Source organism: Dendrobates tinctorius, unplaced genomic scaffold (genome assembly GCF_039654945.1).
Source record: "Dendrobates tinctorius isolate UK_male_01 unplaced genomic scaffold, ASM3965494v1 ptg000062l, whole genome shotgun sequence".
Lineage (NCBI taxonomy): Eukaryota > Metazoa > Chordata > Amphibia > Anura > Dendrobatidae > Dendrobates > Dendrobates tinctorius.
In genome coordinates, this window is record NW_027361730.1 from 23,091,476 (window position 1) to 23,668,191 (window position 576,716).

General features: G+C 45.8%; 3 protein-coding genes and 1 long non-coding RNA gene across 9 annotated transcripts; 1 reads left to right on the forward strand and 3 right to left on the reverse strand.

Annotated features, from left to right (window-relative positions):
• Window positions 1-50,229: 50,229 nt before the first annotated feature.
• HERC1 (HECT and RLD domain containing E3 ubiquitin protein ligase family member 1) lies at window positions 50,230-391,911 on the forward strand. 5 transcript variants are annotated; one of them, XM_073579381.1, is made up of 79 exons: window positions 50,230-50,444; window positions 111,471-111,593; window positions 134,018-134,976; window positions 135,070-135,165; window positions 135,368-135,562; window positions 135,663-135,974; window positions 136,063-136,159; window positions 137,826-137,969; window positions 138,048-138,175; window positions 138,279-138,423; window positions 138,613-138,784; window positions 141,222-141,356; window positions 142,305-142,470; window positions 142,585-142,710; window positions 143,624-143,845; window positions 144,756-144,908; window positions 145,114-145,246; window positions 146,314-146,505; window positions 146,622-146,843; window positions 146,970-147,143; window positions 154,092-154,206; window positions 155,927-156,047; window positions 178,158-178,329; window positions 180,414-180,738; window positions 180,882-181,002; window positions 181,273-181,321; window positions 182,861-183,123; window positions 183,641-183,859; window positions 202,974-203,094; window positions 218,491-218,728; window positions 225,630-225,799; window positions 227,180-227,335; window positions 227,661-227,767; window positions 229,513-229,623; window positions 229,709-229,885; window positions 237,520-237,759; window positions 237,895-237,978; window positions 238,088-238,599; window positions 258,355-259,103; window positions 260,074-260,272; window positions 260,750-260,910; window positions 262,316-262,432; window positions 263,553-263,760; window positions 266,286-266,410; window positions 278,731-278,951; window positions 283,574-283,842; window positions 291,253-291,305; window positions 291,398-291,598; window positions 294,054-294,228; window positions 294,328-294,601; window positions 294,745-294,958; window positions 295,043-295,248; window positions 295,421-295,548; window positions 337,105-337,217; window positions 337,391-337,588; window positions 339,668-339,798; window positions 339,878-340,077; window positions 341,334-341,445; window positions 345,158-345,304; window positions 345,447-345,548; window positions 349,377-349,550; window positions 349,807-350,100; window positions 360,507-360,572; window positions 361,220-361,345; window positions 361,460-361,598; window positions 361,947-362,128; window positions 364,868-365,023; window positions 366,007-366,129; window positions 376,135-376,237; window positions 376,687-376,856; window positions 380,714-380,852; window positions 381,010-381,179; window positions 382,321-382,490; window positions 382,577-382,742; window positions 382,862-382,938; window positions 383,699-383,951; window positions 390,665-390,817; window positions 390,898-391,203; window positions 391,321-391,911. In XM_073579381.1, exons 3-79 carry the CDS (start codon window positions 134,044-134,046, stop codon window positions 391,504-391,506), a joined length of 14,502 nt encoding a protein of 4,833 aa, XP_073435482.1. In that variant the 5' UTR covers window positions 50,230-50,444; window positions 111,471-111,593; window positions 134,018-134,043; the 3' UTR covers window positions 391,507-391,911. The 5 variants fall into 5 exon arrangements, with proteins under 5 accessions (XP_073435482.1, XP_073435484.1, XP_073435486.1 ...); XM_073579383.1 differs by having other exon boundaries at window positions 278,731-278,930; XM_073579385.1 differs by having other exon boundaries at window positions 258,379-259,103.
• A 10,709-nt stretch (window positions 391,912-402,620) lies between these two features.
• FBXL22 (F-box and leucine rich repeat protein 22) lies at window positions 402,621-418,298 on the reverse strand. The gene is made up of 3 exons (XM_073579388.1): window positions 408,025-418,298; window positions 405,035-405,457; window positions 402,621-403,091 (listed from the first exon to the last, which is right to left on the reverse strand). The coding sequence occupies exons 2-3, from the start codon at window positions 405,388-405,390 to the stop codon at window positions 402,746-402,748; spliced, it is 702 nt and encodes a 233-aa protein (XP_073435489.1). The 5' UTR covers window positions 405,391-405,457; window positions 408,025-418,298; the 3' UTR covers window positions 402,621-402,745.
• A 150-nt stretch (window positions 418,299-418,448) lies between these two features.
• On the reverse strand, window positions 418,449-484,074 carry USP3 (ubiquitin specific peptidase 3). 2 transcript variants are annotated; one of them, XM_073579386.1, is made up of 15 exons: window positions 483,756-484,074; window positions 480,627-480,687; window positions 478,661-478,798; window positions 478,003-478,086; window positions 476,820-476,901; window positions 468,178-468,260; window positions 467,131-467,244; window positions 466,126-466,239; window positions 455,651-455,797; window positions 453,053-453,159; window positions 449,291-449,368; window positions 436,149-436,267; window positions 421,759-421,872; window positions 421,578-421,645; window positions 418,449-419,734 (listed from the first exon to the last, which is right to left on the reverse strand). In XM_073579386.1, the coding sequence occupies exons 1-15, from the start codon at window positions 483,844-483,846 to the stop codon at window positions 419,569-419,571; spliced, it is 1,566 nt and encodes a 521-aa protein (XP_073435487.1). In that variant the 5' UTR covers window positions 483,847-484,074; the 3' UTR covers window positions 418,449-419,568. The 2 variants fall into 2 exon arrangements, with proteins under 2 accessions (XP_073435487.1, XP_073435488.1); XM_073579387.1 differs by lacking the exon at window positions 483,756-484,074 and adding an exon at window positions 483,452-483,470.
• LOC141092996 (uncharacterized) lies at window positions 462,181-464,584 on the reverse strand. Its single transcript, XR_012232967.1, has 2 exons — window positions 463,620-464,584; window positions 462,181-463,579 (listed from the first exon to the last, which is right to left on the reverse strand). It is a non-coding gene; the product is annotated as an uncharacterized lncRNA (long non-coding RNA).
• Window positions 484,075-576,716: the final 92,642 nt, after the last annotated feature.

A 576,716-nucleotide genomic window follows, 5' to 3' on the forward strand; every position in this document is an offset into this window, starting at 1 on the left:
ACTACATACATACTACATACACTCACTGGCCACTTTATTAGGTACACCATGCTAGTAACGGGTTGGACCCCCTTTTGCCTTCAGAACTGCCTCAATTCTTCGTGGCAGAGATTCAACAAGGTGCTGGAAGCATTCCTCAGAGATATTGGACCATATTGACATGATGGCATCACACAGTTGGCGCAGATTTGTCGGCTGCACATCCCTGATGCGAATCTCCCGTTCCACCACATCCCAAAGATGCTCTATTGGATTGAGATCTGGTGACTGAGGAGGCCATTTGAGTACAGTAAACTCATTGTCATGTTCAAGAAACCAATCTGAGATGATTCGAGCTTTATGACATGGCGCATTATCCTGCTGAAAGTAGCCATCAGATGTTGGGTACATTGTGGTCATAAAGGGATGGACATGGTCAGCAACAATACTCAGGTAGGCTGTGGCGTTGCAACGATGCTCAATTGGTACCAAGGGGCCCAAAGAGTGCCCAGAAAAAATTCCCCACACCATGACACCACCACCACCAGCCTGAACCGTTGATACAAGGCAGGATGGATCCATGCTTTCATGTTGTTTACGCCAAATTCTGACCCTACCATCCGAATGTCGCAGCAGAAATCGAGACTCATCAGACCAGGCAACGTTTTTCCAATCTTCTACTGTCCAATTTCGATGAGCTTGTGCAAATTGTAGCCTCAGTTTCCTGTTCTTAGCTGAGAGGAGTGGTACCCAGTGTGGTCTTCTGCTGCTGTAGCCCATCTGCCTCAAAGTTCGACGCACTGTGCGTTCAGAGATGCTCTTCTGCCTACCTTGGTTGTAACGGGTGGCAATTTGAGTCACTGTTGCCTTTCTATCAGCTCGAACCAGTCTGCCCATTCTCCTCTGACCTCTGGCATCAACATGGCATTTCCGGCCACAGAACTGCTGCTCACTGGATTTTTTTTCTTTTTCGGACCATTCTCTGTAAACCCTAGAGATGGTTGTGCGTGAAAATCCCAGTAGATCAGCAGTTTCTGAAATACTCAGACCAGCCCTTCTGGCACCAACAATCATGCCACGTTCAAAGGCACTCAAATCACCTTTCTTCCCCATACTGATGCTCGGTTTGAACTGCAGGAGATTGTATTGACCATGTCTACATGCCTAAATGCACTGAGTTGCCGCCATGTGATTGGCTGATTAGAAATTAAGTCTTAACACACAGTTGGACAGGTGTACCTAATAAAGTGGCCAGTGAGTGTACATACTACATGCATGCTACATACATACTACATGCTACATACATACCACATACATACTACATACATACTACATGCTACATATATACTACATATATACTACATGCATGCTGCATACATACTGCATGCTACATGCATGCTACATACATACTACATACATACTACATGCTACATACATACCACATATATACTACATACATACTACATACAATACATTCATACAATACATACATAGACATACAGTACATATAACATAGAGTAACATACTTACCAATACTTGTCACATTGTTCCCCGAAGCCATTGTCTTTTACGGAATAAATATTAACATAACAAACCACAAAAATACTCACCCACGATCCGAAGCAGTCCACGAGTGTGTCCCACGACGATCTTGGGTAGAGAACTGCAGCATCAGCTGTTGCTGCCGTTCTCTACGGGCTGCAGGAATCCAATGACGGAAGGTAGGTATCCTTCCGCACTGTATTCCTCCGCCACTTAAAAAAAAAAAAGTCCCTAGTCTCACTTTATGCCATTGCTGCGTGGGACGCGGCGATGATGACGTCCTCCGCCTGCGTCCACGCGTCGCTCGTCGGCGCCAGCAGGAAGCCGCCGCCGAGAAATGGACCAGGCCGATCTCACGCGATCACTGATAACCAGCGGGGGAGCCGGTCGGAGGTAAGTATCACACATAGCGATATCGCTAGCAATATCGCTATAACTACACAAAATCGGTGACGCTTTAGCGATATTGCTAGCGATATCGCTATGTGTAAAGCCCCCTTAACAAACAGAGGTGGGGCTGTTTTCCTTGCGGGAACTGTTTGGCGTGTATTCTACATAATATCATAAGAGCTAAGACCTTTATGACTGCTGATGGTACCCGTGAATACACTATTACCCATTATATCTCCTGCACCACCTCATATGTTGTCTATTTTGCACAATGTCCTTGTTCTAAAATATTTATTGGCCTGACTTCAAGGGAGTTACGTGTCAGAGTGAGGGAGCACATGAGGGATATGCTTGCGGCCAGGGAGGTGGAGGACCTTTCGCTATTAAAGACCCTACCCAGGCACTTCAGGCTACACCACAACTCTGACCCATGTGGTCTTAAAATTAGAAGTATTGATAGGGTACATGGGGGCATAAGAGGTGGAAATTTGAAATAGATTTTGGCACAATCCGAAGTTAGGTGGATTGTGGAATTAGGTATTATGTCCCCTGAGGGACACAATGAAAAACTCAGTTTTGCTGTTTTTATAATTCTCTGCCTGTTTTAAATTTTTTTGTTATGTCTTGATTATAATTTTTATTGTCTTCTTTTTATTATTCTTTTACTCCAGTAAAATTTGTTATACCTGTCTTGGTTCGAGATATGGCTCTCTTTACTCACCTTGGAACATTCTGGACCTATGACTTTACTTGGAATCCAGGCGGGTTTATGAAAAGGATCTTCTTCAATTATATTGAATTTTTTACATAATATCTCCACCACCTCGTATGTTGGATTCTTTGTATATTATGGCCATTTTTTTTAATTAAATATATCTATATTGTATAATATACTGTAGGTTCTAAATGTTTTTGCCTCAATCCTATTTACCTTTTTGTGATGTTTTGTATGGTTGGATTTGGTCGTGTTGTTGTAATAATGGGTTTTTGACATTGCTGATATGTATGTATATGATGAACTGCTAGCATGCCTTAAATGTTTTGTTAGCATCAATTGTGATGTTGTTAAACCCTTTATGTATTTCCTTAGACGAACTATATAGCGCCTTGCCAACATTGCATCTTATAAACACAGCCAATGTTATCTTTTTGCGCACGCGCAGTAATACTGAGGAGATTTCCTTACATACAATACAGGGCTCCAACAATATGGCGACTCGCATGCGCACTGCGCTCGAGTATCCTGCATTTTGCCTAAGGCCTCTTTCACTGACGGCGTTGCGGATGTGACATCATGGAGGATTTCCTCCCCGCACGCCAGAGATGAGTGCCGGACGCTGATGCCCATGTGTGAGTATGAACGTCATATAAACCGGACATATCTTTAGACATGACATGCACACTCCCCCTTGAAAAAGCGGAACGCGAAACACACGTCGGGGCATCTGTGATACTGTGGACAGGCGGACTATTATTGGTATGTGTCGGTGGTTACATTTTGGCTGACATGTCTTTGCATTTGCACTTTAATGATCATTTTGAATATGATTTAATTAATGCATGTCGATGTGTTGGTACCTTTATAAGCATCACATGATCCCAGAGCCTGTATGTACACCCTTTATCCCACCTTGTACACTACTCGGGTAAAAACTCCTTTCCTCTTTATGTGTATTATGATGTCATTTCATGACTTTGAGATCTTATATAAATTGTATTTTCAATAAAATGTATTACTTCTTAAAATACTCCTTTTGTGAGAGGTGTGTCTGGATACTTTGTATCCACTCATTAGGTGGCTGTAGTTTTACACACCCCTATATCTCTATGCATCTTTGGAGTCTCCTCTATGGTGAAGGTCCCTGTATATGTGCAGTAATATATTTTTTGACATCTTTGTAGTAGATATATACCGATATAGTACTGTACATGTGGCACATATAGATAGAGTATAGTACATGTGGTTCAGATAGATGGCTGCACGGTGGCTCAGTGGATAGCCTTGCAGCGCTGGAGTCCTGAGTTCGAATCCCACCGAGGACAACATCTGCAAGAAGTTTTATGTTCTCCCCGTGTTTGCGTGGGTTTCCCCCGGGTACTCCGGTTTCCTCCCACATTCCAAAGACATACTGATAGGGAATTTAGATTGTGAGCCCCATCAGGGACAGTGATGATAATGTGTGCAAACTGTAAAGCGCTGTGGAATATGTTAGCACTATATAAGGATTATTATTATATATAGCGTTTTAGTACATGTGGTACGGATAGATAGTGGTATAGTGCATGTGGTACAGATAGATTGTGGTATAGTACATGTAGATAGATTGTGGTATAGTACATGTAATACAGTTAGCGGCAATACCCTACATGAAGTATATAAGCAGTGGCTACAGTACATGTAGTCGGTTTCCTTTTGGCTAAAGATTTCATGATACTTTGTCAGGAGAGATTTTCTTCTATGTTTGCCTATATGTAGCCACAAAGTGACACTACTTCTGGGTGCCCGCCTCAAGTAGGCGCATACGTCTGAAAATGATGCACGGCATAGTGCACGTTCACTTTGTCGGCATTATTATAGTCCATGTTTTGCTTGGAGTCTGGACATAAGCCCTGATGAGACTAACAAATAGGTGGCAAAAAGCAATAAGGGTGTGTACATGCAATGGCCACTGGGTAAGCAATACAAAAATGATTCTCTGTTCACATTGCATTTGCAGTGTACATGAGATACCAAAAAAACGACCATAGATCCATTAAATAAAAAGTATAAATCTTTATTGAAACCACCATATTAAAACATATTATTTACTTGGCAGAAGACAGAGTCAGTGGCACTACCTAGGCTGCCGGGGTCAGCGCGTCAGACCCGACGCGCGTTTCGGATGCTCGTTCTTCCAAGGCTGACACGCTGACCCCGGCAGCCTTGGTAGTGCCACTCACTAGTGGTAACTATGCACATGTAGGCACTGCTTTAATTGTAAATCACATGTATGACACTTGTAGATAAAGGGACACAGTATAGAGCCTCAATAGGCTCTATGTGTAGCTTATAGTTTTGATAGATGGGGCCATGAGGATCTGTCCATTACAGGTCATATATTCATTTGATTTATATTACAGTTAAGATTTCATCATTTTCCCTATATCTGTGACCCTGCAGATTTACATGTGATTTCTATACGTGATAATTAGGCTCCCTGGGTCAGAGTGTCTTGTTTCCACAGCTATGCGAATGTGCTTGTATTTGTAAAATTTGTTCACTGACTCTACTGCCAAGTAAATAAGATTTTTTAATATGGTGGTTTCAATAAAGATTTATACTTTTTATTTAATGGACCTATGGTCGTTTTTTTGGTGTTTTCACCACTTCCCCTATATTAGTGATTAACGATTGGTCCATATCGTTGTCCTTTTGCAGCAGTACTTAAATGACACAATACATGGTCTGTATAGGGTATGTCATGTTGCTATTATTCATCAGCATCATTTATTAGTGTACATGAGATGTATATGTCAGTAACTCCTCCCAACGTATGCCTTTTATAGTAAAGAGGACATACTGTATGTCTCCTCTGGGCTTCGATAAACTGTGCTAATTTATATATACACTGCTCAAAAAATAAAGGGAACACAGCCTGTTGCAAATGGAATAGTATTCCCTTTATTTTTTTGAGCAGTTTATATTTTTGCATAATTTCTAATGATGAATGAACGCTCTTGGATAAGGTGTTATAGAATAAGGTGTTATCTGCATGCTCGTGTGCTAACCGAGTGTTTTCGGCATGCTCAAATAATATGTTCGAGTCCCTGAGGCTGAATGTCTCATGGCTGTTAGACAGCAGCAACACATACAGGGATTGCCTAACAGAATGGCATGTGTTGAACAGCCGTTAGACATACAGCCGCGGGGATTCGAACATATTACTCACGCACGACGAAGGCACTCGGTTAGAACATGAACATGCTTGAATCCAAATATGTTTGCTCATCACTAATAATTTCATCTTATATGAAAACCCCAGCAGACTATCAGAGATGTCAACATGGGAGGGCTCTTCACAGGGTGATAAAGTCATGGCATGATCATGGTTAAAAATGGTGGTAGCTTTTATAAAAGACCACATACTTAAAGGGGTTGTCGCAGTGGCGTAACTACAAAGTTATGGGCCTCGGTGCGAACATTCAAATGGGGCCCCCCATGCCAAAATACACGTACATCTCCACTCCGTACACCTCGTACACGCGCGGCTCCGCTCCGCACACCTCACACATGCGCGGCTCCGCTCCGTCCACCTTGCACACACACGGCTCCGCTCCGTACACATCGTACACACATGGCTCCGCTCCGCACACCTCGTACAAACGGCTCCGCTTTGTACACCTCGTACACACGGCTCCGCTCGCCTCGTACACACACAGCTCTGCTCCACACACCTCGTACACACATGGCTCCGCTCCACACACCTCGTACACACGGCTCTGCTCCGTACACCTCATACACACACGGCTCTGCACACCCCGTACACACGCGGCTCCGCTTCGTACACCTCATACCCAGACCCTAAATTCGGGTTTCCATTGCTTTCGATGGGGTTTGGGCTTTCGATGGGGTTTGGGTCCTACTTTAGAATAAAATTCAGGTCAGGTACCAGAACCTTAACTTCCATGGGTCTGCTCATCCCTGAGATAATAAAATCTGCCCTGTGGGTACATTTTTGCTGCAGATTTTTTCTGCACTATGTAATTTGGATTTGGTAAAATCTCTGCCACTTAACTGCCAATGTAATATTAGAATGTGATCACTAACCCCAAGTGTCTCTGCACTAGTGGAAAGTTTGTTTGCAGCAAATATACTAATCATTTCAAAGCAAAAACAAACAAACCATTTTGGCAGTACGCTTCAGGTCATTGTCTAATTGGAAGACCCATTTCTGCCCAAGCTTTAACTTCCTGGCTGATATCTTGAGATGTTGTTTCAGTATTGCCTCATAATATTATTTTCTCATGATTCCATCTATTTTGTGAAGGCCCTCCTGCAGCAAAACAACCCCACAACATGATGCTGCCAGCCCCATGTTTCACAGTTGGGGTGGTGTTCTTAGGCTCCAAGCTTCTCCCTTTTTCCTCCAAACGTAGCGATGGTCATTGTGCCCAAAAAGTTAAATTTTAGTTTAATCAGACGTTAGGACGTCTCCAAAATTTGCAGACAATATGGCTTTTTTATGTTTCTTTTGGAGTAATGGCTTCTTCCTGGCAGAGTGGCCCTTCAGCCCATGTTGATACAGTACTCGTTTCACTGTGGATATTGACACAATCTTACCCTTTTCCGCCATCATCTTCACAAGGTCTTTTGCTTTTGTCCTTAAGTTGATATGCACATGTCGGACCAAAGCACATTCATCTCTGGGACACAGAACTCATCACCGTCCTGAGCAGTATGATGGCAGGACATTCCCATCTTGTTTGTACTTGCGTATAATTGTTCGCACAGATGAACGAGGCACCTTCAGGTATCTTGAAATTGTACTCAAGGATGAGCCAGACTTGTGCAAGACCACATTTCTTTTCCTGATATCTTGGCTGAATTCTTTAGACTTTCCCATGATGCTAAACAAAGACAGTGTATTTCAGGTGTGTATTAAAAAACATCCACAGGTGTGTCTCTAATTAACTCAGATGTGGCCAAACAACCTATCAGAAGCTTCTAAACACATCATGACATCATCATATGGGCAGTCCAAAATTGTTTAAAGGCATAGTAATCTTAGTGTATGTAAACTTTTGACTTTGCTGTAAGTAACAAAAATGCCTTAAAACATTCTCTCTCTCTCTCTCTTATTATTCTGGCATTTAGCAAATATTAATAACTATGGTAATCTTAATTGACTGACATAAAATGGGAAAGACTTATTCTGATTTCATGTCAGATATTGAGAAATTGAGAAAAACATTCATATGTGTCTTTATATAGTGTATGTAAACTTCTGCTTTCAACTGTAAATAAGCGTTATTGCTTCTTCCTTCGAAACGCGCGTTAAGGGGTTTCCCACACGTGGTTCTTCAGCATTTAACCTGTGGTATATCGTTCTGAGGCTCATGTATGCTTGTGTTGTGAAGACTGCCTGGCACTATTGAAAATAAGCGTTTCTGCACTATGCATGCACTTTTCCACAAACTATTTTTGCTTTATACACTTTATTGATTTTTTTATTTTTATGCAATTAAGTAGTGCCCGGCACTACTTACAATCCATATATGAGGAATATAAATAAATGAAGTTGGATACTCATGAATTTTTAGAAGGATAATGTATTTTTTTGTACCACTAAGTGGCAGTATAACAATAAAGAATATATATAAGATTATATGATGCATTTTCTCAAATAATTTTTAATAGAACAATGTAAATAACTAGAGATATTTATAAAATGCACATGGTTTTTCCTTCTATTAATTAAAGTGGATAATTAATTTCTAGAGGTTAATATATTTGAATTAAGGACGACTTTATGAGAGGATAATTGTGTCCTGAAAAAATCTGTATAATGGATACCACGTTTTAAAAGGACGTACCACGTGTTGTCTAGTCATGTACCATTTTTAATGTGTATGTCTTGTTATATGTCATTATATTAAATAAAGAATTGTCTATTTTTTAATAGTTTCCTAAGTTTTTTTTTTAGGATAGTTTAATTATTGTTTGGGAAACTTAATATTTTCGCCCAAATTATTGGATATTTATTCTGTAAATATTAGGTTAGCGGTTTACGGGAATGCTAACTCTACAAAATAAAGTACACATTGTGAGTTTGTAAAGACAAACACAGACACTGCTATTTTTTAGGACAGCCCAATGTTCATTATTTATTTTCTGTAAAGTAGTTAAAAATTATATACATTTCTCTTTGTGTTTTGAATTAGAAAATTGTGCAATGTTCCCAATGCTGGAAATAAATCTCCGCCTGTGCTATATTCACATGAGGTGAGTATGCCTCATTTTGCATGTGGGTCGCCCTCCCTGGGCTGTGGGGTACTCGGTACCGGGACGGTGTCGGCGGGATGTGTCACAGAAGCGGTGACCCGGTCCGTGGCCCTGGGCGCCCAATTAATGGGGGAAATTGAATGGTAGAATGTAGTGAATGGAATAGTTTGTGACCTCACCTGTGGTGTTCGGCAAGAGAGATGTTAGGCCGACGCTGCATGCAGATCCTCTGGGGCTGGTGGTGTGTTGCAGCCAAGATGGTGAAACTCCCCACAGGTGGAGCTGTAGCCCCAGGGCAGTGTAGATGTAGGGGAAGAGGAGAGGCACAAGCGGTGTACAAGCTGGTACCCAGATGTAGCGGTGCTGGGTGCGTTGGCGCAAGAATGAATGGAGGACACCAGGGCTTGTAGTTCCAAAGCTTTACTCACAGTCTGTAGTACACACCGGTGCCTGCCTCCATGCCGTGTCCTCCAGGTCAGGGACTCAGTCAACCTCCAGGCAAGATGGAATGCTCCCTTCCAATGCTCCGCCAACATGTGCCTTTCTGAACGTCTCCTCTATAGCGCCTTTAAGTGTGAAGTACTCCTAGTACTGAGTTACACTGGAGTGCCTCCTGACAGATGTTCCCAAGAACTTTACTTGTACGGCAGACAGCTGTAGCCTGCTTCGGGGACTCCTTACTCCTGAGTTCCGGCTCTCTATCCAAGTTGCTGTTGTGCCCCCAAGTCTTAGATGGGAGTAGTGCATTTACAGCCCACTACTCCACCGGTGTCTGCTGCAGAACCATTAGTGTCCGTACAACCTCAGGAACCGGGCCCCGGCCTTGCGCTTAGAACTTTTAGGCAGGGTTCTTCCTCTAACCCACGTCCTCTGTGTTCCCTTTTACTCCTACGTTCCGTACTTGTCTTTCTTTCTTATGGAAGATCAGGTTTCAGTTCAATGTCTTTCTCCTTCTTTCCTTTCCCGTGCCAGCAGACCCAGGTCACTGAGGTCTGCTGCAGCACCTCCTTCCTCCATCCCTCTCTCAGGGATCTTCTTTCCTCACCCCTCTCTGAGTGGCTTCCTCTCCCAGACTGACTGACTGACTGACTGAAATTCTAAACATTCCTGCTCTTGTATGTATTCTCAACTCCACCCGCCTCCCAGCACGTTTCGTGTTCCAAGCAGGGAGCCACCAAAGGTGCTCTGCTACACTCCAAGCAGGGAGCCGCAATGTGGCTTTGCTGAACTACTCTGTTGTGTGGGGTGCGAGTGTTGGAGCGTGGTCAGGAGCCTCCAGCTTACCTGGATGGGGGGGCACCACACCTCAGGAGAAGGTGCAGTACCTCTGTGGTGACCGAGCCTCAGGGGCGCCACACATGCCTCCCAACCGTCCTATATCCAGCAAGACAGTTACAGATTTGGGAATTTGTCCTGCTTTAAGCAGTATCTACGCTTTTCACACATGGTTGCAGCTGAATATAATGGAGGAGCAGGAAACCGTCAGCTCCCTACTCCACCATTCAGGAAATTAGTCTCCCCCCCGCATTGCCTGAGGTTTCGTACAAGAGGCATGAACACATTGCACTGTGGTAAATTTACCATAAAGATATGATCATCTCTGGGTGAAAACGTGTTTAGGAGGGATCCAAAAGAGTCATCTCTCTATGGCCAATGGAGCCAAGTGATCCAGGTCATCAAAAAAAGCAGGACTGCCCCTCACTAGCATGGATGGCACTGTTTGGGAATCAAAGAGCACTTTGGAGGCATTATGCTGTGTAGTGGCAATTAGGCTGTGTGGTTATGATGTGTAAGGAATGTATTGTGGGGGGATTTAATGTGTGGGGGATACACAGTGGGGAAGAGCAGCATTGTGTGTGGGGGATATACTGCTAGGGAGAGGCAGCATTGTGTGTGGGGGCATCATACTGCTGGGGAGGAGCAGCATTGTGTGTGGGGGCATCATACTGCTGGAGAGGGGCAGCATTGGGTGTGGGGGCATCATACAGCTGTTGTGGGCCAGCACTGTGTGTGGTGGTTTTACAGTGGGGGAATCATTCTGGTGGTGGAGGGGCGGCATTGTGTGTGGGGGATACACAGTGGAGGCATCATTCTGCTGGGGAGGGGGCAGCATTGTGTCTAGGAGCATCATACTGCTGGGGAGGGACAGCCTGAGCATTGTGTGTGGAAGTCATCATAATGCTGGGGAGGGCAGCATTGTTTGGGGGGATACAGAGTGGGGACATCATACCGCTGGGGAGGGGTAGCTTTGTGTGTAGGGACATCACACTGCTGGGGAGGGGCAGCCTGAACATTGTGTGTGGGGCATCATATTACTTAGGGGGCAGCCTGAGCATTGTGTGTGGGGCATTGTTATGAATGGGTCACCGAGGAGGATAACAGGACTAGGCTAAGCCACAGAAAACCAGAGAGGTTGGAAACTAAGCGGATTGCAGACCCCTGATCCTATCCACACAACTAGCAGTAGCCGTGGAGCGTACCTACGATGCCCTAAACGCCTCGACACAGCCGGAGAACTAACTCAGCCTAAAGCAAGAAAGGTGAAATCTAAACTGCCCTGGAACAGACCCCAAAGGAATAGACAGCCCCCAAACATATATTGTCGGTGAGACAAGATGAAAACACATACGCAGGCAGAAAAATAGACTGAGCGAATAATGGGGCCCAAACTCACTAGACAGGACAGGAAAGGAAAGACACTGTCTGCAATCACGCAAAAAACCCTGAAAAATCCAACACGTATGATGCACAAAAAACACTGAAGTCACACGACTTCGCCCCCACTAAATCAGCACTCTGGTATATACTGAAAGCAAAGCAAACAGAGACCAATGTAACAGGGGACAAAACAAACTGACACAAGCAGTAACATATGCACGGTGATCCAGCACAGCCCCAGCAAGAGCAAACTGACCCGCACAAAGCAGAAATAGACAAAACCAGATCAAATGCAAAAAGATTAGCAAATGAGCCACTTACAGTTGTGGCCAAAAGTATTGACGCCCCTGCAATTTTGTCAGATAATACTCAGTTTCTTCCTGAAAATGATTGCAATCACAAATTCTTTGGTATTATTATCTTCATTTAATTTGTCTTAAATGAAAAAACACAAAAGAGAATGAAGCAAAAAGCAAAACATTGATCATTTCACACAAAACTCCAAAAATTGGCCAGACAAAAGTATTGGCACCCTCAGCCTAATACTTGGTTGCACAACCTTTAGCCAAAATAACTGCGACCAACCGCTTCCGGTAACCATCAATGAGTTTCTTACAGTGCTCTGCTGGAATTTTAGACCATTCTTCTTTGGCAAACTACTCCAGGTCCCTGATATTAGAAGGGTGCCTTCTCCAAACTGCCATCTTTAGATCTCTCCACAGGTGTTCTATGGGATTCAAGTCTGGACTCATTGCTGGCCACGTTAGAAGTCTCCAGTGCTTTCTCTCAAACCATTTTCTAGTGCTTTTTGAAGTGTGTTTTGGGTCATTTTCCTGCTGGAAGACCCATGGCCTCTGAGGGAGACCCAGATTTCTCACACTGGGCCCTACATTATGCTGCAAAATTTGTTGGTAGTCTTCAGACTTCATAATGCCATGCACACGGTCAAGCAGTCCATTCCCAGAGGCAGCAAAGCAACCCCAAAATATCAGGGAACCTCCGCCATGTTTGACTGTAGGGACCGTGTTTTTTTCTTTGAATGCCTCTTTTTTTCTCCTTTAAACGCTATGTTGATGCCTCTGCCCAAAAAGCTCTACTTTTGCCTCATCTGAAAAGAGAACATTCTTCCAAAACGTTTTAGGCTTTTTCAGGTAAGTTTTGGCAAACTCCAGCCTGGCTTTTTTTATGTCTCGGGGTAAGAAGTGGGGTCTTCCTGGGTCTCCTACCATACAGTCCCTTTTCATTCAGACGCCGACGGATAGTACGGGTTGACACTGTTGTACCCTCGGACTGCAGGGCAGCTTGAACTTGTTTGGATATTAGTCGAGGTTCTTTATCCAACATCCGCACAATCTTGCGTTGAAATCTCTTGTCAATTTTTCTTTTCCGTCCACATCTAGGGAGGTTAGACACAGTGCCATGGGCTTTAAACTTCTTGATGACACTGCGCACGGTAGACACAGGAACATTCAGGTCTTTGGAGATGGACTTGTAGCCTTGAGATTGCTCATGCTTCCTCACAATTTGGTTTCTCAAGTCCTCAGACAGCTCTTTGGTCTTCTTTCTTTTCTCCATGCTCAATGTGGTACACACAAGGACACAGGACAGAGGTTGAGTCAACTTTAATCCATGTCAACTGGCTGCAAGTGTGATTTAGTTATTGCCAACACCTGTTAGGTGCCACAGGTAAGTTACAGGTGCTGTTAATTACACAAATTAGAGAAGCATCACATGATTTTTCGAACAGTGCCAATACTTTTGTCCACCCTCTTTTTTATGTTTGGTGTGGAATTATATCCAATTTGGCTTTAGGACAATTCTTTTTGTGTTTTTTCATTTAAGACAAATTAAATGAAGATAATAATAACAAAGAATTTGTGTTTGCAATCATTTTCAGGAAGAAACTAAGTATTATCTGACAAAATTGCAGGGGTCTCAATACTTTTGGCCACAACTGTAGCTGAACCATGCAGGAACAGAGCAGGAGACATCAAACCTCAGAAGGCACAGGAAGAAAATCACCAGCAGGGATTGAAGGAAGTCAGCTGTCTTAAATACACCAGTCAGAAACTCCAGATCTCCAATCGTCATCATCATTATCAGGTGGTAAGCCTCTGTCAATCTGACCAGCTCCACTACCTCCAGTAACCACCAGAGGTAGCCCAGAAAGAGAACTCGCAACACCTCTGTCACTCTGACCAGCTCCAGTACCTTCAGTAACCACCAGAGGGAGCCCAGAAAAAGAATTCACAACAGGGCATCATACTGCTGGGGTCAGCCTGAGGATTGTGTGGGGCCTCATACTGCTGGTAGAGTTGAGCGACTTTAGTCGGATCGGGTTTCATGAAACAAACTTCGTTTCAGATGAAACTGGTCCGACTAGGGCAAAAAAAGTCGGAGTTTCGTCCGAAACCCGACCCCACTGCAAGTCAATGGGGAATAAAAGTCGGCATTAAGCAGATGACATTCATCCACTCAATGCCGACTTTTATTCCCCATTGACTTGCATTGGGGTCAGGTTTCGGACGAAACTCCGACTTTTTTTGCCCTAGTCGGACCAGTTTCATCTGAAACGAAGTTTGTTTTATGAAACCCGATCCGACTAAAGTCGCTCAACTCTAACTGCTGGGGGGACAGCCTGAGCATTGTGTGGGGGGCATCAAACTGCTGAGGAGAGGCAGCATTGTGTGTAGTAGCATCATACTGCTGGGGAGGGGTAGCATTGTGTGTAAGGACGTAAACTGCATCCCCCTATCGGATACTATGTGCTAAGGAAATCCGTGAAGCCTGAAGATATGATCAATAAAAATCTTTGCTAGCTCTGGAGCTGAGGGTAGGCCAGGCAAAGGGAGAAAATGAGCCATCTTAGAGAACACAACCACAAAAATGATGGTACAGCCGGAGGAACCATCGCAATATACAGCCAAGCAGTTGAGGGAATGGGGAGAGGAAGTAGAGTCCCCTGAGGCAGTTGTCTAGAAACCTTGTTTCTGGCACAGGATGGACACGAGGCGACAAAATCTTTAATATCCAGATGCAGGGTGTGCCGCCAGTAATAGCGTGCGATGAGGAGAAAGTTCTTCTTCACCCTGGCATGTCCGGCCAATTTGGATGAATGTCCCCAGACTAGCACTCTACTTCGGTCACTCTCCGCTACGAAAGTCTTACCAGGCGGCGGCGTGGTCAAGCTTAGAGGAGCCATGGTGATGATTTTGGAAGGGTCCAAAATATGTGCCGGATCCTTCTCCATGTCTCCAGCCTGAAGTGACCTAGACAGCGCATCCTCCTTGACATTCTTGACACCATCGAGCCTGGCGAGGGTTGAGTCTTTGTGCAAATTGGAAATACGCCAGATTCTTATGGTCAGTGAAAATTACAAACGAATGCACAGCCCCCTAGAGAAGATATCGCCATTCCTCCAGAGCCAACTTTATAGCCAGTAGCTCATGGTCTCCAATGGTATAGTTGCGCTCAGATACAGAAAATGCGTTGGAGAAAAAGCGACAAGGAACAAACCGCCCAGCCAAGGTTCTCTACGATAGCTCGGCTCCGACCCCTGTGGTGGTGTCCACCTCGAGAATGAAGGGCCTGTTGGTCTCCAGACGAGGTAGAACTGGAGCCGTGGAAAAGGCTCATTTCAGAGCTGAAAATGCGCTCTCCGCCTCCGGAGTCCAAGTATTGGGACTTACTCCTTTCCGGGTGAGGGACACAATAGGTTTAGTCAATGAGGAAAAATGAGGACCGAACTGCCTGTAATAATTGGTAAATCCGAGGAACCGTTGAATGGCTCTTACCCCATGGGGTCACGGTCAGTTGAGAATGGCCGACACCTTCTCAGGATCCATTATTAAGCCAAACTCATAGACAATATAGCCCAGAAATGCTAAAGAGGTCTGCTCAAAGATACATTTTTCGCGCTTGGCATAAACATGATTCTCCTGTCAAGCGCTACAAGACCAGACGGACACTCCTTCTGTGGTTCGGAAGATCAGGAGAGAAGACTAGGATGTCGTCTAAATACACCACAACACAGGAGTATAGGAGATCCCGGAAAATATCATTAACAAATTCCTGGAACACTGCGGGGGCACTGCAAAGACCGAATGGCATGACCAAATACTCATAATGGCTGTCCTGAGTATTAAAGGCGGTCTTCCACTCATCCTCAGAGCGAATGCGGATCAAGTTATAGGTGTTAGGAACGGCGGAACGCACTAAATAAAAATAATAAAGTGCATTCGCCGCTCGGGGTCCACCGTGCAGTAGGTCATATAACCGCTGCTAAGTGGTGGCAGGATCAATATGGCGGAAATGCACACAGGGTTAAACTTCACCCAGGTGCGCAGAGCAATCTCAGTTAACTCACAGAGATGCCAAAAAAGTACAAACACAAATGACTGAGCCTGTTGTAGTCACAGTACTCAGTAAAAAACGCACACACGGTATACGGTCACAGGAGTAGCTCAAGATGGCGGCACTACGTCCGTCTAGTCCTACCGTGTGCGGCGTTGCAACTGCGAATGCAAAGGAGGCTGCTACTGCAGCGCGGCGTGGACATTGCCACTAAACGACAAAGGCAAGGCACAAGCGCAATGTCGGACGCTAGCAGCTGTGGATGTTGCAGCAGAGGAGTGCTGGCGCTGATTCTAACTCAGTCCCTGACCACATACATAATATCAGAGGGAAGGGGTTTCAAATGAGTCAGTCACCAGAATCATGCATCCGACCTCATACAAACAGCAGCAAGTAAGTCTATACTAGCGCATGGCGGAACAGCCATGCGCGCCTTTTATAGCAGTCGGGACCTTCTGCACGCTTCCAGATCTCTGAGATGGACTAATGAGAACTGGAGCGGGACCTGAGCACATGACTCCCGATCTCCAATGGGAGATCGTCCCATGAGCATGCCCAGTAAGAGGACAGAAGGACTTAGCCTCAGGAGAGATTTGCTGCAAGGCAATCTCCTCTGCAATCTCCTCTGCAGTGGAAAAATAGGAGAGTGCAGAATGTGAGGATCTGGATCCCTGCTGAGTAAATGCAGGAATCCGACTCCTAACATTACCCCCCCAGGGCCCCCTCACGGAGCCTTACGATCCACCAACTTGTGCCCGTAAGAGGTATAGGCCTCAGACTCGTCCGCAGGCAAGTCTGATGTCCCGGTAGATGACAGAGAGACCCGGGACACGTGAAAGGCCTCAGGGGTGGCAAGATCGCCAGGTTTGAGAGGGGAGACAGCGGGAGCGGAAGTTAAAGTGGAACGCCACCGTGTGTTGGCAGGCGTCTCCGCTCTTCTCTTAAGGAGGTTATTCCGAGCACAAAAGGCGCAGGCCCGAATATATTTTTTAACATCCCGAGCCCTGTGCGGCCACCAGTAAGACCCTGCCAGGAATTTTGTGGTCTGCATATAGCCACAGTGACCACCCCTCCTGGACGTGTGTGCCCAGGCAAGAATCTTCGGCTGAAGGTGGGGAGGAACAAGGGTCTAACCCGGCGGTACAGAATTTGGCCGTTGCGGGGCACTGTTGTTCTGAGACACCGCGTGTTGACAAATATGACCATGACTGGAGTCTTGTGCCGGACACGCCTGGAGAACTGCGCGATACACCTCCATGGGCTCTGGGGGTGGAACCTGTTATGATTGAGTCACCGAGGAGGAAAAAACAAAACACAAGCTCAGCCCAGAAAATCAGAGAGGTTGGAAACTAGCGGATTGCAGACCCCTAATCCTATCACACAACTAGCAGTAGCCGTGGAGTGTTCCTACGGTGATCCTAGACACCTCGACACAGCTGGAGATCTACATAAGCCTAAAGAGAGAAAAGGGAAAAACTGACTGCCCCAGAGCAGACCCCAAAGCAATAGGCAGCCCCCAACATATAATGACGGTGAAGCAAGATGAAAACACTAACACAGATAGAAAGATAGGTTGAGCAAACAATGGGGCCCAGGCTAACTAAAAAGGACAGGACAGAAAAGCTGCTGTCTGCAATCCGAGAAAACCCTGCTAAAAATATTACCAACACAACTGATAAGCAAAAAGGACCCTGAAGTCACTAGACTTCAAACCCTATATCAGCACTCAGAATATTCTGAAAGCAGAGCAAAAGAGAACACTGATCAAGGAAAAAGAATCCAGCACACCCCCGGCCGGGTATGGCTGAACTCCAAAAAACAAAGTAAACAAAACCAAAACTAATAAGTTCAATAGCAGAGCAAAAACTTATCTTTTGGAAGCAGGAATCAGACTGGTCTCCTAGAATCCAGCAGAGAAATCACCAGCGACTCAGAAGGGCGTCGGCTGCCTTATATCCAGTCTGAAGTTCCCGTTACCCAGTCACCATCCACCTGATCAGGTGTTTGGTTTCTTTCATCTAAATCAGCCTCACTACCTTCCTTCATCAGAAGAGGGAGATCCTCGGACACAAAAGATGAATGAACAGATGAGCTCACGACAGGAACCTCTGGCTCGGGTAGTTCCAGAGGGTCAAAAAAATTGGTAGCCGGAGGAACCTTCCGTTTGGATTGAGCACGCTCCATACCGCGCTCCGAAAAACGGAGGTCAATGCGGGTGGAAATGGCAATCAGCTCTTCCAAACTGGCAGGAACCTCTCTAGTGGAGAGAGCATCTTTAACGTGCTCCGCCAAACCTCTCCAAAACACAGGGATGAGGGCTTTATCGGACCACTCCAACTCAGAAGTCAGTGTCCGAAAACGGACGGCATACTGACTAACCGAGAGAGCACCCTGAGTCAGAGCAAGAAGTTGAAGAGAGGTATCGTGCGTGACCCGTGGACCGAGGAAGACCTGCTTAATAGCTGTTAGAAAGTGAGCGGCGGTCCGGACCTCTGGGTCACCACGCTCCCATAGTGGCGTAGCCCACTCCAACGCTTTGCCCGACAGCAGGGAAACAATAAACCCCACCTTGGCCCGTTCTGTAGGGAATCGCACAGCCAGTAACTCTGAATGGAGCACTGGCTGATGAAACCCCTACAGGAGGCGCCATCGCCAGAAAATTTATCGGGCAACGGGAGGCGGGTAACTGTCGGCGCGAGGGAGGACGTGGACATACGGGAAACCGCGTCTGTGATTGCCTTTACAGCAGCTTCGGTGGATTGTGCAGCTGAGAGTCCTCTCAAGAGTGGCCAGCCGGCCCTCAAGCTGCCGAACACACTGTAAGAGTTGCTGCTGTTCTGCCATCACTAGCCAGACCCTGGCACTAGTATAATGTTAGGAACGGCAGAACGCACTAAATAAAAATAATAATAAAGTGCTCTCACTGCTCGGGGTCCACCGTGCAGTAGGTGATATAACCGCTGCTAAGTGGTGGCAGGAGCAATATGGCGGAAATGCACACAGGGTTAAACTTCACCCAGGTGCGCAGAGTAATCTCAGTTAACTCACATACGTAGATGCCAAAAAGTACAAACACAAATGACTGAGCCTGTTGTAGTCACAGTACTCAGTAAAAACGCACACACGGTATACGGTCACAGGAGTAGCCCAAGACGGCGGCACTACGTCCGTCTAGTCCTACCGTGTGCGGCATTGCAACTGCGAATGCAAAGGAGGCTGCTACTGCAGTGCGACGTGGACACTGCCGCTAAACGACAAAGGCAAGGCGTAAGCGCAATGTCGGACGCTAGCAGCTGTGGATGTTGCAGCAGAGGAGTGCTGGCGCTGATTCTAACTCAGTCCCTGACCACATACGTAATATCAAAGGGAAGGGGTTTCAAATGAGTCAGTCACCAGAATCATGCATCCATCCTCATACACACAGCAGCAAGTAAGTCTATACTAGCGCATGGCGGAACAGCTATGCGTGACTTTTATAGCAGCCAGGACCTTCTGCACGCTTCCAGATCTCTGAGATGGACCAATGAGAGCTGGAGCGGGACCTGAGCACATGACTCCCAATCTCCAATGGGAGATCGTCCCATGAGCATGCCCAGTAAGAGGACAGAAGGACTTAGCCTCAGGAGAGATTTGCTGCAAGGCAATCTCCTCTGCAATCTCCTCTGCAGTGGAAAAATAGGAGGAGAGTGCAGAATGTGAGGATCTGGATCCCTGCTGAGTAAACGCAGAAATCCGACTCCTAACAATAGGCACCCAGAAGATCAAGTTTAGTGAAAATCCGGGCTCCCCTTAGACGATCGAAGAGCTCCGGAATTAGTGGCAATGGGTACCTGTTTTTGATTGTGACGTCATTCAGGCCTCGGGAGTCTATACAGGGACAAAGAGAACCGTCCTTCTTCTTGATGAAGAAAATTCCCGCACCTGCGGGGGAGGAAGACTTCCGAATGAACCCTTTAGCCAAGTTCTCCCGGATATACTCAGACATAGCTTGGGTCTCAGCAGGAGATAATGGATAGATTCTACCCCTAGGCGGGGTGAAGCCAGGCATGAGATCAATCGGGCAGTCATATGGACGATGCGGGGGAAGGTTCTCTGCCTCCATCTTGTTGAAAACGTCAGCGAAGGACCAACAGACCAAAGGTAATCCAGCAGGGACAGAGGAATGTTGTGGAGAGTTGACCAGATGAACAGACTGCAGACACCGTTCCTGGCAGGAGACACCACAACGAAGCACGTCACCCGTGCGCCAATCTAGAGTAGGCTCATGCGCCCGGAGCAAGGGTAGACCAAGTAGGAGCACATGGGAGAGATGTGGCAGCATGTACAAAGCAATCTTCTCCTGATGCAGAATCTCAATCCGCAGCTCCACCTCTTCAGTCACCATAGTGATGGCCTCTTGCAGTGGTCTACCGTCCACCGAAGCAATCAAACGTAGTTTATCCAGGGCATGGACAGGAATTCGGAGCCTCCTAACTGCTTCAAGGCTAATGAAATTGCCTGCCACACCCGAATCCACATAAGCCACCTCAGAGTGGCATCTCTGATTTAAAATTACCAGAACGGAGAGGGTCAGGGGTAGAGAGGAATCAGGTACACCTAGGGAGGCCTCTCTTACCTGCCCTAGGTGGAGGAGTTTCCTGGTCTCTCCGGACAAGCGCGCAGGACATGAGAAGCACTTTCGCAGTAAAAGCAAAGGCCTTGAGCCCGTCTCTCTCTACAGCGCTGCTCCACAATCTTAAGTCGATCAACTTGCATCGGTTCGGGTACGGAGACAGAAGCGAACACCATAGGTCATGGACTGGATGCCCTGCGAGCGGGAGGGATAGGCCAAATGGGTCGTCTCTCTCCGGCGGCCTCGCGGGAGCGCTCCTGGAAATGGAGATCTATGCGCGTGGCAAGTGCGATTAGATCCTCCAGGGAAGTTGGAGTATCACACCCTGCGAGCTTGTCCTTAATTTTACCTGACAATCTACGCCAGAAGGCGCCAACTAGTGTCTCATTATTCCATCCCAACTCTGAAAACAAGGTCCGGAAGCGAATGGCATACTGGCCTACCATCAAGGAACCCTGGTGAAGGTTAAAAAGAGACTCAGTCGTAGAGGCCACCCGACCTGGTTCATCGAAGACCCTGCAAAATGTCTCCAGAAAAATGGGCAATTGGGACACTATGGGATCATCCCGTTCCCACAAAGGATTTACCCAAGCCAGGGCCTCTCCCTCTAAGTGGGATACTACAAAGGCCACTTTGGCCCGGGCGGTGGGATATTGTTGGGGAAGGAGTTCAAAATGAAGGCGGCACTGGATGAAAAGTCCTATGCAAAGTTTGTGATCCCTGTTATACCTGGGTGGCTTGCCAAGACGAAGCGGGGGATGAGGCACAGAAGCAGAACCAGAATCTCAGGAAGTTACCTGAACAGGAACCGTGGCGGCGGAGTGTCCCGCTGTTGAGTGAGCTTCTGCTGAAGGCTAGCAAGCTGGGAGGCATTGACCGGATCAGAGGCTGGCAACGAAGTCAGACGAAACTCCATAGACTGCATAAAAGTCATAATGTGCTGTTGGTTGTCACGCAAATGTGCCAGCTCCCTCTGATCAGAAAACGTGGTACCGGCGGGGTCCATGACCTGATTATACTGTCACACCTCCGGAGGGAGAGCTACCTGGAGTGGACCCTCTGGCCTGTGGAACCGGCCTATCCCTTGGCGAGGTGACCTGGTGAGGACCGACCCCTATACAGAGATCGTTAGGGACAAGTCCAGAAGTCGTGGAAACCACAGGAGCCGATACCAAGAGGGGCGGCTCAGGAAGCAAACAGTAAAGGAGGTAGGAAGGAACCGTGGGAGGTCAGATGAAGATATGGGAACCAGGGACAAGGATCAAGTCAAGCAGAGTAGACTGGAAACTGGACGGACGAGGAACAGGGAGGAGACTCCTAGTGAACTGGCAGGACAGGGCTCTGGACGGAAACAGGGAGGAACACCAGGATAGAACTCCGGACAGCAGGAAGCAGGAGGAACTATGGAGAGAAACAGGGTTAGACACGTGCTATCTTGCTAGCAGCGCTGCACACAGTAAAACAAGGGGCCTGGGATGTATAGGCTGTGGACTACTAGAACTTAATACCCAGCTCAGCGCAGCATCTCGTGTCCTCCGTAGCAAAATTTTTTTTCCACTTAACGTGGCAAATAAAATGGTTCATGTCTTTTATGACCTTGAAAAATTGGAAATCGCAAGTGGGAACAAATGTAATGCCCTTACTCAGTACCGCCATTTGCTATTTAGTAAGTGGCTTTGACGACAAATTGATGATTTGTATATTTAGTTTGGATTCAGGGGGTTGAACCTGTTCCTGAGTGGGTAGCTTACATCCAAAAAATGTTCCCTTGTGGTGGGCTACAGCTCCCGCCTCTACCTCCACGTGCTGACCCTCTCCTTCTATTTTTCCCCCTTCCATTTTTAAACCTAATATCAGTGTCCAAAAATTCGGCTTCTGATGAGGACAGGTCTGTTTTCTGTTGGCGATGATATTGCTTTGAGGCAGGGATAGAATAGGCCTTATTGTCTTTACCCAAGCCAGGGCCTCTCCCTCTAAGTGGGATACTACAAAGGCCACTTTGGCCCGGGCGGTGGGATATTGTTGGGGAAGGAGTTCAAAATGAAGGCGGCACTGGATGAAAAGTCCTATGCAAAGTTTGTGATCCCTGTTATACCTGGGTGGCTTGCCAAGACGAAGCGGGGGATGAGGCACAGAAGCAGAACCAGAATCTCAGGAAGTTACCTGAACAGGAACCGTGGCGGCGGAGTGTCCCGCTGTTGAGTGAGCTTCTGCTGAAGGCTAGCAAGCTGGGAGGCATTGACCGGATCAGAGGCTGGCAACGAAGTCAGACGAAACTCCATAGACTGCATAAAAGTCATAATGTGCTGTTGGTTGTCACGCAAATGTGCCAGCTCCCTCTGATCAGAAAACGTGGTACCGGCGGGGTCCATGACCTGATTATACTGTCACACCTCCGGAGGGAGAGCTACCTGGAGTGGACCCTCTGGCCTGTGGAACCGGCCTATCCCTTGGCGAGGTGACCTGGTGAGGACCGACCCCTATACAGAGATCGTTAGGGACAAGTCCAGAAGTCGTGGAAACCACAGGAGCCGATACCAAGAGGGGCGGCTCAGGAAGCAAACAGTAAAGGAGGTAGGAAGGAACCGTGGGAGGTCAGATGAAGATATGGGAACCAGGGACAAGGATCAAGTCAAGCAGAGTAGACTGGAAACTGGACGGACGAGGAACAGGGAGGAGACTCCTAGTGAACTGGCAGGACAGGGCTCTGGACGGAAACAGGGAGGAACACCAGGATAGAACTCCGGACAGCAGGAAGCAGGAGGAACTATGGAGAGAAACAGGGTTAGACACGTGCTATCTTGCTAGCAGCGCTGCACACAGTAAAACAAGGGGCCTGGGATGTATAGGCTGTGGACTACTAGAACTTAATACCCAGCTCAGCGCAGCATCTCGTGTCCTCCGTAGCAAAATTTTTTTTCCACTTAAAGTGGCAAATAAAATGGTTCATGTCTTTTATGACCTTGAAAAATTGGAAATCGCAAGTGGGAACAAATGTAATGCCCTTACTCAGTACCGCCATTTGCTATTTAGTAAGTGGCTTTGACGACAAATTGATGATTTGTATATTTAGTTTGGATTCAGGGGGTTGAACCTGTTCCTGAGTGGGTAGCTTACATCCAAAAAATGTTCCCTTGTGGTGGGCTACAGCTCCCGCCTCTACCTCCACGTGCTGACCCTCTCCTTCTATTTTTCCCCCTTCCATTTTTAAACCTAATATCAGTGTCCAAAAATTCGGCTTCTGATGAGGACAGGTCTGTTTTCTGTTGGCGATGATATTGCTTTGAGGCAGGGATAGAATAGGCCTTATTGTCTTTAAATTCTTGTAAATCTCTGCTGAAAAATTTGTTTTCTTTCTTTGAGATTGTATTGAAACCTCTCTATCGTGTTTTGGAGGCTCGTCTCCTTTTGATTAAACGCTGGTTCTGATGAAAAAAATTTTCTGATTTCTATCCGTTCTTTTAGATGGTCATTGAGATTAAGGGTTTGTCTCTCTTCGTCCAAAAGTAGTCTCATTAATCTCAGCGAGCTCTCCATAGCCTCTTTTTCCCACCTCTCCAATAAATTTGTGTTTTTATATCTGTATCCAGGTGATAATGAGATTCTAAGGTGCCTAGGGACAATCCCTGCCCTGATGTAGTTGTCCACGCTTTGCACCTCCCATCAGGATGTAATTTGTTCCTTATAAATCTTAGTCAATTGTTTAAATGCTGCGCGAAACGAGGGTACATATTTTTTCTGTGTGAAAGATGTCAGAGAAAGCATCCCTTGCTTTGTTCATCCATTGGTTGGTATCAATATCGGTGGATAAGAAACCTGCCATTCCCCAATCAACAATATGACCGAGCAGGGGGATATGTTATACCCAAAAATAATATTTACACTAGTAGCCGTTTGGGATTAGAGAATAAAATAAAATATATCCATTATTGAATGATTCTAAAAATAAGAAATCTAAAGTTCACTTGTGCTCAAAAAACCAACCAAGTCAGTGAAATAAAAGAAACGCAGCGGTATCCTGCCTAGATGCCAAAATTGGGCTTAGTTTCATGTCCCTTATCCACCTTTTACCAAAGGCTTATGTAAATGCAAATGGAATTCACCTGGATTAATATTATGACCTGTCACAGTCCAACGTATTTCCAAGAGAAGCTATTCATAAAGTGACATTTACTTACCACAAACACTGTTTAGCATTTCTCTTTAGTGGAATGACAGTTTGTCATCATAGTACTTTCATATATATAAAGGGGTTTATTTACAGACTAAGTTGATCTTATGCCCTTATACCATTTTTTAGTTTCAACAGTTTTATTGCAGATACGAGGGGCGCCTGAAAACTTCGAGGCCCACCCATGAAATCTCTTTTGCATGATCTTGTTTTGCAATGCAATATGTTATTTAGTTAGTTGAATGGTCTCATGAGCAATCTGGATTTATTTTGATTTTTTTTGTTTCCGTTACAGCATTTTAAAGTTGGGTCGCAAGGCTGAAATATGGAAATGGAGAAGTTGGCAAAGTTCACACATCGGCTGCTGCAATTCTCTCCTGTGGTTCCCAACTGCTTCAGCACCCACCCTATTCCCCTGATTTGGCTCCCTCGGACTATCACCTATTCCCACAGATGAAAAAGCACCTTGGTGGAAGGTGGAATTGCAGCCATTGCAGCCATTGCAACAGCCGATGTGTGTCGCTCGTCTCACACAGCAGGAAGCCCAGCAGGAAGCAGATGACGAGAAATGGAGCCGCCCGATCTCGCGCGATCAGCGACAGACAGCGGGGGAGCCGGTCGGAGGTAAGTATCACACATAGCGATATCGCTAGCAATATCACTATAACGTCACAAAATCAGTGACGTTTTAGCGATATTGCTAGCGATATCGCTATGTGAAAAACCCCCATTAGTCCAGAAATTTCCTCAAAGTGTTTGAGAGTATTGATAAGGTTTGGCAGAGATACGTGAGGATTCGTTAATGTTAGTAAAAGATCATCAGCAAACAAGCAAGTTTGCCTATTATTTGGCCTGAAATGTCTGGGTTTAAGCAAATCTTTTATGCTAGAAGGTTCCATGATCATAGCGAATAGGGCAGGAGAGAGAGGGCACCCTTGTCTAGTTCACCTATTGATAGTTATTGGTTCAGGAGAAGTTGAAGGTAATTTCAGGTAAGCCACCGGATTGTTATAGAGGAGTTTAAGTGAATCAATTAATTGTTGCGATATCCCCATTTTTTTCATGATAGTGAACAAGTATCGAAGGCCTTTTCTATGTCTAAAGCTAAAAGAATTAAGGAAGTTTTACGTTTATTGGCAGCGTAGATAAGGTTAAGGTTTTTGTGTATATTATCTGGGGCTTGTCTTGGTGGTATGAACCCAACTTGATCTTTATGGACCAAGCTGGTGAGACACTTATTGATCCTATCAGCTATAATGGCCGAGAAGATTTTAAGATTCAAATTTAATAAGGATATGGGCCTGTAATTTTTCATAAGTAAGGGATCCCTCTTTCGTTTTGGGATGACAGATACAGTGTGGAAAAAAGTATTTAGTCAGCCACCAATTGCGCCTGTAATTGACATCATAGGGAGACCACAACCATGAGAGTCAAAATGAGAAAACAAATCCAGAAAATCACTTTGTCTGATTTGGCAAGATTTATTTTGCAAATTATGGTGGAAAATAAGTACTTGGTCACCTAAAAACATGCAAGTTTTCTGGCTCTCACAGACCTGTAACTTCTTGTTTAAAAGACTCCTCTGTCCTCCACTCATTACCTGTAGTAATGGCAACTGTTTGAACTTGTTATCAGTATAAAAGACACCATTCCACAACCTCAAACAGTCTCACTCCAAACTCCACTATGCTGAAGACCAAAGAGCTGTCGAAGGACATCAGAACAAAATTGAAGCCCTGCACCAGGCTGGGAAGACTGAATCTGCAATAGGCAAGCAGGTTGGTGTGATGAAATCAACTGTGGGAGCAATAATAAGTAAATGGAAGACATACAAGACCACTGATAATCTCCCTTGATCTGGGGCTCCACGCGAGATCTCACCCCGTGGGGTCAAAATGATCACAAGAATGGTGAGAAAAAAAATCCCAAAACCGCACAGGGGAACTAGTGAATGACCTGTATAGAGCTGGGACCACCGTAACAAAGGCTACCATCAGTAACACACTACGCCGCCAGTGACTCAGATCCTGCAGTGCCAGACGTGTCCCCCTGCTTAATCCAATACATGTCCGGGCCTGTCTGAAGTTTGCTAGAGAGCATTTGGATTATCCAGAAGAGTTTTGGGAGAATGTCATATGGTCTGATGAAACCAAAGTGGAACTGTTTGGTAGAAGCAAAACTCGCCATGTTTGGAGGAGACAGAATGCTGAGTTGCATTCAAAGAACACCCTACCTACTGTGAAACATGGGGGTGGAAACATCATGCTTTGGGGCTGTTTTTCTGCAAAGGGACCAGGACGACTGATCCGTGTACATGAAAGAATGAATGAGGTCATGTATCGTGAGATTTTGAGTGCAAACCTCCTTCCATGACCAAGGGCATTGAAGATGAAATGTGGAAGGGTCTTTCAGCATGATAATGATCCCAACCACACCGCCAGGGCAATGAAGGAGTGGCTTCGTAAGAAGCATATGAAGATCCTGGAGTGGCCTAGCCAATCTCCAGATCTAAACCCCATAAAAAACCTTTGGATGAATTTTAAAGTCCGTGTTGCCCAGGGACAGATCTGCATGGAGGAATGAGCCAACATACCACCAACAGTGTGTGCCAATCTTGTGAAGACTTACAGAAAATGTTTGACCTCTGTCATTGCCAACAAAGGATATATAATAAAATATTGAGATGAACTTTTGTTAATGACCAAATACTTATTTTCCAACATAATTTGCAAAATAAATCTTGCCAAATCAGACAAGGTGATTTTCTGGATTTGTTTTCTCATTTTGACTCTCATAGTTGTGGTCTACCTATGATGTCAATTACAGGCCTCTCTCATCTTTTTAAGTGGGAGAACTTGCACAAATAGTGGCTGACTAAATATTTTTTTTCCCCACTGTATATGTGCTGTATAACATTCTGGAGGCATTCCCTGACCCCTCAATATGCTATTGCAATAAACTTGGATGTGCTTAGCTAAGGCTACTTTCCCACTTGCGTTAGGCTACTTTCACATTTGCGTTAGGAGGTGCAGCGCACGGCCACCGTGCAGCTCCGCCCCCTGCCACGCCCCCTCCTGCCGAGCTCCTCCTATGGGCGTATGACGCAGCATGCGACCTGCGTACCCTGTTGCTAGCATTGGGTATGCAGGCCGTGCGCTGGCATGCTCTTGCTGGCGCATGTGCCCTTCTGACAGTGCGCCGACGTGCACCAAATGCACCGTGTTGCATTTTGGTGCGCTCGGCGCACCGTCAAAAGGGCGCATGTGCCGGCAAAAGCATACCAGCGCACGGCCTGCGTACCCAATGCTAACGATGGGGTACACAGGTCGCATGCAGCGTCATGTGCCCGTAGGAGGAGCTGACCGGAGGGGGTGTGGCAGGGGGCGGAGCTGCACAGCGGCCGTGCGCTGCGCCTCCTAACGCAAGTGTGAAAGTAGCCTAAGGCCGGTTTCACATTTGCGCTTTATGGCGCAGTGACGGCCTGCGCATGGCCGCCGCTAAGCCCCGCCCCCTGCCCGCTCCTTCCGGTCATCACCGCCTACTAGCGCACATGGGTGCTTGCGATCTGCGCACCCTATCTTTAGCATAGGGTGCGCAGATCGTCCACTGGCCGTGCGCTAGCAGGATTTTGCCGTGCGCTGCGCACTTTTGAAGGTGCGCCCGTGTGCGCCGAACGCAGCATGTTGCATTTCGGTGAGCACGGCGCACCTTCAAAAGTGCACAGCACACGGCAAAATCCTGCTGGCGCATGGCCAGCGCACGATCTGCGCACCCTATGCTAAAGATAGGGTGCGCAGATCGCAAGCGTCCATGTGCGCTAGTAGGCGGCGATGACCGGAAGGGGCGGGCAGGGAGCTGGCAGGGGGCGGGGCTTAGCGGCGGCAGAGATCATACTCACCCCTTCTGGCACGGTCTCTGCAGCCCCTCTGCTTGTTCCATGGTCTCGGCACCCCTGAACTTCCTGCGTTCAGCGGTCACATGGTACCGCTCATTAAAGTCATGAATATGCACATATACATGACTTTAATGAACGGTATCACATGACCGCTGAATGCAGGAAGAGCAGCAGCGCCGAGAACATGGAACAAGCAGGGGGACTACAGAGACCTGCTCCAGGAGGGGGTATGACGGGGGGAGTCATATTCACCTGTCCCCGTTCCACCGCTGCACGTCGCTCTGCTGTCTTGCATCCTCTGGCAGTGATGTTCAGGTCAGAGGGCATGATGACGTAGTTAGTACGTGCCCTCTGCCTGAACAGTCACTGCAGAGCCGGCAATGCTGATGAGCAGCAGGCAGCAGCAGAGGTGAGTATATAGGTTTTTTTTTCAAATTGAGGCAGCGGCAGCAGCAGCAACATGATTGGATTATGGTACGGTACCTGTGCAATATGAGAATGTATTGGGGCCACCATTCACTATGCAGCATTATATGGGGCCACCATTCACTGTTCAGCATTATCTGGGGACACCATTTACTGTGGAGCATTATCTGGGGCCACCATTCAGTGTGGAGCATTATCTGAGGCCACCATTCAGTGTGGAGCATTATCTGGGGCCACCATTCAGTGTGGAGCATTATCTGGGGCCACCATTCACTGTGCAGCATTATCTGGGGCCACCATTCACTGTGGAGCATTATCTGGGGCCACCATTCAGTGTGGAGCATTATCTGGGGCCACCATTCACTGTGCAGCATTATCTGGGGCCACCATTCACTGTGCAGCATTATATGGGGCCACCATTCATTGTGCAGCATTATATGGGGCCACCATTCACTGTGCAGCATTATATAGGGCCACCATTCACTGTGTAGCATTATATGGGGCCACCATTCACTATGCAATATTATTTGGGGCATATGTTATTATGGAGCATGTAGTGGGGCCACCATTATTCACGGTGCAGCATTATTTGAGGCATATTTTTGTATGGAGCATCTTATGGGACCCATCATGAACTTTATGGAGCATTATATGGGCCCATCATGAACTTTATGGAGCATCTTATGGGGCCCATCATGAACTTTATGGAGCATCATATGGGGCCCATCATGAACTTTATGGAGCATCTTATGGGGCCCATCATGAACTTTATGGAGCATTATATGGGGCTCCTGATTCAATATGGATATTCAAAAACATTTAACCTACTGATGTCTCAATTAATTTTACTTTTATTGGTATCTATTTTATTTTTGAAATTTACCAGTAGCTGCTGCATTTCCCACCCTAGGTTATACGCGAGTCAATAAGTTTTCCCAGTTTTTTGTGGCAAAATTAGGGAAGTCGGCTTATACACGAGTATATATGGTAATTGCCCATTCAGGTGTACCGTGCGGGTGGTTAACAAAGTATTTAATTGCAACTTTAAATCATAAATTCGCTTAGTTAGATATAGAGAGGGGTGTGATTGATTTGCTAATTCTACCTTATAAAGTTAATTTTCTAGTGTTGATTGCTCATATAGTCTGTCCCTCTTTTTTTTGGAAGCAATCCACATGAGAACGCCCCCAATATATTTTTTGTGGGCCATCCATATATTTCCTAAAGAGGTATCAGAGGTGTTGTTCAAGTGGAAGAAAGTTTTAAGTTCTTGTTCTACCAACATTTTTATTTGGGGATCAGCAAGCAATGATTCATTCAGTCTCCATTTGTACAGATGTGATGTTGCTAGTTCTAATTTAAATACGGATCAGACACTATCATGATCTAACCATGATGAGGATATGTCCCTAGAGTATAACAAAGATGGAGTATTTTCTGAATTGGTTAGTATCCAATCTATCCTAGAGTATGAATGATGAATTCTAGAAAAGTAAGTGTAACCTCTCGATTGACGGTGCGTTTCTCTCCATGAGTCAACCAAGCGATGGGATTGGAAAATGGTTTGAAGTTAATTTTTTTTCTTAGTTATATCAGATCGCTTATTGTAGGAACTGTCAAGTGCAGCATCTATGGTTAGGTTAAAATCTCCCCCCCCTATATGATAATGTCGTATGAAATAGATTTCAATAATCTCGCAATTGATTTGATGGTTTTCATTTGTATCGTCTGGGACAAATAGCAACTAACTAGGCAGACTCGTTTCGCTTGTACTGTGCCCCAAAGTATTATAAATCTGCCTTCGTTCTCTAGAATCGTATCCTCTTGTATTAATGGAAAGGAGTTATGGAGTAAAATAGCGGCTCCTCTCGTTTTTTTATCGTGGGAGGCTAAAAAAAATCTCGAGTATGATTTATGAAAGTATTTGGGAGACGAATTATTAGAGAAATGAGTTTCTTGTAAAAATAAAACATCAGGAGAATGTTTTAAATAATCAATAAAGGTGCATTTTCTTTTTAACGGAGAAGTGAATTATGTGATAGTGTCTTATACATTTGTAGCAATCAAAGAAAATGTAATTATGTCAACTGGTATGATGGCGTGTGTGATGGACTGATTCATGTCAACTATTAGTCTGTTTAGATGCTTGAGACTCATCAACAATCGATTAGATGGGAGTAGGGTAAAAAGGAACAGGAAAACATGAAAAACGGTTTCAACAATCAACCAATATGTGAGCTAAGGTGTTTTGGTCCATTAACAGTGAGACGAATAACAGTAGTAGCCCGAAATGGGGTGGCATAATTACTCCAAAGGCACAGCACTAAATAAAAGAGAATAGCCCAATTTACAGCAAGCTGTAAAGTATATCGTACAAAAGTACCACCTTAGCTAAATCTTGGCATTTCAATTGCTCTCCGGACCCAATCCGACTTCAAATGAACTAAATAAATCGGTGGATGGGGCCTCAGGGAGCCGTTTGTCTAATGGGTTGTGGTTAGTGTTGAGCGATACCATCCGATACTGAGAAATATCGGATCGGATTGGATCGGACCGATACCCAAAAAGTATCGGGTATCGCCGATTCCGATACCGGAAGTCCCATGAAAGTCTATGGGACAGAAATATCGGAAGTAAAAAAAACCCTTTCTTTACTTGCACATCCAGTTCGGGAGGGGGGAAGAGTGTGGGTGGTGCGTGGGCGGACACTGTGCGTGTCTGTTTGTGCGGGTGGGGTCTGTACGGGCCTCTCGGGGGCCTATGCAGGCCTCTTGGGGGTCTGTGCGGGCCTGCCGGGGCCTGTACGGGCCTCTCGGGGGTCTATGCGGGCCTGCCGGGGCCCTGTGCGGGCCTGCCGGGGCCTGTACGGGCCTCTCGGGGGTCTATGCGGGCCTGCCGAAAGCCAGCCGGGGCCTGTACGGGCCTCTCAAGGGTCTATGCGGGCCTGCCGGGGGTCTGTGCAGGCATCGTCCGATGGGACTACAAGTCCCATCGGGCGATGCCTGCTACAATGACAGTGATTGACACATTAGCCAATGATGGGACAGTAGTAGTCCCATCATTCGGCTAATGTATTGAATGTTAAAAAAAAAAAAAACCCATACATACTACATACATACTACAGACATACTACATACACTCACTGGCCACTTTATTAGGTACACCATGCTAGTAAGGGGTTGGACCCCCTTTTGCCTTCAGAACTGCCTCAATTCTTCGTGGCAGAGATTCAACAAGGTGCTGGAAGCATTCCTCAGAGATTTTGGACCATATTGACATGATGGCATCACACAGTTGGCGCAGATTTGTCGGCTGCACATCCCTGATGCGAATCTCCCGTTCCACCACATCCCAAAGATGCTCTATTGGATTGAGATCTGGTGACTGAGGAGGCCATTTGAGTACAGTAAACTCATTGTCATGTTCAAGAAACCAATCTGAGATGATTCGAGCTTTATGACATGGCGCATTATACTGCTGAAAGTAGCCATCAGATGTTGGGTACATTGTGGTCATAAAGGGATGGACATGGTCAGCAACAATACTCAGGTAGGCTGTGGCGTTGCAACGATGCTCAATTGGTACCAAGGGGCCCAAAGAGTGCCCAGAAAAAATTCCCCACACCATGACACCACCACCACCAGCCTGAACCGTTGATACAAGGCAGGATGGATCCATGCTTTCATGTTGTTTACGCCAAATTCTGACCCTACCATCCGAATGTCGCAGCAGAAATCGAGACTCATCAGACCAGGCAACGTTTTTCCAATCTTCTACTGTCCAATTTCGATGAGCTTGTGCAAATTTTAGCCTCAGTTTCCTGTTCTTAGCTGAGAGGAGTGGTACCCAGTGTGGTCTTCTGCTGCTGTAGCCCATCTGCCTCAAAGTTCGACGCACTGTGCGTTCAGAGATGCTCTTCTGCCTACCTTGGTTGTAACGGGTGGCAATTTGAGTCACTGTTGCCTTTCTATCAGCTCGAACCAGTCTGCCCATTCTCCTCTGACCTCTGGCATCAACATGGCATTTCCGGCCACAGAACTGCCGCTCACTGGATTTTTTTTCTTTTTCGGACCATTCTCTGTAAACCCTAGAGATGGTTGTGCGTGAAAATCCCAGTAGATCAGCAGTTTCTGAAATTCTCAGACCAGCCCTTCTGGCACCAACAATCATGCCACGTTCAAAGGCACTCAAATCACCTTTCTTCCCCATACTGATGCTCGGTTTGAACTGCAGGAGATTGTCTTGACCATGTCTACATGCCTAAATGCACTGAGTTGCCGCCATGTGATTGGCTGATTAGAAATTAAGTCTTAACACACAGTTGGACAGGTGTACCTAATAAAGTGGCCAGTGAGTGTATATACTACATAAAACCATACATACTACATACATACTACATACATACTACATTGATACAACATACATACATACTATATACATACTTCATATATACTACATTCATACAACATACATACTACATATATACTACATTAATACAACATAGATACTACATACATACATACATACTACATATATACAACATTCATACAGCATACATACATACATACTACATATATACTACATATATACTACATTCATACTACATATATACGGTACTACATTCATACAAAATACATACATACTACATACATAGTACATATATACTACATTCATACAACATACATACAACATGCTACATACATACAACATACATACTACATACAATACATTCATACATTCATACAATACATACATATAGACATACAGTACATATAACATAGAGTACATACTCACCATCACTTGTCACTTTGTTCCCTGAAGCCAGTGTCATCTGTGGAAAAATATGAAAATAACAAACAAGCGATATACTCCCTGATCCGCAGAAATCCACGAGTGTCCCACAACGATCTCTCGTGGAGAACAGCAGCATCAGCTGTTGCCACCGCTCTCTGCGGGCCCCAGGAATACAATGACGGGAGGTAGGTATCTTTCCGCACTGTATTGCTCCGCCACTGTAAAAAAAAGTCCCTAGTCTCACTTTTGGCATTGCTGTGTGAGAAGGTTCCCACGCAGCTTTTGCTGTATGAATGTAGTATATATGTTGTATGTATGTAGTATGTATGTATGTTGTATGAATGTAATATATATGAAGTATGTATGTAGTATGTATATATGAAGTATGTATGTATGTTGTATGAATGTAGTATATATGTTGTATGTATGTAGTATGTATGTATGTTATATGAATGTAGTATATATGAAGTATGTATGCAGTATGTATTATGTATGTTGTATGCATGTAGTATATATGTTGTATGAATGTAGTATATATGAAGTATGTATGTAGTATGTATGTTGCATGAATGTAGTATATATGTAGTATGTATGTATGTATGTTGTATGAATGTAGTATATATGAAGTATGTATGTAGTATGTATGTATGAATGTAGTATGTATTGTATGTATGTTGTATGAATGTAGTATATAAGAAGTATGTACGTAGTATGTAGTATGTATGTATGTTGTATGAATGCAGTATGTATGTAGTATGTATGTATGTTGTGTGAATGTAGTATGTATACAGTATGTATGTTGTATGAATGTAGTATGTATGTAGCATGTATGTAGTTTGTATGTATGTATGTTTTTTTTTTGTTTTTTTTTACATTCAACACATTAGCCGGATGATGGGACTACTACTGTCCCATCATTGGCTAATGTGTCAATCACTGTCATTGTAGCAGGCATCGTCAGCCGGCACAGGCCACCGGCAGGACCGTACTGGCCCCGGCAGGCCCGCATAGACCCCCGAGAGGCCCATACAGGCCCCCGACAGCCTGCACAGGCCCCCGGCAGGCCCGCACAGGGCCCCGGCAGGCCCGCATAGACCCCTGAGATGCCCGTACAGGCCCCTGACAGCCGGCACAGGCCCCCGGCAGGCCCGTACAGGCCCCCCGCAGTCGGCACAGACCGCGCATCATGATGCGCACAGACCGCGCATCATGATGACATCATTTCAGCAGCCAATCACAGCCACAACAGTGGCTCATTGCATTATGGGGACTTCCGATTCCGGTATCCGATATTGAAAAAATATTGGTACTCGGTATCGGAATTCTGATACAGCGAATATCGGCCGATACCCGATATTTGCAGTATCGGAATGCTCAACACTAGTTGTGGTTTATTGGGCCTTGTACGACGAACCACTATCCAGTCCCTGCGTGGTCTTTGTTTCTGTGGCAATACTCCAGATTCAAGCACCGGGATATCTGCTTTTTCTAGTGCCCTTCTGCCTTTTTCCTGATTTTTTGGCGAGTAGGTGTTGTCATGAGAGAAGATTAGCGCATGAGGGAACCCCCATCTATACTTGATGTTCACTTTAATTGGCACTTTTCTACTCATTAAAGTCGCCAGGCAGAGGTCAGTGTACAGAGAGACAGTGTCTGGAACACCTGGTAAATTAGTTTTGCTGCGAGCCGCTGCTAGTATCAGATCTCTCGATTCTTCGTGGTGTAATTTAAGGACAATGTCTCTTGGTGATGCATCCGGTTTAGGTCGACACAGCGCCCTGTGGATCCTCATTATACGTAAAGTGTTGGGGTCTGCTTGAGGCAGAAGAGCACCAAAAAGGTTGGAGATCAGTTCCATTACTGTAGATTTGAATTACTTTCCGGTAGCCCCTTGACTCTGATGTTGCCTTGTCGTGATCGGTTCTCCAGATCCTCACATTTAAGCTCCAGGAACTCGATTCTGGCATCTTGCTCCTGCTATTGTTCTCTGTCATACTTGATGGCATCAGCGGTGTCATCTATCCTTTTCTCCAGATCATTGGTTCTTTGCGCAATATCTTGGATTTGTTGTGTGAAATTATCCACAGCCGTTGACAACTCAACCTTAAATGTTTTCTGAATTGTTGCTAGGAGTTCTTCCATTGTCATCGATATCATGTTTGTTGATGGAGTCACGTTGGCTTGTTGCGTCCTCTGAGGACTTCTGGGGCCTAATGAGGTTGATTGCGATGATGACATGTGACTCGTTGATTTTGTGCGTTGAGATAATAAATGTGAGATTGATCTAGTATTGGGTTCAGAGGCAGTGGTCTTTTTTGGACGCATTATTTAAAGACCACGCAGATCTTGCACCTCTAATTATGGAGGTTGACTATACATTTTGAGTGCATGATTGTACCCAAGGCGTCATAGTTCTAACCCATCATGGCTGCCCATGCCCTCCGTGTTTTATTTCGATAACTTTTGGAATAAGCTTATTTGTCTGTTTTAAACCCTTATCTCTCTCTCTCTCTCCGGACCGCGGTTCCTTTAAATTTCATCCACTTGCCGACTGCAGCGGAAAATGGGTCCAGTGGCATCCGTTGGGGCCACAACGGAAACGGATCCATTTTTTCACATTCTGGTGGATTTTAACTGACCACAAATGACGGAAATGTGAAATAGGCCTTAGTTGAATCATCAGGGGAGAAGGACGTCTATTCCAAATATATGCTGCCATTACACAGCAGGGCTATTGACAAGATTGTCATAGTGTTCTTTTTTAATAGAAATAATGTAAAGAAGGGTCATACACCTGATGGGTATGACATCCTCTACAGTCTCTTTGAACTGGGAGAAGGTTAGTGCTGTAGCACTCCCCATAAAGAGTTAAGAGCAATATAACACTTACGCCATAGGATCTCGGGCAGGGCCGGATCTGATGTTAGCGGCAGACACCGGAAGTGATGCTGCACTTCACGCGGCACTGTCTGCATTCCATGAACCAGAAGTGCGGTGGATGCGGTCCAGCTCCCGGAAGCACACCACAAGGCAGAGCGCGCGCTGATATACAGTATAAAAAAACAGGTAGTAGTTTGCTGTGTAATGGCAGCATATATTTGGAATAGGACAGACGTCCTTCTCCCCTGATGATTCAACTAAGATGAAACACGTTTTGGATACGCTATTCTTTTGTATCGGTGGCATAGTGGGAAAATTACTCCATTGAGGTATGATTGGGCATCTCTGCTACAGAAAGTGGTGGAATGGCTCCGACCCACTGGCTGAGTATAAACTTATTTATCTCTTGAAAGATGCAACCTTGGGAAGTTCTGAAGCGTATGCCAGAGAGGTCTGGTGAATGAGTCCAATAGGCCAGGGGCGGACACTGACAACTTGGGGCCCCTGTGCAAGAAATGTGTCTGGGCCCCCTTTCTTTTATGGCGACTAAGCTACATATATATATATATATATATATATATATAGCCACACACACATACATATATATATATTATATAGTCTCCATTATTATGTATATTGCTGTCCCTTTTACAATGCCCTCTCTTGTTATGTACAGTACCGTCCCTTACATATTTGATTATATAGAGCCCTGTATTTTATTACATACCGTCCTGTCTTGTTAGCTGTATAATGCAATGATGGCTAATGGAGCATGGGAAAGCTTCCTTTCTAATGGAGGAGCTGATGAACTGGTAGGCTGGTCACCGACTCCTTGAGCAGCAGTCATTTTATATCTAAAAAGAGAGGGGACTATGTAATAAAAGAGGGTGCTGTGAATAACAAAATTAACAAGAATACACTATGTAAGAGACAGCACTATACATAACAGCAGAGGAAGCTATATAATAAGGGACGGCACCATATATACAGTAACTAGAGAGGATGGTACGTAATAAGAAACGGTGTTATACATAATAAAAGGGATGGTGTTATACAGAATTAGTGAGTACACTGTATGCTAAGGGACTGTGTTATACATAATAAGTACTGTGAGGATTCAAGTCGCTTAGGTGCGACGGGAGACAACCAGGAGGAACATTCTTTTAAAAAGTTCACAGGGTTTATTGCTTCATAACCCATAAAGCAGCACATAACACAAGGAATAGCCTTTAGCTCAGGCGAAAGCAAGCATAAGTGTCCATTATTTCAGGCTCAGTCCTGGAGCCTCAGCAAAACACAGGAGGCTTATCCCTCCTCACATACAGCCAATATACATAGGCCTCCCCGGGTCAGCAGCCTCAGCACGTGGTCTTCAAGAAGGTAGCACACCTTCTTCCACCTAGGCCTGCCAGGACCTTCCACATGGCCCAATCAGATCCATGCGCTCTCTCTCATGTGACCTACTCTGGTTACCTTATATGGTCCGTAGCCACGCCCAGCGGGTCACATGGCTATGACCTCATCCCAAGTCCTTCAAGCATTCATACATATATACTTTATTATGACACTCTTAAACACACCCCTGGGTGGATTTGTAGATAGCTCTTGCTGACACAGTGTAACAACAGCTCAGCAGTGCCTCTGCTGATCAGCACCTAAGCAAGCCTTCATCTCAAGGCCACCTACCTTGAGATTCATAACGATCCTTCAGCCTCCTATACCCATTACCACAATGAATATGACTGTAGGCCCATCCTGGGGCACCCACACAGCGCCCCCTAGCGGACATAGTGGTCACTGCACCACAGTACCTATACTATATGCTAAGGGACTATGTTATACATAATAAGTACATACACTATATGCTAAGGGACTGTGTTATACATAATAAGTACGCACACTATATACTAAGGGACTGTGTTAGACATAGTAAGTTAGTACACTATATACTAAGGGACTGTGTTAAACATAGTGAGTACACTGTATACTAAGGGACTGTGTTAGACATAAGTGAGGACACTATATACTAATGGACTGTGTTAGACATAATAAGCGATAATGTCTTTCTTCACCTTCCCCTGTTCCTAAGGCCATTATAAGTCCCCCTTGCTCCCATCCCAATCCCTCATACCACTCATTGTCCTCCTCCCCCCGCATCCCATTATTGTCCTCTCCCCCACCCCATCATTGCCCTCTTCACCACCTTCGTCATTTTCTTCCCCCCACCACTATCTTTGCTTTCTCCCCAACCACTCCCATCATTGCCCATTCCACCACCTCCATCATTTCCTCCTCCTCCACCCCCATTATTGTCCTTTCCACCACCACCATCATTGCATTCTCCCCCACCACCAACATCATCATTTCTTTTTACCCCACCACCCCATCATTGCCCTTTCCACCACCTCCATCATTGCCTTCTCCCCTACCACCCCATCATGGCCTTCACCCCATCATGTCCTTCTCCTCATCATGGCCTTCTCCCAATCACCCCATCATGGCCTTCTCCCCATCACCCCATCATTGCCTTCTCCTCAGCCTACACACACATACACAAATACATATACACACTGTAGGGATTCGACTCGCTCAGGTGCAGCGGGAGACAGTCAAGAGGCAGGTTCCTTTAAGGTTCATGTGGTTTATTACATCATAAACCCATCCAGCAGCAAGTTACAAAGAAAATAGCCGTCAGCTCAAAAGGAAAACATAAAGGTTCGTTTCTTCAGGCTCATGCCTCAGCACACACACAGGAGGCTTGTCCCTCCTCGCATACAGCTGCCTGATTATGGAGCAAGCCACATTATAAGGGTGTAGCCACACCCATGAACTCAGCAGCTGACTGGTCACGTGACTGTGACTTCACCACGGGTCCTTGCAAAAACAGTAATAAAGCAACATCTATTATGCCTTACATTATGGAGACAAGCCATCTCTGAGACACATACTGTATCTCCCATCGATTATACAACTCTTAGCCACGCCACAACACACACACACGCACATATATATACACATACACAGCACCTCTCACCTGTCCGGAGCATCACCGGCGCCTACGCTTTATCGCTCTGGCACAGCGACTAGCTGGCTGCTGAATGATGACATCATCCAGCAGCGGTGCTCTCTGTGTCAGAGACAGGAAGCGCTGGCACCGCCATGCCCCGACCACACCCAATTCACAACTAGTCACACCCATGTCCACGCCCCAATCACACCCATTTAGCACTGCTGATCACACTGACTGGTACTGAGGGCACAGTGGCTGGCATTATTGGCACAGTGGCTGGTACTGTGGGCACACTGACTGGTACTGAGGAAAAGAAAGAAAGAAAATACAGAGAGAGAAAAAAGAAAACAGAGAGAAAGAAAGGAGAGAGAGAAAGAAAGAACAGAGAAAGAAAAAGGGGAAAGAAAGAAAAGAGAGAAAGAAAGAAACAGAGAGAGAGAAAGAAAGGGGAAAAAAAGAACAGAGAAAGAAAGAAACAGAGAGAAAGAAAGAAAGAACAGAGAGAGAAAGAAAGAGGGGACAAAAAAAAGAACAGAAAGAGAGAAAAAAAGAAAGAGGGGAAGAAAGAACAGAGAGGGAGAGAGAAAGAAAGAAAGAAAGAAAGAAAGAGAAAAACCAGAGAGTTGGGAGAACGAAAGAAACAGAGAGAGAGAAAGAAAGAACAGAGAAAGAGAAAGAAAGAGAGAGAAGAAAGAGAAATAAAGAGGGGAAAGAAAGAAAGAACAGAGAAGGAAAGACGGGGAAAGAAAGAAGAGAGATAGAAAGAAAAATAGAGAGAAAGAAAGAACAGAGAGAAAGAAAGAGGGGACAGAAAAAAAGAACAGAGAGAGAGAGAGAAGAGAAAGAAGGGAAAGAAAAAACAGAGTGAGAGAGAAAGAAAGAGGGGAAAGAAAGAAAGAACAGAGCGACAAAGAACAGAAAGAGAGAGAGAGAAAGGAAGAGTGGAAAGAAAGGAAAGAAAGAACAGAGAGAAAGAAAAAAAGAAAGATTAGCGAGAGAAAGAAAGAAAGAACAGAGAAAGAAAGAACAGAGAGAGAAAGAAACAGAGAAAGAAATCTAATATATAAAGCTCACATATGTAAGTATGTGTGTGTGTATGTATGTGTGTGTGTATGTCCGGGATTGGCATCCGCACCGTCGCAGCTACAGCCACAAAATTTGGCACAGTCACATGTCTGGACCCCGAGAGCGTCCTAAGCTATGTTGTGAGGTGAAATTTTAACCCGGCGCGTTCCAATTCACCAAACAATTTTGCCCCTATCTACATACTGGGGAAAAAGTGTGTGCGCGTCAAGCACCGCCCCTCATTATGATGTCATAATGCCCCTATCTACATACTGGGGAAGCAGTGTGTGCGCGTCAAGCCCCGCCCCTCATTATGATGTCACAATGGTTGCCATGGCGACGCTGATGTCATCATAGGTTTCAAGCCCCACCGCTCATTATGATGTCATAATGGTTGACTATGGAATGGAGGATGTGTGATGGGTATTTGGGCACTGGTCTATGGGATGGAGGATATGTATGATGGGTATATGGGCATGGGACTATGGGATGGCGGATATGTATATGAGCACGGGACTATGGGATGGAGGATGTGTGATGGGTATATGGGCACTTGACTATGGGATGGAGGATATGTATGATGGGTATATGGGCACGGGACTATGGGATGGCGGATATGTATGATGGGTATATGGGCACGGGACTATGGGATGGAGGATATGTATGATGGGTATATGGGCATGGGACTATGAGATGAAGGATGCTTGATGGGTATATGGGCACTCGACTATGGGATGGTGAATATGTATGATGGGTATATGGGCATGGGACTATGGGATGGAGAATATGTATGAAGGGTATATGGGCATGGGACTATGGGATGGAGGATGTGTGATAGGTATATGGGCACTCGACTATGGGATGGAGGATATGTATGATGGGTATATGGGCACGGGCCTATGGGATGGAGGATGTGTGATGGGTATATGGGCACGGGACTATGGGATGGAGGATATGTACGATGGGTATATGGGCATGTGACTATGGGATGGAGGATATGAATGATGGGTATATGGGCATGGGACTATGGGATGGAGGATGTGTGATGGGTATATGGGCACCCGACTATGGGATGGAGGATATGTATGATGGGTATATGGGCACGGGCCTATGGGAAGGAGCATGTGTGATGGGTATATGGGCACGGGCCTATGGGATGGTGGATATGTATGATGGGTATATGGGCACGGGACTATGGGATGGAGGATAATTATAATTTGTTATAACTAACCACAGTTAGTTACTATGCCCGGGCAGCGCCGGGCTCTTCAGCTAGTCTAATATATAAAGCTCAAAGTGTGTGTGTATGTATGTACAGTATGTATATATGTATGTGCGTGTGTATGTATGTGTGTGTGTGTGTGTGTGTGTGTGTGTGTGTGTATGTCCGGGATAGGCATCCGTACCGTCGCAGCTACATTTTAACCCCGCGCGTTCCAATTCACCAAACAATTTTGCCCCTATCTACATACTGGGGAAAAAGTGTGTGCGCGTCAAGCCCCGCCCTCATTATGATGTCACAATGCCCCTATCTACATACTGGGGAAAAAGTGCGTGCGCGTCAAGCCCCGCCCCTCATTATGATGTCACAATGGTTGCCATGGCGACGCTGATGTCATCATAGGTTGCAAGCCCCATCGCTCATTATGATGTCATAATGGTTGACTATGGAATGGAGGATGTGTGATGGGTATATGGGCACTGGACTATGAGATGAAGGATGTGTGATGGGTATATGGGCACTTGACTATGGGTTGGCGAATATGTATGATGGGTATATGGGCATGGGACTATGGGATGGAGAATATGTATGATGGGTATATGGGCATGGAACTATGGGATGGAGGATATGTATGACGGGTATATGGGCACGGGACTATGGGATGGCGGATATGTATGATGGGTATATGGGCACGGGACTATGGGATGGACGATATGTATGATGGGTATATGGGCACGGGACTATGAGATGAAGGATGTGTCATGGGTATATGGGCACTCGACTATGGGATGGCTAATATGTATGATGGGTATATGGGCATGGGACTATGGGATGGAGAATATGTATGATGGGTATATGGGCACGGGACTATGGGATGGAGGATATGTATGATGGGTATATGGGCACGGGCCTATGGGATCGTGGATATGTATGATGGGTATATGGGCACGGGACTATGGGATGGAGGATAATTATAATCTGTTATAACTAACCATAGTTAGTTACTATGCCCGGGCAGCGCCGGGCTCTTCAGCTAGTATACTATAAAGATACTATAGCAGCCCGGCTCCCATTGTAGTGCCCACAATGGTTGCCATGGCGACGCTGATGTCATCATAGGTTGCAAGCCCCTCCGCTCATTATGATGTCATAATAGTTGACTATGGAATGGAGGATGTGTGATGGGTATTTGGGCACTGGACTATGGGATGGCGGATATGTATGATGGGTATATGGGCACTCTACTATGGGATGGAGGATGTGTGATGGGTATATGGGCACTCTACTATGGGATGGAGGATATGTATGATGGATATATATGGGCACGGGACTATGGGATGGAGGATGTGTATGATGGGTATATGGGCACGGGCCTATGGGATGGAGGATGTGTGATGGGTATATGGGCACTCGACTATGGGATGGAGGATGTGTATGATGGGTATATGGGCACTCAACTATGGGATGGAGGATGTGTATGATGGGTATATGGGCACTGGACTATGGGATGGAGGATATGTATGATGGGTATATGGGCACGGGACTATGGGATGGAGGATGTGCGATGGGTATATGGGCACGGGACTATGGGATGGAGGATGTGTGATGGGTATATGGGCATGGGACTATGGAATGGAGGATATGTGATGGGTATATGGGCATGGGACTATGGGATGGAGGATGTGTGATGGGTATATGGGCACTCGACTATGGGATGGAGGATATGCATGATGAGTTTATGGGCATGGGCCTATGGGATCGTGGATATGTATGATGGGTATATGGGCATGGGACTAAGGGATGGAGGATAATTATAATTTGCTATAACTAACCACAGTTAGTTACTATGCCCTGGCAGAGGCGGGCTCTTCAGCTAGTATACTATAAAGATACTATAGCAGCCCGGCTCCCATTGTAGTGCCCACCTGAGCCTCCCGGTGCAGGACATATCATGATCCGCTCACATGGCCGACATCCCCGAGTCCAAGGCGATCTTGCTGTCCGCGCTGTCAGATGAGGACACGGTGATGGATCTGAAGCATTCCCTGAAGTGTCTCCATGGTTCTGTCACAATCTCCTCCTGAAATTACCTCATTTCCAGTCAGCTTCTAGCACGTCACTTCCAGTGGAACGTCACGTGTGAATTTTAAAGTGCCCCTCAGGGCTCCACCGTGTACTCCTGTGTCCGCGGGAAAAGTTAGCTCCCGGCCGGGGCAGACTCTCTCTCAAATTCGGGACTGTCCCGCTGGATACAGGACGTTTGGGAGGTATGAATGCTCCCCACGATACACCTTGTACATGCATGGCTCCGCACACCTCATACACACACAGTTCCGCTTTTATGCCTCGTACACCCATGGCTCCACTCAGTACACACATGGCTCCACTCCGTACACAAGCGGCTCCACTCCGTACACCTCTCCGTTCCGTACACACATGGTTCCACTCCGCACACCTCATACACACGTGGCTCCGCTCCGTACACACACGGCTCCACTCCGTACACCTCATATACACAGGGCTCTGCTCCGTACACCTCACACACATGCGGCTCTGCTCCGTAAGTACACGACTCAGCTTCGTACACCTTGTACACGCGTGGCTCTGCTCCGTACACCTCGTACACGCACGGCTCTGCTCCATACGCATCATACACGCATGGCTCTGCTCTGTACACCTTGTAAACACACGGCTCTGTTACATCCACCTTGTAAACCCCTCCTGACCCCACACATAAACGTCCCCCATCCAGCACCATGACAACCAGCACAGCAGAGTCCTGCATACACCGAGGGCTGTGTGCACAGGACCTGTGATGAGGTCACAGGAGGGAAGGAGTCAGGGGTCACATGATCAGGGGCCTCGGACAGAGGCCCCTGATCATGTGACCCCTGACTCTTCCCCTCCTGTAACCTCATCACAGGTCCCGTGCGCACAGAGAAGCCTAGTGACGTCATTGCTGGGATTTATCAGTGAGAGGCTGCGGTGGCTGGTGTCATGGTTAGGACATGGTTAATGTCCTGTTCTCACAGGGTTAACTTTTGCCGGCCTCTCTTTGGATCTGGGAGGGGTATTTACACTCACTCCAAACTAGCATTCTCTGTCAGTTATACTGCTGTTCTGGTGTGTCTGACCCCTGGTGTGCGTGTACTCTGCGTTGTTTGTTTGCTTCCCGTGTATGACCCGGCTTGTTCCTTCACTCTGCACTCCGTCTCTTGTTTTGGTACTATTGTCTTTTCTGGTTCTGACCTCTTGGCTTGGCTATCGTTACTCCGTTACAGTTTACCCCTATTGTACCGTCTAATGCCCATTCTGGATTTCTGATCTATTGCTACGTCCTGACTATCCATTCTGTCTAATCCTTTGGTACTGTATTGCTATCTCGTGCTTTGACCTCGGCTTGATCTGGTTTCTGTCTCTGTCTATGCCCCTTGGTAACATTGTCCTGTAGTTACCTTTCTAGGAGTTTCCCTGCAGCTCCTAGCTCCCAGAAGTCACGTGCTTCAGGTCCTGAAGCATGCATTGTCACCACTGCTGCCCGCTCCGCAGGTATCTTTGTGCACAGTCTTTGTACTCAGGACACATGCACTGGCTCAGTGAGCAAGTGCAGTGCGGTGTTCCTTACAGCTGGTGGGTCTTTCTGGGAGGGCGAGGATGGGGTCGGTGCATGGGGTGGCATGGTGACTCAGTGCAATGCCGGAAAAACAAGCTCCTGCCCGCGACTGTTGGGAGGTATGCATTAGCCGCCCTGCCCCCTGGAGCCTCTGGGCCCCAGTGCAGCTGCATCGGTTGAACCGACGGTATGTCCGCCCATGCATTAGGCATAGATGTATTACATCTTCCAAGTTGCAATTGTATTTTTGTCTGCTGCTTTTGATGTAGACTGACACTAAGATTCAGTCTTTATTTTCTGACTGTCAGCGGTATCACTGCCATTTTTTACACTCAGCAGTGAGACAGAGATCTGTATAACTTCAATAAGGAATTGATATACCATAGATTCCTTAAGGGTATGTGCACACGGTGCAGATTGTCTTGCAGATTTTTCCTCACGGATTTTGCGAAATCCGCAGGTAAAATGACCTGTGTTTAACCTGCAGATTTAGTGCGGATTAGCCTGCAGATCTCTATAATGGAGCAGGGGTCTAACCGCTGCGGATTCCACACAAAGAATTGACATGCTGAGGATTTCAATCCGCAACTAATCCGCAATATGTGCACAGCGTTTTTCATTTTCCATTGACTTTAAAGGTACTGTACAACTCAGCAGAATCTGCTGCGGATCCCCAGCAGAATTCGCAACGTGTGCACACACCCGTAAGTTCTGCACTGGGTGTGAAAATTCTGGATATATTTTTGGTACATTTGGTTAAAAAATGGGATAAGTAAGGGCATAAGATCAACTTGGTCTGTAAATAAACCCCTTTATATATATGAAAGTACTATGATGACAAACTGTTATTCCACTAAAGAGAAATGCTAAACAGTGTCTGTGGTAAATGAATGTCACATTATGAATAGCTTCTCTTGGAAATACGTTGGACTGTGACAGGTCATAATATTAATCCAGGTGAATCCCATTTGCATTTACATAAGCTGCTGGTAAAAGGTGGATAAGGGACGTGATACTAGGCCCAATATTAACATCTAGGCAGGATACTGCTGCGTTTCTTGTATTGCACTGACTTGGTTGTTTTTTTGAGCACAAGTGCACTTTACATTTCCGATTTTTAGAATCATTCAGTAAAGATGATATTTTATTTTAGGGTCAGCATCATACTGCTGGGGAGGGGCAGCATCATACTGCTGGGGAGGGGCAGCATCATACTGCTGGGGCAAGGCAGCATCATACTGCTGGGGAGGGGCAGCATCATACTGCTGGGGCAAGGCAGCATCATACTGCTGGAGAAGGGCAGCATCATACTGCTGGGGAAGGATCTGCTGGGGAAGGGCAGTATCATACTGCTGGGGAAGGGCGGCATCATACTGCTGGGGAGGGGCGGCATCATACTGCTGAGGAAGGGCGGCATCATACTGCTGGGGAAGGGCGGCATCATACTGCTGGGGAAAGGCGGCATCATACTGTCAGGGAGGGGCGGCATCATACTGCTGGGGAGGGTCAGCATCATACTGCTGGGGAAGGGCAGCATCATACTTCTGGGGAGGGTCAGCATCATATTGCTGGGGAAGGGCAGCATTATACTGCTGGGGAGGGTCAGTATTGTCTGTGGGGCGGTGTCATACTGCTGGGGAAGGATCTGCTGGGGAAGGGCAGCATCATACTGCTGGGGAAGGGCGGCATCATACTGCTGGGGAGGGGCGGCATCATACTGCTGGGGAGGGGCGGCATCATACTGCTGGGGAGGGGCGGCATCATACTGCTGGGGAAGGGCGGCATCATACTGCTGGGGAAAGGCGGCATCATACTGTCAGGGAGGGGCGGCATCATACTGCTGGGGAAGGGCAGCATCATACTGCTGGGGAAAGGCGGCATCATACTGTCAGGGAGGGGCGGCATCATACTGCTGGGGAAGGGCAGCATCATACTGCTGGGGAAAGGCGGCATCATACTGTCAGGGAGGGGCGGCATCATACTGCTGGGGAGGGTCAGCATCATATTGCTGGGGAAGGGCAGCATTATACTGCTGGGGAGGGTCTGTATTGTCTGTGGGGCGGTGTCATACTGCTGGGGAGGGGCGGCGTCATACTGCTGGGGAGGGTCAGTATTGTCTGTGGGGCGGTGTCATACTGCTGGGGAGGGGCAGCATCATACTGCTGGGGAGGGTCAGTATTGTCTGTGGGGCGGCGTCATGCTGCTGGGGAGGGGCGGCATCATGCTGCTGGGGAGGGGCGGCATCATGCTGCTGGGGAGGGGCGGCATCATGCTGCTGGGGAGGGGCGGCATCATGCTGCTGGGGAGGGGCGGCATCATGCTGCTGGGGAGGGCGGCATCATGCTGCTGGGGAGGGGCGGCATCATGCTGTTGGGGAGGGGCAGCATCATACTGCTGGGGAGGGGCAGCATCATACTGCTGGGGCAAGGCAGCATCATACTGCTGGGGCAAGGCAGCATCATACTGCTGGGGCAAGGCAGCATCATACTGCTGGAGAAGGGCAGCATCATACTGCTGGGGCAAGGCAGCATCATACTGCTGGAGAAGGGCAGCATCATACTGCTGGGGAAGGATCTGCTGGGGAAGGGCAGCATCATACTGCTGGGGAAGGGCGGCATCATACTGCTGGGGAGGGGCGGCATCATACTGCTGGGGAAGGGCGGCATCATACTGCTGGGGAAGGGCGGCATCATACTGCTGGGGAAGGGCGGCATCATACTGCTGGGGAAAGGCGGCATCATACTGTCAGGGAGGGGCGGCATCATACTGCTGGGGAGGGTCAGCATCATACTGCTGGGGAAGGGCAGCATCATACTTCTGGGGAGGGTCAGCATCATATTGCTGGGGAAGGGCAGCATCATACTGCTGGGGAGGGGCAGCATCATACTGCTGGGGCAAGGCAGCATCATACTGCTGGGGAGGGGCAGCATCATACTGCTGGGGCAAGGCAGCATCATACTGCTGGAGAAGGGCAGCATCATACTGCTGGGGAAGGATCTGCTGGGGAAGGGCAGCATCATACTGCTGGGGAAGGGCGGCATCATACTGCTGGGGAGGGGTGGCATCATACTGCTGGGGAAGGGCAGCATCATACTGCTGGGGAAGGGCGGCATCATACTGCTGGGGAGGGGTGGCATCATACTGCTGGGGAAGGGCGGCATCATACTGCTGGGGAAGGGCGGCATCATACTGCTGGGGAAAGGCGGCATCATACTGTCAGGGAGGGGCGGCATCATACTGCTGGGGAGGGTCAGCATCATACTGCTGGGGAAGGGCAGCATCATACTTCTGGGGAGGGTCAGCATCATATTGCTGGGGAAGGGCAGCATTATACTGCTGGGGAGGGTCAGTATTGTCTGTGGGGCGGTGTCATACTGCTGGGGAGGGGCGGCATCATACTGCTGGGGAGGGTCAGTATTGTCTGTGGGGCGGTGTCATACTGCTGGGGAGGGGCGGCATCATACTGCTGGGGAGGGGCGGCATCATGCTGTCAGGGAGGGGCGGCATCATACTGCTGGGGAGGGTCAGCATCATACTGCTGGGGAAGGGCAGCATCATACTTCTGGGGAGGGTCAGCATCATATTGCTGGGGAAGGGCAGCATTATACTGCTGGGGAGGGTCAGTATTGTCTGTGGGGCGGTGTCATACTGCTGGGGAGGGGCGGCATCATACTGCTGGGGAGGGGCGGCATCATGCTGTCAGGGAGGGGCGGCATCATACTGCTGGGGAGGGTCAGCATCATACTGCTGGGGAAGGGCAGCATCATACTTCTGGGGAGGGTCAGCATCATATTGCTGGGGAAGGGCAGCATTATACTGCTGGGGAGGGTCAGTATTGTCTGTGGGGCGGTGTCATACTGCTGGGGAGGGGCGGCATCATACTGCTGGGGAGGGTCAGTATTGTCTGTGGGGCGGCGTCATGCTGCTGGGGAGGGGCGGCATCATGCTGCTGGGGAGGGGCGGCATCATGCTGCTGGGGAGGGGCGGCATCATGCTGTTGGGGAGGGGCGGCATCATGCTGCTGGGGAGGGGCGGCATCATGCTGCTGGGGAGGGGTTAGTATTGTCTGTGGGGCGGCATCATAGTGCTGGGGAGGGTCAGTATTGTCTGTGGGGCGGCATCATACTGCTGGGGAGGGTCAGTATTGTCTGTGGGGGTATGGTACTGATGGGGCGTGGCAGCATTGTGTATAGGGGGCATTATACTAAGCAGAGATGTCAAACTCACCGGGGCTATAAGAGTGGTATTATGGGTGCACAATAAGGACATAGCGGGGATAGGTGTAAATAGTGTCACGGTATGTCTGCCTCTTCCCATCAGCGTTGGGGCTGAGCATCTCCACATAACTTGTGTCGGTTTCATGGTGCCCGGAGTCCGCACACTCCCGTTATGGCACCGGCTCGGTTAGGACTCTGAGGATATACTGGGGTAATGTCTGGTCATAGATATGGGTGGCCATGATGAGCAGAGAAGAGACGGTAAAGGCAGATACTCCGTGTGACAAGCCCCGCTCCTGTCAGCCACGTCCTGTGTGTCCCCGTGTGACGGCCCGCATATTTCCCACCCGTGTGGAGGCGGCTGCAGCCCCTGTACGGTCCTGGTGTCCCAGTACTCCCGCCTCTTCCTGGGTGTGTTCCTGCGTCTCCTCCCTTTCCTTTCTTCTGACAAGTGGAGCAGTTGCGGCTCAGATAGTGGGCCTGGTCCTCCGTGACTCCACCGTCTCCCGCCAGCATCCCCGAGCTGTATGTCCACTGTCATCCATCATCTCCCGCGGAGCCTGAGACCTCCCGGTACACGGCACCCCGGCCCGCCACACCTCTGTGCCATCCGGTCCTAGTGGACGGAGCTGCAGGTATTAGGGTGTGTGCTGGGGGGGGAGGGGAGACATAACGGTACCGGGGACATGGCGACAGATGCTCAGCCCCTGCCGGTGACCGGACACATCTTGTGAGAACAGCTGCTTGTCCTACTCCATAGAGAAAGGCGTCCTATACACCGGCTCTACAGCTGTGCACCTCCATGTATGGCGGCACCGAGCCGGTCCTGTCATGGCTGTGTCCTGTCAGGTTATATAATGGTCACGTTATAGCATATATTGGCACGGCCGGTCACGTTATAGCATATAATGGTACAGCCTGTCACGTTATAGCACATGACGGCACGGCCTGCCACGGTATAGCATATATTGGCACGGCCTGTCACGTTATAGCATATATTGGCACGGCCTGTCACGTTATAGCACACGACGGCACGGCCTGTCACGGTATAGCATATATTGGCGCGGCCTGTCACGTTATAGCATATATTGGCACGGCCTGTCACGTTATAGCATATATTGGCACGGCCTGTCACGTTATAGCACACGACGGCACGGCCTGTCACGGTATAGCATATATTGGCGCGGCCTGTCACGTTATAGCACACGACGGCACGGCATAGCATATATTGGCGCGGCCTGTCACGTTATAGCACACGACGGCACGGCCTGTCACGTTATAGCATATATTGGCGCGGCCTGTCACGTTATAGCACACGACGGCACGGCCTGTCACGTTATAGCATATATTGGCACGGCCTGTCACGTTATAGCACACGACGGCACGGCCTGTCACGGCATAGCATATATTGGAGCGGCCTGTCACGGTATAGCATATATTGGCACGGCCTGTCACGTTATAGCACACGACGGCACGGCCTGTCACGGCATAGCATATATTGGCGCGGCCTGTCACGGTATAGCATATATTGGCACGGCCTGTCACGTTATAGCACACGACGGCACGGCCTGTCACGGTATAGCATATATTGGCACGGCCTGTCACGTTATAGCATATATTGGCGCGGCCTGTCACGTTATAGCACACGACGGCACGGCATAGCATATATTGGCGCGGCCTGTCACGTTATAGCACACGACGGCACGGCCTGTCACGTTATAGCATATATTGGCACGGCCTGTCACGTTATAGCATATATTGGCACGGCCTGTCACGTTATAGCATATATTGGCACGGCCTGTCACGTTATAGCATATATTGGCACGGCCTGTCACGTTATAGCATATATTGGCACGGCCTGTCACGTTATAGCACACGACGGCACGGCCTGTCACGTTATAGCACACGACGGCACGGCCTGTCACGTTATAGCACACGACGGCACGGCCTGTCACGTTATAGCACACGACGGCACGGCCTGTCACGTTATAGCACACGACGGCACGGCCTGTCACGTTATAGCACACGACGGCACGGCCTGTCACGTTATAGCACACGACGGCACGGCCTGTCACGTTATAGCACACGACGGCACGGCCTGTCACGTTATAGCACACGACGGCACGGCCTGTCACGTTATAGCACACGACGGCACGGCCTGTCACGTTATAGCACACGACGGCACGGCCTGTCACGTTATAGCACACGACGGCACGGCCTGTCACGTTATAGCACACGACGGCACGGCCTGTCACGTTATAGCACACGACGGCACGGCCTGTCACGTTATAGCACACGACGGCACGGCCTGTCACGTTATAGCACACGACGGCACGGCCTGTCACGTTATAGCACACGACGGCACGGCCTGTCACGTTATAGCACACGACGGCACGGCCTGTCACGTTATAGCACACGACGGCACGGCCTGTCACGTTATAGCACACGACGGCACGGCCTGTCACGTTATAGCACACGACGGCACGGCCTGTCACGTTATAGCACACGACGGCACGGCCTGTCACGTTATAGCACACGACGGCACGGCCTGTCACGTTATAGCACACGACGGCACGGCCTGTCACGTTATAGCACACGACGGCACGGCCTGTCACATTATAGCACACGACGGCACGGCCTGTCACGTTATAGCACACGACGGCACGGCCTGTCACGTTATAGCACATATTGGCACGGCCTGTCACGTTATAGCATATATTGGCACGGCCTGTCACGTTATAGCACACGATGGCACGGCCTGTCACGTTATAGCACACGATGGCACGGCCTGTCACGTTATAGCACACGACGGCACGGCCTGTCACGTTATAGCACACGACGGCACGGCCTGTCACGTTATAGCACACGACGGCACGGCCTGTCACGTTATAGCACACGACGGCACGGCCTGTCACGTTATAGCACACGACGGCACGGCCTGTCACGTTATAGCACACGACGGCACGGCCTGTCACGTTATAGCACACGACGGCACGGCCTGTCACGTTATAGCACACGACGGCACGGCCTGTCACGTTATAGCACACGACGGCACGGCCTGTCACGTTATAGCACACGACGGCACGGCCTGTCACGTTATAGCACACGACGGCACGGCCTGTCACGTTATAGCACACGACGGCACGGCCTGTCACGTTATAGCACACGACGGCACGGCCTGTCACGTTATAGCACACGACGGCACGGCCTGTCACGTTATAGCACACGACGGCACGGCCTGTCACGTTATAGCACACGACGGCACGGCCTGTCACGTTATAGCACACGACGGCACGGCCTGTCACGTTATAGCACACGACGGCACGGCCTGTCACGTTATAGCACACGACGGCACGGCCTGTCACGTTATAGCACACGACGGCACGGCCTGTCACGTTATAGCACACGACGGCACGGCCTGTCACGTTATAGCACACGACGGCACGGCCTGTCACGTTATAGCACACGACGGCACGGCCTGTCACGTTATAGCACACGACGGCACGGCCTGTCACGTTATAGCACACGACGGCACGGCCTGTCACGTTATAGCACACGACGGCACGGCCTGTCACGTTATAGCACACGACGGCACGGCCTGTCACGTTATAGCACACGACGGCACGGCCTGTCACGTTATAGCACACGACGGCACGGCCTGTCACGTTATAGCACACGACGGCACGGCCTGTCACGTTATAGCACACGACGGCACGGCCTGTCACGGTATAGCACACGACGGCACGGCCTGTCACGGTATAGCACACGACGGCACGGCCTGTCACGGTATAGCACATATTGGCACGGCCTGTCACGGTATAGCACATATTGGCACGGCCTGTCACGTTATAGCACATATTGGCACGGCCTGTCACGGTATAGCACATATTGGCACGGCCTGTCACGGTATAGCATATATCGGTACGGCCTGTCGCGTCATTGCAAGTGAACGTGACGGTATGGCCTGTCACATTATAGGCATCCGATAGGACAGAGGCTGTACCAACGTGACAGGCTGTACCATTATATAATGTGATAGGACCGGCTGTATGATTATATGTTATAAAATGACATGCAGCATCATTATATAACGGTACAGCCTGTCAGGTTATAATATATAACGGTTTATTTAGAATGGCACAGCCGGTGATCTCTAATCGAGGTCCTGCCCTATTACATCCTATAATGACACAGCCGGTGTTGTGTAATTGGGGATCCTATCATATTACATCATATAATGGCACAGCTGGTGTTCTCTAATCTGGGGTCCTGTCGTATTACATCCTATAAAGGCACAGCCGGTGTTCTGTAATCGGGGGTCCTGCCCTATTGCATCATACACTGCTCAAAAAAAATAAAGGGAACACTTAAACAACAGAATATAACTCCAAGTAGATCAAACTTCTGTGAAATCAAACTGTCCACTTAGGAATAGACAACAGATTGGCAATTATCAAGACACCCTCAATAAAGGAGTGGTTCTGCAGGTGGGGACCACAGACCACATCTCAGTACCAATGCTTTCTGGCTGATGTATCGGTCACTTTTGAATGTTGGTTGTGCTTTCACACTCGTGGTAGCATGAGACGGACTCTACAACCCACACAAGTGATTCAGGTAGTGCAGCTCATCCAGGATGGCACATCAATGCGAGCTGTGGCAAGAAGGTTTGCTGTGTCTGTCAGCATAGTGTCCAGAGGCTGAAGGCACTACAAGGAGACAGGCCAGTACACCAGGAGACATGGAGGGGGCCGTAGGAGGGCAACAACCCAGCAGCAGGACTGCTACCTCAGCCTTTGTGCAAGGAGGAGCACTGCAAAATGACCACCAGCAGGCCACAAATGTGCATGTGTCTGCACAAACGGTTAGAAACCAACTCCATGAGGATGGTCTGAGGGCCCGACGTCCACAGATGGGGGTTGTACTCACAGCCCAACACTGTGCAGGACGCTTGGCATTTGCCACAGAACACCAGGATTGGCAAACTCACCACTGGAGCCCTGTGCTCTTCACAGATGAAAGCAGGTTCACACTGAGCACATGTGACAGACGTGACAGTGTCTGGGGACGCCTTGGAGAGCGATCTGCTGCCTTCAACATCCTTCAGCATGACCGTTTTGGCAGTGGGTCAGTAAAGGTGTGCGGTGGCATTTCTTTGGATGGCCGCACAGCCCTCCTTGTGCTCGCCTTGTGCCTGACTGCCATTAGGTACCAAGCTGAGATCCTCAGACCCCTTGTGAGACCATATGCTGGGGCGGTTGGCCCTGGGTTCCTCCTAATGCAGGACAATGCCAGACCTCATGTGGCTGGAGTGTGTCAGCAGTTCCTGCAAGATGAAGGCATTGAAGCTATGGACTGGCCCGCCCGTTCCCCAGACCAGAATCCGATTGAGCACATCTGGGACATCATGGCTCGCTCCATCCACCAATGTCACATTGCACCACAGACTGTCCAGGAGTTGGCGGATGCTCTAGTCCAGGTCTGGGAGGAGATCCCTCAGGAGACCATCCGCCACCTCATGAGAAGCATGCCCAGGCGTTGTACAGTAGGGAGGTCATACAGGCATGTGGAGGCCACACACAATACTGAGCATCTTTTCCTTGTCTTGAGGCATTTCCACTGAAGTTGGATCAGCCTGTAATTTGATTTTCCACTTTGATTTTGAGTATCCTTCCAAATCCAGACCTCCTTGGGATATTAAAAGTGATCAATGTAAATAAAAATTATCTTGTTCTCAATGCATGCCACTTTATAATGAATAAAGATTTGCAGCTGCGATATTTCATTCAGTGATATCTACGATGTGGTATCTTAGTGTTTGCTTTATTTTTTTGAGCAGTGTATAATGGCACAGCCGGTGTTCTGTAATCGGGGGTCCTGTCATATTACTTCATATAATGGCACAGCCGGTGTTCTATAATCGGGGGTCCTGTCATATTACATCCTATAATGGCACAGCCAGTGTTCTGTAATCGGGGTACTGCCCTATTCCATCCTGTTGGGGCAGCCCGTGGGACGTTGTACTCTGCCAGCATGTGTGTGATAGCAGTGACTGTGATAAGTGATGAAACTTGGTCTCTTCATTAATAATTACCTAAACTCGGGTTATCCACCTGCTGCCTGGAACATCACCCCGAGATTCCTCATGACATGATGGGCCGCTTGTTTCTATTATAACACTAGGATTATTTTTGCATTATCTTGTCTGGATTTAGAATAATGAAACATATGTAAAGGAAGGCAGTCGGGCTCTGAATTGTCGTGCCAGATGTTTGCTACTGGTGATCCATAGACAGTCCAGCCTGAGCCTAGCACCGATCTGTGCATTATCTGCAGCTTGTCGTCCATTACTTCAGTTTCTGTATTTTGCCGAGAGCCTAGTCGTATTCTGTAGAGACATGGACCCTAGTTGGATCAGTAGGGATCTGGATATGTTGCGTTCAATTAATGCTGGCATATAGCCATATGTTTTCATCTACTATATTGATAAACTCCTTACAGTAGATCTGTCGTCGGATTTCACTGCACAAACTGCATATATTCTTACATAAAACTTGTAGACCTGATGAGGAGTATCTTCAAACTTTACATAGGGTTTTCAAAGTAAGCAAACCAGTTCATTGAGTCTAAGACATCTATAACAATGAATGCAGTTTATATTGTGAAATCAGGTAACAGATCCACTATATGTTGGGATTGTTTTATTGGGTTGAGCATTGTATGTTTAGAAAATGAATTTTGTTTATGTCATGAATACAGATGTAAAAGCTGTCATGCCTCTATATTCTGCAAATAATGGCTTCTCCACCACTGTGCACGATCCCAAATTGTTATGTTGTGTGCCAATCAGCAGATCACTAAGTGTGACTTCCAATGATCAGCTCAGTTCTTGATCCCTGTGATCCAGTGCAGACACTGGTGGTCCCTTCAGTCTTTGTTTGCAAGTGGCCAACATAAGACCACTGCATCTAATCAGTGCTGATCCATGGTGCCGGGTATATGGCTTGTGGCTGCAGCAGGGTTGCATGCTAGCCATTTGTAACAAACCTCTGCTGAATTGAAGCAAGTAGTGATTTTTCTAGGATTTCACAATGAAATGCCAGCGAACAGCTGGAGTCTCTTCTTGTTCCCCAAAAATGGAGATTCAAACAGTAAAGACATTTTGCAGGTTTGAAACTTTATAGGTTTGAATTTACTACGGCTTTTTGTAGTCATATAGTTTTTTGGTCTTTTTTCGAGGGTTCTTCCAATCTTGTTTGGGTGCATTTACAAAGTGCTTATTAAAAATGTCTTTCAGTTCTCAAGAACGGAGTGATTTTTGTTTACTGCTCCTTTGTCAAGGATACTGGCTACCCCTGCAGTGCTTACTAGCTCTTTCCAGTAAAGCTTTCAGGCACTGCCCTCAGGTGGACTTGGATTACTAGAGGGCACTGTTAGTTCCCGATCTTGCCACCTTCAAATACTGCAGTGGCAAAGCTACCACCTCTGCTTGTAGCATGGGAGAGGTCACAGTTTGGGCTAGCAGGGCAACATTGTTGCTGTCAATCTTCAGGAGTGCACTGCACCCCACAGCAAGCAGGAGCACCAGAGGAAGAGTGGTGGGCTCCTGCAGAAAATGGGACATCCTCTCTAATGTGATTGATGGCACAAAATCTGAATATAAATTCAATGCCTGAAGTCAGTACAATTGTTATTGCCATCCGATCTGTCCATTGCATAAAGTAATAGGTGCTTGAAGAAACCTTCTCTGTCTTTGTTTCTTTTGAGTAAAATAGTAATTGAGCAATATGCTGAAGAGATGATCTCAGGTGAACCCGACTCTATAGGGACTTCTTGCTTTGTATACAGCACATAATACCTGTATACAATAACAAAACTCATGTGCGGAACCTGGTGACAAATGATGTTTCTCTCCCCCAATGGTGCTATGACCACAACAATTGCCTGTAGAAAGGCACACGGAGTCCCTGCCAATCTTCAATGTGTAGCTGTAGAGAGCCAAAACCTCACACCCTGAACATTGCCTGTTTTCAACCATATAGTAACTTCAGAAAAAGCCAGGCGCACACAGTTAGGGCTCTTTCACACGTCAGTTTTTCACCAGGGCTGTGGAGTTGGGAGTCGTGGACAGACCTGTTTTTCACGTACGAGTGCAATTCATGTTTTCCACATATAGCACTCGTACTTATGCTAATGGAGAATTCTGAAAAAAAATGAAATCTTATGAATGAACAGTAGTTCTATTGTGCCACATTATAACTCGGCACAACTCTGAGATTGTAAGGATTTGTGATAAACTTAGAGTGTGGCTAATGTGTCATTTTTTACCATCAGAATTTGGCCTGTTTCATCAGGTTTTGTCATGGAGGTTTCTCAAAATTCTCCTATCAAACTGTTTTTGAAAAACACAGCACACAGAATTTTTTTTTCACGGATCCAAAGACTTGCACTGGCGAGTTTGACACAACACTTGGATCAATATTCAACAAGCCTGCCATGTATTTGTGTGGATCACTCAGTCCAAAGGAACAATCAGACTTGTGAACTACCTTATAGGCTCCCATAGGTACGAGTGCTCTATGTGATAAATATGAATTTCACTTGTACGTGAGTGATTCCTGAGGTATGTGCTCCTGGCTTTTTCTGAAATTCCAATCACTGTATGGATGAAAGCTGGCAGTGCTCAGGATGTGATGTTTTTACTAAGCCGTGTGAATATTCCCACGTAAGTGAGAAGATCTGGCCTGTTATATTATAGAAGCCATACACTATATGATATTAATTTTGTTTTGTCATCAATTAGTTACAAACTTTATTAATATAGGGACTGGGTGCTTCCTTTTTTGTGTATGTCTTCTGACACACAACAGTAGTGACCATTGGCTTTGCTAGAATTATGCCTTTATCATAACAAAATGTGATTTATATGATATATATATATATATTATTTTTTTTTTTTTCTTTTTTTCCCTGTCTACTAGTCACATGGGCGGTGCAGTCTTGTCTGACCCTACGGGGCCCCGTTTGTGTCGGGCATGTACCGCCATGTCCAGGGCTGGAGACATGTCTGATGGTGTATGCAGCACCTAGCCGGCTTCTTGTGCACTGACATTTATCAGCTTTTGGACTGGCCCCTATATGCAGCACCTTAGGCCTATTTTTAAACATATCACCGCTGTTTTTGTAGCCACCATGGTAGCTGTCCGAGCTACTGTATGATCGGCTCTGATATGCAGTGTTCCATGTCCTATTTCTAATCACATCACTGTTGTATATTGATTGCCATGGCAGCGGTCTGAGCTAGGTTAATATAGATAACCCATCTTGATCCACCCCTTTGTGGTCATGTGATATATCTTTACCAATGTGTTACCTAAGTGTGTGATGTTGTCAACATGTCAGTTTATGCAGCGCTCCGCCGGTTTCTTGTGTGCTGTTTTTTGTGCGCTGACCTTTATCAGCTAGGATCGGCTTTTCTATTTAGTGTTTTTTATTTGCTTTTTACCACAGTGCTTTTGTATATCCAGTTACCATGGTAGCAGTTTGAGTCATGATATACATCGTCCATTTTGATCCACCCCCTTTCAGTGATATGGTACATTTCCACCAATGAGTTATTTAACTGCGTGATGTCATGCGGACATGCACAGTACCTGAAGGTCCATCCTCCTCTGGTCATGTGACCGGACTCTCTGCAATGTAAACATACATGACGGTTTTTGTTCTTGCGATCGCTAGTGTGTTTGGCATTTATGTATACTGTGATGGTGCCATGCCACTATTGCACGCTGAGTGACAGGCGGGATGATGCTTTTTCAGGATCTCCCTTGCCCTGCTGCCCTGCGATGTAGTGGTGGATGACATCATGGCTTCTATGGTTTCCATGGTTACTAATTCCTTTCAGCAGTCATTTCCTGTTCCTTTCCTATACATGTCACATGCTTTCACAATAGTTGCACCCCCTGATGAAGGAGCGTTCATCCGAAACGTACGTAGGGGTCAGGGCTACAGGCAGGTCCTCTGCTGTCAGACTTTGAATACCTCTATTAAGGTAATTGACCTGATTTTGAACCATCATGATTTAATTTTTGTGCAATGTATACTCCCCATGGATCTCTATGGGCAATCATGCCTTTATTACTACTACACTAATGGGGGTGTTGCTGTAGATTTGTATAGGCCATTGTTTGCTGATGCTGACTTGGTTGTGGACCTGTCTGCCCTTGTCTGTGAGGGTTTATCAAGACTCATGTATTTTGTAACCATTTTTATCTGTCTCTATTTAAAAATAACTTTGTACTCGTTTCTTCTACCATCTGTGTCAATTGTTTTGTTGGCTAGCCTTCCCCCCCTTTAATTATGCCTTTATGTATTTTCATTGAAACCGAACCTGTCAGCGGTTTTGGCCGATATAAGATGCAGCCACCGCCTTTTATGGCTTATCTACAGCATTCTATAATGTTGTAGATAAGCCCCTACTCTGACCTGAAAGATAAGAAAAATAAGTTTTTTTTTATTATACTAACCAGGGGCGCGGTCCGGTGAGGTCCAGTCCGATGGGTCTGGTGTGATCAGACTATGTCCCTGCACGGTCATACACTGCCATTACACAGTACATATCAGGGGCACATGTATAAGATTATCTCCGCACAGGAACATTTAATTTAAACACATCCAATTGTGGAAATTATTATTCCAAGATCTACTCATTATAATGAACTTTTGCTCGTGGGGAGGGGGAAACCCCTTTAATCATTTGGACTAATATAACTTAATGTTGAAGGGGTTGTCGGGTCAAAACAAGTAACACTTAGGCTAGTTTCACACTAGCGTTTGGAGGAGCTGCAGACGGCTGCGGGCTTCCTCCGTGAAGCTCCGGTCAGCTCCACCTCCGTCGGCATGCGGTCTGCGTACCCTATCTTTAGCACTATGTACGCAGGCCGTGCCGATGAATGGCAGATGCCTCCGCATGCGTCTTTTTGACGGTGCGGCGAGTGCAGCAAAATGCAACATGCATGCTGTGTTTGGCTCAGGTCGCCGCACCGTCAAAAAGATGCATGTGGAGGCATCTGCCATTCATCGGCACGGCCTGCGTACCTAGTGCTAAAGATAGGTGTGTTTTTTTTTTTTCTGGTGACAGGTTCCCTTTAATTTACGTGTTTACGTGGCATGATGGGGTGGGCTTTGTACAGAATTGGTCTCCTTCTCCTTTGGAAGCTGTCAATATAGTCCATTCTTTAAACGAATTTAATAAAAAAAATATAGTCCATTCTTCTTTAGCAGAAGGACCTTTCTTGGCTATATTACTAAGGCTTGAGCACTCAATAACTGCACTGATTAGGTGGTCATGCACAATACTAAGCACCTTGAACCCCAAATGGTAGGACACTATCTTGGTAAACAAAATAACTTTTTTTTGTTTTTTTTTTGTGGCTGTGTTTTTAACAGCCACAAAAAAACAGCGGCAGTTTACATACATCTGAACCGATATAAAAAAGGTATTTATGCATGAAAGGTACGGAGTCATGGGGAAGCAAAAGTACTAAGAGAATCCTTATGTGACACACAATTGAATGATATCATTATATGATATCTCAAAAAAGGGGTGACAGATTCCCTTTAACTGATAAAGAAAAACTCAATATTTTTTTTTCTAACACTTGCCTTTCTTATGAAATAACAGTTCTGGTGAAAATTATAACTGCCCATTGTTAGTGATCACTACTGTTAATTCTATAGGAGTACACAATATTGAAAAGGGAATGGCAGCACCCAATTGTCAATTTTTGTACATTTTTAGAAAGATTAGCAGATAAATTTCACAAATTCCCCATCTTCCATTTGTAGTACTAGTACGATCTATTGTTTAAATCAGATTTTTATGCTGAACACTTGTGTTTTGTTAGACTGGGTTCACACGTAGCGGAACTCTTGCGGAAATTACCGCGAGAATTCCGGAATTCCATTCCGCGGGAAAATCGCATTTTAAATTCCCCCAATTTTCCCACGGAAAAACTAGCATTTTGCAATTAGCTTGCAGAATTGCTAGCGTTTTCCGAGCGATCTGTAGCATCGCTTGGAGAACTGATTGACAGGTTGGTCACACTCGTCAAACACCGTGTTTGATGAGTGTGACCAACTTTTTACTATTGAGGCTGCCTATGCGGCATCAATAGTAAAAGAATGTAAATAATAATAAAAAAAAAAATATTGTTGTTCTCACCTTCCGACGTCCCGCGCAGCCTTCCCGCCTCTCTCCACGCTCCCGGTCCCAGTAATCCAATTACCGTGATGACGTCCGTTCTCGCGGTTTCGCGAGGTCTCACGGTCATTCGTGATGACGTTGCGCGAATGACCGCGAGACTTCGCGATCCCGTAAGAACGGACGTCATCGCTCGCAAAGGATTACTGGGACCAGGAGCGTGGAGAGAGGCGGGAAGGCTGCGCGGGACGTCGGAAGGTGAGAATAACAATATTTTTTATTTTAAATTCTATTTTTTACAGGGATATGGTACCCAAAGCCCGGAGGACAGTCTCCTCTCCTCCGGACCGTGGGTACCATCCGCAAATGTTCTTACTTTTCGCATGGTGTGCACAGCCACATGCGGAAAGTAAGCAGAATAAGGCATTCTTATGGGTGCGGGATCGCCGCGATTCCGCGAAATTAATGAGCATGCTGCGTTTTTTACCGCGAAGCAATTCCGCCGCTGTAAAAACCGCAGCATTAGCACAGCATTGTAGAATCCCATAGGAATGCATGGGATGCTTATTTTTCGCAGTAAAAACCGTCGTGGAAACGCAAAAAAAAGCCACGTGTGAACCCAGCCTTAAACTCTTGCTTCTTGGCTTCAGAAAACAACATATACATTAGCCATAATGAATTGTGTATCATTACAAAAACACCTTTGCAGCTCTCACCCAACGGCACTGTTCGCTCAGCTCGGTTCTGCTTTAGTCCTCCCCCCTGACTAAGCCTTAGGATGGGTGTTGCAGATGCAGAGGTGTTCACAATGACACACAGCTCTGCTCTCCTCTCCCACTTGTAATAACAGTAGATGTCAGCAGCAAGATCAATGAGGAGAGAAGGGATTTGTGTCATTACATGTCTGTATGGAGAAAGCTGGGTTTGACATTGTCAGGGGTTGTGTTCTGAATCTTCCATGCTTAGGGTATGTGCACACTTTGCGGTTTCCGCAGTGGTTTTGGCTCTGCAGAAACGCAGCAGATTCTGCTGCGTTGTCCAGTGCCTTTATTTCCTATGGAAACTAAAAAAAGCTGTGCACATGCTGCGTTTTCTTCCGCACGGTTTTGCTGCGATTTTCAAAACGCAGCATGTCAATTGTTTGGTGCAGAAACGCTGCAGTTTTACACCTCATCCATTATGAGGTGTAAAACCGCAGGGCAACCTGCGGATTTACTTGCGGTTTTCTCTACAAAATCCGCAGAGACAAAAAACTATGTGTGCACATACCCTTACAGGATGCCTGCTTATGATTGGACAACGTCATGCAGGGGAAAAAGTAACTATCCCACACAGACGAATCTCTGCTAATTCCCCCCTTCATTCTTAGAAAAAAGTTAGAATTTAAACTTTACAAGCTAATATCTCCATCAAAGATGAGTGGCACTGCAGCCACTATTCCATGATGTGGTCAGTGTGGCATGTTAAATCCGGTGACAGGGCCTCATTAAACAATGTGATTTTCTAACGATGGCTTCTCATTTACAGTCTTTGTATAAAGGTGTGGCACATGTTAAAGAATTATGTGAACGTATAGCCAAGTGTGCAGATTTATTTCAAAGGTGGTAAATGAATCGCTTATATATTAATCTCGCATGCCATTTCCATTATTTCCCACCATATCTACCATTGATAAAGTTGGACCAGTCTTGCTGAAACTGAAGGATTCGGCTGAATCGTGAATGTACAGGGAGTGTGGTTGATCCGCCAGCCATCAGGCTAAGCGGGTGGGTAGAATGCTCCTAATATGTTGGTAAATGACCCAGCACTAAGGGAATTGCTCTTTACGTTACTAGAAACGTAGGCCATGTTGCTGTGACAGATTCGCCATACAGCACTTTCAGATAATGACTCACATACTTGATTTATAATTAGTTCAGTTTGGGTAGTTTTGACTGAAATAATAGCTGTGTATGCTCCCTCCACTATCTGTGCCATCAGTAACTGAAACACTAATGGGGGCTGTGAGCATTGCATCCAAACAACATCTATTATATTTTATACCTTTTTATATATTTTGAGACCCTAAATAATTGTAACCTGCCATAGTTGCAACCTTCTCACTTTGTATTATGCCATTCATCCATAGGTATGTAGTAAAAATATACTTCCTGGAAATGCATTACCATACCGCGTCAGTAGAAGTTGGCACTCTATAAATACAGGAAAGATATATATCTTTGTACAGTGTTAGCCAGTAGATAGAAGAATATTTAGAATTGAGAGTTCTCAGTGGTTGATACCTTTTAATGGCTAACTGAAAAGATGGTAACAAGTTGCAAGCTTTCCAGACTACTCAGGTCTCTTCATCAGGCATTGACTAATACAACATCTGAAGAATCACATATTTATACACAAGACAGCACATAACTCAATAGATAAGACAAAAGATGTGAAGCAGAATAGTCATTGTGGGGGAGAGATAAGCATAAATATTGGAGCAGTTCATAGATAAGCAGTGTGAAGGTTTTATTGCCCTCTGATTGCCGGTCTGGTTCTGTGTTGTGCTGACTCCAGAAGGTCTGAGGAGCAAATTCCTTAATTGATGTAAAAAGACATAAATCCATGCGACACATTAATACCTGCGCTGAATGTGTCGAAAGTTTTCATAAATTTGTACTCCGAGATTCTTCTGTCTCTCTGAGACTTGAAGTTACCTTTTAATACAAGTAATTTAATGTCCATCATGCTATGACCAGGGATACAAAAATGTTTTGCCACAGGTAGATCCATTCTTTTTTTTCTCATTGTGTGGCGATGAGAATTCATCCTTGTTCTCAGTTTTTGCCCAGTCTCCCCCCCCATACAGATCCCCAGTAGGACATTTAGTACAAATAATTAAAGGGGTTGTCCAGGCTTTTCACATAATGCTGACAATAAGTAATTTACCTTCTGTGGCCAGTTTGCAGGGTTTGCTAGATATCATCTCTTGCTTGTAAGAAAAACGTCCAGGGGGGGGGTGTTCTGGCATTGAAATGAGAACTGGTCGTTTCCTCCTCAATAGTTTCACTTTACATAGATCACTGTTCAGTGTGTGTCTGGGGGAGGAGCAGCTGGGTGGTCCTGCTCTCTGCACTGAGGCTGCTAGAGGAGGAGGATTTGTTACTGTGTGAGGAGGGCTAGGCTTCTTCATGTGGATGGGGAGGGCCTGTTGCTATGGAGGGTGGGGTTGTTGCTATAGTGGGTAGGTTTTTAGTAGAGTAGAGGAAACGACCAGTTCTCATTTCAATGCCAGAACACAACCCCCCCCCCCCCGCCCGGACGTTTTTCTTACAAGCAAGAGATATCTAGCAAACCCTGCAAACTGGACACAGAAGGTAAATTATTGTCAGCATTCTGCAACCCAGATATGCACTGAGATTATGTGAAAAGCCCGGACAACCCCTTTAAGTACATCACTCCATCACATCTAAATTTCCCAGAGGAACATTGCCTTACATTGGCATACCAGAGCCAGTATGTCACTCTCCACAAAGAGAAATGTTACACCTTAGACCACAATCCAGAGCCTCTCTCTCTTTCCCACAATGACTATTCCGCTTCACATCCTTTGTCTTATCTATTGAGTTATTTATGTGCTGTCTTGTGTATAAATGTGATTCTTCAGATGTTGTATTAGTCTAGCCTCATGAAGAGACCTGCGTAGTTCGAATGCTTGCAATTTGTTACCATCTTAAGAAACACTAAAAGAAATTAAGAACAAAAAATGTGGTAGTCAGTGATGGTTATTTTTTTTTTTAAACCAAGCATAGGGAAACAATTATGGAATCACTCAATTCTGAGGAAAAATTTATGGAATCGCCCAGTAAATTTTCATTCCCAAAACTAACACCTGCATCAAATTACATCTGCTCGTTAGTCTGCATCTAAAAAGGAGTGAGCACACCTCGGAGAGCAGTTGCACCAAGTGGACTGACATGAATCATGGCTCCAACACAAGAGATGTCAATTGAAACAAAGGAGGGGATTATCAAACTCTTAAGAGGGTAAATCAGCACGCAATATTGCAAAAGATGTTGTTTTTTTCACAGTCAGCTGTGTCTAAAATCTAGACCAAATGCAAACAACATGGGAAGGTTGTTAAAGGCAAACATACTGGTAGACCAAGGAAGACATAAAAGCATCAAGACTGGAAACTTAAAGCAATATGTCTCCAAAACAGGAAATGCACAACAAAACAAATGAGGAACGAATGGGAGGAAACTGGAGTCAACGTTTGTGACCGAACTGTAAGAAACCGCCTAAAGGAAATGGGATTTACATACAGAAAAGATAAACGAAAGCCATCATTAACATCTAAACAGAAAAAAACAAGGTTACCATGGGCTAAGGAAAAGCAATCGTGGACTGTGGATGACTGGATGAAAGTCATATTCAGTGATGAATCATGAATCTGCATTGGGCAAGGTGATGATGCTGGAACTTTTGTTTGGTGAATTTCCAATGAGATTTATAAAGATGACTGCCTGAAGAGAACATGCAAATTTCTAGTCATTGATGATATGGGGCTGCATGTCAGGTAAAGGCACTGGGGAGATGGCTGTCATTACATCTTCAATAAATGCACAAGTTTATGTTGATATTTTGGACACTTTTCTTATCCCATCAATTGAAAGGATATTTGGGGATGATGAAATAATTTTTCAAGGTGATAATGCATCCTGCTATAGAGCAAAAACTGTGAAAACATTCCTTGAAAAAAGACACATAAGGTCAATGTCATGGCCTGCAAATAGTCCGGATCTTAATCCAATTGAAAATCTTTGGTGGAAGTTGAAGAACATGGTCCATGACAAGGCTCCAACCTGCAAAGCTGATCTGGCGACAGCAGTTAGAGAAAGTTGGAGCCAGATTGATGAAGAGTATTGTTTGACACTCATTTTGTCCATGCCTCAGAGACTGCAAGCTGTTATAAAGGCCAGAGGTGGTGCAACAAAATACTAGTGATGTGAGTGACTCCATAATTTTTTCCCTATACTTGGTTTAAAAAAGTAACCATTACTGACAATTTTTTTTTTTAATTCGTTTATTAAACCATAAGCAGTTTTACAATACACACATTTAGTACAAGACACCAAGCTTGATACAAATTATATATGTTCAGACAGTATGAAAACATGAGGCATAATATGTGCATCAATTGTGTGTAAATAAAGCAAGCATAATATCAATTTTATCACAATAGTGTTGTGTTATTATATTGGTAATAAAACCTGCCTGGCTTCTAAACCCTACCTACATCTACCAAAAAATAAACTATCCCGCAGCCTACTTCTATATAATGAACAGTTTACTGTGCGACATCTCCGCTCTGCAAAGTAAGGTGAGAGGAGTTCCACCTCTCCCAAATCTTTTGGAATTTACCCGGGCACCCTCTATTCTGATACAGTGTACGTTCATATGGGATAATCGAATTTACCAGAGTGATCCAGGACCCAAGAGAAGGAGGTGAATTCCCCATCCACCGTAATGCAAGGATCTTCCATGCCATGAACAGCGTCTCCCGTAGAAAAATCCCAACATAATGACCCCATGCCGCCTCATCCCACACTCCAAACAGACAAATCAGTGGCTCAAGGGGAACTGTGGTTTGTACTAAAGATGTTAATAATTACGTCACCTCCCTCCAGTATTGCGCAACAACAGGGCAGCTCCAGATCATATGAATAAAATCTGCATCTATTGAATGACATCTCAAACATTCCGATGACTGGTATCGGCCCATCTTAAAGAGTCGAATTGGAGTCAAATATGATTGATTAATATACAGTTGTATCAACCTGTTGGCAGACGGAGACACCCAAATTGGTGACTCCAGGATTTCTTCCCATTCTTCACCCTGTGCATCTAGGATGAGCCTCTCCCATTTCTTCCTAACGGAATCTAAGGCACATTCTGTCCCCACTGACAACATATATGTATATAGAGAGGAGATGAGACCCTGAGGGCCCTGTGATTGGAGAATCCCTATCGGGGTAAAGACGAAATGGCATTCTCCATACCCATACATCTCATGTGCGATTGAAAAGCTGATCTTAGTTGTAGATAACGGAAAAACTGGGATCTCGGGACACTGCGACTGACCTGTAATTGCTCAAAGGATACCAATGTTCCACGATCATATAGATCACCTATCGTAGAAACACTATACTGAACCCAGAACTCGGCAGATAGATGTTCACGTAGCACCGGGAGGTAGTCATTATTCCATAGAGGCATTTCAGCTATAATATCCCCGAGTCTAGTCACCCCCTTAATCTCTCTCCATATCGATCGTGCCAGACGAAGCAGAGGTAACAGTCTCGAGACATTTATTTTCCTCATTTCCAAAAAACCCAGTGGACAACCAGTCCCTGCAGCATGAAGTAGATGACTCTCAGAATTCGGGAGGTGACCTCCAGGCATCCATGTACTTATGGCCTTGGCCTGTCCAGCTAAATAATATAAAAAGAAATCTGGTAACGCCGCCCCTCCTCCCCTCTTGGGCCTCTGCAATGTGGTTAGTTTAAGTTTGGGCCTGGCTTTCCCTCAAATAAAGGATGTAGTTTGAGAATTTAGATTGGCAAAAAAGGATTTGGGCACCACCACCGCACTATGTTGAAGAAAGTAGCTAAGCTTGGGGAGTAATATCATTTTAATTAAATTAATACGTCTGGCTACAGACAGTGGAAGTTTACCCCAAATCGCGAATTTATCTTTGACCGTCTCCAGCAATGGTTGTATGTTGAGTTGTAGGTCAAATTTACTACCCTTAGAGATATAAACACCCAAATATTTAAAACTGGTTACAAAGGGCAGTAAGGAGAGAGTCTCAAGTTGTGGCATTGGAGCATGGGAAAGGGGCATCAAAGCAGACTTCTCCCAATTTATGTATAGGCCAGAATATTTACTAAACTTATTTATAGTAGTGATCACTCTTGTTAGGGTCTCTTCAGCTTTGTCCATAAATATCACCATATCGTCAGCATATAGGCCTATGGTATCCGTCCGACCTGCTATTTCTATACCAGCTATATCAGGGGAGGAGCTTATACGAATTGCCAGCGCCTCAATAGCAAGAGCAAAAAGGGCCGGGGAATATGACACCCCTGACGAGTTACCCTATGCAATGAAAATGACTTGGATATGGAGTTATTTACGATGACCCGAGCCTTGGGTTTCATGTATAAGACATTAATCCATTTTTGAAATCTAGCACCAAATCCATACCTCTGCAAACCTGCACGGAGAAAAGGCCACTCAAGCGAGTCAAAGGCCTCAGCCGCATCCAGCGATGCCCATTCATTATCCGGTACCAGGGAGCTATATTGGGTCACTGACTGGACACGTCTGATATTTATGGAAGTGCTCTTACCCAGCATAAAACCCGTCTGATCAGGGTGCACAAGATCTAATATAACTGAGTTTACTCTTTTGGCCAAAATTTTTGTAAAAATTTTATAATCCACATTTACTAGTGATATAGGCCTGTAAGATCCACAATCTAAAGGGTCCTTCCCCTCCTTTATAAGAACTATTATATTGGCCTCATAAAAGGACTCCGGCATGCATCCCCCCTCCCAAATTCCACGAAACACTGTCAACAAGAGGGACGCTAATATATCCTGATATTTCCTATATAACTCCACAGGAAATCCATCCGGCCCAGGGGCCTTCCCGGAGGCCATGTCTTTTTTGGCGTCCTCTACCTCCTCCAGAGTAAATTCAGCATCCATAAAGGCCTGTTGGGTAGGATTGAGCATAGGAAATTCTGTGTCTAACAAATAATTTAAACACTCCGGGCCATCCACCTCCGTCTTAGAATTGTACAATGAACCATAATAATCAGAAAAGCATTTTAGTATCTCCTCAGCTGAGGAAACCAAAGTACCACCTGAATCACAAACTTGTAGAACTGTGTTAGTTGCATTATGCTGTCGTACTAAATAGGCCAGAAACTTGCTTGCCTGATTCCCCATTTCAAAATAAGACTGCCGGGCAAAAAATAACTTACGTTTCGATTTGGTGTCAGTGTATTGAGCATATATCCTTTTGAGCGGTCAGCCATTCTACCCTGTTACTGATATATAGGCTGCCTCAGAGTCTTTCAGACGTCGCTCCATCTCGCCATCCTCCTCTGATGTCACCCGTTTAATATGAGAAATCGTGGAGGATAGACAACCCCGTAAATAGGCTTTAAGAGCATCCCAAAATACATTAATGTTTGGGGTGAGACAAGACGAAGCAACGTAACTGATCTATCGTTCTATCAGGGGGGTGTTATCAACTTCAGCCAAAAAGGATTCAGCTTCCATACTATCCCATTAGTCAATGGCCCATATTTAAGCTTGAGAATAATTGGACTATGATCTGAATTCCCCCCGCTTGCATGTTTAATATCATCCACCCACGCCGCCAAACTGCTGGACCCAAAAATGTTGTCTATGCGAGACAGAGAGCGCCTAGTGGAGGAGTGGCAAGTATATTCCCTCGTCTCTGGATGGCGCATCCTCCATAAATCTAGCCACCCACTACACGTCATGAATTGTGACAGTTGGGATGTGCCCGGGAGGGGGACCCCACCCTGTATTCCATCGCCCAGTCTCAATTTATCAAGATGGCTATTAATGACCAAATTGAAATCTCCTATACAGATGACATGTGCGTCTGGGTAATTTAAAGCAAAGCTTAATGCCTTCTGAAGGATTGATATATTGGCCGGAGGGGGATTATGAATACAAAGAATTACATATTTCTTAGAGTTAATCAGCGCATGTACAAACACAAATCTTCCCTCGGGGTCTTTCCGGGCCTCCCACCGAACATCCTTATGAATTAACAGTGACACTCCCCTTGAGTAGCTAGTGTGAAAAGCATGTATAAACCATTGCACCCACGGTTTCTGTACCCACCGAACCGTATCCCTGGTCAGGTGCGTCTACCAGAGCCGCAATGTGAAGACGGTGATGTCTGATCTGTGAGAACACCTTAATTTTGTTCCTAGGGTTTTTTATGCCTCTTACATTCCAGGTCATACAAATCAGCTCAGAACCCATTTCCCCGCATCTGGATATAGTGCATAATGGTGCCCGATCCCGGTGCAGAGAGCCCACACAGATAACAGAATTTGGCATCGGCTGCGGCCTCCATCTAAACAACTATAAAAATTAAAACTTTTGAAAAAGAAAAAACAAAACAGGAACCTAATAACATAGGCATACAGTCCTACGCCCTCATCAAAAATTAAACAAGGGGATACCATCACTGAGTACAGCGTCCGGTATAGCTGGCATCTGGGAACTCGCCGGGAGAGCTCCAATTAGACCGTCAATTGAGGAAATCTGAAGTAACAGCCGCCACATTAGGACTCTTTTGCAGGGGATCCCCTATGGGACCGCAGCCACTCAGTCGCCTCCGCCGGATCTGTAAAAAATACGGAAGAACCCTCATGGACAACTCAGAGCCGGGCCGGATATACCATCGAATAAACAATGTGACTATCTCTGAGTCGCATCTTGACCTCAAAGAACTGCACCCGCTGCTTCTGCAGCTCCACGGAGAAATCCAGAAAAATGGAAACGACAGCATTGTTGAATTTGATAGGACTTTTCAGGTGTGCAAGACGCAAAGTGGTATCTCTGTCCTTGCAGTTGAGCAGGCATGCCAGGAATGGTCGAGGTGGGGCCCCCCGGAGGCAGGGGTCTTGTAGGGACTCTGTGAGCTCTTTCAACGGTGAACATTAAGGAGAATTCGTCCCCCAGGGAGGTCTTGAGCCAATCCTTCAGAAACTGCTCAGGATGCTGACCTTCCGAGCGCTCAGGCAGTCCAACAATACGGATGTTATTTCGGTGCATTCTGTTTTCTAAGTCATCCGCCTTCTGCTTCCAAGCATTCATGGAGCCTGCCACTTTTGTCAATTTAGCCTCCATTGGTGTAATGGTATCTTCCACCTAAGACACCCTCGTCTCCACCTCCATGATGCGTCCCCTCATGGCCTGCATATCCTGACGGAGTCTCCCCACCTCCGTATAGACATCCTCAATTTTCTCCGACAGGGATGTCCTGGTCAATGAGAGAGCCTGCATCAACTGCTCAGATGCTTGTTTAAGGGTCAGTTCCTCCTGTTCCATCTCCTTCTCGCCCACAGAATGGCGATTTTTGCGTTGAACTTGAGAAGATGTGCTCCTATTATGCCGCGCACCTTCAGCGGGATCAGATCTAGCGAACTCCTTCAATTTTTCCGCTGCTCCCGTCCCTTTAAGTCGGCTCATGATTGTCTGCAGTGTATTCTGATGAAACAATTTAGGTGTGCAATCCAAGTATTACCCACCGCAGATAGGGACCACAACAGGGCCGGCAACAGTTAATAATGGATCAGGCTGCAGAGGGACGCCTGAGGGATTACAAGGACGGCAACTAGGTGCAGTTCAGATCTTTATGGCCCGGGGAGGGAGGGGGGGGCCCCGCAGAGGCAGCTGCAGTGAGGGAGGATGTACAGAGCCTCCCTTAATAATGGCACCAGCCGGCACAGTGTGCAGATAGGAGGAGAGGGATACCACGCGGGGCCCGTTTTTCCAGGGCACTCACCGCGCGCTCCCTCAGATTGTCAGCCGGATTTCTTCACTGCCCGGCGGCGGTGCAGCAGTGGGAAGCCGGCGCTGCAGCTCTCAGCAGCTGAGCCGCGCTCCCAAGATGGCCGCCTCCTCGTGGGGAGTCAGCCGCCCGCTCTTATCTCCCCTGCCGCCCGCTCCCAGAAGCCGTCTCCCGACCTGCCACGGAACGTCCAGGGGGTCCCAGTGTCCAAGGGGGTCCGGTCAGCTGCAAGTGAGTCGCCAGGAGAGGGGCCTAGGGACCAGGATCTGTCAGGATTATGAGGAACTCTCCTTACAAGCGTTCTCTCTCTTTCACGGCATAGCCACGCCCCCGACTAACACATTTTTTGTTCTTGATCTCTTTTAGTGTTTCTTAAAGCCAGAAAGTTGCCATATGAATTGACTTTAGTTTTGTACCATGTCTGTGATCTGCTTTTTTTCTACAAAATTAAACAACTTAACATAATCCAACATAGCAATGAACATGATACTTTTTCCTATCTAGAAAAAAGAACGTTCATAATGGCATAAACAAAAGGGCAACTCCCTTAGAAATATATGAACCTACATAGAAAACGGAGTATAACGCCATAGAGTCAATAAACATAAATGGTTATAATATCAAAAATTATTCGCTCTTTATTAGTACAGGTGCATAAAAGGTATACATTACAAAATACAATCATATGATCAGATGTCGGATATGACACTAAGAAAGAGAGGGGATGGATACACCGCACATGTATGGTAAATGCAATGGTACAAAAAATGATAATACATAGCCCCAAAAAACTGCATAAAGACTAATACCCATGCTGAAGAGTCTCACACTTGGCCGTCTAGTGTTACTATCAAAGTGAAGTACATACCACAAGACATGGGGAATTCATACAGGACCTTCCAGTAAAGTGCTATGTGCAAAAAGGTGTTGGGAAAGTTATGGAAAGGTAACCATGCTTACCCATAAGGAAAGTGCATGTGCGTGGTGTCCAGCCCCAAAGCCCCTACGCACGTTTCGCGCTAGGCTTCATCGGGGGGCATGTGTGGTGCTGCTGGAAATGCGGGGTATAAATGGCTAAGGAACAGGTGTCCAAAATTAGCATCGCTGCGGGAGGAAGTGAGCGCATGAGAGGCGGGCCCCGATCGCGGCACGTCACATCCGGCCGTCATTACCTGTGGGAAGGACGGAGAGGTACAGCTCTCCTGACGTCATTGTCCCGCCCCAGGCAGAGCTGACGCCTTCCGAGACGCCCACTAACAACGGGACCAGCCGCGCATGCGCAACCACGCAGCGGCCATTTTAAGTACTGGCCAGAAGAAGGGGCAAGTGGAGATAAGAACGCGGAACAAGCGCATGTGGCTCAATATACAAAAATGACATCACAGGAATGTCTAGATAAATTATTTGTATAGATGATGTCTGGTAGTGATTATAGCACTCTTTTTCATCAATATGATATCGTCATCATTCAATTGGGACAAAGCCCACTTAAGATTAATCATAGTGGTCAATCTATTATAAATCATAGTATCTAAAGAGTGCGGTATATCATACCATCTTATTAAGATATCAAAATCTCATTTGATGTATTATAAGTCTAAACATGAAATTACGGCACAGAGAACTTGTGAAAACAGAAAAATACATATATAGAAATATAATTCCAGGATCTACATAGAAAGCAGAAAAAATAGCAATAGCATATCCTGTGCACAGACAAAAAATGAGGTTCCACGTAATTAGTTCTCCACCATTTCTTCCAAGATTCCAGACGAACTTGATAGACATACGATCAAAAATAACCCCGCATAATTATTATTATTATTATTATTATTATTTATTGTTATAGCGCCATTTATTCCATGGCGCTTTACATGTAAGGAGGAGTATACATAAAAACAGGTACAATAATCTTAAACAATACAAGTCATAACTGGTACAGGAGGAGAGAGGACCCTGCCCGCGAGGGCTCACAATCTTCAAGGGATGGGTGATAATACAGTAGGCGAGGGTAGAGCTGGTCGTGCAGCGGTTTGGTCGATCGGTGGTTACTGCAGGTTGTAGGCTTGTCGGAAGAGGTGGGTCTTCAGGCTCTTTTTGAAGGTTTCGATGGTAGGTGAGAGTCTGATATGTTGTGGTAGAGAGTTCCAGAGTAGGGGTGATGCGCGAGAGAAATCTTGTATGCGATTGTGGGAAGAGGAGATAAGAGGGGAGTAGAGAAGGAGATCTTGTGAGGATCGGAGGTTGCGTGCGGGAAAGTACCGGGAGACGAGGTCACAGATGTATGGAGGAGACAGGTTGTGGATGGCTTTGTATGTCATGGTTAGGGTTTTGTAATGGAGTCTCTGGGCAATTGGGAGCCAGTGAAGGGATTGACAGAGGGGAGAAGCTGGGGAATAGCGGGGGGACAGGTGGATTAGTCGGGCAGCAGAGTTTAGAATAGATTGGAGGGGTGCGAGAGTGTTTGAGGGGAGGCCACAGAGCATGAGGTTGCAGTAGTCAAGGCGAGAGATGAGGGCATGGACTAGGGTTTTTGCAGATTCTTGGGTGAGGAATGAACGGATTCGTGAAATATTTTTGAGTTGAAGTCGGCAGGAAGTGGAAAGGGCTTGGATATGTGGTTTGAAGGAGAGATCAGCGTCAAGGATTACTCCGAGGCAGCGAGCTTGTGGGACTGGGGAGAGTGGGCAGTCATTTACTGTAATTGATAGGTTCGTAGGGGGGGGTCACGTGAGATGGGGGAAAGATGATGAATTCTGTTTTGTCCATGTTGAGTTTCAGAAATCTAGCGGAGAAGAAGGATGAAATAGTGGACAGACATTGAGGGATTCTGTTTAGTAGGGAGGTGATATCTGGTCCAGAGATGTAGATCTGTGTGTCATCAGCGTAAAGATGATACTGAAAGCCATGAGATTCTATGAGCTGTCCCAGGCCAAAGGTGTAAATAGAGAACAGCAGGGGCCCAAGGACTGAACCTTGTGGGACTCCGACAGATAGGGGGCGAGGTGAGGAGGTGGTGTGTGAGTGGGAGACGCTGAATGTCCGGTCTGTTAGGTATGATGAGATCCAGCATAGGGCCAAGTCTGTGATGCCAAGGGATGAGAGGGTCTGTAATAATAGGGAATGGTCCACTGTGTCAAAGGCAGCCGACAGGTCCAGGAGGAGGAGGACAGAGTAGTGTCGCTTGCTCTTGGCGGTTAAGAGGTCATTGGTGACCTTAGTAAGGGCAGTTTCAGTGGAGTGGTGTGACCGGAAGCCAGATTGTAAGCGGTCGAAGAGGGAGCAAGAAGAGAGATGGGAGGACAGTTCAAGGTAGACGTGTTGTTCCAGTAGCTTGGAGGCGTAGGGGAGAAGTGATATAGGGCGATAGCTAGATACAGAGGATGGGTCAAGAGAGGGCTTTTTGAGGATAGGTGTGATGGAGGCATGTTTAAAGCTTGAGGGGAAAACACCAGTTGTTAGTGATAGGTTGAAGAGATGGGTTAGGGTTGGGATGAAGACTGTGGTGAGGTTTGGTATGAAGTGGGATGGGATTGGGTCGAGTGCACAGGTGGTGAGATGTGATCTTGAGAGTAGAGTGGAGAGTCGATCTTCTGTAATGGTGGAGAAGTTGGTTTTGAAGGTGGAGGGCTGGGAAGTCAGGAGGAAGGGCTCTGGGGGTTGTTGACCAAAACTGTCCCTGATGTTATCAATTTTCTGCTTGAAAAATGAGGCAAAGTCTTCAGCTGAGATGAGTGGGGAGGGAGGAGGTGCTGGGGGGCGGAGGAGAGAATTGAAGGTGTTGAATAACTGTTTAGGGTTGTGAGACAGGGAGGATATGAGAGATGAGAAATAGGTTTGTTTAGCTGTGGCGAGTGTGGTCTTGAAAGTAGTGAGGGACTGTTTGAATGCGATGAAGTGCTCGTTGGAGTGGGATCTTTTCCATCTGCGCTCAGCAGCCCTGGAAGCTCGCCTCAGCTCTTTGGTCAGGCTGGTGTGCCAGGGCTGTCTGTTGATTTTGCGAGTTTTGGTATGTGTAAGTGGGGCAGCGGATTCCAAAGCTACAGCTATTGTGGTGTTATATAGAGCAGCAGCGTCATCTGCATTGTGTAAGGAACTTATATCTGTGAGAGGGAGGAGGGATTCAGAGAATGAGTGTAGGTCAAGGTGTTTAAGATTCCTGCGAGGGTGTGAAAGTTTGTGGAGTGGGGATTGTAGACATGGAGTGAAAAGGGAAGAGAATGTGAGCAGGTTGTGGTCAGAGAGAGGAAGAGGTGAGTTAGAGAGGTTAGATAGGGAGCAGAGGCGGGTGAAGATGAGGTCCAGTGTGTGGCCATCTTTGTGGGTGGCTGTAGAAGACCATTGAGTGAGGCCGAAGGAGGAAGTGAGAGATAGGAGTTTAGTGGCAGCTGAGAGGGAAGTGTCAATGGGGATGTTGAAGTCGCCCATGATGATAGTAGGGATGTCCGCGGAAAGGAAATGAAGTAACCAGGTGGTGAAGTGGTCAAAGAAGGTGGTGGCTGGCCCTGGGGGGCGGTAGATGACAGCCAGTTGGAGGTTGGAGGGGGAGTAGATGCGCACAGAGTGCACCTCAAAGGAAGGGAGGGTAACAGAGGGTGGCAGTGGGATTGGGGTGAAGGAACAGGTATCTGACAGGAGAAAACCAACTCCTCCGCCATGTTTGCTGCTGGGGCGGGGGGTGTGAGAAAGGTGGAAGCCGCCATACGAAAGTGCAGCAGGAGAGGCTGTGTCAGAAGGGGTGAGCCAGGTTTCGGTGATGGTGAGGAAGGAAAGTTTGGTAGTGACAAAAAGATCATGGATGTAGGAAAGCTTGTTGCAGACAGAGCGAGCGTTCCACAGAGCTCCTGTTAGTGGGACTGGGGAAGCGGGGGCTGGGTGAATGGGTATAAGGTTGGAGAGGTTACGGAAGGTTGTGATAGAGCGTGGATGGGAGGTAGAAATGACTGTGGGAATGTGGTGAGGAGGACCAGGATTTGGAGAGATATCAACAGCAGTGAGAAGGAGCAGAGAAAGTGTTAGCAGGTGGGAGCAGGAGAGGACATGAGGGGGCTGTCTGTGTTTGGAGACAGAGGATTGTATGTTAAGGAACAGTTTTGAGGCGGAGGTGAGGTGGATGGGGAGGATTGAAGAAGAGATGAACAGTTCCTTACTAGGAGTAAGGATTAGGGGAATTAGCAGAAAGTGAAGGATTATTGGGGTGAAAATGAAAACAAACAAACATTGTTTACAGTGACTGTACAGTTACCTTCAGTTCCCTTCTGGTTCAATTCTGGTTTTAATTCTTAAATTAATCTTCACACTTCTAGAACACACTTATAGGAAATCACACTGCAGACTGAAGTCTTTATGCAGACTTGTGCTCTGCAATATATGTACAACTAAGTGCAGTCAGGTGTGAAGCATCCAATAACTCATACTGACTGTACACTGAGAAAGGATAAATAAAAACAACAATTAAAAACAAGAACAAAAACAACTTATACACAAATATGTATATAATAGCCAGAAAGACATATTGATGCTAAAGGAAGGGGGCAAAAGATAACTTTTCATTGAGTCCATGAGGTGTCATAGAACCCAAAGTGACTATCCATCGGCACTCAAGCTGGGCTAAGGTCTTCTTATAGTCTCCACCCCTAGTCCCCAAATGTACTCTATCGATCCCTTTGACTTTAAATGTCCGTGGATCACAATTATGGACTTGCTTGAAGTGCCGAGGGATAGTCTTCAATATTGTAACATCTAAAATCTCCCTAGCCGCCCTTATATCCCTAACATGTTCCCTAACTCTAGTACGAAGCTCCCTAGAGGTGAGGCCCACGTAGATCAGGTTGCATCCACATACCGCATAATAAACCACATATGTGGTGCTGCAGGAAATATAATTTGTGATATGGTATTCCATACTACCATCAGCCGCCTTAAAGGTGGTTGCCCTAACGATATTTTGGCAGGCCACACATGAGCCACATGGGTAGCACCCCCACCTCTGGGGCCTGGCACCGAAAGGGTTAGTAGGTCTAGCCACATAATGACTTCTCACAAGAAAGTCTTTCAAATTCCTTCCCCTTCCCTTTAATGTCATATCTGTTTGTAAAACAGACCAGTGTTTTCCCATGATCTCTCTAATCCTGTACCACTGATTATTATAAGTCATAATGCACCTCAGTGGTTGTTCCCTAGATATATTGGCATGCTGTTTAGAGTCAAGGAGTTGTTGGCGAGGGGTCCTCCTGGCATGAGAATAGCCCGACTTAATGTTTCTCATACTATATCCGCGATCTCTGAACCGCTGGGTAAGGTCCCGAGCCTGATCCTCAAAGATCCCATCAGTGGAGCATATTCGCTTCATTCTCAAAAACTGACCCACAGGAATGGCCCGAATGGTTGAAACATTGTGGGCAGATGATGCATGTAGTAGGGAGTTGACAGACGTGTCCTTCCGAAATACATCAGTTTGAATTGCACCATCCCCACATAATGTGATCTTAATGTCCAAAAAATCAATCTCACTCGCCGCCACCCTGTGGGTCAGTTTGATATTACGACGATTTTGAATTAAACCACAGATGAAATCGAGGAGGTCAGACTCGGTCCCTTGCCAAATTATAAAGACATCGTCGATATAGCGGTACCAGCACTGCACATGGGACGCGGCACATGCACCATCCCCGAAAACCTCCCGCTCCCAGTGTCCCAGGAAGAGGTTAGCGTAAGATGGCGCACAGGCCGCGCCCATTGCAGTGCCCCCTTTCTTTAGCATCAATATGTCTTTCTGGCTATTATATACATATTTGTGTATAAGTTTTTGTTCTTGTTTTTAATTGTTGTTTTTATTTATCCTTTCTCAGTGTACAGTCAGTATGAGTTATTGGATGCATTATGCGGGGTTATTTTTGATCGTATGTCTTTATCAAGTTCATCTGGAATCTTGGAAGAAATGGTGGAGAACTAATTACGTGGAACCTCATTTTTTGTCTGTGCACAGGATATGCTATTGCTATTTTTTCTGCTTTCTATGTAGATCCTGGAATTATATTTCTATATACCGGTATGTATTTTTCTGTTTTCACAAGTTATCTCTGTGCCGTAATTTCATGTTTAGACTTATAATACATCAAATGAGATTTTGATATCTTAATAAGATGGTATGATATACCGCACTCTTTAGATACTATGATTTATAATAGATTGACCACTATGATTAATCTTAGGTGGGCTTTGTCCCAAATGAATGATGACGATATCATATTGATGAAAAAGAGTGCTATAATCACTACCAGACATCATCTATACAAATAATTTATCTAGACATTCCTGTGATGTCATTTTTGTATATTGAGCCACATGCGCTTGTTCCGCGTTCTTATCTCCACTTGCCCCTTCTTCTGGCCAGTACTTAAAATGGCCGCTGCGTGGTTGCGCATGCGCGGCTGGTCCCGTTGTTAGTGGGCGTCTCGGAAGGCGTCAGCTCTGCCTGGGGCGGGACAATGACGTCAGGAGAGCTGTACCTCTCCGTCCCTCCCACAGGTAATGACGGCCGGATGTGACGTGCCGCGATCGGGGCCCGCCTCTCATGCGCTCACTTCCTCCCGCAGCGATGCTAATTTTGGACACCTGTTCCTTAGCCATTTATACCCCGCATTTCCAGCAGCACCACACATGCCCCCCGATGAAGCCTAGCGCGAAACGTGCGTAGGGGCTTTGGGGCTGGACACCACGCACATGCACTTTCCTTATGGGTAAGCATGGTTACCTTTCCATAACTTTCCCAACACCTTTTTGCACATAGCACTTTACTGGAAGGTCCTGTATGAATTCCCCATGTCTTGTGGTATGTACTTCACTTTGATAGTAACACTAGACGGCCAAGTGTGAGACTCTTCAGCATGGGTATTAGTCTTTATGCAGTTTTTTGGGGCTATGTATTATCATTTTTTGTACCATTGCATTTACCATACATGTGCGGTGTATCCATCCCCTCTCTTTCTTAGTGTCATATCCGACATCTGATCATATGATTGTATTTTGTAATGTATACCTTTTATGCACCTGTACTAATAAAGAGCGAATAATTTTTGATATTATAACCATTTATATTTATTGACTCTATGGCGTTATACTCCGTTTTCTATGTAGGTTCACAAAAAAAAAAATTAAACAACTGTATGAACATCCTCCAAGGCCGGTGATTCCATACTTTTTGCCAGGGGTTGTAGCAGACGTTAGGATTACAATAGGTGTTTTGGGGGGTCTTAACATTAAACTGTCAAATTCACAATACTATGACTGGCATCTAGTGTTGAGCGATGCCATCCGATACCGTGAAGGATCGGACCGATACCCAAAAAGTATCAGGTATCGCCGATTCCGATACCGGAAACCCCACTCAAGTCAATGGGACAGAAATATCGGAATTAAAAAAACCCTTTCTTGTACATCCACTTCGGGAGGGGGGAAGAGTGTGGGCGGTGCGTGGGCGGACACTGTGTGCGGGCGGGGTCTGTGCTGGCCTGCCGGGTGTCTGTGCGGGCCTGCCGGGGGTTGTGTGTGTGCGCAGGCATCGTCCGATGGGACTACAAGTCCCATCAGGCTCTGCCTGCTACAATGACAGTGATTGACACATTAGCCAATGATGGGACAGTAGTAGTCCCATCATCCGGCTAATGTGTTGAATGTAAAAAAAAAAAAAAAACCATACATACTACATATATACTACATTCATACAACATACATACATACGACATACATACTTCATATATACTACATTCATATAACATACATACATACTACATTCATATAACATACATACATACATGCTACATACATACTACATATATACTACATTCATACAACATACATACTACATATATACTACATTCATACAACATACATAGATACTACATACATACTTCATATATACTATATTCATACAACATACATACTGCGTTCATACAACATAAATACATAGTACATACTACGTATATACTACGTACATACTACATACACATAAAACATGCTACAGACGTACTACATACAATACATTCATACAATACATACATATAGACATACAGTACATATAACAGAGTACATACTCACCATCACTTGTCACTTTGATCCCCGAAGCCAGTGTCATCTTTAAAAAATATTAAAATAACAAACAACCGATATACTCCCTGATCCGCAGAAATCCACGAGTGTCCCACGACGATCTCTCGTGGAGAACAGCAGCATCAGCTGATGCCACCGCTCTCTAGGGGCCCCAGGAATACAATGACGGGAGGTAGGTATCCTTCCGCACTGTATTCCTCCGGCACTGTAAAAAAATAGTCCCTAGTCTCACTTTTGGCATGGCTGTGTGAGAAAGTTCCCACGCAGCTTTTGCCATAAAGTGAGACCAGTGAACTATAGTAACCTTTCAGTGATGCACTGCAGGAGATCATCGTGGGACACTCGTGGATTTTTGCGGATCAGGGAGTATATTGCTTGCTTGTTGTTTTAATATTTTTTACAGTGAGATGACACTGGCTTCGGGGATCACAGTGACAAGTGATGGTGAGTATGTACTCTGTTATATGTACTGTATGTATTGTATGTTGTATGTATGTTGTATGTATGTTGTATGAATGTATTATATATGTAGTATGTATGTTGTATGAATGTAGTATGTATGAATGTAGTATGTATGAATGTAGTATGTATGTTGTATGTAGTATGTACCGTATGTATGTTGTATGAATGTAGTTTGTATGAATGTTGTATTAATGTTGTGTATATATGTATGTAGTATGTATGTGTTTTTTTTTTGTTTTTTTTTTACATTAGCCGGATGATGGGACTACTACTGTCCCATCATTGGCTAATGTGTCAATCACTGTCATTGTAGCAGGCATAGCCCGATGGGACCCCCGGCAGGCCCGCACAGACCCCCGGCAGGCCCGCACAGAATGATGCGTACAGACCGCGCATCATGATGACATCATTTCAGCAGCCAATCACAGCCACAACACTGGCTCATTGCATTATGGGAACTTCCGATTCCGGTATCTGATATTGTAAAAATATCGGTATCGGAATTCTGATACAGCGAATATCGGCCGATACCCAATATTTGCAGTATCGGAATGCTTAACACTACTGGCATCATATCTATCCACCTCAATAAAATGTACTTTCCATAATACAATATGTTCTAGAAAAGTTTTCTTCTTGGTTCAAATGACTCAGAGCGCTGCAAATCTTAACGAAGAGGAAGGCCTACAACAGAGAAACAGTGAGGCATTGAGTGGTGTGTGGGCTGGAGAGCAGTTATTTTAACCTGCCAGTTTACACATTAATCTGCTCTACAACAGCGTCTTTCAAGAGCTAGGAAAGCTGTAGAAACAATGGAATATTGCCCCTTACCGTGTATCCAATATTACATATTCCATATGTCTAGAAAGGTACCTGTCAGGCAGTTCTTTTCCTTCACTTTTCTAAAGGGGTTTTATTTTGAAGAAGTTACAGATGAGCAAATTGAAACATTTGATTTGCATCAAATAGCTTTTGTGCATATTCATTTGCTAGAAGTAAAAGCTGGATTTGCTTAAAAAAAAAAAAAAAAAAAAAAAAAATTCCCAATATACACGTTATATTAAAAGACGTTTTCTGATAACTGAAAACTTGTTACACCATCTGTAGTTTATTAATACAAAACCAAACAGTGATTTACTCGTCTTTAGTGGGTTCAGGACTGAGTCTCTGTCGCTGCTCCCCAGTGTATGTTATAGTCAGCAGCGCTGCAGCCAAAAGCTGAATTTAGCGCTTTGAGCGGCTCATGTCATCAATACGAGCAGAGTGGCTGAGCTCAGTTGTTGACATAACCTAAGTGCTGGAGACAATCGCACAGAGCAGCAGTTTAGACTCGGGGCTGGACCCAGAAAGGGTGAGCAAATTTTATTTATTTTTAACCCCTTAGCGACAGAGCTAGTTTGCAGCTTAATGACCAGGCCAATTTTTACAATTCTGACCACTGTCCCTTTATGAGGTTATAACTCTGGAACGCTTTAATGGATCCCGCTGATTCTAAGATTGTTTTTTCGTGACATATTGTACTTCATGTTAGTGGTAAAATTTCTTCGATAAGTCTTGTGTTTATTTATGAAAAAAACGGAAATATGGCGAAAATTTTGCAATTTTAAAAATTTACATTTTTATGCCCTCAAATCAGAGAGATGTGTCACACAAATTTCTTAATAAATAACATTTCCCACATGTCTACTTTACATCAGCACAATTTTGGAAGCAAAATTTTTTTTTGTTAGGAAGTTATAAGGGTTAAAAGTTGACCAGCGATTTCTCATTTTTACAACAAAATTTACAAAACCATTTTTTTTAGGGACCACATCATATTTAAAGTCATTTTGAGGGGTGTACATGACAGAAAATACCCAAATGTGGCACCATTCTAAACACTAGACCCCTCAAGGTGCTCAAAACCACATTCAAGAAGTTTATTAACCCTTTAAGTGCTTCACAGGAACTAAAGCAATGTGGAAGGAAAAAATTAACATTTAACTTTTTTTTGCAAAAAATTTACTTCAGAACCAATTTTTTTTATTTCCACAAGTGTTAAAAGAGAAAATCAACCACAAAATTTGTTGTACAATTTCTCCTGAATACGCTGATACCCTATATGTGGGGGTAAACCACTTTTTCAGCACACGGCAGAGCTCGCAAGGGAGGGAGCGCCGTTTGACTTTTTCAACGCAGAATTGGCTGGAATTGAGATCGGATGCCATGTTGCGTTCGGAGAGCCCGTAATGTGCCTAAACAGTTGAAACCTCCAACAAGTGACCCCATTTTGGAAACTAGACCCATTAAGGAACTTATCTAGATGTGTGGTGAGCACTTTGAACCCCCAAGGGCTTCACAGAAGTTTATAACGTAGAGCCTTGAAAATAAGAAATCTATTTTTTTCCACAAAAATGATCTTTTCGCCCCCAAATTTTTATTTTTTACAAGGGTAACAGGAGAAATCATACCCACACAGTTGTTATGCGATTTGTCCTGAGTACGCCGATACCCCATATGTGGGGGGGAACCACTGTTTGGGCGCATGGGAGAGCTCGGAAGGGAAGGAGTGCCATTTTGGAATGCAGACTTTGATGGAATGGTCTGCGGGCATCATGTTGCGCTTGCAGAGCCCCTGATGGGCCTAAATAGTGGAAACCCCCCACAAGTGACCCCATTTTGGAAATTAGACCCCCTAAGGAACTTATCTAGATGTGTGGTGAGCACTTTGAACCCCCAAGCGCTTCACAAAAGTTTATAAACGCAGAGCCGTGAAAATAAAGTCTTTTTTTATTTCCACAAAAGTGATTTTTTTAGACCCCAATTTTTAGACCCCCAAAGTTGGCAAATAATGGAAACCCCTCAATTCTTGCTCCAACCCTAACCCCAACACACTCCTAACCCTAATCCCTAATCCTAACCCTAATTCTAGTTCGCCCTAACCCTAATTCTAACCCTAGTCGTGACCCTAACCCTAGCCCAGCCCTAGCCCTAGCACAACTTTAACCCTAGCCCTAACCCTAGCCCTAACCCTACCCTAACCCTAATGGAAAACTGAAAAAAAAATATTTTCTTTATTTCATTATATTGGCCTATATAAGGGAGTGATAAACGGGGGGGTTATGTACTATTTTTTTAATTTTGATCACTATGATCGTTTATCATAGTGATCAAAATAATGAATGGAATCTGCCAGCCGGAGCCGGCAGATTCCCGGCGGGCGCACTGCGCATGCGCCCGCCATTTTCAAGATGGCGGCGCCCATCGGAGGATGCCGGCGGGACGTGGGACCACCGGGAGGGGACGGAGGGCCACGGAGAGGTACCGGGGGGGATTGGGGACCCTATTTCTCTCTCCTCTGATGTGCGATCACATCAGAGGAGAGAGAAATTAAATGTAAAATCGCGGCTTTTTTTTTTTTTTGCGGTCGCCGTTATAGGGTTAATAACGGCGATCGCAAAAGCGGGGGTCGGTAAAAACCGACCGATTCATGTTCTCTGGGGTCTCGGCTACCCCTGGCAGCCGAGACCCCGGAGAAAATCCGACACTGGGGGGGCGCTATTCACTTAAATCACAGCGCCGTGAATTAACGGCACTGTGGTTTTAGTACCCTTAATTACTGCCGTTAAAAGGCGTATCGGCGGTCGTTAAAGGGTTAAAGAAAAACAATTGCAATTGGGAAATTGGTAGTTTCTGAAACTGGATATGCAAATTGCCTCTTAAGAGAGGAAGAGTATTCAAACTCTATAGCGCCACCTGTTGGAAGCAGCAATCCTACAAGTCACTATCGACTTTTTAACGAGACTTCCAGTATGACTTCGGATAAAAGCCAAATCAGAATCTCAACTTGCAGACAGTGTTTCGGGGCATTGCCCCTCGTCAGTACAAAGTATGAGATCTGTTTTGGCTAGGTGAGAGGCTCTGGACTGTGGTCTTAGGTGTAACGTTTCTTCTTGTGAAGAGTGACATACTGGCTCTGGTATGCCAATGTAAGGCAATGTTCCTCTGGGAAATTTAATATGCAAATTGCCCCTTCCTAAACTCCAAAACACTGTGTCTGCAAATTCAGATTGATTTGGCTCGATAGTGACTTGTTGGATTCCTGCTTCCAACAGGTGGCGCTATACAGTTCAAGTCCTCGTCCATATTATTTTCCCAGAGGAGCATTGCACAGTGAATAAGCCTCCTTACCTTGACAAGCCAGAGCCGGTATGTCATTCTCCGCAAGGAGAAAAGTTACCGCTTAGGCTAGTTTCACTTTAGCGTTTACGGCCGCAGCGTCGGGCTGCGCACGGTCGCCGCTAAGCCCCGCGCCTCCGCCGGTAGCTCCGCCTACGGACGCATGACGCTGCATGCGTTCTGCGTCCCCTATCTTTAGCACTGGGGACGCAGGCCGTGCGCAGTATGCGTTTGGCAGTGCATGCGTCCTTTTGACGCTGCGCCGAGCGCACCAAATTGCAACCTGTTGCGTTTGGCGCTGGTCGGCGCAGCGTCAAAAAGGACGCATGCGCCGCCAAACGCATACTGCGCGCGGCCTGCGTCCCCAGTGCTAAAGATAGGGGACGCAGGGCGCATGCAGCGTCTTGCGTCCGTAGGCAGAGCTACCGGCGGAGGCGCGGCAGGGGACGGGGCTTAGCGGCGGCCGTGCGCAGCCCGACACTGCGACCGTAAACGCTAATGTGAAACTAGCCTTAGACTTCTGAAACTGGAAAACCCATTTGAAGGAGTGTTCCAGTGTCATACGTCAACCAAAGTCCTGCTCTGTATGTAAACAAAGTCATCATTACTTACACTGCACTTACACAGCGTTGGCTGTGGCTTTTTGGTGCATTTGGAAGGCAAAAATTAAAGAAAAAAATACATTTACTCAGATTTAATGAAGTCCAATGATTTCAGACCCTTACAACTGCCATTACTTGTTGGCAATAGGCCATTATGAAAAATATCTCCAGATACCTGACCTGTTTTCGTTCCTAGCCAGAATCATGTGCCATGTCACCTTGTAATCTTGAACGCAGGCCAAAAACAAGGCATTTCATCATCCAGACAAATTATTTTTACTTTAAGCATTACAGTGAAGGAGCAGAAAACAAGTCCATATAGTACAGTTATAGCAAAAGCCGCAGACTGGCTGTGACAGCACGGGGATACGCAGACAGGAACGTTCTCATTGATTTCTATTCTGTCCTTTGTGTCCAGTAACATCCAGAAGCTGATAACATGCAGTGTAACATACAAAGCGGTGTACATCGCGTCCATCCACACAATACAGCAATGTAAGTAACAACTGGGGCCCTAAAACAACTACGCGAGACCGTTATATAGCATCACAATAGGATGTAGTGCAGGTCCTCTCTGCGGTTGAGATTTGCATGATGACAATTACCGTTATTGCTGGGCTCTGTACTATCTTTAGCAAATCAGGGCAATCATTTGCATCATGCAGGAGAGAAAAGCCATCACTAATGTAACAATTGTTATTTATTTATAGAAGACTATTCAGAATTGAGAGTCCTCAGTGGTTGATTCCTTTTAAGGGCTAGCTTAAAGCCAGAAAGTCGCCATTTGAAATGACTTTAGTTTTCTGCCATGTCTGTGATCTGCTTTTTTTCTACAAAATTAAACAACTAAATGAACATCCTCCAAGGCCGGTGATTCCATAATTTTTTGCCAGGGGTTGTAAACCTGAGGATCACTGCAAACTCGATGGGTAGTCTGTATGCGGGCTTCATGACTCTCTTGAACAGATGATGGCTAGGATAAAGATGCAGCATGTCCAAGTGAGGACTGCCAATCCTATTGTTTCCGATAAGCTAATCCACTACCTAAGGAGTCTGGCTAAACGAGTGCTCCTGTGTATTCAGGAGTGGGGTATGCTAGCTGCCTGGTTCATCCTGCCAACAGCTATGTATTGTGTGTGGGACCACATACTTTCAAGTAGATTATCTGTCACCAGACTTTTACAATGCAAACTGAATACATCAATAAATAGATCTCGGACCTGATGAGACTGGTGTGTTTAGCTGATAAGCCATTTCAGAATGGCTGTATAATCCTCAAATTTAAAATGAGCATGTTGGGAGGAGGCTGTCCTTGTTACCTAGTGAGGGTTCCTATTGGCTAGTGTAGCTTTCCTTTCCATACACACTCAGCCTGGAGACAAAAATGTGGATGAGGAGAGGTGCCTTTTTTTAAAGCCAACAACCTTATATTTACTGCCATATAATAAAGTGGATATCAAACCAAAAAATTGGCTTTGGAGGGATACATCAATTATTAACAAACTGGGGAGATCCCTCTATATCAAATTTTCAAAATTTTACTTAGTAATTCCATATAAAATGGTAAGGGCTATAAAAACACTTGTCCCTAATCTACCTCAGTCTAATAAAGTGCTCTCAGGTAAATGCTGAAAATCTAGACGTCTATGATGACTGCTCAGTAATTCAGCATAAGAGGAAAATGTTCCTTCTCGCCACCCCTTCCCCCATCAAGTCTTCCCCCCTGTCCTTATGACCCAATAAACAAGTAAGCAATATGTATGAGAGAGCCCCTAGGAAAGACTCTAACAAATCAAAGAATAGGCAATCTGCAGAAAGAAGCTACCGATTCCTACACTAACCCTTTGTCAGCGGTGTGTGGGTAAGGTCACAGTGGAGGAACCGTCTTTGAAATATAAGTTTTTGATTCTATGGTGGACATTAAGAGAGCTTTTTTTTGTAGTACTTGGGCTTATCTGTTGTATTCATTAGGATTAGGGGATGGAGCTTCTGAAATTGATGATGAGGTACTATTGGGGTCTGACTGAGGGGGGATTTGGGGAAACCATTATTCCCGGCTGAATATATTGATACTTTACTGAAAACTGTAAGGGTCACTATGCAAGGGGAAGAGAAAAGGTCGGTTCAGGGACAGATCTTTGGGAGCCTTTAGCAAGGAAAATGTTGCGTTTTCCCTTATAGGCAAAAACAATAAAAAGGCACTCCCATCAAAGTTTTTATCCTTATTCTTTATTTCAATCATCATATTGTATAGCACTGTGTACTTACAATTGCTCATTTTGCCCTTCTACCAAGCTAATTCTCTTTTTCTTTTTCAATATATTTAGAGTATTCAAATTCTGTTGGGAGTGCTTCTTTTAAGGCTCTCATTAGAGCATGAAAGAAGCTGATTGGGGTATTCTACATTACTTGTTCTGTCAAGTGGAACTATCCATTTGATGGCTGAAAGGTGACATGTTGGTCAATAGCCCCCCCAAAATGATGCTCTTGTAGCTAAAATTTGTAAGAGATCAGCTCTTCCATTTGAGCACAAGGGTTGTTTAAAGAAGTACTCCCATCAAGTTTTTGTAAAACCTCAATGTATCGCAATCCTCATATGATATAGCACTGTGTACTTACAATTGCTTATTTTGTCCTTCTACCCAGCTAATTCTCTTTTCTCAGCTCGATATAAAAACAGGAAGTCTCTTCTTATCCCTGCATTTATCGTCCCCATCTTGAACTCCTGACCCAGCTGCTCCCTCCTCTCCCCTGCCAGGGACTTTTGCAGTGACTTATGACTCATACAGGGAAAATTGACCTCCTGTTTCTACATAGAGCTTAGAAGTATTCAGCTAGTCAGATTTTAATGACATGATGTAAAAGACCTAATGGAAAAGAGAAGAATTAGCTGGAGTCAAAATAAGCAATTGTAAGTACAAATTGATATATAATATGGTGATTGCAGTATATTAAGGGTAGAAATTTGACGGGAATTTTTATTTTTTTTTATAAAGCATCCTATAGAGAAGAGAGCTGAAATGTCTTCCTTTAAACCCTCTATTGCTTCTTCTGTTGCTTTATTCTGAAGGTCTATCTTAACCATTCACCCATTCATCTTCTAAGTAAAACTTCTAAGCAGGAGATTTTTGGGTCCATTTCAACGCCATCTAAAGCGTTTGGATTTTATTGCAGATGTGTCTTCTGATGCTCTAAGACTTAATGTGCCCTTACCCAAAAAGTTCATGTTGAACAAGCATTCCTAGGAGAGCTCCTTTCACGAATAATCTTACAATGTAAACAGGCTGCAGATGAATGAGCAATATAGTCTTTCATTGGGTGAAATGATTTTGCTTAAAGAAAAAGGACTGCCGAGATCAATCGCAGCCTATACATATTTGAATGATCTTTCAAATGTGGGAAAATAAGATCTTGCAAGCTCTTTTGATAAAAAGCATCATCAAGGATGGCTGCCATCTGAATTTTGTGACCCCCCCCCCCCTCCCCCCTTATTTACCCCCACTTGCCTTACTCCAACCAAGATGCCATTAATTAAATACTTGGCTTTGCTTTCAGAGGTTTCTAGTTGCATAAGAAAAAGGAGTGTTTGGCATCTGTCCCCTATGCAGAAATGGGAAAGGACTTCTAGTCAACTGTATTCCTAGTCAAAAAGCCAGGCTGCTCTGTACATACAATTTAATGGGGTCAAACCAAAACATGTTGACAAAAATGTTGTACTTCCATGCATTAGCGCTTTCAATTCTCATGGTTACTATATCATGGATGCTTAATATAATGTGTCTATATATCGGTTGTCTCTGAAATTTCTGACTGGCAACTCAAGCAGTCTCCACAGTTTTACATCTCCAGTATTATGCTCTTCTTTTTGGAATTTCTCAACCCCAAAAATTTTCACAAAATTGATAGCAGAAGTCTTGGCTCATGTTAGGATGAAAAAAAATTGTCCTGTATTTGGTCCATTTGCTTCTGCTAGGAAGCTAAATAGACAACCTCAGGGACTGTAGGATATACTTTAGAGCTGTCGGCTGAGCAAAAGGGTCCTCAGTGCTCAATAGAACATGCTGTATCCTTATCTCCCCTAACATCATCTGTCAGGGAAAAAGTCTTAAGGTCCCATACACATTAGAAGCTATAGATTTCTTCAGTAATAGAGATTTTGGAGGGTCCAGGGTGGATAATAAGCCGCGTCTCTTCCCAAGCTTCCAGTGTACTTTTCTGGGGTTCTTCCTGACCTCAGTAAGCCAGACGTGTGTACTCAGAATTTGTTTTTGACATCATGGGTTCCCTTTAACAATTCTGTTCTTCTTACTTCAGCATCTAATTGGTAGAATTGCTGCGGCAATTTCCCCAGCATTTCCGCAACTCCCGCCGTGGGAAAAATGCATGGAATTCGCATGTCTTTTTCCCGCGGAAAACAAGAGTTTTTCACGCAATTTTTGCATGCGGAATTCAAGCGCATTCCAAGCGATTTGAAGCATCGCTTGGAATGTGATTGACAAGTTGGTCACACTTGTCAAACACAGTGTTTGACTAGTGTGACCAACTTTTACTATTGATGCTGCCTATGCAGCATCAGTAGTAAAAGAATATACCAAAATTAGTCCATAAACATTTATATATACTGGCACTTGTCGAGAATAATAAATACACAATCTTTTATTAATGAATATTAATGAATATTAAAAGTTTATTAATATTCATTAATAAAATATGATTTTTAGTTTTTTTGGATCTCTTCATTTTTTTCGGCTAATTTTCAATATATAAGTCCGAAGATTGTTTGTTTATTTATCAATGGTAAAAGAATGTTAAAAATAATTTAAAAGAAATAAAAAATCATGATATTCTCACCTTCCGGCGTCCCGCGTAGTGTCCCAGGCCTCAGCGCTGCTCCCATTCCCAGTGATGCCTTGCGACAATGACCTTTCTCGTGAGACCGCTACATCATCACAGGTCCTTGCCGCAAGGCATTACTGGGAACGGGAGTTGGCAGGAGCATCGCTGAGGCCTGGGGATGCTGCGCGGGACGCCGGAAGGGGGGAGTATAACCCGATTTTTTTTTTTTTTTTTTTTTTTTTTTTTTTTTTTTTTTTTGCAGGGATATGGTACCCAGGGCCTGGAGGACAGGCTCCTCTCCTCCAGACCATGGGTACCATCCGCACATGAGCCGCTCACTTTGCGCATGGTGGGCATAGCCACATGCGGGAAGTAAGCGGATCTCATGCATTCCTATCTGTGCGGAATCGCGGTAATTCCGCAAAAATGAGCCTGCTGCGTTTTTTTTTCTGCTATACGATTCCGCCGCGGAAAAAAAACGCAGCATTAGCACAGCATGTGCAGAATGCCATAGGAATGCATAGGGTGCGTTCTGTATGCATTTTCGCAGCGAAAAACGTGGCATGAATACCGTACATACAATCCGCAACGTGGGTAATAATGTAATTCTGTTTTTCTGGAATTAGGAATCTGTTCAAAAATGTCACATCCCTTCACCAAGTCCTTATACTTCATGCAAAATACATGAAGGAAAGAGCACGTTCTTAATAATGTAAAATAGTCCTTTATCCTGAGGCATGATGAGATTCAGTCATGTGTGAAGCCTATTTTATATATTGTCCTTTACTATTTAACTTAGCAGTTCATTTACTTAACAACAACAACTGTGCACCAACCAATCTTGTATTCACCAGTTTCTGGTTATCCCTTCTTTTTCATAAACTGCACTGGAACTAAAGAAGTGCCATACATTGTACCTATTGTTCAGCCATTGTACCTATTGTCAAGGACAGGGCATGGCATGTGGACTAGTGATTAGCTCATGTGCTCGGGTATTCACTGAGTATCCTTGGTGCATGAGTGAGATGTTCTTGTCTCCACGGCCGCATGTTTTGCTGCTGTTAGGCTTATTTCTCCCTGCAAAATGCAAATTTATATAATTTATACAATGTGATTTTTTTGGATTTTGTTTTTTATATTATAACTCTCAATGTTAAAATTAACCTACCCTTAAAATTATAGTCCTGTTCATATCTTTGTCAGTGGGCAAACTTACAAAATCAGCAGGTTTCCAATCATTGTTTTCCCCACTGTAATTGTTTGACTAAATATAGCAGGGTAATTATTAACCCCTTCCCGACCTTTGACGCCACGTAGGCGTCATGAAAGTCTGTGCCAATCCCACCCGTGACGCCTATGTGGCGTCATGAATTCATAACCCCCCTGCGGGTCGGGTGACCGGGGTCACTGAAAGGTCACCCGACCCGCACACACAGAACCCTTTCTACTTCACCCCGGGGGGGGGGGCTTTGCCTCCCCGTGGCTACGATCGCTCTGATTGGCCATTTCACTTTTAACAGCCAATCAGAGTGATTTGTAATATTTCACCAATTAAATTTGGTGAAATATTCCAATCCAGCCATGGCCGATGCTGTAATAGCATCTGGCATGGCTGGAGACCTCGATCCGCCCCCCCGATTGACAGGGGCTATCGGCCTCCGCCACCGACTGACGGCGGGTGTTTGCCGCCGCCATTATCATCCGCTCCCCCCACCTTCCGATTCCCCCCCCCTCACTCCACCTGGTACCTCCTATGTCCCTCTGGCCGTCCCAGTGTCCCGCCATCCCGGATCATGGGCGCCGCCATCTTGGAAAATGGCCGCATGTGCAGTGCGCCCGTGGAATCTGCCGACTGCAGATTCATTCATTCATTTTGATCACTGTGATAAACTCTCAGTGATCAAAATAAAAAAAGTAAATACCCCCCCCTTTATCACCCCCATAGGTAGGGACAAATACTAAAATAAAGAAAATATTTTTATTTTTCTATTAGGGTTTGGGTTGGAATTAGGGTTTGGGTTGGAATTAGGGTTGTGGTTAGGGTTAGAGTTGGGATTAGGGTTAGTAATGTGTTGGGGTTAGGGTTGTGGTTAGGGTTATGATTGGGGTTAGGGGTGTGTTGGAGTTAGAGGTGGAGTTAAAATTGAGGGGTTTCCACTGTTTAGGCACATCACGGGGTCTCCAAACGCGACATGGCGCCACCATTTATTCCAGCCAATTTTGCGCTCAAAAAGTCAAACGGTGCTCCCTCCATTCCGAGCCCTGACGTGTGCCCAAACAGTGGTTTACCCCCACACGAGGTATCGGCGTACTCAGGAAAAACTGCACAACAACTTTGAGGGTCTAATTTCTCCTGTTACCCTTGGGAAAATAAAAAATTGGGGGCTAAAAAAAAAAATTTTTTTTTTATTTTCACGGCCCTGCATTATAAACTTCTGTGAAGCACTTGGGTGTTCAAAGTGCTCACCACGCATCTAGATAAGTTCCTTGGGGGGTCTAGTTTCCAAAATGGGGTCACTTGTGGGGGTTTCCACTGTTTAGGCACATCATGGGCTCTGCAAACGTACATGACGCCCGCAGACCATTCCATCAAGTCGGCATTTCAAAACGTCACTACTTCCCTTCCGAGCCCCGACGTGTGTCCAAACCGTGGTTCCCCTCCACATATGGGGTATCAGTGTACTCAGGACAAACTTGACAGCAACTTTTGTTTTCGAATTTCTCCTGTTACCCTTGTGAAAATAAAAAATTGCGGGCTAAAAAATCATTTTTTGAGGGGAAAAAATTATTTTTTTATTTTCACGGCTCTGCGTTATAAACTTTTGTGAAGCATTTGGGGGTTCAAAGTGGTCACCACACATCTAGATAAGTTCCTTGGGGGCATCTAGTTTCCAAAATGGGGTCACTTGGGTGGTGTTTCCACAGTTTAGGCACATCTGGGGCTCTCCAAATGCGACATGACACCCGCAGACCAGTCCATCAAAGTCTGCATTTCAAAACTTCACTACTTCCCTTACGAGCCCCGACGTGTGCCAATACAGTAGTTTTCTCCCACCCACATATGAGGTATCAGCATACCGAAGACAATTTGTGCAACAACTTTTGGGGTCCAATTTATCCTGTTACCCTTGGGAAAATAAAAAATAGCAGGCTAAAAAATCATTTTTGAGACAACAAAAATGATTTTTTATTTTCATGGCTCTGTGTTTAAAATCTTCTGTGAAGCACTTGGGGGTTCAAAGTGCTCACTGCACATCTAGATAAGCTCTTTGGGGGGGTCTACTTTCCAAAATGGGGTCACTTGTGGGGGGCTTCTACTGTTTAGGCACATCAGGGCTCTGCAAACGCAACATGACGCCCGCAGAACATTCCATCAGTCTGCATTCCAAAATGGCGCTCCTTCCCTTCTGAGCTCTCCCATGCGCCCAAACAGTGGTTCCCCCCCACATATGGGGTATCGGTGTACTCAGGACAAATTGCACAACAACTTTTGTGGTCTAATTTCTCCTGTTAGCCTTGTGAAAATAAAAAATAGAGGGCTAAAAACTAATTTTTGAGAAAAAAAAATGATTTTTTATTTCACTGCTCTGCGTTATAAACTTCTGTGATGCACTTGGGGGTTCAAAGTGCTCACCACACATCTAGATAAGTTCCTTGGGGGGTCTAGTTTCCAAAATGATCTCACTTGTGGGGAAGCTCCAATGTTTAGGCACATCATTGGCTCTCCAAACGCGGCATGGTGTCCGCTAACGATTGGAGCTAATTTTCCCTTCAAAAAGTCAAACGGCGCTCCTTCCCTTCCGAGCCCTGCCGTGTGCCCATACAGTGGTTTATGACCACATATGAGGTATCTGCGTACTCAGGAGAAATTTCCCAACAAATTTTAGGATCCATTTTATCCTGTTGCCCATGTGAAAATGAAAAAAATTGGTGCTACAAGAAAATTTTTATTGGAAAAATTAAAATGTCCATTTTTTCCTTCCACGTTGCTTTAGTTCCTGTGAAGCACCTGAAGGGTTGTTAATCTTTTTGAATGTAGTTTTGAGTAGCATGAGGGGTGCAGTTTTTAGAATGGTGTCACTTTTGGGTATTTTCTGCCATATAGACCCCTCAAAGTGACTTCAAATGTGAGGTGGTCCCTAGAAAAAAAAATGGTTTTGTAAATTTTGTTTTAAAAAATGAGAAATCGCTGGTTGACTTTTAACCCTTATAACTTGCTAACAAAAAAAAAAATTTGCTTCCAAAATTGTGCTGATGTAAAGTAGACATGTGGGAAATGTTATTTATTAACTATTTTGTGTCACATAACTCTCTGGTTTAACAGAATAAAAATTTGATAATTGTGAAATTTTCAAATTTTTGCCACATTTCCGTTTTTTTCACAAACACGAAAATTATCGACTTAAATTTAACACTAACATGAAGCCCAATATGTCAGGAAAAAAACAATCAGAATCGCTAGGATGCGTGGAATCGTTCCTGGGTTATTACCTCATAAAGGGACACTGGTCATAATTGCAAAAAATGGCCTGGTCATTAAGGTCAAAATAAGCTGGGTCATGAAGGGGTTAAGTAGATAATTTTGTATAGCTCCAGAATGAGGTTATAAATATCGAAATGACCCTTAGCAGAAAAAATGTTTTCTACCTCTTGTATAGCATGACACTGTGTGTATCAGATCTGAGCGTCCATCACATAATTAGGATACACTTTAGACCCAGTATGTAAATAATGAAGGTTCTTATCAAAGGGAACATGTCACCAGAAAAAACGCTGTTATCCTGCTGTCTGGCACGTAGCCAAATGCAGCGCGGGAGAAAATGAACTTTATTCCCCCCTCCAGCATCTGGTATTCAGTCATGGAGGTGGGGGCGCCGTGGGTTCAGTCTGTGTAGAGCGAGTGTCAGTCAGGGCCGGAGGCGCGGGTACGGCAGTTGTATAGTCAGAGCAGTGACTGAACCGGCGGCTCCCCCCCTCCATGACAGAATAATGAATGCTGGTGGGGTGAATAAAGATCATTTTCTCCCTGCTGCATACGGCTGTGCACAGGCGCCGGGTAGCATCATAACGCTGTTAACCTGCAGATTAACCCCATATCTACAGGTTAATAGCGTTATTTCTGGTGATGGGTTCCCTTTAAATGGCTGAAGCAGAGATCTTAATACCATAATGAACTGATTCTGAAAGTATATTGAAAAATTCTATAACTTTTCATTACACAATATAAGACCCTTAGGCCGGGGTCACACTGATGAGGAATACGGCCGAGTGAGAGGCGCTAAAAGCACGCATTACACACGGACCAATGATTCTCTATGGGTTTGCTCCCAACAGCCGTATATTTCTCATCCGTATTCTACGCTCCGTGCCAATGGCAGCATGCTGCGATTGTCAGCGTACTACGCCCGTAGTACGCCAATGCAAGTCTATGGGTGCGCAAAAAATACACATTACACACGGACCACACATGTGACTTGCGAGAAATACGCACCCGATGTCTTTTAGCAAAGCCGGCAATTCAGTGCGCTATACAGTAAACTCACACTGACAGTTTTAATAAAGAAACGAAAGAATAGATATAGACACATAGAATGCATATATATATGTGTATTCTATGTGTCTATATCTATACTTTGGTTTCTGTTATAAACCCTGTCATTGGGCTCCATTATATGTCCATTTTGCAAGCCTGGGAGAAAATCTCGCCATATGGATTACATACGGATGCTTACATGCGCAAAATACGCGACCACACCTTGCTTACGGATGACATACGGAGCACTGTTTAGGGGCCATTCATCCGTATTACGCATGTAAAATACTGACCGTATTTTGCGTCTGTTAGTGTGACCCCAGCCTTATTTGCAGAAACAGGACTGCCCCTCTAATATATGTCTGCGGTATTTACAAAGTGGATGTTACGGTATATTGTTGCCATTGGCAATGTTCCTAATCACTGATCATGGGACATTGGATTAAAGGTGATATTGTTCTTCTAGCCCAAATGAATAGTGAATGAGCTAAGTAATAACACCTCGTCACATGCGCTTTAGGCCTGTTTCACACATCAGTTTTTTTGGTCAGTGAAAATCCGCTAAAATGGCGGATAACGGATCCGTTGCTGTACTGACCACAACGTTTGGCACCGGACCGTTATTTTAACGGATCCGTGAAAGGAAGAATTTTAACCCCTTACCTACAATTGACGTAATATTCCGTCCATGTGACCATGGACCTAATTACCATGGACGGAATATTACGTCATCGCGATCAGCGGCGCCCACGTGGTGAGCGCCGCTGATCGCGGCCGAGTGTCAGCTAATTATCATAGCTGACACCCGGCACAATGTGTCAGGGGCGGTCACGGACCGCCCCCGACACGTTAACCCCTTGCACACCGCGATCAAACGCGATCGCGGTGTACCGGGGGTTAAAGGGAAGCATCGGCAGGGAGGGGGCTCCCTCCGTGCTTCCCTGAGCCCCCCACGGCAGCGCAATGTGCAGCGCTGCTGCGGGGGACTCCCTTCCTCCAGGCCCCCGAATCCAAGATGGCGACGGGGGCCTTCGGGGGCCTGAGGAAGCTGGCTTCCTCAGTGCCTGCAAAGCGCAGGCATGAGGAAGTCTGCAGCAGTGCCTGTGACAGATCGCTGATCTGTCACAGTGATCTGTGATGTGACAGATCAGCGATCTGTCACAGGACAGTGATGTCCCACCTGGGACAAGGTAATAAAGTAAAAAAAAAAAAAAAAAAAAAAGTGTTAAAAATAATTTAAAAAAAATCGCTAAATAAATTAGTTAAAAAAAAAAAATATTCCCCAATAAATCCATTTTTTGAAAATAAAAAAAAAACAAAACAATAAAAGTACACATATTTGGTATCGCCGCGTCCGTAATGACCTGCCCTATAAAACTGTCCCATTAGTTAACCCCTTTAGCGAACCCCTTAAAAAATAAAAATAAAAAACGAAGCAAAAAATAATGATTTATTATCATACCACCGAACAAAAAGCGCAATAACGCGCGATCAAAAAGACGCATATAAATATCCATGGTACCGCTGAAAACGTCATCTTGTCCCGCAAAAAACGAGCCACCATACAGCATCATCCGCAAAAAAATAAAAAAGTTATAGCTCGCAGAATAAAGCGATACAAAAATAATTATTTTTTATATAAAATTGTTTTCATTGCAAAAAACCGACAAAACATAAAAAAAGACCTAAATGAGGTATCGCTGTAACCGTACTGACCCGAAGAATAAAAACGCGTTATCAATTTTACCGCAGGCGGAACGGTGTAAACGCACCCCCCAAAAGAAATTCATGAAAAGCTGGTTTTTGTTCATTCTGCATCCCAAAAATCGGAATAAAAAGCGATCAAAAAATGTCACGTGCCCGAAAATGGTACCAATAAAAACGTCAACTCGTCCCGCAAAAAATAAGACCTCACATGACTCGGTGGGTCAAAATATGGAAAAATTATAGCTCACAATATGTGGTGATGCAAAAACTATTTTTACAATAAAAAGCGTCTTTTAGCGTGCGACAGCCGCCAAACATAAAAACCGCCATAAATCGTAAATCAAACCCCCCGTTATCACCCCCTTAGTTAGAGAAAAATAATAAAACTAAAAGAAAATGTATTTATTTCCATTTTCCCGCTAGGGTTAGGGTTAGGGTAGGGTTAGGGCTAGGGTTAGGGCTAGGGCTAGGGTTAGGGCTAGGGTTAGGGTTAGGGCTAGGGCTCAGATTAGGGTTAGGGGTGTGTTGAGGTTAGGGTTGGAGTTATAATTGGGGGTTTCCACTGTTTGGGCACATCAGGTGCTCTCCAAAGGCAACATGGCGTCTGATCTCAATTCCAGCCAATTCTGCGTTGAAAAAGTCAAATGGTGCTCCTTCCCTTCCAAGCTCTGCCATGTGCCCAAACAGTGTTTTACCCCCACATGTAGGGTATCAGCCTACTCAGGACAAATTACAAAACAACTTTTGGGGTCCAATTTCTCCTGTTACCCTTAGGAAAATAAAAAACTGGGGGCAAAAATATAATTTTGCGGAAAAAAATGTTTTTTTTATTTTCACGCCCAGGCGTTATAAACTTCTGTGAAGCACTTGGGGGTTCAAAGTGCTCTCCACACATCTAGATAAGCTCCGTGGGGGGTCTAGTTTCCAAAATGGGGTCACTTGTGGGGAGTTTCAATAGTTTAGGTACATCAGGGGCTCTCCAAACGCACATGACACCCGCATACCAATCCATCAAAGTCTGCATTCCAAAACGTCACTACTTCCCTTCCGAGCCCCGACGTGTGCCCATACAGTAGTTTTCTCCCACATATGAGATATCAGCGTACTCAGGACAAATTGGACAACAACTTTTGGGGTCCAATTTCTCCTGTTACCCTTGGGAAAATAAAAAAAATGGGGACTAAAAGATGATGTTTGTTGAAAAAATACGATATTTTTATTTTCACGCCCGGTCGTTATAAACTTCTGTGAAGCACTGGGGGGTTCAAAGTGCTCACCACACATCTAGATAAGTTTATTAGGGGGTCTAGTTTCCAAAATGGGGTCACTTGTGGGGGGTTTCCACTGTTTAGGTACATCAGGGGCTCTCCAAACGCAACATGACACCCGCAGACCATTCCATCAAAGTCTGCATTCCAAAACGTCACTACTTCCCTTCCGAGCCCCGACGTGTGCCCATACAGTAGTTTTCTCCCACATATGAGGTATCAGCGTACTCAGGACAAATTGGACTACAACTTTTGGGGTCCAATTTCTCCTGTTACCCTTGGGAAAATAAAAAAATGGGGACTAAAAGATCATGTTTGTGGAAAAAATACGATTTTTTTATTTTCACGCCCGGTCGTTATAAACTTCTGTGAAGCACTGGGGGGGTTCAAAGTGCTCACCACACATCTAGATAAGTTCATTAGGGGGTCTAGTTTCCAAAATGGGGTCACTTGTGGGGGGTTTCCACTGTTTAGGTACATCAGGGGCTCTCCAAACGCAACATGACACCCGCAGACCATTCCATCAAAGTCTGCATTCCAAAACGTCACTACTTCCCTTCCGAGCCCCGACGTGTGCCCATACAGTAGTTTTCTCCCACATATGAGGTATCGGCGTACTCAGGACAAATTGGACAACAACTTTTGGGGTCCAATTTCTCCTGTTACCCTTGGGAAAATAAAAAAATGGGGACTAAAAGATCATGTTTGTGGAAAAAATACGATTTTTTTATTTTCACGCCCGGACGTTATAAACTTCAGTGAAGCACTGGGGGGTTCAAAGTGCTCACCACACATCTAGATAAGTTCCTTGGGGGGTCTAGTTTCCAAAATGGTGTCATTTGTGGGGGGTTTCTACTGTTTTGGTACATCAGGGGCTTTCCTAATGCGACATGGTGTCCGATCTCAATTCCAGCCAAAAACGTCAAATGGCGCTGCTTCCCTTCCGAGCTCTGCCATACGCCCAAATGGTGGTTTACACCCACATGTGGGGTATCTGCGTACTCAGGATAAATTGCACAATATCTTTTAGGGTCCTGTTACTTTTGGAAAAATAAGAATTGAGGGTGAAAAGATCATTTTTGTGGAAAAAATATGATTTTTTAATTGTACTGCTGTACGTTATAAACTTCTGTGAAGCCCTTGGGGGTTCAAAGTTCTCACCACACATCTAGATAAGTTCCTTGGGGGGTCTAGATTCCAAAATGGTGTCATTTGTGGGGGGTTTCCACTGTTTTGGTACATCAGGGGTTTTCCAATCGCGACATGGTGTCCGATCTCAATTCTAGCCAAAAACGTCAAATGGCGCTGCTTCCCTTCCGAGCTCTGCTATGCGCCCAAATAGTCATTTACACCCACATATGGGGTATCAGCGTACTCAGGACAAATTGCACAAAAACTTTTAGGGTCCTGTTACCCTTGGAAAAATAAAAATTGTGGGTGAAAAGATCATTTTTGTGGAAAAAATATGATTTTTTAATTGTACCGCTGTACGTTATAAACTTCTGTGAAGCCCTTGTGGGTTCAAAGTTCTCACCACATATCTAGATAAGTTCCTTGGGGGGTCTAGTTTCCAAAATGGGGTCACTTGGGGGGGTTTCCACTGTTTAGGTACATCAGGGGCTCGCCAAATGTGACATGGCGTCCGATCTGAATTCCAGCCAATTTTGCATTGAAAAAGTCAAACGGCGCTCCTTCCATTCTGAGCTCTGCCATGCGCCGAAACAGTGGTTCCCCCCCACATATCAGGTATCAGCGTAGTCAGGACAAATTGCACAATAACTTTTGCAGTCCAATTTCTCCTGTTACCCTTGGTAAAATAAAGAAAATTGAACCTGAAGTATTTTTTTTGTGAAAAAAAGTTAAATGTTCATTTTTTTTTAATATTCAAAAAATTCCTGTGACGCACCTAAAGGGTTAATAAACTTCTTGAATGTGGTTTTAAGCACCTTGAGGGGTGCAGTTTTTAGAATGGTGTCACTTTTGGGTATTTTCTATCATATAGACCCCTCAAAGTGGCTTCAAATGTGAAGTGGTCCCTAAAAATAAAATGGTGTTGCAAAAATGAGAAATCGCTGGTCAAATTTTAACCCTTATAACTTCCTAGCAAAAAAAAATTTTGGTTGCAAAATTGTGCTGATGTAAAGTAAACATGTGGGAAATGTTATGTATTAAGTTTTTTGTGTGCCGTATCGCTGTGATTTAAGGGCATAAAAATTCAAAGTTGGAAAATTGCGAAATTTTCAAAATTTTCGCCAAATTTCCGTTTTTTTCACAAATAAACGCAAGTTATTTGAATGCAATTTTACCACGAACATGAAGTACAATATGTCACGAGAAAACAATGTCAGAATCACCAGGATCCATGAAAGCGTTCCAGAGTTATGACCTCATAAAGGTACAGTGGTCAGAATTGTAAAAATTGGCCCGGTAGTTAACGTGCAAACCACCCTTGGTAGTGAAGGGGTTAAAGGAACCGCTGCCTGGGGAAGGGGAGAGAGAGAATTTTTCAGCCGCCAGAACAGAGTTTAGGGTTTGCGGCTGAGTGAAGTCTTTTGGGCATGCACAGTGAGAAATGCGGATCCGGCCGCCCGAAAAAGCGTTGCTTGGTCCGTTCGGGCATGTTGGCGGATGTTAAAATTTTGGTGGATCCGCAAAAAAACGGATCCAACGGATGGCCATCCGTCAAGATCCGCCGGTAATGCAACTCAATGGGAAAAAAACGGATCTGCCAAGAAAAATGGCGGATCCGTTTTTTTTTGCAAAACGGCGGATTATGACTGATGGACACAAACGGATGTGTGAAACAGGCCTTAGACTTTCAAGCTAAAGTTGTAATCTTGTATATCTTCTAATACATCTTATGGATTTGGTAAAACTATATTTTAACCTTTCACTCATGTAGAAATTGCTTTCACTGAGCATGATCCTCCACTTAGATTTTGGACCCTTTTGTTTATTGAGCCAAACTGTGTGACCCAATATATTTTACTTCTGAAGCTTCATAAATCTGATGTACAGATGGCCTCCTTCTCCACAACTGTATGTGCACATGGTGTCTTTTTTTCTTCTTCAGGCAAATTCTGCCTTAACCTGCCTGAAAAAAGCACTAAAAAAATGCCAAAAGGAATTCACATATGCATTGCAATGTCGAAATGACCTGCTGTTCATACTGTATCTTCCTTCTTTTTTTAGCTTGTTTTAACCAAGTACGTGAAGTAACCAATCTTCAGGTGGTTTTCGTTTGGCTGCTATTTTTTTATTTTTTTGTAAAATTAAAAATGAAAATTTAAATACTGTCGACAAGGACACTTCAAAAACGACAGTTAGCAAAGAGAACTTTTCCGCTAAAACACCGCCAGCATTTTCCTGATGTATTTGCTTCAAAAACTATGCTGGTACGCCGGCGTCTTTTATACGTTGTATGCGCATACCCTAAATATAAAAACTTCTAACATCTAGAAGGTCATTTGAAGAGCATACATGCTTAGAATAGCTAGCGCTCGTGATAAAATAAAGAAATATTCAACTGCAGATCACTGCTATTATTCTTTTATTCTTGCTTCTACTTTTCTTAAGAATCTGTCACCAGATGTATACTGCCGTATCTGAGAACAAAGTCTTGACAGACTGCGAATCTGAAAACTGGGTCTCTGTTACAATCTTATGTTGCCTTCGGATTCCTAAAATTAAGGAATATTTCTAAATTGGCATAAAAGTCCAATGAATATGAGCAAAGATGTGTGCCATCCAGATCTTGACAACACATGCAAGTTCCTGAGACTGTGGAGCTCAAGTACAAAGCAATCTTCAAGGAAATGCCCACTGAAGTTCCGTGGCTGTTCCTCCAACTTGAGAACAATTCACAGCTCTTCATAAACCCAATATCTTGTTAGGCTATCATGTGATGGTCTATACAGAAAATTCCATCATGAAAGGCAGTAAGGACACAACACAGATTCCTAATTCTTAGAGTTGCACGAATAAAAATAATTTAGTAGCAGACTTTTTGAGTTGCAACTAAACTGAGAAGAGTGGCCTTTGAACCTATAGATATTTGTTAGCCAACAAGTGGGGTTAGGCTAACAAAGATCTAAATGCCGTCAGGAAAATGGACTGCTTCTACTTCCTTGCCTGCAGAAACTGTCGCAAAGAGAACCTGACAGCTGATGCAAGCTGCCCATTCATGGGCAGCTTGTATCAAGTTCTGGCTGTATAAAATCAACCAGGTATGTTTGACAGTCATTGCCTGATACATGCTGCCCTTTCCATGGGCATTATGTATCAGCTGGCAGGTTTGCTTTAGTACAGCAGATGCTCTACATTAAATGTTCAGATGAGCCTACGTCATATAATGTCTAATTCTGAAGGTATTACCGAAAATCCAAAAGAAAAATGTTTTTTCATCACTCCATTTTCTCCCAAGAGGAGCTGGTTAGAGAGGTCACCAAATTTTTCATGCTGAACTGGACACACAAATGTAGTAATGGCTGCAGTGTGAAAAAAAAAAAAAATAAAAAAAATATATATATATATATATATATATATATATATATATATATATATATATATATTATACACACCCAGTACAGACCAAAAGTTTGGACACACCTTCTCATTCGAAGAGTTTTCTTTATTTTCATGACTATGAAAATTGTAGATTCACTCTGAAGGCATCAAAACTATGAATTAACACATGTGGAATTATATAATTAACAAAAAAGTGTGAAACAACTGAAAATATGTCTTACCGTATTTTTCGGACTATAAGACGCACCGGACCATAAGACGCACCCCAATTTTCAGAAGGAAAATAGATAAAAAAAATGTGTCAAATGGGGGTCCGTCTTACAGTCCGATTTCAGCTTACCTGGGAAGGGATCCAACACAGGTGGAGGAGTGGTCACAGGGGTCATTCAGTGGTCCAGGCTCGTGCGGTGGCGGCTCTGTGCTGGAGCAGCTGGGCTGTACTGGGGCAGCTGTGCTGGGGCTGGGGCAAGTGGGCTGTGCTGGGGCAGCTGGGCTGGGGCAGCAGGGCTGGGACAGGTGGGCTCTGTGGGGTGAGGGTGGCGGCTCTCTGTGCTCCGGTGCAGGGGCGGCGGCTCCGCCGGCATTTCCTCCAAGCCCGGAGGCCCCCGCACATCCCTTGCTGGCCGCCGCGAGATCTAGTCCCCCGAGATCTCAGGACGAGATCTGAACCTGCGCATGCGCCGTCCCTGGACCGGCGGAAATCTTTCCGGCGTCCCTGCTCCCGGAGGCCACCGCAACATGGCGGCGGCCAGCAAGGGATGTGCGGGGGCCTCCGGGCTTGGAGGAAATGCCGGCGGAGCCGCCGCCCCTGCACCGGAGCACAGAGAGCCACTACCCCTGCACAGGAGCATAGCCTGCTGCCACCACCGCACTACAGAGCCCCGCGGCACCCGCACCAGCCTCGGAGGTAGGAACATTGCGACCATAAGACGCACCCCCCATTTTCCCCCAAAATTTTTGGGGAAAAAAGTGCGTCTTATGGTCTGAAAAATACGGTATATTCTAGATTCTTCTAAGTAGCCACCTTTTGCTTTGGTTACTGCTTTGCACACTCTTGGCATTCTCTTGATGAGCTTTAAGAGGTAGTCACCGGAAATGGTTTTCACTTCACAGGTATGCCCTGTTAGGTTTAATAAGTGGGATTTCTTGCCTTATAAATAGATGTGTTGTGCAGAAGTCTGGTGGATAAACAGCTGATAGTCCTACTGAATAGACTTTTAGAATTTGTATTATGGCAAGAAAAAAGCAGCTAAGTAAAGATAAAAAGTTGCCATCATTACTTTAAGAAATGCAGGTCAGTCACTCCAAAAAATTGGGAAAACTTTGAAAGTGTCCCCAAGTGCAGTGGCAAAAAACATCAAGCGCTACAAAGAAACTGGCTCACATGTGGACCGCCCCAGGAAAGGAAGACCAAGAGTCACCTCTGCTGCAGAGGATAAGTTCATCCTAGTCACCAGCCTCAGAAATCGCAGGTTAACAGCAGCTCAGATTAGAGACCAGGTCAATGCCACACAGCGTTCTAGGAGCAGACACATCTCTACAACAACTGTTAAGAGTAGACTTTGTGCAACAGGCATTCATGGTAAAATAGCTGCTAGGAAACCACTGCTAAGGACAGGCAACAAGCAGAAGAGACTTGTTTGGGCTAAAGAACACAAGGAATGGACATTAGACCAGTGGAAATCTGTGCTTTGGTCTGATGAGTCCAAATTTGAAATCTTTGTTTCCAACCACTGTGTCTTTGTGCGACGCAGAAAAGGTGAACGGATGGACTCTACATGCCTGGTTCCTACCGTGAAGCATGGAGGAGGTGGTGTGATGGTGCGGGGGTGCTTTGCTGGTGACAGTGTTGGGGATTTATTCAAAATTGAAGGCATACTGAACCAGCATGGCTACCACAGCATCTTGCAGCGGCATGCTATTCCATCCGGTTTGTGTTTAGTTGGACCATCATTTATTTTTCAACCGGACAATGACCCCAAGCACACCTCCAGGCTGTGTAAGGGCTATTTGACCAAGAAGGAGAGTGATGGGGTGCTACGCCAGATGACCTGGCCTCCACAGTCACCAGACCTGAACCCAATCGAGATGGTTTGGGGTGAGCTGGACCGCAGAGTGAAGGCAAAAGGGCCAACAAGTGCTAAGCATCTCTGGGATACTTTTATAGAAATTTTATTAATAATACAATTAATTTGTGAAAACATGCATAGCACAAAATCAAAGCAAAAAGCGGCAATTAAAATAAATACAAGGTGTCATAATATATCATAGGGGGGATGAAGTGTACTTCACAGAGTATATAAATCCATTCATTTAATGCCTAAAAAATTATTGCACTATCATCCATAAATGTATAATAATTTATGTAAATATAGCGCAACTGAGTATGGATATAAGATGCAAAAGAAGCCTGTTCATTCCCCTGAAATAATGAATGGTTATAGATATAGACACCAAACAGAGAAACAGGTGTCCCACATAGAACACAATTGCATAGGTCTAGCTGCACAAGAGGGAGGGGAAGTTAGCCTATCTTTCTAATTCTGAAAGACATATGTTGGCCTGGATGGTATATCACAGCAAAATAGAGTGGCCATAATATCATCTGTCAATGAATGATAGCAAATAGGGAGTCAGCATAATTCAAAGATATTTACCTTCAGTCATGATGCAGCTAAGTCTAGGTGCTGTGAGCGTGTGTGGGACCTGGAGAGCCTCGATGCACGTTTCGCCTGTAGCTTCGTCGGGAGACATCTTATATCCATACTCAGTTGCGCTATAGTTACATTAATTATTATACATTTATGGATGATAGTGAAATAATTTTTTAGGCATTAACTAAATGGATTTATATACTCTGTGAAGTACACTTCATCCCCCTATGATATATTATGACACCTTGTATTTATTTTAATTGCCGCTCTTTGCTTTGTTTTTGTGCTATGCATGTTTTCACAAATTAAGTGTATTATTAATAAAATTAATAAAATTTCTATACAGTATTTTTTGATATTTCTTTATTGAGCCTCTAATTGCATCAAGGATTATTCTCTATATCTGCTATTGACTATCTTATGGTATATGATATGGACCTTGGGATATTTAACCCATGAGTCACTATATTATCTTATAATATTAGCTGATGTATTTTTCATCCTTGATTTTTTTTTCAAAGTTTTTTGGTTTTCTCTTCCCCCTGTATGATGTTGCTCAATCATAAACAGGCGGCAGCACTCAGTTGCAAGAACATGTCCCCACTTAGAACAGGCTGCTCTAATGTTAGGTATATCATGACAAACAGCTGAGCTGAAGATAAATTAAGCTTTCTTTTCTTGACAGTCCATGTGGGGTAAGGGACAGCTCAGCTAAGGTTAGGGGCATCACATTCCAAATCTTTTATCCACTCTCCACCACTCATAGAACTGTCAGTTCTGCTGTACTCCCACCTCCACCCCTCCACATTGCCTTTCAGGGAATGTGTAATTAATCACAAATGTCTTTTGTACTCAACTTTTATTGGCTCTGCACTAAGATCAAGCAAATTGAGAGTATCAGACATAAATGTGATTACTGACTCAAATGAGTTCTCTCAGGACAGATAGTCTGTGTGTGATTATAGAGTTGCGGTGACTTTGCTATGAGATAAGGGTTTGTAATGTAACATAGATAAACTCGGCTGTACTGCCCCTCGACTCCACACAGACTGCCAAAAAATGAACGCTCCAGGGTGTCAGAAATCACTTAGTTTAATGTACTCCCAGCAACTTGTAGTCACTGCATTGAGATCAGACTGACATTAATTACATCTCATACAGGAGTAACCTATTCTGAGCTACTGTGGGGCTTGTTCCTCTTTCTTTAAGTGTCTGCAACACTTAAAAGGAAGAAGTACAAGCCCAAAGTGAAAACTACGTGGTAACTTTCATTTGGATTTAATGAAAATTAACTACTAAATACTTTGCTTATATCGCCCTTATGGAGAGGTGAAATAACTATAAACAAAAAAAGTTTTATTCTGCTCTTCAGCCTATATTACATTGTGTGTCCAACTCGGCATGAAGAATATTCAGAATTGAGAGTCCTCAACCACTGAGGACTCTCAGTTCTGAATATTCTTCTATCGACTGGCTAACATGGTACAAAGATATACGGTACATCTTTCCTGCATCAACTCAGCATGAAAACTTTTGTGAAAGGTTCTCTTGGAAGGAAATGGCCATTCTCTCTTTATTTAAGAGGTTTTGGTATATGATTTTGTGGCACTTACTAATATATAATCATTATGGGTTTGCCTCCTGCACTTGTTGGTGCCACCTAAATCAGACTGCACTCAATCTTCTCTAATTGAGAAACATTACCAAGTGCAGTGTTTTTTTTTAATTATTATTGGAGCAGGCCTATGGACTGTGTACATGTTTAACAAGTAGCTGGCAGGTGTGCCCCAAGTTTTTAGTAAATTCTAAATGAGAAAATATGTGTATTGGAAGTTTTCTGTGTGATAGAACCTGTTTCCAAAGTCTTTCTTTCATAGGCTGTCCTTTGCTAGAGACACAAGTTTTGGTGACCGTTATGGTCTTCAAAGGTATCTGTGTGCTTTACTCTGCTATACACTCACTGGCCACTTTATTAGGTACACCTGTCCAACTGTGTGTTAAGACTTAATTTCTAATCAGCCAATCACATGGCGGCAACTCAGTGCATTTAGGCATGTAGACATGGTCAAGACAATCTCCTGCAGTTCAAACCGAGCATCAGTATGGGGAAGAAAGGTGATTTGAGTGCCTTTGAACGTGGCATGATTGTTGGTGCCAGAAGGGCTGGTCTGAGTATTTCAGAAACTGCTGATCTACTGGGATTTTCACGCACAACCATCTCTAGGGTTTACAGAGAATGGTCCGAAAAAGAAAAAAAATCCAGTGAGCGGCAGTTCTGTGGCCGGAAATGCCTTGTTGATGCCAGAGGTCAGAGGAGAATGGGCAGACTGGTTCGAGCTGATAGAAAGGCAACAGTGACTCAAATTGCCACCCGTTACAACCAAGGTAGGCAGAAGAGCATCTCTGAACGCACAGTGTGTCGAACTTTGAGGCAGATGGGCTACAGCAGCAGAAGACCACACTGGGTACCACTCCTCTCAGCTAAGAACAGGAAACTGAGGCTACAATTTGCACAAGCTCATCGAAATTGGACAGTAGAAGATTGGAAAAACGTTGCCTGGTCTGATGAGTCTCGATTTCTGCTGCGACATTCGGATGGTAGGGTCAGAATTTGGCGTAAACAACATGAAAGCATGGATCCATCCTGCCTTGTATCAACGGTTCAGGCTGGTGGTGGTGGTGTCATGGTGTGGGGAATTTTTTCTTGGCACTCTTTGGGCCCCTTGGTACCAATTGAGCATCGTTGCAACGCCACAGCCTACCTGAGTATTGTTGCTGACCATGTCCATCCCTTTATGACCACAATGTACCCAACATCTGATGGCTACTTTCAGCAGGATAATGCGCCATGTCATAAAGCTCGAATCATCTCAGATTGGTTTCTTGAACATGACAATGAGTTCACTGTACTCAAATGGCCTCCTCAGTCACCAGATCTCAATCCAATAGAGCATCTTTGGGATGTGGTGGAACGGGAGATTCGCATCAGGGATGTGCAGCCGACAAATCTGCGCCAACTGTGTGATGCCATCATGTCAATATGGTCCAAAATCTCTGAGGAATGCTTCCAGCACCTTGTTGAATCTCTGCCACGAAGAATTGAGGCAGTTCTGAAGGCAAAAGGGGGTCCAACCCGTTACTAGCATGGTGTACCTAATAAAGTGGCCAGTGAGTGTATTTATCCACAGAAATAAAATGCAAGTGGTCTTTGTGCATTGTACAATGTATATTGATTTTATTGTTCTTGTGCACTAGAGGAACCTGGGCAGGGAACCAGAGGACCTTTCTTATGACTGTAATAAAGGGGTTGTCCTCTTCCAGAAAATTCTGGTCCTTGGACGCAGTTTATTAAAAAAAAACAACAAAAATTGTGTTTTAGTCTCTGTCCCCGGGTGCACTGCTGAGTCTCTGCTGCTACTCCAATCATCAGAATTTGTCACTTTGACAATGCAACAGCCAGGTGATGAGCTTGGTGCCTCTGCAGACCGGACGCTCCTCTTGGAGACATTCAGCTCACTGATTGGCTGTTGTGCTGTCGACTTGTTCAGGGAGCAGCCGTGGAGATTCGGCGGTGGACAGGTGGGGAACCTTGAGAAACGCGCAGTGTCTTTTTTTATAACAAACTTCAACCAGGGACAGGGGTCTCCAGAAAATGGAAAATCCCTATTAAGCAACATTAGGATTGTCATCCCTGCGTTGGTAATTTACTGCCTTGTCTGGATAGTGAATTTTTCCTGGGGCCTGACCATAGATAGTTGCCCTTATAAGGCACCAGTGAATGTGAGAATTGCATGGGGACTCATAAAGATAGTGCTGTATTGATTGTCCAATATTGTCATTGTTTAAATCAAAGGGCAACCAGAACATCATGTAGAATATTGATTGCAACTTGAAGCCTCAAAAGAAAATATGTACATTCAGCAATACAAACCTTTATTAATACTGTAACTCTTACTTTGAGAGTGAACTTCTCTTTTTTTTTCTCTGCAGTCCACTGCACAACCATTTCACATGCGGGAACGCTTTATACCATTGAAATGGAGGTTGCTTCATCCCATCTTCATGGCATCTGAGATCTGCGGTGGAGATACCAGGAACCTTGAATTTTGAAAAGTAAGGAATTTTTATCTGAGGCTTGCTGGTTGTATAGACAACTTATCCTTATTAGGTATGATGGCTTTTGATCTTGAGTACTATAAATTAATGCTTTTATTAATACCTTCAATTTATAGGCAGTAGGTAATCCAGCGTAAGCAGAGAATAGGTTCGTGTTGAAGGGATTGTGTAAATAGTGAGGAATTGGCATTTAGAGGAGGTGTCCACTACTGGGGCAACTTTCTCTTTCCTCATTCAATTTTGGATTACAATAGGAGGAAGACCTGTGAAGATTCAGACTTGAACCCCTTAGTGACAGAGCCAATTTGGTACTTAATGACCAAGCCAATTTTTACAATTCTGACCACTGTCACTTTATGAAGTTATAGCTCTAGAACGCTTCAATATATCCCACTGATTCTGTGAATGTTTTTTTTTTCGTGACATATTGTACTTCATATTAGTGGTAATATTTCTTTGATATATTTTTGCAATTTTCAAACTTTTAGTTTTTGTACCCTTAAATCAGAGAGTCATATCACACAAAATAGGTAATAACATTTCCCACATGTTACCTTTACATCAGCACAATTTTGGAAATATATGTATATTTTTTTGTTAGGGTGTTTATAAGGGTTAAAAGGTGACTCGTGATTTCTCATTTTTCCAGCAAAATTTACAAAACAGTGTATTTTTATCGACTACCTCACATTTAAAGCTAGTTTGGGGTGTCAATATAACAGAAAATACCCAATAGTGACACCATTCTAAAAACTGCACCACTCAAGCTGCACAAAATCACATTCAAGAAGTTTATTAACCCTTCAGGTGCTTCACAAGAACTAGAGGAATGTGGAAGGAAAAAAATGAACATTTCACTTTTTTTCACAAAAAATGTACTAAATTTTTTATTTTCACAAGGGTATCAGGAGAAAATGGACGGCAAAATTTGTGCAATTTCTCCTGAGTACGCCAATACCCCGTATGTGGGGGAAAACCACTGTTTGGGCGCATGGCAGGGCTCAGAAGGAAGGGAAGTAGCACTGTTTGAGTTTTTGAATGCAAAATTGGCTAGAATCAGTGACGGGCACCATGTCGGGTTTTGAGACCCCCTGATGTACTTAAACAGTGGAAAGCCACCAATTGTAACCCCAACACACCCCTAACCCTAATATAATCCCAACTCTAACCTTAACCCTAACCATAATCCTAGCCCAACCCCAACTTTATCCTTAGCGAAAAAATGGAAATACTTTTTTATTTTATTAGTTTTACTTATCTAAGGGGGTGATAAAGGAGGGGGGGTTTCATTTACTACTTTTTTTATTTTGATCACTGTGATAGGGTCTATCACAGTGATCGAAATGAACCAATAGGAAAAACTTCCTATTGTTGCCGGGTGCCGGCTAGCAGATCTCGGCAGGCGCACTGGGCATGCACCCCCCATTTTGTTCCCAGAAGAAGACGACGGCTGCTGGGGGGATGCAGGAGGGTCCAGGGACACCGGGAAATACCTGGGGGGAATCAGGGGACCCCATTTCTCTCTCCTCTGATGTGGGATCACGTCAGAGGAGAGCGCAATTAAATGGGAAATCGTTTTTGTTTTTTTTCTTGGCTGTCGCCGTTATTCCGTCTTTGAATAATGGTGATCACAACATTGGGGTCGGTAAAAAGTGACCTGAATTATGTTCTCTGGGGTCTCGGCTACCGCAGTAGCCTAGACCCTGGAGAAATTCTGATTTTGGGGAGCACTATACACATATTTCTCAGCACCATTAAATGGTGTATCGGCGGTCGTTAAGGGGTTAAGGATGTATTTCAGAAAGGCAGATTTTTAACCCCTTACTGACTAGGGGCATTTCAGTTTTTGAATTTCCGTTTTTTCCTCCCATTCTTCCCAGAGCCATAACATTTTTATTTTTTGGTCACTATGGCCAATGTGGGCTTGTTTTTTGTGGGACAAGGTGTACTTTTGAACTACACCATTGGTTTTAACATATCATGTACTGGAAAATAGGGGAAAAAAAATTGTGAAAATGTGCTGTGAAATTTTTTTTTTTTTTTGAGACCTGTAGCATCTCGATTTTTCATGATCTGGTGCGGGGCGAATGCTTAGTTTTTGTAGCTTTTGCACGCCAAGCTGCCTTTTTATTGATAACATTTTGGTGTAGATACGATCTTTTGATCGCCCATTATTGCATTTTATTGCAATGTTGGTGGTATTTTATTTTGAATGGGGTGAAAGAGGGGTGATTTGAACTTTATATATTTTATATTTTTAAAAACCTTTTTTTTTTTTAACTATTTTTATTTTTCAATAGTCTCCATGGTATACTAGTTGCTGTAATACTTTGATCCCCTCTGCTACATACAAGCGATGATCAAATCGTCTGTGTGTAGCAGAAGTACTCGCTATGAGTGAAGATGACATCGACCACCATAGAGGTCTGCTGCAGACCTCTGGTTGTCATGCCGACCCATCGGTGATCTGCGATCATGTGACGGGTCACCGATGGGCAGGATTAGCAACTCGCTTCCTGTTATCGCGAGTTAAATGCTGCTGTTAGAGACAGCGGCATTTAACTAGTTAACAGCCGCGGGTGGATCAGTTGTTATGTGCTCCTCTCCGGTCACATGACAGCTGATCTATACAGCTGACATGTGCCCGGAAAGGTGTGGGCTGCTCAGCGCTGGAGCCTGCACCAAAAGGGGAGTCAAACATGGGTGTACTATTATGCCACATGTCGGAAAGGGGTTAATGGACACAGAAAGTGGGTACGAAAGGCTGGCACTAGAGAAGACAGAGAAAGGACTCAGAAGGATCTAGATAAGCTTGAACAATGGACAGCGACTAACAGAATGGCATTTTTAGGGGAAAATGCAAGATTCTACATCTGGGTAAGAAAAATTAAAATTACATCTACAGAATAGAGAAATACAACTAAACAGCACGTGTGAAAAAGACTTGGTTATACTAATAGATCACAGATTGCACATGAGTCAACAGTGTAATGCAGCAGCAAAAAAGGCATACATCGTTCTGGTATGTATTAAGAGAAGCATCGAGTCTAGATCACATGAAGTAATTATCCCCCTCTACTCCTCCTTAGTCAGGCCTTATTGGAAATACTATATCAAGTTCTGAGCCCCATATTTTAAAAAAGACATAAAAACTGGAGTAAGCACATAGAAGAGCTAGCAGGATGGTGAGAGAACTGCAAAGTGTGTCCAAGAGAAATGGTGAATGGATCTGGGAATGTTTAGCTTGTAAGAAAGCTAAGAGGTGACTAAATAGCTGTCTACAAATATATGAAGGGATGTCACAGTGTAGAGGGATCATCATTCTCATTTACACATGGAAACACAACAATCAATGGAATGAAACTGAAAGGGAGAAGATACAGATTACATATTAGAAAAAACTTTTTGACAGTGAGATTGAACAATGAGTGGAACAGGCTGCCACAAGATGGTTTAGTGAATCTTGCATTGAGCCGAGGGTTGGACTCAATTACCCTGGAGGTCCCTTCCAACTCTAACATTCTATGATTATTCATGTTTGGAGCCATTAAAATGAAAACACTTATAATCACCTCCCATGCTGCCAGGGCTCACATGAGGTTATTTTGCACGAGCCCTGCGCCCAATTAGCATCAACTTCACTATACCCCGCCTTCGGACATATTGAACATCAAGCCCGGGCTGCGGCTGCTCTCTGACTGTCTCTTGATGTTCGATATGTTCAAAGGTGGGGATAGTAACAACAACTGGCATAAAAACCTCACATGAGTCCCAGAACTCAAGCGCCAATACTGCTGGAACAGCGCCGACACCGAAGGTAATTATTGAGATTTTATTTTAAGGGGTCCAAACATGGGAAATGAAAACGAGTTGTCTTTGTAGTGAACATCCCATTTAAAGTACCGGGGGTTGCAGAAGTAAATTTAAATAGGTCAATTATATTTTTTGTTTATTTTATTTTTACTTTTTTATATAGCGCCATTAATTCCACAGCGCTTTACAGACATTATCTTAATAATGTTATCAACTATACATGCTTTTATTGAACTTGCACTACTGTTCAAAAGTTTAGGGTCACTTCGAAATGTCCTTATTTTTGAAAGAAAAGCACAGTTTTTTCCAATGAAGCTAACATTAAATGGTTCAGAAATACCCTCTATACATTGTTAATGTTGTAAATTACTGTTCTAGCTGCAAACGTCTGGTTTGTGATGCAATATCTTCATAGGTGTATAGAGGCCCATTTACAACAACCATCACTCCAGTGTTCTTATGGTACTTTGTGTTTGCTAACTGTGTAAGAAGGCTAATGAATGATTAGAATACCTTTTTAAAACCCTTGTGCAAGTATGTTAGCACATCTGAAAACAGTTTGGCTGATTAGAGAAGCTATAAACCTGACCTTCCTTTGAGCAAGTTGAGAATCTGGAGCATTACATTTGTTGGTTCCATTAAACTCTCAAAATGGCCAGAAAAAAAGAACTTTCATGTGAAACTCGACAGTCTATTCTTGTTCTTAGAAATGAAGGCTGTTCCATGGGAGAAATTGCCAAGAAACTGAAGATTTCCTACAACGGTGTGTACTGCTCATTTCAGAGGAGAGTACAAACAGGCTCTAACCAGAGTAGAAAGAGAAATGGAAGGCCCCGCTGCACAACTGAGCAACAAGACAAGTACATTAGAGTCTGTAGTTTGAGAAATTGACGCCTCACCAATCCTCATCTGGCAGCTTCATTAAATAGTACACGCAAAACGCCAGTGTCAACGTCTACAGTGAAGAGGCGACTCCGGGATGCTGGCCTTCAGGGCAGAGTGGCAAAGAAAAAGCCATATCTGTGACTGGCTCATAAAAGGAAAAGATTAATATGGTCAAAAGAACACAGACATTGGACAGAGGAAGATTGGAAAAAAGTGTTATGGACAGACGAATCCAAGTTTGAGGTGTTTGGATCACACAAAAGAACATTTGTGAGACACAGAACAACTGAAAAGATGCTGGAAGAGTGCCTGATGCCATCTGTCAAGCATGGTGGAGGTAATGTGATGGTCTGGGGTTGCTTTGGTGCCGGTAAAGTGGGAGATTTGTATAAGGTAAAAGGGATTTTGGATAAGGAAGGCTATCACTCCATTTTGCAACACCATGCCATACTCTGTGGACAGCGCTTAATTGGAGCCAATTTCATCCTACAACAGGACAGTGACCCAAAGCACATCTCCAAATTATGTAAGAACTATTTAGGGAAGAAGCAGGCAGCTGGTATTCTATCTGTAATGGAGTGGCCAGCGCAGTCACCAGATCGCAACCCCATTGAGCTGTTGTGGGAGCAGCTTGACCGTATAGAACGCAAAAAGTGCCCATCAAGCCAAACCAACTTGTGGGAGGGGCTTCTGGAAGCCTGGGGTGAAATTTCTCCAGATTACCTCAGCAAATTAACTGCTAAAATGCCAAAGGTCTGCAATGCTGGAATTGCTGCAAAGGGAGCATTCTTTGACAAAAGCAAAGTTTGAAACAGAAAATTATTTCAAATTAAAATCTTTTTTTCGAACCTTGTATTTCTGGGCTAGATTATAAATTCATTTGATTAATAAAAGTATGAGTTTTCATGGAAAATACAAAATTTTCTGGGTGACCCCAAAATTTTGAATGGTAGTGTACCTAATCTTTGAGAATTTCCCAAAAGAAAAAGTACATCATTTGGTTAAGGTCTGGTGACCATTACGGCCATTCAGCGAGACCTCTTCTCCCTTTTCTCGTATAATAATAAAATGAATGGACCCTGTGTGCCTAAATATGTACTTCACTGGATATTAATTTGATCAGTTCAGTCATCGCTTGCTTACAGGGAATCTGTCAAAGGGATTTTGCTATATAATCTTGAAAGCAGCATGACGTAGGGGCTGAGAATCTGATTCAGCAATGGATGTACAGTTTTGTGAAAAATTTTTTGCCCCCTTCCTGACTTACTCTTCTTTTGCTTGTTTGTCACACTTAAATGTTTTAGATCTCCAAACAAATTTAAACATTAGCTAAAGATAACACAAATAAAGAAAAGGAGGGCACCACTCAATATTAAGGGATACACCTGTAGTCTGTATCAACACAATATGAATAACAAGAAAAAAGCTACCGACCATAACAAGGATCACCAAAAATACACATATATTTTATTGGATACAAAAGAACAACACCATATAAAAACATTTAAAAAGTCATACCATGACATACAAACAACACATAATCGCCCATAATAGAGCTACAGTTCTCCAAAGTGCAAACATAGACCAACATATGAGATGGACACTATATTATAATATCAGCATGCTGTATAAGGTGAATATGGTTAACACCTAAACCAATGATGGCACATAAAATTGACACAGGATAAATGCCTAACATAAGTGGCAAACAAATCTGCTGTAAGCAATAATGATGGTAAATGCGTAGCACCAACAATATAAAAATACAAGCAGGACCCATACCACTATCGCTAATCTGGGTCAAATGGGAATCTAATGGTCCAAAAGATTGGTCATTAGGTGTTGTAATGTCCAACTAAATGGATATTTAAATGAGCATGAAAGTATACATGGCAAGAAATGTCCAGAACCAAGTTCTAGGACAAGGAAATAATCACCCAGTTGGCATGTATAGGTCTGGGTTGCATGGTACCAGATTCAGTGACCATGTATAGAAAATTCCTGCCAATAGAATACCATCGGGGGAACCGAGAGGGAGATGCCCGACACGTGTTGCCGACCTCAGTGGCTTCGTCAGATCTATTAAGGGCGATTATGTGTTGTTTGTATGTCATAGTATGACTTTTTAAATGTTTTTATAAAGATAACACAAGTAATCACATAATGCAGTTTTTAAATGAAGGTCTTTATTATTAAGGCTAGGTTCACATTGCGTTTAACCAGCCCATTCAACGCATAGCGTTGTATGCTATACCCGCTAGCGCAGATGATTCATCTGTGCTAGTGGTAACGGAGCCTCAGAAGCTGCAGCCCGCGTCCGAGGTTCCGTCCTGAATGACGGCACATCGCGAACGCATGCCGTTTTACGGCATGTGTTGCAATGCACCCGACAATGAGGGTCAATGGCAGCGTTAACGGACTACATTATGCCGCGATGTAACGCAGTCCGTCTAACGGACTGCCAAAACGCAGTGTGACCCCGGCCTAAGGGAAAAAAAATTCAAACCTACATGGCCCTGTGTGAAAAAGTGATTACCCCCTAAATCTAATAACTGGTTCGACCACCTTTACCAGCAACAGCTGCAATCAAGAGTTTGCAATAACTGGCAATGAGACTTTTACAATGCTCTGGAGGAATTTTGGCCCACTCATCTTTGCAGAATTGTTGTAATTCAGCCACATTGGAGGGTTTCCAAGAATGAACTGCCATTTTAAGGTTATTCCACAGCATCTCCTTTTCATTAAGGTCAGGACTTTGACTAGGTCACTCGAAAGGCTTTATTTTTCTTAGGCCATTCATAGGTGGACTTGCTGCATAACCCAAGTGTGTTTCAGGCTGGTTCTGAACAGATGGACAGACTTTCTCCTTCAGGATTTTTTGGTAGAAAGCAGAATTCATGGTTCCATTTATCAAAACAAGTCTTCCAGTTCCTGAAGCAGCAAAACCTGCCCCCAGACCATCTCACTGAAACCACCATAATTTACTATTGTTGTGATGTTTCTTTCCTGAAATGCTGTTACTTCTATGCCAGATGTAATGGGACATACACCTTCCAAACTGTTCAACTTTTGTGTCGTTAGTGCAGAGTATTCTCTCAAACGTCTTCGGGATCATCAAGACATTTTCTGGCAAAACTGAGAGGAGTCTTTGTGCTTATTGCTCAGCAGTGGTTTTTGTCTTGGAACTCTGACATGCAGGCCATTTTTGACCAGTCTGTTTCTTAAAGTCAGTGTTCATGACTCCACCTTAACTGAGGCAAGTGAGGCCTGCAGTTCTTTGGATGTTGTTGTGTCTTGGATGAGTCTCTTGGGGTAATTTTAGTCAGCTGGCCACTCCTGGGAAGGTTCACCACTGTTCTATGTTTTCGTCATTTGTGGATAATGGATCTCACTGTGGTTTCACTGTGGTCCCAAATCTTGAGAAATGGCTTTATAACCTTTTCCAGACTGATAGATCTCAATTACCGTATATACTTGTGTATAAGCCGAGGTTTTCAGCCCATTTTTTTTGGCTGAGTCCCCCTCTCGGCTTATACACGAGTTATATACCGGGGGGTCGGCGGGGGAGGGGGATCGGGGGTGTCAGATCATACTCGCCCTCTGCAGCCCCCCTGCTTGCTCCATGTTCTTGGCGCTGCTGTGCTCTTCCTGCTTCAGCGGTCATGTGGTACAGCTCATTAAACTCATGAATATGTGCATATTCATGAGTTTAATGAGCAGTACCACGTGACCGCTGAAGCAGGAAGAGCACAGCAGTGCCGAAAAGAACATGGAACAAGCAGGGGCTGCGCTGCAGAGACAAGCGCCAGGACAGGGTGAGTATGAACAGGGGGGGGGAGCCATATTCACCTGTCCCTGTTCCAGAGCTGGCAACGCTGATGAGCAGCAGATAGGAGGTGAGTATACAGTGTTTTGTTTTGTTTTTTTGTAATGGAGGCAGCAGCAGCAGCAACATGATGGGGCCACTCACTGTCCTCATTATCTGGGGCCACACACTGTGCAGCATTATCTGGGGCCACTCACTGTGCAGCATTATCTGGGGCCACTCACTGTGCAGCATTATCTGGGGCCACTCACTGTCCTCATTATCTGGGGACACACATTGTGCAGCATTATCTGGGGCCACTCACTGTGCAGCATTATCTGGGGCCACACACTGTGCAGCATTACCTGGGGCCACACACTTTGCAGCATTATCTGGGGCCACACACTGTGCAGCATTATCTGGGGTCACACACTGAGCAGCATTATCTGGGGTCACACACTGTACAGCATTATCTGGGGTCACACACTGCAGCATTATCTGGGGTCACACACTGTGCAGCATTATCTGGGGCCACACACTGTGCAGCATTATCTGGGGCCACACACCAGCATTATCTTTGACCACTCACTGTGCACCCTAGGCTTATACGTGAGTCAATAAGTTTCCCATTTTTTTGTGACAAAATTAGGGGGGTCGGCTTATACACAAGTATATACGGTACTTTATCAATTGTTGCAGAATTTCTGTGGATCGCGGCCTGGTGTATAGATAATGAGGATCTTTTGGTCTGCTTCACTTTATCACGAAGGTTCAATTTAATTGATTTCTTTATAGAGAGCAGGTGTGGCAGTAACCAGGCCTGCGTGTGGCTAGGGAAGTTGAACTCAGCTTCCCAAAGATATTATAAGCCACAGATATGGTGCCGTCAGCAACGATTTGGATTTCTGGATCACGGAGTGAATTACCTTTACGATGGACTACTTGCTAGAGATGGGGTGCACTTTACGAAGACTGGAAAACATGTATTTGGAAGTCGCCTTGCTACACTTGTAAGGAGAGCTTTAAACTAGAACAACATGGGAAGGGAAGCAAAAGACCAGAAAAAGCCATACACCTGACAAATGCTATTGAGAACTCTGCTATTAGAAGTGGAAAGGAAGAACAAAGACAAAAGAATCTAATTAATAAAAATATTGGAGAAAGAGAAACCAATCACAAACTAAAATGTTTCTATACTAATGCACAAAGAATGGGCAACAAACAAGGAGAATTGGAACTACTAACACAGGAAAAGAAATATGATGTCATTGGAATCACTGAAACTTGGTGGGGCGATACACATGATTGGAATACAAGACTAGAAGGATACAACTTATTTGCAAGAAACAGACTTGATAAACGAGGAGGAGGTGTCGCATTGTATGCTAGAAACGCGTATATCTGCACAGAGATTGAAGCTTCAGAGACTGGGAGTTCTGTGGAAACTGTTTGGGTAAGAATACAAGGACAGCACAATGGAAAGGACACCATTGTAGGTATTTACTACAGGCCGCCTGTGCAAGCTGAAGATATGGATGAACTCTTTATGCATCAAATGGCCAAGTTCTCCAAAAAATATGACATTGTTGTCATGGGAGATTTCAACTATCCAGACATTTGTTGGGAATCTCTCTCAGGCAAAACTAGCAGGTCAAGGAAATGCTTATCCTCTCTTGCTGACAACTTTATCTTCCAAAAGGTAGGAGAGAAAACAAGGGGAACTGCTACCTTGGATCTAATCCTTATAAACAGGGAGGAAATGGTTGAGGAGGTAAAAGTGGCTGGGACCCTAGGAGGTAGCGACCATGCTATTTTGGATAACTAGAGGAGGAAGACCTGTGAAGACTCAGACGTCAAGGTTAGATTTCAGAAAGGCAGATTTTAAGGGATTCAGAAAGAGCATTGGAGGGATCCAATGGCTGGATATCCTTAAAGACAAAAATGTCCAGGAAGGATGGGAAATCTTGAAAAATGAAATTCTCAAAGCACAATTGTTAACAATTCCGAAAAGAGGGAAGAATAGGAAGCATTTAAGGAAGCCAGGATGGATGAACACAGAACTTAAGCACATGCTAAAAAGGAAGAAAAAAATGTTTATAAAATGGAAAGAGGGAGACATATCTAAAGAAGAATATAATGCTGTCTGCAGAACCTGCAGGGCACAAATCAGATTACTAAAGCTGACAATGAATTGAGGCTTGCAAGAGATGTCAAAAGCAATAATAAAGGTTTTTGGGGATATGTCAAAAGTAAAAGAAAAGTCAAAGATGCTATAGGATTTTTACAGGATGAAAATTATGAAATGGTAAGACAGGATGTTGAGAAGGCCGAACTTTTAAATTCCTATTTTGCATCTGTTTTCTCTCAGAAAGGAAATGTAACATCAACTGTTCTTCACTGTCCTATTAAGGGAATAGAAGAATCCAGGATATCTATAAACAGAAAGATAGTGAGGAAACACTTAGCTAACCTAAATGAATTCAAGTCTCCAGGTCCAGATGAATTACACCCCAGAGTACTGAAGGAGATAGCAGAAGAAATTTTTGAACCCCTATCCATAATCTTTGAAAATTCTTGGAGAACAGGAGAAGTCCCAGAAGACTGGAGAAGAGCAAATGTTGTTTCTATCTTCAAATAGGGGAAGAAGGTGGACCCAGGCAACTATTGGCCGGTGAGTCTAACTTCTGTACCAGGAAAGATCTTTGAACAAATTATTAAACAACCTGTATGTCAGTACCTGGATAAGAATGAAGTGATTAAACAGAGTCAGCATGGGTTTGTAACTAATAAGTCATGTCAGACTAACTTAATTTCCTTCTATGATGGAATCACTGATTGGGTGGATCAAGGAAATGCTGTAGATATAGTATATCTTGACTTCAGCAAAGCATTTGACAAAGTATCTCATACAATCCTTATTGAAAAAATGACTAAGTATGGAATGGACAAGGCAACTGTTAGGTGGATTCATAACTGGTTAGTCATCGGACCCAAAGAGTGGTCGTAAATGGCTGCACATCCAGTTGGAAGAATGTCTCAAGTGGGGTACCACAGGGCTCTGTCCTGGGCCCTGTATTGTTCAACATCTTAATCAACGATTTAGATGAAGGAATTGAGGGTAAACTGATTAAATTTGCTGATGACACAAAGCTAGGAGGGATAGCTAATACTAGAGAAGAGAGAGGATTCAAAAAGATATAAATAAACTGGAGAAGTGGGCAGCAACTAACAGAATGGTTTTTAACAGGGAAAAATGCAAAGTACTACATCTGGGCAATAAAAATGAAAAAAGCATATACAGAATGGGAGGAATAGGGCTAAGCAACAGCACATGTGAAAAAGAGTTGGGCATACTAATAGATCACAGACTGAATATGAGTCAACAGTGTGATGCAGCAGCAAAAAAGGCAAATGCAATTCTAGGATGTATTAACAGAAGCATACAGTCTAGATCACGTGAAGTCATTATTTCCCTCTACTCCTCTTTGGTCAGACCTCATCTGGAATACTGTGTCCAGTTTTGGGCACCACATTTTAAAAAAGACATCAACAAACTGGAGCAAGTTCAGAAAAGAGCAACCAGAATGGTGACCGGTCTGCAAACCCTGTCTTATGAGGAAAGATTGCAGGATTTGGGATTGTTTAGTTTGCAAAAGAGAAGACTGAGAGGAGACTTAATAGCTGTCTACAAATATCTAAAGGGCTGTCACATTGTAGAAGGATCAACTTTATTCTCATTTGCACAAGGAAAGACTAGAAGCAATGGGATGAAACTGAATGGGAGGAGACACAGATTAGATATTAGAAAAAACTTTTTGACGGTGTAGAACAAGCTGCCACGAGAAGTGGTGAGTTCTCCTTCAATGGAAGTCTTCAAACAGAGGCTGGACAGACATCTGACTGGGATGATTTAGCAAATCCTGCTTTGAGCAGGGGGTTGGACCAGATGGCCCAGGAGGTCCCTTCCAACTCTACGATTCTATGATTCTATATTTTATGTTTTAATGTATGAGGGCCAATCACTTTTTCACACAAGGCCCTGTAGAGTTCGATTTCTTTTTCCCTTAGCGTTAAATGAAGGTCTTTATTATTATGTGCCCACGTCGCGTTTTTCAAGCAATTTTTTTTTTCCTGAACAGAAACGCATGCCCTTGACGGGGAAAACGCATGCGCTTTTTGACACGCGTTTTTGACGCGATTGTCAAGCGTTTTGACATGCGTTTTCCCAGGCGTTTTTGCTCATAATCGATGGTATGCGGAATCGCGGGCAATTCCGCAAAGTTAATGAACATGCTGAGTTTTTTTCCGCTAAGCGATTCCGCAGTGGTAAAAAAACGCACCATTGGCACAACATGTGCATTTTCTATTACAAATGCATGGAATGCTTTTTTAAAAAAATTTCCGCGGCAGAATCGCGCGATTAAAAACGCCGCGGAAACGCTTAAACGCTACGTGGGCACACAGACTAAAAACTGCATTTTGTGTTTACTTACAATATGTTATCTTTGTATAATATTTATATTTAAAAAGAACACAATATAATTTGCGCTCATGCATATAAATATAATGGGATAAATAGTTACACACTTAGTTATAAAATTCCTTGGTGAACAGAGGGATAATACATAGACTCCATTAGAATCTGCCAAGTAGTCCCATATCAGTCCAGGGCAGAACAGTGTTTAGTTCCAAATAGTGAGTAAATCCAGAAAACAGGGTTAGTAATGTGTACTGGATTATAAAAGCAGTTTACTCCGTCTCATTGGGGGACACAGGTACTGTGGGGTGTATGCTACTGCCGTCTGGAGGCTGACACTAAGTATACAAACTCCTCCGCCGCCGCATACACCCTCGCCCCAATTGCGGGCGGAAACCAGTTTTTTGCTTAGTGTCCTATGGAGGCACACACAGTCTGGATCTCTCCAGACTATTTTTTTTTTCTTTGTTACTATGAAGATGAGACAGGGGCAACGGATCCTATTGAAAGGGTCCGATCTCCCCAAACCATTAACGGGCGAGCACGCGTTGAGTATCGTCTCCGCGTATCCTTTCCTGCACCGAGGGACATATCTGGGACTTTTCCCCAGACTTCTATTTTTTCTTTTTTCTTTTCTGAAGATAAGACGGGCAACGCATCCTATTGAAAGGATCTGATTTCCCCAAACCATCAACGGGCGAGCACGTGCGAGTATCCCTCTACGTATCCTTTCCCGCGACGTGGAACATTATGCCAGACTTAGCCCTGTCCACCCCTAGGTATTGAAACCATGGGCTTGCACAGAGGCACAAGACTAGTCTGTGCGGCCCCCACTGCTCCACCAACGCAAGACGGCGGTGCTGCATGTCAGCGGACGGTCCCTCTCCTCGCCCCTGCAATGCGGACGGAGCTAGGGTGCCTGCACCGTCCAAATGAATTACCCCATTTCCTCTACCTAGTGGCTGAAGTCGCAGGTATGGATGGCTGGGGAGGGCCCTGGGCAGCGTTTTGGGAGAGGCTCCAGGTCAGCGGTGTGGCCAAAAACTGACCGGTCATGGGACTAAGGCTGCAATCAGGCAGTCTCCATTCCCCTCCCTCCCCCCTTCTCCTATCCTTCTCGCCTCCTCTACTCCTTCCCTCCCTCCCTACTACCTGCATGTGGCTCATCAGGGCCACGGATGTGGAAGACCGCCAGCGCGTGGGTGAGGAGAGCGGTCGTGGAGGTGCCGGCGGGATCGCCAGGATAGCGGGGCCGCCAGTGCACGGGCAGGCGGTGAGTAATTTAGCCCGCGACTTCGGCCTAGGCAGTGGGTGGAAGTTCCGCCCCCCGGCGTGACGTCATATCCGGCGCCACCCCCCCCGTGGCTACGGCGGGCGCCTGACAAATTGAGGCCCCGGCTTCAGTATAGGGCCACGACCAGGAGAGCACCTCGCCGCCTACCCAGAGGTGAAGGAGCGCATCAGAGGCAGGATCGCGGGGGGGACACAGGAGCTGGGTAAGTGCGACCCCGTCCCTGGAGCCACGCTACATGCGATAGGGGGTTATCCTCCTCCTCCTTTCCTCTCAACTGTCATAGATTGTGCCTAAGCAGCAATATGTCCGGGAAAGGAATAACGCACACGTTCCTTTATGCCGCATGGGTTTCCTGTGGGGTTATGTTCCCACGAGCGCAGACTATTAAGTTATGTGAAGCCTGTAACTCCGAACGCGCCCAGTAGCCCTCCCCTGCGACGGAGCCCAGAGGTCTGGATCCCTCTGAATGGGCGTTATCACTCTCGCGGTCTATGGCTTCGCTTACGAAGGCGATCGAGACCCTTCAGGCCCCGGATAGGGGCAGAGACGGCGGCTCGCCTGTTTGGGAGGGTTCATCCACCTCACAACAGCCTCCGGCCTGCAGGGGCCGCACTCTCTCTAGGCAGACGCATAGGAAGAGAACCCACACTGCGTCTCCGGGCCCCTCCGGAGCTTCGGAATCCGTGAGTGCGGCGTCTCGTTCACCGTCACCATTTTCCGGTTGCGAGCAGTGTTCAGATTATGACGCGGAGGAATTCCTGGACCTGGATACCCCAGGGTGTCGTGAGACGGTGGACAGTCTCATTGAAGCTATCAATCAGACTTTGGGTATTGAGGAGGACGTCTCCCTAACCTCAGGTCATAAGGTGTCCTTTAAGAAGGCCAAGCGACTGCATAGGGTGTTTAGCACTCACCCAGAGTTCGAGGACATAGTGCAGCGTCACAGGGAACGTCCAGACAAGCATTTTTCGGGCCAGAAAACGCTAGAAACGAGATATCCGTTTGCACCAGAGCTCTGTAAGAAATGGGCGGAATCTCCGGTTGTGGATCCCCCAGTGTCACGCTTGGCCTCAAAAACTTTATCGGTGCCTAGTGTTTCTTCCATTAAAGACCCCACGGATCGCCTCATAGAGAGCTTCGCCCGCTCGGTATATGAAGCATCAGGATCAGCACTCTCTCTCCCTCATTAGCGGCAACATGGGTAGCCAAGGCCATGATGTCATGGTCAGAATCTTTTAATGAGGATAGAGACCTGCCAATGGAGGTGTCTGAGATAGCAGATCAGATCGCGATGGTGGGTGACTATTTAATCAATGCATCCTTAGATGCGGCTAATTGTGCAGCACTAGCGGCGGCGAATGCAATCGCCATTAGGAGAGCCCTGTGGTAAGGCTGTGGTGGGCTGATTCGATTTCCAAGAAATCCTTGACTTCCCTGCCTTATCAGGGTAGCCGCCTATTTGGGGAAAAATTAGACAAACTCATCTCAGATGCTACAGGGGGAAAAAGCAGTTTTCTCCCACAGCAGAAAATTAAACTGCCTTTGCGTCAGCCTCAGGCACGCTTTTGGGCATTTCGCAGCCCCGGGTGGATGGCAGTGGCCAGTTCTTCCGCCCCAGCTCGCTACAACCAAGGCAAGGATCGTCAGGTCACATATAGAGCCAACCCGCTGGGCAGGATGCGAGGCCGCCTGCCCAGGTCAAGGGGAGCCAGGTCCCAGAGACCCTCAGCTAAATGACTCGGGGCATCCATAACCCGAAGACGGCAGAATGGGCGGCCGTCTACTCCGATTCTGCCACGTCTGGGTCATGGGTGGCGGAATTAGTGTCGTCCGGGTACAAAATAGAATTTGTCAGATACCCTCCAAGACTATTTTTTCTTTCCCGGCTTCCCAAAGCGGAAGCCCGGGCAGAGGCATTGCTAGGGGCTATCGAGGTACTTCAGCGCAACGGGGTCATTGTTCCGTTACCAGAGTGCGAGAGAACGCAGGGTTTTTATTCCAACCTGTTTGCGGTCCCCAAGAAGGACTAGACAGTAAGGCTGGTTCTGGACCTAAAGGTTCATCAGAATCAAACACTTTCGAATGGAATCCCTCCTTTCAGTTATATCGGCCATGGAGCAGGGAGAATACTTGGCCTCGATTGACGTCCAGGATGCTTACCTGCACGTCCCTATTTTTCCTCTGCATCAGAGGTTCCTACGTTTCACAATCGATGGTCGGCATTTCCAATTTGTAGCTCTGCCTTTCGGGTTGTCCACCGCCCCCAGAGTGTTCACGAAGGTAATGGCGGTCGTCATGGCCATTCTACACTCTCGGGGCATAGTGGTCTTGCCGTACTTGGACGACCTCTTGGTGAAAGGTCCGTCTTTTCGGGCATGCGAGGAAAATGTCAACATCACGCTGGATACCCTATCCTGCCTAGGATGGTTGGTCAACGGGAAGAAGTCATCCCTTGTCCCAGCTCAGAGGATTTTTTTCCTAGGGATGATTTTTGACACCTCCCCGAGGGTTGGTAGTTCTCCCTCAGGACAAGGCTCGAGCGTTCCGGCAGGGAGTTTGGAGGCTTCAACAACCAGGCCTTCACACCATTCGGTTCGCGATGAGGGTTCTAGGGAGCATGGTGGCGGCAATGGAAGCAATAGTTTGCCCAATTCCATCTTTGTCCCCTGCAGCACGCCCTCTTGACATCCTGGGACAAGAGTCCATTCACGCTCGATCATCAGTGCAGGTTGCCTTCTCAGGTCAAATGGGCACTGCAGTGGTGGACGCGCGACTCCTCTCTTCAGGGGAAATCCTTCCCCCACTAGATCAATGGCTGGTGATCACAACCGATGCGAGTCTCCTCGGTTGGGGAGCAGTTTTCCGCCATCACATGGCCCTGGGGCAATGGTCGCAACAGGAGGCACGCCTCCCGATCAACTTGTTGGAGATACGAGCGGTGCGGTTGGCACTGCAACATTTCCAGCACTTTCTAGCAGGACGTCCTGTCCAGATTCAATTGGACAACGCCACGGCGGTGGCATACGTGAATCATCAGGGAGGCACGCGCAGCAGGGCAGCCATGCGCGAGAGAGCATGTACTACGCTGGGCCGAAGGGAACCACTCAGTAATCTCAGCAGTTCACATACCAGGCGTGGAAAATTGGGCAGCGGACTTCCTAAGCCGGCAGGGTGTCGTGTCCGGGGAATGGTCCCTGCACCCTGAGGTCTTCCAGCAGATTTGCCAACGGTGGGGGACACCGGACGTGGATCTGATGGCCTCCAGGGTAAATGCCAAAGTGGCCGTGTTTGTCGCTCGGTCTCAAGACCCGCGAGCGATCGCAGTGGATGCGTTGGTCCTACCATGGAACCAATTTCGGCTCCCATACCTGTTTCCCCCGCTGCCGCTACTTCCGAGGGTCATCAGGAAAATCAAGACAGAGGGGGTTCCGGCAATTTTGCTGGCCTCAGACTGGCCCCGTCGGCATGGTACGCGGATCTAGTGCAGCTCCTCACAGATGTTCCTTGGCATCTGCTGGAACGACCAGACTTACTATCTCAGGGGCCGATCTGCCAACCGAACGCAGGGGCCCTGTGTTTGATGGCATGGCCATTGAATCTTGGATTCTGACCCAGGCAGGGTTTGGGCGTGAAGTGGTTGCTACAATGGTTAGCGCCCGGAAGCCTACCTCGGCGAGAATTTACCATCACACTTGGAAGGTTTTCTTTGGTTGGTGTCGAGAGCACGGGGTTGCTCCACTGTCCTTCTCGGTTCCCAACATCCTGGCTTTTCTTCAGTCTGGCCTAGACGCAGGCTTGGCCCCGAGTTCCCTTAGGAGACAAATATCTGCCTTGTCTGTCCTCTTCCAGCGAAGAATCGCTACTAATATGCAGGTCAAGACATTCATTCAAGGGGTCTCTCATTTGGTACCCCCCTATAGAGCACCCATAGACTCCTGGGACCTTAACCTGGTCCTGAGTGTCCTGCAGGAGACTCCTTTCAAGCCGTTACGAGAAATTTCATTGTCGTACCTTTCCAGGAAGGTCGCATTCTTGGTAGCCATAAACTCCATTAGGCGGGTCTCGTAGTTGGCGTGCCTATCTTGTAGGGCACCGTTTCTTACCTTTTACAAGGATAAGGTAGTTCTTAGACCAGCTCCCCCCTTTCTGCCGAAGGTCGTGTCCTCATTTCACATTAATGAGGACATTGTTCTGCCTTCATTTTGTCCAGCGCCAGTACATCAGGTGGAAAAGGCGCTCCACACATTGGACCTAGTGAGAGTGCTCAGAAGGTACGTGTCGCGGACGGCACCTTTTCGCCAGACAGACTCACTGTTTGTGGTCGCTGAAGGGCGCAGGAAGGGACTCGCATCCTCAAAGTTGACCATAGCCAGATGGATCCGTCTAACTATTGAAGAGGCTTACCATATTAGAGGTGCACCGATTCCAGCAGGGATAGGGGCGCACTCTACTCGGGCAGTGGGCGCCTCTTGGGCGCTTCGGCACCAGGCTTCGGCAGAGCAGGTATGCAAGGCAGTAATCTGGGCCAGCCTGCACACTTTTTCTAAGCATAACAATGTGCATACTCAGGCTTCGTCAGATGCGAGCCTGGGTAGAAGAATTCTCCAAGCAACAATGGCGCACCTTTAGACAGGAAGTGCATGTGGCTTGGATTGGTGAGTCAATCCCCCACCCAGGGACTGCTTTAGGACGTCCCACAGTACCTGTGTCCCCCAATGAGACGAAGGAGAAACATGGATTTTTGTGAGTACTCACTGTAAAATCCTTTTCTCCGAGACGCTCATTGGGGGGCACAGCACCCACCCTAGTAGCCACTTGGCTCTTTATTTAATTAATATGGTTCCTTTTAAAATTAGGGTGGTCCTTTTTCAGACATATGGTATTCTGCTTTAAGGCTAAATTGGTTTTGTGTTCTCCTACTGCTGTTGCACTAAACTGGTTTCCGCCCGCAATCGGGGCGAGGGTGTATGCGGCGGAGGAGGAGCTAACTCTTTTTTTGTGTACTTAGTGTCAGCCTCCAGACGGCAGTAGCATACACCCCACAGTACCTGTTTCCCCCCAATGAGGGTCTTGGAGAAAAGGATTTTACTGTGAGTACTCACAAAAATCCATGTATCAAGCACAATATAACGAATTTCAGTTAGTCATTCAAAGGATTATTGCCACAGGGTCATACCTCTCAGGGTGATGTAGAGAAATTCCTCCGTGAGATGGAGAATCCTTCCTTCCCTGTGATGCACACAGCATATATGCAAGTACCTGATGCAAGCGCTGTCCCGGCCGGTGACAGCTCCTTGTAAAAAGATCCTTCAGATGATCAGAATGAATTCAGCCGCGGTAAGCCTGTCACGCTCAGCGTTCCCCTCCACCGGTGTAGGACCTGCGTGATGTCAGACGACACCTGACACCGCCGGCTGTGATAGCTACGGATTGCAGCAAGACCAGAAACCTTCCAATGCGTTTCGGAAACCGTCTGTTTCCTTCCTCAAGGATGGCCAGTTCCTCTCCACCGGTGTAGGACCTGCGTGATGTTAGACGACACCTGACACCGCCGGCTGTGATAGCTACGGATTGCAGCAAGACCAGAAACCTTCCAATGCGTTTCGGAAACCGTCTGTTTCCTTCCTCAAGGATGGCCAGTTCCTCTCCACCGGTGTAGGACCTGCGTGATGTTAGACGACACCTGACACCGCCGGCTGTGATAGCTACGGATTACAGCAAGACCAGAAACCTTCCAATGCGTTTTGGAAACCGTCTATTTCCTTCCTCAAGGATGGTCCGGCTCAAGATATCAAAGCTATTTATACGGCCTTGCTACTTGAGATGGTTACATTGCTGAATTGGCTGAATAGTCAATAAAAGCCAAATAATTCAATCTCTCTATTTAGTCCTTTTGGAATCAGAGTGTCCAAGGCAAATATCCAGCAACATTCAGCACGTGACATTAATTTAATGTGATCTCCTTTGCGTACTTGTGGTTGTATGTACTCAACCCCAGTAACAATCATATTGCATACAGATCCCTCATGATGGTTAGCAAAATGCTTAGATAAAGGATGACCCATGAATTTTTTCTTAATGTTTCTAATATGCTCCTTAATCCTGACCTTCAATGATCGTTTGGTACGCCCTACATACAACTTGTTACACGGGCATTTAATAGTGTAAATAACACTAATATATATATATATATATATATATATATATATATATATATATATATATATATATATATATATATATATTTGTGGCCAAAAGTATTGACAGCCCTGCAATTCTGTCAGATAATACTCAGTTTCTTCCTGAAAATGATTGCAAACACAAATTCTTTGGTATTATCTTCATTTAATTTGTCTTAAATGAAAAAAACACAAAATAGAATGAAGCAAAAAGCAAAACATTGATCATTTCACACAAAACTCCAAAAATGGGCCAGACAAAAGTATTGGCACCCTCAGCCTAATACTTGGTTGCGCAACCTTTAGCCAAAATAACTGCAACCAACCGCTTCCGGTAACCATCAATGAGTTTCTTACAATGCTCTGCTGGAATTTTAGACCATTCTTCTTTGGCAAACTGCTCCAGGTTCCTGATATTTGAAGGGTGCCTTCTCCAAGCTGCCATTTTTAGATCTCTCCACAGGTGTTCTATGGGATTCAGGTCTGGACTCATTGCTGGCCACCTTAGAAGTCTCCAGTGCTTTCTCTCAAACCATTTTCTAGTGCTTTTTGAAGTGTGTTTTGGGTCATTGTCCTGCAGGGAGACCCAGCTTTCTCACACTGGGCCCTACATTATGCTGCAAAATTTGTTGGTAGTCTTCAGGCTTCATAATGCCATGCACACGGTCAAGCAGTCCAGTGCCAGAGGCAGCAAAGCAACCCCAAAACATCAGGGAACCTCCGCCATGTTTGACTGTAGGGACCGTGTTTTTTTCTTTGAATGCCTCTTTTTTTTTCTCCTGTAAACTCTATGTTGATGCCTTTGCCCAAAAAGCTCTACTTTTGTCTCATCTGAGCAGAGAACATTCTTCCAAAACGTTTTAGGCTTTTTCAGGTAAGTTTTGGCAAACTCCAGCCTGGCTTTTTTATGTATTGGGGTAAGAAGTGGGGTCTTCCTGGGTCTCCTACCATACAGTCCCTTTTCATTCAGACGCCAACGTATAGTACGGGTTGACACTGTTGTACCCTCGGACTACAGGGCAGCTTGAACTTGTTTGGATGTTAGTCGAGGTTCTTTATCCAACATCCGCATAATCTTGTGTTGAAATCTCTTGTCAATTTTTCTTTTCCATCCACATCTAGGGAGGTTAGCCACAGTGCCATGGGCTTTAAACTTCTTGATGACACTGCGCACAGTAGACACAGGAACATTCAGGTCTTTGTAGATGGACTTGTAGCCTTGAGATTGCTCATGCTTCCTCACAATTTGGTTTCTCAAGTCCTCAGATAGTTCTTTGGTCTTCTTTCTTTTCTCCATGCTCAATGTGGTACACACAAGGACACAGGACAGAGGTTGAGTCAACTTTAATCCATGTCAACTGGCTGCAAGTGTGATTTAGTTATTGCCAACACCTGTTAGGTGCCACAGGTAAGTTACAGCTGCTGTAAATTAGAGAAGCATCACGTGATTTTTCGAACAGTGCCAATACTTTTGTCCACCCTTTTTTTTTTTTATGTTTGGTGTGGAATTATATCAAATTTGGCTTTAGGACAATTATTTGTGTTTTTCATTTAAGACAAATTAAATGAAGATAATAACAAAGAATTTGTGTTTGCAATCATTTTCAGGAAGAAACTGAGTATTATCTGACAGAATTGCAGGGGTGTCAATACTTTTGGCCACAACTGTGTGTGTGTGTGTGTGTGTGTGTGTGTGTATGTATGTATATATATATATATATATATATATATATATATATATATATATATATATATATTTTTTTTTTTTTTTATTATTATTATTATTATTATGCGCCAAACATACAAAAGAATAGGAAATCAAGAAGGGGGAAGACACTTTTTTTTTTTTTTTTCACACAACTTTATGTACTGGGCTGCTTGCTGTTATTTTGATGCAATCCCTGTTTTCTTTGCCCTTGATATTACTTTTACATCACCTTATATTTCTCTGTATTTCTTTACCTACAGAAGGACTGATGGCAGTAGAGTGAATAATGATGGCCGGCATGATGCCCCCTGTCAAGTTAAAGTGGCTGGAGCACCTGAACAGCTCCTGGATAACAGAAGACAGTGAGTCTATCGCTACCAGGGAAGGTGTTTCTGTCCTCTATGCCAAGTTGGTCAGCAACAAAGAGGTGGTTCCTCTTCCACAGCAGGTCTTATGTCTCAAAGGACCCCAGTTGCCAGATTTTGAGAGGGAATCTTTATCCTGCGATGAGCAGGATCACTACCTGGATGCTTTACTCGGCAGCCAGCTGGCTCTGGCCAAGGTGGTGTGTTCGGACTCTCCTTTTGCAGGGGCTCTGCGGAAGAGACTGCTGGTTCTCCAGAGGGTTTTCTATGCTCTTTCTAACAAGTATCATGACAAAGGCAAAGTTAAACAACAACAGCATTCGCCTGAGAGTAGCTCCGGGTCTGCAGATACCCTCTCTGTTAGTGAGCGACCACGCTCAAGTACCGATGCTCTCATAGAAATGGGTGTGAGAACTGGTCTGAGCTTACTGTTTGCTCTACTGAGGCAGAGCTGGATGCTGCCAACTACTGGATCTGGTCTGAATCTGTGTAATGATGTTATAAGAACAGCTATTGATGTGGTGAATTCCTTACCCCCTCTATCTCTTGCCAATGAGAGCAAAATACCACCTATGGGACTGGACTGCTTGGCACAGGTCACCACCTTTCTTAAAGGAGTGACTGTACCCAATTCTGGGGCAGATACTTTAGGGAGGCGCTTGGTGTCAGAACTACTTCTTGGGCTTGCTTCTCAACGTGGCTCCCTTCGCTACCTCTTAGAGTGGATTGAAATGGCGCTTGCTGCTTCTGCTTTAGTTAATGAGGCAGACAAGAACAAGACGCTAACAACGCAGGAAGGCATGATGAGCTGTGACTGCTTCATTAGCATCCTTCAGCAGATGAGAAGGTCCCTGGTAAGTGTGAACACTGCTCTGACCAGTGAGGCATGCTTCACACTATAGTCCTAAGATAAAAAAATAATAAATACAATCTATGATGTTTTAAAGGGGTCGTCAGCAGACAGAAGTCAGTGGAGAGAGCCCACCAGAACAGCTGATGGCCTGTGCTCTTTGTATGAAGCTGCTTTGTGTCTTTTTGAGGAGGTATTGTAAAATGTCTGCATCTACAGAGTATTATTCTTTTGTTTGTCTTGCTTATGTTTGTCTTTTTTGTTCTTGCCCCATTTCTTTCCATTTCTTTCATATAATATTGGATACATTGTAGTTATCTTACACTTTTCATGTCTATTTCTATCCAGACGTTTTCCTCGACTTTTTATATACGAGTTATTTACTTTTTGCTTAGGTGTGCCAAATGGCCTCTGACTACTCAAGAACCTGTGCTAGCCCAGACAGCATCCAGACTGGAGAAAGTCCGGTGGTATCGGAGACATGTGAAGTATATGTATGGGGAAGTAATAGCAGCCACCAACTAGTAGAGGGGACCCAAGAGAAGATCTTACAGCCAAAGTTAGCTCCTTGTTTCTCAGATGCGCAGACAGTAAGTATTCATTAGAAGTTTGGATTATAAAATAATGTATTTTTATTGTGCTCTCGAGAGAGATTGTGGTTTTATTTCTGCCTTTTAATTCTCCATACAGATCGAAGCTGGACAGTACTGCACTTTTGTTATAGCCACTGATGGCTCAGTAAGAGCCTGTGGGAAAGGCAGCTATGGGAGACTAGGTCTTGGTGATTCCAACAACCAGTCCACATTAAAGAAACTTACATTTGAGCCCCACCGTTCTATCAAGAAAGTTTCCTCATCTAAAGGATCTGATGGCCATACCCTTGCTTTCACCACTGAGGGAGAGGTATTCAGCTGGGGAGATGGGGACTATGGTAAACTGGGGCACGGTAACAGCTCTACACAAAAATATCCAAAGCTTATACAAGGCACCCTACAAGGAAAGGTAATGGATTTATATTGACTTGGATCTGTGCAGTGTACGGTGATGCTAGTGAATTTTACCTAAAATGTATTTATTTTTTTCTTGTCAGGTTGTAGTATGTGTTTCAGCTGGATACAGACATAGTGCTGCTGTTACAGAAGATGGAGAGCTCTACACTTGGGGAGAAGGAGATTTTGGGAGATTAGGTAACCATGTTAAATTAGTGGAAAGAATTTGATTTTTATAAAATGTGCTTAAAATTATCTTTTTACTTAGTCCATTGCAGTATTTTTTTGTTTTTATACAATGACCATAAAAAAGCATTAATTTCAACCAGTTTAATAGACCTAAAAGGGGTTGTCTAGGCATCTAAACTTGGGTCATCACATCAGCCATTAATTAGCTGTAGCAGTCATGTGTCTGTGCCTACACGTCGCCATTGGAGCTGGAAGAACCAAGACCTGCAGGGTACCTCCATTAAAATATGAACATCAATCAAATCCAGAATGGACAGATTTATGATGGATGAAAAATTGTCTGACATTTTTTATTAGATGAACATGACGTGTTCAGATCTAGATGGACACCATGGATCGAATATGCTGACCCATAGTCTCCTATCATCCAAGCCGCTCTGACATGTGATCCACTAATTTTATCCTTCCAAGTATTTGCATTTTACTTGCTGAGATGCCATCTCATCTCCCCTATTTTTTCTTTCTTGTCTATATTCTCTCTCTTCTTTTTTTTTCTCCCTGTTACGTTATGGTTTAACTGACTGAGCTCCATTTTTAGCCCCTTAGGTTTAATTTTGTATAAAGCAATATTCTTTGTTTAATTCATTTTCTGTTTCTACTACTGGACGAGTTCTACCAGACAGCAATCTATCCATTCTGTCTGCCATGGACTATCCACTATGTCTACCTTTTGAAGGAAAAATTTAAAACATTCATTAGGATTTTCAAACTGGAGGCCATCAAGAGAATGGCCTTGCAATCACTTCCCCTGCTTCTATCACCGCTTCCCTCTGATGACTATCTATTTCAGGGTGATGACAGAGGCTTTGTGGTGGCGCTGCAATAAGTGACCACAGCACCATCCGATGATGATTCCCTGTTTCCGGGGGGTGGGGGGAAACAGTAAGACATTTTCAAGTAAAGCAAATTGCAAAACTGGTTAGGGTTTAAAAATGGATATACAGGGAATTTTTCATACTGTGTAAGTTGATTACTGATTTTTTTTTTTTTTTTTTTGCGATAGTGAAATGGGAATGTAGCCTCTCTGTGTCATCCACATTCTTACTCTGTACTACTCCTATGATCTGTATAGTTCACACATGTGAACAAATCCAGCACTTAACACCCTGCTGGGTGTGTTTGTATGCTTTAGTGCCATGCCACTGTAGTCAAGTATGTTACCTAAAGGGGTGTTCTCATCTTGACACATTTTTGGCATATCAATCCGATATACCTCTCCTCTACCCTTTAAGAACACATGCTCCCACAGCTAAGCTAAGAATGGCAGCACAAGCCATTAAAGGCATATGCCATATCTAAGCTGTGGTCCACTTTCTGTTAACTTCCATGGATCTTACTAGTGTGGGCCATCGTCATTGAATCCTTTTATGCAAAGCAGCCACTGTGAATAGGCAGATGAGTATCACAGAACATCTCACTCATCAGGTACTCTCACATACAATATCACTTATGGAGCATCTGCAGGAATGCCTATGGTGGGAATAAATACTTGTGTGAACTGCCCTCTTGATGTGGTCCAAAGTATTGTGTTACATACACTGTAATATTTTATGCATTTGGACAAATCAGGTTTATTTGTAGAGCTGTAGCTACATAGTATCTGTCTTTTATACAGGTCATGGAGACAGTAATAGTCGGAACATCCCCACACTGGTAAAGGATATCAGTAATGTAGGTGAAGTCTCATGTGGAAGCTCTCACACAATTGCCTTGTCGAAAGATGGAAGAACTGTGTGGTCATTTGGGGGAGGAGATAATGGTATGTGCATAATAATACATTTGTATTGTCACTAATGTCGCTCTATATTGGTTTTAATACTGGTGCATATTTTTGTAGGGAAATTGGGCCACGGAGACACTAACAGGGTATACAAACCAAAGGTGGTGGAAGCACTGCAGGGCATGTTCACACGGAAGGTGTGCGCCGGCAGTCAGTCCTCCCTAGCGCTAACATCAACAGGACAGGTAGAATTATTACATGTTCTGAGCATAATCAAGATGTTATTTAATCTCTGATTTTTTACTTTATAATGTAGGTACTCATATATTGTCGTCTCCTTGTTTTCAGGTTTATGCTTGGGGGTGTGGAGCTTGCCTGGGGTGTGGTTCTTCAGAAGCAACTGCCTTGCGTCCTAAACTTATTGAAGAGCTAGCTGCCACAAGAATTGTGGATATTTCTATAGGAGACAGCCACTGTCTTGCACTTTCACATGGTACCAAAATAAATATATATATTATATAATATGTATAAAATAGTTTGCTAGTAATATTCTGTAGGTTGTGGATACTTGATATTTATTACCCATGCTACAGTAAAATCATCTAATAATATATCGCAGTGTGGTTATGTATTCATTTTTGCATGCATGATGTTAATGTGTTTGACGACTTATTTTTTCCAGATAATGAAGTTTATGCCTGGGGCAATAATTCTATGGGACAGTGCGGTCAAGGTAATTCAACTGGCCCCATTACTAAGCCAAAAAAAGTGAGTGGACTGGATGGAGTGGCTATACAGCAGATCTCAGCGGGTACATCCCACAGCCTGGCATGGACAGCTCTGCCCAGGGACAGGTAAACATACATTTTTGTTTGTCTTAAAATTGGCACGGATTTCTTTTACACTTCTTGTAGAACAGAAACATCCAAGAACTAAACTCCCTGACAGAAGTTATGTCGCTTATCCATGTTATGTAAATAAAAGCTGATAACCTGACGTTAAATTCATCCATTGGTTGTATAAATTATTCTTTTGAAAGCTGAAACTCTCCGAAATGTGGTTTAGGTTAAGAAAATAAATTGCCATCAATGCAGAAATATTGATCATTTAATGGACACAGAATGGTCAGATTTTGGCAAGACAAAAGTTTTGTCGGCCACAGAAAGTAATGTGATATTCAAACAAATAACTGAAAATACAAATATATGTTGCATAACATTGGTGAATGAAGTTGTGGTGCTATTAGAGTCATTTAATACTTTGTGTGACTTCCATGAGCTTGAAGGACTGCATCCATGTGGTTCAACAACGATTCATACAATTTATTAATGAAGTCATCAGGAATAGCAAAGAATGCAGTCTTACATGCCTCCCAGAGTTCATCTAGATTCTTTGGTTTTGTCTTCCAAGCTTCCTCTTTCATCCTACCCCAAACATGCTCAATGATGATCATGTCTGGTGACTGGACTGGCCAGTCCTTGATCTTTTTTGCCTGGATGAACTTTGTTGTCGAGATGAATGTATGAGATGGAGCACCATCCTGCTGCAGAATTTGACTTCTTTTATGATTTGGAATATAAGAGGTAGCTAATACTTCTTGATATTTTAGGCTGTTGATGTTGCCTTCCATCTTGCAAATGTTTTGCACACCCCCATACTGAATGTAACCCCAGACAATGATCTTTCCACCACCAAATTTAACTGTTTTCTGGATGTATTTTGGATCCATACGGGCTCCAGTAGGTCTCCTGCAGTATTTGCGGTGGCTGTGGTGCAATTCTACTGAAGATTCATCAGAGAAATCCACCTTCTGCCACTTTTTCAGCGTCCATCTGTTTAGCAGGCTGTGAGACTTTGCAAATGCCACACATTTTTTTTATTTGCCATTTGTTTAGTGCTGGCTTCTGGGCACTGATTCCACCATGGAGGCCATTTCGAAACAGAATCCCACAAACTGTTCTAGTTGACACAGGGACTGGAGGTGACCAGGCCTGTTGGACCTCTGCTGCAGTGGAAGAGGGGCTTGCTTTGGATTTTCTACCAACAAACGTTCCTTCTGAGCAGTTGTCTTGCGGGGTCTGCTGGACTTGGGCTTGTCAAATACATTTCCAGTCTCTTCAAATCTTTTTTAATTCTTTATACTTGACGCTGAGGGTATGTGCACACGGTGCGCAGATTTCACTAAATCTGCAGGTCAAATGACCTGCATATTTCCTGCATATTTAGTGCATTTTTTGTGCGGTTTCACTGCATGCTTTGTGTGGTCTTCCCCTGCGATTTTCCACCTGCGGATTTCTAGAATGGAGCAGGTGGAAAACTGCACCAAAAGCGCACAAAAGAAGTGACATGCTGCTTTTTTTCATTCTGTACCAAATCCGCACAGAGAAAAAAGCAGCATGTGGACAGCGGATTTTGTTTCACATAGGCTCCAATGGTGCTGTACATCACATGCAGTTCTGCTGCTATACGCAGTGCCAAATCTGCTGCGTATATGCAGCAGAAACGCACCGTGTGCGCACAGCCTGAGACACATTAAAGGTGCCAGCCACCTCTGCAGTGGATCTGGTCTTCAGCCTATTGATAATCCAGGCTTTGGTCGCAGGGTGGTTTTTTGGCATGTTGCCAGAGCTCAAGTTGCAGCTCAAGTGAAGGTCTGGGGAGCCGGGTTTCTTTTTATACACACCCACTAATTAACCGATCATTTACTGAGCACAGGTGAGGATGTAACCTAGGATTGGGTGCATTATATGACCAGGCGACAAAACTTTTATCTTGCCAAAATCTGACCATTCTGTGTCCATTAAATGATCAATATTTCTGCATTGATGCCAATTTATTCTCTTAACCTCAACCACATTTCGGAGGGTTTCAGCTTTCAAAAGAATAATTTATACAACCAATGCATGAATTTAAAGTCCGGTTATAAGCTTTTATTTACATAACATGGATAAGCGACATAACTTCTGTCAGGGAGTGTATTGCTAACATGCTAATTGGGCTGACTAGTCTGAGGACACTAACGCCCCATCGACTAGTCAAAGGGTTAATTTACATATCATAACATGACTTTAGAAATACTTTTTCTAAACATCTGTTTGTGGCTAATGTAATAAATGGACTGTGGTGTAGGGTATTGGGATAAGTAGACACAACTGCTGGTGGTTCTGGGGGCATTGTGTAATTTGTTTTAGTTTTGTTGATTTAAAAAAAAAAAAAATTATTAAAAAGATGATAGATGGCTGAGTAAGCTGAAAACACCATTATTCATCTAAAACTTCTGCTCCATTTTAGACAAGTGGTTGCATGGCATCGTCCCTATTGTGTTGATCTAGAGGAGAGCACCTTCTTCCATTTGCGATCCTTCTTGGAACGATACTGTGAGAAGATTAATAGTGACATACCTCCTTCGCCTTTTCCATCATCCAGGTATTCATTCTGCTTTAGGGGCTGTGACACTGACACTTTACTAGTGATGAGCGACTATACTCGCACTCGAGATTTCACGAGCATGCTCGGGTGATCTCCGAGTATATGGATGTGCTCGGAGATTTAGTTTGTCGCCGTAGCTGCATAATTTGCAGCTGCTAGACATCCTGATTACATGTGGGGATTTCCTAACAAACAGGCAATCCCCACATGTATTCATGCTGTCTAGCAGCTGCAAATCATGCAGCTACGGCGACAGAAACTAAATCTCCGAGCACATCCAAATACTCGGAGATCACCCGAGTATGCTCGGGAAATCTCGAGTAACGAGTGTAAAGGTACTGTCACACTTAGCGATGTACCAGCGATATGACGCGGTCCTGATCGCTGGTACATCACTAAGTGGTCGCTAGTGAGCTGCCACATAGGCAGATCTCACTAGCGACATCGCTGGGGACGGGGGTCGCTACTTACCTGTCACACCAGGCGATCCTGCGTCCTTCCGCCCGGCTCTACGCGTCGCTCGTCGTCACAGCAGGAAGCTGACGACGAGAAACAGTCCTGGACGTTCTCGCGCGATCAGCGATAACCAGCGGGGGAGCCGGTCGTAGGTAAGTATCAGACACAGCGATATCGCTAGTAATATTGCTATAACGTCACTAGTTATAGCGATATTGCTAGCGATATCTCTTAGTGTGACATGCCCTTAACTCATCACTACACTTTACATAATTGATTCTGCTAAAATTGGAAACTTTTTTTTAACAACTTTTTTCCTTTTGAGATCACCTTTTTGTCTTATCTCTATATTAAACTGTAGTTACTCTATGCTAGAAAGGGCTAGATAGGTGTCAATCAATACCTTATAATCGACTTATTGCCTTAATAACTCAATTACTCCCACTTTTTAACCTTGCTTATAACTTTATTTATAAACATTTCTTAAAGAGAACATCATCACTTCCTAAAGCTGTGCCTGAAAATGCTGTCCAATCATCTAGCTCTTGCCTTAGCGGGTGGAGTTGCTACCAGCATCTTGGGTCGTCAAGCTGGTCCTCTTCGCAACTTGCTGTTTCGGCTAATGGATGCAAGTGTGCCAGATGAGATTCAGGAGGTAATGTCTTAGTTATTCACTCACATAGACAGTCAAGATGCTTTAGATGATTTGGTAATATGAGCTGAGTATATTATTTACATTATACCCTTTTGATGGTCTTTTCATATTTAGGTTGTGATTGAGACCCTTTCTGTTGGAGCAACCATGCTGCTGCCTCCTTTACGGGAAAGGATGGAGTTGTTGCATTCTCTCTTGCCTCAGGGGCCTGATAGATGGGAAAGTCTCTCCAAGGGCCAGGTTATACACATTTTAAAATTAATGCAATATTAATCCGTAGTTTAAATTACATTCTAATAATAGCATAAACATTTTACAAATATTACATTTTAAGGTTTGTTTGTGCTATTCCATTATAAAAAAAAAACAAAAAACCTCTCATTAAAGAAAATTAGTCCTGTCTTTTGGGGTTGGAGTGTGACATGCTTACACACTATGGATGATTGGATAAAGACTCTGAAGTATGTTGTTTATCCTTCTGTACATTGAAAGGTAGGGATTTCTTGAGTACAGTCTATACACTATCTATTGTGGCGTGCTCACACCGCCGTTTACATCAGACAAGTGCTGTACGATTTTTTTATCGGTTAACACTCGGACTAATGGGGCATTGCTGATGACCACATTTTTTTTAAATTTTTCATTGAAAGAACCTGTCAGTGTGTAAAAATTGCGGCATACTGTGGTTTCACTCTGAAATTGGATGCCATTCACCCGTTGAAGTCTATGGGTGGGTGAAAAATCTGCGTTCACACAATGGAGAAGATGAAGAAATTATGTTTTCCATCGTGTGTGTTACTGTTCCTATATCCAAGAGAATCTATTCACACTATGCTGTTACTCAGATCAAACTTTCATCAGCGTTTGATTGGAGCATCATTAGCATAATTGACCCTATTGTTTCGGTTGAGAGAATTCATGATCATGTGACCCTGACCGTCACCTGTAATCTGCTTAAAGTGCTCAACATTTGGCATCTCTGCCTGTTTAGTCTAGCACCTACAACACAGTGATCAATGACTCTGACCTGTCACAATAGCAGATTAGAAGATTCTAACAAAAGTATAATAGTTTTTTTTAACATTATTAACATTAGTTGTGAGGTTAGATGTATGGAAAGTTTTCATCTCCATGTTTTTTTGGCTTGCAACAGAGAATGCAGCTGGATATCATCCTCACAAGCTTGCAAGATCACACACATGTAGCATCATTACTGGGATACAGCTCTCCCTCTGATTCTTCTGACAGCTCATCATTGCCTCTGTCTTATGGCCCAAACTCTGACCCCAGCTACATTGCGCAGACTAGCCATCCTGATACGCACCTGGCTGAGATCCTGATGAAGACACTTCTCCGAAACCTGGGCTTTTACACGGTACAAACAGATAAATGTAGTGTCCATTACATTCATCTAGCCGAGGAAGACTGTCAAAATTCAATCTGTTGTACAACTAGTTCACTCAAAATAAGTTCCAAATTATTTAGTAATCAGCAGGGTGGATACTGAATGCATCGGTGTGATTCTTTAAAGGGGTTGTCCACGACTTGGTTATTGATGACCAATCCTCAGGATCGGTAATATGTAGATCCCCACCTCCACCACTGATAATCTGCTTAGTATCAGTCTCTGCAAGCAGTGCACAGAGCTGGGACAACTCCATTCTGTACACGGAGTAATGACCGTTCTTGGTTACCACAAATCCGAAAACATTCACTTCAGAGGAAACTGACCTGTAGTATTCTCAGAACGGCCACTACCTGGTGTACGGAGTTCTGCTGCAATGGTACCATGCGCTGTTTCTAGGTCCCACAGCAACCAAAACAGCAAGATCTTGTGTTTGGAGTAGTTGGCACAGTTACCTGCTGGCCAAACAATCGTTTGTTGAAGCGACAGCTCCTGTGTATGGAGGAGTTGGCACAGTTACCTGCCGGCCAATCCATCGTTTGCTGAAGCGAGAGCTACTGTGTATGGAGGAGTTGGCACAGTTACCTACCGGCTCCTATGTATGGAGGAGTTGGGAGAGAAAACTGCTGGACAAATCATCGTTTGCTTGACATACCTATTTTGTATCCGTCATCTAAGTTCTGGACAGCCCCTGTTACAATGGTTTGTCGAGATCTAAGGATTAAATTGCAATTGATAAAAGGTGTAGTAATTTATGTCTTTGCATGTATTTAATGCAATATTGCTGGTACATGTGAATGTGCACCTAAGGTTGCCGCATTGAGCAGTACTTCGTCTACTTTCTCTTGACCGTTTATATATATATTTTTTTTTTCATTAGGACCAAGCTTTTGGTGAATTGGAGAAAAACAGTGATAAGCTAATTGTGGGGGCCTCCTCATCAGAAAATAGCCAGCCAGCTCATCTTCACGAGCTACTTTGCTCTTTACAGAAACAGCTACTCGCATATTGCCATACCAACAACATAAGTGAGGTATGAATTGTAACAAAATGCAATGTTAAAAATGTAGAATGTTAGGACATTCAGCAATTTGTGCTGCTTAGAATAAATCAGTAGTGGCTTATTGTTGATTGAATGTACGTTGCTCAGTAGCATTATTTCTGTATTACTAATGCAACATTTTAAAACTAGTGCACAGATAAATTACCCATCAACCATACATTTTTTAACTTTTCAGAACTCCAGCAGTGTTGCTTTACTTCACAAACATCTACAACTCTTGCTTCCTCATGCAACAGACATCTTCTCCCGGTCTGCTACACTTCTGCGAGAAAGCCCATGCAATGGGAGTGTGGGTGAAAAACTGCGTGGTATGTATTATAATATATTACAGACTAACAGCACAAACACACAGGATTTTAATTAATTTTACAATCACTTAAAGTGGTTGTCCATTATTAGGACAACCGCTTCTCGATCAAAATGTTTGGCCCTCATAAAATAATAAAGCCTTTACTCACCTCCTGTGCCGATGCCATTCCCTCAATGTCGGCACTCGCTTTCCCCGGGGCTCCAGTGTGGTTGTTGTGATGCCAGCACCCAAACAGCGCTGACGTCACTGTCTATGGACAGATCTAACATGAAGCGTATGTCCAGGCTGCAGCTGATCTCAGACTTCTTTTTCCTGCTCAATTCGACAGGAGGCAGGGACAGTGACGCCAGCTCTGATTGGATGCCGGCGTCACGTGTAACAACAACCACACTGGAGCCCAGGGACCGTGAGTGCCGACACCGCGGGAACGTCGCCAGCACAGGAGGAGAGTATAAGCTTTATTTTCTCCTTGGCCTCATTGGGGGACACAGGAGCATGGGTGTTATGCTGCTGCCACTAGGAGAAAACTAAGCAAATACACAAAGAAGTTAACTCCTCCGCAGTATACACCCTCTGCTGGCTCTATCCTGAACCAGTTCTTGCTTAGTGTCTGTAGGAGGCACTAGAGTCTGGCTTCAGACACAGACTTCATTATTTTGTTTTTATCTTTATTTTTTTTTTACCTTTTTAGCAAGGGGAATGAGAAGAAGTTGTCCAAGTAGTGGACGACTTAGTTAATCTGTCATATACTGGAATTCCCCATGTTGTCTGCATTTAGATGTAGATGTGCCAGGTCTTCGAGTTCAAGTTACTGTCTTCCTTCCTGATTTCTAAAGAAGTTCATATATATACAGTATGTATAGTATGTATCTGTAGATGTATTAAAATCTCAAATCTTAACAGAGCTGTTGACATTTTTCTATGAATTTCACTCTTTGAAAAGCAAAAGGTGAAATCTTTTGCATATCTCGAGCATGTGTTTGGTCCTGTATGAAAGTCCATTCAGATGCGGTGCACTCTATACATAATTTTCATGATAAACTTTGTAACCATTCCTCTTTTTAGATGTCGTCTATGTGTCTGCCGCCGGCAGCATGCTTTGTCAACTGATTAATGCGTTACTGTTACTGCCTGTCTGGGTCGCTAGACCTTTGCTCAGTTACCTGCTGGACCTGCTGCCTCCATTAGATTGCCTAAATAGATTGCTGCCGGCTGCTGTTCTTTTGGAAGATCAGGAGTTACAATGGCCTCTTCATGGTAAGGTTAAGTGTCTAATTCAAGCAATAGTATGACAATATACTGCAATAATATGTTAGTTGCAGTCTACACGATACTTGATTTACATGAATAATCGTACTTCTTATTACACGCAGGCGGACCAGAACAAGTTGAACCTGCAGGTGTTTTACTGCCAGCACCAGCCCAGTGTTGGGTCTGGCTTGTAGACTTGGAGAGAACCGTTACATTGCTAATTGGGCGTTGCTTAGGTGGGATGCTGCAAGGATCCCCCACATCTCAAGAGGAGCAGGACACTGCTTACTGGTTAAAGACACCCTTGTTTGGAAATGGTATTGAGATGGATGTTCCTCAGTTGGGTAAGTAAAAGGCTTAAGTGCATGGGCAGAAAGATGTAGAACAATGAATTCGAAGGTTAAGAACCTGCAAAGTAGCATTCATTTTATGTATGCTCATATGGTAATTTATACTTTTCTCTTTCGTAGACAAATGCATGAGTGCATTGCTGGAAGTGGCGTTATCTGCCAATGAAGAGCCAAAAACCTTTGATTACAAGTTAAGACCGGACGTTTCAATTTTGGTTGATTTAGCAGTTGGATCCACGAAGGAGCCCGCTCGTAGCTTGTGGATGAGTATGCAGGATTATGCTATTAGTAAAGGTATGTGAATTTTAAGTACAGATTGTGCCTAAGGGTTCACTTACACTGCCTGATGCGGATTGATGTCAGACGACTGCTGTCCGTCTACATGATTGCCAGTTAGTGGCTGTTTAAAGGGAATCTGTCTCCCATTTTTTGACATATCATGTAAATATATCATTCAATTGTGTGTTACTTAAGGTTTCCAGTAGTACTTTTGATCCCCCCTTTGATGCATAAAACCTTTTTTTTTTTTATCACTCTTGCGATGTATGTAAATCGCCGCGGACCGGTCCGATGGGCGTGGCTTATTCTCCTTCCCCCTCCCTCCTTGGCTTGCTGGACTTAATTACTCTGTCGCCTAATTGGGGGACACAGAACCTTGGGTGTTATGCTGCTGTCCACTAGGAGGCGACACTATGCATAATCTGAAAAAGATTAACTTTGGCTCCTCCTCTGCAGTATACACCCCTGGACGGCGTCAGCCTTCTCCAGTTTTTGCTTAGTGTCGCAAGGAGGCACACCTTTTTTCTTCCGTTTTTTTCCTTTTTTTCACCGGAAATACAGATGAAGAAAAGTGGGTCTCCAGCGAGACTCCCGGCATGGCTCCCTCCTCGGTCCCCTATTAGGGGTACCCGGTTGAGGTCGAGGTGGTTTTTCCCCATGTCGCTCCCTCCCCAGTCCCTCGGGTCCTGGTTCGAGGTTGAGACCCCCCTCCTTCCCCAACCCCTTTAAGGGGTCTGGGTTGAGGTTGAGGCGAGGATGAAGACCCCCTGACGGTGACAGACGCACCCTCCCTAATCCCCCGCAGGGGGTATTAGGTTGAGATGCCTCAGGTAGGGTCGGAGATCAGGCAGCATTTCGCAGCTTCCAGGGACCCCAGGCTGGCTGAGGGATCCTGTTGGGGCCGGGGGAGGGTGCGGACTGGATGGCACAGCAGAGACAGGGCTTTTCTGCGTCCCTGTCTCTGCAACAGCAGCGGCTCCATAGCGCTTCAGGGGCCCCCCATACAAAAACCGCTACCCCTGCTACCCCCACCGCTATCCAGTCGACCATTCTGGGGGGGTCTGGTACAAATCCGCCCCCCCCCCCCGGACTACCGCGCCGCTCTGGAGCCCTCCTGGGCATCAGGCTTCTAATTTAGGCCGCGGCTTCGGCCTAGCTGAAGCCGCCGCCTTTTCCCCGCCCCCCCGGCCCGCCCCCCGGATGACCAAAATGACACGCTGAAGTGTCATAGAAGGGGCGGATTGAGGCAGAAAGGGGGCGTTTTTACACAGCCCAGCGCACCCTTTTTCAGCTCTCCGCCCCCTCCTCCCTCTCCTCAGAGTCCCGGTGGCCATTTTTTCTGGATGAGATCCAGGAGAGGAGCATCACAGCGGTCTCCGGGGGGCACAGAACTGCGATCTGTCGGCGCTGGACCTAGGGGCACACCGGTGGGGTAAGCTCACAGCTGGGTTCTCATTACTCAGCTGTGAATCTATACTTCCTATAAGGCTTTCTGTGGGTTCCCTCTGCGTAGCCACCCCTGTACGATCCCTTATAGCCAGCCTCTGTGCACTATGCCGGGCTCAAGGAAGAGAACCAGGCAGGAATGTTTCTATGCATTCTGTACAGCCTGTAAAGCCACTCTCCCTAGTGGCAGCACGTATCCACACTGCCGAGACTGCATCCAGAACTCTGGGTCAGAACCCCAGGGAGTCCCTACTGACGCTTCAGTGTCACAGGCCACGCCGGAATGGGCAACTCAGATGTCTCAGTCTATGTCACAGTCCATAGACAACCTAACTGCTACATTACTGCAAGCTCTGCAGAGTCGGGCCCCGGCTATGGATGGTACACAGCAAACGGACAGCTTGTCTCAGGAACATGCTGCTTCCGACTCTCACAGACGTAAGCGGACCCACAGGTCTCGATCACCTGAGTCGCACTATAGCACAAGGTCGTCCCCCTCTAGGGAGAGACAGCGTCATTCCAGGTCTCCTGGGCAGTCCCCTGCCACAGACAGTGCAATTTACCACAGGGATCCCCCACCACAGAAGACCCCCGCCCCAGGTCGCCCTCCAGGGATCACCTTAGCGAGGCACAGGATTCGGAGGGCATCTGTGACTCCGACTCAGATAATGAAACGGTCAGGTCCGTGGTACCTTCTCCCCCTAGCAATACAGCGCTAGTTGAGGACATAATTTCTGCCATTCATCGGGTGCTAAAAATTCCAGAGTCGCCCCCGGAAGTCCCAGAACATAGGATTTGCTTCGAAAGTGTTCAAAAACCACCTAAGGTCTTCCCTAATCACGATGAGTTTGAGAAAATACTTACCAAACAGTTTGCGCAGCCTGACACAAAATTCGCTAATCGCAAATATTTGGAAGCGAAGTACCCCTTCCCACAGAAAGACACCAAACAATGGACAGATCCACCTGAAGTGGACCCTCCGGTTTCTAGGCTAGCAGCGCAGACTTTACTCTCTCTGCCGGATAGCTCAACCCTCAGGGACGCAGCAGACCGGCAAGTAGAACGCATGGCTCATTCTATTTTCGAAGCGGCAGGCGCCTCTCTGGGCCCTGCGTTTGCTTCAGTTTGGGCAGCCAAGGCCATCCTGGCTTGGGCCAAAAAACTACAGGAGGGTCTTCAGGCTTCAAATCCTGAACTCTCGGACCAAGCGGTCCAGATGGCAGTGGTAGCAGACTACATGATTCATGCAGCCCTGGATTCCGCCAGAGGTGTAGCGGGAATAGCATCAAACGCCATCACGATCCGACGCATCCTCTGGCTGCGAGAATGGAAAGCGGATGCGGCCTCAAAGAAGTCCCTCACGCGACTTCCGTATTTTACTGGAAGACTTTTCGGCAAAAAGTTGGACACCATGATAGCCAATGCCACTGGGGGTAAGAGTACCTTTCTCCCTCAACTAAAACCGAAACGCACGTTTAAACGAAGAAACCAGACGCGATTCCGATCCTTTCGGAATTCCTCGGACTGGTCCGTTTCGCGCCCAGTGCAAAACCGCAACCGTTCTCCATGCAGAGACAACCCACGGACGCAGCAGCGACCGGACAAGGCTTGGCAGTCGAAAGCAGGCCAAGCGAAACCCAAGGGAGGAAAACCTCAGAACTTCACTTCATCATGACTCGAGACCTCCGGAAGACACCCCACCAGTAGGTGGTCGACTTTTACTCTTTCAGCAAGTCTGGCTGCCTATTACAGAAGACAGGTGGGTCAGGGAAATAGTGTCTTCCGGATACAAGATAGAGTTCACTTCCGTTCCACCGAACCGGTTCTTCCTTTCTGTTCCTCCAACACCACCAGAAAAGGCTCGTGTTTTCCACCAAGCGGTTTCCTCTCTCCTTCAATCAGGAGTTGTGGTGCCGGTTCCCGCGAACGAGAGATTCCGAGGATTCTACTCAAATTTGTTCGTAGTCCCCAAGAAAGGAGACGGCGTCCGACCCATACTGGACCTAAAACAGCTCAACAATTACGTACGGGTCCGTCATTTCCGCATGGAGTCCCTCCGGTCCATCATTGCATCCAAGGAGGAGGGAGAATACCTCGCCTCCATAGACATACAGGATGCGTATCTCCACATACCAATTGCTCCCGCCCACCAAAGGTTTCTCAGGTTCGCGGTCAACCAAAACCACTACCAGTTTGTCGCCCTTCCGTTCGGACTCGCCACGGCTCCAAGAACGTTCACCAAAGTCATGGCGGCCACCATGGACGTCCTGCACTCAAGAGGCATCCTAGTCGTCCCGTACCTGGACGAACTCCTCGTCAAGTCTCCCACTTTCAAAGACTGCGAGGTCAGTGTCTCAATCACTCTAGACACTCTGAGTCGCCTGGGATGGCTAGTCAACCTACAGAAATCGTCGACCATCCCAACTCGGACTCTAACATTCCTGGGAATGGTATTCGACACCGCCAGGGGCCTGGTGCTCCTTCCCAAGGACAAGACACTGGCCATCCGTCTGGGAGTTCGCACACTCCTTCGCAGTCCTCCTCGATCTCTCCGGTTTGCCATGAGAATCCTCGGCAGGATGGCAGCAGCAATAGAGGCAGTGCCATTTGCCCAGTTTCACCTCAGGGTCCTTCAACTAGCCATACTCAGATCTTGGGACAGGAACCCCTTCTCCCTCGACAGGGAGTTCAGGTTGACGTCATCAACCAGGAGGTCCCTGCATTGGTGGCTCAAACCAAACTCGCTTACACGAGGGAAGCCATTCCTCTCAGGACAATGGAAGATCCTGACTACCGATGCAAGCCTGACAGGCTGGGGGGCGGTGCACCTACGGCACAGGGCAAGTGGTCACCGAGGGAAGTGACATTGCCTATCAATGTTCTGTAAATCAGGGCCATTCTCTTGGCACTGAGAGCATTTCATCACTTGCTTGCAGCCTCGCACATACGGATACAGTCGGACAATGCCACGGCTGTGGCATACGTGAACCACCAAGGCGGGACCCGCAGCGCCCAGGCGATGAGAGAAGTGGCTCATATCCTCCGCTGGGCGGAAGACACAAGGTCGGTACTTTCTGCGGTACACATTCCGGGTGTAGAAAACTGGGAAGCCGACTTCCTCAGCAGGCAAGGAATGGACTCTGGGGAGTGGTCTCTCCATCCCGAGATTTTTTACCAGATCTGTCAACGCTGGGGAACCCCGGATGTGGACCTAATGGCATCCCATCTCAATACCAAGGTTCCCAATTTCATGGCCAGGACACACGACCCGCGGTCGCTCGGAGCGGATGCCCTGGTCCAGGACTGGTCCCAGTTCCGACTCCTGTACATTTTTCCACCCCTCCCCCTAATCGCCAGGGTCGTGAGGAAGATCAAGCAAGAGGGAGTTCCGACCATCCTCATCGCGCCAGACTGGCCCAGACGTACTTGGTACGCCGACATCGTCCAACTTACGGCAGACGCCCCCTGGCGACGACCCGACCGTCACGACCTTCTGTCTCAAGGTCCGTTCTTCCACCAGAATTCAGGGGCTCTCAATTTGACGGCATGGCCCTTGAAACCTGGATTCTAACCCAGGCAGGTTTTTCACCGGCAGTCATTGCAACTATGATCAGGGCAAGGAAGCCTGCCTCCGCCAAGCTCTATTATCGTACCTGGAGAGCTTTCTTTTCTTGGTGCGAATCTCATGGACAAGTCCCACTCCCTTATTCCCTCCCGAAGGTACTAGGTTTTCTTCATTCGGGCCTAGATGCCAAGCTATCCTTAAGTTCGCTTAAGAGTCAGGTGTCGGCGCTTTCAGTCCTTTTTCAAAAGCGCATTGCTATTAAACCGCAAGTAAGGACTTTCATCCAGGGAGTTTCCCGATTGGTTCCTCCCTACAAACGACCGCTGGATACGTGGGATCTCAATCTGGTCCTGACAGCATTGCAAGCTCCACCCTTCGAACCTCTTAGAGGAGTTCCACTCTCCATTCTGTCTCAGAAAGTGGTTTTTCTAGTGGCGATCACCTCGTTACGCAGAGTGTCGGAATTGTCAGCACTTTCCTGCAGACGGCCTTTCCTAGCCTTTCAATAGGACAAGGTGGTTCTCCGCACGGTACCATCCTTCCTTCCGAAGGTTGTGTCCAACTTTCACCTTAATGAAGAGATTTCACTGCCTTCCCTTTGCCCGGTTCCGGTTCATAGAGTGGAGAAGGCTCTGCATACGCTTGACCTCGTCAGAGCATTGCGGATTTACATGTCCAGGACTGCACCTTTCCGGAAATCTGATTCCCTCTTCATTCTTCCGGAAGGTAGTCGCAAGGGGTTGCCGGCTTCCAAGGCTACCCTTGCCAGGTGGATCAAGTCCACCATACATGAGGCCTACCGACTTAACAGTTCCCCTCTTCCGGCCGGTATCACGGCACACTCTACACGGGCAGTAGGGGCCTCCTGGGCCATTCGGCATCAGGCTTCGGCACAACAAGTGTGCAAGGCGGCCACTTGGACTAGCCTACACACGTTTACGAAACACTACAGTGTTCATACCCAGTCCTCAGCGGCTGCGAGCCTGGGTAGACTGGTTCTGCAGGCGGCAGTACCCCAAGTCTAGGGGACTGTCAGCACAATATTCGTCCACTGCTTCCCACCCAGGGACTGCTTTGGGACGTCCCAAGGTTCTGTGTCCCCCAATTAGGCGACAGAGTAAAGGAGATTTTCGTGTACTCACCGTAAAATCTCTTTCTCTTAGCCTTTAATTGGGGGACACAGCTCCCACCCTGTTGCCCTTACGGGCCGTTGTTTCCTGTTGAGTTCTCATATTGTTCTTTGAGCTTGTACATAGTAGCCTTCTTACAGGCATGGTTATGTTATTTGGTTACGTTCCTCCTTATGCTTTGGCACAAAACTGGAGAAGGCTGACGCCGTCCAGGGGTGTATACTGCAGAGGAGGAGCCAAAGTTAATCTTTTTCAGATTATGCATAGTGTCGCCTCCTAGTGGACAGCAGCATAACACCCAAGGTTCTGTGTCCCCCAATTAAAGGCTAAGAGAAAGAGATTTTACGGTGAGTACACAAAAATCTCCTTTTCATCTGTGAATATCACAGATGCCGTTGTGTACTTGCGCCTGCGGATTGAAAAGGCTGCTTGCACAGTATGCTTTGCCCAGCTGTGGGCAAAGCATATAATCAGTACTGCGCATGCGCCGTTATTTTTCCCTGCCGTCTGTGACCCGGAAGTCTTCCCATGCAAGACACACTCTTCCTGGACACCGGATACCCGAGTAAAGCCCTGTGCATTACACCGGAAGCTGAGGAAGAAAATAGTTCAATAGATGATGTTGGCAACACAAGTCCAGTTTACACAGGATGATCTGCTGCGGAGAACTATTTATTTTAAAGAAAATTAAAATCATTTCAGCTGATGAACGTTCTCTAGGAATGCTTCTTCATGATAATCTGCTACTGTAAATGCAACTTAAGACTTACTTTCATTATTTATTCACTGATGGATAAGTAACATTTCGTTTCTCCATACCAGACTGGGACAGTGCCGCAGTTAATAATGAGTCGCTGCTTGACACAGTATCACGGTTTGTTCTTGCTGCACTTCTGAAGCATACAGGGCTTTTGTCACAAGCATCTGGTGAAAGCAGGTCAGTGTGTGTTCTGTACGATAACCATTCAGAAATCCTCTTTCTTTTGGGTGTATGCACACTGTTCGTCATGTACTCTGGGAGATAAGATCCTCTGAATGGAACTATATAGGGTCATGCTTCTCCCATGGGCTCTCATGGTAAAGTATACTATGCAGTATTTTTTAGATTGCCTCTGTGGAAAAATTGTGTAGGTGGCTTATGCTATTCTATACAGTAAAAAAACAATGACTATTCTGGCATATACCATCTCAAAGGAGGCCAGAGAATGGGCCTCCATTAGGTAACTAGGGTCAAATGGGTATATGCTTCTCGTATATGTAAGGGAGCTTTTCCAGGGTAAGCACCAAGTAAACAAAATGTGGTGGACAAAGCTTTTTTTCTTATACTGTTAAAGCTCATTCAGGCGTCCGTTCTTTCGTGTTAGGCCTCTTTCACACACCAGTTTTTTGGCATCAGTCGCAATCCGGCAGTTTTAGAAAAAAAACGGATCTGTCGCAGATTGTGATAAACTGATGCGACGGATCCGTTTTGTCGCCGGATCCGAATGCCCTACCTGATAATAAATGGAGCATGCTCAGTTTAAAAGAACGGAATCCGTTGCTGGATTCTGTCATCTGACGGATCCAGCGCCCATAGGCTTCCATTCTAGCAAATGACGGACGGCGCTGGATCCGTCGTTGTCCGACTTTTCGACGGAGACAAAAAGCGTTACTTTGTCCGCCGTCTCCGGCCGACGGACACAAAATTTCCGACGGATCCGGCGAGCGACTGATGAAACGTGAGGCCATCCGTCGCTAATACAAGTCTATGAGAAAAAAACGGATCCGGTGGCATCATTTGCCGGATCCATTTTTTTCTAAAACTGCCGGATTGCGACTGATGCCAAAAAACTGATGTGTGAAAGAGGCCTTAGAGTTCTAGAAGCGTTTTTTCTAGAAACGCTATAATGTGCATGAGTTCTATGGGGTTGCTCACATGATTGCACAGAAACATGGATACATGTCCATGTTTAATCCAAGTCATGGATCAAGCTCTCAAATCTATGGGTCTGAGAAAAAAAAAAATTGGACAGCACTTGGATGCCATGTGTGTGCTGTCCGTTGAGACTCCATCAGGGTTTGATTTTGGCTGTGCTTGAGGAAAAACTGAGGAAACTATGCTGGTTAAAACTGACACACTGACCAAATTTATATCAGATGAAAATCTGATCAAAAATACGGATGAAAATAATTTTTTTTGTGCATGCAGAAGAAATCACTGATGTCTGAATAAGCTCTTACAGTAGGCCGAAACGTCCAGGACATAGACGAAAACAGCATGGCTATTAACCCCTACAGTGATGTGATTGTTTAACAAGCGGTCACTTGGGAAAAGAGCGGTTTCCTAAAAATCAATTAATTGTTAATGAGTAATTTGAAAATGCTCATGTGCTATCCAGATATGTGAGTCACAAGTTCACCTAGTTATATAATGGCACAACCATCAGACTTATATCACTGCAAAACCAAGCAGATTTGCCATTCGGGATTTTAATAAAATGTAAATTGAATGTTAGATAATTTATAAAATCAATATAATGTAAATTAATAACGTTAATTACAATTTAAACCATTGCTCAAAATTGTATCACCATGTGCAATGTCTAGCTCCAAGAAGATTTTTTTTTTTTTAGTAGTTCTAGTTACTGTATGTGAATTTTTCTATTTCATTCACTTAGGTACCAGCCAGGAAAATCTCTGGCTGAGGTATTTCGATGTGTGTACAAGGTCAGGAGTCGCTTGCTGGCCTGTAAGAACATGGAACTCGTCCAAACTCGCTCATCATCTAGAGAGAGATGGGTATGTCGTTTTGTCAGAACTTGCCTACATAGGTTTTTCATATTGTTTAGGAGTTATTAGGTGTATTAGTTATTTAGGAAACCTGTTTGGTGCTTTAGGGTTAACAAATTACATTGCTGGTTTGGATAGTAAAAGAGAAATCTGTACATACCATTAAAGCGACACACAGACATTTCATCAACTTTGTCACAAGTGCATCCAGGGCGGGACATTTCACAGCTAGTTTATTAGTTGTCTGCATTATTCCCCAACATGCTCATGAGTGATGGCACATGGATTTTACCTTATACATTTTTTCCCGTAATAGCAGCAGCAGCTGATCTAGCTGTTTTTAATACTGATCACTTGTCTTGAAGAGATTGAGCATTTAAAATTAATCTGTCACAAGAATCAACACTCTTAAGCCGTCAATATTAGATGAATAAAATGTTACCTTGATATCTGTAATCCAATGTATTATTTCAGAGAAACCCAAGTTTTTCTCAATATGTAAACATGCTGTTAATATCTGGGCAAGACAAAGCTCTCCCTTAGAATCTGCCTTTGGGACGTGTACTTCTTCTTCTGTATGGTGTTGACTAATCATAAGCAAGCAACAACATGCAGGGGAGAGAAGAACACGCCACCCCACAATTGCTTATAGCAGGCTTTCTTGTGTGTGAGACATGTAATGACAGTCTCCTCTCACTGATCTTAATGCAGAGCTGTGTGTGATTACAAAGTGGCTGGAGTAAAACAGATACAAGTCTGATATATATACCTTTAGCTTTCAACACTGCAGCCAGTGCAGGGGAAGAGGCAGCTCAGCAAGGCTGACAGCACTATTAATAGAGAGCTGATAGAAGTGTTTATATTGGGACAAATATTAGTTGTGTTGACCCTACCTCCACACTGGCTGCTGTGATAAAAGGTGAAGAAGTGGTGTTAGTAATCACACTTGAGTGAGCTCTACTCCTGTCACTTTGTAATCACACAAAGCTTTGCAGAGAGATCAGACAGTCTATCATTGCATGTCTCTTACTAAGAAACATGTTCTATGCTGTTCTGGGGTGTATTCTTTTTTTCTTTATCGCTTTATTGGAGGACACAGGTAACCATGGGGTGTGTGCTGTTGTCGCTAGGAGGCTGACACTATTCAAAAAAAGGAAAATGGCTCCTCCTCAGCAGCATACACCCACCGACAGGCACAAAGTACCTCAGTTTAAGCTTAATGTCTGTAGGAGGCGGACCTGGATCTGCTGCCTGATCCGCATTTTCCTTTTCAGGTTCCCTGTTTGTGTTTATTAACCTTTTTCCCTTTGCCTTTCTGGTTCCTTTCTCTTAGGGTAACGGTGTAAATTCCCACCCTGTTTTCCCTTTCTTATGTGACCGAGAGAGCAGTGTGTTGTCACCCACATCCCCCACTCTCGTGCCCGCAAGGCAAGACCTAATCCACTGTCACCTTTACAGGTGATTCCAGGTGGCCGGTCCTTTGCCTTTTCCCCACCCCTCTCCTCGGGGAGGGCTGGCAGGAAGACGGTGGTCACCAGCGGGTGGCCTTTCCCCTTCTTGTAAGGGGTTGAGCGCAGTCTTCTGCACCGTCTGGAGACGGTGTGGGATGGAGGATCCCTGATTCCAGCGACTCTCAGTCACCTGAGAGCTCCTGATACTATCCTAATCGCTGCAGAGGGAACAGGACTCACCAAAGGTATGTCTCCCTCCTTTCCCTCCGCAGCGGCAGGCGTCATCCCTGGGAACACTCCCTTCATCACAACAGGACAGGTTGGCGTTATTGGAAGGGAGCAGTCGGCACAGCCGCTGCCATTTCTCCCATAGCCGGGCTTAGTGTTTGCGCACCTTCCCCCTCCCCTTGCTGGCCGCACCACTTTCCAGTACTTTTTGGCCAGTCACCGTCGTACTTTTAAATTGCTCCCTTGTTTATCCAATAGGAGGTTTCTTCCTCCTCCTCTTCTCTGTCTGGCCACGCCCCCCGCAGCGCACTTTTTTTCGGCGCGTTTCTTCCACTCCTATCATGAAGCTTCTCCTTCCTGGCTGTTCACACCCCCGACGTGCCAGCCAATCGGATGGGGACTTTTGTTTTCACCGGCCGGCAGATCTTCCTGGCTGGTCACGCCCCCGGCCGGCAGACTTCAGTGGTGCGGTGAAACAGCTGATACTGCATCAGTTTCTTCTCATCACCATATCCTGTGCTCTCTGCAGAATTGCGGATGCTCTGCACACAGGGGGACACAGCTTCCTCAGTTCTTTCCACTGGCATTGGTTAGGCTCTGTTCTTTTTGTCTTGGTTTCTCCACAGCAGTATCCCAAAGGCTCAACTTATGCCCAACCCTTTCTTCTTGCCCCTCTAAGCCCACTGTGATTCACTACGCCTGTGCCCTCTGCAAAAGAAAGTGTTCTTCAGGCCAACCCTTCCCTTTCTGCCTGTCCTGCAGCCCCTCCACCATGCCTGGCCACAGGAGCCCCCTAACGCCCGCGTTGAGAGCACTCCCCTTCCTCAGGAGTGGGCTGTTGCCATGTCACAGTCGGGCTCCTACCTGACAAAAGTTTCTGGGTATGTTTCCTCAGTCAGGATTGGCTCAGTATTTGCTCAGGATTTGACGCAGGTGAAATCTGCATCTGAGGTCACTGGCAAGTCACCTGAGTTTTTGATGTGTTTTTTTTCCGCATGCGTTTTTGATGAGTTTTTTCATTACGTGCGTTTTTTTTGTCACTTGAAATAAAACTTATTGAAAGATGGCTTCTGGGAAGGAAAAAAAAAAGTGATTTCCTGTTTGCAGATAGGGTATGTGCACACAGTCAGTAAATGCGGCTTCCAGATGTTACTGCATAGTGGATGGGATTTCAAGAAATCCCATGTCCACTATGTGTTCAAAGACGCAGGCGGCAGACCTGCGTAAATGGACATGCTGCACGTCTTTCCAGACTGCAGCATGTCTATTTACGAAGCTCAGTCCCCGTAGCATAAATTTACCATAGACTATCATTAAAACCGCATCTAATTATTAGTCACGTGCGTTATAACTGCGGGAACGCAGCTTACTACGCATGTGTACTAATTTACATATGTTGAATCTTGTCTCATCCAGCAGTACATGACAGGCTGGTGTCACACTTGCGAGTGTGATGCGAGAAACTCGCATCAACACTCGGGACCGGAGAGTGCGGCTGCATAGAAATACATGCAGCCGCACACTGCGGTCCCGAGTGCCGGGTGTTGATGCGAGAGACTCGTGCGAGTTTCTCACATCACACTCGCAAGTATGACACCGGCCACACAGAAAGTTCCTGAAAGCAGAGAGAGGAATATGTAATGTCCTTTCCTTTTTTTAAACTAAATAATTTAAAAAAAGGCTTATTTTGCACAAAACAAAATGGCGTAGGCTCCTGCATAATTTTCCAAACCAGAGAGGGAAAGCCGGTGCCTGGGGCCCGATGTTTATAGCCTGGGAAGTGGGTAATACCCATGGATCTTCCCAGGCTATTATTATCAGCCCATAGCTTTATATTTAGCCTTTACTGGCTATTAAAATAGGGGGACCCCCTCCAAAAAAAAATAACGTGGGGTCCCCCTATAATTAATAGTCAGAAAAGGCTATGTAGACAGCTGCGGGTTGGTATTCATAACCTAGGAAGGGACCCTGGATATTGTCTCCCCCGGCTACAAACACCAGCTCACAGCCACCCCACAAATTGTTGCATCTCTAAGATGTGCCAATTCCGGCACTTAGCCTTTCTCTTCCCATTGCCCTTAGCGGTGGCATATGGAGGGGGGTTGATGTCACCTTTGTTTTTGTAAGGTGACATCAAGCCCGGCTTAGTAGTAATGGAGAGGCGTCAATAAGATAACTATCCATTACTAATCCTATAGTTGTTAAGGGGTTAAATAAAGACAGCCAGAATAAAGTATTTCTCCTACGCCTCATTGGGGGACACACAGTGGGTGTTATGTTGCTGGCCACTAGGAGGACACTAAGTTAAATCAGAAAAAAAGTTAGCTCCTCCCCTGCAGTATACACCCTCTTGCTGGCTGAGATTTCTCCAGTTCTTGCTTAGTGTGTATAGGAGGCACTAATTTTTTAATTAACGGAGTGACGGTTCCTTTCTACGGCCCGCTGTCCCCCGAACCAACAACAAGCACGCAAACACGCGGAGTATACCACCCCGTACACTTTCCTGCGACGATTGGGGCTGATTCCTCTGGCGATGATGGCGCTGATCCTTACGGTCTCAGTAATCCACGGATACGAGGGCAAGCACATGGAGTGCAATGGAGAAGACTGGAACAGCGCTTCCGAATGCGCTGAATCAGCCCCATAGCTCTCCATCCCCCTGCCATAGGGAGGATCGATTGAGCATACCCCTTTAAGAACTCCAGCTCTGCTACATCAGCCCAGGAGGATGAGAAGACCTGCATAGATGGCCCCGGACAGCGCGGCCTGCCGAGCACTGGAGTGGAAGTATGGGGTCGGGTCCTGGTTCCCGGGAGAAGCGCTGAGTTAGCATCAGCGGCGGGGCACTGGCGCCCCATCGCGGACACCCCCTTCCCCGCTCTCGGCGCTCGGGTAGGTCAAAAATTTAGTCCCTGCCCGCGCTAACTCCGCCGCCCCCCTCCTCTTGGCGCCTCTCATTCCTTACAAGACGTGCAATTCTAATCTCGGGTGCCATGTTTTTTTACCTCGGCCTGCTCTGGACATGAGCTGTGAGGCGGGCACTCTGCCGGATACTGGGTGACACCACAGGGCCACCGCTATTCCTCCCGGGGGACACAGCACAGGACCGTGGGTAAGCTGCATCTGCCCTCAGATTAAAGCTTAACCCCTTCCCGGCACATTCCCTGCAGCTGCAGACAGACTCTGCCGTTAACCCTTTCAGGAGCGCTATTTCTCAATCTAAGGAGGCTAAACGGGCTGGTAAGAAGCACACTGCGTTTTTTACCGTGTACCACTTGCAAGTCTGCCTTACCCAGTGCACAGACTAATCCGTTATGCACGGTCTGCGACCCGGCCTGTGCTCAAACGCCCCTCGCCGCCGCTGCTGACTGGCCTCCTGCGTTTAGTATCCCTGAGTGGGCTGCGTCCCTGTCTCGGTCGGTGGAGTCTCTTACCCAGGCTATATTCTCTCTCCGGGAGGACTCTTTTTAAGTCAGAGAAAGCGTCCTTACCTCCCGAGGAGGGCTCTGGCGTTGGCCGGGAACCGTTCACCAGCAGGGGCCGTACTCGATCAAGGGATGGTCAGGACTCTAGAAAGCGGACCCATGACGCGTCCCCTAGTCCTGTTCCCGCCTCAGCATCGGCGACTCCTGCCTCTCGCTCTCCGTCTCCTGAGGTTCACAGCGAGCACGACTCTGAATTCGAATCTGACACGTCAGCCCCTCAGAATCCCCCAACTGATCAAGAGTCGTTTGATTCTTTTATAGAATCAGTCAACAGGATTCTGAAGTTGGATGAGGAAAATATTCCGGCTCAAGCACACCCTATCTCATTTTAGAAAAATATGCTTGTGCGCAGGTTATTTACCAGCCATCCGGAGTTTAAGGAAATTGTCCAGAAACATAGGGATCGTCCGCATAAGCGGTTCACAGGACAAAAGTCTACTCAGGCCAAATACCCTTTTGATCCAGACCTAATGAAGGATTGGTTACAGTCCCCTCCGGTGGACCTTCCTGTATCGAGTCTTGCTTCAAAAACGCTCCTATCCGTTTTTGAGGGTTCCTCAGTCAGAAACCCCTCCGATCATCAAATTGACTACCTTGCCCGTTCAGTTTTTGAAGCTTCAGGAGCAGAGCTTTTTCCATCTTTCGCGACAATGTGGGTGACTAAGGCAATGGCCGCTTGGGCAGAAGTCTTGATTACTTCCTTCCAGGGCACCAATCTTCCTCCGGAGGCATCCACTGTCGCCAGGCAGGTAATTCACGCAGCGGACTTTGTAGTGGATGCTTCTTTTGATGCCGCCAATTGCACTGCTCAAATTGCCGCTAATGCGATCTCCATTAGAAGAGCCCTATGGCTCCGACTGGCGGGCGGATGCCACATCTAAAAGATCGTTGACTTCTCTTCCCTTTCAAACGGGTCGTCTTTTTGGAGAGAAACTGGACCGGCTCACTTCTGATACTACCGGGGGAAAAAGTAAATTCCTTCCTCAACAAAAGGCTGTTTGGCCGTTTCGCAACCAACAGCCGACACGTTTTCGATCTCTTCGCAACAATTCCGGTTGGTCCTCCTCTACCTTCTCTTCTGGATCAGGTCGGTCCCCGCGCGGAGACAGAGGCTCCCAGGTCTCATACAGACCTAACCGTTCTTGGAAACCCAGGCCTAGGGCTTCTGGATCTAGGGGAGTCAGATCTCATAGATCTACCCAATGACTTGTTGTGGTATCCGGCGGACACCGACAAAGTAGGCGATTGCCTACTTTCCTTCAGTCACACCTGATTCGCGGTCGTCCACGACAAAGGTGTCAGGGAGCTGGTGTCCTCCGGATACAAGATAGAATTTTCTTCTCCCCCTCCAACTCGGTTTTTCCTTTCCTTACCCCCCCCCCTAAAAAAAGGACGAGACTATGCGACCCATTCTGGATCTCAAACTGTTAAATCAGTTTGTCAAGGTACAGCGATTCCGAATGGAATCTCTCCGATCAGTTGTCGCTTCCATGGAAAAAGGAGAGTTCCTAGCATCCATCGACATCAAGGACGCTTACCTTCACATTCCGATCTGCCCATCCCACCAGCAGTTCCTGCGTTTTGCAATTCACGAGGAACACTTCCAGTTCGTTGCCTTGCCCTTCGGACTCCCCACCGCCCCCAGGGTCTTTACCAAGGTCATGGCAGCTGTCATGGCCATTCTCCACTCTCGGGGAGTAGTGGTGTTACCGTATTTGGATGACCTGCTCATCAAGGGTCCGTCCCTTCCAGCCTGCGAGGAATCCGTGGATCTAACAGTAAATACACTTTCTCACCAGGGGTGGAAGATAAACTTCGAAAAGTCTTTCCCAAAACCGGCTCAGTTGATTTCCTTTTTATGAATGATCTTGGACACTTCCCACGGGTTGGTCATTCTCCCTCCAGAAAAGACCCAAGCCTTACAACAGGCAGCGCAAACTCTTTCCCGTCCAGTTTCTCACTCCATTCGTTTCAGCATGAGAGTTCTCGGAAAGATGGTGGCTGCGATGGAAGCAGTTCCATTTGCACAGTTCCATCTCCATCCCTTACAACATGTGTTGAAGTTAGCTTGGGACAAGAACCCGTGCTCACTGGACCGTCGCATCCTTCTGTCCCTGCGGGTCAGGCAAGCCCTCAGGTGCTCCCTGAATCAAGGGAGGTTTTTTCTCCCAGTAAGATGCTTGGTAGTAACCACCGACGCAAGTCTTCTCGGCTGGAGTGCGGTCTTTCGTCACCACACTGCACAGGGTCGTTCCTGAGAGTCATGTCTCCCCATCAACATTTTGGAGATACGAGCGATCAGATTAGCTCTACAGAGTTTCCACCATCTCCTCGCAGGTCACTCCATCAGGATCCAATCCGACAACGCCACGGCTGTAGCGTATATCAACCGCCAGGGAGGTACCCGGAGCAGGATGGCCATGTATGAAGTGAGTCACATCCTCCATTGGGCCGAGACCAACCATTCGCCCATCTCGGCAATCCACAACCCGGGCGTTGAAAATTGGGCGGCAGATTTTCTCAGTCGCCATGGCATTGCCTCGGGAGAGTGGTCTCTTCATCCGGAAGTCTTTCAGCAGATTTGTAATCGTTGGGGGACTCCGGATATGGATCTCATGACCTCAAGACTAAACAACAAGGTTCCTTGGTTCATTGCCCGATCGCGCGATCCATGCGCCATCGGAGCGGACAACCTAGTTCTGCCATGGCACCGGTTCCGGCTCCCGTACATCTTCCACCCTCTTCCCTTGCTTCCGAGGGTCATCAAAAAGATCAGAGCGGAGGGAGTACCAGTGATCCTAGTCGCGCCAGATTGGCCGCACCGAGCCTGGTATGCAGAACTAATACAGCTAGTCGCCGACATCCCCTGACGACTTCTAGATCGCATGGATCTACTCTCACAGGGCCCGACTTACCACCAGAACTCCGGGGCCCTGTCTTTGATGGCGTGGCCGTTGAATCCTGGATTTTAGCACAGGCTGGTTTCTCTCACGACGTGATTTCCACCATGATTCGAGATAGGAAGCCTGTGTCCATGCACATCTATCACCGCACCTGGAAAACCTTCTTTTCATGGTCGATCCCCTCTGGTGGTTTCCATTCCGGCCATATTGGAATTCCTTCAATCCGGATTAAAATCAGGCCTCGTGCTTAGCTCACTCAAGGGCCAAATTTCGGCCTTCTCAGTGCTTTTCCAATGCAAAATTGCCACCAAACTTCAGGTCAAGACGTTCATTCAGGGAGTTTCCCATGTGGCGCCTCCTTATAGAAGACCATTGGAATCATGGGACCTTAACCTGGTTCTCGGGGCCTTACAGGAGGCTCCTTTCAAACCGCTGCAGGACGTGTCACTGACCGACCTCTCTTGGAAGGTGGTCTTTATAGTGGCAATTACGTCAATCAGACGAGTTTCGGAATTGGCAGCCCTGTCCTGCCGTTCTCCGTTCCTGAATTTTCATCAGCACAAGTTAGTTCTCAGGACGTCCCTGTCCTTCCTGCCCGAGGTAGTCTCCTCTTCCCATTTCAACGAGGAAATTGTTTTGCCTTCCTTTTGTCCGGCGCCAGTCCTTCGCATTGAGAAGGCCCTCCACACCCTGGATGTGGTTAGGGCTCTGAGACGGTACATCTCGTGGACTGCTCCCTTCCGCAAGTCAGATGCCCTGTTCATGCTTCCAGAGGGGCAGAGGAAGGGTCTAACTGCTTAAAAAGCAACGCTAGCCAGGTGGATTTGCTTGGCAATTCAGGAATCCTACCGTGTCAGGAATGCGCCTGTCCCAGCAGGGATTAAGGTGCACTCTACCCGCTCAGTGGGTGCCTCGTGGGCTATTCGGCACCAGGCATCGGCAGAACAGGTCTGCAAGGCTGTGACTTGGTCCAGTCTGCATACTTTTACAAGACATTACCAAATTCATTCTCAGGCCTCTGCGGATGCAGCTCTCGGCAGACGCAGCCTGCAATCGGCAGTACCTCAGTGTTGGCTCAGTGGTACATGGGGTATTAGCAGACGTATGCTCCCCACCCAGGGACTGCTTTAGGAAGTCCCATTGTCTGTGTCCCCCAATGAGGCGTAGGAGAAATAGGGATTTTTGTGTACTCACCGTAAAATCCTTTTCTCCGAGCCAATCATTGGAGGACACAGCACCCACCCTGTTTAGCCTATTGGCTCACTGTAGCATTCTTAGGTTTTGACATAATTATGGTTATTGTTGACTGTTTATGCTCCTACTGCTTTTTTCAGCGAACTGGAGAAATCTCAGCCAGCGAGAGGGTATATACTGCAGGGGAGGAGCTAACTTTTTTTGTGGTTTACTTAGTGTCCTCCTAGTGGCCAGCGGCATAACACCCACTGTGTCCCCCATTGATTGGCTCGGAAAAAAGGATTTTACGGTGAGTACACAAAAATCCCTATTTTAATTAAATAAAACACTAAGCAGAGTTTTCCCATTTTATTATACTCCTAATTCCTGTGACGTCCTCGTTCTCCTAAAATACAAATAAAATAATAAACCAACACACATGCTTGCACGGCAGTTATCGCGGTCAGCTCATTCATCGCGAGAAGTGCAGTGGACGCGATCTTCTGGCGGTCACAAGGTAAGACGTTATTTAAATTAGTACACAGGTGTAGTAAGCTGCGTTCCCGCAGTTATTACGCATGTGAATAATAATTAGATGCGGTGTTACCACATGTAATGATAGTCTATGGGAAATTTACGGTGTGGGGACTGAGCTTCTCCGCATCGTAAATAGACATGTAGCGGTCTAGAAAGATGCGCCGCATGTCCGTTTACGCAGGTCTGCCACCCGAGTCTCTGAACGCATAGTGGACATGGGATTTCATGAAATCTCATCCACTATGCTGTAACATCTGGATGCTGCGGGTTTGACGCTGCGGATATACACGGCGTCAAACCCACAATGATTACGGACCGTGGAGACATACCCTCACAGTCCCTAGTCCAGGTCGTGGAGCTACTTCAACATTTGTCTATCGCCACCGGTGCTCCTAACCCCTCTCACGGTGATTCGCACGCACCTGACCACGACCTTCACACGGACAAATCGGGTACAAAGTAAGGAAGCGGGCTCTTTCCAGTTCTTCCTCCAGTTGTCTGGGTCCCTCTGCATCCTCCAGGATGCATTCCTCACCCCATGCCCCCACCTCAGAGACGGCTTTTGGGCCGGATGTGGATTCCCAGTCTGAGTCCGAGTCCGATATGCAGGATATAGTCAATAGCCTTATCTTGGCAATTACCCAAACTCTGAACCTAAAGGAAGATGAGGCACCTGCTCAGGTGCACTCCGTTTCCTCAAATGGATAAAATGTCTTTCCCGGAATTTCCCTGATCACAGGAAATTTCCTCTCGATTATGTCTATACGCTGGGAACACCTGAAAAGCGCTTACCAGGAAGGAAGCAGCTAGGTATTCGCTATTCCTTTTAGCCCAGACCTCGTTGGTACATGGGCAGAGTCCCCTGTTGTGGATCCGCCAGTTTCTCGCCTGTCTTTCAAGACAGTCTTGTCCCTACCGGACAGTGCATCTCTTAAGGATTCTACGGATAGACAGATTGAATCCTGGCGCCTACCTCTGCCCCATTTTTGCCTCCTTCTTGGTGGCAATGTCCATGTCTGCCTGGGGAAGAATGCTTTAAGGTATTCTAGCGACAGCTCCTCCCCATGAGATTGCAGATTTGGCAGACAAGATTGCCCATGCCGGCAAATATCTTTTGATCGCTTCCTTGGATACGGCCAGTTGTTGTCACGGGGTTACCGCGACAGAACAGAGCCAGAGAACCGCAGCATCTTGTGGCTCCTGCGTTGCCGCCGAGAAGAAGCACTTCTCCGGCGTATTAAGGGTGTTTGTTTCTTTCAGCAGGACAGGGGTTAATAGGTCTTGTGGAAATCCCTGCTTTCAGCTGTGCTTGGTTAACCACTCCTCTCTCCTATAAAAACTAGGTCCACTGGCCAGATCTTTGTCTGAGATAGCATTTGCTTCAAGGATCTGGAGAGAGAGGAGCTGGTGTTAGGAGTGCTGGAGGAGTTTATTGTGCGATGACTGTGTGGTTTGTACGCTTGGAGATTCCTCATCCATTCCTGCTTTGTTTTCTTCCGGATACAAATCCAGCTCACCAGATACGGCATTCCAACATCGGAGCACGAGACCGCTGTGTCAAAGCGCACAATCCAAGGCAATGAGAAAAAACTTTGTCCAGCTCCACGATGTAGTGAAAAATATTCTTTATTCACTCAATAGAAATGAGGTTTAAAAGCCAGCATGAGTTACAAGGCATGCGATCGATCTACGCTGGCTTTTAAACCTCATTTCTATTGAGTGAATAAAGAATATTTTTCACTACATAGTGGAGCTGGACAAAGTTTTTTCTCATTGCCTTTGTTTTCTTCCCCCATCCTTCACACCCTGGTGTATACCTCTGTTGCTTGTGAGAGTATTATTTGTGAGTGGAATTTTCTTTTACCCTTGTCTCGTTCCCCTGTCTGTCAGGTTGGTGTACTTCGGTACACTGTAGCGCCTCTCTTCCCCGGGAGGGGGACAGACGCAGGGCTAACGCTAGGAGACAGGGCTAGGGCGGAGGCCCCGGCATCCTCGGCATCTGAGGTATCCCGGGGAACAGGGCAAGTTAGGGTGCCCCCTAGTGTCAGGGCCAGGAAAGGTGCCCCTGGTCCCAGGTTACTCGCCAGCCCAATCGTGACAGTTGTTCTGCCAGGGCTACCAGCAACATTGTTGCTATACGCCGCATTCTCTGGTTGAAAGCGTGGAATGCAGATCCACCGTCAAAAAACTCCCTCACTGGCCTTGCCTTCCAAGGCTCTAGACTTTTTGGGTCCAAACTGGAGCAAATAATTTCTGATGCTACCAGCAGAAAATGCACCTCGCTTCCCCAGTCCAAGCCTACATGTCCTTTTAATAAGAAGAGATCACTTCAATTTCGTTCCTTTCGGCCCTTCTCTGCTTCAGGGACTTCTTCCCAGCAGGACCACTCTTACGCCCGGAGGCAAAGGAAGAAGCTGTCTTTCAAACCAGCCCCTTTACCAAAGGGTCGTTCTTTCATGTCTTCAGGGTCCCGCGCCAACAGGTCCTCCATGGTGTGACAGGTCACCCCCCCCACCCGGGAATCTCTTCAGGGTGGGAGGCCGGCTTCTCTTCCGGGAAGTATGGTTGTCGTTGGCCGACGATGCCTGGGTCAGAGACAGTAGTCAGTAGATAAACAGTCGCACTCAAGTGTGGATTAATCTTGCAAAAAATCTTGAAGATCTTAAAGATTTTTTGCAAGATTAATCCACACTTGAGTGCGGCTGTTTATCTACTGACTACTGTTTGTGGACCCTCCACGTACAGTCAGCACCTATCTCCTCCACAGCAAGAGTGCGCGTCTTTCTTCTTTTGCTGGGTCAGAGACAGTCACGTCCGGTAACAAAATCAACTTTTCTTCCCGCCCCCGGAAGACGTTTCGTTGTCTTGCCCCCGAAGACATCTGCCTCAGGCCCCAGGGGTTCTTCAGGCCATCTCTTCCCTACTACACACAGGAGTAATCGTACCCGTTCCCTGGAACGAACGAACGAACGGTTTTCAGAGTTCTATTCCATCCAATCTCTTCGTAGTCCCGAAGAAAGACTGATCGCTCCATCCGATTTTTGGACCTCAAGGGATTGAACCTTCATTTTCGGATCCGTCATTTCAGGATGGAGTCCCTATGTTCGGTAATCGCCTCCATGGAACAGGGAGAATTTCTTTGTCCTGTAGACATTCAGGACGCTTATCGGCACATTCCTGTTTGTGTTCAGCATCAGAGTTTCCTACGGTTTGCAATCCAGGAGGATCACTATCAGTTCTCGGCCCTCCCCTTCCCTATCCGTATCAGTCCTACAAGCGAAGTCCTTCCTTCCTCTCCGATGGCAGGTCATCACCACAGACAACAGTCTCCTCGGTTGTGGAACGGTCTTTCTTCATCAAACAGTGCAGGGTTGCTGGAACTCCAAAGAAGCCGCTCTCCTCATCAATCTCCTAGCGATCAGGGCAATTTTCTTTGCCCTTCGTCGCGGGCAGACCCTCCTCGCAGGCCAGCTGGTCCGCTTACAGTCAGAACGCCACTGCCGTGGATTTCATAAACCATCAAGGCGGGACTCGAAGCAAACAGGATATGGTAGAGGTAACAAGGATTCTGCAGTCGGTGAAACGTCACGTTCTCGTCATATCAGCCGTGCACATTATGGGGGTGGAAAATTGGACAGCTGATTTTCTGAGATATCAGGGTCTCGCATCAGTCAAGCGGTCTCTCAGCACCGCTGTTTTCAACCAGATATGCCAGAAATGTTACACACCGGACGTCGACCTGATGGCGTCTCGGATGAACCACAAGGTTCCTCAGTACGTAGCCAGATCCCGACATCTGCTAGCCATCATTTGCGATGCTCTAGTAATCCTGTGATCCCAATCAATTCCACCTGCCTTATCTTTTTCTGCCTTTTCCCCTTGATTCCGAGAGTCGTGAAAAAGATAAAGGCAGAAGGGATTCCCGTAATCCTGATAGCTCCAGACTGGCCAAGACGTGCCTGGTACGTGGAGCTACTGAACATGCTCATGGATGCTCCCTGGAGGCTTCCAGACCGTCCAGATCTTCTCTCACAAAGCCCCCTCTTCCACCAGAGTTCACAGTCTGAGTTTAACGGCATGGCCGTTGAGGCCGCAGTCCTGAGGAGGATGGTTTTCCCATCAGGTCAATCAGACCATAATTGGGGCGAGAAAACCAACATCCTCGTGTATCTACCACAGGTACTGGAAGGCCTTTTTCCAGTGGAGTGAGGACAACAATTTGGTTCCTATGTTGTTTTCCCTTCCTTCCATCCTGGGTTTTACACAAGCGGGTCTTGACTCGGGTCTGTCACTCAGTACCCTTAAGGGGCAAGTTTCCGCTCTGTCAATTATTTTCCAAAGATATCTGGCTTCTCGTTCCCAGGTAAAGACTTTGCTTCAACGAGTCTCCCACCTGTCACCTCTTTTTTGGCCTCCGATAGATCCATGGGATCTTAACATTGTCCTTGGCGAACTTGAGCGCACTCCTTTTAAGTCCATTCAGGACTTTCCTTTTCTCTCCTGTCATGGAAAGTTGCCCTTTTAGTTGCCATTACGTCTATCAGGAGGGTTTGAGTTAGCGGCATTATCCTTCCGTTCTTCGTTCCTGATTCTACATCAGGACAAGGTAGTTCTCAGGCCCACTTCTTCCTTCCTACCTACCTAAGGTGATCTCTTCATTTCACATTATTGAAGACATTGTCCTTTCTTCACTATGTTCCTCTCCGGTCCATCCCCTGGAGAAGTCCCTTCACAAGTTGGATCTGGTAAGAGCTATTCGAGTCTACCTTTCAATGACTGCTTCCTTTCTCCACTCTGATGCCCTATTTGTCATCTCTGAAGGTCGTCGTAAGGGGTTCCCAGCTTCTAAGGCCACTATTGCCCATTGGATTCGTTTTGCAATATTTGAGGCGTACCCCGTTCAAAACAAACAGCCTCCTCCTGGGGTGAGGACTCACTCCACTAGGATGGTGGGGGCTTCCTGGGCAGCTTGTGACCAGGCCCCGGCTTTGCAAATTTGTAAGGCCGTGACCTGGTCATCTTTGCACACTTTCGCAAGGTTTTAGAGGGTTCAAGCCTATGCCTCGTCTGATGCAGGTCTGGGAAGGAAGGTGCTGCAGACGGCGGTTACACACCGGCCAACCGAAGTCTGTCTTTTCCTTGCATTCTTTCTGTTCTCGCCCTTTGGTACTGCTTTGAAATTTCCCATGGTTACCTGTGTTCCCCAATGAAGCGATAAAGAAAGATGGATTTTTGGTACTCATCGTAAAATCTTTCTTGGATCCTTCATTGGGGGGACAGCACCCTCCCTATCTGTTGATACTATGAGCCTTTGTTGTTGGATTGGTACATATGTTGAGTTTTGGTTGCTTCTCCTTCTGGTTTAAAACTAACTGAGGTGCTTTGTGCCTGTCGGTGGGTGTATACTGCTGAGGAGGAGCTATTTTCCTTTTTTGTATAGTGTCAGCCTCCTAGCGACAAAAGCATACATCCCATGGTTACCGGTGTCCCCCAACGAAGGCTCTAAGAAAAAGATTTTACGGTGAGTACCAAAAATCCCTCCTTTTTTTTTTTTACCCTGTATGTTGCTGCCTGCTTTTGGTCAATGTCATTCAGGGAGAATTGGTACACCTCCATTTGTATATTTAGAAAAATGTTGATTTCGCTGGATTAAGCCATCAGTTCACAGTTATCAAGGAACCATTTTATTCAACTTTTTATGACCTGCTTGTCCATATAGACTTGTTAGGAGAGTCGATCTTTCTTACAGATTCCCTTTACACTCCCCTCCGGTGCTGGCACCTACACTCGCCTCTGGTGTGGGCACCGTCTCAGCAGTATCAGTACTGGCTCTCTCGGGGATCATGTAACATTGTGACACAATATAACTTAAACAGTGCTGCCACATTACGTACACCGTAGTTACTGAGCAAATTGCTGTGCTCTTAATGCGGCAGCACTGCTTTATTTAAAAGTTACAAGTACAAGATATTGTTATAAGATTCAAGATCTTGGGCTTTGCCAGTGAGAAGCTCCCACTCTGCATTCTGGGATCTCGCATTCCGAAGTTTGGACCCCAATTGTCACTTTTTTATTCTAAAATGTATAAAAAGGGCCACACCAGAAAGATTATAGGTATTCTTTAAAACTGTCAAACGACTACTGTATTTTTCAGACTATAAGAAGCATTCGACCATAAGATGTGGAATGCGGTGAATATTCATTCCCTTTAGCAGCGGCATACGTGGCTGCTGTCAGCTGCAGGAAGGCTCTGACTGACACAGTGCTTGTTATTAAAGAACCTTAAATACTTACTGCCCTCCATGCACATAGTCCCGGCGTGCAGAGCAGTGAATATTCTGGCAGCTACCCTTCGGCTTGCATGCGGTGCATGACGTCCCTGCCAAGTGCTGCTTACAAGCGTAAAGCAGCTTCTGGCGTTGGAACAAAATGCTGCGAGGGAGCATTGGGAAGGTAAGGGTAATGTGTGTATTTTTTTTGTTTTTTTAATTTAATGTTTTCTCATGGGGCCATGCATACCAAGATGGGGGTTGGGAGCCAATCATACCAGAATAAGGATGGGGCCATGCATACCAGGATGCTATTAAAAAGAAATGAATATTTGTTGCTCTCCACGTCCATGGTCATGGAATGCAGTGAATATTCATTTCACTTTACCACCGGGCACAGGAGTTAGTCACAGCAGCCGGCTCCTGTCTCTGTGACTTGCTGCTCCGCTGATGCCGCTCCCCCACCTCCCCACCACAGCCAGTGCTGGTACATCTGGACTATTAAGACACACCCCCCATTTTCCTCCACATTTTTGGAGGAAAAAAGTGCGTCTTATAGTCTGAAAAATACAGTAAAAATAATAATTTATTTCTATAGCGCCGACATATTCCGCAGCACTTTACATTTCAGAGGGGTCTTGTACAGACGATAGACATTACAGCATAACAATAAATACTTAGATCATAACAGATACCAAGAAGAATGAGGGCCCTGCTCGCAAGCTTACAATCTGAGATTATTTTTCAGTCAGGCCAAATGTAACGTTGTTTTTTTAATTCAGTCCACGGGTTCCTGATGTACTGTTTTATGCCTTTCCTACTAATCTGACAATGATTGCACTGGTAAATAGGCAGCTTTATCTTTCCAGGAAAAATAGCCTCTATAGAGACGGTAATGTCCTTTCCAGTTGTTTCTTGTGAAAATAATTATGAATGGAAAATATCTATGCAGTTTTCGGAAAAACAGGATTTTTTGGTTGCTTACCGTAAAATCTGTTTCTCGGAGCCTTCGTTGGGGGACACAGGAACCATGGGTGTATGCTGTTGCCACTAGGAGGCTGACACTATGCACAATAAAAGTTAACTCCACCTCTGCAGTGTACACCCCACCGACTGGCACTAAATTAATCAGTTAGTGAGAAAGCAGTAGGAGAAGCAACAAGATACAAAAGAACAGACAACTCAAACTGTAACAAAAGCACACAGAAGAAAGAACAAGAGCTGTTAAACATGGGAGGGTGCTGTGTCCCCCAATGAAGGCTCTGAGAAACAGATATTATGGTAAGCAACCAAAATATCCTGTTTTCGCTATCGCTTCATTGGGGGACACAGGAACCATGGGACTTCCCAAAGCAGTCCCTGGGGAGGGAAACAGCCGAAAACTCAATTCAAGTCGGAGAACTCACCGCTGCAGCCTGCAAGATCCTTCTGCCTAGGATGGCGTATACCGAAGCGTAGGTATGGACCTTATAAAATTTGTCAAACGTGTGAATGGAAGACCACGTTGTCGCTTTGCAAAGTTGTAGGGCGGATGATCCATGGGGCACCGCCCAGGAGGCACCTATTGCCCTGGTAGAGTGAGCCTTAATCCCAGGGGGATTGACCCGGTAAGCCTCTGAAATTGCAGCTCTGATCCAACGAGCAATCGTAGCTTTGGAAGGCAGCAGGCCTCTTCGTGCACCATCTGGAATGACGAATAGAAGGTCCGTCTTCCTAAAGGGGGCTGTCCTAGCCAGATAGATCCTCACCTCCCTGACCAAGTCGAGCCTGTTCAGTGAACGCTCCAGAGAATGAGCCGGAGCAGGACAAAAGGAAGGGAGGACAATATCCTCATTCAAGTGAAAGGTGGACACCACCGTGGGAAGGAAAGAAGGCGGAAGCCGCAAAACCACCTTATCCTGGTAAAGAACCAAGAAAGGGGGGGGCAACAGGAAAGAGCCGCCAACTCCGATACGTGTCTAATGGAGGTGATGACCACAAGAAATGCCAACTTCCAGGACAGAACGGACAGGAAGACCTCTCAGGGAGGATCAAAGGGAGAACCCCTCAGGGCCTCCAGAACAAGATTGAGGTCCCATGGGTCCATGGGAGTCTGGTACGGGGGAGCCGCATGCGCCACTCCTTGAAGAAACGTTCTGACCTGTGAAAGGGAAGCTAAGAACTTCTGGAAAAGAATGGAAAGGGCTGATACCTGACCCTTTAGAGAACTAAGGGCAAGGCCAGCGTCAAGTCCTGCCTGGAGAAAAGCCCAAATGGATGGAAGCGACAGTCATCGGCAGAATTTCATTGGACTCACACCAGCGGAAATAGACTTTCCAAGTCTGATAATAGACCCTGGAAGACTGCTTCCTAGCCTGGATCATGGTGTGTATCACCCGATCAGAAACTCCGGATGCTCTCAGAACCGCGGTTTCAACAGCCACGCCGTTAAATTGAGCGACCGAGAACTCTGGTGGCAGATCGGTCCTTGGGACAGAAGATCCGGTCTGTCTGGGAGCCTCCAGGGGGCGTCCGCGAGAAGGCTGACGATGTACGCGAACCAAGACTTTCTGGGCCGGAGACACCGCAAAAGGTATGCCCCAAACTGCAAACCATCGGAATTAAAGGTGAAAGTCCCCTAATGCCCTCTATTAAAATAAAGGAATTTATTTATTTATTTATTTTTGATCCTCCTCCCTGATCTTCTCTTCTTAACTTCTTCTGTACTCGGGTCCTCGCCAGCTCCTGGGAGGGGGAGGGGGGAGAGAGAAAGTACCTCCCCATCCGTGAAAATCGGACGTCTGAAAATCCAGCGTTGTTGGATGTCCGTATCGCCTCAAACTGACAGGCTCTGGTGGGCAAGTGGGAAGGGGACGGAGGCAGGACTGGATCCGGATCACCTGAACACGCTTCTGTGTTAGGGGCTGGGCTGGGGTGTAGACATGTAAGGATACGGGGTGGCAGTACACACCGTATTCACTCTCTGCGTGGGTGTACAATAGTGACCGTTCACACTGCATCCCTCCGGGAACCTGACAAGAAACGACGCTCATTAGGTAGATATCGGTCTAATGAAAGACCCGTGTCCACCTCCTACTTGACACTAAGCTAAACTGATTAATTTATTGCCAGTCGGTGGGGTGAATACTGCATAGGTGGAGCGCACCTTTTTTTTTATGTACATAGTGTCAGCCTCTTCTGTGACGAGGTCCGCTTACGCTGAGTCGACTTTTTCTTTAGAGTGGACCCTCTGGATCATGGCACCCACCCACCGAGGGCGAGCTGACCTTGTGAGGAACCACCGCCTTGGTCTTGCCCCTGACAGGGAGTGTCAGAGGCAAGACCAAGGGGGTGAGCCACCACGACTGCTGGTACCAGACAGCCGGCTCAGATACTAGGTACGAGTGTCTGACGACAAGGACGTGCAGGAAACAGGACAAGACGTAAGTTCAAGGTATCTTCATTAAGACAAATTCAGGATATCATTCAGTGCAAAACATGCAAGCAAACACGGCAAGGTGCGTGTGTGGCACGCCAAGGTCCATGGAATAGTACGTGCTAGAAGGCAAGCCTGGTTACCGGCAAGGACACGATGACATCGGACTCCGGACAGCTGGCGTCAGGGCATCAGGCTGTAGACTTCATGCTTACGATCTCTGGCAGGGATGGCAGGCTCCGGGAATCCAGCAGGCAAACCAGGGTACAAGCAAGGAGGCACGACGGATCTCCAGGCATGGTGCATGTTAGGGAACACACCGAGGTCCAAGGCAAGATTCCAGGCAGGGTGCGTGCTAGAAGCACACCAGGGAAAGGTGCAAGGCAAGGTGCGTGTGTTGGGGACACGCCAGGTTAAAAGTGCGAAACGCGGTGCGTGTGTAGGGGACACGCCAGGGTTCAAAGTTCAACATACAAGACTGGATGTGTGTATAGAGACATGCGAAGGCATAAGGCACAAGGCAGAGTCCTGCACGTGCAGAGGGCACGCCAGGGTCATAGTTCAAGGCAGAGTCCTGCGCATGCAGATGGGCACGCCAGGGTCAGGGTTCAAGGCAGAGTCCTGCGCGTGCAGATGGGCACGCCAGGGTCAGGGTTCAAGGCAGAATCCTTCGCGTGCAGAGGGGCACGCCAGGGTCAGGGTTCAAGGCAGAGTCCTGCGCATGCAGAGAGACACGCCAGGGTAAGGGTTCAAGGCCGAGTCCTGCGTGTGCAGAGGGTACGCCAGGGTCATAGTTCAAGGCAGTCCTGCGCGTGCAGAGGGGCACGCCAGGGTTCAAGGCAGAGTCCTGCGCGTGCAGAGGGGCACGCCAGGGTCAGGGTTCAAGGCAGAGTCCTGCGCGTGCAGAGGGCACGCCATGGATAGAGTTCAGGCTAGGACCTGTGCGTGCGAGAGGGCACGACAGGGTACATGGCTAGACCTGCGCATACTTTTACAGAAGCACGGGGAGGTATGCCACAGGGCAGGCGAGGGCCTGCGCGTGCTAAGAGAAGCACGGAGAGCACAGTGCAGAGACAGGGTAGGTGCAAGGAAGCACAGAGCACGGCTGGGGCACTGGCTAGCTGGACTGGCTGCAGCACAAACAGGCGGGTAAGACTCCAGCAAACCCGACTGGGGCATAGCAGGCGACACAGCTGTCACTGACCGATGAGCACGGCTGAGGCACAAGCAGGAGGCTAGGAAGGCCAGGGTCATGCAAAGGGCACACGAAGAAACAAGGAAAGGCAAAGCAAGAGGCAAGGCTAGGCGAGAAACAAGGCAAGACAGGGTACGGAACACGGAGCGGAACATAGGCAGAAACACAGAGCCAGGTCAGAGCGAGAACAGAGCTAGCAGCGGAGCATAGGCCGAAGCCCAGAGCCGGGTCAAGGGAGAACCTTGAGACTAGACATGGAATGTGGTAGAGAGCACCATAAGACAGAGTACGGAAAACCAGACAGAGAACGTGGAAGTACTACAAGGCTCAGAATAGCAAAGGCCAGACATGGCGAAACAGGCAAGGCAGAGAACAAAGGAAGTACTACAAGGCAAAGAATAGCAAAGGCCTGACATGGCGAAACAGGCAAGGCAGAGAACACAGGACTACAAGTCCAAGCATGACAGAGACAAAACATGGCACAAAGGACAAACACAAGACAAGGCACGGGACAAGAGGCAGAGTACAAGCACAGAGCGTGTGCAGAGACGCACGACAGGGCAGAGTGCAGGGGCACGGAATACAGAGAGCGACCAAGCAGCAATGCAGGGAAGCAACACGATACTCAGGCCCTGACCATAGGAAGGGGCGGTCTGATATAGCACCATAGCACCTGCACTTCCGAGTGAGGATCAGGGTAAGACTTCCGATTCAGCTCCTCCAGGATCATAAAGAGCGTTGCTAGATCAGACTGGGCTGAACCATAGAGAAGGTCACATGATCAGGGGTTCCAGGAATACATAGAGGATTGCAGAATCAGACAGTGCTGAAACATAGGAAAGGTCACATGATCAGGGGTTCCAGGAATACAGAGGATTGCAGAATCAGAGCAGAGACGGATGGTTACCTAACAACGGCGTGCAGCCATGAGGTAAGGCGCGCGTGCACACCGCTCCAGGCGTCTTGCAGCACGAGACATAACTGGCATGAGAATTCAGTACACGTGCACACCGCCCCAGGAGTCATGCGGCACACCAGACATGGCGGGCATGATAGTTCGGTGCACGTACACACTGCTCCAGGGGTCATGCGGCAAAACAGACATGGCGGGCATGACAGTCATAACGGACATGGCGGGCATGACAGCCTCCTAGTGGCAGCAGCATACACCCATGGTTCCTGTGTCCCCCAATGAAGCGATAGAGAAAATAAACTTAGGTTTATTTGTGACTTTTTGATTCAGGGTTGAGATAAAGAATTGGGAGTAAATATGATGCACAATTCTCCATATTTACCTGCTTGTTGAATTTGGGAGCCCTACAAAGTGTTGAGAGACCACCAAGGAGTTAATGTGTCCTAGTTTATGTTTGTCCTAACATAATTTTGCAATTTATATACTACTACTTTGCAGTTTGGCGATCTCAGTGGAGTGTATTAGAATGTTTTATGTGTTCTTTTGTCAGGTATCAGAAAATCAGGAATCTGCTGATTTAGGCTCCCAAGAGAACTCATTCACTAGGACAATAGATGAAGAGGCTGAACTGGAGGAACAAGCAGAAAGAGAAAGAGAAGAGGGACATGCTGAACAGGAAGAAGAGGAGGAAGACCGTGATCATGAGCTTCTTACTGCTGGCAGTTAGTATCTTTTCATAGCAATGTGTATTTATTTTTTCATCTTTACCAAAACACAAAATGCACACATTATAGTAGACACATTACATATGCAAAGAGAAACAAGTATTGTCAAGTATTGTATTCTTTGGACTATAAGTCGCGCACAAATTTTTAGAAGGGAAATGGGGAAAAAAATCAGTGCGTCAAATGGGGGTTCGTCTTACAGTCCGAATTCTGCTTACCGGAGGTGGAGGGGGATCGGCAATGCTGGCGGAGCGGGGTCACAGGAGGTGTTTGGTGGTTCCACGATAATCTGCCTCCCATCTCAGGCTGGTGCAGTAGTTTAGTGGTGCGGGAGCTCCGCCGACATTTTGTGAAAGTCCGGCGCCCCCATCCATTGCTGCAATGTGGTGGCCTCCGGGAAAATGGCCACTGGAGGTGGCGCATGCGCAAATTGAGACCTCGGGATGAGATCTCGTTGCCGAGATCTCAATCTGCACATGCGCTGCCTCCGGCGGCCATTTTCCCGGAGGCCACCGCATTGCAGCAATGGAAGTGTGGAGGCTACGGGCTTTCACTAAATGTCGGCGCGGAGCCCCCGCACTACCAAGCACCTTTGATTGAATACTGTTGCACCAGCCTGGTATGGGAGTCAGATCATCGCCCTGCAGCGTTGGACAACCGAACACACCCTCTTCCCAGCCCAGGGCCGGCAGAATCGCTCAACTCCTGCTGCTGCCACACTCCTGGTCAGTACATTCACGCACCCCCCATTTTCCCCCAAAATTTTTTGGGGAAAAAGTGCCTCTTCTAGTCCGAAAAATATGGTAATTATTAGACTAAAAATATTTCTTCTTGCCATCAGATGATAATGCTTATCATAAATAGCTGGCAGTAGCTGCATCATAACAAACTGGTCATGCTGATAGTGTGGGCACTGCCATAATATAGCTCACCACACACAATAGGACCCTGACTAATTCTGGTAACCTTGCAAAGCTGCCAGACCCACCTATTATGGATCAGGCATACAGCTTTGATGGCTTTGTCAGTCATACACAGAACAAAGGGACTTAATGAGGGGATGTGCTGGAGTAAGACTCTCCTGAGTCATGAAGAGGCGCTTTTCTCTTCGTGAATCAGGAGCAGCGGACGAGTGGCTTGCACATTGTGGGTGCCTCACCACAAATCCTACCTCGTCCCTGCTAGAGTAAGATTTGTAACGTAGCGAACACCACCACTCGTCATGAGTTTGAGCGGTTGTCACCAGGCCCCCATCCCACAAAAGATCTGCCCACTCTGATGGAGCTGGGTGAAAATGGCTTGAGAACGCCAAAAGTTTGAGAATTTTAGCTCAGTCTCCAGGTGCAACAAAACTATGTAACTTTTCATAGCTTTTTACGCTAGAATACTGGTGTAAAAGCTTTGATGAATTGATCCCACATTGTGTTACAGGATGTAAAAGGTGTATAGTAAATTGATGTATTCCGCTGAGCGGTAAGTAATTGATGGGAAAAAGGATTCAGTTTTAAACACTTGTCATCTTATTAAAGTAGATGTAAATGGAATTGCAGGACCCTGTCCAATGGCCACTTCAGTAATCTGTGGTCACTGGATGGGGAGCACTGAGAACCCACCTATTATCTAGTGGTATTCCCTGCTCTTCATTTTGTTGCCTGGCGTGTTGTCACTTGCGTATCACATAGCAACAATGATGTCCCATCTGGCCAGCTAATCAACCTGGTACAACTGCCACAGATTGCAGACTTGGCCGATGTACCAGATGCTTTGAATAGATTTGCACCAACTCTACTTGTTGTATTATAAACTGTTTTCTGTGGAGTAAATGCACAACTTTGCATGTGTAGCATCACATAATATAATTAAGAACTTGTATCTTTTTGTGCTACTTTCTTTCTCTCTAGGGGAGCTAGGTTTTCACAGGAGTTTTATTAGTGACTATATCCTAACTTGGCACATTTTGAAATAAGTACTGTTACTTTTCACATGCCCCATGTGATATGGTGATATCACTCCAGATCAATGACCACACTGTTCTCCTGTCCTAAGCTCCCCTCCTGTCTCTCTTGTGTTGCACCTTACAGAAATATTTCAATGTTTCCTATCAGCCCGCGAGGTGGCACGCAGCCGAGAACGGGACAGAATGAGCCTTGAGTCAAATGGAACCACTGGCCCAGGTGCTAGAGAGGAAGAGCCACAGCCACAGTTGGTGCAGGGAAGAAGGGACTGTGGGCACCTAGCTGAAGGCCAAGACCTGTATACTGCTGCTTGTAATTCCGTCATCCACCGCTGTACTCTTCTTCTACTTGGCGTAAGTCCTGTAATTGATCAGTTGGACTCACCGACCGAAGATGGACAGCAGCAAGTTTCATCAGTGGCCACCCATGAAGCAACAGCAGCTATGACAAGGTAGCAGTTTGGAACCTGAACTGACCCTACTAAACTGTACTATTCAATGAAGTAGCTAAGAATTAATACTACAGTGTATAGGAGTGTTATTGTGGTGTAGCAGGTTTAATATTCCCTATTCACCTTTTAGCTTATATTTCCAGGAGTGAAAGTTTAACAGCAGAGAGAAGATCTGTTCAGTTACATCCCAACTACAGACTTATCAAATCTAGAAGTGAGTCTGACCTTTCCCAGCCTGAATCTGATGAGGAGGGATATGTTCTGGTAAGGGTTTTTTTTGGTGTTGGGGAATTTGACATCTAGTTAGCAATGCATTTGTATTTGGTGGTAATATTGTACTGTAAAAAGTAACTGGAAGCAATAAAACAGTACATTTGTGGTTCCATTCTTTCCATGTTATGAATTATAAAGCATGTTGCCTATTCTGTGTGCATATTACTTTGCATTTCTTTTTAAACTTGCAATTTATAGCTAGATGGACTTTTCTGTACACTACAATTGTATTTACTCATGACCCATATTCTCTTGTTACAGAGTGGGAGACAGAACACCGACTCCGACCTTGCTTCCCATAGAAAACGAGGTGAGACATTTTTTGTGATATTAAAATGGATGTTTTTTTTTTATTATATTCTTGTCTTTTGGATTTGTTTTGTCATGCATAGTATACAATAGACTGGATAAATGCTAAATACCAGTGTGTAAAATCTTCTAGCCCTAGGCTGGAGTCACACATAGCGACTCACCAGCGATTCTGACAATGATATCAATGTGTCAGGATCGCTGGTGAATCGCTATGTGATCGCTGGTGAGCTGTCAAACAGACAGCTTCACCAGCGATCAGCACCAGCGACGCCGAGCGCCCGGCGTCGCTGTGCACGTTAGTAACCAGCGCGCTGATGCAGGAAGCTGGTAACTAATGTACACATCGGGTATCCAAGGGACGTGCGTCCCTAGATACCCGATGTGTACGTTAGTTACCAGCTCCCTGCATCAGCTCGCTGGTTACTAACGTACACATCGGGTATCTAGGGACGCACGTCCCTTGGATACCCAATGTGTACATTAGTTACCAGCAGATCGCTGGTCTCCAGCCTGTCACACACTGCGATGCGTGGTGGCCAGCGGGAGACCAGCGACCAAAAAAAAGTCCTGGCCTTTCCTGCAGCGATCAGCGATGCCGGCAGGGGGGCCGGTCGCTGATCGCTGTCACACACAAAAATTGTGACTCAGCAGCGATCTCGCTAGCGAGATCGCTATGTGTGACGGGGCCTTTACTCTGTAGTATCCACACTATCTCAGAAAAATAAACCATAGATTACAAAGCTTTTGTTACAATTCTGCTTTCATGCACGTGCTCGACTGATAACTAAGACACACTTTAGATACATAAATGCATATGTCAGGTCATATAAATTTCCAGATTGAGGGGTTACTTAAACAAAAGGATATTTTTTGCTGTCAGGGAGGCAAGATTGCCATGTAAGGCCAAAAATAGACCACATTTCTGTCACTACATAAGAAATTAACAGCGGTAAGCTGGACCTCGTTTCCCTTTCCTCTCTGTGTCTCCTTTATAAAAATGTGTCGTTTTCCCTGCTGTTACCGGGCCCTTAGTCCACTTGAGTCCCCGGAAAAAGAAGATCGCCAAGCAAGTACTTAACGGCATGTTCTTTTATCCTCGTCTATTTGTCTTCCTTCAGGCTAGCTATTGCCTTTCATATTTAAGTTATGATTTTATCATTGTATGAACTCACTGTGCTTTGGCCTGCAAAAATGAAGCTTCCATTATGTCATCCGCTTCATAAGCACATGCTTTGAAAGCATCTGTGCTGAGCAGGGAGCGAAAACTAGAGTCATTTAGTATAAGGATGATGAGTATGTACATTCAACGAGATGTAACACACAATGGCTTGACCGAAGCCAAATTTGTAAACCTTAATTGCTTTTAAACTCCTCCATCTACCATTATTTTCTGTGGTAGTAGGTTACATTTTGGGAACCTGAATTGTTCTTAGGTTTGAACAGTAGACATACTCAGTATCATTATACTTGAAAGCAACAAAATCCATCATTGTACGTCTTCAGGCTTCCCTGAGTTTTGATCTTCATGTGTATGCAGTGTCCCCATCTGAGTACCCTGCCAATGATTCTTGGGCCCGACTGAAACACAATCGAGACTGGATGTGTGGTTTATCTTGTGGCTTTGACACCGATGCAGAACACAGCAAAGCTCTTGGTGTGCATACACTAATTGACAACGTGCTAAGCTTTGTAAGTGGAGATGTAGGAAGTTCTCCGGGTTTTAAAGAGCCAGAAGAAGGAATGTCCAGCTCTCCCCAGGCATGCATAATTGCAATGGAACAGCAGCAACTCCGTGCAGAGGTATTACTGTAATTTTTTTTTATCTCAATGTTTTAATTTTAAAAAATATTTTCTTGGAACGATGATACAGCAGACTTTTGAGGACTTACTGATTGCATATTTCAATTACATTTTGCATGATGTATCAGATACATATGTTGCATGAGTAATGTATATTATGGAGGCACTAATGGGTATGTAAAGACAACAAGGTGCTTGTGAAATTTAAATCTATATATGCAGGCGTCGAGCATATAAAACTGAAAAACTGTCAAAGCAGTATTTCTCTTTCGCTTCATTGGGGGACACAGGAAACCATGGGTGTATGCTGCTGCCACTAGGAGGTTGACACTATACAAAAAAGGGTTAGTTCCTCCCCAGCAGTATATACCCACCAACTGGCAGAAAGCTATTCAGTTTTAGCTTAGTGTCAGTAGGAGGAGGACACAGGCTGCTCTCAGCCAGTATTTGTTTAGTAATGTTGCCACATCTTTTGTGCAAGTCTGTAATGACACCAAGTGTTATCATTTTTTTCTAGTTGCGCTTGGAGGCCTTGCACCAGATCCTTGTTCTTCTATCTGGAATGGAGGAGAAAGGAAATGCCCAAACGTTAGGTAGTCGCCAGTCACTCGCTACCTTTCAGTCTTCATCTCTGCTGACCTCTGTGAGACTGCAGTTTCTTGCAGGTTGTTTTGGACTAGGTACTGCTGGTCACTCAGGCACTAAAGGAGAAAGTGTCCATCTTCATCATTACCAGGTAAAGGAGACTTTTGGTGCTACTTGAACCAGGTGTTTCTTACAGAGTAAAACTTTACACCTACAGTTGGAAATAACAGTTTGACAGTTTATGCATTGCAAATGTTACCACTGTAACCTAAATTCTGCAGGACATCAAACGTCAACCAACACCATGTGGCTGATGTGCATCTCTTTTCGATCAGAGCTGCCAATCGGTTTGAGCAATCCTTAGCCCCTACTGACATATCATACATTTTTGTCATCTGCCTGTGAAGCGCCCGGGGTGCATGTGCGGCGGCGTGAGGGCACGCGCGCACTGTGCAGGACCGTGGGGTACTCAGTACCGGGCCCGTCGACTTCAACGGGGGACGGTGTCACGGCGGCGGCGACCCGGTCCGTGGTCCTGGGGCGTCCATTGCATAAAAAATGATGGAAGGGGAAAAGATGTTGGTGATGTGGTAAAAATGAAGATGTTTATAGATGGTTAAATACGTGACGCCACCTGTGATATTCTGGTCAGAGGTGACCAGCGCTACCGTGTTGTTCCCCTGAGACTGTTGATGTGGCGCAGCTGAGGTGAAAATAGCCCTCCACAGGTAGAGCAATAGTCCCAGGGCAAAGATGTTAGATTGATAGTCAAAATAGCTGTGAACGTTGGGGTGCAGAGAAATGAGGAGGACACCGAGAGGTGCAGTTTCTTTACCTTTTACTGGTAATTAGTTGCAATCTGGAGTACCACATACAGGTGATGGAATGACGCCGGCTCGCCTGGAGGCATTCAGGGGATCCACCTTGCCAGGTGGGGGTTTAAGACCTTCCTTCTGTGCTTTGTGTGTGGGTCTCCGCTCTTTATAACTATGCTGCGACCCTCAATTGCGTGATTATTTCACTAACCTGTACGGCTGTCAGCGTGAGCCTATTCCACGGATACCGTCCTTTTTCCCTTCACCCATGACAGCACCACATGAGAGAGGGATCCACCCCGCCAGGACAGGAACCTACTGAAACATAAGGGGCGGCACCTCTCCCCCGCTTCAGTTGGGTTCCTGTCCTGGAAAGGAATCCCTCTGACAGCGGCGGTGCCTGTCAGGATGAAAAGACCCAGGGCCGTCCCGGCGTGTAAAAATTGCAGGGCTGGCTTACCTGCGACGCCGGCCGTCGGCAGCTGGTAGCGCAGTCCCCGGGGTTTTGCCTGATTCGGGCCCCGGGTTCGTGCGGGCACGTCCCGATGTCCTCCCTTCGGAGGTTCCTCCCTGTGCCGCCCTCCCCCTGCGCGCGCGCCCGTTCCTTCGCCTGCATGCAGTGGAAGCCGGGGGCGGAGACCGGCGTCTGACGTCAGCGGCGCAGAGGATTCTGGGAGCGCGACCGCTGACGTCATCAGGACGCGACGGTCATGGCGCCGGGCGCGACGCCGGCCAGGAGAAGCGGCTGGCGGTCGCGGGGGGGAGGGGTAATGAGGGGCTCACTCACCGGTAAAAGAAGGAGCAGAAGCGGCTGCAGGGGTGACAATGGCGTCTCAGGAGGATCGCTCACCGTCCCCATTGTCCCTGCCCCCATCGCAAGCTTCTGGTCGCAAGAGCTGCTCGAGCGGCAAAAGCAGCAGCCGTCCAAGTCACCGATCGAGGGATTCCTCGAGGTCAAAAGAGCACAGAGCCCACGCTCCTTCGCAGCCCCAGAGCCCGGTATCCGTCTTTCCTGGGTGGTGAGTGATCTCCGTGAAAGTTAGACAATATTATAATAGGCCTTCCTATGTCTTTTTTTTTTTTTTTTATTAGGGAGGCAAAAAAGCTATAAGCAAAAAGAAAAATAGAGAATGTGCCATATGCCACAGCCCTTTAGCAAAAGACTACCAAAAGGACTTATGTGTCAGCTGTATCCAGCGGACTATGGCTGAAGAGGTGCCGAGCCTGGCAACAAACCTCAGATCGATAATAAAATCTGAGGTACAGGGCTCACTTAAAAAAATATTAAAAAAGAAGAGTAAGAGTAGGAAAGCCTCCCCGAGTTCCTCGTCAGGCTCCTCCTCTTCGGAGTATCAAGTTGAGCATGGGTCATCTTCATCCTCAGACAGTGATACGGGGGGCAGACCTTGCTTTCCCGTAGAAGATACGGACGCTCTCCTTAAAGCCATCAGGTCCACTATGGGCCTGCAGGAGGAGAAGGTAGAGAGATCACTGGAGGATGTAATGTTTGGCGGCCTGCAAGAAAGGAAGAAGCGTACCTTTCCGGTCAATGACAAGGTTCAGGCCCTAATCGAGAGAGAGTGGAAGAAACCGGAGAAGTCAGGTAGCCTTCCCTCCTCTTCAAAGCGAAGATACCCCTTTGAGGCTAAAGACACGGACGTCTGTGACAAGGTCCCAAAGATTGACGCAGCAGTGTCTAGGTCTTCCAAGAAGTCGGCCCTGCCCCTGGATGATTCAGGGGTTTTGAGAGATCCCTTGGATAAAAAAGCGGACTCATACCTAAGGCACACTTGGGAGGCAGCGGCAGGGGGTCTGAAACCAGCAATAGCCGGCACCTGCACAGCCCGGTCATTAATGGTCTGGTTGCAACAACTTGAAGAAAAATTAGTCTCCAAAGTACCAAGAGAGAAAATATTAGGAGAAATGTACCTGCTACACGGAGCTGCCGCCTTCTTGGCTGACACCTCCGCCGACTCGATGAGGTTAATGGCAAGAGCAGCGGGGCTATCGAACGCCGCAAGACGGGCGTTATGGCTCAAAGGCTGCCCTGGGGACATTCAGTCTAAGGCGAAATTATGATCGTTATCATGTGATGGGCAGTTCCTGTTTGGAAAAAACCTGGATGACATCCTGGAGAAAGCCGGTGATAAAAAGAAGGGCTTCCCCAGATTCATGGGTGATCAAAGGAGACCGCCCTTTCGGAGGGGAAGGTTCAATCGGGGCCGTCCCCCGGGAGAGCGGAAAAGGTGGGACGACAAGAGGAAAAAAGAACCAGGGTTCATGTTTGGGGGAACTACCTCAACCGCCAAAAAATCCCCGCAATGACACCAGCCCTCCTGTGGGGGGAAGATTGAGGCTCTTTTGAATGGGAGAAAATATCGGCCAACAATTGGATTCTGAGCATTATAAAGAATGGCCTAAAAATCCCTTTCTTCCAGCATCCAAGAGCTCCATTTGTGGTGACCCCCGTCAGAAAGGAACCAGGAGAGCAATCAGCCATAGAAACAGAAATCTTAGGACTGTTGGAGAAACAAGTTCTGATAGAGGTCCCAAAAGATCAAGAGAGAAGGGGGTTCTATTCTCCCCTCTTCCTAATAAAAAAACCAGACCTCTCCTTCAGAACGATAATAAATCTCAGGCGCCTCAATCAATGGATCATGAACCAAACATTCAAAATGGAATCGGTGACTTCGGCCATAAAGCTGTTACACCACAACTGCTTCATGGCCGTAATAGATTTGAAGGATGCCTATTACCACATCCCGATGCACCCAGAATACCAGAAATACCTGAGGGTAGCCCTATACATCCAGGGCGACCTCAGGCATTTTCAATTTACAGCTCTTCCGTTTGGCATCTCCATAGCGCCAAGGATTCTTACGAAAGTAATAGCGGAAATGTCAGCTTTCCTTCGAATCCACAATGTGATCATGGTGCCTTACTTGGACGATTTTTTGGTCATTGGCAATTCAGAACATCACTGCGCACATCAAGTAGAGAAAATAACAGAAACCCTGCAAAGACTGGGTTGGATGGTAAACTTAAAGAAATCAAAACTTCAACCCCTAAGGAAACAAACATTTCTAGGTTTCATCTTGGACTCCGACCGTCAAGTTTGTCTCTTGCCAGAGAAAAAACTAGAGAAAGTGAGAGAAATGACCCTTACAGCAATACAACAACCTCACATGACCCTAAGAAGGGCAATGTCCCTGTTGGGCACGCTAACAGCCTGTATCCCTGCGGTCAACTGGGCACAGTTTCATACCCGACAACTGCAGGCGGAAATCTTGTCAGCCCAGAAACGATTGAAAGGGCGTTTAGAAGGGAAGCTGGAACTTTCCGAAAAGGGGAAAAACTCTCTCACTTGGTGGCTAGACAGCACAAATTTAGCAGGGGGAACTTTGTGGCACAGGCCCGTGTCCGATATAATATTGACGGACGCAAGCTCCTTGGGATGGGGGGCACACCTGAGAGAACAAATAGCCCAAGGGTCCTGGGGTCACCTAGAGCAGAAGGCTTCCTCCAACTTGAGAGAGTTAAGAGCGGTAAACAGAGCCTTGGAGACATTCATTCCCATGTTACAGGGTCAAAATGTCCGAATTATGTCAGACAACAGGGTGGCAGTGGCGTATGTCAACCACCAGGGAGGGACAAGGTCAAACTCCCTAATGGACGAAGCCAAAAGAATCTTTCTCAAAGCAGAACAACATCTAACCTCCCTGACGGCCCTACACATCAAAGGGACAGAAAATGTTCAAGCCGACTTTCTAACAAGTTAAAACAGGGAGAGTGGGCCTTAAATCGTGTAATATTCCAGAGGATAGTACAGTTATGGGGGCAGCCAGTGATCGACCTCTTTGCCACCAAAAACAACCGACAGGTGAGGAGGTTCTGCTCATTAAACCCAGGGGAAAACCCATGGGCAGTAGACGCTCTGCAAATCCCGTGGCTGTTCAAACTGAGCTATGCCTTTCCCCCAGTAGCGTTAATCCCGGCAGTGGTAAAAAAGATAAGAGACGAGCAAGCCAGAGTAATCCTCATAGCCCCGTTCTGGCCAAAAAGACCGTGGTTTTCACTACTGCAAATGATGTCTCTCTCGGACCCGTGGGTACTGCCAGAAATTCCAGATTTATTAGCTCAGGGGCCGATATTCCACAAACAAGTCAAGGGGTTCCATCTGACGGCGTGGAATTTGAGAGGGCACTTTTGAGAGATAAAGGGTTTTCCCCGGGGTTGGTGACTACTCTAATGAAAAGTAGAAAACCAATAACAACCATTATATATGGCAGGACGTGGAAGAAATTTCTACAATTCCTGGGAAAACCGTTAGGCCAAGAACCCCCAATCGAGTCCATCTTGGAGTTCTTGCAGGCAGGTCTACAGCTAGGCCTGGCGGTTAATACCCTCAAGGTGCAGGTTTCAGCACTGGGTGCATTATACAATTGCAATATAGCGGCAAACAGATGGGTAGCCAGGTTCATAAAATCTTGCCACAGATCTAGGCCAGTTTCCTTACCAAAAATAGCTCCATGGGATCTAAATCTGGTGCTGGAAGCCCTTACGAAGGAGCCATTTGAACCCATACAGCAGATTTCAACTAAAAATCTCACCCTAAAAACCATCATTTTGGTAGCTCTAACATCGGCACGTAGAGTTAGTGACTTGCAGGCCCTCTCAGTCAACCCACCATATACCCAGATATACCAGGATAGGGTGGTTATGAGAACAGACCCTGCTTACTTGCCGAAAGTAGTAACTAACTTTCACCGAAACCAAGAAATTGTCCTCGCTTCCTTCTGCGAGAATCCGAAAAACCCAGGGGAGGAGAAATTTCATAGCCTAGACGTTAAAAGAACCCTAGTAGTGTATATGTCTATAACCAGCCAGTGGAGGAGGTCCCAGTCCCTATTCGTAGCCTTCCAGGGTGCTAGGAAAGGTTATGGAGTGTCAAAGGGAACTATTGCCCAATGGATTAGGGAGGCCATTAGTGTAGCCTATTCAGCTAGTGGTATCCCGGTTCCTGACGGCATCAAGGCTCATTCCACCAGAGCCGTGGCGACCTCCTGGGCTGAGAAAGCAGAGGTATCAATAGAGCAAATTTGTAAGGCCGCTACCTGGGCCTCACCCTCAACTTTCTTTAGACACTATAGACTAAATCTATCCTCCTCTGCTGACTTGACCTTTGGTAGAAGGGTGCTGCAAGCGGTGGTCCCTCCCTAAGGTGTTCGAAGTCTCCAGAATCTCTCATGTGGTGCTGTCATGGGTGAAGGGAAAACCACCATGGTTACTTACCGGTAGCCGGTTTTTCCGGAACCCATGACAGCACCCGTATATTTCCCCCCCTTTTTCACCGTTTGGGTGTGCACAATAGTCGGGTGTATTTGTGTGATGTGGTGTTGGATAAATATGTAACTAACCGGGAAGTCCTCTCAAATGCTCTGTAGTCCAACTGAAGCGGGGGAGAGGTGCCGCCCCTTATGTTTCAGTAGGTTCCTGTCCTGGCGGGGCGGATCCATCTCTCATGTGGTGCTGTCATGGGTTCCGGAAAAACCGGCTACCGGTAAGTAACCATGGTGGTTTCACCGTCGGCCCCGGGCTCCTTATCCGCTGCCGTGCCCTCAGGTGCTCAATGTTGCACAGGAATTTACAGTTCCCTGTACTTTCAGATTCGTCGATCAGGACATACAGCTCCTCACCACCAAGGACTCTGACGTCCCTTTTCTCTCTATTAGCGCTTCGCTCTGGGGTCTGCTATACGCAGTTTTAGCTTCTCCAAAGCCCGTTCTGTTGTGAGTTCATTTTCCCCTTCACCATTGAGGTCTGATGAACTCCCTCTTCTGGTGAAGGAAGATAGGCTGATTACCAAGCACCTGAGCAGGATGATGATGACTGGGTGACAGGAATTGCTGACTGGATATAAGGCAGCCGACGCCCTTCTGCCTTGCTGGTGATTTCTCTGAGGGATTCTAGGAGACCAGTCTGATTCCTGCTCCTTAAAAGCTAAGTTTTCTGCTCTGCTTTTTGCCTTGTTTTTCTGGATTTCTACCATTCCCCTGCTGGGGTGAGCTGAATTACTTTTTGCCTTTTTGCTCTGTCTTCAGAAAATACCTGAGTACTGATAGTCTTTTTGAAGCCTAGCGTCTTCAGGGCTCTTTTCCCTATCAGTCTGTTGGCTCATGTTTTGATAGGGTTTTGGCGGATTGCAGACAGCAGCTTTTCTATCCTGTCCTATTTAGTTAGCTTGGGCCCCATCATTTGCTCAGCCTATCTTTCTATCTGTGTTAGTGTTTTTTCATCTTGCTTCACCGTCATTATATGTTGGGGGCTGCCTATTGCTTTGGGGTCTGCTCTGGGGCAGTTTAGATTTCCCTTTCTGTCTTTAGGCTATTTAGTTCTCCGGCTGTGATCGAGGGGTCTAGGGCACCGTAGGAACCCCCCACGGCTACTGCTAGTTGTTGTTGATAGGTTCAGGGGTCTGCAATCCGATAGCTGCCAACTTCTCTGGTTTTCTGGACTTGGCTAGTATTTCTGTTTTTGCCTCCTACGGTGACTCATTCATAACAGAATCACCAGCCATACCGCAGATCCTAGGGTACTCAATAACAGGAAAGAATTGTAAAAAGAAAAAAAAAAGTGTGTATATTTTTTCCTCTATATCTCTGAGGCCGTAGGGGGATTTTTTTTTTCTCTCAATAGAGATAAAGCAATTGTCTGATCGTGTGGAGCAGCTCGCTGCGGAAGTGCGGGGAATTTCCGCCTACCTTGCTCATTCACATGCTGCTGAACCAAAGATCCCTACTCCTGATGTGTTTTTTGGGGATCGGTCTAAATTTTTGAATTTCAAAAATAATTGTAAATTATTTTTTGCCTTGAAGCCTAACTCGTCAGGGAGCTCCGCGCAGCAGGTTAAAATTGTCATCTCTTTGCTGCGTGGCGATCCCCAGGATTGGGCATTTTCTTTGAAACCAGATGATCCTATTCTGACTAATGTGAACGCATTTTTTCAAGGCTTGGTGTTGTTGTATGACGAACCTAATGCTATTGATCAGGCTGAAAAGACCCTGTCGGCATTGAGCCAGGGTCGAGATTCTGCAGAATTGTACTGTCAAAAAATCAGAAAGTGGGCGGTCCTTACTACCTGGAATGATAATGCCTTGGCAGCTCTTTCGGAAGGGTTTGTCAGAAGCTGTAAAAGATACTATGGTGGGATTTCCTGTTCCCTCTGGTCTTGACGATTCTATGTCATTAGCCATTCAGGTTGATCGGCGTTTACGTGAATGCAGGACTGCACGAGAGGTGTTGCCACCTGTTGAACAAGTGTCTGAACCTATGCAATGTGATAGAGTTTTGTCCAGGGAGCAACGTCAGGAGTTCAGAAGGCTTGTAATAAGCTGTTTTTTTTTTTGTTTTTTTTTTGTGGAGATGCCTCGCATATTATTTCTGTCTGTCCTAAATGAGAGAAACTTTTGGACACACGTTTTCTGTGAGTGGCGTTCAACCTAAGTTTCTTCTGGCAATTACTCTGATCTGCTCACTGTCCACATTTTCCGCCAAGGCTTTTGTGGATTCGGGAGCAGCCCTGAACCTAATGGACTTGGATTTTGCTAAACGTTGTGGATTTCCTATGACACCTCTGCGGACGCCTATCCCTTTGAGGGGGATTGATGCTACTCCTTTGGCGAAAAATAAACCTCAGTTTTGGACCCAGGTGGTAATGCGGGTCGCCCCAGACCATCAAGAAAATTGCAGATTTTTGGTGTTGCATAATTTGCATGATACCATTGTTCTGGGGTTTCCCTGGTTGCAAATTCATAATCCAGTTTTGGATTGGAAATCTGTGTCTGTGGTGAGTTGGGGTTGTCGGTGTGCCATTAGTGAGGCTCCGTTTTTTTTCCACCTCTCCTCAGTCGCATGATGTTCCTGACTATTTGGCGGACTTTTATGATGTATTTAGTGAGACTGAGTCTGCTTCTTTGCCTCCTCATAGGAGTTATGACTGTGCAATTGAACTGAGCCCGGGGTGTAAATTTCCCAAGGGTTGGCTCTTCAGTTTATCTGTACCCGAGCACGAGGCTATGCGATCCTATATTAAGGAGGCATTGGAGAAGGGTCATATTAGACCATCCTCTTCACCCTTAGGTGCTGGGTTTTTTTTCGTGGCCAAAAAGGATGGTTCATTAAGGCCTTGTATTGATTATCATGCCCTCAACAAAATTACTATTAAATATCAGTATCCGTTACCCCTGATTTCGGATCTATTCTCCAGAGTTAAAGGTGCTTGCTGGTTTACCAAGCTTGATCTCAGGGGGGCATATAATCTTATCCGCATTAAGCATGGGGATGAATGGAAGATGGCGTTTAATACTCCGGAGGGACATTTTTAGTACCTGGTGATGCCTTTTGGGCTCACTAATGCCCCTTCTGTCTTCCAGTGCTTCATGAACGACATTTTCTGAGACTTTGTGGATAAATTTTTGATTATCTATCTGGATGATATTTTGATCTTCTCCAAGAATCGGGATTCTCATGTGGAACATGTTCGGACTGTGTTCCGGATCTTGAGGGAGAATTCCCTGTATGTCAAAGGATCGAAATGCCTTTTTGGGGTACAGAGGATTTCATTTTTGGGATTTATTTTGTCTCCGTCAACTATTGAAATGGACCCGGCCAAGGTACAGGCCATTTATGATTGGGTTCAGCCCACTTCTTTGAAGGCCCTCCAGAAGTTTTTGGGTTTTGCTAATTTTTATCGGAAATTTATAGCAAAATTTTCTAGTATTGCCAAGCCATTGACTGATCTGACTAAGAAGGGTGCTGATGTGTTGAATTGGTCTCCGGAGTCTGTCTCTTCCTTTCAGGAGCTGAAGCAAAGATTCACTTCTGCCCCGGTTTTGCGGCAACCTGATGTCTCACTCCCGTTCCAGGTAGAGGTGGACGCTTCTGAGATTGGTGCAGGAGCTGTTTTGTCCCAAAAGGATCCTGTAACATCTAAAATGAATCCCTGTGCTTTCTTTTCCCGAAAGTTCTCCCCATCTGAACGTAACTATGATGTGGGGAATCGGGAACTGTTAGCCATGAAATGGGCATTTGAGGAGTGGAGACATTGGTTGGAGGGAGCTAAACATCAAGTCGTGGTCCTCACTGACCACAAGAATTTGATTTACCTGGAGTCGGCCAAACGCTTGAACCCTAGACAGGCTAGGTGGGCCTTGTTTTTTACACGTTTTGATTTTGTGGTCTCTTTTCTTCCTGTCACATTTAAAATCCATAATGTGTTTCATAAGTCCTTGTTGAAGAGGTTTGTTGAACCAGTAGTTCCTGGGGTGGCACCTCCGGACCCTGTATTGGTTGAAGGTAACATGGAATATGAGGTAGAGAAGATACTGGATTCCCGTCTGGCTAGACGGAGACTCCAGTATTTGGTTAAGTGGAAGGGTTATGGTCAGAAGGATAATTCCTGGGTCTCTGCCTCTGATATTCATGCCAAAAGATTGGTGCGTGCCTTTCACCGGGCTCACCCTGATCGCCCTGGTGGTGTGGATGAGGGTTCGGTGACCCCTCCTCAAGGGGGAGGTACTGTTGTAAGTTCATTTTCCCCTTCACCATTGAGGTCTGAAGAACTCCCTCTTCTGGTGAAGGAAGGTAGTGTGGCTGATTACCAAGCACCTGAGCAGGATGATGATGACTGGGTGACGGGAATTGCTGACTGGATATAAGGCAGCTGACGCCCTTCTGCCTTGCTGGTGATTTCTCTGAAGGTTTCTAGGAGACCAGTCTGATTCCTGCTCCTCAAAAGCTAAGTTTTCTGCTCTGCTTTTTGCATTTGTGTTTTGGTTTTGTTTTGCTTTGTTTTTCTGGATTTCTGCCATTCCCTGCTGGGGTGAGCTGAATTCCTTTTTGCCTTTTTGCTCTGTCTTCAGAAAATACCTGAGTACTGATATAGTCTTTTTGAAGCCTAGCGTCTTCAGGGCTCTTTTCCCTATCAGTCTGTTGGCTCAAGTTTTGATAGGGTTTTGGTGGATTGCAGACAACAGCTTTTCTATCCTGTCCTATTTAGTTAGCTTGTGCCCCATCATTTGCTCAGCCTACAGTTGTGGCCAAAAGTATTGACACCCCTGCAATTCTGTCCGATAATACTCTGTTTCTTCCTGAAAATGATTGCAAACACAAATTCTTTGGTAGTATTATCTTCATTTAATTTGTCTTAAATAAAAAAACACAAAAGAGAATGAAGCAAAACATTGATCATTTCACACAAAACTCCAAAAATGGGCCAGACAAAAGTATTGGCACCCTCAGCCTAATGCTTGGTTGCACAACCTTTAGCCAAAATACCTGCAACCAACAGCTTCCGGTAACCATCAATGAGTTTCTTACAATGGTCTGGTGGAATTTTAGACCATTCTTCTTTGGCAAACTGCTCCAGGTCCCTGATATTTGAAGGGTGCCTTCTCCAAACTGCCTTTTTTTAGATCTCTCCACAGGTGTTCTATGGGATTCAAGCCTGGACTCATTGCTGGCCACCTTTGAAGTCTCCACTGCTTTCTCTCAAACCATTTTCTAGTGCTTTTTGAATTGTGTTTTGGGTCATTGTCCTGTGGAAGACCCATGACCTCTGAGGGAGACCCAGCTTTCTCACACTGGGCCATACATTATGCTGCAAAATTTGTTGGTAGTCTTCGGACTTCATAATGCCATGCACACGGTCAAGCAGTCCAGTGCCAGAGGCAGCAAAGCAACCCCAAAACATCAGGAAACCTCTGCCATGTTTGACTGTAGGGACCGTGTTTTTTCTTTGAATGCCTCATGTTTTCTCCTGTAAACTCTATGTTGATGCCTTTGCCCAAAAAGCTCTACTTTTGTCTCATCTGACCAGAGAACATTCTTCCAAAACATTTTAGGCTTTTTCAGGTTAGTCTTGGCAAACTCCAGCCTGGCTTTTTTATGTCTCGTGGTAAGAAGTGGGGTCTTCCTGGGTCTCCTACCATACAGTCCCTTTTCATTCAGACGCCGATGGATAGTACGGGTTGACACTGTTGTACCCTCAGACTGCAGGGCAGCTTGAACTTGTTTGGATGTTAGTCGAGGTTCTTTATCCAACATCCGCACAATCTTGTGTTGAAATCTCTTGTCAATTTTTCTTTTCCGTCCACATCTAGGGAGGTTAGCCACAGTGCCATGGGCTTTAAACTTCTTGATGACACTGCGCACGGTAGACACAGGAACAATCTGGTCTTTGGAGATAGATTTGTAGCCTTGAGATTGCTCATGCTTCCTCACAATTTGGTTTCTCAAGTCCTCAGACAGTTCTTTGGTCTTCTTTCTTTTCTCCTTGCTCAATGTGGTACACACGACACAGGACAGAAGTTGAGTCAGCTTTAATCCATTTCAACTGGCTGCAAGTGTGATTTAGTTATTGCCAACACCTGTTAGGTGCCACAAGTAAGTTACAGGTGCTGTTAATTACACAAATTAGAGAAGCATCACATGATTTTTCGAACAGTGCCAATACTTTTGTCCACCCTCTTTTTTATGTTTGGTGTGGAATTATATCCAATTTGGCTTTAGGACAATTCTTTTTGTGTTTTTTCATTTAAGACAAATTAAATGAAGCTAGTAATACCAAAGAATTTGTGTTTGCAATCATTTTCAGGAAGAAACTGGGTATTATCTGATAGAATTGCAGGGGTGTCAATACTTTTGGCCACAACTGTATCTTTCTATCTGTGTTAGTGTTTTTTCATCTTGCTTCACCGTCATTATATGTTGGGGGCTGCCTATTGCTTTGGGGTCTGCTCTGGGGCAGTTTAGATTTCCCTTTCTGTCTTTAGGCTATTTAGTTCTCCGGCTGTGATCAAGGGGTCTAGAGCACCGTAGGAACCCCCCACGGCTACTGCTAGTTGTTGTTGTTGATAGGTTCAGGGGTCTGCAATCCGATAGCTGCCAACTTCTCTGGTTTTCTGGACTTGGCTAGTGTTTCTGTTTTTGCCTCCTACGGTGACTCATTCGTAACACCCTTCTATCTGCTGTCGTCCTTCCCCTCCTGTCAGATCACCTCTCCGTCTCTAACTGACTGGATCTTCCAGAAAGATTTTTTTACCTCACGTTTTAACTGTCTTGTCATTTTTCCTCACAGCTGCTCTCGTTTCCATGACAACTCCCTCAGCTAACTTCTAGCTGACTCACCAACCCCCTCCGCTGGCCAGAATTTATAAGGCAGCTCCCTTTTCCAGGACGTCCTATCCTGACAGCACCATGGGGGTTGACCTTTCATCCTTACAGGGACAGGAAATACACGAGAGGTTAAAAGGTCCCCTCCCACACCACACTCCAGTGTTTTTCCTGTCCCTGTAAGGACAGGCATGAGAGCGCCGCAGCGGCGGCGGCAGGAGAGCAGCAGAACTTACCGGGGGCCAGGAGGTTCGGGGTCCCAACCGCCAACTCCTCCGGTCGGACGGTGCGCGCGGCACCCCCCTAAGGGTGGTTTCCCGCCTGCGGTCCCGTGGAGCGTCGCTCCGGGACGATGTAGCGCTCCCCCCGGCTCGACTCCAGCGAGAGCCGGCGGCCGCGTCACTTCCGGTCGCCGGGTATGACGACTTCCGGTTTGGGCCTGCGTCGTCAGAAGGAAGCGTCATGGACGGGAGAAGCGTTTCCAGCGCAAGATAAGGTAGGATTAGAGCGGGGGCAGCGGTACAGAGCGGTACAGACTGGTCACCTTCAGCGGACATCATGGACGGAGAACACGGACGCAGGAGCGAGCCAGACCCAGCGTCCGTGAGTAGGAGGCAGGGTGGGCTGTGAGTTCAAAGACAGGAGCTGTTAGTAAAACGGTCTCCTGTTCTTTGTTAGGACAAGTCGGCGCCGTCCCCGGTGGCAGCAGCATCTAGGGGATCAAACAAGCCCAAATGCCCCATCTGTGCCAGCAAGCTGCCGAGCACATGGAAGAAACCCTTATGCGAGGACTGTACCCTGCGGATCATCAGAGGAGAGCAGGCCACGTTCCTCACGGAGATGCGCACAGTGGTCAGAGAGGAGGTCCAGGCCTCCATCTCTGCTTGGCTACCCACGCAGTCGGCCGACCAGTCCCAATCCAAAAGACCAAGATGGGAGTCCGACCAGTCTTCAGAGGAGGAGATACGGGGTACGGACTCGGAGGAAGAAGGCGGGATCACCTCTGAACCCCTGGAGACGGGGAAAAAGTACCAATTCACCTCAGAGAATACGGACGAGCTCCTCAGGGCAGTGAGGAGTACGATGCAGATCGAGGAAGCCCCGAAGGAGCAATCCATCCAGGACGCGATGTTCGGGGGGCTAAGAGCCAAGGTCCGTCAGGTCTTCCCAGTCAATGACCATATCCGGGCGATGATCCTGGAAGAATGGGAGGACGACGAGAAAAGACTGGTTGTACCGCGAGACTTTAAACTGCGACTTCCATTTAACCCGGAAGACATCAACACTTGGAATGAGGTGCCTAAAATCGATTCCCAGGTGGCTAAGGTGTCAAGGAAGACCTCAATTCCCTTTGAGGACTCTTCCAGTCTCAAAGAACCCATGGACAAAAAGGCCGACGTGCTCTTGAAGAGGGCTTGGGCGGCCTCAGTGGCGGTGATGAAAGCAAACATAGCCGCCACTTCAGTCGCTAGGTCCATGTATCTATGGATCAACCAGATGGAACAACAATTAAAGGAAAAAGCCCCTAGGGGCGATATCCTTGAGAGCATTCCCCTGTTAAAGATCGCAACTGGTTTTCTGGCGGATGCTTCGGCGGAATCTGTAAGATTTGCGGCCAGGAATAACTCTTTATCCAACGCGGCCCGTCGAGCCATATGGATGAAAACCTGGTCGGGGGACTACCAGTCTAAGAATAAATTATGTTCCATACCCTTCTCGGGGGGGGAAAGTATTTGGGCCGGCTTTAGATAAGATTCTAGAGAGTGCCTCTGACGACAAAAAAGGGTTTCCAGAGGAGAAACCTAGAAAGCAGTCTTCCTTTCAGAGATTCCGTCCTTACCAAAGGCAGGAATACAGAGGGAAGGGGAAATCTCCTCGCTGGGAATATTCGAAGGGGGGGAAAAGTAGGGCTCCCCCGTCTCGTTCCGGGCAAAGTTCCAGAAGCAGAAGACAATGATGCCATACCGGTAGGGGGGCGTCTCAGACACTTTGTGGAGGCTTGGCGACTCATCTCCCAAAACCCATGGGTCCTCAATACAATCTCCCAGGGTTATTCCCTTGAGTTTACAAACCCCCCCCCCTGCACGATTCGTGGTCACAGAACCCCGTTCCAGAGCCCTGATAGATCCTATATGGGCCGACATAGGGAATCTATTAAAGACCGAGGTAGTGGTTCCCGTCCCAGAAGCGGAGAGAGGTCAGGGGCACTATTCAACTCTCTTCACGATAACAAAACCGTCGGGAGAAAGCCGAACCATCATAAATTTAAAACCATTAAATCAATGGGTTCGGTACAAGAGATTCCGAATGGAATCCCTGAAAACCGCCATCCCGCTGATAGACCAGAACGCTTCCATGTGCACTATAGACTTAAAAAGTGCGTATTATCACGTGCCCATCCATCCTCAATCTCAGAGGTTCCTACGTTTCGCCCTAAAGAAAGGCGGCAGATACTACCACTTTCAGTTCCAGGCCCTTCCGTTCGGCTTGGCGTCAGCACCTCGAGTTTTTACGAAACTGGTCGCCGAAGTCGTGGCAAATTTACGACAGGAGGGCATAATCATCGTGCCTTACTTAGACGACTTTTTATTGGTATCCCGTACAGTGGAGGAGTTGAAGGAACAACTCATTTCAGTAATTTCCAGGCTCGAGAGCCTAGGTTGGATCCTGAACAGAGAAAAGTCAGATCTTCGGCCCAGTTCTCAGAAAAAATTCCTGGGGGTCATGTTGGACTCCAGAAGAAGAATCTCACTCTTACCCGAAGAGAAGAAAAGGCCCATCATGGACAAGGTTCGTCAGCTCGGTCAGCTCCAGGTTTCGATAAGGACCGCGATGAAGATTCTGGGCACCCTAACCGCATGCATACCCTGCGTTATGTGGAGCCAGGCCCACACAAGAATCCTGCAGAGGGAGATCCTGTCAAGATGGGACAGACGACAGTCCTCACTGGACAAGAAGTTCCGGCCGTCTCCAGCTTTAAGATCATCCCTGAAGTGGTGGACCAACCACAGAAATATCAGCCAGGGGTTTCCTTGGATCCTGTCTCCTTGTGTGACCATCACCACGGATGCCAGCAGAGAAGGATGGGGAGCTCACCTAGAGGGAAGATACCTGCAAGGAACATGGCCCAAGAACATCAGCTTACAGTCCTCAAACTACCGAGAACTACGAGCAGTTTGGGAAACGCTGAAGAGAAACAAGTCATGCCTACAGAACCAGCATATAAAGATCATGTCGGACAACGTGACCACAGTGGCCTTCCTACGCCACCAAGGGGGGCCAAGGCACGGGAAGCTTCAGGACCTAGCGGCTCGCATCCTCACCTGGGCAGAAAACAACACCCGCTCCTCGTCAGCAATACACCTGGAAGGCTCCCAAAACAATATAGCCGACTACTTAAGCAGGCAAGAAGTCCGGGCCACCGAGTGGGAGCTAAAAGAAGAGATCTTCATGGACTTGTGCCATCGCTGGGGGACACCCCAACTGGACCTCTTTGCGACAAGAAGAAACGCCAAGCTGGAGAGGTTCTACTCCCTCAATCCGGCGGACCATCCGGAAGAGATCGACGCCCTGAACCAGAGCTGGAGAGGGGGACTACTATACGGGTTCCCCCCTATCGCCATAATACCAAGGGTTCTCAGAAAGATCCAGGAGGAGGGAGCTCGGGTGATGCTAATCGTACCCTTTTGGCCCCGGCGGATTTGGTTTCCCCTCCTCAAGAAAATGGCTCAGAAGGGACCACTCCATCTACCAACGTCGTCGGACCTACTTGCCCAGGGCCCAGTTCAACACCCAAACCCAGGAAGTTTGCAACTAGCAGCATGGATCCTGATAAGGGCCTAACCCCGAGCACACTCAAGGTCCAGATAGCGGCCTTAAGTACTTTCTTCAATTTCTCCCTATCCTCCCATCCATGGATAGCGCAATTTACCAAAGCCACCCAGAGGTTAAGACCCACATTAAGAAGGACGGTCCCCCCGTGGGACCTAAATCTAGTCCTCAACTCTGTGTAGACCCCCTTATGAGCCAATATCAGAGGTAGACATTGCAAAGCTCACACAAAAAAACGTATTTCTGGTAGCGATCACCTCAGCCAAGCGCTTAGGGGAGATCCAGGCCCTCTCAGTCCAGAACCCCTACATTCAGATCTTTGTGGATCACATAGTGCCCAAGCTAGACCCGAGGTTCCTCCCGAAAGTAGCATCTCCGCAAAATCTAAACCAGGAGATAATCCTACCCTCATTTTGTCCAGACCCAAAGAATGATAAAGAAAAACTGTTCCATTCCCTGGATGTTAGACGTGCAGTCATCCGCTACCTAGAGGTCACCCGGGATTGGCGACAGGACACAAAACTATTTATCCAGTACGGCGGTAAAAATAAGGGTAAAAGCGCAGCTACACAGACCCTGGCAAGGTGGATTAAGACAATTATCACCTCGGCGTACGAGGCCGAAGGGTTTCCTATACCGGTAGGACTTAGGGCCCATTCCACTAGGGCAATAGCATCATCATGGGCAGAGAGGGCGGGGGCCTCAGTAGATCAAATATGCAGGGCCGCCACCTGGTCTACACCGAACACTTTCTGTAGACACTATAAGTTGGACACTTTGACAGCTAGCCAGTCGACCTTCTGTCGTAGAGTGCTACAAGCAGTAGTCCCACCCTAAGCGAATTCCTACTTTGGTATTCCCCATGGTGCTGTCAGGATAGGACGTCCTGGAAAACTGAGATTAGACCTACCGGTAATGTTATTTCCAGGAGTCCATCCTGACAGCACTGGTAGTTCCCTCCCTAGGATCTGTACTGGTGTCAATATGCTTGTACTAAATCTCAATAAATTTTAATTGCATCCATACTGGTGTGGTACTTGGAAAATCACTGGAGTGTGGTGTGGGAGGGGACCTTTTAACCTCTCGTGTATTTCATGTCCCTGTGAGGATGAAAGGTCAACCCCCATGGTGCTGTCAGGATGGACTCCTGGAAATAACATTACCGGTAGGTCTAATCTCCGTTTTCTGACCTGCAGCAGGAATTGTGATTTAATCTATGTTACCTGGCATGGGGATCCCCTTTCTGCCTCCAAGCATGACTTCACCTCTTAGAGGGAGGCAATGTCACTGTGACAACCGGACTCTGGGGTGTCACACCTGCTTTTGCAGGCTCAGGAACTGAGTCTGTATCTTTGCTAGCACATAGTGGCTGTGTTATTCTGGTATTATGTGCCTCTAACAGCCGTGAGTGGAGCTGATCTCTGATCGCGGCTGTAAACCCGATCTATAAATGCAGTAATGGGAGGAAAAGATTCAAAATGACAGAATTTTTGATTTCTATGCCACTGCAACACTGCAAAAAATGCAGTATGAGGTGATTGTATTTACCCTAAAATAGCATCGATAAAAACTATGACTTTGGGTGAAAAAAACAAGTCCTCATACAGCTCCGTCGAGTGAAAATTGAAAACATTATTTGTTTTTGTTTTTTATGAATTTCCAAATTTATTTTTTTACTACTTAAGAGGGGAAAAAAAACCTTTACATGTCACAAGAACTGTACTGATTTGGAGAATCATATTGCCAGCTCTTTTTTACCAACATCGTAGAAATAAAACCTGCTTTTGAATACATCACACGATAAAATAGCTGGTGCAACTCGAAAATACAACTCGTCGGCCAAAAAACAAGCCCCCTTATGGTTTTGTTGACTGAGAGAGAAAAACTTACTGTGTGTGTAAGTAAATATGAAAAACAAATATATCTTATACAGACACAAACCACAAGCAAGATGTATGTCTTCTATATGGTGTATGAAGGATCTTATAATCTGGGAGGGGATCTATGTAATGTGATGTCTTAGTAGGTACTGGGGGATGTTAGGTTCTCATTGATAAGGAGCTCATTATCTGTAAATGACTGGTACAAATGAAAACTTTCTATGATTCCATACACTGCTCATTCGGGTGTCTGAGGAAATCTGAGCAGAGTCCATCAGAAATAGACACATAGCAGTTATGCCTTATTTTAGCAATTGGCGGTGGTGGGGTATTGGCGTTTTGGATTTTCATTGATTTAAAACTTCTGATGAAGTTTTTAGAATTATAAATTATTGTATCTGTTTTACAGCACTCTTTTTTTGTCATATGTAAAAAGATGAATAAGTTGAATGTAATACCTGCAGCATAGCTGAAAATGGTGTCTGCTCATCAAAAACCAAATCACAATATGTCAATGACTAGGCCTTATGTTTGTATATTTTTGTGTAATGTTTTGTATTGTTTTCAGGACGGAATACGGGCTTCAAAAAGTAGCATACAAGTCGAGATCCAAAAAGCTGTGCACAAAATCTATCAGCAGCTTTCTGCCACTCTGGACAGGGCTCTGCAGACAAATAGACACCATGTGGGTAAGTTGTTTCACTGTCTGTGTGAAGAATGTAAGCTCTTCTATTGGGCTGATGATGGAAATAACTAGTTGACTGGTTTAGAAGGGTATTCCAATATCATAATTGCATTACTAGAAAGAAGGAGAAATTGAAGCTTAGATCGGTGTTGGTAAAGGTAAGCTATTAAAGCGTATCTGTCACCAGATTTCACAATGCCCACTACATAATACACTTATTAAATGTATCCCTTGTACCTTGGCTGGTGTATATACATTACATGTGAGTGGACTATATAATCCTTTATGTAATTCTCCATCCACTCAACCTGATAGTCAGCTTCTTAGTATCTCTTCTCCCTGTTGCTGAATTTTCGCCTCTCTATTCTGTTGGACGGCTCCTCAGTGTCCCTCCTCATTGCTGCTGAGATTAATGTAGCAGCAATGTAAACAACAACTCTGTAACAGCGGTCATACATCAACATCTTAACCAGCAAATTCTCCAACCCTCCTCCACAATAATGGTCATAGAGAGTACCCATAGTCCAAGTACCCTGCATGCAACATGAAGTTTAACCAGCGCACCTCTTTTCTTGTGCTCTTCATTGGTGGACATAGAAAACCGTGGTATATCCAAAAGCAGTCCTAAGCATGGGAAAATATATGACTATGTAAGGCAAATCCCAAAGGTAGTCTACCGAGTGGCTGCCACTTGCAGTAGCTTTCTGGCCAAATTTGCATCCGTCAAGGCAAAAGAGTGAACCTTGTAGAATTTTGAGAAGATGTGGACGGCAGTAGCCTAACAAGCTGCAAAATCAATGTCTGAGGGTGGACGATCCAGAAATCCTCCACTACCCGAGTGGAATGAGCTTTACCCCCTGAGGAGGAGCTTTTTTTTCTTGGCTTAAAATAAGCTTTCAGAATGGCAGACCAAAATCCATGGAGCACTTTAAAGGCAGAGAGACCTTGACTAGGTCCTTCTGGAATGACAGAGAATCCGAACATCTGAAAGATGCTGTCACCTTCATTATGTGACACACAGATCTGACGAAGCAGTGTAAGGATTTCTCCGCTGGATTAGAAAAAGAACAAGGTGATGGCAGAATATCTTAAGATGGAAGGAACAAAGGTACCATACGTAAAACCCCTTGTGGACAAGGCCTCTAGTTGTGATACTCACCTGATGGAAATGATAGAAATCAGGAACTCACCTTCCAGGAATGCCAGAGCAGGGAAATGCTATAGATTGGTTCAAAGGTCCCAGGGATTCAAATGAGGCCGATAGGAGGAACAGATTGGACCACACACTGAAGAAAAGTCCTGATCTGAGGCTTAGAAGCTAGTTCCTTTTGAAATAGAATTGAGGGGTCCGAGACCTGGTCCCTGAAGGAGCTGAGAGCTAATCCAGACTCAAGATCCGAGTGCAGGAAAGATGAGGAGTAATGGAAGGGAATAAACAAGTACAATGGTAGATACTAGACAAGGATGGCTTTTATGCCTTGATCATTGTCTGTCAAACGTGATCAGAAAAACCAGAGGATTTTAAAATTGCTGCTTCAAAAGCAAAGCCATAAAATCCATCAACCGAGAATTCTGGTGGAAGAGTTTGGAAAAGTAGGGCTGGTTGATCCTGAAGTCTTCATGGAACGTCTGAGAAGAGGCTGACCACTTCTGCGTAACTTCATCTTCTGGGCCTGTCTGGATCCTCAAGGATTACGGGGATTCCTTCCAACTTTATCTTCTTTTGCAACTTAGGTAGCAAAAGTAGGAGGGAAAATTGTGACCATGGAATCGCCATAGCATTAGAGGCGACCACTATGGGGTTGCAAGCTCTGAACACGAATCAAGGAATTTTGTGATTGAGCCTGGATACCATCAGGTCGATTTCTGGAGTGCCCCACACATCTGACCGATAACTGTCGGGTGCAGGGGCCACTCTCCTGCGGTTAATGCTTCGCGACTTAGAATGTCCGTGGCCCAGTTGTCTATTGCCGGGATTCTTTGTTCCACCCTGTTGAGAATTGCTTGTTGACTTGCCGTCCCTCCTTAATTGTTGAAGTAAGCCACAGTGGTGGCACTGTCAGCCTGAATTAGGATTTGGAGACAGCAGATTACTCTGACTTCTAAGACGTGACTGGAAGTAGGACTTTGGGACACTTGATCCTGAATCGTAAGCTTTAGGAGGACTCCTCCCCAACTGTGAAGACTGGTGTCCGTCTTCACAATCTGTAAAGGGAGTTAGGAGGAAGGATTGACCAAGAAGAATGAGGGGAGCCCCCAGATCGGAGACTGTCTGACTCAGGATGAGGAGTGATAAAGTGGTGGTTTAGAGAAGAATTGGGCTATCTAGGGAGAGGTTAGACCTGTCTCAATGGGAGAGCAGGGCTGGCTGAAGAGGCCTGGGGTGGAACTGAGCAAGTGGGATTGCCTCGATAGCTGCCACCATCTTGCTTTAAATTCTCATGCAGAAATGGACAGGAAGAGGAGATGGACAGCTCAAAAATTAGGTACCAGTTTTGAAAAGCTGACTTTCTCCTTCGCCTCATTGAGGGACACAGGACCATGGGTGTTATGCTGCTGCCACTAGGAGAACACTAAGCAAATATACAAAGAAATTAACTCCTCCGCAGTATACACCCTCTGCTGGCTCTACCTTGAAGCAGTTCTTGCTTAGTGTCTGTAGGAGGCACTTGGGTCTGGCTTCAGACCCCAACTTTATTATTTTAAAATGTTATACATTTTTTTTGAATTTTTTATTTTTTTCCTCTGGAATGAAGGGTCCTTTCAAGGTCCCGATCTCCCCAAATCTTCAACAGGCGGGAACGAGAAGTGTCGCCTCCCCGTCCCTCCTCCTGCTACGTCTCTACGCCTGGGCCTGATCCAGGGGCGACAGGACCCCCAGGGCCCCGCTCTCCCCACATCTATAACAGAAGCGAACGTTGGGTTTCGCCCGCTCGTACCCCCTTCTGGAACCGGGCTCACAGCCGGGCATGACCCTATTCTATCCCAAGGGATTGATTCCACGGGACACACCGAAGCCCCAGTGTAGTCCAAGCTTTCCCCACTGCATCACCACTATTGCAAAGTGGATGATGATGGGAGGAAAATGGTCCCTCTCCACCTCCCTGTCACAGGGAAGGTGGATTGTAGTTGGACATAAAGGACGGTACCTGTCTATGCAACATCCGGAGAAGAGGATCCTTTTCTGAAAGGTACTGGGACGTCATCTATGGGTGACGCTGGGGCTTATGTGGACAGCGTCCACTAGCGGCTGGAGGGCGCTCTCTCACTTTCTTTGCAACGCAGCGCCAATGCTCCTTCGGTCCTGTGTTCCCTAGGTGCCACCCATCACGCACCCCGCTCCCGGCAGCCACAAATTTACTCCCCGGCTTCTGGTCTGACTAGGCCGTGGCTCCGCCCACTTTTTCCGGCGCTGATCGCGTTGAGAGAAGCGCCACCGCTGGGTTCTCGGCTGCCGGATCTTGCTCCGCCCACTCCCCCTGGCGCTTCTTGTTATCTACAAGAAGTGCAAACTTACTCGTGGCGGCCATTGCTCTCTCCCTCGCCGCTGCAGAGTGCTCAGAGGGACGCCGGATGCGTGTATTCTACGCTGCCTACATTCACTGGGGGCACAACAGGACCTGGGTAAGAGGACACAGCACTTGTCCCCTTCCCTGCAGTAGCCTTTAGCAGCTTCACAGGCAACATGTCTCAAGCAAAGGCATCTAAAAAACAAAACACACACAGCGGTGTATACCTCATGTTCCACATGTAATGCTCCACTGCCCCGGGGTCACTGTACTTCATTCTGTGCGGCCTGCAACTCTTCCTGCGCACAGGAGCCCTCCGCTAATTCCGACCCTAGTGGACCTAACCCCCCAGAGTGGGCCACGTCTCTGGCACAGTCCATGGCTTCCCTGGCTAAAGCTATAGAATCCTTCCGTGATTCCTCCTCAAGCCAGGGCATCGGTGTGTCTCGGAAAAGCCTTTCACCCACGCAAGAGTCTTCTTCGGACAGAGGCCAGACAACAGCAGAAATCAGACAGTCTTCTAGGAAACTACCCCATAGCTCGTCCCCCAGGCACTCTTGTGCCTCGGTGTCTGTAACCTCCGTTTCCCACTCCCCCTCACCAGGGTTCGCAGCGAACACGACTCTAAATATGAGTCAGACGTCGCCGGAGACCAGACTCGCAAGAATACCAAGAGTCTCTAGATTCCCTCATTGATGCGGTCAATAAGGCTCTGAGAGTAGATGAAGAGCCTGGGATTAGTCCGGATCACACGGCGTCCTTTAAGAGGGCAAAACAGCCTCACAAGGTGTTCGCTAACCACCCTAAATTTACGGAAATTGTCCATAGACCTAGAAGTCGCCCGCACAAGCGATTTGCAGGGCAAAAGCCGCTGGAGTCGCGTTACCCCTTTGCTCCTTCCCTAAGTAAGGAATGAACTGAGTCCCCTGCAGTGGATCCACCCATATCACGCCTTGCTTCCAGGACTCTCTTGTTGTTGTCTGACGGCTCATCTATTAAAAACCCCACTGATCGACAGATTGATAATCTCGCTCAGTCAGTCAGTCTTGGGATGATTTAGCGAATCCTGCTTTGAGCAGGGGGTTGGACCAGATGGCCCAGGAGGTCCCTTCCAACTCTACGATTCTATGATTCTATGATTCTTTCCCAATCTTTTGCCGCAACTTGGGTGGCCAGAGCTATAGTAACTTGGGTAGAAGTTCTGGTGAAAACCAGCTGAGACAATAACCTGCTTACCGAGGCGGTCAGTCTCGCTTTGCAGATTGCCCGGGCCGGGGATTACGTTGTCCATGCCTCTCTAGATGCAGCTAACTGTGCCGCGTTAGCAGCCGCAAATGCCATTACTATCAGGAGATCGTTATGGCTCCGCAAGTGGCAGGCAGATTCTGCTTCCAAAAAATCTTTAACTTGTCTGCCTTACCTGAGCGGGCGATTTATTCGGAGAGAAACTAGACCAAATTATCTCAGATGCTACTGGAGGGAAGAGTAAATTCCTTCCTCAGCAAAGACCCAGTCGACCCTTTCGAAGCCAACGCCAGGTTCGCTTCCGGCCATTTCGCAGCACTGCAAGCTGGCCCTCCACAACCGCCTCCTCGAGCTCGGCCCGTCCCCTGTGTTGGGACAGGGATCCCCAACCCCCCATAAAAGCCCTCTCATTCCTCGAAAAGCAGATCCTCTCGGTCCGGGCCCAAGGGTGCCACAAGTTCTCTGCTCAGTGACTCATTGCGGTATCCAGAGGACACAGACAGGGTAGGTGACCGTCTACTCTTGTTTTTGCAAGTCATGCTGGTGGTCGTTTACGACCAATGGGCCAGAGATCTGGTGTCCTCCGGAGACTAAATAGAATTTGCGTCTCCCCCGCAACATGCTTCTTCCGAATGCGTCTTCCAAAGACGGAGGCGCACGCAGCCTCGTTCTACCAAGTCATAGATGCACTCTGCAAGGACTGGGTCATCATTCTCGTCCCCCACACAGAAAGATTCAAGGGGTTTTACTCAATCTTGTTCGTGGTTCCAAAAAAGGAAGGAACGATGCGTCCCGTTCTGGACCAAAAACTGTTAGCAAAACTGTTTGCTAATATGTTAAACAGGTTTGTCAAGGTTCGTCATTTCAGAATGGAGTCTCTCCGTTCAGTCATCATCTCGCTGGAGAAAGGGGAAAACCTAGCGTCTGTCGACATCAAGGATGCATATCTTCACATTCCGATCTTTCCAGGTCAAATATTTCTACACTTCACTGTAGGCGACGAGCACTTTCAATTCACGGCCTTGCCCTTCGGTCTCGCCACCGCCCCCAGAGTGTTCACCAAGGTCATGGCAGCTGTCATGTCTATTCTGCACTCTCAGGGCGTGGTGATCCTGCCCTACCTAGACGACCTGCTCATCAAAGGATCGTCCCTTCAGGCCTTTGCAGAGTGTGTAAGCATCACTGTGGACACTCTCACTCATTTCGGTTGGCTGGTAAACCTAAGAAAGTCCTCCCCAGCACCATCCCAGCGAATCTCCTTTCTGGGGATGATCCTGGACACATCTCGAGGGTTGGTGATTCTCCCTCCAGAAAAGGTCTCGGCATTGATTCAGGGGGCCCGGAAGCTTTCTCTTGCCCGCTCCCTGCGGTTCGGCATGCATGTCCTGGGGAAAATGGTGGCGACAATCGAGGCAGTACCGTTCGCTCAACTACATCTCCGTTCTCGGCAGCAGGCATTGTTGACAGCTTGGGACAGGAACCCGTCCTCTCTGGACCGTCGATGTAGTCTGTCCCACCGGATCAGGCGGTCTCTCAGGTTTGTTTCAGATTGTACTTCAAACATGTAATTAAATATACTACATTTCTACTATTGCAGTTGATATATTGTTTTATTTTATATTCCTTTAAATTAGCGCTGTCTCTAAATGAATGTGTGATAACTGAATGTGCACATGTCCTACAAATAGATGTGACACAATGATAAAAACCGCAATAGTGTAGCCAAGTGTGCGATTTAACCTCAGAACCAAAGAAAACTAGGAGACAAAACATCAGATAAGGTGCTGGCTTTTTTAGCCACCACCTGGCAACCATTAGATAGAATGATGGATAAGATTTCATCTTCAAATAAAATTGGAAGGTGTTTTAAAATGAGAGATTTGATAGTATTATACTGAGGACTGTACTGAATAGAGCAAACAATTCTATAATTTTTTTTTTATCATTACTGTCCTTTTTGGGTGCCAGCATATCATGCCATTTTTTCTTCTGTACAATTTGTTTTTTCTTTTTTGCACTATTTAAGGGTATCTGCTTCAAAACGTGATAGAGTGGTCCTTGATAACCTAGACACCGGAGGGCTCACCAAGGTAGAGGAGGGCCAAATGACAACAAGAACTACTGGAAAAATGCCTGAAAGCTTTTGGGAAGCCAGAAGTATCAAAATATTGCACGCACAAAGCGATATCTTTTCTGATATAGAGACCCGAACTGTGCCTTTTGATATTTTGAGGCATAGCATAAACCAGCGCTAATGGCTATAGCGAAAATTAAGGCCGACAAGAGGCACGCCAGCACCATCCCTCTAATTGAAGGAAACTACTCAAAAACCTCTACATTAGTGCGAAATTCAGTTTCTTGGGAAATTGTATAGCAATTGCATCCAAGTACAAAATCTGGGGCCAAATCTAAGATCAGATACATGAAGATACTGCCATTCACCAAAATCAAAGGCCTTGCATAAGACGCCACAAAAACAAGAGACAGATCATTGCAGCCTGCAGCTTTATTTAAGTGGAGGCATTGAATATTACTATCAATAGCATTTCCAGGTATAAAGCCTCTCTGATATGGACGTATTAATGAAGTTTATTTAACCTAGTGACGAGCATCTTGGCTAAAATTCTAATGTCTGTATTCAGAAGTGAAATAGGGAGGCAAGAACCTGCAGAAAAAGGATGCTTCCCAGACTTCAACAGCACCACTACTAGAGTCTCCCTTGTGGAACCAGATAACTCGCCCTGTTTAAGGACTGATCCTTAGTGCTCCAGCAGAGATTAAACCTTCTCTCAATTGGCTTAATACCAGTCTCCAATTTCATCTATTTTAGGAATGACTTCCCTTTCCTGGGTTATATGTCTTTGGTCTTCCACCCTGGACATAAAGGCTCCCCTCACTGTTAACCTTATAAACATTACATATAAGAAAATAATTTGGATAAACACTATTTTAAGCCCTATCGCAGCATGGACTGCAGTTGAAACTTCCATAGACTCAAGCCAGGCAGAATACATGCGTCAAATTTATTAACCAGTCGGTGAGTATTGCAATTTGAACAGCTAGTGCCAGGTGGTAAGAGATTCCTCAGATATTGCCATCAATATTAAATATTGATTATACTAAGTCTGGAGAAGCAAAGATCAGGTCATTTCTGGAAAAAGATTTATGCACATTTGAAAACATCTGCTGGTCAGGACATTTCCATCGTCACACATCCGCTAAATGTGAGGCCGAGCACCATGCAGTCAAATGTACAGAAGCGGTGTCTGGACCCCCTTCCTATACATTAGAGTCAGACACCACATTGAGGTTTCCCCCTAATCCATATTGGGCTGCCAGGGAAAGATGCATTTATTTGAGGAAATTAACTCCGGGAAAGTCCAATTAAATAGGAGGCACATATACAGTAATACATAACCCCACAGAAATTCGCTATTGTGCAATGAATAAATACTTGCCTAACAAAGTGACCACCATCCTCCTGAATAACTTCCAATGGGAGGCACTAGGCCATCAAAACTGAAATATTGTTACAATTGGAATATACAACAGTATATTTGTTCCTTCTAATGTATTTCTTTGCACAAAATTGTCTAAATTTTTTTGTTTATGAAAACCGGAAAATAGTTTTTGTGCTTAATAGAAAATATCTGATTTAAAAAAAACTGAAATATTGCGAGGTCAGTTAGAATAGGTAGCAGTATAATTGCTCGCAATCTAAGCCCTTTTAAGACAACATTTTCTGACTGGTCAGATGTGCCTATTGCATATAATGTTTTTTTTTAACAAAATCCATCACTAAGGCCCAGTTTAATTTGGAGTTAGGCCCTGTACAATTCCAGCTCAGGACATTACATTTTACAGTCTTTTGTCGTAGCTTTTCAAAATCTGTCAACCACACTTAAGATCTGTTTGGTAATATATACCATTTAATAAAAAAACTTATGAAGGTATAGTAGAGGGCGTTAGCACCAAAGGCAATAGTATATGTTACCCCAACAGGCAATAGTATATATTAAATCATAGAACCCCTAACATACAAGCAGGACTAAGTCAGCACTGATTGTCGGCTATGTATAGGCGAAGAGGGAGGGGGAACCAAAGAGACCCCCTGACTGAGACATATCCTGTGAGCCCCTGCTGTTGTAACCTTTCAGGTAATAGGACACTTTACCATTACATCACTGGCTGCAGCACTATCTTTGATCTTCTGTTCAACGAGCGTTCTCTGTATGGCTAGTATCCTACCAGTCTGACTCTTAGCTGCACCTTGTTTGAATGACTATATTACCTTTACCTACACCTGACACTGTATTGCAGGGTATTTCCCACATGTCCTCTCATCCCTCTGTTATATAACACTGCGCAACAAATTTCAGGGAAGTTCTTCTCCCCTGAGAAAGTTTTTTTGTATCCTTCTAGATTTTGATATGCAGAACATGAATATGTGCTCCAAAAGTCTGTATCACGTAAGGTTTTTAAGAAACAACAGTTTATAGTCTACATTATGACTTCCGAGACACTACATACATGTGCATCGTTGTCAGTAGCAAAAGCAATTGTTCAAAAGTGATTTGCAGACTACTTTCATTTATAATCCGTGTAAGATGCTTCTCGAATAATATTCCAGCAATAGTCATCCAGCATTGACGTACTCCACTTTCCCTGATACCTTTTCTCCATCAGTGCAATGTCTTGGTGAAATCTTTCACTGTGTTCATCGCTAACGGCACCAAGATTGGCTGGAAAGATGTCCAAGTGAGAATGTAGAAAATGCATATTTAGTGGCATATTGCATTTCATCAAATGATATGCTGTGAGCATGTTGTCCAAGAGTTGTTCAAAGTTCGGTGCCCTGCTGTTGCCAAGGAAGTTGAAGGTCACATCTTTAAAGGTTCTCCATGCCACTTGTTCAGCACCTTGCAAAAGACGATCAAAGCTACTGGCATTCATTATATCTCTGATGTGTGGGCCAATAAAAATACCTTCTTTAATCTTTGCATCACTTAATCTTGGAAATTTCTGTCATAAGTAAGAAAAAGCTTCCTATTCTTTGTTCATTGCTTTGCCAAAATTCTTCATAAGTCCAAGTTTAATATGCAAAAGAGGGAGAAATATCTTTGCTGGATCAACAAGAGGATTATGTTTAACATTGTACTGTCCAGTAACCAGGTTTTCGCAGAGTGGCCAGTCCTTTCTGAAATAGTGCATTTCTCGTGCACGACTGTCCTACTCACAAAACAACAATACTTGGTATATCCAAGCTGCAGTCCAATTAGAAGTGCAACAACTTTTAGATCACCACATATGTTCCAGTTATAATTTCTATAATTAATGTGGGTCAACAGTAACTCCATATTCTCATATGTTTCTTTCATGTGTACGGCATGTCCAATAGGTATAGAAGGATAGATATTTCCGTTGTGCAGTAAAACAGCCTTCAGACTTAAAACTGATGCAGGGGCGGCCTGGGCCAGGTGGCAGGGAGGCAAATGCCCCCCGGGCCGCTCCCCCAGCAGCTGTGCAGGGCCGGCTGCCTGAGGGCCCTGCAGTGTACTGCGTGCGGCCGTGTCTGCTGTTCTGTTATGTGATGTGGCTGGCAGCAGACACGGCCGTCGGCCGCGCACTCGTGCAGTACGGATATAATGTCAGCGGCGGCGCTCAGCAGGAGAGCTCATCCAGCCCCTGCACACAGCTGCGGTTTAAGAGACGCCTATGACGGGCACGCAGACGGCGCAATGACATCATTGTCTCGCGCCACTCTAGTCTCTACAGGCCAGAAGAGGACACTGAGGCTGCGGTGCCGGGAATCAGGAAGAAGGTGAGTATAAACTTTATTATTTTTATATCAATGTGATGAGCGGCCATCATACTATAAATATGGGGGGGAAACTGCGGCCATCCTGTATATATGGGGAGAAACTGCGGCAATCCTACTACTGTATATATGGGGAGAAACTGCGGTCATCCTACTACTGGATATATGGGGAGAAACTGCGGCCATCCTACTACTGTATATATGGGGAGAAACTGCAGCCATCCTGTATATATGGGGGAGAAACTGCGGCCATCCTACTACTGTATATATGGGGGAAAACTGCGGCCATCCTACTACTGTATATATGGGGAGAAACTGCGGCCATCCTACTACTGTATATATGGGGAGAAACTGTGGCCATCCTACTAATGTATATATGGGGGGAAACTGCGGCCATTCTACTACTGTATATATGGGGAGAAACTGCGGCCATCCTACTACTGTATATATGGGGAGACACTGCGGCCATCCTACTACTGTATATATGGGGAGAAACTGTGGCCATCCTACTACTGTATATATGGGGGAAACTGCAGCCATCCTGTATATATGGGGGAGAAACTGCGGCCATCCTACTACTGTATATACGGGGAGAAACTGTGGCCATCCTACTACTGTATATATGGGGGAAACTGCAGCCATCCTGTATATATGGGGGAGAAACTGCGGCCATCCTACTACTGTATATACGGGGAGAAACTGCGGCCATCCCACTACTGTATATATGGGGGAAACTGCAGCCATCCTGTATATATGGGGGAGAAACTGCAGCCATCCTACTACTGTATATATGGGGGAAAACTGTGGCCATCCTACTACTGTATATATGGGGGAGAAACTGCGGCCATTCTACTACTGTACATATGGGGGGAAAACTGCGCCCATCCTGTATATATGGGGGGAAACTGGCCATTCTACTATATATATGGGAGGAAACTGTGGCCATTCTACTTTATATATGGGGGGAAACTGTGGCCATCCTACTGTATGTATGGGAGGGAAACTGTGGCCATCCTACTGTATATATGGGGGGAAACTGCAGCCATCCTACAGTATATATGGGGGGGGGGAACTGCGGCCATCCTACTGTATATATAGGGGGGGGGGACTGCGGCATTCCTACTGTATATATGGGGGGGGAAACTGCGGCCATCCAACTGTGTATATGGGGGGGAAACTGCGGCCATCCTACTATATATATGGGCGAAAACTGCAGCCATTATACTGTAAAGGAGGGAAACTGCGGACATCCTACTGTATATATGGGGGGGAAACTGCGGCCATCATACTGTATATATGAACGGGCTGAGGGGCCATCATACTGTATATATGAGTGAACTGGGGCCACCTTATTATATACATGGGGGATCTGGATCCATTCTAAAATATATATATATATATATATATATATATATATATATATATATATATAATAATGTATTTTATAATATATATATATATATATATATATATATATATATATATATATATATATAAGAACTGGGGTCATCATATATTTGGGGTGAGCTGGGGATATCTTACCATATATATGGGGAGAACTGGTGCCTTCACACTAATATATATATATATATATATATATATATATATATATATATATATATATATATATATATAGGGCTGTGGGACCATCATACTTAATATATGAGGGAACTGGGGTCATCATACAATATATATGGGGGAACTGGGACCATCCTACTATATACACGGGGGCAACTGGGGCCAGCAAACTATTTATTTGGTGCAGTGGGGACCTTTATACTATATATACAGGGCAGTGGGGCCATCATACTGTACAGTTGAAACCAGAAGTTTCCATACACTATATAAAAAGGCACATATGACCTAAAATGGGAAAGGTTTATTCTGATTTCATGTCAGATAGAGAAAAACATGCAGATTTGTATTTTTATACAGTATATAGTGGATATAAACTTCTGGTTTCAACTGTTTATACATAGGGGGCAGTGGGGATTTCATACTATATACAGGGAGCAGTGGGGACCTTCTTACTATATATAGGGAGCAGGGGGACCTTCATGTTGTATATAGGGTCATTGGGGACCATCATACTATATTTAGGGGCAATGGGAACATCTTATTTTATATAGGGGCTAAGTAGCCATTTTACTATATATAGGGAGATTTGGGGTCCTCAATGTATAATATAGGGCTTTGGGGACCATTGTATTTTGTTTTGTGGTATGTAGGGCCATCATTCTGTATATTCAGAGCTTTGTGGGCACTCAGAGGACATTATTTGTTATAAATGGGGACATTGTTAGTTTTGATAGGGGCACTCAGGTTCCATTATTTTTTTCTTAGGGCTCGGTTCTGCTCCCATATCTCTGTAGTAAGCTCCGTTCTGCTCCTATACTTCTGTAGTAAGCTTGGTTCTGCTCCCATATTTCTGTAGTAAGTTCAGGTCTGCTCTCATAGCTCTATAGTAAGCTCCGTTTTGCTCCCATATCTCTGTAGTAAGCTCTGTTCTGCTCCCATATCTTTGCGGTAAGCTCGGTTCTGTTCCGATATCTCTGTAGTAAGCTCGGTTCTGTTCCCATACCTCTGGAGTAAGCTTGGTTCTGCTCCCATATCTCTGCAGTAAGCTCTGTTCTGCTCCCATATCTCTGTAGTAAGCTTGGTTCTGCTCCCATATCTCTGCAGTAAGCTCTGTTCTGCTCCCATATCTCTGTAGTAAGCTCGGTTCTGCTCCCATAGCTCTGTAGTAAGCCATCGCAACTGGAGGGCCACTGTCTTGCGATTGCCCCCCAGGCTGAAAAGTGCCAGTCAGCCCCTGAACTGATGAGTCAGAAACAGAAACTCTTGGTCCTGGTAATAAGAGATTCCGTTCTTGCAGCCTTGATCCCAATAATTCTGCATGCCTCTTTGACAATTTCAAATCTCTGACCAAGTCACTCAGATCACCTTGACTGAACAGATGTGGATTAGATGTAGAAAGCTCAACGTCTGGGTCTGCAGCAGTTTAATTTTCCACTGACATTGTTAGTTCATCTTCGTCGTCCTCCATTGTCCATACTTTGGGTGGCTTTGGAACACGAAGACTTTAATCATGTGGCACTGGTCTTATGGCTGAAGGAAGATTAGGATATTCTATTGATTTCTTGTTCTTTGCTGAATATCCTGTTACATTTGTAAGGCAGCAGTAGCACTCTGTTACATGATCTTTCTGCTCTCTCCATATCATTGGGACAGCGAACGGCATTGAAGGTCGTGATCCATTCAGTCATGCTCTAAGTATGTCTGTATTGTCTTTGATTCCTCCCCTGCCCAGGTGATGTGGCATATTCCGTACACAGTCAGCCGAATGATTCACTGTGCCTTCGTGGAATTCGCATAATAAATGCTTGCATATGTGTAGATCGTCGATTTATGTTATTTCAGTGGAAAATTCAGAATATACTGTTTCAGAAAAAGTTCATGAGTTTTTAGAATTATAACAGAATATTAATGTTTCGTATCATTTCTCAAAAACCTTACGTGATAGTAAAAATCTGAAGTCACTTTTTAAATCAGCATGAAAAAATCTATCAGGAACACTCAAAATTGTCTGAGGGACAAAACCTTGGTAACACAGTGTAATCCTTACACCTATGCCCATGACCAAGGGATTTCATGTTTTAGTATATGTTCCTTTTAAGGTCTAACGTTGTGGGATGATTTTTACTTATTGTATCTGGTGCGTCCTCTGCATACCCCTATGTATGTTTTCCATATGTTTCATGTCTGTACTTTCCCATGTCTGTGAAATTATTTTTTAACAAAGTTACTATTTTTTCACTATACAATGGATTGTAGGATTGTCTCTTTGGTTCCCCCTCCCTCTTTGTCAATATATGATATTTGCATTGTGAAATTTATTGACTGATCTGCTTTAAAGGGAACCTGTCATATCTCCAAACGCTATTAACCTGTAGATATAGGGTTAATCTACAGGTTAATAGTGTTATGAAGTTGCCTGGCGGCCGCACTGAAAGCCCGACTACTGGGAGGAAATAAACTTTATTGCTGACTGCAGCCTCGGGCTTTAAGTCATAGAAGGTGCATCTTCAGTCACTGCTCAGTACATAGTGATCATCGGCTGTAAACACTCCCTGATACTGACAGCCTGCTCTGTACTGATGCCCTGTAGAGAACTGACTGTCAGTGCCGAGGAGTGGCTACAGCCGCCGCTCACTGTGTATTGACCAGTGAATGAAGATGTTCCTCTATGACTTAAAGCCCGAGGCTGCCAGGAGCAATAAAGTTTATTTCCTCCCAGTAGTCGGGCTTTCAGTGCAGGTACAGTGCAGCTTCAGAACTTTATTAACCTGCGGATTAACCCCATATCTGAAGGTTGATGGCCGTTTGGGGACTTGGCACAGCTTCCCTTTTAGCTCAGAGGATTTATGAGACTGGATATAACGGTGCAGATTGTCAGACCTGTATAAGCTTTCAGCCTCTGTTTAAAGGGACTCTGTCAGCACAGAATGACTGTTGAAACGAAGTACAGGCACTCAGTGCTTCATGTCTGGGCCAATCACTTATATACACCCTTCCCTGGCTCTATGAAGCCAGAGCTGTCAATCAAAGATGAAGATGGGTAGAGATACAGGGAAAATAAGCAGATGGGCCCCGCCGTGAAGCACCGAGCTGCGGAGTCCAGTTAATAAACTGTTCTTGGTGACAATCAAAGATCCTGAAAAATGAGCACAACGGTCAGTGTGTAGTTATTTGGTATGCTATAGTGTATCGTTAATTTTGCCTGTGTAGAAACTATGGCATATTTATAAGCTGTTCCTTCTTATTTCAGAAGCCCAACAACGACTCTTGTTGGTCACCGTTTTTGCCCTTAGTGTCCGTTATCAGCCAGTGGATGTCTCCCTTGCCATTTCCACTGGCCTGCTTAGTGTTCTGTCACAACTCTGTGGCACAGAGACTATGCTTGGGCAACCTCTTCAGCTACTGCCCAAGTGTGGAGTATCACAGCTGAGCACTGCCCTTAAAGTAGCTAGTACAAGGCTGCTCCAGATCCTGGCAATTACTACTGGGTGAGTAGTTGTAATCTGGAATATTTAACATTTTGTTTTAAAATGGTTTTTATTTATTGCAATATCTGAACAATGAAACCTGCAATGTTATCCACCCACTTGCTTAACGTTATCAGTAAGCTAAGGAGGCACTCTAGCTTCTATCTTCTAATATATAAAGCTCAAAGTGTGTATGTATGTGTGTGTGTGTGTCCGGGATAGGCATCCGCACCGTCGCAGCTACAGCCACAAAATTTGGCACGGTCACATGTCTGGACCCCGAGAGCGTCCTAAGCTATGTTGTGAGGCGAAATTTTAACCCGGCGCGTTCCAATTCGCCAAACAATTTTGCCCCTGTCTACATACTGGGGAAAAAGTGTGTGCGCGTCAAGCCCCGCCCCTCATTATGATGTCATAATGCCCCTATCTACATAATGGGGAAACAGTGTGTGCGTATCAAGCCCCGCCCCTCATTATGATGTCACAATGGTTGCCATGGCGAGGCTGATGTCGTCATAGGTTGCAAGCCCCGCCGCTCATTATGATGTCATAATGGTTGACTATGAGATGGAGGATGTGTGATGGGTATATGGGCACTGGACTATGGGATGGTGAATATGTATGACTGGTATATGGGCATGGGACTATGGGATGGAGGATGTGTGATGGGTATATGGGCACTGGACTATGAGATGAAGGATGTGTGATGGGTATATGGGCACTCGACTATGGGATGGAGAATATGTATGATGGGTATATGGGCATGGGACTATGGGATGGCGGATATGTATGATGGGTATATTGGCATGGGACTATGGGATGGAGGATGTGTGATGGGTATATGGGCACTCGACTATGGGATGGAGGATATGTATGATTGGTATATGGGCATGGGCCTATGGGATCATGGATATGTATGATGGGTATATGGGCACGGGACTATGGGATGGAGGATAACTATAATTTGTTATAACTAACCAGTTAGTTACTGTGCCCGGGCAGCGCCGGGCTCTTCAGCTAATTATCAATATTCTAGCTGTGTAATTTGCTTAAAGCACCACTCCAGCTGTATTATTTTATTGCACTGCTGAAGGGGTGCTTTAAATGTAAGACCCCACTATATAGAAGCAAGAGTATTATCAGGAGAATCGGGCATCATGCGAAATCATGAGAAATGTTGTCAGCATTAAGCGAACCGTTATCAGAGCGAACAAAATCAAGGGGTATGAAAACATTTCTACATTATTCTTTACTAATAGTCTATGCTGCATTAAATAAGGAAAAAAATGTAAAAATTGAAAAATTGCTGGTGTTTTTCTTAACTGTTGGCAGCATGATTACTTAGAAGAAAAATTAATACCATTATATACATACACACGTACAAAAATGTGTATATATAAAATTAATAAAATAGTTTTAAATATTTTATTTACTCGAGGATGCCATTGACTAACATTAACCCTGTAATGTTTATATGGACTGTGGAACAGTATATTTAAAATGTCTAAACCCTTACAATACAATAGCACAGTCATTGGGTTAAATTATCACCCTCCTTTAGGCTGTGTGCACACGTCCGGAATTCCCACGTATTTTATGCGTTGTTGCCGCGTTTTTTCGCTGTGAAAACGCGACGTAAATGCTGCAAAAACGCATAAAATAAGCAAGCAATTGTATTCAATGGCATTCCGCACATGCTGTGCTAATGCTGTGTATTTTTCAGCAGCAAAATCGCATCGCGGAAAAATTCACAGCATGCTCATTCTTTGTGCGGAATCGCGGCGATTTCGCACACATAGGAATGCATTGTTCCGCTGTCCGCATGTGGCTATGCCCACCATGCGCAAAGTAAGTGGAAAATGTGCTGATGGTACCCAGGGTCTGGAGGAGGGGAGATTCTCCTCCAGGCCCTGGGTACCATATCCCTGTAAAAAAAGAATTAAAATAAAAAATGGTGATATTCTCACCTTCTGGCATCCCCCGTGGCATCCCCAGGCCTCAGCGATGCTCCCGCCAACTCCTGTTCCCAGCGATGCCTTGCGACAATGACCTTTGACGTACGTCATCAAAGGTCATTGTCGCAAGGCATCGCTGGGAAACGGGGCTTGCCGGGAGCGTCACTGAGGCCTGAGAACGTTGCGAGGGATGCCGGAAGGTGAGAATAACACCATTTTTTATTTTTTTTATTTTAACTTTATATCTTTTTACTACTGAAGCTGCATAGGCATCCTCATGGTGAAAAGTTGGTCACACTCATAAAACACTATGTTTGACAAGTGCGACCAACCTGTCAATCAGTTTTCCAAGCGATGCCACAGATCGCTTGGAAAACGCTAGCATTCTGCAAGCTAACTACGCTTGCAAAACGCTAGTTTTTGCGGGAATTATGCATGCGGAATTCTAGCGTATTTTCCACCGCAGGGAGTTGCGCAATTCCCATGGAAATCTCCACGGCAATTCCGCAAGGTGGGCACATAACTTTAAAGTTGAAAAAAGTGAACAGTAGAAACATCTCAAATCAAATTCTTAGAGCAAAAAAATCAAAATGTGCAGTTTTCTGTTCACATTTAGGCAGACAGTCTATTGTGAGAAACTGATCTTTTTATATAAATCAGGATTTTACACACACACACACACACACACACACACACACACACACACACACACACCATATAAGTGTTGCAGTATTCACTGAGCTGTTATAATAGGATAAAACTTTATAGAGGAAGTGAAAGGTATGCTCAACTGAATAATAGAAAAAATTGGAGTTGGACTTCAATTTTTTCTATTATCCTTGATGTGAGGGCGAGGCCGGTGTCTGAGCCCCAGGTGCATGAGCATAGAGCAACTGGCTGAACTGGAATTACATTTTTATAGATGTATGCTCAACTGCTTAGAAAGTCTTTGCGGTGCTCAGAAGTAGGACATAGCCTTCAACTGAATGGAGAAAATACTTCGGCACTCAACTTTGACTTCCTCTTCTACCGGATACATGACGCAGGACTTTTGGATCCTTTCAATGACAGAAATACCTTAAAAAAGGCCGAGTGTGGCCCACCACATTGAAATAATTTTTCTGTTTTCATTTGATACTTGGTTTTATACACATCACTTCAGTTTGTGCTGTGTACTGTGGAGGCAGCAGCCTCTTATCTAATATACAGTCATATGTAAAAGTTTGGGCACCCCTATTAATGTTAACCTTTTTTCTTTATAACAATTTTGGTTTTTGCAACAGCTATTTCAGTTTCATATATCTAATAACTGATGGACTCAGTTATATTTCTGGATTCAAATGAGGTTTATTGTACTAACAGAAAATGTGCAATCTGCATTTAAACAAAATTTGACCAGTGCAAAAGTATGGGCACCCTTATCATTTTCTTGATTTGAACACTCCCAACTATTTTTTACTGACTTCCTGAAGCACTAAATTGGTTTTGTAACCTCATTGAGCTTTGAACTTCATAGCCAGGTGTATCAAATCATGAGAAAAGGTATTTCAAGTGGCCACTTGCAAGTAGTTCTCCTATTTGATTCTCCCATGAAGAGTGGCATCATGGGCTCCTCAAAACAACTCTCAAATGATCTGAAAACAAAGATTATTCAACATAGCTTTTCAGGGGAAGGATACAAATAGTTGTCTCAGAGATTTAACCTGTCAGTTTCCACTGTGAGGAACATAGTAAGGAAATGGAAGAACACAGGTACAGTTCTTGTTAAGCCCAGAAGTGGCAGGCCAAGAAAAATATCAGAAAGGCAGAGAAGAAGAATGGTGGGAACAGTCAAGGACAATCCACAGACCACCTCCAAAGACCTGCAGCATCATCTTGCTGCAGATGGTGTCACTGTGCATCGGTCAACAATACAGCGCATGCATAACGCCTTTTTGTATGACCAAACAACTCAATCTTTGTTTCATCAGTCCACAGGACCTTCTTCCAAAATGTAACTGGCTTGTCCAAATGTGCTTTTGCATACCTCAGGCGACTCTGTTTGTGGCGTGCTTGCAGAAACGGCTTCTTTCGCATCACTCTCCCATACAGCTTCTCCTTGTGCAAAGTGCGCTGTATTGTTGACCGATGCACAGTGACACCATCTGCAGCAAGATGATGCTGCAGGTCTTTGGAGGTGGTCTGTGGATTGTCCTTGACTGTTCCCACCATTCTTCTTCTCTGTCTTTCTGATATTTTTCTTGGCCTGCCACTTCTGGGCTTAACAAGAACTGTACCTATGTTCTTCCATTTCCTTACTATGTTCCTCACAGTGGAAACTGACAGGTTAAATCTCTGAGACAACTTTTTGTATCCTTCCCCTGAAAAGCTATGTTGTTTTCAGATCATTTGAGAGTTGTTTTGAGGAGCCCATGATGCCACTCTTCATAGGAGAATCAAATAGGAGAACTACTTGCAAGTGGCCACTTGAAATACCTTTTCTCATGATTTGATACACCTGGCTATGAAGTTCAAAGCTCAATGAGGTTACAAAACCAATTTAGTGCTTCAGGAAGTCAGTAAATAGTAGATAGGAGTGTTCAAATCAAGAAAATGATAAGGGTGCCCATACTTTTGCACCGGTCAAATTTTGTTTAAATGCAGATTGCACATTTTCTGTTAGTACAATAAACCTCATTTGAATCCAGAAATATAACTGAGTCCATCAGTTATTAGATATATGAAACTGAAATAGCTGTTGCAAAAACCAAAATTGTTATAAAGAAAAAAGGTTAACATTAATAGGGGTGCCCAAACTTTTACATATGACTGTATAAAGCTCAATGTATGCATGTCCTCGATTGGCATCCGCACCGTCGCAGCTGCAGTCACACGTCTGGACCCCGAGAGCGTCATAGGCTATGTTGTGAGGCGAAATTTTAACCCCACGCGTTCCAATTCACCAAACAATTTTGCCCCTATCTACATAATAGGGAAAAAGTGAAAGGAAAAGTGTTGGAGGCAAATTGACAGCTGCCAGATGTGAACAAGGGGGTCTTAAAGAATGAGAGCGATGGCGCCAAAGAGTATATACCGTACAGTTGCTAAGGTGGGGCCCTGACATGGGATACTCACCACACACGGTGATATGAACACATACACAAAATGCGCCACACGCTACCACGTGCTTCAACACATATACCACCCTCAGCACACATTTCACCACACATACACCATTCTTGCCACATAAAAGTCAAAACACAAAAGTCGCCACTCAAAACTCGCCACGCTGTCCCAGAGCTGTTTAAAAGATGAAAAATGAGCTGTGATTGGTTGCTATCGGCAACAGTTTTCTTTGTAGACAGTTGTGGTAACTGAGGCCTATTATTCTTATGTTTTCTGTGGTGTTATTGCCCTTCTGTAAAGCTGGAAATAACACAATTTATTACCGTGCCAACACAGACCACCCTCTGACACAGACTGCAGGGGGAGCCCAGTATCACACAGGATAGGATTAGATACACGGCTCAGCAGTCAGTATCACACAGGATAGGATTAGATACACAGCTCAGCATTATCACACAGGAGAGGATTAGACACATGGCTCAGCAGTCAGTATCACACAGGATAGGATTAGGGTACCGTTACACCTAGCGACTCACCAGCGATCCCGACCAGCGATATGACGCGGTCAGGATCGCTGGTGAATCGCTGGGTGGTCGCTAGTGAGCTGCCACTCAGGCAGATCTCACCAGCGACATCGCAGGGGACGGGGATCGCTACTTATCTGTCAGACGCGGCGATCCTGCGTCCTCCCGCCCGGCTCCACGCGTCGCTCTTCGTCACAGCAGGAAGCGCCGCAGGAAGTGAACGACGAGGAATGGTCCAGCAGCTTCTCGCGCGATCAGCGATAACCAGCGGGGGAGCCGGTCGGAGGTAAGTATCACATGCAGCGATATCGCTAGTAATATCGCTGTAACGTCACAAAATCGGTGACTTTACAGCGATATTGCTAGTGATATCGCAGTATGTAACGGGGGCTTTAGATACACAGCTCAGCAGTCAGTATCACACAGGATAGGATTAGATACACAGCTCAGTAGTCAGTATCACACAGGATAGGGTTAGATACACAGCTCAACAGTCAGTATCACACAGGACAGGAATAGATACACGGCTCAACAGTCAGTATCACACAGGATAGGATTAGATACACAGCTGAGCAGACTCTCACACAGGATAGGATTAGATACACAGCTCAGCAGTCAGTATCACACAGGATAGGAATAGATACACGGCTCAACAGACAGTATCACAGGATAGGATTAGATACGCATCTCAGCAGTCAGTATTACACAGAATAGTATTAGATACACAGCTCAGCAGACAGTATCACACAGAATAGGATTAGATGCACAGTTTTTATGTGCAATATGATCATTATAATTTGTTATAACTAACCACAGTTGGTTACTATGCCCAGGCAATGCCGGGCTCTTCAGCTAGTAATCATCATAAACCTGAAGCACATAACAGTTGTAAGCTGGCCACAGTTTATGGATGTGGTTCACTGCCTACTTTCTCTTAACCAGCCTATTTTAACCTCACCATTCTGGAGGACTGGAGGACCATTCATGTCTTGGTGAAGACCTGACTGCATATGCACAACCACACTCCTTTATGTTAAATCTGAGATATGGAATCAGCTGATGCTGTTATCCAAATGGATTAGGAAAGGGTGTGAGCACATGTATTGTACACCCCTATTCTCAATATACATGTGTTATAACATATAGTTATTCTCCAAAAGAGCACCCCCTTCATCGAAACCAGATTTTCTGTGACTGATTTTCAGTTTCACCGAATATTATGCATATTAGATATCTGGAAGATAACCTTAAAATGTCATCTCGGAGAGGTCTCACTGTATTTTTTTGTGTAATCCATCTTACCTTTGTTTATACATCGTTGCCGGTTGTTTTTTATAGGACATATGCTGATAAGCTGAGCCCTAAAGTGGTGCAGTCTCTTTTGGATCTGCTCTGCAGCCAGCTGAAGACCCTTCTTTCTCAGGCTGGAGTCATGCCTACCTTTGGTGAAAATGAGGAGGAAAAGAAATCTGAGCTCTTGGGAGAGAGTGAAAGAAAGGACTTTAGAGGTAACAACTACGCAAAATTTCTGTTTTCATTTCAATCCCCTTCAATTATTACATCTTTCTCCAGCTATCGATATTCGCTTGTGTCCTATCTCCTTCTTTGTTTATGTGGGCAGGTTGGAAGCCCACTATCTGAACACCAGGTACACATGCCCAGTTCTGTTGTGCTCATCCCTGTATCTTCTGACCTCATCCCTGTATCTTCTGACCTTGGCAAAATAGAGTTGAATAGAATGGCTCCCATGGAGATGGATGGGCTGTCTCGCTCCCATGGAGATGAATGGGCTGTCTCGCTCCCATGGAGATGGATGGGCTGTCTCGCTCCCTTGGAGATGGATTGGGCTGTCTCGCTCCCTTGGGGATGGATTGGGCTGTCTCGCTCCCTTGGGGATGGATTGGGCTGTCTCGCTCCCTTGGAGATGGATTGGGCTGTCTCGCTTTCTTTGGAGATGGATGAGCTCTCTCGCTTTCTTTGGAGATGGATGGGCTGTCTCGCTCCCTTGGAGATGGCTGGGCTGTCTCGCTCCCATGGAGAGATGGCTGGGCTGTCTCGCTCCCATGGAGAGATGGCTGGGCTGTCTCGCTCCCATGGAGAGATGGCTGGGCTGTCTCGCTCCCATGGAGAGATGGCTGGGCTGTCTCGCTCCCATGGAGAGATGGCTGGGCTGTTTCGCTCCCATGGAGAGATGGCTGGGCTGTCTCGCTCCCATGGAGAGATGGCTGGGCTGTCTCGCTCCCATGGAGATGGATGGGGTGACATAAATACTAAGCCACAAGCCATACTAGGTTCTGCAGCACTACTAAGCAGGCTTGTGAATGTTGGCTGAGAAAACCTGCCCTCTGATCTTGAGAACCATACAGACTGTAAGTGCCAGGGGTACAACTTGTTGCTGTATTCTTGGTGGCAGTTAGACTGTATTATTCAGAGATGGGAAAGTTTCCATCTACTTTGTGGATATAGTCTAGATGTTATACTTAAAAAAAAAAAAAATAAGAGCCCCACATGAGGGAAATCAGAATCACCCAGAAAAAGTGCAAAGTGTCAGATGCACATATTGTGTTAGCTTTGTCGGAGGAATATGTGATGTAATGTGACATGAATGAATTCCCACAGTTCAGTGGCTTATGGGCTCTCAGGTGAAATATCCTCTGACATTTGGTGCAGTATTATCATTCTGTGCATAGTACCAGGTATTTTTTCCTGCACTGCATTACCATTTTTGTGTTTATTTCTTCTGTATTTTATTCATATGAGTAATAAAGATGATCACATTTGACATTGAAGTGGGAGTAGGCACCATTCATTGATAGTCTAAAGCAGTATGAGTGGTGTATGTTTTTCAGCATTGAGTAGTGAGTATTACCTAGTCCTTTTTCTTCCAGCCACACTTCGGAAGCAACGCACAGCAGAGCTGCATCTTGGTGACTTTTTGGTCTTCCTACGCAGAGTAGTGTCTTCCAAGGCTATACAGTCTAAGATGGCATCTCCTAAGTGGACGGAAGTCTTAATGAATATTGCGTCTCAGAAGTGCAGCTCGGGTATAACTAACATTGACACCTTGATTTAACTTGTCCCTTTTGTCACATTATTTTCAAGGGTACCATCATTTCTGTCAAGACCTATTTCATGAATATTGTTTTCTAAAAAATTCTGTGGAAGCATGGTTAAAAGCAATGTCTGACTTCATTTGTTCATTTTCATATATTTTTGATTTATAATTACTTTTGTCAGATTCAAGTTATTTCTGTGACCATTGTGGGTTTTTCTGTCATTAAACAAGGGGTACCAACAATTTTGACCATGTGTGTGAGTGAAGCCATAATTGTGGTATTTATACTACTCTCTATCCCCAATCTTCTGCAGGTGTCCCTCTTGTAGGGAATTTAAGAACAAGACTTTTGGCCCTACATGTCCTAGAGGCTGTTCTGCCCGCATACGAGTCCAGCGTGGATGACTACCAGATGGCACAGGTATAGTTTCTCTGCTATTTGGATAAGCTTGATTTGTGGTTGATTTCAGTGCATATAATGATCATTGACCTGGAAAGGCCCTCTGAGACAAGTGATCATATGTCCTACATTACTTTCTCTATTGCTTTATTGGGGGGACACAGGAAACCATGAGTGTATGTAGTTGTCCTGTATTCAGCTTCCAGGCCGTCGGACTGCTGGGAAGAGGAACGTCCCGCAGGAACGGCATTATTCTGTCCCAGGAGGCGGAAATGACGGGCGTGAGAGAATGCCCTGGATCCAAAGGGTAAAAAGCGCGGCGCTGCAGGGACGCACGCTAAAAAACCCCCGCTCTGCACCAGGAGACTGACAGGCCGGAAGAGGGGCGGAGGCTAAAGATGGTGCTGGCTCCGAGGCAGAGAGAAGCCGAGTGGGGTGGAGCTATAACAGGCCAGGGGGAACTAAGCAACGGGCGGGAGAAAAGCCCGCCCAAAGTGTAGGAAGAAGGGCGGAGCCAACGCCGAGCACTAGGCCAGAGAGAAGCCCGGGACCTAAATTAATTTCCCTGACAGCCGCAGCAGGAGGGAGCTGCGCGGAGGACATAAAAGCACCACAAAAAGGTAGCCCAGCGCCCCATTCCACCGGGAAACTAGGGGAAAAAAGACCCCCATCGTCTAAAAGTTCCACAACACTCCAACCCATAAAATTAAATGAAGAAAATTTTTTTTTTTTTTATCTCTTCCGAACTCTTCATTGCCTCTGGAGAACCTCGGAGAGATAGGGAAATAGATGTACCTCTCCATCCAGGAATGTAAGATGTCCGAACTTGCTGTGTTGCGGGACGTCCATGCCTCCTAACACCGACAGGCTCTGGTGGGCGAGTGGGTGGGAGACGGGGGGGCTAGGACCAGATCCGGATCACCTGAACACGCTTCTATGTTAGGGGTTGAGGCCCTGCCAACTAGACGTATGAGGATACGGGGTGGCAGTACACACCGTACTCAGTCTCTTCGTGGGAGTACAGTAGAGACTGTTCACACTGTATCCCTCTGGGTACCTGAAAAGAAACGACGCACACTGAGGTAGATATGGGTCTAATAAAAGACCCATGTCCACCTCCTACTGACACTTAGCTAAACTGAATATCCTAGGGCTGGTCGGTGGGGTGTATGCTGCGGGGGAGGAGCTAACTTTTTTTCTGCATAGTGTCAGCCTCCTAGTGGCAGCATAGCATACACCCATGGTTTCCTGTGTCCCCCAATGAAGGCTCCGAGAAACAGATTTTACGGTAAGCAACCAAAAATCCTGTTTTCTCAGATTTAGCAGGATTATTTTCCCAAACCCATTTAAAAGATAAATTGAGATTAATTTTACATTTTTGTTTGCACTTTGACCACTTGAGAGGCTCAGACATTACTATGGTCTTACTGTTGAGACCCTAGTAGAAAAGTTGGTATCCATGTGATTTATAAGCTGTATTGTAACATTGTTACATGGTTCTAAAATGTCATTCAGTAAATGCTTTCTAAATGTAGCATGTACAAATGAAATAATTTTTGGATAAAACATAAAGAATAAGGCAATTTGCACTTATAATATTCAATGTGAAAAATATCAAGTTTTCAGTAAATATTTTTTTGCATTTTCTTTTAGCAATAACTGTACTTGACACATAACCCTTGTGTCAAAAAATACAGGAAACTTGCATGTGAAGTGTAGAGAAAATATTGGTTTGTCCCTTGAACTTTGATTCTTCACTTTTCCAGGTGGTAGAGCGACTCTTCTCTCTTCTTTCAGACTGTATGTGGGAGACTCCCATCGCTCAGGCTAAGCATTGTCATCAGTTGAAGGAGAAAGAGCAAGAATCAAGACTGCAGGTAATCCACATTGATTTTTGACATTAGTAAAGTAAAAAGCTTGATCTAATATAAAATACAAACAAAAACACATGATTACTTACAGAAGCAAGGGGAAGTGGAGGAGGAGGAGGAAGACCTACCTATTCAGGAGGTTTCATTTGATCCTGAGAAAGCCCAGTGTTGTCTTGTGGAAAATGGACAAATTCTCACTCATGGAAGTGGGGGTAAAGGGTATGGCCTAGCTTCAACTGGGGTGACGTCCGGTTGCTATCAATGGAAGGTAAGATTATTAAACTTTCTGGATTGTTGAACAAATACAAAGAAATACCCATTTAGTACAATTACATGTGGAGAAGTAGAAAGAGACGATATGAATCGAGGTGTGAAACGCTGCCTTAAAAATGTACCTGCACTTACGGTTCTTATTATTTGCACCCTTAGGGATCATGCAGGATTTATGAATACTCATTTCTGTATTTTATTTGCAATCAGCAATAAGTTGATTGCTTTTGTGACATTCAATATCCCTGAGTTTTTGGCACATTTCTCGCCTAATTGTTCTCTTTCACATTGTGCAATTCTGCATGAAATGTGTAACTTTTTATTTAATGGGGTTGTTCACTACTAGGACAACCCCTTCATAAACTAAATGTTTGTCCCTGATAAAATAAACCTATACTCTCCTCCCATGCCCACTCCGTTCAAGCGGTGTTGGCACTCGCGGTCCCGGGTTTGTGATGTGGTGGGATTCTGAAATGTAAAGTGCTGCGGAATATGTCGGCTCTATAAAAATAAAATTTATTATTATTATTATGACACGAGGTGCCTGGTGCCCAATCAGCGCTGGCGTCACTGTCTCCTTTTTCTGTCAAAATGTACATGAAGAGGAAGTCTGAGATCAGCTGGAGCCTGGACTTCCTCTTCATGTTCAGTTCGTACAAAGGCTTGGACAGTGATACCATCTCAGATTGGGCACCAGGCATCATGTGCGATTTCTCCACATCACAGTATCTGGACCGCGAGTGCAGACACTGCTGGAACGGAGCCAACATGGGAGGTGAGTATAGGTTTGTTTCTTTTATCAGGGCCAAACGTTTAGTTTAAGAAGGGGTTGTCCTAGTAGTGGACAACTCCTTTAAGTAACTGAGATTTTAAAATATTGTAGCATAATTTCCATTTGTAAATGGTTAATGCCATTTTCTGTCTTGAGGAGCTCAGCACTTCTCAGCTTTGCAACTTCTTGATTTCTGGTGGATTAGCGCCCCTGATTGACAGTTCAGGCTAGTGACATCGTCAAACTGCTAGCTCAATTTATGCACTCCTGATTTTGTTATATAAAACTTCTTTACTTGTAAAGCTTCGGAGGCACAGTGTGACAGAAGCTGACCAGGATTAGGAGCAAACGGCGCACGCAAGCAATCTTGTACGGCCTCAAGGCAGTGTTTACAAGCTCAGTACGAAATAGCTTGTAAGCACTCTGAATATTGGGCCATCGCTGCTAGGTCTCAGTCCGCATGGTATAGAGCAGTAAATCATAAAATATAAAGTTAAAGACATTGTCTTGTCTTAATTGGGTAAAATTGCAAAGTGCTTGTAAAAACCAACAACTTTGCCGTTTTAGGCTAAGTGCACACGTACCGGAACTCTCGCGGAAATTACCGCGAGAATTCCAGAATTCCAGTCCGCGGGAAAATCGCATTTTAAATTCCCACGATTTTCCCGCGGAAAAACTAGCATTTTGCAAGCGTAATTAGCTTGCAAAATGCTAGCGTTCTCCAAGCGATCTGTAGCATCGCTTGGAGAACTGATTGACAGGTTGGTCACACTCGTCAAACATAGTGTTTGACAAGTGTGACCAACGTTTTACTACTGTGGCTGCCTATGCGGCATCAATAGTAAAAGATAGAATGTTAAAAAAATAAAAAAGTGTTATTCTTACCCTCCGACGTCCCGCGCATCCGTTCCCAGTAATCCTTTGCGAAAATGCCCGCGATGACGTCAGTTCTCGCGGGATCGCGACGTCTCGCGGTAATTCGCAATGACGTCGCGCGAATGACCGCGAGACTTCGCGATCCCGCGAGAACGGACGCCATCGCGGGCATTTTCGCAAAGGACTACTGGGAAAGAGAGCGTGAAGAGAAGCAGGAAGGCTGCGCGGGACGCCGGATGGTGAGAATAACAATATTTTTTATTTTTAAATTCTATTTTTTACAGGGATATGGTACCCAAAGCCCGGAGGACAGTCTCCTCTCCTCCGGACCGTGGGTACCATCCGCCATTGTTCTGCTTACTTTCCGCATGGTGTGCACAGCCACTTGCGGGAAGTAAGCGGAACAATGCATTCCTATGGGTGCGGGATCGCCGCGATTCCGCAAATTAATGAGCATGCTGCGTTTTTTACCGCAAAGCGATTCCGCCGCGGTAAAAACCGCAGCATTAGTACAGCATTGCGGAATCCCATAGGAATGCATGGGATGCTTATTTTTCGCGTTTTCGCGGCAAAATCGCGCGGTTAAAACCGCCGCGGAAACGCGAAAAAAACGCCACGTGTGAACTCGGCCTTACTCTTAATATAAATTTCTCCATTCTCAAGAACAGAGCAATTAATTCTATTGTGTCCAGCTCATTGCCTAGGTTACCAGCCACCCTGTAGTCTGAGAGTTGCTGATTTGGTAGGCAAGGAACGCTCCACTTGTAGACTTTATCATTTAGAGTCTGCAGAAGCTGCCCAAATGGCTTCAGTGCCCTACTGTTTCTCCCACTTATTCTCATAACCTGGGAGGGCGCTTCTTTCGGAACAGCATTGCAACCATCACACTGGTCTGAACTGATCCTTTTGAGGGTTTGGGGAGAATGGGCTGTGATAAAACACTCCGGGATCGCCTTTGCTGGGGTCAAAGGTCACGTGCGTTCAGCATGAAACTCAGGCGCAGAGCTGGGATTCGGGTATAACTGACACTGCGTCAGGTTTATTAATGGTGAAAGCAATGCATAAAGAAATAAAACATAAAACAAATCCTTGCCTGTCCGGCACTAACTAAACAAAGTACAACCTAACTACCAACTGGCGGGCTTCTCCCGTCCAGCCAAACCACAGTTGCAGTGGGCACTGCTCTCACTCACGTGTGTCTCTCACACAGACAGGCTCTCTGTGTTCCCAGGCTGAGACACTCACACAACCACCTGGCATCCTTTTATATCCACCTCCCATTATTCATTAGCAAGCAGGTGCGATACTGACCAGACTAGGCCACATAGGAAAGGAATGTGGGCGAGATATACCTGCCCTCATCCACTATTCCCACATGATTCTCACATATCCCCCCCCTTCTGCTCAGACCACTCCGGTCGAGCAATGACACCCGCCAAACAGTGCACTCGGGACAGGGCATCTGCATTTCCCATCTGTACCCCTGGGCGGTGCTCCACCGCAAAAGTGTAGGCCTGCAGGGCAAGGAACCACCGGGTCACCCGGCTATTCCGTTCCTTGTTCAAGTGCATCCACTTGAGAGGGGCATGGTCAGTGATCAGCCTGAACTTTCGGCCCACCAGGTAATATTTGAGGGCCTCTAGAGCCCACTTAATGGCGAGGCACTCTTTTTCTACGACTGCATACCTTTGCTCGTGTTTATTCAGCTTCCTGCTGAGATAGAGGACTGGGTGTTCCACTCCGTCCCTCACTTGTGAGAGTACGGCCCCGATACCGGTATCAGAGGCATCCGTTTGTACCACAAACTCACTGCGGAAGTCCGGAGTCACCAGTACGGGCTGAGAGCAAAGTGCCCGTTTTAGGCTATGGAAGGCTTCTTCAGCCGCTAAACTCCATTTAATCATGACGGAGTCTTTCCCTTTTGTAAGATCCGTCAGGGGGGTAGCGATGGCTGCAAAATTGGGTATTAACCGGCGATAATAACCGGCGATCCATCAGTCTCTGGAAGGTCGCCGTTGCCCCGTGCAGTCCAAACGACATATACACATACTGAAATAAACCTTCCGGCGTAGCAAATGCCGTCTTTTCTCTGGCAGCCTCAGCCAGAGGGATCTGCCAATACCCCTTTGTTAGATCTAGGGTCGTAATATACCGGGCTTTTCCTAACCGATCTATTAACTCGTCGACCCGGGGCATAGGATAGGCATCAAATTTTGAGACCGCATTCAGTTTCCTGAAGTCATTGCAGAACCGGATGCTGCCGTCCGGTTTAGGAATTAGCACAATCGGGCTGGACCACGCACTGTGCGATTCCTCAATGACAACTAACTCTAACATTGCCTTCACTTCTCGGGAAACGGCTTCACGGCGCGCTTCCGGGATTCGGTAGGGCTTTACGTGAACTGTGACACCAGGTTCCGTTACGATGTCATGTTTTATTAGCGTAGTCTGCCCGGGTTTTTCTGAGAGAAACTTTTGGTTGTGAAGTAGAAACTGCCTGACCTCAGTCTTTTGCCGCTCCGAGAGAGTCTCTGCAACCCGTACCTCCGGTACGGTATTCGAGCAGACAGGACGGGCCAGCTCCGCTGACAAGGCAGACCGATCCTTCCAGGGCTTTATCAGATTTACATGATAAATCTGTTCAGGTTTCCGTTTACCTGCCTGGTATACTTTGTAGTTTACTTCACCAACTCTTTCCTTGATCTCAAAGGGGCCCTGCCACTTTGCCAGGAACTTACTGTCCACCGTGGGGACAAGGATCAACACCCTATCTCCGGGTGCAAACGTACGGATCTTGGCGCCCCTATCATAGATTCTTTTTTGGGCTCCTTGAGCCTGTATCATGTGTTCTTTGACGATAGGCATAACAGCCGCAATACGGTCCTGCATTTGTGTGACGTGATCTATCACTGTTTTAAACGGAGTGACCTGACCCTCCCAGGTTTCTTTTGCAACGTCTAACAGTCCGCGAGGACGTCGGGCGTACAATAACTCGAAAGGCGAGAATCCCGTGGAAGACTGGGGTACTTCCCTGATGGCAAAAAGCAAATACGGAAGTAAATAGTCCCAGTTCTTCCCATCCTTGTCTATCACCTTTCTCAGCATCTGCTTGAGTTTTATTGAACCGTTCAACCAACCCGTCTGTTTGAGGGTGATACACGGATGTGCGTAACGGTTCGATTTGTAACAATCGGCAGAGCTCCTTCATTATCCTGGACATAAAGGGGGTCCCCTGGTCAGTGAGTATCTGTTTTGGTATACCGACCCGACTAAACACAAGCACCAGTTCCTTGGCAATCGTCTTGGTGGCCGTGTTACGCAAAGGGATGGCCTCTGGGTAACGAGTGGCATAATCCAAGATGACCAGGATTTGTTGGTGTCCACGTGCAGACCGTGGAAGGGGCCCAACTAAATCCATCCCAATCCTCTCAAACGGGACTTCAATAATAGGTAGGGGTACCAAAGGGCTACAGAACCGGGGCTTAGGTGCAGAGGCTTGGCAGTCAGGACAAGACTCACAATATACACGAATATCGTGATGCATGCCTGGCCAAACAAAACAGTGTAATATCCTTTCGGTGGTTTTCTGGACTCCCAGGTGACCTCCCATCACATGTCCGTGGGCCAGGTCCAGCACCTGCCGCCGGTAGGGTTTTGGCACGACTAATAGTTGCACCGTATCTTCCCCCTTTTTCTCTATCTGATAGAGTAAATCATTCTCCAGAACCATGTAAGGATATGCCAGCCTAGAGCCAGGTTCTACGGGTACCCCATTTATCACTTTTACATTTGTCCTAGCCTGAGAAAGGGTAGGATCCTTTATTTGCTCGCTTTGGAAGTCATCTTTCTGAACTTCTAAATCCGGCAAACGGGGAGGTGGACGGCTGTCGGCCTCCTCCTCTTCCCCGGTCTCCTCCGTATCACCCGCCATGACTGAAAACGGGAACTGCAGGTCATTTCCCGCAGACTCTTCCCCAGAGTCTTCCGGGGAGACCTCTTCCAGGGGTTCGGGACCCCCACGCGCCCTGGGAGAAGAATCATGTACACGATTACCCAAGGGCATCAACTGATTCTCCCACAATTGCCAGAAGTGGGGAAAATCCCGGCCCAGGATAACATCATGCAATAACGCCGGGACAAGTCCCACTTTATGTTGCACAGACCCATAGGAAGTAGTAATGCATATGACCGTGGTGAGGTATGAACAGGTGTCTCCATGCACACACGTTACAGAAAATTTGTCTGATGGTCCAGTCGGGGCTGACACCAGACTGGCCTTCACCAGAGTCACCACACTTCCCGAGTCTAACAATGCCACCACATTTTTGCCATCAACAGTTAAATCACACAAGTGTTTTTCCGCATCCTTTTGACCGGCATTCACACTCACTACCCGTGCAACCATAGACATGCGGTTTTTAGAGTCTGTGACGTCGCACTGCATGGGTTCAGTAGTGACCGGACAGTTCGCAGTAATATGTCCCATCTCTTGGCAGCGGAAACACCTAACGGGCCCCTTGCTTAGACCATAGTTCGTTACTCTCGGCCTCGCAGTGCGGGCAGTCGCATTTTCCTCCCCCACTGTCTTAGGGATTTTTCCATCTCCCCTACTCCCTGGAACAGTCTTACCGGTTCCACGTGGAGATGATGAAGAACGAGGTGGGGTAACGTCGTCTCGGAGTCCTTCCGCCACGGAGTAACGTTCAACCAGATCCACCAGTTGATCTGCCGTCGTAGGATTTCCATGGCTTACCCACTTCCTCAGGGCTGGCGGTAGAGCTCTCAGGTACTTGTCCATGACGACTCTCTGGATTATCTCTGGCGCTGTCAGCACCTCGGGTTGTAGCCACTTCTTCGTCACGTGGACCAGGTCGAACATCTGTGACCGCGGTAGTTTATCCGGCTGATAAGTCCATTGATGCACTCTCTGTGCACGGACAGCGGTCGTCACTCCCAGCCGGGCCAAGATCTCGGCTTTCAATTTGTCAAAGTCCTGAGCGGCTTCAGGCTCTAAGTCATAATAAGCCTTTTGGGCCTCACCGGAAAGAAACGGGGCAATCAGGCCGGCCCATCGTGCCTTCGGCCATTTTTCTCGCACCGCCGTCCGTTCAAACGTGGTCAGGTATGCCTCGACGTCATCTTCGGTCGTCATTTTCTGCCAGTACCGACTCACGTGAATCACTCTCGACTCGGCTTCCAGGTTAAGCTCAGGTAAGCTTGCCAAGCGCTGCGCCACCTGCTGGAGAAGCGAACGATCGGTAACTGTCATGTCCACCAACTCCTTCAGCTGGGCCATCATCACCCGATTAGCTTCTTGCTGGACGGCGGTGGACTGTACCAGCGCTTTCACCACGTCCTCCATGCTCATGCTTGCAACGTGATGCCCGCATTCTCCACCACAATGTGATAAAACACTCCGGGATCGCCTTTGCTGGGGTCAAAGGTCACGTGCGTTCAGCATGAAACTCAGGCGCAGAGCTGGGATTCGGGTATAACTGACACTGGGTCAGGTTTATTAATGGTGGAAGCAATGCATAAAGAAATAAAACATAAAACAAATCCTTGCCTGTCCGGCACTAACTAAACAAAGTACAACCTAACTACCAACTGGTGGGCTTCTCCCGTCCAGCCAAACCACAGTTGCAGTGGGCACTGCTCTCACTCACGTGTGTCTCTCACACAGACAGGCTCTCTGTGTTCCCAGGCTGAGACACTCACACAACCACCTGGCATCCTTTTATATCCACCTCCCATTATTCATTAGCAAGCAGGTGCGATACTGACCAAACTAGGCCACATAGGAAAGGAATGTGGGCGAGATATACCTGCCCTCATCCACTATTCCCACATGATTCTCACAGGGCAGAATTTTAATAAGCAAATTGCAAAGTTTCTTGTTTTTACAATCACTTTGCTGATGTTCTCATTTTATAAGATGGAAATAAACCCCTAAGTTATGTATCTTACTGGCTTCTCTTGTTTAGTTTTACATTGTGAAAGAAAATCGTGGCAATGAGGGCACATGTGTTGGTGTTTCCCGATGGCCTGTGCATGACTTCAATCACCGAACCACCTCTGATATGTGGCTATACCGAGCATACAGTGGCAACCTGTATCACAATGGAGAACAGACTCTGACCTTACCCAGCTTTACTCAGGGAGACTTTATTACCTGTGTCCTTGACATGGAAGCTCGAACCGTGTCCTTTGGTAAAAATGGAGAGGTGAGTTGAGCTCCTTTTAAGCTTTTGTATTTACAACCATAGTTTTATATCCATTCTTATTTGATATAGGGGCATTTTTGTATCTATAACTTACTGTAAATCTTCTGAAAAATGTTTTTCTTTTTCCGTTCACAGGAGCCCAAACTGGCATTTGAGGATATTGATGCAGCAGAATTGTACCCTTGTGTAATGTTTTACAGTAGTAATCCTGGAGAGAAGGTACATTTATTATGTAATTACTTTATTTTGATCATATTAAACGCACATAATAAAATCTTAACAGGTTAATAGAGGTGTTATGTTAAGCAAAGAATTGTTTGTGTTTTAGGTAAAGATTTGTGACATGCAGATGAGAGGTACTCCTAGAGATTTATTACCAGGGGATCCTATCTGCAGTCCTGTAGCCACTGTGTTGGCTGAATCAAGTGTACAGCTTCTCCGAATATTGCATCGCACCGAACGTTGGACCCACTGCATAAACAAAAAAATGGTGGAGCGTTTGCAGAAAGTCAAAGGTTGCCTGCGAGAAGCAGGTGCCAAGTTAAAGAAAAGTCGTTCAGTTCAGAGTAGGGAAGAGCATGAAACTCGTGATGAGAAAGAAGATGATAAGGGGAAGCATGCAAGACATGGCCTGGCAGAGCTCGGTGAAACACAGCTGAAAACTCTGTGTGTAGAAGTGTGGCCGGTCTTGGCCGTCATTGGAGGAGTAGACACTGGACTTAGGGTGGGTGGCAGATGTGTCCATAAGCAAACGGGTCGACATGCCACTCTGTTGGGTGTGGTGAAGGAGGGCAGCACTTCTGCCAAAGTTCAATGGGACGAAGCAGAGATCACTATCAGGTATGATTTTTTTTTTTTTTTTTTAATTCATCTTTTGAGATCATATATATATATATATATATATATATATTTTTTTTTTTTTTTTATTAAGGACCGAGGTGCATTCATGACTTAGATCACTAAGGGTATAAACTGAATATATGGTGTTCTACAGCTAAGACACTCAGCTATTGGCTGTAATTGGAGGTTGATCAGCAAGTGTTTGATTTTTAGATGCAACGCCACTGCAGCGAAAATTGGGCACAACTCAGTTTCTGTTCAAAATTCCAAGGCCCTCTGATAAAGTACCAACAAATAAAATGGCACTCTGTAGTGCTATAGCATGCAAACATGAAATTTGAAGTGCATTACTGCTCTAGAAAATTGGAAAAATTGAGAATACTTAGTGTATAAATTGGCCAATTCATGTGTATCCGGCAGCCACGATAAGGCGATTATTGTTGCTGGGAACCTGTCTAATGTGAATCTCTCATAAACTACATACATAATGGATACTTCAGAGTTAGAAGACCTCTTTGTAGTCACTCTTTTGCCAGTAGAAAAGGGTGCAAAAATGAAACCATTATTAAAATAGCACCGTCAATAATTTGTTAACTTAACCTGTGTAAATTTGTGTGTAAGCATGTTAATATACTCACCGATCGTCATATTCTACAGTTTTCAGCACGGTTCCAGTCCTCTTCTCATTGATGTGACTTCTATTCCAATTTGCCAAATCACACTGGAGTTTTTCAGCTGGAAGTTGAATTTACAATGTAAGTGTATGGAGTCTGTTTCTGACATTCTGTAGGTTTACACTGAAGAAGCGACTTCTGGCGTCTCCTAAACTCCAGTGTTATCCAGCAAGTCGGAATAGAAGTAGCGTAAGTGAGAGGAGTACTGGAGCGGTACTGAAAACAGGACTTCAGATACTTGATTTATGATTCCCCAGCAAGCATGATTTATAACAGGGGAGATGGGACAAATACCTTAATTTTAAAGTCAACAGTGTTCTTTATAAACTTCCATTTGTCCTTTTTTTTTATTCTTTAGTAATACTACTGTTTCTTGTGAGCTTTCTTTTCACATAGCGCTTATAACGAATTAATTGCAAAGAGATCTGTGTGAATGTATGTCCTTTGCTAATTAAAGGGGTTCTCTGTTAATAGAAAAAAAATAACTAAAGGAAATGTTATTATAAATGTATTCTAAATACATTTATTTATTATTTAAATGTAGTTTATTAATTACTAGCTGAAGAGCTCGGCCTTGCCCGGGCATAGTAACTAACTGGTTAGTTATAACAAATTATAATAATTATCCTCCATCCCAAAGTCCCGTGCCAATATACCCATCATACATAGCCTTCATCCCATAGTCCCATGCCCATATAACCATCACACATCTTCCATCCCATAGTTCAGTGCCCATATACTCATCATACATATCCTCCATCCCATAGCCCAGTGCCCATATACCCATCACACATCCTCCATCCCATAGTCCAGTGCCCATATACCCATCACACATCCTCCATCCCATAGTCCTGTGCCCATATACCCATCATACATATCCTCTATCCCATAGTCCTACCGTGTTTCCCCGAAAGTAGGACCCCCCCGAAAGTAAGACAGGGTGGGGGTTACGGGGGGGTCCTTCAATGTAAGGCCTCCCCCGAATGTAAGGCAGGGTCGGGGGCCGCTGTGAAATGTAAGGCCCTTACCTTTGGGCCGCCGCTGTCCCCCATTGGGTCCCCAGGCTCCAGAGGTGTCCTCAGGTGCAGCTGGGCGGGTCCAGCGCTCATGGGGTTAACTCGCCGTGTTAACCCCGCAATCCGCCCAGCTCAACAGCTCATTGGCCGCCCCTGTTCCCCACGTCACCGCCGGCCCCCGGCTCGAGCACTGATTGGTCCAGCAGCTCGGGCTGTAATTGGCCGCCCCAGCCCCACGTCACCGCTGTTTCCCTGCTGATTGGCACAGCGTTCCCTGCAGCACAGGCCTTCCGCACCCACAGCCGCACCGCAGAGGAAAACGTCCAGCATTTAAAAACCAAGTAGGGAAACATGTACTGTATAGGGTATGGGGCTGTGTTCAGTGGGATACGGCACTGTTATGGGGTGTGGGGATGTGTGCAGTGGGATACGGCACTGTTATGGGGTGTGGGGCTGTGTGCAGTGGGATACGGCACTGTTATGGGGTGTGGGGCTGTGTGCAGTGGGATACGGCACTGTTATGGGGTGTGGGGCTGTGTGCAGTGGGATACGGCACTGTTATGGGGTATAACAGCATGTTAATAAATGTTAATTTATTGGTTAAAAAGAAATTGTCATTTTTTTTCGGCTAATGTAAGACCTCCCCCGAAAGGAAGACAGGGTGGGACTTTTTGGGGTAAAATTAATGTAAGACAGGGTCTTACTTTCGGGGAAACACGGTATTCCCATATACCCATTATAAATATCTTCCATCCCATAGTCCCGTGTCCATATACCCATCATAGATATCTTCCATCCCATAGTCCCGTGCCCATATACCCATCACACATCCTCCATCCCATAGTCCCGTGCCCATATACCCATCATACATATCCTCTATCCCATAGTCCTATGCACATATCCTCTATCCCATAGTCCTATGTCCATATACCCATCATAAATATCTTCCATCCCATAGTCCCGTGTCCATATACCCATCATAGATATCTTCCATCCCATAGTCCCGTGCCCATATACCCACCATACATCCTCTATCGCATAGTCCGGTGCCCACATACCCATCATACGATAATGTATGTAAAGCTCTGTGGAATTAATGGTGCTATATATGTGAGTAAAATAAATAAATACATATCCTCCATCCCATAGTCCAGTGCCTATATACCCATCACACATCCTCCATCCCATAGTCCAGTGCCCATATACCCATCACACATCCTCCATCCCATAGTCCCGTGCCCATATACCCATCATACATATCCTCTATCCCATAGTCCTATGCCCATATACCCATCATAAATATCTTCCATCCCATAGTCCCGTGTCCATATACCCATCATAGATATCTTCCATCCCATAGTCCCGTGCCCATATACCCACCATACATCCTCTATCGCATAGTCCGGTGCCCACATACCCATCATACGATAATGTATGTAAAGCTCTGTGGAATTAATGGTGCTATATATGTGAGTAAAATAAATAAATACATATCCTCCATCCCATAGTCCAGTGCCTATATACCCATCACACATCCTCCATCCCATAGCCCAGTGCCCATATACCCATCACACATCCTCCATCCCATAGTCCAGTGCCCATATACCCATCATACATATCCTCTATCCCATAGTCCTATTCCCATATACCCATTATAAATATCTTCCATCCCATAGTCCCGTGTCCATATACCCATCATAGATATCTTCCATCCCATAGTCCCGTGCCCATATACCCATCACACATCCTCCATCCCATAGTCCCGTGCCCATATACCCATCATACATATCCTCTATCCCATAGTCCTATGCCCATATACCCATCATAAATATCTTCCATCCCATAGTCCCGTGTCCATATACCCATCATAGATATCTTCCATCCCATAGTCCCGTGCCCATATACCCACCATACATCCTCTATCGCATAGTCCGGTGCCCACATACCCATCATACGATAATGTATGTAAAGCTCTGTGGAATTAATGGTGCTATATATGTGAGTAAAATAAATAAATACATATCCTCCATCCCATAGTCCAGTGCCTATATACCCATCACACATCCTCCATCCCATAGTCCAGTGCCCATATACCCATCACACATCCTCCATCCCATAGTCCCGTGCCCATATACCCATTATACATATCCTCTATCCCATAGTCCTATTCCCATATACCCATCATAAATATCTTCCATCCCATAGTCCCGTGTCCATATACCCATCATAGATATCTTCCATCCCATAGTCCCGTGCCCATATACCCACCATACATCCTCTATCGCATAGTCCGGTGCCCACATACCCATCATACGATAATGTATGTAAAGCTCTGTGGAATTAATGTGCTATATATGTGAGTAAAATAAATAAATACACATCCTCCATCCCATAGTCCCGTGCCCATATACCCATCATAAAAATCCTCCATCTCAGTCCTCTGCCCATATACCCATCACACATCATCCCATAGTCCAGTGCCCATATACCATCATACATCCTACAACCCATAGTCCAGTGCCAATATACCCATCATCACGCATCCTCTATCCCATAGTTTCGTGCCCATATACCTATCATACTTATCCTCCAAACCATAGTCCAGTGCCAATATACCCATCATCACGCATCCTCTATCCCATAGTTCAGCGCCCATATACCCATCATCACACATCCTCTATCCCATAGTTCCGTGCCCATATACCCATCATACTTATTCTCCATCCCATAGTCCCGTGCCCATATACCCATCATAGATATCCTCGATCCCATAGTCCCGTGCCCATATACCCGTCACGCATCCTCGATCCCATAGTCCGATGCCCATATATCCATCACACATGCCCCATCCCATAGTCCTGTGCCCATATACCCATCGCACATCCTCCATCCCATAGTCCTGAGCTGGGTGGCGCTGAGCAGGAAGTTCCTGGAGATGTGCTGTTATGTAACCTGGCAGTGCGGCTCTGCGCAGCCGCTGATGATGCGATTTTCTACGCCAGTAACAATAGAGCCTGACAGTAATGAGGGGGTGACTCATTTCTGTCACGTGTGCTCTGCTCCTTTCTGGGGGGCAGACAATAGCTGGTATGTATGTATGTGTGTGTATGTATGTATGTATATGTGTGTGTGTATGTGTGTATGTATATATATATATATATATATATATATATATATATATATATATATATATATATATATATATAGTGTGTGTTTAAATTTAAATCATCCTTTTCTCTAGAGGTAATATCACTATGGAATTAAAATGGCAGTTGTCCTGTTATGCATACAAAAAATGGTCTCAAATGTTAATAGGAAGGGTGCGTGTAATGTAAGCATGTGCAGTAAGTAGGAAGCTCCACTACAGTTGTAGGGTCGGGGGCCTGAGCTAAGCTGAGGTGATGATTTGGTGGTGCTGCTGATGTTAGTGCAGATAGGCGGCAAAGGTGTGCTGTACTCACAGGAATGGGGGGGGTGACCCGCCTCTTGGCGTCGACAGGCACGAGACAGAGACAGGAGATGTATTCAACAGGTTCTGCTTTTATTGGCCGCCCTTACAACGACCAGCACAATGCATGACAGGTCTTTTACACTGTTCTCTCTTGCAGACAGGACCGAGTACCTTCGCTTATTGACTTTCACCATCGAAGTGTACTTTGTGGCTCTTCCACCGTGGCTGCCCTAGGCCAATCCACCACGGCGTTTCACCCTACAAAGTCCACCAAATTACTGAACGTCTCTGCCTGTGACCAACGTCCTTAAGGGTCACCCCCCGGAACCGTATCTGCTGTCCAAACTCTCTGAGGGGTCTCCTCTGTATAACAGACCCTCCTTCCTTGTGAGCTCCCCTGGCTGACTCAAGCTTCTAGAAGCTTACCTCAGTATTTATTCAGTCAGTCCAGGTAGCCCCGCCCACTGTCACTTGACAGTCACCTTTGCCCAATCAGAGTCACCTTGACCTCTGACAGTTATGTAATGCTCGCATGGCAGTTACCTAACCACTGTCGGTGGTGCTCTCCAGTGACCTCTAATGGACAGACTGCCACATGACACCTTCTTTTCCTACCTCTCTGTCTTCTACTACAGACAGAGCCGTACCCAGTTCAACCTCCCCACATTGTGACTCTTGCGATAATGATACCTTGTATCATTTTTCTGAAACACAGAAATAGTTGACAGCAGTGTGACTAGTAGTTAATACCCCTGGTATCTAGAGTATTAGCTCAAATAGACAGGGTGGACAGCAGTATGAGCAGCCTATTCTTACCTCAACCCCCGATATCTCCTGTATTAGGTCAGACATAGTGTACCGCAGTGTGAGCAGCTACTTCTTACCTCAGCACCTCTGGTATCTCCGTAATAGATCAGATAGGTTCAGGATATGCAAGGTTGATGAGTTAGATCAGACAGCATTCCAAAGTGAATGCTACCAATAACCATGAGACCGAGGCCTTTGGCTAGGCAAAGAGTGCACCAAAACCCTCTCATTTACAATCAGAAAAAGTTTTTCTACATCGCACAAATTTACTAGAATCAACAGTGCCAGAATGATTTTTGTATGGGATAAATCCACTATATGAAGGTCTAAATCCTGAAAATATGACCTGTTGGGTCCGCGAGGACTGGAGTTTGGGAACCACTGGTTTAAATGGTTCAATTTTAGTTTTAGGAACATGATACTAAAAATAGTTTTTAACAAAATGTCATTATAATCATGACAGGAATTGGATATCACTGTAATTGTGTCGATCCTTACAATAAAACAATACCATTATTTATCTCGCATGGTGAACAATGTAAGAAAACATGTGAAAAACAAAGCAAGGATTGCTGAGGTTTTCTCTTCAACATCACAAAAATTTTTTTTTAAAAAAGAGTGATAAAAGTTGTATTTATCGGTCGTCCATGACAGCACCACCTGAGAGAGGGGATCCGTCCTTCAGGAACAGAAAACCTACAGATACAAAAGGGCGGCACCTCTCCCACGCATCAGTTGGTTTCCTGTTCCTAGAGGACGGGACTTCCTTCAGATCGTCCATCATGGAGTCGCCGAGGGATTCCCAGGCCGGCTGACTGACCCAGGTAGCGTGGGGGTCTCCTACCTCGGTCAAGCTCGGGTCCCTGGAAGCGCCACGGTGGGGCCAGGTAGGTCACCACGACGGTGGTGAGAGCAGGTGGAGCCAGGGGTCCGGTGGACAGCCGCCTCCATATTGCCGCACCAGGGGGAGAACCCTGCTGACCCGGACAAGGAGGCCTTAAAAGGCAGGAGGTGACTCTGCTGGGGTGCTTCTGAAGGCCAGCGATGGATACGACAGAAGCCCCCATAGAGCAGCTTGACGAGGTGCAGGAGCACCCACAGAAACAGGCCACAGTGAAACCACATGCGAGTGGCCAGCAGAAGAAGAAACGGACGGGCGAACAAAGCCACAGAAGTTACTCCAGGCTAAAGGACCCTCCTGCCTCCCTCCGTGATCCGGTACCTGCCTCATCTGCATGGGTAAGAGATCTCCGTGAATGTACCCTGATGCAGTGTCCCCTTATGTTTTTTTCGCAGGGGAGGAAAGCTACGGGAAAACAGAAGCACAGGGAATGTGCCCTCTGTAGTTGCCCCTTGCCGGATGGCCACCCTAAAAAGTTGTGTCAGCCATGCGTGAGACAAACGGTAGGGGTGGAAGGGGACGTTGGCCCTGGGGTAGATTGACAGGCCCTTACACTCTCCCTCGTCCATACAGGTAGCGGAAGAAACGCCGGACTTCACCACAAGCCTGAGGGACATAATCAGGACAGAGATAAAGGCCCTATCTAAAAAGGATTCCTCTAGGGAAAGAGAATGTAGTTTCTCAGGTTCAGAGTCCTCGACCGCCCTAAGGATCGATGACTCTTCATAGTCCCCGGCCTCCACTTCGTCTTCTTCGGAGGAAGACTCTAGTCGATTCTGCTTCCCCTTAGACCAGATGGATAAGCTAGTTAAAGCAATAAGGTCCACCATGGGGGTAGCAGACACAAAACCGGAACTTTCAGCTCAGGACGTGATGTTCGGGGGTCTAGATCCCAGGAAGCGGAAGGCCTTTCCATTAAATGATAAGGTCCAGAGCCTAATAGATAGGGAATGGAAGAGACCTGAAAAAAGAGACTCCTTACCTCCGGCCTTCAAGCGGAGGTACCCGTTTGACAACCCAGTGGTAAACAGATGGGATAAAGCCCCTAAACTGGACGCGGCAGTAGCCAAAGCCTCCAAAAAATCCTCCATTCCCTTCGACGACATGGCCTCCTTAAAAGACCCGCTAGATAAGAAAGCAGACTCCTTTTTGAAGGGAACTTGGGAGATGTCAGCAGGTGCCCTAAGACCAGCGATAGCTGCCACATGTACGGCCAGATCCATGATGGTCTGGCTAGACCAATTGGATTCCCAACTAAAGGACGGAGTCTCAAGAGCTTCTATCCGGAAAACGCTGCCAATCATCCAAAGTGCGGCAGCTTTTTTGGCGGATGCTTCAGCGGACTCTGCGAGGATGGCAGCCAGAACTGCGAGTTTATCTAACGCAGCTCGAAGGGCCCTTTGGTTAAAATGCTGGCCGGGAGATATCCAGGTCAGATCACGACTCTGCTCCATTCCATGTGAGGGTGAATATCTGTTTGGCCCAGTCTTGGATGAACTCTTAGAGAAAGCCGGGGATGATAAAAAGAAGTTCCCCAGTCTACCGAATCCTTCTTACAGACGTCCCTTTACCAGGAAAGGCTATTTCCGTAGAAAGACGTCCAGAGATCAGGGCAGATGGGAGGACAAAAGAAGGAGAGGTACAGGTTTCATGTTCGGAGGAGGGGGGCGTCAAGAAGGTCCAGCACGTGACACTAAAAAACCACCCCAATGACTAGTTGCCCCAGTAGGGGGGAGACTAGCTGCCTTCTACCCAGCCTGGTCCTTGATTTCCAATAGCAAATGGATACTGGGGGTGATAGCTGCGGGTCTACGCCTAGAATTCGCCCGGGTCCCCCAAGATCGATTTAAAGTCACCCCGCTCAGGTCTTCCACACCAGAACAAGCTGCCCTGGAGGCCGAGGTGCATGATCTCTGCCGTAAGAGGGTCCTAACGGTGGTCCCAGAGGGCACAGTTTCATACAATAGAACTGCAGGGCGAAGTCTTAAGGCATCAGAGAATCCTTGAGGGTTACTTAGAGGGCCAGCTAACCTTGTCCCGAAACACAAGGGAGTCCCTAGAGTGGTGGCTAGTCAAGGATAATTTATCCAAAGGGGTCCCCTGGGAGTATGACACATCCCGCATAATCACCACGGATGCTAGCCCTTCCGGTTGGGGGGCTCATATGGGTGAGATTCTGGTACAGGGCCTATGGGAGCATCATCAGATAGAAATGTCATCTAATCTGAAAGAGTTGACAGTGGTAGAGCAGGCAGCTAAGGAGCAACTTGTGTATCTACAGGGCCATCATGTGCGAGTGTTCTCCGACAATCAGGTCACCGTGGCTTATATCAACCACAAAGGCGGGACTCGTTCCAAACCCCTGATGAATGTGGCAGAACGGCTATTCCGGCTAGCAGAGCAGCATTTTCAATCTTTAACAGCTCTACATATAAAAGGGAAGGAAAATATCACAGCAGATTTCCTAAGCCGCAATCCACTAAAACAAGGAGAATGGTCCCTAAGCACCTCCATCTTCGACCTAATTGTGCAAAAATGGGGACAACCAGAGGTAGACCTCTTCGCTACCAGGGAAAACAGAAAATTAAAATAATTTTGCTTCCTAAATCCCAGAGAGAACCCCCTGGCGGTAGATGCCTTTCTGATAAAGTGGGACTTCGGGCTAGCATACGCCTTCCCTCCCCTATCGCTACTACCCCTGGTGATGAAGAAAATCAGGAGAGACAGAGCAAGGGTGATAGTTATCGCTCCATTTTGGCCCAGGAGGGCTTGGTTTTCTTGCCTCAGGACCATGTCGGTGTCCGACCCTTGGGTCCTTCCGGACATCCCGGATCTCCTATCCCAGGGCCCAGTGTTCCATCCTCAGGTGACTGGCCTACATCTGACGGCGTAGAGTTTGAACGGACACTGCTGAGAGAAAAAGGCTTCTCCCCAGACCTGATTAACACCCTACTTAAAAGTAGAAAAGTCATCACTACCAAAATCTGTCAGAATTTGGAAAAAATTCCTGCAGAACTCTGGAGTGGTCGCTGGCGCTTCAGCACCTGTAAACCAAATCTTAGAGTTTCTTCAGAAAGGTCTGGATATGGGGCTCTCCACTAGTACCCTTAAAGTACAAGTATCAGCCTTGGGGGCCCTCTTTAGCTGCAACATCGTGGGTAATTACTGGATCAGTAGATTCATTAAGGCAGCAGGTCCAGGCCAATAGCGAAAGATAGATTCATGCCGTGGGACTTGAACCTAGTCCTCACGGCTATGACAGAAGCCCCATTCGAACCTATCTCATCAGCTTCCATAAAGAACCTGTCCCTCAAAGTAGCCTTCCTGGTAGCTCTAACCTCAGCTCGTAGGGTAAGCGACATCCAGGCATTATTCTCCTTATATACAGTTTAAGGACGATAGGGTAATACTCAGACCTGATCCGGCGTATTTACCTAAGGTAGTTTCCAGCTTTCATAGGACACAGGAGATAGTCCTTCCATCTTTCCTCCCTAATCCAGCTAATGAGAAGGAAGAGAAACTTCACACCTTGGATGTTAGGAAATGCCTCATAGAATATCTGGCAGTTACCGATCCCTGGAAAAAAGATAATGCCCTGTTTGTCTCTCATCAAGGCCCTAGGAAAGGTTGTAGAGCGTCAAAAAGTACACTAGCCAGGTGGGTTAGAGAAGCGATCTTAATAGCATACACCTCAAAAGGCAGGTCGCCACCCCGGAAGCTGAGGGCACATTCCACCAGAGCCCACCTCGTGGGCCGAAAGATCAGAAGTGTCCATTGACCAGATATGTAAGGCGGCTACTTGGTCCTCTCTGAGCACCTTTTATAGTCATTATAGGCTAGACTTGGGTGCTTCCACAGACCTCTCTTTTGGTATAAGGGTACTGCAGGCTGTAGTCCCTCCTAAATAGTTTTACTCTCTGTAATTCTCTCAGGTGGTGCTGTCATGGACGACCGATAAAGTCTTAGTTACTCACCGGTTAACGGTGTTTTTCGGAGTCCATGACAGCACCCGTATATTCCCTCCCTTTAGTTTAAATTTGGGTGTGCACTTCTTCCTCTTGTATGTACACAGGTAAGGAATAGTTGTGTAAAAGTACTGTATATAAATTTTGCTATTAACCATTGTGGTCCTCTTGTGCTCTGTAATCCAACTGATGCATGGGAGAGGTGCCGCCCTTTTGTATCTGTAGGTTTCCTGTTCCTGAAGGGCGGATCCCCTCTCTCAGGTGGTGCTGTCATGGACTCCGAAAAACACCATTAACCGGTGAGTAACTAAGACTTTCCCAAAAATGGCACCAGTAAGGCTAGTTTCACACTAGCGCTTTTGAGCGCAGCGACGGCCCGTGCACGGCCGCCACTAAGCCCCGCCCCTGCCGCGCCTCCGCCGGTAGCTCCGCCTACCGGCGCATGACGCTGCATGCGTCCCCTATCTTTATCACTGGGGGCGCAGGCCGTGCGCAGGTTGCGTTTGGCGCTGGTCGGCGCACCGTGAAAAGGACGCATGCGCCGCCAAACGCATACTGCGCACGGCCTGCGCCCCCAGTGATAAAGATAGAGGACGCATGCAGCGTCATGCGCCGGTAGGCGAAGCTACCGGCGGAGGCGCGGCAGGGGGTGGGGCTTAGCGGCGGCCGTGCGCGGGCCGTCGCTGCGCTCAAAAGCGCTAGTGTGAAACTAGCCTAAAAAATAGTTTGTCCCATAAAAATAATCCCTTATACAAATGTCTATGGAAAAATAAAACGATCTCAAAATTTGGTGACTATTACATGTATCAGAAAATGGTACCATTGAATACTTGACACGCATACAGATAAGCCCTCATACAGCTCATTTCACAGAAAACTGTAAAAATGTATGGCTGTCTGAAAAAATATAAATTGTTTTGTGTCTCCATACTCTTGTGTTTATTTTTTGTATAAAAGTTGGACGACTTAAAGCTACACACCTTTGATATTGCCATGGGTGACCTACAGAATAAAATTAACTTTTTTTTTGTTTAGCACATGAACAGCATGACATTTAAATGGAATCTGTTAGTGGACTCAACTGTCCTAAGTCAGCTATATGGGATAGCGTCACAGATAGTATAATAAAATGATACCTTGATATCTGAGACCCATTGGCTTGTTCCAGAGAAAAACGTTTCTCTTTTATGTAAATGAGCTGCTAAGATCTATAGGCCGGACACTGATCTCCATGAGAATTTGCCTCCAGAGCTGCTTATAAATGAATGGGAACGTTACCAGTGTGAGACATGTAATGACTGACCCTTCGCTGTCATAATCACACACCGCTCTGCAGTGAGATCGGAATGAACACTGTACAAGAGAAATTAAGTCGTAAATGTTGTTTTAAATTTGATATCATAAATCAATAGTCTCAATCTGGTAATGCCCCCTTTTATTTTTATTAATCTCTGGAGGCAGATTCTCATAGAGATCAGTGTCCAGCCCGTTGATTTTAGCAGCTCATTTACATATAAGAAAAACATGGATATCTTTGAAATAAGACATCAGATCGCTGAGGTCAAGGTATCATGTTATTCCACTCTTTGGGCATTACCTACATCACCATATAAACTGCTTAGGAGGGTCAATCCTGCTGATAGCTTCCCTTTAAAAGTTAAAAAAAAAAAAAAAAAGCTCTGGTTTTTCTTTCTCCCTATACAAGAGGTAATAAAAGTTTGGTAATAAGTTACATGTAACCCAAAATGGTGCCCCTGACTAATACAACTCATTTTGCAAAAAAGCTGCCATATAGCTACATTGGTGAAAAAATAAAACTATGACTCTTGGAATGAAAGAACATACAACTAAAAGGCTTTGTCCCAAAGATTTAAAAAAGTTGTGTCTTTAAGGAGTCAAATGTACAGTATATGAGTGTTTATAATGGCATTTGCTTCAGTAGCCTTTTCTATTCCTGAGAACCTCCTTTTAATAAATGATATTGTATTACCATGAACACAAAGTCAGCTCATTTATTTTGGGGGAAAACACTAATCATGACTGTTCTGTTATTTTAACTCTCAAACCCCCTCCCCTTACACTTTAGCGAATTGCCGAACCAAACGATGGTTTGACTGATCGTTCACTCGAACGCTATCTCTCCCGAATCTCCCGGGAATACACAGGAACGCTCTTTCTGCTACACGCTTCTGTGTTTTCTATGAGAGCCCCGTTTCCAGACTCTTTCTAGAAACAATATAAATGGACAGTCTGACACCAAACATGTCGGATTCTTCTGTCCCCTGCCATCATCTATCAGGGAGACCTCATACACGTTAGACTATAGGCTGAACCCATCGATACAGGCGGGTTCAGCCAACGTTCATCTTCTAATGTGTATAGGGACCTGTAGGCTACAGATGACGATATAAGTGAAATTTCTGGATGTATTGATGATACACCGCTCTCCTTTTGTACTAAATGACTGTATTGTTCCATAATTACCTCTTCTTCATCTTTGCTTCGTCCATCGTAATGTCCTGTGATGTATCCTGCCCTCTAGTCTGTCCTCTGCTGCGTATGCTATGGAGTTTAATTGTTCTTTTCTTGTTCGCCTTATTGGGGGACACAGAGACCTTGGGTGTATGCTGCTGCCACTAGGAGGCTGACACTATGCACAAAAAAGTTAGCTCCTCCTCCGCAGTGTACACCCCACCAACCGGCAGAGAATTCCTCAGTTTAGCTTGGTGTCAGTAGGAGGTGGACACGGGTCTTTTATTAGACCCATATCTACCTCGTCGTGCGTCGTTCCTTTTCAGGTTCTACGGAGGGATACAGAGTGAAAAGTCACATCTGTACTCCCACATGGAGTCTGCAAGTACGGCGTGTACTGCCACCCCGTATCCTTGCAGTTCTCCGCGGCAGGACCAGCCAGACGGACGCCGACACCAAGACGTGCCAGCGACTCCAGGGGTCCTTGTCGCCAGTCTCCCTCCCACTCGCCTACCAGAGCCTGTCGGTTGGATGAGACGCAAAGACTTCTTCAGACAGGTAACGGATCGTGGATGGGTGAGTATTAGGCCCCGGCTTCATATTTATTTTCCTGGCTGCCCATTCCCGACGGTCACCTCTTCAATGGCACAGGGGACCCCGGTTGTAGGCGCTGCGGTCGCTCGCAGTCGCCACAAGGCTATAGGCAGCTCAATGTTGCCGGACATCCCCCCCCCTTCCCTCCCCCCTTTCTGGGGACAGGGAGCACAGGGTTTTTTTTTTTTGTTTTTTTTTTTTTTTTCCCTATTGGGAGCGACTTGCGTCTGCGGCGTCCCTCTTTTTCGGACCTCCGCGCCGACCCCCTGCTGACAGGCGGCCGCCGCAACTAATTTAGGCCCCGGCTTCAGTTCGGGCCTACCGCTGCTTCGCGGCCACGCCCCCCGCCCCTTTCTTCTAAGCGGGCTTCTCTCCCGCTCTTCCCAGGCCCTCCCACCGCCTGTCCTTCACCTGCCCAGCCTGTCATTGGCTAGAGGGCGGTGAATCATTAACCCTGCGTGGTGCTCCGCCCTTCCTCCTCTCCTAAGGCGCGCTTTTTCTCAGGACGGCGCCATTTTCCCAGCCTGTTAGCCGGGCACCAACTCCTCACTGGACATCATCTTCTCCAGCTGGTTTTTTGTCAGGAGGGCTGTCGGCAGGATTTCGCTCTGACCTGCATCCACTGACAGGTCGCAGAGCATCGCTTCTGGGGACACCGGACCGTGAGTAGCTCTGCACTCAGACTGACCCTTCTCCGCCCTCTGTCCCCCAACCTTCCGGCATTACCTCAGCTTTTCACTATGTCTAAGTCTGATCGTACCCGCTCTACCGCCCCCCCCCTGCACTTTAGTCAAGTACTTTGCATGTTCTTTGTGCAATCGCAAACTTCCCTCAGGCCAGTCCACTCCCCTCTGCCTGGATTGTAGCAATCCAATTCAGCCTGACGCCGTCCAGGAGCCATCTTCGGCCCCAGGTGAGAGTGAGCCCCCCATGCCTGGCTGGGCCTCCTCGCTATCTCAATCAGTGGCAAACCTCACCAGGGTGTCTCAGTCCCTGGTGGCCGTTCTTGATAAGTTGCCCCTGGACTCTTCAGCAGGGCCAAGCAGGTCCCAAATTGTTCCATCTGAATCAGCCAGCGGTAGTCGCAAAAGACCCAGGCAAGATTCCCAGCCGGAATCCTCTCCTAGTCCCATCTCACCGCATAGCCCTTCTCACCAGCCTCCCTCTCGGGCCTCCTCTCCCGAGTCAGGAGAAGCGCTTTCGGACAGGTCATCTGAGGGGATTTTAGAGCTGGATTCAGACCAGGATGCAAGCATGAAGGTCACAGTGCAGGACCTCATTGCTGCGATCCATCATACCTTCGATATTGCTGACTCCCCTGCGAAATCCTCAGATCAGGAGGTTTCGTTCAGACGGGCAGAAACTCCCTCCAGGGTTTTTCCTTTCCATTCCCAGTTTGGGAAAATTTTTACCAAGGAAAGAGAGGATCCGACCAGACGCTTTCAAAGAGGAAAACGTCTCGGCATACTCTACCCATTTGCTAAAGAGCTCACGGACAACTGGTCGGCCTCTCCCTCGGTCGATCCGCCCGTATCCAGGCTATCCAATAACACGGTTCTCCCGCTTTCAGGCGTGGCGTCCCTAAAGGATTCTAATGACAGGATTGTAGAATCCCTGGCGAAGTCTGCCTTTGAAGCGGCTTCAGCGGCGGTGTGTCCAATCTTTGCTTCATCCTGGACAGCAAAGACCATAGCCACGTGGGCAGACGACCTTCGGCAGGGCATCTTAGATAAGGCGCAACCGGAGTATTTGGCCAATCTCGCCAATCAGATCACCCATGCTGGGGACTATCTTCTCTCCGCTTCCTTGGATGCTGCATCCTGTGCAGTTCAGGCGTCAAGCAACGTTATTGCAATTCGACGTACAATTTGGCTAAAGGCATGGCAAGCGGACTTGTCTTCAAAAAAGTCCCTCACTAACCTGCCCTTTCAGGGGGGTGCGCCTCTTTGGGTCCCAATTGGACCAGATTATTAAGGACGCCACCGGAGGCACGAGTTCACTCCTCCCTCAGTCCAAGCCTCGCAGACCCCCACTAAGGCGTCAGTTTCGACCCTTTCGGACTTTCCGCCGTTTCAATACGGCGGACAACTCCTCCAGCCAACAGAGACTGCAGGCTCGCCAGGAGAGAAAGAAAGTTTCCTTCAGACCCACTCCTTCCTGGCGACCCCACTCCTCCCAGGGCAGACCGTTCAGATCTAGATCTGGACGGTCTACTTCAGCATGACTATCATCGGGCACGCGAGGGGCCTTTCCAATTGGGAGGTCGACTTCTTTCCTTCAGGGACGTTTGGCTGGCCGCCGTGGAGGACGCCTGGGTCAGGGAGGTCGTATCCTCAGGATACAAGATAGAGTTCGTCTCTCTCCCACGGGATCGTTTCTTCGAATCCCGGCCTCCAAAGGATCCAGCCTTGATCCCGGGGTTCTCTACAGCTATCGCTGCTCTCCTCAGTTCCGGGGTGATTGTGCCCGTTCCCGAATCGGAGCGCTTCACGGGGTTCTACTCGAACCTGTTTGTAGTGCCGAAAAAAGACGGCGCAGTTCGACCCATCTTGGATCTCAAGCTGCTCAACAAGAGGGTCCGCCTTCGCCACTTCCGCATGGAGTCGCTTCGCTCGGTCATCGCCTCCATGGAGGAGCAGGAGTTCATGTGCTCAATAGACATCCAAGATGCCTATTTACATGTTCCAATTTTCTCCGGACATCAAAAGTTCCTGCGCTTTGCGATTCGACAGCACCACTACCAGTTTGTCGCACTGCCCTTCGGTCTTGCCACCGCTCCCAGAGTCTTCACGAAGATCATGGCTGCGTTGATGGCTTTGTTGAGAGTCAGAGGCCTCGTTCTTTTCCCGTACCTAGACGATATTCTGATCAAGGCTCCCTCATTCCAACAGGCTCACCAAAGTTTGTCAATTGTCCTGGACACTCTTTCCAATTTCGGGTGGATCGTCAACAGGAAAAAGTCCTGTCTGGTTCCTACCCAACGCCTGGTCTTTCTAGGTCTTCTGTTCGACACTCATCGGTCAAGGGTCTTTCTCCCACAAGAAAAGATTCTCTCTCTGCAGCAGGAAGTACGATCGCTGCAGACCTCGCAATTCCCATCCCTCCGTACAGCCATGAGGGTCCTGGGAAAGATGGTCGCGGCGATAGAGGCAGTTCCCTTTGCCCAATTTTACGCCAGGCCTCTCCAGCAGGCCATTCTGTCGAAGTGGAACAGGTCGCCTCGGTCCCTGGATCGCCCTGTCCATCTTTCTTACCGGATCAAGCGGTCTCTCAACTGGTGGTTGTCGTCACCTCTCATTCTATCGGGTCGATCCTTCCTTCCCATTCACTGGCAGATAGTAACCACAGATGCCAGTCTCCTCGGTTGGGGTGCTGTGTTCCGCAACCACACTGTTCAGGGTCGATGGTCGGATCGGGAATCAGCGCTACCAATCAACGTTCTGGAGATTCGAGCGATCCATCTTGCTCTGGTCCACTGGGAAAGGCTCCTCAAGGGACTGCCGGTACGGATTCAGACAGACAACGCCACAGCGGTGGCATATGTCAACCGCCAAGGGGGAACACGGAGTGTTTCAGCCCTGGCGGAGGTGTCCAAGATTCTTCGTTGGGCGGAGATTTCCGTTCCGACAATTTCCGCGGTTCACATTCCCGGCGTAGACAACTGGGCCGCCGATTTTCTCAGCCGCGAGGGTCTCGCGGCGGGAGAATGGTCCCTACATCCGGAAGTGTTTCATCTGCTCTGCCTTCGGTGGGGAACCCCGGATGTAGACCTCATGGCGTCTCGCCTCAACAGGAAAGTCCCACAATTCGTGTCCAGGTCTCGGGACCCTCTGGCAGTGGGCGCCGACGCCCTGGCCGTTCCTTGGTCCCAGTTCGAACTTCCCTACCTGTTCCCTCCTCTGCCTCTTCTTCCCAAGCTGTTGAAGAAGATCAAGGCAGAAGGACTTCCGGTCATTCTCATCGCCCCGAATTGGCCCAGAAGGTCTTGGTTCGCGGACATTGTCAACCTTCTCGCGGACGCCCCCTGGAAGCTTCCAGACAGAACAGATCTGCTGTCTCAGGGTCCGATTTGCCACCCCAATTCTCGGCCGCTCAATTTAACGGCGTGGCTGTTGAGACCGAGGTTCTGAAACAAGCAGGATTTTCCGACCACGTAATTCAGACCATGATCCGAGCCAGAAAGCCATCATCTTCCAAGATTTACTACCGTACTTGGAAGGCCTATTTCACTTGGTGTGAGACCAATGACGTCGCGCCCATGTCCTTTTCGCTCCCTTCAGTCCTAGCGTTTCTTCAGGCAGTATTGGATGCGGGGCTTGCCCTCAGTTCCCTGAAGGGTCAAGTTTCGGCGCTGTCCATTCTGTTTCAGAAAACGTTGGCTTCCCGTCCTCAGGTTAAGACCTTTCTTCAGGGCGTGGCTCACACGGTCCCGCCGTACCGGGCGCCCGTGGATCCATGGGATCTTAATCTGGTTCTTGAGGTTCTGCAAGGTCCGCCCTTTGAACCCCTCAGGGATATTTCCCTTTCTCTCCTTTCTTGGAAGGTAGCCTTTCTGGTGGCCATCACCTCCGTCCGGCGCGTGTCGGAATTGGCAGCTCTTTCGTGCCGCTCTCCCTTTCTGGTTCTCCACCAGGATAAGGTAGTTCTGCGGCCTCCGCCCTCGTTTCTTCCGAAGGTGGTGTCCTCGTTTCACCTCAACGAGGATATCGTGCTACCGTCCCTTTGTCCGAATCCAACTCATCCCCGAGAGCGGTCCTTGAACAAGCTGGACCTGGTTAGGGCGGTAAGAGTCTATCTGTCTAGGACGACTTCCCTGCGAAAGACAGAGTCTCTTTTCATTATCCCTGATGGAGCGCGGAAAGGTCACCCGGCGTCAAAAGCCACCATTGCTCGCTGGATCAGATCGGCTATCCTGGAAGCCTACCGTGTTAAGCGTCGCGGAGCCCCTCCGAGTATCAGGGCCCACTCTACTCGAGCAGTGGGTGCCTCCTGGGCGGTGCGCCACAGAGCTTCCGCACTGCAGCTTTGCAAAGCTGCAACATGGTCATCGGTTCACACGTTTGTGAAATTCTACAGAGTCCACACCTACGCTTCGGCGGACGCCAGCCTAGGTAGACGGATTCTGCAGGCAGCGGTGGTGAGTCCGCTGGCCTGATGGAAGTTTGTTTCCCACCCCAGGGACTGCTTTGGGACGTCCCAAGGTCTCTGTGTCCCCCAATAAGGCGAACGAGAAAACAGGATTTTTGGGTTGCTTACCGTAAAATCTGTTTCTCGGAGCCTTCATTGGGGGACACAGCACCCTCCCATGTTTTACAGCTCCTGTTCTTACTTTGGTTGAATGGTTACAGTTGAGTTGTTTATGTTGTCAACCTATTCTGTTACTTCTCCTACTGCTTTCTCACTAACTGAGGAATTCTCTGCCGGTCGGTGGGGTGTACACTGCGGAGGAGGAGCTAACTTTTTTTGTGCATAGTGTCAGCCTCCTAGTGGCAGCAGCATACACCCAAGGTCTCTGTGTCCCCCAATGAAGGCTCCGAGAAACAGATTTTACGGTAAGCAACCCAAAAATCCTGTTTTTTTTTTTTGTTTCTTTTAAGTCAAATAAATGTGTATCTAATCCTCAGAAAAGTGAAGGTTTTGTCCATAGCAGCTGTGACAGTGTGTGGTAACTGGACCATGAACCTCGCAATCTGAATGGTTGCTATAGGCAAATCTCCACGTTCTATAGTAGTTTTCCTAAAGAAGACCCTATATTTACTCATGAATGCTCGCTATAAATGACTTGTCAATTTTCAACATTATCTCCTGTACTCTCCTCTTGTCTGTCCCTCACTTGCCTTTTCCTATGTCGTTCTGATTTTTTTCTCAACCAAAGCTTCCCAACTTTTTGGTCGCCTAGTGACACTCCTCTCTACAATTTGGAGCCTTGTGACCCCCCTCCCTTCGATGTGGCTCGTTTCCGTGGGCTGACTGCCTCTACACTGCTTGACCTTACATACCTGACAGGCATCCACGAAGATCCTGGCAAATCTGGTGCTAAACGCCACGAAAAGAGACACCGTCATGAATCCGAAGAGAAGGGAGACCCCGAGCAGAAGGGCGACGTGGAATCGATAGAACGGGCAACAGAGGAGAAAACAATTAGCAACATAGTTTCTAAATCCGAAAACGAATCTATTACACTACTCACTGAAACTCCAGCCAGTGATCAACATCATTCTATTGATGGGAAACGTAAAAGTCACGACCACCTCTCAAGGAGCCATGATGTTGCCCAATCTGAAATCAGGGCTGTTCAATTATCCTACATAAATTTAGGAGCCATGAAATCCCTAGGAGCACTGTTAAGCTGCAGTAAATATGCTGAGCTGCTTCTTATTCCAAAGGTACTGGCCGAAAATGGACACAATTCAGATTGCGCGAGCTCTCCCGTCATACATGAGGATGTAGAGATGAGAGCTGCCCTGCAATTTTTGATGCGTCACATGGTGAAGAGGGCTGTTATGAGATCACCCATAAAAAGGGCATTGGGACTGGCTGATTTGGAGAGAGCACAAGCCATGATTTATAAGCTGGTGGTACATGGACTACTGGAAGAGCAATTTGGCAGCAGACTTAGACAAGGTATGCCACAGAGATTATGCTCTATAGCATTGTTTGTATAGCAGTCGTTGTTTGTTTGTTTTTTTCACTTTTCTTTACAAAGTATAGCTTTTTTTTAATGGTGTGCAGGGTATTGTTAGCTAGATTATACCACTAACAAGTGTCAAAGTGTATGTAAACCTTAACATAGCTCGCAAAAATAAAAATAGCCTAGAATTATTAGAATTTATACTCATTTAGCCCCTTTAAAGGGAAGTGCAGTGCATAGGATAAAATCCATAAGAAAACCACATGTACAACTCTACGTATTTGGTTGTGGTTTCACTTTGGATTTGCTGCATATGGTAATAACTGCTACTACTATTGCTACTACTAACTGCTATTACTGCTATGGTAATAAACCGGATACAAATGTACTCCTTTTGATTGTGCATAATATTCTGCTGATTGCGTTTATTTTGCTTGTTATACCCCTAACTACCAGGGCTTTATAGCGAAAAATATTGTTTTGTAAATTTGCAATCAGAATAGACATGAACGTTTCATGTACAGTCATATGTCTTAAGAGTTATTGCAAAATAAAATAAAATAAAATTCCAATATCCATAGGATAAGGATAATTTGACGATTCCTGGGTGCCCATTGATGGAACCCCTCAGCGATCCTGGAAGTGATTACATGGAACCCCGGGTTTGGGACTCCTGCAGTCTCATCCTGAATTGCGTCATTATCCATGGGATTGTGGCAAATTGCTGAGCGCTGTACTCTACCCGATCTGTCAGTCTCATAGACAGTGAATGGGACTATGTGCACCTCCGCTCATGACAGGCTTGCAAATATCAGGATCATTGAAGGTGCCAGTAATTGGCAAGTTTTATCCTATCCTAATGAATGGGGGTAACTTGCTGCCTTTTGAGGTTTTTGGTTTGGAATTTTTTTTGTCGCAGTTAAGTGACTGTTATTTGGTGCATTATGTCTGTCTTCCCTCCAGACATAGACCAACAAGCTGAGGATAATGATCAAGTTCAACAAGCTCAGACGCCAGTTACCACGAGCCCATCGGCATCCAGCACAACGTCTTTTATGAGCAGCTCACTTGAAGATACTACCACTGCTACCACTCCTGTCACTGACACTGAAACCGTGCCAGCATCTGAGTCTCCTGGAGTTATGCCTCTCAGCTTGCTGAGGTACTCTACACATTCATTACCTATAAAAATAGATTATTTCTCATTTCAGTGGTCCAGATGTGCTAAGGAGCTTCTCTACATTTTATTATAGTGATCATATGAAATGTGAATACCTCTCCTTGTTCCACCATTTCATGGTCACCTCGGTTCACACTACATGCCTTACATAGCCTTTACACAAGAATACAGTAGCCTGACTCTGCCAACTGAGCCCTGTGCCCTAATTGGCTACCATCCACCCCTAATTTGTTAGTTTGGCTTCATAGGATGCCAATGAACTGATCAATGTCGTTTTGGAGCGTGGAAGGAAAGCAGAGGACTGAAGAATCTTAGAGGCACAGGGAGAACATACAAAGTCCATGTAGATGTTTCTCTTGGCTAGATGTAACCTTGCGACTTGGGCCCTCCAAGACATCCACTTGACTGACTGTCAGGAATACTTAGATATTTCATATACCTTTACGTTTCCTCTTTTAGGCAAATGTTTTCAAGCTACCCAACAACAACAGTACTGCCCACCCGTCGGGCACAGACCCCTCCAATCACATCACTGCCCACATCACCCACAGATGAAGTGGGAAGAAGACAGAGCCTGACATCTCCTGACTCTCAGCCATCAAGACATACCAACCGTACCGGTGAGTGCACAATTAACGATATCATGCATGCGACAATCTGCCTTGTAATGGGAACCTATTTCATTACACATACTGCCTGAAAAACAGGCAGCAGGAATCAGATACTTCATTGCTAAAAGCATATATGATTTATACTGATGCACTGGGGCGTTTCAGAGAAATAGACAGAGGAAAACGTAGGAGGTGATGTCTGCACCACTTGAAAATCACAGGTCTGCTGAAGCCTGTGATTGGCTGCAGCGGTCAGGTGACTGGAAGAGCATGTCATTAGAGATCCATCCACTCTTGGGCTTCTAATCACCTGACCGTTGCAGCCAAATCAGTTTTCAGAATTCCTGTGACTTTCAAATGAAACAGACATCCGAGTCAGGGCTTCCTCTGGGTAGCCAGCTCTGGATCAGTGGGGCTGGTGGTAGGCGAATGTGCCTCCATTTTTTATTTTTTTTTATATTTTAAGGCTTAAAAGATTTTTAATCTGTGTCGGGCAACCTCTTTAAAATAAGACCAAAAAAGCAATAAGTGACTTAAGAGGGGGAATATTGACCAAGTTTAGCCATGAACACCTACCAACACCATACAGTTGGCATTTCAAGTAGGATTCCTCCCCTTAATATATATAAAAAAAATAACTCCACACTACAAATACGCAGTTTACAGTGAAAATTGTTTTAATTCTAACAATCCAGTGACAAATCCATGTAGTTGGATAAACACGAAGGTGGGCTGTGATGCTGGAGTAAATCATTTCTTCAGAAATTATGATGAGGAAATGGCTTTTTATTCACAATGCGTTTCCACGCCATAGCGGCATCTTGTCTTTTTCTAGTGGAAAAAAAAAGATGCGCCAATGAAACTCATTGTGAATAAAAAGCTCCTCCCTCTCCCCCTCCTCCCTCTCCCTCTCCTCCTCCTCCTCCCTTTCCTACTTCTACTCCCTCTCCTCCTCCTCCGAACTCCTACTTCTACTCCCTCTCCTCCTCCTCCCTCTCCTACTTCTCCTCCCTCTCGTCCCTCCCTCTCGTCCCTCCCTCTCGTCCCTCCCTCTCGTCCCTCCCTCTCGTCCCTCCCTCTCGTCCCTCCCTCTCGTCCCTCCCTCTCGTCCCTCCCTCTCGTCCCACTGGATTTCGAGAATGAAAGTATTTTTATTGTAAGCTGCATATCTGGAGTGCAGAGTTCTGTACATGATTTTAATTCAGTTTATTGTCTGAAAGAAGATAATTATGCAGAGATTTTTGTAGTTTCCCTGACTTTTTAAGATTGATTTTTTTTCACTTACAAAATGTACCAAAAAAACCCCTTCAATAATAATGAGACTAATATTCAGTTCACGTATTCCTTTTTGTATTGATGCTTTTACGAGTATTTGTAGCCTTGGTTGATTTTAATGTATTATTTGTCTTCACAGCTCTGTCAGATCCCAGTAGTCGCCTCTCTACATCTCCCCCACCTCCTGCTGTGGTTGTACCTTTACTAGAAATGGGCTTCTCCATAAGACAGATCAAGAAAGCCATGGAAGCTACTGGTAATTGTCCTTTTTGGTGTTTTTTTTTTTTTTCTTGTGCCATTCTGACGTTTTCTGATCTATATATGTGATATTTAAATTAATTTGGGAAGGAGCACTATGGCGATGTTTTTATTGCCACATCTGTTGCCAATCATTAGTTTGTGTGTAGCGAGTGTAATAAAAAATGTAACAATTACTGTCCTCTGCCGTTTCCAACACCTCTTCGGTCCTTACATTACAGCCATGGTCACATGATGCAGGAGAGCACCGGAGCAGAGCTGGAAACGACAGGAGACCGCAATGGGTCAATATTTTAATACACTCTGCATACACTAATGGTTGATATCAAAGGGGGCAATGTAACAATGCCGGAGTGCTTTTTTAAGGCTCCGTCACACACAGCGAGATCGCTGATTTTGTGACGCAACAGCGATCTCACCAGCGATCTTGCTGTGTGTGACATGCATCAGCGACCGGCCCCCTGCCAGGTATTGCTGATCGTGCAGGAGTGTCCTGGGCCATTTTTTGATCATTGGTCTCCCGCTGGCCAGCACGCATCGCGTGGCAGCGGGAGACCAACGATCAGCGAGCTCCCAGCGCTGTAAACAGACGCTGGGAGCTAGTATCCAAGGTAAATATCGGGTAACTAAGCGCTTGCGTTGCTTAGTTACCCGCTGTGTACCCTGGATACCAGCGTGCTCGCGCTGGGAGCTGGTATCCAAGGTACACAGCGGGTAACTAAGTGGCGCACGCGTTTAGTTACCAGATATTTACCTTGGATTCCAGCGTCCTCGCTGGTCCGGATCGCTGGTGAAGCTGCCTGTTTGGCAACTCACCAGCGATCATGTAGCGAGGCACCAGCGATCCTGACAAGGTCGTATCGTTGTCGGGATCGCTGGTGCATCGATTAGTATGACGGCACCCTTAGGCTTTGTCACTTTATCAGTGACAGATAAAAATCTTCTCTCTAGGCATGGTCTGCTGCTACTATGACTACATGTTTTGCTCTGTTCTTTAACATAATCTTTAATTATTTTAAGCTGGTTATTAATCTTTAAAGTTATTTCCATCATAAAGTGTAACATTCTCTAATACTCTAAAATCTGTATTCCTTGATTTCCTGTTTGTGCTTTTCCAGGTGCTCGAGAGGCTGACCCCCAGAATATTACTGTATTGGCAATGTGGATGATAGAACATCCTGATGATGAGGAAAGATACTCTGGCAGAGCTAGTGAACAGTGCCAAGGTGGTGCTATTTCAGGTGCAGGGGGTAAAGCCAATGAGGTTTTCACAGGAGACATTTCCTCTTCAGATAACCCAGAATTGGAAGAATGCTTTTGTGAGAGGTAATTTATGTACACTTAGGAGAATACTGGATGAATGCTATAGTGGCTTGCGAAAGTATTCACCCCCTTGGCATTTTTTGTGTTGTGCTTGCTCCAGCTCCTTCAAGTTAAATGGCTTCCTCTAGTGAACAACAATCTTCAAGTCTGACCACAGATTCTTAATTTAAGCTCTAGGTTTTGACTAGACCACTCCAAACCATTTACACATTTCCCCTTACACCACTCGAGGGTTGCTTTAGCAGTACACTTTGGGTCATTGTCTTTTTGGAAGGTGAACCTCCATCCCATTCTCAGATCACTGACAGAGTGAAACAGGTTTTGCTCACAAATATCCCTGAATTTCACACTATCCATGTTCTCCTCAACTCGGACCATTTTCCTTGTCCTTTCTGCCGAAAACATCCCCACCGCATGATACTGCCACCACCATGTTTCACTGTGTGGATGGTGTTCTTATGGTAATGAGATGTATTGGTTTGGCACCAGACATAGCATTTACCTTGGTGGCCAAAAAGTTGAATTTTGGTGTAGTCTGACCACAGCACCTTCCTCCATTCATTTGGGGAGTCTCCCACATGTCTTTTGGCAAACTTAAATGAGCCCTAGTTTTCTGTGTAAGTAAAGGCTTTTTTCTGCCCACTCTTCCATAAATCCACCTCTATGCAGTGTACAGCTTATTGTGGTTGTATGTACAGATGCTTCAGTCTCTGCTGGGGAACTGTGCATCTCCTTCAGGGTTACCTTTGGTCTCTGTGCTACCTCTCTGATAATTGCCCTTTTTGCCCGGACTAAGAGTTTTGGTGAGCGCTGCTCTCTTGTCAGTCTTGTCAGGTTTGTTGTGGTACCATGTTCTTTCCATTTGATGATCATTGATTTGATGGTGCTCCAGGGGATCATCAGAAATTGGAATATTTTTTTATAACCCAACCCTGACTTGTATGTACTTCTCAACAACTTTGTCCCTGACTTGTTTGGAGATCTCCTTGGTCTACGTGGTGGTGTTTGGTTAGTGATGCCTCTTGCGTAACGGTGTTGCAGCCTCTGTGGCCTTTCAGAAAAGGTGTGTATATACTGACAGACCACGTGACACATAGATGCACACAGGTGGACTTCCTTTCACTAAGCATGTGACTTATGCAGATAATAGCTTGCACTAGAAATTTTTAGGGGCTTTATAGCAAAAGGGTGAATACATATGCACATGCTCATTTTTAGTTATTTGATCCCATAAATTTAATCTCTGCCTATATTTTTCTCACTTCACTCCACCAACTTACACTATTTATTGGTGATGTATCGCACACAAATCAGATTACAAAAATATTTAAACATGGGTTGTAATGTAGCAAACTAGGTAAAAATCCAAGGGGGGTCAATACTTTGGCAAGCCACTGTAAACCTTTTTTTTTTTTTTTTCTGCATACATTGCAGTGTCCTTTAGGCTGCATTGTCAGTGTAGCATTGTTTCACTATATTTTGGGGTGGGCTAAATGCAGTCCGATATTAGTTTCTAGAAAAATATAGAAACTTCTACATACAGGGATGGGAATTTATCAATGGCTACACTCCAGTATTTTTGTGGGACAAAATAATTAAAAGGGAAGACTTGTAGGAAAGAAAAAGAGGGGAAAAACACAAGGAGACTTAACAGTTGTGTTCATAAAACAGAGAGCTGATGTAATACAGACAGAATCAGTATGGGTACCAAAATGAATGTAAAAATGAGTGTGCTGCCAAGAAATAGCAGGAAGGATTAGCATGATGATCTGGAAACAGGGCCCCTAGGAAAAATGCTCAGATATGATTGCATAGTCTTATACCAGACAGCTGGTGGTGTATACCCGTGTTGGAGATTGCAGATTAATAGAAGCTGAAAGACAAAGAGCGCAATAGGGTCTTACCCGAGAAAACAAAAATATATAGAACAATTAGTTATACTCACCCTCTGCAGGAGAGTATCTGGCATAAAGGAAACAAGGTCGGTTTGCTGCACATCCAAATGACCACGCTGTGGCCATAAAACTTCAGATTCAAAAGAAGTAAACTTTTATGGATTAAACGTGCGCTGCCAGACCATCACTCCTCACAAGTTGTGTGCTTAATACATTTATTTCCCTACGCGTTTCAAAGTTCAAAAACTTCTTCCTCAGGGGATGATATGTACCTACATATCATCCCCTGAGGAAGAAGTTTTTGAACTTTGAAACGCGTAGGGAAATAAATGTATTAAGCACACAACTTTTGAGGAGTGATGGTCTGGCAGCGCACGTTTAATCCATAAAAGTTTCCTTCTTTTGAATCTGGAGATTGCAGATTGGCAGATTGCTGGGTGACCAAGAGTGCAGTATGATGATTGGAAACGGAGTCTTTTCCATCAAGTGTTCATGTAGCGCCCTCAGGGGTGATGGCAATCGACTCTTCCATGCTTCATGTTCCTGTTTTTTTTTCGTTTACATGTATTTTAAAATGTTGATCAAAAACACTGTGAAAAGAGGTCTAATTGTATCTGGTATTGTGACTTGTAGTCCAGACAGCATGGAACAAGCAGAAAATGCTGGAGCGAGTAGTGGACAGCAGACGAGAGGCAGATCCACTGTAACTAGGAGGCAAAAGTTTGATCTGGCAGCAAGAACACTGCTGGCGAGAGCGGGTATGTCACCCACTGCATTTGAAGCATCCCACCTATTTTGAGCAGCAACGTTAGTCATATTTCGTAATACACGTACAATGATGTTTTTTGGTCGGGGACTGATATTTTCTTTCTACTACCTCGCTCATTTTACTAGAATGTCATTGATTTTGAGTTTATTTGTGTTAATGTGTTTTGATGTAAGGTATTATCCCACAGCAAATTAAAATATTTCTTGCATTTGAGGAATGGGAAGCAATATACACACTGCCCTTTTACATCTTTTTACACAAATATATTCTTACAAATTCTCAGTGCAGGAGACTGAAAGCAGGCATGAGGAAGCCTGCAGCGGCGCCTGTCAGATTGCGGATCTGACACAGCGCTGTTCTAAGTGTCAGATCAGCGATCTGACACAAGACAGTGATGTCCCCCCGGGACAATATAATAAAGTGTAAAAAAAAAAAAAAAAACACTTGTAAAAATAATTTTAAACAAGTCCCAAAATACCTTGTATACCATGTATGAGCCGAGATTTTCAGTCCATTTCGGCTTATATACGAGTCATATACCGGTGGGGGAGGGGTTCGGAGGTCTCAGAGATCAAACTCACCCCCTCTGCAGCCCTCCTGTTTGTTCCATGTTCTCAGACCCCTGCTCTTCCTGCTTTAGCGGTTATGTGGTACCGCTCATTAAACTCATGAATATGCGCATATACATAAGTTTAATGAGCGGTACCACGTGACCGCTGAAGCAGGAAGAGCAGGGGCCTGAGAACATGGAACAAGCAGGGGCTGCGCTGCAGAGACGAGCGCCAGGAGGGGGTGAGTATGAACGGGGGGATCCATATTCACCTGTTGCAGAGCCGGCAACGCTGATGAGCAGCGGGCAGCAGGAGGTGAGTATACAGTTTGTTTGTTTTTTATAACGGAGGCAGCAGCAGCAACATGATGGTGCCACTCACTGTCCTCATTATCTGGAGCCACTCACTGTGCAGCATTATCTGGGGCCACTCACTGTGCAGTATTATCTGGGACCACACACTGTGCAGCATTATCTGGGGCCACTCACTGTGCAGCATTATCTTGGGCCACTCACTGTGCAGTATTATCTTGGACCACACACTGTGCAGCATTATCTGGGGCCTCTCACTGTGCAGCATTATCTGGGGCCACACACTGTGCAGCATTATCTGGGGCCACACACTGTTCAGCATTATCTGGGGCCACACACTGTGCAGCATTATCTGGGGCCACACACTGTGCAGCATTATCTGGGGCCCCACACTGTGCAGCATTATCTGGGGCCACACACTGTGCAGCATTATCTGGGGCCACACACTGTGCAGCATTATCTGGGGCCACACACTGTGCAGCATTATCTGGGGCCACACACTGTGCAGCATTATCTGGGGCCACACACTGTGCAGCATTATCTGGGGCCACACACTGTGCAGCATTATCTGGGGCCACACACTGTGCAGCATTATCTGGGGCCACTCACTGTGCAGCATTATCTTGGGCCACTCACTGTGCAGTATTATCTTGGACCACACACTGTGCAGCATTATCTGGGGCCTCTCACTGTGCAGCATTATCTGGGGCCACACACTGTGCAGCATTATCTGGGGCCACACACTGTGCAGCATTATCTGGGGCCACACACTGTGCAGCATTATCTGGGGCCACACACTGTGCAGCATTATCTGGGGCCACACACTGTGCAGCATTATCTGGGGCCACACACTGTGCAGCATTATCTGGGGCCACACTGCAGCATTATCTGGGGCCACACACTGTGCAGCATTATCTGGGGCCACTCACTGTACAGCAAAACTGGGGTCACTCACTGTGCACCCTAGGCTTATACGCAAGTCAACAAGTTCTCCCAGATTTTTGTGACAAAATTAGCGGGGTCGGCTTATACACAGGTTGGCTTATACACGAGTAAATGTGGTAAATTAAAAAAAATATTCCCTACTAAATTCTTTTTTTTACTAGAAAAAAAAAAGTACCCATATTTAGTATCACTGCGTCCGTAACGACCCGCCCTATAAAACTGTCCCACTATTTAATCCCTTTAGTGAACCCCTTCAAAAAAAAAAAAAAACAAAGCAAAAAACAATGCTTTATCATCATACTGCCGAACAAAAAGTGCAATAACGCGCAATCAAAAAGATGTATATAAATAACCATGGTACCGCTGAAAACGTCATCTTGTCCCGCAAAAAACGAGCCGCCACACAGCGTCATCAGCGAAAAAATAAGTTATAGCTCACAGAATAAAGCGATGCAAAATAATTATTTTTTATATAAAATTGGTTTTATTGTATAAAAGTGCCAAAACATAAAAAAAGACATAAATGAGGTATCGCTGTAATCGTACTGACCCGAAGAATAACACCGCTTTATCAATTTTACCACACGCAGAACGTTGTAAACGCCCCCCCCCCCCAAAAAAAACCAAATTCATGAAATGCTGGTTTTTGTTCATTCTGTGCCCCAAACATCGGAATAAAAAGCGATCAAAAAATGTCACGTGCCCGAAAATAGTACCAATAAAAACGTCAACTCATCCCGCAAAAAATAAGACCTCACATGACTCGCATAGCTCTCAAAATGTGGTGATGCAAGAACTGTTTTTACAATAAAAAGCATCTTTTAGTGTATGACAGCTGCCAAACATAAAAACTTGCCATAAATAGTAAATCAAACCCCCCTTTATCACCCCCTTAGTGAAAAATAATGAAATTGAAAAAAAATGTATTTATTTCCATTTTCCAGTTAGGGTTGGGGCTAGGGTAAGGGTTAGGGCTAGGATTAGGGCTGAGATTAGGGTTAGGGGTGTGTTGGGGTTAGGGTTGGAGTTAGAATTGGGGGGGTTTCCACTGTTTGGGCACATCAGGGGCTCTCCAAACGCAACATGGCGTCTGATCTCAACTCCAACCAAAAAAGTCAAATGGCGCCACTTCCCTTCTGAACTCTGCCATGCGCCCAAATAGTGGTTTACCCCCACATATGGGGTATCAGCGTACTCAGGACAAATTGCACAATAACTTTTGGTGTCCTGATTCCCTTGGGAATTAAAAATTGGGGGTGAAAAGATCATTTTTGTCGAAAAAAATGACTTTTTAATTGTATGGCTGTACGTTATAAACTTCTGTGAAGCCCTTGAGGGTTCAAAGTTCTCACCACACATCTAGATAAGTTCCTTGGGGATCTAGTTTCCAAAATGGGGTCATTTGTGGGGAGTTTCCACTGTTTAGGCACATCAGGGGCTCTCCAAACCCGATCTCAATTCCAGCCAATTTTGTGTTGAAAAAGTCAAACGGCGCTCGTTCCCTTCCGAGTTCTTCCATGCGCCGTAACAGTGGTCCACCCCCACATATCGGTTATCAGCGTACTCAGGACAAACTGCACAATAACTTTTGCAGTCCAATTTCTCCTGTTACCCTTGGTAAAATAAAAAATGCACCTGAAGTAATTTTTTTTGTGAAAAGAAGTTAAATGTTCATTTTTTTAAACATTCAAAAAATTCCTTTGAAGCACCTGAAGGGTTAATAAACTTCTTGAATGTGGTTTTGAGCACCTTGAGGGGTGCAGTTTTTACAATGGTGTCACTTTTGGGTATTTTCTATCATATAGACCCCTCAAACTGACTTCAAATGTGATGTGGTCCCTAAAAATAAAATGGTGTTGTAAAAATGAGAAATCGCTGGTCAGCTCTTAACCCTTATTACTTCCTAACAAAAAAAATTTTGGTTCCAAAATTGTGCTGATGTAAAGTAAACGTGGGAAATGTTACTTATTATGTTTTTTTGTGTGCCGTATCTCTGTGATTTAAGGGGATAAAAATTCAAAGATGGAAAATTGCGAAATTTTCGCCAAATTTCCGTTTTTTTCACAAATAGACGCAAGTTATATGAATGAAATTTTACCACTAACATGAAGTACAATATGTCATTAGAAAACAGTGTCAGGATCACCGGGATCCATGGAAGCGTTCCGAAGTTATTACCACATAAAGGGACAGTGGTCAGAATTGTAAAAATTGGCCCAGGCATTAACATGCAAACCACCCTTGGGAGTAAAGGGGTTAAAGCGTAACCATCATTTTATATTTTTATTTCATAAATCAGTAGTACACATGAATGTATTAAACTTTGTAATATATCTTATCAGAGAAATCTGCTTCTTTCTCCACCAGAATTGATCAGTCATTTTCAAAATTCTCAATTCACAGGTAAAATTTGTATTCGATGAAGACAGACTGTTAAATTACAGAAATGGGAGATCATCGTTGCTACTGATTAGTTTCTATGCACACTTAGTGGAGGGGGGAGCTCTGCTTTTAACTCTTCCCACCTCCCCATAGAGTCTTATCAGTACCAACTGTCATCTCCTATCTCAATAATGTAAAAATCTTGTCCTCACTGAATTGAGTTTTTACCACTTGAGAATGAAAGATCCGTTCTGGTTGAGAGAGAAGCTAATTTCTCTGCTGAAATATATTTCAAAGTTGCTTATTTTCATGTGTACAATTGTACTTCAAGGTTTATTTTCATAAAATTGTTAATATTAATAAGTATGTCCCTTTGAAATCTAGTATGTAATTGAGGACCGTGTATAATCCGGTCTTTGCATAAATAGTAGAAGCAGTTTTGGAACGTTAATTTCTCTGATAAGGTACACTAGCGTTCAAAAGTTTAGGGTCACTTTGAAATTTCTTATTTTTGAAAGAAAAGCAGTTTTTTCCAATGAAGCGAACATTAAATGATTCAGAAATACGCTCTATACATTGTTTAATGTGGTAAATGACTATTCGAGCTGCAAACGTCTGGTTTGTAATGTAATATCTTCATAGGTTTATAGAGGCCCATTTCCAACAACCATCACTCCAGTAGTGTTATGGTACTTTGTTCTTGCTAACTGTGTAAGAAGGCTAATGAATGATTAGAATACCCTTGAAAACCCTTGGGCAAGTATGTTAGCACAGCTGAAAACAGTTTGGCTGATTAGAGAAGCTATAAACCTGACCTTTCTTTGAGCTAGTTGAGAATCTGGAGCATTACATTTGTTTGGTTCCATTAAACTCTTAACCCCTTTCTGCCATCCGACGTACTATCCCGTCCATGGGACCTGGGCCCCTATGCCCATGGACGGGATAGTACGTCGGCGCGATCAGCGGCGCCCACGTGGTGAGCGCCGCTGATCGCGGCCAGGTGTCAGCTGATTATCACAGCTGACACCCGGCACAGCTGACACCCGGTCACGGACCGCCCCTGACACGTTAACCCCTTGCACACCGCGATCAAACATGATCGCGGTGTACCGGGGGTTAAAGGGAAGCATCGGCAGGGAGGGGGCTCCCTCCGTGCTTCCCTGAGCCCCCCACGGCAGCGCAATGTGCAGCGCTGCTGCGGGGGGCTCCTTTCCTCCAGGCCCCCGAATCCAAGATGGCGACGGGGGCCTGAGGAAGCTGGCTTCCTCAGTGCCTGCAAAGCGCAGGCATGAGGAAGCCTTCTGCAGTGCCTGTGTCAGATCGCTGATCTGTCACAGTGATCTGTGATGTGACAGATCAGCGATCTGTCACAGGACAGTGATGTCCAACCTGGGACTATTTAATAAAGTAAAAAAAAAAAATAAAAAAAACTGTTAAAATAATTTAAAAAAAAATCGCCAAATTAGAAAAAAAAAAAATATTCCCCCAATAAATCCATTTTTTGGAAATAATAATAAAAAAAAAAAACAATAAAAGTACACATATTAGGTATCGCCGCGTCCGTAATGACCCGCCCTATAAAACTGTCCCATTAGTTAACCCCTTTAGCGAACCCCTTAAAAAATAAAAATAAAGAACGAAGCAAAAAATAATGATTTATTATCATACCGCCAAACAAAAAGTGTAATAACGCGCGATCAAAAAGACGCATATAAATATCCATGGTACCGCTGAAAACGTCATCTTGTCCCGCAAAAAACGAGCTGCCACACAGCATCATCAGCGAAAAAATAAAAAAGTTATAGCTCGCAGAATAAAGCGATGCAAAAATAATTATTTTTTATATAAAATAGTTTTCATTACATAAAACCGACAAAAACATAAAAAAACGACCTAAATGAGGTATCGCTGTAACCGTACTGACCCGAAGAATAAAACCGCTTTATCAATTTTACCGCACGCGGAACGGTGTAAACGCACCTCCCCAAAAGAAATTCATGAAACGCTGGTTTTTGTTCATTCTGCGTCCCAAAAATCGGAATAAAAAGCGATCAAAAAATGTCTCGTGCCCGAAAATGTTACCAATAAAAACGTCAACTCGTCCCGCAAAAAATAAGACCTCACATGACTCGGTGGGTCAAAATACGGAAAAATTATAGCTCTCAATATGTGGTGATGCAAAAACTATTTTTACAATAAAAAGCGTCTTTTAGCGTGCGACAGCTGCCAAATATAAAAACCGCCATAAATAGTAAATCAAACCCCCCAATATCACCCCCTTAGGCTGGTTTCACATTTGCGCTTTTGTGCGCAGCGCATCGTGCGCACACGTGCGCATGCGCACTGCGCACCTATGTTTAACATGACGTGCGCATGGTCTTGCGCACACTTGCGTTTTCGTGCGCATGCGTTTTTTTGTCTTTTGCGCCAGGCGCGCCAGACGCAACATGTTGCATTTTTTGGTGCGCCCTGTCTCGGCAAAAAAACGCATGCGCACGCTTGCGCACGGAATGAGCAAAAACAACACATTGAAGTCTATGGGAACGCATGCGTGCGCATGGTCTTGCGCACGGTTGCGTTTTTTTGCGCATGCGTTTTTGAGTGAAACAAGTCTAGAATGTTCTCTAGACAATGGAAAAAATGTCACACCTAAAAACGCATGTGCATAAAAAAACGCAAACGCATGCAAAAACGCATGTAAAACGCAAGCAACGCTGCGTTTTTTGACGCATCAGCGTGCGCATGAAGTTAAAAAACGCGCGTTTGTTTTGCGTTTTTCTTTGCGTTTTTTGTGCGCACGATGCGCTGCGCAAAAAAACGCTAATGTGAAACTAGCCTTAGTTAGGGAAAAATAATAAAATTTAAAAAAAAGTATTTATCTCCATTTTCCCATTAGGGTTAGGGTTAGGGTTACGGGTGTGTTGGGGTTAGGGTTGGAGTTATAATTGGGGGGTTTCCACTGTTTGGGCACATCAGGGGCTCTCCAAATGCAACATGGCGTCTGATCTCAATTCCAGCCAATTCTGAGTTGAAAAAGTCAAATGGTGCTCCTTCCCTTCCAAGCTCTGCCATGCGCCCAAACAGTGTTTTACCCCCACATGTAGGGTATCAGCCTACTCAGGACAAATTGCAAAACAATTTTTGGGGTCCAATTTCTCCTGTTACCCTTAGGAAAATAAAAAATTGGGGGCAAAAATATCATTTTTGTGGAAAAAAATGATTTTTTTATTTTCACGTCCGAGTGTTATAAACTTCTGTGAAGCACTTGGGGGTTCAAAGTGCTCACCACACATCTAGATAAGTTCAGTGGGGGGTCTAGTGTCCAAAATGGGGTCACTTGTGGGGAGTTTCAATAGTTTAGGTACATCAGGGGCTCTCCAAACGCACATGACACCCGCAGACCATTCCATCAAAGTCTGCATTCCAAAACGTCACTGCTTCCCTTCCGAGCCCCGACGTGTGTCCATACAGTAGTTTTCTCCCACATATGGGGTGTCAGCGTACTCAGGCCAAATTGGACAACAACTTTTGGGGGTCCAATTTCTCCTGTTACCCTTGGGAAAATGAAAAAATTGGGGACTAATTGATCATGTTTCTGGAAAAAATACGATTTTTTTATTTTCATGCCCTGGCATTATAAACTTCTGTGAAGCCCTTGGGGGTTCAAAGTGCTCACCTCACATCTAGATAAGTTCCTTAGTGGGTCTAGTTTTCAAAATGGGGTCATTTGTGGGGGGTTTCCACTGTTTAGGTACATTAGGGGCTCTCCAAAGGCAACATGACACCCGCAGACCATTCCATCAAAGTCTGCATTCCAAAACGTCACTACTTCCCTTCCGAGCCCCGACGTGTGCCCATACAGTCGTTTTCTCCCACATATGGGGTGTCAGCGTACTCAGGACAAATTGGACAACAACTTTTGGGGTCCAATTTCTCCTGGTACCCTTGGGAAAATAAAAAAATGGTGACTAAAAGATCATGTTTGTGGAAAAAATACAAATTTTTTATTTTCACGCCCGGGCATTATAACCTTCTGTGAAGCACTGGGGGTGTCAAAGTGCTCACCACACATCTAGATAAGTTCCTTAGGGGGTCTAGTTTCCAAAATGGTGTCATTTGTGGGGGGTTTCCACTGTTTTGGTACATCAGGGGTTTTCCAAACGCGACATGGTGTCCGATCTCAATTCCAGCCAAAAACATCAAATGGCGCTGCTTCCCTTCCGAGCTCTGCCATGCGCCCAAATAGTGGTTTACCCCCACATGTGGGGTATCGGCGTACTCAGGACAAATTGCACAATAACTTTTAGGGTCCTGTTACCCTTGGGAAAATAAAAATTGGGGTGAAAAGATCATTTTTGTGGAAAAAATATGATTTTTTAATTGTACCGCTGTACGTTATAAACTTCTGTAAAGCCCTTGTGGGTTCAAAGTTCTCACCACATATCTAGATAAGTTCCTTGGGGGGTCTAGTTTCCAAAATGGGGTCACTTGTAGGGGGTTTCCACTGTTTAGGTACATCAGGGGCTCTCCAAATGCGACATGGCGTCCGATCTGAATTCCAGCCAATTTTGCATTGAAAAAGTCAAACGGCGCTCCTTCCATTCTGAGCTCTGCCATGAACCGAAACAGTGGTTCCCCCCCACATATCAGGTATCTGCGTACTCAGGACAAATTGCACAATAACTTTTGCAGTCCAATTTCTCCTGTTACCCTTGGTAAAATAAAAAAAATTGAACCTGAAGTATTTTTTTTATGAAAAAAAGTTAGATGTTCATTTTTTTTTAAAAATATTCAAAAAAATTCCTGTGACGCACCTAAAGGGTTAATAAACTTCTTTAATGTGGTTTTGAGCACTTTAAGGGGTGCAGTTTTTAGAATGGTGTCACTTTTGGGTATTTTCTATCATATAGACCCCTCAAAGTGGCTTCAAATGTGATGTGGTCCTAAAAATAAAATGGTGTTGTAAAAATGAGAAATCGCTGGTCAACTTTTAACCCTTATAACTTACTAACAAAAAAAAATTTTGGTTCCAAAATTGTGCTGATGTAAAGTAAACATGTGGGAAATGTTAGTTATCAAGTTTTTTGTGTGCCGTATCTCTGTGATTTAAGGGCATAAAAATTCAAAGTTGGAAAATTGCGAAATTTTCAAAATTTTCGCCAAATTTCCGTTTTTCTCACAAATAAACGCAAGTTATTTGAATGAAATTTTACCACTAACATGAAGTACAATATGTCACGAGAAAACAATGTCAGAATCACCGGGATCCATGGAAGCGTTCCAGAGTTATGACCTCATAAAGGTACAGTGGTCAGAATTGTAAAAATTGGCCCGGTCATGAACGTGCAAACCACCCTTGGGCGTGAAGGGGTTAAAATGGCCAGAAAAAAAGGACTTTCATGTGAAACTCGGCAGTCTATTCTTGTTCTTAAAATTGAAGGCTATTCCATGTGAGAAATTGCCAAGAAACTGAAGGTTTCCTACAACGGTGTATACTACTCCCTTCAGAGGAGAGCACAAACGGGCTCTAACCAGAGTGTAAAGAGAAGTGGGAGGTCTTGCTGCACAACTGAGCAACAAGACAAGTACATTAGAGTCTGTAGTTTAAGAAATCGACACCTCACAGGTCCTCAACTTGCAGCTTCATTAAGTAGTACACGCAAAACGCCAGTGTCAACATTTACAGTGAAGAGGCGACTCCGGGATGCTGGCCTTCAGGGCAGAGTGGCAAAGAAAAAGTCATATCTGAGACTGGCTCATAAAAGGAAAAGATTAATATGGGCAAAAGAACACAGACATTGGAGAAAGGAAGACTGGAAAAAAGTGTTATGGACAGATGAATCCAAGTTTGAGGTGTTTAGATCACACAGAAGAACATATATGAGACGCAGAACAACGGAAAAGATGCTGGAAGAGTACCTGACGCCATCTGTCAAGCATGGTGGAGGTAAAGTGATGGTCTGGGGTTGCTTTGGTGCTGGTAAAGTGGGAGATTTGTACAAGGTAAAAGGGATTTTGAATAAGGAAGGCTATCACTCCATGTTGCAACGCCATGTCATTCCCTGTGGACAGCGCTTGATTGGAGCCAATTTCATCCTACAACAGGACAAAGACCCAAAGCACACCTCCAAGTTATGCAAGAACTATTTGGGGAAGAAGCAGGCAGCTGTATTCTATCTGTAATGGAGTGGCCAGCGCAGTCACCAGATCTCAAACCCATTGAGCTGTTGTGGGAGCAGCTTGACCGTCTGGTATGCAAAAAGTGCCCATCAAGCCAAACCAACTTGTGGGAGGGGCTTCTGGAAACATGGGGTGAAATTTCTTCAGATTACCTCAGCAAATTAACTGCTAGAATGCCAAAGGTCTGCAATGCTGGAATTGCTACAAAGGGAGCATCCTTTGACGAAAGCAAAGTTTGAAGGAGAAAATTATTATTTCAAATTAAAATCTTTTTTTCGAACCTTGTCAATGTCTGGACTAGATTTTAAATTCTTTTGGCAACTCATTTGATTACTAAAAGTACGAGTTTTCATGGAAAACAGAAAATTATCTGGGTGACCCCAAACTTTGGAACGGTAGTGTAGATTAATTCTTTCTCCACGTACAGCCTCTTTTCCACCTCCCCTTTGCCTTTTAAACTAAACATTATCTCCTGAGGGAGGGAAAAAATAACTCCAATCCTTCTTGGTCAAAGCTAGATGGACAGCAAGCAAAGTGTGATGATAGGTTGCATATTTAAAGTGTAACTATTGTTTTAATTTTTTATTTTAGAAATCAATAGTACATGGGAAAATAAGGAACTTTGTAATAGGTCTCATCAGAGAAATCTGCTTATTTCTCCTCCTGGACTCATTTTTCATTCTCAGTTCACAGGTAAAATCTGTATTCAGTGAAGACAGATTCTTAAATTACTTAGAGAGAATTTAATCTAGAGTAACGGTCAATCCTCTCTGTAGTGAAGGAGGGAAGGCGCTAGAAGCAAAGCACTGTCTGCATTGAATCTTACTGGTACCAACTGCCATCTCTTATCTAAGGGGGAAATCTGTTTTCACCTAATACAGATTTCACCTGTGAATTAAGAATTTTAAGAGTGCTGTTCTTTGTTAAGATGCTTTACAAAGTGTACTGTTTATTTTTTAAATAAAAATTAAAACGGATGTTACTGTTTAAAACTGTGAGTAGAGAAGGAGTTAGGACTACTCAGCTCAGTGAGAGACGGGCAGATGCAGCTGCAGGCAACTGTTTTATCTCATTGTAGTGCTTGATTCACAGCAACACAGATCAGTACCTTCTGTATATTGTCACCTATGCACCTGCTTCTGTCTGTGTGCGAAATGAGTGACTTCAGCGTGCTCAAAAAATGTTTGAGTCCCCACAGTTGCAATGTCTCGCGACTATTCGACATCCGCAACACATGCAGGAATTGCCTAACAAACAGGCAGTCCCTGCATGTATTATGGCTGTTTAAGACCCACGATACATGCAGACGCGGGGACTCGAACATATTTTTCGAGCCCGCTGAAGACATTCAGTTAGCACCTGAGCATGGTCTGATAATGCCTTCTGTTATAACGCCTTATCTGAGCATGTTCGCTCATCACTAGTAGCTACCTGTAGGTTATGTGTTTTGCTTAGTAATTTGGAATTCTAACTAGTAGACAACAGTGAAACCACTCATGTAGAAATCCTAACGGGTACCTCCAGTTACCTCTAGCCAAACTTTATGGACTTTCCAGAAAAAGTAGGTAGTCATACCTAGGTAACTGTATGAGGAGAGGCTTGCGGGCGTCATAGTTTGCCCAGGATAAATTACAACCCTCTTCGTGCTGCACCTCCCAGCAGCCCATCTAAACTTCTAAGGTATACTTTTGACTCTTAAAAGTGCACTAAGGCCAAATAATATATTATTTTAATATTTACCTGAATGCCATCTGTGGCCTGTGAACAGTAGTACTGGGGAAACAATGACTGTAACTTTACTGATGGGATATCTTATGTCTGCCCCAACAAATTAATTTGAGATTGATGTTTGCAGTTTTCTATTACAGACTTAGCGTCACACTGATTGCAATATTACACTAATCATTAGATGAAGTGATCTTTCTTCCTCTCTTTGGCAGCTGGATTGTACCGTACTGTTCAGGCTCACCGCAACCAGGGTCGACGAGATGGCGTATCTTTGCAGCAGGAACCTGGAGCACTGTATGACCTCAATCTGGATGAGGAACTAGAAATTGATCTCGATGAGGAAGCCATGGAGGCAATGTTTGGACAAGACCTTGCAAGCGACAATGATATTCTGGGAATGTGGATCCCAGAGGTACTGGATTGGCCAACTTGGGTGTGTGACGGCAGCTGGAGCTGCTCTCATCTCTGCTCTAATTCCTCTCCCCTTGCTTTTTACCCCAGCATGAGATCAAGAGCATTGATGCATGCAGCTTCCAGCTACAGCATCTAAGATTGTAATTAGAAGTATTTCCTAGTGGTGACTGGTAACTAAACAAGCTGCCTGTCATTTCTAGTGGATGTTTTCCAATTTAGGGGGAGGGGGGTCTCTCCTAATTCGATATGACCTAGTAACTCTCTTAACTTAGCTTTTCATCAGTGAAAGATGATTATGATTTATCTTTTTTTTTTTTTTTTTTTTTTTTTTTTAAAGCTCCCTTATTAGCTCCTCCGTGCTGAGCAGATGGTGGACAACTTTAGCAGCTTCTGTTTTATATAAAAATGGTACACCTTATTGAATTACATGCTATAAAAAAAAGCAATGTAGAGCTGTAACTTACAGCACATGAAATGATCAAAGTTCACTCTCTACTTTTACTGGATTTAAGTGATCCATTATATAATGGTCTTTTAACCCTTTTACTGTCAGGGGTTTCATAGACTTTTTTTTTTTACATTTGACATGCACAAATAACATCTGTATTATATATAAAAAAAAAAATATATATGTATTTATCCCCCCAGTTCCATAATCATAGAATTGTAGAGTTGGACGGGACCTCCTGGGCCATCTGGTCCTGCCCCCTGCTCAAAGCAGGATTCGCTAAATCATCCCAGACAGATGTCTGTTCAGCCTCTGTTTGAAGACTTCTATTGAAGGAGAACTCACCACCTCTCGTGGCAGCCTGTTCCACTCATTGATCACCCTCACTGTCAAAAAGTTTTTTCTAATATGCGTCTCCTCCCATTCAGTTTCATCCCATTGCTTCTAGTCTTTCCTTGCGCAAATGAGAATAAAGATGATCCTTCTACAATGTGACAGCCCTTGAGATATTTGTAGACAGTTATTAAGTCTCCTCTCAGTCTTCTCTTCTGCAAGCTAAACATTCCCATATCCTGTAACCGTTCTTCATAAGACAGGGTTTGCAGACAGGTCACCATTCTGGTCGCGCTTTTCTGAACTTCCTCCAGTTTGTTGGTGTCTTGTGAAAATGCTTCTCTGCACCTCAGTCAATTAATTATTTGCATTTTTTGTTAGGACACACTTTACTATAAGATGCACGGTACATGCACACTCAGTTCTACTGTGTATACACAAACAGCTCCGCTTCAGCTCTATTACATACATACACACCCACACAGCTCTATTACATGCACAAACACAGTTCTGCTACACACTACACACACCTCTAGTATATACTGTACAAACACAGCCCTCTGCTATATAGACATAAAGACAGCTCGGCCACATCTACTCTACACATACACATACACACACACACACACACACACACACACACACACACACACACACCCCTTCAGCTTACTATGACCTTCACATCACTAAAGGTGTATTAATGCTGCAGCTCTGCTACATTAGCACACATGCTGCAGTTCTGCTACAATAGCACACATGCTGCAGCTCTGCTACAATAGCACACATGCTGCAGCTCTGCTACAATAGCGCACATGCTGCAGCCCTGCTACAATAGCGCACATGCTGCAGCTCTGCTACAATAGCGCACATGCCGCAGCTCTGCTACAATAGCGCACATGCCGCAGCTCTGCTACAATAGCGCACATGCCGCAGCTCTGCTACAATAGCGCACATGCCGCAGCTCTGCTACAATAGCGCACATGCCGCAGCTCTGCTACAATAGCGCACATGCCGCAGCTCTGCTACAATAGCGCACATGCCGCAGCTCTGCTACAATAGCGCACATGCCGCAGCTCTGCTACAATAGCGCACATGCCGCAGCTCTGCTACAATAGCGCACATGCCGCAGCTCTGCTACAATAGCGCACATGCCGCAGCTCTGCTACAATAGCGCACATGCCGCAGCTCTGCTACAATAGCGCACATGCCGCAGCTCTGCTACAATAGCGCACATGCCGCAGCTCTGCTACAATAGCGCACATGCCGCAGCTCTGCTACAATAGCGCACATGCCGCAGCTCTGCTACAATAGCGCACATGCCGCAGCTCTGCTACAATAGCGCACATGCCGCAGCTCTGCTACAATAGCGCACATGCCGCAGCTCTGCTACAATAGCGCACATGCCGCAGCTCTGCTACAATAGCACACATGCCGCAGCTCTGCTACATTAGCACACCACGACTATGTCGACAATCAAACACACAAAACGCATTCATACTTTGTGTACATTACCACATTTTAGAGTCCCTTCCAGACATGTAACTGATGACATGACCTGAAGGTCTTTCAACTAGTCAGGATGTGCAGCTTTAGTAGTGATTTACTGGTAGCTGTCTCTCCTGCCTTTTCCAGATCAGACTGATCAATGTCGGGCTAGTGAAGAGAACTGTGCCGCTGTATAGTTCTTCCAGTGACCAGGATGGATGATGTCAGTGTTCACCTCCATCATAGGAAGCTGCCTCTGGACTATAAAAAAAAAAAAAAAAAAAAAAAAATTTTTAACAAGACTCTACTGTATTTTTAAAAAGTATATTTTGTAGGCCCCAAAAAATGGTTAATGAATTGGCATATATTGACAAATACTTGCTTTATTTTTATTGCCTCTTTTGCACTTGTGCACCATTTTTTTTACAATAGAAACTAGGGCATCATTTCAATAAGCTTTAAAATTTCACACAGTACATCTTCAAATTGCCCAGAAAGAGAGCATAGACAGACTTTGTACTCTTCTATTGTACTGGAGTATAATTCATTGTGCAAACCTTTTTGGTGATATTTCCAAAATGAAACTAAGAAAAATGATGCTAAAAAAGACAAAAACTAACGAATTAAGTCCCCAAAAAAATGACTATAAGGCTATGGTCGCACGACCATATGAACAATTGGTCCGATTTTCATCCACAAAAGTCGGAGAATTTTTCTCACTTATTATCCATGTGCAGTTCGTTTTTTGCAGCAACCGCTATTAATCATTTACAAGACCCTTTACAGATTTACAGCTTCCTATGTTATCGAATTGCAGTGTATCCATAAAAATAGGATGCTTTACAATGGCTCTTTAAGGCATCTGATTTTTTTCCTCACATCCAATATTTTTTGAGAAAAATCATACATGCTGCTATTTTTTTCACATGCATATTCGGACGGGGAAACAAAAATGGTTTATCTGCACTACCCCACTGGTCCGTTTGCCATAGGTTTTTTTTTTTTTTTAATCGGAGAACATTCAGATCGAAAATACAGTTGTGTGTAGGAGCACTTAGAAGCATTTTTAGAATCATTATTTTTTATTACAGACAAAGGCACTAAACGCAGGATGAATCTGTATCTTTTTTGTTTAATATATATAATATAATATACCTTTATGGCTGGAGTAACACTTAAGGTTCCCATAGACAGTTTAAATTATGCAGAATTCATATCTACCATGTATGTCTAATTCAATATGCACAACATTCACTAAATTATGTGAATTCGAGACCCAAACTCCTGCCTATCAACATCTGTCTTATGGAGTGTGGTTGGGGTCAAGAGGTCCTTTTGCATAAGAGGACAAGGGAGTGCTTTAAAAAAATCCTGATTCACTCCTATGGATTGCTGTAATAAGAGGCAGTTGACTCTCGCATGCTGATCTTCCATGCTGTCACTTGTAGCCCTCCCCTCCACACCTCTGGGGGAGAATATGCCCCATGACAACAAAGGATTGGGAATATTAAAATCCAGCATAACGATCCTTCTTTACCCAACAGCCTGTCACATAAGAAAAGATGGGTCACTACTAGTGATGAGTGAACGTGCTCGAATAAGGTCTTATCTGAGTATTCTCGTGTGTTAGCCAAGTGTCTTCAGTGTGCTCAGATAGTATGTTCGGGTCCTCGCGAATGTTCGACAGTTGCAACACATGTAGGGATTGCCTGTTTGTTAGACCATCCCTGTATGTGTTGCGGCTGTTGAACATCCGCCAGATTTGCAGGCGCAGGGATCCGAACATATTATTCCAGCACGCCGAAGACACTCTGTTAACACATGAGCATGGTCGGACAACACCTTATCCTATAACCCTTTATCCCAGCACATTCGCTCATCGTCATTACTAAATACAAATTGTTGACAGTTTTGTGTATGAACATTTTGATACAGAACTGGAAAGTGAGGACGTTGTACCCCCTTCCATCCTGTCCGCCGGCCATTGCGCTGCAGCTAGATTCTTAATAGCATTCGAAAACTGAGACTTTGATCTTTATTTTCATCATGATCTAAGCCCTTACCCCTATATTCAAAATAATAAGTTATGATATATCGCACTCATTAACGGCAGTAAAAGGGTTAACTCGTACTTCTCTAAGTTTGAATTGGCATATAGACTAGTGTTTTTTTTCCTACAGCTGTCCATGTACTCTGCCACCCTCTGCATGCTAATTGTTGATGATCTTATCCCTATCTGTTGTATATGGAAAGTGTTGCTTACTTAACACTATGGAGTACTTTGAGTGTTTGGCTCTGCTTCGGCCTTGCTTGTCCTTGTAGCCACCATTTTCAGTAATGTTCATACCTAGAGAAAAGTTGTGTTTCTTTTACAGCACGTCTGTGAAACCGACGAGAGAGAAGAGGTGGTAATCTGTGAACTATGTGAGGCTAGCGTGCTGAGCTTCAATCAACACATGAAGAGGTATCATCCTGGCTGCGGGCACAGTGCCAACCGGCAGGGGTACCGTAGTAATGGCTCTTATGTGGATGGCTGGTTTGGAGGAGAATGTGGCAGTGGGAATCCATACTATCTGTTATGTGGCAGCTGCCATGAAAAGTATTTGAGTCTGAAGAGCAAGCGAAAGGCTGCATCATCAGACAAGTAAGACTTTTATGGCTACTATTTGATGAAAATCTGAAATGTAAAACTGCTGCGTCCTTAAGTGGGTTTTTTTTATATTGTATATTTTTGTATTTGTTTTAAAACAATCCACTTATTCAAGACGAAAAGAAAGGATTTACATTCCATATTTAAATAAAAAGTATGGTGCCCTTCCTACCTACATCGACTACTATCCAGAGTGCCACAGCACTGTGAACTTAAAGAATCATCCCTTCTCTGACTGTCTCGCAAGTCTACGGGATAACCATATAGAAAGGGTTATCATTTCAAATGTCTTTAGGTTGTGACTTGGACGAAGTGATAACACACATGTTCGGTTATTCCATTCACTACGCAGGCAATAAAAACGATGGAATGATGCCTATATGGATCTTGATGCTTCTGATATGTTTAAAGGGAATATGTTTAAAGGGAAACTACAGCAAACAGCCCAATAAGTGATAAATCTCTGGAATCTGGAAGAGGGTCTCTGTCTCTATTTACTCTGTCGCCTAATTGGGGGACTCAGAACCTTGGGTGAAATGCTGCTGTCCACTAGGAGGCGACACTATGCATAATCTGAAAAAGATTAACTTTGGCTCCTCCTCTGCAGTATACACCCCTGGACGGCGTCAGCCTTCTCCAGTTTTTGCTTAGTGTCGCAAGGAGGCACACCTTTTTTCTTCCGTTTTTTTCCTTTTTTTCACGGAAATACAGATGAAGAAAAGTGGGTCTCCAGCGAGACTCCCGGCATGGCTCCCTCCTCGGTCCCCTATCAGGGGTACCCGGTTGAGGTCGAGGTGGTTTTTCCCCATGTCGCTCCCTCCCCAGTCCCTCGGGTCCTGGTTCGAGGTCGAGACCCCCCTCCCTCCCCAACCCCTTTAAGGGGTCTGGGTTGAGGTTGAGGCGAGGATGAAGACCCCCTGACGGTGACAGACGCACACTCCCTAATCCCCTGCAGGGGGTATTAGGTTGAGACGCCTCAGGTAGGGTCGGAGATCAGGCAGCATTCCGCAGCTTCCAGGGACCCCAGGCCGGCTGAGGGATTCTGTTGGGGCCGGGGGAGGGTGCGGACTGGATGGCACAGCAGAGACAGGGTTTTTCTGCGTCCCTGTCTCTGCAACAGCAGCGGCTCCATAGCGCTTCAGGGGCACCCCATACAAAAACCGCTGCCCCTGCTACCCCCACCGCTATCCAGTCGACCATTCTGGGGGGGCCTGGTACAAGTCCGCCCCCCCCCCCGGACTACCGCGCCGCTCTGGAGCCCTCCTGGGCATCAGGCTTCTAATTTAGGCCGCGGCTTCGGCCTAGCTGAAGCCGCCGCCTTTTCCCCGCCCCCTGGATGACCAAAATGACACGCTGGAGTGTCATAGAAGGGGCGGATTGAGGCAGAAAGGGCGCGTTTTTACACAGCCCAGCGCGCCCTTTTCAGCTCTCCGCCCCCTCCTCCCTCTCCTCAGAGCCCCGGTGGCCATTTTTTTCTGGATGAGATCCAGGAGAGGAGCATCACAGCGGTCTCCGGGGGGCACAGAACTTGGATCTGTCGGCGCTGGACCTAGGGGCACACCGGTGGGGTAAGCTCACAGCTGGGTTCTCATTACTCAGCTGTGAATCTATACTTCCTATAAGGCTTTCTGTGGGTTCCCTCTGTGTAGCCACCCCTGTACGATCCCTTATAGCCAGCCTCTGTGCACTATGCCGGGCTCAAGGAAGAGAACCAGGCAGGAATGTTTCTATGCATTCTGTACAGCCTGCAAAGCCACGCTCCCTAGTGGCAGCACGTATCCGCACTGCCGGGACTGCATCCAGAATTCTGGGTCACAACCCCAGGGAGTCCCTACTGACGCTTCAGTGTCACAGGCCACGCCGGAATGGGCAACTCAGATGTCTCAGTCTATGTCACAGTCCATAGACAACCTAACTGCTACATTACTGCAAGCTCTGCAGAGTCGGGCCCCGGCTATGGACGGTACACAGCAAACGGACAGCTTGTCTCAGGAACATGCTGCTTCCGACTCTCACAGACGTAAGCGGACCCACAGGTCTCGATCACCTAAGTCGCACTATAGCACAAGGTCGTCCCCCTCTAGGGAGAGACAGCGTCATTCCAGGTCTCCTAGGCAGTCTCCTGTCACAGACAGACAGTGCAATTTACCACAGAGATCCCCCATCACAGAAGACCCCCGCCCCAGGTCACCCTCCAGGGATCACCTTAGCGAGGCACAGGATTCGGAGGGCATTTGTGACTCCGACTCAGATAATGAAACGGTCAGGTCCGTGGTACCTTCTCCCCCTAGCAATACAGCGCTAGTTGAGGACATAATTTCTGCCATTCATCGGGTGCTAAAAATTCCAGAGTCGCCCCCGGAAGTCCCAGAACATAGGATTTGCTTCGAAAGTGTTCAAAAACCACCTAAGGTCTTCCCTAATCACGATGAGTTTGAGAAAATACTTACCAAACAGTTTGCGCAGCCTGACAAAAAATTCGCTAATCGCAAATATTTGGAAGCGAAGTACCCCTTCCCACAGAAAGACACCAAACAATGGACAGATCCACCTGAAGTGGACCCTCCGGTTTCTAGGCTAGCAGCGCAGACTTTACTCTCTCTGCCGGATAGCTCAACCCTCAGGGACGCAGCAGACCGGCAAGTAGAACGCATGGCTCGTTCTATTTTCGAAGCGGCAGGTGCCTCTCTGGGCCCTGCATTTGCTTCAGTTTGGGCAGCCAAGGCCATCCTGGCTTGGGCCAAAAAACTACAGGAGGGTCTTCAGGCTTCAAATCCTGAACTCTCGGACCAAGCGGTCCAGATGGCAGTGGTAGCAGACTACATGATTCATGCAGCCCTGGATTCCGCCAGAGGTGTAGCGGGAATAGCATCTAACGCCATCACGATCCGACGCATCCTCTGGCTGTGATAATGGAAAGCGGATGCGGCCTCAAAAAAGTCCCTCACGCGACTTCCGTATTTTACTGGAAGACTTTTCGGCGAAAAGTTGGACACCATGATAGCCAATGCCACGGGGGGTAAGAGTACCTCTCTCCCTCAACTAAAACCGAAACGCACGTTTAAACGAAGAAACCAGACGCGATTCCGATCCTTTCGGAATTCCTCAGGCTGGTCTGTTTCGCGGCCAGTGCAAAACCGCAACCGTTCTCCACGCAGAGACAACCCACGGACGCAGCAGCGACCGGACAGGGCTTGGCAGTCGAAAGCAGGCCAAGCGAAACCCAAGGGAGGAAAACCTCAGAACTTCACTTCATCATGACTCGAGACCTCCGGAAGACACCCCACCAGTAGGTGGCCGACTTTTACTCTTTCAGCAAGTCTGGCTGCCTATTACAGAAGACAGGTGGGTCAGGGAAATAGTGTCTTCCGGATACAAGATAGAGTTCACTTCCGTTCCACCGAACCGGTTCTTCCTTTCTGTTCCTCCAACACCACCAGAAAAGGCTCGTGTTTTCTACCAAGCGGTTTCCTCTCTCCTTCAATCAGGAGTTGTGGTGCCGGTTCCCGCGAACGAGAGATTCCGAGGATTCTACTCAAATTTGTTCGTAGTCCCCAAGAAAGGAGGCGGCGTCCGACCCATACTGGACCTAAAACAGCTCAACAATTGCGTACGGGTCCGTCATTTCCGCATGGAGTCCCTCCGGTCCATCATTGCATCCATGGAGCAGGGAGAATACCTCGCCTCCATAGACATACAGGATGCGTATCTCCACATACCAATTGCTCCCGCCCACCAAAGGTTTCTCAGGTTCGCGGTCAACCAAAACCACTACCAGTTTGTCGCCCTTCCGTTCGGACTCGCCACGGCTCCAAGAACGTTCACCAAAGTCATGGCGGCCACCATGGACGTCCTGCACTCAAGAGGCATCCTAGTCGTCCCGTACCTGGACGACCTCCTCGTCAAGTCTCCCACTTTCAAAGACTGCGAGGTAAGTGTCTCAATCACTCTAGACACTCTGAGTCGCCTGGGATGGCTAGTCAACCTACAGAAATCGTCGACCATCCCAACTCGGACTCTAACATTCCTGGGAATGGTATTCGACACCGCCAGGGGCCTGGTGCTCCTTCCCAAGGACAAGACATTGGCCATCCTTCTGGGAGTTCGCACACTCCTTCGCAGTCCTCCTCGATCTCTCCGGTTTGCCATGAGAGTCCTCGGCCGGATGGCAGCAGCAATAGAGGCAGTGCCATTTGCCCAGTTTCACCTCAGGGTCCTTCAACTAGCCATACTCAGATCTTGGGACAGGAACCCCTTCTCCCTCGACAGGGAGTTCAGGTTGACGTCATCAACCAGGAGGTCCCTGCATTGGTGGCTCAAACCAACCTCGCTTACACGAGGGAAGCCATTCCTCTCAGGACAATGGAAGATCCTGACTACCGATGCAAGCCTGACAGGCTGGGGGGCGGTGCACCTACATCACAGGGCAAGTGGTCACCGAGGGAAGTGACATTGCCCATCAATGTTCTGGAAATCAGGGCCATTCTCTTGGCACTGAGAGCCTTTCATCACTTGCTTGCAGCCTCGCACATACGGATACAGTCGGACAATGCCACGGCTGTGGCATACGTGAACCACCAAGGCGGGACCCGCAGCGCCCAGGCGATGAGAGAAATGGCTCATATCCTCCGCTGGGCGGAAGACACAAGGTCGGTACTTTCTGCGGTACACATTCCGGGTGTAGAAAACTGGGAAGCCGACTTCCTCAGCAGGCAAGGAATGGACTCGGGGAGTGGTCTCTCCATCCCGAGATTTTTTACCAGATCTGTCAACGCTGGGGAACCCCGGATGTGGACCTAATGGCATCCCATCTCAATACCAAGGTTCCCAATTTCATGGCCAGGACACACGACCCGCGGTCGCTCGGAGTGGATGCCCTGGTCCAGGACTGGTCCCAGTTCCGACTCCTGTACATTTTTCCACCCCTCCCCCTAATCGCCAGGGTCGTGAGGAAGATCAAGCAAGAGGGAGTTCCGACCATCCTCATCGCGCCAGACTGGCCCAGACGTACTTGGTACGCCGACATCGTCCAACTTACGGCAGACGCCCCCTGGCGTCTACCCGACCGCCACGACCTTCTGTCTCAAGGTCCGTTCTTCCACCAGAATTCAGGGGCTCTCAATTTGACGGCATGGCCCTTGAAACCTGGATTCTAACCCAGGCAGGTTTTTCACCAGCAGTCATTACAACTATGATCAGGGCAAGGAAGCCTGCCTCCGCCAAGCTCTATTATCGTACCTGGAGAGCTTTCTTTTCTTGGTGCGAATCTCATGGACAAGTCCCACTCCCTTATTCCCTCCCGAAGGTACTAGGTTTTCTTCAATCGGGCCTAGATGCCAAGCTATCCTTAAGTTCGCTTAAGAGTCAGGTGTCGGCGCTTTCAGTCCTTTTTCAAAAGCGCATTGCTATTAAACCGCAAGTAAGGACTTTCATCCAGGGAGTTTCCCGATTGGTTCCTCCCTACAAACGTCCGCTGGATACGTGGGACCTCAATCTGGTCCTGACATCATTGCAAGCTTCACCCTTCGAACCTCTTAGAGGAGTTCCACTCTCCATTCTGTCTCAAAAAGTGGTTTTTTCTAGTGGCGATCACCTCGTTACGCAGAGTGTCGGAATTGTCAGCACTTTCCTGCAGACGGCCTTTCCTAGCCTTTCACCAGGACAAGGTGGTTCTCCGCACGGTACCATCCTTCCTTCCGAAGGTTGTGTCCAACTTTCACCTTAATGAAGAGATTTCACTGCCTTCCCTTTGCCCGGTTCCGGTTCATAGAGTGGAGAAGGCTCTGCATACGCTTGACCTCGTCAGAGCATTGCGAATTTACGTGTCCAGGACTGCACCTTTCCGGAAATCTGATTCCCTCTTCATTCTTCCGGAAGGTAGTCGCAAGGGGTTGCCGGCTTCCAAGGCTACCCTTGCCAGGTGGATCAGGTCCACCATACATGAGGCCTACCGACTTAACAGTTCCCCTCTTCCGGCCGGTATCACGGCGCACTCTACACGGGCAGTAGGGGCCTCCTGGGCCATTTGGCATCAGGCTTCGGCACAACAAGTGTGCAAGGCGGCCACTTGGACTAGCCTACACACGTTTACGAAACACTACAGTGTTCATACCCAGTCCTCAGCGGCTGCGAGCCTGGGTAGACTGGTTCTGCAGGCGGCAGTACCCCAAGTCTAGGGGACTGTCAGCACAATATTCGTCCACTGCTTCCCACCCAGGGACTGCTTTGGGATGTCCCAAGGTTCTGTGTCCCCCAATTAGGCGACAGAGTAAAGGAGATTTTTGTGTACTCACCGTAAAATCTCTTTCTCTTAGCCTTTAATTGGGGGACACAGCTCCCACCCTGTTGCCCTTACGGGCCGTTGTTTCCTGTTGAGTTCTCATATTGTTCTTTGAGCTCGTACATAGTAGCCTTCTTACAGGCATGGTTATGTTATTTGGTTACGTTCCTCCTTATGCTTTGGCACAAAACTGGAGAAGGCTGACGCCGTCCAGGGGTGTATACTGCAGAGGAGGAGCCAAAGTTAATCTTTTTCAGATTATGCATAGTGTCGCCTCCTAGTGGACAGCAGCATGACACCCAAGGTTCTGTGTCCCCCAATTAAAGGCTAAGAGAAAGAGATTTTACAGTGAGTACACAAAAATCTCCTTTTTTGCTCTTCTGAGATTAGCTGGCTAAAACCTGGTGACAGATTTCCTTTAAATGAAGTGGGAATAAGATTGGTGAGCTCTGTTGGGCATCATTTTTAAAATCTGTACTCCTAATCATGAAAGAATGGCTTGATGTAAAAAAGAAATTCCAGAAAACCCTTTTAGTTATGGGAATTTGATTAGGCATTGGAACATTAGGAATTAGTGTTAAGGTACTGTCACACTTGGGCTGGTTTCACATTAGCGCTTTTTAAGCGCACGCACGGCCGGGGGTAGCTCCGCCCCCGAGCCGGCTCTCTGCCCGGCGTGCCCGCCCCTTGCTTGTAGCGCTGCCTCCTAGCGCACAGCGGCGCCTGCGATCGGCGCACCCTATCTTTTGCATAGGGTGCGCAGATCGTGCGCAGGCCTTGCGCTATTTGCGCTTTGACCTGCGCTGCGCACTTTTGACGGTGCGCCGTGCGCGCCAAAATCAAACTTTTCGGATTTTGGCGCGCAGCCGAGAAACTGCCCAGTCCGTTCTCGCACGATCAGCGATAACCAGCGGGGGAGCGGTCGGAGGTAAGTATCAGACATAGCGATATCGCTAGCAATATCGCTATAACGTCACAAAAACCAGTGACGTTATAGCGATATTGCTAGCGATATCGCTTAGTGTGACGGGCCCTTTAGTCTTTTATTATGCGACCACTACCTAAATGACTGCTCTTCATATGACATGTGATGCAAGAAGCTGATGACCCATTCTGTGCTCTAGGTACAAAGGACATGCTCCTGACTTAATTGGCAAACAAGACAGTGTCTATGAAGGTAAAATATATCCTCTTCCTTACATATTACATCCACAGTCTAACAACCTAGCATTGATCTAAGTGGTTTTGACTATATGGTACATTCCACAGAAGACTGGGACATGCTGGATGTTGATGAGGATGACAAGCTGACTGGAGAAGAAGAATTTGAACTTCTAGCTGGACCTCTCGGCCTTAATGATCGTAGGATTGTACCAGAGCCGGTGCAGTTCCCAGACAGCGATCCTCTGGGGGCTTCTGTAGCCATGGTAACTGCCACCAACAGCATGGAGGAGACACTAATGCAAATAGGTACTTTTCGGCTCTGATTAAGAATCCGTTATAGAATATAGCCAAAGTACATCAGCGGGGATAATCACTGAAAATATAGTGGGGAAGGGCTCATTGTTAGCTAGCTTGGAGGTGGGTAGATTCAGATTAAATCCAAGGAGATTTCCAACCATAGTTATGATGGGGAAAGTGTGGTAGAAGCTTAAACAGTGGAGGGGTGTTACGGAATATACATGCTATGTGTCAATTTGGTTTGACCCTAGGATGGTGGAGCTCATGAGATTGCGGGGGTTTGGTCAGTGGAGGCGTATCTGCATTTGGTTCGTGTCTCAGCTGTTTGATGGTGGTGTTCTTAAGACGTTTGAAATGCTTAGGAAAGAGTTTCCTTTAAGCCAAAACATGCAGTATTGGCAGTTGAGACATGCCCTAAATAAGCAGAATTAAGTGTCGTGGGTGGTCCTGCAGTCAGATTATTTGTTGAATCTTATAGGTCCTGAAAGAAGTACGAGAGGATTTATTTCTTTAATGTATAGGTGCCTATTGGACACCGTTTTACTGAGACACCCGTTAATGTTGAAGGAAAAATGGATGGCAGACTTGGGTTCCTTTTTGGAATCTCAATGGGAGTCCATATTACAATATATTCCTAAGGTCTCTTTGAGTGAGGCTAAGAGGATGTCACAGTTATATTTGGTGCATAGAGTATACATGACACTGTTATGGATGATGAAGGCGGGACTGAGAAGAGACTCAAAATGTCCGAGGTGTTCTGAGGAAGGAGCCGACCTTATGCACATGATGTGGTCGTGTTCTCGCCTGCAGCCCTTTTGGGTGAAGGTGCTTAACTTGATTCAAGAAGTGATGGGGGTAAATATTGTGCGTAGCCCGCTGACTTGCCTCTTGGAATGTGTGGATGATATTGCTGCTGAAGAATGTGAGAATTTGACTACTGCAAGATTGTTGTATGCTGCCAGGAAGATTTTCGCGATGCATTGGTTGGATGAAAGACCACCAGTCAAAAAAGAATTAGTCAATAAAGTTAATTTTATTGTTCTCATAGAAAGGAATATATATATAGGGCAACATACATGGATGGACTATCTAGGTGTGGCGTCTGCGGAGTTATTGCAGGCTAGGCTGGGTCGAGTTTGATTGTTTGGGAGAGAAATTCATATTTAGAACGTTGTGCATCTGAAAAGCTATGTTTCACTTTTCTAAGAGGTGATGTATTAGCTGAAGTATAAAGGATATTGGGATGGGATTGGTGGGAAGGGGGGGGGGGGGGGTTATTGAGTTAAGGGGCTAGTTATGTTATAAAATGAAAATTTTACAAAAGCCGACACCATGAGTAAATATAGTAAACATGCTCATAAGTAGAGCAAGGGTAACTCCCTACACAGTTGAGCATAATACTCTTAATAATAATGCAAATAAAGATAAAAAAAAGTATATATTTTATTGCACAATCAATGACTAAAGCAAAAAACAAAACACAAAAAACCATAAAAATTAGAGTAATAACAGAAGTGGAGTCTAGGTGAGGATACAAAAAATCTGGACTAGATCACATTGCACAAAGTTATAAGCACCAAAGCCTAAGCAATCCTCAATAATGTATGCATAATAGATTTTCTAAAGTAGATCACACCAACGCATGAACAAAAAAAGTTAAACACCAATGTGGTTGCCAAGCATCAGTGAGATGCCACAATAGATGAGTAAGTAATCCTTTGAAAAAATTGTTGTTGTAATTTCAGGTAAAAATTACCATATAATCAATGAAGTCATTCAATAGGAAAACAAGCAGGCATTTTGGGGAAGAAAGTCCTAAAGCCACTACCCCCTTACTAAAGTGCGGGAAATAGTGCAGGCAAAGTCCATAGTATATATAGGTGCCTACCCAAGAGGATGAATGTGCGCGGTGATCAGCCAGGACCGTGCAACTGTTAAGAGAGGGCAACATACAAAGTTTGAAAAATGTTTGGGGCAGATGGATGGACTATCTAGGTGTGGCGTCTGCGGAGCTATTGCAGGCTAGGCTGGGTCCAGTTTGATTGTTTGGGAGAGAAATTCATATTTATAAAGTTGTGCACCTGAAAAGCTATGTTTCAGTTTACTTACTAAGAGGTGATGTATTAGCTGAAGTATAAAGGATATTGGGATGGGATTGGTGGGAAGGGAGAGGGTGGGGGGGTGGGTTATTGAGTTAAGGGGCTAGTTATGTTATAAAAGGAAGACATATTAATCTGCTTTTTACATTACATTTTGTGTCTGTCTGGCGTTTGTGTCAGACTGTATTACAATATGGTTATCTGTTGTAATAAAAAAAATTTGATTAAAAAATGAATCCGTTAACAGTACTAGCCATTTGTGGTGAAACTCAGAGGGACATTGAGTGGTGGTTTCATTGTAGACACGTCTGTTGTGAGGTTTTGTTAGAATACACACACATTGTCACTATATTCGGATTTCTCAGGCTGCCAAGGTGCTCTGGAGAAGAGCTCATCGAGCCGAATGACCCTGGGAGAGCAGGCAGCAGCTCTGGTAAATCCTCATGATCGTGTGATGGCCCTGCGGCGGGTGATAGCTGCTGCACAAGTACTGCTGGCTCGGACCATGGTGATGCGTGCACTTTCACTACTTTCTGTCAGGTTTGTACTTTTCATATCTCCACACAGTGTATTTATTTTATACCTGTTTACCGTGGCTGCTTTCTATAACTAATGTAATGTATCTCCCTTCTCTTGCAGTGGGTCTAGTTGTAGCCTTGCTGCCGGCTTGGAGTCTCTGGGTCTCACCGATATCCGCACTCTGGTCCGCCTTATGTGCTTGGCTGCAGCAGGTAGAGCTGGCCTCTCCACCAGTGCCTCGAATGCACTGTCCAATTCTGCTGATCGCTCTCGTGGTTTACATAGCAAGACCAGCAAACCCATCTCCTGTCTAGCATACCTGAGCACAGCTGTAGGCTGCCTGGCATCCAGTACTCCCAGTGCTGCCCGTCTTCTCGTCCAGCTTTGCACCCAGGTTAGATATTCATCTGCAATTATTGCACCTAAGTATTTGTTTTCCTTTTTACTTGGTCCTTGTACAATTATTGTTAGATTTGTGTCTTCTGCAATATATAGCGTGAAGGTAAGTAAAGACATGTCTGCTTGGTGTTTTCACAGAATTTGATATCTGCAGCAACTGGTGTGAATCTAACTACTGTGGATGACCCTGTGCAGAGGAAATTTCTACCAAGTTTTCTGCGTGGAATTGCTGAAGAAAACAAGCTGGTCACCTCTCCCAACTTCGTAGTGACCCAAGCACTGGTGGCTCTGCTGGCAGATAAGGGCGCTAAATTGCGGCAAAACTATGACAAAACCGAGATGGAGAAAAGAGGTAGGATTCCCTGCGTACCCACCTCAGAAGTGTTTTTGTGCACATTGAGGAGTTGTGCATTCTTCTTGTACCTTTATGCTGCAGGTCCTTTGGAACTGGCAAATGCTTTGACTGCCTGCTGCTTGTCTTCCCGGCTATCCTTCCAGCATCGGCAATGGGCTGCTCAACAGTTGGTGCGCACCTTGGCTGCCCATGATCGTGATAATCAGACTGCCCCTCAAACTCTCGCTGATATGGCTGGAGACTTGAGAAAGTGTTCCTTTACCAAACTTGAAGCACATCAGAACAGAGTAAGTTTTTATGTTGCTGTGTCTTTTGTTTAAATCCATGTTTATTTTTCTTCCTCCAGTAGGAAATTTACTTCACGGCATTTTGACTACAAAGAGGTTACATGTACAATCTGTGAATTTAAGCGACAATTAAGGTATCTAGTTAATAGTGTAAACATGTTTTGTTTTCTAGGTGATCACTTCAGTTTGGTGCAATAAGAAGTGTCTGTTGGCCACAAACAGCACAGATGGCACGGTCAGAGTTTGGAGCGTCACTCGAAATCAGTGTTTTCTGCAGCAAACCTGTGTTTTCCAGAAACCGTAAGTACTTTCTGACAGAGCCAAATAGGCAGAGAACTTTTCTGGTGACGTTGAAATGGTTATCTAACTGTTGACGGACCCATAATTCCTGACAGACACATTATAAGACCGCAGGATCCATATATGTTTCAAAACATATTAGAAAGGATTTGATCTCTCTTGGCTGCAGGAAAATCAGTGCTAATGTTTCTATAACTCATGTATCTGCTGTACATATCTATATATTGCATATGCTCTAAATTTATCTGTTCGCAAGACTGGTGTAAGATGTTTAAAACCCACTTGAAAGTGTACCAATTACTTGTTTTTTTGTTTTTTTTATTTAGTAGGTTTTCCCACTTAGAAAAGTTTGTTTTAATCAATAGATCTTGGAATAAGTAGTTCCACAGTTGGATGTGTTTAAATAGAATGTTCCTGTGCTGAGATAATCTTATAAATGTGCCCCTGCTGTGTACTGTGTAATGGCTGTGTCTCACCGGACAGGGACATGGTCTGATCATGTAACAGAAAATACCCAAAAGTGACACCATTCTAAAAATTGCACCCTTCCAGGTGCGCAAAATCACTTTCAAGAAGTTTATTAACCATTCAGGTGCTTCACAAGATCTAAAGCAATGTGTAAGGAAAAAAATGAACATTTTACTTTTTTCACAAAAAAATTACTTTGGAACCAATCTTTTTGATTTTCACAAGGGTATCATGAGAAAATGGACCACAAAATTTGTTGTGCAATTTCTCCTGAGTACATCAATACCCCATATGTGGGGGAAAGCCACTGTTTGTGCGCATGGTAGGGCTCAGAAGGGAGGGAGCACAGTTTGACTTTTTGAAGGCAAAATTGGCAGGAATCATTGGCAGACGCCAACACACCCCTAATCCCAACCGTAACTACAACCCTAATCCCAACCATAACCACAACCGTAATCCCAACCGTAGCCCCAACCCTAGCCCCAGCACCAGCCCCATCTGCAAAGAATGGAAAAAACAAGATTTTTGGTTACTTACTGTAAAATCTGTATCTCGGAGCCTTTATTGGGGGACACAGGAACCATGGGTGTATGCTGCTGCCACTAGCAGGCAGACACTATGTGCAAAAATAGTTAGCTCCTCCTCTGCGATGTACACCCCACCGACTGGCACTAGGCTACTCAGTTAGTGAGAAAGCAGTAGGAGAAACAAGATAAAGGAACAAACGGACAACTCAAACCGGAACAATAGAGCACAAAAGAAAGAACAAGAGTTGTTAAACATGGGAGGGTGCTGTGTCCCCCAATGAAGGCTCCGAGAAACAGATTTTACAGTAAGCAACCAAAAATCCTGTTTTCTCTATCGCCTCATTGGGGGACACAGGAACCATGGGACGTCCCAAAGCAGTCCCTGGGGAAGGAATAGCTGAAGCTTCATTCAGGTCAGAAAACTCACCACTGCCACCTGCAAGATTTTTCTGCCTAGGCTGGCGTCCGCTGAAGCGTAGGTATGGACCTTATAAAATTTGGCGAACGTGTGGATGGAAGACCAAGTTGCCGCTTTGCAAAGCTGTAGGGCGGAAGCCCTATGGTGCACCGCCCAGGAGGCTCCCACTGCCCAGGTCGAGTGAACCCAGGGGAAGGCATTCTGTTCTTGACCCGGAAGCCTCCAAAATCGCCGTTCTGATCCAGCGAGCAATCGTAGCCTTAGAGGCCAGAAGACCTCTTTGAGCAACATCAGGAATGACAAAAAGAGTCTGTTTTCCTAAAGGAGGCGGTCCTGGCCAGATAGACCCTCACCAGGTCTAGCTTGTTCAAAGAATGCTCCAGAGGATGAGCCGGACAAAAGGAAGGGATGATGATATCCTCATTTAGGTGAAAGGCAGACACCACCTTGGGAAGGAAGGAAGGAGGAAGCCGCAAAACCACCTTATTCTGGTGCATAACCAAAAAAGGAGGGCGACAGGAAAGGGCCGCCAACCCTGAAACGCGCCTTATGGAGGTCATGGACGCCAGAAATGCCACCTTCCAAGACAGAAAGGACAGGGAAACCTCTCGGAGTGGTTCAAAGAGATGACTCCTCAGAGCCTCCAGAACTAGATTGAGTTCTCAGGGGACCACCGGTGTCCTGTACAGGGGAGCCGCATGCGCAACCCCCTGAAGAAAAGTTCTGACCTGAGAACAGGAGGATAGATTCTTCTGTAAAAGGACGGAAAGTGCTGACACCTGACCCTTTAAGGAATTTGGGGCCAGACCAGCGTCCAATCCCCCCTGGAGAAAGGCCAAAACGGAAGGAAGAGAAAAGGACATAGGCTGAATGCGTTGAGACTCACACCAGCGGAAATAGGCTTTCCAGATGCGATAATAGACCCTGGATGATGACGACTTCCTAGCCTGGATCATATTGAGAATCACCCGATCTGAAAGACCAGATGGTCTTAGCACCGTTTTTTCAACAGCCACGCCGTTAAATTGAGCAACCAAGAATTCTGGTGGCAGATCGGACCTTGGGACATAAGATCCGGTCTGTCTGGGAGCCTCCAGGGGGCGTCCGCGAGAAGATTGAATATGTTCGCGAACCAAGACTGTCTGGGCCAGTCCGGCGCAATGAGAATGACTGTCACACCCTCCATCTTGATTTTCAACAGCCTGGGAAGATGGGGGAGGGGAGGAAACAGATAGGGAAGCGCAAACTAGGACTAGGGAATGGCCAGAGCGTCGGCGCCCACCGCGAGTGGGTTGCGGGACCTGGAGACGAACCGTGGGACCTTCCTGTTCATGCAGGACCCCATGAGGTCCCCATCCAGATTTCCCCATCGAATGCAGATCTGATGGAAGAACTGCAGGTATCACCGGGACCGTTGACTCTACCCAGAGAAGAATCTTGGCTACGTCGGCCATTGCCGCGGAACTCCGGGTCCCTCCCTGGTGATTGACATATGCCACCGCTGTGGCATTGTCTGTCTGAACTCTGATTGGCAGGCCCCTGAGAAGCGTTTCCCAGTGGATGAGGGACAGAAGAATAGCGCTCAGCTCTAGGATGTTGATTGGCTGAGAGGATTCCTTCACCGACCAACATCCTTGGACAGTCAGATGATGATATACTGCTCCCAAGCCGAGAAGGCTGGCATCCGTTGTCACCACCTGCCAGTGGACGGGAAGGAGGGACCTGCCCTGGAAGATAAGAGGGGCTTTCAGCCACCATATGAGAGACCGTTTGACTTGGTTAGAGAACCGAAACGGACGATCCAGGGAGAGAGCAGACTTGTTCCACTGTGATAGGATGGCACGCTGAAGAGGTCTTGAGTGGAATTGGGCAAAAGGGATCGCTTCTGACGCTGCCACCATCCTCCCTAGAACTTTCATGGCTGAGCAGAAGGATGGAAGCCGAGCGCTTTGTAGAGTGTGAACTCTGTTATGACCGGGTCACCGAGGAGGAGAACAAGACCAAGCTAAGCCACAGAAAACCAGAGAGGTTGGAAACTAAGGGGATTGCAGACCCCTGATCCTATCCACACAACTAGCAGTAGCCGTTGAGCGTACCTACGATGATCCTAGACGCCGCGACACAGCCGGAGAGCTAAATAAGCCTAAAGCAAGAAAGGGGAAATCTAAACTGCCCCAGAGCAGACCCCAAAGGAATAGATAGCCCCCAAACATATATTGTTGGTGAGACAAGATAAAAACACAAACGCAGGTAGGAAAATAGACTGAGCAAACGATGGGGCCCACACTAACTAGACAGGACAGGAAAGGAAAGACACTGTCTGCAATCACGCAAAAAACCCTGCAAAAAATGTCCTAAACGTCTGATAGAAAAATACTGAAGTCGCACGACTTCGCCCACTATATCAGCACTCTGGTATATTCTGAAAGCAGAGCAAAAAGAGGCACAAGCAGCATCATATGGATGGAGATTCAGCACAGCCCCAGCTGGAGCTGGCTGACCACAAAAAACTGAAATAGACAAAACCAGGTCAAATGTGAACAATAGCAAAAGAACACTTAGATGAGCAAGGACGGGCTTAGCTGGAAACTAAGACCTCAGGAGGCAGGAAAAAAAATCACCAGCAGGGATAGAGGGAGTCGGCTGTCTTAAATCCAGTCAGAAACTCCAGATCTCCAATCGTCGTCCTCATTATCAGGTGGCAAGCCTCTGTTAATCAAATCAGCTCCATTACCTCTAGTAACCACCAGAGGAAGCCCAGAAAGAGAACTTGCGACCCCTCTGTCAATATAACCAGCTCCGCTACCTTCACTAGTAACCAGAGGTAGGCCAGAAAGCGAATTCACAACAGAACTCCCTGCTGGAGGATTACTCTATTCTCTTTGGGGAGAAAGACCCTTGTCAGACGGGTGTCGAACAGCATTCCTATAAAGATCAGGCGCTGAGTCGGAACAAGGCAAGACTTTTTTCCTGTTGACAAGCCACCCGAAACGGGACAGGGTGTCGAGAACGATGGCGAGGCTGTCTCGGGCCTGAGCAAAGGACAGAGCCTTAATGAGGATTTCCTCGATGTACAGGATGAGGACAAGACCTCTGATCCTCAAAATGGCCATCAATGCAGCCATGATTTTGGTGAAAACCCTTAGGGCGGTGCAAGACCGAACGGCAGGGTGACAAACTGGAAATGATGCTGACGTACTGCAAATCGCAGGAACCTTTGATGCCCTGGGAAAATAGGGACATGAAGATAGGCATCCTAAATGTCTATGGAGCACAGAAAATCCTGCGCCTCCATGGAAGCAATTACAGAATGAACTCCACCCTGAAATGTCTCAGGTGGACTCTCCTGTTCAGCAACTTGAGAACCAGGATTGGCTGCACTGTGCCGTCTTTCTTCGGCACCCCAAACAGGTTTGAATAGAAACCCCTGATTACCCCTGAACTGAGAAGGGAAGCGATGGCTGCAAAGAACCCAAGACCAGGGAAGGATCCCTTGGAGGATTGGATTCTAAGAATCCATCTCAGGGCCGCGAAGCAAAATCTATTTTGTATCCCGAGGATACGATCTCCCTGACCCATGCATCCTCTACCGAAGCTAGCCAAACGTCCTTGAAAAAGAGACCGACCAGCTTGGGAGATACGCTGAGATCTTGACACGAGTCATGTCGAGGAAGATCTGCAGTGTCCTAGACCAGGTGGATCTACCCTGGGTGCCACGGGAACGCCAGGAAGGAGTGGCTTTAAAGGAAACCTTCCTATCCTAGCGAGCCTGCGGCCTCTGCTGGTGGAAAAAAGCCTCTGTCGCCGTGAAACAACGAAAGGACCGAAACTACCGCTTCAGAGGTGGCTGACGGGGTTTTGACTGGGGGAGGGAAGAACTCGTGCCCCCAGTGGCATCCTTAATAATCTGGTCCAGCAGGGAGCCAAATAGACGAGATCCCTGAAAAGGCAAACTGGTAAGTGACTTCTTTGAAGATAAGTCCGCCTGCCAGGCCTTAAGCCAGGCAGTCCGGTGAATAGCCACAATATTACTAGACGCTTGAGCTGCGCAAGAAGCGGCTTCCAGGGAGGCTGAGACCTGGTACTTTCCTGCATGCGAAATATGGTCGTCGAGATCCGCCAAGTCATCCAGACGAGCTCCAGCACGAATGCCATGACTGAGTTGTTTGGCCCACATGGCAATGGCCATCGAGACCCAGGTGGAAGCAAAAGCCGGGCATAATGTGGAAGTGACCGCTTCAAAAGCTGATTTTGCAGAGGATTCTATGATCCTGCCATTGGAGTCCTTGAGGGACACTTCATTAGCAAGCGGGAGCACCGTACTGGTGGATAGTCTGGACACTGGCTGTCCACGGTAGGAGAAGCTGTCCAATTAGTGGTGAGCTCAGGAGAAAAGTGATATAGGACTCCGAGTCTGGTTGGGTTCTCCCTTTCCCTGGTAAGTATCTCCTGAAATTCTCCATGAGGGGCGAAGACCTTGGAAGATGGTTTTTGACCGTCTAAACGAAACCGCCTGATCTGTGGGTTCCGTAGAGGTGTCCTTGATGTTAAAGGTCTGGTTGACTGCCACAATGAGGCTCTGGACCAAATTTCTCATGTTAGAGGTTTGGTCCAAATCCAGATCCGATTTCTCCTCTAATGGCGCTTCCGAGAATGTCTCGCCTGACTCGGGAGAGGAAGATCGGGGAGAGGCAGACCGCCGAGAAGGCCCGGGGGGTGAGATGGAGCTGTAAGAGGACCTAGAAAGGCGCTCCTGTCTGGATCTCTTGCGGCCTGTGTTAGAAGGTCTGGACAGTGATTCCTGTGACCCAGTAGCAGCTGAGGGCGTAGGAAGGGGCAACCTGTCAAGTACGGACACTAGGGTCTGTGACACCTTGGTGAGGTCCACCACGGACTGTGACAGAGAGGCAGCCCAGCCTGGAATAGGGACTTCGCTGTCGCCTGGGACAGAAAGGGGCTCCTGGGTAGTAGGTTTAGTGGGGTTGATGCAACTCTGACAGAGGGAAGAGGACTGACACGAAGGAAGCTTGCACTTACACGAAGAGCACACAAAATTGACTGACCAGAGCAGAAGAGGTAGGCGGGCGAGAGCGCTCTCCTTTAGGCATGATGAGACAGACCCACTAACAGGTGCCAGAAGATTAGGGGATAGGAAGGCGCAGAGGAGAGTGTCAGGCTGCAGAGCAGCTACTCACAGTCTATGCAGGCTGACGACAGAACAGGCCGATGCAAGTCCTTGCAGGTACCTTGCAGTCTACGGGGCATCTAGGAGGCTGTCGACAGTCTGGGGTGCCAGTGAAAAATGCACGCGCAGCAGGAGGAAAGAGCACGCTTTCTCGCCATATCCGGGAGTAGAAAGATGGTGGCGATCTGCGCTCACACAGTGGCCGAGGGAGTGGGCGAAGCTAACCGCTGGGGGAAGAAGAGACCAGACTGGCGGGAGAAAAGCCGACCTGGATGCAGAGAGAAAAAGGGGGTGGAGCCAATGCAGAGCGCTAGGCCCGAAAAGTCGGGGCCTAGATTAATTCTCCTGACCGCCAGAGCAGAGGGGAGCGGCGCGGAGGTCCCCAAAGAAGCATCAAGAAGGTAGCAGAGCGCCCTATCTTTCTAGAAACTAAGGGATAAAGGTCCCTGACATTAAAAACGCCCCAGCGCTCCAAAAAGGCCACAATAAAGAAGATAAACTTCCTTCATCTCACCTCCCCCCCCCCCCCCCCCCCCCTTTTTTTTCTGCTTTTTTCTGGTCCTCTCTTCCATCTTCATCCTTTCTTTCTGGGAACCTGGTGGAGAGAGTAGAAAAGCACCTCTATCCAGACATGTAAGACGTCTTCGCCTCCAAGTACTGACAGGCTCTGGTGGGCGAGTGGGTAAGGAGACCGGGGCAAGGACCGGATCCAGGTCGCCTAAACACGCTTCAGTGTTAGGGGCTCTTGGTCCTGCCGGGAAGACATATGAGGATACGGGGTGGCAGTACACGCCGTACTCAGTCTCTTTGTGGGAGTACAGTTGTGACTATTCATACTGTATCCCTCCGGGTACCTGAAAAGGAACGACGCACACTGAGGTAGATATGGGTCTAATAAAAGACCCGTGTCCACCTCCTACTGACACTTAAGCTAAAACTGAGTGGCCTAGTGCTAAGCTAAAACTGAGTGGCCTAGTGCCAGTCGGTGGGGTGTACACTGCAGAAGAGGAGCTAAATTTTTTTGTGCATAGTGTCAGCCTCCTAGTCGCAGCAGCATGCACCCATAGTTCCTGTGTCCCCCAATGAGGCGATGGAGAAAAATCATTTTTTTTTTATTTTATTTTTATCTAACTAAGGCGGTGATAAAGGGGGGTTTGATTTACTTTTTTTTTTTTATTTTGGTCACTGTGATAGACCGTATCACAATGATCAAAATGAACCAATAGGAAAAATGTCCTATTGATGCCGAGTGACAGTTGGCAGATCTTGGCGGGTGCAATGTGCATGCGCCCACCATTTTCTAAAGGGAAAATTACACAGAGGACCAGGGGATGGAGCCGGAGGGTCCAGGCATGCCGGAAGTACCAGGGGGCCTCGGAGGACCCCATTTCACTTTCCTATGTTAACATATTGGAGAAGAGAGAAATGAATGGGAAATCTGACTTTTTTTTCTCCTTCACCTCATTGGGGGACACAGGTACTGTGGGTGTATGCTACTGCCGCCTGGAGGCTGACACTAAGTGAAAAAAAGAGGTTAGCTCCTCCTCCGCCGTATACACCCTCGCCCCGATTGCGGGCGGAATCAGTTTTTGCTTATTGTCCATTGGAGGCACACGTCTGGTCTTTTTTCCAGACTGTCTTTTTTCCATGAAGATAAGACAGGGGCAACGGATCCTATTGAAAGGGTCCGATTTCCCCCAAACCAACAACGGGTGAGCACGTGCGAGTGTCGCCTCCACGTATCCTTTCCCGCTACGTGAGACATGATGCCGGACTGAGCCCTGACCACCCTAAGGTAGTGAAACTCTAGGCTGTACAGAGGCCTGCGAACAGTCCGTGTGGCACCCACTGCATCACCAACGCCAGACAGCGGTGGTGGAAGGTGGCGGACGATCCCTCTCCTCATCCCCTGTAGGGAAGATGGAGTTAGGGTGCCTGCAACGTCCTTAAGCTTTTTTTCAGCCCCCCTTCCCCCCCCAACCTGAGTATCAAGATGGACGTCTAGGGATGAGGCATGGAAGGAGGTGGGCTGGGAGGGCTCCTGTAGACCCCCGTGGTCGGCACTCCTGGTGGCGCCATTTTCGGGCTTCCTGGGTTGCGCCACATAGTGTGGCAGCCGGCGGCGCATGCTTTCTCTGTCCAGGCCCGGCGGTCCCGCCCCGAGTCCGGGCGCATGCCGGAAATTTAGTCCCCGGCTTTTGCCAGAGCTACGCCGCGGGCGGAAGTCCCGCCCCCTGTGACACGGCCACTTCCGGCGTACCCGCCCCCGTGGCCTCGGGCGGACATCAGAAATTTAGTCCCCGGCTTCTGCCAGGGACTAGGCCGCGGACGGAAGTTCCGACCCATGACGTCCCGGGCCACCTCTTCGTCCGGAGGCCCGCCCACACTCTGAAGCACGCTGTATTTTAAAGAAAGAACAGGTGGTCGGCTGGCTGGACGTCTGACAGGATCCAGGACGGGGGACACAGGACTGAGGTAAGTGCTACCCCTGGAGGAAGGCCACCCTCTGTGTTTTCCAGAGGCTAAGCAGCTTTTGGCCCTTGGCATATCACTTAGCAGCCATCATGTCCAGAAAAGCTAAGGCACACACGTTCTTATATGTGCACCTCCTGTCTGTCCGCCTTCCCACATGCGCAAAACAAGCAGATTTGAGAAGCCTGTGATTCCGAACGTGCCCAGGAGCCCTCCCCTGCGACAGAGCCCAGTGTACCGAGCCCCCCGGAATGGGCTCTGTCTCTGTCGCAGTCCATGGCATCGCTTATGAGAGCAATCGAGTCCCTTCGAGCCCCAGATAGGGGCAGGGATAGCGGCTCGCCTGTGTTAGAGGGGTCCTCCACAGGAGCCTCCGGCCTGCAGGGGTCGCTCTCATTCTAGGCAGACGCGGAGGAAACGAACCCACACAGCATCTCCCGGTCCATCTGGTGCTTCAGCCTCTCACTCACCTTCACCAAGGGTCATTAACGGGAGCTCAGATTACGACTCAGATGAGCCGCTTGATTTGGGTACTCCAGAATACCGGAAAAACAATTGACAGTCTCATTGAGGCCGTCAACCAGACCCTTGGGATCGAAGATGATTCCACCTTGGCCTCAGGTCACAAGGTCTCATTTAAGCGAGCAAAGCGGTAGCATAGAGTGTTTAGCTCTCACCCAGAGTTTGAGGGCATAGTGCAACAAGACAGGTAGCGGCCCGACAAGCGTTTCTCAGGGCAGAAGGCGCTCGAGGCAAGGTATCCGTTCTCCCCTGATCTCCGTAAGAAATGGGCAGAGTCCCCAACGGTAGATCCCCCGTGTCACGCTTGGCCTCTAGGACCCTGTTATCCATACCTAGTGGGTCCTCTATCAAGGATCCCACTGACCGTCTCATAGAGAGCCTAGCTCACTCAGTATTTGAGGCATCAGGTTCAGCACTCTCCCCCTAATTTGCGGCAACCTGTGTAGCAAAGGCCATGATGGCTTGGTCAGAATCATTGAACAGAGCCCTGCAGGGTATGGACCTACCAGCAAAGGGATCAGAGATCGCAAATCAAATCACTTTGGCCGGGGACTAGCTAATTAATGCATCTTTGGATGCGGCCAACTGTGCGGCATTCGCTGCGGCAAATGCGATCTCCATTAGGAGGGCTTTATGGTTGAGGACATAGCGGGCAGACACAACTTCCAAGAAATCCCTGACTTCCTTGCCTTATCAGAGCGGTCGTCTGTTCGGGAGAAGTTGGATCAGCTCATCTCTGATTCCACAGGTGGAAAGAGCAGTTTCCTCCCTCAGCAAAGGGTTAAACAGCCGTTTCGCCATCAACCTCAGACACGGTTTCGGTCCTTTCGCAACCCCGAGTGGGATGCAGCGACCAATCCCGCCACTTCAGGTTGTCCCAGTCAGGACAGGGATTGGTAGGTCTCATATAGAAATAACCCGTTGGGGAGAATGCGCACCCCCCAGGCCAGATCAAGAGGACCTAGGTCCCAGAGATCTGCAGCCAAATGACTCGAGGCAATTTCAAGGCGACTTCGGCAAGGTAGGCGGCCGCCTGCTTTGGTTTCATCACGCCTGGCTCTCCGTCTCACACGACACATGGGTAACAGAGCTGGTGTCCTCGGGGTACAAGATAGAATTCATCAAATACCCCCCAAGACGTTTTTTTTCTTTCTCGTCCTCCCAAAGTAATCGGCCGAGGAAGGGCTTTACTCAAGGCCATAAAATTACTCCAGCACAGCGAGTCATTGCCCCTGTACCGGAGAACGAAGAATATCAGGGGTTCTACTCCAACCTGTTCACGGTGCCCAAAAAAGATGTTTTATCAGGATCAGACGTTTCCGGATGGAGTCTCTCCGTTCAGTCATATCTGCCATGAGCATGGATAATACTTGGCCTCTATCGACATCCAAGACGCCTACTTACACATCCCCATTTTTCCCCCGCACCAAAGGTTTCTGCGCTTCACCATCAACGACCTACATTTCCAGTTCGGAGCACTGCCCTTCGGGTTGGCCACCACCCCCAGGGTATTCACAAAAGTCATTGCAGTCGTCATGGCCACCCTGCACTCCCGGGGCATAGTTGTCTTTCCTTATTTAGACGACCTCTTGGTCAAGGGCCCCTCATTTTGGGCATGCGAGGAGAGTGTCAGCATTACGCTAGATACTCTTTCCCGCTTAGGATGGTTAGTCAATCTGAAAAAGTCATCCCCTGTTCCAGCTCAGAGACTTTCCTTCTTAGGAATGATCTTCGACACTTCCCGAGGGTTGGTAATTCTCCCTCAGGACAAGGCCTTAGCTCTCCGGCAGGGAGTCCGGAAACTGCGCCAACCAGTCCCTCATACCATCCGCTTCTGCATGAGGATCCTAGGAAAGATGGTGGCAGCAATGGAGGCAATTCTGTTTGCCCAGCTCCATCTTCGCCCCCTGCAGCACGCCCTCTTATCAGCCTGGGACAAAACCCCATTCTCTCTCGATCGCCGGTGCCGGTTGTCCACGCGGGTCACACAGGCACTCGGGTGGTGGACAGCCAGTGCCTCACTTCTCCAGGGCAAGACCTTTCCCCCAGACCATTGGTTGGTGGTGACAACCGACGCCAGCCGCCTCTGGCTGGGGAGCGGTTTTTCGCCACCACACGACCCCGGGATGGTGGCTTAATTATGCAAAGTACATAGCTACCAATAACATCGTCGTGACACATTTACTTTATAAGCCAATAGTATTGCAAGAAAACTGGAAACTACATATATATTCATATCTATGTAGCATAGAGAATAGAACAATAGCACATTCTTCAGGATCTCATATCTTGTTCGGACTGGGACAGTCTGGTTTTATTACAGCAGTGAACTTTCCCCTAGTTACAAAATTTAACTTTTGAGAACAAGATGTCCCGTACATCTGAATACTGTACTTCACAATCCCCCCTAGATACATTTTGTTAACTAATATGCAGTATCAGAGATGCTATCCCGAGCCATAAGCTCGAGGGATACTGGTCTTCACATGGCTGATGCCGTGTTATCAGTCATGGCTGTTGCGGCGTGCCTATCCCCCCTGTATGCTGCAATTTACGAATAATAATTTTTGATAACGGTGGTGGAGATCTTTTGAAGGTAGCCATGCACTTGGCTTCAATATCTTCATCAAGTAACTTTTTGAGATCGGTGCAGAGAAGAGCAGAGGCAACGACGCCTTTGGTATCATCATTAGTTGTCCTAGTACAGAATTTCTTAATACATATAGAAATATATTAAAGAATCAGTTTCAGTATCACATTTGCAACAAGGATACAGGCAGTAATATATAATAAGCTTTGTAAGATCCTAGCTATCTAGCTCCTAATTCCCTTAAACCAATTGGTTGGATTGAGAAACTAGATGTCTGACCACTAACTGTTTTTATTGCGATCATTGTTTTTATTATATTGATCTTTGAGTTTTTGAATGTTTTTTTTTTTTCATTTTAATTTTATAGTATTGTTAGGATTTATATAATGATAGTAAGCGGGTTCAATAACCTGATACATACCATCTTGTGCTGCTAAGTACAGTTGTGGCCAAAAGTATTGACACCCCTGCAATTTTGTCAGATAATACTCAGTTTCTTCCTGAAAATGATTGCAATCACAAATTATTTCGTATTATTATCTTCATTTAATTTGTCTTAAATGAAAAAACACAAAAGAGAATGAAGCAAAAAGAAAAACATTGATCACTTCACACAAAACTCCAAAAATGGGCCAGACAAAAGTATTGGCACCCTCAGCCTAATACTTGGTTGCACAATCTTTAGCCAAAATAACTGCGACCAACCGCTTCCGGTAACTATCAATGAGTTTCTTACAATGCTCTGCTGGAATTTTAGACCATTCTTCTTTGGCAAACTGCTCCAGGTCCCTGATATTAGAAGGGTGCCTTCTCCAAACTGCCATTTTTAGATCTCTCCACAGGTGTTCTATGGGATTCAGGTCTGGACTCATTGCTGGCCACCTTAGAAGTCTCCTGTGCTTTCTCTCAAACCATTTTCTAGTGCTTTTTGAAGTGTGTTTTGGGTCATTGTCCTGCTGGAAGACCCATGACCTCTGAGGGAGACCCAGCTTTCTCACACTGGGCCCTACATTATGCTGCAAAATTTCTTGGTAGTCTTCAGACTTCATAATGCCATGCACACGGTCAAGCAGTCCAGTGCCAGAGGCAGCAAAGCAACCCCAAAACATCAGGGAACCTCCGCCATGTTTGACAGTAGGGACCGTGTTTTTATCTTTGAATGCCTTTTTTTTTCTCCTGTAAACTCTATGTTGATGCCTTTGCCCAAAAAGCTCTACTTTTGTCTCATCTGACCAGAGAACATTCTTCCAAAACGTTTGAGGCTTTTTCAGGTAAGTTTTGGCAAACTCCAGCCTGGCTTTTTTATGTCTCTGGGTAAGAAGTGGGGTCTTCCTGGGTCTCCTACCATACAGTCCCATTCATTCAGACGCCGACGGATAGTACGGGTTGACACTGTTGTACCCTCGGACTGCAGGGCAGCTTGAACTTGTTTGGATGTTAGTCGAGGTTCTTTATCCAACATCCGCACAATCTTGCGTTTAAATCTCTTGTCAATTTTTCTTTTCCATCCACATCTAGGGAGGTTAGCCACAGTGCCATGGGCTTTAAACTTCTTGATGACACTGCGCACGGTAGACACAGGAACATTCAGGTCTTTGGAGATGGACTTGTAGCCTTGAGATCGCTCATGCTTCCTCACAATTTGGTTTCTCAAGTCCTCAGACAGTTCTTTGGTCTTCTTTCTTTTCTCCATGCTCAATGTGGTACACACAAGGACACAGGGCAGAGGTTGAATCAACTTTAATCCATGTCAACAGGCTGCAATTGTGATTTAGTTATTGCCAACACCTGTTAGGTGCCACAGGTAAGTTACAAGTGCTGTTAATTACACAAATTAGAGAAGCATCACATGATTTTTCGAACAGTGCCAATACTTTTGTCCACCCTCTTTTTTATGTTTGTGGAATTATATCCAATTTTGCTTTAGGACAATTCTTTTTGTGTTTTTTCATTTAAAACAAATTAAATGAAGATAATAACAAAGAATTTGTGTTTGCAATCATTTTCAGGAAGAAACTGAGTATTATCTGACAAAATTGCAGGGGTGTCAATACTTTTGGCCACAACTGTAGTTCAGCATTATAGTATGTTGATTAGTGACTATAATAAGTTGATTTTAGATAGCAACAGCACAATTAAGTATATCCAATATATCCCAAATTTGATTATTTAGATAGTTTGTGGTCCTAATTAATTTATATCAGGGACCTGGAGCAGTTTGCCAAAGAAGAATGGTCTAAAATTCCAGCAGAGCATTGTAAGAAACTCATTGATAGTTACCGGAAGTGGTTGGTCGCAGTTATTTTGGCTAAAGATTGTGCAACCAAGTATTAGGCTGAGGGTGCCAATACTTTTGTCTGGCCCATTTTTGGAGTTTTGTGTGAAGTGATCAATGTTTTTCTTTTTGCTTCATTCTCTTTTGTGTTTTTTCATTTAAGACAAATTAAATGAAGATAATAATACGAAATAATTTGTGATTGCAATCATTTTCAGGAAGAAACTGAGTATTATCTGACAAAATTGCAGGGGTGTCAATACTTTTGGCCACAACTGTAGTTCAGCATTATAGTATGTTGATTAGTGACTATAATAAGTTGATTTTAGATAGCAACAGCACAATTAAGTATATCCAATATATCCCAAATTTGATTATTTAGATAGTTTGTGGTCCTAATTAATTTATCCCACATTTGTGTAATTATAGGGTAAATGAAAATAGAATTGATAATTTTATTGGCTATATTTATTTCTATTATATGTGGTCTTCTTGAAGGGCGGGGTGAATTATCCACAGCTCTTTTGTATAAGGTATGTTTGGGTATAGTCTGTGTATCCAACTGTTTGTTTGGAATAACAAAGGTGGCCGGGGTCAAGCGACCCAGATTATAAGTATCTCTTACCCCTACTGGCAATCATTTATAAGCATTGTTTTTATATACCCATAACATATTATTAGGTAAATCCCATAGGGTTGAATGTTGCAGTACCAATCTATAAATTAAGTTTATGAATGCAGATGCATTCTGAAATATGCATCAAGTTGGAGATTGCCCTAAAGGAGTACAATAACTTACATTAGGATTTCCACAAGTGTGGGTTCCTGGGACATATTCAGAGAACTCATTACAAGATATATTGCCAGGAATACTGGCACAGGTTTTGTTAGAATTTTGTGGAAACAAATTAGAAAATTTCCATGATATATTATATAACTTTTTTTTTTAATAATATTGGTTTGAAGGTATTAGTAGAGTGTGAAGTTACATTGAAATTGATTTGTAAACCATATGTTGGAATTTGTTCTAGATTGGTTAGATTAGTTTTATTCTTAGGTATTTAAGTTTTTCCTTCATAGGTTAAATATTGAAGGTGTGTGTTGCTTTTTGAAAAGTTACTTTACCAGGGGCATTCCACCTATCCAATAATAGGTATACCAACAGTAATATTCCATAATTTAGTATTATCTGTGGTATTATTAGCGAGTGTGTTAGAACAGTTAGTTCAAGCAAATAATTCTTCAGGTGGAACAGGGATAGCTAAAAAGGGGATGTTTATGGCTGACATTGGTGAATACATGCAGATCCAACAGTTTGCCAGAGATTGGGAATTGTTTTAATAATCTTAGTAATTTTTCATGATGTATAAATTTATTATTTAAGGATATTGGGGAATTTAGGCTGTCCCATGCGGTTACTAATAATAATATGGAAAATGTGAAAGATCAAAACATTATGCCTTCTTTATTTGCTATTGGTTTGTTTAAGCAGCTTTTAGTGCGATGCGTGGATCCAAGTCAGTCTTCTGTCTAGTTTTACTGATATAGGGGTGATGAGAAGGATTTGATAGGGACCGTCATATAAAGGTTCTAGTTCGTGCTTTCTGATATGCTTTTTTATGATTACCAGGCTTCAGGTTATAACAGGTGTCGGTTTCTGCTGAATTTGGAAGAAAAGAAGAAACTAGAGTATAGGTGTTAATAAGATTTTTATTAAGTTGAATAATATATTCAATAGTATGGTTAGTTTTTTTTGATAATTGTTGAGGCTGGAAATTTGCAACTGGGGGCTTAGCATCAAATAATATCTCATATGAGGACAGGCCATATTTTGCAATAGGGGTAGTACGAATGTGGTATAGTACAATGGGTAGGAGCTCTGGCCATGGAGCCGTAGTCTCCTGCATCATTTTGGTCAATTGTCCCTTCAGTGTGTCATTCAGCCTTTCAACTTTCCCACTGGATTATGGGTGGTACGGAGTATGGAGGGCTACAGTGGATCCAAGCATTGTTAGAATTTTTTGGTATACATGAGAAGAAAAGGCCGGATCTTGATCATTTTCAATAATTTTTGGAATGTCGTATTTGCATGATTTCTATCATCAGTTTTTTCGTCGTGGTTTTTGCAGTCATGTTGGTAACAGGGAATGTTTCCGGTCAACTGGAAAATGTCAACAACAACTAAACAGTAATACTTTCCAGATTTGGGTAACGTGATATGGTTCACTTGGAGCCTTTGGAAAGGATAGTCGGGCTTGGCAAGATATTTCGGGGGTACATGTTGAAGTTGACCGGGATTGCAAGTCTGACAGATATTATAGGCACGGTTGAGTGCTGCCAAAACTGTGGAAATTCCCGGGGCCCAGTAGACTTTTTGCATCAGTGCGAGGGCTTGATTCTTTCCTCGATGTGTAGGCCCATGTGCTCATATGGCAACAGCAGGGTATATCCGCTTAGGGAGACATACGAGTTGGTCCTTTTTTCAGAGATCATTATTCATACGTGCCTTATCAGTTTTCCATTGCTTCACCTCTTTTTTTTTTTTTTTGGAGATATTTTTTGTATTGTTGTTAAGTGGTTTTGCAGGGTCCGATAGAAAACTTCATTTTGTTGTAGATCATCAGGTTCTTGTAGGGTCAATGTTTCTTGTAATTGTTTACGTTGAAAGCGTGTGGTTATCATAGTTGGTATGGTTGGTTTGCTTTCGTTTTCATATCCGCAAATGCGTTGCTAACAGTCTGTGGACTGTTCCTAGGACCGTGCGCCTTAATTTTGATGATGGCTATTTGAGTAGGTAATTTGATCGAGTCCATGAGGGTTTTAACAGCTTCAGTATTTTTTATTGGCGTTTTGATAGTAGTAACCTTCGATTGGCCCATAGAGTCCCAACATCGTGAGCAATACCAAATGCATACCGTGAGTCCGTGTATATATTAGTCTGTCTGTTCTTGTCCAAAGTACATGTAGTAGATAGAGCTTGGAGTTCTGTTTCTTGTGCTGATTGTGAGGGCGGGAGTGCAGCTGCGTGCACTACAGTGTCCTCTGTGGTAACAGCATATCCCATGTGGAATCTACTAAACTCGTCAGCATATTTTGAACTATCCGTGTATAATATCAGATTAGGATTTGTAAGTGGATTCTTATTGATATTTGGTGGAGTAGCTGTTTCTTCAGTTAGAAGTTGGGAACAATCATGGAGATAATCCTCATTATTGCCATCTTTCTTGGGGACCGGCAGTACAGTAGCGGGGTTGATTGTAGTACGGCGATGCAACTTGACATAGTCAGGCAAAAGGAGTGAACACTGCAGTCGTGAGTGTCGTTGCACAGTCAAATGTCTTGCTTGTTGAAGTGTTAGTATTGTTGCAATGTTATGCGGGGCAAAGATATGCGTTTCATGTTCAAGAATTATGTTTGCAGTCTTGTTAAGCAATGAGTGAGTGGCGTGAACTGCTCTCATGCAACCTGGTGATGCTCGGGCCACTGGGTCGAGGCGGGACGAATAATAGTCTACTGGTCTTTGCCTATTGCTATGTGATTGTGTAAGTACCCCTGCTGCGTGTTTTTCATTCTCAGATACATACAAATGGAACAATTGAGTATAGTCCGGGATGCCCAAAGCAGGGTGGAAGCAATATGCCGTTTTAACTTAGAGAAAGGGCGATGGAGGCTTTCCATATAAATTGGTGATTTTTCTTTATAGTTTATTATGTTGTCTTTTAAGGCGTTGTAAAGGGGTTGCATTATGCGGGATATATCCGGTATCCATTGATGATAATAAGTATATAGTTTAAGAAAACTCTGGAATTCAGTTTCATCATTCAGCAATGGGATGAAACTGAATGGCAGGAGACACAGATTAGATATTAGAAAAAACTTTTTGACGGTTAGAGTGATCAATGAGTGGAACAGACTGCCACGAGAGGTGGTGAGTTCTTCTTCAATAGAAGTCTTCGAACAAAAGCTGGACAGACATCTGACTGGGATGATTTAGCGAATCCTGCTTTGAGCAGGTGGTTGGACCAGATGGCCCAGGAGGTCCCTTCCAACTCTACGATTCTATGATTCTATGATCTTTTGGGAAAGAAAGGGAGTTGATAGCTATTTTTCTTTCTTCTGTGAGGTGTTTGATACTTTGAAAGAGAGAGTGATCCAAGAATATCATTTGATCAAGGTAGAATTGAAGTTTTGAGGCCGAAACCCGATGGTTCAGTGCTGCCAGATGCTTGAGGAGGTTAACAGTGGCAGCAATGGCTTCCTCCTCCGTCTGTGCACACAACAAAAGATTATTTACATATTGAAGCAGTGTGACCTGGGCGTGATTTAACTGCCAGGGCAAGAGACATGCACTCATGTTTTTTGCAAATTGATTGGGATTGTTTTGGGTCCCTTGTGGCATAATTGTTTAACTGTTGTCCCTGATAAGTGAATGCAAATAGAAACTGAATAAAGAAGACTAGAGGGCACCACACACAGGGATACACACAGTCTGTAAAACAACAATTGTGAATTAGAAAGAGAAAAGCTACAGACTTAGACCAGGATCCCCTGAATAAGCAAATACAAGTTTATTGGATACATAACAGACATAACCAGAATTAAGAACATTTAAAAGTCAAAAAACATGACAATAACCATACCCTGTTTAGCCCATAATAGAGCTAAATAACTCCCCCCCCCCCCCCCCGAGTCAATATTGCACAAAGACCGTTTATAGTAGCCAATATCTTATAAGACAATATGACCTTAAATATAACAAATGTACACACACACAAAATAGGCACATTGAGGCAATTAAGCCTAAAAACTATCACGGCATTTATTCACCTATCCCCCATATATTGGTATCAATCATTGTAATATGACAATGGTGAATAGTCCCAATAACTCAGATCACCATAAGTAGAACTAGGTACTCAATCAGGAGGAAATAAAGGCACTACCCAAAGAATATATCAATAAAGTGTTACCAATAGCATAAATGCAAAGAGCCACTTAGGTAGAAAGGGTACCCATCCCACCAAAAAGAAAGCTGAGTGCAATCACATGCAATTCCCTGCTGCTGCCCCTGACGAAGCCACCTAGTTGTGGCGAACACGCATCAGGCATCTTCACAAGCTCCCCCAGCAATTGATACCCCCACGTGATTGCACTCATCTTTTGTTTTTGGTGGGATGGGTACCCTTTCTACCCAAGTGGCTCTTTGCATTTATGCTATTGGTAACACTTTATTGATATATTCTTTGGGTAGTGCCTTTATTTCCTCCTGATTGAGTACCTAGTTCTACTTATGGTGATCTGAGTTATTGGGACTATTCACCATTGTCATAGTACAATGATTTATACCAATATATGGGGGATAGGTGAATAAGTGCCGTGATAGTTTTTAGGTTTAATTGCCTCAATGTGCATATTTTGTGTGTGTACATTTGTTATATTTAAGGTCAGACGTGGCGATGAAGACGTCCCCCCCCGCCCGCGTCCACGCGTCGCTCGTCGGTGCAAGCAGGAAGCCGCCGACAAGAAACGGTCCAGGACGTTCTCGCGCGATCAACGATAGCCAGCAGGGGGAGCCGGTCGGAGGTAAGTGTCACATACAGCGATATTGCTAGCGTCAAAATCGGTGACGCTTTAGCAATGTCGCTATGTGTGAAGCCCCCTTAAGAACCATCTGATCATCATCTTGGAATTGTATTCTGGAGCGGAATTGTAATAATAAATCTGCTCCTAGTAAATTTATTGGATATATGGGAGAGATCACGAATTGAGCAGTAACCTCGGGGAAAGGTCCCACAGGGATAGGTTTTGTAAGTGTATGTTTATTGGGTCTGCTATCTATTCCGATTAAAACAAGCTCTTGATTTGAGAATTGAATAGGGATATCCGTAGGTACATTTGATGACTTGATTATAGAATTGGCCGCCCCAGTGTTTACCATGAACTTAACAAGGGTGTCCCCTACAGGGAGCGTGACAGATGAGCATGCCCCAGGTTTGGTAGAGGACATTGTGATAGCAGACCCTGGTTGGCCATCCCTTCAGTATGGACAGTTATCAGGATTTTGGGGCTGTCTGTAACCGGAGTGTCCTTTAGGGTTCCCAGTATTTAGGTTTTGATTAGAAGAGGGAACTTGAGGGTAGTATCTATTAACGGGGGTATGACAATCTTTTTGAAAGTGACCAAGTTGGCCACAGCGCCAGCATTGCAGACAAGAATTGGCACGGCGGATCTGGGGAGTAAGGTTCCCAGTTATAGGACTAGAAGAGATATTGGAGTAGGGAGCTGAAGTTTGAGGGTGAGCTGGGTTTTGCGGTGTGTTCTATTGATAAGGAACCAGCTGTGTGTTCGCAGTTGCGGTGGGGGATGTGGTGGGAGGGGGATTTGGGACAGCTGCGGCTGTTGGCTTGTTTTTCGGTTTTACTGTTGATGCAGAGTGAGTTAGATTCTTTTGAAAAAAATTTATTTTTAATGTATTGTTCGGAGTGGAATTCTTGATATCAGGTTTAATTGATATTATCGTTTTTTGTAATTTGGGTTTAAGGCTATGTGCACACACTGCAGATTCACCTGCAGGTTTTCATCTGCAGAACCGCAGGTAAAACCGCAGGTAAAATACCTGCGGTTTGGCCTGCGGTTTGCCACTTGGACAATGGAATAGGTGGCAAACCGCAGCAGAATCCGCAGAAATAATTGACATGTCAATTGTTTCTGCGGATTTAAAACCGCAGCTTTTCCTCAGTTAAAAATCCGCAGCATGTGCACAGCAGAATGTTAATCCCATAGGATAACATGCTACTGTACACTGTCTGCAGAACTGTTGCAGTTCTGCTGCGGCCAAAACCGCAGCAGAACCGCAGCAAAAACCGCAGCGTGTGCACATAGCCTAAGGCTGGATATCAAAACTGCCATAAAAAGGTGTGTGTGGGTTTTATTATACAGTGAGAATCCCAGATTACCATAAGATGTTTATAGAATTTTTCGGCAGTTTCCCCCTTGTTCTGTGTGACATCTGTGAGAGAAGTAGCTTGGTCCGCTAGTCTATCTTGTGCCCAAACCTTTAAAGCATTGTAGAAATCAACATCATTTTTATAGGTTTCCCCATTCAGGTTCATATTATACATTATGCCACCTTTATTAATTGGAAAATACCTTTCCCCAGCTTTTACTTGAAGTATATGTAATAGATCTTTTCCCTTCACCCATGACAGCACCACCTGAGAGAGGGATCCGCCCCGCCAGGACAGGAACCTACTGAGACAACAGGGGCGGCACCTCTCCCCCGCTTCAGTTGGGTTCCTGTCCTGGAAGGAACCCCACTGTCGGCGGTGCCTGTCATGGGCGAAGAAAAGAAAAGGAACCCAGCCCCGTCCCGGCGCGGGAAGAACAGGTGTCTCACCTGTAGCGTCGGGTGCTGGACGCACAGTCCCCGGGCCCTCCGGGGTTCCGGGTTCGTGTGGGCGCTGGTGGGATCCCCGGGGTCTGCGGGAAGCCTCCACCACGCCGCCCTCCCCTCGCACACGCCGCATCTCGATCCCCATAGCAGGGGAAAGACGCTGGCTTCTTCCGGCCGCTGACGTCAGCGGCGTGTTGGATGCTGAGTGCGCCGGCTGACGTCAGCAAAAGGCGACGGTGTAATGGCGCCGGGTGCAACGCCGGCCAGCTTTCTGAAGCGGTCGGCCGGCGGTCGCAGGGGGGAGGGGAGAGACACGCTCACTATAGCGGAGGCGCGTCATTTAAAAAGAGGAGGCAGCAGCAACAACTCGGCGGTGCAACATGGAGTCAGAGCAGGAACGTTCAGCGTCCCTGCCTCCCTCAGCCCTCTGGCAGAAAGCATGGAAGCCATTCAAGCAGCAGTCGCCCCAGTCGCAGGTCGGGGGACTCCTCAAGATCCAAAGAGCGCAGGTCACGTGCTCCGACGCAGCCTCCGAGTCCGGTACCCTTGATTTGGGGTGGTGAGTGATCATCGTGAATATTAGCATTATGTTAATAGGGGCTTCTGTTTATATGCTTCACCCTGTAGGAAAGGCCCAGAAAAGCGGGAAGCAAGAAGAACAATAGGGATTGTGCTATATGTAAATCTCCCCTAGCAAGAGATTGGCTGCGAAACTAGGCGCTTCCTCCGCCATAGTCCGCTGAATCAACGAAGCACAGAGATCTTTTTGCCAATCTGATATCTGCCCTAAGGTCAGAAATGGAAGGCTCAATTAAGTCCCTATTGAAAAAAGGGAAAAAAAAGCAGGAAGGATCCCCCTAGTTCCCCCTCGGATTTCGCGTCAGTCATCTCAGGCGGAAAAATCATCCTCCTCAGACTCCTCAGACAGTGACACGGGGGGTAAACCATGTTTCCCCGTAGAAGACACAGACGCCCTCCTAAAGGCCATTAGAACCACAATGGGCCTACAGGAAGAAAGGGCGACTAAAACCCTAGAGGACGTCATGTTTGGGGGGTTTCAGGAGAGGAAAAAACAAACCTTTCCAGTAAACGAGAAAATCCAGGCGCTTATTGAGAAAGAGTGGAAAAAGCCCGAAAAATCGGGGGCCCTTCCATCCTCCTCTAAGAGACTAATATCCCTTTGATCATAAGGATGCGGAGATATGGGACAAAATCCCCAAAATAGATGCAGCAGTGTCCAGGTCCTCCAAAAGGTCGGCCCTGCCCCTGGAAGACGCAGGGGTTCTTAGAGACCCACTAGGCAAGAAAGCGGACTAAAATTTGAGGCACGCATGGGAAGCGACAGCAGGAGGACTAAAGCCGGCGATGGCGGGCACTAGCACGGCATGCTCCCTCATGATCTGGCTGCAGCAGTTAGAAGAAAAGCTGGCTTCAAGGGTCCCAAGAGAGAAAATCTTATCGGCTATGTATCTCTTGCACGGTGCAGCAGCTTTTTTGGCAGATACCTCGGCGGACTCTATGCAGATGACAGCCAGGGCAGCGTCACTATCAAATGCTGCTAGACGCGCGTTATGGCTTAAGGGCTGTCCGGGTGACCTTCAGTCCAAGGCCAAATTGTGCTCCCTCCCCTGCGATGGTCGATTCTTGTTCGGCAAGAGCTTGGACGATATTCTGGAGAAAGCAGGCGATAAGAAAAAAGGCTTCCCCAGATTCCCTATGGATCAGAGGAGACGGCCCTTTCGGAGGGGGAGATTCAATAGGGGGCGTCCTCCCGCTGACAGGAGAAGATGGGAGGATAAGAGAAAAAAAAGAATCGGGGTTTATGTTTGGTGGAGGCACCTCCACCTCAAAGAAGTCGCCGCAATGACACCAGTATTCCAGTGGGGGGGGGGGGAGAGGGAGATTGGCACTCTTTTTCCAGGCTTGGGAAAATATCTCCAATATCTGGATCCTGACGATCCTAACAGAAGGCCTGAAAATCCCCTTTATTCGTCAGCCAAAACCCGTGGTCGTCATCACACCCATCAGGAAGGTGACCGAAGAGCAGGTGGCCTTAGAAACAGATCCTGAGCCTGATAGACAAGCGGGTACTCTCCGAGGTACCACACATACAGGAAGGGACGGGATTCTATTCACCCCTTTTTCTGATAAAAAAACCAGATCAAACATTCAGGACAATCATAGATCTCAAACGGCTCAATCTATGGATAAGGAACCCGACCTTCAAGATGGTATCAGTAACTACGAAGCTGCTACATCAGGATTGCTTCATGGCTGTAGTCGATTTAAAGGATGCATATTATCACATCCCTATCCACCCAGATTACCAGAAATACTTGAGGGTAGCACTTTATATTCAAGGCATACTAAGGCACTTTCAGTTCAGGGCTCTTCCGTTTGGCATATCTATAGCCCCGAGAGTTTTCACTAAGGTCATAGCGGAAGAGACAGCCTTTCTCCGGATTCACGATACGGTCATAATATCATACCTGGACGATTTTCTTTTAGTGGGCAGCTCAGAGGACCACTGTACAGCGCAGTTGACCCGGGTGATCATCACCTTGCAGGAATTAGGGTGGATAGTCAATTTCAAAAAATCAAAATTGCAACCCCTAAAAAAACAGACCTTCCTAGGATTTATACTAGACTCAGAAAGGCAAGAGTGTCTGCTCCCAGAGTCCAAAATAGAGAAGGTGCAAAATCTGGCCTTGACGGGCCGAAACCAACCACGTATGACATTAAGAAGAGCAATGTCCCTGCTAGGTACCCTAACAGCCTGTATTCCGGCGGTCAGGTGGGCTCAGTTTCACACCCGGCAACTCCAGGGGGAGATACTAACAGCACAAAGATCGCTAAGAGGGCGTTTAGAAGGAAAGCTGGAGCTTTCCTTAAAAACCAGAGACACTCTCAACTGGTGGCTGGACGAGACAAATCTGACCTTGGAAATACCGTGGGACAGACAGACGTCAGATATAATTTTAACAGATGCGGGCTCCTCGGGGTGGGGGGCACACCTAAGGGGCATCATAGGTCAAGGTTCCTGGACGCCTCAAGAAAGGGAAGCATCCTCCAACCTGAGAGAACTGTGGGCAGTGAGCAAGCCCCTAAGTCACTTCATTCCGCTACTCCAGGGTCGAAATGTACGCATCATGTCAGATAACAAGGTAGCAGTGGCATACATCAACCACCAAGGAGGGACAAGATCACACTCCTTAATGGAAGCGGCGACAGACATTCTGAGCAGAGCAGAGGAACACCTACACTCCTTGACAGCCTTACATATAAAAGGGGCAGAAAACATAGAGTCAGATTTCCTGAGTCGCAATACCCTGAAGCAAGGGGAATGGGCGCTAAACCGGTCCATTTTTCAAAAAATAACTCCGCTTTGGGGGAAACCGGTGATAGACCTCTTTGCCAACAAGCACAACAGGCAAACAGAAAGGTTCTGCTCTCTAAACCCAAGAGAAAAACTAATGGCAGTGGACTCGTTGCACATCCAGTGGCACTTCACGCTGGCTTTTGCGTTCCCCCCAGTGGCTCTGATCCCAACAGTTGTCAGAAAAATCAAACGATCAAACCAGGGTGATTCTAATAGCTCCATTTTGGCCAAAAAGGCCCTGGTTTGCTCTGCTACGAAGGATGTCCCTCTCCGGTCCATGGGTTCTGCCAGAAATCCCGGACCTACTAGCTCAGGGTCCAATATTCCACGCTCAGGTCAAAGGATTCCATCTGACGGCGTGGAATTTGAAAGGTCGCTTTTAACGGATAGAGGGTTCTCCCCCGGGCTGGTGGCCACTCTGCTAAAGAGCAGGAAACCAGTGACGACTAACATCTACGGCAGAACATGGGATAAGTTCCTGCAGTTCTTGGGTAAGCTGTTAGGAAAAGAACCCCCGATTAATGCCATCCTGGAGTTCTTACAATCGGGGTTGCAGATGGGGTTAGCAGCGAACACACTTAAAGTTCAGGTGTCTGCACTAGCGGCGCACTACAACTCCAAATTGGCATCAAATAGGTGGGTAGCCAGATTTATTAAATCCTGCCATAGAGCTAGGCCTATTCCAATACCCCGGATAGCCCCCTGGGATTTAAACCTGGTGCTAGAAGCCCTTACAAAAGAACCGTATGAGCCATTACATCAGCTACCCCTAAAGTTTCTGACCCTAAAAACGATCCTGTTAGTGGCCCTTACGTCAGCCCGCAGAATAAGCGACTTACAGGCTCTCTCAGTAAATCCACCTTATACGCAAGTCTTTCAGGATAGGGTAGTGTTAAGAACAGACCCCGCTTATCTGCCCAAAGTAGCATCAGATTTCCATCGGGGTCAGGAAATTGTCCTTCCATCTTTCTGCGAGAACCCAAAACATCTGGGGGAGGAAAAATTCCATAGTCTGGATGTTAAGAGAGCTCTCGTAGAATACATATCTGTCACTAGCCAGTGGAGGAGGTCCCAGTTCCTATTCGTAGCTTTTCAGGGTGCCAGGAAAGGCTATGGGGTTTCAAAAGGGACTATTGCTAGATGGATTAGGGAGGCCATTAGCTTACACAGCTAGTGGTATCCCGATTCCTGACGGCATCAAGGCTCATTCCACCAGAGCCGTGGCCACCTCCTTGGCTGAAAAGGCAGAGGTATCGATTGAACAGATTTGTAAGGCCGCTACCTGGGCCTCACCTTCAACCTTCTTTAAGCACTATAGGTTAAATCTATCCTCCACTGCTGACTTAACCTTCGGTAGAAGGGTGCTGCAAGCGGTGGTCCCTCCCTAAGGTGTTTCAAAGTCTCCAAAAATCTCTCAGGTGGTGCTGTCATGGGTGACATTTGTCATCCCAAATAAACACCCTTTGCAATCAATTACCCGATCCAAAGACTTCCCCCATGGCCTTCTACAGGCAAATAGCAACAAATCGAGAGATTTATTCCACTCCCTGAAAACCACCATGGTTACTTACCGGTAGTCGGTTTTTCCGGAACCCATGACAGCACCCGTATATTCCCCCCCCCTTTTCACCGTATGGGTGTGCACAATTAGTAGGGTGTTTTTGAGTGTTGTGGTGTTGGATTAAACATGTAACTAACCGGGAAGTCCTCTCAATGCTCTGTAACCCAACTGAAGCAGGGGAGAGGTGCCGCCCCTTATGTCTCAGTAGGTTCCTGTCCTGGCGGGGCGGATCCCTCTCTCAGGTGGTGCTGTCATGGGTTCCGGAAAAACCGGCTACCGGTAAGTAACCATGGTGGTTTTCAGGGAGTGGAATAAATCTCTCGATTTGTTGCTATTTGCCTGTAGAAGGCCATGGGGGAAGTCTTTGGATCGGGTAATTGATTGCAAAGGGTGTTTATTTGGGATGGGGTAAAGGGGGTATATTTTGGCCTGTTAGGAGTGGTTTCCACATTATCCTTTTCAAATTTGGATATTATTGATTTGGGGGCAGGTGGAGGTAGCGGTAGTACGGGCACAAGAGGCATCTGCTGCGGAAGCGGGGCATGAGGCTCTGTTACAGTTAGAGATTGTATTGCCTGATGGGCCGTTAGGCGGCTGTCAGACAAATCGGTCCTCCTCAAATTTTATGGCGTTTTCCTGTATGCACCGCTCTATTGTTGATATTATGACCATGGCGGCATCCTTCCTGGAATATTGAAAGTTACCGGCAGAGATTAATGGTATGGCCATTGTACGTTGAGGAATCGTACCGGGGGCGTGACAGAGGAGGCATACAAGATTGCGTTCTGGACGACCTCAGTAAGTAATTGTTGGGATCTAGGAATGTTGGTAGGATCATATCGTGGTTCCACTGCATGTATTATATATTGATACGGTAGTTGTTTTGCTCTGGTTGCTGCGACCTGTCCTGTTTCTACCTGGCCATACGTTGTATATACGAATCAGATTCTTCTTGTATCATGGGTCCGCCTTTCTGTGAATTTTTTGCGGCCAGTTTTCCAGCATGGTGGAGTTTTTTATTCGTGGCTTTTATTATGGTTCTAATGTGCTGCTTCGTGAGATTTCCTGTTCCTATCCTAAAGAGCACATTATAACAGTGGGGTCCAGGAATAACATTGGAATACATTTCCTGGAAATCTTCTATCTCCTTTGTGTATTTTGTTTTTGATCAAGTGATTAAAGTAGGAAGGGGTGGATATTCATAACCACTAGCAATATTAGGCATAGCAGGGATTGAGGCTGTCGGTGGTGGCTGATAATAGGTACCGTCAGCGTTTAACAAAGGAATGGTGGGGGCTGCGACTCAAGGTTTCCTTGCTCTACAATTGTAATAGATCTTTCTTCATTGAGGATTAGTAACTCCGTATACGTTACAAATCCATCCAGCAGGATCATAGGGTGGGGGTGCACTGAGTGTTGGCAGTCCAGGATATATTTGTGCTCCCGACTGTAAGCTCTGTGCTTAACCCAGGGGAGAGGCTTGATTTCTTGGGGAGGGACTTCATCATCTAGCAGGGAAATTTTTTGTTTTAGATTATCATCTTTAATTGTTTGTTTGCTTGATATTAGTTTTAATCTTAGTTTTTTTAGGCTGGCGGTGTTGGCTGATAATAGGTACCGTCAGCGTTTAACAAAGGAAAGGTGGGGGCTGCGACTCAAGGTTTCCTTGCTCTACAATTGTAATAGATCTTTCTTCATTGAGGATTAGTAACTCCGTATACGTTACAAATCCATCCGGCAGGATGATAGGGTGGGGGTGCACTGAGTTTTGGCCGTCCAGGATATATTTGTGCCCTGGGGTTAAGCACAGAGCTTACAGTCTGGAGGAGAGGCTTGATTTCTTGGGGAGGGACTTCATCATCTAGCAGGGAAATTTTTTGTTTTAGATCATTTTTAATTTTGTTTGCTTGATATATTAGTTTTAATCTTAGTTTTTTTTTCTTCAGTTTTTTTAATTTTTTTTGTATTATAAAATATTTAGTTTTTGTTATAGTGGTAGTTAATTTTCCTTTTTTAATATAGTAATAATAGAAATAATTAGAATTTTTTGTTTAATTTTTATGTGTGCTAAGTTATGGAATTTTTTGTCATGATCACGTGTGTCTGGACGCAGATGTTTCCGCAAGGCGAACCCATGTGACACACGTGACCCTGGATACACCGCCTCCAGTGGGGCGCATTTAAATAATAAAACGTGCAGGTGGATACGCCGCCTCCACCTGGCGAATTTAGGTATTACACGTTATACACATAAAATCTGGAAACCCCGCCTCCAGTACGGCGAATTTAAATAATAAAGGGGGAACCTGGGAAACTTGAACAATGGTGGGCCCTGCGATAGGGAATGGGGGACGTGGAGACCTCCTAAGCTCCCCTGAGCCAGTGTCCCTGCACTCCTGACATTCCCTATACAGGCTCCGAACCTGTCGCCGCACGCGTACCTTAACGCCCTTGCTCACCCTGACCCTAAACCCTCACTAGGGAATGGGTCGGTGCGGAGTCTAATCCCACCACTGCACTAATAACACACATGAGGAAAGAGATAATACAGGGGAAACACCACTTAGCTTTGCTCTGTTGCGTGCGCTCCTAGCAACAGAGCCCACCACCTGCGTGCGTCTTCTCCTCCACCTGGATCCATCACCATAACTGGATCCGTCACCATAGTGCAGCCTGGGAGCAGAGTCCATCACCACTTGCAGCAGTCCAGTACACAGAGTCCCAAGATGAGTCCAGCCTCTGCCAAGAATCCAAGCATGCTCGAGTCCAGTTCTCAGCAACCAAGTCGAACATGCTGAGTGCAACTCTCTTCCTAGTCGCCACTCCTCTAAGCCATGCCCACACTTCCTGCCGACACCATAAACTGCGACTCCACCAAGCCATGCCAGTCCTTCCTGCAGACACCATTAGCTGGCACTCATCCTCTCTGGCTGACTGCGCAGGACTCCTATCCTGCTCCATCCTTCCACCAGGCTCTCCAACAACTAAGCAAGAAATATCACCAGCAGTGAGTGAACACCCTGAGACCCAATTATAGAGTCCAACACCTGAATTATAATTAAGTGCACATTAACCTAAGGTGCGATACCACTCACCACCACCGGGGACAGTCAAAACACCTTTGAACTGAACCAAAGTAAAAAAAGTTCACTTTGTGCTTTTAATACCGCCAGATCCAACACTGGATCATGACAGTACCCCCTCCTTAATGAGGGGCCTCTGGACCCTCAAGACCACCCCTCATTAGGGAAACACCTACAGCGGGGATGCCCAGACCCTGAGTTCACCCCACCATTCCCTGACACTTCAGGTTTATGACAAACGCACCGCTGGTATTGGCAATAAAGTTCATTTTGGAGGCACCACTCATCTCCACAGTGCCGACCTGGGGAACGAGTTTATGTATGTGTATGTTTGTTTGTTATGAGCTGATCAGGCTCCACAACCCACTTCCACAGGATGTTTTTTGGTGGCACACATACACGCTCGTTCACACACAGGTCCGGACCTGAACGTTTATTGCACACATACATTTGTCATTTTTTGGTGAACTCACTCTGGACTTGACCGAGGCGTCCCCCTGTGACACCACACTCACACCCCCACTATTCACCAAGGGACACACCCTCCAACCCTTTCACCATGAGGACTGCGCCTCCTAGGGTTGGTTAATGGCGAGGGTAGAGATTTGTCCCTACTCCCCCGCAGCACACACCAGGAGGAGAAGGGGACCGGGAAATGGAGGAAATATACTCTCGCTGGTCGCCTCCACACGACCAGGAGGGCGGCTTCTTCGATGGTATGAAGATTTGGCGTAAAACCCCGCGGACTATCACACCAGTCAGCTCACCACAGGGGCGTACCCCTTCACCTCGGGGAATACCAGGCAGCTCCGTGGGGCACCATTCCTCCCACCTGCCTGGGTGCGCCCGCCTGCATGAACCAGTCCTGCTCCCCAGCAGCGACTCTAGGGGGTTTTAGTACCATAGCCGCAGGAATATGGAGGAAAATATATATATGCTCGCTGGTCACCTCCACACGACCAGGAGGGGCGGCATCGAAGATTTGGCATGAGCCCCGCGGACTATTCACCAATCTGCTCACTACAGGGACGTACCCCTTCACCTCGGGGAATACCAGGCAGCTCCGTGGGGCACCATTCCTCCCACCTGTCTGGGTGCGTCCATTGTAAGAGCAAGTCCCGCTCCCCAGCAGCGACTCTACACCTAGTCTGCTCACCACAGGGATGTACCCCTTCACCTCGGGGAATACCAGGCAGCTCCGTGGGGCACCATTCCTCTCACCTGCCTGGGTACCTCCCCGTGCGAGAGCAAGTCCCGCTCCCCAGCAGCGACTCTAGGGGCTTTTGCCAGACCGCAGCCGCCATTTTTGTTTCTCTGGTTATCTGAGCAGAGGCCCCAGACCCTGATAACTGCTGCTGCAGCGGCTTAAACACACCTTGCCGCTCCCCACTGCACCTCAGTGAGGCCCGGCAGCAATTACCACAGGTCTCCACATGGCCAAAGCTCACCAGAAAAAAAAAAAGTAAGGGCTGGTGATAATGTCATGATCACGTGTGTCTGGACGCAGATGTTTCCGCAAGGCGAACCCATGTGACACACGTGACCCTGGATACACCGCCTCCAGTGGGGCGCATTTAAATAATAAAACGTGCAGGTGGATACGCCGCCTCCACCTGGCGAATTTAGGTATAACACGTTATACACATAAAATCTGGAAACCCCGCCTCCAGTACGGCGAATTTAAATAATAAAGGGGGAACCTGGGAAACTTTAACAATGGTGGGCCCTGCGATAGGGAATGGGGGACGTGGAGACCTCCTAAGCTCCCCTGAGCCAGTGTCCCTGCACTCCTGACATTCCCTATACAGGCTCCGAACCTGTCGCCGCACGCGTACCTTAACGCCCTTGCTCACCCTGACCCTAAACCCTCACTAGGGAATGGGTCGGTGCGGAGTCTAATCCCACCACTGCACTAATAACACACATGAGGAAAGAGACAATACAGGGGAAACACCACTTAGCTTTGCTCTGTTGCGTGCGCTCCTAGCAACAGAGCCCACCACCTGCGTGCGTCTTCTCCTCCACCTGGATCCATCACCATAACTGGATCCGTCACCATAGTGCAGCCTGGGAGCAGAGTCCATCACCACTTGCAGCAGTCCAGTACACAGAGTCCCAAGATGAGTCCAGCCTCTGCCAAGAATCCAAGCATGCTCGAGTCCAGTTCTCAGCAACCAAGTCGAACATGCTGAGTGCAACTCTCTTCCTAGTCGCCACTCCTCTAAGCCATGCCCACACTTCCTGCCGACACCATAAACTGCGACTCCACCAAGCCATGCCAGTCCTTCCTGCAGACACCATTAGCTGGCACTCATCCTCTCTGGCTGACTGCGCAGGACTCCTATCCTGCTCCATCCTTCCACCAGGCTCTCCAACAACTAAGCAAGAAATATCACCAGCAGTGAGTGAACACCCTGAGACCCAATTATAGAGTCCAACACCTGAATTATAATTAAGTGCACATTAACCTAAGGTGCGATACCACTCACCACCACCGGGGACAGTCAAAACACCTTTGAACTGAACCAAAGTAAAAAAAGTTCACTTTGTGCTTTTAATACCGCCAGATCCAACACTGGATCATGACATTTTTTTAGTGTTTTTAAGTAAATCATTGTTAATTAATTTTTTATATATATATTTTTTTTTTTTTGTTTTATAGTGTAGGTTGTAGTTTTTGATTTTAGGAAATTTTAGAATTGAAAATTTTTTTTTGTATTTTTTGTTTTTCAATTATAAGATTAATAGTATTTGATTTTTTTTATATAATTTTAAATTTTTTTTATGGAAATATAATTTATTTTTTTCTTTAGAGTTAAATATTTTTATTTTAGTTGTGTATAGTATTGGAGTGGTCGTTATAGTTTGTTTCACCGGGTCTATTTTTTTCTGGGATGTTCAAAATTCAATGCGGTATTCAATGAAAGGAGGAGGGCGTTTCAGACTATCCCTCCGGACACCTCTGGTTATATATCTATATATATCTGAGTTATGTATCCTATCCAATTTTTGATTACCTTGCCATGCTTGATTTTAATAGTGATCAGGATTTCAGGATATTTTGATTATAAAGAGAGTTATAATCATTGGTCAATCTGGGGTGTCCGTCCCTTATGAGGTACGGTTTGAACATTGGGCCCCCAACGGGATTGCACCTCTATATGATTTTATCCAAGAATCATCCCACCATCAAGGATAAACCTCAGATCCTTTTTGCAGTAATAAGCACAGGAAAAACCCACATCAAACGGTCAGTTTGAATACTATAATTGCCAATTTACAGTGGTTGTCGTGGGGGATGATCAGTCCCAATTTTTCAGCCCCTGTGTCCGGTCCGAGGGTCCTTTGTCTTGTTGTCTTCCGGGGGCTGAGGCGTTCTTATTCCGGAACCCCACGTTGGGCACCAGCTGTCGAGGTAGCTATTGAGGGAGGGCTAAATTAACCCTTCACGGTTGACCAAGTGATTTCCAAATTAATCCACAGAGTGTTGCTAGCAACTGGAATGACCAGACGGAGATGTGTCTCTGTATGGAGGGATCAAAGTAGATTGCTAACCCCGTTTATTATGTCACCTTTTTCATAGTGTTTTGCTTAAATATGCAAAGTACATAGCTACCAATAACATCGTCGTGACACATTTACTTTATAAGCCAATAGTATTGCAAGAAAACTGGAAACTACATATATATTCATATCTACGTAGCATAGAGAATAGAACAATAGCACATTCTTCAGGATCTCATATCTTGTTCGGACTGGGACAGTCTGGTTTTATTACAGCTGTGAACTTTCCCCTAGTTACAAAATTTAATTCGTTAACAACAAAATGGCGTCGCAAGCATAAAAATGGAGTCTTTGAGAACAAGATGTCCCGTACATCTGAATACTGTACTTCACATTATGAAGTTGCTTATTTTCACGATTAATTTTTATTTCATAAATCAATAATAAAACGATTGTTACTCTTTAAGTCCTATCTAATTATCTTGTGTTTTAATATCTTACATGTTACTTTATTGGTTGATCTATATATTTTGACACTTGTGTTTTGAAAAATTCAATCCACGCAAATTAAAAATCAAAAAATTACGGCGCTCCAGATGAAGGGGATGTAAACCAATTTTTCTCGCTTCATTGAGGGACACAGGTTACCGTAGATGTATGCTGCTATCGCTAGGAGGCTGACACTATGCAAATAAGAAAAAGTTAGCTCCTCCCCGGCAGTATACACCTACCGACAGACCCAAATTCCCACTGTTTTTGCTTAGTGTCTGTAGGAGGTTGACCTGGATCTAACACCAGATGCGCAGTGTCTTTTCCTTTTCAGGTTTTGTGTGTGTTATTAATCATTTCACCTTTGTTTTTCAGATACAGCTCATCGGGTAACAAGGTGCAGATTTCTCACCCTGTTTTCCCATATTTAAGCGACCGAGAGATCAGTGTGGTATTACCCACATCGCCCACTCTCGGACCCGCTGGCAGGACACTGTCCCCCCTTTGGAGTGTTTGAGGGTGACTCTCGGTGGCCAGTCCTAGCCTATTCCCGGCCTCACCCCTCTCCTTGGAGAGGGCTGAGAGGAAGACGGTGGTCACCGGTTGTGGCCTTCCCCCTTGTTCTTAAGGGGTTGACGCCGTCTTGTGCACCGTCTGGAGACTGTGCGGGAAGGAGGATCTTCTCTCCCAGGACCCTCCATCTCGAGGGCTCCTGATGTGATCCTCAGTTATGAAGAGGAGCCGGATTCAAGAAGCAAGGTAGTATGATGCGCCCCCCCCCCCCCAGCGCTCACCGGTAAGCCCCTGCGGCTCCTGTTTCTCCTTCTACTCGGGACCGAGATTCAAATTGCGCGCCCTTTTTTCCTTACCGCACGCGCTATCCAGCATTTTACAGCCTTCTTCCTCCAGGCTGTTCTCCGTTTAGGCCACGCCCCCTCCAACATTCTCCCTATCAGCGGGCTCATCTCCCCTGCCGCACAGCTTAGCGCGGCAATTCTCCCATCCTCGGTCCCAGGCACACCCCTTGCTGGCAACAGCCATTGGGCGCCTTTTATTTCTTCCAGCGCCGGCCGCGCCCCCCTGCCTACTTGTCGGTCCCGAAGCTGGCATTGGGCTTATAGCAGACTGGTCACGCCTCCACAGGCTTGCCAGCCTATCGGGACGCTGCTTTCTGTTTCTTCGGCCGGGTACACCCCCTTCCTTGGTGCACACGGAGGCCAATTACAGGGGGTCCCGATCTTCCCTCAGACGATAGCCCTGCCCACCGTTCAGCGTGTCTCGTGGCTCAGGGTGCACAGCGTCCATCTTGAGCTCCTGCAGCATCTTCTCTGACTCAGGGGACACAGCTACCTGCATCAGAGATCTAGCAGGGGACACAGCTACCTGCGCTGCTGCTGCATCACTGGGTGTCTGGTAGGCTCTATATTCCCCTCCCCTGACCACTTGTTAGCTCCTCTTAGCAGTATTGCCTCCATAGCGTCCTGCTGCAGTCTTCACATAGGCTCTACCTATGCCCAACCCTGTAGGGGCCTCTGCCTATATCCCTACGGTAGTTCACTACGCTTGTGCCCGCTGTAAGAGAAAGTGGGCTTCAGGCCAGTAGTCCTTCCACCGTGTCTGCCCCTCAGGAGACCTCTAACGCCCAGGATAAGAGCACTCCTCCCCCTCCGGAGTGGGCTGTTGCCATGTCCCAGTTGGTCTCAGGTCTGACTGTGGCCATGTCTCAGTCGGTATCAGACCTCACCAAAATATCTCAGTGCCTGGTACAGGTCCTGGAACGTATGCTGCATCTCTCTGCTGCCACCAGTGCTCCGAACACCTCACACGGTGATTTGCACACACCTGACCATGACCTTCACAGGGACAGATCTGGAGAAAGGTCTAGGAAGCGGACTCTGTCTAGCTCCTCTTCAGATTCCACAGCACCAAGGGTGCCCCTCTCTGCCCATTCCCCCTCCTCGCAGGCGGACGTCGGGTCAGATGTAGCCTCTGTCAGAGTCTGACTCTGATGTAGATCAGACCTCTCGAACGCAGGACATGGTAGATAGCCTCATTGCGGCTATCGTTCAAACCCTCGAAATAAAGGAGGAAAATGCTACTCCTCAGGACCAATCCGTTTCACTCAAACGGTTAAAACGTCCTTCCAGACTTTTTCCCAATCACAACGAGTTTGAGGTCACTACATCTAGACACTGGGAACATCCCAGCAAACGCTTCCCGGGAAGAAAACGACTAGACATCCTTTACCCCTTTGGTTCAGACCTTGTCAGCAAATGTTAAAAAGGAGAAAACGGAGTAACGGATACAAAATATATGCAAAAGTATAAATTTTATTAATACTCACATCAAGTGCTGACAAGTATACAAGTTGACTAAAATAGGGGGGATAAGCCCCAATGATACAACAATCAGGACAGACAAGGACAGGGTAAATAAAATGATACCAGTGCTCGAAATCTACATGGCACAACGTTCAGTCAGCCCATGGGCATTGCACATAACAGACATGTGTCTAATGGTAAAAGATAGTCAAATATGGCATACTCAATTAAATGTGTATTGTACATAGTTGTACATGTCTAGAGCGCCAAAAAAAAAAAAAAAAAAACCATCCAGAGGGGTCCAAATGACCGAAGTGTGGAAACAAGTAAAGGCAGGCTGCTTACCGGGGAGCAGAGGAGGTGAAGGCCCATGCAACGACACCCGACGTACGTTTCGCGCCCGCCACAGGCGCTTTATCAAGGGAGTCCCTGTTGAATGCCTCCCTGGATGCTGCTGCTTGCTCAGCAAGAGCAAACAGCAACATTATTGCTATTCGCCGCATCCTTTGGTTGAAGGCGTGGAACGCAGATCCAGCTTCCAAAAATTCTCTCACTGGTCTTCCGTTCCAGGGCTCCAGGCTCTTTGGAGCCAAGCTGGGCCAGATCATTTCGGATGCCACCGGAGGCAAAAGTACTTCTCTGCCCCAATCCAGGCCAAAACGTCCCCTCAACAGAAAGGGCCCCCAGCCTTTTCGGCCCTTTCGACCTTTCTCTTCCTCAGGCGGATCCTCCCAGCAGGACCGTTCTTCCGCACAAGGGGAAAGAAGGAGACCTTCCTTAAAACCTGCCCCTCAATAGCCACCCCTCTAAGCCCTCCGGTTCTCGCGGCCACAGATTTTCCTCTAAATAACGAGCCACCCCCACCTGGGAATCTTTCCAGGGTGGGAGGCAGGCTTCTTCTTTTCAAGGAAACTTGGTTGGCAGCTGTCGACGATGCCTGGGTCAGGGAGATTGTCACGTCAGGCTACAAGATAGAATTTTCTTCGCCCCCAAAAGGACGTTTCTTCCTCTCTCTCGTCCACCAAAACATTCCTCTCATGCTCCAGGGCTTTCCCATGCTGTCTCTTCCCTCCTAAGCTCAGGAGTAATCGTACCCGTTCCTTGGCACGAACGGTTGTCTGGGTTTTACTCAAACCTGTTTGTAGTCCCAAAAAAGGACGGTTCCCTTCGCCCGAACTTGGACCTTAAGCAGTTGAATTGCCACCTTCGGGTTCGCAATTTTCGAATAGAGTCCTTGCGCTCGGTGATCGCCTCCATGGAGCCGGTGGAATATCTTTGCTCAGTGGACATTCAGGACGCTTATTTGCACGTTCCTCTTTGTGTGCAACATCAGAGGTTCCTCCGGTTTGCCATACAGGAGTGCCATTACCAGTTCACGGCTCTCCCATTCGGTCTGGCATCCGCCCCCAGGGTCTTCACAAAGATCATGGCGGCGGTCATGGCTATCCTTCGTTCAAAGGGGATTCTTATAATCCCTTATCTCAATGATCTCCTGGTCAAGGGTCCATCTCGCCGAGACTGCGATCACCGCCTCCAGATCACCCTGGACACACTGCGCCGTCTCGGCTGGATAATCAACAAAGAGAAGTCGACCCTAATCCCAACTCAGCGTCTCGTTTTCCTGGGCATGGAATTCGACACCATCTAAGCTCGAGTCTTCCTTCCAAAGGAGAAATTTTCGTCCCTCCGGCAGGGGATCAAAGCCCTAAAGCGCCCGGTCCCTCTTCCCCTTCGGCTCTGCATGAGAATCCTGGGGAAGATGATTGCCTCCATGGAAGCAGTGCCGTATGCCCAGTTTCACTCCCGCCCTCTTCAGCTGGCCCTCCTGTCTGCCTGGGACAAGAGGACAATTTCCCTAGACAGTCCGGTGCTTCTGCCTCCCAAGGTGAGGCAATCCCTAATCTGGTGGACGCTTTCTAACTCGGTCCTACAAGGGAGATACTTCCTTCCTGTTCGGTGGCAAATCATCATTACCGATGCCAGTCTCCTGGGTTGGGGAGCGGTTTTCCTCCACCTTACAGCGCAGGGCCGCTGGGATGCTCAGGAGGCTCTCCTCCCAAACAGTCTCTTGGAGATCAGGGCAATCCTTCTTGCCCTCATCCACTGGCAGTCCATCCTCACGGGGAAGCCGGTCAGCATCCAGTTGGACAACGCCACGGCCGTGGCATACATAAATCACCAAGGTGGAACTTGCAGCAAGCAGATCATGCTGGAGGTGGCAAAGATTCTGCGTTGGGCGGAAAGCCATATTCCCGCCATATTGGCCATCCACATTCCAGGGGTGGACAACTGGGAAGCCGATTTCCTGAATCGTCAGGGGCTCGTGTCAGGCGAGTGGTCTCTCAACCCCGCCGTCTTCCACCAAATTTGTCTGAGGTGGGGCGTTCCGGATGTCGACCTCATGGCGTCTCGAACAAACAACATGGTTCCCCGGTAAGTAGCCAGGTATCCGGATTCGATGGCCATCGGTTGCGACGCACTTGTGATCCCATGGTCCCAGTTTCACATGCTTTATCTGTTCCCACCTCTTCCCCTGATTCCAAGAATCGTGAAAAAGATAAAGGCAGAAGGGGTCCCCGTTCTGTTAGTAGCTCCAGATTGGCCACGGAGGGCCTGGTTTTCGGAGCTAGTGAACATGCTCTCGGACGTTCCCTGGAGGCTACCACACCGTCCAGACTTTCTATCGCAAGGGCCCCTCTTCCACCCGAATTCTCAGTCTCTGAATTTAATGGCATGGCCTTTGAGGTCGCGGTCTTGAGTGACACAGGTTTTTCCCCACAAAGTCATCCAGACCATGATTAAGGCAAGGAAGCCAGCATCATCATGCATCTATCACAGATGTTGGAAAGCCTTCTTTCGGTGGTGTGAGGTCAACAGTTTGTTTCCTATGACTTTTTCTCTTCCCTCCGTTCTTGGTTTTCTACAGACGGGTCTCGACTCCGGCCTTTCCTTCAGTACCTTAAAGGGTCAGGTGTCCGCTCTGGCTATCCTCTTCCAAAGGGATCTGGTTTCTCTTCCCCAGGTGAAGACTTTTCTTCAGGGCGTCGCTCACATATCGCCTCCTTACCAGTCTCCGGTCGACCCATTTGATCTAAATCTTGTTTTGGGCACCCTCCAGCGTGCGCCTTTTGAGCCGATTCAGGATACTTCTTTTTCCCTCCCCTCGTGGAAGGTCGCCTTCCTGGTCGCCATCACCTCTATTAGGAGGGTCTCAGAGTAGGCAGCATTGTCCTGCCCGTTCCCCTTTCCTAGTTTTGCACCAGGATAAGGTAGTCCTCAGACCGATTCCTGCCTTTCTGCCAAGGATAGTCTCTGCGTTTCACATCAATGAGGACATCTTCCTCCCCTCTCTGTGTCCCTCTCCAACTCATCCCTTGGAGAGATCCCTCCACAAGTTGGACTTGGTCAGGGCAATTCGAGTCTACCTTGCTAGGACTGCTTCCTTCCGTCAGTCCGATTCCCTGTTTGTCATCTCTGAAGGTCGTCTGAAAGGATTTCCAGCCTCCAAATCCACCATTGCTCGTTGGATTCGTTCACCGGTTCTGGAGGCATACCGCGTCCAGGACAAACAGCCTCCTCCGGGGGTGAGGGCTCACTCTTCCCGGGCTGTGTGAGCTTCATGGGCCGTTCGTCACCAGGCCTCGGCCTTGCAAGTTTGCAAGGCTGCTACCTGGTCGTCCCTCCATACCTTCATGAGATTTTACAAGGTAGATTCTCACGCCTTTGCTGATGCAGGCTTGGGTAGGAAGATACTGCAGGCGGCGGTCTCCCTCCGGCTGACCTAAGTACCCTTCTCTCAGCTTTTCTTTCCCACCCTTGGGACTGCTTTTGGATGTCCCATGGTAACCTGTGTCCCACAATGAAGCGAGAAAGAAAGGGATTTTTGGTACTTACCGTAAAATCTCTTTCCTGGAGTCTTCATTGGGGGACACAGCACCATCCCTTAATGTTGTCACGTGTTGGCCATTGTGCCGTTGTTTGGTTGGTACATAAGGGGAGTTCTTATAGTTGCTCCTACTACTGCTTTTGCACCAACTGAGGTAATTTGGGCCTGTCAGTAGGTGTATACTGCTGGGGAGGAGCTAACTTTCTTATATGCATAGTGTCAGCCTCCTAGCGACAGCAGCATACACCCATGGTAACCTGTGTCCCCCAATGAAGGCTCCAAGAAAGTGAGATTTTACGGTGAGTACCAAAAATCCCTCTATTTTAATTTTATTTTTTTCCACAAATTTCAGATTTTTTTTTAACCAATAAATATATCTCTCTCTCTCTCTCTCTCTCTCTATATATATATATATATATATATATATATATATATATATATATATATATATATATATATATATATAATTATACACTTGGTATCATTGTAACAGTACTGACCTTGAGAATGATATTGCCAGGTCATTTTTACCCCACAGTGAAAGCAAAACAATTGTAGAATTGCTGTTTTCTTCACGATTTCACCCTACTTGGAATTTTCATTTCTTGTTTTCCAGTACAATGATAAGATAAAATATATGGTGTCCTTCAAAACTACAACTTGTCTCTTAGCAAAAAAACACAAGCCATCATATGACTGTGTCTATAGAAAAATAGTCATGTCTGTTCGTAGAAGGAGAGGGAAAAAAAACTTAAGCACAAACACAAAAAATTGCCTAGTCCATAAGGGGTGAAGAAATAGAGGACGTCTACTATTTCTTACTGCCTTCATGCTTGTTCTTTTTTTTTTTTTCATCAAATAGATTTTTATTAATCAGAATTCAAAATACAGAATATACAGTAAATCTTCCACAAACAAAAGATTTACAAATTGAACATCCCTGTTCCCCCCCCCCCCCCATGTAGACAGCTTATATAACTCTTTTCTCCATAAGATTTCTCTTATACCGTAATTTACCATTAGTCATCCTTTTTACCCATATTGTCAATCAAACCATACAAAACAGAAATGTTCCTATGTCCGGGTATTAATGGTCTATCCACAACACCAGCATTTGTAAAATATAGCACATTCCCATCAGTTAACTGTACCGTATTGTAACCAGGGATTCCACAACCTCTCATAGGTTTTAGAATTGCCTCTTTTAGCATATATCCTTTCCTCCAGCCGGATGATACAAGACACCTGTTTCACAAACTCTCTCCCAGAAGGTGGTTCTTTCCTGATCCAGTTCCTCGCAATCAGCTTCCTTGCTACATATAGTAGTCTGGCTATAGCAAGCTTTGCACTATTAACTATTTCAATTTCCTCCACATATCCCAGTATGCAGATTCATGCTTGTTCTTAATCTTTTCCACTTCAGCCTTTTATTCATGGCTTCACTTATTCAATAAATTTTTTTCTTCTTCTCTCCTGTCATCAGTGAGGGATCCCCAGAAGAAGCAGACCCTGCTCTATCTCCTGTGTGCTGGAGTGTTAGCGGACGATATCTGGCTGGAGCTCTTGAAAAAACTATCAACATCTGGCAACTCAATGGTACCTACCTGTGCACCCTCTCGTAGCCTATAGTTAGTACAGTAATGTTTTGTGAATTATTGCATATAGTATTCAGCTAGTCCTCTAGTCACATATTGGCATGCCTACCACTATTCGCCGATTTGCTTGTTTTGTGATCTACAGATATTTTAAGGTATTTTTTTGTCTAACAGGAGGAAAAGGCCTTGTGGATATTCAGCCTCATTGGATCTCCTCCATCGCGTGGGCTGAACATTGTCCAGGAGGTGCATGGCCAGGAGACATGCCAGAGTCTTTGTTGGTTGGTCGAATGGATGGTTCCTTGGGTCTCATTGAGGTGACAGAGGCAACTAGTATACGGCGTTTGGAATTGGAGCATTATTATAGAAAAGGTTTGTGTCCTGTTAGATATCATTCATAAGAGGAAGATGTATTTTTGACCACAAGTGTAACATTTTCATTGATGGATCCTACGAATTGTGTCTGAATCTACCAGCTATTCCATGGAGTTCAACAATAGTCAGTCAAAGAAAAAAGAAACATCCGGCACTGTCCCTGAGAAAGAAATACCCGCAAAGTCACTTATAACCGCTATCAGTGTGACACCTGTAACCCTTGCTGAACGGGTGCTCTATCCATGTGAAGAAAAAACATGAAATATCATGGTAGAAAAAGACAGCAGGATGGCACTCACCGTTCTCTTGAAATGATTCACTTTATTTCATATTAATAAAGCATAGGCAATGGCACGGGAGAAATGCAAAAAGACGGACGACAGCCGTTTCGTGCACAATGCACTTCAACAGGTCCCTGTACTATACTCTGCTTTCTCCAACAGTCCCATAGATGATGAATAGAGGTTGAGCATTCATACCTCTACTATATTCAAGACGCAATTATCAGCATCTGTGGAGACACCAGTGGTCAGACGCCCCCGGTGAACAGTAAATTATCTTAGAGGGGATAACTTTGAAATGTGCCTATGAGCAGCCCAGAGAACAGCTACAAAACCAGAAGGGATGTTCAAGCAAATTTCACCTTATTTTTTTCCCCAAATGTTTAATGCGGACATCTAAATAAAATTTGAATAACTAAAACCCTTCTGTCATTGTTTTGGTACCAGGTTATTTAACCCTTTCACGATGCGGCCAATTTCCATTTTTGCGTTTTTGTTTTTTACTTTACCTTCTTTCCAGAGCCATAACTTTTGTTTTTATTTTTCTGTCCTCATAGACATTACAATGGCTTTTTTTTTTGCTGGACGAATTGTAATTTTGAATGACACCATTCATTTTACCACATATGGTACTGGAAAACAGGGGAAAAAATCCAGTTGGGGAGAAATTGTGAAAAAAATGCAATTCTGACACCTGCCTCCGACTTGCCCCGTAAATGTATGGTACATGTCATGAAAGGGGTATGCCCAATTCCATTTTTCCTCCTTCATCCAAGAGCCATAACTTTATTTTTCTATCAACATAGCCATATTAGAACTTTATTTTTTGTGGGATGATTTTTAGTTTTAAAGAATTAATTTACCATACAATTTGCTAGAAAGTTACCTTGTAACTTAATTCTCCAGATCAGTAAGTTATGGCGATACCAGACTTTTTTTTTTGTTTGGGCACTTGTTCTGTATACCACAATACAACTGTATTGCAGTATATATAGACAATATAAAGGTGGCAGCTATAAGCCCTTTAGAAGACTCCCAACCGCTATGAGATTGTGTAGCAAGGCCAGTGGTAACTGACGTGCGCATGCACTGGTGATCGGGTGATTTCAGGTCGTTGATGTTACCTGGAGATGTCTTAAGGGTATTACAGCTGGCATCTGCGGTGTTTGATGTGGACTCGGCTCCTGAGCCCGCTCTATACATGGAGACAAAATGAAGAGAAACCATCATCCGCTCACCGGTATAGGAGATCCATGGATATGGGTGTTGTGCAAGGAAAACTTCAGGCCGGTTCTTGGGCGATGGGAGCCATGGAGAGGAGAGGAAAAAATCCAGCATCTGCAAAAAAAATATTTAAAAAAAAATAAAATAAAAAAAAAGTATTTATTAAAATATCACATTTATTTAAAACCAGGGATAAAAATAAAACCACAAGGAGAAAGGGAGAATGCACTAGTTCTACACATTTCAAGCTATTAACTCTTAGTCCAGACCAAATTAATGTATACTTTAAAAAAAAAAAAAAAATGTTTGCAGTTGGTAGATTATTTTTATCTTCTCCTCTACACGGTGAGCTAAGATATGACTTCCCAGTATGTACTATTCCTATATAATCAGCTCCTTGGCTGTTAAGGCTTAATCTGAGAAATATTGTAAAATGTTGCTCAGAGTGGAGTTCACCTTTACGCTTGGTTTTGTGTTTTTTTTTTTTGTTCTATGAGCATTTTCATTTGTGGCTTTAGTTATTCCTCTTACTCTCCCGAGTTCCAAGTGTTTTTCTTTTTGCTGTTTGTAGTGGCTGTCACCTGCATCGCTTGGTTTAGTGAAGAACGTCCATTTGCCGTTGGATACGCTGATGGGAAGTTACTGATTGGAAACAAAGAACCAGATGACAAAGGAGTTGTGGTTCTCATTGATGCACATAAGGTAACTGTAGTTCTCAAGGATTGCGTGCAGGATGACTGAGGCATCGAATCCAGAATCTAAAATGGCATGCATCTTCTAGGAAATGTTTGTTAACTTGAAATGGGATCCAACTGGCCAGATGTTGCTTACCTGTGCTAAAGAAGACACTGTAAAGTTGTGGGGGATCGTAGATGGCAGCTGGAAAACACTCTACTTTCTGACACATCCATCCTACGTTAACACTGTAGCCTGGTGTGGATTAGTAGGAAAAACTGACAGCCCACAGCTCATGCTAGCAACGTAAGTATCCCTCCGATTGATTGCAGTGGCATCTGCCTGTTGTGCGTTGTACTTTCATTTGTTTTGTTTTTGAGCATTTATGCTGCTTTCTGATTCCTCACTTTGGTTCGATGTGTGAGCAGCCTGGAAAGCTTTGTGTTGGTGTTTCTGTGACTGATTTAAAGGCATTTTCCCAGTTTAGTAAAGTATCTGCACAATTATAGCGAAATCTGATACATTAGAAGTGAGTTTCTGTGCTTCCTTGGTTCAGTTTCCCAAGAAGCCAATTACTTTCCAAATATCTGAAGCACCAGTCTCTTATCTCTTCCCGGATTTTAGTTCATCCTTAGAAATACATAGTAATGTGTTGGCACACCCAGCCATAGTCAAGCTTTAAAAGAAAAAAAAAGAGAGCGAGATAAAATACAGCTGTGGCCTTGATAAATGACAGATGCAGCTGAAACGTTGCTGTGAATTTCTAAGAATGAAATAAAAGCGAAGTTTTTCCTGAAGAAAGAAGACACTAATGCCTCGGATTTTCGGAATACAATCATCTGTATTTTTTGTCACAATTCCAAACTTTACCGCATTCAAGTAAACATTTTTAGTGCCCAAAATATGCTAGGTCAAGAATGGCGGCGTATGGGTCGTTGTATATTTTTTTTTTTTTTAGCATCAAGGAGTTCTCCAGGTCCCTATGACCAGACTTCTACCAGTATTGGATAATGATGGCATATTCTGCTGATGTGCGCTCATTTGTAATGGTAAGAAAATCCTTTGAAGGATGGTGCTAGTCTACTACATGGACTATGAGTCATTTTGTGATTCACAAAAAATGTTGTGTCTCTGCTAATTTCTTTGATATTCTGATCTATATGACCACATCAAAGTTCAAGGATAGGCGAACTAGCTGTCAGAGGAGCTCACTGACCAATTCTCCATTCTCATTCTGCAGCCAGCTATGTACTTTGATAGATAATGGCTTAGAAGCTAAACTATTAGATTTTTTTATTAAACCTTATTGCAAAACTCCATTTTATCCAGTTATACCTGCATTTTAGTAATATAGTGCCCTCATAGGTGTCCATGTCTTTTAATACTGCATGGGAACCGAGAATAATAGCAGATGTAAATACAGAATAGAGCAGAGGCGAGTGGGAGCTGTAGTACATTGTGACTGATTTACTGCTACTTTTTTTTACATGATCAGTCGTTGAAACCATTTTTTTACTTTATATTTGGTTACTGAACAGTTAATTGAGTGCTTCTTCTTGCAGTGGATGCCAGAGTGGTCTGGTGTGTGTATGGACCATTCCGGAGACCACTCTGGATACATTTCAGTGCAGGTCAACAACAACAGAAGAATGGAAGGAGCAATCGTCTAGCAAGGTCAGTGATTAGAATAATTGGTTTGTCACTATTCTATACAGAACGATCACATAAATCCCTGGATGCTGGCAAGCAATGTGCCTAGAAATCTACACCTTAATTTCAGCACTTTACTTTTAGGGGTGGGCAATTGATTTTCCAGAGGGGCCACATGAGAATCTGTGACTGTTGACGAGGGCCTAACCAATAAGCTGAAATTAATTCTGCCCAATATTAATATTATCATATTAATTACAATTCTAATTATTATTTTATATTAATATCCCTTAATATTGAACAGAATTAAGTACCGTAGTTTTCGCTTTATAAGACGCACCGGATTATAAGATGCACCCCCAAGTTTGTTGAAGAAAAAGAGAGTTTTTTTAATGTTAAATGGGGGTCCGTCTTACAAATCATATATATGTCCTTCATCCTGGTATCTACTAAACCCCCATCCTGGCACATTGCCCCCCTGTGCTGCTGGCACATTGCCCCCCTGTGCTGCTGGCACATTGCCCCCCTGTGCTGCTGGCACATTGCCCCCCTGTGCTGCTGGCACATTGCCCCCCTGTGCTGCTGGCACATTGCCCCCCTGTGCTGCTGGCACATTGCCCCCCTGTGCTGCTAGCACATTGCCCCCCTGTGCTGCTGGCATGCACCTGGCTCCCCCATCCCATCCTGGATATGCCCCCTGTGCTGCTGGCACGCACATGACCCCCCCCCCCCACCCCATCCTGGATATGCCCCCCTGTGCTGCTGGCACGCACATGACCCCCCCCCACCCCATCCTGGATATGCCCCCCTGTGCTGCTGGCACGCACATGGCCCCCCCAATCCCATCCTGGATATGCCCCCTTGTGCTGCTGGCACGCACATGGCCCCCACATCCCATCCTGGATATGCCCCCCTGTGCTGCTGGCACGCACATGGCCCCCACATCCCATCCTGGATATGCCACCCTGTGCTGCTTACACGTACATGGCCCCCACATCCCATCCTGGATATGCCCCCTGTGCTGCTGGCACGCACATGACCCCCCCCACCCCATCCTGGATATGCCCCCCTGTGCTGCTGGCACGCACATGACCCCCCCACCCCATCCTGGATATGCCCCCCTGTGCTGCTGGCACGCACATGGCCCCCCCAATCCCATCCTGGATATGCCCCCCTGTGCTGCTGGCACGCACATGGCCCCCACATCCCATCCTGGATATGCCCCCCTGTGCTGCTGGCACGCACATGGCCCCCACATCCCATCCTGGATATGCCCCCCTGTGCTGCTGGCACGCACATGGCCCCCACATCCCATCCTGGATATGCCACCCTGTGCTGCTGGCACGCACATGGCCCCCACATCCCATCCTGGATATGCCACCCTGTGCTGCTGGCACGCACATGGCCCCCACATCCCATCCTGGATATGCCCCCCTCTGCTGCTGGCACGCACATGGCCCCCACATCCCATCCTGGATATGCCACCCTGTGCTGCTGGCACGCACATGGCCCCCACATCACATCCTGGATATGCCCCCCTGTGCTGCTGGCACGCACTTGGCCCCCCCATCCCATCCTGGATATGCCCCCATGTGCTGCTGGCACGCACATGCCCCCCCCCATCACATCCTGGATATGCCCCCCTGTGCTGCTGGCACGCACATGGCCCCCCCCATCACATCCTGGATATGCCCCCCTGATCTGCTTGCACGCACATGATAAAATAACAGTTAACTCGCCTTCCGATGATTGCTCCGTGCTCCCAGCTCCCCCACGGCGCATCCTGTGTCTGTGCTGACATCCATGAGCTGCTCATACAGGCATCTCATTGTACCTGCAGGACCTTCCATCACATGACCGCAGTGCTGCACACTGGGAGTTACGTGACCGCAGGTCCTATTGGCACAGACACGGGAAGAGGCAGGGGAGAGCTGGGAGCACGGAACCATCATCAGATGGTGACTATAGTGAAGGGGCAGGGGGGGAGAGTGCAGGCACATGCAGTATGTGCTGCTCCCCTGTCCACCAACTTGGCGCGGCTTCAGCACCGAGGTGTTGGACAGCTGGTGCAGTGAGTATTACATGAGCCTAATGAGCGGGAGCACTGACCACCTGCTGTCTCTGCAGCCCGCAGCCAGCCCACCCCAGCCCGCTGACACCTCTCCAGAGCCGCCCCCCCTCCTCTACAGCACACATTGGGATTATAATACGCACCCCCCACTTTTCCCCCAAATTTTGGGGAACAAAAGTGCGTCTTATAATCCGAAAAATATGGTATGCTGACATCCCCCATATAGCCTATGAGAATGCACACAGCCCCCCTCTATATAGTATGAGTCCCCACACAGCCTTCTATATGAGACCCCACATAACCTTCTATATACAGAATGAGGCCCACATGGTCTCTATATAAAGTGTGAGCCCCCACATAACCTCCTTTATACATTGAGCCAACTCATAACCCCATATATACAGGATGAGTCCCCTTATAGCCTCTCACATACAGTATGAGTCCCCACATAGCCCCTATATACAAGATAAGCCCTCATACAGCCCTTATAAGTCCACACATAGCCTTCTAAATATAGCTGGAGCCCCCATATAGAATCAATCCTAAATACAATTGGAGCCCCCACATAGCCATAGCCTGTTATCTACATTTGAACATCCCATGCACATCTGAAAACCAACACATACCTCGCCCCCGTTCCTTTGATGCTCTGCTCCAGTCTCTGGTACACTAAAGGCCCTTTTACATTTAGCGATGCACCAGCGATCCCGACCACGATATGACCCGGTCAGGATCGCTGGTGCATCGCTAAATAGTCGCTAGTGAGCTTTCTTACAGAAAGATCTCACAGCGATGCAGCAGCGACGCAGCGCACGATACTCACCTTTCACACACAGCGATCCTGACGTCCTCCCGCTCGTCGTCACAGCAGGAAGTCTCAGCAGGAAGCTGACGACGAGAAATGGAGCCGGACATTCTCGCGCGATCAGCGATGGACAGCGGGGGAGCCGGTCGTTGGTAAGTATCACATATAGCGATATCGCTAGCAATATCACTATAACGTCACAAAACCAATGACGTTTTAGCGATATTGCTAGCGATATCGCTTAGTGTAAAACCCCCTTAATTCTCTGTACAGCAGACACGTCTGCTGTTGCACACGCTGATTGTTGAAAGAAGGAGCCTGCGGCTCTGTCCTCCACCAAATGTATTCACCGCTGTCTGTATCCTGAGGATGTGGCTAGAGGTGACATTGGGCAGCGGGCGAGGGCATGGTGCAGCCCATGGCACACTGTTTTCATCCTATCAGCTGTTTCGGTCAGATTTGGTTTAGCCTATGAAAATAAACACAATGAATGTACCAGGGGCCTGAAGTCAACAGTAATGAAATCAGGGTGAAAGTTTATTATATACATTTCTATATTGTACTGCTTGCATCTGTTGCCTCTTCTAACAAGGCCAGCATTCCTCTTATTCATTACTTATTTTGCTGTTATGTTAGACTTCATAATAATATGAGTTTATACAGTGATTTCATGTCATTCCTTTACTGCCTTAAAAAAATTCAATAGAGTTTGCAATTGACCCTTTTTGGGGTATATTGTGCAAGATCTAAAGTCTACACATTAATGGCTGCCATACAGCAAGTGATAAATTACTGGGTAATAAAGTCGTGAATTTCCAGCATTGTTTCCAGTGATACCCCCTTGTTCTCTTCCATGTTAGGAGTTTTGCAGAAAGCCTGCAGATATCCGCTGTGCTTACAAGTTAAAAGGTCACATTACTCCTGTGCGTACTGTAGCTTTCAGCCATGATGGCCTGGCCTTGGTGTCTGGAGGACTTGGTGGCCTATTGAATATTTGGTCTTTAAGGGTAAGACTAAATAAGCTTTGTAGAAAATAAAGTATTTTGTACCCTTTATGCTTTTCACATATATAATATTAGAATCCCTTCGCACATTGCAGTAATGTACAAGATTCTCCCTATATAAATCCTCTTGTCTTTTGTTTGGAAGGATGGTTCCATTTTGCAATCTGTTGTAACTGGTTCTGGAGCAGTTACCACCACAGCTTGGATTTCTGATGTGGGAGTAGCTGCCTGTTCCAATCGTTCAAAGGTAAGTATCTTATTCTTTTTCAATAAACCAGATCAATTTTAATTAAACACACTTTTCTCCCATTTTCTAAAATACAATCATACACAGAACAAGAGACATACATACAGAATCAAATATGTAGTGGGAGGTAAAGGTGCTGAAAAAGCACGTGCATTATATGTATATTTTTTCCTGCTACCACTCTGGTTTTTGGTCGATTAAAAAACACTGCAAAAATGCAAAATGTGAACATAACCTAATAATCACAGACAGGTCGGGTATGGCCTCATACATCCAAGTATCGTATTCTTTAGTAAGAGAATTAAAGCGGCACCAAACATAACTTAAATCAAATTGCATGTCTTCGGATAACAACTCATTGACCTCTATAGATATATTCCAAATTCAGACAGGGCTCCAGAAAAAAAACAAACAATGAGCTTGAAAAAGACTTGATTAAAGGGGTTGTGCGGGCTTTTCACATAATCTCAGTACATATCTGAGCTGCAGAATTATGACAATAAGTAATTTACTTTGTCACTAGTTTGCACGGTTTTCTAGATATTCTGAACAGAACGTCCATGGGGGGGGTGTTATGGCATTGAAATGAGAACTAGTCATAACCTCCTACTCTGCTCCAAACTTGCCCTCTATAGCAACAATCCCACCCTCCATAGCAACAGGCCCTCCCCATCCACATGAAGAAGCCCTCATCACACAGTAACGAATTCTTCCCCTCCAGCAGCCTCACTGCATAGAGCAGACCACCCAGCTGCTCCTCCCCCAGACACACACTGAACAGTGATCTATGGAAAGTGAAACCAGTGAGGTGGAGGGAAAATCGTCCTGTATTCTGGGCCACTCCATGATTACAATACATAACTCATCAGTAATTCTTTCCCTCACTGTCCCAGGTTGCTGGCAGCAGTGAGAACAGATTGTGTGATGGCCAGTGATGGGGGTCTGCAGCTTCTAATCTGCACAGGGGATGGCAGTCACTGATGTAATCTGTTGTGTGACAAAGCCTCTGCTGTGTGAATGAGACAGCTCTGTGTCACTGATGTCTTCACACAGCAGCAGATTTGGTGCAGTGTATGTGTAAGCACTGTGTCTCTAATGACACAAATGCTGATGGGAGCAGCCTGTCCAATCAGCAGCTGTAACAGTGTAAAGTGTTGGGGGGTGTATGTATGTATATATATATTGTGCTGCTTTCAAATACAGGATCACTGCTGTGTTCTTTCCAATGCTGATAAAGATGAGTGCTGGTGCAGTTTACTGCCAGCCAATGAGTGGGCAGTGGGTGGTGCTGGTCACTGGAGCTTGCTGGGAGCTTGGTCGAGCTTCGCACATACACTGCACCAAATCGGCTGATGTGTGAAGACATCAGTGACACAGAGCTGTCTCATTCACACAGCAGAGGCTTTGTCACAGAACAGATTACATCAGTGACTGCCATCCCCTGTGCAGATTAGAAGCTGCAGACCCCCATCACTGGCCATCACACAGTCTGTTCTCACTGCTGCCAGCAGCCTGGGACAGTGAGGGAAGGAATTACTGATAATGAGTTATGTATTGTAATAATGGAGTGGCCCAGAATACAGGACGATTTTCCCTCCTCACTAGGTTCACTTTCCATAGATCACTATTCAGTGTGTGTCTGGGGGAGGAGCAGCTCTCTGCAGTGAGGCTGCTGGAGGGGACGAATTCGTTACTGTGTGATGAGGGCTGCTTCATGTGGACGGAGAGGGCCTGTAGCTATGGGCATGTTTGGAGTAGAGTAGGAGGTTACGACTAGTTCTCATTTCAATGCCATAACACACCCCCCCCCCTTGGACGTTCTATTCAGAATATCTAGAAAACCGTGCAAACTAGTGACAGAAAGTAAATTACTTATTGTCATAATTCTGCAGCCCAGATCTGTACTGAGATTATGTGAAAAGCCCGGACAACCCCTTTAAATCAAAACGTTGGCTAATTTGTGGACTAATAAAGTCTGTTTTTGTTTTGGAGATTTGTGGAGTGCTGTCAGATTTTGAAGTATATCTAATCTTTTAGTTCCTGGATGGACTACTTATCTATATAATAGAAATATTAAAAACAGAAGGTTGCTATTTTATTGAAGTTGGAAGGGGAAAATAAACAAAGAAATTTGAATGCTGTGGTTAAAAATAAAATAAAAATTAATGAAACTATACTGGATCCTTTGGTGTGTGTCTTGGGCCATGTAGACAAGATAACGGAGGATGAAAACAAGAGAAGTTCCCTAAAACATATCCTCTATCAGGCCAGAAAGCTTATTGCTTCCTAGTGGATTCATTCAACTGCCAATTCTTTCAGCCCCGGGACAAATAAAATAAACTTATCTATTAGATTGAAAGGGGGGGGGTGTAGAAAACGCAAAACTTTGACTAAATTTGAGGCGATATGGGATATGGGACACATGGAGGGCATACCATGAACATCTTATCTCTTAAAGGGAATCTGTCACCTACCCTTTGGCGGGCGATGAAAACGAGGTCGGTCCGATGGGCGGTGTTCCTGATGTGTGCCGCCTCCCCATCCTTGCCCGCCGTCCGCAGGTTATTGCTGAATTGGAGTAGGTGTACGCCATTTTTTGTGGGTGTGCTAAGCATTCATAGCTAGCGCAGTATGCTTTGCCCAACTACGGGCAAAGCTGAAAAGCTGGACTGCGCATGCGCCGGTTAACTAAGCCCCGGAACACAGCAAAATACTTCCGGGGCTTAGTTAACCAGCGCATGCGCAGTCCGGCTTTTCGGCTTTGCCCGCAGTTGGGCAAAGCATACTGCGCGTGTGCTAGCTATGAATGCTTAGCGCACACGCAAAAAATGGCGTACACCTACTCCAATTCAGCAATAACCTGCGGACGGTGGGGAAGGATGGGGAGGCGGCACACATCAGGAACACCGCCCATCGGACCGGACCGACCTCGTTTTCATCGCCCGCCAAAGGGTAGGTGACCGATTCCCTTTAAAGGGAATCTGTCATCAGGTTTTTTTTTTCTATGTAATCTGAAGACAGCATTAGGTAGGGGTTAAAACACCGATTTCAGCAATGGCTCTCATCAAGTTTTTTGTGGGTTTGTTTGTTTGCAATGATTATTTTAGCAACAGGATCTTATTGCTGGGACACATCAGGGAATGCATGCTAGTCCGACACGCCCCCTCCTGTGTTAGGAGCTCACTGGCTGTGGACATTGTATATACAGAGCCTGGTGTGGGCGGGGGTAGCTTCCTCAGCTCTGCTTCATTGCTAAATCGAAGTGATACATCGTTGGATTCAGCCTCTCATTGCCTACATCAGGCTGCTCTCAGATGAGCTAGCAAAAACATGCTGACAGATTCCCTTTTAAGTGGTTATAGTGAGTTACCTTTTTAATGTTGTTCCAACAAATTTAGTGGTACCTAATCTTTCCCTTTGTGAATTTTGTGATTTATGCTAGTCATGTTTCCATTGTATGTATCTTGTGTAAAATATTGTATATTTAGGAAATGTATGTATGACCGGGAGTATAGGGATTGATAATTTTGTTTTATTTGTATCTGTTAATTTTTAAACAATAAAAAATTATCTGATTTAAAAAGAAATCTAAAAAATAAAACCGCATATTTAAAAAAACCTTGCTCTTGAACATCAGAAGTAAGATGCTTCCCTGCTTCTGTTACTGAACTGCTCTACAGAAGCCTTTACAGTCATCAGATTTCTGCTGGTCAGTCCTCCACGTTCGCTCACACTTTAGTAAGGCATGCTTCTGAAAACATTTTATAGGATCTTTGGAAAAACTTTCTCTGAACATGCAAGAATCGGGGTCTGTGTTTTATTATGCAGGATGTCCTGGTGGTAAATTGCACACCGGAGTGGATGTCCTCCAATCATGTTTTGGCAACCTGCAGAACAGCATTGAAGCACCAAGGGATAGCAGGACTAAACATAGCACCGTGTATGCAAACCTTCTTGGAGCGCCTTCCAATCATGCTCCAGGAACAGTATGCCTATGAGAAGGTATTGTACCCATACTGTAAAACCTACCTCTCTTTACCATACACGTCTCTTAGTTTTAAAGGTATCTCTCCTAAACCCTACATAGCGGTCTCAGCTGATCTTGATAGACTAAATATTGGATCTAATTGACTTTGTATGGAAAAATGCTGTAATTATTACAACTGTGATAAACACGGAAATTATTAGATCTGTTATCAATGCAGTTACATATTAATCTTTTGTTTTTATCTTTTTTGTTTGGAAACTCCTTGTGTAGCCCCATGTTGTGTGCGGAGATCAATTGGTGCATAGCCCCTATATGCAGTGCCTGGCATCACTGGCCGTGGGACTAAATTTGGACCAACTTCTGTGCAATCCGCCTATCCCTCCACACCACCGCCTAGCTCCACCAGAGCCGGCCTCATGGAACCCTGCAGAATGGGCCTGGCTTGAATGTTTTTCTACCACCATTAAAGCTGCTGAAGCACTGGCTAGGGGAGCACAGTTTCCAGAATCCTTTGCTGTCCCTGATTTGGAACCAGTTCCAGAGGAAGAACTTAGACATTTAATGGTATGAAAGATACTATGTGAATCAGTAGATATTGCTTTGCTGTCCTATTAAAATGTTGATTTTCACAAAAACATGTTTGTACACTAGATCAACATTTTTTTTTTTCTCGTCATGTCAGCTTCTAAATAGGAAAAAGGTTCTTTACAGTTAGCGCAGTCACACTGTGGAATGCTCTGCGGCAAGAAATAGCTATGGCTGACACTAAAGTAGCATGTAAAAAGGGTTGGATGTTTTACTCACAACAAGTGACATTGTAGGTTATAAATAATCTAGCAATAGAGAATATATAATTGGTTGAGGAAGGTTGAACTTGAAGGTCCTGTTTATTTTTTTCAACCGATATAACTATGTACTTATATTCTGCTAAGGACTAAATCATAGTTAGTCCATCAGAAGTATCATATTAAACGCATACGTGAGAATAGTGCACACCCTTTCTGTATGCTCACATGCTGCAGACTTGTTGATGTTTGCATTTCTTTAAGGTACACACAGTTTTTGAAAGCACTCTACATGGAGGTTGTTCCTAACATCTTGGAGAACTAGCCTCAGATCTTCTGTGAATGTAGATTTGTACAATCCTCATGTAATCCCAGATAGTTTTGATGTTGAGATCATGACTCTGTGAGGGCCATATCATCACTTCAGAATACCTTGTTTTTCTTCAAAGTGAAGATACAGTGCCTTGCGAAAATATTCGGCCCCCTGGAACTTTTCAACCTTTTCCCACATTTCATGCTTCAAACATAAAGATACCCAATGTAAATTTTTGGTGAAGAATCAACAACAAGCGGGACACAATTGTAAAGTTGAAAGAAATTTATAGGTTATTTTAAATTTTTGTTGAAATTCAAAAACTGAAAAGTGGGGTGTGCAATATTATTCGGCCCCTTTAACTTAATACTTTGTTGCGCCATGGGGTATGTCTCTATCAGTTTTGTACATCGAGAGACTGAAATTCTTGCCCATTCTTCCTCGGTAAACACCTCGAGCTCAGTGAGGTTTGATGGAGATCGTTTGTGAACAGCAGTGTTCAGCTCTTTCCACAGATTCTTGATTGGATTTAGGTCTGGACTTTGACTTGGCCATTCTAACACCTGGATACGTTTATTTGTGCACCATTCCATTGTAGATTTTGCTTTATGCTTGGGATTCTTGTCTTGTTGGAAGACAAAGCTCCGTCCCAGTCTCAGGTCTTTTGCAGACTCCAACGAGTTTTCTTCAAGAATGGTCCTGTATTTGGCTCCATCCATCTTCCCATCAATTCTAACCATCTTCCCTGTCCCTGCTGAAGAAAAACAGGCCCAAACCATGATGCTGCCACCACCATATTTGACAGTGGTGATGGTGTGTTCAGGGTGATGAGCTGTGTCGCCTTTATGCCAAACATGTCGTGACCAGAGCACGTTCTTCCACATGTTTGGTGTGTCTTCCCAGGTGGCTTGTTGCAAACTTTAAACAAAACTTTTTATGGATATCTTTGAGAAATGACATTCTTCTTGCCACTCTTCCATAAAGGCCAGATTTGTGCAGTGTTCGACTGATTGTTGTCCTATGCACAGACTGTCCCACCTCAGCTGTAGATCTCTGCAGTTCATCCAGAGTGATCATGGGCCTCTTGGCTTCATCTCTGATTAGTCTTCTCCTTGTTTGAGATGAAAGTTTAGAGGGACGGCCGTGTCTTGTTAGATTTGCAGTGGTATGAAACTCCTATTTCAATATGATCGCTTACATAGTGCTCCTTGGGATGTTTAAAGTTTTGGAAATCATTTTGTATCCAAATCCGGCTTTAAACTTCTCCAGAACAGTATCACGGACCTGCCTGTTGTGTTCCTTGGTCTTCATGATGCTCTGTGCTTCAAACAGAACCCTGAGACTATCACAGATCAGGTGCATTTATACTGAGACTTGATTACACACAGGTGGATTATATTTAATCGTACTCAGGACAAATTTTACAACAACTTTTGGAATCCTGAGTGGAAAAAATATGATTTTTTAATTTTACCGCTCTACATTATAACCTTCTGTGAAGCCCTTGGGGGTTCAAAGTGCTCACCATACATTTAGATGAGTTCCTTGGGGGTCTAGTTTCCAAAATGGGGTCACTTATGGGGGTTTCCGCTGTTTAGGTACATCAGGGCCTCTCCAAACGCGACATGGCGTCCGCTCTCGATTCCAGCCAATTTGACATTCAAAATCTCAAATGATGCTCCTTCCCTTCTGACCACTGCCCTGCGCCTAAAGATTGGTCTTCCTCCACACATGGGGTATCGGTGTACTCAGGAGAAATTGCACAACAAATATTGTGATTCGTCTTCTCCTGAAACCCTTGACAAAATAAAAAAAATTGTGTCCAAAGAAAAATTTGGGGATAAAAAAGTTAAATGTTAAAATTTTCCTTCCACATTGCTTCAATTCTTGTGAAGTACTTAAAGGGTTAATAAACTTCTTGAATGTGGTTTTAAACACCTTGAGGGGTGCAGTTTTTAGAATGGTGTCACTTTTGGGTATTTTCTGTCATATTTACCCCGCAAAGTGACTTCAAATGTGAGGTGGTCCCTAAAAGAAATGGTTTTGTAAATTTTGTTGTAAAAATGAGAAATCGCTGGTCAACTTTTAACCCTTATAACTTCCTAACAAAAAAAATTTTGGTTCCAAAATTGTGCTGATGTAAAGTAGACATGTGGGAAATGTTATTTATTAACTATTTTTGTGACATATCTCTCTGGTTTAAGGGCATAAAAATTATTAAAAGTTTGAAAATTGCAAAATTTTAAACATTTTCGCCATATTTCTGTTTTTTTCATAAATAAATGCAAGTTATATCGAAGAAATTTTACCACTAACGTGAAATACAATATGTCACGAAAATACAGTGTCAGAATCAGCGGGATCCGTTGAAGCGTTCCAGAATTATAAGCACATAAAGTGACAGTGGTCTGATTTCAAAATTAAGGCCTGGTCATTACCCTACAAAATGGCTTGGTTGTTTAAAGACCTCCTCCTGGCCAGACTTCTTTAAATAGCAGATGGTTGTAGTTGGGTCTCACTTGTTGCTACCCGTTCTGAGCTGATAGCACTTCTGGACATCTTCTGATTTCAAAGGGAAATAAGCATGATGTGTCTTTCTTTTGTTGCACTAAGTTTTCTTTTGTTGCACTAAGTTTTCATGTTCCACCACTGCTTCTACAGCCCTCAGAGTTGACCTAGTGCTTCTTCAAAAGCGCTTGCAAAGCACATCTTGAAATCCTAGTCTTTGCCTAGGAGATACCTTGCTGATGCATTATAACTATCAGTCTTACCATGGTGTATGAAATGTGACATGAATTTGACTTCCACAACCTCACCCACTTTTAAAACGGCTTCACAGTTGCTTCTGTTGACTGTTTTAACGTAGATATGTAAATAATAATCATCTGTATATTTTGGTTACTCATGCACTTCACTATGATCCTACAAAATCCCTGACTTTGTACAAGTTTACCTGGTTTCAAAGTAAAGAGTGGTCACACCAAATGTTGATTTTTCTATCGCTTCATTGGCGGGACACAGGAATCATGGGTGTGTGCTACTCCCACTAGGAGGTTGACACTGTGCCGTGAAAAAAGTTAACTCCGCCTCCACAGTATACACCCCTCCGACTGGCTGTAGGACAATCAGTTTTGCTTAGCGTCAGCAGGAGGTGGACAGGGTCTCTTACCAGACCCATGTCTACCTCAATGTGCGTCGTTCCTTTTCAGATAACCATTGTAGGGATACAGAGTAGATCTATTACTACTGTATTCTCTCGCAAGGACTATGAGTACGGTGTGTACTGCCACCCCGTATCCTCATAGTTCCCATAGGCAGGACCTTAACCCCTAACATGGAACCGTGTTTAGGTGATCGGACACGGTCCTGACCTCCGTCTCCCATCATTCGCCCACCAGAGCCTGATGATTGAGGGAGACACCCTGTAGAAAAGATTTAGGACAGCAATCTTTTCTTCCAGGTAAAAACTGCTCCCTTTCGTAGGGTATACAGGAGGCAAGGGACTGCAGCATTTTACATTGTGCATTCTGAATTTTGCATTTTTAATTTTTTGCTCCTTTTTATTTTTAAGCCACAGGTGGGAGGAAGAAGCACCCGTGGTAGGGGCACCAGAGATCCTGGCTCCATGCAGAGCACAGCGCTTCCTTCCTGCAAACCCCGAAGTGCCGCTTTCCGGCGATGTCCCCCTCTTCCTTTTCCCAGGCGGCGGCGCTGGACCCAGGGGTCACGCCGGGCCCAGCGCGCGCGCCCAGCAGCAGGTACCCAGCGTGTCTCGAGCAAAAGCACTTCCTGGATAGGCTCAGCCCCCTAACGTCGTCTTCTGGGACCGGCGCCATCTTGGGACTCCAGGAGTCCTGGAGCCTGTTCCACCCACCGGCTTCCGGTTTCTATATGAAAGCTTCTGGACAGCGCCACATGCTGTCCATGTCTCTCCTCTCTCTTCCCGTGTTGGCGGTGCCTTCTCCGAAGCGAGACTCGGCTGGTCTTCCTGGCGGCGGTATCGGGGACACTAGTACCGTGAGTTGCTGCACTACAGCAGTTACTTTCTCCACACCACTCTTTAACCCCTGACGGCCAGCATCAGTTAGTGGGTCAGTCAGTATGCCCAAGGGAGAGCGGTCTCGTTCCTCTTCATCTTCGTCGGCTGCCATGGTTAAATATTTTGTATGTACCTCATGTAATGGCAGTCTTCCTTCTGGTTAGTCCTCCCCTCTGTGCCTGTACTGTAGTAAACCCACTGTATCACCTACGCAGGAAAGCAGGAGAAGCCCCACTGCCTTCCCTGCCAGAACCCCTGCATTATCCCAGGAGCCTGATGAAGCTGCCTTGCCTGCCGCCCAGGAGGCATCCTTTGCCTCAGGGGACAGTGAGATTCCTTGCCCAGGTTGGGCCTCTTCCTTGTCTAAATGCGTGGCCGAGCTTATCAAGGTATCACAGACCTTGGTAACGTTACTCGACAAATTGCCACTTGAGACTCCAGTGGCTTCTGGCACGCCGAAGGAGTCCTTTTTTGGGTCTTCTAAAGGCCATAAAAGGTTCAGACAGGACCACCAGCCCAAGTCCTCTTCTTGCTCCATCTCACAGCCAGAGTTTGCCTTGCAGTCTGCCTCGTCCCGATCCTCTTCGTAATCAGACGAGGTGTTATCAGAGACACACTCAGAGGAGGGTTCGGGGTACAGGTCAGAGCAATCCCAGGACATCAAGGATATGGTTCAGGGCCTCATTGCCGCTTTCAATGAGACCTTTAACATTAAGGACTCTGCATCGAAACCCGATGATCAGGCGTTTTCGTTTAAGCGGCATAAGTCCCCCTCCAAAGTCTTCGCTTCCCACAGAGATTTTGAGGAAGCATTGGCCAGAGAGAGGGAGAACCCGACCAGGAGGTTTCAGAGAGGAAGCTGGTTTGGGATCCTATATCCCTTCCCTCTGGAACTCACCGCCAACTGGACTGCCTCACCATCGTTGGATCCGCCAGTGTCGAGACTATCAACCAGTACAGTCCTTCTACTTGCAAGTGGGGCAGCCCTTAGGGATCCTAATGACAGGATGGTGGAATACTTGACAAAATCTGCCATAGAAGCAACGACCGCGATATTGTGTTCGGCCTTTTCCTCTGCTTGGGTGGCTAAATCTGTTAGAGTGGGCCAAATAGCTTAGACAGGGCATTTTGGCCGGTGCTCCTCCGACAGAACTAGCAGATCTCGTGGACCAGATCTCACAGACAGGGAGGTACAGTATATGGTATCAGCGGCCTTGGACGCTGCTTCTTGCGCAGCTCAAGTGTCCTGTAACATGGTAGCTGTCCGGTGGACGGTCTGGCTAAAGGCCTGGCAGGCTGATTTATCCTCAAAAAAAATCCCTGACTGGTCTTCCTTTTCAGGGCTCCTGCCTCTTTGGTCCAATGTTGGACCAAATCATTAAAGGGAATCTGTCACCTATTTTTTCGTATATAAGATGCGGCCACCGCCATCAGGGGCTTACCTACAGCATTCTGTAATGCTGTAGATAAGCCCCCCCGATGTAACCTGAAAGAGAAGAAAAACAAGTTAAATTATACTCACCCAGGGGTGGTCCGGGTCTGATGGGTGTCGCAGTCTGGTCCGGCGTCTCCCATCTTCTAGCGATGACGTCCTCTTCTTTGCTTCCCGTCGCGGCTCCAATGCAGGCATACTGCTCTGCCCTGTTGAGGGCAGAGCAGAGTACTGCAGTGCACAGGTGCCAGGAAAGGTCAGAGAGGTCCGGCGCCTGCGTCGGAGCCGCGACAGTAAGCAAAAAGGAGGACGTCATCGCTAGAAGATGGGAGGCACCGGACCACGACACCCATCGGACCTGGACCGCCCTTGGGTGAGTATAATATAACTCGTTTTTCTTCTCTTTCAGGATACATCGGGGGCTTATCTACAGTATTACAGAATGCTGTAGGTAAGCCCCTGATGGCGGTGGCCGCATCTTATATACGAAAAAATAGGTGACCGATTCCCTTTAAAGACGCAACCGGGGGCACAAGCTCCCTTCTCCCTCAGTCCAAGTCTCGCCGATACCCCTTGAAACGAAAGGTCCAACCCTTTAGTTCCTTTCATCGTACCCCAACGACACTCTTATGCCCAGGGCTCGTAGAGTCCGCAGGCGCCTAAGGATAAAAAGAAAGTGTCTTTTCGAGCCACCCCTTCATAGCGTTCCCACAGCAGATCTACCAGGACGGGGCCAGGTAGATCCTTTTCAGCCTTGCGCTTGCAGGGTTCCCAGCTTTCTTCCCAAGCTAGGAAGGTCGTCTTCTCTTCTTCAGAGACATTTGGCTAAGATCGATAGAAGATGCTTGGGTAAGAGAGGTGGTATCCACAGGATGCAGAATAGACTTCATCTTGCTTCCACGAGACCGTTTATTCGTATCCCAACCGCCAAGAGACACTTTATCCTGGCTTCGTTTTTTTTTTTGCAGCCATCGACTCCCTCTTCTCAGGAGTAATCATCCCCGTTCCCGAATAAGAGCGTTTCACAGGTTTTTACTCAAACCTGTTCGTGATACCAAAAAAGGATGGCTCAGTTTGGCCGATACTAGATCTCAAGATGCCAAACAAATGGGTTCGCCTGCGTCACTTCAGGATGGAGTCAATTCGTTCAGTGATTGCTTCTATGGAGGATCAGTAATTCCTGTGCTCCATAGACATTCGGGATGCCTACCTGCACGTTCCTATTTTTCCTGGACATCAGAAATTCCTGTGCTTCGCTATCCAGCAGGATCATTTCCAGTTTGTGGCCCTACCATTTGGGCTGGCAACAGCCCCCAGAGATTTTATAAAGATTATGGCAGCACTGGTAGCTATTTTAAGGGTCAAGAGCATAGTGCTAGTCCCGTATCTCGACTATATTCTCATCAAAGCGCCGTCCTTCGCCCAGATCCAGGAAAATACATCCGTGGTCCTCGACACTCTGTCCCGGTTTGGTTGGCTTATCAACAGGGAAAAATCCTGCCTTATGCCAACGCAATGCCTAGAGTTCTTAGGCATGTTATTTGACACCAGTCAGTCAAGGGTTTTTCTTCCCAAAGGGAAAAAGACAACTCTCCAGCAGGGAATTCTCTTGCTGCTAGAATCCCGACTTCTGTCTTTTCGTTCGGCCATGAGGGTCCTGGGGAGGATGGTAGCAGCCTCAGAAGCAATCTCCTTTGTCCTGATCCGTTCCAGGATACTTCAGAGAGACATCCTCCTTCAGTGGGACAGGTCCATCCTTTCACTGCATCTCCCTTTTTGCCCTTCTTTTCAGGCCAAGCAGTCCCTCAGGTGGTGGCCAACCTCCCCTCTTGTTCATCTGGGTCGGGCTTTTCTTCCCGTCAACTGGTAGGTGATAACTCCGGATGCCAGCCTCCTAGGCTGGGGGGCTGTATTCCGTCACTTGAAGGTCCAGGGACATCGGTCGACTCGAGAATCTTCGCTGTCGATCAACGTTCCCGAGCTGAGGACAATCCTCCTATCCCTCCTTCTTTGGGAAGGACTCCTCAAGGACCAGACGGTCCGGATTCAAAAGGATAATGTCACAGCAGTGGCATACATCAACCAACCAGGGGGGGGACCCGGAGCTCCCAGGCACTGGCTGAGGTATCCAAAATCTGGGCAGAAGCATTGATTCCAGCAATATTGGCAGTTCACATCCCTGGCATAGACAACAAGGCCGCCGACTTTCTCAGCCGGGAGGGGCTCGCGGCAGGGGAATCGTCCTTACATCAGGAGGTATTTCGTCAGATCTGTCTTCTATAGGGGACCCCGGATGTGGACCTTCTGGTGTCTCGGCAGAACAGAAAGGTCCAACAGTTTGTCTCCAGGTGCCGCGATCCTCTTGCAGTAGGGGTCGACGCTCTGGCCATTTCTTGGTCACAGTTCAGGCTCCTGTACCTGTTCCCTCCCCTTCCTCTCCTTCCCAGATTGGTGAAGATCATCAAGGTGGAAGGGGTTCCGGTCATACTGATCGCTCCGTATTGGCCCAGGGGAGGGCCTGGTTCACAGATGTAATCAATCTTCTCGCAGACGCCCCCTGGAGGCTCCCCGATAGACCAGATCTTTTGGCTCAGGGGCCGTTCTACCACCCAAATTCTTGGTTGCTCAATTTGATGGCATGGCCATTGAAACCATGATACTGAGAGCGGCCGGATTTTTGGACCGAGTCATTAGCACGATGATCCAGGCTAGGAAGCCATCTTCTTCCAGGGTCTATAATCGAACCTGGAATGCTTACTTTAGCTGGTGTGAATCTAATCACATCACACCTACTGTATGTCCTGTTCCTTACCATCTGTCGTAGCCTTTCTTCAGGCAGGGTTAATGCTGGTCTTGCCCTGCGTTCCATAAAAGGCCAAGTATCCGCTCTCTCTATTCTTTTTCAGAAGAATTTAGCTTCCCTTCTGCAGGTTAAAACCTTTCTTCAAGTGGTGGCACATACAGCCCCTCCATACAGGTCTCCAGTGGCCCCCTGGGATCTTAAACTGGTCCTGGAAGCTTTGACAAATCCCCCCTTTGAACCTCTCCGGGAAGTTTCCTTGTCCTTTTGTCCTTCTTGTCCTGGAAGGTGGTATTTCTTGTAGCCATCACCTCTATTAGACGTGTTTCAGAGCTAGTGGCTCTTTCATGTCGCCCTCCCTTTTTGATTATTCACCAAGACAAGGTTGATTTGCAGCCTCCCCTTCCTTCCTTCCCAAGGTGGAGTCCGCCTTTCACCTGAACGAGGATATAATCCTTCTTTCTGGCCCGTTCCAAGTCCTCCTCTGGAGTGTTTTTTTAATAACTTCGACCTGGTCAGGGCGATAAGGGTCTATCTGGCTAGGACTGCACCTTTCAGGAAGACAGACTTGCTCTTTGTAATTCCTAATGTTGTGAGAAGAGGCCTGCTGGTCTCTAAGGCTACATTCGCCCGCTGAATCAGAATAACAATTCTGGAGGCCTTCCGGGTTAAGCGCAAGGTGCCTCCTGCTGGGGTGAAGGCTCACTCTACCCGGGCGGTGGGCGCCTCCTGGGCGGTGCACCACAGGTCATCAGCCATACAACTGTGCAAGGCGGCTACCTGGTCGTCCGTTCATACCTTTTCAAGGTTCTATAATGTCCACACCTATGCTTCAGCGGACGCCAGCCTAGGCAGAAGAATTTTGCAGGCGGCAGTGGTGAGCTCTCCGACCTGAATGAAGTTTGTTTTCTCCCTCCCCAGGGACTGCTTTAGGACATCCCAAGGTTCCTGTGTCCCCCAATGAAGCGATAGAGAAAAAAGGATTTTTGGTTGCTTACCATAAAATCTGTTTCTCTGAGTCTTCATTGGGGGATACAGCACTCTCCCATGTTTATATTACTTGTTATGAGTATTTGATTGGCTTATATGATTTCTCCTACTGCTTTCTCACTAACTGTTTGTCGTACAGCCGGTCGTAGGGGTGTATACTGCGGAGGCGGAGTTAACATTTTTTTCAGGGCATAGTGTCAACCTCCTAGTGACAGCAGCATATACCCATGGTTCCTGTGTCCCCCAATGAAGACTCCGAGAAACAGATTTACGGTACACAACCAAAAATCCTATTTTTATCTAGATTTTTTTTTCTACTTTGCATTTGGTCAATTGGTAAAAATAAACTTTTAGCGCTTATATTTGGGATAGCATTATTCTTCCTTTGAAGCATTTTTTCCACGCCTGCTTTACACTTTTGCACAATAATGTATGGGTTTCTGTGTGTACTTTTTACCCAACACATTCCGATAAATGTTGCTGTGCGGTCAGTGTGTTTATCAAAGAGTGTTACTGCAGAAAATCTCAATGTTTTCATATATTATTCACAAAGATTGTACACCATTTATTCCCTTTAACTCATTTGTTCACATGTATTATTCCGTCCACAGGATAACAGCAAGTGGATCAGTGGGACAGATGAACAAATTATGTCATGGGCCATCTCCAAGCCAGAGGTGAGTTAACCAAGTTTAAAGCGTGAAAAAGAAGATGACGGCGTATAGGAAAAAATGTAGTTTAGGCATTATAACATTTATTTATTTTGTGTTTAATTTCAGTATTAATAGTTTAGTATACTCAGCTTTATTTTTATTAGGATATGGCACTTTCCTGCAAACCTGATAATGGTTGATAATATGCAGAAGGAAAACGTGTGCCCAGTCTGCAGAATTTCCTGCATGCTACGAAAACCGTGTAAATGTTTTGAGGGAACAGGTTCATTATTTTCTAATCCCTTATTTTTTCATCTGACAGAACAAAGAAGGTGGTATCTATCTTAACCTAGTCCTGTATTGCGGACAGAGCATGGGGGGAGGCTCCTGCTGCAGCCAGCTGCCTTTATAGCCAAGCCATGGGTCTAGTTTTGTTTTTTGTAACAAAGAGAATGTAAATTGCTGACTGAAGGGAAACCATCTAGAATAATTATTTTCTTTTTTAGTTGTTCACAGTTTTGTTTGCAGAATAAAACTTACTGATTTTAAAATATAATATCAGGCTTGGATTTACAAAAAAAAAAGCCATTGTGAATCTCAAACCTTAAAGGAGGAATTCAATTTTACAACATGGCATAAAGTATTTGCACTAGTCATATTTTTCATCACAGGATTGGCATCTTGGAGGCAAGTGTGATGTATTTCTGTGGGGAGCTGGACGGCATGGACAACTAGCAGAAGCGGGCAGAAATGTGATGATTCCATCGGCAGCAAGCTCGTTCTCTCAGGCACAGCAGGTATCTTTAGGGAAATGGTGGAAGGCCTGTGTAGGTATAATTGGTATGAGTAACCACACTGTTCTAGTTTTTCATTTACAAACATCATATAGTTAAGTCTGAATTTGTTCCCAGGTTATCTGTGGTCAAAATTGTACTTTTGTCATCCAAGCGAATGGCACTGTGTTAGCCTGTGGAGAGGGAAGTTATGGTCGGCTTGGTCAAGGTAATTCGGATGATCTTCATGTTCTGACTGTCATCTCCGCTCTTCAAGGTAAAGTATATACAAAGAGCGCAGACATAATAAAAAAGTAATGTATTAGAATAAGCAGTTATCCTTGAGATTTTCATGTTTAGGATATTAAGTTACCTGGCAAATGTCTTAAAAGTACGTATTCTGCCGCAATTATCGAAGGGCTGATATTAGAGTATTTTCTCTCACATATTAGGTATCTGGTCAGTATTTGTACGTCAAAACCAGGAGTGATAAATACAGGAGTGGTGACGTGATTCTATTATATTTTTCCTCTGATTGTTCCTCTCCTAGTTTTAGCTTACAAATACTAATGTAAAATACTGAACGTGTGAACGTGGCCTAAGGAATTGTGTACATTTTTTATAGGATTTGTGGTGACACAGCTGGTGACTTCCTGCGGTTCAGATGGACACTCTATGGCGCTAACTGAGAGCGGAGAAGTGTTCAGCTGGGGAGATGGAGATTACGGCAAATTGGGACATGGAAATAGTGACCGACAAAGGCGACCTAGGCAAATTGAAGCGTTACAAGGAGAGGAGGTTGTGCAGGTAAGTCGTCTTCTAGCAGTGTGGCAACAAAACAGTTGCTGAGATTTAGAGGTTACCACAATTTCACTAAAGAAACGGTTTACTATGTGGCTGGGGACTTGTTTTAACATTGCTTCACCTTCATCTCTATTTATCGACCTCTGCCTTTTAAAAACCCATGCATGATCGGGTGATCTTCTGTGTTTGCGCTTTAGTTTTTTCCTCCCCCTTTTCCAAGTTATATATACAGTCATATGTAAAAGTTTGGGCACCCCTATTAATGTTAACCTTTTTTCTTTATAACAATTTTGGTTTTTGCAACAGCTATTTCAGTTTCATATATCTAATAACTGATGGACTCAGTTATATTTCTGGATTCAAATGAGGTTTATTGTACTAACAGAAAATGTGCAATCTGCATTTAAACAAAATTTGACCGGTGCAAAAGTATGGGCACCCTTATCATTTTCTTGATTTGAACACTCCTAACTACTTTTTATTGACTTCCTGAAGCACTAAATTGGTTTTGTAACCTCATTGAGCTTTGAACTTCATAGCCAGGTGTATCAAATCATGAGAAAAGGTATTTCAAGTGGCCACTTGCAAGTAGTTCTCCTATTTGATTCTCCCATGAAGAGTGGCATCATGGGCTCCTCAAAACAACTCTCAAATGATCTGAAAACAACATAGCTTTTCAGGGGAAGGATACAAAAAGTTGTCTCAGAGATTTAACCTGTCAGTTTCCACTGTGAGGAACATAGTAAGGAAATGGAAGAACACAGGTACAGTTCTTGTTAAGCCCAGAAGTGGCAGGCCAAGAAAAATATCAGAAAGACAGAGAAGAAGAATGGTGGGAACAGTCAAGGACAATCCACAGACCACCTCCAAAGACCTGCAGCATCATCTTGCTGCAGATGGTGTCACTGTGCATCGGTCAACAATACAGCGCACTTTGCACAAGGAGAAGCTGTATGGGAGAGTGATGCGAAAGAAGCCGTTTCTGCAAGCACGCCACAAACAGTGTCGCCTGAGGTATGCAAAAGCACATTTGGACAAGCCAGTTACATTTTGGAAGAAGGTCCTGTGGACTGATGAAACAAAGATTGAGTTGTTTGGTCATACAAAAAGGCGTTATGCATGCGCTGTATTGTTGACCGATGCACAGTGACACCATCTGCAGCAAGATCATGCTGCAGGTCTTTGGAGGTGGTCTGTGGATTGTCCTTGACTGTTCTCACCATTCTTCTTCTCTGCCTTTCTGATATTTTTCTTGGCCTGCCACTTCTGGGCTTAACAAGAACTGTACCTGTGTTCTTCCATTTCCTTACTATGTTCCTCACAGTGGAAACTGACAGGTTAAATCTCTGAGACAACTTTTTGTATCCTTCCCCTGAAAAGCTATGTTGTTTTCAGATCATTTGAGAGTTGTTTTGAGGAGCCCATGATGCCACTCTTCATGGGAGAATCAAATAGGAGAACTACTTGCAAGTGGCCACTTGAAATACCTTTTCTCATGATTTGATACACCTGGCTATGAAGTTCAAAGCTCAATGAGGTTACAAAACCAATTTAGTGCTTCAGGAAGTCAGTAAAAAGTAGTTAGGAGTGTTCAAATCAAGAAAATAAGGGTGCCCATACTTTTGCACCGGTCAAATTTTGTTTAAATGCAGATTGCGCATTTTCTGTTAGTACAATAAACCTCATTTGAATCCAGAAATATAACTGAGTCCATCAGTTATTAGATATATGAAACTGAAATAGCTGTTGCAAAAACCAAAATTGTTATAAAGAAAAAAGGTTAACATTAATAGGGGTGCCCAAACTTTTACATATGACTGTGTGTGTGTATATATATATATATTATTATTCCTTTCGATATAGCCTTATGAGGGCTTATTTTCTGGGTGTACGAATAGCTAAAAAGCACAATTCTTGCTTTTATATTTTCTTTTGTCATTAGGTTGTTTACCAAATATGTATATATTTTTAATTGTTTTTACCTTTTTTAGGTGATTTAAATATATATTATCCGTTTAAAAATATATATATTTTTACTCTTATTTTTTTTAGTCTCCTTAGGAGAGACCTGAACCCGCGATTGTTCTGTTGCTTGTACCATATTATAAAATACCATTAGTATTGCATTATGTAGTGAAAAAGATGTTCTCCTATTAAGGGCTCATACTCACATGCGAGAAACTCGGACGAGGCTCGCACGTCAATACCCGGCACTGCTGCCGGCACTTGGATCGGGGCGTTCAGCTGCATAGAAATACATGCAGCTGAATGCTGTGATCCGAGTGCCGGCGACAATGCCCGGGTATTGACGTGCGAGACTCGTCTGAGTTTCTCCCATGTGAGTATGAGCCCTAAGTCCACCCACAGAATAGGCTTCATAAGAAGACCAAGATGGCTGTCGCAGGAGCTGGTGGAAGCCAGTGACAGCGCTGCCGCTTGGTATGTTGCAGGCTCAGCTACTGAGCCAGCTCCATACATGGTGACCCAACTTAAGACTTAATATTATGTCTTCTATTGGAAAGTGGTTAAATATTTTGAGCCATAAATGCAAGTTCTGCCTTATCCAAAGGAAAGGAGATACCTTGTAGATAGTTAGAAGTTGTCTCACTGAGAAAGTGGGGTGGCATGTTAAATTGGAACAATGGGTCCTGCACGTTCTAAACACCTCCATTCATTGTCCATGAATGAAATTGTGTACAGTATTCTTAGCAGTGTGAACATCTATTCTGAACCAAATTCCAGATGTCTTGTGGCTTCAAACACTCAGCCGTGGTGACAGCAGATGGCAAACTTTTCACATTTGGAAATGGCGATTATGGTCGTCTGGGTTTAGGAAACACATCCAACAAGAAATTGCCTGAGCGTGTGACAGCACTTGAAGGATTTCACATAGGACAGGTAATGTGACGAGAATAATTAAATTAATCACCCTAAGGCTGTGTGCACACGCTGCGGATTAGGTGCGGATTTTGTAAAATCTGCAGGTGAAACCGCAGGTCAAAATACCTGCGGTTTTACCTGCGGATTGCTCTGCGGTTTTGCCCTGCGGTTTTTCATCTCCTCAATGGAGGAGATGGCAAACCACAGGAGAATCCGCAGAAAGAATTGACATGTCAATTCTTTCTGCGGATTGAAAACCGCAGATAATCCGCGCGGAAAATTCCGCACCGTCTGCACTGCGGTTTTTGATTCCCATAGGGAATCATGGTACTGTACACCGCAGCAGAAACTGCTGCGTGTCCGCAGCGGCCAAAACCGCTGCGGAACCGCAGCAAAATCCGCAGCGTGTGCACACAGCCTTAAAGGATCCCTGTCAGCAATGTTGTTATTGAAATGCTGCATAGATGTTATATGGCTCATGAATACCTTAGTAGATGTCCCTCTGTTGAAATCGCTGCTTTTATTATGATGGAGAAACGAAAGTTATCAAACCACCATTCACCACTTTTAAAGAGATTGTCCACTACTCGGACAATGCTTCATTAAATACTATATTCCCCTAAGAAAAATAAAAAAATAAATGATGTTCATCTGGCACAGTAACGCCTTTACAACCATGACAGTGGCGGATCACCCATGGCTTGTGTGACATTATTCCACATGAGCACTGCAGCCAATCAGCAGCTGCTAATGGGCCCTTCACTCACACCTTGTCTGGACTAAGCTCGGACGTACATAGGAATTGTGGGAGCTGCAGTCCATTATTGGCCACTGATGGGCTGCAGTGCTTATGTTATGTGGATAAAGCCTTTAATAGTCACATGGGCGATAGTGTAGGAGTGATGAGTCACTCTTCATTTTTAGTACCACTTTGTCTTGATTGACGTCTGCTGCCGTATAACATGTAAAAAGTAAATGTCCTATCCTGACGTGTATTTCAGGTGGCCTGTGGGCTGAACCATACGTTAGTAGTTTCTGCTGATGGATTGCTGGTCTGGGCATTTGGTGATGGAGATTATGGGAAACTTGGTTTGGGAAACTCGACTGCAAAATCTTCGCCCCAGGTTGACCTTTTTTTCTCTTAAATTAAACTTGATACTTTGCCGTGTGGGATTTGTAGCCTTTCACACGATACATAGTATTCAGATGTTTATATTGTTCCTGAAATTAAAATCCTTGCAGAATTTGTTCTTTCTCCTACGCCTCATTGGGGGACACAGAGACAGTGGGTGTTATGCTGCTTGCCACTTGGAGGACACTAAGTAAACCAGAAAAAAAAAAAGTTAACTCCTCTCCTGCAGTATACACCCTCTCGCTGGATGAGATTTCTCCAGTTCTTGCTTAGTGTCTATAGGAGGCACTTGGGTCTGGCTTCAGAACCCACCGTTTTTATTTTATTTTTTATTTTTCTGTAAATGTTTATTTTTTAATTATCGGAGTAAAGGGGGCGACGGTTCCTTTCTACGGCCCGCTCTCCCCCGAACCAACAACAGGCAAGCACACGGAGTATACCTCCCCGTACACTTTCCTGCGACGATTGGGGCTGATTCCTCTGGCGATGATCTTTACGGTCCCGATAATCCACGGATACGAGGGCAAGCGCAAGGAGTGCAATGGAGAAGACTGGAACAGCACTTCCGAATGCTCTGAATGAGCCCCATAGCTCTCCATCCCCCTGCCATAGGGAAGATCAATTGAGCATACCCCTTTAAGAACTCCCCCAGCTCTGCTACATAAGCCCAGGAGGATGAGAAGACCTGCATGGATGGCACGGACAGCGACGGCAGGCCTGAGCACTGGAGTAGAGGTATGGGGTCGGGTACTGGTCCCCGGGAGAAGCGCTGACTTAGCATCAGCAGCGGTGCATCGGCGCCCCATCGCGGCCCCCCACCCCCCCGCTTGCGGCGCTCAGGTAGGTAAAAAATTTAGTCCCCGGCTTTTCCACTAGCGCCGCCCCCTTCCATGTTTTTACGGCCTGCTAGGCAGCAATTTGAATAGTGCCGCCCGCGCTAACGTCGCCGCCCCCTCCTCTTGGCGCCTCTCATTACTTACGAGACACGCAATTCTAATCTCGGGGGCTATGTCTTTTACCTCAGCTGCCTTTAACCCCTTCAGGAGCGCTATGCCTGCTCTGGACAGCCGGATACGGGGTGACACCACAGGGCCACCCCTTTCCTCCCGGGGAACACAGCACAGGACCGTGGGTAAGCTGCATCTGCCCTCAGATTAAAGCTTAACCCCTTCCCGGCACATTCCCTCCAGCTGCAGACACTCTGCCGTTAACCCTTTCAGGAGCGCTATGTCTCAATCTCAGGAGGCTAAATGGGCTACTAAGAAGCACACTGCGTTTTTTTTACCGTGTGTACCACTTGCAAGTCTGCCTTACCCAGTGCACAGACTAATCCGTTATGCAAGGACTGCGACCCGGCCTGCGCCCCAACCTGCGCTCAAATGCCCCTCGCCGCTGCTGCTGACGGGCCTCGTGCGTTTAGTACCCCTGAGTGGGCTGCGTCCCTGTCCCTGTCACGGTCAGTGGAGTCTCTGACCCAGGCTATATTCTCCCTCCGAGAGGACTCTTTAACTCCTTCAGTCCCCGAGCTTTTTTCGATTTTTCGTTTTTCGCTCCCCTTCTTTTTAGAGCCATATCTTTTGTATTTTTCCGTCAATATGGCCATGTGAGGTGCTTATTTTTTGCGGGACGAGTTGTACTTTTAAATGACACCATTGGTTTTACCATGTCGTGTACTCGAAAACGGGAAAAAAATTCCAAGTGCGGTGAAATTGCAAAAAAAAGTGCAATCCCACCCTTGTTTTTTGCTTGGCTTTTTTGCTAGGTTCACTAGTTGCTAAATCTAACCTGCCATTATGATTCTCCAGGTCATTACGAGTTCATTGACACCAAACATGTCTATGCTTTCTTTTATCTAACTGGTGAAAAAAAATTTCAGTTTGCTAAAAAAAAAAAAATTGCGCAATTTTCTGAGACCCGTAGCATCTCTATTTTTCGTGATCTGGGGTCGATTGAGGGCTTATTTTTTGCATGCGGGGCTGACGTTTTTAATACCACTTTTGTGCAGGTACATTATTTTGATCGCCCGTTATTGCATTTTAATGCAGTGTCGCGGCGACCCAAAAAACGTAATTCTGGCGGTTTCAATCCTTTTTCCTGCTACGCCGTTAGCGATCGGGTTAATGCTTTTTTTTTTTATTATTGATAGATCTGGTGATTCTGAACACGGCGATACCTAATGTGTATGTGGGATTTTTTTTATTGTTTTATTTTGATTGGGGCAAAAGGGGGTGATTTGAACTTCTAGGTTTTTTTTTATTTTTAAACTTTTTTTTTTTTTTTTTTTTTTTTTTTTATAACTTTTGGCATGCTTCAATAGCCTCCATAGGAGGCTTGAAGCATGCAATACTCGATCGGCTCTGCTTCATATGGGCGATATCACGCCGACCACCTATCACGTGACGGGGTCGGCGATGAGCTCATTTCCGGCCCGGCGGCCGGAAATGCTATGTAAATGCCCGCTGTCAGCTTTGACAGCGGGATTTAACTAGCTAATAGGCGTGGGTGGACGGCGATTCCGCTCGCGCCTATTGCGGGCACATGTCAGCTGTTTTTAACAGCTGACATGTTGCGGCTTTGAGGTGGGCTCACTGCTGGAGCCCACCTTAAAGCGGGGGACCTTACCGATGATGTACTATTCCGTTATCGGTAAGGAAGGGGTTAAGTCAGAAAGCGTCCTTACCTCCCGAGGAGGGCTCTGGCGTCGGCCGGGAACCGTCTACCAGCAGGGGCCATACTCGTTCAAGGGATAGTCAGGTCTACAGAAAGCGGACCCATGACGCGTCCCCTAGTCACGTTCGCGCCAGGGCTGTGGAGTCGGAGTTAGTTTTGGTCGGAGTCGGTAGAAATGTACCGACTCCGACTCCAGCTTTAAAAAAAAATGTATTAATATTTCATAATTGAACTTTCATATGAATTTTATAAATGTTACTCAAATATATATGTTCTATCAAACTATGAACAACAGTGATAAGCAGTTCTGCTGGAGATAGAGACATTTCTTACTTCTTGTGTGTCACTGTTCTCCACTGCCCTTATCTAATCTTATACTTGGTTAACCTCATGCTGCCCCAACCCCCCTACTTACAATGTATGAAACTGAAAGTGAAAATGTGTTGCAAATTCTTAGTCGTAAAGCTCCTCCTCTAGACTAGATCATACTAGGTGTGCGTCTTCCAAGCATCTCACAGCTGCCTGCTACTCAGAAGAGGAAGACTGTAAGAAGTATTATCCTTTCAACAAACTTTGCATCAGTTAACTGTGAGTACATGAGGAATAATAACAGTATTACTGACCACTATATCAGTTGTACGACCTGGCAATAATTTTGTACAATTGTTTTTAGGAAAAACAATTGTCATTTGGATTGTGAATGCAGAATTAAAAACCTGAGAATGTCAAAGAAGCATCACATTAAATCAGCTGTATTTGAACATTTCACCATCACTCAAGATAGAAAACATTATGTCTGTCAGTGTATGACAAATGATCCAGACGAAAACAAATGCTGTGAAGCCAAGATGAGTGCATATTCAGGCAAAGATAAAATTTCTCCTACCAGAGCTTCTACAGCGCTTTCATCCAGAAGTACTGAAAGCAGTGGATGAGAAAGACTGCATCCAAACCAATGAACCAGTGCCCAGCTCTTCCAGCCAAACAAAGGAGCAGAGAACTTTGCAGCCATCAGTTGCAAGATATTTTGTCAGTGACAAAGTTACTGTGACAATGACAGTAGATACATTTAAAAAACAGATCATAGAGCTTGTTGTAAAGGATAGTGTGCCTATTTCATTATTTTCACGACCAGCTTTTATGTGTCTGAATGGGGAAATGGCCCGCAAGCTTGGTGTTTCTCTGGAGAGAGAGAGTATTAGAAAATTAGTAATCGAAGAAGCTTTTAAACAAAAGGAAGAACTTAAAAAACTCTCAAGGGACGCTTTCTGTTTCTTAAAATGGATGCCTGCACACGTCACAGAGTGAACTATTTTGCCATCAATGTCCGATTTGTTTGTGACAAAAATGAAATAGTTACCAAGACATTGGCAGTAAAAGACACCAAAGCTCATCACACCAGTGAGTTTCTCCAGGTCTTGGTGGAAAAGGTTCTGCAAGACTATGAACTTAAAAAAGAGCAAGTTCTTTCTGTCGTAACTGACAATGCTTCAAATATGATAAGTACTATTAAGCTAATGAATGAGAGTAATGATGGTGACCAGCAGCTAGAAGAACATTCTGGGTCCACAGACACAGAAATGTTTGAAATAGAGGAACACAGTATTGTAACTGAGGAGCAAACTGAAGTTGCTTCAGATGAACAGCAACATGATAGTTTAGATGATCTTGTTGGAACTGTGTCAATATGTTCTTTCATTCATCACATGCGCTGTGTTGTGCATACGCTACAGCTGGCTATAAGAGACAGTCTGCAAGAAGGACATGCTGCTGCACTGATTGGCAAGATGAGAAAATTGGCTACTGTTGCCAGAACCCCTAAAGTTGACTCAATTTTGAAGAGACGTGCTGGAAAAGGGGCAATTATTGATCAAGCCACACGATGGGGCAGTACTTACTTAATGATTCAGCGCTTGGTTGAACGGAAAACCTTTCTTGTAGACATGGCTAACCCTCAACTGACGCTAAATGAAAGTCAGTGGAATCAGGTGACTGAGCTGGAAAAATTGCTAGAGCACCCATTTACAGTGACTAAAAAATTACAAGCAGAGGACTTAACTCCAGGTATTTTCTTAAAGGAGTGGAAGAACCTGATGTTTCGCCTGTCCCAAAGAGGAGGGTTAATTGCAAGTGGCATTGCTACATCAAGGAAACGGAGAGAGGAGCTACTATTACAAAATAACATTCTTTTGGCAGCTGTTTATGTAGACCCAATGCATCGGATTCTTCTAGATGATCAACAGCTAAGTAAAGGAAAAGAAGCTCTGTTTGAAATAGCAGTAAGGATGAAAGGGTTGCAGAACAGTCAGGAGGAACAAGAAGAATTTGGTCGTCCTGCCACATCTTCACCCTCATCATCAACTGATGAAGAATTTAATTTCGAAAAATATTTGGATCACAAGGACCGTGCAAAGCGTTCCCGCATAGAAGAAGAGTCATCCCCATCAAGGAACACAGCCAGTACATTTCAGCAGAATTTTTCATGTGCACTAAAAGAAATTGAGAAATTTGACCGTTCATCAAAAATAACAGTGCAACAAGCGATTCCTCTGTATCCTGACATTGTCAGAGATGTTGCCCGAGTGGTTACTGCTTTGCCACCAACACAAGATAGTGTAGAGAGGTTGTTCTCTGCTCTCAAAATAATTAGATCAGATTTGAGGGCATCCGTGAAGGAGGATCTGACAGAGGCAATACTTTTTCTGAGGACAAATTTACAGATTTCTTCTTATTAACTGCATAAAAGTGTTTATTGCATATTTATTTACAGTTTAGAAAAGTTTATAAAAGTTATTTGCTATATTCTAATTGTATTCTAATAAATGTAGTTTTTGCTCTAAGCGGTCTGATTACTTATATGATGGTGAGAAATTGAATAAGCACGATGTTTAATATTTTACAACAGTAAATTTGTTGTTATGAATTGGCCATTTATGAAGGAGCCGGAGTCGGAGCCTGATCAAATCCAGGAGTCGGAGTCGCAACTGTGGCTTACCGACTCCACAGCCCTGGTTCGCGCCTCAGCATCTGCGACTCCTGTCTCTCGCTCTCCATCTCCTGAGGTTCACAGCGAGCACGACTCTGAATTCGAATCTGACACGTCAGCCCCTCAGAATCGCCCAACTGATCAAGGGTTGCTTGATTCTCTTATAGAATCAGTCAATAGGTTTCTGAAGTTGGATGAGGATAATATTCCTGCTCCAGCACATCCTATCTCATTTAAGAAAACCAAGCGTGTGCGCAGGTTATTTACTAGCCATGCGGACTTTAAGGAAATTGTCCAGAAACATGGGGATCGGCCACATAAGCGGTTCACAGAGCAAAAGTCGACTCAGGCTAAATACTCTTTTGATCCAGACCTAATGTAGGATTGGTTACAGTCCCCTCGGGTGGACCCTCCTGTATTGCGTCTTGCTTCTAAAACGCTCCTATCCGTTTCTGAGGGTTCCTCAATCAGAAACCCCTCCGATTGTCAAATTGACTACCTTGCCCGTTCAGTTTTTGAAGCTTCAGGAGCAGCGCTTTTTCCATCTTTCGCGGCAATTTGGGTCACTAAGACAATGGCCGTTTGGGCAGAAGTCTTGATTACTTCCTTCCAGGGCACCAATCTTCCTCCGGAGGCAACCACTGTCGCCAGGCAGATATTTCACGCAGCGGACTTTGTAGTGGACGCTTCTTTTGATGCCGCCAATTGCGCTGCTCAAACTGCCGCTAATGCGATCTCCGTTAGAATAGCCCTATGGCTCCGCGACTGGCGGGCGAATGCCACAACTAAAAGATCGTTGACTTCTCTCCCCTTTCAAACGGGTCGTCTTTTTGGAGAGAAACTGGACCAGCTCACTTCTGATACTACCGGGGGAAAAAGTAAATTCCTTCCTCAACAAAAGGCTGTTCGGCCGTTTCGCAACTAACAGCTGACGCGTTTTTGATCTTTTCGCAACAATTCCGGTTGGTCCTCATCTACCTTCTCTTCTGGATCAGGTCGGTCCCCGCGCGGAGACAGAGGCTCCCGGGTCTCATACAGACCTAACCGCTCTTGGAAACCCAGGCCTAGGGCTTTTTGGATCTAGGGGAGCCAGATCTCATAGATCTACCCAATGACTTGTTGCGGTATCCTGCGGACACCGACAAAGTAGGCGGTCACCTACTTTCCTTCAGCCACACCTGGCTCGCGGTCGTCCACGACAAGTGGGTCAGGGAGCTGGTGTCCTCCGGAAACAAGATAGTATTTTCTTCTCCCCCTCCAACTCGGTTTTTCCCTTCTCCCCCCAAGAAAGAGACAAGAGCCTTCCTTCGGGCTGTTCAGGCTCTGCTAAGGGATGGAGTCATCATTCCGGACCCTCATCACGAAAGGTTCAGAGGATTTTATTCAAACCTGTTTGTGGTTCCAAAGAAGGACGGGACGATGCAACCTATTCTGGATCTCAAACTGTTAAATCAGTTTGTCAGGGTATGGCGATCAGTTGTCGCTTCCATGGAAAAAGGAGAGTTCCTAGCATCCATCGACATCAAGGACGCTTACCTTCACATTCCGATCTGCCTGTCCCACCAGCAGTTCCTGCGTTTTGCAATTCACGAGGAACACTTCCAGTTCGTTGCCTTGCCCTTCGGACTCGACACCGCCCCCAGGGTGTTTACCAAGGTCATGGCGGCTGTCATGGCCATTCTCCACTCTCGGGGAGAGTGTCTGTATCTGGACGACCTGCTCATCAAGGGTCCGTCTCTTCCAGCCTGCGAGGAATCCGTGGATATAACAGTAAATACACTTTCGCGCCTGGGATGGAAGATAAACTTTGAAAAGTCTTTCTCGAAACCGGCTCAGCAGATTTCCTTTTTAGGAATGATCTGACACTGCCCGCGGGTTGGTCATTCTCACTCCATTCGTTTCAGCATGAGAGTTCTCAGAAAGATGGTGGCTGCTATGGAAGCAGTTCCATTTGCACAGTTCCATCTCTGTCCCTTACAACCTGTGTTGCTGTTAGCTTGGGACAAAAACCCATTCTCCCTGGACAGTCGGATCCTTCTGTCCCAGCGAGTCAGGCAAGCCCTCAGGTGGTGGACACTGAGGTCCACTCTGAATCAAGGGAGGTCTTTTCTCCCAGTAAGATGGTTGATAGTAACCACCGACGCAAGTCTTCTCGGCTGGGGTGCGGTCTTTCGTCACCACACGTCACAGGGTCGTTGTTCAACTCGAGAGTCACATCTCCCCATCAACATTTTGGAGGTACGAGCGATCAGATTAGCTCTACGGAGTTTCCGCCATCTCCTCGCAGGTCACCCCATCAGGTTCCAATCCAACAATGCCACGGCTGTAGTGCATATCAACCACCAGGGAGGTACCCGGAGCAGGATGGCCATGCACGAAGTGAGTCACATCCTCCATTGGGCCGAGACCAACCATTCACCCATCTCAGCAATCCACATCCCGGGCGTAGAAAATTGGGCTTCAGATTTTCAGTCGCCAAGGCATTGCCTCGGTAGAGTGGTCTCTTCATCCGGAAGTCTTTCAGCAGATTTGTCATCGTTGGGGTTCATTGCCCGATCGCGCGATCCATGCACCATCAGAGCAGACACCCTAGTTCTGCCATGGCTCCGGCTCCCGTACATCTTTCCCCCTCTTCCCTTGCTTCCGAGGGTCATCAAGAAGATCAGAGCGGAGAGAGTACCAGTGATCCTAGTCGCGCCAGATTGGCCGCGCCGAACATAGTACGCAGAACTAATACAACTAGTCGCCGACGTCCCCTGGCGACTTCCAGATCGCATGGATCTACTCTCACAGGGCCCGATTTACCACCAGAACTCCGGGGCCCTGTCTTTGACGGTGTGGCCGTTGAATCCTGGATTTTAGCACAGGCTGGGTTCTCTCACGACGTGATTTCCACCATGATTAGTGCTAGGAAGCCTGTGTCCATGCGCATCTATCACCGCACCTGGAAAACCTTCTTTTCATGGTGCAAGGATCATGGTCGATCCCCTCTGGTGTTTTCCATTCCGGCCATATTAGAGTTCCTTCAATCCTGATTAAAATCAGGCCTCGCACTTAGCTCGCTCAAGGGCCAAATTTCGGCCTTGTCAGTGCTTTTCCAACGCAAAATTGCCACCAAACTTCAGGTCAAGACGTTCATTCAGGGAGTTTCCCATGTGGCGCCTCCTTATAGAAGGCCATTGGAATCATGGGACCTTAACCTGGTTCTCGGGGCCTTACAGGAGGCTCCTTTCGAACCACTGCAGAACGTGTCACTGACCGTCCTCTCTTGGAAGGTGGTCTTTCTAGTGGCAATTACGTCAATCAGACGAGTTTCGGAATTGGCAGCCCTGTCCTGCCATTCTCCGTTCCTGAATTTTCATCAGGACAAGGTAGTTCTCAGGACGTCCCCGTCCTTCCTGCCCAAGGTCGTCTCCTCTTTCCATCTCAGCGTGGAAATTGTTTTGCCTTCCTTTTGTCCGGCGCCAGTCCATCGCATTGAGAAGGCCCGGCACACCCTGGATGTGGTTAGGGCGCTGAGACGGTACATCTCGCGGATGGCTCCTTAGTCAGATGCCCTGTTCATACTTCCAAAGGGGCATAGGAAGGGTCTAGCCGCTTCAAAAGCAATGCTAGCCAGGTGGATTCGCTTAGCGATTCAGGAATCCTACCGTGTCAGGAATGCGCTTGTCCCAGCGGGGGGGATTAAGGCGCACTTTACCCGGTCAGTGGGCGCCTCTTGGGCCATTCGGCACCAGGCCTCGGCAGAACAGGTCTGCAAGGCTGCGACTTGGTCCAGTCTGCATACTTTTACAAAACATTACCAAATTCATTCTCAGGCCTCTGTGGATGCAGCTCTCGGCAGACACATCCTGCAGTTGGCAGTACCTCAGTGTTGAGCAGATGTATGCTCCCCACCCAGGGACTGCTTTAGGACGTCCCACTGTCTGTGTCCCCCAATGAGGCGTAGGAGAAATAGGGATTTTTGTGTACTCAACGTAAAATCCTTTTCTACGAGCCATTCATTGGGGGACACAGCACCCACCCTGTTTAGCCTACTGGCTCATTGTAGCATTCTTAGGTTTTGACATAGTTATGGTTATTGTTGACTGTTTAAGCTCCTACTGCTTTTTTCACCGAACTGGAGAAATCTCATCCAACGAGAGGGTGTATACTGCAGGGGAGGCGTTAACTTTTTTTTTTCTGGTTTACTTAGTGTCCTCCAAGTGGCAAGCAGCATAACACCTACTGTCTCTGTGTCCCCCAATGAATGGCTCGGAGAAAAGGATTTTACGGTGACTACACAAAAATCCCTATTTTTTTGTAATTTGAGATTTCGCCTAATTCTTTGTTTCTGTTTAGAAAGTGGACATTCTCTGCGGTATTGGCATCAAAAAGGTGGCGTGTGGAACACAGTTCTCTGTCACGCTGACTAAAGATGGACATGTCTACACTTTTGGTCAGGGTGAGTGGATGATTATTAATCCCCCATTCTGTTTGTGATAAGGAATAAACTGCCGACACTTCTGTGATTATCACAGCTGTGATTGCAAATCTACCTGTTAGCTGAATACCAGAGAACAGTAGGATTATGGGTGCACACCAAAAAGATAAATCCAATATAGTCCAACAAAAAAAGGTGGCACTCACCATCTAGTTAAAGGACCCGTTGAAACGCAGTCAGTGCAAAACAGCCGTCGTCCACAGCTTTCCACTCCTCTCCCGCTCTACCCGTTTTATGGCTTAAAGGACTGTTTTAACTGGATGGGTTAGTGCCACCTTTTTCTTTTTGTTGGATTATTATCCCCCATTATTTAAACTTTTTATCATTCCATCTTAATATTGACTCATCTTGCATGATTACCTAACTTTGCCTTACATGTGATTGAGCTCCATATTGTGATTGTTCGCCAGACCGGCTGATTGGTTTGCCTGAAGGTCGAGCTCGGAATCACAATCGTCCCCAGCTGGTTCCAGGTCTCTTGGGCATCTTTATTGAAGACATAGCAGTGGGGGCAGAGCACACATTGGCGCTCTCATCTGCTGGTGAAGTGTATGCTTGGGGTAGTAACTCAGAGGGTCAGGTCAGTGATGGCATCTCTTCAACTTTATCCATTGGCTTCCTTTTCTTTTTTTGTGTTCAGTTTTTCAGTCTTGTTTTAGCAAGTTAATGACAAATAGCATTATGCTACAGAATAAATAATTCTGCCCATTTATCATTTGCCTAACTGTTCATCAACATCTTCTTTCAAACTTGAACATCTTACTGATTGCTTTTGTGTTCATTTATTTTGTGGAAATTTGGTAATTTTAGTTCATTAAAGGGGTTTGCCCACCTTTTGTGGACATTTTTTTTTGTTTTACTTAAATGCATGTAATTGGGACATAAAAGCAAACTCACAGACCGCACAGTAGGGTGTTTCATTTTGTATGGTAAAAATTAAAATGTCAAATTTTTGCAGACTTTGCTTACGCCACGAGTCTCACTAATGTAAAAAGTATATATGCCAAATTTCAAGACAATCGAACAATATTTAGTGGTTGCACACTTTTATCAGTTTAATAAAAGTACGCAAAAAAACAGATTTTCAATGTTAAGTATTTTTTATTAGAAATTTAAACAATTAAAAACTTAGAATAATAGTGACAATAAACAGTATCATTGATGGGCAGTATCATATGTATTAAATGATTTACACTAATGTGCTGTAAAAGATGCAACTCCTTCTTTTGTTCGCTTGGTGACGGCTTTTCTATGATACTCTACAACTCTTAACAAGAACTGTTTCTGCTGTTCATCTCTGATTGAATTATTAAACTTCTTTATCAGAGCAACGCCCTTTTCCGCGGTGTCATTCACCACCGTAAGAGCATTGATGGAGCTTCTTGGTGTATCACTGCAATATTCTTCTACGTCGTGGATCCCAAACAATTCAAAGAATGTCTTTATTTTACTTGTAACAAAATCGCTGAGGTCTTTTCCTTCAAAAACTAGGTTTTTACCTTCCAACCGTTTCAGTTCCTTTTTCTTTGCAGGTTTCATTCTTAAATTTGCAAACATCTTATCCTTCTCAGCCTGACCGATACGTTCATCCAAAAATGCCAAAGCTATGTTAGTTTCTGACAGATGCCAAATGTGTCTCTTAGCCACCGTGAGGGCACTTTCTCTGACATCTTTATCTGGATAATATTGCAAAAGCTGTAGCATCTCCAAATCATTCTTTGGAGCCCATCGACTTACAACTGCCTCGTGCCAAAAGCAGACATATATTAGACAGACAAAACGTGCTACTTTTCTTATTCCTTTCAATTCGGTATTAGAAATATGCAATTGTTTAGTGAATAGCACAATTTTGAGTACACATATGGCCTTTGCCATCCACCTGGCGGTATTTCCTGATGAAGGGGGCATGAGACCCCTGAAACGCGTAGAATAAAACCACTGGAATCATACAGCATTCTCCTGGAATTTGTTTTAGCGGCAGCGCGGAATATAACTACGGATTCCCTTTGGATTTATCATTTCTTCTGGTCATTGAAGACCTGTGGATCTGCAGCAGCCGCTACCTACACGCTTTTATCTCATCCTAACCAGGTGAGCATATTTCAAGATATACTGTCCTCTGTAACGTGGATAAGACCCTATTGCGCTTTTTGTCTCCCTCCCCCCTTTTTTGTGCAATAATCGTTCATTTCCTTGTGATGGTAAATAAAAACTAAAAGCACTTGTTCCTTTGAAGGGAGTCGAGCTCCCAAAAATTCACCACCAGGCACCTTTTCAAGTAACCAAATTCCCATTCTAGTACTCATTTTCAGTTTAACTACCTGCAAAACATAATAGAAACACAATTTACACATTAGTGTGATGTCGATGATACATTTTCATGAATTTCAGTACTTTCAGATAAAAGTGATCAAAGTGTGCAACCCCTAAATATTAATCGATTTCGCTAAAATTTTTTACATGGATCTTTTAGATGACTTAGACCAAGGATTCAAGCAAAGTCATATGAAAATCATAACTTCGGAAAAATGAAACACCCTACCACACAGCTCTCTTCATACAATGGCTGCTGGTGTAGCAGCATGTGACAAGACCTGTCCAACAGTCTCCTCTAATAGAAAAGCAGTTTTCACTATGAGGTTTTCTATTGGACAGGTCTGGTCACATGCTCCTCCATCAGCAGCCATTGTATGGAGCCGAGAGCTGTGCAGTCTGAGGAAAGCTGTACTGACAAGAGCAGGAGGAGAACCTGTCATACCTCTACTGTATATTAAGTGCCAAAAAATCATGCCCTTAATGCATCTGATACAATAAAGATAATATGGCCTACCCTGTTAACTCATTCTCGAGCCAGTAATAGTAATAATATACTGCAGTGACTATAGGAGGCAAACGGTGCACCAAATTTAACCCCTTACTGCCAGCTGACAGAATAGTACGTCAGCTAGCAGTATCCCCTGCTTTGAGGTGGACTCCGGCGGTGAGCCCACCTCAAAGCCGCAACATGTCAGCTGTTTTAAACGATCGCGATCCACCCGCACCTATTAACTAGTTAAATCCCGCTGTCAAACGCTGACAGCTGGCATTTAACTAGAGCTTCCGGCGCGCGGCTGGAAATACGCGCATCGCCGACCCCCGTCACGTGATCGGGGGTCAGCGATGCGTCGCCGTAACAACCTGAGGTCTCCTCGAGACCTCTATGGTGGTTGATGGCAGATTGCTATGAGCGCCACCCAGTGGACGGCTATCATAGCAATGCTGTAATTCAACTACATAGAGGTGATCTATGCATCACCTCTATACAGCAAAGGCAATCGCGCTATGGCAGCATCTAGCCTCCTATGGAAACTATTGAAGCATGCCAAAAGTAAAAAAAAAAGTTTAAAAATTTAAAAAAAAAAAAAAAAAAAAAAAAATCATAAGATTAAATCACCTCCCTTTCGCCCCAATCAAAATAAAGCAATAAAAAAAAAAATCAAACCAACACATATTTGGTATCGCCGCGTTCAGAATCGCCCGATCTATCAATTAAAAAAGGATTAACCTGATCGCTAAACTGCGTAGCGAGAAAGAAATCAAAACGCCAGAATAAGTTTTTTTGGTCGCCACGACATTGCATTAAAATGCATTAACAGGCGATCAAAAGAATGTATCTACACTAAAGTGGTATCATTGAAAACGTCAGCTCGGCACGTAAAAAATAAACCCTCACCCGACCCGAGATCACAAAAAAGAGAGACACTACGGGTTTCGGAACATAGCGCTTTTTTTTTTTTTTTTTAGCAAATTTTGAAAAAAAAATTTCACCACTTAGATAAGAGATTCTAGACATGTTTGGTGTCTATGAACTCTTAATGACCTGGAAAATCATAATGGCAGGTCAGTTTTAGCATTTAGTGAACCTGGCAAAAAAAAAAGCCAAACAAAAAACAAGTGTGGGATTGCACTTGTTTTGCAATTTCACTGCACTTGGAATTTTTTTTCCCATTTTCGAGTACACGTCATGGTAAAAACCAATGGTGTCATTCAAAAGTACAACTCGTCCCGCAAAAAATAAGCCGTCACATGGCCATATTGACGGAAAAATAAAAAAGTTATGGCTCTGTGATTTAAGGGGAGCGGAAAACAAAAAAGGCCGGGGATTAATGAATCCCAATCGTAAAAATTATTTTTACCCCCAATTGCATCCATTCATTTAAGTAAGAAAAAATGTCCACAAAGGGGGGAAATCCATTTAAAGGGAAGATGATTTATAGAAAAAATACTGAGGTTGTGATCAACGTTGGTCTATTTCATATAGCTACAGCAAATTATTTTATAAGTGCTCAGTTCCCAGCGTCATTAGTGGGTGTTGAGTATAAATGTTTTTTCTTTGAGCCTCATGAAAGATTCATGGATTACAGCTTATCTGACAATTTTACTATTATTACCTGTTAGCTTGGCCTTGGTCACACCAATCATGTCCGTGAGCCCACTTTGGTCACAGCATTACAAGGCAAGAACGTTCGCCAAATCTCAGCAGGACGATGTCACAGTGCGGCATGGACAGCTACTCCTGTACCACCACGTGCCCCAGGTTGTTATGGCAAAAATCTTATTTTGTTTGCATTTATTTCTGCATCTAATTTATTGATTTTTTTTTTTCATCTGACTGTACAGGAAAACTGTCAAGATCTTCTGCTTTATTGGTTTTAGCCTGAGCTTTTATCTCTTTTTAACTACTGCATCTCTAGGTGTGTCAGTGCCACTGCAGTTGGGCCTCCCTGATGTTGTCCCACCCCAATACAGTTCTCTAAAGGACATCTGTACCCACACAGTCAGAGCAAGACTGCGCCTACTTTATCATTTTTCTGATCTTATGTATTCATCTTGGAGATTACTGAATCTTAGCCCCAACAACCAGGTACACAGATTATACAGTACTATATTTCTAATGATGAGCAAAAACCACCAGTCGTATGAAGTGTTCTTTGTCAGTCTCTGACTATAGTCATTGCTGATATAAAGTCAATGATTAAACCAGTGCATCACACTCTACATATACTCTATGAAGTTTTGTGCAGAAGCTGCACCAGTGCAATGTACAGCGGATGCTGTTGTGGATTCTCTCTCTGGCTTCCCTCTGGTGATTACTGAAGGTAGTGGAGCTGGTCAGATTGACAGAGGGGTTGCGAGTTCTCTGAGCTCCCTCTGGTGGTTACTGGAGGTAGTGGAGCTGATCTGATTGACACCTGATAATGAGCAAGACGATTGGAGATCTAGGGTTTCGGACTGGGATTTAAGACAGCCGACTCCCTCTATTCTATCCCTGCTGGTGATTTTCTTCCTGTGCCTCCTGAGGTCTGATGTCTCCTGCTCTGTCCCTGCATGTTCAGCTAAGTGGTTCATTTGCTACTCTGTTTGCATTTGATCTGGTTTTGTCTATCTCGGCTTTGTGCGGGTCAGCCAGTTCCGGCTGGGGCTGTGCTGAATCACCGCCCATATGTTACTGCTTGTGCCAGTTTGTTTTGTCCCCTGTTATGTTGGTCTCTTTTTGCTTTGCTTTCAGAATATACCAGAGTGCTGATATAGTGGGGGCGAAGTCGTGCGACTTCAGTGTTTTTGTGCATCAGAACATATTTCTTTAAATGCATGTCAGTCCTTAAGATGTTAAAGGGGTTATCTGGTCTAAAAAGCAATGTCTTAGACTTGTATTCCATTTGTCAGTTGGTGGTCATGTGGCCACATGTATTTATGCAGTTTGCTTAGTTGCGGTCACATGTCAACTGTTGTCACCAAACTTCTCTTAATAGAAGTGCAGAAGTCCAGTCGACCTATGACTGTATGTGTGCAAATTGAGGAATCATGACAGTGTGCCATTGCACACTGTCACAATTCAACAGTCTCACAAAGTGACTGCAGACTTTGCTTCTTGGACTGGACTCCCCCTTTAAAATATACTTAAACATATATCAAGAAAGTTTACCACATGATACTTATTACTTTTTTCCTGCTTATATTTAACTTTTCCCTGCTATACTAATGTGTTTTTTTTATCTTTACAGAGTAGTACATCACACTACAATGCTGGAACATGGGGTATAGTACAGGGCCAGCTGAGACCCCTACTGGCACCCAGGGTTTATACACTTCCCATGGTCCGATCTATTGGCAAAACGATGGTTCAGGGAAAGAACTATGGACCTCAAATTACTGTAAAGAGGATCTCAACCAGGTTTGTGTTCTGTTACTACTTGCCTTTTCTTACGATCACTTTGATCTTTATGCTACATTGTTTTAATTTTTCTTTGTTCCTCTCAGGGGTAGAAAGTGTAAACCCATATTTGTGCAGATTGCTCGCCAGGTAGTGAAGTTGAATGCATCTGACTTGCGTCTGCCATCTCGGGCCTGGAAGGTGAAATTGGTGGGTGAGGGTGCAGATGATGCAGGGGGAGTGTTTGATGATACGATCACTGAGATGTGCCAGGTGAGTCTCTGAGATCTCAGCACCTTTATTCACATCTATAAATTGCATATGATACTGAACCTTTACACTTTAGAAAAATCATGTGATATATCTATATTTTTTTATTGTGCTTTTGCTAGGAGCTGGAAACTGGAGTGGTTGATCTTCTTATTCCTTCCCCTAATGCAACAGCTGAAGTTGGTTATAATAGAGACAGGTAATGCATTTACCTTTTATTTCTTTACCGATACTACTTGCAATCTGAAACACTTATATTTTATTTTACTTTCTAGCTTTTACTCATAAACACTTTACTTTGGACAGACCTCTACGTCATTTAGCATTATATCGGCTTTACTCTTCTCACTTCATGGTTTACTTATAGCATTCTAGTTTGTAAACTGATCTAGTTTTCATTGGAAGACTAGTTATTGCGTAGGCCTGTTTCACACATCAGTTTTTTTCGTCAGTTAAAATCCGCTAAAATGGCGGACAACGAATCCGTTCCTGTACTGACCACAACGTTTGGCACCGTTGTTTTAACGGATCCGTCAGAGAGAGAGAGAATTTTTTTCAGACGCCAGAACTGAGTTTAGGGTTAAATTTCCGACACAGGCGTTTCTCCCGGGCATGCGCAATAGAAAATGCGGATCCAGCCGGAGGAAAAAACGTTTCATTGTCCGTCCTGTCCGCTCAGCGGGCGGCAAAATCTTGGCGGATCCGTAAAAAAAACATATCGAACGGATGACCATCCGTCAAGATCCGCCGTTAATACAAGTCAATGGGGAAAAAACGGATCCGCCAAGAAAAATGGCGGATCTGTTTTTTTTGCAAAACGGCGGATTTTGACTGATGGGGAAAAACGGGTGTGTGAAACAGGCCTTACTTATGCAATTACCTTAATTATTTTTAACATAGTATTTTTTATCGTATTTATGTTGTACTGAGTTTAATAGAGCTCTTTCACCCTTCTAAAGGTTCTTGTTTAACCCATCTGCTGGACTGGATGAGCATCTTATGCAGTTCAAGTTCCTTGGTATCCTTATGGGCGTAGCTATCCGTACAAAGAAGCCACTTGATCTGCATCTGGCCCCCCTGGTATGGAAACAGCTGTGCTGTATCCCACTAACTCTAGAGGACCTTGAGGAGGTTGATCTGCTATATGTGCAGACTCTAAATAGCATTCTTCACATTGAAGACAGTGGCATCACCGAGGAGACCTTCCATGAGGTACTCTAGTCCTTCTAATGAGAATTTGATAATGTAGCTACCCAGCACTGTCATAGACAGGGGATTATATACGCAATCACTTAACTACTGTCAAAATTCTGTTTGTCAAGGCCACTTTGTTATGATATATCAGATTGACAGTATTGGAAATATTGCTTACATAGGTGTAAGAAATAGGCGTACCTGTGCAGTATGAACTCATAAAGGGAATTTGTCAGCAGGGTTTTGCTATGTAATCTGAAGACAACAGGAGAGAGAGGTTGAAACACAGAATTCAGGGATGTGTCACTTTTCAAAATGTGTGCGGTTGTTTACTATATGTCGGATTTATCACTATGATAACATTGTCGGACTACATTAGAGAACCTGGCGTGGGTGGGGATTGCTTTCTCAGCTCTGCTTCATGTGACGTCTAAAAGCTCTGATTTGTGTTGGAATGGCTGCACCCAGTAATCTAAGCGATATCGTTGGATTCCGCTTCTCTTTGCCTACGTTACTCTGCTCTCAGATGAGATTGCAAAAGCCTACTGAAGATTCCCTTTTATGCTATTCACTTCTAATCGAGAACAGGAACAACTGTCATTTTTGCACTAACTGCAATACTATTTATCAATTGCCCATCAGTTCTGAGAGACACAAGAAGTCACAGTAAATTAAATTTTTTTCACGTTTCTCCAAGATCCGTCATTGGCAAATCACAGGATTTTCTTCATTAATTCAGGGACCCTGGTTTTACTTTAATTTTATCAGTGTGAGCTTAAATGTCTGTTGTAGAGTCTCTAGTCCAGTAGTCTTCAACATTTTTTAATGTAATAGCCACAATCTGCTCTAACAGTGCCACATGTACTGCTTTCAGAGTAGCGACACCCAGTACCCCCCATTACCAGTATGATAGTCAAAGCTTCCCCCAGAAATTAAACCGAGACTTTGTGCCAGGGGTTCCCACCTTAGCCCCATTCAGTATTCTTACATTAAGCACTCCCACAACACAAGCGCATCCAGCTTCAAGCACCCCAACTATATATGGCAGCATTATCTTATGGTCATACCATATTTAACTTCTCCACCTCCATGGCCAGTAGGTGTACATCCAGATCTGCTCATCTGTGCAGGGTTACACAGAGAAGTCATCATCTGGAGATCTGCACTTCACAGCGGTTTGCTAGACCTGGTGCTAATGCACCCAGCTGGCAGACAGCCTTGAGCCACATATCATTGGCTTGTGGGCCACAGATAGGGGACCGCTGCCGTAGTCCGTAGAATAAAAGGGAAAAATCCATTTGCTCTTTTTCTCAAAAATAGTGATATTTGTGTACTCAACGTAAAATCCTTTTCTCCGAGCCTATCATTGGGGGACAGAGACCAATGGTGGTATGCTGCTGCCACCAGGAGGCTGACACTAAGTATTACAAAGGAAGTTAGCTCCTCCTCTGCAGTATACACCCTCATGCTGGCTCCCAGAGAACCAGTTTAGTGCAAAAGCAGTAGGAGATCATTAGCAACATATAAGAGTATAACATGTCAAATTACAGAGCATTACAGAGCAATCACAAAGCCATTAATCAGGGTGGGTGCAGTGTCCGCCAATGATAGGCTCGGAGAAAAGGATTTTACGATGAGCACACAAAAATCCCAATTTCTCCTTCGCCTCATTGAGTTACACAGACCATGGAACATCCCAAAGCAGTCCCTGGGTGGGGACCCACATAGCAGATCGAACCCCATGCACCAACTGACCAAAGTTGTGCTACAGCCACTTGCAGAATACACCTGTGAAGGGCTGCATTTGAAAAAGTCTGAGCGCGTAGGCTGTACCAAGTCGTAGTCCTACAGACCTGTTCTGCTGACGCCCAATGCCGAATGGCTTAAGTAGCGGCTACCACCTGAGTAAGGTGTTCCCTAATCCTTGTTGGGATAGGCGTGCCTCTGAGCGGTAGGACTTTTGAATAGCCGGGCGAATGCCTTGGCTCTTGTGGCCCTGAAGCGGCTAAACCATGCCTGAGACCCTCCAGAAGAATGAATAGAGCTTCCGACCTACTGAAGGGCGCCTTCTTCGAGACACTCTTCCTGAGAGCCTTTGCTAAATCCAGGAAATGAAGAACTCATCCTTCCTGTTGTACTGGTGTTGGACAAATGGAGAGAAGGACAAAGACCTCATTAAGATGGACAGACTAGACCACCTTGAACAAAAAAGAACGGAGATGGTTCAATGACTGTTTTGTCTTGGTGGAAAACAAGGAATGGAAGTCGACAGGATAGAGTGACCAGTTCTGAGACTTGCCTGATAGACGACCCTGCAATGTCACTGCGACAAGAAAGGCTAGCAACGAGAGGTCTTGCAATGGTTCGAAAAAGCGCCTGCTGAACAACGCCCAGGATCAAAATAAGGCCCCCAGGCCTCTGACGGCATCCTATAGGTGGGTACCACATGGGAGACCCCCTGAAGGAAAAGTCGTCACTTGCAGATTAGACGCAATCCTGCGCTGGAATGAAACGGATAAGGCTGAGCTCTGGCCTTTGAGAGAGCTGATCGCCAAGCTTGATTTCAGGGCAGTCTATAAAAAAAAAAAAAATGCCAAAATGGAGGAAGCAGAGAAGACAGAGAACGTCCGTAGTCCCTGTACCATGCAAAAATGGATAACAGGTGATAGATACAGATACTGGCTGATGCAGGCTGCCAAGCACTAATCATGGTGGGAAACCCCTGATGAGAGAGCCCAGCTTGAGATGGCACCCAGGCTTTAATGGTCAAGCCGTTAAACTCAGGGCCCCTGAGATCTCATGACAAATCGGACGCTGGCAGGGCAAAACTGGATGATCCGGCAGTCGCAACAGACATCAGCGACGAACTGCACCAACTCTGCATACCATGCCCAGCGTGGCAAAGCCAGGGCGATTAGAATAACTGGAGTCCCTTCTGCTTTGATCTTCCTGATGACCGTTGTGAGTAAAGAAGGCGAGGGAAAACACGTACGGAAGATGAAACTGATGCCACGGAGAGACCCGTGCATCCACCTCGATGGTCTTGGGATCCTGAGACCGAGCTCTGAAGTGAAATATCTTGGCGTACAATCTTGAAGCCATCAGAACCAGGCCTGAGTCCTTAAATGCAGATCTGATGAAAGACTTCCAGATGAAGCTACCGTTGTCCCAAGGCAAGACTTTGACGGGTAAGAAAAACCTGTGCCGAATTTCTCACGCCTGGGGATATGCCCAATGGAGAATCTGGGCTACCTTACCTTTTTTTTTGGAAGACGAGAAAGGAACCAAAATGTTGAGGGACAAAATGAAAACTCAATTTTGTTGTTGACGCTGAAAGGGATGCCTAGTCCTTTGTTGGGGAAGAAATTTGTTCTTCCCTCCCGTAGCGTCAAAATAAGCTGATCCGGCTTCTCCTCAAATAAATGCCCGCTGTGACAAGGAAGAGATGTGAGAAACTTTGTGGACGTGGAGTCCACTTTCCATTCACTGAGCTACAGTGACCTTAAGATCGTGATGCCATTTGCTGCTGACCGAGAAGCGCAGTTAGCCATATCCAGAGGGGCGTGCACAAAATAATTCCCGGCCAGCGCGATCTGATTGGCTAGGTCTGCTGTCGCATGGGAATAATGCTGTCCTGAAAGGATTTGGTCCGAGTATCCACCCATGAGACCATTTATGACGATCTGTGGGATTTTTAATCTAGGATCCATCTGGCATGGAAAAGAGGGTTTTGGATGCCAGACGAGATACGGGAGGATTCACTGGAGAGGAGCCATCCCAGTCCTTCCTTAAATTCGGAGAGAAAGGATATCTTGTCCCATGGGGCTATTGCCCTGTGAAGCATTTGTCTGACCGTTCCTTATGTTGGTGAACTATGTACCCAACGTCTAGGTGATTCCCAGACACCCTATGAGGACGTTTGGATGAAGGACACCGAGCTGAGACAGAAACTTCTTTTAACCTTCAAAGTTCAGTTGGCGGCCTCAATGAAAGAATCCGGTGACACCTGATACCCTGGCGAGTCCAGGTCTAGAGACATGACGGACTCGTAGTGAGGGTTTTGATCGCTACGAACCCCTGGTGAGTGGGAGCGAGAAACGGAACTCACAGATGCCGAGGTGCGAGAGGGCTTGGGAGACGTACTACTGATCCATTTCCTAGGCGTCTGAGTATTTTGTGACTGAGAATGACCCCTGCTGGCCGACTGTTCCCTCGTAGAAGAGGAACCTTCTAACACAGGCAGACCGACCCGTGGAGGGGTCTTGAAGGGATTCAATCACTTTGGCCAGTGAAGCCATGGATTGCGCAGTGCCGAAGCCCTCTTAGCGGGACTAGGTTCACTGGGGTCAGTAGCAGCGGGGGGCTCCTGAGCGCATTTTAGATCATAGGCTTTGTAGAGTGGTGAACTCTGTCCTCGGGACAACGCCGTGTGGCAAGTGGCACATGAGGTTAAAAACACTGCATGTGTTTTGTTAGCTTTTCTGGATGTCTGGGATCTGAACCTGGGACCTCTCGCACCCAAAGCATGAATCATACCCCTAGACCAGTGGTGGGGAACCTTAGGCCCCAACAGAGAATGACATGGTGTACCCCAATGTCTCCCTGCTAATATGGCTTAATAGATGAGATTGCCAAGAAATTAGTGCAGCTGAAGGGCCAATATATGTACTGCAGCTCAGTTCTTACCCAGGTCCTGCGTCCCCGATAGTCCTCCCCGGTGTTCTGCGCTCCTTTGTTGGAGATTGTTGGAGAAGAGATGGTTGCTGGTTATAGAGTGGGGAAGCTGCACAGATAGTTGGTTAGTGTGTCCCTGCAGTGGATCGCATGCAAGGCTGCTGCCAGGGAGCAAGATGGCCACCGAGAGTATCTGAAGGCACCTCTCGTTCTGAACGAGAAGCGCCTGTAAAGTGGGCGGAGCTGCCGTTGCACCATAAAGCCTTTGGGTGGATCTTGAAGATTGCAGCCTAGCTTGGGCCGACGCCGGGGAGTAAATTTTTGGCGCCAGCCGGAACGCACCCGGCGGGAGAGCATAGTGACACTCCCAAATCAAGTATTGGAGTGCGGCCTAGCCTGGGCCAACATCGGGGAGTAAATGTTTGGCGCCGGCCGGAACACACCCAGCGACCTAGCATGGGCTGACGCCGGAGTGGAAATTTCTGGCGCCGGCCTGAGTGCACCTGGCGGACCGCGGACGCAGCTTGTGACACCCAGGGATGAGATCCGGATTGCGGCCTTGGATTGACGACGGGGAACAAATTTTGTGCTGGTAACCACGGACAGATGCAGGACCTGGGCCCCCCTTTGCTACCCTTGACCCAGCCACTTACTGCTGCAGCTTCTTCACCGACCCTGCCCGGATTTGGATTCTTTATGCAGGTCAGGAGCTGTAATTAGAATGGTGCAGGAACACCCTCAATCCACCATCCCTTTAATCGTGAGGTGGAGAGGGACCCTCCACCTCCTTGTACCATCCGCTTTAACAGTGGTGGTTCAGTGGGAGCTACTCGGATGCCAAAAAGGGGGCCTCCATACATCCAAGGGGTTAAATCCTCTAGGATTGGTCAGGGCTGAATGTCCGGCATTAGGCCTTGCTGCGGAAGAGGATACGTGGAGGCGACACTCCACGTGCTCGTCCGATAAGGGTGTTGGGAGATCGGTGCCCTTTAAGGGACCTGTCATCCCAAAAAAATCAGCCCAGGCATGGCATTCCACGTCGCATGAGCGGATATGGGGAGGCGACACTCCCCATGCTCACCTGTTAATAGTTCGGGGAGATCGGAGCCTTGAAAGGATCCGTCGCCCCTTCATCCGAGGAAAAAGTAAAATAAAAAATGTAATAAGAAAATAAGAGTTTTTGGTCTGAAGACCAGACCCGTGTGCCGCCTACAGACACTAAGCTAGAACTGGTTCTCTGGGAGCCAGCATGAGGGCGTATACTGCAGAGGAGGAGCTAACTTCCTTTGTAATACTTAGTGTCAGCCTTCTGGTGGCAGCAGCATAACACCTATGGTTTGTGTCCCCTAATGAGATGAAGGAGGAAATCGCCAAATGTTCAGAACAAACATCAATGTATCCCAATAAGTTACAAATTAAACCCACTTTCCCTCACTTCTCAGCAGCTACAATAAAGAGAAGACTAACCGGAATTACTTCTTGGTCTCCTCCTTTCTTCATCTCTTGATTTTTAATAATATACAAGGCTACACCTTTCCACATTTAGCTCTACATCCAGCATGAAGATAGCAGCACAGATCTTGTCATGTGTTTACAAGCTGCAGATTCACCCCCTCCACATAGTGGTATTTCCCAGCTCAGAAGCAGGAAGTGAGACAGTGGAGAGGCCAGCGCCTGGCTCCTTCAATTAAAGGGCTAGCACTTTAATTACCTGACTAAAGAGGAGATGTTTTACTTTTCCTACATTATATTTGAGAAATGTTTTTTAGATTTTGGTCGTCTTTTGCTTCATGCAGTTTCCCTGGAGATAATGGGTCCCCTTTAAGTATATTAGAGCCATTTGCCATGCTAGAATTCATTGAATGTGTGACTCATTGTTCATTATTTTTGTTAGCCATGAGTACAGGTAACAAGAAAGGGCAGAAAAGTATTGGTACATGTACTGGTTTACAGGAGCCGGTACTGTTAGCTTACAAACCTTCTTGTTTTCTACATCTTGGGAATATTCTTCACTTCGTAAATGTTCTTTATATTCTTCTGATCTTACCTCCTTGTAGATGATACCCCTTGATTCTTTTGTGGGTCAAAGCGCTGATGGAAAAATGGTGCCCATTATCCCTGGAGGGAACAGCATACCCCTGACCTTTTCTAATCGCAAGGAATATGTAGAGCGAGCAATCGATTACAGACTCCATGAAATGGACCGGCAGGTGAGTGACTGAAAATGTCACTGGAGCAGTAGAAATATGTAACTCATGGTAAACTAATACGGCTTTGATTTGTATGCCAGGTAGCCGCAGTGCGAGAGGGAATGTCATGGATCGTGCCAGTTCCCCTCCTGTCACTTCTCACTGCCCGGCAGCTAGAACAGATGGTGTGTGGGATGCCAGAGATCTCGGTGGAAGTTCTGAAGAAAGTGGTGCGATACCGAGAGGTCGATGAACAGCACCAGCTCGTGCAGTGGTTCTGGCAGACCCTGGATGAATTTTCTAATGAGGAGCGAGTCTTGTTTATGAGGTTTGTTTCTGGCAGGTCCCGACTTCCAGCGAACACCGCGGACATTTCGCAGCGCTTCCAGATCATGAAGGTTGATAGGGTAAGTATACCTATTAGTTATTCTATTTATGGAAACAACCATGTTGTTTGGCGCATGATAAACGTCTGGCTCTAGTTTTTCTATGGTAACACAGGTTGACTGGTATCTCCTCCACAGCCTCACGACAGTCTGCCTACCTCACAGACATGCTTCTTTCAACTTCGACTCCCTCCATACTCAAGTCAGCCAGTGATGGCCGAACGTCTGCGCTATGCAATCAACAACTGCCGATCTATCGACATGGACAATTATATGTTATCCCGTAATGTGGATAATACAGAAGGATCAGATACAGACTACTAAATTCTACCTTAATTCTCCGCTCTCCAGAAGCGAAGAACCATCAGGCATTTTACACCTGCAATTTTTTTTTCTTTTAAACAGAGAAGATTTGTTTTAATTTAATTTCTCTGTGTCATTGTAAGCTAAGGTAAAGTGAACCAGCCCTTCCCTCACTCGCTGAATACAAGATGCATGGAGAGCAGATTTTCTGTTGAGGGACAGGGTAATTGGTCAGGGGATTTGGAAAGGTTGTCCAGACCTCCCTGGTCAGTGCTGTACTTGAATATTGTACATTGGTGCACTTATTGTTCACCCCAAGAACAGTTTTACATGATTATTCCTATTTATTTTGTTTTAATTTGGAAGTTGCCTGTGCAGGATTAGTTATGCAGGAAAAAAAATAATAAAGCCAACAGAAGGATTGTGCGCTTGTGTTTCCATGGAGTTATGTGAGAATTTATACACAATATTTAATATACATTGGGGAAAAATATCCAGAACAAAAACAAAACATAATCGGGTGCAGAGATTCAGCCCTTCCCAATGAGTGCCTCACTGTGTTTTTGTAGAGCCGAGGGCATGAAGATAGTACGACTAACTAGTACAGAGGTGCAGAGCCTGCGTTAGGTGAGTGTATGTACAAATATTTTACCCTAGGAGCACAGGAACTGCACTAATTTCCTGAGCTTCCATGTTCCCTGGTTGTGTGGTGCACAGCTGATGTCTTGCCAGCCCAGGTAATCAAAAGATGAGCCTGGAATCCTGGAGGATAAGGAAACTCGCGCAGCTCCCATCCACAGGTAGAGAGCACTCACCTGGATCGAGGACCGAGTTTGCGAGAAATAATCTGCTCCTATCTAGTTTTAGGCGCAAGTACTGTACTCACAAAAAGTTAGGGATATTTTGCTTTCGGTTGAAATTTGTGGAAAACGTAAGTTCACCCCAGTGATATTTTATCATGGAAGAAGGGCATTTAAGTAGAAGTATACAATGGTGATTTCCTCGTCTCAAACAATTTATTGAAACAAAAGCCAACAACTGTGTATACCCCAACAAAAAATGTCAGTGTCTCAATAACTTGTCATGTGGCCTTGAGCATCAATTACAGGTTCACAACGATGTGTCACGCTGTTCAGAAGTCTAGTTATTGACTGCAGAGGCATGGCATCCCACTCTTCTTGAAGGGCAGCACTCAGGTTTTTGAGGTTCTGCGGTGCAGGGTTACAAGCCTCAACATGGTGATTCAGCTGATCCCATAAGTTTTCTATGAGATTCAGATCTGTAGAAAGTGCAGGCCACTCAATTTGAGGTACCCCAGTCTCCAGCAGCTGAGCATTGTCTTCCATGAAGATTAAATTAGGCCTATGTTATTCATGCAGAGGCCCAATGAATGGATTAATGATGTTCATCTAATAGTAGTAGTTCATCCCGTCTCATGTACAGCACCATGGAATTAATGGTCACTGTACCATTCACAAAGTGTAGGGCAGTTCTGTATTGACTAGACACATCTGCCCATACTGTAACATTACCAAAGGCTTGTCTGGTGACAACAGTAGCTGATACGTAGCGCTTTCCTTGACATCTCCAACATTGTTGGCGGCCATCATTTCTGCTCAGTGTGAATCGACTTTCATCGGTGAACAGCACTGGTCCCTCATTCTGCGTAGATGCTCCCTGGCACGTGTAAGACGATGACACCTATGCTTAGTGGAGCAGTCAGGTAACCTTGCAGGTTGTTTAGCACACAGACTACACTGATGTAAACTGTTTCGAATTGTCTGACGTGACCCTTGGGTGCCTCTCACCTCCTTTAAATTTGCCTGGAGTTGTTTAGCATTCATCATCCTGTTCCTAATGGCATTATTCACAACAAAGCGGTCATCAGTGGAGGATGTGGCCAAAGGATGTACACTTCTATGTCTTTCTGTGACTCTTTCAGTCTCTCTGTAGCTCTCCTGCAAACTGATGATGACACTAAGCTCAGTGGCCACTTCTGTCTGAGAACATCCTGTTTGAAGCCTCGCAATGGCGAGGTACTGTTGATCAATTGTTAGGTGTTGTTTTTGTCTCAAAATGTGACCACATGATATGGAGGACTGTGAATTTTGCCATTAAGCTCCTTGTTAAAGAGCAGCAGTTGTGCAAAAAGTACTGAAACATTGAACAGTTGGACAAGTGCATTCAAAAGTTTAGAGAAGGTCACATTAAGATCACCTGAAAAGGATAAAGTGCATTTTAGGTTCATCCTGAAATTTCACCCAAAAGCCAAATACACTACTCACAAAGACAGTAATATCTGGGTTCATAAAGCATCTGATTGAGCCTGACATTTTTGTTTTTGGATTCAAACAGAATATACCGAGCATGCATTCAAATGAGAATTGGTATTTGGATGACAGATTGCAGTGCAAAGTGCAACACATTACTTACACATGTCCAGAAGTCCTATTTTTGATACGAATCTGTTTCCATAGACTTCAATGTTAAACAATAAATTGGTCCAGTTCCAATCTATTATTTCTAAACACTGTTTTTCGGTGATTACTTTGTATCTCCGTTCATGCTGCATCTACACACACAAATGATACACCATTTGAAAGGTAAGCTTGCCCACTTTAGCACGAAAATAGCCAAACAAACCACACATCCACGATTTGATCACAAAATACAGTTTTAAACATTAATTTTCCCTTCACCCATGACAGCACCACCTGAGAGAGGGATCCGCCCCGCCAGGACAGGAACCTACTGAGACATAAGGGGTGGCACCTCTCCCCCGCTTCAGTTTGCTTCAGTTGGGTTCCTGTCCTGGAAGGAACCCCACTGTCGGCAGTGCCTGTCATGGGCAAAGAAAAGGAAAGGAACCCAGCCCCGTCCCGGCGCGGGAAGAACAGGTGTCTCACCTGTAGCGTCGGCCGTCGGGTGCTGGACGCGCAGTCCCCGGGGTTCCGGGTTCGTGCGGGCGCTGGTGGGATCCCCGGGGCTGCGGGAAGCACCCACCACGCCGCCCTCGCGCAGGCCGCATCTCGATCCCCATGGCAGGGGAGAGACGCTGGCTTCTTCCGGCCGTTGCATGCTGGGTGCGTCGGCTGACGTCCGAAAAAGGCGACGGTATAATGGCGCCGGGTGCGACGCCGGCCGGCTTTCTGAAGCGGTCGGCCGGCGGTCGCAGGGGGGAGGGGAGAGACACGCTCACCTGAGCGGAGGCGCGTCATTTAAAAAGAGGAGGCAGCAGCAAACGGGCGGTGCAACATGGAGTCAAAGCAGGAACGTTCAGCGTCCCTGCCTCCCTCTCAGCCCTCTGGCAGAAAGCATGGAAGCCATTCAAGCAGCAGTCGCCCCAGCTGCAGGTCGGGGGACTCCTCAAGATCCAAAGAGCGCAGGTCACGTGCTCCGACGCAGCCTCCGAGTCCGGTACCCTTGATTTTGGGTGGTGAGTGATCTTCGTGAACGTTAGCATTATGTTAATAGGGGCTTCTGTTGTATGCTTCACCCTGTAGGAAAGGCCCAGAAAAGCGGGAAGCAAGAAGAACAATAGGGATTGTGCTATATGTAAATCTTCCCGATTGGGGAAAGATCTCTGTGCTTCGTGCATTCAGCGGACTATGGCGGAGGAAGCGCCTAGTTTCGCCGCCAATCTGATATCTGCCCTAAGGTCAGAAATGGAAGGCTCTATTAAGTCCCTATTGAAAAAAGGGAAAAAAGCAAGAAAGATTCCCCTAGTTCCCCCTCGGATTCCGCGTCAGTCATCTCAGGCGGAAAAATCATCCTCAGACTCCTCAGAAAGTGACATGGGGGGTAAACCATGTTTCCCTGTAGAAGACACAGACGCCCTCCTAAAGGCCATTAGAACTACAATGGGCCTACAGGAAGAAAAGGCGGCTAAAACCCTAGAGGACGTCATGTTTGGGGGGCTTCCGGAGAGGAAAAAACGAACCTTTCCAGTAAACGAGAAAATCCAGGCACTTATTGAGAAAGAGTGGAAAAAGCCCGAAAAATCGGGGGCCCTTCCATCCACCTCCAAAAGACGATATCCCTTTGATCATAAGGATGCAGAGATATGGGACAAAATCCCCAAAATAGATGCAGCAGTGTCCAGGTCCTCCAAAAGGTCGGCCCTGCCCCTGGAAGACGCAGGGGTTCTTAGAGACCCGCTAAACAAGAAAGCGGACTCATATTTGAGGCACGCATGGGAAGCGACAGCAGAAGGACTAAAGCCGGCGATAGCGGGCACTTGCACGGCACGCTCCCTCATGATCTGGCTGCAGCAGTTAGAAGAAAAGCTGGCTTCAAGGGTCCCAAGAGAGAAAATCTTATTGGAGATGTATCTCTTGCACGGGGCAGGAGCTTTTTTGGCCGATACCTCGGCGGACTCTATGTGGATGACAGCCAGGGCAGTGTCACTATCAAATGCTGCTAGACGCGCGTTATGGCTTAAGGGCTGTCCGGGTGATTTTCAGTCCAAGGCCAAATTATGCTCTCTCCCCTGCGATGGTCGATTCTTGTTCGGCAAGAACTTGGACGATATTCTAGAGAAAGCCGGCGATAAGAAAAAAGGCTTCCCCAGATTCCCTATGGATCAACGGAGACAGCCCTTTCGGAGGGGGAGATTCAATAGGGGGCGTCCTCCCGCTGACAGGAGAAGATGGGAGGATAAGAGAAAAAAAGAATCGGGGTTTATGTTTGGTGGAGGCACCTCCACCTCAAAGAAGTCGCTACAGTGATGCCAGTATTCCAGTGGGGGGGGAGATTGGCACTCTTTTTCCAGGGTTGGGTAAAGATCTCCTCCAATGCCTGGATCCTGACCATCCTAACAGAAAGCCTGCAAATTCCCTTTATTCGTCAGCCAAAACCCGTGGTCGTCATCACACCCATCAGGAAGGTGACCGAAGAGCAGGTGGCCTTAGAAACAGAAATCCTGAGCCTGATAGACAAGCGGGTACTCTCCGAGGTACCACGCATACAGGAAGGAAAGGGGTTCTATTCACCCCTTTTTCTGATAAAAAAAAAACCAGATCAAACATTCAGGACAATCATAAATCTCAAACGGCTCAATCTATGGATAAGGAACCCGACCTTCAAGATGGAATCAGCAACTACGGCGGTGAAGCTGCTACACCAAGATTGCTTCATGGCCGTAGTTGATTTAAAGGATGCGTATTATCACATCCCTATCCACCCAGATTACCAGAAATACTTGAGGGTAGCACTTTATATTCAAGGCATACTAAGGCACTTTCAGTTCGGGGCTCTTCCGTTTGGCATATCTATAGCCCCGAGAGTTTTCACCAAGGTCATAGCGGAAGTGACAGCCTTTCTCCGGATTCACGATACGGTCATAATACCATTCCTGGACGATTTTCTTATAGTGGGCAGCTCAGAAGACCACTGTACAGCGCAGTTGACCCGGGTGATCAACACCTTGCAGGAATTAGGGTGGATAGTCAATTTCAAAAAATCAAAATTGCAACCTCTAAAAAAAACAGACCTTCCTAGGATTTATACTAGACTCAGAAAGGCAAGAGTGTCTGCTCCCAGAGTCCAAAATAGAAAAGGTGCAAAATCTGGCCTTGACGGGTCGAAACCAACCACGTATGACATTAAGAAGAGCAATGTCCCTGCTAGGTACCCTAACATCCTGTATTCCGACGGTCAGGTGGGCTCAGTTTCACACCCGGCAACTCCAGCGGGAAGATACTAACAGCACAAAGATCGCTAAGAGGGCTTTTTTAAGGAAAGCTGGAGCTTTCCTTAAAAACAAGAGAATCTCTCAACTGGTGGCTGGATGAGACAAATCTGACCTTGGGAATACCGTGGGACAGACAGACATCAGATACAATCTTAACAGATGCAAGCTCCTCGGGGTGGGGGGCACACCTAAGGGGCATCATAGGTCAAGGTTCCTGGACACGTCAAGAAAGGGAAGCATCCTCCAACCTGAGAGAACTGTGGGCAGTGAGCAAGGCCCTAAGTCACTTCATTCCGCTACTCCAGGGTCGAAATGTACGCATCATGTCAGACAACAAGGTAGCAGTGGCATACATCAACCACCAAGGAGGGACAAGATCACACTTCTTAAAGGAAGCGGCGACAGACATTCTGAGCAGAGCAGAGGAACACCTACACTCCTTGACAGCCTTACATATAAAAGGTGCAGAAAACATAGAAGCAGATTTCCTGAGTTGCAATACCCTGAAGCAGGGGGAATGGGCGCTAAACCGGTCCATTTTTCAAAAAAAAAACTCCGCTTTGGGGGAAACCGGTGATATACCTCTTTGCCAACAAGCACAACAGGCAAACAGAAAGGTTCTGCTCTCTAAACCCGAGAGAAAAACCATGGGCAGTGGACTCGTTGCACATCCAGTGGAACTTCAGGCTGGCTTATGTGTTCCCCCCCCAGTGGCTCTGATCCCAACAGTTGTCAGAAAAATCAGAAACGATCAAGCCAGGGTGATTCTAATAGCTCCATTTTGGCCAAAAAGGCCCTGGTTTGCTCTGCTACGAAGGATGTCCCTCTCCGATCCATGGGTTCTGCCAGAAATCCCGGACCTACTAGCTCAGGGTCCAATATTCCACGCTCAGGTCAAAGGATTCCATCTGACGGCGTGGAATTTGAAAGGTTGCTTTTAACGGATAGAGGGTTCGCCCCCGGGTTGGTGGCCACCCTGCTAAAGAGTAGGAAACCATTGATGACTATCATCTACGGCAGAACATGGAATAAGTTCCTGCAGTTCTTAGGTAGGCCGTTAGGAAAAGAACCCCCGATTAATGCCATCCTGGAGTTCTTACAATCAGGGTTGCAGATGGGGTTAGCAGTGAACACACTTAAAGTTCAGGTGTCTGCACTAGGGGCGCTCTACAACTGCAAATTGGCATCAAATAGGTGGGTAGCCAGATTTATTAAATCCTGCCATAGAGCTAGGCCTATCCCAATACCCCGGATAGCCCCCTGGGATTTAAACCTGGTGCTAGAAGCCCTTACAAAAGATCCGTCTGAGCCATTACGTCAGCTACCCCTAAAGTTTCTGACCCTAAAAACAATCCTGTTAGTGGCCCTTACGTCATCCCGCAGGATAAGCGACTTACAGGCTCTCTCAGTAAATCCACCTTATACTCAAGTCTTTCAAGATAGGGTAGTGTTAAGAACAGACCCCGCTTATCTGCCCAAAGTAGCATCAGATTTCCATTGGGGCCAGGAAATTGTCCTTCCATCTTTCTGCGAGAACCCAAAAAATCTGGGGGAGGAAAAATTCCATAGTCTGGATGTTAAGAGAGCTCTCGTAGAATACTTATCTGTCACTAGCCAGTGGAGGAGGTCCCAGTCCCTATTCGTAGTTTTTCATGGTGCCAGGAAAGGCTATGGGGTTTTAAAAGGGACTATTGCTAGATGGATTAGGGAGGCCATTAGTGTAGCCTACACAGCTAGTGGTATCCCAATTCCTGACGGCATCAAGGCTCATTCCACCAGAGCCGTGGCGACCTCCTGGCCTGAAAAAGCAGAGGTATCGATTGAACAGATTTGTAAGGCCGCTACCTGGGCCTCACCTTCAACCTTCTTTAAGCACTATAGGTTAAATCTATCCTCCTCTGCTGACTTAACCTTCGGTAGAAGGGTGCTGCAAGCGGTGGTCCCTCCCTAAGGTGTTTTTCGAAGTCTCGAAAAATCTCTCAGGTGGTGCTGTCATGGGTGAAGGGAAAACCACCATGGTTACCGGTAAGTAGCCATGGTGGTTTTCATAAACCTGCAGGTGGCACCACAGTACCCCAAAGCACACTACCACAAAGCTGCTTACAGACATCACAAACAAATCCAAACATTTGCCTTGGGGGCTTTCCTGCTTGCCCAGCCTATTTTAACCAAATTGGAGGATTGCACACTTCACTGCAGGTGAGGCACATATGCAAACACATTTGTAAACATGCACTGCTTTTTCGCTGATTACTTCGCACACAAAATGATACACCATTTGAAGGTAAACTTGCTTCCTTCAGCAAGAAAAGACCCAAACCACACATTCACGATTTTATCATTAAATACAGTTTAAACATTCATTTTCATAAACCTGCAGAAAGACACAATGACCTGCAGGTGGCACCTCAGCCGGAAGACATTTTTTGGCCTCTACTTATCAAACCAATTTATTGTATTACCAATCTACATATATAAATACCTGTCTGTGTTCATCAGCTCATGAAATGCACTTACATTTGACCAGCTTGCTTTTTCTGAAATTGCTTGCGCCCCCAACGACCAATGTGCAAAAATTTTGCAAGGGCCAAGTTAATACATTTTATTTTTAACGGGACAAAAAAGTTGTCTGCAATAATTTTTTGCTCCTGCTATGATAACTGATTATTGTTGGATCCCTTTCTCAAGGATGATTACTGGACATGTGAACTCTGCTTCAAAGGGGTTGTCCATTACTTTGATATTCTCTCAATTAAAAAAATGATCTGCTTTACCTGGCAGCAGCCACACAACCTTCCTGGCTTCAGGAGTGATAACAGCTGAACGTTGAAGTGCCAGGTATTGGACCACCACCATATTGATGACCTATACTATGGAAAGGTCATCAATATAAAAGTACTTTACAGTCCCTTAAAGGTATATTTACACATCTGTCATATTGTGATTTAATAAGAAAGTTATAAATAAACTAATATTGGGAAGAGCCAAATTTCGTACCAAAGTATTTGCAATAATAATTGTATGATAAACAAGTGTTTGGTTCTGAAAAATTAGATTTGCCAACTGCTCCACATTTTACCTTGTATTAGTTTTGAAAATGGACTCTGTTTGTTGCTCCCCTGAAAATGAAAAACTCGTCAGAATATTCTCTCGCACAAGTCTAGAATATCGAGCAACAGACAGAAGTCTTTACCAATATTGGGCAGTGCACTGTTTAAAAAATATTTCTCCTACGCCTCATTGGGGGACACAGATTAACTCCTCCTCTGCAGTATACATCCTCCCACTGGCTGAGATTGAACCAGTTCTTGCTTAGTGTCTGTAGGAGGCACTTGGGTCTGTTTCAGACCCCAACGTTTTTATTTTCATTTTTAATTTTTTCTGTAAATTTTTATTTTTTAATTAACGGAGTGAAGGGGGCGACGGATCCTTTCTAGAGTCCGATCTCCCCCGAACGATCAACAGGCGAGAACGCAGAGTTTACCTCCCCGTACCCTCTCCTGCGACGAAGGGGTCATGCCTGGGCTCACTTTAGGGGCGACTGTTCCTGCACGGTCCCGATTTCCCCACATCAGCAAGAGGCAAATGGAGTGTCACCTTCAAGTTTACTCCCCCGGAGACAGGTATATAGCCGAACAAGGCCCCCATGTAATGGCGCTACAGCCCCACTACACGGATCATGAAGATACAAGCGGCAACCTCTCCATCCCCGTCTAAAGGGAGGATTGATTGAGGAATATACCTTTAATGACAGCGCAACTCCGGCTCTGCTACACTGCTTCCGTGAGTATCACAGGGGGAGCGCTGATCCCAGACAGCATGTCCGCGCACAAGAGGCAGTGGGTCCTGGTCCCTGGGGGGGAGAGGGAGCGCTGATCTGGTGCCCAGCAGCGCTTGTTCCATTGTCTGGCTGCGGCCCCCTTCAGCCGGCAGAAATTTAGCTCCTGGCTTCTAGCCAGTCTAGGCTGTAGGTTTTTCACTCAGCCTGCTTCCTGATGGCTGAGGGGGGCACTAATTGGCAGCGCTGACGGTAGCGCTGGAAGGAGATAGCAAGTTTTGTGCAAAGATCGCGAAGAGCACTCTTCTCCCCTGGGGACTCAAGAACAGGACCTGGGTAAGCTGTAATGTGCCTGAGCTGGTGACATTAACCCCTTCTCTGCAAGTGCTATACACTTTTTCTGCAATCTGCGGGCATTCTGCAATCGGCAGTACCATATCTGTAAGGCTAGTTTCACATTTGCGCTTTTGCCCCTGCCGTGCCTCCGCCGGTAGCTCCGCCTACCGGCACATTACGCTGCATGCATCCTGAGTCCCCTATCTTTATCACTGGGGGCGCAGGCTGTGCGCAGTATGCGTTTGGCGGCGCATGTGTCCTTTTGATGGTGCGCCAAACGCAACCTGCTGCAGTTTGGTTGCGCTCGTCGCACCGTGAAAAGGACGCATGCGCCGCCAAACGCATACTTCGCACGGCCTGCACCCCCAGTGATAAAGATAGGGGGCGCATGCAGCGTCATGCGCCGGGAGACGGAGCTACCGGCGGAGGCGCGGCAGGGGGCGGGGCTTAGCGGCAGCCGTGCGCAGGCCGTCGCTGCGCTCAAAAGCGCAAATGTGAAACTAGCCTAAGCCAGTGGTACATGGGGTATTAGCAGTTGTGTTGCTCCCCACCCAGGGACTGATTTAGGACGCCCCATGGTCCTGTGTCCCCCAATGAGGCATAGGAGAAAGGGATTTTTGTGTACTCATCGTAAAATCCTTTTCTCCGAACCAATCATCAGCACCCACCCTGATAGCCTGTTGGCTTGTTTCTTTCTTAGTTTTGACATAGTTTATTGTTATTTGTTTAAAACTCCTACTGCTTTACCGAACTGGTTCAATCTCAGCCAGTGGGAGGGTGTATACTGCAGAGGAGGAGTTAATCTTTGTGTTCACTTAGTGTCCTCCTAGTGGCAGCAGCATAACACCCATGGTCCTGTGTCCCCCAGTGACTGGCTCGGAGAAAAGGATTTTACAGTGAGTACACAAAAATCCCTTTTTTACTATAAAGTCATATAGATGTCCGTGAATTCTGTTACAGCTTTCTGATCACCCGCACTGTGCGCCGTCTACATGGTTACAAGGTAATGACCCTGTGACAATTGTACACATCATTATGATTTTTTGTTATTAAACATTGAGACATCCCCAATATAAAATGTCAGACCAAAGCCTAAAATCCCAGTTGAACTTGGTATTGACATGTTTAGTAGAAAGCGTTACGCCAGTCCTATACCTTCCAAAGTGTTTTACAATCTAAGTTAAGACAAATTAATATTTTATATTGCAAATTTGGGGTTACAGCTCTATTGCTTTTTTGGATCTAAATTAAGGCTAGAAGACCATTTCTTTTGCAAAATATTAAAGAAAGGACACCCTGAACCTCACGTATGGATGTGTACGTAGACTAGAGCACAACACCTTTACTTTATGTACGGTGATTTGTGATTCATTGTTAACACAAGGCAGTTACAGATTGAGTTCTCGGAAAGAAGTAGAGTGCCATGTGTCCAAGCTGTTGTCACTATAGACGGCTTATGTCAGTATAACTATTCGTGATGATCGCTGTATAGAAACGATCTCATCAGGCTTTCTGTCAGCAATCATATCTGCACTCCTGTCTGCCTGCAGGATGATTCCTGGGCACCCCTTCCGCACCACAGAGAGACCCTCCTTTGTTATATTTCTGCAGAAGTTTACGTGGAGGGTGTGAAGTCTTTTGGAAAGAAAGGGAACCACTGCCAATGTCTTGTCTGTCACTCCAGAGCAGTTTTCCAGTTTTAAGCTTTGAAGGTGAGGGCAGTGTCTTAAGACTTGGATGAGATTTTCATCACCGATGTGGGCACAACCAGAGAGAGTAAGTGTTCGCAGGTTTGGGCATCTAAGAAAGAGCATGAGGAAAACATAATTTTAGAACCAGCAACAAACATTGGACCATTAGTTCTTATTTCTGCGTCACAGCATTGCATATTTTGACTAAAAGATCTTAATGTTATTGGTATGTTATCAATGGCTGCAGATTCTCCACTCTAGTGCTCACTAATAAAATATGTAGAAAGCTCCCGAAAGTGGCAGATGCTGATATCTAGCATGTTATCTTTCCAAAGGGTATTCCCAAAATCTAAGGTTATAAATCACTCGGGGGGTCCAACTTCTGAGACTCCCAGCAATCGCAAGAATTAAGGGTCTGATGAGTCTCCTCTTGCATGGACCTCCACTCCATTCATTGTCTATATGGGACTGCTGGAAATGGCACTGTACTCGGTAATTCCGGCTGGCCTTTAGACAATGAATGGAGCCGAAGTTGAGCAAGTGCACCTCCAATCAAAAAGGAACTCTTCAGAACCTGCTGCTCAGGATCTCTGGAGACACATTGATCGGACCTCCAGCAATTGATAAGTTATATGGATAGGGGTTACCTTTATTTTCTGTGCAAATATCTATTAGGATTTTGTTTTCTGATACAGGCCTAAGTTCTCATATTTATGAACATACATTTTTATTGTATCAGCACTGAATTGTGCACAAATCAATACAATGATACATAAAGATGGTTCTAAGCAGATGAACAACATTGTGATATTTACAGAGTAGTGCCTTGTCTACATGAACTCTTATGGCAATGCACATTATAAGGATTATTTGCTGGTGTTTCAGCCCCATGAGGCACTAATTCTTTCCAAAATTTTAGTGGAGGAAATGTCTGCAATTCAACAATATGAAGGAGCATTTTCATATTCCCCCTTCATGAGTTCTCACTGAATTGACTGCTGGCCATTTTATGGGCACCATATTCACAATCGATGTGGCACGACCTCGTTTACACGTGGGTATTTGGTATTTGGGACCCCCATATTCTGTACCGGTATAATAGGTCTGTACTATGGAAACAATGTTATGCTATAGTGCTATTACTATGTATTCCGCTTTTTTCAATACTCATTACTGTGTTTTCACCCTATAAAACTAAATAGCATTGTCTGTTATCCACATTGCAAAATCGTATTTGTATCAGCAGTATGATAAAATACTAATGATGTGCATCAAAACCATTGAACGGCTACATAATACTGACAAATACAGAGCAAAATTCATCATTTATACACAAGTATGAATGATAAGAGGGTTGTCCAATACTTGGGTCATCAATATCAGATTGCTGGGGGACTCCCAAGCAGTCAGCTGTTTACAGCTCCGCTGGCGGCCTGATATAAACCGTGCATGGAGCGGCATAGTGGCGATTCTCAGGTACCGCAGCTTAGCTTCCATTTAATTTGATAGAAACTGAGCTGCACTACATGAGAATCACTACTACACCTTGTACGGAGTCATGCTGTCTCGACCCCCTCCATTGTTGGCAGCTCCAGTAGCAGCCTAATGTTAGCAGCTGATTGGTGGGGTTGCCGGATGTCAGATCCCCACCAATCTAATATTCGCCTCTTCTAGGTATAGGCCCTTAATATATTCCTCTGTCCTAACCCATTTAAGTTCTGACATTTCTGAAATTAAACTTTCTATTTTATTCATACAGAAAATAATTGTGATTTTAATATGTGTAAGTAAGGATGTGTGCACATTTTAGAGCAGAAACTTTCCAAAACGCTTCACAAATTTTGGGTTTCTGTTCTGGAAACTTAGCAAAAAAACACTGTGTGCACATAGCCTTACGGTCTTCAAGCCACTGCAGCCTCTTAGTCCTAGATAAGAGAGCTCATGCCTGTACACAAGTGGTGCTAAACCTCAATCTTTACTAGTAGAGATTGGTATCTGGTTGTTTTTCATGTAAATAAGTCTCACAAATCCCACTGTGGCCCCAGATATTACCTTTTACAAACGTTTTGGAGAAAGTCACTAACTGTGTTCAGATGAGGGCTGCACATGGATTTCTGAAGAGCAGTTTTCGCCCAGTATTCAATGTTGCAGATTTTCACCCGGCTTGAATACCAGCAAATTGACAGTGATTTCAAAGCTGGTCCCAAAATGTAGTTCTTTTTTGTGAGCTCTGAAGGAGAGCTAAAATTCAATAAAGGCCACAGAGAAGGTTCATGGAAAAGTTCCTGCAGCTTGTGACATGTTTCTGACAGGTATTTTCTGCTGTCTTTATCCAGGAACGAACATAAATGCAGAAGACACTCACGATTTAAATCTGTGATTTTCATAGTGATGACTCCAGGCATCATAGATAAGTCACAACTTCTTCAATCCAAAAGTCTTTCAGACCAGTGAATGGAGGCCAAGAGGAGGTCACTGTAGAAAGGGTACATTTTAGTAGTACAGTGTAGTTTATATGGCACATGTCAATGATAGTTTACAGATAAATCAAAACGGTGACAAAGAACAACTATAATATTTGGTGTAAGGTTCCTGAGAGCTGACCACATGGTTCCCTCAATCATCAGTAATATAACAACTTACAAGGAACTGCACTCCATGTAGTACAGTGATATTCCACACATTTGTTCTCCACCCAGGACAGAGCTGGACTACAGAAGATGTGAAGAGAAAGACAGCCTGATTCATATTTTTTTGCACAAAACTTATGCCCAGTGAAGGGTATACTACCCGAAATATTGCAACAATTCACTTCATGGAGTGCTGTCTCCCGCAAGTTATTAAATCATTATTTGACGTTAAATCCTGAGGGCGCATTTACACTGCTCCACCTGCAGCTGTTAAATGATGGCTGATTGGCACGGTGGCTCAGTGGGTCCTGGGTTCGAATCCCACCAAGGACAACATCTGCAAGGAGTTTGTATGTTCTCCCCGTGTTTGCGTGGGTTTCCTCCGGGCACTCCGGTTTCCTCCCACATTCTAAAGACATACTAATAGGGAATTTAGATTGTGAGCCCCATCGGGGACAGTGATGATGATGTGTGCAAACTGTAAAGCGCTGCGGAATATGTTAGCGCTATATAAAAATAAAGATTTATTTTATTTTTTTTTATATGTTTTCTGATCTGTCATAGACAGGCTAACTGCACATCTATCGCGCACAGAACGACAGGTAATGGATAGGGATGAGAGGACCCACGTGAATGGTCACAAACTGTAGTTTAAAGTTCAGATTGGTATTCGAACATGACCCCGAAACCTATAGAAATCAATAGGGATCCGAATTTGGTGCTTTAAAATGGTCATAGTAAGGGCTGAAAAATGGGGGTAAGATCAGAACAATTGCCCTGCAAACAATTGACTCCGATGCTGCAGAGATGAAGCCGCTTTTGCTTGTAGGATTGGATAGTAGAGGCTGCAGGGCCAGTGCTGCAACAATGCTGATGGTCCAAATTGTGGATCAATCAAGGGTACACCATGGCTCCTCTACTGTATAGGTAATAAAGGTCAGATCACTGTAGTCCAGAATATGCATGACCACTGCCACTCTAAGTCCATGTCTAGGAGACTGATACAGCGGAGTGCTGTACGTGGCTCGGTCAGTACCAACATAAATGCAACAGTGCGGGTCATGCAAGACAATGCCACTCGATTCAATCCTGACTGCAGTGAGGCGGAAACTAGACTAAACCAATGTTTCCATGATCAGTGGGGATCCTGGCAAAAAGACCTTTATAACCTATCCTGTGCATGCAATACCTGCCTCAGCTTGATACTTGTTTACTCCATTTCTGAAGTCAAAAGTCCTTACGTTTAACTTTGATTACAAATGTGTTCATCTTTAATGAATTGAACAATGCGATATACTGATAGATATCTGTAGATGTGATGTCACCAGCCCCATTCCCCTACCAGTACGGGAGTGAGCCAAGCTGAATTACCTCTTTAAAGGGAATCTGGCAGTAGATTTTTACTTTCTCACCTGAGAGTAGCAAGATGTAGGCAAAAAGATCCTGAATCCAATGACAACACAATCAGAGTTTTTAGATTTAGCAATGCAGCAAAGCTTAGAAAGCCTGGTGTGGGCGGGGCTAGCTATGTAAATTGTCTATAGACAGTGAGCTGCTTATCACAGAAGGGGGCAGAGTTGGACTAGTATGCAGGACCTGCTGTAGCCAGGACAATGATAATCACCAGGTGATTAAACCTTCAGTTAAACAGCACACAGCTTGATCATGTGACACATCGTTGAATTCTGTATTTTAACCGGTGCATCCTGTTGTCCTCGGATTACATAGCAAAAACCTGCTGACAGATTCCCTTTAACTTATCTCTAAACAAGACATATCCCAAGATTTATGTCATGAGATGGTAAAAATGTAGATCACAAATCCCAAGCTGTTATTGACAGTCTTCCATGTTAAACAATTTTATTTCCTAACGTATATTTTTTTTTAATAGATAGCACAAGATTGCAGTACATTGGTGCCTTGAAAAAACTTTTCGTGAAAAGATAAGGGTGGGCAGAGTTATAAATTGATGATCCATATTCCTGATTTTTTTGCCTATTTATAATAGTAAAAGTGATCATTTTTATCAGAAATTAGTACTACTATAGCGTACACTGGTCATTCTTCTGGGGAAGATTAAAATGATTCTTTCTACTTAAGACAATAAACAGAAAAATTAAATTTAAATTAAAAAAATATATGAATACCGACTTAACCAATACATTGTGTTTGTCTAATCACACTGAAGCTGACGTAGAATATATGTATCCAAGTCTGTTCTGCTATATATCCACTGACAGCAAGTGATTTAGGAATCCTATCCCCGAAGTGTCAGCTTACAGGAGTTGGCATTGCATATATAGGCTATAAATACAAGTAGAAACTGTTGATTGTGCTACAAGATTTTGTTAAAGGCTAAGTTAAATGCTGCCCTATAAAATACTGTTTCATGAAAAACATGGCTATAAATACCTTGGTAGGCTCCCAGGTAATTGCGGTATTGAAGGAACCAAACGTGTCCGGTCACTGCAATCCAGAATAGTTGTTGCAATTAAGAAAAAAATGAAATATTTCATTGGAACTTTCATATGATCTGCATGGAAAAGTCAGTGTAAGAGCAAAGACCATTCTAGATCTTCTCTGTTGTGTACTCAGATCTGCTAAGGACATATATGGCAGGGAGCAGGGACCCTACAGCTGTCACCAGGATAAATATAGACCAGATACTGGCCCTTTAAATCAGCCTGATAGATGGAATTGTTGCGTTCACACATTCGCTGTTGATGCAGTTTCTGAAGTCAATGTCGGGAGTAGATCAGTAAAGGTTTTTGTTTGTTTTTAACTTATCTTTCAATCTATCCACTCCTAATGTTAGTTTGATGCTGCATTAAAACAGCATGTACACAAGGATATGTTTATTGAATTGACAACCTAATTTTTATATTTTGGTAATACAGAGAAAATTAATTAAAGTTGCACTTAGGAAACATTTGCTGGTTATTGCTCACTATCTTTTGGAAATTATACAGTAAATAGGAGAAAAAAAAAGTTTAGGATCACTGGATTTCTAATTGGTTATAACCAAGAATAATAATAAAAAAACACCATTTTCTTTTTAGCTTAGAGAAGAGGTGAACATGCTTTTGGATCTGAGGGCCACATTGCTAGATGAAAACAACCCCACGGGACATAATTTTACCAAAGTACTGCCTTCTGAGACATTTACTGCATGTTGGAAGTATGTGCCCCAAGTATCTAATAGGTGCGTGATCCATTCCTCCTGTCAGTAAAGTAGTGGCACCCTTCTCATGGGTTTACCATCCAGAAAGGAACACACCGTGCATTCAGCTCTCTTCATTGTAGTATGTGCCAGATGCGGAGTCAAGCACTTCCCTTCTCCCATAGACTACATTGAAAACAGCAGAACTTACTGCACGGAAAAGAGTAGAAGTTGCATAAGAGTCAGGACACCAATTCTGCCTAAAAATGGCTACTCAGCACACCAGTCATAATTACCCATCCCTATAGTGCTACACACCACTGGTCTACTCCATAACATAGAAAATACATGCGACCAGACACTATGCAGATCATTGAGGGCTTTACAGAAGGGTATTGTGGGCGGCAGGTTGTGCAACCCTTGGTTTAGGTTTAAAGGCTAGTCCAGTTTAAGTAATACATTCAGTATATAATGAGAAGTGCTGTAACTTGCTAATATACTTTAGGATTCAATTCCTCCTAAATTTCAGGATCTGTCTATTTGATGCATCAGCCATGATCAGTGTTGGCCCTCAAAATGCTGCCGTCAATAGTGAGTAGTGTACGGCATCTAGATGGTTAACAGTGTGGGGGCTTCCTCTTTAATGCCATTGGCACCCAGAGATCTTGATTGGTCCTGATGATGGCCATGGAAGTTCACATCCAAATATTAAAAGCCAGAAAGGTTGCAGTCCCTGGAGAGCGGTCTATCAGCAATTAGTGTACAGTCATGGCCAAAAGTTTTGAGAATGACACAAATATTATATTTTCACTTGATCTGCTGCCCTCTGGTTTTTATGTGTTTGTCAGATGTTTTTATCACATACAGAAATATAATTGCAATCATATTATGAGAAACAAAAGGTTATATTGACAGTTAGAATGAGTTAATGCAGCAAGTCAATATTTGCAGTGTTGACCCTTCTTCTTCAGGACCTCAGCAATTCTCCCTGGCATGCTCTCAATCAACTTCTGGATCAAATCCTGACATAGCAGTCCATTCTTGCAAAATCAATGCTTTTATTTTGTCTGAATTTGAAGGTTTTTGTTTGTCCACCCGTCTCTTGATGATTGACCACAAGTTCTCAATGGGATGAAGATCTGGGTAGTTTCCAGGCCATGGTCCCAAAATCTCTGTTTTGTTCCCTGAGCCATTTAGTTATCACCTTTGCTTTATGGCAAGGTGCTCCATCATGTTGAAAAAGGCATTGTTGATCGCCAAACTGCTCTTGGACGGTTGGGAGAAGTTGCTCTTGGAGGACATTCTGGTACCATTCTTTATTCATGGCTGTGTTTTTAGGCAAGACTGAGAGATAGCCCATTCCCTTGGCTGAGAAGCAACCCCACACATGAATGGTTTCAGGATGCTTGACAGTTGGCATGAGACAAGACTGGTGGTAGCGCTCACCTGGTCTTCTCCGAATAAGCCGTTTTCCAGATGTCCCAATCGAAAAGGGGATTCATCAGAGAAAATGACTTTACCCCAGTCCTCAGCAGTCCACTCCCTGTACCTCTTGCAGAATATCAGTCTGTCCATGATGTTTTTCCTGGAGAGAAGTGGCTTCTTTGCTGCCCTCCTTGAGACCAGGCCTTGCTCCAAGAGTCTCCGCCTCACAGTGCATGCAGATGCACTCACACCTGCCTGGTGCCATTCCTGAGCAAGCTCTACACTGCTGGTAGCCCGATCCCGCAGCTGAAACATTTTTAAGAGACGGTCCTGGCGCTTGCTGGTCTTTCTTGGGCGCCCTGGAGCCTTTTTGGCAACAAGGGAACCTCTCTCCTTGAAGTTCTTGATGATGCGATAGATTGTTGACTGAGGTGCAATCTTTCTAGCTGCGATACTCTTCCCTGTTAGGCCATTTTTGTGCAGTGCAATGATGACTGCACATGTTTCTTTAGAGATAACCATGGTTAACAGAAGAGAAACAATGATGCCAAGCACCAGCCTCCTTTTAAAGTGTCCAGTGGTGTCATTCTTACTTAATCATGACAGATTGATCTCCAGCCCTGTCCTCATCAACACCAACACCTGTGTTAATGGAGCAATCACTGAAATGATGTTAGCTGGTCCTTTTAAGGCAGGGCTGCAATGATGTTGAAATGTGTTTTGGGGGATAAAGTTCATTTTCTAGGCAAATATTGACTTTGCAAGTAATTGCTTTTAAGCTGATCACTCTTTTTAACATTCTGGAGTATATGCAAATTGCCATTAGAAAAAATGAAGCAGTAGACTTTGTAAAAATTAATATTTGTGTCATTCTCTAAACTTTTGGCCATGACTGTAGGTAGGATATCCACCGCAGCTCCAGCCGTACGCCTCCGATGGAGGATAAGTGAAGTAGACAAATAAAATAAATGGTCAGCGGAGCGCTAGCAACACCAGTACAAGGTTGTTGTTCTTTAGCCCACAACGGGTTTCAACGGTAACACATTCTACATCGGGTGGCAGACAAATAGTGGCCTTAACGGCCAGAGGTATTTTTGTTTTTGCATTTGTGTTTTGCTCCCCCTCTTCCCAGAGCCATAACTTTTTTTATATTTCGGTCAATATGGCCATGTGAGGGCTTGTTTTTTTGCAGGACGAGTTGTACTTTTGAACGACACCATTGGTTTTAACATATCGTGTACTGGAAGACGGGGAAAAAATTCCAAGTGCGGTGAAATAGCAAAAAAAAAAGTGCAATTCCACAGTTTTTTTTTATCATGTTCACTAAATGCTCAGCGCCGAAGCAGCACCAAACAGGAGGAGTCAGACATCAGCGTACTATTACGCCCGGTGTCGAAAAGGGGTTAAAAGTTATCAAAATGTAGGTGACAAAAATAAGCTTTTTCATTCCTGTCATGCCATTTTGCATTAATTCCTGATAAGCTTCTGAAGGGTTAATGAACTACCTTAAAGCAATTTTGAATAATTTGAGGGGGTTCCTTTTTAAATTGTATCACTTTTGGGGTGAATATATATTGCTGATCTCAGATGTGGTGGCAAAAACCTGCTGACAGATTCCCAAAAAAAAAAATCCCACTCGCATCAAAGTTTGTATCTGTCACGCCGTTCTGTCTGTACCTGGTTGTCGGCGTGACAATGCATGCCTTTGCTTTATCCCTTTTCCCCCTAATTGAGCTGGGATACTGCTGGCTGTTACCTGTAAGGAGCATGCTCAGTTCCCTGCTCTGCTGCGTAGCCATACATGTGTTGTTAGGTCTTCGCCATGCAGCATGACCATCCGCATGTGCGGTCTCTGGTTGCCGCTATGGAAGCTGTCCACGGGTTGCGAGGTCATTTGCAGCTGGTGCATGACTTTCCACGTGTCTGGGCGTGCAGCCGCTGCCAGGTGCCCTGAGCCTCATTTCCTGCACTGACTGTGCTGTATTGGTTTGTTTGTGCTTAGGGCGTGCGCGGTCACACGGTTAGTGTGTGTACTTGAAATGCTGTCCCCAGCCAATTGCTGAGGGACAGCTCCTATATAAAGTTCCCCTGCCCTATGGGCAGGGCCTGAGCTACTCACAAAGCTCCTGAACTTTGCCATGTGTTTTGTGTTCCTGGACCTCTCCTGTTTATGTTTTGGTACCAAAGTCCTTGCCTTGATTCCTGCTTTGGCCTGTGCCTGTCCAGGAGGCGGTATATCCAGGCCTGAATCCTTGATCCTGTCTGAACTGTGTCTGCTGTGTTATGTTCCTGGAATCCCTCTTTGTCTGGAGCCTCGCACCCAGTGACTGGGTCTCTTGTAACCGGTGTTTCTGCTGAGCATCTACTACCCTGTGCTCTGACTACCATGCGGTGCTAGCTCCATGCAGGCCCAGCAATCCTGCGGTTCTAGCACTATCACGCTTGAGTTCCTTCCTAGGGCCAATGCCCGGAGCCTGATGACGGCAGTGGTGCTTGTAGGTCGTGTCGAATGTCCGGAACCAAACGACTCGTCTGATGTCTGCTGGTGACTCTTATATCCTGCCTGTATCCTAAAGTCCTCGTGTACCCCGATCTCCTGCCTGTGTCCCGATGACCTCGTGTACCCTGATGTCCTGCCAGAGTCCCGATGTCCCGCCTGTGTGCCTCGGTGATCCATTGGTTCCTTGGGGTCCACTGGGTGGTACCCTTCTGGGAGGTGTAGAATCAGGAGCCTGGCATAGTCATGTTTGGTTTATGTACTGTGTGACTTTAGTAAACTTTACGTTCTCTATACCTGAAGTTGTGCGGTGTAATCAAGTCCTACGTGTCTTGTCCACATGCTCAGCGGCCACAGAGTCTCAGTCGCTGCTATTCCCTAGTTCAGGTAGGCCCGCGTCCCCCTCTGCGGTATAGAGGGTCCATAATTGTGTCCCCGGGGGACGCCCGGCCCACGTCGTGTTCGGTCGGCGTGGGGGAGTTTTTGGGCTGGGCCACGTCTGCAGTTGATCGTGACAGTATCCTCTTAATATATTACAATTATCATATTATACAACATTGTGTACTTACAATTGCTCATTTTGCCTTTCTACCCAGATAATTCTCTTTTTTATGTAGAAACCGGAAGTCTCTTATGCTTGCATCAATCATCCCCCTCTTCAACTCCTGACCAGCTACTCTGCTCCTCCCCCGCCAAGGAACTTTTCAGCGAGTAAAATTGTAGTTTTAATGATGACCCATACAGGGAAAATTGACCGTTTTGTACATAGAGCTTCTAAGGATTCAGCTATCAGTTTTTAATCATGTGATGTCTTAGACCTAATGGAAAAGAGAATTAACTGAGTAGAAGGGCAAAATGAGCAATTGCAAGTACACAGTGCTACATAACCTGATAACTGCAATATAACCTCCCTAAAGCTGACATCTCCCACTCTGAGTGGCACCATAATAACACGCGCTGTCTGGGTGTTCTGTTTGACACCAATCTTCACTTCCCATATACAATCTCTTGCCCGCTTACACCTAAACAACATCTCTAGAATCTGCCCCTTTCTCACCATGGAAATAACAAAAACCCTCACTGTTGCCCTGATCCACTCCCGCCTGGACTACGGTAACTCTCTTAATTGGCCTCCCCCTCATTCGACTTTCCCCTTTCCAGTCCATCCTTAATGCAGCAACCAGGGTTGTCCATCTGGCTAATCGGTACTCGGACGCGTCCGCTCACCAGTCATTGCACTGGCTGCCCATTCGTTATAGGATCCAATTCAAACTGCTTGTTGTCATCCACAGTGCGGCACTCCCTTACATCTCCTCCCTCATTTCTGTTTATTGGCCTACCCAATCGTTACGCTCTGCAAATGACTTTCAACTAACTTCTGCACTAATCCGTACCTCCCACTACCGGCTCCAAGACTTCTTCCATGTTGCGCCACCCTCTACCCATAGAAATTAGGAGCAGCCACAACTTACGCAGTTTAGGCGCTCCCTCAAAACACATCTGTTCAGAGCTGCCTATCACATTCCCTAATCAAGGTGTGTGTGTAGCCCATTGACTATCTGGGAATAACCCTCCATCAAACTCCACCGCACCCAACAGCACCACACATACTGGCTGGTGACCAGCTCATGCAGCCTTTATCCCCCCCCCTCCTTCAAGATGGCTGGACAATAATTGTAAATACGCACCTGTACTTTGTGTCTCCCTGACCTCATTGTAGATTGTAAGCTCTCACGAGCAGGGTCGCCTTATTTTGCTTTAATTATTGTATTTCTAACATTTTTACTTATGACTGTTGTGTATGAACACTTAAACTGTAAAGCGCTGTGGATTATATTGGCGCTATATAAATAATTATTTATTATAAGAGAATACAAATTGTGATTGAGCGCTTCTTTAACCCCTTTACCCCCAAGGGTGGTTTGCACGTTCATGACCGGGCCAATTTTTACAATTCTGACCACTGTCCCTTTATGAGGTAATAACTCTGGAACGCTTCCATGGATCCTGGTGATTTTGACATTGTTTTCTCGTGACATATTGTACTTCATGTTAGTGGTAAAATGTAATTGATATAACTCGCGTTATTTGTGAAAAAAATGGAAATTTGGCGAAAATTTTGCACTTTTCCAACTTTGAGTTTTTATGCCTTTAAATCACAGAGATATGGCACACAAACTTAATAAATAACATTTCCCACATGTTTACTTTACATCAGCACAATTTTGGAACCAAATTTATTTTTGTTAGGAAGTTATAAGGCTGAGTGCACACGTACTTTTTGGCCCTGCGGATTTTTCCGCGCAGAATGGAAGAAATCCGCAGGTCAAATGACCTGCATTTTTCCTGTGGATTTCTTCCATTTTTGATGCGGTTTTCATGCGGTTTTCCATCGCGGTTTTCCCCCTGCGGATTTGGTGACAGGGGAGATGGAAAACCACACAAAAGTAACATGCTGCGGATTTTGTACCGCAGGAAAACCGCGCGTAAAAATCTGCAGCGTCTGCACAGCGGTGTTTTTTTTTTTACATTGATTTTAAGGCTACTGTACATCACAATGCAGAAATGCAACGTTTCTGCGCGGTAAAATCCGCTGCGGAACCGCTGCAAATCTGCATCGTGTGCACACGGGCCTCAGGGTTAAAAGTTGACCAGCGATTTCTCATTTTTTTTATGGACCACATCACATTTGAAGTCACTTTGAGGGATCTATATGATAGAAAATACCCAAAAGTGACACCATTCTAAAAACTACACCCCTCAAGGTGCTCAAAACCACATTCATGAAGTTTATTAACCCTTCAGGTGCTTCACAGGAATTTTTCGAATGTTTAAAAAAAAATGAACATTTAACTTTTTTTCACAAAAAAATTACTTCAGGTCAAATTTTTTTTTATTTTACCAAGGGTAACAGGAGAAATTGGACTGCAAAAGCTATTGTGCAATTTGTCCTGAGTAGGCTGATACCTGATATGTGGGGGGAACCACTGTTTCGGCACATGGCAGAGCTCAGAAGGGAAGGAGCGCCGTTTGCCTTTTTCAATGCAAAATTGGCTGGAATTCAGATCGGACCCCATGTCACGTTTGGAGAGCCCCTGATGTGCCTAAACAGTGGAAACCCCTCACAAGTGACCCCATTTTGGAAACTAGACCCCCCAAGGAACATATCTAGATATGTGGTGAGAACTTTGAACCCACAAGGGCTTCACAGAAGTTTATAACATACAGCCGTACAATTAAAAACATTTTTACCACAAAAATGATCTTTTCACCCCCAATTTTTATTTTCCCTATGGTAACAGAACCCTAAAAGTTATTGTGCAATTTGACCTGAGTACGCCGATACCCCATATGTGGGTGTAAACGACTATTTGGGCGCATGGCAGAGCTCGGAAGGGAGGCAGCGCCATTTGACTTAATTTGGCTGGTATTGAGATCGGACGCCATGTCGCGTTTGGAAAGCCCCTGATGTGCTAAAACAGTGGAAACCCCCCACAAATGACACCATTTTGGAAACTAGACCCCCCCAAGGAACTTATCTAGATATGTGGTGAGAACTTTGAACCCCCAAGGGCTTCACAGACGTTTATAACGCCCGGGTGTGAAAATAAAAAAAACATTTTTTTTCCACAAACATGATCTTTTAGTCCCCAATTCTTTTATTTTCCCAAGGGTACCAGGAGAAATTAGACCCCAAAAGTTGTCCAATTTGTCCTGAGTACGCAGATACCCCATATGTGGGAGAAAATTACTGTATGGGCACACGTTGGGGCTCGGAAGGGAAGTAGTGACGTTTTGGAATGCAGACTTTGATGGAATGGTCTGCGTGTGTCATGTCGCGTTTGGAGAGCCTCTGATGTGCTTAAACTATTGAAACTCCCCACAAGTGACCCCATTTTGGAAACTAGACCCCCCACGGAACTTATCTACATATGTGGTAAGCACTTTGAACCCCCAAGTACTTCACAGAAGTTTAATGCCCGGGTGTGAAAATAAAATCATTTTTTTCCACAAAAATATTTTTGCCCCCAATTTTTTATTTTCCTAAGGGTAACAGGAGACATTGGACCCCAAAAGTCGTTTTGCAATTTGTCCTGAGTAGGCTGATACCCCATATGTGGGGGTAAAACACTGTTTGGGTGCATGGCAGAGCTTGGAAGGGAAGGAGCACCATTTGACTTTTTCAACGCAGAATTGGCTGGAATTGAGATCAGACGCCATGTTGCGTTTGGATTGCCCCTGATGTGCCTAAACAGTGGAAACCCCCCAATTCTAACTCCAACCCTAACCCCAACACACCCCTAACCCTAATCTCAGCCCTAACCCTAATGGGAAAATGTTATTATTTTTCTCTAAGGGGGTGATAAAGGGGGGTTTGATTTACTATTTATGGTGGGTTTTTATGTTTGGCAGCTGACATACGCTAAAAGACGCTTTTTATTGTAAAAATAGCTTTTGCATAACCACATTTTGAGAGCTATAATTTTTCCATATTTTGACCCACCGAGTCATGTGAGGTCTTATTTTATGCGAGTTGACGTTTTTATTGGTATCATGTTCGGGCACGTAATATTTTTTTATCGCTTTTTATTCCGATTTTTGGGACGCAGAATGGACAAAAACCAGCATTTCATGAATTTCTTTTGGGGGGTGCGTTTACACCGTTCCGCACACAGCAAAATTGATAAAGCGGTTTTATTCTTCGGGTCAGTATGGTTACAGCGATAACCTCATTTGTCTGTTATGTTTTGGCGCTGTATGCAATGAAAACAATTTTATATAAAAAATTATTTTTGCATCGCTTTATTCTGCGAGCTATAACTTTATTTTTTCGCTTGTGACGCTATGTGGCGGCTCATTTTTTGCGGGACAAGATGACGTTTTCAGCGTTATCATGGTTATTTATATCCGTCTTTTTGATTGCGCGTTATTGCACTTTGTTCGGTGGTAAGAGAGCATTATTTTTTGCTTTTTATTTTTTAAGGGGTTCGCTAAAGGGGTTAACTAATGGGACAGTTTTATAGGGCGGGTCATTATGGACGCGGCGATACTAAATGTGTACTTTTAATTTTTTTTTTTATATTTCCAAAAAATTAATTAGGGAATTTTTTTTTTTTAGTTTAGTGATTTTTTTTTTTTATACATTTTTACTTTTTTTTAACTTTATTATATTGTCCCAGGGGGGGACATCACTGTAATATGTCAGATCACTGATCTGACAGGTTGCACAGCATTCTCTGAGCCCCCTCCCTGCCGATGCTTCCCTAAACCCCCGGTACACTGCGATCGTGTCTGATCGCAGTGTGCCAGGGGTTAACGTGGCGGGGGCAGTCCGTGACCGCCCCTGACATAGTGCCTGGTGTCAGGCTGTGATAATCAGCCGACACCCGTGAGCGCCACTGCTTGCGATGACGTACTATCCCGTCCCCGGCCATAGGGGCCCGGGACGGGATAGTACGTCAGATGTCAGGAAGGGGTTAAAATATGTCCAAGTGCTCAGGCAACAGATCACTTGTGGATGATTTCTTCAACACAAATTGCATTATGGGTTATAGATAAACTCATGATAAATCATTTATAATTGATGGAGAAAGGTTGACCTTGATGGACATAGGTCTTTTGTCCACCTACGCAAGTATGCAATACCTTTTGGCATGACCATAATTGTCAGGTATGTATCTTACAGTCATCACAAAATGAGGCAGATGTAAAAACAACAAGACAGTAGTAAAAGGAAATAAGACCACAGATAAGTGTTGTCATATGAAGTATTTTATCGACTGCTGAACAAAACAGCATTATTCTTCAATTAAACAATATACCATCTATAATTGAAAAGCTCAATAAAAGGAATGTGATGGTAGTTTTGAAATAGAATGAAATGGACACCATTTTATAGTAAAAATCATTCAAATGAATGTGTATAAAGACATCTACAGGGCAAGATAACAGAAGAATGGGTAACTCTTGCATTAAGTATCAGTTCTACATTTCAGGCACCTCAGGAATTATTAGTTAAACCCCTGATAAGGGAGATAGCCCAGCTTTACCTGCAGGACGATCAGAATCTTGAAGAAAAATAGGCAGGACTGTGTTCTACCTAAACTAGCAAATCAAAGACCTGCCAAGCATTGAGGGAACACTGGAAACCTACACATAATACAAGCATTATTACAGATTCCATTCTGTCCAAAGAACAAGCCTGTAACACATTATTAGTCTCTGTGAAAGGACATCTGCACGCTCATCTAGTAAAGCAGTTGATCCGGAGACGTCAGGTTTTTGTACTCTGGCCAGCCCCCTTCCAGCATATAGGGTGCATATAAGGGGTGAGATCCATTACTAGGGAGTCAGACTGCTTGGACAGCAATTGTTTGATTTTGAGGCAGTATGAGTGTCAAGGTGACAAAGCTCACAAGCCAGTGATATATCATACATTGATTGTAGGGTCTTAAAAGTTTAAGAATCTATGTAAATTTTACCCCAAAATGAGGCTTCTGGGAGGAATCCCTCGCTAAAGACCAGCAAGGGAAGCAGCTAAGTTTTGGAACTTAACTACCACTGAAACATCTGAAATCTTTATGATTACATTGAACACTTTATACTTTTACCCCAATTGAAATGTCTGTGCATATAGTGATTGCATCCAAATCATAGTTCTGGAGGATGACGTCTACACTGTAACGAGAGAACCACAGGCCTCTTTGGCAGCATTTTAGGGGGCAATCAAGTTCTGTCAGTACAGCTTATTCCATCAATGACAGCCAGACAAAGAGCTGTGAAAGTGCATGAATTTAAACAAGCGTTTTTTTACTCAATCAAGTATTAGTGGAGGGATGGGCATGTGTGACGTTTGAGGGAATAAAAGAGGTATTCAGAGTTTTTCTGGAGTGGCTGGGACAGGCCGCTCCGCATAGAACAAAATATAGGCTTTTGCTTTCATCACAGTCTCTTCTTCTGTAAAGGTCACTGTACTGTCGTTGAAATGGAACCAGCGTCCTTCATGGGTTGCATATGCCGTGTAGTGGCCAGAGCCAACACTGTCCAGAATAGAGACCAAGAAGAGGGGAATACAGCATTATAACACGTATACAAATACATTAATGATATACTGCGCAACTGTCACAAAGATTTGTCTAGTGTTCTGGAAACAAAAGGGGAAAATAGTAGGAAACAAAATGTTTAAAAGAGTAGATTTACAGCAATAGGGAAGCAAGTTATTCCTATAGTCTAAGAGGGTCTTACAGGGAGGGGACTCATGATTAGCCATTTTTATTTGAGACTCACCCAAGAAGTTCAGGAGGATCACAGAATAAGTTGTGGAATTATCATCTAAGTAGTGGATATATGTAATAAATCATTTTAAATTGACTGGTCCAAACTTGTGCCTTAAAGGATTATTCCCAACTTCATAGGTGGATATTGGTTTATACTTTTCTATTTAGGCTAAGTTCACACTGGGCATTTTTGATGCTTTTTTTATGCCAATTTTCAGCTGTGTTTTACAGTACCAGTAACGCATGAGATTTCAGAAATCTCATGCACACAAGTTTTTTTTTGTGCTTTGCATGTTTGTTTTTTTTTAAATGGATCATCAATACTTTTAGCATTTTTCATCCACTGACTTGAACGAGAGGTTGAAAAACGCTGAAAAAATACAGGTATCAGGTTTTGCTACATTTTTGGTGCCAAAACCGGATTCTATGGAATAGGACTTTTTTTTTTCAAACACTAAACTTCATCAGCATGCACAAGAGACAAACCTAGAATGCCAAGACTGCAGCAAAAAACACAGCGAAAAACAAGTATTTTTTCTTTTTCTGCAGCTTCTTTCCTGCCAAGAGATCAGGTTATGCTGCAGGTAAAAAAAACACCAAGTGTGAACTTACCCTTACTGTCTCAAGAATGTCTGCATATTTTAATACATTTCTTTTAGACTGACCACAGCTGCTATCTATCTAGTAAGAAATGCTCTGGCAATAACCAGATTAGGAGCCAACAATGAGCTCCAGCAAACCAGGCCAGCTTTGAGGCAGTGCTTCCAAGCTCGACAGAAGAAGAGCTTGTAGGCACTCCGTGTTCAGTCGCTAGACAGCACTGGTGATCTGTCTCAAAGGTAATGAGCTAAAACAAAAGGAAGAAAGTGTTAAATAGCGAAAAAGAAGCTGCAGTCGGTTGTAAATATGCTTGCTTTTACGAATACTATCTGACCGTGCCCTTGGGAAAACCCTGTGATTCTGCAGGTTGACTTGCAGACACTAATGAATCATGTAAGAGCGGTGCTGAAAATAATACTGTTAAAACTGAAATCCTGAATATATTTGGACAGTTGTTTTAACAGTGACACATCTGCTAGGCAACTAGACTGAATAAGTGAGCTGGTGTAGATCTGGCAATGTCATTGAATGAGTCTCCAGTCCTTTCCCATGACTGGCAGGGAGTGGAAGACCAGAACATTATGGTCCTAAAACATCTAAGAGTTTTGCATAAAATGTTCCAAAATGTGTGCAGTGTTTTTGCCCCAGTCTGGATCAAAGTGAATGGAACTTATCCCGGAAGGGTCATGGTTGGTGGTCGACAAATTCATCCTAATTTACGACACAGAAGTGGCACATGGTAGCTAAAAGATGTGCCAAATTCATTAACGGATGGAAGCCTATGTTTCGTTTTGCTGCATGATTTTTTCTTTGTGAAATTGGTAATTCTGCAATATATAGCAGAACACTTAATAAGAGGCTACAAGGAATAATATGCCTCAGCTGTCAGACAGACATGTCATTTCTCAGCAATAAATGTGAATTAACAGGTGTCATATGCAGCTGCACTGACAGCAGTCCCTGAAGACACACAGCTAAAGAAACCATTTACAATCCCTGCACTCACCCTGAACCATGATGAACAACAACTGCTGCTAGATCATAAAGGCAGCTTTCTGGGCCCATATTTTCCGGCTGGAAAAAAACAAAATAAAAACATAGGATATATTTAGCTGCAGCAATAGTTAATTTTATAAATGTATAGTGAGAATAGAAGATATTAGATTATTAAACATGAGATTTATTACCTCAAGTAAAAAGCACTTCATGTCCAATTCTCGTAGTGGAAACTCTACGTATGTGTCCACCTTGTTCCTAAGGTAAGCAGTCCAATGGAATCTTTTCAAATGTAAGCAAAGCACCTATGGAAATATGAGAATGTGAATCACAGGGTCATGGATGGGGCTGTATTGAAGGAACCCCCACCCTTCACAAAAAGAAAGACCAGAAACACCATTACTGCTGTGTTATCATAGCCATTAAGTTTGCGATGAAGGTCACACGCATCTTTTGCTGCACTGAATATCAGCTGTTATCTACACACGTGGTCAAAATTGTTGGTACCCCTCGTTTAATGACAGAAAAACCCACAATGGTCACAAATTAGTTAAATCTGACAAAAGCAATAATAAGTAAAAAATCTATGAAAATCAACAAATGAAAGTCAGACATTGGCTTTCAACCATGCTTCCACAGAATTAAAAAAAAAAATAAAACTCATGAAATAGGCCTGGACAGAAATGATGGTAGCCTGAAAATAATGTGACAAAATGGACATGCTAAATCAAGGTGTGTCCACTAATTAGCATCACAAGGTGTCTACAATCTTGGAATCAGTGAGTGGGCCTGTATAGAGGCTACAGATACACACCATGTCACCAAACAGCACAGTGAGTATCACACTCAACATGGACCAGAGGAAGCGAAGTAAAGAGTTGTCTCAGGAGATTAGAAAGAAAATTATAGACAAACATGTTAAAGGTGTTGTCCGGGCTTTCACATAATCTCAGTGCATATCTGGGCTGCAGAATGCTGACAATAAGTAATTTACCTTCTGTGGCCAGTTTGCAGGATTTGCTAGATATCATCTCTTGCTTGTAAGAAAAACGTCCAGGGGGTGTGTGTTCTGGCATTGAAATGAGAACTGGTCGTTTCCTCCTCACTAGGTTCCCTTTCCATAGTTCACTGTTCAGTGTGTCTGGGGGAGGAGCAGCTGCTCTCTGCACTGAGGCTGCTGGAGGGGAAGAATTTGTTACTGTGTGATGAGGGCTTCTTCATGTGGACAGGGAGGGCGTGTTGCTATGGAGGGTGGGGTTGTTGCTATAGAGAGCATGTTTTTAGTAGAGTAGGAGGAAACAAACAGTTCTCATTTCAATGCCAGAACACCCCCCCCCCCCCCCCCCCCCGACGTTTTTCTTGCAAGCAAGAGCGGATATCTAGCAAACCCTGCAAACTGGCCACAGAAGGTAAATTACTTAATCTCAGTGCATATCTGGGCTGCAGAATGCTGACAATATGTGAAAAGCCCGGACAACCCCTTTAAAGGTAAAAGTTATAAGACCATCTCCAAGCAGCTTGATGTTCCTGTGACTACAGTTGCACATATTATTCAGAAGTTTAAGCTCCATGGGACTGTAGTCAACCTCCCTGGACGTGGCCGCAGGAGGAAAATTGATAATCATACGAATGGTAACAAAAGAGCCCAGAAAAACTTCTAAACAGATTAAAGGTGAACTTCAAGCTCAAGGGACATTAGTGTAAGATCGCACCATCCGTCGTTGTATGAGTCAAAGTGGACTTCATGGGAGATGGACCAAGGACACCATTGTTGAAAAAAAAAAAAAAAATCAAAGTCAGACTGGAATTTGTCAAACTACATATTGACAAGCCACAAAGCTTCTGGGAGAATGTCCTATGGACAGATGAGACAAAAATGGGACTTTTTGGCAAGTCACATCAGCACTATTTTCACAGACAGAAAAATGAAGCATATCAAGAAAAGAACACTGTCCCTACTGTGAAACATGGAGGAGGCTGTTATGTTCTTGGTCTGCTTTGCTGCATCTGGCACAGGGTGTCTAGAATCTGTGTAGGTTACAATTAAATCTCAAAACTATCAAAGGATTCTAGAGAGAAATGTACTGCCCAGTGTCAGAAAGCTTCGTCTCAGTCCAGGTCATGGGTCTTGCAACAGGATAATGACCCAAACACACAGCAAAAAACACCCAAGAATGGTTAAGAGGAAAACATTGGACTATTCTGAAGTTGCCTTCTATGAGTTCTGACCTAAATCCTATTAAGCATCTTTGGAAAGAGCTGAAACATGCTGTCTGGAAAAGGCAACCTTCAAACACGAGACAACTGGAGCAGTTTGCTATTGAGGAGTGGGCCAAAATACCTGTCGAGAGGTGCAGAATTCTCATTGACAGTTACAGGAATCGTTTTATTGCAGTTTTTGCCTCAAAAGGTTGTGCAACAAAATATTAAGTTAAGGGTACCGTCATTTCTGTCCAGGCCTATTTCATGAGTTTTATTTATTTTTTTTTTAAATTCTGTGGGAAGCATGGTTGAAAAGCAATGTCTGACTTTCATTTGTTCAGTTTCATAGATTTTTGATTTATTATTACTTTTGTCAGATTCAAGTTATTTCTGTGACCATTGTGAGTTTTTCTGTCAATCGATTGGTACCAACCATTTTGACCACGTGTGTATGGTAACAGTTGAAATAAAGCATAAATTGATTGACGCACACCTACTTAAATATCCACACCTCTACATCTGCTAAAATATAACCACCACCAAACAAACTGATGTAGTTTTGTAACTAAAGTTAAAGAGTTTGTCAATTACTTGGACAAACCCTTTTAAATGCTATATTCCACATTGTAAAATAAAAACATATGCCTTCTGGGATGGCGCCTTTTAAGCAATGTTAGGGCCATGTCTCTCAAAGTTCACGTAACATCATTACATCAAATGAGTGTGGCGGCTATGGGCTGCAGTTAAGCTTCATTCGGACGTCCGAGGTTTGTCTGAAGAAAGTGGCTGCTGATTGGTATGCCACATAAGCACTGTAACCAAGGTCACGTGAGCCTAGGAAGACCCAGTGCTAACATGGCTGGAACTGCAAGATGTGAGCATCAGCTATTTTTACTTTACTAGGGTAACTATTGTATTTTGCAATGACTCGTCCAAGTAGTGGACAGCCCTTTTAATAGTCACACTGCCGTGACCTTATAATGTGGATGACGTATAAGAACAAACTTTACAATATAACACAAAGGATTTACATGCCATTTCAACATGAACATTCTCATTTTCTATTAAACATACTTATAGGGCAATATAAAGATTTGGTTCAAGGAGTAAACACTCTACTAGTATGGTAATAGTCTCTTAACTTTCTTCATTTTAGTTTTTCCTCCCCTTTCGTCCAAGAGCCATAACTTTTTCATATTTCTGTCAATATAGCCATATGAGGGCCCGTCTTTTGTGGGACACCATTGATTTTACCATATAGTTTACTGGAGAAAGAGGAAAAAACGGCAATTGTGGTGAAATTGCAAAAAAAAAAAAAAAAAAAAAAAAAACAGTGCAATTCCACAATTACTTTTTTGTATTGTTTATTTACCATGTTCACAAGATGTTAAAACTGACCTGGTAATATGGTTCCTCCAGGTCAGTAAGAGTACGTACATACCAATCATGTAAAATTAATTTAACCCCTTAAGCCCCAAGGGTGGTTGACATGTTAATGACCGGGCCAATTTTTACAATTCTGACCACTGTCCCTTTATGAGGTCATAACTCTGGAACGCTTCAATGGATCCCGGTGATTCTGACATTGTTTTCACGTGACATATTGTACTTCATGTTAGTGGAAAAATTTCATTCAAATAACTTGCGTTTATTTGTGAAAAAAACGGAAATTTGGCGAAAATTTTGAAAATTTCGCAATTTTCCAACTTTGAATTTTTATGCCCTTAAATCACAGAGATACGGCACACAAAACACTTGATAAGTAACATTTCCCACATGTTTACTTTACATCAGCACAATTTTGGAACCAAAATTTTTTTTTTTGTTAGGAAGTTATAAGGGTTAAAAATTGACCAGTGATTTCTCATTTTTGCAACACCATTTTATTTTTACGGACCACATCACATTTGAAGCCACTTTGAGGGGTCTATATGATAGAAAATACCCAAAAGTGACACCATTCTAAAAACTGCACCCCTTAAGGTGCTCAAAACCACATTCAAGAAGTTTATTAACCCTTTAGGTGTGTCACAGGAATTTTTTGAATATTTAAAAAAAAAAAAATGAACATTTAACTTTTTTCACAAAAAAAATACTTCAGGTTCAATTTTTTTTATTTTACCAAGGGTAACAGGAAAAATTGGACTGCAAAATTTATTGTGCAAATTGTCCTGAGTATGCTGATACCTGATATGTGGGGGGGAACCACTGTTTCGGCGCATGGCTGAACTCCGAAGGGAAGGAGCGCCGTTTGACTTTTTCAATGCAAAATTGGCTGGAATTCAGATCGGACGCCATGTCACGTTTGGAGAGCCCCTGATGTACCTAAACAGTGGAAACACCCCACAAGTGACCCCATTTTGGAAAGTAGACCCCCCAAGGAACATATCTAGATATGTGGTGAGAACTTTGAAACCACAAGGGCTTCACAGAAGTTTATAACGTACAGCGGTACAATTAAAAAATCATTTTTTCTACAAAAAATGATCTTTTCACCCCCAATTTTTATTTTCCCAAGGGTAACAGGACCCTAAAAGTTATTGTGCAATTTGTCCTGAGTACGCTGATACCCCACATGTGGGGGTAAACCACTATTTGGGCGCATGGCAGAGCTCGGAAGGGAAGCAGTGCCATTTGACGTTTTTGGCTGGAATTGAGATCGGACACCATGTCGCGATTGGAAAACCCCTGATGTACCAAAACAGTGGAAACCCCCCACAAATGACACCATTTTGGAAACTAGACCCCCCAAGGAACTTATCTAGATGTGTGGTGAGCACTTTGACACCTCCAGTGCTTCACAGAAGTTTATAACGCCCGGGCGTGAAGATAAAAAAAAAAATCATATTTTTCCACAAAAATGATAATTTTGCCCCCAATTTTTTATTTTCCTAAGGGTAACAGGAGAAATTGGACCCCAAAAGTTGTTTTGCAATTTGTCCTGAGTAGGCTTATACCCAAATGTGGGGGTAAAACACTGTTTGGGCGCATGGCAGAGCTTGGAAGGGAAGGACCACCATTTGACTTTTTCAACTCAGAATTGGCTGGATTTGAGATCAGACGCCATGTTGCATTTGGAGAGCACCTGATGTGCCCAAACAGTGGAAACCCCCAATTCTAACTCCAACCCTAACCCCAACACACCCCTAACCCCAGCCCTAACCCTAGCCAAAACCCTAATGGGAAAATGGAAATACATTTTATTAATTTTATTATTTTTCCCTAACTAAGGGGGTGATAACGGGGGGTTAAATTTACTATTTATGGCGGGTTTTTATGCTTGGCAGCTGTCACACGCTAAAAGACGCTTTTTATTGTAAGGCTGGAGTCACACACAACGAATAAAAAAATCGGTCCCATTTTAACGGTCCGAAATCGCACAAAAGTATCTTAACCAGTGATGCGTTTTTGATGCGATTTTTCTTCATTGATGCGATTTTAATCGCATGTAAGGATCAGATTGACATCCGTCTGGCGAGATTTTCTCGCAGGATAGCTAAATGGACATATAATGGAGCCCAATGACAGGTTTCCCCACACAAACGAATTAATAGATCTAGACACACACACACATATATATATATATATATATATATATATACACACACACACACACACCGTATTTTTCGCTTTATAAGACGCACTTTTGTTCTCCCAAATTTTGGGAGAAAGTGGGGGGTGCGTCTTATAAAGCGAATCTGTGTGCTGCTGTGCTATAGAGTGGGGGGGCGGCTCTGGCATGGAGTCAGGGGGCTGGGGTGGGCTGGATGCAGGCTGCAGAGACAGCGGGAGGTCCTGTTCTCCCGCTCATTAGGCTCATGTAATATTCACTACACCTGCGGTCCATCACCTTGGTGCTGAAACAGCGCCGAGTTGGTAGACAGGGGAGCGGTGCATATTACATGTGCCTGCACTCACCCCCAGTCACTATAGACACTTACCTACTGATGATCGCTCCTGCTCCCAGCTCCCCCGTGGCTTTCCTGTGCTGAGTCTGCTGTCATCCTCCTCCTGCTGGGTGAGCGGCAGCAGCAGCTCATTCAGGCAGCTCATCGCTTCAGGACTTTGCATGATGTGACCATAGGACCTGCGGTCACATGACTCCCAGTGTGCACTGCGAGTCACATGACCGCAGCTGAGCAGCTCCTATTGGTCACATCATGGAAGGTCCTGTAGCTACAATGAGCTGTTTGAATGAGCAGCAGCTGCGTGTGCCCTGCAGGAGGAGGATGACTCAGCACAGACACAGGTAAGCCACAGGAGAGCTGGGAGCAGGAGCAATCATCAGTAGGTTAACTGTTTATTATTTTAGCATGTGCTTGCCAGCAGGGGGGAAATATAGGGACGGGGGCCATGTGTGACAGCAGGGGGAAATATAGGGATGGGGGGAAATATGTGCCAGCAGGGGGGAATAAAGGGATGGAAGGGGGCAATATGTGCCAGCAGGGGGGAATATATGGAGGGTGGGACAATGTGTGCCAGCAGGGGGAAATATATGGAGGGTGGGACAATGTGTGCCAGCAGGGGGAAATATATGGAGGGGGGGACAATGTGTGCCAGCAGGGGGGATTATAGGACCAGGGGGACAATGTGTGCCAGCAGGGGGGATTATAGGACCGGGGTGACAATGTGTGCCAGCAGGGGGGAACATAGGGACGGGGGGGGGGCTGTGTGAATGCCAGCAGGGGAAATATAGGGACGGGGGGCCGTGTGCGTACCAGCAGGGAGGCATAAAGAGAGAGGGGCCATGTGAGTGCCAGCAGGGGGGCATATAGTGACTGGGGGGGTCATATCCAGGATAGGATGGGGGGCTATGTGCCAGCACAAGGGGGCCATGTGCCAGGATGGGGGTTATATAGATACCAGGATGAGGGACATATATATGATTAGTAAGACGGACACTGGCATTATAAGACACACCTCCATTTAACAAACATTTTTTTCTCTTTTTCTTCACCAAATTTGGGGGTGCGTCTTATAATCAGGTGCGTCTTATAAAGCGAAAAATACGGTATATATTTTATACATGTCATAGAGACACATTAACCCCTTACCTACAATTGACGTAATATTCCGTCCATGTGACCATGGACCTAATTACCATGGACGGAATATTACGTCATCGCGATCAGTGGCGCCCACGTGGTGAGCGCCGCTGATCGCGGCCGAGTGTCAGCTAATTATCATAGCTGACACCCGGCACAATGTGTCTGGGGCGGTCACGGACCGCCCCCGACACGTTAACCCCTTGCACACCGCGATCAAACGCGATCGCGGTGTACCGGGGGTTAAAGGGAAGCATCGGCAGGGAGGGTGCTCCCTCCGTGCTTCCCTGAGCCCCCCACGGCAGCGCAATGTGCAGCGCTGCTGCGGGGGTCTCTTTCCCTACAGGCCCCCGGATCCAAGATGGCGACGGGGTCCTGCAGGGAGCTGACTTCCTCACTGTCTGCAAAGCGCAGGCATGAGGAAGTCTGCAGCAGTGCCTGTGACAGATCGCTGATCTGTCACAGTGATCTGTGATGTGACAGATCAGCGATCTGTCACAGGACAGTGATGTACCACCTGGGACAAGGTAATAAAGTAAAAAAAAAAAAAAAAAAGTGTTAAAAATAATTTAAAAAAAATAGCTAAATAAATTAGTAAAAAAAAAAAAAATATTCCCCAATAAATCCATTTTTTCAAAATAAAAAAAACCAAAAACAAGAAAAGTACACATATTTGGTATCGCCGCGTCCGTAATGACCTGCCCTATAAAACTGTCCCATTAGTTAACCCCTTTAGCGAACCCCTTAAAAAATAAAAATAAAAAACGAAGCAAAAAATAATGATTTATTATCATACCACCGAACAAAAAGTGCAATAACGCGCGATCAAAAAGACGCATATAAATATGCATGGTACCGCTAAAAACGTCATCTTGTCCCGCAAAAAACGAGCCGCCATACAGCATCATCCGCAAAAAAATAAAAAAGTTATAGCTCGCAGAATAAAGCGATACAAAAATAATTATTTTTTATATAAAATTGTTTTCATTGCAAAAAACCGACAAAACATAAAAAAAGACCTAAATGAGGTATTGCTGTAACCGTACTGACCCGAAGAATAAAAACGCCTTATAAATTTTACCGCACGCGGAACGGTGTAAACGCACCCCCCAAAAGAAATTCATGAAACGCTGGTTTTTGTTCATTCTGCGTCCCAAAAATCGGAATAAAAAGCGATCAAAAAATGTCACGTGCCCGAAAATGGTACCAATAAAAATGTCAACTCGTCCCGCAAAAAATAAGACCTCACATGACTCGGTGGGTCAAAATACGGAAAAATTATAGCTCACAATATGTGGTGATGCAAAAACTATTTTTACAATAAAAAGCGTCTTTTAGCGTTCGACAGCCGCCAAACATAAAAACCGCCATAAATCGTAAATCAAACCCCCCGTTATCACCCCCTTAGTTAGGGAAAAATAATAAAACTAAAAGAAAATGTATTTATTTCCATTTTCCCGCTAGGGTTAGGGCTAGGGTTAGGGCTAGGGTTAGGGTTAGGGCTAGGGTTAGGGCTGGGGCTCAGATTAGGGTTAGGGGTGTGTTGAGGTTAGGGTTGGAGTTATAATTGGGGGTTTCCACTGTTTGGGCACATCAGGTGCTCTCCAAAGGCAACATGGCGTCTGATCTCAATTCCAGCCAATTCTGCGTTGAAAAAGTCAAATGGTGCTCCATCCCTTCCAAGCTCTGCCATGTGCCCAAACAGTGTTTTACCTCCACATGTAGGGTATCAGCCTACTCAGGACAAATTACAAAACAACTTTTGGGGTCCAATTTCTCCTGTTACCCTTAGGAAAATAAAAAATTGGGGGCAAAAATATAATTTTGCGGAAAAAAATGTTTTTTTTATTTTCACGCCCAGGCGTTATAAACTTCTGTGAAGCACTTGGGGGTTCAAAGTGCTCTCCACACATCTAGATAAGCTCCGTGGGGGGTCTAGTTTCCAAAATGGGGTCACTTGTGGGGAGTTTCAATAGTTTAGGTACATCAGGGGCTCTCCAAACGCACATGACACCCGCAGACCAATCCATCAAAGTCTGCATTCCAAAACGTCACTACTTCCCTTCCGAGCCCCGATGTGTGCCCATACAGTAGTTTTCTCCCACATATGAGGTATCAGCGTACTCAGGACAAATTGGACAACAACTTTTGGGGTCCAATTTCTCCTGTTACCCTTGGGAAAATAAAAAAATGGGGACTAAAAGATCATGTTTGTGGAAAAAATACGATTTTTTTATTTTCACGCCCGGACGTTATAAACTTCAGTGAAGCACTGGGGGGTTCAAAGTGCTCACCACACATCTAGATAAGTTCCTTGGGGGGTCTAGTTTCCAAAATGGTGTCATTTGTGGGGGGTTTCTACTGTTTTGGTACATCAGGGGCTTTCCTAACGCGACATGGTGTCCGATCTCAATTCCAGCCAAAAACATCAAATGGCGCTGCTTCCCTTCCGAGCTCTGCTATGCGCCCAAATAGTAATTTACACCCACATATGGGGTATCAGCGTACTCAGGACAAATTGCACAATAACTTTTAGGGTCCTGTTACCCTTGGAAAAATAAAAATTGGGGGTGAAAAGATCATTTTTGTGGAAAAAATATGATTTTTTAATTGTACCGCTGTACGTTATAAACTTCTGTGAAGCCCTTGTGGGTTCAAAGTTCTCACCACATATCTAGATAAGTTCCTTGGGGGGGTCTAGTTTCCAAAATGGGGTCACTTGGGGGGTTTCCACTGTTTAGGTACATCAGGGGCTCTCCAAATGCGACATGGCGTCCGATCTGAATTCCAGCCAATTTTGCATTGAAAAAGTCAAACGGCGCTCCTTCCCTACTGAGGTCTGCCATGCGCCGAAACAGTGGTTCCCCCCCACATATCAGGTATCAGCGTACTCAGGACAAATTGCACAATAACTTTTGCAGTCCAATTTCTCCTGTTACCCTTGGTAAAATAAAGAAAATTGAACCTGAAGTATTTTTTTTGTGAAAAAAAGGTAAATGTTCATTTTTTTTTTAATATTCAAAAAATTCCTGTGACGCACCTAAAGGGTTAATAAACTTCTTGAATGTGGTTTTAAGCACCTTAAGGGGTGCAGTTTTTAGAATGGTGTCACTTTTGGGTATTTTCTATCATATAGACCCCTCAAAGTGGCTTCAAATGTGAAGTGGTCCCTAAAAATAAAATGGTGTTGCAAAAATGAGAAATCGCTGGTCAATTTTTAACCCTTATAACTTCCTAACAAAAAAAAATTTTGGTTCCAAAATTGTGCTGATGTAAAGTAAACATGTGGGAAATGTTATGTATTAAGTTTTTTGTGTGCCGTATCGCTGTGATTTAAGGGCATAAAAATTCAAAGTTGGAAGATTGCGAAATTTTCAAAATTTTCGCCAAATTTCCGTTTTTTTCACAAATAAACGCAAGTTATTTGAATACAATTTTACCACTAACATGAAGTACAATATGTCACGAGAAAACAATGTCAGAATCACCGGGATCCATGAAAGCGTTCCAGAGTTATGACCTCATAAAGGTACAGTGGTCAGAATTGTAAAAATTGGCCCGGGAGTTAACGTGCAAACCACCCTTGGTAGTGAAGGGGTTAATATATATATTTCGAATTCATACAGTTCAAAGCAGAATAGCCGCAGAAACATTTGCCGGCTTTTGTATAATTATGCTCCTGCCCGACATGAAATGACACATGGTTTACATATAGTTAACCATTTCATTTCATGTTTTTTTAAATGTCTATCACTATTATATGAGTGTTTGTGGGTAAAATTATGGAGTTGTAGGGGTTCATTTAAGGGGTTAATTCGTTGTATTAAATTGCGGGGACTCCCTGCAGCCTCAGTGACGTCAGCAGGAGTCCCTGCAATTTAATACAACAAATTAACCCCTTAAATGAACCCCTACAACTCCATAATTTTACCCACAAACACTCATATAATTAATAGTGATAGACATTTAAAAAAAACATGAAATGAAATGGTTAACTATATGTAAACCATGTGTCATTTCATGTCGGGCAGGAGAATAATTATACAAAAGCCGGCAATTGTTTCTGCGGCTATTCTGCTTTGATGAACTGTATGAATTAGAAATATATGTATTAATGTGTCTCTATGACATGTATAAAATTATATTATATATATATATATATATATATATATATATATATATATATATATATATATATATATATATATATATATATATAGTGTGTCTAGATCTATTAATTCGTTTCTTTATTTAACCGGTCACTGTGATATTACTGTATTTTTTTTAAAAAACTGGGCTTTTAGTGCGATTTTACCGCAACTCACACATCAGGTCCGTTTGCAATCCAATTTTTTCTCGCACCCATAGACTTGCATTGTCGAATCCGATCCGAAAATCGGTGACAATCGCAGCATCCGAGGATCGGATCCGATCAAAAATCGCATGATGGGAGCTGCCCCATAGAATAACATTGGGACGAATGCAATGCGATTTTTTATTGCATTGCATTCGTCAGATTTAATCGCCAGTGTGACCCCAGCCTAAAAATAGTTTTTGCATCACCACATATTGAGAGCTATAACTTTTCCGTATTTTGACCCACCGAGTCATGTGAGGTCTTATTTTTTGCGGGACGAGTTGACGTTTTTATTGGTACCATTTTCGGGCACGTGACATTTTTTGATCGCTTTTTATTCCGATTTTTGGGACTCAGAATGAACAAAAACCAGCGTTTCATTAATTTCTTTTGGGGGGGTGCGTTTACACCGTTCCGCATGCGATAAAACTTATAAAGCGGCTTCATTCTTCGGGTCAGTACGGTTACAGCGATACCTCATTTAGGTCGTTTTTTTAGGTTTTGTCGGTTTTATGCCATGAAAACTATTTTATACAAAGAATAATTATTTTTGCATCGCTTTGTTCTGCCAGCTATAACTTTATTTTTTTGCTGATGATGCTGTATGGCAGCTCGTTTTTTGCGGGACAAGATGACGTTTTCAGCGGTACCATGGATATTTATATGCGTCTTTTTGATCGCGCGTTATTGCACTTTTTGTTCGGCGATATGATAATAAATCATTATTTTTTGCTTCGTGTTTTTTTTATTTTTATTTTTTAAGGGGTTCGCTAAAGGGGTTAACTAATGGGATAATTTTATAGGGCAGGTCTTTACGGACGCAGCGATACCAAATGTGTACTTTTATTGTTTTGGGGTTTTTTTATTTCCAAAAAATGAATTTATTGGGGGAATTTTTTTTTTTCTAATTTATTTGGTGACTTTTTTTAATCATTTTAACACTTTTTTATTTTTTACTTTATTACACTGTCCAAGGTGGGACATCACTGTCCTGTGAGAGATCGCTGATCTGTCACATCACAGATCACTGACAGATCAGCGATCTGTCACAGGCAGTGCAGCAGGCTTCCTCGAGCAGGGAAGGAGCCCCCCGCAGCAGCGCTGCACATTGCGCTGCCGTGGGGGGCTCAGGGAAGCACGGAGGGAGCCCCCTCCCTGACGATGCTTCCCTTTAACCCCTGGTACACCGCGATCGTGTTTGATCGCAGTGTGCAAGGGGTTAACGTGTCGGGGGCGGTCCGTGACCGCGCCTGACACATTGTGCCGAGTGTCAGCTGTGATAATCAGCCGACACCGGCCGCGATCAGCGGCGCTCACCACGTGGGAGCCGCTGATTGCTATGACGTACTATCCCGTCCCTGGGAATTAAGTCCCAGGGCACATGGACGGGATAGTACGTCATATGGGATTAAGGGGTTAAGCTGTGAAAACTCCAAAATTTGTGAGAAAAAAAAGTTTTTGCGTCTGTCGTCATATTCCGAGATCTGTAACGTTTTCATTTTTCAGGTTCTGGGGCTGGCTTATTTTTGCACCCTGAGCTGACATTTTTACCAATACCATTTTGGCGTAGATACGATGTTTTGATCACCTGTTACTGCATATTATGGCAATGCTGTGGAGGCCAAAAAAACATCATTATGGCATTTTGATTTTTTTTCTTGTTATGCAGTTAGAGAGGACATTTCTAAATAGTGATACCAAATATGTGTATTTGTTGTTGTTTTATTTTCAATGGTGCAAAAGGGGGACAATCTGTACTTGTGTTTTTTTAATATTTTTGAAAACTTTTTTTTTTTTAGCCTTCTACTTTATTAAATAATCCCCTTAGGAGACTTGAAGCAGCGATGTGCTATACATAGCAGGGCTTGAGAATTGCTATGTATAGCAGAAATCACGATCTATGAACACCAGCCATTAGCCTGTGTTCACAGGAGTATTGTAATGACAGGCATGGGGGTCTTCAGCAGACCTGTCATGACAACCCATCGGCACCTCCCTAATTACGTGACAGGGGCGCCAATGGGCTGGATTTATCATGTACTTCCGTCTGGTGCATGTTTTAAATGGTTAACAACTGCGAGTGGAGCTCCGATCCACCCGTGGCTGTTAAAAGCACATGACCGCTGATTAAATCACGGGTCATGTGCGGGGAAAGACGCTGGCTCTGCATCAGAGTCTGCATCAAAGTCAGGGACACGATATATGATATATATGCAATACATCTCATGTGTCGTGAAAGGGTTAAAAAAATTAAAAATCATAAAAGTATATTGAAAGTTAAAATATACCCTTAGGAGGACATAGGAAGAGTGGGGGGGTCCTAGTTTAAACTAACTTTTTTCTACTACAAACACCAGGGAAATCGGTAAATGGCAAGTAATAAAAACCATTTTAAAACTAAACCGTTTTCTTCTCAGTGAGAACACTTGTGTAACCTGTAACTAACCCTGATTTTCATTTCAAACTACGTGGCTGATCTAGATTAGATTTGCGTTGTGAATAATGGCATTTTTCAGAATAGACCATCCTTATATACAAGAATGTTATGTCGGGGAAGAGAAAAATTGGTGTGGTTTTAATTCAAACAGTTAGATTTTTTTCCACTCAAAATTGCTAAAGTGCACTAGCACATATGCCAACAAAAGTCAGCAAGCCATGTGCCGACCATTTTGAACATTAACAGCAGACAGACCAAAACTACTTGTCTGAACCTGGCCTTTGACTCAAAAACATTCCCTAAAAATTGATACAAAAAGCCAGAACTTGATTTCTGGATTCAAGGAGAATGGTAAATATAAAAAATGACTTCTTCTTCCTCTTGACCCATTTCTGGCTATGGCTCGAAAACCTGAATGTGCGTTTCCAGCCTAGTGGGGACGGCCTGAAGTCAAATCAGGACTGCGAGTACCATACCTTACATAGCAGAATTCTAACAAAGCAATTAGTAAAGTGTCAAATACTCCTGTCCATATTCTACCTTTGGTAGTTTCTGGATCCAAAATTTTTTGGTGGACTTCTGTTTCTTTTTACATTTCAGGCACATGTAGAGCTCGGTCTCATCTAACTCTTCGAGGTCTGTGAAGCTGCGTAGGCAGTCTTGAATGAAAGATATGATAAGTTAAATACCCGCATGATGATAAAGTCGCAAAAATGCAGTATGGGAACGTTCCTAACCATTTTGTATTATATCATCACAATGACAGAAAATAATTAGCTTTGCAAGTAATATTGACTAATGGTTTACTGTAGTTTTATTTCCACGGTGCCTTTAAAGATGTATGTGAATCAATGGTGGCAATGCATAGCATGAACCTACAGTCACACTCCATTTGGCGTGTCCTTTATTTTATCACACATCTGGTAGGTTTACTGGGAAGTAGGGGAAAATGGACGAAAGTATGGCTTCAGTATCAGGCTACAAAGGGTCTGCATAAGGGTGGAGACATATAACGGTGAGAAACTTAAAGATTAACGGCAAAGTTGCTTCGAATACACTGTACTGGGATAACTACAAAAGCATAGACTGATAAATGTCTGTTGCCCGGCACAGCCACGATCAGCATAATGACATACGAAAATAAATAAACTAAATATATATTTCTGATTCGTTACTATTATGTTAGAACAAAACAGTAAAGTGAAGATGGCATTATTTAAAATATAGGGATTTTTGTGTGTACTCACCGTAAAATCATTTTCTCATCCAATCATTGGGGGACACAGGACCATGGGTGTTATGCTGCTTGCCACTAGGGGGACACTAAGTGAACACAGAAAAAAGCTAACTCCTCCTCTGCAGTATACACCCTCTCGCTGGCTGAGATTTCCCTAGTTCGGTGAAAAAGCAGTAGAAGCATTACATAAAGAACAATAACTATGTCACAACCTAAGCACAATACAATAATCCAATAAGCTAAACAGGGTGGGTGCTGTGTCCCCCCAATGATTGGCTCGGAGAAAAGGCTTTTACGGTGAGTACACACAAAAATCCCTATTTCTCCTACGCCTCATTGGGGGACACAGGACCATGGGACATCCTAAAGCAGTCCCTTGGTGGGGAGCATACAACTGCTAATACCCCATGTACCACTAGCTTAATGCTGTGGTACTGCCGATTGCAGAATGCGTCTGCCAAGAGCTGCATCCGCAGAGGCCTGAGAGTGAATTTGGTAATGTTTTGTAAAGGTATGCAGACTGGACCAAGTTGCATCCTTGCAGACCTGTTCTACCGACGCCTGGTGCCGAATGGCCCAAGAGTCGCCCACTGATCGGGTAGAATGCGCCTTAATCCCTGCTAGAATAGGCATGCCCCTGGCACGGTAGGATCCGTGAATAGTCGAGCAAATCCACTTGGCTAGTGTGGCTTTTGAGGCGGCTAGACCTTTCCTATGCCCTTCTGGAAGCAGGAACAGGGTCCGCGAGATGTACCGTCTAAGAGCGCTAACCACATCCAGGGTGTGAAGAGCCTTCTTAATACGATGGACTGGTGCCGGACAGAAGGAAGGCAAAACAATTTCCTCATTGAGATGAAAGGATGACACGACTTTGGGCAGGAAAGACGGGGACGTCCTCAGAACTGCCTTGTCCTGATGAAAATTCAGGAACGGAGGACGTCAGGACAGGGCCGCCAATTCCGAAACTCGTCTGATTGATGTAATTGCCACTAGAAAGACCACCTTCCAAGAGAGAACAGTTAGTGGCCCGTCCTGCAGTGGTTCGAAAGGGGCTTCCTGTAAGGCTCCGAGAACCAAGTTAAGGTCCCATGATTCCAATGGCCTATTCTAGACAGGTGCCACATGGGAAACTCCCTGAATGAACGTCTTCACCTGCAATTTGGTGCAATTCTGTGTTGGAATAGAACTGACAAAGCTGAAATTTGGCCTTTAAGCGAGCTAAGCACGAGGCCTGACTCTAATCTGGATTGTAGGAATTCCAATATGGAAGGGATGGAGAACACCAGAGGGGATCGACCACGGTCCTTGCACCACGAGAAAAAGATCTTCCAGGTGCAGTGATAAATGAGCATGGACACAGGCTTCCTAGCACTAATCATGGTGATCACCTCGTGGGAAAAACCAGCTTGTGCTAAAGTCCAGGATTCAACGGCCACGCCGTCAAAGACAGGGCCCCGGAGTTCTGGTGGTAAATCGGTCCCTGTGAGAGTAGATCCACGCGATCTGGAAGTTGCCAGGGAACGTCGGCGATGAGTTAGACTAGTTCTGCGCACCATGCCCGGCGTGGCCAATCTGGCGTGACTAGGATCACTGGTACCCCCTCTGCTCTGATTTTCTTGATGACCCTTGGAAGCAAGGGAAGAGAGGGAAAAGTGTACAGGAGTCGAAATCGGTGCCATGGCAGAACTGGGGCGTCTGCTCCGATGGCGCATGGATCGGGCAATGAATCAAGGAACTTTGTTGTTTAGCCTTGAGGCCATGAGATCCACATCCGGAGTCCCCCAGCGATGGCAAATCTGTTGAAAAACTTCCGGATGAAGAGACCACTCTCCTGAGGCAAGGCCCTGGCGACTGAGAAAGTCCGCCGCCCAATTTTCTACCCCCGGGATGTGGATTGCCGAGATGGGCGAATGGTTGGTCTTGGCCCAACAGAGGATGTGACTCACTTCGTGCATGGCCATTTTGCTCCGAGTACCCCCTGAAGGTTGATATACGCCACAGCCGTGGCGTTGTCAGATTGGATCCTGATGGGGTGACCTGCGAGGAAATGGTGGAAACTCAGTAGGGCTAGTCTGATCGCTCGTATCTCCAAGATGTTGATAGGGAGACGAGACTCTCAAATGGACCAACGACCCTGTGCCGTGTGATTGCGAAAAACCAAAGACTTGCGTTGGTGGTCACCACCAACAATCGTACTGGGAGAAAAGACTTCCCTTGATTCAGGGAGGATTCCAGTGTCCACCACCTGAGGTCTGCCTGACCCACAGGGACAGAAGGAACAGACAGTCTAGGGAGAACGGGTTCTTGTCCCAAGTCAACAGCAGCGCATGCTGCAAAGGGCGGAGATGAAACTGTGCGAATGGGACCGCTTCTATCGCTGTTACCATCTTTCTGAGAATCCCCATGCTGAAACATATGGAGTGAGGAACTGGTCAGGAAAGAGTCAGCGCTCCCAGTTGTAAGGCTCGGATCTTTTCTGGAGGGAGAATGACCAACCTGCAGGAAGTGTCCAAGATCATTCCCAAAAAGGAAACCTGCCGAGCCGGTCTTGGAGAAGACTTTTCAAAGTTTGTCTTCCAACCCAGGCGAGAAAGTGTATTTACTGTGATATTTACGGATTCCTCGCAGGCTGGAAGGGACAGACCCTTGATCAGTAGGTCGTCCAGATACGGAAGAACCACCACTCCCTGAGGGTGAAGAATGGCCATGACAGCCGCCACGACCTTGGTAAAGACTCTGGGGGGCGGTGGTGAGTCCAAAAGCCAAGGCAACAAACTGGAAGTGTTGCTTGAGAAATGCGAAGTGCAGGAACTGCTGGTGGGATGGACAAATTAGGATGTGAAGGTAAGCATCTTTGATATCGATGGAAGCTAGGAACTCTCCTCTTTCCATGGAGGCGACGACTGAACGGAGAGATTCCATTCTGATTCGCCGTACCTTGACAAATTGATTTAACAGCTTGAGGTCCAGTATGGGACACATCGTACCGTCCTTCTTTGGAACCACAAAAAGGTTTGAATAAAAACCCTGATGACTCAGTCCCTTTGCAGCGTATGAACAGCCCGAAGGAAGGCTTTTGTCTTGGGAGGTGAGAACCGGAAAAAACGTGTCGGAAGAGAATTCTATTTTGTATCCAGAGGACACCAGCTCCCTGACCCACTCGTCGTGGACGACCGCGAGCCAGGTCTGACTAAATGAAAGTAGACGACCGCCTACTTTGTCGGTGTCCGCCGGATACCGCAATAAGTCATTGTGTAGAGGATCTATAGGATCTGGCTCCCCTAGATCCGGATGCCATTGGCCTGGGTTTCCAAGAGCGGTTAGGTCCGTATGAGACCTGGGAACCTCTGTCACCACGCGGGGACCAACCCGAGAAGAGAAGGTTGTGGAGGACCAACTGGAATTGTTGCGAAAGGGCCGAAAACAAGTCGGTTGTTGATTCCGAAACGGCCGCACAGGCCTTTGTTGGGGAAGGAATTTACTCTTCCCCCCGGTAGTGTCAGAGATGAGTTAATCCAGTTTCTCTCCAAATAGACGACCGGTTTGATAAGGCAGAGACGTCAACGATCTTTTGGAAGTGGAATCCGCCCGCCAGTCACGGAGCCATAGGCCTCTTCTAATGGAGACTGCATTTGCGGCTGCCTGTGCAGTGCAATTGGCGGCATCTAAAGAAGCGTCCACTACAAAGTCTCTTGCGTGAACTATCTGATTGGTGATGCTGGCTGCCTCCCGAGGAAGATTGCTATCCTGTATGGCAGTAACTAACACCTCTGCCCAGGCGGCCATAGCCTGAGCCAACCAAGTCGCCGCGAAAGATGGAAAGAGTGCCGATCCTGAAGCTTCAAAAACTGAGCGGGCAAGGTAGTCAGTCAATCTGACGATCAGAGGGGTTTTTGACTGAAGAACCTTCAGAAACAGATAGGAGGGCTTTGGAAGCAAGACGCGATATAGAAGGATCCACAGAAGGGGACTGTAACCAATCCTTCATTAGTTCTGGAGCAAAAGGGTATTTAGCCTCAATAGACTTTTGACCTAAAAACCGTTTATGTGGCCGGTCTCTATGTCTCTGGACGGCTGGCAAATACCCTGTGCACACGTTTAGTCTTTTTAAAGGATACAACGTGTTTCGGGGCAGGAATATTGTCCTCATCCAACTTCAGAATCCTGTTGACTGACTCTAAGAGAATCAAGCGATTCTTTGTCATTGGGAGGATTCTGGGGTACTGACATGTCAGACTCGTATTCAGAGTCATGTTCACTGCGAACATTGGGAGAGGGAGAGCGAGAGACAGAGCTCGCAGATGCTGAAGCACGAGCGTGACTGGGGGACGCGTCATGGGTCCGCTTTCTAGAGACCTGAAACCTGACCATCCCTTGAACGAGTAAGGCCCCTGCTGGTGGACGGTTCCCGGCCGTCGCCAGAGCCCTCCTCGGTCAGTGAAGGCATGTTTTGACTTAAAGAGGAGTCACAGAGGGAGTCTATAGCCTTGGTCATTGACTCCACAGACCGTGACAGGGACGCAGCCCACGCAGAGGGCCCAGTGGCGGATGGCGTTTGAGCACAACCCGGGTAACAATCTGTGCATAACGGATTAGATTGGGCAGTGGGCAAGGCAGTCTTGCAAGTGGCACAAGAGGTAAAGAACGCAGTGTGCTTCTTTAGTAGCCCTTTTGGCTTCCTTAGATTGAGACATAGTGCCCCGGAAAGGGTTACAGGCAGAGCCTGGGCTGCAGGTGAAGGGAATGTGCAGAGAAGGGGTTGAGCTTTCTTCTGAGGACAGATGCAGCATACCCACGGTCCTGATGCTGTGTTCCACAGGAGGAATAGCGGTGGTCCTGCAGCGTCGCCAGGTGCTATCAGTCAGTGCTAGTCCCCCCTCCCCCCCCCCCACAGCCATCACAGAGCAGGCTGAGGTAAAAAAGCATGGCCCCCGAGACTAACAGGGCACTTCTCGCTCAGAGCGAGAAGCACCAAGGACATGGGTGGCGCTATGTAAATTGCGGCCTAGTCCGGCCAAAAAGCCGGGGACTAAATTTCTGGGCCTTCCAGCGCTAAGCTCCAGATGAAGGAAAAGAACGGGGGGGGCGCGACGGGGTGCCGACGTACCGCCGCTGACACTAGGTCAGCGCTTCTCCCAGGACCAGACCTGACCCCATACCTCCAATCCGGTGCTCACACAGACCTCGCTGTCCGGGACCCAGCTGCAGATCTCATCCTCCTGGGCGATGCAGCAAATCTGGAGGAGTTTTTAAAGGGGTATACCTCAATCGATCCTCCCTATGGGGATGGAGAGGCTATGGGGCTAATTTAGGGGCATCAGAAGTGCCCCTCAGTCTCCGTGCACTCGCCCCTTTTATCCGTGCGGGGAGATCGGGACCATGAAGGAACAGTCGCCCTGAAGAATCAGGTATGCCCAGTCGTCGCAAGAGAGGGTACGGGGAGATATACTCCGCGTTCTCGCCTGTTGGTTCGGGGGAAAGCGAGCCGTTAAAAGGAACCTTTGCCCCCTTCACTCCATTAAAAAATAAAAATTTTCAGAAAACTCAAAAATCGAAAATAAAAACGGTGGGGTCTGAAGCCAGACCCAAGTTCCTCCTACAAACACTAAGCAAGAACTGGGAAAATCTCAGCCAGCGAGAGGGTGAATACTGCAGAGGAGGAGTTAACTTTTTCTGTGTTCATTTAGTGTCCTCCTAGTGGCAAACAGCATAACACCCATGGTCCTGTGTCCCCAAATGAGGCGAAAGAGAAAAATTACTTTTAATAAACAATTTTAAATGGGTTTTTAGGCTACTCTGGAATCACACCTCTCCAGGAAGGCCTACAATACCCAGCCCCGACCCACTATCGTACAAGCAGCTTCTACCCTCACTTTGACCGCTGACGTCATTATTGCCCCCCAATCAGCGACTAACTGCTGAAGACATTACTAAGACGCTAAGGGAAAGTCATAGGACGCCAATATTGTTCATATAATACTGTATAATTTTGATTCATTGGGGTACGTAAATATCAGGCAGCAATGAAAGAAGAAACTCAGCCACTGACATAAGTGGCCAATGTGTTAAAGGAGCTTTCTGACAAGTTATCCATACTTAACCACAGCTACCGCTTCCCTGGTGTGTTTTGAGCTGCAAGTTAGAAAGTCACAACCAACATTTACCTGACCACTGAAGCCACCGATGGCTAATGGTCAAGAGTGACTGGGACATCATCACTTCCGAAGCGGCAGCACTGGAGCAGGGGGCAGACTTTGGTAGTATGGCTTTTTTCCTCCTTCTCCCTACGGCTTCTTCATACCAGTGGGAAACCTGTCTAACCCTTCACCGGCAGGGTCCCATGTATCAGTCTATCACTGGTTTAGGTCAAGTTTGCTGTATTTGTAAGTTGACTAAATACTAAATTCCTTTCTTTCCAGCCTCTAACTTGTCAGTTTTCCAGTTTAGGACCAGAAAAACGGTAATTAGACCTACCGGTAATTGTGTTTCCAGGAATCCATCCTGACAGCACATTGGGAGGACGTCCTTCTCATCCGCAGTGGGACAGGAAACCACGAGAGTTCAAAAGGATCCTCCCCCTACCATCCCTCAGTGATCTCACAAACTAACACATCTGGATGGATGCAAACATAGTCTCTATACCAACATTCTTCATACACATGTTACATCACAGTTGTATCGAAAGTATTATCGGGAGGGATCTAACAGTGCTGTCAGGATGGATTCCTGGAAACACAATTACCGGTAGGTCTAATTACCGTTTTCCAGGTCACCACCTGACAGCACACTGGAGTAGTACCAAAGTATATTGGTCCTAGGGTGGGACTACTGCATGGAGTACGTTTCTCCCAAAAGTAAGCTGTGTGGATGCTATGTCTAGTTTATAGTGCTTGGAGAAAGTACTAAGACTGGTCCAAGACGCTGCCCTGCAGATTTGTTCTGCCGAGGCTCCCCCCCTTTCTGCCCATGAAGCGGCCATGGCCCTGGTTGAGTGGGCTCTAAGGTTCCCCGGGGGAATCTGACCCTGTGATCTGTATGCTATGCTAATAGTGGATCTAATCCACCTTGCTATTGTTTATTTTGACGCTTTCTTCCCCTTGTTGGGGCCTCTGTATTGCACAAAGAGGTTGCTATCCTGTCTCCAGGGTCTGGTTGCGTCCAGATTCCTGAGTACAGTTTCTCTTACGTCCAAATTATGGTAGGTTCTTTCCCTGCTATTCTTGGGAGACTGGAAAAAGGAAGGGAGTACTACTTCCTGGTTCATGTTAGAGCTCGAGATAACTTTGGGCAGGAAAGCCGGGTCGAGTCTTAGGACTAAACGGTCACTAAACACCTGTAAATAGGGGTCTTGGGTTGATAAGGCCTGCAGTTCTCCTAACTTTTTGGCGGAGGTGACTGCCACTAGAAAGGCTGTTTTGAGAGAGAGATTACCGATATTTATCTCTGCCCCTAGCTGATATGGCTGTTTGCATAGCGTATTGAGGACTAGGTTAAGGTGGCATGCTCTTTCTAATTAGGGGTTTTAGCCTTTTCACCGCCCTCGAGAACCGTGCTACCCATGGGTGTGATGATAGAGCTGTGTCGTAGAACACGCTCAAGGCTGCTATCTGCACTCTCAGCGTGCTGGGCCTAAGGCCTTTTCTGAACCCCTCCTGCAAGAAATCAAGTATTTTCGGGATGTTGGGCTGGTCAGTTCCGACTGTCGCCTCTCCACAAAAGCTGCAGAACTTCTTCCAGATTTTGTTATATATCGCCACGGTCACGGGTTTCCTGCTGGCTTGTAAGGTGGAAATAACTTCGTCCGATAGACCTCTTGCTCTTAGGACCTGCCGTTCAGGATCCAGGCTGACAACTGGAAAGCCTCTGGTCTTTGATGTAGGACCGGGCCCTGATGGAGGAGGTCTTCTCTTCTTGGCAGGAGAATGGGTTCCTCGTCCGCTAGTTTCCTGAGTAGGGGAAACCAACTTCTTCTTGGCCAGTAGGGAACCACCAGTATGACCCTGGCTTTGTCCTCGCAGATCTTTCTGAGGACCCGTGACACGAAGGCTAGGGGCTGGAAGGCGTACAACAGACCCCTGCTCCAGGATTGTGATAGAGCATCTATTCCCGCCGGATCTCCCAGGGGGTTCAGGGAGTAGAAGGTCCTGAGCTTTGTATTCCATTTGTCCGCGAACAGGTCTATTGTCGGTTGTCCCCAACGATCGCACAGGCTGCTGAACACTTCGTCGTTGAGCTCCCAGCCTGTCGCAGTTATCCTTTTCCTGCTGAGGAAGTCTGCGATCTGGTTCCGGGAGCCCTCCAAATGCACGGCCAAGATTGAGAGGACCTCCTTTTCTGCCCATCTGAAAATCTGATCCGCCAAGCCCTGAAGTGCTGGGTGTCTTGGTCCGCCCTGGTGAAGGAGAAAGGCCACTGTTGTGGTATTGTCTGACAATTTTTACGTGTCTGTTCTTCACGTGAGACCCGGCGACGAGCAGTACTTTCCAGACTGCATGCAATTCTCTGACGTTGGAGGACCTGTTGCTGTCCTCCGGACTCCATCGTCCCTGGTAATACTTCCCTGCGACATGTCCGCCCCAGCCGAATAGACTCGCATCCGTTGTTACTACAACCTCCGGTGACTGAACCCATGAGACACCCCTCTTTAGGTTTCTCGGAATGGTCCGCCACAATAGCGATCTTCTGGCTCGGGGGGTCAACAGTATCTTGCTGTCCAGTGAGCTCTGCCTTCTGTCCCAGGATGCTAGGACTGCGCGTTGCAGGTCGCGGGAGTGGAACTGACTCCATCTGACACAGGAAATGCATGAAGTCATCAGCCCCAGGACTCTCATTGCGTCCCTGATCGATACTCGATTCTTTGAGAATTGCCGGATCTTCTTCGGCATCAAGGTCTGCTTTTCGGTTGGAAGATAAGACATTCTTCTTTTCGAGTCTAGCATGACCCCCAAGAATTTTATTTTGGGCTTGGGTACAAGATCTGACTTCAACCAATTTACGGTCCATCCTAAACTCTGCAGCGTGGAGATCACAGACTGACAGTCGGCCCTGAGCTGGGCTGCCGAATCGGCTATAATTAGGAAGTCGTCTAGATACGGGACCACCAAGATGTTCCGGTCTCTTACATAGACCACTACCTCTATCATTTTTGTGAAAATCCTCGGGGCTGACGCAAGGCCGAAAGGTAGGCAGCGAAACTGATAATGGTAAATCGTGCCGTCTTTTTCGACCGCGAATCTGAGGTACCTTTGGTAATCCGGGTGGATAGGGACATGATAGTACGCGTTTTTTAGATCTAGCGTGCACATTACTGCTCCCTTCCCCAGGAGTGGAATCGTAGATCTTATTGATTCCATTTTGAAGCGTCTGTATGTTACCCATTTGTTTAGGGGTTTGAGGTTTATTATGGTTCTGTTCTCCCCCGAGGGTTTTTATATTGCGAAGAGGCTTGAGTAGTGTCCTCTGCTTTCTTCCTGGGTGGGAACCGGAGCAATCGCTCCCATGAGTAGGAGATCTTGAATGTCCAACCACATGGGGGAAGCGGAACTGAGACGCGAATTGGTGACTAGAAACCTGTTCGGGGGCAGGGAGTTGAATTCTATTTTGTACCCCTGAGAAATGACCTGTAGTACCCAGGGGCTGGAGGTAATTTTCTGCCACTCTCCTGCAAACTTGAGCAATCGCCCCCCTACTCTGGTGGCGTCATTTTTTTCGGGAGCTGGACCCGGGGCCGGAAAAGATGTTATCTCTGTTCCTATTTCTACCCTCGCCCCCCTTGGGGTAGCTCCATCGACCCGACTTGCCCTTCCCCCTGTAGTCCGTTCTCTGGTTGTAACGGGGTCTACGAAAGGGCTGATATCTCTTATGCTTCTCTTCAGGGAACCCTTTCTTTTCATCTGAGGCTTTTTCCAGGATATCATCGAGCACGGGCCCGAAGACCCTGCCCCCCGAGAAGGGAATTGAGCACAGCTTATTTTTTGATTGCATGTCGCCTCCCCAACTTTTAAGCCAGATAGCCCTTCTGGCTGTGTTGGACAAGGTCTGGCTCCTGGCCGTGAACCTAACAGATTCTGCCGAGGCGTCGGCCAAAAACCCAGTAGCTAACTTCAGTAAAGGGAGGGACTTCAGAATGGTTTCCCTCGGGGTTCTATCTGATAGTTGCTCCTCCAGGTCATCTATCCATAGATGCATGGAGCGCGCTACTGACGTTGCAGCTATATTCATTTTTATGACCGCTGCTGAGCTTTCCCAGGCCCTTTTTAAGAGCCCATCTGCTTTCCGATCTAGGGGTTCCTTCAGGCTTGAGGAGTCCTCGAACGGAATTGCTGTCTTTTTTGATACCTTTGCCACTGGGATGTCTATCTTAGGGACCTCCTCCCAGACTTTGACCTCCTCAGGGTCAAACGGCAGACGAAGCCTAAAGTCTCTGGGGATAGTTAATCTTTTCTCTGCCTCCTCCCATTCCTCCAGTATCATTGCCCGTATGTGGGTATTTACTGGGAAGACCATTGAAGTCTGGGAGCGCAACCCTCCAAACATTTCATCCTGAATTGAGCGGGAAGGAGGGGGTTCCTCGATCTGCATAGTTTGCCGTACCGCCCCTAATAGTTCGTCTGTATCCCCAGACGAAAAGAGATATTTCCTTCCCCTTTCCGGGTGCTCTCTGATCTCCTCCTCCTCTGCATCTGATTCGGACAGAATGTCTTCAGACGACGTATCCGATTCCCTCTGTCTCTTTCTGGATAAGTGGGGATTCGCCTGCGGGGTCTGGGAAGTTGCTAGACCGGATACCGAGGCCTGTACTTCCTCTCTGATTATCGCTCTCATGTTAGACATGAAAGTATCCTGCTCCTCCCCCACTATACGCTTTGCACAAGCGCCACAGAGGGTCTTTTGCCACGTGTCCTTTAGCTTCTTAGAGCAAACCAGACACTTCTTATCCTTCCGCTTAGGGTCCTTTCTCTGAGGTGGAGGCTCCCCCCTAGAACATATAAAATACGGGTTCTGTGGGGTCTATCATTATGGGCTCTGCAGTGACCTCTTCAGAGGTTACTCACGTGACCCTGGCTCTCTGCTCCCGTCTCCGTCTTCTGGTCCTCCATTGGTAATGGTGGATCGCTGTCTGTCAGCCACTGTGGAGACACAGACCTGTAAGTGGCGATGGGTCTCCCCCTGGTCCCCCGGAGCAGAGCCTGCGTCCACCTTGTCTGTGCCGTCTGCGACAAAGCAGTCCCGCTGGGCCTAGACTGGCTGGTGGCACCGTTGGTCCGTTTCTACGGACGCCTGCCCACTTCCCTGGTGGGCCTATACCGCTGTGATTTGTGGGACCGGGTGGTGGCTGACAGCGGGCTTATGGCGACGCGACCGGAAGTGACGCGTCCCCCGGCTGACGACGCGACCGGAAATGACGCATCCCCCGGCTGACGACGCGACCGGAAGTGACGCGTCCCCGCTGATGACGCGCCCCCCACCTGCGACGCGCGCCCTGCTCCTGTCGAAGTGACGCGCCCGTTCTGTGTAGCGCGCCCCGTGGATGGGGTCGACTGCTGCGGCGCCCTCGGCCTTCCTCTGACTCCGGGTACCGGCGACGGGTTCTCCAGGCAGGCAGGTGCGGTCGCTGTCGGTGAGCCGCTTGTGGGCTCAGTCGGCTCCCAGAGGCGGTCTGGCGGTGGTGGCGTCCAGAGTCGAGAGCCCCCGTCAGGAGGAAGCGACTCTGCATCCGGGAGCAGCGCTACACCGGGATAGCTGAGGGACCCTTTATCGGGTTTCAGCTGCAGATTTCTCCAGGTAGGTAGGGAAAAGGCTGGGCCCCCCGATCCTGACCATCTGCATGGAACGGACATTCCTCTTGTCGTTCCTATCCGCAGTGGGACAGGAAAAACACTGAGTGATGGTAGGGGGAGGATCCTTTTGAACTCTCGTGGTTTCCTGTCCCACTGCGGATGAGAAGGACATCCTCCCAATGTGCTGTCAGGTGGTGACCTGGAAAGTAATTTTATTTTCATCAGACGGAAGATGCAACACTATACACAGATGAGACTCTACATACATATGTACTTCAGTGTGTTTCCAACATGGACAATTCAAGGAAAGTTTTTAAAAACACATTAATAGTAATAATAAACGCACACTGTTTCTCTCTTACAACTTTATTTCAAAGATTTATTTAACTAAACTAAAATTAAAATAAATAAATCACAGTGAACAAGTAAGGTCAATGCTTGCACAGGTTTCTTACCTATCGCTACTGTAATTGCCATAATCCTTTCTGTGCAGACCTATGCAAGCCATAAGCTGAATACACTTTATACATAAATGCTGGTTACATGCCCAGTGCCAAACAGATGAATGCTCAGTGAATGTGAAGTTGGCTGCCAGGTTTACCCCTGGAAAGCTGAAATATTTAGAATTTACAATGAAATCATTGACAAACTATAGCAATCTATACCTTTAAGAGTACATGTTGGTCCATTTTCTTGGTTCTTTCGTTTGTTACGGAATTGACTAGGAATGTCTAATGAGAGATCTACAAAGAGAAAAATTAGTGATAAGACTAACAGCATAGTCACTCTGCTGACGATTGCCCCTCAATCCCAATTCTGAGGGGTCAATTCTGACAACCTAATAGCTGCATTTTCTGCTGTAATTTTTTTTTTTTTTTTTAAATATAATTCTTGTCTATCATCAATTCCTCCAACAATATGCTCATTCGTTGAGCAATTTCCGTCATGTTTACACAGGACCATAACGGAGAACAAACATTCCTAAAAATGTTTGATCACCAGTTTGTTAGCATTAATTGAAACCGAAAGCCTAAAGTCCCTTTTAACCCCTTAAGCCCCAAGGGTGGTCTGCACGTTCATGACCGGGCCAATTTTTACAATTCTGACCACTGTCCTTTTATGAGGTAATAATTCTGAAACGCTTCCATGGATCCCGGTGATTCTGACATTGTTTTCTCGTGACATATTGTACTTCATGTTAGTGGTAAAATTTCATTCAAATAACTTGCGTTTATTTGTGAAAAAAACGGAAATTTGGCGAAAATTTAGAAAATTTCGCAATTTTCCAACTTTGAATTTTTATGCCCTTAAATCACAGAGATACGGCACACAAAACACTTGATAAGTAACATTTCCCACATGTTTACTTTACATCAGCACAATTTTGGAACCAAAATTTTTTTTTGTTAAGTTATAAGGGTTAAAAATTGACCAGCGATTTCTCATTTTTGCAACACCATTTTATTTTTACGGACCACATCACATTTGAAGCCACTTTGCGGGGTCTATATGATAGAAAATACCCAAAAGTGACACCATTCTAAAAACTGCACCCCTTAAGGTGCTCAAAACCACATACAAGAAGTTTATTAACCTTTTAGGTGCGTCACAGGAATTTTTTGAATATTTAAAAAAAATTGAACATTTAACTTTTTTTCACAAAAAAAATACTTCAGGTTCAATTTTTTTTTTAGTTTACCAAGGGTAACAGGAGAAATTGGACTGAAAAAGTTATTGTGCAATTTGTCCTGAGTACGCCGATACCTGATATGTGGGGGGGAACCACTGTTTCGGCGCATGGCAGACCTCAGAAGGGAAGGAGCGCCGTTTGACTTTTTCAATGCAAAATTGGCTGGAATTCAGATCGGACGCCATGTCGTGTTTGGAGAGCCCCTGATGTACCTAAACAGTGGAAACCCCCCCACAAATGACCCCATTTTGGAAACTAGACCCCCCAAGGAACTTATCTAGATATGTGGTGAGAACTTTGAACCCCCCAGTGCTTCACAGAAGTTTATAATGCCTGGGTGTGAAAATAAAAAAATCGTATTTTTTCCACAAACATGATCAATTTTAGTCCCCAATTTTTTTATTTTCCCAAGGGTAACAGGAGAAATTGGACCCCAAAAGTTGTTGTCCAATTTGTCCTGAGTACGCTGATACCTCATTTGTAAGAGAAAACTACTGTATGGGCACACGTTGGGGCTCGGAAGGGAAATAGTGACGTTTTGGAATGCAGACTGATGGAATGGTCTGCGGGTGTCATGTGCATTTGGAGAGCCCCTGATGTACCTAAACTATTGAAACTCCCCACAAGTGACCCCATTTTGGAAACTAGACCCCCCCCCACAGAACTTATCTAGATGTGTGGTGAGCACTTTGAACCCCCAAGTGATTCACAGAAGTTTATAACGCCCGGGCGTGAAAATAAAAAAATCATTTTTTTCCGCAAAAATGATATTTTTGCCCCCCAATTTTTTATTTTCCTAAGGGTAACAGGAGAAATTGGACCCCAAAAGTTGTTTTGCAATTTGTCCTGAGCAGGCTGATACCCTATATGTGGGGGTAAAACACTGTTTGGGCGCATGGCAGAGCTTGGAAGGGAAGGAGCACCATTTGACTTTTTCAACGCAGAATTGGCTGGAATTGAGATCCGACGCCATGTTGCATTTGGAGAGCCCCTGATGTGCCCAAACAGTGGAAACCCTCAATTCTAACTCCAACCCTAACCCCAACACACCCCTAACCCTAGATGGAAAATGGAAATAAAAAAAAGTATTTATTTTATTATTTTTCCCTAACTAAGGGGGTGATAACGGGGGGTTTGATGTACTATTTATGGCGGTTTTTATATTTGGCAGCTGTCACACGCTAAAAGACGCTTTTTATTGTAAAAATAGTTTTTGCATCATCACATATTGAAAGCTATAATTTTTCCATATTTTGACCCATCGAGTCATGTGAGGTCTTATTTTTTGCGGGACGAGTTGACGTTTTTATTGGTACCATTTTCGGCCACATGACATTTTTTGATCGGTTTTTATTCCGATTTTTGGGATGCAGAATGAACAAAAACCAGCGTTTCATGAATTTCTTTTGGGGGGTGTGTTTACACCGCTCAGAGTGCGGTTAAATTGATAAGGCGGTTTTATTATTCGAGTCAGTACGGTTACAGCGATACCTCATTTATGTCTTTTTTTATGTTTTGGCGCTTTTATGCAATGAAAACAATTTTATATAAAAAATAATTATTTTTGCATCGCTTTATTCTGCGAGCTATAACTTATTTTTTCGCGGATGACGCAGTATGGCGGCTCGTTTTTTGCGGGACAAGATGACGTTTTCAGCGGTATACCATGGATATTTATATGCGTCTTTTTGATCGCGCGTTATTGCACTTTTTATTCGGCGGTATGATAATATATCGTTATTTTTTGCTTCGTTTTTTATTTTTATTTTTTAAGGGGTTCGCTAAAGGAGTTAACTAATGGGACAGTTTTATAGGGCAGGTCGTTACGGACGCGGCGATACCAAATATGTGTACTTCTATTGTTTTTTTCTTTTTTATTTCCAAAAAATGAATTTATTGGGGAATATTTTTTTTTTCTAATTTATTTAGCGATTTTTTTAAAATTATTTCTACACTTTTTTTATTTTTTTTTTAAACTTTATTAGGTTGTCCCAGAGGGGACATCACTGTCCTGTGACAGATCGCTGATCTGTCACATCACAGATCACTGTGCCAGATCAGCGATCTGTCACAGGCATTGATGCAGACTTCCTCATGCCTGCGCTTTGCAGGCACTGAGGAAGTCAGCTCCCTACAGGCTCCCGAAGGTCCCCGTCGCCATCTTGGATCCGGGGACCTGTAGGGAAAGAGCCCCTCTCAGCAGCGCTGCACATTGCACTGCTGTGGGGGGCTCAGGGAAGCACTGAGGGAGCCCCCTCCCTGCCGATGCTTCCCTTTAACCCCCGGTACACCGCGGGTTAACGTGGACACATTGTGCCGGGTATCAGCTGTGATAATTAGCTGACACCCGGCCACGATCAGCGGCGCTCACCACGTGGGTGCCGCTGATCGCTGTGACATACTATCCCGTCCCTGGGAATTAAGTCCCAGGGCACATGGACGGGATAGTACATCACAAGGGATTAAGGGGTTAAACAAAGAGTTTGAACACCACAAAACACCACAAGTCTTGAATGGGAGCTAGCCAGCAGGACCTGAAAGAGGCAACTAAATAATGTACAGAGCAATTGAGTTCTACTCCATAGATGGTTTACATCCGGCTGAAGCAGATATCAGCTGATTAGTGGGAGTGTACGGTGTCAGACCCCCACCAATCGCATATTATTTACCTATCTTTTAAATAGATTGTCAATATGTCCCAGACAACCCCTTCAATGCCATCCTGCAGTAAACATACCTAGAAATGGGTCAAATTTCTTAGATTCGGTTCCACAAATTAGGCAGTTGACTTCATTCTGCAGAATACCCCCAAATACAGACGTTACCACGGTGTTTGCTCCATTGCTGCAACATACAAGATGAAAACAATCTAGCCATTTTCATGTTACAAAAATAATTAAAAAGCACTATTGAAGGAGAATCCCTCTACAGTGGGGGCAGTGAGAGACCATAAGGCTAGCATAAGTGATGCAAACATATGTAGCAGAAAGCCTCCTCCTATATTTTGCAGGGTGGTGTGAGAAATTAGCTGACATAAAATACAAGTTTCCAGGGAGCTTCATTGGGGACAAAGGAAGTTTGGGGTGCACACTGCTGCCACCAGGAGCCTGACACTAAGAATTACAACCTTGGCCCTATCCTGGATCTCATCATACCTAACAGACCGAACATTTAGTGTCTCCCTCTCACACACCACCTTCTCACCTTGCCCCCTTGTCTGTCGGTGTTCCTCAAGGCTCAGTCCTAGGACCCCTACTCTTCTTCATCTACACATTCGGCCTGGGACAGCTCATAGAATCCCACGGTTTGCAGTATCACCTCTACGCCAATGGCACGCAGATCTATCTATCTGGACCTGACCTCACCTCCTTACTGACCAAAATCCCACAATGTCTGTCTGCTATTTCAGCTATCTTTTCCGCTCGCTTTCTCAAACTGAACATGGACAAAACAGAATTCAGTATACCACCCTACCCGCGCCCTCCGTTCTGCTGATGACCTGAGGTTAGTATCCTCAATAGTCAGAACCTCCCACTCCCGTCTCCAAGACTTTACACGTGCCGCGCCAATTCTTTGGAATGCACTTCCCAGGTCAATACGATTAGTCCCCAATCCCCACAATTTTAAGCGTGCCCTGAAAACGCATTTATTCAGACTGGCCTATCGCCTCAACACATTAACCTAATCTATCCCTGTGTGGCACTGCCAAAAGTTTTACCATAACCAGATTTCCCGCATCATGTTCCCACATGCTTTATGCATCCATTAGCCCTCTGTGTCTGTACTGTCACACACTTAACATTATGGCTGGTCCATACAATCAGGGCAACTGTTACCACCCACCTTTCGTGTCTACCTCTTTCCTCATAGACTGTAAGCTTGCGAGCAGGGCCCTCATTCCTCTTGGTATTTGTTATAATCTACTGTATGTGATTATTGTTATGCTGTAATGTCTATTGTCTGTACAAATCCCCTCTGAAATGTAAAGTGCTGCGGAATATGTCGGCGCTATAAAAATAAAATTTATTATTATTATTATTATTATTATTATTATTATTATTATTATTATTATTATTAATTCAGAATCTTTCCCCCATCTCACTCTACCCCTCCACCAAGACCTATCCATCATTGTCAATAGATGCTCGCTTTCCCCAGTCCCACATGCTCGGTGCCTGGAGGTGATCCTCGACTCTGCCCTCTCTTTCAAACCACATATCCAAACCCTTGACTCCTCCTGCCGCCTCAAACTCAAAAATATTTCCTGGATCCACGCATTCCTCAACCATGAAACCACAAAAACACTAGTGCACGCCCTGATCTCCCGCCTCAACTACTACAACCTCCTACTCTCTGGCCTCCCCTCTAGCACTACTCCAGTCCATTCTATACTCTGCTGCCCGACTAATCCACCTGTCTCCCCGCTATTCCCCAGCCTCCCCCTTATGCCAGGCCCTTCACTGGCTTCCTATTGCCCAGAGGCTCCAGTTCAAAACCCTAACCATGACATCAAAGCCATCCACCACTTGTCTCCCCCATACATCTGTGACATGGTCTCCCGGTACCTACCTGCACGCAACCTTCGATCCTCTTAAGATCTCTACCTCTAGTCCCTCTTGTTCCCACAACGACATACAAGACTTCTCTCGTGCTTTCCCATACTCTGGAACTCGCTGCCGCAACACATCAGACTCTCGCCAACAACAGAAACCTTCAAGAAGAACCTGAAGACCCACCTGTTCTGACAAGCCTACAGCCTGCAATGATCCTCAGTCTACTGAACCACTGCACAACCAGCTCTGCTCTCTCCTAGTGTATCCTCACCCATCCCTGTAGACTGTGAGCCCTCACGGGCAGGGTCCGCTCTCCTTCTGTACTTGCGTGTCCCTTGTCTTGCACATGTTTATTGTACTTGACTATATTTCCCTTTTCACATGTAAAGTGCCATGGAATAAATGGCGCTATATAAATGTATAATAATAACAACCTTAAAAAAACAACTCTGTTCCTCAGCAGGTTACACCCATCTAATGGCATTAAACTACATTAAACTATGCAGTAAGTGAGAAAAGCTATAGGAGAATCAGAAAAAAATTACGAGTACAAACCCAACCCGGCAACAAGAAGAAAAAGGCATGGTGCTGTGTCCCCAATGAAGGCTACTTGAAAGCGATTTTATGGAAATATGCAGGTTAATCAATGATCAGGGTCAAAATACAAGACCGCAACTTGATACAGCGAACATGCAAAATGGTCAAAATTTACACTACTTTTATCAATTTGTAGCAAAGATTGGGATAATTTAATGTTCTACAACTGCATGGAAGACACGTACATACAGCACTTGCTGCTCGAGGATCGGTTGGAGGTTTCCAGTGGCATGTGAGACTGACTGGAGCAGTCAGAGTCCCCCTGAAGTTCTAGATGCAAATGGTCCAACAAATACCGCATGAATTCATGAGCATCTTGCTGCTGGTAGCCCCTTAAGAGTTAAAGATGAAGAAAAGTAAATTCATTTTCTATGAATCAATTCAGGATATAGTACATTTTTAACAAAAACATCTCCAATTGCTTTTAATCAAGCCCAGTTGATTGTAAGTAAAGGTACAACGCCATCAATAAGCCCAAAACTAGAGAGTAAAATAGCAACCTAAGCAGACTAAATGACAACGCTGATCAGCTGCAACCTTCACATTCAGTCTCAACAGGGAGACATCTCTCTTTTGTTCAGACGGGAAGGGAGGCTGCAATGGTCAAGTGACGCCCCCTCGCTGGATGTTGATGTCAGCTGACCAGTGGGTATGCAAATTGCCTCTTCAGAGCGGAAGAGAACTAGAACTCTAGCGCCATATATTGGAAGTAGCAATCCTTAAAGTCAATATCGACCCTTTAACGGGCATTGCAGTATATGACTTAAGATAAAAAGCCAAACCAGAATCTAAATGTGCAGACAAATCAGCGCAAAGTGTGAGATCTGGTTTTGGTGGATGAGAGGGGTCTAACTGGGATCCATAGGGCAACGTTTCTCGCTGTGAAGATTGACCAGCCAAGCCTGGTATGTCAATGTGAGGAGACTAAAGGGCATGTCACACTAAGAGATATCGCTAGCAATATCGCTATAACTGGTGACGTTATAGTGATAATGCTAGCGACATCGCTGTGTCTGATACTTACCTACGACCCGCTCCCCCACTGGTTATCGCTGATCGCGCGAGAACGTTCAGGACTGTTTCTCGTCGTCAGCTTCCTGCGGCGCTTCCTGCTGTGAAGACGAGCGACGCGTAGAGCCGGGCGGGAGGACGCAGGATCGCCTGGTCTGACAGGTAAGTAGCGACCCCCGACCCCAGCGATGTCGCTGGTGAGATCTGCCTGTGTGGCAGCTCACTAGCGACCACTTAGCGATGTACCAGCGATCCTGACCGCGTCATATCGCTGGTCGGGATCGCTGGTACATCGCTAAGTGTGACAGTACCTTTAAGCCTTGCAATGCTGCTCTGGGAAATTAAATATGCAAATTAGGCCAGGCTAGGCACATCACTGTCCACAAGGACAAACGTTACCCCTTGGATCCCAGTCTGACGCCTCTCACCCAGCCACACCAGATTTCACACTTTGCAATAATGAGGGGCAGCACCCCGAGATACTGTGTCTGCAAATTGAGATTCTGGGTTGGCTTTTATCATATGGCAAGGCTTGTTAAGGGTTCATACTGACGCTTGGTACTGCTACTTTCAATAGGTAGGAATAATTTGTGGATTCCTCCCGTGCTGCTCTGTACAGAAGACATCAAATCTCAGCGATTTATTCAAACTTGTAGCTTTCATTCTACATGTTTCAAAGTGTCAAGAACTTCTTCCTCAGGAAATGACCACATTCTGTGGTCATTTCCAGAGGAAGAACTACTTGACACTTTGAATTGCGTAGAATAAAAACCACGTTTGAATTCATCGCTGAAATCTGCCATCTTCCATACACAGCAGCACTGGAGGAATCCACAAATTATTCCTAACTTCATGCTTTTTGGCTTTGACCCGTGGATCTGTAGAAGCTATACAAAGGATTTAAAATTTCTTTTAAAATCATAAATCAGGTTAGCACAATCTGATTAAGAAATAGAATTCTATGTTAAATACGACCCTATTTCGCAATACTTTCTCCCCAGTATTTTAACTTCCATTAGGTGGACCAGAGTTCAAGTCCTCTTCCTCTCTGAAGAGGCAATTTGCATATTTAATTTCCCAGAGGAGCATTGCAATGGTTAAAAGTGTCCTCACAATGGCGTTCCTGGCCAGTGGGGGGGACGCATTACTAGATGGAGAGCACTCACTCCAATACAGTAGATGAGTATAGGGTTTTTTTTTTTTTACTTCTAACACCACCATGGGTCTTTAAGGTTAATTTTAAATTAGTGGACAGACGCATCACAGTAGGTATTTGAAATGCGGTTCCTAAAAACAAATATAAAAACGCATGTATTGGAAAAAAGGGTTCATACTAAACACCATACTTGCCTTGAAACCTATTAAGTGAACTTTAAAAATAGTTGAAAATTTCGAATAAAATAAAAATCTGTCAAACTAACTTATGCCATAAATACAGTCAATGACTTAATTCAGCTGCTGTTTCGAATAAAGGACACACCTACTTCACTACAAGCACATTACATTTAACAATTAGAATCAGCACCTACAGGAACATGACGAGGCCACTACACTATAATAAATTTGTATTCACATCCATAGCATTACGGATGGGGCGTATTCTTTTCGATATATTAGTTGCAATCACTGCATGTAAGAATCCACCGATTCGTGGACAGTGGTATACAGAAGCCATTTTCAAGTTACAACAAAATGGTTACTAAAGGACAAAAGTCTGTATTGGTTACTCAACAGTGTTCATGAAACTGTAAAGGGTTGTCCACTAATACTGCAACCTTGCAGCGTTGGGAGTCCTGGGTTCAAATCCCACCAAGGACAACATCTGCAAGGAGTTTGTATGTTCTCCCCGTGTTTGTGTGGGTTTCCTCCGGGTTCTCTGGTTTCCTCCCACATTCCAAAGACATACTGACAGGGAATTTAGATTTTGAGCCCCATCAGGAACAGTGATGATATTGGCTGTAAAGCACTGTGGAATGAATGGCGCTATATAAGTGAGTAAAATAAATAATTGTACATTAATGACTTATCGTTACAAAAAGTCATCAGTATAGATGGGAGTCATCTGATATCCCACCTATCAGCAGCCGCGGTGCCAATGGCAGCTGAATAAAGCGGTGTGCAGATCCATACACAGTGAGTGTAGTGGCCATTCTCTAGTACTGCAGCTATGCTCCCTTACTTCAATAAGATCTGATCAGAAGTATCTAGCAATGGCTGCTACACAGTGTTCAAAGCCTTGTTGTTCTGGCGTCATACACTATATACATCTGGTGAGACCTACAAACAGGTGATTGGTGGGGGTGCTAAGTGCCAGACCAACACCAGGCTGTCCAATGTCAAATTAATGGAAAGCTATTTAATATGTTGTGTTACTAGCACCTCAACACAAAGATTACCTGAAGCAGAAATATACAAGGTGGGTGAACTCTAAGGGTGTGTGTACACGTTGCAGAGTCTGCTGCGGATCCGCAGTGGATTTGGCCCTGCGGATCCGCAGCAGTTTCTGCTGCGTTGTACAGTACCATTTTAGTCTATGTAAAAAGAAAAACACAGTGCACACGTTGGATTTTTCCGCGCGGATTTGCTGCAGATTTAAATCTGCAGCATGTCACTTCTGTTAGGAACGGCGGAACGCACTAAATAAAACTAAAGTGCGTTCGCCGCTCGGGGTTCACCGTGCAGTAGATGTTACACCGCTGCTAGGTAATGACAGAGGAGCAATATGGCGGTATATGCGCACAGGTTAGACTTCACCCGAAGTGCGCAAAGCGGGCTCTGTTCACACATAGAGGCGCCGCAACATAAACATACAAAATAGCTTAGTTACTCACCGATAACGGTGTTTCTCAGAACCCATGACAGCACCACGGAGAGAGGGGATCCGCCCTTCAGGGACAGGAACCTACAGATAAAAAGGGCGGTACCTCTCCTCCGCCTTCAGTTGGTTACAGAGCATCAGAGGGTCTCCAGGTTAGTTAGACAACAGAAATATATGCATAACATTATAATATTGCTTATTATCAGAAGCACCGTGTCTAAACGGAAACACTCTACTAACAGTAAAACGTGCCCACCACACTCGTGAAGGGGAGGGGAATAAGCGGGTGCTGTCATGGGTTCTGAGAAACACCGTTATCGGTGAGTAACTAAGCTATTCTCCCTCACCCATGACAGCACCACGGAGAGAATTACAGAGATTGGTAGCTTAGGGAGGGACCACCGCCTGAAGGACCCTACTCCCGAAGGTCAGGTCAGACGTAGAGGCTAGATCTAATCTATAGTGCCTAAAAAAGGTCGAAGGTGATGACCAGGTGGCCGCCTTACAGATTTTTTCTATTGATACCTCAGATCTTTCAGCCCATGAGGTCACCATCACTCCTGTGGAATGGGCTCTCAACCCTTCCGGAATGGTATTTTCACTGGATGAATATGCCAGGGCAATCGCATCCCTTATGCACCTTTCCAGGGTACTCTTAGATGCTTTGAGTCCCTTCCAAGGTCCCTGAAAACACACAAGGAGAGAGCCTTCCTTCCTACATTTCTTGGTGGCCTCTAGATACTGCACTAGGCACCTCATCACGTCTAAGGTGTGGAATTTGTCTTCTCCCTTCTTTTTAGGATTTGGGCAGAATGAAGGAAGGACTACCTCTTGGGACTTATAGAAGTGTGATGACACTTTGGGTAGATATGCCAGGTCAGGCTTTAAAATGACCCTATCATCTAGAATCTTTGTGAAAGGTGGCCCTACTGATAAAGCTTGCATATCGCTCACTCTGCGAGCTGATGTTAGCGCCAAAAGAAGCACTGTTTTTAACGACAGGATTCTTAGGGATGCTGAGTGAATAGGTTCGAATGGAGGGCCTGTTAGCGTGGATAGTACAAGATTTAGATCCCATGATTGTAATCTTTGATTAGCTATCGGCCCGGATCTGGATACGGCCTTAGTAATCTGTCACCCAGGGATTACCTACCACATTATGGTTATAAAGGTGCCCAAGGCCTCTACTTGTACCTTTAATGTGTTGACCGCTAGACCCTGTTCTAGGCCCTTTTGTAGAAATTCTAGGATTTTGTCAATGTGAACCTCATCCTGAACCTTTACCTCCGAAGTGGATAAGAATTTTTTCTCTTTTTTTTTTTTTGTAGTGTAGTTATCAGGTTCTCTGAAATTCCTCTGTCTCTCATCAGTGCCCTCTCAAATTCCATGCTGTTAAATGGAATCTCCCTGCCTGAGGGTGTAACACTGGCCCCTGCGATAGCAGGTCCAGGAGATCTGGGAGGATCCATGGGTCAGTTAGAGAGAATATTCTTAGCCAGGAGAACCAGGTTCTTTTGGGCCAGAAGGGGGCTATTAAAATCATTCCTGCCCCATCCTCCCTGACTTTTCTTAACACTGCTGGGATCAGCATGATCGGGGGAAAGGCATATGTTAGGCCCCATGTCCATGGGAGTATGAAGGCGTCCAGAGCTAGAGGATTCCCCCTGGGGTCTATGGAGCAGAAAGTTTCCACTTTTTGTTTCTGAAGTCGGCAAACAGATCTATGCCCGGGTCCCCCCACATTTTTTCAATCTGCCGAAAAACGGACCGCTTTAGGACCCATTCCCCTTGTCATAATTGGGAGCGACTTAGAAAGTCTGCCCTTTGATTCTCCGTGCCCCGGATGTGTAGTGGTGACAGAGATAGCAGGTTTGCCTCTGCTAATTTGAGGACTCTGGAGAATGTTTCCATTAGGGCTCGGGACCTGGTTCCCCCCTGATGATTTATATATGCTATTGTGACTCGATTGTCCGAAATATGCGGACATGATGACCCCGGAGCAGGGGTAAGAAGTGTACTAATGCGTAGCCCACTGCTAAGAGCTCTCACTGGTTCGAGGAGGCTTCTAATTCTTGAACTCCCCACGTACCCTGGGCCACTTCGTTGTTCATGTGTGCTCCCCACCCTGTGGGACTGGCATATGTGGTAGCTATGTGTGTTATTTTTTGTTACCCAGGGGATCCCTTTGGAAGGGTTGTCTTGGCTTTTCCACCAGGTTAGGGAATGAGTAGTTTTTGAATTTAGGGTAATACGACCCTCTAGGTGTCCCCCTACTGCAGACTAGTTGGCTAGTACATCCCACTGTAGAACTCTCGTGTGTAACTGAGCCCATTGGACTGCTGGCAGGCAGGCGGAGCGAGAACCTAGTCGTGACATCGCTTTTCTTAATGTCATGGAGGGAGTTTGGATGGCTCTTGTTACAATTTGAGCGATTTTCTCCTTCTTGCCGTCTGGGAGGCGGCACTCTTGAATGTTTGAGTCCAATATTAGACCCAAGAATTCCTGTACTCTGCTGGGCTCTGATCTTGATTTTTTAGATTCAGGAGCCAGCCCAGGCCTTGCAGAGTGCCCATCACTCTGTCCCCCTGTTCCCAGCGTTTTTGAACCAAGCTGGTTGCTATTAAAAATAGTCCAGATACGGGATTAATATTATGTCTTGCTCCCTTATATGGGCCATCATCTCTGCCCGTGGAGCTACAGATATTCCGAATGGCAAGGCTCTATACTGGAGTTCTCTTATCTCGCCCTTTATCGAGACAGCTAACCTGAGATATTTCCTGGAGTTTTTGTGAATGGGGATGTGATAATAGGCGTCGCTGAGATCCAACACCGAGATTGGTGGTGGACCTGATTGACTCCAAAAAATTTTTTTTTTTAAATTTATAATTGTCTGAAACCTGCCGCCTGGCTTGGTCACCAGGAAAAAGAGGGGAGTAAAACCCCTTGCCCCTTCCCTGCAGGGAAACCTCCTGGAGGGCTCCTTTTTCTACCAGGCTTAGGACTTCGTTTCCTAGGGCTTTCTGCTCTTGCATACTGGATCTTAGCGGAGTCATTACATACTTTTGAGGCGGGAGGGAGAGAAGTTTATCCTTAGGCCCTCCTGGATTAGGGGTTTACTGTCCATGGGTTGTTTGATATTCTTTTCCAGGCTGGGAGAAAAAAGGGTTAACCTTCCCCCCACCCTGAGCAAACTGTCACCTAGAGGGCTTTTTGTCTCAGGACAAGTTGCCGAGGAGGAACCCTCTATCTCTTCTCAGCCCACTTTGCTCTCTCGGTGGTCTCCGCAAAAGAAACTTTCTATTCCGAAAGGGCCTCTTAGCTGCATTTGAGAGTGCTGCTGCTTTGGACGATAACCAGACTGAGTCTGCGGATGAGTCCGCTAGGAAGGCAGCCGCTCCCCTTATTACTGGGATAGAGTCTAGGATTTTATCGCTTGGCGTCCCGCTATGGCTGGCCTGAGGTTACCTCCAGCTAACTGCCATGCACCTTTAAGAAAGGTATCTGCCTTTTTATCTAGGGGACCCCTGAGGGTGCCCATGTCCTCAAAGGGGAGGGCAAAATTTTTTTTTTTTTTTTTTTTGAGGCCTTTGCGACAGCTACATCGAGCTTCGGGCCCCTTTCCTCACAGGGATATTTCCTTTTAAGGGAAGGGACCGTGGTGTTTTTCCTGTCCGGTTTATCCCATTCTTTTTGATTAGACCCCGCACATTTTCATTTAGCGGGAACACTCTCCGCGCCTTTTCTGGCCCAGTCCCCCGAACATTATGTCCTGGACTGTTTTATCCGGCCTAGGGTCCAGCACCCCCATGGTAGACGTTACCGCTTTCACTAGTTTGTCCACCTCGTCTAGGGGGAAGCAGTGACGCCCCTCTGTTTCCTCGTCTGAGGATGAGGAACTGGAATCTGAGGGTTTTGACGTGATTTCTCCCCGATGTCGAGGAATCTGACTGGGAAATCACTATTGTGTCTTTCTCTTTTTTTTTTTTTTTTGATTTGTCCCTATGCTTAAGGGATATAAGGGCACTCTGACCTCCAATTTAATCGCAGCTTTTAGGTCAGAGGCCAAATCCGGAGTTTCCTAACAGAGGATTTCTTTTGTACATGGTTCCGTTTTTTTTTTTTTTTTTTGCACTCGATGTTTTCTTTGCTTTGGCTTTTGCCCCCGGTGGTCACTGGGGTTATAGCAGTTTTTGGCCCCTGATCATTTGACCATTCCCTTTTCCCATGGGGTCACATGGTCTAGGCAGGTGTTGGTGATAGCGTCTTGTGAAGCCACTGCAGAAACCTGGTGGAGTTACCAGCTGGCTTGAAGCCACTGCTGAAACTGGTGTTGAACTCTGGCTGCCTGGTGTCCGCAGCAGAGTGAGATGGTGAAGGTGGCAGCTGGCTCTGAGGTGTAGAACCACTCTCTCAAGAAATAGGTAGGGGACTAGCACAAGTGGGGCACCCCTTTTCTTTTCCCCTTCTTTCCCTAGTAAGGGAAATGGAACTTTTAATACAATGGTGAACATTCACGAAGATCACTCACCCAAAGGTATGCGGTTGCAGGTATCGATTCGGGAGATGGAGTCAGGTCCTGAATAGGCTGCACTCCTGGTGGCGATTTGCTCCTTGCAGCTGACGTGCTATGCTGCGTGGAGTGACTACTGGAACGACCATCTGTACTGCGTTCTTTTGACGATGATTGTGGTGGTGGTGCTGCTGCTGCTAAAGCTGCTGCCTGGCTTGCTGCTCCTGTTGCTGGTCACTATCCCCTTCAGGATCGCCTCCAGCCTGGAGCGTTTGTGCAGCCACCATTTTAAAATTTCCCGGCTGGCGTCACCGCTCCCATCCTGCACCGCGGTCCCGGGAGAGCGCTCCTGCGCATGCGCCGGTTCTAGGGACCCGGAAGCCGGCTTCTACTTCCGGGGCGGCCGCCATCTTGGTACACCTCTGTAACCCGGCGCCGCCCGCATGTTTACCGGGTCCCCACGAGCCCCGACTTCCTCTCCGGAGCGGCGGCTCCGGCGTCACTCCCGCCCGCTCACCCGGCAGCCCGCATGGGCCCCAGCAGTGGCGGCTTCGGGCACCGCACCTTCCCGAGGCAGGGGCCTTCCCGCTGCCACCACCGGTCAGGCCGGCCCCGGATCCTGGACACACGAAAGGTACCGTCCTGTGGGTCCCTCCGTCAGGGACAGGAACCCAACTGAAGGCGGAGGAGAGGTACCGCCCTTTTTATCTGTAGGTTCCTGTCCCTGAAGGGCGGATCCCCTCTCTCCGTGGTGCTGTCATGGGTGAGGGAGAAACACAGCCTCTTAGTATCACAGGCCTCAGGTAAATGCACACACGGTATCAGGTCACAGGAGCAGGACCTAAGACAGAGGAGCTGCGTCCATCTAGACTTACCGTGTGTGCGGCGTCGCTGCTGTGAGCGCCAAGAAGGGCTGCAACTGCAGCGCAGCGTAGGACACTGCCGCAGGACGACACAGCTACAAAGCAGGCGCTATGTCAGACGCTAGCGCAGAGGTGCGGTGTGCACAGTGGCCAAAGGCTTGCCACTGACTGGCGCTGACTACTGAACTAATTCCCTATCCACATGCGTAATATCAGAGGGAAGGGGTTTCATAATAAGTCAGTCACCAGAATCATACATCCATCACCATTCACACATAGCAAGTATAGTCTATACTAGCGCATGGCTGACCGGTCATGCGCGCTTTTTATAGTCGTGCGGGACCTTCCAGATCTCCGAGATGGACCAATGAGATCTGGAGCAGGACCTGGGCACATGACTCCCGATCTCCAATGGGAGATCGTCTCGTGAGCATGCCCAGTATGAGCACAGAGGAACTTAATCTCTGGAGCGGTCTGCTGCAAAGTAATCTTCTCTGCAGTAGATAGACAGCAGGAGACCGCAGAATGTGAGGCTCTGGATTCCTGCAGAGCAGACACAGAAACCTGACGCCTAACAACTTCTTTGTGCGGATTCCGCAGCGGTTTGGCACCTGCTCCATGACAGGTATCAAACCGCAGGCTAATCCGCAGAGCAATCGCAGGTCATTTGACCTGTGGATTTAGACATATCAGTGCGGAAAAATCCACAGCAGAATACGCAACATGTGCACACACCCCAAGTCAACAGAATGGTATTTTAAAGGAAGTTACCAGGATTAATTTGAGCAACTGAAAGGTTCTCCTGATGGATGAAGACACCCACATTGTGGTCCAAGAAGGGGATAGCCACTTTAAGTTTATAAGTGATCTCATAGTTGCTTATTAAGAAGAATCAGCTGTTATGGTTTGCTTATTCATTCCATCTCATCTTTTCTTGAATATTTGTTAAGTTAAATCTGTGCTTGAGTAAGGGTACTGTCACACTTAGCGATGTACCAGCGATCCCGACCAGCGATATGATGCGGTCAGGATCGCTGGTACATCGCTAAGTGGTCGCTAGTGAGCTGCCACACATGCAGATCTCACCAGCGACATCGCAGGGGTCGGGGGTCGCTACTTACCTGTCAGACGAGGCGATCCTGACGTCCTCCCGCCCGCGTCCACGCATCGCTCGTCTCCACAGCAGGAAGCTGACGACGAGAAACGGCCCAGGATGTTCTCGCGCGATCAGCGATAACCAGCGGGGGAGCGGTCGGAGGTAAGTATCACACATAGCGATATCGCTAGCAATATCGCTATAACGTCACAAAAACCAGTGACATTATAGCGATATTGCTAGCAATATCACTTAGTGTGACAGGCCCTTAAGACAAGAGAAGTCTACTATCCACAATATATGTAAATGATTTATCTTTATTCAGTCCATAAGATGCTGATTACCATAAATGCCAAAATTACCTGAAGCTTGGCATGATTTTCCATACGACGTAGAATAAAGATTCTGGGCTGAATGCAGTCTGGTTACCCTGCCACAATGAACACAAAGTCTTTCTGAACTCTTCAACTAATGACCTGAAAAACAAAGTATTTCAAGTTATAAAACACTCTGACCTCATATTTTCACTTTAAATCAAAATGACTCAAGATAATCAAGCAAACAAGTTTATATGATCCAACAACCAGCATTCATACACGGGTATTTCTAGCAAAGATAAAAACAGCATGTTGAATAGACCCATTTTCACAAAATAGACTCAGCACCACAGACTGACACATTATGAAGCCCAGGTATTTAGATAACAGGAAGCCAGGACACTGCTATAGTTGTGTTTTGAGAGAACCTAAGCACCGACACAAATGAAATAGATTATTCTTGCTTGCAAAAAAAAACAAACTGACTTCTTATCAGATCCGGCACCAAAGATAAGGAACAGATAGCATCCACCGTTTTGACCTGTGAGAGATCTTTGTCAAGGACATTTGTGGTTTACAAACATATGAAAACCAATTGCAAGCGAGTAAACACGTCATATATAGTGTCACTTGTAGCATAAAAACATGTAGGATAAGAACGGAACTAGACATCCAAAACAAAATTACACAGTACAAATTGTTCCACAGAATTAATCAAACAAATAATGATGCTAAAAGGAGTGGAGAGGGCAAGATGAGGTAGATATGTCTGCATATCACAGATGTCCTTGACAAAGACCTCTCACAGGTCGAAACGTTGGATGCTAGCTGTTCCTTATCTTTGTTGTCAGATCTGATAACAAAATCTGATTTTTTTGTGAGCAAAATTGTTGCGGGACGGAGCTTCTCTATATTTATTTTCACCTTATGAAGCCCAGGCATCACTGTGTTTTTGCTGGAAAGACAACCAGAGAAAACCCCTGGCTTAGATGATCATATTAGTCCATCCTACAGGTAACGGATAATATTACAAACTCAGATAGAACTCACACATTAACTTCCCCTTGACTCCTTGTGTGGTAAGTCCGACGTCCCGCTGTTTTCCCATTCCGCAGCTCTACTGCCGGCAGCTCTATGAAATAGCAGCTAAACTGTTGAATGTTGCTGGAAAAACACAAAAAGATGTTCACATAAAATACACAGGCAAATAGATAAAGTACAGGTAAAAACCATTATACCATAACGCTGAACCTTGGACGAAGCTTTCCAAGAGAAACATGCATCGGGTGTAGTGTGTCCCTGGCTCCCTGTTCTAATTTATAACACTCTGACTGTATTAAGGCAACTTGTAATTGTATTATGGTAACTTATTTATGTGCCTACTCAAGGGGTGTTTACTACCTTTTTTCTAGTGTTATCACCTTTATGAGAGAAATATTTTAGGACCCCAGACATGTTTGTGGAGTCAAATGGTATCTTACATCCCTTGGCTTTACTTTATTACCCCAGGACTACCTTCTATTGTTTCTTCTTTACAATGAATTAATACTTATGGTTTTTTTTTTCACTTGTGGTTATACACTGCCATCTTGTGACAGTCATTAACATTGCAGGGAGAATATTCTTGTCGGGATTTTTCCCATCCTGTTTATCTGTATTCTTGTGTTGGCGCTATACTAATACTGTGTATTTCAATTTAGGTGAATTAATGAAGATGTGGTTTATTGTATTTCGTTGGCTTACACTTCATTCCTTTGAGGAATTTTTTTGTAGGATGCCATAGGTTAGCAAATAAGGGTACATGGTATAAGTATCTTTTGTATATTATACTTAGAGATATGGCTATAGCTTTGGTGTCCCGGTCAATCCATGCAATATTTGGCTCATCATAAAATACCGCAACTTATAAAAACATACATCCTCTGCAACTCCCAGATTAACAGTTTATATTGGGGGATTCAGCTGTTTGCTGAGCTGGTTTCAACCTCAAACAGGCTGCTGCGATTCAAGCACAAAGTTTTGGAAGCCGAGACACACTTATCTATACAGATCCTGTAAGGCTTGTCTACGCCAAAATATCATATCAGCGTATCTTACCTTAGTGACTGGAGTATTGCATTCATAAAACAGGTATTTCCCAAATTTCGTAAACCAGTGGCACAAATTGCAGAGGTACTTCCCTTGTGAATAAAGGAAAATCATTAAGTAGAAATTGAATGTGGGAACATTTACATATATACATTACAGTGACACGTGTGAATGTTATTACAGTAAACCTATGTTGTAGTAATCATGCAGTTATAGAGGACCTGTCCAATCCCCTGACATTTGCATTTTTGTAAATACTTTTATTGCAAATAAAATGAGAGAACTTTCCTTTGTCCTCCGCATTATGTGGTTCTTCTATGCCTTCTAATTTGTGAAGATGAAGAAAGTGACAATTCACCAGTTGGTAGGGGTGTCCCTACACAATCTGGTGCAGACATGATTAGGCTGGAATCACACATTCATGTTTTGTGATCGGAGGTACGGACAGCGATGCACGGACCAGCTGCCCCCGAACTTTACAACCTCATAGACATTGTGGTCTGTACTTGGATTGTAAAACAGGATGTGTGCATCCCACCTTTAAAAAAAAGTCAGCAATTCATTTATACATTTCTAGGAGGAGTAACAGAGGAATACAACAGAATTATAAGAAAAGGTGCTCCAATATTGCGATTTCACATGGAATACAAGTTTACTTCTTTCCCTGCATGACATTCGGTGAACAAACTTATGAATGAGTCACCGAGGAGGAAAAACAAAAAACAAGCTAAGCCACAGAAAACCAGAGAGGTTGATAACTAAGCGGATTGCAAACCCCCGATCCTATCCACACAACTAGCAGTAGCCGTGGAGTGTACCGATGATGATCCTAGACGCCTCGCCACAGCTGGAGAACTAAATAAGCCTAAAGCAAGAAAAGGGGAAATCTAAACTGCCCCAGAGCAGACCCCAAAGGAATAGATAGCCCCCAACATGTGAGACAAGATGAAAACACAAACACAGACAGAAAAATAGGCTGAGCAAACGATGGGACCCAAACTAACTAGAAAGGACAGGAAAGGAAAGATGCTGTCTGCAATAACGCACAAAACCCTGCAAAAAATGTCCAACACTTTCTCATAACAAAAACCCTGAAGTCACTAGACTTCAATTCCCTATATCAGCACTTTGGTCTCTTTTTGCTCTGTCTTCAGAATATACCAATCTGATCAGGGACAAAAAGCAAACTGGCATAAACAGAGACATAAGAATGGAAATTCAGCACAGTCCCAGCAGGGGCTGGCTGACCACAAAAACTGAGTAAACCAGACCAAATCTCATGTGAAAAAATAGCAGAGCACACTTAGCTTGAGAAGGCAGGAACAGAACTAGAAACCAGAACCTCAGGACAGGAAAATCACCAGCACAAAATTAGGGAGTCGGTTGTCTTAAATCCAGTCAGAGACTCCTGATGTCCACTCACAGTCCTCCTCCTCAGGTGGCAGGTCTCTGCCATTTAGATCAGCTTCATTACCTACTGTCACCACTAGAGGGAGCCCGGATGGAGAACTCACGACTCCTCTGTCAACACAGCCAGCTCCACCACCCTCACCAGAAGCCAGAGGTAAACCAGAAAATGAGTTCACAACACCAAACATTGGCAGACGGCAAAACACAGGGAGAAAAAAAACAAAAAAACAAACACACTCCAATAGCTTAGAGCAGGCTATCTGCTGTGTGAGACACGTAATGACAATCCTGCAGAGCTGTGTGTGATTAAAGTGCTGGGAGTAGAGCAGAGATGAGTGCTTATTAACACCTTTCATCTCACAGCAGTCAGTGTGGGGTAAAGGGTAGCACATCGGAGCTTTGTCTCATAAAAAAAAAAAAGTCTAAGGCTATGTGCACACGCTGCGGTTTTTTCTGCAGATCCGCTGCGGATCTGCAGCAGTTCTGCAGACAGTGTATAGTAGCATGTAAATCTGTGAGACTTACAAAATGCTGCGGATTTTTAACTGCGGAAAAGCTGCGGTTTTGAATCCGCAGAAAGAAATGACTTGTCACTTCTTTTCTGCGGATTCTGCTGCAGTTTACCATCTCCTCCATTGTAGAGGTGATAAACCGCAGGGGAAAACGGCAGGCCAATCCACAGGTCATTTTACCTGCGGTTCCGCAGATACAATCCGCAGACCTGAAGTTGCAAATGTTCTGTCACAGCGTTGTCAGCTCTAATGTTACACACACAAAGGAAATAAAAATGTTTGTAACCACACTCATCCCTGCTCTTGGAACTTTTTATTTCCATAATGCTCAATATGAAGGATTTGCTTACAAGCATCTGTCTCTGAAGGCATCACCAAAAAAAGGAGATTTTTGTGTACTCACCGTAAAATCTCTCTCTCTTAGCCTCTAATTGGGGGACACAGAACCATGGGTGTTATGCTGCTGTCCACTAGGAGGCGACACTATGCATAATCTGAAAAAGATTAACTATGGCTCCTCCTCTGCAGTATACACCCCTGGACGGCATCAGCCTTCTCCAGTTTTGTGCAAAAGCATTAGGAGAAACGTAACAGAAAACGACATAAGCATGCCTGTAAGAAGGCAACTATGTACGAGCTCAAAGAACAATATGAGAACTCAACCGTAAACAACGGCCCGTAAGGGCAACAGGGTGGGAGCTGTGTCCCCCAATTAGAGGCTAAGAGAAAGAGATTTTACGGTGAGTACACAAAAATCTCCTTTACTCTGTCGCCTCATTGGGGGACACAGAACCATGGAACGTCCCAAAGCAGTCCCTGGGTGGGAAGCAATGGACGAATATTGTGCTAGCAGGTCCCTAAACTTGGGGCACTGCCGCCTGCAGAACCAGTCTTCCCAGGCTCGCATGCGCTGAGGACTGGGTATGAACACTGTAGTGTTTTGCAAACGTGTTTAGGCTAGTCCAAGTGGCCGCCTTACACACTTGTTGTGCCGAAGCCTGGTGCCGAATGGCCCAGGAGGCCCCTACTGCCCGCGTAGAGTGTGCCGTGATACCGGCCGGAAGAGAATTGTTAAGGCGGTAAGTCTCTTGCATGGTGGACTTGATCCACCTGGCAAGGGTGGCTTTGGAAGCCGGCAGACCCTTTTGAACGCCTTCCGGAAGAAGGAAAAGGGAATCAGACTTCCGGAAGGGCGCAGTCCTAGACACGTATACACACAATGCCCTGATGAGGTCAAGCGTATGCAGAGCCTTCTCCACTCTATGAACCGGAACCGGGCAAAAGGGATGGCAATGAAATTTCCTCATTGAGGTGGAAGTTGGACACAACCTTCGGAAGGAAGGATGGGACTGTACGGAGAACCACCTTATCCTGGTGAAAGGCTAGGAAGGGCCGTCTGCAGGAGAGTGCTGACAATTCAGACACCCTGCGAAGCAAGGTGATTGCCACCAGAAAAACTACTTTCTGTGATAGAATGCGGAGTGGGACTACCTTAAGGGGTTCGAAAGGTGGTGCCTGCAATGCTGTCAGGACCAAGTTGAGGTCCCACGTCTACAGTGGACGTCTGTAGGGGGGAACCAATCGGGCAACCCCCTGGAGAAAGGTCCTTACTTGCAGCTTGTTAGCGATGCGCCTCTGAAAGAGCACTGAGAGCGCTGACACCTGGCTCTTAAGTGAGCTTAGGGATAGCCTGGCGTCCAGGCCCGATTGAAGAAACCCAAGTACCTTTGGGAGGGAATATGGGAGTGGGACCTGTCCGCGAGATTCGCACCAGGTAAAGAAAGCTCTCCAGGTACGGTAATAAATCTTGGCGGAGGCTGGCTTCCTTGCCCTGATCATGGTCGTAATGACATCCGGTGAGAGCCCTGCCTGGGTTAGAACCCAGGTTTCAAGGGCCACGCCATCAAATTGAGAGCCCCTGAGTTCTGATAGAACGGACCTTGTGACAGAAGGTTGTGACGGTCGGGGAGCCGCCAGGGGGCGTCTGCTGTAAGTTATATGATGTCGGCGTACCATGTACATCTGGGCCAGTCCGGCGCGATCAGGATGGTTGGAACTCCCTCTTGTTTGATCTTCCTCACGACTTTGGAGATCAAGGTGAGGGGTGGAAAAAAGGTACAGAAGCTGGAACTGGGTCCAGTCCTGAACCAGGGCATCTGCTCCGAGCGACCGCGGGTCGCGTCTCCTGGCCATGAAATTGGAGACCTTGGCATTGAGATGGGATGCCATTAGGTCCACGTCTGGGGTCCCCCAGCGATGGCAGATCTGGTGAAAAATTTCGGGATGGAGAGACCACTCCCCCGAGTCCATTCCTTGTCTGCTGTGGAAGTCGGCTTCCCAGTTGTCCACACCCGGAATGTGGACCGCCGAGAGTACCGACCTCGTGTCTTCCGCCCAGTGGAGGATATGTGCCACTTCTCTCATCGCTTGGGTACTGCGGGTCCTGCCTTGGTGATTCACATATGCCACCGCCGTGGCATTGTCCGACTGTATCCTGATATGAGAGGCTGCCAGCAAGTAACGAAAGGCTCTCAGTGCCAGGAAGATGGCCCGAATTTCCAGGATATTGATGGGCAAGGTCGCTTCCACTGGTGACTACTTGCCTTGTGCCCTGTGATGTAGGTGCACCACACCCCAACCTGTGAGGCTTGCATCGGTGGTCAGGACCTTCCATTGACCTGAGAGAAAGGATTTTCCTCTTGGAAGCGAAGTTGGCTTGAGCCACCAGTGTAGGGACCTCCTGGTCGACGATGTCAGCCGGAACTCCCTGTCGAGGGAGAAGGGATTCCTGTCCCAAGACTTGAGGATGGCTAGTTGAAGAGGCCCGAGGTGAAACTGGGCAAATGGTACCGCCTCCATCGCTGCTGCCATCCTGCCGAGGACTCTCATGGCAAACCGGAAAGATCGGGGAGGATTGCGGAGGAGTATGCGAACTCCCAGACGGAGAGCCAGTGCCTTGTCCCTGGGAAGGAGCACCAGACCCCTGGAAGTGTCGAATAGCATCCCTAGGAAGGTCAGGGACTGACTCGGGGTAGTCGATGACTTTTGTAAGTTGACTAACCAGCCCAGTCGACTCAAGAGTGTCGATTGTGAATGAGACGCTGACTTCGCAGTCCTTGAAGGTGGAAGTCTTGATGAGAAGGTCGTCCAGGTATGGAACGACTACAATGCCTCTGGAGTGTAGAACGTTCATGGTGGCTGCCATGATTTTGATAAACGTCCTGGGAGACGTGGCGAGTCCGAACGGGAGAGCCACGAACTGGTAGTGGTCCTGGTTCATCGCGAACCTGAGAAATCTTTTATGGGTGGGAGCAATTGGTATATGCAGGTATGCGTCTTGTATGTCTATGGAGGTGAGATATTCTCCCTGCTCCATGGACGCAATGATGGACCGAAGGGACTCCATGCGAAAATGACGGACCCGTACATATTTGCTGAGTTGTTTTAGATCTAGTATGGGCCGGACGCTGCCTCCTTTCTTGGGGACTACGAATAGATTGGAGTAGAACCCTCGGAAGCTTTCGGTCGTGGGAAGCGGTACTACGACTCCTGCTTGAAGGAGAGAGGAGACCGCCTGGTGAAAGGCACGAGCCTTGTCTGGCGGTTTTGGTGGAACAGAGGGGAAGAACCGGTTCGGTGGACTGGAAGTGAACACTATCTTGTATCCGGAAGACACTATTTCCCTGACCCAACTGTCTTCTGTAATAGGCAGCCAGACTTGCTGAAAGAGTAGAAGTCGTCCGCCTACTGGTGGGGTGTCTTCCGGAGTTTGTGAGTCATGATGAAGCGAAATTCTGAGGTTTTCCTCCTTTGGGCTTCGCCTGGCCTGCTTTCGACTGCCAGGTCCTGTCCGGCCTCTGCACCGCCCGTGGGTTGTCGCTGCGCGGAGAGCGGTTACGATTTTGTGCTGGGCGCGAGACTGACCAGCCCGAAGAATTCCGAAAGGATTGGAATCGTGTTTGATTACACCGTTTAAACGTGCGTTTAGGTTTGAGTTGAGGGAGAAAGGTACTCTTACCCCCAGTGGTGTTGGATATCATTGTGTCCAACTTTTCACCGAAAAGCCGTCCACTGCAGTACGGGAGATGCGTGAGGGATTTCTTTGAGGCCGCATCCACTTTCCATTCCCGCAGCCAGAGGATACGCCGAATTGTGATGGCGTTTGCTGCTATCCCCGCTACACCTCTTGCGGAGTCAAGGGCTGCATGAAGCATGTAATCTGCTACTACTGCTATTTGAACCGCATGGTCCGACAGCTGAGGATTTGAAGTTTGAAGGCCATCTTGCAATGTTTTGGCCCAAGCCAGAATGGCCGTGGCCGCCCAAACTGAAGCGAACGCGGGGGCCAGGGAGTCCCCTGCCGCTTCGAACACTGAGCGAGCCATTCTACCTGTCGGTCTGCTGCGTGCCTGAGGGTTGAGCTATCTGGCAGTGAGAGGAGGGTCTGTGCTGCTAGTCTAGAGACTGGGGGGTCCACTTCAGGTGGATCTGTCCACTGTTTGGTGTCCTTTTGTGGGAAGGGGTACCTAGCTTCTAAATATTTACAATTGGTGAATTTTTTATCAGGCTGTGCAGACTGCTTTGTAAGGATCGTTTGAAATTCCGGGTAGTTAGTGAAAACCTTAGGTGGTTTCAGAACACCTTCAAAGCAAATCTTGTGTTCTGGGACTTCCGGGGTTGGATCGGAAATGTCCAGCACCCGATGGATGGAAGAGATTATGTCCTCAACTAGCGCTGTGTTGCTAGGGAGACAAGGGACCAGAGACCTCTCTGTCTCATTGTCTGAGTCGGAGTCACAGATGCCTTTTCGAATCCTGCGTATCGCTCAGGTGTTCCCTGGTGGGTGAGCTGGGGCGGAGGTCTTCTTGTGGAGATTTGCGTTGTCTGTCACTGGTAGGGGACGGTCTAGGCGACCTGGGACCACGGTGTCTCTCCCTGGTGGGGGATGACCGTGTGCTATGGGATGACGCAGAGGAGCGCGACGTGTGGGCCCGCTTACGTCTGGGAGAGCCAGAAACTGCCTGTCCCTGGGTGGAGCTGTCCCTTTGCTGGGTAACACTCATAGGCGAGGCATGACCCTGCAGAGCCTGGAGTAATGTGGAGGTCAGGTTATCTATGGACTGTGTCATAGACTGCGACATCTGGGTAGCCCTTTCCAACGTGGTAGCGGCCGCTGAAGCAATGATAGGGGCTTCCTGGGGCTCTGACCCAGTATTTTGGATACAATCCTTGCAGTGCGGGTACGTGCAGCCACTGGGGAGAGTGGCTTTGCAGGCTGTGCAGAAAGCATAAAAACAGTCCTGCCTGGTTCTTTTCCTTGAGCCCGGCATAGTGCACAGAGGCTGGCTAGCAGAAGACTGTACAAGGGTGACTACGCAAGGGAGCTATAGGAAAACCTTGTAGGTAATATGGATTCACAGCCGAGTAAAGAGAACCCGGCTGTGATCTTACCCCACCAGTGTGCCCCTAGGTCCAGCGCTGACAATTCACAGTCCTGTGCCCCCCGGAGACTGCTGGCTTTGCTGCTGCTGTATGGGACAGTGTCTGCTGCAGCGAAGATGGCTGCCGAGGAGATGAGGGAGAAGAAGGGGGCGGAGAGCTGAGAAAGAGCGCGCAGAGATGTGAAAAAACGCGCCCTTTCTGCCTCAATCCGCCCCTTCTATGACACTGTGGAGTGTCATATTTGTCATCCGGGGGGGCAGGCCGGGGGAGCCGCGGCCTAAATTAGATTTCTATGCCCAGGAAGGGCTCCAGGTCGGCGCGGTAGTCCGAGTGTGTGTGTGGGGGGGGGGGGGGGGGTTGTCGCATTTTTACCGGACCCCCCCCCCCGGATTGAAAGGCAGGCTAGCGGTGAGGCCACAACCTGAAGCGGGGCCCTGTGGTGGGTTCCCCTGCGGCGCTGTAGACTAATGCTGCCGCAGACACAGGGGCACATAGAGCCCTGTGTCTGCATGTGCTATGCCTGCCTGCACTCCCCCCTGGCCCCGACAGGAGCCCGCAGCTGGCTGGGGTCCCTGGATGCTGCGTAGGTTGCCATGGACAGACCCTACCTGCGGCGTCTCAACCTAATACCCCCAGAGGGGGATTAGGGAGGGTGCTGCTGTCACCGTCAGGGGGCTTCTTCCTCGCCCTCAACCCAAGACCAAAAGGAATTGGGGAAGTAGGGGGGTCTCAACTTCGAACCAGCACCCGCAGGACTGGGGAAGAGCGACATGGGGAACCGCCATCTCAACTTCAACTGGGCACCCCATAATAGGGGGCCGAGGAAGGAGACATGCCGGGAGTCTCACTGAGGAGACCCACTTTTCTTCATCTGTCATCCGAAGAAAAAAAACGGAAAAAAGAAAAATCCTTTAGGTGTGCCTCCTTGCGACACTAAGCAAAAACTGGAGAAGGCTGACGCCGTCCAGGGGTGTAAACTGCAGAGGAGGAGCCATAGTTAATCTTTTTCAGATTATGCGTAGTGTCGCCTCCTAGTGGACAGCAGCATAACACCCATGGTTCTGTGTCCCACAATGAGGCGACAGAGTAAATGGTATATGTTAGATTACTGCATATTTCTCATTACAAGACTAGAATTCTAGAAGTTACATCCTGCCAAAAACCATACAAAAGGGAATGTACTTTTCTGTATGATCCTTTTATCTCTTCGATGACCTTCTCAGAAAGTAATAAAAACAGATACAACATAAAATGAACCAAGGTCAGCGAGATAGTCCAAGTACTTACATTTATTTTGAGTGTTTTTTTATTCAGTGATGGATTATCCAATAACTTTCTCTTCCTATGCCTTTCTGCTGTGAATGCAGAGCTGACAAAAGATACAATTACTGACAAGTCCACTCAAAAACAAAACTTATTGACTATGCTACTGTTATTATTCCCACCATAATACAGATTTCATACAATTCATGACATGAGGCAGAGAAGGTCAATGCTATCCTTGGGGCTTTAAATGGAATTTCACCCACCTCATATTCTTTAATATGTAAATATAACACTTTCAAAGACAAGCCCAGCAATACAGTCACATGGCCAGTCTGTTCCTGTGTTAATGAAAAATCAATGTTTGAATTGATATGCAACTGAGGCTGAAGATCTATGGAAGTTCTGAAGCATCTGTCACTCCAGCTCTATTCACTGTCCAGCGCCGGCCGGCTCCTCCTGTTTAACTGACAGCCTCCTTGCTGTGGGACTTCATTCAAGCAAGAAGAGCGGCGTTGGGCAGGGACTACAGCTGGAGTACAAAGGCTTCAGATCTACAATGGCCATTTGTTTATCAATTCAAACACTGATTTCTCAGAAACAAAACAGACTGGCCATATAAAGGTATTGCTGAACTTGTCTTTCAAAGACCTACATGGACATATAAATAGTTTGGGGTGCAATATCCTGCAGACAAACTCAATTTTTAGCAGGTTGATTTCACATATGTTGTGCACTGAGCTCTTTTGCCCTGCTTATGAATACCACAAGATGGCAGTGTTTTCAAATGTTTGTTAAAGGGGTATACAGGTTTAGGGTCAATAATGCTTATTATGTCTAACTTTTTATGTATACAATATTTCTAACCAAACATCACTTTATTAATCAATATTTCCTCAGTTCTCCAAGCCTGCATTTTTTCCCCAGAATCTGGTCCCTTCTTTCATTTGTTTTCCCCACATTACATGCACTCAGCAGCATATCAATTCTTTAGTTTTTCACTATTCTAAAGTTATTGGATTACTGTTAGTGAATGAAGACCATTCACATGTAGAAGCTAAAATCCTATACATGGCTTGTCCAGTATATGCCAATAAACCATAAAAGCTGCATGATCAACTTTGGTCTTGGGATAAATTTCATATTCTAGCCTGTAAATGCAGCTAAAGACGAGGAAAAAAAATATAGGTTTCAATTTTCTACTTACTTTTCCAAGTTTTGCAAGAGTTCCCGAACTTTCTGCACCAAAGATAACTTTGTGTCATTAACCACAAAGTCATCACAACGGTAACTGAAAGCAGCAAAATAGACATGGATAAATCATATATCTTTTTTATTCTTGTTACTATATAAAATCTGAAAAGCAGTCACAGGAAGCTGACGCTTTCCGCAGGTCACTTTGGGCCACAGCTATTTCACTAACATTAGTTCCTGCAGGTTTAGAACCTGTGCAATCCCTGTACATAGACGGCTGTCCTGTTTCTCAAAGTTTCCATAGCACACCCCCCCCCCCCCGCCGTTAGCTCTGCTTCCTCCCGCTGTTTCCCCCCCCCCCCCATCATGGCTGTTGAAAATAGCCATGCTCTGTGGTGCTCTCATTTTTCTGACATCTTAGTCAATCAATGGTGTAAAGATTGATCATATGCACCTCCACTCCATTCAAGTCGGGGCTCTGAAAGCCTGGGTTTCACAGTCTTGATCTTGAAATCTAAAGGGGGTCCCCAATGTTAAGCCCCCACCTATCAGTAAGACATAGAAAGGGGATAACTTTGTAACAACCCTTCAACTTGACGTAAGCACTAACATAAGTAATAATAATGAGACATTCACTTTAAGAAGAGTGTGTGAAAAATACTGATCCTCACCAATATGTGCTGTAGCTGCTGCAGTCCATACACACCGTGTGCTGGGTTTTCTCTTTCTCTAACTTTTCTTGTTGCTTGTGATTGGGCAGTGGTGTTTGCGCTTCCTCGTAATGTTTTTTTGCATGACCATTCACGTACCTGTTCATCACATGCAAACAATCACACAGGAAGAACAAGTTTTTCTCATCAGGAACATTTTGCATCTTTTTATTATAGAGGTTTATCTCACTTCTCATAAAATGCATTCAAGCACATCTACACTAGTATGCATAGTATTGACATCAAGGACATTCATTTAGAGACCAGAAAGTTCTAACACCCAGTACGAGCTGAACACTCCGTGTTAGTATACATGGATCCCCTGCTTCATGGAGCATTTAGAACTCTCGATAATCACGTAGGAACACTCAGATTCAATTATCGGATCAAGTAAATATTCCAGCAATCACCAGATGAATGAGCAAAACAAAATCATCATTATCGCCCACACATCAGCCGTGTAATCAGGGCATGTGCTGCCGATAACATCCTACTGTATGGGGACAAAACAATGGTGTAAGTGATCGCTGTGTACCCATTATTATTTATTCGCCTGTGGAAACACAGAAGAAACCGAATACCAATGGATTTGTTAAATAGTCAATTTGTGCTTGCTAAGGTGCACTGACGGGCCTTCCAGCTAACTTTACTCTTATGCTCTGATGATACTGGTGTCATAATTCCAGTTTAACATTCTTCTCTCCATCTATTAAAAGATAAGTCAACACAGCACATGCCCTTACTGGAAGAACCACTAAACTATCTAAAAATTTCTGCCATCAGGGAAAATTTTCCCTTAACCCCCGAATCCGTTTTCAACTTCCTGACCAAGCCAAATTTTACAATTCTGACCACTGTCACTTTATGAGGTTACACCTCTGGAACGCTTCAACGGATCCCAATGTTTCTGAGACAGTTTTGTTGCGACATATTGTACTTCATGTTAGTGGTAAAAATTTCTTTGATATCTTTCGTAATTTTCAAACTTTTAATTTTTGTGCCCTTAAATCAGAGTCATGTCACACAAAATAGTTAACGAATAACATTTCCCACATGTCTACTTTACATCAGCACAATTTTTAAACAATTTTTTTTTTTTTTTTTTTAAGGTACCACATCACATTTCAAGTGACTTTGAGGGGCCTATATAACAGAAAAAAACCCAAAATGACACCATTCTAAAAACTGCACCCCTGACGGTGCTCAAACCCACATTCAAAAAGTTTATTAACTCTTCACGTGCTTCACATGAATTAATGGAATGTGGAAGGAAAAAATGAACATTAACTTTTTTTTCAAACATTTTATTGTAGACCTTTTTTTTTTTTTACTTTCAAACAGTAACAGGAGAAAATGGACCCCACAGTTTGTTGTGCAATTTCTCCTGAGCATACCCATACTCCATATGTGGGGAAAATCTACTGTTTGGGCACATGGCAGGGCTCGGAAGGGAAGGAGCGACGTTTGACTTTCTGAATGCAAAATTTGCTGGAATAATTAGCGAACGCCACGTCGCGTTTGGGGAGACCCAAATGTGTCTAAACTGTGGAAACTCCCCACAAGTGACTGTATTTTGGAAACTAAACCCCTCAAGGAATGTATCTAGATGTGTGGTGAGCACCTTGAACCCCCAAGTGAGTCACAGAAGTTTATAACGTAGAGCCGTAAAAAGTCACATTTTTCCCCACAAAAAGGTTTTTAGCCCTAATTTTTTATTTTCCCAACAAATCAAGCCACAAAAAAGCTTAGTCTATTCAGATCTATTGAAATTCCAGATAAGGAAAATCATGCAAGGAAACTTAGGTCTGAAACCTTTGAGACACCACAACAAAAATTCCAAATTCCCCATACTGCTATTCCAAAATATTTACTATCACAGCACCTGACAAACGTTGGATTAATATATATATAACTTTACAGCACTTACCGTCCACAGTGGACACTGGAGCAAGTCAGACAAACCCATGGGCTTTTATTAGAGCGGCAAACTACAACAAATGCAAAAAAAAAAAAAATACAGTGAGAAAAATATGAGAACTTCTGCTGCAAATAACAGGGAAAGGGATACTTCAGGGTACATTCACATTGAGCTCTTCAAAGGGAAATTTTCAGGCTGAAAAATCCACATCTAAAAAATATTTTGCTTTTGTAAGAACTTAATTGTAACAAGCTTTTTAATGCCATTTTTTCAGCGGATGCACATTTAATGGTTTGAAAGAACTTGATGTTTTCTGGTACACTGCCATGACAAAAACCCTGATTAAAGTAAAAGCATGAAAAAAAATTATTAGATTTAATTTATCCATGGTAACAAGCTCTAGAATCGACATGTTTAATTCTCCCACATGTGAAAATACCTCTTGAACAAATTCAACATAAGTTCATTTTTCCATTCAAATGATGCTTGTTGCTGGCCTATTTAAAGAGCATTTTAATATAGACTAGCTTGGCCCGTGCAAAATTTTTGCACATTGGTCGTCGGGGGCACAGGCAATTTCAGAAAAAGCAAGCTGGTCAAATGTAAATGCATTTCATGAGCTGATGAACACAGACAGGTATTTATATATGTAGATTGGTAATACAATAAATTGGTTTGATAAGTAGAGGCCAAAAAATGTTTTCTGGTTGAGGTGCCACCTGCAGGTCATTGTGTCTTCATGCAGGTTTATGAAAATGAATGTTTAAACTGTATTTAGTGATAAAATCAGGAATGTGTGGTTTGTTTGGCTGTTTTCTTGCTGGAGGGGGCAAGTTTACCTTTCAAATGGTGTATCGTGTGTGTGTGGGTGCAGTATGAACAGGGATACAAAGGAATCACTGAAAAACAGTGTTTAGAAATAACAATAGATTTTCAGGGCACAATTTGTGCCAAAAACTGCCCCAAAAAGTGCAGTGTTAACTTGCAGTTAGACCCTGTTCTTGTCTGCTAACAGATGGAGACAGGATCCTTAGGCCACGTTCACACGCTCAGTATATTACATCAGTACTTGTAAACCAAAATCAGAAGTGGGTGAAAAATTTGTAAGTGGTGATGTGTTTATATTTTTCCCTCTGATTACTTCTAAACTAAAACCAAGAATGTTAATATTGAGGTACAAAACCTCATCAAATACTCAACGTGGCCTAAACGGTCAGATAATGGCAGATGCTCGTTGAGACGAGCCATTTAATATGAACTCATGTAAACAAGCCGCCATTGGTTTCTTAAAGGGAATCTGTCACCCATTTTTGAGATATCATATAATGATATAATTCAATTGTGTGTCACATAAGGATTCTCTTAGTACTTTTGCTTCCCCCTGACCCCGCACCTGCTCCCTGTCTTGCTCTACGCATTTCTTCTTGTGTAGAGCAAAACAGGGAAGGGGGGGGGGGGGCAGGTGAATAAGCCCCGTCCTTCGGACCGGACAGCGGCAGTTTACATACATCTGAACCGATATAAAAAAGGTATTTATGCATGAAAGGTGCGGGGTCAGGGGGAAGCAAAAGTACTAAGAGAATCCTTATGTGACACACAATTGAATGATATCATTATATGATATCTCAAAAAAGGGGTGACAGAGTCCCTTTAAGGGTAGGAAATGTGCCGCAGATAACGAGGATGTCCGAGATGCACTAATGTGGTTCTGTGCACATACTGCCTTGTCTGAGCAGGGAATTAAATGACCACCAATGCAACAGGCCTGGTCAGCTTGAGATTACACTAGAGCTGGCGGCTGTGCCCCTAGGACACTAGGATAACACTACAATCTGAAGCAATTCACCATATATTGCCATTTTCTGCTCTTAACCCCCGTGATCCTTCAGATTGGCCCTCTGCCAGTACTGGGATGTGTAGTTCCACCACACCAGCAAGGAGTTACAAAGACGCAATTAATGGCTGTCAATTTTTGTTTTTTAATTTAAAAAATATCACATTTCAAACAGATGCAGCTTTTCCAAAACCCTGCTAAGAAAAAACGCAAGTAGGCACACAGCCTTAGGCTATGTGCACACGCTGCGGATTCTGCTGCGGTTCCGCGTTTTTGGAACTGCAGCAGTTCCACAGACATGGTACAGTACCATGTTACCCTATGGGTATTAAAAACCGCATGTCAATTCTTTGTGCGGATTCCGCTGTGGTTTCACACCTTTAACATAGTAGAGGTGTGAAACCGCAGGTCACTTTACCTGCGGTTCCACGCGGAAAAACCTGCAGCGTGTACATTGTTTTCTACTAGGCAGCTAACCCCTCCATAATCGTGTGGGTGGCTGTTTTTATCAGTCGTCTGCACCTGTGCTGCCCCTGCCTTTATTAGTGGAGGCCTGCGGCATCCTGCTGGAAGTGCAATTGTTCATCAGGCAGGGTTTTGGAAAGGCTGCATCTGTACAGTCGGTACTTTTCCCTCAGAGGCTGCAGTATCAGTAGCGTGATGCGGGGCTCCACAAAACAGCGTGAGAGGTAAAGGTTCTTCTGTAACCCTAAGTGCCGGAGGAATGGCCGCTTCTCATCTGACCTGTCCCGAAATGACAGCCCTCCGGCTCAGAGGGGAACAAAAGGCCAGAAAAAGCCACCTCAATGCATCTTTATCTACCCTGACTGCAGCAACAGGGGGGCGTTCTGCCAGGACCCCAAATCTGAGTAATGGCAGAAGTAATAGTATACATACACCTGCTATCTTTGGGAGTTTTCCTATTAATGACAAATTAAGAACCCCACCATTATATCAGAGAGGGTGCGGGCACCACAGAGTGGGTACATGGCAGCCTCACCCCAGGAAATCAGGATTCAGCCCCAACAAAGGGAGAGAGGCCAGGGGGATGCCACCTCACTCCATGGCGGCAGCCCCATGTGCCACAGGCTGGAGGGAGACTCGCCCCACAGCCAGGAACAATGCGGCCCCGCACAGTGCTCTCCACTGGAATACACGTGACGCTACTATCGCCACAGCTATTCCCTCTGCCATGCCCGGCCGCACACTAGGCCGTGCGCAGACCCGGGACTTTCCTGAGCGCTGCAGCCAGGCGGCGCTGCTTCTCCAGCGGGTGGAGCACGGGGAGGAGTAACGCAACTCACCACTGCAGCACCACGAGGAGGGGCAGCCGCTGGGGAAAGCGGCGGCGTCCGGTACTATACACACACTGGCGGTAAGGTGCGGGCACTCCATGGCGAAGCGGAGGGACACAAGAGGTTAAGACACAGCACTGTAGAACCGGGACTTTTTCCACCATAGAAACATGGAGGCGTGGCTTCCTGACGCAAGATCATATCACTGCCCCTACTGCGTGCAGGCTGATGGTTTCTACGGTAACTGTGCTGCACCAGGTTCTTCCTGTTGTGCATCAGTCAGGATGCTGTGGAGGCGGCACGCTTCCTGCTCTGCCTCCAGACTGACGAGTGTGTGTGAGGCTCAGCACGGGCACGTTCATACAGTCAGTATTTTACCTCAGAATTTGTAGGCCAAAACCAGGAGTGGGTGATAATACAGAAGTGGTGACGGGTTTCTATTATTCTTTTCCTCTGTTTCACTCCTGGTTTTCCCTTACAAATGTAGGGTCGGTGGGCCGGGCTGGGGGGTGGTCCCTCGATATACCGCGCAGTGACGTACAGACACAAGATGAGGCAGGTTTCGGGTGCAACAGGTCCAAGTTTATTTTCCACCGTCCAACTGACGGCCCTCACAGCACACCGCAATATCTTTCCCACGGCCCTCCGTGTCCAGGGCCGCTTCACACATCGTACTTTACACCAGGGACGTATTTACACGTACCGCCCCTTCACTCTGTGACGATCCTGTCAGCTCAGTCACTGTGGCCGCCTTAGGCCCGTACACCATCAGCACTTTTACTGGTCAGCTTCGTCGTTTCAAATATGGTGTCCCTCACCCCGTGTCTCGTCTATACTGCGGTTCTTCCTGTCAGGACCACCCCCCTTAGTTTGGTTCTCCTCACAGTGCACAAACTGTTGTAGTTCTCCTGTCACTGGAGCCCCCCCCTGGGGACTGGAACTTTTGGAACCCTCCTTCAAATTTATATCTTTCCCGGTTCCCTGTAACTCCGCCCCCCCATGACCAACGGTTTCCTAAGGCCTGTTTCACACTTCCGTTTTTGTGTCCGCCAAACGGATCCGTTTCCGTTTTTTTGACGGATCCGCGGTAACCGTAATGGAAGTCTATGGGACAAAAAAAACGGATCCTGCAAAAAATGGCGGATCCGTTTTTTTACGGAAAACAACGGATTTTGACGGATTTGAAAAAAACGGAAGTGTGAAACAGGCCTAAGCTGATGTCAAGTCCTTTGCTCACACTCCTCCCTGCCCTCTAATGGTCAACCCAAGGTACTGCACGTCCACTACACTTTCCTAGCTGTTTCCCCACTGTAGTAACTGACACCTGTCTAAGCTGTGCAAACCTTTCCTGACAAGTCCGTCCGTCAGTTCACCTTCCCTACACAAATACTGGGGTAAAATACTGACCGTGTGAATGTGGCCTTATTAAAAATTGCAGGATGGATCGACCTGTTAGGGTGAGTGCACATGCTGCAGATTTTTCCACGCGGATTTTCAGGTACAGCGACCTGTGGTTTTCCCGCGGATTTGCCAGCGGTTTTCCCCTGTGGATTGACACCTGGACAATGGAACAGGTGTCAATATGCTACGGAATCCGCAGAAAGAATTGACATGTTGGGAAACTGCAGCAAATCTGCGCAGAAAAATCCACAGCATGTGCACTGCGGATTTGTAATCCCATTGGCTAACATTGTACCCTTAGGGTACGTGCACACGCTGTGGATTCTGCTGCGGATTGATCCGCACTGATTATTTGATCCGCTGCGGTTTTGCCCTGCGGTTTTTCATCTCCACAATGGAAGAGATGGCAAACCGTAGCGGAATCCGCAGAAAGAATTGACATGTCAATTCTTTCTGTGGTTTTGAAACCGCAGCAAAAACGCGCGGAAAATTCTCCAGCGTGCACAGCGTTTTTTTTTTCCATAGGGTTTAAGGTACTGTACAACGCAGCAGAAACTGCTGCGGATCCGCAGGGCAGAATCCGCAGCGTGTGCACACACCCTTAATATGGAAATGGTCAGGAAAACATGAAAACAATATGTCCCGATTTATTCAATGTGGAGTATGAGTGCAGCACACTAACGCCTTGGCTGCTATTATTGAGGTTATTAACCCCTTCATGACTGGAGCTATTTCCGTTTTCATTTTTTGCTTCCCTACTTCTCAAGAGCCATAACTTTTAGGCTATGTACCCACGTATGCAGAAAAAAAACAGACTCCTTTCCAGGAAAAACGCACGTTTTTTTTATGCATTTTTTTACAGGAGCATCCACATGCTCATAGAATATAGTTGGAGATGTGTTTTTTTTCTGCAAAATTAATGAACATGCTGCATTTTTTACCGTGATGCGTTTTTTCCGCAAAAAAAAGCATCATGTGCACAAAAATTGAGGAATTCATTAAAAACAATGAGATGCTTAATGTTTGCGTTTTTGAAGCGTTTTTGCTGGGAAAAAAACGCTTGCGTGGTTACACAGCCTTATTTTTCCGTTAGGCTGTGTACCCATGTAAGCGTTTTTTTCATGTTTTTTAAGCGTTTTTACCGGCAAAAACACTTACAAGAAGCATCCCATTCATTTTAATGAATTCCGCACTTTTTGTGCATATTGATGCGTTTTTTATCGCAAAAAAAAGACATCACGGTAAAACAACGCTGCATGCTCTTTAATTTAGCTGAAAAATCAGCATTTCTAACTATATTCTATGAGACTGGGGACGCTCCGGAAAAAAATGCGCAAAAACCGCGCCGAAAAAAACGTACGTTTCCTAGGAAGGAGTCCGGTTTTTAGTCAGGAATTTTCTGCATACGTGGGTACATAGCCTCAATATGGCCATGTGAGAGCTTATTTTTTGCAGAACGAGTTGTACTTTTGAACGACACCATTGGTTTTACCATATCGTGTACTGGAAAACAGGAAAAAATTCATTGTGCAGTGAAATTGCAAAAATAATGCAATCCCACACTTGTTTTTTGTATGGCTTTTTTACTAGGTTCAGTAAATGCTAAAAGTGACCTACCATTATGATTCTCCAGGTCATTACGAGTTCATAGACTCCAAACATGTCTAGGTTCTTTTTTTATTTAAGTGGTGAAAAAAAAATTAAAAACTTTGTTTAAAAAAAATTGCGCCATTTTCTGAGACCCGTAGTCTCTCCATTTTTAGTGATCTGGGGTTAGGTGAGGGCTTATTTTTTGTGCACCGAGCTGACGTTTTTAGTGATACTATTGTGAAGATACGATCTTTTGATCACCCCTTATTGCATTTTAATTCAATGTCACGGCGACCAAAAAAACGTAATTCTAGTGTTTTGACTTTTTTTCTCGCTACGCCGTTTAGTGATTAGGTTAATCCTTCTTTTATTGATAGATTTGGCGATTCTGAACGTGTCAATAACAAATATGTGTGTTTTGATTTTTTTATTGTTTTATTTTGAATGTGGTGAAAGAGGGGTGATTTGAACTTTTAATTTTTTTTTATATTTTTAAAAACATTTTTTTATGGCATACTTCAGTAGTTTCCATGGGAGACTATGGAACATTCCATAGACAACCATTAACCCCTTTCCGACATCGGGCGTAAATTTACGCCAATATCGGACTCCCTCCCTTTGATGTGGGCTCCAGTGGTGAGCCCACATCAAAAGGAGGCAGTGCGACATCGGCGTAAATTTATGCCTGATGTCGGAAAAGGGGTTAATGGTTGTCTATGGAATGTTCCACCATTCTGAATCAGGGTTACCAACTTTACTTTTTACTCCCTGAAACACAGTGTCTGCAAACTTAGATTCTGGCTTGGCTTTTTTTTATTATTATTATTATTATTATTATTATGCATTTATATAGCGCCATTTATTCCATGGCGCTTTACATGTGAAAAGGGGAAATATAGAAAAGTATAATAAACATGTGTAAGACAAGGGACACACAAGTACATAAGGAGAGGGGACCCTGCCCGCGAGGGCTCACAGTCTACAGGGATGGGTGAGGATACAGTAGGAGAGGGTAGAGCAGGTCTTGCTGTGGTTCAGTAGACAGACCGAGGATCATTGCAGGCTGTAGGCTTGTCGGAACAGGTGGATCTTCAGGTTCTTCTTGAAGGTTTCTGTTGTTGGCGAGAGTCTGATGTGTTGCGGCAGGGAGTTGCAGAGTATGGGAAAGCACGAGAGAAGTCTTGTATGCGGTGGTGGGAAGAAGAGATAAGGGGGGAGTAGAGAAGGAGATCTTGAGATGATCGAAGGTTGCGTGCGGGTAGGTACCTAGAGACCATGTCACAGATGTATGGAGGAGACAGGTTGTGGATGGCTTTGTATGTCATGGTTAGGGTTTTGAATTGTAGCCTCTGGCCAATAGGAAGCCAGTGAAGGGTCTGGCATAGGGGGGAGGCTGGGGAATAGCGGGGAGACAGGTGGATTAGTCGGGCAGCAGAGTGTAGGATGGACTGGAGCGGAGCCAGAGTGCTAGAGGGGAGGCCAGAGAGTAGGAGCTTGCAGTAGTCGAGGCGGGAGATGATAAGAGCATGCACTAGTGTTTTTGTGGTTGAGGAATGAGCGGATCTGGGAAATATTTTTGAGTTTGAGGCGGCAGGAGGAGGCGAGGGCTTGCATATGTGGTTTGAAAGAGAGCGCAGAGTCGAGGATCACCCCAAGGCACCAAGCGTGCGGGACTGGTGAAAGAGAGCAGCCGTTGACATTGATGGATAGGTCTGGTGGAGGGGTAGAGTGAGATGGGGGAAAGATGATAAATTCTGTTTTGTCCATGTTCAGTTTGAGAAAGCGCGCAGAGAAGAAGGCTGAGATAGCAGACAGACATTGTGGGATTTCAGTCAGTAAGGAGGCGAGGTCGGGTCCGGATAGGTAGATCTGCGTGTTATCGGCATAGAGGTGATACTGCAAACCATGGGATTCTATGAGCTGTCCCAAGCCGAAGGTATAGATGGAGAATAGTAGGGGTCCTAGGACAGAGCCTTGGGGAACACCGACAGACAGGGGGCGAGGTGAGGAGGTGGTGTGTGAGAGGGAGACACTAAATGTTCGGTCTGTTAGATATGATGAGATACAGGATAGGGCCAGGTCTGTGATGCCAAGAGATGAGAGTCTGTAGCAGGAGGGAATGGTCTACGGTGTCGAAGGCAGAGGACAGCTCCAGGAGAAGGAGGACAGAGTAGTGTCGCTTGCTCTTGGTGGTTAGTAAGTCGTTAGTGACTTTAGTTAGGGCAGTTTCAGTTGAGTGATGTGGTCGGAAGCCAGATTGTAACCGGTCAAAGAGGTAACAGGAGGATTTGTTGCACTGTATGTAATACTTACTGCTTTAGATCTTTGACTGGGGCCTTTCTAGATCTTATCAGGTGGAAGGTGCTATAGCATATTTCCACATCTTGGTCTAGTGCCTTTGATCATCTAACCATCCGCTGGTGTGCTGGCCCCAGCTGCCAAATTATACCCAACCAGCTCCCACAATCCCTCTCTCCTGACCCTGTAGTGTGGCCTATATATGTAGTAGTTGCTAAGGGGAAGCACGCAAGTGTGGGGTGCAGCACGCAAGCATCCCATAAGCAAAGCATCACAGAAGCTAAGCATCCAGCAAAACGGCAGTTATACATGGCAGTTAATCAGGGCTGGAATCAGGTAACCCACACTTTGCCTTCCCCTTTAACCATGTGCTTTAGTTTTATCCTCCTGTGTTCCCTTGCCATCCACATTCATCACCCTATCCCCCCTCCATCACGACTCATACACATCAGCCCCTCTATACTTCCTTCTCCCATGTACAGCTCCCATGCACTCCTCACCTTCCTGAGAAACCTCAGCCCATCTTGCCCAAACACATCGCAGAAAAAAACTACTTACAATTCCAACAACTATTGGCTCTTTATCTTCCTTCTCCTACTGATTTCAGGGGACATCTCCCCCAACCCTGGTCCACCATCCCCCAACCTCAACCCCTACCCTACCTCATATCGAAACCACAATAATCTGATTAACATTACTTGCACTCCCTCATCTCAATCTTTTAATTGTGCCCTCTGGAATCCACGGTCTGCTTGTAACAAGCTTCCTTTCCTACACAACTACTTTCTGAACAACTCTCTTAATCTGTTGGCCCTCACTGAAACCTGGATTCAGGATTCTGACACTGTCTCTCCTGCTGCCATTTCCTACGGTGGCTTACAATTCTCTCACTCCCCGAGACCCACAAACAGACCTGGTGGTGGAGTTGGCATACTCCTGTCCCCACAATGCACTTTCCAGGTCATCCCCCCAGTCCCATCACTCTTATTCCCTTCTTTTGAGGCCCACACCATCAGGCTCTTCCGTCCCCTCTCCCTCAGGGTAGCAGTCATATACCGGCCCCCAGGCTCACCCACCCACTTCCTTGACCACTTTTCAGCCTGGCTGCCACACTTATGTCCTCAGAACTACCAACCCTCATCCTGGGAGACTTCAACATCCCCATTAACAGCCCTGCTTCCACATCTGCATCCCAGCTTCTATCACTAACCACCTCTCTAGGCCTCTCACAGCTTTTAACCTCTGAGACACATAAGGACGGTAACACCCTTGATCTGGTCTTCTGCCGGCTCTGTTCAATCTCCCACCGAAATAACTCGCCGCTTCCACTCTGACCACAACATTCTCTTCTTCACGCTCACAAATCCTTGCCCACCCCAGCTCACTCCTACCTATCACACAGTCAGAAATCTACAAGCTATTAACCCTCAGACACTTTCAGATTCCCTACACTCATCTCTGTCCCCAATCTCCTCTCTTTCCTGTCCTAATCTGGCTGTTCATCACTACAATCACACTCTTAGAAGCACCCTTGACCAAGTAGCTCCCCTCACCCTCAGAACCTCCAAACACAGAGTAAAACAGCCCTGGCTCACTTCGCAAACTCAACTTCTCCAGCGATGCTCCAGGAGTGCTGAACGCCTATGGAGAAAAACCCGCACACCAGAAGACTTCATCCACTTCAAATTTATGTTAAGAACCTATAACGCTGCCCTTCACCTTGCCAAACAGACCTACTTCACCACCCTGATCTCCTCACTAGCCAACAACCCCAAGAAACTTTTTGACACTTTTCACTCCCTCCTCAGGCCAAAAGCACAAGCCCCTATCACAGACATTTGTGCTGATGACCTGGCCTCCCACTTTACAGAAAAAATAGATAATATCCGTCAAGAAATCTGCTCCCAACCACCAAGTGCTGTGACTCCCATCCCTTCCTGTATCTCCCCTGGCTCACTCTCCACATTTGATCCCATCACAGAAGAAGTCGTCTCCAGACTCCTCTCTTCTTCTCGTCCAACTACATGCACTACCGACCCCATTCCCTCACATCTCCTCCAGTCTCTCTCTCCAGTCGTCACAACCCACCTAACTACAATCTTTAATCTCTCCCTCTCCTCGGGCATTTTCCTATCCTCCTTCAAACACGCCATCCTTACTCCATTACTAAAGAAACCTGCTCTCGACCCATCCTGCACAAACAACTACAGACCAGTCTCCAATCTCCCCTTCATCTCTAAACTTTTGGATCGCCTAGTTTACTCCCGCCTTACCCGTTACCTCTCCATTCACTCCCTTCTAGACCCTTCACAGTCCGGCTTCCGCCCCCTACATTCGACTGAAACTGCACTCATCAAAGTGACCAATGACCTTCTGACAGCAAAACGTAACAGTGACCACTCTCTGCTCATTCTTCTTGACCTATCTGCAGCTTTCGATACTGTTGACCACCATCTCCTACTCTCTAGGCTCCAGTCACTAGGCATTAAGGACACTGCACTCTCCTGGTTCTCTTCCTATATCTCTGACCGCTCCTTCAGTGTTTTGTTCTCTGGCTCCACGTCATCTCCTCTTCCTCTTGCTGTCGGGGTACCTCAGGGCTCAGTCCTTGGCCCCCTTCTTTTCTCTCTCTACACGGCCCCAATTGGACAGACCATCAGCAGATTTGGCTTTCAGTACCATCTTTATGCTGATGACACACAACTATACACGTCTTCCCCCGACCTTACCCCCGCTGTACTACAGAACGCCAGTGACTGTCTGTCCGCAGTCTCCAATATCATGTCCGCTCTCTATCTGAAACTCAACCTCTCCAAAACTGAACTTCTTCTGCTCTTGCCGTCTACTAACCTCCCTAAATCTGACATTTCCCTCTCCGTGGGTGGTACCACAATAACACCCCGGCAGCAGGCGCGCTGTCTGGGTGTTATGTTTGACACCAATCTCTCCTTCACATCCCATATACAATCAATTGCCCGCTCTTGCCGCTTACACTTAAAGAACATCTCTAGAATCTGCCCTTTTCTCACTATGGAAACAACAAAAATCCTCACTGTTGCATTGATCCACTCTCGCCTGGATTACTGCAACGCTCTATTAATTGGCCTCCCCGTCACTCGACTATCCCCTCTCCAGTCCATACTTAATGCAGCGGCCAGGATCGTCCATCTGGCTAATCGGTACTTGGACGCGTCCGCTCTTCGCCAGTCCTTACATTGGCTGCCCATTCATTATAGGATCCAATTTAAAGTACTTGTTCTCACCCACAAAGCTCTCCACAGTGCGGCACCCCCTTACATCTCTTCTCTCATTTCTGTCTATCGGCCTAGCCGATCGCTGCGCTCTGCAAACGACTTTCGACTAACCTCTGCACTAATCCGTACCTCCCACTCCCGACTCCAAGACTTCTCCCGTGCTGCTCCTATTCCCTGGAATGCTCTACCCCAAGAAATCAGGACTATCCACAATTTGCATAGTTTTAGGCGCTCCCTCAAAACACACCTGTTCAGAGCGGCCTGTCACGTTCACTAATCAAAGTCATTCTCTGTGTAAGTGTGCGTGTGTAGCCCATTCACTATCTCCATCCATCCTTCACTCCCGCAAGATGGCTGGACCTTCATTGTAAATACACCATTGTAAATACACACCTGTACTTTGTATCTCCCTCACCTCATTGTAGATTGTAAGCTCTCACGAGCAGGGTCGTCTTATTTCGTCTTATTTTGCTTTAATTATTGTATTGTTAACACTTATGACTTGTGTTTTGAAACTGTTAAACTGTAAAGCGCTGCGGAATATGTTGGCGCTATATAAATAAAGATTATTATTATTATTAGAGGTGGGAGGACAGTTCAAGATATACATGCTGTTCCAGTAGTTTTGAGGCATAAGGGAGAAGAGATATTGGGCGATAGTTAGACACAGAGGATTGGTCAAGGGAGGGCTTTTTGAGGATGGGTGTGATTGAGGCATGTTTGAAAGATGAGGGAAAGACACCATTTGTAAGTGAAAGGTTGAAAAGGTGTGTTAGAGATGGGATGAGGACTGTGGCCATGTTAGGGATGAGGTGAGACGGGAGTGGGTCGAGGGCACAAGTGGTGAGGTGTGATCTTGACAGAAGGGTGGAGAGCTGATCTTCTGTCATGGTGGAGAAGCTGGCTTTTGCAGAACAGGGCTGAGCTGCTAAGAGGGGCATTGGGGGCTGTGGGCCGAAGTTTTGTCTGATCGTGTCGATCTTCTGCTTAAAGAAGGAGGCAAAGTCTTCAGCAGAAATGAGAGGAGGGGGAGGAGGTATTGTGGGACGGAGTAGAGAATTGAAAGTGATGAAGAGCTGTTTAGGGTTGTGAGACAGGGAGGATATGAGAGATGCGAAGTAAGTTTGTTTTGCGGCAGGGAGTGTGGACTTAAAGCTGACAAGGGACTGCTTGTATGCGTTGAAGTGCTCAGTAGAATGGGTTCTCTTCCATCTCCGCTCAGCGGCCCTGGAAACCCATCTCAGTTCTTTGGTCAGGCTAGTCAGCCAGGGCTGCCTGTTGATTGTTCGAGTTTTGCTCTGCGTGAGGGGGGCAGCCGAATCGAGTGTTGCTGTTATTGTGGTGTTATAAAAAGTGGCAGCAGCATCTGTGTCATGAAGGGAAGCTATGTCTGTAAGAGGGAGAAGGGACTCAGAGAGTGATTGTAAATTGAGGTGTTTGAGATTCCTGCGAGGGTGAGTGAGTTAATGGAGCAGGGGTTGCGCAGTAGGAGAGGAGAGGGAAGAGAATGTCAGTAGGTTGTGGTCAGACAGGGGGAGGAGTGAGTTATTGAGATTAGTGAGGGAACAGAGATGAGTGAAGATAAGGTCCAGTGTGTGACCATCTTTGTGAGTGGCCGCAGAGGACCATTGAGTGAGGCCGAGGGAAGCCGTGAGCGATAGAAGTTTAGAGGCGGCCGGGGTGGAAGTGTCAATGGGGATGTTGAAGTCGCCCATGATGATGGTGGGGATGTCAGCAGAAAGGAAATGGAGTAGCCATGTGGTGAAGTGGTCGAGAAAGGTGGAGATGGCTAGTTCTGGGGGGCGGTAGATGACAGCCAATTGGAGGTTGGAGGGGGAATAGATGCGGACAGAGTGCACCTCGAATGAGGGAAGAGTAGCGGAGGGTGGCAGAGGAATTGGGGTAAAGGAGCAGGTATCAGGCAGGAGCAAGCCAACTCTTCCACCACGTTTGTTGCTGGGGCGAGGGGTGTGAGAGAGATGGAATCCGCCATAGGAAGCGCAGCTGGAGAGGCTGTGTCAGAGGGAGTGAGCCAGGTTTCAGTGATGGTGAGGAAGGAGAGTTTGTTGGTGATAAAGAGGTCATGGATAAATTATAGCTTGTTGCAGACAGAGCGTGCGTTCCATAGGGCTCCAGGTAAGGGGGTTGAGGGAGTGGGGGCTGGATGAATGGGTATGAGGTTATCATGGTTGCGAGGACGTGTAGAGGATCGTGGCAGGGTGGTAGAAGTGAGTGTAGGGATGTGTTGAGGAGGGCCAGGATTTGGGGATATGTCGCCAGCAATAAGGAGTAGTAGACAAAGCATTAGAAGGTGGGAGCAGGATAGGACATGATGTGGCCGTGCGTGTCTGGAGAAAAAGGATTGTATGTGGAGGAACAGTTGTGAGGAGAAGGCTGGTGGCTGGGGAGAATGGAGGGGGAGATGAATAGTTCCTTACTAGGAGGGGGGATTGCAGAAGTTAGGGAGAAATAGAATAGTATGGGGGTGATAGTAAAAAGAAGGCGAAACGTTGTGGTGTTATAGGCTGTTACCTTGCAGTCAAATTCGAGTCCAATTCTAGTCTAATACAGAGTACTTAGAAATCAGTACTTTGAAATAAGGATTTTGACATTGATGGCGCCGACTACGTCTGGAGCAGACCCATGGTGCTGAATATATGTGCAGCTAAAGACAATCAGGTGTGAGTGAAAGTGGGGTGTGACTGCTCAGGCCAAATGCACGTTAGGCTACTTTCACACTAGCGTCGTGTGACGTACGTCGCAATGCGTCGTTTTGGAGAAAAAACGCATCCTGCAAAGTTGCCTGCAGGATGCGTTTTTTCTCCATAGACTTGCATTAGCGACGTATGGCCACACGTCGCATCCATCGTGCGACGGATGCATCGTGTTTTGGCGGCCGCGACGCACACAAAAACGTTACATGTAACTTTTTTTGTGCGTCGTGTCCGCCATTTTTGACCGCGCATGCGCGGCCGAAACTCCGCCCCCTCCTCCCTGGACATTACAAAGGGGCAGCGGATGCGTTGAAAAACTGCATCCGCTGCCCCCGTTGTGCAAAACTTTCACAACGTGCGTCGGTACGTCGCCCCAACACATGGCGACGTTCATCACACGACGCTAGTGTGAAAGTAGCCTTAAGCAGAGGTCGTAAAAGGGGGAAGGGGTTATACAGACCACTTAGATGTGTGGCAAAGATAACAAGATGGAGTACAATTATGGATACAAGAGGATGGGTAAGCTATGCATACCATATAAAATACAATGCAGTTCACATGGGACATTCAGGAGCATGGGAAAGTGGTGGAAATTCAGCAATGCATACCATATAAAATACAATGCAGTTCACATGGGGCTTTTATCCTAAGTCATGTAACAAGACTCGTTAAAGGGTCGACATTGACTTTTAGGATTGCTACTTCCAAAAGGTGGCACTAAAGTTCTAGTCCTCTTCCTCTCTGAAGAGACAATTTGCATAATTAGCATATTTCTTCTTGATAACTTACACACCCAGCCTAGAGAATACTGTTAAAAATTTAACTTTTAATGAAATCATAACTTAAAAATTCAGCAGAGCAGCCACAGCCCAAATTAAAACCTAAGACCTACTATCAAGATACAACAAACCACGAAAAAGCATTCCCATCTTTTGGTAAGAATGCTAGACAACGTATCTGACTAGTGATGCTAGGAGTAAATGAGTAAAATGTCACAGTGCAATAAGGTGAATGAAAAAGGAAGAAACATCGTTGATCTCACCCAATTGAAGTGCAGACTGATGATTATTGTCCTCGGCGGGGCACCACGCAGTCCTGTGCCGACTTCACTGCCATGGGTCCAGTGCAGCACTCTGTTCCCTCCAGCGGTACAGCCAGCTCCCAGGAGGGGAGCACAACCTGCCATGGGCAAGCTTGCCCAGCTCTCACTAGGAAGCAGGAGCTTCTTGCTCCCTTGAGGCTGCTAGTCCAGCCCACAAACTAACTCTTTGCTGTCCCTAACCTAACATTACACAATGCAGGTTCATAACAGTGCAAACACAAGAGACATCACAGCACATACATTACAAGCAATGACTAGCCAGGTCTTTCACCGGGAAGGAACAACCACAGGAAGGGCAGTCTCCAATGAAGGAAACCACCTATGCCAAAACATGGTATCCATCCACAGACAGCTGTTTCGGGGTATTGCCCCTCATCAGTGTGGAGTAGGAAACTGGCTAGTAGGAGCAATGCCTAGTAAAAAGACTGCGAAAAGGAGGATGAGAGACCTCATGGAGATCAACATCCAACACTGCGGAGACACCATCACATGTTTCTCAAAGCAGTGATTCTAGAGCAATGCCCCCATCCCTTATGGGAAATATGCAAAAACATGTAAATCAACAGCCGCGGAGACACCATCACATGTTTCTAAACGCAAGCAATGACTAGCCAGGTCTTTCACCAGGAAGGAACAACCACGGGAAGGGCAGTCTCCAAATTGCTTGCGTTGAGAAACATGTGATGGTGTCTCCGTGGCTGTTGATTTACATGTTTTTGCATATTTCCCATAAGGGATGGGGGCATTGCTCTAGAATCACTGCGTTGAGAAACATGTGATGGTGTCTCCGCAGTGTTGGATGTTGATCTCCATGAGGTCACTCATCCTCCTTTTCGCAGTCTTTTTACTAGGCATTGCTCCTACTAGCCAGTTTCCTACTCCACACTGATGAGGGGCAATACCCCGAAACAGCTGTCTGTGGATGGATACCATGTTTTGGCATAGGTGGTTTCCTTCATTGGAGACTGCCCTTCCCGTGGTTGTTCCTTCCCGGTGAAAGACCTGGCTAGTCATTGCTTGCGTTGAGAAACGTGATGGTGTCTCCGCGGCTGTTGATTTACATGTTTTTGCATATTTCCCATAAGGGATGGGGGCATTGCTCTAGAATCACTGCGTTGAGAAACGTGATGGTGTCTCCGCAGTGTTGGATGTTGATCTCCATGAGGTCACTCATCCTCCTTTTCGCAGCACATACATTACAAGACAATTAAAGAGGAACTCTACATAGTCAAACATTGCAAGCAGAGCACATCAATAATACACATACATTTCACAGTAAGACATTGAAACATAGGTACACCATCCGAGTACCGCACAAAGTGCACAGGACCAGCCCGTAGGACAGAGGGTAGAGAATGAGGTTCTCTGCCACCTTCTTACAGAGAGTTCCTATAAGATGCTCACTAGGGTGACCGGATCTCATATGGGGGGAAAAAAATGTCAGAATCTTGTTCGTCTGGACCCCACAAAACGATTCCCCTTTCCAGTTATTGAGAGAGCCAAAATTTGAGCTCGATCAAACAACGTTAACCCGTGCCGCTCGTCGCTCAAAGTTTGAAAAAATCCAAATTGAGGTATTTTAAGATTTAGGTATTTTGCATAGTCTGTTAGACTATAAAGAATGTGACAACAACATTGCAGAAATAGCCCTGACCAAATTTTCGAACCATTTGTGGTATTTGAATGCAGAGTTGGTGGGATTATCGTTTTTTGATCCCACCATTACAGACAATGAAAAGTTGTTAATGGCTAATAAATTGCTCAGTAGCACAGATGAACCATCAGAGCACGCTAACCTACATGAGTTGATAATTTTACATAGTTATCTAATCTATTCTAGAGCTTTTGTTAAAGTAGTTTTTGAAACGTCAGAATATAATGCTCGGCATTTGCTTACAACTTGCAGGACATATTGCTTTTGTTCTTCATCTTTTGTCAGAAGGTCGTTAAAGTCGGTTACTTCCTACCTCTTTTAATTTTTCTTTCCTAACTTTTGGATTTACAACCCTAGCGTGCTCTGATGGTTCATCTGTGCTACTGAGCAATTTATTAGCCATTAACAACTTTTCATTGTCTGTAATGGTGGGATCAAAAAACGATAATCCCACCAACTCTGCATTCAAATACCACAAATGGTTCGAAAATTTGGTCAGGGCTATTTCTGCAATGTTGTTGTCACATTCTTTATAGTCTAACAGACTATGCAAAATACCTAAATCTTAAAATACCTCAATTTGGATTTTTTCAAACTTTGAGCGACGAGCGGCACGGGTTAACGTCGTTTGATCGAGCTCAAATTTTGGCTATCTCAATATCTGGAAAGGGGAATCGTTTTGTGGGGTCCAGACGGACAAAATTCCGACATCGATTTTTTGCGGTCACCCTAATGCTCACTCAACAATAAATAATGATGGTGCTGGCTGGACTGGGATTGGGACCCGTTTGTCACAGAGTATATGTTTAAGGCTGGAGTCACACACAACGTATAAAAAAATCGGTCCATTTTAAACATCCGAGAATCGCAGTAATGTTCCCTGAACAGTGATCCGTATGTCATCTGTGTGCAATGCTAGGATGCGATTTTCTCGCATCTAAGCATCTGTGTGACATCGGAATGGCCAGATTTTCTCGCTGGCTTGCAAAATGGACATATAATGGATCCATGGACTCGAATATTTGTAAAAACATATATATAGTCATATAATATATATATATATATATATATGTGTGTGTGTGTGTCAGTGAGACATATATATATATATATATATATATATTTATATATATGTATTTATATTTCATACAGAGCTAGATAGCAGAAAGGCCGATAATTCAATTGTCGGCTTCTGTAAAATCATTACAGAACCCGACAGGATATGACACATGGTTTACATATAGTGGACCATTGCATATCAGGGAGATTTATATATGTCCCTCACTAATTGTGTGTGTGTGTGTGTGTGTGTGAAATTTTGGAGCTGTAGGTGTTAAATTAAAGCATTAATTCATGGAAAAAACTGGCGTGGGCTCCCGAGCAAATTTTCTCCTCCAGAGAGGGAAAAAGCCAGTGACTGAGGGCGGATGGTAATGGCCTAGAGAGGAACCATGGTTGTTGTTGTCCCCCCCCCCCCCCGGCTAAAAACATCTGTCCCCAGCTACCCCAGAAAAGGCGCAATTCTGGCACTTTTAGCCTCTCTCTTCCCATTGCCCTGTAACACAGGGGTCCTGAAACTACGGCCCGCGGGCCACATGTAACCCGCCGAGGACATTTATCCGACATCTGAGCCCAGCCGACATTGAACTTCACTACAGTTCAATGCCGGCGGGCCCTGTAATCACAGGCGGAACTACAAGGCGGCGAGGAAAGGCGGCGCACGGCCATCCGTATGCCGCACAGACCATGCCGCCTGTGCCAGAAGAAGACAGTGTCGAGCAGGTGCCTCTTCAGAGCAGAGGGGGACATAGGTGAGTACTGGTTGTTTTTTTTTGTTTTTTTCTTTTTAACGCCAGAATCGGTCTATACTGCCTATTGGGGACATCTACCTGCCTATTGGGGACCTATACTGCCTATTGGGGACATTTACCTGCTTATTGGGGACTATGCTGCCTATAGTGGACCTATACTGCCTATTGGGGACTATGCTGCCTATCGGGGACCATGTTGCCTATTGGGGATCTATACTGCCTATTGGGGACATTTACCTGCCTATTGGGGCAGTCTCACACACCAGTCTCAGTCTGAGGTAAAAGCAGAGTTCCACCAATATGGGCACTGGTGAGGCTGAAAGGATATGGACTGGCAAGGCTGCATTGATGGGCACTGATCAGACTGCATTGATGGACAGTACACTCTGTATGTCTCTGTGTGGTGTTATGATTAGGTTACCGAGGAGGATAACCGGGAAATAAGCTAGGCAACCAGAACACCAGATTGCAGACCCCTAAACCTAACAACACAACTAGAATTAGCAGTGGGACGTACCTACGATGCCCTAGATGCCTCGGCACAGCCAAAGAGTTAACTAAGCCTCAAGCAAGAAAGGGGAAAGCTAAACTGCCCCGGAGCAGAACCCCAAAGGAAGAGATAACCCCAAACATATATTGCGGGTGAGACAAGATGAGGCACAAACACAGGCAGAAAATAGAGTAAGCAAATGATGGGGCCCAAACTGTCTAGATAGCACAGGACAGAAAAGATATTGCCTGCAATCACGCAAAAACCCTAAAAAATCCAACACGTCTGATATGCAAAAATACTGAGGCCACACGACCTCTCCCCCCACTAGATCAGCATTCTGGTGTGAACTGGAAGCAAAACCAAAGACACTGCTATAACAGGGGACTAGCAATACTGAACAGACTGACACAAGCTGTGGCATATGGAGCGGGGTCCAGCACCGGTCCCAGCAGGGAACAATGCTGAACCCACACAGCAAAGCAGAAAGCAGAGAAAGACAAAACTGGATGAAATGCAAAAAGATTCCAGCAAACAAATAACTTATCTGAATGATGCAGGACCAAGCAGGGGACAAGTGGACTTCAAGATGCATAGGAAGAAAAACAAATCACCAGCAGCAACTGAGGGAAGCTTGCTCACTTAAATCTTCCCAGTCTGTAACACCTGACTTCCACTCATCGTCTTCAGGTGATGGACTTCTGTCAACCCGACCAGCTCCACTACCCGCAGCCACCACCAGAGGGAGCCCAAACTCAGAAATCAGGTTAAGAGTGTTCACAACAGTGTGGGCAATTTTATTGCTGGTATATTTGTTTTTGTAGTCCTGTGTATATATATATATATATTGGTATTTTACTAATAGCAATTTAGAATCCCTAGAAAACCATAATATCAAGAAAGAGAACAATTGCTTCACTTGTTACGACTAGCAGTGACATTAGAAAAAAGCAGGCCCATAGTTCCCATTGAAATACCAGTGTTTGTTGCTTTAACTTTACTTGTTCTTCATTTTAAATATTTTTATTTTTTTGATTTACTTCAAAACAAGATGTGCACTGTGCATAGGAATTTGTTCATAGTTTTTTTTTTTTAAATTAGATTCCGGCCCTCCAATGATCTGAGGAACCGTGAACTGGCCCCCTGTTTAGAAAGTTTGAGGACACTGCTGTAACGGGTGGTATATGGAGTAATAAGGGGTTAAAGGGGTTGTCTAGGCTTTTCACATAATCTCAGTGCATATCTGGGCTGCAGAATGCTGACAATAAGTAATTTACCTTCTGTGGCCAGTTTGCAGGGTATGCTAGATATCATCTCTTGCTTGTAAAAAAAAACGTCCAGGGGGGAGTGTTCTGGCATTGAAATGAGAACTGGTCGTTTCCTCCTCAATAGTTTCACTTTCCATAGATCACTGTTCAGCATGTGTCTGGGTGAAGAGCAGCTGGGTGGTCCTGCTCTCTGCACTGAGGCTGCTAGAGGGGGAGGATTTATTACTGTGTGAGGAGGGATAGCCTTGTTCATGTGGCCGGGGAGGGCCTGTTGCTATGGAGGGTGGGGTTGTTGCTATAGAGGGCATGTTTTTAGTAGAGTAGGAGGAAACGACCAGTTCTCATTTCAATGCCAGAACACACCCTCCTTGGACGTTTTTCTTACAAGCAAGAGCTGATATCTTGGAAACCCTGCAAACTGGCCACAGAAGGTAAATTACTTATTGTCAGCATTCTGCAGCCCAGATATGCACTGAGATTATGTGAAAAGCCCGGACAACCCCTTTAATGTCACTTTGCTATTGTAAGCCTGGTTAGTAATGAAGTGGAGTCAATAAGACACCTATCCATTATTAATCCAATAGTATGAAAGGGTTAAAAAAACACATTAAGAATAAAGTCTTTTAATGAAATAATTAAACACACAGGTTTCCCAACTTTATTAAACTCCCAATCCAATCGAAGCCCCTTTTCTCCTGTAAAAAATCAAAAATAAAAAAGCAACAATATCCCATACCTATCCGCTGCCGTACAGTCATATCGCACGCTGCAATCCATCTCTTAAATAGTTTACAACCCAGAACGGTGCTATTGCTACTAACCTGGCTGTAAACCAATGAGGAATGAATGAAAACCAGCCTGTGCAGCCTCCCCGCCTGATCGGACATGAACTCATTAGCGTGGGAAAGTTTCTGAACATTTTCCCACGCTGTCAAGTTCACCGCGGGTCAGGTGGGGAGTCTGCGCAGCCTCAGTGACTACCGCTGATGTCACTTAGGCAACAATGCAGATGAGCTGAAGGATGCTATCAAAGCAACCTGGGCTTCCATAACACCTCAGCAGTGCCACAGGCTGATCTCCATGCCACACCGCATTGATGCAGTAATTGATGAAAAAGGAGCCTCAACCAAGTATTGAGTGCATTTACTGAACATACATTAAATGTAGGCCAACATTTTGGATTTTAAAATCATTTTCAAGCTGGTGTTATAAAGTATTCTAATTTACTGAGATAATGACTATCAACATATGTATAGGTATGGATGTATGACTGGCAGTAATTACCATCTGTTCTAGGCTACAGGGGTCACAGCATATGTTATCCTGAGAAGGCAGTCTCCTGTCTCCAATCTCGCCAGGGGGCTTTACTGAGAACCACAAAGTGGAAACATTTCACACCTTCTAGTGTCTTTGATGGAGAGACGCTAATTGAGGCATAACACTATCTATCTATGAGAAAGGTTAGACAAAGAGTTTCAGAGAAAAATAATGTATTCATTGGTAAAATAGCCATGGTCCAGTCACAAACCAGCAGTTAGAATATTAACATGAGAGGCTGGTCTAGCAATCTGATCTCTAGAGTAAGTCTATAAATTAGGCCTACACACAAAGAAAGATGTTCACATTCGGGGGGCAGCCTGGAAAGCTGATGTGAGCCATTTTCTGTATTTCTCCCTCCCTCACTGACAGAGTACCAGACTGCAAAGTTCGATATTTCTGAAAGCTTTCTCCCTTTTATTTTTTCATTGTTTTTGCATATTTGTATGTCACTTTTTATTTCCATTTTTATATCTTTTATTGTAAGCACTTTATCTTTTATATTAAAGCTTAAAACTTTAACAAGTCTGAACCTTGCATGCTTTAAAGAATCCATAGCCTTAGAGTGTGTACTCCTGGTTATTGGCACATAGTAGTAGTACTTCCTGGACTCATCGACCTTGTGTTCGGTGAGTGGTGGCAGTGTGTATGAGCGGGGTGTGTGGTCTGTGTCAGGGTGTGATTTATGCTCGCACTGCAGCATAGAACAGAGGTCGAATGCTGGACTGAGTGAGAGGAGCTAGATTAACCCTTGCAGGTGCAACCCCAAGTCACGTGCTGAGAAGCGGGTCGGTGACATTGGTGACAGAGCGGTGGAATAGAATTTATTTCTATTAGCGCATTAGTGCGCGGTGTAAGCAGTTATTATAAACAAAGTACAAAACTGGGCAAAAGCCCAAGCCAGCTCACCAAACTGCCACAGGTGCTCGGAACTCCGTTCAGACCCAACGTGGAGCTAACAAGAAGCAAAAGGATTGATGTTCCAGCTCCATAAAAACAATTTTCTTTATTGAAAAAAATATTAAAATATCATAGATTGGCAGAAAAATCCTCCAATATAGTGAGTGTACACACAGCTGCTGGTATAACAGCAACGCGTTTCGATCACAGGTGGATCGTTTTTATAGCTAGCCTTAGTTTAGCAGCATCAAACATATGTAGGCTAAAGTAGCCAATAGGAATGGTCTGTTGTATCAGGTGATTGATTTCATTAAGGTCCTAAATAGGAACATATAACCTGAAACATAGTATCCATCAATGCTGCTATAACAGAGAGAAAAAAAACCTAATTAAAAACATGCTATTGCACACATTTAGGCTAACATATAAATGAATATTAACCCCTTCACCCCCAAGGGTGATTTGCACGTTCATGACCGGGCCAATTTTTACAATTCTGACCACTGTACATTTATGAGGTCATAACTCTGGAACGCTTCCATGGATCCCGGTGATTCTGACATTGTTTTCTCGAGACATATTGTACTTCATGTTAGTGGTAAAATTTCATTCAAATAACTTGCGTTTATTTGTGAGAAAAATGGAAATTTGGCGAAAATTTTGAAAATTTTGCAATTTTCCAACTTTGAATTTTTATGCCCTTAAATCACAGAGATACTGCACACAAAAAACTTGATAATTAACATTTCCCACATGTTTACTTTACATCAGCACAATTTTGGAACCAAAATTTTTTTTTGTTAGGAAGTTATAAGGGTTAAAAGTTGACCAGCGATTTCTCATTTTTACAACACCATTTTATTTTTAGGACCACATCACATTTGAAGCCACTTTGAGGGGTCTATATTATAGAAAATACCCAAAAGTGACACCATTCCAAAAACTGCACCCCTTAAAGTGCTCAAAACCACATTCAAGAAGTTTATTAACCCTTTAGGTGCGTCACAGGAATTTTTTTGAAAATTTAAAAAAAAATGAACATCTAACATTTCTTCACAAAAAAAAATACTTCAGGTTCAATTTTTTTTATTTTACCAAGTGTAACAGGAGAAATTGGACTGCAAAAGTTATTGTACAATTTGTCCTGAGTACGCTGATACCTGATATGTGGGGGGGAACGACTGTTTCAGCGCATGGCAGAGCTCAGAATGGAAGGAGCGCCGTTTGACTTTTTCAATGCAAAATTGGCTGGAATTCAGATCGGATGCCATGTCACGTTTGGAGAGTCCCTGATGTACCTAAACAGTGGAAACCCCCTACAAGTGACCCCATTTTGGAAACTAGACCCCCAAGGAACTTATCTAGATATGTGGTGAGAACTTTGAACCCACAAGGGCTTTACAGAAGTTTATAACGTACAGCGGTACAATTAAAAAATCATATTTTTTCCACAAAAATGATCTTTTCACCCCAATTTTTATTTTCCCAAGGGTAACAGTACCCTAAAAGTTATTGTGCAATTCGTCCTGAGTACGCTGATACCCCACATGTGGGGGTAAACCACTATTTGGGCGTATGGCAGAGCTCGGAAGGGAAGCAGCGCCATTTGACGTTTTTGGCTGGAATTGAGATCGGACATCATGTCGCGATTGGAAAACCCCTGATGTACCAAAACAGTGGAAACCCCCCACAAATGACACCATTTTGGAAACTAGACCCCCAAGTAACTTCTCTAGATGTGTGGTGAGAACTTTGAACCCCCAAGGGCTTCACGGAAGTTTATAACATACAGCCGTACAATTAAAAAATCATATTTTTTCCACAAAAATGATCTTTTCACCCTCAATTCTTATTTTTCCAAGGGTAACAGGACCCTAAAAGTTATTGGGCAATTTGTCCTGAGTATGCTGATACCCCACATGTGGGGGTAAACCACTATTTGGGCGCATGGCAGAGCTCGGAAGGGAAGCAGCGCCATTTGACGTTTTTGGCTGGAATTGAGATCGGACACCATGTCGCGATTGGAAAACCCCTGATGTACCTAAACAGTGGAAACCCCCCACAAATGACACCATTTTGTAAACTAGACCCCCCAAGGAACTTATCTAGATGTGCGGTGAGCACTTTGAACCCCCCAGTGCTTCACAGAAGTTTATAACGCCCGGGCGTGAAAATAAAAATTCGTATTTTTTTCCACAAACATGATCTTTTAGTCACCATTTTTTTATTTTCCCAAGGGTACCAGGAGAAATTGGACCCCAAAAGTTGTCCAATTTGTCCTGAGTATGCTGATACCCCATATGTGGGAGAAAACTACTGTATGGGCACACGTCGGGGATCGAAAGGGAAGTAGTGACGTTTTGGAATGCAGACTTTGATGGAATGGTCTGCGGGTGTCATTTTGCCTTTGGAGAGCCCCTAATGTACCTAAACAGTGGAAACCCCCCACAAATGACCCCATTTTGAAAACTAGACCCCCTAAGGAACTTATCTAGATGTGAGGTGAGCACTTTGAACCCCCAAAGGCTTCACCGAAGTTTATAATGCCAGGGCATGAAAATAAAAAAATCGTATTTTTTCCACAAACATAATCAGTTAGTCCCAAATTTTTTTATTTTCCCAAGGGTAACAGGAGAAATTGGACCCCAAAAGTTGTTGTCCAATTTGTCATGAGTACGCTGACACCCCATATGTGGGAGAAAACTACTGTATGGACACACGTCGCGGCTCGGAAGGGAAGCAGTGACGTTTTGGAATGCAGACTTTGATGGAATGGTCTGCGGGTGTCGTGCGTTAGGAGAGCCCCTGATGTACCTAAACTATTGAAACTCACCACAAGTGACCCCATTTTGGACACTAGACCCCCCACGGAACTTATCTAGATGTGTGGTGAGCACTTTGAACCCCCAAGTGCTTCACAGAAGTTTATAACGCTCGGACGTGAAAATAAAAAAATCATTTTTTTCCACAAAAATGATATTTTTGCCCCCAATTTTTTATTTTCCTAAGGGTAACAGGAGAAATTGGACCCCAAAATTGTTTTGCAATTTGACCTGAGTAGGCTGATACCCTACATGTGGGGGTAAAACACTGTTTGGGCGCATGGCAGAGCTTGGAAGGGAAGGCGCACCATTTGACTTTTTCAACTCAGAATTGGCTGGAATTGAGATCAGACGCCATGTTGCATTTGGAGAGCCCCTGATGTGCCCAAACAGTGGAAACCCCCAATTCTAACTCCAACCCGAACCCCAACACACCCCTAACTCTAATCTCAGCCCTAACCCTAATGGAAAAATGGAAATAAATACATTTTTTTATTTTATTATTTTTCCCTAACTAAGGGGGTGATAATTGGGGGTTTGATTTACTATTTATGGCGGGTTTTATGTTTGGCGGCTGTCGCACGCTAAAAGATGCTTTTTATTGTAAAAATAGTTTTCTGCATCACCACATATTGAAAGCTATAATTTTTCCGTATTTTGACCCACTGAGTCATGTGAGGTCTTATTTTTTGCGGGACGAGTTGACGTTTTTATTGGTACCATTTTCGGGCACGTGACATTTTTTGATCGCTTTCTATTCCGATTTTTGGGACGCAGAATGAACAAAAACCAGCGTTTCATGAATTTCTTTTGGGGGGTGCGTTTACACCATTCCGCGTGCAGTAAAATTGATAAGGCGGTTTTATTCTTCGGGTCAGTACGGTTACAGCGATACCTCATTTAGGTCGTTTTTTTTTATGTTTTGTCGGTTTTATGCAATGAAAACTATTTTATATAAAAAATAATTATTTTTGCATCGCTTTATTCTGCGAGCTATAACTTTTTTATTTTTTCGCTGATGATGCTGTGTGGCGGCTCGTTTTTTGCGGGACAAGATGACGTTTTCAGCGGTACCATGGATATTTATATGCGTCTTTTTGATCGCGCGTTATTACACTTTTTGTTTGGCGGTATGATAATAAATCATTATTTTTTGCTTTGTATTTAATTTTTATTTTTAAGGGGTTCACTACGGATGCGGCGATACCTAATATGTGTACTTTTATTGTTTTTTTATTTCCAAAAAATGGATTTATTTGGGGGAATATTTTTTTTTTCTAATTTATTTGGCTGCACATTGCGCTGCTGTGGGGGGCTCAGGGAAGCACGGAGGGAGCCCCCTCCGTGCCGATGCTTCCCTTTAACCCCCGGTACACCGCGATCATGTTTGATCGCGGTGTGCAAGGGGTTAACGTGTCGGGGCGGTCCGTGACCGCCCCTGACATATTGTGCCGGGTGTCAGCTGTGATAATCAGCTGACACCCGGCCGCGATCAGTGGGCGCCGCTGATCGCGGTAGACATACTATCCCGTCCATGGGCATAGGGGCCCGGGTCCCATGGACGGGATAGTACGTCTGATTTCAGGAAGGGTTAATAATAAAACATATCATTTCTTCTATTTAAACCATCAGGATGTGTCGTGCCTAGATTATATATCCAGAACGCCTCTCTAGTGAGTAGACGTCTGCGCATGTCACATCCCCTCCTAGTGTTTTTGATTTGCTCTATCTCTGTAATAGATAGAGAATCTATTTTTCCATTATGTTTGATAACACAGTGTTTTGCAACCATGGCTGTATTACGTGCAACATTATCATTATTTATATCCCTAATATGTTCTGCAAAGGGGGTTTTCACTTTCCTTGTAGTGCACCCAGTATAAATTAACTGGCATGCCTCACAAAAATTTATGTATACCGCATATTTTGAAATACAACTAATAAATTGATATTGTAACTTTGTGTTTTATCATGGTTAAAGAATGTTTTGTGACATTTGCATATTTGCATGTTTTGCTCTAAGGCTAGTTTCACCCTAGCGATATTTTTGCGCTGCGTTAGGAGCGCACATGAAACGCATGTGAAAAGCGCATACAAACGCTTGTAAATGCTGCTTTTTTTGTAGCATTATTGTGCGCATAACGACAAAAAATCGCAGCGTTTGTAAGCGTTTTCCATGCGTTTGCATTTTCTATGCGCAATAAACAAGAGAAAAAATCCTTGGAAAATTCTTGCAACACACTCAAGCAATGGGAAATCAGTGGGTGTGTCTTATGGAAATTCTTTATATAGCCCCTTTTTACAGCTGAATTCTTCACATTTGCTTGCATTTGACTTGAGAAACATAGATCTGCGCTGGAAGAGCTTTTACTTTGACTTGGATCTGGACATGAGGATGGCTCAGGCTTATGCAGTTGCTTGCCATAAACAGAGGGAGAGAGAGAGGCAGCGAAGACGGCAGCGGCGGCGTTTGTGGATACATCCCATTATTGAACTCCGGGAGAGCCGTGGAGCGTACCACACCCTCTACAGCGAGCTCCAGGCAAACCCGGAGAAATTTACGGATTATAGCCGGATGACCAAAGAAACCTTTCACTATTTGCTTGGTCGGGTAAAAGAAGTCATCCGGAGACAGGACACGCAGCTCCGACGTGCGATTACTCCTGAGGAACGGCTCCTGGTCACATTAAGGTACGTAGTTTTCATAAACCAATGGCTACTGATTTTTCTTGGTTGTGACATGTACTCTTCCAAATCTTGCATAAAGTTCTGCCATGTCGTTAACAAAAGCTGCGGTAATTTTTTCATGGCATGTATTGAACCAAAGGCTGCAGAATTTTTTTTTTTTTTTGGGGGGGGGGTTTAATTAAACGTGTGTAAAAAAAAATTACGTATACACAAATATTAATTATTGTTTTCTTTGTGTTACAGGTTCCTGGCTACTGGAGAGACCCTCGTCACTGCACTTCCAGTACCGGCTTGGAATCTCCACGTTGTCTGGAATTGTAGCGGACTCCTGCCGGGCTCTCTGGAACGTTCTTTGTCCCGAATTCATGCCCATGCCCACTGCAGCAAAGTGTTTGGAAAGATTCTGGACTGTATGCAATTTCCCAAACTGTTTGGGAGCGGTGGATGTGAAACACATCCGGATTATCAAGCCCAAAAGAACAGGCCCTGAGTCTCTGAGTTCTATAACTACGAAAAGTACTTTTCTACTGTACTGATGGCCATTGTGGATGCAGACTGTAAGTTTATTGCAGTGGACATTGGGGCATTTGGCCGTGGGAATGACTCCCAGGCTTTTAAGACATCGGACATGGGCATGAGGTTGTATGGCAACAACTTCGATTTCCCCATGCCTCGTCCTCTTCCCAACACCGAAGGTCCGCCACAGCCATTTGTAATGGTTGGTGATGAAGCGTTTCAGATGTGCCAAAACCTCCTCAAACCCTACTCCAGCCGGGACTTGGACCTACAAAAAAGAATTTTTAATTACAGGCTGACCAGGGCCAGGAGAACAGTAGAGTGTGCTTTTGGTATACTTGTATCGAGATGGCCCATTCTTGGCACAGCTATTACTTTAATCTTAAACTGGAAACAGTGGATGAGGTGGTCAAGGCCTGTGTTGTTCTACATGATTTTGTACTTTCTCGAGAGCACCTGAACTTTGATCTTGATGATGTTGCTCCTAATCCTTTGCCAGAATTTACACAGCACCCTCTCAGGTCATCCGTTGAAGTTGGCCAAATGAGGGACCAATTTGCGGCCTACTTCAACTCAGATGTAGGACAGGTGGAATGGCAAGAGCAAATGTTGTTAAAAAAATTTTATTGCATGTTGTTGGTATGTTAATAAAAAAAACTTTTGATACCTGTACTGAGTGCATTCTCTGTTTATTCGGTCGTCCATGACAGCACCACCTGAGAGAGGGATCCGCCCTTCCTAGGAACAGGAAAACCTACAGATACAAAAGGGCGGCACCTCTCCCACGCATCAGTTGGTTTCCTGTTCCTAACAAGGACAGAACTCCCTACAGATCGTCCGTCATGAATAACTGAATTCCCAGGCCAGCGGACCGACTCAGGTAGCGGGGGGTTCTCCTACCTCGGTCTCGCTGGGGGCCCTGGATGCGCCACGGTGGGTCCGTGTAGGATTTCCACGGCAGTGGTAAGAGCAGGCGGAGACAGGGTCCGGCGGTCGCCTTCTCCATGGGGCCGGTGAGGTAAGCGGTGTCCCCCTGTGTCTCCTTCCCCCGGGGGTGCGGTCCGTTCGGGTGGGCGCCGCCGGCGGTGTCCCACAAAGGGAGCGGCGGTTCCGAGCCGGCGGCGCAGTGCTAGCCCCTTGCCGCGTGTCCCCGCGGCCTCTGTCGCGCGGTGGAAGTGACTCGGCGAAGGGGGCGGGGCCTAGCGCCGAACCGGAAGTCGGATGCCGGTCGGCTTCCGGTTGTTGTGGACGCGCGCCTATGCGCGCCCGCCGCCTGAGGGGGCCAGGCACCCGAAGGGGAGGGGGAGGATCACGAGGATCGGTCCAATGGGGGGCCCGAACACCGGACGGAGTTCCTGCTGATCCGGAGGGGAAGCCTTCTTAAGACAGAAGGCATTGCTGCTGAGGTGCTTCTGGAGGCCCAGCGATGGACACAACAGAAGCCCCCATGGACCCACAAGAGGTGCAGCCCGTGGCAAAGCACCCCAGTGACCAGCCTAAGAGGCGGAAGGAGGGACGTTCGAGTGGACAGAGCCACAGCAGTTCCTCTAGGCCAAAGGATCCTCCTGCAGCCCCCCATAATCCGGTACCTGTCCTCATCTGCAAGGGTAAGAGATCTGCGAGAATGTACCCTGATGCAGTGTCCCCTTATGTTTTTTTTTGATTCTCAGGGGAAGAAGGCCACAGGGAAGCAGAAGCACAAGGAATGTGCCCTCTGTAGTTGCCCCTTACCAGATGGCCACCCTAAGAGATTGTGTCAGTCTTGCGTGAGACAGACGGTAGGGACGGAGATGAGGGGTAGAACGTGAGTGGAGTATCAGACTCTTACACTCTTCCCTATTTATGCAGGTAGCGGAAGAAGCTCCAAGCTTTGCTACAGACCTGAGGCAATTAATCAGGACTGAAATAAAAGCCCTATCAAAAGAGGATTCTTCTAAAAGAAGACGAACTAGTGTTTCAGGCTCAGATTCTTCAGTCGACCCTAGGAGGGAAGATATCTCCTCAGAGTCCTCGGCCTCCTCTTCTTCTTCCGAAGAGAATTCCAGCCGGTTCTGTTTTCCCTTGGACCAAATGGATAAATTAATTAAAACCATAAGGTCAACCATGGGGGTAGAAGAAAAAAAGACAGAACTGTCTGCTCAGGACATTATGTTCGGGGGTCTAGACCCCAAAAAGCAAAGGACTTTTCCATTGAACGAAAGAGTCCAGAGCCTGATAGACAGGGAGTGGAAAAAAACGGAAAAAAGGGGTTCTATGCCGCCTGCTTTCAAGCGAAGATACCCCTTTGAGGACCCAATAGTTAGTCGATGGGATAAGGCCCCCAAGCTGGATGCAGCGGTAGCTAAGGCCTCTAAAAAATCATCTATACCCTTCGACGATATGGCCTCCCTTAAAGACCCCCTAGATAAAAAGGCAGATTCCTTTTTAAAGGGCACATGGGAGATGTCAGCAGGCGCCCTAAGGCCAGCAATAGCAGCCACGTGCGCAGCCAGATCCATGATGGTTTGGCTGGATCAATTGGACTCCCAGCTAAAGGATGGAACCTCACGAGCTTCCATCCGTAAGTCTCTTCCAATTATCCAGAATGCTGCTGCCTTTCTGGCAGATGCCTCGGCAGACTCAGTAAGAATGGCGGCCAGGTTTGCAAGTTTGTCTAATTCGGCCCGAAGAGCCCTCTGGTTAAAATGCTGGCCGGGAGATATCCAAGCCAGGTCCCGTCTCTGTTCTATCCCCTGTGAGGGTGAATACTTGTTCGGCCCCGTCCTAGATGAACTGTTAGAGAAAGCCGGGGATGAGAAAAAGAAATTTCCGAGTCTGCCGAATACATCCTGGAGACGTCCCTTTTCTAGGAAAGGGTATTCCCGCAGGAGACAGGCCAGAGATCAGAACAGATGGGACAACAAGAAAACCAGAGGTACAGGCTTCATGTTCGGAGGAGGGGGGCGCCAAGAAGGTCCATCACGGGATAAGAAGCCGCCCCAATGACTAGTGGCTCCGGTAGGAGGAAGATTATCTGCCTTCTACCCGGCCTGGGCCAGAATCTCGAATAGCAGCTGGATACTGGGGGTGATAGCTACAGGACTGCACCTAGAGTTCTCCTGCGTTCCCCAAGATCGGTTCAAGGTAACCCCGCTCAAATCTTCCCCGCTAGAACAAGCTGCCCTGGAGACCGAGGTCCTCGAGCTACTGGACAAAAAAGTCCTGACGAGAGTTCCAGAGGAAGAGGGGGGGAAAGGCTTCTATCGTAAACCGGACGACTCATTTAGGGCTATATTTAACCTCAAAGCCCTCAATAAATGCCTGGTCGTACGTCCGTTTAAAATGGAAACAATTAACACCGCAATAAAAATGCTGTTTCAAAACTGCTTCATGGATAGAGTCCCTGGTGTGGTGGCTAGAAAGAAATAACTTGTCTAGAGGGGTCCCTTGGGAGTATAACATTACCGCGTGGTCACCACGGATGCAAGTCCTTCCGGTTGGGGGGCGCATATGGAGGGGATTCTGGTCCAGGGCCTATGGGAACGGGATCAGATACAAATGTCTTCTAATTTGAAAGAATTGACAGCGGTAGTACACGCAGCTAAAGAGCTCCTTATGTATCTACAGGGCCATCACGTACGAGTTCTCTCGGACAATCGAGTGGCCGTGGCCTATATCAACCACCAAGGCGGAACTCGATCCAAAACTCTGATGAATGTGGCAGGACAGTTGTTCCAGCTAGCAGAGCGTCATTTTTTATCTCTCACGGCTCTTCACATACGAGGAAAAGAGAACGTCGCGGCAGATTTCCTAAGCCGCAATCTGTTAAAACAAGGAGAGTGGGCCTTAAACACCTCAATTTTCGTTCAGATTGTACAGAGATGGGGTCAACCAGAGGTGGATCTATTCGCCACCAAGGAGAACTCGAAAACGACACAGTTTTGCTCCCTAAATCCCAGGGAGACTCCTCTGGCAGTAGATGCGCTACTGATAAAATGGGACTTCAGGCTAGCCTACGCCTTTCCTCCCCTATCTCTACTTCCTCTGGTGTTGAGGAAGATCAGGAAGGACAGGGCAAGGGTCATAGTCATCGCCCCGTTCTGGCCCAGAAGAGCATGGTTCTCGAACCTCAGGATCATGTCGGTAGACGATCCTTGGGTTCTCCCGGACATCCCGGACCTTCTGTCCCAGGGCCCGGTCTTCCACCCTCAGGTGGCTGGCCTACATCTCACGGCGTGGAATTTGAGCGGTCACTGCTAGAAAGTAAAGGCTTCTCCCCAGACCTAATTGACACTCTACTAAAAAGTAGGAAAGTGGTGACAACTAAGATTTACGTCAGAATTTGGAAAAAATTCCTCCAAAGCTCAAATATAAATACTGATGATTCCGTCCCTATAGGCCAGATCTTGGAATTTTTACAAAAAGGGCTGGACTTGGGTCTTTCCACCAGTACCCTTAAAGTACAGGTATCCGCCTTAGGGGCCCTCTTTAGCTGCAACATCGCGGCTAATTACTGGGTCAATAGGTTTATCAAAGCAGCAAGTAGATCCAGACCAATAGTAAAGAATAGACTCACGCCATGGGATTTGAACCTAGTCCTCACAGCTATGACAGAAGCGCCATTTGAACCCATCTCGTCAGCCTCTATTAGGAACCTGTCCCTCAAGATAGCTTTCCTAATAGCCATAACGTCAGCCCGTAGGGTAAGCGACATTCAGGCATTGTCTAGGTGCCCACCTTTTCTTCAGGTAAAAGAGGATAGGGTAATACTTAGACCTGACCCAGCGTATTTACCAAAAGTAGCCTCCAGCTTTAATAGGTCGCAGGAAATAGTCCTTCCAGCCTTCCTCCCTAAACCAACTAATGAGAAAGAGGAGAAGCTACACACTTTAGATGTTAGGAGATGCCTCTTGGAGTATCTAGCGGCTACCGATCCCTGGAAGAAAGGCAATGCCCTCTTTGTCTCCTACCAAGGCCCTAGGAAAGGTCTTAGGGTGTCCAAAAGTACACTAGCCAGATGGATTAGAGAAGCAATCTCGTTAGCTTATGCCTCAAAAGGTAGAGTAGCTCCGGAGAAATTGAAGGCGCACTCCACCAGAGCCGTGGCGACCTCGTGGGCCGAGAGATCGGAAGTCTCCATCGACCAGATTTGTAAGGCGGCCACTTGGTCCTCTCCGAGCACTTTTTATAGTCATTATAGGCTAGACTTGGGTGCTTCTGCAGACCTCTCCTTCGGTATCAGGGTTCTGCAGGCTGTAGTCCCCCCCTAAAGTAGTGATTACTCTCTGTAATTCTCTCAGGTGGTGCTGTCATGGACGACCGAATAAAGTCTTAGTTACTCACCGGTTAACGGTATTTTTCGGAGTCCATGACAGCACCCATAGATTCCCTTCCCCTAGTTAATTTGGGTGTGCACGTCTTCCCTTTGTACATATCCACGGGTGATAAAAATTTAAGTATTAATATTGTTGTACATATAGTCATGCATTAACCTTGGAGGTCCTCTTTTATGCTCTGTAATCCAACTGATGCGTGGGAGAGGTGCCGCCCTTTTGTATCTGTAGGTTTTCCTGTTCCTAGGAAGGGCGGATCCCTCTCTCAGGTGGTGCTGTCATGGACTCCGAAAAATACCGTTAACCGGTGAGTAACTAAGACTTTTTACACTCCCAATACCATTATCAAGTAGCCAGGTGTATCAGTGAATTTATGATGCTGTGTTTTGTGCATCATGAATTCACTAATACTCCTGAGTAGGTAACTCTCTACATTCGTGTAATATTGCACAGACTGGATACAGCAAGGTTCCCCAACTTCAGTCCTCAAGGTCCACCAACAGATCATGTTGTAATGAAATAAAAAGAGGATTCCATACAACATGATCCGTTGGTGGCCCATGATGACTGGAGTTGAGGAACCGTGCAATATTACAAGAATGTAGAGATTGCTATGGAAAAGACAAGTCATGTAGATTTGTTGCGTTGACAACACATACTGTATCTCCAAGACTGACACAAGAAACATGTCAGTAATGGAGATATCTGGTGGCAAAAAGTGTATGGCGCAGTGTGTGTGTACGGCAGAGTGTGTGTAGTTGGCGATAGACACAGTAACCAATCCAGATTTTGTGAGAGCACAAGTGCACATTTATTTTGTAACAAAAAAAAATAAAATATTTTATTATGAATGACATTTGGGGGAAGTTTGGGATACTTTGGGTGTGTGGAGAGACGAGGAACGACTGGAGGTTGAGGAATGGGTTCTAGGAGAAGGGGCGACGAAAGTACTGGGGAAAGGAGCTCTGGAATGGACAAGGAGGCTTGTTGAGAGATATTAGGAGGAGAGGGTGGATGGACAAAGTTTTTTTTTTTTTTTTTTTTCCTTTGGCGCAGGATTATCCTTCCCGGACCGACTGGCAGCCTGTGAACGCCTTACTTTTGTTGACCGCCTGGTGACGGTGGGCTGTGGCGTTGCCCTGTAAAAAAGGGAATGCGGATCCCTACTTTGCTGCTCTGTGGTGGCGGTGCTGCTGGAAGTGGCAGTGGCGGTGCTCCTAGAAGGGGAGAAAGTTGGGTCGGTGCTCCGAGCAGGAGGCTATCTGTCTGGGATCTCAGCCAAAGTTCTTTGGGGACTCCGAGGAGGAGAATTGGTGGCGGTTATCTTTCGATGAGGAGTGGTGGTGGTGCTCCCTTGATGCGGAGTGCTGCCCGGTGCTCCTTAGATGAGGAGTGCTGGCAGTGCTCTTTTGCTGATGAGTGTTGGCGGTGCTCTGTTGCTGAGGAGTGCTGGCGGTGCTCTGTTCCTGAGGAGTGCTGGCGGTGCTCCTTTGGTGTTGACTGGTGGTGTCAGTGGCCCAAGCAGGTTCTTTGGTGGTTTGGCTCCAAGCTGCTGGTGCTTTGGCGGTGGTGGTGCTCCATACAGGAGCAGCGCTTGACATAGTGGTGGTGGCGGAGGAGTGTCCAGCAGCACTCAGACTTGGGATGGTGTAGTGGTGTCCAGCTTCGCTGGGAATGCAGGTGGCCGTGCAGTGGTATACAGCAGAAGTCGGTAGTGTGGTAAAGCGAGTCAGCGATGGAACTGTTGGAATTGAAACCACTGACTGCTGAAAATACCGATTCTGCTGCATAGCAGTGTAAGCAGTGTTGCTGGCCTGTAACACACTCAGCTGCTGCTCAGGACTAAGGTGTTCCGCCATGCCCTGTTCAATTTTACTGAAAAAATGGTGCGCCGGTCTGTTGAAGTCGGCCTCCAGACGGTCAAGGCGCTGGCCGACAGAGTGGAAGCGGTGTTCCATGTGGTTAAAACCACGTTCCATCAGGGAAAAACCGCTTTCCGTTCTGGCGGACAGCGCCTTGAGGCTGGCCTGAAAGGCCTCGCTCAAGTGCATGAACTCGGGTATGACAGGCCTGTCCGAGGTACTCTGCTGCTGGCAGGTAGTGCCCGCATAACCAGTGAAAGAGACCTGGGACAGAGGAGCACCTGATGGACCAGCTTCCTGGTCAACAGTTGTCTGTTGCTGACCTGCAAGATGCTTCCTGGCTGTCGGATGGCTGGGACGGGTCCGAGGTCGATTGATGAAGAACCGCTCCCGGGACAGGTTGCAGGGTGCTGCTCCAAGTGCTGTGGAAAGAAAGGGAAAACATTAGTATCATGTATTTACAAGAAGCATCACCTGTTGAATTGAAAAGCACATAGTAATAACAAAACCAAAAAAAAAAATACGCTCTGCTCGCAAGGACCGGTCTCAGGAAAGCCAACTCGCGATGATAGCGGTACTTTCTTCTGCGCCTTGCCGCTGAACCACTCCAAACCTGTCCCTCAGCACGAACATCAGTGTTGAAGCAGTCCTTCATCGAGCGCCAACGTGTGCGTATTTTGTTCACTGTTGGGAAAAAAAAAAATAAAATGCAGGCAACTTAATTATCAGCACACACAACAGATTGAACTTTTCACTACATTATATCTTGCCAAAAAAGCACCAGCACCATGAGGACCATAAATCAATCACAGTGTGCCACATGGCATTGGTGTTTTTAATGCAAGAATATATCCTGCCAAAAAAACACCAGCACCATCAGGACCATAAATCATTGCAGCAGTTGAAGACCAAAATCAATCACAGTGTGCCACATGGCATTGGTGTTTTTAATGCAAGAATATATCTTGCCAAAAAAACACCAGCACCATCAGGACAAAAAATCAATGCAGTATCACAGAGCATCTTTATACTTACTGAACGCCCTTTTGGAAGCTGCAGAGGCACTGTCCCAGCCATTCATCATCGCTGCAGCCACCTCATTCCAGAGCTGCCGGGTCACCACTGTGTCTTTGAACTGCTGGTCACGGCTGTCTCACAACGGGATACGCTCCTCAACGAGGCGGATCAGGTGCTCTTTGTCTATGTAGACTTCTTCGTCATCCTGTTATGGAACCTAGAAAAAAAAAAAAATACATTAAAATGTTTGTAATTTTGGAGAATGGAAAAGATAGAAAAAGAAACAGAGAAGAAGCAAGATAAAAGATGAAAATAAAGACAGAAAAAAAAAGCACATTATATACTCACATTGCGTCTCCTCACCACTACTTGACTACGCTGCTCCGGCTCTGAATCCTCCCGCTCAGACCGCTCCTGCACTCCATCTTCACTGCCTGTGTCCGATGTCTGTAAAGAAATAAAAAATTAGAACACATTTCTAGAGGCAGCTATACTTACCCAAAGGCAGCAAGATTCTCACCTCACGATCAGCTTGGGCCAGTTCTTGCCAAGATGGCGAATAGATCGATCCAGAAGAAGACATGCTGAAATGAAAACAAATTAAACATTAGTACATTATAAAATTGTACAGGACACACAGACATGTTGAAGAATACTCACATTTTGGCTCCTGAAGCTTGAATCCACACTTGGAAGGCTCTTCTGGGCTTTTGTCTGCTCTCTGTAAGGTTGTCTGTAGAGTAATTGTCTGACCCCTGAAGACACCTTCTTTTATCTACACTCCTCCCAAACAATGTTGCTTGTTTAGGGGGAGTTTTAGACAAGTGTCTAGACATTGTTTACTCAAAGCGCGTGCGCACACAAGGCGCTGACATGCGCAGTGCCAAGCGCTCGTCAGCGATCACATAGACTGTAGTGCTATTTTTGGGCGGACACTGAGCACACACGTGTGCGCGCGATTTTTTTAAGTATGTAGGTGGAACAAAAAATGCAACATGTAGCGTTCGGCGCGTCTGGGCGCACACCTGTAAAATGCGCAGCGCACGCTAAACGCTGATGAGCGCGTACATTCGCAATACCCTGAGATCACCATGTTAAAGATAGGGGAACATTTGCGCGTGCGCCCGATAGTGCGCGATCAAACGCTAGTGTGAAACCAACCTTACAGATCTTTTCTATTTTTCTTTTCTGCTATTAAGGCCTCGTTCACACGTACAGTTTTTTTCGCGTTTCCGCGGCGGTATTTTCCACGAAAAATAAGCATCCCATGCATTCCTATGGGATTCCGCAATGCTGTGCTAATGCTGCGGTTTTTACCACTGCAGAATCGCTTCGCGGTAAAAAACGCAGCATGATCATTAACTTCGTGGAATCGCGGCGATCCCGCACCCATAGGAATGCATTGTTCTGCTTACTTTCCGCATGTGGCTGTGCACACCATGCGAAAAGTAAGCAGAACATTTGCGGATGGTACCCACGGTCCGGAGGAGAGGAGACTGTCCTCCGGGCTTTGGGTACCATATCCCTGTAAAAAATAGAATTTAAAATAAAAAATATTGTTATTCTCACCTTCCGACGTCCCGCGCAGCTTTCCCGCCTCTCTCCACGCTCCCGGTCCCAGAAAGCCTTTGCGAGCGATGACGTCCGTTCTCGCGGGATCGCGAAGTCTCACGGTCATTCGCGCAACGTCATCGCGAATGACCATGAGACGTCGCGATCCCGCGAGAATGGACGTCATCGCGGTAATTGTCGCAAAGGATTACTGGGACCGGGAGTGTGGAGAGAGGCGGGAAGGCTGTGCGGGACGTCGGAAGGTGAGAATAACAATATATTTTTTTTTTTTACTATTATTTTTTACATCCTATCTTTTACTACTGATGCGGCATAGGCGGCCTCAATAGTAAAAAGTTGGTCACACTCGTCAAACACTATGTTTGACGAGTGTGACCAACCTGTCAATCAGTTCTCTAAGCGATGCTACAGATCGCTTGGAAAACGCTAGCAATTCTGCAAGCTAATTACGCTTGCAAAATGCTAGTTTTTCTGCGGGAAAATAGCGGGAATTTAAAATGCGATTTTCCCGCGGAATGGAATTCCGGAATTCTCGCGGTAATTTCCTCGAGAGTTCCGGTACGTGTGAACCCAGCCTTAAAAAGCTCTTTTTAGAGACCAGTCTGGGTATTCCCGTTTTGTCAATTTGTTATGAAGTAAATTTACCTCAGATTTTAGGGAATTGTCATCAGAGCAATTTCTCTTTAGTCTAATATGTTCCCCCACTGGGATTGATTTTATAACATGTTTTGGGTGACTACTCCGTGCATGCAAGACTGTATTACCTCTCACTGGTTTATGATGCGTTTTACTGGCTATGTATTGCTCTTCAACACCAGATAATTCCAAATCCAAAAAAACTATAGAGTTTTTATGCTGTTTAATCCCCAAGGGTGGTTTGCACGTTAATGACCGGGCCAATTTTTAGGGTATGTGCACATGTTGCAGATTTGTGTGCAGAATTTCCTGCACAAAATCTGCATCTCCTGGCAGAAAACGCAGCTGCGGATTTGGTAATCTGCGGATTTGTGTTTTTTGTGTGGATTTTATGCGTTTTTTGTGCGATTTTCCTGCAGTTTTTGATGCGTTTTTCATGCGGATTTGTCAGCGTTTTTGTAAAGCTAAATAAAGTGAATAAACTTCAAAAAAGAAAAAAATGTGATATAATTTCCCAGTCCAACCTCTTCTCAATCTCCATTTTGGAAAGCCTCTCATAGCACACTTTGTAAAGCCTTCATCATCATGAGTGGTAACCGTGTGAATTTAGAGCGGAGTGAACAACAGAGCCCACAGCATGGCGAAGAGCTTGGCGAAACGAATTTACAGCTGCACAGGCCACAACGCCTCCTGTGGTTGGGAGCATTGCTCCAAATGTTGAATCAGCAAAGATAACAGGGAAGCTACTCTATGTGTAAAATAATATTTACATGTCTTTGGGGTTTTTTTGACAATAGAGCATGCATACTCATCATAAAAATTGTCTGCCGGTGGCATTAACGAAAAAGCAGGATAGAAAAATCGTAATCCCCCATTGCACTGATCTTTCGGCTGGGGGAAGGAAACCCCATCTTCTCTGCCCCTGAGGAACCCTCAGCATCATGGAGGGAGAAACACGTCGGGCTGGGCTTCCTATCCACTAATGGCTGATAAGTATTAACTTTGTGTATGCTGACAGACCGTTTTTGCAACATGCATGGTTTTTGCATTGAGACAGTGTGATACCCCGGGATATATGGGGTGTTTATGTTGCATTTTTTTGTGTCACTGTATGGATTACCCAGCAGGACCTATTGATCAGCATTTTCAAGCCATTGTTATTCTATCCACCTGGTGGATTATTTTGATACTTTGAGTGCAATAATTGTGCAATATTTTTTATTGTCTATTTTTGAGTGCAATGATTATGCAATACTAATTGCTGCTTATGAGACAATTATTTCATCTATGTTCTATGTGTAGACTTTTTTGAGCTTTTTTGGAGAAAAATCCCCCTTATGGTCTGTCATTGTTTGCAGCAGAAGCTCTTTTTACTCCGAGATAAGATATATAAGCTGCATTATTCAAGTTTTTACTCCAAGATAAGTCTACCCTATTGTAATATATTTTTGTGGGTCAAGTGCTCATTTTTTTTACTACGAGATAAGTTCTCAAGCACTGTTGCACTTTCTTAAGAGACATTATTTAGTCTCTTCACTAGGGGTTTTTCGGGTGTATATGTATGTTTGTGTTTTTCTGTGTATCCTTTTCTGTGTAGCAGGGATTAATAGGGTGCTTTACGGCTACCGACATTGAGTGGGGGCGCCACATCGTCAACAACTAGGGTGCCAACCTCTGCAGCCAGAAAGGGATCTATTAGGGTCTAATAGGGCTAGCATAGCTGCCCCTGGTATCTTGACTAATATAAATAATAGAAAAAAAATTTTTTTTTGGGAAGTATTGCTCTACACCCTATAAGTTGGGATTGTCTCAAGTTTTTAATTATTTAATTAAAAGTTAATTTTTACGATCATAACGATTTTTTCTACCCTGGTTTTTTGTGTCTGCCGGTGGCATTAACTGAGCCTTGCTGGCAGGGGCGTAACTACCACGGTCGCAGCAGTCACCACTGCGACCGGGCCCAGGGGAAGTCAGGGGCCCGTCAGGTCAGAACATATCTCCCTCCCAACTGTCCCGATACTCGCGGGACAGTCCTGTTTTTGACACCCCCCGCGTCCCGCCCGGGACTCTATTCTTCCTGCACTGCACTGAGCCACCACGCCTCCCATGCACCCCATCCTCGCCCTCCCTAATAGACCCACGGTAGCCCCTTACAGCCTGTAATAACGTTGCTAGGCTGTGTTCTCTTTTGTGGCACAGGACGTGATGAGGTCACAGGAGGGGAGGAGTCAGGGGTCACATGATCAGGAGCCTCCGTGTGTGCAGGACTCTGCTGTGCTGGTTGTCATGGTGCTGGATGAGGTAAGTTTATGTGTGGGGTCAGGAGGGGTTTTCAGTGTAGCTATAGCAGAGCTGTGTGTACAATTTTGGATGGAACAGCCGTGTGTGTATGAGGTGTTCGGAGCAGAGCGTGTGTGTACAAGGTGTACGGAGCAGAGCCGCATCTGTACGAGGTGTATGGAGCAGAGCCGCACATGTGTAAGAGGTGTTCGGAGCAGAGCTGTGTGTGTACAAGGTGTACGGAGCGGAGCCGCATGTGTACGAGGTGTAGGGAGCGGAGCCGTGTGTGTACAATGTGTACGGAGCGGAGCCGCACATGTGTACGAGGTGTACGGCGCGGAGCCGGGTGCGTACGAGGTGTACGGAGCGGAGCTGGATGTGTACGAGATGGACGGAGAGGAGCCGCACGTGTACGAGGTGTACAGAGTGGAGATGTGCATGTATTTTGGCATGGGGAGGCCCCATTTGAAAGTTCGCACCGGGTGGGCCCATAACTTTGTAGTTACGCCACTGCTTGCTGGATATACTACAGCCGAAAAAATCCAAATAATCTTCCCTGGATGACTTGTGGATGGGATGTATGGTCTCATTCACCCTCTTAGTTGTCTCATCATTTTTTATTTTTTTTTTGGGGGGGGGATTAATCTTCCCCCAGCTGTCTGCAGAGCCTTTAATGGCTATTAAAATAGGGGGACCCCCAAAAAATGACGTGGGAGCCCCCTATATTTAATAACCAGAAAAGGTTATGCAGACAGCTGTGGGCTGATATTCATATCCGCGGAAGGGGCCATATATATATTGCCCCCCGGCTACAAATACCAGCCGCCTCAATTCTGGCACTTAGTCTCTCTCTTCCCACTCCCATGTAGCGGTGGGATATGGGGTAAAAAGGGGTTAATGTCACCTTGCTATTGGAAGCATAATTTTTCCCCTCTGCTTGGTCTAAAAAATAACCATTACTGACAACCACATTTTTTGTTCTTGATTTCGTTTAGTGTTTCTTAAAGCCAGAAAGTTGCCATTTGAAATGACTTTAGTTTTGTGCCACATCTGTGATCTGTTTTTTTGTACAAAATTAAACAACTAAATGAACATCCTCCAAGGCCGGTGATTCCATAATTTTTGCCAGGGGTGGTATGATGACCCATTTATGACCTTTAACCTACTGTAGGTGTCATTATAGGTTTGAATTTTTTATTACTTTCTTTTTCTTGAAGAAGGGCAGGCAGCTAGAGAGTTCTGACCAAGTTTACTATTTATCTCTTCTTATCAGTAAACCTTTACTGACCTCAATGAAATGAAACACAAACAGGTTTAGTTTGGGTCAAAAACATGTAGCATGTAGCCAAAATACCCCTGAGGTCATTATGGTGTCTCAAGGTGATCTCTGGGTTTTATAATTCTATATACCATATATTTTTTACAGGACATTCTGTAACAGTTTGACAAATAGAATTCTTGTTACTTAACCTTTTCTTTTCCAGCTTTGTTTGACCCAAGCATAATTTTTTCACTTTCTGATCAAAACAAACTCTAAAATACAATCGAATGCAATATGGGATTGTCTGAATCACATTTTCAGGGAAATTTAAGTGGAGTCATTGAATCAGGGCCAGCGTCAGCACCCGGGCAAGTGCTGAGACCCTGGGCAGGTGGGAGGGCCCACTCGCTGTCGGGCACACGAGCATGCTATGTGGGCCAGGTGCCTGTGCCAGTGCTGGTGCTCGGGAGTGGGCCCCCCGCCTGCTCAGGACCCCGGCACTTGCGGTACTTACATCTCCATGTTCCTCCGCTGTGTTGTGTTCCGCATCCTCTGACTGTGATGTTTCAGGTCAGTGGGCATGATGACGTGACTACTGTGCGCCCTCTGCCTGAGCAGTCAGTGCAGAGAGCCGGAAGACGCTGACGCTGAGGAGTCTGGAGCAGAGCAATGACCAACTAGGAGAGGTATTTCATTTTTTTTTCTATGTTTGGACCAATATATGGGGTTCATTATATGGGGCCCATCAGATAATGGAGCTTCATATGGGGCCCTGTTATGATGAGTCACCGAAGGAAGAAAAACAAAATACCAGCTATCGGATTGCAGACCCCTGAACCTATCCACAACAACTAGCAGTAGCCATGGGGGGGTTCCTACGGTGCCCTAGACCCCTCGATCACAGCCAGAGAACTATATAGCCTAAAGACAGAAAGGGGAAAAACTAAACTGCCCCAGAGCAGACCCCAAAGCAATAGGCAGCCCCCAACATATAATGACGGTGAAGCAAGGTGAAAACACTAACACAGATAGAAAGATAGGTTGAGCAAATGATGGGGCCCAAGCTAACTACATAGGACAGGATAGGAAAGCTGCTGTCTGCCATCCGCAAAAACCCTATCAAAATGAGCCAACTGACTGATAGGAAAAACAGGCCCTGAAGTCGCTAGGCTTCATAAGACTATATCAGCACTCAGGTATATTCTGAAGACAGAGCAAAAGATCAACAGATCAGAGACAAAAATGGAATTCAGCTCACCCCCGGCCGGGGATGGCAGAACTCCCAAAAAACAAGGAAAAACAAAACTGAAGATTACAAAGCAGAGCAGAAAAACTTAGCTTTGAGATGCAGGAATCAGACTGGTCTCCAAGAATCCAGCAGGAAAATCACCAGCCAGGAAGAAGGGCGTCGGCAGCCTTATATCCAGTCCTCAATTCCAGCCACCCAGTCATCATCTAGCTGCCCAGATGTTTGGTAATCAGCCTCACTACCTTCCTTCACCAGAGGATGAAGTTCATCAGACCTCAATGGTGAAGGGAAAAATGAACTCACAACAGGGCCCATTATATATGGAGCATCATATGGGGCCTATTATATATGGAGCATCTTATGGGGCCCATTACATACTGGCGCATTATATGAAACCCATCATATAGTATATGGAACATTATATGGGGCTTATGTCTGGAGCAATATATGGGGCTCATCATAAACTGTATGGAACATTATATGGGGCCTATTTTGGGGCCAACTATATATGAAGCATCATATGGGGCCCATCAATTACTGGAGCATCATATGGGGCAAATCATATATGGTGCATTATATGTGGCCCATTAAATATGGAGCATCATATGGGGCTTATTACAGTGGGGCAAAAAAGTATTTAGTCAGTCAGCAATAGTGCAAGTTCCACCACTTAAAAAGATGAGAGGCGTCTGTAATTTACATCATAGGTAGACCTCAAGTATGGGAGACAAACTGAGAAAAAAAAATCCAGAAAGTCACATTGTCTGTTTTTTTTTTCATTTTATTTGCATATTATGGTGGAAAATAAGTATTTGGTCAGAAACAAGCAATCAAGATTTCTGGCTCTCACAGACCTGTAACTTCTTCTTTAAGAGTCTCCTCTTTCCTCCACTCATTACCTGTAGTAATGGCACCTGTTTAAACTTGTTATCAGTATAAAAAGACACCTGTGCACACCCTCAAACAGTCTGACTCCAAACTCCACTATGGTGAAGACCAAAGAGCTGTCAAAGGACACCAGAAACAAAATTGTAGCCCTGCACCAGGCTGGGAAGACTGAATCTGCAATAGCCAACCAGCTTGGAGTGAAGAAATCAACTGTGGGAGCAATAATTAGAAAATGGAAGACATACAAGACCACTGATAATCTCCCTCGATCTGGTGCTCCACGCAAAATCCCACCCCGTGGGGTCAGAATGATCACAAGAACGGTGAGCAAAAATCCCAGAACCACGCGGGGGGACCTAGTGAATGAACTGCAGAGAGCTGGGACCAATGTAACAAGGCCTACCATAAGTAACACACTACGCCACCATGGACTCAGATCCTGCAGTGCCAGACGTGTCCCACTGCTTAAGCCTGTACATGTCCGGGCCCGTCTGAAGTTTGCTAGAGAGCATTTGGATGATCCAGAGGAGTTTTGGGAGAATGTCCTATGGTCTGATGAAACCAAACTGGAACTGTTTGGTAGAAACACAACTTGTCGTGTTTGGAGGAAAAAGAATACTGAGTTGCATCCATCAAACACCATACCTACTGTAAAGCATGGTGGTGGAAACATCATGCTTTGGGGCTGTTTCACTGCAAAGGGGCCAGGACGACAGATCCGGGTACATGAAAGAATGAATGGGGCCATGTATCGTGAGATTTTGAGTGCAAACCTCCTTCCATCAGCAAGGGCATTGATGATTAAACGTGGCTGGGTCTTTCAACATGACAATGATCCAAAGCACACCGCCAGGGCAACGAAGGAGTGGCTTCGTAAGAAGCACTTCAAGGTCCTGGAGTGGCCCAGCCAGTCTCCAGATCTCAACCCTATAGAAAACCTTTGGAGGGAGTTGAAAGTCCGTGTTGCCAAGCGAAAAGCCAAAAACATCACTACTCTAGAGGAGATCTGCATGGAGGAATGGGCCAACATACCAACAACAGTGTGTGGCAACCTTGTGAAGACTTACAGAAAACGTTTGACCTCTGTCATTGCCAACAAAGGATATATCACAAAGTATTGAGATGAAATTTTGTTTCTGACCAAATACTTATTTTCCACCATAATATGCAAATAAAATGAAAAAAAAAAAAACAGACAATGTGATTTTCTGGATTTTTTTTTCTCAGTTTGTCTCCCATAGTTGAGGTCTACCCATGATGTAAATTACAGACGCCTCTCATCTTTTTAAGTGGTGTAACTTGCACTATTGCTGACTGACTAAATACTTTTTTGCCCCACTGTATATATAGAACATCATATGGGACCCATTATATATGGAGCATCATATGGGGCCCATTATATATGGAGCATCATATGGGGCCCATTATATATGGAGCATCTTCTGGGGCCCATTATATACTTGAGCATTATATGGAACCCATCATATACTGTATGGAACATTATATGGGGCTTATGTATGGAGCAATATATGGGGCCCATCATAAACTGTATGGAACATTATACAGTTGTGGCCAAAAGTATTGACACCCCTGCAATTCTGTCAGATAATACTCAGTTTCTTCCTGAAAATGATTGCAAACAAATTCTTTGGTATTATTATCTTTATTTAATTTGTCTTACATGAAAAAACACAAAAAGAATTGTCCTAAAGCCAAATTGGATATACTTCCACACCAAACATAAAAGAGGTGGACAAAAGTATTGGCACTGTTCGAAAAATCATATGATGCTTCTCTAATTTGTGTAATTAACAGCACCTGTAACTTACCTGTGGCACCTAACAGGTGTTGGCAATAACTAAATCACACTTGCAGCCAGTTGACATGGATTAAAGTTGACTCAACCTCTGTCCTGTGTCCTTGTGTGTACCACATTGAGCATGGAGAAAACAAAGAAGACCAAAGAACTGTCTGAGGACTTGAGAGACCAAATTGTGAGGAAGCATGAGAAATCTCAAGGCTACAAGTCCATCTCCAAAGACCTGAATGTTCCTGTGTCTAACGTGCGCAGTGTCATCAAGAAGTTAAAAGCCCATGGCACTGTGGCTAACCTCCCTAGATGTGGACGGAAAAGAAAAATTGACAAGAGATTTCAATGCAAAATTGTGCGGATGTTGGATAAAGAACCTCGACTAACATCCAAACAAGTTCAAGCTGCCCTGCAGTCTGAGGGTACAACAGTGTCAACCCGTACTATCCGTCGGCGTCTGAATGAAAAGGGACTGTATGGTAGGAGACCCGGGAAGACCCCACTTCTTACCCCGAGACATAAAAAAGCCAGGCTGGAGTTTGCCAAAACTTACCTGAAAAAGCCTAAAACGTTTTGGAAGAATGTTCTCTGGTAAGATGAGACAAAAGTAGAGCTTTTTGGGCAAAGGCATCAACATGGGGTTGCTTTGCTGCCTCTGGCACTGGACTGCTTGACCGTGTGCATGGCATTATGAAGTCTGAAGATTACCAACAAATTTTGCAGCATAATGTAGGGCCCAGTGTGAGAAAGCTGGGTGGCCCTCAGAGGTCATGGGTCTTCCAGCAGGACAATGACCCAAAACACACTTCAAAAAGCACTAGAAAATGGTTTGAGAGAAAGCACTGGAGACTTCTAAGGTGGCCAGCAATGAGTCCAGACCTTAATCCCATAGAACACCTGTGGAGAGATCTAAAAATGGCAGTTTGGAGATGGCATCCTTCAAATATCAGGGACCTGGAGCAGTTTGCTGAAGAAGAATGGTCTAAAATTCCAGCAGAGCATTGTAAGAAACTCATTGATGGTTACCGGAAGCGGTTGGTCGCAGTTATTTTGGCTAAAGGTTGTGCAACCAAGTATTAGGCTGAGGGTGCCAATACTTTTGTCTGGCCCATTTTTGGAGTTTTGTGTGATATGATCAAGTTTTGCTTCATTCTCTTTTGTGTTTTTTCATTTAAGACAAATTTAAATGAAGATAACAATACCAAAGAATTTGTGTTTGCAATCATTTTCAGGAAGAAACTGAGTATTATATGACAGAATTGCAGGGGTGTCAATACTTTTGGCCACAACTGTATGGGGCCTATTTTGTATGGAGCATTATATGAGGCCCATTATATGCAGTATGGAGCATCATATGGGGTCCATCAGATACTGGAGCATCATATGCGGCAAATCATATATGAAGGCATCATATGGGGCCTATTATATATAGATAAAATAAAGTTAGTGGCGCAAGTATATATATGCGCTGAGTCAGCTGCAAGTATCAACAATCCCCTTACCACAATTGGGTATTAATGCTCAAAAGATATATATACAGTATATATACTCGCGCTTTGACTCAGTCACAACAAGACATTACTGGTAGGTCTATCAAAAAAGTTACCTTATATTAATTTGTTGAGAGATGTTCGATATTAAATGAAGAAAGACATGGCTTTTATAACCAACTAAAAATTAAAAAGAGAGGAAGTTATTTAGGAGCTGTGAATAGACGCACTTAATAAAAAAATAAATATATAAAAAATTCTTTCCTTTCTTTAGCGTGCAGTGGTAATATTTAGCGACATTTAACAATGTGTGCCCAACTTAAAAAATGACACAATTAATCCCCAAATCTAATGGAATACTAATAAATGATATTATGCTTAAATAGCGTGAAGATACACTCCTGGACATAAATGTCTAGCGCTATATACTTGTATTGGCACCACTTAATAAAGTGCTGTAAGTGCTAAAACCATATCGCAATATAAGCAAGTGAAATCCGATACCTTTGTGGAGGAAGCACCTTGTTCAAATCAGTTAACAAGTTGCTGTAAAGTTCTGTAAGTGCTAAGACCATATAGCAATATAGGCAGGTGAAGTCCGATACCTTTATGGAGGAAGCACCTTGTTCAAATCAGCTTTTTCAAAGAGCGGTTGGTCCTGGAGTGATGTCCCGGCCGGACTATTGGCTCCTTTTGCACACCATACTCTTTTGTTGGACACAACGTGACTTTGCCGATCACGTGATCTGAAGACGTCACCCAGATCCCAGCTACTCACAGGACCTGCCGGCATTCACCACGTCTATCGCGGCTACTGCGCGCTTCAGCAGCCCACCAAGGGAGCTTGTCTCCGGCCGGGACATCGCTCCAGGACCAACCGCTCTTTTAAAAAGCTGATTTGAACAAGGTGCTTCCTCCATAAAGGTATCAGACTTCACCTGCCTATATTGCTATATGGTCTTCGCACTTACAGCACTTTACAGCAACTTATTCACTGATTTGAACAAGGTATCGGATTTCATTTGCTTATATTGCGATATGGTTTTAGCACTTACAGCACTTTATTAAGTGGTCCAATACAAGTATATAGTGCTAGACACTATTTAAGCATAATATGATTTATTAGTATTCCATTAGATTTGGGGATTAATTGTGTCATTTTTTAAGTTGGGCACACATTGTTAAATGTCGCTAAATATTACCACTGCACGCTAAATAAAGGAAAGAATTTTTTATATATTTATTTTTTTATTAAGTGCGTCTATTCACAGCTCCTAAATAACTTCCTCTCTTTTTAATTTTTAGTTGGTTATAAAAGTCATGTCTTTCTTCATTTAATATCGAACATCTCTCAACAAATTAATATAAGGTAACTTTTTTGATAGACCTACCAGTAATGTCTTGTTGTGACTGAGTCAAAGCGTGAGTATATATACTGTATATATATCTATTCTATATAGAGCATCATATGGGGTCCATTATATATGGAGCATTATATGGAGCCCATTATATATGGAGTATCATATGGGGCCAATCATTTATGGAGCAATATATGGGGCCCATCATATACTGGAACATTATACTGTATGGGTCCCTTCATATACCATATGGAGCATTATATGGGGCTCATTATACTGTTTGGAGCATTATATGGGGCTCATAATACTGTACGGAGCAATATATGGGGCTCATAATTCTTTATGGAGCATTATATGTGGCCCATTATACAGTATGGAGCAATATATGGGGATCATACTGTATGGAGCAATATATGGGGCTCATTATACTGCATAGAGCATTATATGGAGTCCGTTATTCTATATGGAGCAATATATGGTGTTCATTATTCTGTATGGAGCACTATGTGGTGCCCATATCACGGTGTAGAGCAATATATGGGGTTCATTATTCTGTATGGAGCACTGTGTGATGTCCATAATACTGTATGGAGCAATATATGGGGCATACTCTGCATGGACCACTATGTGGTGCCCATAACACTACATGGAGCAATATATGGGACTCATTATTCTGTGCGGAGCACTATGTGGTGCCCACAATACTGTATGGAGTAATATATGGGGCTCATTATTCTGTATGGATCACTATGTGTTGCCCATAATACTGTATGCAGGACTATACAGTCCGATTTCTGAGCTATTGTAGAGTGTAAAGTAGATATCACTCATGTAATGTAAGAAGTGAAATCTTTGGCATTGTACTATACCTATATTTCTCTACCGTATCTGTGCATCATGAATCGTGGCATATGTTAAAGACTCTTTCACCAAGGGCCCACTAAAAACTTGGAGCCGGCCCTGCAATGGATGCACTGCAGAAACACAGTGTGAACAGACCCTTAAGCTGTTTTCACACATCTGTGAAACACACACCTGAGTTAACCATTTCATAGGCATATGGACTTGTTAGCCCGACCAAAGACCCTATTCACATTTTTTTTTTTAAATGGATAACACATGAAAGCAGCACAGTTTATTTGTGTTTACATGTATCAGTTTTAATTTGCAGATTGATGATCTGCAAAACAACCGAGGCAAAACAAGAACACATGTCTGAGTATAGTCCGATTTGTGGACCAGACTCCCCAATTCTAATGATAGCGTCTGCATTTCCATCAGGTGCCATCTGTGTTGTATCAGTGTGCTGCCAGAGTGAAACATAGATGTGTGCATTCAGCCCCCCCATACACTTTAGGGAGCTGTCCACCCAGTGGTGCTTTTGGGTCGGCAGCTATTTTGCCTGACTCCCCATTACTCAGAAGAGATCGCTCAGCTGAGCCGCTGCCAGACATATCTGGTGGCAGCTTATCTCTCAGACAGCATATAGATTGGTGAAGATCTGTTAATCAATAGGAGTGGGACGTGGAGAAGCCATTTGAGCGCCCCACCAGACTAGTCACATCTCTGCCTATAGTCTTCATTTATAACCAACAAATAAAGTTGCACTCTGTAGTGCTACAGTATAGCGTGAAATATATGTGTCATGATCAACCGGGTTTTGAGTCCTGTCTTTCCATGTTCCCGGTCTGGTCATTTCAGGGGTTAACTTCTCTCAGCCTCAGTCTCGTTTCAGGTTTGCTATTTAGGTCTGCTGCATCCTGCAGGCGGTGTCAGCTATAGTTCTGCCTTCTGCGTGTGTATTTGACTCTGGTACATCCAGATTTGTCCTGCTGTGATCCCTGACTTGCCTCGTGTCTGTTTATCCCCTCCGTCTGTCCTGACTCAGTGTTTCCCTGTAAGTTTGTTGACTCCCTGGTTTTGACTTGGCTTGCATTCGGACCTGCTTCTGTCTTTTGTCTATGTCTTAGCTTCCCACCGTTGCCGATCCCCTGGCTTGTTTCTGACCACATGTACTTCGGCACCTGACTTGGCTCATCTGACCATTCTTTCGCCACCTGGTTGAGCTTGTACTGCTGCTCAGTGTTGCTACTCTGTTGGTGCAACCTCTCTTCCCTCACCAGCACCCCCTGGTGGAGGTTGTTCTATACTGCACTGCAGTAGCATGACAATATGAAATTTGAATTGCATTACTGCTGTAGAAAATAGGAACAACTGAGAATACTTACCGCATAAATTGACCAGTTCATGTGTACCCGGCAGCCACAATAAGGCGATTCTCTTTGCTGGGAACTTATACTGTCAATACTCTCCTACGCTGACGCCTACATTTATGAGTAGGTAGGATCCTGCTGTGATTAAAACTGCCACAGACTGGTGGGTGGAGTGCTCAGTCACAGAGCCTATATGCAAATAACAAAAGATTGACCATCACTTCCAAACAGAAAACAGGTGTGTACAGGTGCAAACTAAGAGTAGCCATCTCCATATATAACCAACAAATAAAGTTGCACTCTGTAGCGCTATAGCATGATAGCATGAAACATAGAAATTTGAATTGCATTACTGCCCTAGAAAATAGGAAAAATTGAGAATACTTAGCACATAAATTGTCCAATTAATGTGTATCTGGCAGCCACGATAAGGCAATTCTCTTTGCTGGGAACCTCCAGCAAGCCTTACAAACCATGTTTTTTTTTGAGACACTGCAGAGATTGAGAGTAAAGCATACCTGACTGTAATCGCGCCAGGATCTGATGAATGCTGCTCATGGTTCAGACAGCATGAATCTTTTACATGTTCCCTTTAATTTCTCCATATATAATAATCATGGTTTGTGCCTTAGCAGTAGTAATGTATTCCCTGCCTTTCTGTGTTCATTTTGATTTTGTCAGGTCATTGAGGAATTTAAGTAAATCATTTTGTCCTCTTGTATTTGTTGCTTTTGCACCTATTTACTGCAGCAAGAATGAAAAAAGTGGTCACTGTTTCGGCGCATGAAGCAAAATTATATCTTTGACATAATGACCATTGTGCGGCCCAAAATAAGAGGCTGTGCTGCAAATGTGAGCTCAGTAATTAAATTCATCATTGCTAATTAGGGAGCAGAAATAAGCAGCCAACATCCAAGTGTATTTTGCAGAATAAACCGCAGTGTTCCCTGGTAGGTGCTTTGAATTAGGTACAAAGGATGTAATCATTGTAATAACAGGTCTTAGCAGATTATAGGGAGCTACTAGTCTGTGCAGAGGTTGGAAGGGGACAGCACAATATAGGGTCAATATAATGTCTGTAGATAGAAGCAATGGTCCCTTTTATATGCGAATATATGATGAGCATCCCCTGACAGAAAGTAAACCAGTGAAGCCAATGTCCACTATGTTATTTTCCTAAATTCTGAGGTGCAACCTGTAAGAACTTCTAATTTACAGTGTAAAATTGTCTGCAGTTTACTGTTCTTAGAGTACAGAGAACAAAAGGAAAGTTTCAGCAAGACATTTTCACCTAGCCAGACTGCTTCCTGTTCTTCATGACAAGAGCTTATTTTCTAAATTAATTGTGAATAGCTTTTCCCTCTTTATTGCAGGACTTATCAGTGTGTAATCTAATATATAAAGCTCAAAGTGTGTATATATGTATGTGTGTACTGTGTGTGTGTGTGTATGTCCGGGATTGGCATCCGCACCGTTGCAGCTACAGCCACAAAATTTGGCACAGTCACACGTCTGGACCCTGAGAGCATCCTAAGCTATGTTGTGAGGCGAAATTTTAACCCAGCGCGTTCCAATTCACCAAACAATTTTGCCCCTATCTATATAATGGGGACAAAGTGTGTGCGCGTCAAGCCCCTCCCCTCATTATGATGTCATAATGCCCCTATCTACATAATGGGGAAACAGTGTGTGTGTGTATCAAGCCCCGCCCCTCATTATGATGTCACAATGGTTGCCATGGCGACGCTGATGTCATCATAGGTTGCAAGCCCCGCCGCTCATTATGATGTCATAATGGTTGACTATGGGATGGAGGATGTGTGATGGGTATATGGGCACTGGACTATGGGATGGAGGATATGTATGACGGGTATATGTGCACGGGACTATGGGATGGAGGATGTGTGATGGGTATATGGGCACTGGACTATGGGATGGAGGATATGTATGACGGGTATATGGGCACGGGACTATGGGATGGCGGATATGTATGATGGGTATATGGGTACAGGACTATGGGATGGAGGATATGTATGATGGGTATATGGGCATGGGACTATGAGATGAAGGATGTGTGATGGGTATATGGGCACAGGACTATGGGATGGCGGATATGTATGATGGCTATATGGGCACGGGACTATGGGATAGACGATATTATGATGGGTATATGGGCACTCGACTATGGGATGGACGATATTATGATGGGTATATGGGCACTCGACTATGGGATGGTGGATATGTATGATGGGTATATGGGCACGGGACTATGGGATGGAGGATAATTACAATTTGTTATAACTAACCACAGTTGATTACTATGCCCGGGCAGCGCCGGGCTCTTCAGCTAGTGATAAAATAGAATTTATACATTGTATTTCTTAGCAGAACAATATTTCTCTTTTGCACAGCTCGCCAACTGATGACCATTCAATGCTCATTCATGCCACAGTCACCAATGTGTTGGTTTCTCCTTTCCCATGTTTTACAGATGGGTTTAAAGAGGACCTTATTTTATTCCCAAAACTACATTGAGTATTCCATTTTGTTTTTCATTAAATCCGCCATACAGTTGCATAGATATAGGCCTTTTTGTGCTAATTTTTATGGTATTTAACAATGTGGTGGTTCTCAGGGAAATAATGCAGGGCAGCCTAAGGACACACCCCAGAGAATTATTTGTAGCTCGGCACAGGGCGGTAGCCACGGCCGAGGTTTTCATCTTCTCCTGTCACGCACTGACGCGCTATTTAAAAGAGTGGGTCCTAGCAAGGTGTTGGTGCTATGGGGGCCTTGTGCCCGAGCAGGCCTCCTGTAGTCGATGGAGCTGCCTGGCCAGGACCATAGGATTCAGTGTTCAATAAAGTAGACTTCCATTCTAAAACACAGTATTTACTTGACACTGGTATTGTCAATCCTCCAGTGAAATAATCAAGGTTATCAGTCCCTATTATTCCCCACTACAAACCCCCAACCCTTACAAACATTTTACGAATAAAACATAACACAGGAGTTTGAACAATTTGGTCACAGCAACCTTAATTTAAGCAAGCTTATAACAAATTCATACATTTAATACATAATAATGGTAGGGTCCTTGAAGCTCCAAAATCTGGCGATTACCAAAGGCATAAACCATAATTACTCCCAGCTGTTACCCCACTGGCTTTTTAGCACCATAACCCAAAGGGTTCCATTCCACATTTAAACTTCCAGGGAACCAACATTCAATTGCTGCAGATCACCCCAAAATCACCAGACCAAAGACCATCTTTTCCGATTGAGGAAATACATATCCTAATGAATCCCAGACCAATTTAGTATTAAATTCAAGGAGCCCCCCCCCCAACTGCCAATAGCCACCATGACCCAAAATGCATAGAAATGCTGCTGACTTTCACACATATAATGGGGCTCCCATTCTTCATATTGGATTTTGCCCATCTTTGCATGTTTTCATGTTTCCTCCTTAAGAGACCTTGATATTGCATATGGTTTATATACTGTATGTATATTTTTAAATTGTCCTAATAAACTTGTTATTTTTATTCGTTGTTTGGTGGTTTGTGGTTACTCCATTTTTATGGTGGTATCACAAGTTTTTAATATGTGTAGGAGTACTCACTGCTTTATTCCTTTTTTTCATTGAAATATAGGAAGAATACTGTGGATATGTTCTCAACCTGTATACATGATTTGTGCTATTTGAATATTGTCATAGTTTGAACCCATGGCACTGTAGCTATTCTCCCTGGGCATGAAAAGCATAGAAAAATTGATGAAAGGTTGCAAAGCAGGATAGTCCAGATGGTGGATAAGCAGTCCCAATTAAGTTCTAAAGAAATTCACGCTGGCCTTAATTTGTTAGATTTTTAAAATTATATACACAGTACAGACCAAAAGTTTGGACACACCTTCTCATTCTAAGAGTTTTCTTTTTTTTCATGACTATGAAAATTGTAGATTCACGCTGAAGGCATCAAAACTATGAATTAACACATGTGGAATTATATAATTAACAAAAAAGTGTGAAACAACTGAAAATATGTCTTATATTCTAGGTTCTTCAAAGTAGCCACCATTTGCTTTGATTACTGATTTGCACACCCTTGGCATTCTCTTGATGAGCTTCAAGAGGTAGTCACCGGAAATTGTTTTCACTTCATAGGTGTGCCCTGTCAGGTTTAATAAGTGGGATTTCTTGCCTTAAAAATGGGGTTGGGACCATCAGTTGTGTTGTGCAGAAGTCTGGTGGATACACAGCTGATAGTCCTACTGAATAGACTGTTAGAATTTGTATTATGGCAAGAAAAAAGCAGATGTCAGAGACACCGCACTACACTTGCTCATAGAGCCAGTGCACGTGTCCTGAGTACAGAAGCAGTGCTAAGAGTTACCTGGGGAGCAGGGCAGCAGAGGTGACAAAGCGTGCTTCAACTAATATTGTCAGAGAAGCCAGAGAACTCAGATTATGGCAAAGCAGAAGTCATGCACGGTACAGACCAGCGAGGTAAATGAGGGATAAACAGATGGGAGGTCAGACAAAGCAAAAGGTCATACACAAGATATCAGTACAGTACCAGGGAGGAGACAGAGCGGATAATCAGGGCCAAGCAGAGATCAAAACCAAACAGACATAGGAGGTACCAGGCAGAATCCAAAGCGATATCCAGGGAACAGATCGAGTCATACACAGAGAATCAAGCAACCAGAACACAGCACTAACACACTCAGGGGTTACCACACAATGCCAAGGGCAAGAGTATAACTGACAGGGATGGGTGCGTCCTGAGGCTATAAGAAGCCTCCCCCAGAACCAGGGAGAGGCCACAATCATAGCCCCAGGTGTGCAGGTAAGCCTGCATCGGGATCACAACCTTTAACCCCAGAAATGCCAGTCATCAGCACTGGTTCCAAACATTAACCCCACGTGTGCGAGTCAAACCCGCACTGAGATCATGACAGTACCCCCCTCTCAACGGGGGGCCTCTGGACCCCCAGGCTTGCCCGGGTACTTAGCATGGAGAGCCCGTACCAGGCGATCTTAGCATGCATCAACCGGGCCGGTACCCAGGACCTGTCCTCCGGTCCATACCCCTTCCAATGAACCAGGTACTGTACCGACCGCCTTACCAACCTGGAATCTACGATATCACCAACCTCGTACTCCACCTGCCCCTCGACCAAAACAGGAGAAGCAGCAGACTCGGAGTCTCCCCGGACTGCTTCAAAAGGTTTCAGTAGAGATTTGTGGAAGACGTTAGGGATCTTGAAAGAGGGTGGAAGGCACAGCCTATACGCCACTGGATTGATTTTTTCCACAATCTTGTATGGGCCAATGAATTTGGGTCCTAACTTGCCTGACGGAATCTTTAACTTAATGTTTCGCGTGGAGAGCCAATGTCACGATCTGGTTCAGGTTGGAGCCAGTGTTATTGTAACCACTAGAGGGAGCAAGGCAGGAAGCGTAGTCAGGTGAAGCCAAAAGTCAGTACACTAGATAAGCAATACTTTAGCAATGGAGCAGGCAGATAACGAAGTCAGAGGAAAAGCCAGAAGTCGGTACACGGGATCAGCGATACTTAGCAGATGGAGCAGCAGCAGGAGACGGAGCTTGACTACAGGCTGGAAGCACAATAATCACACAATGAGGAAGTGTACTGGCTGAGGTTATATAGGGTGGGCAATTAGCAATCAATGGGCCAATTAGGAGAGCACAGGGTGGAACTGATCAAGAACAAGAATCACTGGTATCTGGTTTTGCATGGGATCTTCCAAGCAGCCGCATAGCTCAGATGGCTGAGCTGCTGGCCAGCAGACAAGAGGTTCCCGGTTCGATTCCTGACAGTACTTCCCTCCAGGATGGCCTCTGGACATCTCAGGGGCTGGTTTATCTGGATACCTCTGATGGAAGATTCTTGTTAACCTAGAAGCATGAACATTTTCCTCCGGTTCCCATGAGTTTTCTTCTGGTCCGTAACCCTTCCATTGCACAAGATACTGCAGGTTACCTCTGATTCTCCTAGAGTCCAGAATTTTCTCCACAATAAATTCTTCCTCGCCATGGACCCTTTCAGGTGGAGGAGGAGGCTGAGTTCTTCCTGGAAATGGATTTTCACAGAATGGTTTGAGCAGAGATACATGAAACACTGGGTGAATTTTAAGACTGCTGGGAAGCTCCAACCGGAAAGCAACTTTGTTAATTTGTGCAGCAATTTGGAAGGGTCCTATGAATTTTTGTCCCAATTTAGAAGATGGCACGTGTGTTTTTAGGTTTTTAGTGGACAACCAAACCTTGTCACCCACGTGCAGATTAGGAGGTTCTCTACGGTGTTTATTTGCTGCTTTTTTATAGTCTTCTTGGGCCTTTTGCAATATCTCAATTAATTTCTCCTGGGATTCCTTTAATCTGTTGAGTCGGTCAGCAACCGCAGGGGTAGAAGTTTCAAAAGGAAGATTAGGAATACATACTGGATGCAAGCCATAGTTAGCATAAAAAGGACTTTGGGCTGTAGAGCTGTGTTTAGCGTTGTTATAGGCAAATTCCGCTGTTGGTAAATAGTCCACCCAATCATCTTGAAGATATGAAATGAAGCAGCGGAGGTATTGCTCGAGAGTCTGGTTCGTCCTCTCCGTCTGGCCATTTGATTGCGGATGGAAAGACGTAGAAAGATTCACAGTGACTCCCAGGGCTGTACAGAAGCTTTTCCAGAATTTCGATGTGAACTGCACCCCTCTGTCGGAGACTACATTATCAGGAGTCCCATGCAGCTTAAAAACCTCTTTGATCATTAACTCAGCAGTTTGTTCCGCAGTAGGAATTCTTTTAGTTGGGATGAAATGGGCCATCTTTGTGAGTCGGTCTACCACAACGAGAATCACAGTCATCTTTTTAGATGGAGGTAGATCCACGATGAAATCCATTGAGATTGATCCCCAAGGTCTGGATGGAACTGGAAGAGGTTGTAGAAGTCCTAAAGGAGAGGAACGTGGTGTCTTATTACGTGCACATGTTACACAGGAGGACACATATTTTTTCACATCCCTTCTACAATTAGGCCACCAAAAGGAACGAAGTAGTAGTTCTTGGGTTTTCATGACTCCAGGGTGTCCTGCAAGTTTAGAATCATGGACTAATTTGAGGACTTCGAGTCTCACCGATTCTGGGATATAAACCCTGTGGTTCAGCATCCAAAATCCCTTCTTGAAAAAAAGATTGACATCTTTAGGAGGATGGTTAAGAAAAGGGTCGTTGTGGTAGCCATTTTTAATCTGAGCAAAAAAAACTTTAGAGTCCAATATTCCCAAAAAATTTTTGGGGCCCAGAATAGTACTGTCAGTATTAGAACTCTCCCGAGGTTCAGAACAAATCCTGGACAGGGCGTCAGCTTTGCCATTTCTCGAACCAGGCCGATAGGAAATTACAAAATTAAATCTTGAGAAAAACAAGGCCCACCGTGCCTGTCTCGCAGACAGTCTTCTTGCTGTGCGTAAAAACTCTAGATTTTTGTGGTCAGTGAGGACGGTCACCGGATGATTGGCACCTTCTAGGAGATGTCTCCACTCCGAGAAGGCGACTTTTATGGCTAAAAGTTCTTTATTTCCAATGTCGTAGTTCTTTTCCGCCGGTGACATGGTATGAGAAAGAAATGCTCAAGGATGAAGCTGCATCTCATCTCCAACCCGCTGAGACAGAATGGCTCCCACTGCAGAATCCGAGGCATCCACTTCAACAACAAATGGTAGTTCCGGATTTGGATGGACTAGTAGTGGTGCAGAAGTAAAAAGATTTTTTAATTTGTCAAAAGCCTCCTGTGCCTCTGTAGACCAAAAAAAAAACTTGGGTTTTCTTGGTTAGCAAGGTGATTGGCAGAATAATTTTTGAAAAGTTTTTAATGAATCTTCTGTAAAAGTTGGCGAAGCCAATGAAGCGCTGAACGTCTTTCAAATTCTTTGGGGGTGGCCAATCCACCACTGCATTGATCTTACCAGGATCCATGCTCAGACCTTCTGGGGAGATGACATATCCTAAAAATTGGATCGTGGGTTGTTCGAATTCACATTTCTCAAGTTTTATGTAGAGATGATTCTCCTGTAGACGTTCCAAGACTAACTGGACTTGCCTGCGATGCTCCTCCAAGGTATCTGAAAATATAAAAATGTCATCGAGATACACAACAACAAATTGATCCAAAAAATCTCGAAACACATCATTAATGAAGTGCTGAAAGGTGGCTGGGGCGTTGCTAAGGCCAAAAGGCATCACTAGGTACTCAAAATGTCCGTATCTTGTTCTGAAGGCGGTCTTCCACTCATCTCCAGGGCGAATCCGTATGAGGTTGTAGGCCCCTCTCAGGTCCAGTTTAGTAAAAATTTTAGCCGAGCGGAGTCTTTCTAATAACTCTGGAATTAATGGAAGTGGGTAGCGATTTTTTACGGTAATTTTATTAATTTCCCTGTAATCGATACATGGCCGCAGAGTTGAGTCTTTCTTTTCAACAAAGAATAAGGGTGCCCCAGCTGGAGATGTAGAAGGTCGGATGAAGCCTTTCTCTAAGTTTTCATCCAGATACTCTCTCAGTACCTTCAGTTCTGGTTCAGAGAGATTGTAAATTCGCCCGAATGGAATAGTTGTTCCAGGAAGCAGCTCGATGGGGCAGTCATACGGACGATGAGGAGGCAATTGATCAGCTTTTTTCTTGCTGCAGATATCAGAAAATTGTTGGTATTGTGGTGGTAGTTTATCTTTCTTCGTATGAGAAATCTCAGATACCTGGATTTGTTTAGGAACAGGTGGATCACTATGGCAATTGTTCTTACAGTATTCTGAAGGGAAGGTAATGGTCCTTGAAGCCCAGTTGATAGAGGGGTTATGAGTTGAGAACCAGGGAACTCCTAGGATAACGGGAAATTTTGGAGAGGAAATCAGATGGAAACTGACAGTTTCGTGATGATCAGGTTCCATACAAATCTCAAGTTCAATCGTCTCATGAGTAACAGGTCCAGAAGATAAGGGTGATCCGTCCACCGTTTCCATTTCGATTGGTATGGATTTAGTTCTGCTTGAAATATTATTATCCAATGTGAATTTTAAGTCCATAAAATTCCCTCCTGCTCCAGAATCTAACAAGGCCGAACATCGTACTGTTTCGTTGCCCATTATGACCTGAATGGGAATGACAAAATGAGATGATGATGCACACATCTTGTTTTTCTCCTGCGTTACTGATGAAATCTTCTGCATACTAGGATATGGCTGTTGGGAGAGGTCTGTATCGCTTGCAATCATGTCGCTTATGAAGGCTATAGTCCTCTTATTAGGACAATTGATGGTGAAATGACCTGAGCCCCCACAATAGAGACATAAATTTTCAGCCCGTCGCCTCTGTTTTTCTTGTGCTGAGAGCGGTTTTCGAATAACATCGATTTGCATCGGTTCAGACACACTTTGCGTCTTTTGTTCATGATTAGACGAAGAGAAAGAAAAGGCAGGGTTATTTTCCAGTACTCGAAGTCTCTCCTTTCTCCGCTCAGTGAGCCTCTGGTCTATTCGAACACATAGGTGAATAAAGTCTTCCAACTGATCAGGGGTTTCGCCCCTGGCAAGCTCATCCTTTACTGACTCTGATAATCCTCGTCGAAACTGACTTCTCTGGGCCGCTGAGTTCCATGTGGTGTCGGCCACCCAGCGACGGAACTCTGATGTATATTCAGCGACCGAGCGTCGTCCTTGGCGTAAATTATGCAATTTGGTTTCTGCTGTGGCACAACGGTTTGGATCATCAAAAACTTGATTCATAGCTGTGATGAAGGAATCTAAGTTATTAAGGATGTCATAGTTCTTTTCCACATATGGTGAGGCCCATGCAAGAGCTTCATCAGTCAGGAGATTAATCAGAAAAAATACTTTCTTCCTATCGCTGGTAAATGGAGCAGGTTGCATTTGGAAGTATATCCGGCATTGGTTGAGGAATCCTCGGTACTGCTGACGATCCCCACTGAATTTTGCAGGCAGCGGCATTCGTGCGTTTGATTCTGGGCTTGAATTGCGCATGTCAAGAAGTTGCCTTTGTAGTTCAATTATTTCCTTTTGTTGGCCTGATACTACTGTTTGTAGTTTAGAATATTTTTCTTGGTAAGTGGTGCAAAAACTTTGAAGTTCAGAAACTTGTTTTGTCAGGGTGGCTACAACGGACTCCATTTTGGCGCGTGATTATTCTTTCACGATCTGGTTCAGGTTGGAGCCAGTGTTATTGTAACCACTAGAGGGAGCAAGGCAGGAAGCGTAGTCAGGTGAAGCCGAAAGTCAGTACACTGGATAAGCAATACTTTAGCAATGGAGCAGGCAGATAACGAAGTCAGAGGAAAAGCCAGAAGTCGGTACACGGGATCAGCGATACTTAGCAGATGGAGCAGGCGGATAACGAAGTCAGAGGAAAAGCCAGAAGTTGGTACACGGGATCAGCGATACTTAGCAGATGGAGCAGCAGCAGCAGCAGGAGACGGAGCTTGACTACAGGCTGGAAGCACAATAATCACGCAATGAGGAAGTGTACTGGCTGAGGTTATATAGGGTGGGCAATTAGCAATCAATGGGCCAATTAGGAGAGCACAGGGTGGAACTGATCAAGAACAAGAATCACTGGTATCTGGTTTTGCATGGGATCTTCCAAGCAGCCGCATAGCTCAGATGGCTGAGCTGCTGGCCAGCAGACAAGAGGTTCCCGGTTCGATTCCTGACAGCCAAACTTTCTCTCCCACCCGAAACATGGGACCAGGTGTTCGTTTCCTGTCCGCGAAAAACTTATACCTGCCTTGAGACCTGGATATACGCCGCTGGACTTCTGCCCATGTATCTTTTAACCGCTGAACAGAGTCCTCAGCCCCCGGGCACCCCGAATCCAGACGAGAAAACTCACCAAAATGAGGACTGAACCCATAGTTAATCAAGAAAGGGGACCTACCAGTGGATTGACTCACGCGACTATTGAAGGCAAATTCAGCCAACGGCAGTGCATCGCACCAGTCACTCTGTCTAGCAGAGGTTAGACACCTGAGGATCTGTTCCAGGGACTGGTTAGTGCGCTCCGTCTGCCCATTGCTCTCAGGATGGTATGCAGACGAAAAGGACAGAGACATACCTAACTTTTTGCAGAAAGCATGCCAAAACTTAGCCACAAACTGCACACCACGATCAGACACCACATTCAGGGGTACCCCATGCAACCGGATCACATGCTGCACAAACAACCTGGACAACGTCTCAGCTGACGGTAGTGCGGACAGGGGTACGAAATGAGCCTGCTTAGAAAACCTGTCCACCACTACCCATACCACTGTATTACCCTTAGATGGAGGGAGATTGGTAACAAAATCCATGGATAAGTGAGTCCATGGCCTTTCGGGCAGCGCCAAGGGTATCAGCTCCCCTGCCGGCCGGCTATGAGAGCTTTTAGAACGAGCGCAGACCCCACAACCAGCAATGAATTTTTTTATGTCCGAACCAAGGGTAGGCCACCAAAAGATCCTAGCCACCGCCAGACGTGTGGCTGAAATACCAGGGTGAGCACTCAGCTTGGATTCATGGAACTCCTGCAAGAGTTTCAGGCGAAGTTGCTCTGGGACAAACAACTTCCCCTCCGGCTTGGCCGCCGAGGCCTGCGACTGGGCCCCCTGAATCTCTCGTTCCAATTCAGATGAGACCTCTGCTATCACAACCCCAGGGTGAAGAATGGAGGACGGTGGCTCAGGGGGCGACACCGGCTGAAAACTGCGTGATAAGGCGTCAGCCTTGACATTCTTAGACCCTGGACGAAATGTAATTGTAAACTGAAAACGGGAAAAAAAAAGTGACCAACGGGCTTGTCTGGGCGTTAGTCTTTTAGCAGACTCAATGTACGACAAATTTTTGTGATCCGTGATCACTGTAACCGGGTGACTGGTCCCCTCCAAAAAGTGCCTCCATTCTTCAAACGCCAATTTGACCGCAAGAAGCTCTCTATTGCCTACGTCGTAATTTCTTTCCGCAGCAGAGAACTTCTTGGAAAAGAAAGCACATGGCCTGAGGTTGGTTAGAGTGGCAGTGTGACGTCTGCCTGCGGTCTGGGCTGCAGCCGGACAACACCCCGAGAAACACTGATACCCTTTACCCCTATACAGGGATCTGGATTTATAGCAGAGCCCAGGAGGTGCTGTCTAAATAGGAGCAAAGACCAGAGCAGGACGGTCGCCAGAAAGGTGTTCCAACACAGGACACAGAGGCAATGATATCCGAGACTAAACCAGTCAGGCAGAAATGGTATAAGCACGGTAGACAGAAGCAAAGACAGATACCAGGTCGAAGCCAGAGTCATAAACCAGGAGAGTCGCAGAGGTACCGAATCGTTAGACAGAAGCAGAGTCAGAATCCAGGCCGAAGTCAGTGTCATAAACCAGGAGAGTCGCAGAGGTACAGAATCGTTAGGCAGAAGCAGAGTCAGAATCCAGGCCGAAGTCAGTGTCACAAACAAGGAGAGTCGCAGAGGTACAGAATCGTTAGGCAGAAGAAGGGTCAGAAGTCCAGGCAAAAGTCAGAGTCAGTCAACAGTAATTCACACAGTAACACGCAGGGGAACCAAGAATATATCCGGCGGCCTGCAAGAGCAGTCCCAAGGTATTTGAGGGATCAGGTCATCCCTTACAGGCCCGTGGCCTGATGATGTCATCCGGACCGCCCCCAGGACCAGGCTGGATGGTAATGCACCAGCCCCTTCATGACTGACCGAGGAGCGAAGCCTGCGTCCAGCGGACACCTGCGCAGGAGCCTCATGACTATCGCCGCCACCACTCGGGGTTGAAGCACAACGCCTCCCAGAGACCAAGGCCGAGACTGCAGGCCACGGGTCAGACGGTGATAGGACAGTCCGGCGCCTCCTAGTGGTCGAGGCCGGAACAGCAGGCCCTGAGTCTGACGGTGATGTGATAGTCCGGCGCCTCCTACTGGCCGAGGCCGGAACAGCAGGCCCTGAGTCTGACGGTGATGTGATAGTCCGGCGCCTCCTACTGGCCGAGGCCAGGACAGCAGGCCCTGAGTCTGGCGGTGCCGTGACAGTACCCCCCCCTCTAAGAGGGGCCTCCGGACCCTCAAAACCCGGTTTGTCAGGGTGGAGGAGGTGAAACCTGCTAATCAACCGCTTTGCACAAATGTCACTAGCGGGGACCCAGGACCTCTCCTCTGGGCCGTAGCCCTTCCAATGCACCAAATATTGTACCGAGTTTCTCACTAGACGGGAATCAAATATGCCCTGGACCTCGTACTCCAAGGCGCCCTTGACCAAAACTGGAGGAGGAGGGGACCGGATGGGATGAATTGGGGAGCGGTATACCTTGAGGAGGGACTTATGAAAAACGTTAGGAATTTTAAAAGACTGCGGGAGCTTTAACCGAAACGCTACTGGGTTAATTACCTCTAATATTTCATATGGTCCGATGAACCTGGGACCCAGTTTGGCTGACGGTACCTTAAGTTTGATGTTTCTTGTAGAGAGCCAAACCTTGTCACCAACTCCCAGGTGCGGCCCCTGGGATCGTCTATTGGCTGCCGAAGTCTGTCTAATTTGAACCCCTTTTAAATTAGAGTTTACTTCGGACCAAATAGTCTTTAGACGATGTATATTTTGCTCAACCCCTGGGATTTCCGACATCTTGGCCGAAAATGATCCAAAGCGCGGATGTAGTCCGAGGTTACAGAAGAAGGGGGTGGTTTTGATGGAGTCTTGGTATCTATTATTGAGAGCGAACTCTGCCAATGGCAAATGTTCCACCCAATCTGACTGATGTGCTGAGACATAGCAGCGGAGGTATTGCTCCAGCGTTTGGTTGGCACGCTCAGTTTGACCATTCGTCTCGGGATGGTATGCCGAGGAAAAAGACAACTCAACACCAATACGTCTACAGAACGCCCTCCAGAACTTCGAGACGAACTGGGTACCCCTGTCGGATACGATATTTGCCGGAACGCCGTGCAAACGTACAACGTGAAGAACAAACAACTTAAGGTTTCAGAGTTGGGTAAGCCGGACAGGGGAACAAAGTGAGACTGTTTACTGAACCTGTCCACCACCACTCAAATACAAGTTTTCCCCTCGGAGGGTGGCAGGTCTGTAATGAAGTCCATGGAGATGTGGGTCCATGGACTTTCAGGGGTGGGCAAGGGCTGAAGCCAGCCGGCAGGACGGTTATGGGGGGACTTGGCGCGGGCACAGACTTCACACGCTGAGACGTACTCCTTACAGTCCTTGGCCACCATTGGCCACCAAAAGTTCCTGGTTACCAGCCTAGTGGTATTATTGAGACCAGGGTGGCCTGCCAGGACGGAGTCGTGAGATTCTTTTAACACTCGTAAGCGAAAGGTAGCTGGGACGAATAATTTTTTGGGGGGCGTAGTGTCAGGAACTTGTTCTGATGACCTACGGATCTCCTCCAGAAGGTCCAGAGATACTGCCGACACAACAATGCCATTAGCCAATATGGGAGCTGGTTCATAGTCCTCGGTGTGTGTGTGACAAAAGCTGCGGGAGAGGGCATCTGCCCTCACATTTTTGGTTCCGGGGCGAAAGGTGATTAAAAAATTGAACCTGGAGAAAAACAAGGCCCACCTGGCCTGCCTAGGGTTTAGTCTTTTAGCCGACTCTAGGTAGGTTAGGTTTTTGTGATCGGTAATAACAGTAATTTTGTGTTTGGCGCCTTCGAGGAAGTGGCGCCATTCCTCGAAGGCCCACTTAATTGCCAATAATTCTCGGTTGCCGATGTCATAGTTTCTCTCCGTGGCAGAGAATTTGCGGGAGAAAAAGGCACATGGACGAAGCTGAGTGAGGGATGCAGAGCCTTGTGAGAGCACTGCTCCCACTCCGACTTCAGAGGCATCTACTTCCACAATAAACGGGTGGTCCAAGTTTGGTTGAATCAACACCGGGTTGGCCACGAAGCACTCTTTTAGTGTGGAAAAAGCCCTGGTTGCCTCAGGATTCCAATTAGTCACGTCCGCCCCTTTCCGGGTAAGGTCCGTGAGTGGCTTGGCAATCTCTGAGAATCCCCTGATGAATTTGCGATAATAATTCGCAAATCCCAAAAATCGCTGGAGTGCTTTCAGCGATTTGGGTTGTACCCAATCCTTAATGGGTTGAATCTTGGCGGAATCCATGCGGAACCCCTTGCCTGAGACCATGTATCCTAAGAACTGCACCTCTTCGGCAAAAAAAACACATTTTTCAAATTTCGCGAACAAAGAGTTTTCGCGCAGTCTTTGCAGTACTGAACGGACGTGTTGAGCATGAGTCACAGGGTCTGCAGAATAAATCAAAATGTCGTCCAGATATACGACGACATACACCCCACAAATATCTCTGAAAATATCATTGACGAAGTGCTGGAATACTGCAGGAGCGTTACTGAGTCCGAAGGGCATTACCAGGTACTCAAAATGGCCAAGGGGTGTATTAAAGGCCGTTTTCCATTCGTCCCCATCTCTTATGCGGACCAGGTTATATGCCCCCCGGAGGTCAAGCTTAGTAAACCAGCGAGCTCCCAGTAACTGATTAAACAGATCAGGAATGAGTGGCAGCGGGTATTGATTTTTTACGGTTATGGCGTTCAGCTCACGGTAGTCAATGCATGGTCTGAGTCCACCATCTTTTTTCTCTACAAAGAAAAACCCAGCTCCTACAGGTGAGGTGGAAGGTCTAATGAAGCCTTTTCGAAGGCTGTCTGCTATGTATTCCTTCATGGCTACACGCTCAGGACCAGAGAGGTTGAATATTCTCCCCTTAGGGAGACGGGCACCAGGGACCAATTCAATAGGACAATCGTATTCTCTGTGAGGAGGTAGTTTCTCCGACTCCACTATAGAGAAAACATCTTCATAATCCCTAAACGCATATGGAATAGAAGGTGTTTTAATTTTAATCTGGTTTACTGAAAAAGACATACAGTTACTCTGACACCATGGACTCCAGCGCACAACGTCACCTATGCGCCAGTCAATAACCGGATTATGTTGGTGCAACCATGGCATGCCTAACACAACTGGATCTGATAAATTGTATATAACAAAAAATGACATTTGTTCGTTATGTAATGTCCCCACTGACATAGAAATTTCGGCAGTAACGAATTCCACGCCTCCTTGGAATATAGATGTACCATTAATCGCAGTAGTCTGAATAGGCGCTTTAAGCCTTGACAGAGGTACACCAAGGCTCTTAGCAAATAAAAAATCCATAAGGTTGACGGCAGCACCACAATCCACATAAGCCTTCACACACAGACGTTTCTTAGCAAAAGAGAGGGAAACTGGTAACAACAGTTTGGCCGCATTTGCGAGCAATACCTGACCCCCAAAGCTGTCCAGGGGGTGATGGTCCAGGAATGTGGATTTCCAACAGCCAGCATTTTCCTTGAAGCTTCCAGGCTGCAGTATGCTTGAGCATGAGAGTGACTTCCCAGGCTGTGCAATGTAACAGGTGTTTTGGCCAAGAATCAGCTCAGTCAGGAGGAAGGAAAAAAAAAGGTGAGGAAAACACAAAAAGCCGTTTTATTTTTTGGGCCGGATATAATGTGACGTCTGCCTGCGGTCTGGGCTGCACCCGGACAACACCCCGAGAAACACTGATACCCTTTACCCCTATACAGGGATCTGGATTTATAGCAGAGCCCAGGAGGTGCTGTCTGAATAGGAGCAAAGACCAGAGCAGGACGGTCGCCAGAAAGGTGTTCCAACACAGGACACAGAGGCAATGATATCCGAGACTAAACCAGTCAGGCAGAAATGGTATAAGCACGGTAGACAGAAGCAAAGACAGATACCAGGTCGAAGCCAGAGTCATAAACCAGGAGAGTCGCAGAGGTACCGAATCGTTAGACAGAAGCAGAGTCAGAATCCAGGCCGAAGTCAGTGTCATAAACCAGGAGAGTCGCAGAGGTACAGAATCGTTAGGCAGAAGCAGAGTCAGAATCCAGGCCGAAGTCAGTGTCATAAACCAGGAGAGTCGCAGAGGTACAGAATCGTTAGGCAGAAGAAGGGTCAGAAGTCCAGGCAAAAGTCAGAGTCAGTCAACAGTAATTCACACAGTAACACGCAGGGGAACCAAGAATATATCTGGCGGCCTGCAAGAGCAGTCCCAAGGTATTTGAGGGATCAGGTCATCCCTTACAGGCCCGTGGCCTGATGATGTCATCTGGACCGCCCCCAGGACCAGGCTGGATGGTAATGCACCAGCCCCTTCATGACTGACCGAGGAGCGAAGCCTGCGTCCAGCGGACGCCTGCGCAGGAGCCTCATGACTATCGCCGCCACCACTCGGGGTTGAAGCACAACGCCTCCCAGAGACCAAGGCCGAGACTGCAGGCCACGGGTCAGACGGTGATAGGACTGTCCGGCGCCTCCTAGTGGTCGAGGCCGGAACAGCAGGCCCTGAGTCTGACGGTGATGTGATAGTCCGGCGCCTCCTACTGGCCGAGGCCGGAACAGCAGGCCCTGAGTCTGACGGTGATGTGATAGTCCGGCGCCTCCTACTGGCCGAGGCCGGGACAGCAGGCCCTGAGTCTGGCGGTGCCGTGACAGGCAGGCCCTTGGGACAACACCACCCCCACCTCAGAGGCGTCCACTTCCACGACGAATGGTTTGGACGGATCTGGCTGCACTAACACAGGAGCAGACATAAAACATTTTTTCAGCGTCGCAAAGGCCTCTTTTGCGAGCGAGGACCAATTTCTCACATCCGCACCTTTGCATGTTAGATCCGTGAGAGGTTTGACCACTTGCGAAAACCCCCGGATAAATTTGCGGTAATAATTGGCGAACCCCAAGAAGCGCTGAAGACCCTTAAGATCTCGGGGTTGCACCCAATCCGCAATGGCCTGCACCTTCTTGGGGTCCATGCGAAAACCCTCACTGGATACAATTAACCCCAAAAAGGACAACTCTTGTACACAGAATACACATTTTTCCAATTTAGCATACAAATGATTTTCGCTCAGCCTTTGGAGCACAGTTCGTACATGTTCCAAATGAGAATACTTGTCGGGGGAATATATCAAAATATCATCTAAGTATATAACGACAAAACGACCAATGAGATCCGAGAATACCACGTTGATGAAATTCTGAAATATAGCAGGGGCGTTGGTAAGACCAAACGGCATGACTAAATTTTCAAATAGTCCCTCGGTCGTGAGGAACGCGGTTTTCCATTCATCCCCCTCTCGGACCCTTATCAAATTATATGCCCCCCGAAGGTCCAGTTTAGAAAACCACTTTGCCCCTGATAGTTGGTTACATAAATCGGGAATCAACGGAAGGGGGTACGTATTCCGTACAGTAATTTGATTAAGCTCCCGGAAGTCGAGACAGGGACGTAACCCGCCATCTTTTTTCTTTACAAAAAAGAAACCTGCCGCCACAGGTGAGACTGAAGGTCGTATGTGTCCTTTGCGCAGACTTTCAGTAATGTACTCTTCATAGCCAAGCGCTCAGGACCGGACAAATTAAACAGACGGGCTTTGGGTAATTTAGCCCCCGGGACCAGCTCAATAGCGCAGTCAAAGGGTCTATGTGGCGGTAACGTCTCGGCCTCGCTTTCGGAGAATACATCTTCGAAGTCCTTCAGGCATTCCGGAATACCTTCCAGCTCGACAGATGATACAGACACAGATTTAACAGGTTCAACCAGCAGTGCGGATTTATCATATAACTCAAAATCATTAAACCCCCATTGTACAATCTCCCCCATTTTCCAGTTAATAACTGGGTTATGGTGTTGTAACCAGGGCATGCCCAACACCAACCCTGCAGGTAGATTGTCCAGCACAAAACAACTTATGTTTTCCACATGAGTAGCGCCCACTCTGAGCGAAAACACATCAGACATAAAGCGAATTCCCTCCTTAGTGAGGGGAGATGAGTCAATGGCCATCACCTTGATCGGAACCTTGAGCCTAACTGTCCCTATCTTGCAGTGTGTGACCAATTGGGAGTCAATAAGATTAATAGATGATCCGCAGTCCACGAAGGCTGTAGAGGAAAAAGAACTACCATCCACAAACAGTTCCACAGGCAGTACTACTTTAGAAAACGAGGAAAATGGTACCTGAGGGTCTGAGCAGCCTCCCCGTTGACTACCCAGATCTAGTCGTTTCCCGCCGACCGGGTTTGAAGACGGGCAATTCGGGCACTCCCTTTTCCAATGTCCCGTTTTACCGCAGTAAAAGCATAACTGCTTGTCCTTCCGGCGTTTCCTTTCCGTATCCTTCAGGGAGAGGGCGCCTACATCCATGGGCTCAGGGGCAGTCTCTTTTCCACTGGGGAATAATGGAGTATCCACCTGCATCACCCCTCTGGCCCGCAGCCTGCGGTCCATCCGGACGGCCTGGGTCATGGCGTCCTCGAGAGAGTTAGGTGGGGGATGTAACGCCAAGGCATCCTGCAGCCGCTCGGACAAGCCTCTGCGAAAGAGTCCTCGGAGTGCAGCGTCGCTCCAAGAGACCTCTGCCGCCCAGCGGCGGAACTCAGAACAAAACCACTCAGCTGAGTGTTTCCCCTGACAGACACTCATCACCATGTCCTCTGCCAATCGCACTCGGTCAGGTTCATCATAAATGTGCCCGAGGGCCTCAAAGAATGCGTTCACTGACATACGTTCAGGAGCAGAGGAAGACAGTGAGAAAGCCCATGCTTGCGGAGCCCCCCGAAGTAGGGAAATAATGACCCCCACCCTCTGGAACTCATCCCCGGAGGAGCGGGGCCTTAGAGAAAAAAAAAGCTTGCATCCTTCTCTGAAAGACCTGAACTCCTTTTTATCCCCTGAGAAAAGGTCTGGTAATTTGACCGGAGATTCAGGGGATGCTAATGACACATCCCTACCCCCAGAACCAGAAGCCCCTGCATCGACAGCCCCCTGCACAGTAACCACCAACTGTTGCTGGGTCTGGGCCATCGTGCGTTGTTCCACATTGAGCTTATGGAACATTTGGGTCAGGTGCTTGACCTGATCAGCCAAGGCTTGTATGGGATCCATGAGGATAACACACACTTTTTTTTTTTTTCTTCAGAAAAAAAAAACTGAATTGGTCAGTTATAATGTCAGAGACACCGCACTACACTTGCTCATAGAGCCAGTGCACGTGTCCTGAGTACAGAAGCAGTGCTAAGAGTTACCTGGGGAGCAGGGCAGCAGAGGTGACAAAGCGTGCTTCAACTAATATTGTCAGAGAAGCCAGAGAACTCAGATTATGGCAAAGCAGAAGTCATGCACGGTACAGACCAGCAAGGTAAATGAGGGATAAACAGATGGGAGGTCAGACAAAGCAAAAGGTCATACACAAGATATCAGTACAGTACCAGGGAGGAGACAGAGCGGATAATCAGGGCCAAGCAGAGATCAAAACCAAACAGACATAGGAGGTACCAGGCAGAATCCAAAGCGATATCCAGGGAACAGATCGAGTCATACACAGAGAATCAAGCAACCAGAACACAGCACTAACACACTCAGGGGTCACCACACAATGCCAAGGGCAAGAGTATAACTGACCGGGATGGGAGCGTCCTGAGGCTATAAGAAGCCTCCCCCAGAACCAGGGAGAGGCCACAATCATAGCCCCAGGTGTGCAGGTAAGCCTGCATCGGGATCACAACCTTTAACCCCAGAAATGCCAGTCATCAGCACTGGTTCCAAACATTAACCCCACGTGTGCGAGTCAAACCCGCACTGAGATCATGACAGCAGATAAGTAAAGAAAAACGCTTGGCCATCATTACTTTAAGAAATGAAGGGCAGTCAGTCCGAAAAATTGGGAAAACTTTGAAAGTGTCCTCAAGTGCAGTGGCAAAAACCATCAAGCACTACAAAGAAACTGGCTCACATGAGGACCGTCCCAGGGAAGGAAGACCAAGAGTCACCTCTGCTGAGGAGGATAAGTTCATCCAAGTCAGCAGCCTCAAAAATTGCAGGTTAACAGCAGCTCAGATTAGAGACCAGGTCAATGCCACACAGAGTTCTAGCAGCAGACACATCTCTACAGCAACTGTTAAGAGGAGACTTTGTGCAGCAGGCCTTCATGGTAAAATAGCTGCTAGGAAACCACTGCTAAGGACAGGCAACAAGCAGAAGAGACTTGTTTGGGCTAAAGAACACAAGGAATGGACATTAGACCAGTGGAAATCTGTGCTTTGGTCTGATGAGTCCAAATTTGAGATCTTTGGTTTCAACCACCGTGTCTTTGTGCGGCACAGAAAAGGTGAACGGATGGACTCTACATGCCTGGTTCCCACAGTGAAGCATGGAGGAGGAGGTGTGATGGTGTGGGGGTGCTTTGCTGGTGATATTGTTGGGGATTTATTCAAAATTGAAGGCATACAGAACCAGCATGGCTACCACAGCATCTTGCAGTGGCATGCTATTCCATCTGGTTTGCGTTTAGTTGGACCATCATTTATTTTTCAACAGGACAATGACCCCAAACAGACCTCCAGGCTGTGTATGGGCTATTTGACCAAGAAGGAGAGTGATGGGGTGCTACGCCAGGTGACCTGGCCTCCGCAGTCACCAGACCTTAACCCAATTGAGATGGTTTGGGGTGAGCTGGACCGCAGAGTGAAGGCAAAAGGGCCAACAAGTGCTAAGCATCTCTGGGAACTCCTTCAAGACTGTTGGAAGACCATTTCCGGTGACTACCTCTTGAAGCTCATCAAGAGAATGCCAAAAGTGTGCAAAGCAGTTATCAAAGCAAAAGGTGGCTACTTTCAAGAACCTAGAATATAAGACATATTTTCAGTTGTTTCACACTTTTTTGTTAATTATATAATTCCACATGTGTTAATTCATAGTTTTGATGCCTTCAGAGTGAATCCACAATTTTCATAGTCGTGAAAATAAAGAAAGCTCTTTATAAATGAGAAGGTGTGTCCAAACTTTTGGTCTGTACTGTGTGTGTGTGTATATATATATATATATATACACACACACAGTATATATATATATTATATACATACACTCACTGGCCACTTTATTAGGTACACCTGTCCAACTGTGTGTTAAGACTTAATTTCTAATCAGCCAATCACATGGCGGCAACTCAGTGCATTTAGGCATGTAGACATGGTCAAGACAATCTCCTGCAGTTCAAACCGAGCATCAGTATGGGGAAGAAAGGTGATTTGAGTGCCTTTGAACGTGGCATGATTGTTGGTGCCAGAAGGGCTGGTCTGAGAATTTCAGAAACTGCTGATCTACTGGGATTTTCACGCACAACCATCTCTAGGGTTTACAGAGAATGGTCCGAAAAAGAAAAAAAATCCAGTGAGCGGCAGTTCTGTGGCCGGAAATGCCTTGTTGATGCCAGAGGTCAGAGGAGAATGGGCATACTGGTTCGAGCTGATAGAAAGGCAACAGTGACTCAAATTGCCACCCGTTACAACCAAGGTAGGCAGAAGAGCATCTCTGAACGCACAGTGCGTCGAACTTTGAGGCAGATGGGCTACAGCAGCAGAAGACCACACTGGGTACCACTCCTCTCAGCTAAGAACAGGAAACTGAGGCTACAATTTGCACAAGCTCATCGAAATTGGACAGTAGAAGATTGGAAAAACGTTGCCTGGTCTGATGAGTCTCGATTTCTGCTGCGACATTCGGATGGTAGGGTCAGAATTTGGCGTAAACAACATGAAAGCATGGATCCATCCTGCCTTGTATCAACGGTTCAGGCTGGTGGTGGTGGTGTCATGGTGTGGGGAATTTTTTCTTGGCACTCTTTGGGCCCCTTGGTACCAATTGAGCATCGTTGCAACGCCACAGCCTACCTGAGTATTGTTGCTGACCATGTCCATCCCTTTATGACCACAATGTACCCAACATCTGATGGCTACTTTCAGCAGGATAATGCGCCATGTCATAAAGCTCGAATCATCTCAGATTGGTTTCTTGAACATGACAATGAGTTCACTGTACTCAAATGGCCTCCTCAGTCACCAGATCTCAATCTAATAGAGCATCTTTGGGATGTGGTGGAACGGGAGATTCGCATCAGGGATGTGCAGCCGACAAATCTGCGCCAACTGTGTGATGCCATCATGTCAATATGGTCCAAAATCTCTGAGGAATGCTTCCAGCACCTTGTTGAATCTCTGCCACGAAGAATTGAGGCAGTTCTGAAGGCAAAAGGGGGTCCAACCCGTTACTAGCATGGTGTACCTAATAAAGTGGCCAGTGAGTGTACATAGCTCCGGCAAAAATTAAGAGACCACTGCCCACTGCAATATTTTCAGTATGATAAACACACTACCCAAACCCATTTCCCTTACCAAGGGATTGGATCTTTAGCGGGCCATTTGGCATTTATGTGGCAAGAGCTGGGAACAGGTAATATGTATTTATGAGACATTTATAATATGATTGATATGTCTGGTTGTGAGCCGTGATATAATGTAGCGTTATGTGCAATGCAACGGCAGTATCTCTAGCTGTAACTATTTGCTTCAGTCTGCATTTCTAATGGGACTTTGCATTGTGCAAAGCACATAGCAGTATCGGGAACTGCCTTAGTGTGCCTTTTGTCTTTTTTGTGCAGAATGAATATGCTACAAGGAATTTTTCCAATGAATATATAAACAAGATAGGTTGATAAACTTTGGTGGCACTCTTTCTAGAGTATAAGAGGGAGTATCTCTATATATGCGGAGCACACAATTTACAAATTGATGCGGTTTTCCACTATTCTATTTTGTTAGTAGTGTAGCGTTAATTTGAATCTATTTTATATGAATTACTACCAATTAGGCCATGCGGTTTGTTGCAATATCTATGAAAAAAGGAAGATTTTATTGAGAAATATAAAACTAAATTTAAAGAGGATAATTTATCTCTGTATAATAATTATATGGTGTGTTTTCAATGATATCTTTTGTCTTATATTTTCTAAGTTAATTCCACAGAAATTGCAGTAAATATTTATGCACGATTTTGATATGCAGCTTACAATATATGTCTCTCTTTCATGTTCCATGAACCTTTGTATTCGCTAAATTATGATCTTTTGTATGGTATGAGGCACTTTATTTTATATGTTGAAATAAAAATTGGAATTTTATTTAATGAGTGTTTCTATCGCACTTTTTTGATCTAGATGTAGTGTATTGTCTACAAAGATCAATATTTTCAGTATGCCTGATTTTTCTCTTTATAGGTATACTTTTGAGTAAAATGTAAATTGTTCTCTTATTCTATAAACTACTGACAACATGTCTCAAAATAACAAAAAAAAACCAGTGCTTTCAGACCTCAAATAATGCAAAGAAAACACATTCATAATCATTTAGAAACAACAATAATAATGTTTTAACTCAGGAGAAGTTCAGAAATCAATATTTTGTGGAATAACCATGATTGTTAATCACGGCTTTCATGCGTCTTGGCATGCTTTCCACCAGTCTTTCACAATGCTTTTGGGTGACCTTTTGCCACTCCTGGAACAAAAATGTAAACAGTTCTTTGTTTGATGGCTTGTGACTATACATCTTCCTTTTGATTACATTCCAGAGGTTTTCAATGGGGTTCAGGTCTGGAGATTGGGCTGGCCATGACAGGAATTTGATGTGGTGGTCCTTCATCCACACATTAATTGACCTAGCTGTGTGGCATGGCGCATTGTCCTGCTGGAAAAAAACAGTCCTCAGAGTTGGGGAACATTGCCTGAGCAGAAGGAATCAACTGTTTTTCCAGGATAACCTTGTATGCGGCTTGATTCATCCATCCTTCGCAAAGATTAATCTGCCCAATTCCAGCCTTGCTGAAGCATCCCCAGATCATCACCAATCCTCCACCAAATTTCACAGTGGGTGCAAGACACTGTGGCTTGTACGCCTCTCAAGGTCTCCGTCTAACCATTAGACGACCAGGTGTTGGGCAAAGCTGAAAATTAGACTAAACAAAGAAGATTACCTTGCTCCAGTCCTCTATGGTCCAATCCTTATGGTCTTTGGCAAACTTCAGCCTGGCTCTCTTTTGCTTGTCGTTGCGGAAAGTATTTATATTTTTAGCTTTACATGACTTGAGCCCTGCCTCTAGCAGCCTGTTAAGAATTGTTCTTGCCGTGCACTTCACCCCAGCTCCCATTTGCCATGCCTTTTGTAGGTCACTTGATGTCATCCTGCGTTTGCTGAGTGACATTCGAATAAGATAATGGTCAACCTCGTCAGTGGAGAGTCGCTTTGGCCCTCTGCCGGTCTGTAGCTTTGTTGTCCCCAATGTTTGCTGCTTGACCTTGTTGTATTGGACTGAAAATTTTAAGGATGGAGGCAACATGATGCTCACTGTATCCCTCTGCTAGTAAAGCCTCATTCATGACTTTTTTCTTTTCAACTCCTTTGGCATGGTTAAAAGTTATTTTTTCATTCCCATTACTTTTGGGATATTACTAGTTGTCATGCCCGCTATGCTGCAAGATCCCTGAAGCAGTGTGCACGCGCACCTCATGTCTGCTATGCTGCAAGATCCCCGGAGCAGTGTGCACGTGCACCTCATGTATGCTATGCTGCAAGATCCCCGGAGCAGTGTGCATGTGCACCTCATGTCTGCTATGCTGCAAGATCCTCGGAGCAGTGTGCATGCACACCTCATGTCTGCTATGCTGTAAGATCCCTGGAGCAGTGTGCCTGTGCACCTCATGACTGCTGTGCTGCATGACTCCTGGAGCAGTGTGTATGCACGCGTACCTCATGGCTGCGCGCCGTTGCTGTGTGCACACCCGTCTCTGCTCTGCCTGCTGTGGTTGTCTCTGTGGTCCTGCCCCTGATCATGTCACCTTTCATATGTTCCAGCATTGTCTGACCCAGCTAACCTCTGTGTTTCTGGAGCCCCTGATCATGTGACCTTCTCTAAGGTCCAGCCCAGTCTGATCTAGCAATGCTCTCTATGACCCTGGAGGATCTGAACCAGAAGTCCTTCCCTGGTCCTGACCCGGAAGCGCAGGTGTTATGGTGCTATAACAGACCGCCCCTTCCTATGGTCGGGGCCTGAGTATCGTGTTTCTTCCCTGCATGGCTGCTTGGTCTGCTCGGTCGCTCCCCGTATTCTGTGCCCCTGCACTTTGCCCTGTCGTGCATCTCTGCACACGCTCTGTGCTTTTACTCTGCCTCTTGTCCTGTGCCATGTCTTGTGTTGTCCTTTGTGCCATGTTTTGTCTGTCATGCTTGGACTTGTAGTCCTTCTTGTGTTCTCTGCCTTGCTTTGCCATGTTTTGTCTATGCCATGCTTTCCTTGTACTGCTTCCGCTTCCCTGTTTCTGCTTGGTCTTCCTTGTTCTGACCTATGATGCTCTGTTTTGCCTCCTGGCACATGCACCATTCCTCTGCTCTCTGACCTATGGTGCTTCTCAAGCACATTTCCAGGCTAGTCTCAAGGTTCTTCCTTGACCAGGCTCTGGGCTTCGGCCTACGCTCCACTGCTAGCCCTGTTCTCTGCCTGGTGCTCTGTTGTGCCTTCTGGCACATGCACCATCTCTGCTCTCTGACCTGTGGTGCTCTCTTGCACACTTCCAGGCTAGTCTCAAGGCTCCGCCTTGACCTGGCTCTGGGCTTCAGCCTACGCTCCGCTGCTAGTCCTTTACTCTCTCTGACCCCGCTCTGTGTTTCTGCCTACATTCCGCTCCTTGCTCTGTACCTTGCCTTGCCTTGCTTTGTTTCTCGCCTTGCCTTGCCTTGTTTCTTCGCATGCCCTTTGCACGTGCCTGGCCTTCCTAGCCTCCTGTTTGTGCCTCAGCCGTGCCCGCCCTTGCCGTGCCCGCTTGCTTATGCCTCAGCCGTGCTCATCAGCCAGTGACAACTGTGTCGCCTGTTATGCCTCAGCCGGGTTCGCCTCAGTCTTGCCCGTCTGTCTGTGCCACAGCCTGACTAGCTAGCCAGTGCCCCAGCTTAGCCCTTTGTGCTTCCTTGCACCCACGCTGTCTGTGCACTGTGCTTTGCGTGCTCTCTAAAGCACGCGCAGGACCTAGCCTGCTTCTTTGCATTCCTCCCCGTTCTTCTCTAAAGTACGCGCAGGTCTTGCCATGTACCCTGTCGTGCCCTCTTGGACGTACAGGTCCTAGCCTTTACCCTGTCGCGCCCTCTAGCACGCAGCCTGCCTCGAACCCTGGCGTGGCTCCTAGCATGCACCCTGCCTCGAACCCTGGCGTGGCTCCTAGCACGCACCCTGCCTTGAAACCTGGTTTGCCTGCCGAATTCCCGAAACCTGCCAACCGCTGCCAGAGGTCCGGAACCAGATGACTGCGGCCTGATGTCCGGAGCTGATTTCCGCAGCCTGATGCCTGGATCCTGTCGGTCGTTGCCAGTAGTCCGGAGTCCGATGCCATCGCACCCTGCCTTGGACCCTGGCGTGTCTTCTAGCACGCACCCTGCCTTGGACCCTAGCATGTCTCCTAGCACGCATCCTTCCTTGAAACCCTGTTGTGTCTCCTAGCACGCACCCTGCCTTGAAACCTGGCTTGCCTGCCGGATTCCCGAAACCTGCCGACCGCTGCCAGAGGTCCGGCACCAGATGACTGCGGCCTGATGTCCGGAGCTGATTTCTGCAGCCTGATGCCTGGATCTTGTCGGTCGTTGCCAGTAGTCCGGAGTCCGATGCCATCGCACCTTGCCGTGGACCCTGGCGTGTCTCCTAGCACGCATCCTTCCTTGAAACCCTGTTGTGTCTCCCAGCACGTACCCTGCCTTGGACCCTGGTATGTTTTCTAGCACGTGTTATACCTTGAACATTTGGCGTGCCCTTGCACACACTTTGCTGTGTTTCACTGTTTATGCCTTGCACCTGATTAAAGCTTGAAACCATGTTTATTGAAGAAACCCAGTGACCTCGCTTTATGTTTTGCATCCTGCTCGTCCTGCTGCCAGACACTCACTAGTGTCTCCCCGAGCCGGCCGTCTGGTCCCAGCAGTCGTGGTGGCTCACCCCCTTGGTCTTGCCCCTGACGCTCCCTGTATAGGGGGTGGTTCCTCACTAGGTCAGCTCGCCCTAGGTGGGTGGGTGCCACGGCCCAGAGGGTCCACTCAAAAAATCGGCTCAGCAGAAGCTGAGTCCGTCAGACTAGTACTTGTTTTGTTACAAACCTCCAGTAGATTATATATTCAGGATTATGTACTCTAAACAGAACCAGAAAAAGAATAATCCCTAAAAATTAACTTTTAATTCATTCAATCACTAAAAAGCATAATACAGTAAAATTACCTCAATACATAGGGAGGTAGATAAATAGATAGAGGGTCAGGTAACCAAATGGTTCAATAATTCACAGACATTAAGGGCCAAAAACTACTTCGCCCTAGTATGCCCTACCAAGACCTTTCCTGACCGTGGAGGTTGGCACCCTAGTTGTTGGCGATGTGGCTCCCCCGCTCAACGTCGGCGTCCCTAGTAACGCCCTAGACCTCCCTACATATACAAAAATAGGGGACACAAAAAATACCCACACTCACACCCACAATGCCGAAAATAGTGGAGAGACAATTATTGTCTCGTGCTATAAAAAAAAGGTGCTAGGTGCTGTAAACTTATCTCGTAGTATAGGACTGTAAACTTATCTCGTAATAGAGGACTGTAAACTTATCTCGTAATAGAGGACTGTAAACTTATCTCGTAGTCTAAAAATTCTTAATAATTCACAGAATGGGTATCAGCAGAAAAAATAGAACTTATCTTGTAGTCAAAAAAAAAATTAAACTACCCTGCTGAAATAAATCAAACCCATAATAGAAAATCTTAGAAAAAATGTATACAGAGAGATCAATGTCACTAGTCTACAATAAAAGTACACATATTTGTTCAAAATTGAAAACCAGCAAAAAACACTGTAAACACTGCACTCTTACATAATGGAAAAATAGTATCTGTTAGACAGCTGTTGCACATGCGCATAAATTTAATCAGCCCAAAATGTCCTGAGGCTCAGTCAACCTCAAAAGATGCACACAATGTCAAAATGAGCAACAGTATTGATATAAGGCGGTACTTCATGAGGTTTAAAGTTGAATCACCTCCATACGTCTAAATTCCTCATAGGGCACAATAAAATGTAACACTGTGCAGTAACCCTTCATATATGCAAGCAAAATAGATGAACTACAGTGGGGAAAAAAAGTATTTAGTCAGTCAGCAATAGTGCAAGTTCCACCACTTAAAAAGATGAGAGGCGTCTGTAATTTACATCATAGGTAGACCTCAACTATGGGAGACAAACTGAGAAAAAAAAATCCAGAAAATCACATTGTCTGTTTTTTTTTCATTTTATTTGCATATTATGGTGGAAAATAAGTATTTGGTCAGAAACAAGCAATCAAGATTTCTGGCTCTCACAGACCTGTAACTTCTTTAAGAGTCTCCTCTTTCCTCCACTCATTACCTGTAGCAATGGCACCTGTTTAAACTTGTTATCAGTATAAAAAGACACCTGTGCACACCCTCAAACAGTCTGACTCCAAACTCCACTATGGTGAAGACCAAAGAGCTGTCAAAGGACCCCAGAAACAAAATTGTAGCCCTGCACCAGGCTGGGAAGACTGAATCTGCAATAGCCAACCAGCTTGGAGTGAAGAAATCAACTGTGGGAGCAATAATTAGAAAATGGAAGACATACAAGACCACTGATAATCTCCCTCGATCTGGTGCTCCACGCAAAATCCCACCCCGTGGGGTCAGAATGATCACAAGAACGGTGAGCAAAAATCCCAGAACCACGCGGGGGGACCTAGTGAATGAACTGCAGAGAGCTGGGACCAATGTAACAAGGCCTACCATAAGTAACACACTACGCCACCATGGACTCAGATCCTGCAGTGCCAGACGTGTCCCACTGCTTAAGCCTGTACATGTCCGGGCCCGTCTGAAGTTTGCTAGAGAGCATTTGGATGATCCAGAGGAGTTTTGGGAGAATGTCCTATGGTCTGATGAAACCAAACTGGAACTGTTTGGTAGAAACACAACTTGTCGTGTTTGGAGGAAAAAGAATACTGAGTTGCATCCATCAAACACCATACATACTGTAAAGCATGGTGGTGGAAACATCATGCTTTGGGGCTGTTTCTCTGCAAAGGGGCCAGGACGACTGATCCGGGTACATGAAAGAATGAATGGGGCCATGTATCGTGAGATTTTGAGTGCAAACCTCCTTCCATCAGCAAGGGCATTGAAGATGAAACGTGGCTGGGTCTTTCAACATGACAATGATCCAAAGCACACCGCCAGGGCAACGAAGGAGTGGCTTCGTAAGAAGCATTTCAAGGTCCTGGAGTGGCCTAGCCAGTCTCCAGATCTCAACCCTATAGAAAACCTTTGGAGGGAGTTGAAAGTCCGTGTTGCCAAGCGAAAAGCCAAAAACATCACTGCTCTAGAGGAGATCTGCATGGAGGAATGGACCAACATACCAACAACAGTGTGTGGCAACCTTGTGAAGACTTACAGAAAACGTTTGACCTCTGTCATTGCCAACAAAGGATATATCACAAACTATTGAGATGAAATTTTGTTTCTGACCAAATACTTATTTTCCACCATAATATGCAAATAAAATGAAAAAAAAACAGACAATGTGATTTTCTGGATTTTTTTTTCTCAGTTTGTCTCCCATAGTTGAGGTCTACCTATGATGTAAATTACAGACGCCTCTCATCTTTTTAAGTGGTGGAACTTGCACTATTGTTGACTGACTAAATACTTTTTTGCCCCACTGTATATCAGACATCCTCCCCATGGCAGTGTGGGGGCCGATGAAAATTTATATAAAACATCGCATTGCACTCTTCAGCTTTTCACATTTCATATATAGTGCAAGAAAATCTCAGTCTTGCAGGGTTAATACTGCTCTTTAAAGAAAAAAAAAAAAAGCCTCATGAAGTCTGTCATAAAGAAAATGTGCAGCGTATACTTATCAGCCATAGATATAGGCAGAAACCTGACACGTTTCCCCCTCAATATTCATGAGGGTTCATCAGGGGTCAGTTACTAGGGGCTCAATCTCCCTTTCCAAAGTGACCATGCAGTGTGCGGCTTGTTTTGCCATCCAGCTTGTCCTATACCAAGAGGATTGTGAAGACTACAGCAGGGTTTTTTATAATTTCCTTCGTTAGATAAGATTTGGTTCAGGTGATCACCTAATCAGAAGCACATTATGTAGAATGAGGTGTACTCTGGTTGGAATTCAACTGACACTGGAATGGAATGGCTGTCAGACATGTAGAGAAGCTGATTTTTAGAAAACTGTGCAGTGGTCTCTTAATACATACAGCTCTGGCAAAATTTTTTTTTTTTTTTTTAAGTGTAACAAATTATAATCACATCCATTTTCAGGTTTCATCTTAGTTGCATTCTATTTACTTCCTGGAAGCTTCAAGGGAATCTGTCACCACATTTGACATATATACCGTAAATATACATACACAGTGCTCATCAAAAATGAGTGCACCCCCTTTTAAAAGTAAGATTGTTATCAATATATCACTGGACATAAAAACAATTTCCAAAATTTTAACAAGACTGAGTTTAGTTTACTTTAATAGAGTATTTTTTAACCCATAAAATGAAAGCAAGGTTAATAATGTAACCTTAATTACAAAATCTTCAGTTTTCTCAAATTAGTTGATGCAAAAATGAATACTCCCCACATCAAAAACTATTACATCTAGTATTTTGTACGACCTCCATGATTTTTAAGGACAGCACCAAGTCATGGAATGAAGAAGTTGGACACATTTTTGCAACATCTATCTTTTTCCATTCTTCAAGAACGACCTCCTTTAGATGGATGATGGATGGAGAGTGATGGTCAACTTGTTTTTTGGAATTCCCCATAAGTTGGGGTTGGATCAGGAAACACACTTGGCCACTGAATCACTTTCACCCTTTAAATACAAAGCAGTGCATCTGTGAGTCTATGATACCATCAATGAAATCTACTGTAGCTCTCCAACACCAGCAGCACATAAGCACCCCAGTCTATTTATTGTTATGTTATATTATTAATTTTTGAGGTGCTTTTGCCTCAGCTGCTGACTTGTTTATTCTATTTTATATACACCTTTTTGATCTTTATAGGTAAATGAATTTGTGATTATTTTAATGATATTTTTGAAATATTTAATAATTACCTCCGGGATCTTGCACCTAGATTTATTGAATTTTATGATGGACTAGCTGAAGAGCCCGGCGTTGCCTGGGCATAGTAACCAACTGTGGTTAGTTATAACAAATTATAATGATTATATTGCACATAAAAACTGTGCACCTAATCCTATCCTGTGTGATACTGACTGCTGAGCCGTGTATCTAATCCTATTCTGTGTGATACTGTCTGCTAAGCCGTGTATCTAATCCTATTCTGTGTGATACTGTGTGCTGAGCTGCATATCTAATCCTATCCTGTGTGATACTGTCTGCTGAGCCGTGTATCTATTCCTATCCTGTGTGATACTGCCTGCTGAGCCATGTGTCTAATCCTCTCCTGTATGATACTGACTGCTGAGCTGTTTATCTAATCCTATCCTGTGTGATACTGACTGCTGAGCCGTGTACCTATTCCTATCCTGTGTGATACTGACTGCTGAGCTATGTATCTAATCCTATCCTGTATGATACTGACTGCTGAGCTGTGTATCTAATCCTATCCTGTGTGATACTGCCTGCTGAGCCATGTGTCTAATCCTATCTTGCGTGATACTGGACTCCCCCTGCAGTCTGTGTCAGAGGGTGGTCTGTGTTGGCACAATAATAAATTGTGTTATTTACAGCTTTACAGAAGGACAATAACACCATAGAAATGATAAGAATAATAGGCCTCAGTTACCACAACTATCTACAAAGAGAACTGTTGCTGATAGCAACCAATCACAGCTCATTTTTCATCTTTTAAACAGCTCTGGGACAGCGTGGCGAGTTTTGAGTGGCAACTTTTGTGTTGCGACTTTTATGTGGCGAGGTTGGTGTATGTGTGGTGAAATGTGTGCTGAGGGTGGTATATGTGTTGAAGCACGTGGTAGTGTGTGGCGCATTTTGTGTGTGTTCATATCCCCGTGTGTGGTGAGTATCCCATGTCAGGGCCCAACCTTAGCAACTGTACGGTATATACTCTTTGATGCCATCGCTCTCATTCTTTAAGTCCCCCTTGTTCACATCTGGCAGCTGTCAATTTGCCTCCAACACTTTTCCTTTCATTTTTTCCCCATTATGTAGATAGGGGCAAAATTGTTTGGTGAATTGGAACGCATGGGGTTCAAATTTCGCCTCACAACATAGCCTATGATGCTCTCGGGGTCCAGATGTGTGACTTTGCAAAATTTTGTGGCTGTAGCTACAACGGTGCAGATGCCAATACATACATACAATTTTTCCACATTATGTAGATAGGGGCAAAATTGTTTGGTGAATTGGAATGCGTGGGGTTAAAATTTTGCCTCACAACATAGCCTATGACGCTCTCGGGGTCCAGACCGTGTGACTGTGCCAAGTTTTGTGGCTGTAGCTGCGACGGTGCGGATGCCAATCCCGGACATACACACATACATACGCACACACATTGAGCTTTATATATTAGATTAATCTGTATTTTGACAACTTTTATGATCCATAAGTTTTATTGATCATTATTGTAATTATCATTATCATTAAGCATAATATATAACTTTGTGATCAAGTTGTCAGTTATATGAATGGTGCCATTATTTGTAAAAATTCCCCTTTTGTTGTATATTTTTTACCCCGTACTTCCCTGCACATTTTTTTCCACCAGTTTTGCTTCCCCCTAGTTTTCTTCTTTCTGTATTTGGATTGTTTTATATTCAATCAATAAATGTTTTTTAAAGATTATTTATTTGTATGTCATATTTATAGGTTTACATAATTGAGTGGACTTACAACATATTTATATTTGAACCATATTTGTACTATGTATAGAAATCATGCAAAGTATAATAATTTCAGCACTTTTTCAAAAAATAATTTGATTGCATGAATATTCACTCCCCTAAACGAATACTTTATTTAGGCATCCTTTGAATTTGATAGCTTTCAGTCTTTTTGGGAAAGAGTCTATAGCTGGAGTCACACTTAGCGACTCACCAGCAATCCCGACAACGATATCAAAGTGTCAGGATCGCTGGTGAGCTGTCAAACAGACAGCTTCACCAGCGATCAGCACAGCGACGCCGAGCGCGCGGCGTCGCTGTGTACGTTGGTTACCAGCGCGCTGATGCAGGGAGCTGGTAACTAAGGTACACATCGGGTATCTAAGGGACGTGCGTCCCTTAGATACCCGATGTGTACGTTAGTTACCAGCTCCCTGAATCAGCGCGCTGGTAACTAACGTACACATTGGGTTTCTAAGGGACGCACGTCCCTTGGATACCCGATGTGTACGTTAGTTACCAGCTGATCGCTGGTCTCCTGCCTGTCACACGCAGCGATGCGTGCTGGCCAGCGGGAGACCAGCGATGGAAGAAATGTCCAGAGGTTTCCAAGAGCGATCAGCGATACTTGCAGGGGGGCCGGTCGCTGATCGCTGTCACACACAGCGATCTCGCTGGTGAGATCGCTGTTGTGTCACAAAACTTGTGACTCAGCAGCGATCTCGCTAGCGAGATTGCTATGTGTGATGGGGCCTTATCACCATGGCACTTCTAGACTTGGTTATCTTTGCCTACTCTTCCTTACAATAGGGCACCAAATCTATCAGATTGTGAGGACACCTCTTGTGTATAGCACCCTCTTCAGGCTAACATGCAGATTTTCAATTGGATTCAGGTCTGAACTTTGGCTGGGTCATTAACAAAACTTTGATCTTCCTATGGTGACCCTATTCTTAGTGTCATTGTCATGCTGAAAGGTGAAATTTATCTTCATCTTTAGCTTTTTAGCAAAGTACTGAAGGTTTTAAGACCAAAAAGTTCACCTTTGGTCTCATCAGGGCATAACACGTTTTCATAGTTTTGGTAAAACATAGCTGTGCATAGATATGTTTCTTTTATAAGAAAAGGTTTCCGTCTTGCCAACCTACCCCACAGGCCAGGAGATTTTTGTCACATGCAGTTCACAACCAGTGCTTGCTAGAAATTCCTTGTTGTACAATAGATCTATTGTCAGCCTCTGAAACCAATTTTCTTATTTTCTTTCCATCAAACTTTTGAGGGACGTCTAGTTTTAGGTAATGGCACTGTTGTGCCAAACTGAATCTACTACTTTATGACCTTCAGTGTTCCATGGTTTATCTAGCAAGTCACTCTGTCTGGCAGTTTCCAGAGGAACCCTGGCCTTCACCCTTTAACCCCAGAACAGGGATCTGGTGTTACCACAAGGTCCATTAGATTGCTTCCACAGAAGAGCCACTGTCTGGAGGAGCGAACCAGAGGCAAGCGGATAGTCAGAAAGCCACGTCAGAACCAGAACCAGGAGGTCAGTGTATCAACAAAATCATGAAGAAGGAGAATATTACAAAATGATCCAAAGTCAAAATCAGGAATGTCCATTGGAAATACAGTCAAAAAACCCAGGAGAAAATCAATTTATAACTAGCAGTGGACATAAGTAATTCAGGAGTTTTAATAGCTTGCAGTCCTACTCCTACCCAGCATGGAGCAACACTGACAGAACGTAACCTTCTATCTTCAAGTCTGGTTGGAACTAAAGGTCCCTGAGGACATATGGGTCGCCCTCCCAGGGCTGTGGGGTACTCGGTACCGGGCCGGTCTCTCAGAGGGAGGTGTCACAGCAGCGGTGACCCGGTCCGTGGCCCTGGGCGCCCGTGTAAAAGGGGTTTGAGTGATGAAATAAAGTTTGAGTGATTTGTGACGCCACCTATGGTGTTTGGCAAAGGAGGTGTTAAGCCGACGCTGCAGACAGATCCTCTGGGACAGATGGTGGGGTGCAGCAGTGATGTTATAGCCCTCCACAGGCAGGGCTGTAGTCCCAGGGCAGAGTAGATGAAGAGGATAGGTGTTGAGGAAGAGGGTGCAGTGTCTGGCACAGAGATGTAGCAATGTTGAAGAAGTTGCAAGAAGAAGGCAAGGACACAGCAGAGTGTAGTTTCTTTACCTTTACTTTGTAAGTGCAGTCCAGGGTCCAGATTACAGATGGCACAGGAGATGATTAGCCTGGAAGCAACTTAGGAATCTCTCTCACAGATGGGTTGTGTAGTCTCCTCTCTAGCGCTTACTTGAGGTACATGCAGTACTGTATTACACTGAAGTTCCTCCTTCTTCGTCCCTTTTGGATCTACCTCGTATGGCAGACAGCTGTAGCCCTCTATTTCTCTTGGCTCACCCGTCGCTGTTGTGCCTCCGAGTCTTAGGTGGGAATAGAGCATTTACAGCTTCCTACTCCTCTGGTTTCTGTTGCAGGACCTTCAGTATCCATACAACCGTGGAGACCAGGCTCCAGATCATGCACAATCACTGCTCTCTATCCTCAGCTCAACCTCCAGCTTCTCTCCACATGTCTACACTCGTTGCCCTCCTCACACTAACTGACTTCCCCTTCCTGGCCCCCAGAGAATAGCTCTTCCCCTTAGTATTGGTTCAGAGCTCCCTCTGCTGGCCTGGAGTGGGAACCATGTTGCATGACATGGTTAACTGCTAGAGAGACCCTTCATTGCTTCCAAGCCTGACATCACCCTCCCTGGAGGAAGGCAATGCCACTGTGGCATCCATACTCCTGGGGGCGCCACTTTCCCCCCTAGTGCAATTCGGTACTCCTGGACTGATGAAAAACAACAGGAACACATATAAATAAATAAACAAATATAAATGTACAAGATTTAGAAAAATGAAAAATTGCAAAAACCAAAGGCTCCAAAAATAGTCCTGTGATGGTAAGTCCATGCATCAATGTCCATGGTCCATTCCTGGGCAAATGGTAAACTATGTACAAAGTTAGTGACCACACACAGTCCTGTGGCCAAAATGTTCATCAAAATAAAACTGGAATATTCAAAAAGGGATTTCTTACAGAGTATCTGCAGGCACAAAACTTGAACAGTTACATATATACATGTTAACACTTACAAAACTTATCTATATGCAGAACCTTAGGGGTGGAATACCTTGGGTACTACGGACAGACCTACGTAGCACTGGCGTTGGTAAACTGGGTAGTAGCCGTCTGCGAACTCTTAGACTCACTGTGGGCATGACAGATTTACCACTGGCAGGGCGAAGATTCTCTGACTCCACTGCTGGTGTGGCATCCGCTGCCTGAACTTCCTGATTTTCAGAGTTGTCTTGAGTCTCTGCTACTTCAGTTGCAGTAGGCTGGGGAAAGATTAGGACAGGAACTACGATGGCTTGATCCATTCTTGTCCAGTTTGCAGGAAATTCTCTGAGTACAGTGTTGACCTTTTCTTCTTCTTCTAGGGGTTGAAGGTTGTTTTGTTCTCCCATCCTTTCCTTTAGCTGCTCAGGGCACAGTTTCAGATGATCCCTCGATACTGCTGATGATGTTTCTCCTCCATCCTTACTGATAAGGCACACTTTGGTTTTGTCGAAGTTTGATGGTAAGACGATGTAGGGTTCAGCTTCCCATTGGTCATCCAATTTATGCATCCTCCTTTTCCTCTTTAGGACTTGTTCTCCTGGTGACAAGGGAACTGTAGGTGCATGTTGATTGTAGGTCTTTTCCTGTTTTTGTCTTGCCTGAGCTAGACTCCTGTCTACACACTCTTGTACTCTTCTGTACTGCTGCTGCCGCTCCGTATCGCAGTCAGCATCTGGTGATGGTACCTCAGGTGTAAGGACTACCATATCCAAATCAATAGGCAGCTTACCAGGCCTCGCTCTCATTAGGTAGGCTGGAGTGCAGTTGGTGGAATTCACAGGAATGTGATTGTAGAGGTCTACCAGATCTGGCAACTTTTCTGGCCACAGATTCCTCTCTTCCAAAGGCAAGGTCTTCAGTAGGTCGATCACCACCTGATTCATCTTTTCACACATGCCATTGGTCTGTGGATGGTACAGTGTTGTCCTGATCTTCTTGCAACTGTACAAGTTACAGAATTCCTGGAACACTTCTGCCTCAAAGGCTGGACCTTGATCTGTAAGCACTCGCTCAGTATATCTGTGTGGTCGACAAAAGTGCTGTTGGAATGCTCTGGCTGCTGTCCTGGCTGTTTGATCCTTGACAGGCACAACTACCAGGAATCTTGAGTAGTGGTCAACGATGGTAAGAGCATAAATGTAGCCTGAACGGCTTGGAACCAGCTTCACATGGTCCAGGGCGACCAACTCGAGTGGTTGTTTGGTTATGATTGGCTGCAAGGGAGCTCGCTGGCTGTTACGGTCCTTTCTGCGCAGATTACATTGTCCACACTTCCGGCACCAATTTTCAATGGCTTTCCTCATTCCAGCCCAGTAGAATCTCTCCCGGAGCAAGGCTTCCAACTTCTTCCATCCGAAGTGTCCAGCTCCATTGTGATAGGCTTCTAAGACCATTGATGCCTCCCTCTTTGGGACTACCACTTGCCAGACCAACTCATGAGTGCGGGCATTGATACTCCTCCGACACAGCTTTCCTTCATAAATGAACAGCCTGCCTCTTTCCTTGCACAACTGCTGGGTTTCTTCAGGAGCATCTGGATCTGGGCGTGAATCAGCTTGTGACAGTAGCTCCTTTACCAGGCAGATGGCGGGGTCGCTATCCTACATTTCTGCCCAGTCATGATGAGGCAATGGATTTAGGGTGGCCTCTTTCATGATAGACCGCCTGTTTCTCTCTCCTTGGGCACGTTGGGCCGCAATTGGCCGGTGGAAGGCAGGTAACTATTTCTTCGAGTGCCTCGGGGTCTTCTCCTGCATCTGGCAGATTAGACATTCTGGACAGCGCATCAACATTGGCATTCTTGTGCCCCACTCGGTACTTGATGGTGAATTCATAGTTAGACAGCCGGGCCATCCATCGCTGCTCCAGTGCACCTAGTTTGGCAGTTTCCAAGTGAGTCAGCGGGTTGTTGTCCGTGAAGATGGTAAACTTGGCTGAAGCTAGGTAATGCTTGAATCATTCTGTCACAGCCCAGACTATGGCGAGGAACTCCAGTTTGAAGGAACTGTAGTTGTCAGGGTTCCTTTCAGTGGAACAAAGCTTCCTGCTGGCGTAGGAGATCACTCTTTCTTTGCCATTCTGTACCTGTGACAGTACTGCTCCCAGTCCCACGTTGCTGGCATCAGTATACAGCACAAATGGTTGGTCATAATCTGGGTAGGCCAGAACTTCATCTACTGTGAGAGCCATCTTCAGTCGAGTGAAGGACCTCTCCAGTTCCTCATTCCATTCAAATGTAGGACTCTTCTTCCTGGCTTTCTTGGGCTGGCCCACCAGAAGATTTTGCATAGGGGTGGCTATCTCCGTGAAGCCTTTGATGAACCTTCGGTAGTAGCCTACCAACCCGAGGAATTGACGTACTTCATGGAGGTTGCTGGGCTTCCGCCAGTCCCGGATGACAGTGACTTTGTCAGGATCCGGTGCCACACCTTCTGCACTCATTACATGACCGAGGTACTGTACCTTGGGCTTCAGGAGGTGGCATTTGGATGGCTTCACTTTCAGGCCAAAGTTGGACAAGGCTTCAAACACCTCAGCCAGGGGCTTCAGATGGTCTTCATAAGTCTTGGAGAAAACAATGACATCATCAAGGTACAACAGGACTGTCTCAAAGTTCTTGTGTCCAAGACAGCACTCCATTAGCCGTTGAAATGTCCCAGGGGCGGTGCAGAGCCCAAATGGCATGTAGTTGAACTCACAGAGACCCATTGGTGTAGTAAATGCTGTTTTCTCCTTGTCTGCCTCTGCCACGGGAACCTGCCAATACCCACTAGTGAGATCTAAGGTGGAAAAATAGTTAGCAGTTTTAAGTGCGGCTAATGACTCCTCAATTCTGGGTAATGGGTAGGCATCCTTATATGTAATGCTTTTAATTTTTCGGTAATCAACACACATTCTCATGGTACCATCTTTCTTTTTCACAAAGACTATTGGAGCTGCCCAGGGGCTACAACTGTCTCTGATCACCCCAGCCTCTTTCATTTCCCGCAACATACTTTTGGCACATTGGTATTGTGTTGGGGGTATAGGCCGGTACCTTTCTTTAATGGGGGGATGATCTCCAGTGGGGATATGGTGTTGAACCCCTTTTGCCTTCCCAAAGTCTAGGGGGTGTTTACTGAATACCCGCTCGTACTCCTGAGTCACTCGGTAAACCCCACTCTTTTGGTATGAAGGGGTGGAGTCCGTTCCCACATGCAGCTGCTGACACCACTCCTCCAGCTGCTTTACAGAGCCATTGCCCCCACCTGGTCGGATGAGACCAAGGGCTCTGCTGCCTGTATGGCGTTGTTGCTGACAGTAAGCAGCTTAGCAACTGTGGCATACCGAGGTATTATGGCCTCTTCTTCCCCACAATTCAAGAGACAGGTACTCTCCCTTTGCGAACATCAACTACCCCTCTGGCTGTCAGGACAGTAGGCCGGCTATCAGAGTACAATGGCTCTACCAATGCCTGGTAATCTTTTCCTCTGAGGCCTATGGCTGCCTGACACCAAATCAACATTTCACATCTGGGGGAGTATCGCAATGGGGAAAGAATCACTCACTCTGACGCTGCCAATTTCTCCGCCAGACAGTTCTACCTGCTGTCTTTGCATCAGGGCCTTGATCTCCTTCTGCAGGACTCGTTGTTCATTGGAACCAGCAGTCTCGGCTACCTGTTGCAACAAAACAATAACCTCGGCAAGACAATTTTCAATCACATTAGTACCTAGGGTCATCATTGGGTTACATTCTCGTCGATCAAGGTCTACAACTATCAGACCTTGAGATTTTAACTCTACTCGCCCCACTTTAATAGTAATCTCTTTACATCCTACTTGCGGCAAGGACTGACCATTGCTGGCAACTACTGTCAGTTCATCACTTGGGCCACAAGTAAGTTCAGAGTCAGCCCAATACCGCTTGTAAAGGATATATGGCATAGTTGTCACCTGAGAGCCAGTGTCCAGCAAAGCGTTCATGGGGATGCCGTCAATCACCACTGGGAGAATCGGTCACCCTCCAACATACTTGGCTCGCCAGTTCTTTGGGCCTTGTGGTCCTACTCCTGGGGGTTGGCCCTCTGCCCCAGGGGTTGCTAGTTTAAATAACAGAATCTTGCGATGTGGACTGCCTTGCAGCAGCGACGACAGATGGGACGTCCGTCCAGGTCATAGCGATCGTTGTCTCTCCCTCGGCGTGGCGGGATCCTCTTCTTCCGTAGCCATGGGACATCCTCTGGACTGGAGGCCAGCTGGATCTTCTCCTTTGAGGACACCTGCAAGGACTGCATGGTTAAGGCAAGTGCAGACATATTTTTGGTCAACTCCTGGACCTGAAGACGCAGTTTGGCAGATGGGTCTTTCTCCAGAGTCTGTGCATCAGCCTCCACAGGGCTGAGAGGGGAAGATGCTGCTTCTTGATGGTATGTGATCGCTGGGCACCTAGGGGGCGCTGAGCGGCTGACAGTTGGTTCATGCAGCACCCGATTAGCCCTGTCCTTGAAGTCTGCACAGTCTAGGTCAGGGTTTTGTAGGGCTATGATGCGCAGCTGTGCTCTGTGGGTACTGGATAGGAGTCCCTCAATAAATTGCTCCTTTAGCAGTCTGTGTCCATCTTTCACACTGGCTGGGTCAATCTCCTTTATGGTTCACAGCGCCTCCTGCAGGTTAAGTGCATAGTCCCGTATACTGTCCTGCACTCTCTGCTTACACCCAAGAATCTCATCTTTATTTCAGCTGCAGTGCTGGTGTCAAAGGTGCTTTTTAGCTTGGCCAGAATCTTTTTAACAGTCTCTTTATCACTGTCCTGCCAGGCTTTTACCTCCCTTTGCGCTGCACCTGTGAGCTGCCCAATAAGGATGTTCACTCTTTGGTTTTCAGACAGAGGATACACCTCAAACAAACTGCACAGTCTCTCTTTGAATTCACTCAGGGTATGTGACTCACCTGAGTACTGCGGCAGCCAGGCCGCTCCCGGTATATAGGGCATGGACAGCGGCATTATGGGGACTGCTGCGGTGGGCGCTGATTGTTGTGGCGCTGTGGAGGCAGCGCTGGCTGCTGGATTCAGCGGCGCTACGGGGGCCGCAGCTGCGCTGGGCCCTGCATCTTGTGGAGCTGTGGGGTTTGCAGTGGCGTCCGCCGCTGCGTCTGCTCTTGCTTCAGACATTTTCTTCCCCCCCAGTTAACGTTGGCTAGGCCCTGGGTTGCGCTGGGTTACCGGTTACCGCTCCACCGGCTGGACGATCGGGGGACGCCGGGGCTGCAGGTCTCGGCTTCTCACTTCTTGCACGCTGGCCTCTTCCCGCTCGGCGCTTCACTTTTTCGCGCTCTTCGGCTGGCTCCGCCCATGACGGCCCGCCCCTTTGGTTCCCCGCGCGCGCCAAGCAGTGGGGTAATGTTGGCAATGGCGCCGACAGTCTGTGGCACACAGGACCCGGGGACACCGGGCTCCGTTAATCCTGTTCGTGACAACAAAATGGGTAACCCTCCCAGGGCTGTGGGGTACCCGGTACCGGGCCAGTCTCTCAGAGGGAGGTTTCACAGCAGCGGTGACCCGGTCCATGGCCCTGGGCGCCCATGTGAAAGGGGTTTGAGTGATGAAATAAAGTTTGAGTGATTCGTGACGCCACCTGTGGTGTTTGGCAAAGGAGGTGTTAAGCTGATGCTGCAGACAGATCCTCTGGGAGAGATGGTGGGGTGCAGCAGTGATGTTATAGCCCTCCACAGGCAGGGCTGTAGTCCCAGGGCAGAGTAGATGAAGAGGATAGGTGTTGAGGAAGAGGGTGCAGTGTCTGGCACAGAGATGTAGCAGTGTTGAAGAAGTTGCAGGAAGAAGGCAAGGACACAGCAGAGTGTAGTTTCTTTACCTTTACTTTGTAAGTGCAGTCCAGGGTCCAGATTACAGATGGCACAGGAGATGATTAGCCTGGAAGCAACTTAGGAATCTCTCTCTCAGATGGGTTGTGTAGTCTCCTCTCTAGCGCTTACTTGACGTACATGCAGTACTGTATTACATTGAAGTTCCTCCTTCTTCCCTTTTGGATCTACCTCGTATGGCAGACAGCTGTAGCCCTCTATTTCTCTTGCCTCACCCGTCGCTGTTGTGCCTCCGAGTCTTAGGTGGGAATAGAGCATTTACAGCTTCCTACTCCTCTGGTTACTGTTGCAGGACCTTCAGTATCCATACAACTGTGGAGACCAGGCTCCAGATCATGCACAATCACTGGGAGGGAGCTCTCTATCCTCAGCTCAACCTCCAGCTTCTCTCCACACGTCTACACTCGTTGCCCTCCTCACACTAACTGACTTCCCCTTCTTGGCCCCCAGAGAATAGATCTTCCCCTTAGTATTGGTTCAGAGCTCCCTCTGCTGGCCTGGAGTGGGAACCATTTTGCATGACATGGTTAACTGCTAGAGAGACCCTTCATTGCTTCCAAGCCTGACATCACCCTCCGTGGAGGAAGGCTATGCCACTGTGGCGACCATACTCCTGGGGGCGCCACACATAGAACTAGAACTGTCGTCTACAATGAAAGGCGGTGTAGCAGAAACAGAAAGGGCAGGCACTGATACAGATGTCATAACTTAAAGGGAATCTGTCACCCTTTTTTTGCCCTATCAGCTGCCAGCTTTGACATCAGGGGCTTAACTACAGCATTCTGTAATGCTGTAGATAAGCTCCGATGTAACCTGAAAGATAAGAAAAACACTTTAGATTATACTCACTGGAGGGGGCAGTCCTGTCCGATGAGTGTCGCGGTCTGGTCTGGCTCCTCCCATCTTCATACGATGCCATCCTCTTCTTCCCTTCCTGTAGTAGCTCCGGCGCAGGCGCACTGCTCTGCCCTGTTGAGGGCAGAGTCCTGCAGTGAGCAGGAGTCGGGAGAGGTCTGGAGCCTGCACACTGCAGTGTTCTGCTCTGCCCACAACAGGGCAGAGCAGTGTGCCTGCGCCGGAGCTACAGTACCGCCCCCTCCGGTGAGTATAATCTAACGTGTTTTTCTTATCTTTCAGGTTACATCGGGGGCTTATCTAAAGCACTGCAGTATTTCTTTTCCAACAAAACTATCTTAATCAAAATGGCACTGATAGATACTATAGATAGATACTACTGCGCAGGCA

Coding starts and splice junctions, on each gene's coding strand:
- HERC1 (XM_073579381.1), top strand. CDS start 134,044: ATGATGGCCGGCATGATGCCCCCTGTCAAGTTAAAGTGGCTGGAGCAC. Junction 225,800..227,179: donor TGAAAGAAAGGACTTTAGAG/GTAACAACTACG, acceptor TTTTTCTTCCAG/CCACACTTCGGAAGCAACGC. Junction 350,101..360,506: donor AAGAACTTAGACATTTAATG/GTATGAAAGATA, acceptor TTCCGTCCACAG/GATAACAGCAAGTGGATCAG.
- FBXL22 (XM_073579388.1), bottom strand. CDS start 405,390: ATGATGCCTGGAGTCATCACTATGAAAATCACAGATTTAAATCGTGAG. Junction 403,092..405,034: donor CTCCAAAACGTTTGTAAAAG/GTAATATCTGGG, acceptor GCTCTTTCTTAG/ATGCCCAAACCTGCGAACAC.
- USP3 (XM_073579386.1), bottom strand. CDS start 483,846: ATGGAGTGCCCGCACCTTACCGCCAGTGTGTGTATAGTACCGGACGCC. Junction 466,240..467,130: donor AGTCAAGGGGAAGTTAATGT/GTGAGTTCTATC, acceptor TTTGTTTTTCAG/GTCATTAGTTGAAGAGTTCA. Junction 421,646..421,758: donor TGAAGTGCTTTTTACTTGAG/GTAATAAATCTC, acceptor GTTTTTTTCCAG/CCGGAAAATATGGGCCCAGA.